We start from the raw sequence: 576716 nt of genomic DNA, 5'->3' as shown, positions 1-576716 counted from the left end.
CACTTACAAATCTTTTCATTGAATCTTTAGGGCTGGATTTTCTTGGGCTCAATGGGAAAATGGCAGGGTGAGACCTCGGCATGCTCAAATGCAAGTTGTACTTGTACTGTGCCTCCAATGAATTAGATACAAAATAAGTTATACATTCTGAAAGTCTAAATTCAGCACTTGAAGGCATATATCTGCTTGTGGTTTCCTTCCACAGGGGGAGATGAGAAATTTGTTGCCAGAGAAGTTAAAAGACTGCTGCAGCTTAAAGGACCAAAAGACAATCATTCCTTAAAGGAGCAGGACAAAGTAAGTTCCCAATGCAAAAAAAAGTGCATCAGCTTCAGGATATCTGAGGGGACCAAGTTCTAAAATTTTTGGAAGTTTTCATGGCGACAATACTGGGCAGAAAATAAAATGCTATTCAACATTCAAGCCAAAAAGGATGGTGCCAGTACACAGTTATATATTAAATACCTTAAAAATGTCCAGAAATATTTGGATGATAACACAAGGCAGGTCAAGGTAAGTGAAGGCAATTATACAAAGATGCAGGTTCTGAAATACTGCTGCAAGTATGATTCACCTCCAAACAATCTATTTCCACACAGACGAAGGAAAGAGTTTTTTGAGGAGGTGACAGATATGGTGCAAATTGGAAATGTAGATGTTTATTTACTTGAGCATTTGTCAAAATAAAACACAGCTTATTGAAGAAAATGAAAGACATTTAGCAGATGGTAGCAAATTATATCAAAAACTGGGTGGAAACAGGGAGCCAAGTTTTTGACTGGATTCAGGAACTTTATGATCCCTCACATTCTCCCATGCCACCCAATGCATCCATACCAGCCCATACAAACACCATGCTTTCCCCGTGTACCTCCATAGCCATTCAACCAGTATGCACTATATATATGGTTCTCAAAAGCCATGTAATAATAATGGTAATTATTTTAACATTTTTGAAAACCATTAAACATCTAAAAATTGGAATATATGGAAGTTTCTCAAAGTGGTTGGAACTGGATAACAGTGCCCCTTAAATGGTTGAGTTTCTATTCATTGTGCACAATAATGATAATGATATCAGAACCTTCTCCATTACTTCATCAGTAGAATCGACAGCACATTCTCACATTTTATCATGTATTTCACACTGACGTTCAGCTATGGACAGCACGGTAGCACAGTGGTTAGCACAGTTGTTTCCCAGGTTCGATTCCCGGCTTGAGTCACCGTCTGTGTGGAGTCTGCATGTTCTCCCATGTCTGCGTGGGTTTCCTCCGGGTGCTCCGGTTTCCTCCCACAGTCCAAAGATGTGCAGGTTAGGTGGATTGACGAAGCTAAAATTGCCCCCAAGTGTCCAAAAAAGGTGAAGTGGGGTTACGGGGATGTGGTGGAGTTATGGGCTTAGGTGGGGTGCTCTTTCCAAAGGCCAGTGCAGACTCGATCGGCTGAATGGCCTTCCATCTGCACTGTAAATTCTATAATTTAGGGGGCCTAGTCCATGTGTCAACATTTGTTCACAAAATGCAGCACACACCGGGCCCCACTCTCTTTCGTGTTGGCCCACTATTAATGGTGTTGGATGGGAATTCTCACCAGAGAAGAGTTCCAGTCTCCCATATGCAGCATCCATCCATAAGCAGCACGGTAGCATGGTGGTTAGCATAAATGTTTCACAGCTCCAGGGTCCCAGGTTCGATCCCCGGCTGGGTCACTGTCTGTGCGGAGTCTGCACGTCCTCCCTGTGTGTGCGTGGGTTTCCTCCGGGTGCTCCGGTTTCCTCCCACAGTCTAAAGATGTGCGGGTTAGGTGGATTGGCCATGCTAAATTGCCCGAAGTGTCCTAAAAAGTAAGGTTAAGGGGGGGTTGTTGGGTTACGGGTATAGGGTAGATACGTGGGTTTGGGTAGGGTGATCATTGCTCGGCACAACATCGAGGGCCGAAGGGCCTGTTCTGTGCTGTACTGTTCTATGTTCTATGAAAGTCATACCTTTGAGAGATAAAGAGGAAAATGAGAAAGACAATGAAGAACAAAAACTCAAATGAAAGGATCAAGGATAAGTGAAAATTAAGCAGAAAGGAACAAATGGAAAGAGGGAAAATGTGGAGGGAACAAATGATTGAGAAGAACAGAGAAGAACAGATAGGGATAAGTATCAACATATTTATCAACATAATTGTTTTAATCATGGAACCTTTCAGTCGATACACTTTCCCTTTAAAAAACAATTTGTTTTTCTCAGGCCAGAATTTTTAATGTAATTACATGGAACCTGCAGCGTGATTTAACAACCATTTGCATAATGTTGATACAGCTACTGCTAAAGACAACAGGTTAACAATTTAAGCAAATGAAACCCCATGTCTTTATTAAACATTTGCGATGATCACTGTTTAAAACTGTTTCGGGCTTATCATGCATCCCTTGGTTTTCCAGTTCCATGCACCACAGAAGGGAGCAATTACTTGTTTTTTTTATACACTTTGACAATGGTGCTTGTAAATGACCTACAAGAGCAGTCTACAGGAATGCTGCGGTGCTTTGACCGCTCTGTTCTGCCTCGATGATGGTCCCTTTAAATCTGAGTTCACATTATATTATTAACTCTTTCATGAGGTGTGGGCATGCAGGTAAGACCATCATTTTGTTGCCTTTCCCTAATTTCCCTTGAACTGAATGGCATGTTAGAGACGAGTTGTTAGGTGAATGGACATTCTGAATTCTCCCTCAGTGTACCTGAACAGGCGCCGGAATTTGGCGACTAGGGGCTTTTCACGGTAAATTCATTGCAGTGTTAATGTTAGCCTACTTGTGACAATAATAAAAATTATTTAAAAAAATAAAGATTAAGATTGTATAGTGGGAGAAGCCAGCTCAAATTATCCTAACTATCCAAGGTACACACTATAATTGATCATTGTTAAATCATAGACCCTGTTTAAAATTCCATTGATAGGGATATATCTTAGAGTTCTCATTAATAAAGTTTGACAGATATGATCCTTGTGCTCGCTATTGAATCAACTTCTGATTTTATTCCTGGAATACTTTCCATACTTCACTCTAAATATCTCAAATCTACTGAAAAACATATTTTGGCATTATATGTGGCCGACCGATGCACCTTTTTTATCTGGGACATTGGCATCGCAGGCTGGGCCAGCATTTATTGCCCATCCCTAATTTCCCTGAGGGGACAGTTAAGAGTCAACCTCGTTGCTGTGCATCTGGAGTCACATGTCAGTCAGATCAGGTAAGGATGGCAGATTTCTTTCCCGAACGGAACTTCAGTGAACCAGATGGGTCTTTGTGACAATCGACAATCCACCCAATTCTAAATGCTGTTTTCCTGTATCGGCATAGGCAGAGGAGAAGGCAAGTGATGATAAAGGTAAAAATATAGGGGGAAATTAACACAACAATCTCCTTCAGAATTAAGGTGAGAAGGAAGACAAAGAGAACAATGATGTGGAGATGAAGTCTGACCCTAGCCCACCCATATGTTCCTGCTGATACCCATTTTTGGCTTTCCCTGTGTTCCTCTGCCCTTCATTTCACCTCACCTCCAGTATCATTTGCTTCTTCACTACCATATGAAGATCTTGCACAGGAGGTGTGCATGGCAGTTACATCCTGGAGCAGTCGGAGATACCCAGCCCCTTCGAGGACCACCCCAGGATGGCCGGTTGGCTCTTGGGAGATAAGGGATATCCACTGAGGACTTGGAAAATCACACTAGTACGAAGGTCGGTGACTGATGCGGAGACCTGATTCAAGGCCCATGCAGACACTTGGGCTGTCATTGAATGGATCTGGCAAACCCGGAGCACGAGGGAGGCCCTCAACCTCACCCGCTTTACATAGGATGTGGCTTCGTCCATTGTCCCACCCTTTCCCCCTCCCTCCTCCCTTCCCCTTCATCCATTTCCTGCCACCCCCCCCCCCCTATTGCCACCCTATTTCACCCTCCCAGCGTCTGTGCGCCATCACCCCAGGGTGAGGGGACTGTGTCGGCGCTGTCAATGGTCTCCTCCCAGTTGGTGCCCTTAGAGCTCTGGCAGCCCCCTCTGGACAGAGGGGCATCTGGATTAAGCCCCGACTATACCTGCATCATCTGGCATTGCCAGCCCAGGCGGCTCCCCAATGTTTGCAGTATGGTGTCAATGCCCTAGCCGATGCTCCTCAGTGACTGGGACATGCTGCAAAGCACCCCGGCAGTGCCTGCCTGCAACTGGGACATACGCTGGAGCACCTCAGCAATGCCCACCTGAGACTGGTCCATACTCCGTAGCACCTCATACAGGTTCACATAAGCCTGGGGCACATTCACCCATCGAATTGGACAGTCCTGGGTCCTGCAGACCTCTGGCTGCCGCCTCGCCTGGGCATTCCTGCCACCACCTGATGTGCATCAGCAATTATGAAGTGCTCACCAGAAAGTGCCCCAGAGGCCGGATCACTGCTGTCGCACACTGTGACATGTGTCTCTGCATTGGTGAAGGGTGGAGATGCCATCTGTACCATGAAAAAACGGTGTCTCCTTGAAGCTCCCTCTATTGTGGGCCAACTTCTCCTGGGGGAGAAAAATGGAGGGGGAGGAGGATGGAGGGTAAGAGTAGATGGGGGAGTAATTTGGGGCCAGCATGGAAAGCTGTTCTGGGCATTGGTGGGTTGTGGCATGGTATAGTGCTGGGCGGGGGCGGTGCCAAGCTCATGGTTATTGGGGAGCAGGTGGGGCCAATGCGAAGGGGCTGGTGCCAATCCACCTGTGCAGCCCAGTAGAGGATGTTAATCCTCTCATGGCTCTGTGTGCCAGACATACTGGTGACGCTCCCAGAGCTGAGGGCTGCTGCCACCTCCTCCCGGTGACAGTGGCTGCCCTATGGCTGACCCTCGGAGTCCGTCGGGGAAACAGGGCATCCCATCTGTATTCGACCATGTCCAACAATCTGGCCAGGATGGTATCTCAGAATACGCTGCAGCGTACCTCATACGCTGCAGGAAAGGATGTCCTGAACCGTGGTACATTGGCGAGATCATGCAGACGCAGCGACAACGGATGAACAAACATCGTGCAACAATCGCCAGGCAGCAAAGTTCCCTTCCAGTCGGGGAAAACCTCAACAGTCAAGGCCATTCAGCTTCTGATCTTCGGGTAAGCGTTCTCCAAGGCGGCCTTCAGGACGCGCAACAATACAGAATCGTCGAGCAGAAACCGATAGCCAAGTTCCACACACATAAATACGGCCTCAACCGGGATCTTGGATCCATGTCGCATTACATTCACCCCCCCACCATCTGGCCTGGGCTTGAGAAATCCTACCAACTGTCCTGGCTTGAGACCATTCATACTTGTTTAACCTGTGATTATCCCTCTCTTCAGTCGCTCCGTCTGGACCTGTAAAGACTTAATTACCTGCAAAGACTCGCACTCAAAGAATCATCTTGCATCATTGACTTTGTCTATATATGTGTTACAGGAACCCACCTCTTCATTCACCTGAGGAAGGAGCGGCACTCCGAAAGCTACTGATTCGAAACAAACCTGTTGGACTTTAACGTGGTGTTGTAAGATTTCTTACTAATCTAAACCTGGTCTGGAGTTGGACAGACCACACCGAAATCAAATCACTTTGGGAGCAAAGTCTTATTTTTTGCTTATGGTCACATGTATTGAGCTAAGAGTCAGAAGTCATACTGCCCTATTGCCTTTACAATCTAGCAGTATTTTCCATGTTCATCATATTATATGTTTTTCACTGATGCGGTATGGTAGAACAGTGGTTAGCACTGCTGCTTCACAATGCCAGGGACCTGGGTACGATTTCCAGCTTGGGCCACTGCCTGTGCGGAGTCTGCGTGTTCTTCCCGTGTCTGCGTGGGTTTCGTCCAGGTGCTCCGGTTTCGTCCCATACGTTCCGAAAGACGTGGGCTGGGATTCTCCCAGCCCTGGGCCGGGCCGGAGTACCCCCGCGAATGGGCCACGCCGCCCCGACGCCGGCATGCGATTCTCCATCGAGCGGAGAATCGGAGCCATTGGCGCCAGCGTGGTTGGCACGGCGCAAGTCACGGGCCGCTCTACGCTGCTGGCCCGCCGATTCTCCAGCCCAGATAGGCCAAGCGGCCGTAAGAAAAGAGCCGAGTCCCGCCGGCGTTGTTCTAGCCTGCTCTGAGCCGACAGGACCTCGGCGTTGAAGGGTCGAGGGGCTGCCTGTGGGAGGTGAGGGGCAATTCGACATCGGGAGGGGGGGCCTCCGATGTGGCCTGGCCCGCGTTCGGGGCCCACCGATCGGCGGGCCGGCCTCAGCGGTTGGAAGCCTCCTTTCCTACGCGCTGGCCCCTGCAGTCCTGCGCCGTATTGCATCGGGGCCGGTGCATTGAAGGAGGCCAGCGTATGCGTTCGCTGGCGCCGGCACCACTGCGCATGTCGTCGTTGGTGCCGGCACAACTGCGCAGGTGCAGATCCTGTGGTGCGCAGCTCGTCCTGGGATCGGCAACTGAAGCGGCATGAACCGCTCCAGCGCCGTGCTGGCCCCTGTAGGGGCCAGTATTAGTCGTGGGAGCGGCCTGTTCACGCCGTCATAAAACCCGACGGCATTTACGACAGCGTGGACACTGTGCTGCGGGATTGGAGAATCCCGCCCATGCTGTTAGGTGAATTGGACATTCTGAATTCTCCCTCAGTGTACCTGAACAGGCACCGAAATGTCAACCCCTCGATCAGGGCCCACCGATCTGTGGGCGGGCCTATGCCGTGGGGGCACTCTTTCCCTCCGCGCCGGCTGCTGTCATCCTCCGGTATGGCAGGCACGGAGAAAACCCCGCTGCGCATGCGCTGGGATGATGCCAGCACACGCTGGCTCTCCCGCACATGCGCCAACTCGCGACGGCCGTTGGATGCCCTTCTGCGCCGGCTGGCGCGGCGCCAATCCCGCCTAGACCCTGAAGGTGCGGAGGATTCCGCACCTTCCGGGTGGCCCGACGCTGGAATGGTTCACGCCACTCCTCAGCACCAATACGGCCCGCCCCGCCAGGTAGAGGAGAATTCTGCCCATGGTGTCCAGGGGATTTTCATGGTAACTGCATTGCAGTGTGAATGTAAGCCTACTTGTGACAGTAATAAAGATTATTATTATTATTCTCATGTTATACCGTCAATTCACTGTGAGACCATGAAAACGAGTGAACATTAGGCTTTATTATCCATGAACCCGCCTGCCAGAGTCGGCTGTACAAATGAGTGCCACCCACAGGTGGCCGGACTATATATGGCCCCGGTGAGGGCGGAGCCAGAGGCGTAGCCCACCGGGGTTCCAGTACAGTAGCTGGAAGTAGCCCGTATCATCACTTCCAGGTCATGGGTCACATCATTATACAGGCAGTACAGACAGCTAATGCATTTGGTGAAATACATTCACCACACGCATGCGCCAACTCGCGATGGCCAGTTGGCATGGCGCCAAGCCCTTCTGCGCCGGCTGGCATTGTGCCAACCCCACTGCCACCGGCCTAGACCCTGAAGGTGCATTACAGTGTTAATGTAAGCCTACTTGTGACAATAATAAAGATTATTATTATTATTCTCACATTAAAAATTCTGCAAATATTACACAATGTTAAGTGTCGCAGCATTATTAGGTTTCAAAATTTAGAATCTTGGCAAAGGAGCAGCACTTCCTTCAAATTAATGAAGCTGTCAATTTCCTTTCTATTTGCTCATTCCATTTTACTTTCCCAACAGGAGTGGATTTTCCGGCTGTTCTCACCAGCAGGATCATCCGGTGATGGAGAACCCCCTGCCGCAGTTTCCCGGCAGGAAGGGGTGGATTCAATGGAAAATCCCATTGATAGTGGTGGGACCAATAGATCCTGCTGCTAAGCAACAGTGGGCTGCTTCCCGTCGCCAGTAGATATGCTGCGTGAGGCGTGGAATATCCCCCCCCCCCCAACCTTTGATTGCTTTTCTCCACATCTTTAATATCTCATTTTTGTTCTTGTTTTACACAATATCCAATATGATAGTATATAAAAGACTTCTTAGTAGCGGGTCTAAGTCTAAAATAAAAGCACCTCCAATTTCTTCACACTGTATAGAAAATGTGCTCACTCTACAGCATATCTAACCACTTACTGTTAATTCACAGAATACAATAGGTGCCCTGTTCTTTCTGAAAGACTGCGGCTTGTATATATGGAAAATAGATTTAATAAAACGATTGTCTGAAGCTTCGGAAAGAGTTTGAAATAAAAACGAGACGATCAATTGAATTATTATCTTCTGAAACAACTGTAGTTAAATTGGTTTGTGTTAAACCAACATTGCTTTGTGGTGAGGATAAGCAAATTATGTGCAAAGGGTTCAGTTAGATCAGTGTATTCTTGAAAACTGAAACATATCAATAGACTCTACTGTGAAAATAATCTGATTCCAAAACACTTGGAAAAAAAAATTCATACAGCTGTAGAACATGATGGAGGCAACTATCTATCACAATTCAATCCCTTAAACCAAAAGAACAAAATGCTGAGGAGTTATTCCAGGGGTCATCAGTTAAACATCCAGCTACTGTAGTTTGCCATCCCCATAAGCAAGAATATGCATTCATCAAGTGCTTTCAATATACTTTAGTAAGTAAAAATTTAGTAGATTTCTTCTTCAAAGGAATCAGTCTTATTTGTTTTAACAATCATCTTTGTTCTTTTCCAATTTAGTTTTACAGTTATTTTTTGCGAATAAACTGTTCACTTTGCCAGTTGCTGTGAGCATATGGGCAGCACGGTAGCATTGTGGATAGCACAAATGCTTCACAGCGCCAGGGTCCCAGGTTCGATTCCCCAATGGGTCACTGTCTGTGCAGAGTCTGCACTTTCTCCCCGTGTGTGCGTGGGTTTCCTCCGGGTGCTCCGGTTTCCTCCCACAGTCCAAAGATGTGCAAGTTAGGTGGATTGGCCATGATAAATTGCCCTCAAGGTCCAAATTGCCCCTTAGTGTTAGTTGGGGTTTCTGGGTTATGGGGATAGTGTGGAGGTATGGGCTTGGGTAGGGTGCTCTTTCCAAGAGCCAGTGCAGACTCGATGGGCCGAATGGCCTCCTTCTGCACTGTAAATTCTATAATAAATAAATAAATAAAAATATTGAAGGCTTCTATGCTACTGGATACGAGAAAAAAGTTACACGCTGCTTATGCAGATGTGTAAGAGAGAAATGGGAACCATTCCAAAATTGGAGATATCAGTCGAGATAAATAAAAGATTAACTAAAGTCAATAATTTTGTCAGGGCTTCGAAAAGAAAAAGGGAGGTGAAGTGCAAAGGGATTGAGGAAAGGAGTTCCCAAGTTTGGATCACGGGTAACTAAGCCATCAATGACAGGGAAATGGGAGGAGCAATGCACAAGATCAGAGTCAAGAGTTTAGGAAGGGGTTGTGACTCCAGAGGAGATTACATAAGTAAGGGGAGGCCATGGCATGTTTTCACCACAAGAATAATCCTTTCAAATTTGAAGAGCTCAGGGACTGGAAGTCAATGTAGGCCAGTGAGGACAGAAATGATGGGTGAACAGGATTTGCTGTGGGAATAGGATGAAGGCAGCAGCGGTTTGGATGTGCTGATGCCTACAGAGGATGGAGGTTGTGACACCAAACATTGGGTGAGGCCTGTTGACTAAGGAAAATGCTTGGATGAAGGTTTCAGCAGAAGATGGGTTAGAGCATGGGAAGTTACAGAGATTCCAGTGAGCAGTCCTTGTGATGGAGAGAATATTGGGTCAGAAGTTCAGCTCAGGTTTGAATTGGATGCTGTATTTGCGAAGATTTTGTTCAGCCAGCGACAATGGCTGGGGAGGGAGATAGAGTTGTTGACGGGGGGATACAGTTTGTAGCAGGGACCAAAGGGCCTCACGGTAGCATGGTGGTTAGCATCAATGCTTCACAGCTCCAGGGTCCCAGGTTCGATTCCCGGCTGGGTCACTGTCTGTGTGGAGTCTGCACGTCCTCCCCGTGTGTGCGTGGGTTTCCTCCGGGTGCTCCGGTTTCCTCCCACAGTCCAAAGATGTGCGGGTTAGGTGGATTGGCCATGCTAAATTGCCTGTAGTGTAAGGTTAATGGGGGGATTGTTGGGTATACGGGTTAAAGTAGGGTGATCATTGCTCGGCACAACATCGAGGGCCGAAGGGCCTGTTCTGTGCTGTACTGTTCTATGTTCTATGTTCTATGATTATGGTTTTGGTCGATCTGATGTTTAGGTGCAGAAAACTGCAGCTCTTCCAAGATTAAATGCCAGGCAAGCCATTCAACAGTACAGGGGATATAAAGGGCTGGATGGGATGATTGAGAGTTAGAGAAAGGCATCCTCATTATATTTGGATGATACTGCCAAGGTGACTATAGGACTGAGACAATGACACATCCTTGAGAGACTCGCCATGGTGATATTGCACTGTTGGGAAGAGAAGCATTGCTTGAGAAGTTTTGGTTCCAATTGTATAAGAAAGGGGCAGCACGGTGGCACAGTGGTTAGCACTGCTGCCTCACGGCGCTGAGGTCCCAGGTCTGATCCCCGCTCTGGGTCACTGGCTGTTTCGCCCACAACTCACACATGTGCAGGGTAGATGGATTGGCCACACTCAATTGGCACACTCAATTGCCCCTTAATTGGGAAAAATGAATTATGTACTCTAAATTTTTAAAAATACAAAAAATTAACAAAACAGTTGTATAAGAAAGAATAGAAGTAGAGAACTTTGAATAATAATGTGAACTGGGTAAAGTTTAGATCTCTTGGGATTTATAGTACAGGTCAATGCTTATTCCTGATCAGTACCTATTCTTCATGTATTTTTGCTGTTGATGTAAATTTGCCCGTATTGTGAATTGCATAATGTGCAGATATGCCTAATATTTTCCAAAGTTACCATACCTTTGCATTTAACATGCTGTATTGCTTGCATACTATCACATCTAATTACATTCTCACTTATGTATTACATTTCTGATTATAATTTTAAATACGTAAGATGTAGAAGATTCAAGAAAAGTGTTGTCACGACTGAGACTTGCAGCTGTGTGATTAGTGTGTGACTACACACAAGCTGGGCTGCGTAAGGCCCAAGCGTCAGAGGTGACAGCTGAAATTTCAGTCTCATCGCTATCTTGGTTTGGTGGCCAGATATTAAACCAACAGACTCCCACAACCATATGGACTGGAGATGTCTGGGCCTAAGTCACAGACAACAGAAGCTTTGAAACTACGAGAACAAAAAAAGTAATTTTATCGAATTTGTATGTGTAATCATAAGTGACAATAAGTTGTTCAATGGAAATTCAATGTTGGTGCTGAAGGAGAGTCGCTGAAAGATATTGAGCACATCCCTATAGCTTTGCAGCCACTTCCCTTCAAAGGCCACCATTGACAAGGAGATCCAACACTGGATCATCTGCACCAGCTCAACCTTCTTGAAGCCAGACCCACAACAATTCTGGCAAAGTTTCTGCAAAGTCAACCACAAATGGACTAGACTCTGTGGGCGAGATCTTCCGGCTGTTCACACCAGCGGGATCTTCTGGTCGCAACGATAGTGTACCCCTGCCTCAGCTTTCCCGGCACGTGGATTGGATAGTGGCGGGACCCCCACTGGCCAATGGCGGCCACCTCCTGCTGCCCAGAGACAGGCTGTGAGGAGGCCAGAGAATCTCGCCCTATGTCAGGTGGCTGAGAGGTGTGTCCCTGCCAGGTCCTGTTTTTGTGATTCTCAAATGACCATCTTTCCAGGAAGACTGAAGAAAATGCTTCAAAGACAATCTGAAGTTCATTTGAAGTGTGGCAGCGTTGATATTAACAACTGGGAGGGGCTTGCTACCAATCATTCAAAACATTGACAACTTGTACAGCAAGTTACATCGCACTCTGAGTAGACACTTTGGGGTGGCATGGGGACACAGTGGTTAACACTGTTGCCTCCAGCACTAGGGTCCCGGATTCAATTCCAGCCTTGGGTGTATCTGTGTTGAGTTTGCACTTTCTTCCCGTGTCTGCATGGGATTCCTCTGGGAGTTCCGGTTTCCTCACACAGTCCAAAGATGTGTAGGTTAGGTGGATTGGCCGTGTTAACTTGCCCTTTAATGTCCAAAGGTTACGTTGGGTTACAGGGATAGTGTGGGGGTAGGGGCTTAGATAGGGTTTCTTTCAGAGGGTCGGTATAGACTCGATGTGCTAAATGGTCTTTTTCTAAACTGTAGGGATTCCGTGATTCTATAAGTGCCAAATGATGAGGCAAACTGGCAGCTGAGAAGGGAAGAAAGTCCTGCACTTCTGTAATTCTGCACTTTTACAGGCTGCATTAGAAACACAAAATATTAATAAGAAGAGCTGTACAGCAGTCAGCAGCTGCTAGCTCCCTGCAATTCACCTGACTAAGAGAGGACTCCACCCCCCCCCCCCCCCCCCCCCAAGGGTGATTACCCACTCTGAGACTTCCCAAGCCAGGTGACTCTTACTCTGCTGTGTTACCCTGAAAGGGACGATCACCACAAATCAGCACAACTTTGGATCCCACTACTTCCTCGGACGTCCTGCCCCATGTGCCCAAAGATTTGTGGGTCAAGAATCGGCCTGTTCAGTGATGGCAAATTCTTCCCAGCATGAGTAGAGATTATCATCGAATCAAGGGACAGCTGATGACAGCATTGGTGCTTCCTTCATCCTATGATCATCCTCAGCTTGAGCCTGAATTGTGAATATTATTCACACCTCAATTTGAAAATGACATTCACACACAGAATGAGCACTATATGTACATTTAGCTCCCAGAGTTCTCCTTAAATAGGCAAGTCTTCTCCATATATCCATACATACACAATGGATCTTCCATTTCCCATTGGCCAGTCATCCACCATGTACACCCTGCTTAAACAAATCTACTCCTGCTTGACATCAATCATTTTTAAAAATAAATTTAGAGTACCCAATTATTTTTTCCAATTAAAGGGCAATTTAGCGTGGCCAATCCACCTCCCCTGCACATCTTTGGGTTGTGGGAGCGAAACCCACGCAAACACGGGGAGAATGTGCAAACTCCACACGGTAAGTGACCCAGAGCCGGGATCGAACCTGGGACCTCAGCGCCGTGAGGCAGCAATGCTAACCACTGCGCCACCGTGCTGCCCTCTTGACATCAATCATAATCATTAAGATTAAATTTGACTTCAATTCCCTCTGCTATTATATTGGACTTCATGCCAGAGCTTTGAGGCTGCCTTGTTACATTAAAAACACTGTGTAAGTTGTTGTGGTGTACCTTTATTCACGTACCACAGAGTACTAATGAACAAAAGGAGATGTGTACACGAATGCAAGATTAGATGAAATGGCTTTTGTGGAGTCTTGTTGAGTTGAATCACCATTTCCTGTGCTGTAACATTTTATCATTCTATACATAACATCAAAATTTGAGGACTTCCGATCATCGGCCACTTTCAATCAGCCAACTGGGGTCCCATTAGGTTCTTTAAATGCTCACCACCAACAGAGGTATTAAATTATTTATTGAAGAGTAAGCAAATTATGGTGAATCTTGACTTAAATTATTGTAGCCCGTTTGTCCATTTGTTTGGTCCAAATCAAACGGAATGGATTAAAAGGTGCCTGCTTCTTGAAAGGGAAACTATAGCATGAGAAAATATGGCAGTGAGTGATATGGAGCAGAGTCTATTATCACGCTGATTCCAATTGAGCAAACAGCTGACCATTCACACCACAGGCCGAGGCAGATAGATGTAAAGCTATTATTTTTCCCATTTCTGATTTTATGTTAGAATGTATGGACATTAATTTTCTATCTGTGGAAGAAGCACATAACAAACTCCACATTACGTTTTATAGATTGCCAAACTCTAACACATCCAACACTGTGTGGGAAATCACTTTCTGGCCAAAAAAAACGAAGAATCTTATAGAAGCGTTTCCATAACTGCTGACTCATCACTGGCTTTGATTACCAGCGAGAAGGAAAGGACAACTGATGCATGGAAACACCACTGCATGTGACATTCACAATACTCAAGTGTCAGGCAATGACCATCTCCAACAAAGGAGAATCTCACCATCTCCCCTTGAGGTTCAATGGCAGTGCCATTACTGAGTTCCACACTATCAACATACTGGGGGTTGCCATTGACCAGAAACTGAACTGGACTAACCATATAAATACTGTGGCTACCAAAGCAGGTCAGAGGCCAGGAATTCTCTGGCAAGTAACTCACCTCCTAATTCCCCAAACCCTGGTCGGGATTCTCCGACCCGGCGCCGGGGGGGGCGCGAATCATACAACGCCGCTCCGGCGCCGGTCCGCCGATTCTCCGGCGACTGGAGAATCGGCGGCAATGGCACTGGTGCGGGCGATGCGCCGCCGGTCGGGGCCGCTCAACACGCGCCCCCTCCCCCTCCACAGCGATTCTTCGCGTTCGATGGGCCGAGTGCCTGCCGAGTTCAGCCGAATCCCGCCGGCATCGTTCGTGTGTGGTCCTACCCGGCGGGACCTCGGCGTTCATGCTGCGGGGGCCATTCTGGTGTTGGGGAGGGGGGATCCGGCTCCGGGGGGGGGGGCTTCCACGGTGGCCAGGCCCGCGATCGGGGCCTACCGACCGGCGGGCGGGTTTATCCCAGGGGCCCTATTTTCCTCCACGGCGGGCCCCTGTAGGGCTCCGTCATGTTGCCCGCGGTCAGGCCCGGAGAAGACAACCCCCACGCGCATGCACAAAATCGCGCTGGCCGTGGCGTGCATGTGCAAACTTGTGGCAGGCTGTGGCGCGCATGCGCGAACTCGCGCTGGCCCTGCTGGCACCCGTATCAGCAGGTGGAGCTGTGTGAGGTGCTCCAGTGCTGTGCTGGCCCCCTGTGCGGTGCAGGATCGCGGCTCTTGGGCGCCAGATGATGCCGTTGTAAAATGTTCCAGCGTTTATGACGGCGTCAACACATAGCCCCAGTATCGGAGAATCTCACCCCCAACCTCCATCGGCAAGACACAAGTTAGGTCTGTGATGGAATTCTCCCCAGTGATAATGAAGGACTAGCAATAAATGTTTACGTCAAAATGACACGTTACTTAGAAAGGAAGGGTTTTGAAATTTGATGGTGCGCCACCTAGTTTCCAGGCACAAACTGGAAAAACTCTGAGTATGGTTAGTAAGGAACATGGCAGACTTTTGATTAGTAAGTTTCAGGATGACACCAAGGTTGGTGGAGTGGCAGTGTGGTGATATAACCACTGTAGTGATGTGTACTTGCAGTAGGGGGATGTATGTCTGTACCTGTAATACAGGTTCCTCCGGTAAGCCGCTGGCGGCTAGCTCCGCTCACACGGTATAAATATGCGTGTGAGTCACTCAGACCCTAGTCTACAGTTGCAGATGGAGGAATAGCATCGCACAGCAATAAAGCCTCTATTGTACTACTCTCTCGTTTTTGAGTATAATTGTTAGCGCTACAGGCAGATAGTGTTGAGGATTGTCAGACGATACAGCAGGATATAGATAAGTTGGAGAAAAAGATAGGTTGGACAGAGAAATGGCAAATAGAGTTTAATCCAGTCAAATGCGAGATAATGCATTTTGGTAGGTCTAACATAGAGGGGGTATATGTCGTAAATGGTAAAACTCTTAAGAATATAGAAAATCAGAGAGTTCTGGGTATACAAGTCCACAGATCTTTGAAGGTGGCAATACAAGTGAACAAAGTAGTGAAGAAAGCATACGGAATGCTTGCCTTCATTGGACAGGGCATAGAGGATAAAAACTGGCAAGTCATGCTACAGTTGTAGAGAACCTTGGTGTTGGAACCAACAATTCTACGGACACGTGCTTGTAGGATTAGAATAGCGGTTTTAATATACTTACAACAGAGCCAGTCTGTTAGCCGTTGAACTTTCGGTGAACTGGCCGGCTGACCCTGTGGCACTGATCTTTATTCAGCAGCTCCCGGGGGAGGAGTCCTGGGCGGAGCCAAGGGAGAAGCCCAGTACGACCCTCGAGTATTCCCAGAGCTACTCCCCCTGGTGGTCAGGTAGTGCAACTGCACTTACAATATAGACACATATATATACAGATTATAATACCGTGTGAATCACATTCACCACACTTGGTAATGCCGCACTTGGAATATTGCGCACAATTCTGGTCGCCACACTACCAAAAGAATGTGGAGGCTTTGGAGAGGGTGCAAAGGAGGCTTTCCAGAATGTTGCCTGGTCTGGAGGGTGGTAGCTATGCGGATAGGCTGAATAGACTCGGACTGTTTTCATTCGAAAGACGGATGTTGAGGGGGGTGACCTGTTAGAAGTCTACAAGATTATGAGGGGCATGGATAGAGTGGATGGGCAGGCATTCTTTCCCATGGTGGAGGGGTCAGTCACCAGGGGCACAGGTTCAAGGTCCTTGGGGCAAAGTTTAGAGGAGATGTGCGAGGCAGGTTTTTTACGCAGGGGGTGGTGAGTGCCTGGAACACGTTGCCAGGGAAGGTTGTGTTAGCAGGGACATTAACGGCATTCAAAAGGCATCTTGACAAACACGTAGGATGGGTATAGAGGGATACGGCACAAGGAAGTGCTGAGGGTTTTGGCAAAAGCTGGTATCATGACTGGTACAGGCTTGGAGGGCCAAAGGGCCTGTTCCTGCGCTGTATTGTTCTTTTTTCTTTGTTCTTCGTATTTCCAGCCACAATTGCACTGCCTGTCACAAGGGGTGACACAGTGAGCACGGTGGTTAACTCCGCTGCCTCACAGCGCCAGGGTCCCGGGTTCTATTCTGGCCTTGGGTGATTGTCTGTGTGGAGCTTGTAAATTCTCCTTGTGTCTGCATGGGTTTCCTTTGGATTTTCCGGTTTCCTCCCACAGTCCAAAGATGTGCAGGTTAGTTGGATTGACCATGAAAAATTCCCCTTAGTGTCCAAAGATGTCTAGGTTAGGTGGGGTTATGGGGATAGGGCTGCGACTGGGCCTAGGTAGGGTGTTCTTTCGGAGGGATGGTGCAGATCCAATGGGCCAAATTACCTCCTTCACTATAGAAATTCTAAGGTACATGTGTTGACAGCAGGAACTCACATCATTAGTGTGCACCTTGCATGATCCATTTCAATTTTTTGATTGTTACTGTGTTTTACTCACCACTTGCTGAAGTCATATTGCACAATTTCGTGCCCACCTGTCCCCACACCTACCTCAATGTGGAGCCATCAGGAAGCAGGAGTGCAACTTTGCAGCCCACCAGCTCCCTGGAATATAGGCTGGAGTTCCACTCAAAGGAGTGCTGCTCCGTCGGAGATACTGGATGGAATTCAATGGGAGTAACAGAAGCCCAGATATCAGATAGTAAAACTCGTGATCTGAACTTCAGTAACTCTGAAGGAATTAAGTCCCAAACTGACAGTGGTAACACTGCCACCAGGGCTTCTAACTCCACCGGGGTATTTACTGCTGCACTCCCCTAGTAGGATGGATAGCCCAACCCCGAGAGCTGCTGGCCAATCAGAGGCTGGTAGCCTTCCATTGTTAACAGCGTTTGGGAGAGATTGTTGCTGCCAGTAATAGACTTGTGCCCTCAGCAGAGCTCAGCATGGGATCCGTGCAGAGAGATAAGTGGTGGCAGGATGAGGATCACAGCGAAGAGCTGGAGAATGGATTCCGAGGAAAGGGCAAGGAAGTGGCTCTCTAGGGGTCTTCCCTTTTCATTGCCAATTGGCTACTAAATGCCTTTGAATGGTCTCCTCACTTGGCGTGTTCCCTCACTCACAGCTGGTTGAAAGTCACATGCGGCGGTAGGATAAAGCCCTCCATTGGCCATTAATTGCCCATGAAAGGGCTTCAATTTTCAAAAGGCCACCCATGTCTTCACACTCCAGAGTTAATCGGGGTGAAGCGAGTAGGTGACGGAGACCCCACCCTTCCAGCTCATCAAATGGTTGCCCTACCTTGAACTCACCTCCTAGGCGATGGGGCCGAAGGGAAGGTAGAATTAAATTCTACCTGCTACCTTTTGGATGATAAATTAAGCTGAGACTCCTCTCCCCTCTGAGGTGGATGCAATGTGGCATTATATCGAAGAGCAGTGCATTCTCCCCGGTGGCTTGCTCAATACCTATCCCTCAGTCACCATCAAAAAACAGATTTCCGGGTCATTATCATTTTGCTCTTTATGGGGTCTTGCACTGTGTAATTTGGCAGATGCATAATATTACAACAGTGACTGCACTTCAAAAGCATTAGTTTGGAAGTTCTTTGGAACCTCATGAGGTCGTACAATGTACTGTCTTTTCTATCTTTTTCATTTTCAGTTCCAGTAACCTTTTGAATAGTTTTCCTTTCAAATTTGTCTCCGGTATTGCCTATTGTACATGCTTCCCAACTGCCTTTGTTGTTTTACTTTTGCAAAGTGTCCCTCTTGGTTCTGTTGTAGTACTTTGACCTCTGAGCTAGAGGTCATGGGTTCAAGGTCCACCTCAGGGATTTGAACAAATCATGTGGGTTGACATTTCAGTACAATGCTTGAGTCCTGGATTGTTGGAGGTGGTGACATCAGATGAAACATCTGTGACAAGGCGAGGTGTGACCTCTCAGGTCTGTGTAAAAGATCACGTTACCTATTTGAAGAAAAAGGAAATTGACTCAGTGTATTAACCAACATCTATCTTCAATAAACACAAACAAAACAGATTGTCTGCGCATTCATCTCACTGTTGCTTGTTAAACTTGGCTATGTGCAAAAGTATTGTTCAGTGTTTTGAAAGATACTACAAAAGTGGAAGTTCTATTTTCCATTACTTCAAATTTGATAAATATTGAAGCAAAATACTTGTGAAGCATCTCTGCCATTCCTTCACTTTCAAATACAAGGGACTGGATTCTCCCAAAATGGGACTATGTCCCCACGCCAGCGTAAAAACGCTGGCGTTTTACTCTGGAGATTTCTGGGGAGAAGTGGAGCTGATTCTGTGACCTGCAGGGGACTAACAGAGACCCAGAGTAATTCACGCAGCTTTAGCTGCGGATACGCGACCCCGCACTTCCGGTTTTGAGTCCGTGACAGAGCATGGCAGCGGCATCCAGCGGCATCCAGCGACCGTGCCGAGCGTCATGGCGGACTCGGACCGTGGAGCCACTCATAAAAACTAGAAGCCCCCGATCTGCCATGCGCCCGAAGATCTGACAGCGCGGATCTGTCCCCCAGCCGTCTATAAGGCCCCACCACGGTGCCCAATCCCCCCCCCCCCCAACCAGGGCAGCCATGCGCGGACTGAGTCCGCAGTCATCAAGCGGGCAGCCCGACCGGCAATAGCAGGTTAGTTCCATGCCATCCGGCGCTTGGCCGGTCGGGAGTGGAGGATCATTGGGCTGGCCTCTGTCAACGGGACCCCAGCCACGCGGAGTACTCCGCGATCACACCAATTCTCGGGTCCTGGAGCCTCGGGGACCGGTGCCGGGCCCAGTTTTGGCGTGAAATTGGATTCTCCGCCCTCATGCTGAACGCGATTTTGGCGCGGGGCTGCGGAGAATCCATCTGACGATATCCCCCTTTCATCACTAATTGGTTTCACCTATTCTTGACGCCTCTTATTATAAGTTGATAAAAGCCCAAGCTGTTTCTTTTTATAATCAGAATCTTGCTCAGCCAACCCCAGCCAGCGCGCAACAATGATACCGAGGAGACCGGCCCCAAGATCCGGGGGACGCTGACCTGGGGAGGCTCCTGGTCGCGGTGAAGGCCAGGAGGGATGTCTTGTTCCGTCGGGTGTCCCGGAGGGGGAGGCCACAAGGCAGCCAGTGCTGCCCGGGATGAGGTGGCGGTGGCCATTAGTTCCAACAATACGACCAGGACGACTGACCAGCAGAGCAAGAAGAAGGTCAATGGGCAGCACTTGTGAGTAGACACCAATGCACTCCCCCCCCCGGAAACCCTTCTGCCCTCACGGGAGCATACATTCCCCAAATCTCCAAGCGACCCCCAGTCCCCCATTCCCCCAAACCCCTCCTTCACAGCCCCTCTCCCACCATTGTGAAGCACGTGCATGGCTAACGATGCCCTCTCCGTGTCTCCTCAGGAAAAGCTCTCCCACAATTGGCGGGAGAGGGCCCAGTCTGGCAGAGGGGTGCCAGACATAAGAATTCTCACCTTCTTCATGGAATGGGACCTGGAGGTGACTGGGGTGGCCAAGGACAGATCGGTCATCCTCGCAGAGGCTGGAGAACACAGAGGTGAGGAACAACTGGGCTCCACCGGAGGACCTGTCAAACATGAGGAGTGACTGCCTTACTGACTGACCCATCCCTCCCACTCACCACATTCTCCCGCATGTTCCCCAGCCGATGGTACCGGCCCATCCCGGGCGGCATCCTCTCCTGACTCCGAGGAGAACTCCGATGATGTCTGCAGTATTGCGGCACAGCTGTCGCCCTACACCACACCAGGGCAGATATGCACACCTTGGTAGGAAATGTGAATGGACAGGCATCTGGGCACAATTTGGTGAGCACCACAGTGTTGCTGATGTACATCAAGTGGAGGAAGGAACCCCCAGACAAGACAGCAGTCGGAGGTCTGCTGGATCCCAGAACCAGCTGGGTCCCAGCCTGATGCTGAGCCTGTGGCACAGGGTTGCCCGCAGCTGGTAGAGGTGATAGGGAGCGGCCGGGACGTTCAGAGGGAGATGTCAACATCACTCCAGCAAATCCATAGCAGCTTGGAGGAGTCCCAGAGGCTAAGAGCATAGGAGATGGCACCGGCAATGATCGGCAACGAGGTCAACACTGCTGGGTTGGCGACCACAGTGGAGAGCTGCTGCATGATGTTAGCACCATGAGTGAAGGTGTCCAAGGTGTCGCGCAGTCATAGAATTTACAGTGCAGAAGGCGTCCATTCAGCCCATCAAGTCTGCAACGGCCCTTGGAAAGAGCACCTCACTTAAGCCCACGCCTCCGCCCCATACCTGTAACCCAGGAACCCACCTAACCCCTTTGAACACTAAGGGCAATTTAGCATGGTCAATCCACCTAACTTGCACACTTGCCGCGCGTGGTCTGAGGGGGAGAAGATGGCGGCGCTCACTGGCCGCTCATGGTCCGGGGAGGTGAACATGGCGGTGCCCATTGTCTGGAAACGAGGGGGTTGGGGGTGATAACGGCGACTGCACGGGCCTGGCACACCACGGCAAAGTGCCGCAAGCCTTACAAAGGGCAGCGCGGGCTGGGCAGCGTTGGCGGGAGTGTTTCTACTGGCTGCAATAGTAACATTGGGGACTCCTGGGGTTCGCTAGCTGGCGCGTGGCACAGGCGTATTGACTGGGTAAGGCCCCCGCTGGGGCGGCCGTCTGTGGGGTCCATGAAGTGTAGGAGGGGTGGGCCGCGCGGCTGGGAGTGTAAGCCTGAATGTTGCGCGAGGCAACTGTCATAGAGAGCGCTAGTTTCTTCGTCTCTGCAAGATCGAGCGTGGCCCCTACTTCGTTGGAGTATGAGGTCCGACGCAATCCCCGTGACAAACGCGTCCCGCATAAGGAGGTTTGAATGTTCAGTGGCCGTAACGGCCTGACGGCCACATCCCGGACGAGTGGGATTAGGGCCCGCCAGAGGTCTTCTATGGTGTCACCAGGGAGTTGAGAGCGAGTGGCGAGCACATACCTGGCGAAGAGCGTGTAATTCTATTCGATAAGCGTCATGGCTTTGGTGTAGTTTGGTGCCTGGATTAGCGGAAAGACGCTGGAACTCAACCTTGAGTACAGGATCAGTATCTTCTGAGCCTCCGAGACAGAGTTGGGCTTCGAGTTGATGTGTGCCTCGAAACAAGCTAGCCAGTGTTGAAAGTCTTTTTTGGCGTCGCTTGAATGCGGATCCAGCTGCAGGCGATCCAGTTTGATACGGAGGTCCGTCTTCTGAAAATCTTAGAGCAATAAATTGATGCACGATCAATTGCACAAAGACTTGAGTTGGATACAACTGAGGCTTTATTGCTTTAAGATGTGTGGCCTCCCACAGCAGCTGGCGAAATGGCTGCTGCATGGAGGACACACATATTTATGGGACTAGCAACGTACCTGTAGTACAGGTCTTACCATACATCCTCTAATAGAGGGGCGACAGTGGTTTACCACACTGGGCGTTGTCACCCAGCACCAGTCCAACCTTGATGATGTTCTGAGGTACTTGTCCCGTCCTCAGATGGGCACCGCCGAGGCGCTATGGAGCTTGTCCTGGTCACAGGTGGGCGTTGCCGGGGCGCTGTAGAGCATGGCCCAATCACTGAGGATCATCGCTGAGGACGTTGACACAATGGTGTGGACCATGGGGAACCACCAGGGCTGGCAGAGCCAGATGATGCCGGAGCAGCTGGGACTCGAACCAGCTGCCCCTCTGTCCCAAGGTGGTCCTCAGCGTGCTTTGGGCACCGATCGGGAGGCAGGGGCGCTGAGTGTCAGGCCAGACCCCTCCCATGGAGTGGCAACAGTGGGCACTCGCTCACCTGATGAGCCCTCTGATGAGGCCGTGCCTTGAGGTCAGCACACGGGATAGGGCGGCACAGCTCTGCACGTGCCATCCACAAATGAATTAGGGCCCTCCGCCCCAGAGCCCCCAGAGGATGCCCGTCAAGGGCATTGATGGCAACGAGGCGAGGAAAGCAGCTGGCTGTCTACACTGATGTGCATCCTGGGAAAACACCTGGACATAGTGGTAGAGCTAAGAAGACCAAGCAAAATGAGGATCACTGGGGGCACCAGGGTAGAGGGGGGGAGAGTGTGGTGGGGGTGGGGACTGGGTGTTGAGGGGCAGCACCATCGGTAGTGGGGTATTGTACAGCATATTAAACACTTTTTGGCACAACCATTATGATGCCTCTGTCATGTTCCTCTGCAATGCAGGCTGACCCCTGGACCCTTTGCCCATCTCTCTAGGCATCCCTCCATCACCCCCCACCCTCTCACCCCCTGTGGCGCTCACCCACCCTCCGCCCGTGGGCATATCCCCGGAGCTGTGTTTCATCCCCTAGGTGTTCAAATGTTGCAAGTGTGGTGTTGCCTCCTGCAGTGTTCAAGCACAGTGTCCAGGCATCAAGGTGCGATTGGGATGCTGGGCAATGAGTCCCACATGCTACATTGCCCACCCACCCACGGAAATCCACTTGGCATGTGTGAAGTGCTCACTTAGCCTTCAGCCGCGCAACCAGAAGCCTCAGCAATCAGTGCGGATTAGCGGTGATCGGTGGCGCAGATGGACAGGGACAAGGTTTGCTCCCAAAATGAGTATACATGATCTAAGTGTTGGCATGGTGATGCCACGAGCGATTGTCCCCCGATCCTCCCCGCCCCTTGCGGCCCACCCCTGCGGAGACCACCCACCCTCATTAACACTGGGGTGGAAATCCCAGCATCCTCGGGTCTTTGCTTGTGAGCAAAGATGGCTATTCACCTCCTTGGCTCCCCAAAGAAGCCCTTCCACCATTTCACGCTTTTGAAATGGAGTACTAATTGGTGCCAGCGTGACCATTTGCTGGAAAGGCCACTGAATGATGGGAGGCAGTTGAATATGGGGTCAGTCGCGTTGGTTATATGGAAATGGGGCTTAAATGGTGATAATTGGTTTCTCACCACGCTATGGCGTGTTCCTGCCTATGGGAGCGGGCCGGTTGTATCGCAAACAGTTTCGCGCCCAGTGGGGATCTCATTTTTGGTTTCTCCCGCTATTCACCGGTCTCATTACGCTTGAGTGAGAGGGCAACAAGGCCGGAGAATCGCACCCTAAGTGTTGACGCCAGGACAGGATTCGGGCTTTCATGACGGCAAAACTGGCATCAAATCTGGATCAATTCAGCGACTGTGGAGGGCCTAGCACCAGCGCCATATGGAACACAATCGATTCCAATGATTCTGGGATTCGCCGGGCCTGTGGTTGACACTCGTGTGGCTGACAAGCTGCAGTAGCATCCACACATTACACTACCCACACATACTTATCCCGGCCAAAAATATGGCACAAGTTGCACTGGAGCATACCCATACAGCTGATGGGTCGGCTGGGGCCAGAGGGCATTTAGTGAGGTGCAATGGGGAGACAACTGTACGGCCTAAGGCCCTAAGTTCACAGTAGGCTGTCAACGGCGTGCACAGCTGCATGGCTGTGTTTCAGGCTGCGGCAATGGTGTTCCGTGCCCGTCCACCCTGACCCCATAGCCCATTCCTGGCCGGCAGCACAACCCTCTGGCCAGCGGCACAACTGTCAGCAAACTATGGTGATATTGGAAACTTTCTGTACCCCCATCGTAAACTAGGCCCATCGGAGGCAGAGAATCACAGGGGCCCTGCAGAATACCGGGTCGGGCCCGCTAATGACATGCAAATGGTGTTTACTGTACGTACGTTCCGGACCACATTGACACCGCTGTCGAGGTGATGGAGAATCATGATTTGGCATCAAATCGGCACCTGTCGTGATTTTGCCGTTAAAACCTATTTCACCACCCAATCACGTTTTCCAATTCCGGTGTTAGCCAATGGAGAATCCTGCCCGAGGCCCACTTCCAGTTCCTTAGAAATCACTGGAAAATATAAAAATAAAGTATAGTCAATGAATATTCCCTTTTAAAGTGGTCTTTCATCACACTTGCCTATTTACCAGGCAGCAGAGGGAGGAGTCTCCACACATATGGCTTCAAATAAGGCAATAAGAGGGAGAAAACAATCATTATTTGGTCATTGGAGTTGGCATGTTTGTGGATAGGTTTTCTTTGACAGATTGTAAGGTATGTTTGTTTCATTGTTCCCTCACAGAAAATAATAGTTTGCAATGAGCTGAAATTAAAACTCACTCGAAAAGCCCAAAGTCAACAGTGCAAGTCAATTTCCAAAAATGTAAGATGCTCAGGCCATATCCTGGAGTACGCTGCCATCGTCAAGAGTGTATATATGACACACCTGAATTTACAGCAATCTCCATCCCTTTTCTCATTGCTTTGCTGCTATTTTGATGCAGGGAAAGCTTTTTTTTTAAATTGGAAAATCTATAAATATTTTGTTATCTCTCTGCCAGTTGTAAGTTCCTGGTAAGGTCTATGATTTATCCCCCACAGTAATAGTCCCCTCAAAACCCAAAGCATTTATTCCAAGCAACAGGTGTTGCTTGTTCTTGAAGCCTTGGGGCATTTACTCATTCTACTGGATTGCACAGTTGAACGTTTGTCTCCCAGTATGCTCCGATAAGCCTTTTTTTTTCAAATCCCCAGTTACATTTGCTTGGCTTGCTGCAGGTTTATACAAAGTAACCAAATTTATTCAAAACTAACCACAATTTCTGCTGAAAATGTCCATAGACTAATGCTCTTCTTATTGTGTTAGAGTATTGATTGATCTATTAGCTACCTGAAATGAGTCTTTACTTCTGTCTTTTCTCTGCTGCTGTATCATGCAAAGCAAAGCAAAAACATTGTCCACATAGCAGCCAGTTCATGAAATAAATTGTACGGTTATTCTGAACTTGCATAACCCAGTGAAAAGGTGCATCAGAATCACAAGTCCTAAAAGCTAAGTGTGTACAAAGCTGACTACATCTGTTTACTGAGACTTCAGGGCTTATGAATATTGCCACCAAACCATCAACAGGTCTCGATGCTCAGCATCAGAACTTCATACAGCCTTAATCCTGTTCAACCATCAGGGAAGGAAAATGTAATCTGATTTAGAAAGCGGGCCCCTCTCCCACTCAGCTGCCAAGTAGAAACTTTTTTAAAAAACTAATAAACTGCAGTTCCGCTCACATGACTGCAGATATTAAAAAAGGGGAAATAATGGGCACAGAGGAACATCATATCCCACTGCACAGAGGGAAAACAAGGATAATTTTCAAGGTATACCAAGAAGCATTTATTTTCAAAGAATTAGGTAAATGTCATATGCAAACTTCAAGTAATCTGATTGAAGCCTTTTTGATTATTTTGCAAATAAACTTTACATGGTGCAATTACTGTTGTAGCTTGAGAAACCTGGGCACCACTGATGCTTAGGCTACGGAAGTCCCAGAGGTCGTGCTCCTGGTCACTTTCAGCGCAGCCTGCACAGTGCTCCATGTATGAAAGGCACTCACACGGGTGTGCCTTGCATGCGCTGGCAGCATGAGTGGAGCTCCTACCACCATCAAACAGCTATCACAGCGTATTTGTATGTGAGGAATTCACATGAGGAAGGAGCAGTGCTCTGAAAGCTAGTGTTTGAAACAAACCTGTTGGACTTTAACCTGGTGTTGTAAGACTTCTTACTGTGCTCACCCCAGTCCAACGCCAGCATCTCCACATCACAGCATATTTCATGTTTGTTTCTCTAACCTGGGGCAAAATTCTTCGACCCCCAGCAGGGTCGGAGAATCGCCTGAGGCCGCCGAAAATCCTTCCCCCGCTGTGGCAGAGATTCTCCGCCACCCGGGAAGTGGAGGGGGCGGGAATCACGCCACTTCGATCGGCGAGGCCCCTGCGGCGATTCTCCGGCCCGCGATGGGCCGAAGTCCCGCCGCTGGGAGGCCTCTCCCGCCGCCGAGGTTTGAACCACCTCTGGTGGCGGCGGGATCGGCGGCGCGACCGGGCTCCTCGGGTCCTGGGGGGGGGCACGGGGCGATCAGACCCCGGGGGGTGCCCCCACGGTGGCCAGGCCAGCGATCGGGGCCCCCCGATCAGGGTGCGGGCCAGTGCCCTAGGGGCACTCTTTCTCCTCCGCCGCCACCACGGCCACCGCCATGGCGGAAGCGGAAGAGAAACCCACAGCACGCAGGTGCCGGTGGTGACATCAGCGGCAGCTGGCCGCTGACGTCACCGCTGGCGCATGCGCGAACCGGCGAAAGCCTTTCGGCCAGCCCCACTGCCGGGTGTCGGGCCTGAAAGGCCGCTGGCGCCAGCTTTTGTGCCAGTCGGCGTGGTGCCAACCGCTCCGGCGCGGGGCTAGCCCCCAAAGGTGCGGAAAATACCGCACCTTTGGGGAGGCCCGACCCCAGAGTGGTTGGCGCCACTCCCCTACGCCGGGACCCCCCGTCCCGCCGGGTAGGGAGAATCCCGCCCCAGGTCTGTGCATATGCACTGAATGCCTGTGCTAATCACTCAACAGCTGAACAGGTCTTCAGAACTGTTATCGAGTGTTGTAGATCATGCCTCGTCTTATTTAAATCCATCGTTGATGTCATCAGTAAATGCTGTGATGTCATGAGTTGTTGTCACCTGTTCATATTCATGTTTAACTGTCATTGGTTCTAATTCTATTCCGTTCCTATTATTTCGATGTTGAGCTAGCTGCTCCCATTTTTGAGTCCATACTGCATTTTAAACTTTGTTACTTTTATAAATTAAAAAAGATGAACTTTATTTATTAATTTTATTAGCAACGCGTTTCAACGTCCTTTTTGTGGTCAGGTTGCTACGTCTTTTTGGCGACGAGAATAAAAAGAATTTGAGTTTCAACGAAGGTTTGCTAAGTTTACCAACGGAAGTCAAGTTAGCAGCACCTTGACTATGCTTGGATCTTTCAGTGAGTTTGTGGAAGAGAATGAGAACTGAACTGAATATGTGGAAGTGTTGGAACATTTCTCTTGGCAAGTGTGATCACAGACAAGGCATTCAATTCTCTTGAGTGTGTGATGGGGGTGAAGATTTGCAAGCTGGTGAGAAATTTAGCTACACCATGGAAATCAGAGGACATTTCTTTTGCAGATTTAGCCATGCACATTTAGAATCACCACAATCCTAAACCCTCAGCAATTGTACCATATTTAAAATTCCATCGTCATTTTTGGAAGAAGGGACGGTCTGTCGATAGCTTTGTTGCTAAATTGCGCCAGCTCTCTGAACATTGAGAGTTTGGGCCAGTTTTGGAAGACATGCTTTGGGACAGACGAGTTTGTGTCATTAATGAGGACAGCAATCAGCAACATTTGCTGGGAGAAGCCACACTTACGTTTAAAAAGGCTCTAGAAATTTCTCAGGGCATGGAAATGATTGCTAATAATGCAAAAGATGTTCAGAAGGTCAATGGTGGTACGCAGGTGAGTACACTGCATCAAGTAAAAAAAGAAGCTGCAAGTAAATGGTGAAGTCAGTATTGTAAGTTTATGGATGCTGTTTGTCACCAGTGCAACAAGATGTGGCATTTTAACGGAAACATTTTGAGGTGCTAAGAGAATGACTGATCATCCAACTCAATAGTATAATCCCACTTTCCCACATACCCTTTGATTCCCTTCGCCCCAGCATATGAGTGAGGAGTGTGCAGCACCTATTTAAGATACAGTGGAGGTTGATGGAGAGAAAATCAATGTGGAGGTGGACACAGGAGCCACTGCATCGGTAATCAGTGAGGAGACCTTCAGGAAAATTTGGTGCTCTAAGCAGGCACCAGCTCTTATTTAGACAGGAATTGACCTTCACATGTACACCAGCTAGACTATACCATTGCTTGGAGCATTAGAATAGAACAGTACAGCACAAAACAGGCCCTTCAGCCCTCGATGTTGTGCCGAGCCATGATCACCCTACTTAAACCCACGTAACCCGTATACCCGTAACCTAACCCAACCCCCATTAACCTTACACTACGGGCAATTTAGCATGGCCAATCCACCTAACCCGCACATCTTTGGACTGTGGGAGGAAACCGGAGCACCCGGAGGAAACCCACGCACACACGGGGAGGACGTGCAGACTCCACACAGACAGTGACCCAGCCGGGAATCGAACCTGGGACCCTGGAGCTGTGAAGCATTGATGCTAACCACCATGCTACCGTGAGGCCATTAGTGGCAGACATTGCATATAACGGCCAAGAAGCAAGAGTACGGCTTCTCGTAGTAAAAGGGCATAGGCCTAGTCTACTAGGGCATGACTGGCTCAGCAGACTTCAATAAAGCTGGGATGAGATTAAGCACACAAAAGTGACAGAGGATTCCATTCAGAAATGTCCTGAGGTTTTCAAAGAGGAACTGGGGACATTGCGTGACTCTACAGTTATATTGTTTGTGAATCCTCAGACTGCTTCTCACTTTTTGAAACCGAGGACAGTGCCCTACGCCATGAAAGGCAAAGTGGAGGAGGGGGTGGAGTGACTGCAAAGGCGAGGAATCATTAAACACATTCAGTTTTCACATTGGGCAATTCCATTAAATCCTGTTGTTGAAAGTGATGGTACTGTCCGCATATGTGGTGATTACAAACTTACCATTAAACAGGTTTCGAAGCTGGACGCTTACCGTTGCCTGTCAACCGCGTAAAAATTCGGTTTTCAACCCTTACAGGAGGCAAGACATTTTCACAACTGGACATGAGTCAGGCCAATCAACAACTCTTGCTAGAGGAAGATTCAAAGCAGTATATGACCATCAACGTGCATAAAGTGAGGGCAGTACAGTGGCGCAGTGATGCAGTCTCACGGCGCCGAGGTCCCAGGTTCGATCCCAGCTCTGGGTCACTGTTCGTGTGGAGTTTGCACATTCTCCCTGTGTTTGCGTGAGTTTCAACCCACAACCGAAAGATGTGCAAGATAGGTGGATTGAAAACGCTAAATTGCTCCTTAATTGGAAAAAAATGAATTGGGTACTCTAAATTTAAAAAAAAACATGCATATAGTGTTGTTCAAGTGTCTTTGTTTGCTTTTTGGCGTATCCTCCAGTATGGCAATCTTCCAACAGATTGTTGATAACCTGGGAAGGGTGGGTCAGGCATTTCACTCGGGGCCATCTTGATGAGCAAGAAGACGGGGTTTGTGAGTGCGAAGGAAGTGAAGGACCTTGGGGGAGATGTGTGAAGGTGAGCAGGGTATTGGAGGGGATGGTGGTGGTGTTGGTGAATGTATATGCACCGAAGTGGGACTGTGTAGTGTTTATGATGGGGTTGCTAACAGCAATCCCGGACTTGGCTTTGCCCCAGTTGATCATGGGAGGAGACTTCAATTGTATTCTAGAGCTGAGGGTGGACAGGTCGAGCACCAGGTCAATGGGAAGGATATAGATATAGATATTCCTCCTGGTGCTCCGGTTTCCTCCCACAGTCCAAAGATGTGCAGGTTAGGTGGATTGGCCATGATAAATTGACTTAGTGTCCAAAATTGCCCTTAGTGTTGGGTGGGGTTACTGGGTTATGGGGATAGGGTGGAGGTGTTAACCTTGGGTAGGGTGCTCTTTCCAGGAGCCGGTGCAGACTCGATGGGCCGAATGGCCTCCTTCTGTACTGTAAATTCTATGTAAAAAGGAGCAATGGAAAGGATAGGTATGGTGGACCCGTGATGTTTTAAGAATTCAGGGGAAGGGAGCACTCCTTTTTCTTGCATGTTTACAGGGTATACTCCGTAATTTACTTTTTTGTGGTGAGCTGGGAGGTGTTAGTAGGGGTGGAGGGGGCAGAATACGGTAGTAGGTAAATTATTGGAGAGAATTCTCAGGGACAGGATTTATACCCATTTGGAAACAAATGGACTCATTAGTGATAGACAGCATGGTTTTGTAAAGGGGAGGTCGTGCCTCATTAACTTGATTGAGTTTTTTGAGGAAGTGACAAAGATGATTGATGAGGGGAGGGCAGTGGATGTTGTTTACATGGACTTCAGTAAAGCCTTTGGCAAGGTGCCTCATGACAGACTGGTACAGGCTTGGAGGGCTGAAGGGCCTGTTCCTGTGCTGCACTGTTCTTTGGAGAGAAGGCGAGTTGAATGTTGGCACACTGGTTACGGAGGCAGGCCTTGTCCAAGGAAATTTTGAGGATACAGACAGAGACAGGGGAGGTGGCGTAAGAGCCGGGGAAGATATCTCCTGGAGGCATTTAGTGAGGCACTGGAGAAGGGGGAGCTGCCAGAGACAATGATCACATTGATACCAAAGAAGGGGAAGCATCTGTTAGACTATGGGTTGTACAGGTCCATATCGCTGTTGAATAAAAGTAAAAGCACTGGTTAAGCTGGTGGAAGGGTGGAAGATTGCGTCCCGAGTAGTGGTTGCGGAAGATCAGACAGGCTTCGTAAAGGGCAGGCAACTCTCCAGTAATAGGTGATTGTTAAGTGTGATTATGATTCCGTTGAGAGGACGGGTACCAGAGAAGGAGGAGGAGGAAAGGAGGGGGAAGGGGAGGAGAATGAAGGGGAGGAGGGGGAAAGGAAGTAGGGAGAAGGGGAGGAGAGGGAAGGGGAGGAGAGGGAAGGGGAGGAGGGGAAAGGGGAGGAGAATGAATGGGAGGAGGAGGAAAGGAAGTCGGGGGAAGGGGAAGAGGAAGGGGAAGAGAGGGAAGGGGAGGAGGGGGAAGGGGAGGAGAGGGGAGGGAGATCACAAGTTGGAAACCCTGAGCTTGAAATGGGGCCCTACTGAGTTTTTTTTCCCTTTGACCAGGCTTGATAGTTACCATGAGATTACCTCTTGCAGTATTTGGCACTGAAATATGTAGAAAGCTGATGGCGTCAGATATAAAGATTGTTCTATGTTGTACAATGCTGAAAACTGACTTCACCTGAAACATCAGACACTGCAAGAGACAACTCATTAGAGACACTATGCAGCAATTTACGCTTCGCACGTTCCCGCAAAAAACAATGTGATAATGACCAGATAATCTGTTTTTTGTGGTGTTGCTTGGAATCTTGGAATGGGACTCGATGCCACAGCCATGTGAATCAGAGCCAAGGGTTACCAACCAAGCCACAGCTTATAACAAAGCCTATTGCTCTAAACTGTGCATCCTAAGAAACAGAGCAAAGATATAGAATCACAGAATCCTCTATAGTGCAGAAGGAGGCCATTCGGCCCATTGAGTCTGCACCTACCCTCTGAAAGAGCACCCCCCCTCGGCCGACTCCCCTTCAATTTCTCCGTAACTCCACCCTCTCATGGCCCACTCCACTGCCCTATCCACAACCTGCACACAAAGGGGCAACTTGTTTTTTAATATGGCCGATCCGCCAGGCGTTCCCTGCACATCTTTGGACTATTGAAGGAAACCAGAGCAGACATGGAGCGAAAGTGCAAACTCCACACAGTCACCCCACACCAGAATTGAACCTGTGTTGCTGGCGCTGCTGTGAAGCAGCAGTGATAATCACTTTGCCACCATGTCACCCACCTCGACAAATCCTAAAAGATTGATAGAAACAAGTGGGTGGATTTTCTGTGATTATATTTTCAGGTTTTCAGCGAAAATAATATAATGAAGTTTAATGTCAAATCATTATGTTGCCTATCCATAAAAGTCTCCCAAAATGCGGAATAATTATTTTCCTTTTGTAAATGCCAGTTTTCGTAACGTATATTTTTCTTGGAAAATGTATTTATGACGAATATTTGCAAACGTTTCCAGTATTTGTTTTGTCTTTAGTCCCAGAATCCTGGAACTGCCACCCATGTTTACCATCAGTTTCACTCAATAATGCATTTGTTAAGTCTTTGCATTGCAATGAGAAGTAAAGGTCAGGATGAAACCTTTACAGAGATTTGAACTGTCTGAGACCGAGTGCAAGACACCAACAGCAATAGATTATAATCACTACCTGATTATCCTGAATGACAAAGTCATACCATTTCTCAACATTGATACTTTAAAGAATGTGCAGCTTTGTTCCAGAATAGAAAAGCATTCCACACAATGATCAGCCAGGAGTGCAATGCTTCAAACTTATATTTCCTCTGGACTCAATTGGACATAATGTATGTTTTCCGTCCACTGAATAACTGCAAAGAAGATTTTAAAAAATGATTTATGAGATACAGGAGTCCTGTCCCATTGGAAAAGCAAACGCAGAACAATATCTACTTGGTTTATCATAGAATTTACAGTGCAGAAGGAGGCCATTCAGCCCATCGAGTCTGCACCTGCTATTGGAAAGAGCACCTCACCCAAGCCCACACCTCCACCCTATCCCCATAACCCAACCCAACACTAAGGGCAATTTTGGACACTAAGGGCAATTTAGCAGGGCCAATTCACCTAACCTGCACATCTTTGGGCTGTGGGAGGAAACCACAGCACCCGGAGAAAACCCACGCACACACAGGGAGAACATACAGACTCCGCACAGACAGTGACCTAAGCCGGGAATCAAACCTGGGACTCTGGAGCTGTGAAACAATTGTGCTAACCACTATGTTACCATGCTGATTCGCAGCAGTTGTTCTGTAATTAAACCATTAAAGTGTAACTTTGTCCTGGCCTCCGGCCATGTGATGTATTTGGCTTGTCCAGTTTGGCAGGAAGAATAGAAAAAACAATATTCTTGTGATCTTATGCGACAAAGTCCCATCTTCACACTGAGGATACTCTCCATGATGGAGAGTCTGTTTATGATGGTGAGTTTCCCAATAACGCACACCCAATTGGCTATCCACTTTGTTGATGATCAAATCAGGAAGAAATGTAACAGAGTTATTGGCAGGCAATACTGTAACAATGGAAGCTGCAGAGTTGACTTTGTAAGAGTTCAATACTTTTGGATAGACATTTCAAATGGGAAACAGTAAAGTTATAAAAGGTAAAAAATATGTTGCCCACAAATGGCTCCATTTGCCATTTACAGTAAATGGCCTTAAGATTTCAAAGTTTGTCAGGTTTTGAAGGATTATGAAATGGATTCAGTGTTCCAAATAGTACCTTCCTGAGATATTGGCAATGTCTCCTCGAGGTAAACACCATGGCATTGTGTGAGGAACAGAACCTATTAACAGACAATAATAGTGGCACAAAGGTATCTTCCAATAAGGTTTCAGGACACTCTACTGGCCATATTACATTTAAGTCCATTGCGAACTGAAGATTCTTTCCTGAGGTTGGCGTTGGAATCAATGACTATTCCTGAACCTTACTACCAGGACGGCAGTCTCAAAACAATTTTATTGTTATGAAATTGTTATCTTAAAGATATTTATGCCTTACTTCAGATGATGCAGTCAGTGTCAAAAACTGTTCTATTTCAGTTATAATTTTTTTAGAATAGTATCTGAAAATTGTCCACTTTTAGATTGTTATATATATACTACTAATAATAATAATCTTTATTCGTGTCACAAGTAGGCTAACATTAACACTGCAATGAAGTTACTGTGAAAATCCCCTAGTCGCCACACTACGGTGCTTGTTTGGGTACACTGCGGGGGTATTCAGAATGTCCAATTCACCTAACAGCACGTCTTTCGGTACTGGTGGGAGGAAACGGGAGCACCTGGAGGAAACCCACGCAGACACGGGGAGATTGTGCAGATTCCGCACAGTGACCCATGCCGGGAATCGAACCCAGGTCCTTGGCGCTGTGAAGCAACCATTGTGCTACCGTATCGCCCATAGCGGACTGGGAAGTCACCTTCATGACAGTTTTCACAGAAAATGCATTTGGAAAGCTTAAATCGTAACATGACATTGTCTGATGGCTCAGTCAAGGAAGGTCTTTTTTAAAATAATCTTTATTGTCACAAGTAGGCTTACATTACACTGCAATGAAGTTACTGTGAAAAGCCCTGAGTCGCCACATTCCGGCGCCTGCTCGGGTACACAGGGAGAATTCAGAATGTCCAAATTATTTAACAGCATGCCTTTCGGGACATGTGGGAGGAAGTCGGAGCACCCAGAGGGAACCTATGCAGACACGGGGAGAACATGCAGACTCCACACGGACAGTGGCCCAAGCCGGGAATCGAACCTGGGACTGTTGAGCTGTGCACACCGTCCTGCCCTAGTCTCTCTGTCTTTAGATGGATAAGTTTGTAGTTCAGGCTCACCTGGAGTGTAATAAATATCCAAGTGGAAAGGAATGTGGCATCTCAACGGGTTGTTCTGTTTAGCTACTTTCAAAGTCAAAAATACCCTCCAAACTGGCATCATAATTGAAGTGTAGATTAGCAAAGAAAAAATAAATCACATTTATGATCAGTATAAAAGAAAGGCTTGACAGGCGAGCCTGACCCAGAATCTCCTGCAAAAGTTCCAGAAGCTGCCTGCACTAGGAGATGCTGATCCCTCAGGGCATGGAGCTGGATGCATTGTGCTCTTACATTAAGAATAAATGTGAGCTTGAACCTATTAATGGCATCTTGTTGAAAGCAGTTTAGAGTTGACTGAAAGGATGCTCTGGATGTAAAGTTAAAAAATATGTTTTAAATGAACTGAGATCTATGAATGAAAGAGCTTGAACTGTGTGGTCAAAGATTATTTGCATGATATCAATATAATTGGGGAAATTTGGTATTACCTTTAAATAATTATTCTTAAAATTATTGTTACAAATCATTGTTATAGTTACAGATTAAAGCTGGAAATGATGAGAACGGTACAATTCAGATTATTTCTACAAAATGCGGCGCCTTGAATTTGAATTGAATTATGGCGTGTTCCATTTTGTGGTATCTTCGTGATGTGGCTTGTCAGGGTATTAATACACTGGAAAATTCTGAATTACACCCCTAATAATCCACCCCCCCCCCTTCCCCGGACCATTATTCTTCACACAGTGGGCACGATTCTGCAGACTCTAACGTCTGAACGGCGCTGAGTGGGGTATTTCTTGGTCCTGACGCCGCGATTTCTTGGCTTCCATGGCATGAGGGAGGCTTTCAACTGTAAGTTGATAGGAATTCAGGACCGAAACGTTCCTGTAAGAATGAAGGGTAAGAACAGCAAGTTTCAGGAACTTTGGATAGCGAGAGATAGTGTGAGCCTAGCCAAAAAGAAAAAGGAAGCATTTGTCAAGGCTAGGAGGCTGGGAACACACGAAGCAAGTGTGAAATACAAGGAAAGTAGAAAGAAACTTAAGCAAGGAGTGAGGAGGGCTAAAAGGGACCTCGAAAAGTAATTGACCTGCAGGATGAAGGAAAATCCCATGGCTTTTTATAGATATATAAAGAGCAAGAGGTTAGCTAGGGAGAGGGTTGGTCCACTCAAGAACAGGGGAGGAAATCCATGCATGTAGCCGAGAAAACGGGTGAGATATTAAATGAATACTTTGCATCAATATTCACCAAAGAGAACGACTTGGTGGATGATGAGTCTGGGGAAGGGTGTGTCGATAGTTTGGGTCATGTTGAGATCAAAAAGGAGGTATTGGGAGTCTTGAAAAACATTACGTTAGATAAGTCCCCAGGGCCTGATGGAATATATCCCAGAATACTGAGAGTCAAGGGAGGAAATTTCTGAGGCCTTGAGAGAAATTTTTGTATCCTCACTGGCTACAGGGGAGGTCCCAGAGGATTGGAGAATAGTTTTGTTCAAGAAGGGTAGCAGGTAAATACAGGCCGGTGAACCTCACGCAATGGTGGGGAAATTATTGGGGAGGATTCTTCGAGACGAGATTTACTCCCACTTGGAAATAAGTGGACGCATTAGCGAGAGGCAACATGGTTTTGTGAAGGGGAGGTCATGTCTCACTAACTTGATCGAGTTTTTCGAGGAAGTGAGGAAAATGATTGATGAGAGTAGGGCAGTGGATGTTGTCTACATGGACTTCAGGAAGGCCTTTGACAAGGTCCCTCATGGCAGACTGGTACAGTAGGTCAAGTTGCATGGGATCAAAGGTGAGCTGGCAAGATGGATACAGACCTGGCTCGGTCATACAAGACAGAGGGTAGCAGTGGAAGGGTGGGTTTCTGAATGGAGGGCTGTGAATAGTAGCGGTTCCTCAGGGATCAGTGCTGGGACCTTTGCTGTTGGTAATATATATAAATGATTTTGAGGAAAATGTAACTGGTTTGGTTAGTAAGTTTGCAGATGACACAAAGGATGGAGGTATGGTAGCACAGTGGGTAGCACTGTTGTTTCACAGTGCCAGGGTCCCAGATTTGATTCCCACTTGGGTCACTGTCTGTGAGAAATCTGCACGTTCTCCATGTGTCTGCGTGGGTTTCCTTCCACAAGTCCCGAAATACATGCTTGTTAGATAAATTGGACATTCTGAATTCTCTCTCTGTGTACTGGACAGGTGCTGGAGTGTGGCGACTAGGGGATTTTCACAGTAAGTTCATTGCAGTTTTACTGTAAGCCTAGTTGTGACACTAATAAAGATTATTATTATGGTGGAATTGCGGATAGCGATGTGGACCGTTGGAAGATACAGCAGAATATATATCAGTTGGAGACTTGGACAGAGAGATGGCAGATGGAGTTTTATCCGGACCAATGTGAGGTAATGCATTTTGGAAGGTCTAATACAGATGGGAAATATACAGTAAATGGCAGATCCCTTATGAGTATTGATAAGCAGCAGGATCTGGGTGTACAGGTAGACAAGTCACTGAAAGTGGCAACGCAGGTGGAGAAGGTAGTCGAGAAGGTATACGGCAGGCTTGCCTTCATCGGCCGGGGCATTGAGTTTTAAAATTGGCAAGTCATGTTGCAGCTTTATAGAACTTTAGTTAGACCACACTTGGAAAATCGTGTTCAATTCTGATCGCCACACTACCAGAGGGATATGAGGATTTGAAGAGGGTACAGAAAAGATTTGCCAGGATGTTGCCTGGTATGGAGGGCATTAGATATGAGAAGAGGTTGGAGAAACTTGGTTTGTTCTCACTGGAATGACGGAGGGTGAGGGATAACCTGATAGAAGTCTGCAAGATTATGAGTGGCATTGTCAGAGTGGATAGTCAGAAGCTTTTTCCCAGGGTAGGAGAGTCAATTCCTAGGGGGCATAGGGTTAAGGTGCGAGGGGCAAGGTTTAAAGGAGATGTACGAGACACGTTTTTTTACACAGAGGGTGGTGGGAGCCTGGAACTCGCTGCCGGGGGAGATAGGGGAAGCAGATACGACAGTGACTTTTAAGGTGCATCTTGACAAACACACAAATTAGGATGGGAATAGAGGGATATGGGAACCGGAAGGGGAGGGGGTTTGAATTCAGATGGGCAGCATGGTCGGTGGAGGTTTGGAGGGCTGAAGGGCCTGTTCCTGTGCTGTAATTTTCTTTGTTCTATCTTCTTTGTTTGGCGAGGAATCCCCTGTCGAGGCGTAATTTCAAAGTAATTTCCTGCACAGGCGGATTGGGGTGCCATTTTTAAAGGCAGCCCCAATCTTTCGACCCTCCCCTTTGTGCCCCCACTGCGGCTTCAGCACCCCCACTTCACCCAACTTACCTCTTCTGGTGTCCTCAAGCCCTTGTCAAGATCCTCTTATGGACAAGGCTCCCTGGGTCCGATCCCTGACATGGGCAACCTGGCCCCCTGGCACTTTGGCACTGCCAGTCTGGCACCCTGGCAGTGCCAGAGTGGCACTGTAGTGTGCTCAGGTAGCAATGCCAAGGTGCCAGGCTTGTAGTACCAAGGTGCCCAAGAAATTCACTAGACTCTGGGGTGGTCCCGGTTGATTGGATATTAGCAAACGTGACACCACTGTTTAAAAAAGGAGGTAGGCAGAGAGCAGGAAATTATAGACCAGTGAGCTTAACTTCGGTAGTAGGGAAGATGCTGGAATCTATCATCAAGGAAGAAATAGCGAGGCATCTGGATAGAAATCGTCCCATTGGGCAGACGCAGCATGGGTTCATAAAGGGCAGGTCGTGCCTAACTAATTTAGTGGAATTTTTGAGGACATTACCAGTGCGGTAGATAATGGGGAGCCAATTGATGTGGTATATCTGGATTTCCAGAAAGCCTTTGACAAGGTGCCACACAAAAGGTTGCTGCATAAGATAAAGATGTATGGTATTAAGGGTAAAGTAGTAGCATGGATAGAGGATTGGTTAATTAATGGGTGTTTCTCTGGTTCGCAATCAGTAGCTAGTGGTGTCCCTCAGGGATCCGTGTTGGGCCCACAATTGTTCACAATTTACATAGATGATTTGGAGTTGGGGACCAAGGGCAATGTGTCCAAGTTTGCAGATGACCCTAAGATGAGTGGTAAAGCGAAAAGTGCAGAGGATACTGGAAGTCTGGAAGGATGAGGGGGGATCTTATTAAATATTATGAAGGGAATAGATAGGATAGATGCGGGCAGGTTGTTTCCACTGGCGGGTGAAAGCAGAACTAGGGGACATAGCCTCAAAATAAGGGGAAGTAGATTTAGGACTGAGTTTAGGAGGAACTTCTTCACCCAAAGGGTTGTGAATCTGTGGAATTCCTTGCTCAGTGAAGCAGTTGAGGCTCCTTCATTAAATATTTTTAAGACAAGATAGATAGTTTTTTGAAGAATAAAGGGATTAAGGGTTATGGTGTTCGGGCCGGAAAGTGGAGCTGAGTCCACAAAAGTTCAGCCATGATCTCATTGAATGGCGGAGCAAGCTCGAGGGGCCAGATGGCCTACTCCTGCTCCTAGTTCTTATGTTCTTATGTTCTTATGTGCTAGGGGGAATGCCAGGATGCCAACCTGCCCTCTCCCCAAATGGCTGGGGGTCTGAACTCCCCAGCGAGACCTCCAAGGTGTTCTTCACGACTGGTTTACAATTTTGTGAAGTCGGTGCCCAATTGAGGCCTCGCTGGTGAGGCCAGTGAATTCCGGACCCCGGGAAAATAAGGTGAGCACATATTTCAATGAGCCATTAGGCTGATTTAACTGTGCATGTCTGGATTCCTCTCAGTAAGAGCGAGAATCAGGTCATAACGCGCCGCGAGATTGCGTTGAATCTTGCCAGACGTTTCGAGTATCGTGAATTTCGATGCAGGCCTCCCATGAGATTTAACGGCCTCATCCCGCCACCAAGATGGTGCAGCAAAGCCGCTGAATTACGCCCAATGTGTTGCAATTTCTGCTGGCTATTGGTGGAAGTGCATTTTGGAGGCAATAAGCTTTGCGAACAAAGTAAACGTAATTTCCTGGGAGGCTGTGGCATAGTGGTATAATAATAATAATAATCACTTATTGTCACAAGTAGGCTTCAATGAAGTTACTATGTAAAGCCCCTGGGTTATCGTCACTGAGTTAGTAATCCAGAGACCCTGAGTGGGGAACCCAGGTTCGAATCCCACGACGGCTGATGGGGAAATTCAAATTGAATAAAAATCTGGAAATAAAAGTCCAATAACAACCATTGTTGATTGTTGCAAAAAGCCACCTGGATCACTAATGTCTGAGAGGGAAGGAAATCTGCTGTCTTTACATAGTCTGGACTACATGTGACTCCAGACCCACAGCAATGTGGTTGACTCTTAACTGCCCCCGCAAGGGCAATTAAAGATGGGAAATAAATGTTGACCCAACCAGTGATGCCCACATCCCATGAAAGAATATTAAAATATTAGAGAGTGACTCAGTGGGCAGGGTTAGAACATAGAACATAGAACAGTACAGCACAGAACAGGCCCTTCGGCCCTCGATGTTGTGCCGAACAATGATCACCCCACTTAAACCCACGTAACCCGTATACCCGTAACCCAACAATCCCCCCATTAACCTTACACTACTGGCAATTTAGCATGGCCAATCCACCTAACATCTTTCTTTGGGATGTTAAGTTATCCTGCCGGAGTAGAATCGCTCCTGGTCTGTGCTAGGAATGGCGCCAAAGAGTGATTCACTCTTTCTTACCATGCAAATTTATGCATGGTGGGGAGGAACTGGTATTCTGTTCCGAATCCCATATACAGGCCACCATTATGAGCAGGTGCCCTGAGAAAATAGGGTGAGCACATAATTCAATGAGCCATTAGGCTTATTTAACTGTGCACGCCTGGATTGCGAGATTGTGTTGAATCTTACGAGATGGTTCGAGTGTCGTAAATCTCGATGCAGGCCTCTCGTGAGATTTTCCCAAGGTCCGGTCCTACGCTGCCGGCATGCTAGGCCCCAGAAAAATGGGAAATCAGTGGTTGTTTTACGCCATTTGTTCTGGCACAAAACGCCACCGTTCGCACACCAGCGTGGTGACATAGGCCCAGAAATCGTATTCAACGATCAGGTGGAGAATCCCTTTTGACGCCGAAATCGGAGGTAGCGCCTGTTTTCGGATGCTCCCCCCCTTCAAAACGCCGTGGTCGGTGAGTACGGTGCCACGGACCCAACAATTCTCCGGCTGTTTTTGTCGGGAACGTGGCACTGCCCGCACGGATCACCCCAGGCCTTGCCTGACACCGTCGCACCCATTGCCTCCACCGCGGACACCACCCGTGCAGTTTCAGCCTGGGTGGCACGCATGACTGGCACCACTCTCTGCTCCTGAACGCAGGTGGACTCCTCCACCTGCATCTGCAGCTGCCACAAGCTGGCCGTCACCCCCTTCGATCATCCCTTGGTCCGTGACTGCATCGGAAGGGTGTGGTAACTCTAGGAACCCGGGACCCATCTGGGCAGCAGATAGTTGCTTGTGCCGGGCTACCCTCTGACCGCCCGGCCCCTCGGCTGCTCCTACCTCCACCTGCTGTACTGGGACGGCTGTGTTGTGCACACCAGTTAGTGTCCCAGATGCTTCATCGCTAAAGTGCCCAACCGAGGTGAGTGTCTCTGCGATGGTGGAGGGTGTAGGAGATAGCAGTGGTGTAGCATCATGCTCCTCCTCCGACCCGAAGTCCACTCCTGGAGTGGTGATTCTTGTCTATCCGTCCCCTGTGCGTCGGTGTCCTGGGCGTCAGTGTCCAGGGGGTGTGTGTCCTGGGTAGGTGTGTCCTGGGTAGGTGTGTCCTGGGTAGGTGTGCCCTGGGTCGGCTGTGACAGGGGCGTCGCCGCACTTACACTAGATGGGGGCGTTATCTCCCTGGTGCACCGGGTCTGTCCCTGGCTCCTGGCCGTCCTGGATCGTCCTGGGGGCATCGTATGCCTGATGGGCCGGTCTGTCCCTAGCTCGTGGCCACCCTGGATTGTCCTGGGGGCAGTCACCAACCACGGGGACGGGTGGGTCGACGTTTGGTCCTGCAATACACAATATAGCATGCATGGTTAGACATGCAGACGGGGATAGGGGCACGGGCAATATGGGGGAAAGGGGGGTATGGGGGATAAGGGAGATGTCGGGGAAGGGGGATATGGGGGAAGGGGGATTTGGGGGATATGGGGGGAGTGGTATATGGAGTATATGGGGAAGGGGTATATGGGGGATATAGGGGAAGGGGGATATGGGGGAAGGGGATATGGGGGAAGGGGGATATGGGGATATGGGTGAAGGGGGGTATGGGGAAGGGGGATATGGGGATTGGGGGATATGGGGGATAAAGGGGTATGGGGGATATGGGGGAAGGGAGATATGGGGGAAAGGGGGGCAGGTAGCGGGGGGTCTCACTTGATGGTGCGCCCCCGACCTCTGCATCTGCAACCTTCCGGTCCTCGGGTCCGCCTGCAAGTTCCAGGGCCCTTTCCTCAGGGATGGTGAGTGGCCGCAGTTTGGGTGGACCCCCTCCGGTCCTCTCATGCTCCCGGTTGTTGTGAGCACGCTTCTCCTGTGGGGGGGCGGGAGGGTGGCAGGGATAAAGGGCAGTGTTAGGCAGACATATACATGCGGACCAGCGGTTGTGTGTATGTTGGCGGAGGTTCACAACCCATCCTGCCAATGCAGCCTGTATGGGTGGGTGCAGCCATGTCGGTTGCACCTAGGGCTGTGCCGGCCATTGGAGGTGGGGGTTGGGGGTGGGTACTCACCCTGGCTGCCCCGACAAGGTCATTGATCTTCTTGTGACACTGGACACCCGTCCTTGCTGACATGGCCACAGCACTGACGGGCTGTACCACCTTCCCCACAGGCACCGGCTGAGGCTTGGTGTGACCCTGTGGCCGTGTCCGGGGTACAGGGCATCCCTCCTCTTCTCCACTGCGTCCAGGAGCGCCTCGATGTCCCGCTCCTGGAACCTCGGCGCTGCGCAGCAGGCGGCCATTTTGACTGGTCACGCCAGTGGTAGTCCATTTTCGGACAGAGAATTTGCGACGTTCCGGGGGGTCCGATGCCGGAGTCATTCGCGCCGTTTTTGCCGCCGTGTTCGGGCCATTGCGCCGATTCACGGAGAATCCCGCCCCTGATTTTTAAGCAGGATCTTAAAAATAGGAAAGGGAAGTGGAGAGGTGGTGGAGTTTAGAAATAAAATTCCAGAGCATGGGACTTAAATGAATAAATGCACAGCTGTCAATGACAGGGCCAAGGTAGAGGATGCAGAGTAATGAAAAGCTCAGGGGATCAGATAATGTTACAGAAATAAAGAGGGTAAAATGATGCAGGTGCTCAAACATTAGAATGACGATGACCAATTTGTGGTCCAAAAAACAGCCACCACTATGTTTGGTGGGATACCCTCTCATGTTTATATTGATTTTGGAGACTTCAAGATGCACTGCTTAAACCACTTCTTATGGTGCACAGTGCCTCCGGAAGCAGAAATGTCACCTCATTCATGTTTTCCCAACCCTTTGAAGCTGCTGTTAAGAGCAAACAGGTAGTGCAAATCAATATTAAACACTTATTTGTGAAAAGCATATATGGGTAAAGTAGTAAATTATGAAAAGCAAACATTAATTTTGAGGTAAGCTTGTTCTGCTGGGCAGATATTATTATTATTTTTTGATAAATTTAGAGTACCCAATTCATTTTTTCCAATTAAGGGGCAATTTAGCATGGCCAATCCACCTACCCTGCACATCTTTGGGTTGTCGGGGTGAAACCCACACAAAAATGGGGAGAATGTGCAAACTCCACACGGATAGTGACCCAGAGTCGGGATCGAACCTGGGACCATGGCGCCGTGAGGCAGCTGTGCTAACCACTGCACCACCGTGCTGCCATAGATATTATTATCATCACGTTATTTTCAATTTAATTGTATGGTATTACAATCCACACGTACAAATCACACTTAAACAGTACGTTACTGACCCATTTTCTGACCTTCACAAATGCTAATCTGTTCCTTGTTCATATAAATGGGTCAATTTAATACCTCATTATTCATTCAGTCTACTCAGTGTAAAAGTCACATTTCCAACTTGTTTAAACAGATGTAAAGGTTTTTATCACTGTAAATACGGAGTATGTTTTTCTGATTCTTATGCTGGGTCGATACAGAATGTAAATTTCCATATCTTCATTGCATACCACAGACATGGAAAGCACCTCTTTTAGAAAAAAGAACATAAGAAATAGGAGCTCGAGAAGGGGGTTTGGTCTTTCGAGCCTGCTCCACCATTCAATAAGATCAGGCTGATGTTTTGCACAGGGTGACCAACTCTTGCGAAGAAAAATAAGGCACACTCTGGCATGGGGGCTCATTAGAGTGGATGGAAGGAGAGTAGAGAGGGTGTCAGAGTAGTGACGGTGGTGGGGTATGGGTGGAGGGTGGGGGTGCATGGGAGGCATAAATTTGCAACCAGAGCTATGAGAGTAGATGGGGAGGAAGAGGTTGCTGAGGTTCAGAAGAAGGGCAAAGTGTGGGGGAGGGGGTGGGTGGGTGGGGGGTGGCATATCCAGGGCTGTGAAAGGGCGAAAATGTTAGTACTGCGCTTTCTGCATATGTGCAGGATTTAAAGATCCAAACGATTTGAAAAACATTGCCTGGGATACCTGCAACCTGGAACTCAGGTCTGTGCGCTCAGTTACAGGGAAATCGCATAAAATGTGGTTATGGTTGGTCGCCCTGGTTTTGCCTCAACTCTAACTGTACCGACCCAGGATATCCCCATTTCCCAGTTATTCTCTTTTAGTGATGTTCATTGAGGGATAAATACTGATCAGTTTCACTAATGCCCCTTGAATATGGGCCACATTATGTTCACCTGAGAGGCCAGACGTGTCTAAAATTTCATCCAAAAGCTCCCATAATGTAGGATTCCTTCAGCACTGCACTGAAGTGTCAAACTAAATTACATGTTAAAATCCTGCTCTAAAACCATGTCGTAGATACAGAAAAGCTTGGGTGTACATTGTATCCCAAATCCTGGCAGAATTGATTCTTTTGAAATACAGGCGGTATTTTCTACACAGCTGAATTTCACAAACAGCAATGACCAACTATTGTTTATTTGAGGACAGAAACATTAGCTTTTGCCTCCAGAGCATTTGCTTAGGCTCTGAAATTATGAATCCAGTGACATTACTACTACGCCACCTACTCCTTAAAATTGCAATGGATTTGGAACAGGTCAATTGGTTGACCTATTGGTTGGGAGTAAGAGTGGTGTAAAGTACACATGGCAAGATTTAAAGAGCAAACTGAACACAGTTTGCACCTGAACCAAAATGGGACCAGTATCCTTGCAGGGAGGTTTGATAGTGTTGTTTGCCAGGTGGTGGTGGGGGGGGGGGGTTGTAAAGTAACTTGGCAGGGGCTGGGATCCTGAGAGAAGGTTCAGTAGGAATAGATGCACAGCCAAAATTATAAGAAACATTAAGTAGGTCAGGAAGGCATAGAATTTCTAGTCCAGTTAAGTCACAAGAGCGTTTGGCAAGATTGGATGGTATTTATGTTAATGCAAGGAGTCTGACGAACAAGGCAGATGAATTGAGGGCACAAATTAAGACATGGGGGTATGATGCCGTTGCTGCCATTGAGTCATGGTTGAGAGAGGGGCGGAATTGGCAGCTCAATATTCCAGGATACAGGATCTTCAGGCAAGGCAGGGGAGGAGGTAAAAGAGGAGGGGGTGTCACAATTTTGATCAGAAAATCAATATTACTGTTGTAATGATAATAATTATTATTATTAACCAGCAGTCAGGAGGGTTGACATTTTAGAAGGCACTTCATATGAAGCCATGTGGATAAAACTTAAAAACAAAAAAGAAGCAATCACTGGGATTGTTCTATCATCTTCTTAACAGTCAGAGAGAAAAAGAGCAGATATGTAGGCAAATTTCAGAGAAGTGGAAAAGTAATCGTGTAAGGGTATTTCACCTTCCCCAACATTAACTGGGGTAGTCATAGTGTAAAAGATTTAAAGGGAGTGGAATTCTTAAAATGCATCCAAGATAACTTTTTAAGTCAGTACGTAGAAGGCCCTACAAGCGATGGGGTGGTCCTGGAGTTAATTTTAGGTGACAAAGCCAGGCAGGTGGTTGAAGTATCAATGGGGGAGTATTTTTCAGACAGTAATCATAGCTCCGTTATTCAAGATTGTTCTGGAAAAGAACAAGGATGGGCCTGAAATCAAAGTTCTAAACTCGGGGAAGGCTGATTTTAATAAGATCAGATACGATATGATTTGGCCAGAGTGGACTGGGAGCAGACACCTTTAGGTAAATCTGTGACAGAACAGTGAGACACATTGAAGAAGGAAATAGGGAGAGTGCAGGGCCAACATGTTCCAATCAAGAGAAAGAGTGTGTCCAACAAATCCAGTAAGCCCTAGAGAGCAAGGGATATACAGCTTTGGACAAGGAGGAAAAGAGCGGCTCAAAACAGCAGAAGCTGTTACCTAAAGGTGTCTGCTCCCAGTCCACTCTGGCCAAATCATATCATAGCTGATCTTATTAAAATCAGCCTTCCCCCAGTTTAGAACTTTGATTTCAGGCCCATCCTTGTTCTTTTCCATAACAACCTTGAATAACGGAGTTACGATACAGTATTGGACAGGAGGAAAAGAATGGCTCAAGACAGCAGAAGCTTAGAGTTATATAGAATGTGCAAGAAAGAACTTAAAAAGGAAATGAAGAGAGCAAAAGGGGGACATGAAAGGATACTGGCAGGGAAGATAAAGGAAAATCCTAAGTTGTTTTACAAGTGCATTAAAGGTAAAAGGATAACTAAGGAAAGAGTAGGGTCCATTAAGGACCACAGTGCTAATTTGTGTGTGGAGTTGGAGGACGTAGGTAGGGCTCTAAATGTGTCAGTGTCTTTATGTCTCCGTTCACTCATGAGAGGGACTGTGTGGGTATAGAAATCAGGGAGAAGACTGAAGAGATCAACATAGACAAAGACGAATTTCTGAGTGGTCTGGCAGTCTTAAAAGTAGTCAAACCTCTAAGGCCAGATGAAATGCATCCCAGGTTGTGGGGTGAGGCAAGGGAGGAAACAACAGGGGCGCTGGCAATAATTTTCAATTCCTCTCTGGCCACAGGAGAAGTGCCGAAGGACTCAAGGATAGGCAATTAAAAAAAAAAATTCATTTACAGGATGTAGGTGTCGCTGGTGAGGCCAGCATTTAGTTGTCCTTCAGAAGGTGGTGGTGAGTTGCCTTCTTGAACCGCTTCAGTCCTTGAGGTGTAGGTACACCCACTATGCTATTAGGGAGGGAGTTCCAAGATGTTGCCCCAGCGACAGTGAAGGAGCAGCGATATATTTCCAAGTCAGGGTGGTGAGTGACTTGGAGGGGAACCTTCAGGAGGTGGGGTTCCCAGGTATCTGCTGCTCTTGTCCTTCTAGATGGTAGTGGTCATGAGTTTGGAAGATGTCGTCTGAGAAAAGTTGGTGAGTTATTGCAGTGCATCTTGTAGATGGTACACACGGCTGCCATTATTCGTCGGTGGTGGAGGGTTTGAATTTGTGGAAGGAGGAGCAATCAAGGGACTGCTTTGTCCTGAATGGTGTCGAACTCCTTGAGTGTTGTTGAAGCTGCACTCATTCAGGCAAGTGGAGAGTATTCCATTACACTCCTGACTTGTGCCTTGTAGATGATGAACAGGCTTTGGGGTTTCAGGAGGAGAGTTACTCGCCTTAGGATTCCTAGCCTTTGACCTGCCCTGGTAGCCACAGTATTAATGTAGCTAGTCCTGTTCAGTTTCTGATCAATGGTAAACCCCAGGATGTTGATTGTGGGGTATTCAGATCATTGATGAAGCAGCTGAAGATGGTTGGGCCTGGGACACTACCCTGAGGAACTCCTGCAGTGATATCCTGGAATTGAGATGATTCAACTCTAGCCACCACAACCATCTTCCTTTGTGCCAGGCATGACTCCAACCAGTGCAGAGTTTTCCCCTTGATACCCATTGACTCCAGTTTAGCTAGGGCTCCTTGATGCCACACTCGGTCAAATGCTGCCTTGATGTCAAGTGCAGTCGCTCTTGCCTCACCTCTGGCATTCAGCTCTTTTGTCCATGTTTGAGGTCAGGAGCAGAGCGACCCTGGCGGAACCCAAACTGAGCATCCGTGAGCAGGTTATTGCTGAGTAAGTGGTGCTTTATAGCACTGTTGACGACTCCTTCCATCACTTTGCTGAAGATGGAGAGTAGACTCAGAGGGCAGTAATTGGCTGGGCTGGATTTGCCCTGTTTCGTGTGTGCAGGACACACCTGGGAAATTTTCCACATTGCCAGGTAGATGTCAGTGTTGTAGCTGAACTGGAACAGCTTGGCTAGGGGTGCAGAAAGTTCTGGAGCACAAGGAATGAAACCGGGTGGCCCGTCCTGTTTCATTCCTTTTTTCAGTTTTCTTAGTGGTTGAATATAACTGAGTGGCTTGCTAGGCTATACAGAGGGCGTTTAAGAGTCAACCACATTGCTGTGGGTCTGGAGTCACATGTCAGCCAGACCAGGTAAGTATGGCAGATTTCCTTCCCTAAAGTACATTCGTGAACCAGATGGGTTTTTATGACAATCGATGATGGTTTCATGGTTATCATTAGACTTTTAATTCCAGATATTTTATTGAGTTTAAATTCCATCACCTCCATGGTCGTATTCAAACCATGTGGTACAATGATTAAAGAGGGGAGGAAGGGATAAACCAGGAAACTAAGGGGCCAGTCAGTCTAACGTCAGTTCTTGGGGAACGATTGGAAGCAATTCTGAGAGATAGAATTAATCAGCATTTGGAAATGCAGGGATTAATCAAGAACAATCAGCGTGGTTTTGTTAAGGGGACGTCATGTCTGATGAACTTGATTGAATTTTTCAAAAAGGTGATCAGGTGTGTAGATAAGGGCAATTTATTTGACACAGTCTACGCATACTTCAACAAAGCTTTTGATAAGGTCCCATATGGGAGACTGATAGCAAAGGTAAAAGTCCATGGGATCGAAGGAAATTTGGCAAATTGGATCCAGAATTGGCTGGGTGGCAGGAAGCAGAGGGTGATGGTTGAGGGGTGTTTATCTAACTGGAGGCCTGTGCCAGTGGGGTGCCACAGGGATCAGTGTTGGGCCTCTTGCTATTTGTGGTTTACTTCAATGATTTAGACATGAATATAGGAAGGCTGTACAGTAAGTTCACAGATGGTATGTAAATTGGTGGGGTGGTAAATAGTGAGGAGGGTGGCCATAGATTACAGGAGGATGTAGACGGGCTGGCATCCACATTATAAAGGTAAAAGTTGGCATAGTCTCAGATGACCACAGGCTGCTTTTCCCTTTGAGGGGGAGAGGTGACAGGTGGTGATTTAACCTGAGGGTCACACCTCAGGCAAGGGACAAGGTTGAGAAGACGGGGCTTTCATGGATAACATCAATTCACATTGTGGGAAGGATGTGATAGCACTGGAAAGGATGTAGAAGAGATTTATCAGGATGTTGCCTGAGCTGGAGAGTTTTACCTATGAAGAGAGATTGGGTAGGCTGGGGTTGTTTTCCTTGGAGCAGAGGAGACTGAAGGGAGACATGATTGAGCTGCATACAATTATGATGGGCATAGATGGAGAAGACAGGAAGAAACCTTTCCCCTAGATGGAAGGATCAATGACCAGGAGGCATGGATTTAGGGTAAGGGACATGAGGTTTCGAGGGGATGTGAGGAAAAACCTTTTCACTCAGAGGGTGGTGGGAGTTTGGAACTCATTGCCTGAAGTGGTGGAGGCAGAGACCTTCATAACATTTAAGAAGTATTTAGATGTACACTTGTGATGCCAAGGCATACAAGGCTATGGGCCAAGTGCTGGAAAATGGGATTAGAATGGTTAAGTGGTTGCTTTTGACCAGCAAAGACACGATGAGCCGAAGAGCCTTTCCTCTGCTGTAGATCTCTGTGACTTTATGACTCAGTGACATTGTTTGGGGAATGTTCTAATCCTGTCAGCAGTGGGAAGCCTGGCAGGCAGGTGTGAGGCCAGAAATTAGTTTCCTGACGATAAGGTGAACTTTAACATTTATGTTCTCAGGACTTTAAAGGAAATTAATGACGGGTCGATCTCCCCAATGCTTGCATTAGAGTGTCAAGCAAGCTCATTAAAAGGCCAGCTCGCTGGAATTAAGCTCCCCTGCCAAACTAAGTTCCACACCAGCAAGAAATTAGAATATTCACTTTTACAATTGTATAAGTTAGACTCCTTCCATGATTCATAGAATCCCTACAATACATTCGGCTCATCAAGTCTGCTCTGAAAGAGCATCCTACCCAGGCCCAACTCCTTCACCCAACCTGCACACCTCCAGACAAGAGTGGATAATTTAGCATGGTCGATCCACCTAACTGGCACATCTTTGGACTGGGAGAAAACCGAAGCACCCAGAGGAAAACTACACAGTCACGGGGGAGAATGTACAAACTTTGCACAGTCATCCAAGGTAGGAATTGAACCCAGGTCCCTGGCAGTGTGAGGCAGCAGTGCTGACCACTGTGCCACCATGCTGCCTTTAATGGTGAGTTGTCACAGCGTTGTCCTATTTGACGAGTATTTGGAAATGCCAGTTTATGATTGAGATTGGGTGGGGGCAGTGCAAGTTGCATGGAGGATGACCAAGTAAGAGAGGAAGGGTTAGCAGGGAATGGTGGCGCAGTGTGCAGTCAAATTTGGAAGAGATAGGGCAGGCTTTGTGGGTGACCTTTAAATCTGGTGCCCAGATTTCAACCCTTTAAGGTAATGGCAGGGACGGTGACTTCCTGACGTGAGAATTGCTGAAATCCTCATGGATGCGTATTTAATGAGCCGAACAGCGCAAGATTATATGTGGTCAGCCATCCCATGGAAATCAATGCCACAGAAGATTTCGGCCATAGAAACATGTAGATTCCCAAGTTCAAATGAAAACAATGTGGTAAGAAGAAGACAAAACAATTAGCTAGTCACAGACAAAATAAATAAAATGTAAACATTCTTGTAAATATTAAGCTATATAAAGAATATAATCAAAGATTAATGCAATTAACATTTAGAAAAACAAGACGGCCATTAGATAAGCCTAAATGTTAATGAAACAGAAGGTTGTGGGCAACTGAGATAGTAATGGGAACAGCTTTTTCAGTTATGTAAAATGTCAATGGACTATTAAAGACTCTATTTGGTTATTAAAGGATGCTCAAGGTCAGATTAGATAGGGTTCATAGTATGACTGAGATTTTAAATGAATATTTTCCATCAATCTTTGTTCCTGATGATGTTCAATTAATAGCATTAAGTGATGCTGTTTGTGATAAAATTGTTAATATTAAAATAGAATTACACAGAATATACAGAGCAGAATTAGGCTATCTGACCCAGCTATGCTGTTATTGATATTCCATAAGAGTCTTCCATTTCATCTCGTCCATCTCAGCCATTCAGCAGATCTTTGCACTCTACTTTCATGAACTTTTCTAGTTTCAATGAGAATGTCATTTGAGAAACCTGAAAATAGATCATGCTACCATGATAGCATGATGATATGTAATTCCCTTGCCCACAGCTTAGATTGGGCACTGGTGTCTGTGAGTGTTTCTTTAGATAGGAAAGAGGATAACAAAATTGGAATATTTAAAACTGCAGTGGTTCAGGAAGGCAACTCACCACCACATTGTCAAGGACAATTTGGCTAGACATCAGGATCATCATTTCATGAGTAAGTAAAAAAAAGATAAAGGAAAATAAAAATGGGAAAAGACAGATCCAGGTGACTATAACCCCTCAGTTAAATGACGGCAATTGGTAATATGCTCGAATGATTCATTAAGGAAGTATTACATAACCATTCAGTCAATGGAGAACATATCAGGGTAACACAATTAAGCTTCCATAAAATAAAGTGACCTTTTACCAATTTGATAGAATTTTTTGAAGAAGTCAACAGGCTGGTGATTTTGATTCAATTTGATTTGATTTATTGTCACGTGTAGTGTGGTACAGTGAAAAGTATTGTTCTGCATACAGTCCAGACAGATCGTTCCATACATGGAAAAACATAGGACATACATAAATACACAGTCCAAATACATAGATACAGACATTGGGTGAAGCACACAGGAGTATAATACTGCTCAGTAGAGAAGATATGTTAAGAGATCAATTCAGTCCATTAGAGGATCATTCAGGAGTCTGGTAACAGTGGGGAAGAAGCTGTTTTTGAACCTGTGAGTTCGTGTTCTCAGACTTTTGTATCTCCTGTCTGATGGAAGAGGTTGGAAAAGAGAATAACCCGGGTGGGAGGGGTCTTTGATTATGCTGCCCACTTTCCCAAGGCAACAGGAGGTGTAGACAGCATCAATGGATGGGAGGCTAGTTTGGGTGATAGACTGGGCTGCGTTCATGACTCTCTGCAATTTCTTATGCTCTTGGGCTGAGCGGTTGCCATACCAGGCTGTGATGCAGCCAGATAGGATGCTTTCTATGGTGAATGTGGATAACTCAGTAGACATGATTCATAGACTTTCAGAAAGATTTTGATAAGGCATCGTATTAAAGGCTTCTTTCAATGATAGAATCATATGGAACAAGTGAAACGGGCACGCAATCAGGTGTATACGTCCATCAGACCATATTAACCCAACGTCAATACAATTACACGGCACTTCCTGAGGTTTGCCTTGCCTTGTTGATGCTCTGTAACTACAGAGCTGATAAAAAGATGTATCTTTATTAAGAACTTCAATATCACTGAGGAGGCTTCAGGCCAAACCACATCCAACAACATACTCTGAAAACTCTGTTCCCATTTTGAAAACTGTGACAAATTCTATCACTGTAGCTGAGACAATCCACAGCATTCCAAGACAATCAACAACATTCCAAATAAAACAACCTGCAACATTCGAAAGATAAAATCAATTTCCCCTATCTCTCAATGTTAACATGTCCTTTTAAAAGTTCCAGAATCCGCTTCACCAAAAACAAATCCGTTCTTCCGAGTTATATAACCGATCTGTGTATCATGTTTCATTGACATTGTCCATTTGGTGTTTACAGATAAACAGACTAATAAACAGAGGTGGAAACATTACCTATGCACACTTTAAATGGCAGAGGTAACAAAGCATACCAGTTTTTCACCGTATAAAACTTTGGTTAAGTCTCAGCTGGAGTACTATGTCACTGTAATATAAAAAATACTGCATATGCTGGGATCTGAAGCATGAACAGAGGATGCTAGAGACACCAGCAGGTCTGTCAGCATACATAAGGTGAGAAAGCAGAGTTATCATTTCAAGTCTTTTTAGCTCTTCATCAGAACTAATGTGTTAGATATTAAAGTGTAGCTGTGAGAGATTGCAACAAAATGTAGTAGCTTTAAGAAGAAAGACAGATGTCAGAGAGAGGGTGGATTGCATTAAGGCAGGATCAGTGAGCTTTGCGCACGAGCAGTGGGAAAGAGCACATCCTGAATGAGACATAGTCAGAGTAGGTGTGGGTATCGGGAATTTGGAGCACAGTGGGAATTGAACTGATAATTTTTCTCTTTTATTTTTGTAAATTCCGTAGTCCAGCAAAACTGTTGATAAGGGAGCTGACTCACCTGACTGAGTGGAAGTTATTTGTCAATCACCTGAGGCCTGATTTGAGCCTCAATAGCTGTTGATTACTATTGAAGGTTAGCTGGTGTGTGAGTGAGTGAGACACAGTCAGAGTGGGGACCGGAAATTTGGAGCACTGTGGGAATTTAGTGCAGAGGGGAAGAGGCGCTTTTTGCTTTTTTTCCTTGCTTTCTAACTTTTTGCATCTTTATAGAGTAGTCTTGCCTTGTTGCAGCAGTAGCGGTTACAAGGGAGTGAGCTGATTGGTAAGTAGTGGGTAAGGGCAGGTTAGTATTTACTACTTTATTGCTTATAGCTTGAAAGGACTTTTCTGGTTTGTAGTTTGTAAGGGCTATGTAGTCTGTAGTAATGAACAGCAAGAAAGAAGGGCCCTAGAGTAATTTATATTATCTGAATTTAAGTAATTTCCAAAGATTTCATTTAAAGGAGTTAGTCATGGCAGTCAAGATCCAAGCCTTGGTTGCTCCTCGTGCTCCATGTGGGTGGCCAAGAACATTTCCAGTGCTTCGGGCCAGCATGTGTGCAGGAAGTGCCTCCAGCTGCACTCCTGGAAGCCTGGCCTTCAGAGCTCGAGTGGTGGCTGGGGACACAGTGGAGCATCCGTGATGCAGAGAGTATTGTGGATCATACGTATAGAGAGGTGGTCACTCCACAGGCTCAGATTCCATGGGCAGGAAGGGAATGGCTGACCACCAGGTAGAGCAAGAGGAGTCAGCAGGCAGTGCAGGAATCTCTTGTGGCCATTCCCCTGCAAAACAAATCGACCACTTTGGATACTGTTGGGAGGAATGGCCTCTTAGGGGAAAGCAGCAACAGCCAAATCTGCTGCAAACGGTTTGCTCTGCTGGACTGTGGAATAGTTAAAAAGTGTGGGAGTACAATAGATAAAAGCGATTAAATGAATAGATAGGCATTGCTGTGGCCGCAAACGAGACTCCTGGGTGGTATGTCGCCTCTCTGGTGCTCGGGTCAAGGATGTCTCAGAGCAGCTACAGGACATTTTGAAGGGGGAGGGTGAACAACCAATGGCCGTGGTACACATTGGTACAAACTACAGAGGTAACAAAAGGGATGAGATCCTATAAGTAGAATATAGGGAGTGCGGGAGTAAGTTGAAAAGTCGGACCTCAATGGTAGTGTTCTCAGGATTACCACAAATGCTAGCCAGAGTAGAATTAGCGGGATACATTGGATGGATATGTGGCTCACGTGATGCTTCAACGGGGAAGGTTTCAGATTGGGAAGACTAAATGCAGACTGAGTGACCGCCTTGCGAATCACCTTGGCTCAGTCTGCAAGGATGACCCACACCTTCTGTTGTTTGCCATTTTAACTCAGCACCTTGCTCACATACTCACATGTCCATCCTTGGACTAATGCACTGCTCTAGTGAAGCACGTCGTAAGCTGGACGAGCAGCATCTTATCTTCTGATGTGGCACGCTGCAGTCCTTGGGACTCAACATTGAGTTTGGCAACTTTAGATTTTGACCTTTCTCCCCCATCTTAAACCCCTTTTTTAAAAATCTCCAATGTATTGCCTCAATGTAAACTGCCCTCCCTCTCCCACAAGAGACCATCTCTCTTTTGTTGTTAAAGTTGCTGCATTTTGTTGCTTCTCTCACGTCTACACTTTAAAACCTAACACATTCTCCTTCCCTTCAGTTCTGACAAAGAGCCTAAAGGACTCGAAACATTAACTCTGCTTCCTCTCCTCACAGATGCTACCAGACCGGCTGCGTTTTTCTAGGCTCCTCGGTTCTTGTACACTGCCTCACTAGACACTGTCTAGTGTCTGTCTCCTTATACAGTGGGCAATATCTAACCAACCATTTGAAATACATCTCTCCCTAATGCCATTTTCATGACCAGTTTGATATTGCCTATTTTACACTGTCATCCAAAGTCAAAATTATTCCCACTGAGTACAGCAAACTGAAATATTCCAGCTAAACAGTGCAAAATCAATCAACCATTTGAGCAAAGTTCATTGTGGTAGAGACAAATCCTTTTTAACATGCAGCTAGCTCATTCCAGTGCTTGAGCAATGTGACAGCATGCTATCCATAATCTAATTGAGTTTAGAATTACCTGGTTGCCAACCTGACAATAAAAAATAGTTGTAACCACAAGGTTAAAGAAGGAAAAGAAACAGATAGAACTGCAAAGATACTGGCTGGAATTCTCCAGCCGTTGGGATTCTCTTTTCCCATCGGTAACACACCCCTGTCCACGGGTTTCCCAGCGGTTTAGGGTGGCTTCAATGGGCATTCTCATTGACAAGTGGCGGGTTTAGAAAATCCCGCCACCAGTCGACAGTGCGTCGCCGAGAAACACTTGACTGGGGGATCGGAGAATCCCACACATAGTTTTGAAAAGTTTGTAGAAGTCAGGGGCATGTCTCGGTAGTTACCTGATGAACTTCATACCTGCCATTGACTGAATTCTCTGCAAAAGGTGTAGACAATTGGCCACCAGGCTACATGACTGCAGAAACTGCCAGGACCTAAGAACATAAGAACATAAGAACTAGGAGCAGGAGTAGGCCATCTGGCCCCTCGAGCCTGCTCCGCCATTCAATTAGATCATGGCTGATCTTTTGTGGACTCAGCTCCACTTTCCGGCCCGAACACCATAACCCTTAATCCCTTTATTCTTCAAAAAACTATCTATCTTTACCTTAAAAACATGTAATGAAGGAGCCTCAACTGCTTCACTGGGCAAGGAATTCCATAGATTCACAACCCTTTGGGTGAAGAAGTTCCTCCTAAACTCAGTCCTAAATCTACTTCCCCTTATTTTGAGGCTATGTCCCCTAGTTCTGCTGTCACCCGCCAGTGGAAACAACCTGCCCGCATCTATCCTATCTATTCCCTTCATAATTTTAAATGTTTCTATAAGATCCCCCCTCATCCTTCTAAATTCCAACGAGTACAGTCCCAGTCTACTCAACCTCTCCTCATAATCCAATCCCTTCAACTCTGGGATTAACCTAGTGAATCTCCTCTGCACACCCTCCAGCGCCAGTACGTCCTTTCTCAAGTAAGGAGACCAAAACTGAACACAATACTCCAGGTGTGGCCGCACTAACACCTTATACAATTGCAACATAACCTCACTAGTCTTAAACTCCATCCCTCTAGCAATGAAGGACAAAATTCCATTTGCCTTCTTAATCACCTGTTGCACTTGTAAACCAACCTTCTGTGACTCATGCACTAGCACACCCAAGTCTCTCTGAACAGCGGCATGCTTTAATATTTTATTGTTTAAATAATAATCCCGTTTGCTGTTATTCCTACCAAAATGGATAACCTCACATTTATCAACATTGTATTCCATCTGCCAGACCCTAGCCCATTCACTTAACCTATCCAAATCCCTCTGCAGACTTCCAGTATCCTCTGCACTTTTCGCTTTACCACTCATCTTAGTGTCATCTGCAAACTTGGACACATTGCCCTTGGTCCCCAACTCCAAATCATCTATGTAAATTGTGAACAATTGTGGGCCCAACACGGATCCCTGAGGGACACCACTAGCTACTGATTGCCAACCAGAGAAACACCCATTTATCCCAACTCTTTGCTTTCTATTAATTAACCAATCCTCTATCCATGCTACTACTTTACCCTTAATGCCATGCATCTTTATCTTATGCAGCAACCTTTTGTGTGGCACCTTGTCAAAGGCTTTCTGGAAATCCAGATATACCACATCCATCGGCTCCCCGTTATCTACTGCACTGGTAATGTCCTCAAAAAATTCCACTAAATTAGTTAGGCATGACCTGCCCTTTATGAACCCATGCTGCGTCTGCCCAATGGGACAATTTCTATCCAGATGCCTCGCTATTGCTTCCTTGATAATAGATTCCAGTATCTTCCCTATTACCGAAGTTAAGCTCACTGGTCTATAATTTCCTTCTTTCTGCCTACCTCCTTTTTTAAACAGTGGCGTCACGTTTGCTAATTTCCAATCCACCGGGGCCACCCCAGAGTCTAGTGAATTTCGGTAAATTATCACTAGTGCATCTGCAATTTCCCTAGCCATCTCTTTTAGCACTCTGGGATGCATTCCATCAGGGCCAGGAGACTTGTCTACCTTTAGCCCCATTAGCTTGCCCATCACTCCCTCCTTAGTGATAACAATCCTCTCAAGGTCCTCACCTGTCATAGCCTCATTTCTATCAGTCGCTGGCATGTTATTTGTGTCTTCCACTGTGAAGACCGACCCAAAAAACCTGTTCAGTTCCTCAGCCATTTCCTCATTTCCCATTATTAAAACTCCCTTCTCATCCTCTAAAGGACCAATATTTACCTTAGCCACTCTTTTTTGTCTTATATATTTGTAAAAACTTTTACTGTCTGTTTTTATATTCTGAGCAAGTTTACTCTCATACTCTATCTTACTCTTCTTTATAGCTTTTTTAGTAGCTTTCTGTTGCCCCCTAAAGATTTCCCAGTCCTCTAATCTCCCAGCAATCTTTGCCACTTTATATGCTTTTTCCTTCAATTTGATACTCTCCCTTATTTCTTTAGATATCCACGGTCGATTTTCTCTCTTTCTTCCGTCCTTCCTTTTTGTTGGTATAAACCTTTGCTGAGCACTGTGAAAAATCGCTTGGAAGGTTCTCCACTGTTCCTCAACTGTTCCACCATAAAGTCTTAGCTCCCAGTCTACCTTAGCTAGTTCTTCTCTCATCCCCTTGTAATCTCCTTTGTTTAAACACAAAACACTAGTATTTGATTTTACTTTCTCACCCTCCATCTGTATTTTAAATTCCACCATATTGTGATCGCTCCTTCCGAGAGGATCCCTAACTATGAGATCATGAATCAATCCTGTCTCATTACACAGGAAAAGGAGGACTCACAGAACTCATTATGCAGGGACCTCTCATCTGTTTTGATGGCCCACTGATACCTTTATAATGGAATATAGAAGGTCCTTCATTAATGTGGATTGCCTTCCATTGTCTGCCAGTAGCCAGCTGTCACCTGATCAGAACCCCACTTGCCATAAACTTGCATGTTTGTTACAGCAAAAGAGGAGTCTGCAGAAGGCAGCAATACCATCCTGAGGTCTGCAGAATGTAACATCATTTCTATCTCATTGTTATTCCAAAGTTTTGGAACCTATTTCTGTTGAGTTTGGAACATATCACAGAGGTAGAAAATTTTGATTGAAAGGATCTTCAAGGACCATAGCATCCACTTCAGAAAAAAATAGATTAGTTTAAGAGAGACTATCTCCAGAAAAACAACCAGCTTATATCGGCCACAACACCACTGGAATTTGAAGACCACCAAAGGAACATCGGAACATGTACTTCTCTGTTTTCTTAAGGACTTAACTCTTATCAATTCCATCTCCTCCATCCTGTTGCTTGTTCTATTCTGCTTGGCTCTGTGTGTATGTCACATGTTATGGACAGGCCGTGGGGGGGGGGGGGGGGGGGGGGGGGGGGGTCCAGTTCAAACAGCACTGTTTTCCTCTTAACACCAGTCTGTAAACAGAAGGTGTTTTAAAAAACATTAAGAATAAGCAATCGTGTATATTTTCCTATCACCTCTGTTTTTGTGTAATCCAATGTTTATTAGTAACCCCACAGCAAACCCATGTTTTTGTGTCATCCAATTTTTATTACTAATCCTACAGTAAATTCAAATTAGGATCAACTCAAAAGGTGAGTTCGTTTTCTACTTATTCAAAACCGATTAAAAAGAATTGCGTAACTTCCCACTTCACCTTCACACAGTAAATAGAGGGATGGAGAAAAAGAGGCTGACAGTGAAAGGACCACAGAAAACAAGATATTGGTTCACATGATTTGCAGAGTCCCAAACTCAAGACCAATGAAGAATTCTTTCAAGTAGGCTTTTGAGGTTGGCTGGCTGAAGGCCGGAGTTGTAAGTTTTGCTTTCAGTTTGTGTTAATGCCACAAGATGAAACAATTATGCAGAGATTGAGTCAGCTCTGGAGACATGGCACAAAATCTTCGAGCAGAGTCAGGTGAGTTGGGCCTTTTATCCTGCTTGGAGAGTCTGTTTCTTTGTGGTATACCAATAAAACCACCTGCACACTCCAACAATGTGATATTAAACTGTTCAAAATGCCAGAGTTTTGGGCCATTGTAACCTTTCTTCATCACAGGATATTTATCCCGCTTCTGGAATTTGAATTTTATTTCAGGACTGATAACATCTCGGCCATTATAGGTTGAAAGGGATGCCATTTTTGTTGAGGGTCAGGTGTTTGGTAAACCATTGTCGCAGCAGACCCACTGGCTGCGAGCAAGATTGGCTTATCGAATGCAAATGGTCTTCCTGTAGCTCCCTTTGAAATTAAAGTGAACAGTCCCAGGTTGACTTTCATATCAATATAGGTGTAACAAGAAAGTCAGAAGAGAATTATTTTGTTCTGGAGGCTGCTGGGGACAACTCCCACAGAAGGTCAACAATCTTAATTGTCTTTATTCAGCAGAAGAGTTCCATTTAAGAATAGGGAATAGCAATAAGTATAAAGTTTAAATTTCTGTTCCATGTCAGAGGAACCCAACACATGTGATTTAAGGAGTGTCTTTACTTTTAACACCCGAGTGCATTTTTAACAATAAAACAAACTCCTTACTCAGAAACAGCAAGAGAATTGGCTGGCTTATTTCCTCATGCAGCTTAACATATGGTCAAGTACATAGGGATTGAAAATAGAATCATGCGCTAAAAGCATTGATTTAGCTCATTATTGGGAAGCAATTCCAACTAACTTTAATAAAATTGCAAATTCTGATTAGTTACATGGTGCATATTATAAGTTCTCTGATCAGACTGTGATCTACACCAGTGAACTAAAGTCAATATAATTAAATCTTTTACAATATATTTCTGAATGTGTCACTTAAAATTAGCTCATATGTCATTGTTTTCTATGTGGGGATATCACACAGCAATATTAAGACGCATCTTTCAGGTTTACACGCATTGCAATATGAACAGCAAACAATCATAGCTTCACAACATATTAGCGCAGAACTCTAAACTCACAGATCAGACATGAGTGTACATGGAAGATTGGCATGCAGGAAACAATTTATCTATTGCAACTGGCAAAATCAAGATACCATCTACATGAATATATTAAAACTGGCAGACCCTACAGCATAATACACACTCCATGAGACTGAACATTGCAGTAACCACTACAGTTACACTTGGACATCATGCTGGAGGGTTCCTGTTGAGAGGACAAGGAAAATAAGTTATTGCAACCGGAATTAAGGTAAATATATGATTTTTAATTCAGAAGTTGGGAAAAATATTGCAGGTAAAAATATTTGGCGTAGTGGGTTGCAGCTGAATGCTTGACCGTGTGCAGGAGTATTCTTCATATTCCATATTCCATATACCCATATTCTTCAAATGAAGGTACCAAGAAATCTAGAGTCTCTTTTTTTTCCAATATATAGTATTGAAGATCCCTTTCGGGAAACTCTGGACATAGGTAAGTCAGTGGGTTTCCAACAGCCAAAGCTTAGCTGAGCACTAGGGTAGAGATGTGCAGAAGACTGAGTGTTCAATCCCACTACAGAAATATCATCACGTGATCTAAGTTGACCCTTTAGTACAGTTTTATCAGAAATGTTATCTTTTGAATGAAACATTAAACCAAGGCTTGATCTGCCTTCTCAGGTAAATATAAAAATCCTGGGAAAGAATTTGAAGAGCAGGGGAATGCTCCCTGATGTCCTGGTCAGTAATTCACCCTCAACCAACAACTAAAACAACTGGCAATTTATTAATTTATTTGTAGTTTGCAAGCTCGCTGCTACATTTACTGACATGTCAACAGTGACCACACTTAAAAAAATGAAAATTTATATAAAATGCTTTGGGACATATATTAGTGAATGTGGGGTGAGATGTTCACTGTCTCCACTGCTCTCAATTCAGTTGAAACTAGCCTGAAACAGGCCACAGCCGCTGGGAGAATGGAAATACTGCCTGTTTCTGGAAATAGGCTCTGCTAATCTGCAAACTAGGGTCCTCTGGCATACATACAACCCTGATTACATCTACTGGAGTGGCGCAACTGGAATCCCAACAATAATGTTCAAAATTATTGTATCTGGGTGCAAAAGAATTAGTAGTGTGAACTTGCTGTCGTTCTTAAGTTTCCCCCTTCATCATCAAAATCCACCCCACCAGAGTTACATTGTTGATTTGGGGACACATAATAATATTTCAGCAGCCATTTTCCATCTTCTGCCAGAGCATCATTCTGCCACCACAACTTTTGTGCCAATGATTTGGGGCAACCTTCCTGATGCTCATTATTTAGGATGGGGTCTGGCAAAGCAGCCCTGGCAGAGTTTTGGGCCATGGACCTTTTTGACACTTAAATTGAAACACGTTCCATTATGTTGTAATCTACAATGAAAATGTGCTTTGTGATTCTTCTTTTTAAAGGATTTGTTTGAAAAAAATTGAAAGCTTTCAGTTTCCCATTTGGGAATGAATTATTTTCTTTATGTTTTAAAATTTCTCCCAGTAGCATCAGATAATCTATTAGTAGGTGAAAAAAAGTTTTAATTAAATTTTCTTTTTTTTAAAAATTGCCTAATAGCAAATTGGGGAATGATAAGGAAAAGTTGGTGATCATGGGAAATTCCAGTCAAGGCTGTAGGCAATAAATTTAGAATTGAGTACATTCCTTCCAAATTATGATCCCCCTACATCAATGATGTGCAGGGAGCATTTTTATGAATCTTGGGACATTCTCTCTAAAAAAAATTAATTTTATATTAAAATTAGTGCATATTGGGCTAATTTTATGCATGCTTATACTTCACAATTGATAGGTTTTTTTATTGTAAACGAAATTATGTTTATTTTCTAATCGGCAAACCGGACCATCATTTCTTAAAAAGTGACCACAATACTCACACTCTCAACTCCAACCGCCATAACCCCATCCTGGAGACACGCTACCATCTCTAGACCTTGTTGAGAGAGGCACTTCACCCTTCTGATTCCCTACCAATCACTTTTTACTTGGCAAACTCTTCCACTTCAATTGGTGCTGTTGCAATATGAGTTCAAAGGGGTTAAGCTGCATGGAAGTTCAAATCCACTTGTCAGGAATCAATGCTGGGCTGGATGGCTGTGATTTACAGGAGGCTTGTCAACTCTGCAGCCCTTGCAACCTGGGAGAATAAGGGTTCCCGTTAGGGGTGTACTAATTACAGGCTTCACTCGAATCAACTGTGCCTCGCCTGCAAGAGGCAGTCATTTGCCTGAAATGCTACCTCAGCTTTCCTTGACTAGTCAATTGTGACAATGAAATCTGCAGACCTAAACATCAATGCCACTGATTGGAGCCAAGCTCTTTGCTCTTTGGAAGCGTTGGCGCCCTCAGTTAATTTTGTTCACTTAGTTCTGTTATGCAAAATAGTTTGAATCGTTGGCCCCAGGTTTGAACTCTCATCCTCATACAAGTGTTAATATTATCATATAACACTGATGTGAACCCCTGTGCAAGGCGTGATGGTCATAGCAAGTAGTGTATTTGAGGTCCCCTGTGGGGTTGCAAGCGCTGGTCCCATGCATCCATTCAGCTGATCTTCCTTCCAATGCCAGGGTTGTGGGGGTGGGACAATAGTTGGGTTATGGTGCCACTGAGACTCTCGAGGGGCCACATACTTCATCTTAATGGAGCTGAGAAGGACAACGATGTGTAAGTGGCATAGTGTGAGAGGGGAGTGTGTGAGGCTTAGTGGAGACACTCACTGAGGGGAAAGCACATGGGTGGAAGTCCAAAAGGTCTGGGGGGGGCTGAGGGCCAGGACTCTATCAGGAATCCTCATGCTGACTCTGGTATTCTCTTCTTTTCAATGCATGATTCTAGAGAATGGAGCCAACTGAGTTGGCTATTCTACTCATAGTGATCAATCAGCAGCAGAGACATCGGCGTGCTGCTGCATGTGACCATGACCAGTGCTCTGCAGAAGAGGAGGAAGGCTGGGCCCATAACTGTTCCAGGAGCAGCACCACAGAAGGTGAAACTTCATAGGTGAGATTAGCGGCAAGAGTTTTTCGATGTAGATATCCTACCAGCAGATGTCTGAGCTTCAGTGTCGGAGAAGACTGCGTCTGTCCCAGGGGATGGTGGACCACTGTTGCCAAGTCCTGCAAGAGCTGGAACCACATGGAATGGGAGGACACCCATTGCCTGTGACCCTTAAAAGTACTGCCGCTATGAATTTCTTTGCAGGTGGTTTGTTTCAGGGAAGCACCAGCGGCGAGTGTGGCATTTCCAAGTCAGCCGGGCACAAATGCGTAAGAGAGGTAAAAGATGCCCTAAATGCAAAGGACCACATGTATATAAATCTTGACCCGGGGCCAGTTGAGCTAGAGCGTTTAGGATGCATGTCCCAGATGCTGGGTGTGATAGACTGCACCATGTAGCTCTACGGTCTCCGTGGTGTCATGCAGTACCATTCATGAACCGCACGGGATTCCACTCGCTCAGTGTCCAACTCGTTTGTGCCCACACAATGCGAATCATGCAGGTGTGGGCCTGTTTCCCGGGGAGCTTCCATGAAAGTTACATCTTGGGACACTTGCATATTCCTGACGTTTCAGAAGGAGAGCGGCAGCTCGAGGGATGGCTCCTCGGGTCAGGGAGTACTCATTCAGGAGGTGGCTGATGACGCTAGTGCAGCGGCCACAAATACCTGTGGAGCCAATGAGGTTCATGTTTCAACCGCATGCTGTTCAAATAAGTAATTGGACCGGGCAGCACGGTGGCCTCACGGCGCCGAGGTCCCAGGTTCGATCCCAGCTCTGGGTCATTGTCCGTGTGGAGTTTCGCACATTCTCCCCGTGTTTGCGTGGGTTTCACCCCCACAATCCAAAGATGTGCAGAGTAGGTGGATTGGCCACGCTAAATTGCTCCTTAATTGGAAAAAATGAATTGGGTACTCTAAATTTATTTTTTAAAATTAGATAATTGGACTGCTAAGATGCAGTTTTGGTGGCTGCACCAGTCTCAGGGTGGCCTCCAGCACATCCATCAGAGAGTGTCCTGTATAATTGTGGTCTGCTAGCTCTCCACAACTTGGCACTGCAGAGGGAGACCAGCTGGACAGTAGGAGATGGAGGATTGCCAGATCTATTCAGGTGAGGTCAACTCAAAGAGGAGGGTGACTGTCTTTGTTGAGTTTGCACGTTCCCCCCCGTGGGCTTCCTCTGGGTGCTCAGGTTTCCTCCCACATCCAAAGATGTGCAGATTAGGGCGACACAGTAGCACAGTGGTTAGCACTGTTGTTTCACAGCGCCAGTGACCTGGGTTTGATTCCCGGCTTGGGTCACTGACTGTGCAGAGTACACACTTTCTCCCTGTGTCTGCGTGGGTTAACTCCAGTTTCCTCCCACAAGTCCCGAAAGATGTGCTTGTTTGGTGAATTGGACATTCTGAATTCTCCCTCTGTGTACCCGAACAGGCCCCGGTGTGTGGCGACTCGGGGATTTTCACAGTAACTTCATTGCAATATTAATGTAATCCTACTTGGGACACGAATAAACGATTATTATTATTATAGGTGGATTGGCCATGCCAGATTTCCTCTCAGTGTTCAGATATATGCAGGTTAGGTGGGGTTATGAGGATAGGGCAGGGAACAGGGCCTAGGAAGGGTGTTCTTTCAGACTTGATGCGAATGATCTCTTTCTGCACTGCAAGGGTTCTATGAGGAGAAGGAAGTACCTTGGGCTATGGCCAGGGCCCGCATGAGCATAAGAGCTAAGGACAATCTCATAGTCTCTCCAATGCTACAACTGAATAGCGCCCCTGTAAGAACACTATTCACAGCAGATGTCCTATGCTGCTCTTGCTCATGTATTTGCTTTGTTTGGCCCTTGTTCCGCACTGTAACCAATCACTATTTGTCGATGTACTTTGCCAATGTACTCTGTCGATTATTCTTTTTGTCTACTATGTCCGTACTGTATACGTTATCTTGGCCGCAGAAAAATACTTTTCACTGGATTTCGGTACATGTGACAATAAATCAATCAATCAGTAAATCAATAAATCGCTATTTTGCCTTAAACTTTTATTAGTTCCTTATTTTCAAATGAGTTAATTTCAACATCTTTTAATGTCACTCTATGGTACAGTTCCACATTACAATCTGCAGCCTCCTCGAAGCCTATATTCAAGCAGGCCCTCTGACTCTGGCCTCCTGTATATCCCTCATCCTTGTTCCCCACCTTTCTTAGTTATAGCCTTCAGTTTACTTGGCACCACTGTCTTGAATTTCCTCTCCCTTGTGAAGCACCTGGGGATAACTTACCAAATGAAAGACACTGTAAAGATGAAAGTTGATCTTTTTGCTGTCAACGTCATATCAAAGAAATGAATGAATCTTTCGAATTTGTAATACGTGGTGGGCTTTGAATATATTTTTCTGCATTTCAAAGCACCCAAATTTCCTCATGCAGTCTACCTGACCAGCACCATAGCTCCAAAGTGTGCCTGGAGGAACACCCAGGAAACAATGAGGAACCAGAATGCTGAGACCCTACTAGCTGTTGGATTCTTATCCAGAAGGTGAACCTCAATCAGTTTGTTACAACACCAGTTGGCAGAGCCAGTGGGACAGTCTCCTCATTTTCATGGCCTCCATTTTGTTGTATGCCCCTATTCATCCTCGCTAGTTTCTTTCCTTGATGAGGTGGAAAGGGTGAGTGGGAGGGTGGACTATAGAATGAATTTTACTGTGACCAGGTACAGGATTTTGGATGGAATTCTCAAACTGCTTCAAGCACCTGGATGATTCCATTGTGGACTTTTCCAGTGCGTGTCAGGTGCGGGCTACAGACGACAATGGCACATCTGGCCCCTCTTTTTTTTTCTTTTTTTTTGCTCCTTTATCCTTTCATGCAATTGGGAGTGATTGGCAAGGCCAGTATTTCCTGTCCATTCCTAACTGCTCTTGAAATGAGTGGCCTGCGACGCCATTACAGAGAGCAGTTAAGAATCAACCACACTCTTGCAGGCCTGGAGTCACAAGTAGGCCAGGCCAGGTAAGGATGGCAGGTTTCCTTCCCTGGACGTCATTAGTGAACCAGCTGTTTTTTTTTAATGACAATTGCTGCTTGTTTCATGGCACCATGATTGAAACTAGCTTTATAATTCCAGATTTATTAATTGAATTGACATTCCACCAGCTGCCATGCTCGGATTTGAACTCAAGTCCCCAATAGCCGTAGCCTGGACTTTCAGTTTGCATTCCAGTGACATCATTACTATACCCCCAGCTTCCTCCTCCTCTCCTTCCTATTCCTTAGAGGATACTGAACTCTCTCCATCTTGCTCTTGTACCAACTTCAGTCCTCCTTGCAATACTTGGTTGTGAAAGGCAGAGCAGCCCACAGCAATCTTGGAGATACATGTTGATAGATTGACAGTCGCCTCCAGATCAGTCAAAGCACCAGAACTTCAACTTGAGTAAGGTGCCGGCTTGTTCTATTGTTGTCCTGGTGCTGACATGACTTTTGTTACACCGCTCCCGTGCGTCTATGGTTGAATTTTACACTGCGGTTAGAAGCCAGGCTCTCAGTGAGTATCCCTTGTCTTTTAGGAGTCAACCACTGAGGCTGTTTGGTGAAGGATGAAGGAGTAATAACAGCTTCCTGGATACCTGGTACAGACATGCATGTTATTCTTGAGGTGGTGAAAGACATTCGGATTAACAAAGGTTGATCTGATAGTGCCTTGTAATTGTCATTTCTGCCCTGGCAAAAAGTCTCCAACTGTTCACCCTATCTATACCCTTAATAACTTTATAACCTTTCATCAGGTCGCCCCTGAGCCTCCTTCTCTCATGGGAAAGCAATCCCAGTTTATTCAATCTCTCCTCATAGCTAATACCGTCCACACCAGGCAACATCCTGGTAAACCTTTCCTGCACTCTCAGCAAAGCCTCCACGTCCTTCTGGTAGTGCGGTGACCAGAATTGGACACAGTATTCTAAATGTGGCCTAACCAACGTTCTATATAATTGTAACATAATTTTTAAGCTTTTATACTCGATATCCGTCCTATGAAGGCAAACATGCCATGTGCTTACTTTACCTCCATTCCCACCTGTGTTGCCACTTTTAAGGATCTGTGGACCTGCACTCCCAGATCTCTTTGTGTCTCTATGTTCCTGATGGTTCTATCATTTATTTTATAGCTCCCACCTGAATTGGATCTACCAAAATGCATCACCTCGCATTTGGCTGGGTGATGCAACTATGAAATCTTGCAGATGCCACCGGCAGATTCCTGGAAGGATCTGGAGGTGAACACATTGATGTCTGTGGTAACTTGACAGCTACGGGCAATGTGTGGTTACCTGCTCCTCTTGGTTTGAGATCAGCTTTCAGAAGGCTGCTGATTTGTTTGAATGCCTATTACAAGAGCCAGTACCTCCTGAGGGACTGTTGTTTAGGTATGTCGAGGAAGTTGACCCTTCGCCAGTCAAGCCTGTGTTGGCGATATCACCTCCTACAAGTTGTAGCTTTATGTCATAGAATCACATAATTTACAGTGCAGAAGTAGGCCATTCAGCCCATCGAGTCTGCACCGGCCCTTGGAAAGAGCACCTTACTTAAGCCCATGCCTCCACCCTATCCCCGTAACCCAGTAATCCCACTTAACCTTTTGGGCATTAAAGGACAATTTAGCATGGATAATCCACCTAACCAGCTCATCTTTGTAACTGGGAGGAAACTGGAGCACCCAGAGGAAACCCACTCAGACACGGAAAGTGCAAACTCCACACAGATGGTCACCCGAGGCCGAACTGAACCTGGGACCCGAGTCCATCCCCTCTGTTTATGTCTGTGTAGAAGGTACCTGAAGATGTTGCTGCTGGAGTTTCTGCCCCTTTCACTGAGGCTACAGAGTTGGATCAAGCTGCTGGCTCCAAACGTCTGCAGTATAGTCAGTCCCCAGTCTCACAGACAGGGAGCTGAAATTGAACTCAATAGATTGCAGAGTGATTGAAAGTTAAAGCAAAATGTTGCAATTCCCTCTGAATTGAGTGAATTCAGTCTGGGAGGGATGACTCCTGTCAGCACCAACCTTTCACTATCGCCAACTACAAGAGGAATCTTCGGTCCTCTGACGTAGTAGGAGTAAAGGCAACTCTTTCAAAGGCACTCAGTGCTTAATTGAGGGACCCAGCTTTGGAAAGTGGGACGGGACTCATTGAAAGTCAGGACCTTGCCTTTGCTACCAATCTCCCTGCACCCACCATGCAAAATCCCTCCCACCATCATTTTATCATGGCCTGTGTCTCTCCTCGATCCTGGGCAATCGGTGACTGTTGTTTCTGAAACAACCACCTCCCCCCAGTGATACTGTTGAGCAATGCAGCTGCCAGCCTCTGGTTGACTGGTAACTCAATGCCCCCCCCCCCCCTCCAACTACTCCCCCAAATCCTAACCACCTTTTGTGCAAAAAATATTTTTTTGTTACCTTTGGTTCTTTAGTTAAATTCCCTTCAATTATTGTCCTCTGCCTCTCAACTCTTTTGCTGATGGGAACAGTTTCTCGCTTTCTATTCTGTCTAGAAACTTCACAATGTTGAACATCATTATCAAACGTCCTCTCAAGCTTTTCTTCCGCAAAGAAGAACAACACTAGCTTCTCCAGTCTATCCATTGTAACTGAAGTCCTCCATCCCTAAAACCATTCTCCAAAGTCTTTTTCTGCACTCTCCCTGAAGTCTTCACATCCTTCCTAAAATGCAGGGCCCAGAATTGGATGCTACCACTGAGGCTGAAGCAGAGTTATAAACTGGTTTCTCCAAACGGTTTGAGTATTTTAGCTATCCACACACGCCTGAACCTACCTCTGCTTGCCTGAGAACATATCATACAGTATCTCTGAAGAGGGGGCCCCGGTGACAGTTAAGTGCTGATATACCCACAGCAGAGAGTTGACAGGCACTGGAGTTCACTTGTTACATCACGCCCATGATTATTCAGGCCAATAACATTTACTGCCAACAGTGAAGGATCATTCATTAGAATACTTTGCATTGGAAATTACACATTTTTAAATATTCACTAATGGTATATTGGCGTCGCTGGCGAGGCCAGCATTTACTTATTTTAAAAATAAGTTTAGAGTATCCAATTATTTTTTTCCAATTAAGGGGCAATTTAGTGTGGCCTACCCCAATCCACCTACCCTGTGCATCGTTTGGGTTGTAAGGGTGAGACTCACGTAGACATGGGAAGAATGTGCAATCTCCACACGGACAGTGACCCGGGGCCAGGATCGACCCTGGGTCCTCGGCGCTGTGAGGCAGCAGTGCTAACCACTGCGCCACCGTGCCGCCCAGGTCAGCATTTATTGCCCATCCCTAATTACCTGTGAGAAGGTGGTGGTGAGTTGCTTTCTTCAAACTGTTACCTTTCCTGAGATGTAGACGCACCAACAGTGCTGTTTGGGAGGGAGTTTTAGGATTTTTACCCAGTGACAGTGAAGGAATGGTGCTACATTTCCAAATGAGGATGGCAAGTGACTTGAGGGGGGACATTTTGTTAAGGCAGTAGATCTGAACGATTGCAGGTAACTCTCGATGAAATGCCTCAAGTTAGTACAGATGGAAGTTAAGATGTTGAATATTTGGAATCTGAACCTTTCCTTCTCAATGAAAGACTGACAGATGTATCTGCCAGAAAAGTCTTTAAAGGATCTCATTGCCTGCGTATCAGGAAATCACTCTCTTTGTTTCCTAATAACAGTAGTTGAGAACACAAGTGAGAAGTTGCTGCGATCCTTTTATGTGTTGCTTATAATGTGTTCATAATATGTTTATAGCATTCCTGTTTGACTTCCCCTCTCCTTTTATGTGGCAGGTTCCCTAAAACCATCGTGAAACTGGGCTTATTGGCTTGTAACTTCACAGAATTACTCTATATAGATGGCACTAAAATCTTGCAGTCTAAATGACGAGCAGGAAGCTACAAATAATAAGTTATTGTGGTGTATGTGAACAAATATTGATGTTATTTACAAGAAGAATAAGCACAGAGCAGGATATGAATTAACTGGTTATTGACTTAATTGAACAGAGGTTTTCCATCCACCTTCAATTAAGAGCGGTCAGTAATGAGGATACTAATTGCCTGAGAAGTGTGTTAAAACTAACAGAAATGGAACTGTTCGACTCAACCTAATTGCTTTTTACGGTTTTGTGCCAGAGCTGCTGCTGTGAAGTTTGCCAGCAATAGAAATTGAGTTCATAAAAAGTGGACAATCAACAAATATTTAAAGAAGTGATGGATCCTTTGAAAATTAAAATACTTCCCCTTCACCCCGTGTCGCTGATCACATCAGTTTCTACCCTCCCACAATTGTACATCCAGTTTTAACTTTACCTTCCAAAAATAATGGCTCATTTCCATGCCAGACTGCATTTAGAGTTTTCTGCCTCGCTGCTGGAACCAAGTTAGCTGATAGCGCAGTGAGCAAGCATTCTGCAATTTAATTTTCTCTGCTCATTTGAATAATTATTAATAGCTGCCAGTGTAGCTTTGGCCTTATCTACGAACAAAGATAACTGTCAGTAAATCTGGTTGGGAGGTTAAAATTGAAAGGGTTTATATGGTTAGTTTGAGGCACGTAGCTGCACAATGATGGCAAATTATGGCTGTCAGTTAATCGAGGCAATGCCCGTCCGCCAGTTGGAGAACTGCTGGGAGACCCAGGTAGCTTCCTTTGGGGAGAGCCCTATGAATTAAGTGCTGGGCAGGCACTTAAGTGTCCCAGTGGCAGGTCTTCCTCAGGATTAAGGAGGAAATGCCACTCTCCCGCAGCTGGAGCCCAATCAGCAGCTAGAAACTTCCTATTACAGTGCCAACGGGAGCAGTGACAGCTGGCACCAATTCACCAATGGAGAGGCCTAGGATCACCGAGGTGAGTGAGGGCAGAGAGTGGGTCACGGGTAGGGGGGGCGTCAAAGGAGCTGGAGGGCTGAGGGGTTAACATCAGCTTCTGGGGGGGTATATTTCAATGGGCAACCCCTTCCCTGCAATGGATCCCTCAAGCAGGCACCACATAGTTTTGAATGAGGGACCCCCCTCCCCAACTGGGATCATACAAACACATTGTTAGGCCATTGACATGTGATCCATTTTGATCCGGAAGCAGTAACAGTAAGGGGAATCTGAAAGAAATTAATTTGTTTTGGAGAAGCTTTTTCACAGGTATACTTTGGATTGGATTGGTTTATTGTCACGTGTACCGAGGTACAGTGAAAAGTATTTTTCTGCGAACAGCTCAACAGATCATTAAGTGCATGAAAAGAAAAGGAAATAAAAGAAAATACATAATAGGGCAACACAAGGTACACAATGTAACTACATAAGCACCGGCATCAGATGAAGCATACAGGAAGTAGTGTTAATCAGGTCAGTCCATAAGAGGGTCGTTAAGGAGTCTAGTAACAGTGGGGAAGAAGCTGTTTTTGAGTCTGTTCGTGCGTGTTCTCAGACTTCTGCATCTCCTGCCCGATGGAAGAAGTTAGAAGAGTGAGTAAGTTGGGTGGGAGGGATCTTTGATTATGCTGCCCGCTTTCCCCAGGCAGCGGGAGGTGTAGATTGAGTCAATGGATGGGAGGCAGGTTCGTGTGATGGACTGGGCTGTGTTCACAACTCTCTGACGTTTCTTGCGGTCTTGTGCCGAGCAGTTGCCATACCAGGCTGTGATGCAGCCAGATAGGATGCTTTCTATGGCATTTGTAAAAGTTGGTAAGGGTTAATGTGGACATGCCGAATTTACTTAGTTTTCTGAGAAAGTGGAGGCGCTGTTGTGTTTTCTTGGTGATAGCGTCGATGTGGGTGGGCCAGGACAGATTTTTGGAGATGTGTACCCCTAGGAATTTGAAACTGCTAACCATCTCCACCTCGGCCCCATTGATGCTGACAGGGGTGTGTACAGTACTTTGCTTCCTGAAGTCAATGACCAGCTCTTTAGTTTTGCTGGCATTGAGGGATAGATTGTTGTCGCTGCACCACTCCACTAGATTCTCTATCACCCTCCTGTATTCTGACTCGTTGTTATTCGAGATGCAGCCCACTATGGTCAGCAAACTTGTAGATGGAGTTGGAACCATATTTTGCCATGCAGTTGTGTGTATACAGGGAGTTTAGTAGGGAACTAAGTACGCAGCCTTGCGAGTCCCGGTATTGAGGACTATTATAGAGGAGGTGTTGTTTATTCTTACTGATTGTGGTCTGTGGGTCAGGAAGTTGAGGATCCAGTTGCAGAGTGAGGAGACAAGTCCTAGGTTTTGGAGCTTTGATATGAGCTCGGCTTTCATTATGGTTTTGAAGGCGGAGCTGTAGTAAATAAATAGGAGTCTGATGTAGGAGTCCTTGTTGTTGAGATTCTCTCGGGATGAATGTAAGGCCAGGGAGATGGCGTCTGCTGTGGACTGGTTGCGGCGGTTTGCGATTGGAGTAGATCAAGGCGTTCTGGGAGCATGAAGGTGATGTGCTTCATGACCAACCTCTCGAAGCACTTCATTACGACTGAAGCCAGGGCCACCGGACGGTAGTTATTGAGGCACGTTGCCTGACTTAGAGGTATAGTGAAATAAAAGATCACTGTACTGAAACTTCCATGTGCTCTTTCATCTCATGTTACAGAACAAATATTTGTCCATGTGATCTGGCAACTCTTAATTTGGAAGTAGTATCAATAGGGAGGAAGCACTGTGGCAGACGCATAGAGAAAGCAGACAAAGGCAGAAAGAACAAAGGAAAGAAGTGCACTATGAAGGAATGATTAGACGGGGTGGAACCCTATGAAGCAGAACCTGTTGCTTTTGAGGAATCAGTTAAGTCCTTGAAGAAAAGGGACTGGAAATCTGCTTGAAAGAGCAATTTTGGTGCTTAAGTAATTTATAAGCATCCTTCAAATGTTAAACTGCAAAGAAACAAGAAAAACAAAATAAGTCAAATATTCATGTTTAAACAAGTATCTTCTGCAAAATCCAAACAACATCCCAAAAAGTTAAAAGTTCCATCATGTTGCAGATTATGCAAAATAAGGAAATCTTACAACTCCAAGGTCAGGAAAAAATAATTCCACTGTAACCATTTTAGGAGATTTGGGCCTTGAGACGTGTTGGATATTTTATGAGTTCATCCCTGGTGCAATTTTCAGAGAAATTTTTTAAACCAAACAACTGTTTTTAATTGTATAAGCTCTTTCTCAAGGGGTTTCAGCCATGTCTTCTATTGAAGTTACCGTGGGTGAGTGGGAAAATCCCTACGGAATTTCTAAGCTTTAGATCAATTTTTGAAACATTTTTTCAAACCTCGGGAAAAGGTCACCAGCAGATTTTAACACAAGGTGGTGAATTTTCATCAGGATTCGCCAACGTGGATGGTGTAAATTCATGCGGCTGGATTTTATGGCCCCCTGCAGGCATGTTTTCAGCAAGGGGGCACATAATATATGTTGAGTGCCAGCCCACTGCCTTTCCACACATGTGTTCTCCACAATACAGGGGTGTGGGTAAGGTGGGTGAGGTGTCTACTAGGTGACCCGCCCATAGATCTATTGAGACTTTTAATTGCAAAATTAATTGGCAATTAAGAGCCTCAATATGCCTTAATTGCCATAAAATTGTAGGTAGTCACAGGCAGACTGAGTGCAAAGGCCATTTTTGAAAGGGCTTCTTTCAAAATGACAGAAGAAAGGGGTGGAGGGAGTACCTCAATCAGGAGGTTCCAGCTGTACATGTCAAAGGCACACCCCTAAGATGTCAATGCCCCTCTTCATTCCTCGCCGCATGCCCTCCAAAATCCAACTTCCCCCACCCCCTCTACCAGCCCTTAGCCTCTCCCAAACTTTCCCATCCTAAAAGCCCAGGACTTATCTGTTTCCAGTTGCCGTTCTTCTTCCTGCCACTGCTTGCAGCCCCTGCAGTGCCCACTTGTAGCACTGTTAGGACTTCTCATGCTGCCAGCCAATCAGATTGCCCAGCAGCTCTTGAAGGTGGCACTTTCTATTCACTGAGAAAGGGAAAGTCCGGCACTGAGTTTATATAAAGTGCCCACAGTTTGTTATCACGGTAGAACAGACTTTTTAAAAGTCCAACTTTTGTTCTCGGACAGCGAACAGTCCTCCCATCCCCTTACAATACAGGCCTTGGTACTTACACAGTTTGCTGTGGCTCTTCTGCCAAAGGTATATATGCAAAATGGCAACCAAATTGCAGAGTGTAAGTTCCAACAAACATCAAGAAAATAATGACCAGATCTTCCAATTGAGGAATTTATTGAAGGTTAAATATTAACCATGACACCAGGAGAACTCCTCTTCTTCTGCAATTAATGTCATGTTGTTTTTGATCAACATGAGAAGACGTGAAGGACCTTGATTTAACAGCCCTAATCTTTGAATTTTGTCAGTGAAGGCGGCCTGTCATTGACCAGTGATGGGATCTTCTGGCCTCGGCGATGTCTACGGAGATGAAAAGCCTTGGCCAAGTGTCTAATGCTAATCACACAGAAAACATACCTGGATATGATTTTTCTGGCCAGACTTCCAATGCAGAATACAGAACTACCTCAGCGCTAGAATCCACAGATAGAGTAGCAAAGAGAATCAGTGCAGAGGACAATTTTTTTTTCACAGTACTAGGTTTAAAGGTCCCAACTCTTTTCAGTGCGTTGGTAAATGAGTGTATGAGTAAATGGCTTATTGAATGGGTGAGTGAATGGGTGAGTGAGTGAATGGCTAAGTGAGTGAGGTGGGTAGGTGGATTAGTGGGTGTGGTGAATGAGGTGGCTAAGTGGGTGAGGTGGGTATGTGGGTAAGGTGGATAAATGAGTGAGGTGGGTATGTAGATTGGTTGACAAATGGGTGAAGTGGGTGAGTGGGAATTCAGGTCACAGAGCTAGTTAGGTGATCGGGGGGGTCATAGAATTCATAGAATTTACAGTGCAGAAGGAGGCCATTCGACCCATTGAGTCTGCACCGGCTCTTGGAAAGAGCATCCTACGGTAGCCCACACCTCCACCCGATCCCCATAACCTAGCAACCCAGGGCAGCATGGTGGCACAGTGACCAGCACCGCTGCCCACGGCGCCGAGGACGGAGGCTTGAATCCCAGCCCCGGGTCACTGTCCGCGCGGAGCCCGCACACCCTCCCCTTGTCTGCGCGGGCCTCGCCCCCACAATCCAAAAGATGTGCAGGATAGGTGGATTGCCACACCAAATTGCCCCTTAATTTGAAAAAAAATAATAATAATTGGGAGCTCTGAATTCCTTTACAAAAAGAACCCAGCAACCCCAACTAACCTAAGGGCAATTTAGCATGGCCAATCCACCTAACCTGAAATGAAATGAAAATCGCCTATTGTCACAAGTAGGTTGTTGGGTGAGGTCGAAGGGACATTGGGGGTGTAGTCGAGTGGTCAGAGGGGATAGTTGGGTGGTAGTAAAATTGAAAGGTGGTTGGGAGTTCGTCAAGTTGGAGGGTTGTTGGGTGGACGCATAGTCAGGTGGTTAGGGTGTTAGTTTGGTGGTCGGGTGATGGTCAGTTGTTCAGGAGGATGTTGGGTCTGGTGGGGGGCATAGCCAGTTTGTCAGAAGGATAGTCGGGTGGTCTGGTCGGGTACTTGGGGATAATTTGGAGGATAGCGGGGTCAGGTCAGTAGGATAGTCAGGGCTGGGATTTAGTTAGGTGGTTGGGTTTTAACCTGTCGAACATTTCTTGTGCAACGAACAAGGTAAGTCACATGGATCTGCCCGTCTCTGACTTTAGCTCAGGATCCCGGGCCGTAGGGAATTGTCCAGTGGAAATTGAATTTTCTCGGGAAATTACCATGTACGCCTGCACGTCATGACTTCCACAGGACCCTGACGCACATCTTCTGTCATACGTCTGGTCTCTGACATTCAGGGGACTCAAAGATTTGGGCCAAAGTCTCATTTGAGAGATAGCACCCTTACTGACTACACCAAATGTAGCATTCCCTCAGTACTTAAGTGCCAACCTAGATTATGTGCTCAGCTTTCTGGTTTGAACAACAATCTTTGTCTCAATGGAGTAATGCTGCACCTGATCTAAGGCTAACAATTGTTGAGGTAAAAAATTGGGTGAAACACATTTTATGCACTGATATTTAATTTGATTGAAGTAAATGGAACTGAACATCAGGCGGAAAGTATACCAGGCAGTAGATTCAATAATGGACATTTAGTGCTGCTGCCCAAGACCAATTTCCATTCTGAAAGTCATACCCAACATCCAGCTCCACTCCTATAAAGAATATTTGGAAAAACAAATGCAAATTTCAAATTCAATACAATGAACATTAAGGGCGTGATTCACCAAGGTCTTACTTTATTTTCACAAACTTAGTTCTGTTATGAAGAATTTGACAAACAGCTTTACAGGAAAATAAAATGCTTCACATGCTCACCTAGCAGCATATCCGGCACTCTCTTTGTGAGATGCCGCAAGGCTACAGCATGTGGCAAATTAAAAAGTCATTCTGGCACGGTATGGCTTGTAAAACTGGTGTTCTCTGATATGATACAAATGAAGAGGGAGCTTTGCATTCCTTTGATCCGTGTTATACAATTGGGAATTTGAAGGTAAAAAAAAAACAGGAAAATACTCTATTCAGTGAGATTGCCATCTCTGATCATAGGGTAGGAAGTACTTTTTGTTGTTGTTGTAGGAATCCCTCAGTTAACTATAAAATGATTGTTATAAAGTAACTAAACTATGATTCATGTGACAAACATATGTTTCATACGGTTATTAGAGCTGCGGGCAATGCACCAATTTCATGACTGTATCAGAGTTCCAAAGGAAAAACAGCAGGAATCGTAGAAATTACGTGAAAGTAGTTAAGAAAGGACATTTTCCAATATTTTAGTTAGTTATATATCTTCCTTACTCGATTTTTTAAATGCTTGCAATGAACGTGCAATAATTCTGCCTGTCATTTGTAATAATGCTTATAAAAATATACTGCTGCCACTCTATATTGGAGAACAGACTCCTTTAGCAGACAGACTGGGATTAATAATACAATAAATCAGTGGCTAACTTTAATGGGCTAGAAAGGGAGGTTGATCTGGTCAAACCCAGACATAAACAGCAAGTTGATTAGCACAACATCATGTAGGTCCTAGCCTGCTAAGTCTCTACTTTTACTTTGATGGATATTTGAAAGTATACACACACATACATACACTGTGTTTGGCTGAAACTTGTGGTGGCAAATGATTTTCAATCACTCTCATTCAGCCAATGATCCATGGATCGATGATCTGCAATCTAATTGCTTATGGAGCTTCAGTGCCTCATCCATAGTCCACCCCTATAATAGCTTCCTGCTGCCTCCAGTTCTCTAATGACAACATTCATGCTCAGGCTTTCTCAGGTAATACTTTGTCCAGGGTAGTCGACTAGTCTAAAGGATACATAAAGTTCCATGGCTGACTAAAAACACTTCCTTGATGGATATTTAAGAATCTCTTAAAGGATGATGATGAGCTTTCTTGCATTAAGTTTGTCAGACATAGGCTCTGACTTTAAAGGTTATACAGGACGTGTGAGCCGGGAAGCAGACGGAGCACTGGGAAGTTCAGTTGATGATGTCACCAGGCCCCAATCTGAGCATTTAATAATGAGCTCTCCAGCGTGGTCGGCAGTCGTTGGTTAACACACACTGATATTCCATTCATTAATAAATTGGACTCCCAAACTATGTATGAAAATGATCATTTTGAAAGTGTTGCCATAAAGTTATGTCTACTAAGTAGCCACTTGGTAAATAGCTGATACTTGTAGCCACAGCAAAGAATAGGTAGACAGCTAGACACCTAAGAATTGCCCAAGAATAGTCCCCATCGGTGCGAGGATTCTCTTCCCTATCAATCTAGCTTTGTCTAACCTCTTCCACTTTTTGCTGTGTTATTTCTTGATTTAATTGATTTCTCATCCCAGTGCACAGATGCATAAAGACAGAAAATTCAATCCATGCCCTTCTGTCATTCTACTCTGTGAACACTCAAACTCTTTCATTTCACTGTAGTTTTCATTGTTTCTTGCCACCTGTATGTAAATCATTTTTTTCTCACTTCTTTCTCATTTTTTCAAATGTGAAAATTGTTATTTTTTTTTACAACATATCAATATGTAGCAGTATAAATAGTGATACAAAATGATACATTTTTTGATGATTTGCAAATTTACAATAATCTTTTAAAGATATCAATTCATGCTCCTGATGTTTAAGTGGTTGGATGTTTACTGTTAATAGAACCAAAGTTGGACAGTTTTAAGAAAGCAGTGGAGCTAATTAAATGCATGTGTAGAAATGTTCTTACAATGCAATAAAAAAGCATTATTGTAGAGCTAAAATTTTAAACAAGCAGCATTCAGACAAAGTTCTGTTTCTGCCTTGAACAGCAGTTCACTGAAGCATATTTAAGATTCTCATTTTTCAGATTGGAGTTTCATGGCCTGCGGGCCTTGAATCAGATGGTAAAGCCTAAGGGAAGTGAGGCTTGAGCATTGACGGGAAGGATCAGTTGAGGGATTGTCAAGGGTGCAAGGGAAAATGCGCAGTGGTTGGGAGCAGTGTAGCGGGAGAAGGTAAGAAGAGATGATTATTGTTGGGGGCCAGAAGGTGCCAGCATTCTGTAGCTCTTCCTGATATATCTCCAGCTGTCAATCACTGACCTGCACCTGAGATTAACAGCAGGTGAAGGATGGGGGACATTTCAGTGAAAGTCTAGTGCATCAAGCCATGGGCTCAATAATATGGAGGGGATGGAGGGATGGACAGCTCACACTACCCCAGAATCAATAATTATAATAATAATTGCTTATTGTCACAAGTAAGCTTCAATGAAGTTACTGTGAAAAGCCCCTAGTTGCCACGTTCCGGCACCTGTTCGGGGAGGCCGGTACGGGAATTGAACCTGCGCTGCTGGCCTTGTTCTGCATTACAAGCCAGCTGTTTATCCCACTGTGCAAAACCAGTCCCAAAATTGGCATAGAACCAGCAAGCTCCGTGTCAACCCACCCCGCTTTCATAAAACACTGCGGTTCAGCTGAACGAGGGCCGAGTGGGACTTCCGCCCATAAATGGTGAGGGAGACCCACCTTCTGGTGCTTCTGGTCAATCTGACTGGCCAGCAGCTCTATTAGTCCCAGTAGCACCATACGCTCATCAATGACCACTTCTAGAACTGTAAGAGAAGAAGGAAGAAGACCCATGGACCCTTGGAGCAGGTAAATCTGGGCTCTTGTGCAGGGAGGATTTGGGTAGATCAAGGACGGGGGAGGGGGTCAGGGTAATGAGGGCGAGGGGTTGGGGTTAAGGCTGCAGGCAGCTAGGAAGGTAAAGGTGAGTTCCAACTCTGAAGGGCCACCCTGAACAGCAACAGGGCCCTCCACGAAGATAGAGCACTTCTTTCCTTCCTGACCCTTTGAAGAACTTTGTGAGAAGATCAGGCTGCATGCAGCAACATGCTCAACTACATGCAGCAACCTTTTTACAGCCCAGGTAGTACAAATCTGCCCATTGAAAAGTGTCTGAAAAGTTTATTCCGGAGGAAATAATTGCGCATGCGAATAAGTGTTACATTAACATTTGTCTCTGGATCTTGGCTACTTTAAATTTGGGGCCTAAATTTCATTCTGTGGTTAATCTTACTGGTGTTTATTTACCCACTCACAGCATCTGAAGTTAGGCTCACTTTGAATCATTTTAGTAACTGCCTTTGTCTTCAGGAAAATGGTATCATGCCTTATGGGGTCAAGAATAATTTCTATGGGGGCGGGAGATGGAATATTCCCTCTGAGATTAACATAGAGATTTCAAAAGACTTAAAGTGACCTAATAACTAATAGGCAAACCTGCCTTACTATTTTTATTCCTCACCATTTCAGAAAAACAATGCTGGCACAGTTGAATTGGAATGATAGTGAGTGGTTACTGCTGCACTGCAAGATTTTCACTGGTTAACCTAACTTTGTCTCCAAGAGATCACTTTCAAATAAGTTTACAAACCTTAAAAAAACATAGCTCCTGAACTAATACCTGTAAACAGTGGAGATAATTTTGTCTACAGAGTAAACAAATGTGTGTATGTTACAAACATAATTTCAGACCTTAGTTGTTTCTTTGCACCTAAAAGCAGTATTTTGGGGTGACGATAAAAGTAGGTTATATCTGTTTAACGATACTGACAAATTACTGACATTCACACTGAAGGGATAAGGCAGCAGTTTGCTATTATTAACAAGGAGCCAGCCCCGGAAATCAGAACAGGAAATTATAAAAAACAACTACCAAACTGACATCAATTGTTTCAAAAACACCTTCCTCCATGCTCCACCACTCTTACTGGGATTGCAAGTGAACACAGGGCCAAACTGCATTGCCAGGGATGGGTGCTTACAAATGTCAGTTTTATCAAGAACTGAATTCTCTCCAATCAGCCACCATCTGGTAGGCACATTTTAAAAATGTAGCTTTGTTCTGTTTCCAGTTACAGCGGGGAATTTGTTGTTCTTCACTCATCAGTGCGGCAGGAAGCTTTCTGATGGAGTTGCAACGTTGGTGATGTCAGGCGGTATTATGTCTCAGCACATAAGAATTTATCATATTTTTCGTGGACAGATTAATGGACAAATTTCCAAGTTACTATTTCAGGTCACTTCAAATCTGGCTCACTGCTTATCTAATGTATTTTCAATGTATGATAATAACGTCTTTCATGAATCCATTCTTATATATGTCGTGTTTGGTTTGAAATTGGTGCAGTTATTACAAATGATATTTGCATGTGTATACTGTGATGAATCTAAGAAATTGCCATATTTTATAGTTTGTAATTTTGAGTAATATACTAAAAACCCTGAATTAAACTGACAGTATGACTGCTAGATCTGTAATTAAAAGTGAGGTATTATGTCTGGTCCTGGTTAAACATGTTGAGGTGCATCCTGTAACAGGAGGCAAAATAATGCAGTGTGCTTTCAGTTGGGTCCTGAAATGTTTCTCCCCCGAAGCACTCTGCACCAGGATAAGCAAGTAAAACCTGATTGTTAACAGTATAGGTATGTGGTATTTAAAATATATGGGTTTTCTTAATCGGAATGCAGAGGCAGTTTTTAGGAAGTAAGCTAAGATGTGGTAACTGTTAATTGTCAAGCTATTTCTTTGTTGCTAATGAGCTCAGTTCTGTGTTAAAATTAAAGTGTGTTTTAACGTACAAGTTGCCTATTGGTCAGTGTTATCACTCCAGGAGCGCAGTATCATTTCTTCATAATTTTATCAAAAGTAAATAGCTGGGTTCTAGTCTGGGATTTTTAACAAAGTTGTGATTCTTATCCAAACACACAACAGTACCATCTACCAGATACACTGCAGGAACTCACTGAAGTTCCTTAGGCAGCACTGCCCAAACCCACAGCCACCATTATCTAGAAGGACAAGTGTCGTAGATACATGGGAACGCCATCACTTTGAAGTTCCCCTCATAGTCACCATCCTGATATGGAAATATAGTGAGCGGGATTCTGCGGTCACTGACGTTGAAATTGCGTTCAGCGACTGGCCGGAGAATCCCCGTTTGCGTCGAAATCGTACTCAAGCCATCGGGATGGCCTCAGGACGTCAACTGAAGCCCTCTCTCAATGCTCCGCCATGATGGGGCAAGTTCCCGACGGCGTGGAACACCTGTCCTTTTTATTTTTGTGAGCTCAGTGTGGTGGCTGCGGACTGACTCCAGCGCCGCCACAGTCGGGGGAAGCCGCAGGGGGGGGGAGCTTTGGCGGGATACTGGTGGGGGTTGTTCCAGGGGTGGCGAGACTAATTACAGGGTCCCAGTTTTTGGCAGGCCGGGTCCGCATGCAGCCGGCGCCATGTTGCACTGCACGACCGCTGCAGGCCGCCGCCGTGTGCATGTGTGGCCACGGACCTGGCAATTCTCCGGCCATATCCGCAGGTAAAGCCGGGGGCTTTACGCTACATGCCTGCTACCCCCCCCAACCAGACAGAGGATCAGTGCACTTTTTGCACCGTTTTTTCAGGCGTAAAACACCACTATTCCCACGCTGGCGTCAGCATTTAGTCTTCAAATCGTAGAATCTAGCCCAGTCTCATTTCTTCACTGCCGCTGTGTCAAACCCTAGAACTCCCTCCATACTAACACAGTGAACTGCAGCAGTTCAAGAAGACAGCTCATCACCACCTCCTCGAGGACAATTAGGGATGGGCAAAAAATGCTGGCCAAGCCAGCAAAGCTCACATCTTGTAAAAATGAATTTTTAAAAAATACACATGCTTTAAGTAACATTATCAATGTTATATATGGTGACTACATTTTTGCTTCATTATCAGGGTGTGGGCATAGCTGGCAAGGCCAGAGTTTATTGCCCATCCATAACTGCCATGAGGAGATGGTGGTGAACAATGTTCTTGAACCACTGGAAAGAGAACAGTTTGTCACAGCTGAGTGACTTGCTCGTCATTTCAGAGCAGGGGTAGGGTGGAGGCATGAGCTTGGGTAGGGTGCTCTTTCCAAGATCCGGTTCAGACTCGATGGGACTAATTGTCTCTGTCTGCACTGTAAATTCTATGATCTATGACCTATACTGCCCATCACTCAGCCAATCTTTGTGTCATCTGCAAATTTCCCAATTGTGCCCCCCTCGTTCATGTCCAAATCATTCCATAACATAAACAGTAAGGGTCCCAACACCGAGCATTGTAGAACACCACTTGAAACAACTTTCCATTTGCAAGGGTAACCATCAATCATTACCTTTTGTTTCCTGTTACTAAGCCAACATTTTATCCAGTTTGCCGCATTACCCTCTATCCCATTGATTTTAATTTTTTCACCAAATTAGACAGCTGGAATCTGAACTCATATTTTTGGATCATTAATCCAGGCATCTTGCTTACAAGTCCAGGAAGACCACACTGTACTACCGTATCTGTAATTATACACAGCTAACAGTACAAACATAATGGCAAATACAAATACAACAGAGGTCCTATGAAGGTCTATGGAAGCCGGTGCAGACATGATGGGCCACTCCTTCTGCGCCGTAACAATTCTATGATTCTGGCTTTTCACAGGAATTTAATACTTGTGACAATAAAAGATTATTATTATTATTATTATTAAGGACCACGGAACTCACGAGAGATGCAACATGGGAGCTGACCCAGCAACTATATTATGACTTGTAACATGTCATCTGCTTGCATTGCCCTCTCTGTAGATATAAAAGTGATCAAGCTTGAGGCTTGGGCTTTTTTATCTCCCAGGCCTTAAATTTGAATTGTGCTGAATTGTCTCCTGCCTGAAGGAAATGGGAATATTGTCAATACTAGGAAGAAGGTGGACAACAATGGAGACCCAACTGAATGTACTACCGATACAGTAGTACAGTGTGGTCTTACTGGACTTGTAAGCCAGAGGCCTAATGAGTCTAATGAATCTTAATGAGTCTAATGCTGGAAGGTGGAGTTTGCCAACTGATGCTGTTGCAGGGAAGGAGAGAAAACGGGCTGGATTCTCCCCGACCCGGCGGGGCGTGGAGTCCCAGCGGGATGGAGTGGCGTGAACCATTCTGGCGTCGGGCCGCCCCAAAGGTGCGCAATCCTCTGCACCTTTAGGGGCCAAGCCCTCACCTTTAGGGGCTAGGCCTGTGCCGGAGTGGTTGGCGCACCGCCGGCCTGCGGGAAAGGCCTTTGGCGCCATGCCAGCCGGGGCCGAAGGGACACCGCCGGCCGGCGGAAGTCCTCGAATGCGTGGGAGCGTCAGCAGCTGCTGACATCATCCCCACGTATGCGCAGGGGGGGGGGGTGGGTCACCTCCGTGTTGGCCATCGCGGAGGCTGATGCCCGACGAGGAAGGAAAAGCGTGCCCCTACGGCACAGGCCCGCCCGCGGATCGGTGGGCCCTGATCGCGGGCCAGGCCACTGTGGGGGAACCCCCTCGGGGCCAGATCGCCCCGTGCCGCCCCCAGGACCCCGGAGCCCGCCCACGCCGCCTGGTCCCGCTGGTAAATACCTTGTTTAATTCACGCCGGTGGGACCGGCATAACAGCAACGGGACTTCGGCCCATCGCGAGCCGGAGAATTGCCGGGGGGTGGGCCCGCCGACAGGCGCGGCGCGATTCCCGCCCCCACCGAATATCCGGTGCCGGAGCATTCGGCGGCCGGCGGTGGCGGGATTTCCGCCGGCCCCCGGCAAGTCTCCGACCTGGCGGGGGGTTGGAGTATCCAGCCCTAGGATTGTGGATGCCCAAGAGTTATTTGTGTGGCCCAGAGGAGCAGTCCTGTACCTCCCCTAGAATGCTGTGGAGCCTAAATTGGATAAACTCCAAAAACTCATACCCACAACTAAACTATTCAAATATAACAGCCACATCATCCAATCACACTGCAGAACACTCACTGACACATTTTCCTTTCTGTCTTGCAGGAGAAGGAACATAAGAGAGCAAAAGACCTCGAGAACCTGAGAACAGCACCCCAAATGTCTTAACCACATGAAGTGGTTAGCACTGTGGCTTCACAGCGCCAGGGTCCCAGGTTCGATTCCCGCAATTCCCGAAAGATGTGCTGTTAGGTAATTTGGACATTCAGAATTCTCCCTCCCTGTACCAGAACAGACGCTGGAATGTTGCAACTAGGGGTTTTTCACAGTAACTTCATTGCAGTGTTAATGTATGCCTACTTGTGACAATGAATATTATTATTATGTTAGCCATCATGGGACGGACATAAAAATAATCTTATAGTAATGCATTTTGGAAGTTCTAATGCAGGTAGGGAATATACACTGAATGGTAGAACCCTCAAGAGTATTGACAGTCAGAGAGATCTTGGTGTACAGGTCCACAGGTCACTGAAAGGGGCAACACAGGTGGAGAATGTAGTCAAGAAGGCATATGGCATGCTTGCCTTCATTGGCCGGGACATTGAGTATAAAAATTCGCAAGTCATGTTGCAGCTGTATAGAACCTTAGGGCGAGATTCTCCGCAAATGCGGAGAATCGTAAAGGCTGCCGTGGAACAGGCCGTGACCCACGGCAGCCTTCACGCCCACTTCTGGGGCCGATTCTCCCCCCCGGGCGGGGCTAGGAGCGCGGCCCCGTGCATCATGGCGGCGCAGCCTTGACGACGGTCGTCAAGGCCACACGTCAAGTGTCACGCCGGCTGACGCGGCTGATGACGTCAGCCGCGTATGCGCAGGTTGGACAACGCCAACCCGCACATGCGCAGTTGGCGTCTTTTCCCTCAGCCGGCCCGCAAGGCGTGGCGGCTTGATCTTGCGGGGCAGCGGAGGGAAAAGAGTGCGTCCCCGTTACGGATGCACGGCCCGCGATCGGTGCCCACCGATCGCGGGCCTATGCCCCCCTTGGCACGGCCGTGGTACTGCCGTGCCAATCGGGCCCCCAGATGCCCCAAACGGGCATCTGGCGCCCGTTTCACGACGGCAGCAAGCAGGTTTGCTGCCGTGTTGAAACGGGCGCGAAGGCCCGGCCGCTCGGCCCATCAGCCTCGGAGAATCGCCGCTCGCCGTAAAAAACGGCGAGCGGCGATTCATGGCGTGGGTCGGGCGTGGGGGGGGGGGGAGAATAGCGGGAGGGCGTGAAAAATGGCGGGTAGCCCTCCCGCTATTCTCCCACCCGGCGTGGGGGGATCTTGGTGTACAGGTGTACAATGTTCAGCCACATTTGGAGTATAGTGTTCAATTCTGGTCGCCACACTACCAGAAGGATGTGGAGGGTTTAGAGAGGGTGCAGAAGAGATTTACCAGAATGTTGCCTGGTATGGAGGGCATTAGCTATGAAGAGAGGTTGAATAAACTCGGTTTGTTGTCACTGGAACAAAGGAGGTTGAAGGGTGAACTGATAGAGGTCTACAAAATTCTGAGGTGCAGAGACAGAGTGGATAGCCAGAGAAATGTTCTCAGTGTGAAGGGGTCAATTACTAGGGGGCATAGGTTTAAGGTGCGATGGGCAAGGTTTAAAGGAAATGTACAAGGCAAGTTTTTTTACACTGAGGGTAGTGGGTGCCTGGAATTTGCTGCCGGAGGAGGTGGTGGAAGCAGGGACGATAGGGTCGCTTAAGGGGCATCTTGACAAATACATGAATAGGATGAGAATAGAGGGATACTGACCCCGGAAGTGTAGAAGATTTTAGTTTAGACAGGCAGCATGGTCGGCGTAGTCTTGGAGGCCAAAGGGCCTGTTCCTGTGCTGTACTTTTCTTTGTTCTTTGTTCTTTGTTTACTGTCACAAATAGGCATACATTAACACTGCAATGAAGTTACAGTGAAAAACCCCTCGTTGCCACATTCCAGCACCTGTTCGGGTACACAGAGGGATAATCCAGAATGTCTAAATTACCTAACAGTAGATCTTGTGAAACTTGTGGGAAGAAACCGGAACACCCGGAGGAAACCTACGCAGACACAGGGAGAATGTGCAGACTCCGCACAGACCCAAGCCAGCAATCACACCTGGGACCCTGGAGCTGTGAAGCAACAGTGCTACCCACTGTGTTACCATGCCGCCCCGTGGCTACTGGTGGGGCTGGAGGGATTAATAATGAGGATATCCACATATCCAAACCACCTTCTTTCATCCCAGTTCTCTGGCATCCTTCAATCACTTCTGGCTGAAAAGCTGCAGATAGTTTATATTCACACTTCTTATTTATTCCTCTCCTCTCATTAACTCTTGGCCATCTTTCATTTCAAATACTCAAGAATTGGAGCCTTTCCAATCAGAGGAGAAAGAAGAAGTTGAAGAGACACATCACTCAATATTACACTGCCAGTCACCAGCTTAGATACTGATTTTGCACAGATTGAAAATGCTAGGAATGAGGGATCAGCATGTGGTGAATCATTGGGCACAAGCACGCAGGAGTGAAGATTGGAGAAATGATAACACAGGTTCCAGCTCACAGAATTGTGATGTGTCACACGACTCCTGCAGAGAAGTCAGGTGAAGACTTCAGTGGGCCAGGAGACAGCAGAAGGCTGATGGGTAACACAATTAAATACTTGGTATAGTGGCCAACTTGCCAGAAAACCTGCATTCAGTGACAAGGAGCACAGGGCACAGGGCTTTATATAGAGTTTGCAGCCCATCCTTTTTAGCATGAAACAGTGTCACTTTTATTGGCACAACTCCTAAGCCCATTATGATGCAGCATCTCAAGGTAAATGTCACAGGGTATACCATAACATAAACAGTTTCCATCAAATGTCTGAGTGGTGTATTGGAAGTGCAGACTGCTGCCATCATGGCTCTGACTATCAATGATCAAGGGGCTTTAACAGTGGCGAATATCAAGGTTCTCCAACACATTACTAGGAGGGGTGAGGCATATCCCTGGGAGAATGGCACTGGTTCCATAGAGTATGAATCCACTGTCTCGTCACACTCTGCCAGTATACTTGCTGTTGTCACTCAATCAGGCACCACAGACCTTTTAGATAATAGTGGTCACAGGTTTGGAAGGTGCTGCCGAAGGAGCTGTAATGAGTTGCTGCAGTGCATCTTGCAGATGGTACACACTGCTTCTGCTACATGGAATGGTTGAATGTTTAAGTTGATGGATGGGGTGTCAATCAAGCGGGCTGCTTTGTCCTGGATGGTATGGAGTTTCTTGAGTGCTGTTGGGGCTGCGCTCATCCAGGCAAGTAGAGAGTATTCCATTGTATTCTTGACTTGTGCCTTGCAGGTGATGAAAAAGCTTTGGGAAGTCAGGAGGTAAAAAAAACAGTACAAAAAGAAGCAATTTGGCCCACTGGGTTTGCACCAGCCCTTGGGAAAACACCTCACTTAAATACGTGCCTCCATCCTATCCCTGTAACCCAATAACCCCACTGAACTTTTTGGACACTAAGGGACAATCTAGTGGGGCCAATCCATCTACACATCTTTGGACTGTGGGATGAAACTGGAGCACCGGAGGAAACCCACGCAACCATTGGGAGAAGATGAAAACTTCACACAGACAGTTACCTGAGGCCAGAATTGAATCCGGATCCCTGTTGCTGTGAGGCAACCGTGCTAACCACTGTGCCACTGTGCTGGAGAATTCCCAGCCTTTGATCTGCTCTTGTAGCCACAGTATTTATATGGCTGGTCCAGTTCAGTTTTTGGTCAGTGGTAACCCCAGGATGTTGATAGACTTCAGCAGTTCAAGAAGGCAGCTTTTCACCACCTTCTAAAGGACGAATAGGAATGTGGGCATGCCAGCAATGCTCATATCCCCTCAACTAATAAGACAATTTCTATCCACTAGAGCTCCGGTCCACGCTCCCACTGAAAGAAGGTACGGAGGGTGGGAATGATGCTGAGGTTTCCAGTACAGCTGCTGCACTCCTCATTGACAGCTGCAGCAAAGAATAATGTTACCACAAAGGAAGTGTGTAGGATCTAAAATTATACTTACCAGTTGTTCTACATCCTTTGAGGCTGAAATCAGAGCCTGTGTGTAGGTGTGAAGATCCTCAAACATCCTTTTTCTCTTCGAGTACCCGTCCATTCTGGATCCCACATCTCTAAAGGCATTGGGAACATTCTCCTCTCCTGTGAAAGTGGAATTTTCTCCTGACCTTCGATTTCACCAGTCCCCTCATGCTCTGTCGATCACTCATTGTCATAGCTTCACTGTTTAATTCTCTATATGTGAAGGTATCTGAGCTACGGTGTGGGAGTGAAAAAGCAAATATTGTGGGCATTGAGCTCAAAGGAGTTCTGGTAATGAAGTACTGGGTATGACTGATATTCACTTTGCTTCTTCCTTCATCATTGTCCTGTACAGCATCCATATTCTCATTTTCCACAAGGAAGGAGTGATGTCTCCTGCTTTTCCTCCGCTGACTCATCATTATCCTCCTTATCCTCTGCATTCATTCCTGTAGAGAATCTGGGGGAAATATGGATAGAAGCTAAGAATTGGGTGGTGGATTAATCCTTTGGGATTAAGGAGGAAAAGGAAGTGGTACCTGTCATAATATTCGCTCATGTATATCATGAGATGCAGACAGGCAGTGATTGACACACAGGATAACCAATGAACACACACAACACAGAACAACCAATCACCAGACAGGACACCACCACTATAAAGCCCACGGGGCATTAAGGCTCTCTCTCTCACAGGACACGGCTCGGGAGATAGTCACAGTGCACAGGCCAATGAACATCATCACCATGTGGTAGAGAACCAGCCTGGTCAAGCCAGTAGGAGGCTATCAGTTAGGTTAATAGAGTGTCAACCCACAGCAGATTATGTACAGCAATCAACAGGTTTAATAAAACAGTGTTGGACCATCTCCTGTGTCAGAAGCCTGTTTCTCGTTTTACTGCATCCATGTGCAGTCGATGTTAGACCAACACACATCAGTCGCTGTTCCATGTTGTGCTTCATAGGAATGCCAACATGGTTATATAGTTATGTGGTCACTAGCTTGGCACTAGCACTCTGTCCCTGATCTTTCCATTTTCCATGGTTTGAGCAGAGTAAACAAACCCACCACCCCCACCAGCCTGTCAGTCCATGGTCTTCTGAATGTACACGGATGAGCTCCGTAAAGAGAGGGACTTCCTCTCTGATGTCTTGTCTCTCTCAAAATTGTGCATAAGTTTCTGCTGCAACAAGAGTGAGTGGATTAGGTGAAGATTTGCAAATTAATGGCAGTCCCCCAAATGATATCAGAGAGCTGGCATAAGAGATAATGGCCTCAAATGTTGTTGATTCCATGATTGTTTCTCCACAGAATGGGCACGATATCTTTCAATTTGATTGGCATTTTGTGCAGTACGTTCCACACAGGATATGTACTGTTGATCATACTATTAATGGCTTAAGTATTGCTGTCCAGGATTCCCCCCAAAAATTGATATTAGCTATGTCCGCAGGATCCGTCTGGTCTTACGCCAGAAAGCAGGCGCTGCACTCGCACCGATCCTCTGTCGGGTGGGGGCTAGCGCGGCATAATGCCCACGGCTTTACCTGCGGATACGGCCGCAGTATGGCTGGGTCCATGGCCGCGCATGTGCACGGCGACGGCCTGCGGCGGCCGCGCTATGCACACGGATCCAGCCTACCAAAAACTGTTCGCCTGTAGCCAGCCTCGCCACCCCCAGACCAACCCCGCCAGCACCCCCAGCCCCCGCTGAAACCTCCCCTGCCAGCAGAACGGCGGAACAGCTCCCCCCCACCCACCTCCGACATTGGCGGAGCTGGACTCAGTCTGCAGCTGCCACGCGAGTTCCCCGAACGGTGTGAGCACACGTGTCCCAAGCCATCAGGAATTCGGCCCACCGGGGGTGCAGCATTGGGGGGGGGGGGGCGGCCTCAGGTGACATCCTGAAGCCATCTATACGGTGCACGAAAATGCCATTTTTGAGGGGGAAGGGCATTGCCAAAACTACACCGCCCCCCCGTTTCCAGGGTAAACGGGGATTCTCTGGCCGATCGCCGAACATCATTTTGGCATCGGCGATCGGAGAATCCCGCCTTAGGTCTTTCAAAGGTCTATTAGGTTTCCTAAAACCTGTTTCAGAACCTCTTCCCAAAATTGGGCTGTCCTTGTGCTGGCTGCATTCAGGATAATCAAGTCTACGTGTGGCTAAACTGCTGATGCTTAGCGGGACCACTGGAGCCACCACCAAAAAGATTTCTGCAGCAGCCTTTAATCTTGTGAATTGATGGTGTGCGTGGTGGTGGTCAACTATGCCTTAAGCATTGTCCAAATGTGGCTCAGGGACCCCATTCTGGCTTGGCAGTCTCAGCCACATTTGCTGCAGAGGAAGACAGTTAGCTGAGAAGGTGTAGAATTTGTTTCCCTCTGTTTTCTCTGAGTCCTCTTCAGCTAGCTGAGCTTTTTGATTCTGCTCAACCCATTCAAAGCCCTTCCAAACAGTCAGCCTCCAGAGGTCACGGCCATCAGAGAAGGCCTCTCAGTTGTCAGTGTCAATATCCACCATCATTATATCTCCCTTTCAGGTTTCCTTGTAGTGGAGGTAGTGATGCCAGGAGGTCATGACTCAGTGACAAGGGTATACTGCCATCATCCATCCAATGAACATGGCCGAACCAGCCCATATGTCATTGGATTAGCACGGATTGAGTGAGCAAACTCCAGGACCTCTGAGTTGGTAACTTTGGGCTGGATTGTCCAAAAACCGGCGCGATGGCCCGGACCTGGCGCCAAAAACGGCACGGATCACTCCGGAGTCGGGCCCCCCACAAACGTCACAAAGTCTCCGGGCCCGAATGGGCTAGTAGCGGTGTGACGCCATTCGCGATGGCGTCACCCACCATAGACGTGCCGCCTCACTGACGCTGCGCGGCGTCACAGCACAAAAGGCACGCTCCCCCCCCCCCCGCCCCACCAGAAGACCCGCTAAGATGGTCGCCGGCCGCGCAGCCCTGAGGTTCCAGGAGCGCGACATCGAGGCGCTCCTGGATGCAGTACGGGAGAGGACGGAGGCCCTGTACCCCGGACATGGCCGCAGGGTCGCCTCACGCTTCAGCCGTAGCCTGTGGAGGGAGGTGGCAGAGGCTGTCAGCGCTGTGGCTGTGACACTGAGAACAGGCACCCAGTGCCACAAGAAGGTCAACGACCTCGTCAGGGCAGCCAGGTTGAGGACCCCCCCCCCCCCCCGATGTGCGGCACACACCCAGGTGCAACCAACCCTAACATGTTATATTTCTTGAAAGAATGCTAGAAGTCGTTCAGCAGTTGAAGGAAGGTTATTGTGCTACACAATAAATGACTGCTTTAGCTTTTTACTTACAGAACTGTACTTGTAAAGATAATGCTTCTCTATGCTCTGCAACTAGGCCTGACCACACTCACAGCCCTGTGCTTTACTTCCGTCCCTGTCCTCCTCGCCGTCTCTCCACCAAGTCAGGGGGAGGGCCTTCCCCGCGATTCTACAGGTCCCAATGGGCCGTGCGGCCGCCCGTTTTCAGCCAGTCCCGCCGGCGTGGATTAGACAAGGTCCTTATCGGCGGGACCTGGCTTTGAGGGCGGCTTGTGGAGTCCTTGGGGGGCACGGGGGAATCCGGTCCCGGGAGGGTGCCCATGGTGGCCTGGCCCGCGATCGGGGCCCACCGATCTGCGACGGGTCTGTGCAGTAGGGGCCCTTTTTCCCTCCGCACCGGCGTGGGTAAGGCTCCACGATGGCCAGCGCGGAGAAGAAACCCCCTGCGCATGCGCAGGAAACATGGCAGCGGTTCTGCGCATGCGCCAACTCAAGCCGGCTGGCAGAGGCTCTTCAGCGCTGGTGAGCACGGTGCCAACCACTCCAGCACCGGCCTAGCCCCCGGAAGTGCGGAGGATTCCGCACCTTCCAGACGGCCCGATGCCGGAGTGGTTCACCCCACTCTTTGGCACCAGTACGGCCCGCCACGCCGATTGGGGGAGAATCCCGTCCCTGAAGTCTGAGAAAGGCAACATGGGCAAATACTTTTCCCACAATCCTCAGAATGGAGAAGACTCATTAGTTGTCACGGTCACTGAGGTCGTCTTTGTTCCTGTACAGTCATAATCTTTGCTTCACGCATATCGTAGGGCACAGCCCTACCCCCCCCCCCCCCCCCCTTACAGAGCTAAGGCAGCTCATGCAGATTCTGCAGGAGTGTTAGTTTCCCATGCTTGATGAGGTCAGGTGGTACAGCAATAGCATCACGAGCTTTGTCCACGGCAAGCAAGACAATAGCTTTGCAAAGCTGCTCCACTGTGGGTTCAATACCCAGCTCTGCCACGACAGACAGGCTTTCTAGCACTTCCTCAGTGTTCTCTGAGCAGTTAGTTGGTTAGTCAGTTAGTTACAGCACAAAAGGAGGCCATTCAGTCCATCATGTCTGCACTGGGTCCCAAAAGAGTAACCTAGCTAGTCCCATTCCCCAGCCTTATTCTGTTTCCCTCTAAATACATCACTTTCAAATATATATCCAGCTCTCTTTTGAAACCTCCTATGGAATCCACCTCCACTACTCTTCCAGACAGCGCCTCCCAAACGCCAACAGCTCTCTGAGTAAAGGAGATTCTCCTCATCTCACTCCTAGCTCTCTTGCTGACCATCTTTAAATTGTGACCCCTAGTCACTGACATACCAACTAGTGAAAACAGAATACCCTTCTTTACCCTGTCAAAATTGTTCAAAATTTTGAACACCTCAATAAAATCACCTCGTAGTCTTCTCTGCTCAAGAAGAACAGGCATAATATCTCCAGTCCTGCCTTGTTTCTAAAATTCCTCATTCCTGGTATCATTCTAGTAAATCTCCTCTGCACTCTCTCCAGGGCTTTAACATCCTTCCTTAGATAAGGTGTCCAGAACTGAACACAATCCTCCACATGTGGCCTGACCAATGATTTGTAGAGGTGTAGCATCACTGCCATTGTTTTATGCTCTATGCTTCTATTTATAGGTTTCCAAGGTTTCCAAAAGCCTTCTTAACAACTGTTTCAACTTGACTGACCACCTTCAGAGAATTATGCAGTTGAATCCTGAGGTCCCTCTGCTCCTGTACTCCCCTCAAAGTTGTAGCATTGAGCCGATTTTGTCTCCCCATGTTTCTTCTACCGAAATGCATTACCTCACATTTCACTGCATTGAAGTTCATCTGCCACATGTCTGACCATTTGGCCAACTTGCCAATGTCCCTCTGAAATGGCTCAGTGTCATCCTCACAATTGACTATTCTCCCTAGCTTAATATCATCTGCAAATTTAGAGATTTTGCCCTCAACACCCACTTCTAAATCATTTATATAAATCAGAAAAAGCAAGGATTCCAACACTGACCCCTGGGGAACACCACTTTCAACTCGTCTCCAATCTGAGAAATGCCCACCTATACCTACCCCCTGATTCTGATCTCTAAACCAATTTCTAATTCATGCTGCCAAGGACCCATCAATCCCAAACATTTTTAATTTGCTAACCAACCTGCCATGTGGCACTGTATCAAATGCTGTCTGAAGTCCAAATATACAACATCCATGGCACTACCTTCATCCACTGCCTGTGTCACCTCGTCAAAGAACTCAATTAAATTTGTCAGACATGATCTGCCCTTGACAAAGCCATGTTGACTGTCTAGTATTAACTTATTTATCTCATCCCATATTATGGCCTCCATCAGTTTTCCCACTTTTGATGTCAGGCTGACAGGTCTGTTGTTTCTGGGTTATCCTTTGCCCCTTTCTGAAACAACGGCTTTAAATTTGCAATCCTCCAATCCCCCGGGACTAATCCTGTGTTTGGAGAGGCCTGGAAAATTTCTGTCAATGGCTCCGCAATATGCTCCTTTACCTCTCTCATCAATTCCAGGCCTGGCGACTTCTCTGCCTGGAATGCTGTCAGTGTTTTGCAAACTTTTTTCCCAGAACCCACTTTTACCCACCGGCCGACCTTCATGACCCACGCCGGCTGACCTTTGCGACACACCATTATTGCTTACCTTTAATGTGGCAGGTGAGCCTGCTTGGTCCTCACAATCTCACTGGACTTCAACTGACTATTTAAATTCTTGCTGCATCCTTTGAAAAAAAACTAAGAGGTTTGTTCTTGAACTCACCATGCTTAAATGCCTTTGACGTTTTGAGGGTTATAATCTTTCACTTTCCAGTAGTTCCCTGCATATAAACACACATGGGCTTTGTATCCTGATTTGCATTGGCAAAATTAACAGTGCCATTCCTCAAGAAATCATCTTTATACTGCTTTGAGGCCCTGGAGCTCTGGACACAGCTCACACCAGCATTGCTTTGTCCTGCCCTGGACTCTCATCCCCTTGGGGGTGAGAAGAGCAGCAGCGAGCCGAGAGGAGCAACAGCGGGGCAAGAGAAGCCTCACAGATAATCTGGCGACAACTAACGAGCCAGAGCCACAGAGTGTCCACAGCGCCTGGTCCGCCTTAAAAGCCACAATTGTCAGCACCTGCGGGGAGACGCTGAGAAGGGGTCTCGACCAGGAAACACCAAAACTGGTTCGACGAGAAAGATCAGGAAATCCAGGATTTCCTTGACAACAAGTGTAAGGCCTCCCTTAACTGGCAGCTCCACCAAAGCTTGCTGCAGAGAGGAAATAAGCCTATAGGCAACTGAAGGCCGAGGTGCAACAAAGAATCCATGCCCTAAAAGTCTGACGGTGAGTGGAAAGAGCGCAGGAGACTCAGCAACTCACTGACAACCACAATGTGTGTGGCTTCTTCACCACAATCAAAACCATCTCCGGTCCGAGTACCCAGGGGCCGACCCCGCTGAAAGCCAAAAACAGGGAGGTGCTCATCAAAGACAGAGAGGCAGTCAACACCCACTGGAGAGAGCACTTCGAGAAACTCCTCAACCAAGACACGGCCTTCATCACAAGTGTCCTCGATACCATCCCGCAACATGCCACCCGCCACCATATCAGGTCGAAAAAGCCGTTTCACAGCTGAAGAACAACAAGGCCTTTGGAATCCCCGCAGAAATACTAAAATGCAGCGGAGAGGCACTCTTGAGAAAAATCCACAACCTTGTTATCCTTGTCTGGAAGGAAGAGAGTATGTTGGATGATCTCAGAGATACCTCAATTGTGACCATCTTCAAGAAAGGAGACAGGTCCAACTGCGGAAATTATAGAGGGATTTCCCCACTCTCCGCCACAAGAAAGGTCATCGTGAGAATATTCCTCAATTCCCTCCTCCCAGTGGCTGAAGATCTCCTCCCTGAGTCTCAGAGCGGCTTCCGTCCATCAAGAGCCTCAATGGACATGATCATGATCTTTGGCTTGTGACAAATGCAGATAAAGTGCAAGGAGCAGCATCAAACTCTTTATCTTCTTTTGATATCGCAAAGGCCTTCGACTCTGTCAACCATGGGGGACTGTAGAGCATCCTCCTAAAATTCGGCCGCCTGCAGAAATTCGTCACCTTCTCGCCTGCTGATGGCGACATGAAAGCCGTGACCCTCACCAACAGAACCATCACAGACCCAATATGTGTGCAAACCAGAGTCAAACAGGGCTGCGTTTTCGCACCAACGCTCTTCGTTATCTTCCTTGCAGCAACACTCCACCCTGTTGTGCTGAAGCTCCCCGCTGGAGTGGAGCTAACCTACTGGATAAGTTGGAAACTGTTCAACCTTCGACGCTTACAGGCCAGAACCAAGGCCACCAAACATCTGTCATCGAGCTGCAGTATGCAGACGGGCCTGTATGTGCGCACATTCAGAGACCAAGCTACAAACCATCGTCGACGCATTCAAGGAGGCATATGAGAGAATCAGCCTCAGACTAAACATCCAGAAAACAATGCGGATCATTTCACATAGCTCGGGGGCCTCCTCTCGGTGTGAGCAGACATTGATGATGAAATCCAGCATTCTGTGGGAAGTCGGTGGCAGAGTGGTATTGTCACTGGACGAGTAATCCAGATACCCAGAATAATGCTCTGGGGACCCAGGTTCAAATCTCAAATCCCACCAGTGCAGATGGTGAAATTTGAATTCAATAAAAATCTTGAATCAAAAGCCTAATGATAACCATGAAACCATTGTCGATTGTCATAAAAACCCATCTGGTTCACAATTGGCCTTCAGGGATGGAAATCTGCCATCCTTACCTGGTCTGGCCTACATGTAACTCCAGACCCACAGCAATGTGGTCAACTCTTAATTGCCCCATCAAGGGCAATTAGGGACAGACAATAAACGCTGGCACAGCCAGCGACTCCAACATCCCATGAACGAATAAAAAAAAAAAATCAACTTCAATGCTTCAGTCTTTGGATGCTTGAGGAGTAGAGTATTCGAAGACCAAGACCTCAATGCAGCACCAAGCAGAGCAGCCATGGTCCCTGCCCTCCTGTATGTCATGATATGTACTGATGCACATAATGAGATACAGACAGGCAGTGACAGACACCCAGTACAGCCAATCAACACACAGGACAGAACACAACCAATCACCAGGCAGAACACTAGAAGATGGTCTCCCACTATAAAACATACGAGGCATCAACACTCTGCCTCTGTCCACTGGTGACAACTGTTGTGACAGTCAGGGTGTATATATCAGTTAGCACCTTCTACGCGTGGCTCAGAGCTAGTCTGGTCTAGTTAGTTATAGCAAGCACGCTTAGAGTAGTAGAGTGTCAACCCACAGTGAACTGTGTGCACTGCTTAACAAGTTCAATAAAGCGGATTGAACTAACGTCAAAGTTTGGAGTCTACTTTCAAGTACAACTGCATCCAATTTCAGTCCGTGTTACCCCAGGGTGAATAACACAACATGGTACCAGTCGTCTACTATCTATAGGTGGTTTACCTCGAGTGATTCCGTGACGACCAGCAAGTGCCTTCTTGCGGCATGGAGAAGATCGAAGACCCACAGCTACAGATCTCCGGCAATCTCGGCTCCAACTGGCGGGTCTTCCAGCAAAGGTTCCTTGAGGCTTCAAGCCTCGAGGATGCGTCCGATGCCAGAAAAATCGCGCTGCTCCCATCAACTGTAGGGGACCAAGCCATCCAGATTTTCAACTTGCTTAATTTTATCGACAGCCAGGACAAGACCAAATTCAAGACCGTTTTGGAGAAGTTCGATAGTCACTGTGAAGGCGAAACAAACGAAAACGTTGAGCGTTATATCTTCCAGCAATGCCTGAAGGGTGAGGATGAACCGTTGCAATCCTTTCTAACTCATCTCTGTATATTTGCGCAGCCCTACAATTATGGTGACACCATTGATTCCATCATCAGGGATCAGATCGTGTTTGGGGTGCACTCCGATTCCTTGCGGGGGCAACTCCTCAAAATTAAGCACATGACCCTGCCAGTCGCAATCGAGACATGTGTAGTGCATGAGCATGCAAGAAATCATTATTCCTGTTTCAAATCGGTAGAATACGAAAAACTTGCCTCCCATGAGACAGAGAGTGTACAGGCTATCGCCTGGATGTAGCGCCTCAGGATCGATGAAAGCGGCCATTTCGCGCACTTTTCCCGGAGCACCACGCATGCGCAACACGAACGGGAGAACGAAGTGGCCGAAAAGCAAACTGCGCAGGTGCGAACGTCGGCTCACCATACTGCGCATGTGCAACGACGCATGGAGCGTAACAACGTCAACGTCATGATGTGCCCGAATTGTGGCACAGCCCACTTAAAGTGGCAATGCCCTGCAAAAGGCAGGCAATGTAAAAGCAAATTGCGGGAAGCTTGGACATTATGCAGCCTTGTGCTGGTCTGCACCACCAGTCAAGGGCCACCGATCCCAATTCCAACTCAAGCGCATTCGATGTGTAAAGCAAGGTTTACTGGATTCTGATCCTGGTAGCAATACGGATCGTGTGGGCATCATCACTACATGTGAGTATGACGCCTCAAATTCAGCAAGATGCCTATCTATCCTCAATGTGGATTCCGCGGACGAATGGAGTGCTGTCATACAAGTAAATCAATGCAGCATCCAGTTCAAGCTGGACACTGGTGCTTCTGCCAATCTCATCTCACAAGCTGATTTTGACTGCATTAAAAAGCAACCCAAAATTCTTCCGCCAGCCTGCCAGCTCCTCGATTATAATGGCAATGCCATAACTGCACTAGGATCTTGTCATCTATTCGTCTCCAACAAGACCATCAATGTCACACTGCGATTTGATATCATCAAGCCTGATAAGGCATCCCTGCTCGGTATGCAAGCTACTCAATCTCGTACAGCGAGTCTATGCCATGTCTTCTTCCAATGTGGATCTTCAGGCTGACATTGATGACACCCTTGCTCAATATCCGGATGTGTTTGATGGAATGGGTACGCTGCCATACTGCTACAAGATCCTGCTCAGGCTTGGTGCCATGCCTGTAATCCATGCATCACGCCGGGGGCCAACTCCTCTGAAGAAATGTTTAAAGGCACAGATACAGAAGCTCCAAGACCAGGGCATCATCTCCAAAGTGACGGAACCAACTGACTGGGTCAGCTCGATGGTCTGTGTAAAGAAGCCCTCAGGAGAGTTGCAGATATGCATAGATCCCAAAGATCTTAACCAGAACATAATGTGGGAACACTACCCGATCCCGAAGCGGGAGGAACTGACCAGTGAGATGGCACATGCCAAATTCTTCATGAAGCTAGATGCATCGCGTGGTTTCTGACAGATGCAACTGGATGAGTCCAGCAGGAAGCTCTGCACGTTCAACGCACCATTTGGCAGGTAGTTATAACCGTATGTTGTTTGGCACTGTCTCAGCCTCTGAAATCTTCCACAGGATCATGGAGCAGATGATGGAGGGCATTGAGGGTGTGCGTGTCTACGTAGATGATGTAATCATATGGTCCACGACCCCCAAGGAAAACATATCTCGTCTCAAAAAAGTCTTTCAACGTGTCCATGCAAACGGCCTCAAGCTGAACAAGGCCAAATGCTCCTTTGGCATGTCATCTATCAAGTTCTTGGGCGACCAGATATCCCAGCAGGGTCAAGGCCATTAACGCCATGAAGACCCCGGAAGACGAAAAGGCAGCACTACGCTTCCTCGGCATGGTGAACTTCTTGGGAAAATTCATTGCCAACATTCATTCGTGAAGAGACTTCCAAAGACCCTCTTCTGCAGCGTGTGATGCACCACCTTGCAAATGCCTGGCAAAAAGGGCAATGCCCTCAGTTCTTTAATGTGAAGGACAACCTGAAAGTCGGCCTCACACACCATGGCTCTCAGGCATCTGGTGAAGAAGTCCACTGCATTCCAGTGGCTACCCACACATCAAGCAGAGTGGCTCGAGCTCAAAGCAAAGCTCACCACTGCTCCGGTACCCGCGCCTTTTGACCCAGACAGGGAAACAAAAACCTCCACGGACGCAAGCCAGGACAGCATTGTTGCCGTGCTCCTGCAGAGGGATGACTCCTTGTCCTGGGCTCCAGTTGCTTATGCATCAAGGGCCATGACTCCTACTGAACGGAGGTACGCCCAAATAGAAAAAGTGTCTGGGCCTCCTAACCGGCATTGTAAAGTTCCATGACTACGTCTGCGGTCTACCAACCTTCACAGTGGAGACTGACCACAGACCCTTGGTCCATATCATTCATAAGGATTTGAATAACATGACGCCCATACTTCAGTGCATTCTCCTTCGACTCCAAAGGTAAGATTTTGAGTTAGCATACACACCAGGCAAGGAGCTGATAATTTCGGATGGCCTGTCGCGCTCCATCACCTCGCCCTGTGAACAGGTTGACTTCACCCGGCAGATTGAGGCACAGGTGCAGCTATGTGCCAGCAACCTCCCGGCCTCAGATGAAAGAGTGATCAGCATTCGTGAAGAGACTGCCAAAGACCCTCTTCTGCAGCGTGTAATGCACCACCTTACAAATGCCTGGCAAATAGGGCAATGCCCTCAGTTCTTTAATGTGAAGGACGACCTGACAGTCATCGAGGGGATCCTCCTCAAGCTAGATCGTATCGCTATTCCTCACAGTCTGCAGAGCTTAGTACTCAAACAAATCCACGAGGGACACCTAGGTGTCGAAAAGTGTAGGCACAGGGCCCGGCAGGCTCTCTATTGGCCTGGAATCAGCCAGGAATATCCAACATGGTCCTCAATTGTGCGACCTGCCAGTGTTTCCAGCCTGCTCAGTCCAAAGAAATACTCCAGCAAAACAAGATTGTGACCTATCCATGGTCCAAGGTGGGAATCGACCTTTTTCATGCCAATGGGCATGACTATGTGCTCATCATAGATTACTTCCCAAATTACCTGGAAGTCACATCAAGGACTGTCATCAAGGCCTGCAAGGAGACATTTGCCAGGCATGGTATTCTACTCACTGTCATGAGTGACAATGGTCCCTGCTTCCACAGCCAAGAGTGGACAAATTTCGGCAAGTCATAGCAATTCAACCACATTACCTGAAGCCCACACTACCCGCAGTCCAACGGGAAGGTTGAGAAAGGGGTCCATATAGTGAAGCAACTGCTCTGTAAGGTTGCGGACTCTGCTTCTGACTTCAACCTTGTGCTGTTGGCATACAGGGCAATCCCTCTGTCCACCGGTATGTCTCTGGCTCAACTCCTCATGAATAGAGAGACCTGCGGACGACTGTTCTAGCCATACACCTTACCAAACCTGGATCACCTCCCAGTGCTGCAAAAGGTGCAGCACGTCAGGAACAGGCAAAAGCTGACGTACGATGCTCATGCTATCGATTTGCCTGTGCTATCTCCGGAAGATGCTGTTCGGATCAAGCAACCTCTGATGGAGGCTGGTCAGCTCCAGCTGTTGTTCGACAGACTGCTTCCAGATTGTTTGTAGTTCGTATGGCTAATGGCTCCATTGTCAGGTGCAACAGAAGGGCACTGTGCAAAGTTGCCTGCCCACCACCAGATCTTACCTTTCCAGATGTTGTTATGCCTCCTCCGGACACCTCGCATCACGAGGCCACCAATCTGGCAGCAATCCGGCCTGTCAAGGAACGGTCGTCTCCACCTCCACCTCTCAGGCAGTCGACAAGGATCAGACGCAAGCCCCAAAGATTGGAATTCTAGACATTTATCTTGTAAATTTTGTTCTGTATCTCCATGCTAGACACCTCTTTTGTAGATGTTCATCCACTTGCCATTTAATGTAAACAGTTATGCATCTAAATACTGTCGCATATGCTTCAAGCAATCAACATTTTTTTTTAAAAGGGAGGTGTCATGATATGCACTCATGCACATAATGAGGTACAGGCAGCGAGTGACAGACACCCAGTACAGCCAATCAACACACAGGACAGAACACACCCAATCACCAGGCAGAACACTAGGAGGCGGTCTCACACTACAAAACACACAAGGCATCAACACTCTGCCTCTTTCCACTGGTGACAACTGTAGTGACAGTCAGGGTGTATATATCAGTCAGCACCTTCTACACGTGGCTCAGAGCTAGTCTGGTCTAGTTAGTTATAGCAAGCACGCTTAAATTAGTAGAGTGTCAACCCCACAGTGAAATGTGTGCACTGCTTAACAAGTTAAACAAAGCATATTGAACTAACATCAAAGTTTGGAGTCTACTTTCAAGTACAACTGCATCCAGTTGCAGTCCATGTTACCCCAGGGAGAATAACACAACACTGTATTCATCAGAAACATGGACAATGTACAGCAGACACCTCAAATCCTTGGAGAGATATCACCAACACTGCTTCTGCAAAATCCTACAAATCCACTGGCAGGATGAGAGTACCAATGTGAATGTCCTTTCCCAGGACAATGTAGCCAGTATCGAGGCACTGGTCACGCTCAACCAGCTGTGATGGGCTGGCCACATTGCTCGCATGCCCGACACAAGACACCCAAAACAAGTGTTCTTCTCCGAGCTCCGCAATGGCAAGCTAGGAGGAGCAGAGGAAATACGACAAGGACAATCTGAAAGACTCTCGAAATAAATGCAACATCCCCACTGACACATGGAACACACAAGCTGGAGACAAAGCATCTGCGAAGGTGCCAATCACCTCGAGCATCGTAGGGTGGAGACCGTGGAGGACAAGCCTAAACAGTGGAAGGTGAGCGCAAAATCCAGAGCGTCCCACCTACCTGCCGAACCTGTGGCAGAGTCTGCGGATCCAGGATCAGGCTACTCAGCGACCACAGAACCCACCTCCCTGGACTGGAAGCAAGTCATCCGCAATGCGAAGGGACTTCCCAAGAAGAAGACATCCAGGGAAGCTTTCTCCAGCAGATTCAATAGTAAGGCCCCAGCCTGTTTGTGTCTCTGGCCTTCTCTTCCTTTATTACAAAATGATCCGTCTTCAATTCTGTGGTAGTCACCACTAGTAGTATATTACATGTATTATGGTATGGCCCGTATAGTAGAGGTACATGGGTAAATCCCTGCCCTTTGGCTCCGCCCAGTAGGCGGCGTATAAATGTGTATGCTCGCCAGTGCTGCAGCCATTCTGGTTCCAGCTACAGGAGGCACAACATCTTTGCTCCATAAAGCCTCGATTATCCCACTACTCTCGTCTTTGTGGTAATTGATAGTGCATCAAATTCTTCAAAAGATCCTGTTGCTTGCTTGCGGGCAGCTACAAAATGGAAGAATTTCTCCTGCGTGACTTTGTGCCCAGATCATTTGACATCAGTGTACCGCTCTCTGCTGCCTCTTCTGGCGGAAAGACTCCATCAATTTTTTAAAAATATCTGGTTCTGGGACAGCGTGCTGATGTCAGGAGGAGGCTGTCTGCCCTGATGAGCTCCGGGCCTGCGCACTGCTATATCCTGCTGAGGGGACACGTGTGTGCGGCACGGCTGGCATTCTTGAAAGCCAAACGTGGCTGGCATTTCTAAAAGCCCATTGCGGTCATTTGGCAATTCTTCCCCTGACTGAGGTCGCAGCGATTGATCGCTTCCGAGATCCTCCCAACACCCGCCAGTGACCCACCTGTGGGTCGCGACCCTGAGTTTGAAAATGGCTGCTCTGGAGTACAACTCCAGAAGGTATTCCACTCAACCCTCCAACTGTTTTGCAAGCAGTGATGCCCTCCCATGCCTTTGCGTTCAACCGAACCATTTTATTTGCTGATCCCTTCATACAAGTCCCTGACATTCCATGGGCGGGATTCTCTGATCCTGAGGCTAAGTGTTGACGCCGTCTAAAAGGCCGTTGCTTTTTATGACAGTGTCGACAGATCCCTGGGAGTAGTGGCACTGGAGAGCCTCACGCTGTTCCAACTGCTGATACTGGCGTCAGAACGGGTGCTGCGGGTCCGCACATACGCGCTACAGCCGAGCGAGTTTGTGCATGAGCGCTATGGCCGGCCCAAGTTCGCGCATGCGTGCTAGTTGCCTTCTCCGCGCCAGCCCCGCCGCAACATGGCAGAGAGCTACACGCTCCCCCCCCCCCCCCCCCCCCCCCCCCACCCCAACCGCCGATTCTCCGACCCGGCGCAGGCGCAGGATATTCTGATGGTGTTTTAACCAGTAGTCATTGGCACACTGCCATCAGTTTGTTGGACTTTACTTTGAGCGGCTCTTAGTTCTCTTGCTCAGGTCTCTTTTGTAATAATGAGAGGAGACCGCTTGGGTTCAATAACTCTCACTCAAGCTCTCGCTCAAGTGAAACGAGGCCGGTGAATAGCGGGAAAGGCCAAAAATGAGATCTGTGACAGACACCGAACAGTTTGTGATGCAACAGGTCCGCTCCCGGAGTCTAAATCGGGATCTCGCCGTAGTGTGGAGAGAAACCAATTATCACCACTTAAGCCCCATTTCCATACAAACAACGAGTGACCCCATATCCAATGGCCTCCGTCATTCAGCGGCCTCCCCAACAAATGCTCACGCTGGCGCCAATTGGTACTCCTTTTATAAAAAGTGAACCTGGCGGAAGAGCTTCTGTGGGAAGCTGAGGAGGTCAGTAGGCATGTTTGCTCACAGGCAAAGAGCTTGAGGGTGCTGGGATTGCTGCTTCTGAGTTCGGCATGGGGGATCCTCGGCTGAGTATGTGGGACCCTCCTGCCAATTGGATTCCCGTGGGGTGGGCAGGCCATATAGCATGTGGGGGTCATTGCCCAGCATTTCAGTCAGACCGTGATGCCTGGACAATGTACCTGAACACTGCGGGAGGCAACACCTCACACGCAGCAGCCAACATCTGAGCCCAGAGGGAATGGGACACAGCTTCGGGGAACATGTCCACGAGGATGTGTGAGTGCCACGGCGAGGGGCTAGCACACGTCCGGTTGACTCTGAGTGGGCGTCTGGGATACAGGGTCTTGGGCCTGGTGCGGGGAGCCCGCTGCAGCCGAATTTGCGTGGGCAGAGCGTTCCGGGTGGGGGGGAAATCAGTGGGGCAATGGAGGGGCCCTGGGTGGGAGCACCAACAGTCTAACACCCTTTCTCACTTCCTTACAGATAGTGAATGCTATGGCAGGGATGTTGGACACAGATGTTGCCCTAGTGATGCTGGTGCGATGCGGCCAGACGCCGGAGAAGGCTGCAGCAGCAGCAGCAACAGTGTCTGCAGATGCTCAGCGCAGCGGCCCATGTGCCGGACCTTGCTCCACACCCTGAGGACTTGGCCGCTCATCAGGCTAGGGAAGGACCCAGAATGGGAGTCCCGCGACGGCCCATGGTGTACAGGCGTCGCTTGTCCTTTGAACAGATGACGGACAGCACGTGCTGCAGGAGGCTCCGCCTCAACAAGGAGATGGTGTGACCACATGTGCATCATTAGCAGTGTGCTGCTCATTGGATTGTGCCCCAGACACCTGTCCACGAACATGTCCCACCGAGGTGCGTGCGTCTGCGCTGGTGGAGGATGGGGATGACAGCTGTTACTCGACAGTAACGGTGGCATCCTTGGAACTCTCCTCCAAGGTGGTCTCCTAGGAGGCTGCAGAAGGCGCCTTTGGCTGGAGGACTGGCAGGAGAATTGTCATGTGGTCAGTGGGAGGATGGGTCAGTCAGTAAGACAATCAGTACTCACATTTGGCAGGTCCTGGGGGTGGAGCCCGGTGTTTCTACACCTCTGCAGCATCCACCAGCCTCCGTGTGGCTGACCGATCTGTCCTTGGCCACACTGGTCACCTCCAGGGCATGCTCCTCGAAGGAGGTGAGGATTCTAAAGTCCGGCACCTCTCCGCCAATTTGGTCTATCTCCCACCGATTATGGGAGAGCTTGTCCTGTGGAGACACAGAAGGGGCATCGTTAGCCACACAACACAGTTGTGGGGGGGGGGGGGGGGGTGGTTAGGGGTCGTCTGGGGGTTTGGGGGTGGGGGTGGGGGTGGACCAGGGGGCGTTGGTGTCTACTCATTTGAGCTGCCCAGGGTTGGCTGAGCAAGTGCAGCTTAAGTGCTGCTCAATCTTGTTAGCGGGGGGCTTGCATGTGCAGTGCCGGTGAATCAGTTGGTGAGCCGTCATTCGGGGAGAGGAGCCAGTGCGGCCCCGTTGAGTGGACTAATTAACGTTAAATTGCGTTGTCGGCCTTGCTGGGCTGAGCGCTGGGAGGTTCGCGGCAATTCCCACTCACTAGTACATAGAAATTCTTCCAGAGAATCTCGATTCTCCCCAAAAATGTATCTGTTAGTTTGTGGCGAGTTTTTCAGGGAGTTTCCCGCCGGCTCTGACAGTGAGTTCCCCACCGCTATTCAGTGACACTTAGTCACTTCTTTGGGCCCTGGGAAGTTTCTCACCCGTTTAGCCCAGACTTTTTTAGCACTGGGGAGCTGAACTCAGAGATCGTGCCACCATTTTGAGAGGGTGCCCCAATCTCTAAGTGAGCTTGTGGGTCCCCCACATGGACAGTACCCCACACCCCCCAAGTGAGGACACCCCACTATGGGGTCCGTGAGCGTCCTGGCTTTTCAGGCCACCCCAAGTGCCCTTACAAGACCTCCCTTCCAGGACCCCCACACATCACCCCTCCAACCTCCCAGAGGCCCCTACTTACATGCCCTGCACTCACCCACCCTTCAAACAACCCCCTCCATCCTCATTTTTTGGGCATGGCCCCCCTTGCCCCCTGGCCCATGGCAGTGCCACACTGGAACTCGGGCACCCTTGCACTGCCACCCTGGCAGTGTTACTGCTAGCTTGACTGTGCCATTCAGGCACTGCTAGCTTGGCAGTGCCACGGTGCCAGCTGGGCAGTGCCAAAGTTCCCATATTCCAGGGAAAGGGCCAGGGGGCCACCCTGCACTTACCCTGACCACTGGTGGCCCTGGAGACCCCCCCCCCCCCCCGCCCGGGTGACATTCCACCTGGTCCACGTTTGTGTGGACCAGCACTGATCGGTGCCCGGTTGCAGCCTCCGTGGGGAGGCCGGTGAATAGAAGGAGGACAGTGGATTCCAGGTGAGTACATCATAAGTAGGTTTACGATCTACTTCTGCAAGCGTCATTCAGTCCCACCCATTTGGGGGCGAGGTTCCGGCTCAGACTCCAGATAATCTCGTGTGGAGGGTGTTGGGAGGCATGCTTGAACCCTCTCCCAGCATTGTCCGGCCGAAATGCGCTCTCCTTTGACTGCAATATAGCGGACGATCACGCCGTGTGCTGACGACAGAGCAGGATTAGTGGAGTTCTGCAACAGCAAAACTGGAGCCGCACCTGGACCAATTCAACGACTGTTGAGGGGCTAGCACCGGAACCACGTGGAACACAATCGATTCCAAGGAGAAACGGTGCCGGATTCACCAGGTTCAGGATTGACACTCAGGAAACTGACATGCTGCAGCCGCATATACACACTTCACTCCCCACACACACCATCCCAGCCAACAAGCTGGCAGCAAGACACGTGGTCTCGAGATTTACCAATGCGAATCTGTAGACCCTGGTGGACGCCGTGGATCAGAGCCGGGCGACCCTGTACCATGGGTTGGGAAAGGGGTTCCCAGTCGCTGTCGTTGGCCAGGCCTGGGCACAGGTGGCAGAGGTTGTCAGAACCTTGAGCAACACCATCCAAACCGGCCAGCAGTGCCTGAAAGAAACTGCATGACCTCCTCATCGTGGTCAGGGTGAGTAGGTAGCACTGTGCCCTTGGCACCAACCCCTATACACCCGTAGCCGCACCCCCTCCGCACCTAGAGGGTGGCCGAACACCATCAGCATGGGGTGAATGGGCACGGAACACCATCGTCACAGGCTGCAAGGCTGCCATGCGGCTACACACGCCACTGACTGAGCACTGTGAACTTAGCACTATGGGTTGTATGGGTGTCTCCCCAGGCTACTCCCCCTAGATACCCTCCAGCCCCAGCTGACTCATCAACACATGGGCCCGCTCCAGCACAACCAGTGCCATCTTGTTGACTGAGATGAGTGTGTGGGGGGAATGGAGTGCTAATATGCAGCTGCAGCTCATCAGCCTCTCGAGTGGCAGTCCCAACCCCAGAGAATCCAACACTATTTTTCATTGGAATTGGTCGTGTTTTGCGTGCCGCCAGTGCTAGGCCATTAATGGTTCCTGAATTCCGCCGGGAGTGGCGTCAATTTTGGTGTCATAGAAGTCCATCGATTCTGTCTTGGCATCAGCACTTAGTCTCTGAAACAGAGAATCCCTGGTCTTTCACCTCAATATTGGAGAACAGTGTTGGAACATAGACACGCAGGAGATCAACTGGCTTTGTTTTAGTTCAGTGATGAATTGAGTGAGCATGTTTTTGTGGGAAGGATTCTATTGTAGCGAGCAGTGGTTTCCTTACAGCAAAGTCTGCACCTTGCTTACACATTTCCCCTGATCTCTTGCCAGATGACCGGGTGAATGCTTTTCTCCACGTGGTCCATTCTCAGTGAACCTGATCTATCGTCAGGAAGTTTTGCCGATGTTCAGGTTATCCAGTTCCATGTCATTCATGGCTGCCTTGAGCACAATAATGAGCTGCTGCAAGTTGTTGTCAGTCCTGTGCACTTGGTTCTGACATTCCAACTTGCCAATCAAAGAGTGGCATTTTCTTTCTTTTCATTTGTTTTGTTTGTTGCCCTGGTGTCATGGATTCCACCCACTTGATGATCAAAGACTCTCAGCACCAAGTTCCATTGAAGCAGGTGGACTGTGGTGGATCAGCGCCTTACTATTCAGGGATTCCCGACTTGAGGTGGGCAGTGCCTGAGCAGTCGGACATGATGGTCCCTTTCATAATTGGAGACAGCATGTAGTACCGTTCCCTGTGCCAATTGAGTTCAGCTTATCACTGGGAACTGCTGTCTCCTGCGTTTTGTTCATGCCATGCAGAGAAACGGGAGTGTCTTCTCCAGGGTGCAACCAGCACACAGAAGTAGAGACCAAGCAAACTCTCTTCACCCACACACATTTGAAGCATATTATGAACCCATTGGACAAACAGTCAAGATATGCTTTAAAAAGAATACATCACTGAGCATGGGAGGAGCCAGGAGAAGCAGGGGCGATGCTCTGATCTAGTCCGCAGTCCCATTCACTCCCTCCTCTCACTTGATTCCCTCCCGCTCTTCTAACCACCAGTTCCCCCACCTCTCTAGTCTTCTGGAAAGGTCCTTGGAACATTGTACAGTGATGAAGACATGCTTGTGAAATCTTGTGGCACAGTGGGTAGTGTCAATGCCTCTAAGCCAGAAACACTGGGCTCAAGCCCCACAACAGGACTTGATGGCCAAGGAAGGTGCGTTCATAACATGACCAAACAGGTTGAGTATCAATCTCAAAATCTTTCGTACACATGCCAATGGCAAGTGCAGAGGTCGGGAAGGATTCCTCGTCAGCCATGTCATGGAAAGAAAATTGGAGCCACTATCTTCACTATCCATAACTCTGGACTATCACAGGCATGTAAATTGCATATGTTACCATAGCAACTTGGACTTGGGGGCTGGATGGCTAGTGTGGATCAGGTTGGTGCCAACAGCACTAGGTTTATTCCCCGTTCCAGCTGGGCTGGATTTTCCCTACCTCTGGTGGAGATTGCCACACTGTGGGGCAGACCTGCCTTCAGGCAAAGAAGAGAAGAAACAAATGATATAAGATCTTCTTGTTGTGTCATCCTGAGCTTCCTTTGAATTATCTCCACTCTCATCCAAGACTAATCTGAGATTTAAATCCCCTGTGTCACTGAACTGCCTTGGACATGCAACAGACACCTACAGCTTGCTGATCTAATTCAAATTAGGTCTTTGGCCGAATATCAAGTGTGCCTTGGGCCAACCCATTTTGGCACAGGCTGATGTTATCTATTTTTTAAAATAATCTTTATTGTCACAAGTAGGCTTACAGCCTCATGGTGCTGCTGTCTTAAAGTGGAACAAGGTTGTTTGTTATTCTGTATCTATGTAAGTGCTGCAAGGATAGATAGCAACACCTATTGTAAAATCCTCTGTTGGTATTCCCTTTAACTAAAATCCAGGGGAAGGGCTAATAATAGCTCCTGATCTTAGATGGTGTCCAGGGAAGAAAAGAGGCATCAGCTAGTAGATTGTCTTGTTGACCCTTGTCAGGCCATTGAACTTCTCGTGGTAATGCCTCATAGTTCTAGATATGAGACAGCATTCCATGCCAATGCCATCATCCTACACATGGCAATGAGTCAATTTTCTGGACCTACTCCCATGGAGATCCAGCAGTCTGTATCTTCTCTGCACAGTATGCATGAGGAGGGTCTGGAGATCTTTCTCAGATATCTTCTATCCGCTTTGGAATGACTCTCTGTGACAAATCCTCCCATGGAGAACATTCATGAAAAGTGGGACAAAACCACAGATGAGCAACTTGCCGTTCACCCTCCACTTCCCTCCTCCACTTCCTCCTAGGTCTGCTATTGGAATCTTCAGCTACACTTGCCTTTTAAAAGTTTTTTTCCAAGCACTCCCCTTGTACTGGTTCATGTGGGGTTGCATTGCAGATATCCGTACACTGACCTACAATATTCTAGCTGCTTCAGTTATTTAAGAGCATCAGTATATGCAGCGCCAGACACTGTGGCGTAAAATCAGTGCTGTGCTCTGTGTTGCGTTTTGGGGCCCTTATTTCCTCCTTCGGCCCTTTATGCGTAATTAAAGGTAATTAAAGTACTTCACGTATCAAAGTTTCCACTTTAGCAGTGCTTTGACAACTCAGGATATTTACATTTTAAAACGACTTCCAAAAAGGTTCCGCATCTGGAATGTAGTAATGAATAAATACTCAAGTCCAGTAGAGTGAAAGGGAGGAAATAGCCACAAACAGTGATATCCTGAAGGGATGTTGCTAATTAAAGGCTATTTCCTGCCTTCTGACCATTTGCAAATATTTTCTGCTACAGGAGGTCTAATTCCCCAGTTTATTTCAGTAAGATACTCCCCCAGGCCTGGAAGGGCACAGTCAGTATTACAAGAACCAGGGAAAAGTGCCAATAATGTCCTATCATGTGACTAATTTCTTCCAGTCAGTTTTCACAATAATTCGGTGAACACCCAAACTAGCATGAGCAAACCAAAACATCATGGCTTTGGTGTATGCAAATGCATGGGGCACAGCATCTGTTTTCTACTAACCTCGATGTGGCACTGACAAATATTAGAAGGATTAACAATAAGGTTTTCATCAGTTCTGACAACAGAGCACCCGAATATTTCCCTGCACTTCCTTATTTCAAACTGAGAGTTGCCACTCCAGCTAAGTAACTGTGCGCCACTCTGCACACGAGCTTGAATCCAGCAAATTAGAGTTAATTAAAATCAGATATATACAGAAAATGAACTAAATGCGTTTGTTCAGGAGTAATACATGGATAAATTAGAACTGCTCAATTGAAAACTGAGCTTCAAATTTCTAACTATTTGCTTTACAGTTCTGATGGCTCCATTAGTTTAAATGTTGCAGTTATTTTATTACAATGTCCAGTAAATCAATGCCAACATCTATATCACATATTTTAATGCCCGATAGCAAAGCAATATTGTTACGCGATGCTTTTTACATGGCTAAAATTGCACTTGCAGTTTATGTGTTGTAACTGAATAAATGAACATTAGTCTACTTCAACATTACACATCTATCCTTTGAATTGTCGACAGTTGTAATGAGATGTGTGTGTAAATGTATGTGTGCATGGGAGGGGGTGGGCGAAAAACAGGATTGATGTTTCATTCTTATGTGTACTATATACGAGCAAGACATGTCAAAAGGATAAAGATTCAGTGTGACGGCTCCGCAGATAATAATCCGAGAAGCCCTGATTGGTTATGACTGCTTTGCAGTTTGCCATGATGCGTACAGTATGCGAAATTCCCATCTGCCCCTGTGTCTGCCCACCAGTCATCCTGCCACATTGGCAAAAGTGGCCCCAGTGGCGAGCGGAAGATGAACAGAGGTGCGGACGCCTTTGCCTGAGACCAAATATCTTCTGACAATGTTCACGTTCAGTTAGGGTCCAGAGTGCTTGTAGCTGTCACTTGTGATAAATGATAGAAATCCCATGTCTGAAGAGAAAAAATGCCACAGGATAAAATGCCATGGCTCTTTCTTTTAAAAGGAAATGAGATTTTTGTAAAAAATTGACTACGAGAAGAATTTTTTTCTCCTGTTGCCTTGCGCAGTTCAAGATAAATTTGGTAACAGTCAATTCCCGTTAACTAAATAACATGTCTTTGCTCCAAATTTTAATCATTCCTGAGGAATATTTGCTCAGCAGGTTTTCAGTGAAATGTTAGTATGCTGTACTGCACTATTTATTGCTTTTTCATCTCAATATATTTATGGAGGTTAACCAATATGATTAGTGAACCTGTGTAGAAACTAAACTGCTATAAAACCCAGTAGAACTGCCAGAAAAGGGCATTCATCTTCCAGTTTGTTGAACTGAAATAAACTGGAAAAAAATACAGTATTTGAGCAGAAATTGAAAAGCAGGGAGACTGATAATGCAATCTTTCGTGGCCATAGCACAACACCCCAATGAAAAGAGCTGAGGCCTTCTAAACGTCTGATGCATCATGCATGTAACATGTAATCTGAAAGTGCCTGCAAACCAATCGTGCCTTTAGCTCATTACCAGCCTGAATTTCATGCAAATTAGGAAATGGCTCAGTGCACCTGTTGAGTGTTCCTGATGCAAGGCATTTAAATGAAGTGGGCACTATATGGAAACGCCCTTCCCATATGTATGGGTTTTATCTGAGAAGGGATAACTTTTCTGGTTGTGGCCACAGAGACTATTTTCAGCCAGTTAAGTGCCACAGTGCATTTCAGCTTCTTACCGAGAAGCTGTTTTGTTGCTATGCACGATTCCAAAACTTGCTGAGGGCTTTTTAAAGCTGAATGCCCAACTGCCATTTGTGTCTATTTTCCCAGGAATGTTACCATTTTTATACAAGTAACCTGTCAAGGAAAATCAAAAGAGCCATATCTGATCAGCATCTTCCCTTGTTTGCTTGGTCAGCCAATTCATTTATATTCTCATATTCTGGCAGGGCCAGATAAATGTATCTAAGGAAATATGTATGAAGAGACTATGATGACCCATCATAAAATTGTGTAACTACCGACAACCAGCCCTGGAACCCACTTCAACAAAAATGACAGTCCTGTCAGGAAGCTGCCAAGGTAACTATGGACCTTTATGCCAAATTATGCAGGTCACAAGTGCTTTGTTTGCTTTGATCCATCAATTCATTTATATTCTCATATTCTGCCAGAACCCAAATGGGGATCAGTAAAGGTAGACCCCCAAGAGCCAGATACATATATGCACAAGCAATTGGTTACACGCGAAAGTCTGAAAGCAGGCTTGGCTTGTTCATTTATATGCCTGAAACGTTAAATAAGCAGCAGTCATCTGAAAATGTTCTCAAAAACTCTGCCCAAATAGAGGATCATCGAATCAGGATCTCACAAGGCAATCGCAGATTCCTCCAATTATCTTATCCCATCCCACAAATGAGGTCTCACAGATTAGAATTCCAGTATGCCAAATTTTACTTACTCTTAACAGTCCTTCGAGTTAATGTTGGTGCCTTCTATCCTGCTGTTTCCTCATTGTGATAGCATATTGAACTGAATCGCTGAATTCTACGAGGCAGGTTGAGGCTTGCCCGGCTGGGGTGGGGTGAGGGGGCGGTGGGGCGGGGGGGGGGGGGGGGGGGGTGAGGTAAGCTGCAAGCAAACTGTTCACTCTTCTGAAAGAAACATCAATCGGAAACTGACCGCCTTTAAAAAAGCAATAACACATTGTGGGCAGCCTCAGGAAGCTAAGGATGGGACAACTGCCTCTCAGTGGAAGGACGTCCCACTCTCAAGAGCAATAAATCAACCTGATTGGTCGGCAGCTCTTGGAGTCCCAGCAGTGCCAGGAGAGCGTGGAGGGTGCAACTGACTGCAAAGACTTAAGAAAAGTGTCATAAGGGCAGCACGGTGGCCTAGTGGTTAGCACAACCGCCTCACGGCGCTGAAGTCCCAGGTTCGATCCCGGCTCTGGGTCACTGTCCGTGTGGAGTTTGCACATTCTCCCCGTGTCTACGTGGGTTTCGCCCCCACAACCCAAAAATGTGCAGAGTAGGTGGATTGGCCATGCTAAATTGCCCCTTAATTAGAAAAAATAATTGGCTAATCTAAATTTATTAAAAAAAAAGAAAAAAAGGAAAGTGTCATGGTCACCAGACACAAGTAAATCAGGGAGAGGAGGAGGGGCTAAGATAGGAGGGTGAGGATATGGATTTTGGAGGCCAAGCGGGGAGGCACAAAGTTTACAATCTTAGCTGGTGGCGCCCAAATGAAATGGCCATCCCAATCTACCCAGCCCTCCAGCGTATCATGGCAGCAGCCATTAATTGGCTACAGAGCTACCCAATCGACCTCTGGGTTGGTGGCTGGGCTAGTGGGTGCCTTACCCACCTTGTATTATGCGGACTAGGCTAAGGGTTGGTGGGGAGAGAGTGGGCTCCCACCTGACATATTTTACCCGCCCACCCCCTCTACTAAAAACATGCCTTGGGAAGGCTGTAAAATACAGTCCATTATGTACATCATCTAAGCATGTGCACCGTATTCCTGAAAGGGACGAAGAGGTAAAGTGGATGGCTATTGAAAGTCAGTGTCTGCCTCTGAGGGAGAAGATAGTCCTGTGGCTGTTTTTTTTCTGTGTCAGTCCATAATTATTAATAGTGTACAAGAAGCCACACATATCTCTCTCTGTTCACTGCAGTTCTGTGTGTCATTCCGCCCGTTGTCCAGTTTCAGATGTCTACATCCAATCCTGCTCCAACCTGGTCTGTAATTTCCTTCTATTGGCACCAACATTAAACTCTCATTCCAGTTGTCATACTTCCTCAATTGTCAGTATGGTATTCGGCATAAATGTAGTCATTTGAACACAGCAGCTGGGTATTACAGATGTGGAGCGGCTGAACATGATAGAAAGGGACCTGGATTTTCATGTTTCTCTCTGCGATGGAAGGGAGATGGGAGGGATTTAAAAATGGCCCGACTCCAGGATTCCTGCCCCATTCTTGTCATGTGGGATTTTTATGGATCCAGCATAAAGGGCAATCCTGCCCTTCCCTACTCCATTGTGGGATGAGCATTTAGGACTCGCAATAGTTCCATGGAGTAGGGCCCAATTTGGTCGGAGAAGCCAAAACAGTACCTGTCCCTTGAATTCTTACACTGTCAGGCTTTGAAATACAAAAAAATCTCTTTCAGTTCCAACAGTTAATAATAATAAACTTTATTATTGTCACAAGTAGGCTTACATTAACACTGCAATGAAGTTACTATGAAGATCCCCTAGCCACCACACTCCGGCACCTGTTCGGGTACATGGAGGGAGAATTCAGAATGTTCAATTCACCTAACAGCATGTTTTTTCAGGACTTGTGGGAGGAAACCGGAGCACCCGGAGGAATCCCACGCAGATACATGCAGGGAGAATGTGCAGGCTCCGCACAGACAGTGTCCCAAGCCAGGAATCGAACCTGGGACCCTGGCATTGTGAAGCAACAGTGCTAACCACTGTGCTACCATGCCACCGATGCTATGTTGTGAGTTAGATGTGCTTTTACTATTGCAATTAATTATGGGGCTCTGTCCTGCCAAGATAAATTGGTCATTACATTGACCACCACTGTTTTAATGTTGACATGTATATTTTTCCCAAAGGAGAATGTTTCATCATGCATCACTAATTGTAAAATTATTGTCTTAGAAATTTACTTTTTCAAATGGGCTTTATGGATATGAATGCTTTTCAGTATGAAGTATCGTAGTGGGATTGGAAGTGGAATGGATGATTGACAAGAAGAGGTGAAAGAGGGTTAGTGTTAGCTGGGTGTTATGGAAGTTAAACAGGCACCCTGCTGAGCTGGCTTGGCACGATCCAAGGTGAGATAGGCTGACCTGGTCAAGAGGCATATAGATCCAGTGGGAAAATGGGTAGAGGGCGGCTGGACTAAGAGTGAGGCTGGGGGGGGGGGGGGGGGGGGTGTGCGGGGGGGGGGGGGGGGTTTGTTGGTGAAGTTCAGAGCGTCAGTAGTCCACATTATTCTGTGGAGCTCCGAGCTACACTCTTGCAGCTTCTGCGTAAACATAAATAATTTCTCAAGTACCTTTCTTTGGGGCCTCTTCCTTCTTCTTCTTCTCTGGTAGAGATTGGCACATGTTCCGCTTCCTTGTAACCTGAACTTTGCAGTCAGGCCCAATAACTTGAATGGAACCCTGATACATATATTAACTTGAATATTGCATCTCGTGGGCCTTTGGTATAAATGGGGCAGCCAAACTTCTATTCCTTTGCAATTTTCAACTGCTCTTCTATTTTTCAGGTGTACCAGAGACAGTGTGAACCATTTGATTAGACATGAGTTTATTAAAGAATGGAATTTCGCTGCTCTTCAAATGTGAAACATTAGCAATTGTCAATATTGATTTTCTTTTACATTGTGCATGTGTTATATGTTGCTTTGTTGCCTTGTATCTCTGCTTCCATTTATCTAAAACCTCAGGTAGTCAACCCAAACTATCAGGAGACTACTTCATGCTTTAGGTTGAATTGCCTTGAGCATCTGGTATAGTTTCTCAGTAGCCTTCATGAATTTCTCAAATGACTCATTATACGGAATGTTTTTGCTTTACTTATAGTTCTATAAGCAAGCTGTTAATTAATTTAATTAATTTTGTCCAGTGAATTTTAAACAATAATCCATTTTTTTTAAATTGGGGTTAAAGGGCTTCCAAATTATAATAACTAATTTTTTTTCACATCAGGAGACTAAAAGTGTCATCCTTTGGGTTTCTCAGTGAATACTGTTAGTGCATCCCAGGGTATTAAACTCTGAGCATTATTGGATCTTAAGGTCAACTTCCTCCTAAAATAAAGAGATCATGGAATATTGTTGGAATATGTGGCAGATGTTAAGTTCTGTTTCAGATAGCTTTTCACAACAGACAATATCCAACACAAATGTCATACCTGGTGGGTCTAAACAGGAAAACAGTACTTTATATACATGTGTATATAAACAATGGAGTATCATTGAATCCCTATAGTGCAGAAGGAGGCCATTTGGCCCATTGGGTCCACACAGACCTTCCGAAAGAGCACCTGGCTCCCTGAAACCCCTAACCCCACTTGACCCACACATTCCTGGACACTAAGGGACAAATCAGCATGGTCAATCCTAACCTGCACACCTTTAGACTGTGGGAGGAAACTGGAGCGCCCGGAGGAAACCCACGCAGACATGAAGAGAACGTGCATACTCCACACAGACAGTCACCTAAAGCCGGAATTGAACCTGGGTCCCTGATGCTGTGAGGCAGCAGTGCTAACCACTGTGCCACTATGCCTCCCCGTATGTATATTTATATAGATTAGATTACCCAATTATTTTTTCCAATTAAGGGGCAATTTAGCGTGGCCAATCCACCTACTCTACACATTTTTGGATTGTGGGGGCGAAACCCACGCAGACACGGGGAGAATATGCAAACTCCACACGGACAGTGACCCAGAGCCGGGATCGAACCTGGGACCTCAGCGCCGTGAGGCGGTTGTGCTAACCACTAGGCCACCGTGCTGCCCGTATATTTATATAGATAACATGGATGTGTGCATGTAAATGTGTGTGCACATATGTGTATTTCACAGTGGTGAGTCATATGAATCAATTCAAGATTCCAGTTAAATATACTTCACTCAAGCTGGTAGTTTAATGAAAGGTATTAAATCCTGACTGTCTTGTGATGGCGATGGCATGTCTTTATGTAGCATCGCAATCTACATAGTTTTCCACTGCATTCCCCATTAACAGCATTGAACTTCGTGGACTTCCGAACTTTAAGTTCTTTGAAGACTAAACTGAACGGAAATTGTGAAAAACAATATCAAAGTGTTCATTCTTAGTAATAATTGACCTTAACTGATTTCTTGTTCCTTATTCTTATTGCTCTTCCTTACACTCTTAATGCAATGTTCTCCTCCCCTTTACGCAAGTGACTGATCAAAGAAATTGGCAGAATTTCCTTAATTGTAGTAATTGTCCCAATTCATGATTAATTACCTGACTGCTTTCTGAAGAAAAGATTACACTCTCCCTTCATCATTGCTGTAGGGATTTAGGACTGTTTAATTTCTCAGTTCGCTTTAAGTAAATTCTTCTAACTATTAATAAATGATTTAGAACAAATTGCAATATACTTATACTAGATTAGCCAGAATGCTAAAGAAAGAAAACTCTCTACTACTGTGGCAAAGGAGAACTAGGCTTGCAGTTGGTGTGGGAATGCATTGTAATGGAACAATTCAAATGAACACCGATTAGAGTAGAGATTCAATTGAGCTCATTGTTGTCAGTGTACATCTGAAACCTAGAATACACCAGCCAGCCCTGGTCTGAATATCTTAGAAATCATAGAATCCCGACAGTCCAGAAGGAGGCCATTCAGCCCATCGGGTCTGCACCGATCCTCCGAAAGAGCAGCCGAACCAGGTCCACTTCCCCACTCTATGCCCGTATTCCCACCACACCTGCACATCCCTGGGCACTGAGGGGAAATTTTATCATGCCAACTTACCTAACCTGCACATCACAGGACTGTGGGAGGAACCCGGAGCACCCAGAGGAAACCCACGCAGACACGAGGAGAAAGTGCAAACTCCACACAGACAGTCATCCAAGGCCAGAATTGAACCTGTGTTCCTGGGCGCAGTGAGGCAGCTGTGCTAACCATTGTGCCACCGTGCAAACTGCCAGTGTCTCGCATGTCTTTCCAAGTCACTCGCTCTTCAGTAGAACTACTTTGGCTGTTTGCCCTGCTGCCAATGTCCTCAGGTAAGCAATGAGGGAAGGGCTCTATCCAAACAAGCAAAACCTGAGAAAAGCAGGACTGAGACCAGCCCAAGGAACTCAATTACCCTTACTCACAGACGGGAGGCCTAATACCTGTTTAGGTGGCTTGCTTATGGTGCGTTAAAATCGCGTGATATCAACATGGCAGTGGAGTTTTTCTAGGTGTCTGTGGGGCGCAGTCTGCGATACTTGCAGTTTTTGCCGTTTTCAATCTGTGACATTTGTGCAACAACAATTAGCAAATTCTATTTCATTCTCTCTAGTGTGGCTAATTCCAATTACAACCAGATAGTGGTGAGCAAAGGAATCTTGTATTTGTAAACCACCTTTCATGACCTGAGGACATCCTACAGTACCTTACAGGCACTTTGAATTGTGGTCACTGTTGCAATATAAGAAATGCAGCTGCCATTTTTGTACAAAAACCCACAAACAACTTTGTAATAATTACTGGATAATCTGCATTAGTAATTGAGAGGTAAAAATCTGTCAGGAAACTTAGAATAATTCCACCATTCTTCTTCAAACTAGTGTGACGAGATCAACCTTAGAAGAGGTCCTATCTAACCAAATTGGAACAGTCCCATAGCGAGCGCATTAGTCCCATTTCCTGCAGGAGCCCCGCTCGCCGAAACTGCACAATGCAAGGAGAGATCAAACCCTATTTTAAATGGAGTCCCGATCTCACAGCTTCCAACGCAACCCCCGAATCCCCCAAAGCACCAACTCACCTATAAGAGGGTCCTCGGCAGCCCACCCCCTCCTCGCACCCGGAGCCCACTTCACGTGCACATTGAACCCCCGGGCCCGATCCGCATGAATACAAAATGCCAGCTTGGTACCTTGCCAGTGCTAGCCTGGCACTCTGGCAGTGTCATTTGGGCACTACCCTGTTCATTTAACACCTCCAGTCCCCTCAACTCCCAATGGGTCTCTACCCACCCACCCGCCCCCGACTATTCCACTCTGTGATTAGCCCCATCTGCACGAGACTACTCTCCCCACAGGCCTGACCAACCCAACATTCCATCTAACCCCCTACTCCCTCTATAGCCCAACGCCTGCAAACCATCCCCAAGCCTCACTGGACCAGACCAGACACCCTCCACCCTCAGTACATCGAGGACCAGCCTTGCCTACTCCACCCCCAAGGGTGTCACCTTGAGGCTCAGCCATCCTCCCCCACCCTTGAGTTCCTCACTAGCCCCTGAGGCCTGAAGCCCACCTCACATACCTTCCTCCCAAGATCCAAGGCCTTCCCACCTGAGAACCAAAACTGTCCCCACTCAGAGGTCCAATTCCCTCCCGCCAAGGCCCGAGAGCGTCAAGGCCCGGTCCCATCACTGGTCTCCGACCCAACCCCCTCTGACCTCAGGTCCCCTCAATCCCATGCCCGACACCCGCTGACCTCCGTTCCTTCCAACCCCATGCCTGACACCCCTGGCCTCTCCCCCCAGACCTCTGATCCTCCCAACCTCTGAACCCCCGTCCTCTGATGTCTCCCAGCCTCCAATTCCCCCAGACCTTTGATACCCAATCCCCCAAACTCCCAATCTTATATACCATATATACTCGCGTATCCTTCGATCTCGCGTATCATGCGACCCCTAAATTTTCGGCCCAAAAACATGCTTTTATAGTATACCTCATGTATCATGCGAGTCACTTTTTTGACATGACAGCTGTCACTCAGGTAAGCTTTCCGCCTAAAACTGCCGAATGAGAAACAGCTGTTTTGCTGTTTCTAATCACGGAACTAAACCCGATAATAAACAGCCACGGTACCTAACAGGTGACACAATCGACCCTTAGCAAAAATGGAGAAAAGATCAGCGAAGAAATATACAGCCAAATTGAAACTGCAAGTTGTTGCCGAAGCGGAACAAAGCAACAATGTTAAAGCTGGAAACCTGTTTGGTGTTGGAGAAAGCTGTGTCTGAAACTGGAGAAAGCAAAAAGAACAATTGATGGCAAGTTAAAGAGGCATGGGCTGGGATAGATGGCGATTTGATCGTTAAAGCATTTAAAAAATGTGGAATAGCAAATGCTTTGGATGGAAGTGAAGATGATGATTTATTTGAAGATATAAGAGAAGAGGATGAAAATATTGAAGACCTGGAAGATGATCAGTATGATGACTGCCTCGATGAAGAAGAATTCCAAGCTTTATTTGACGATGACGATGACAATGAAAGCAAATTCGAAGGATTTTAGTTCACCTGCATTGGTTTGTTTTAATGATGTTTGTACATTTTAATAAATGTTAAATAACCAATGTTTTCCTGTTTCATATATCATGATGTTCAAAAATAAATACCTGTATAACAGTTTCATTAACTACTGGATGCTATGTGACTTATCTTGGCCAGCATTTCACACCCGCGATTTTTGTACCTCGCGTATCATGCAACCCCCGAAATTTAGGCTTCAAATTAGGTGCTCAAAAGTCGCATGTTACGCGAGTATATATGGTACCTACCTTTTCCCAGCCTGGCAATTTTTATGGACTTTGCCTTGTTTACTTCAGCTAGTGCTGTTGTCAAGGGGGCATGTCCTCTTCACTTCGACTCCACTGCACCTTTAACACTGGTTCCCAGGATCACACTGCACTGTCTGGTTCTCATCTGATCTGAGTTGGAAGTTAGAGTGTGATGGGCTGGAAAAGATAGCATAAGCAACTGGCCACAGAATGGGCAACAAATTGATTATCACTCCACGGATGTTCAGGCCCAATATTTCCTCCTGCACACTATTTTCCCATGCTGGTGCAGGTTTTGGAAGCCCTTTAGTCGGGCATTTATTTTTAAATGCACTTTCTTGGAGGGTTTGTGAGAAGTGGGGTAACCAGTTATGAGGCCAGGAGCATTCTGAAGGGTAAGCGAAAGATGTTTTGACATAAAAATGTCAGTTGCTGCATTGTAATGTAGATTTGTTTTTAATGAAAATGAAATGAAAATGAAAATCGCTTATTGTCACGAGTAGGCTTCAATGAAGTTACTGTGAAAATCCCCTAGTCGCCATATTCCAGCGCCTGTTCGGGGAGGCTGTTACGGGAATCGAACTGTGCTGCTAGCCTGCTTGCAAATCAGCGATTTAGCCCTGTGCTAAACAGCCCCTTAATGGAGTGATTCATCATAGGGACTTGTTCTAAGAAGATACATTAACCATTACATTGACCACCAGCTTCCCGAACAGGCTCTGGAATGTTGCGACTAGGGGCTTTTCACAGTAACTTAATTTGAAGTCTACTTGTGACAATAAGCGATTTTCATTTCATTTCATTTCATTGTGCTACTGTTGACATGCATGACATCACCTTTTCCATTTGGGAAAGTACTATAATGCTTTTAAAAGTATAGAAAAATGTGCCTCCTTTCCTTGATTAGTAATGGGATTTAAATGTGAAAACAATATTTCCTGGTTTTGAAAAGTATAGAAAATCTAAGCATCTGCTCCCCTTCATTGATTTACAGACAATCTGCTTTGAAATGGAGGGGACACCACTTGTCCTCTGACAGTCAGGCGGCTGCAGCTGCAATGGCATTTTGATGACATTGGTCATTGTGAATACTTGACTGAATTCCAAAAATTGATGGAATAATCAGCTCAATCTGTTCACACAGCTCTTCAGGGAATGGCTGATAGTTTTATGAGGTTGTAATAACATCCTCTGCTTGTGTATTGGTTTCAGAGTACTTATTTGCTTGTTTACACAATTTTATGACCACTTAAAGGATTTACTTTTTTCAATCACAGTTCTTTTTACAGCATCAATGAAAGATTTTTGAGTGAGAGTTTTATCACATTGTCACAAGTTTGATTTTTTACATCTGCTTTGAAAATAATTCACATTTCTATTGCAAGGCTCCTGAAGACTGTGTAGTGCATACTGGGGCACTGGCTATGGAGGATACATGGGGACATGGAGGTAGCATGGGCAATCAGAGGGGGCATGGAGATAGTTTGGGGATATGAGGGCGAGATTTGTAGCATGGGTGATCTTAGGTGGCATGGGGTGGCATGGTTAGGTGGTTGGGGTGGGGGTGGGGTGGATTCAGAATGCCTTTAAACAATGTTGACAACTTGGCTGATGTGTTGGAGAATGGAGGTGGCCCTTTTAACCAAACTGCGTCTGTACCCACACTCTTCCTTCATTCTACCGTGGGTTAGGAACTGCACTGCAAACCTATGAAAAATCAAAAGTCCCGGCAAAGTCGTGCATCGGTCGGCTGTGCAGCTCGTAAGCTGCAAAAATGTAAAAGTGACATTTTTCTGAACCTACACAAAAAACATGGTCCTAATATTCATTAAGTATGCCTTCTGCTTTATGCATGTGCATGCCTTCTACAGTTGAACAGTCACCCACTAACTGCACAAATAATGAGCTCACGGAGCCTTCAGGAAGGAGAGAAAATTGGAGGTGAATCATTTTTATGGCTCTTAGTCTTAATTGCAATTAAAAGAGTCGTAATTTCCCAATGTGCAACACCAAACTAAACTAGATTTGGCATAAATTAAATTACTTCTTTCCTGCTCACAGAGATCAAATTAGCAGACAATGTAGAAAATGAAAAGGCGACCAGTGTAAAGGTTCTTTCATGTTAGTGTAAGTTTGTGGCATTTGGATAGAATTTACCATTTGAAATGAAGGTGAAGAGAAAAGTAAAATCTGACATCAAGCAATCATCAGTTAAAAGAAAATGGATCACATATTAACCAATTTCTCTTCATGATTATTTTCACCCGAAGTGGAAAGTCTTTCTTGTTTATTGATTGTGGCTGAAATTTCAAATTGTCAGCACTATGTGTATATGATGATTGGATTCAAAAGCACATTTTGTTTGTTTTCTATCTAGTCTTGGAATTTGCTCAAGCCATAAGCTCAGTTTAATGATCGGAATCAGGATTTTTTTTGTATGTGTTTATAGTGCAAAGCGCTGTAGTTACAGAATATGCTAGTATTCCTAATTGTTGTGATTCCCCTTATTTGAAATGCAAGTGTTCATTTCTTTTTAAAGGCAAATTGGGATAAAATGAAATTTATTCCTGAATTCAAAGTGCATTAATGGAAAAATGTAAAAAGGGAAAAAAGGAAAATCAAATAAACTTTAATGGAAAGAACAGACAAGTAGCTACCACAAAATAGGTTGGATATGAAATTTCATTATGTACATTTTATAGTGCACGAATTAACACGTTCACATAATATTCACATGTCGGCTATTTTGGTTAAGTCATTCATGTGCTATTGTTACTTTGTGGCTTTATCCTCCTCTTTGATTATTGATTCATTTTCCCTTTTCAGTGTTCATCACACATACCTCTTCCCTCCTTGCTCCTAATTCAGTTTAAAGCAAGGGTCGATTTGTTCAGTTCACTGATCTCTCCATGACAACCACGCATGGAGAATATCCATGAGAGAACCATATTCGTACCAGGCATTTGTTGCAGCTGTACCTACCTGACACTACTTCAAAAATGGTGATGTACATGGCCAAAAGCCACATTCACGCATGGAGTACAACTATTCTAGATTTACAATAATGTCTGCTTTTTCATTATTTGCCACTGAAATTTTTAAATTGTATTACAATTATTTTCATTATTGCGATTGATCATTCCATGTTTCTCAGTTTTTAATTCTCCTTTCATTAAACTCTCCCACATCAAAGACCATGCCAGTCAGGATTGTAGATAACTTACTCCTAGATTGCTGCTACTGTAGGTTTTAAACTGGATGTCAACAGGAAGGAGTGCAGTTACTCATGTACTTGCCTTCTCTACCTATCCTCCATTTAAAGAATTAAAGAATACTCTAAAAAAGGCCTGAATTATGTCTCAGCACTTAAAGGATAGAGGGAGATGAATGTACATGTTGTTGCACAAGTTCAGTAGAAGGTAAGTACATTATTGGAACAATGAAAGGGTTGAGGTTTCCCAGCATTTTAAAGACAGGAAACAATTAATTTTCACATACATATTAGTAGAGGGGAACACTTCCTCCCCTATGCTCTTGTTCTTTGAAGGTTCAGGCCAAGAAATAAGCCTGGACCCCAGTTAAGCTCCAGACCTGCCAGCTTGAAGGCTGGTAAAACCTTTCAACTGACACAATAGCTGCCTGGTTGATCCCAACCCTGGGAAACTCCAGGTCTAGGAGTTCATTCATTCTTGACTACACTCCCTAAGTGAAGGGGACATGCTCGCTGAAAAAGGAGATTCTGTTCTAAACAAGGCACAGCAGAAATTAGCGGCAGTGACCAGATCCAGAATCTAGGCTAATTTGATTTACAGGGAAACCCTCATATTTTCTGGGACCTCTGCTATTGGGCCATATAAGCAACCAGGTTGTATGTATGGTAGCACAGTGTTAGCACTGTTGCTTCACAGCTCTAGGGTCCAATGTTCGATTCCCGCTTGGGTTACTGCCTCTGCGGAGTCTGCACATTTTCCCTGTGTCTGCGTGGGTTTCCTCTGTTTCCTCTCACAAGTCCCAAAAAATGTGCTTGTTAGGTGAATTGGACATTCTGAATTCTCCTTCTGTGACCCCGAACAGGTGCCAGAGTGTGGCGACTAGGGGATTTTCACAGTAACTTTGTTGCAGTGTTAATGTAACAATTAACACTTATGACAATAATAAAGATTATTATTATAGATTGATTTTCTGAATGGCGCGGAATTATTAGGGTCAGCACGGTAGCATGGTGGTTAGCATAAATGCTTCACAGCTCCAGGGTCCCAGGGTCGATTCCCGGCTGGGTCACTGTCTGTGTGGAGTCTGCACGTCCTCACCGTGTGTGCGTGGGTTTCCTCCGGGTGCTCCGGTTTCCTCCCACAGTCCAAAGATGTGCGGGTTAGGTGGATTGGCCATGCTAAATTGCCCGTACTGTCCTAAAAAGTAAGGTTAAGGGGGGGGTTGTTGGGTTACGGGTATAGGGTGGATATGTGGGTTTGAGTAGGGTGATCATTGCTCGGCACAACATCGAGGGCCGAAGGGCCTGTTCTGTGGTGTACTGTTCTATGTTCTATGTTCTATGTTCTATCTGATCTTGGTCAAGCAAGCAGCAGTGCCTCCAGGTGTGAGAAAGAAAGTCCTTCAGGGATTGGACTGTCTTGGAACTTTTGCTAAGAATTTGGATGCTGTATGAGAATATGATTGGACTCAGTTACGGTATCTTCTACAAAGAAATAACTACTCAGCATTGGCGTTCCTTACCTTATACTAAAATAATGAACATTTTGACAAGGTACCCATGGAGTGAATAAGCCTGTGGAACCAGGATCCAGTTGGGCAATCAATATCAACTGGAGACAATTAGGGAGGTGAGTAAATAATAAAGTATTGGGTGGCGGTTCATTTCAGAAACTATAGAGAGATAGCTGAAACAATTGATTGGAATGGCATATAATTAGATTTGTGTGGGTTCACAAGAGGTTCGATCCCAAAACTCCTTTCATGGTATAAAAACACAGTTCTTGCTTAATTATATAACAATGCCAAGACTTTTGCTTAAAGTATGAACCTTACTTTAATCTGAAACCTTCGAAGCTAAAATAAAAACTGCAATAAAATAGATCAAACTTTTTTTTAATAGCATTTAGTGCAGCAGGCACTTTGAACTCAACTCATAATTTCTGTCCTAATTTGCTACTGACAGATCTGACAGGCAGTGCTGAATACTTGAACACACAAAAACTTGCATCCACAAGTATAAAGGAATGTGAATGTTTGCCTTCGGGTTAAATAGACACAACTGTCACTCACTTGAAAGGAGAAGAGTAGAGTTGCATCATCAAATGGTGGATTTAGATGCAGCAGCATGTCACTGACCTTAATGCGTGCAGTTTGTCATTTATTTTTCCTCCAGACTCAGGAAAAACTTAGGGAAAAAAAAAATGCTGCATTTGAAAAGGCTGAGAAAACAGCAAGCCAGCAAAAGAAATCCTGTTAGCTGTAAGTCGGCAGTTGTGCTAAGCTTGGCTGATTAATTATTGCTCATAATTTGCGTTAGGATTAATTAACTAATTAGAGGCGAATGTCTGAAGGCAAAGTTATGGCTCTGCTTGTCAAACCCAGGGCTTTAATTATTTTGATATTTTTTTCATTTTAATCACCCACTGAATCAGTAGCACACTGTCAGCTGTTGCAGCTGGAGCAGGCACAAGGAATTAAGTGATTGTTGGTAATGTGTTGCCACTCTACCCAGGATAGCTATTAAAGAAAGAACATTTTCAGCAAAATCAGCCATTATTAGTATGGTGATAAGGGAACCAGAGCAATCATACCACTTGCTGTGCCATAAGTAAGCCATTGCTTAGATGTTGATAGATTACTGATGAAGCCGGTCTTATGGTGTTTATCTGCAAGACTGTGTATGTTGCCACGTTTACAATGTCCTCAGTACAACAGTTTTACTCAGGTTCTGGGGCCTGCTGCATTTATGTGGAGCTTCATTATATTTCACCCAATATGCTTATAAATTTGGTGGTGGTGGCGGCAGATGTAGCTAACTCTGCCTGTTTGCCCATCTGTTGTACGTATCCTTCCTCGTGACTCTACCGCCTGCTAGAAAATACCTAAAGTGAAGGAAGGATTGACCGGACAATCAACTCTTACAGTCATTGAAATGCAAAAGCACTACAACAGATTGTTTCAGTGAGAAACATTGGAGAATTATTGCTCAGGGCTGGAGGTTGGATGAGTTGGATGCAATCCACATTCCAGTAACTTTTACATGGATGAGGAGAGAAATATCTTCAGAGATCTTTTCTTGTGTCAGCGTGGGAGTAGAATGTTTGGGATTTAAATTGAGTTATCTTTTGTCCCAATTACTCTTAAATTTGGAACCTAATGTTTCTCCCTCCTCTCCAAGAGAGACAGAGTATTACACAGGGGATCACTGATCATCATCGGAATTGACATCTAAGATGGGCAGCACTCTTGTCCACATCTATTCAGGAAACATATTCCTCAGAGCTAATGTTTTCATTCTATCAGCCCCACATTTTGGAAATTAATACCTGAACTCAAACACCTTGGGCTGAATTTTACACTCCCCTCTAGTATATTTGTAGACTGGAGGAAGGCATGTAAAATGGAACCGACTACCTGCCCACTGCCTTCCCACCCAACCGGAGTTGTCCCCAATAATAAGGTGGACGGGTAAGGCATCAATCAGCCCGCCCACCCTATTGAGGCTCATAACTGGCCAATTAAGGGGTGAACGTCCCACCCTCTCCACATGTTAAGGCCACCCCCAGCATATTTCAATGTTGGTGGGCTCAAGACTGATTTTCTTGCAAAGCAATAAGTCTTCCCATCCAGCCCCCACCCAGCCCCCAATAAATTCGCCTCCTTCTGTTCTTTACCACTCTATCTCTCCAGAGGCTGAAGGGAAGCACAAGAAACAATTGGGCATCTTCAGAATTGAGTACCCAACATATGTTGATACCAGACTATCACAAAAATCTATATGAACATATAAACACAAAATAAGAAAAATAAAGATGAACAATTATTTCCCAAAGCTTTGTTCACGGATGCAAAATGTACTATTTGACACCATTTTTTTCTTTTCATCTTTTTTCTTCTGTTTCCCTTCATAACATTCGCCATGCATTCCATTATTTTCCTCTTTCCTATTTGCACCTGCAGGCATTTCTCAGTGTGTTCTCTAATTCTCCCTCCCCTGTTTCTTTGCTGATTCTTCTTCTATAATGATTTCATTATATTCTTCCATCTACTTTCACTTTCCCTATCTCCCATGTCCTAGTACAGCTGACATACTCTCCTTTTCTAACATAGCCGATTTCAGATTAATCTCTGTTCTAATGTTACTCAGCAAGATGCCACTGACATCTGTCAGGTTTTTGATGGATGTTTGGGACATGTGGGAAGGGCTAGTCAGAAGCTGTTGCACCCCATGGAGGTGAGAGAAAACCAGGGTATTGGTGTTGGGGATTGGGTCATGAGAGAGGGGTAGGATGGTATTTGCATGAAGAATTAGGGTATAGGTTGGGGAACTGAGTCTTTATTCATTTGATCCTATTAATTTGGATATTGCTGGCTACAATATCATTTATTTCCCAACCCCAATTGACCTTGAGTAGGTGGTAGTGAACTGTAGCAGTCATGTGTTATAGGAACATGCACAGTGTTGCTAGAAAAGGAGTTCCAGGATGTTAACCCAGCAACAGGGTCAACAGGAAGAGGAACGGCAATATAGTTCTCAGTCACGATGGTGTGTGGCTTGGAGGGGAACTTGCAGGTGGTGGTGTTCCAATGCATCTGCTGATCTTGCCTTTCTAGGTGGTAGAGGTCACAGGTTTGGAAGGTGCTGTCGAAGGAACCTTGGTGAGTTCCTGCAGTGCAACCTTTAGATGGTACACACTGAAGTGGTGGAGAGGTTCAATGTTGAATGTGGGGTGCATTTGATGAGCCATGACGTATTTTTTGAATATCTTGCCTGGACTCCACTCTTCCCGCTAAATTTGAGAATATGAGGCTCAGTCTGGTACGTAATCGATACCCCATTGGCAGTTCTGTGGAACAATCCCTGTAGTTGAGTGTGTGGTGGTTCTTTATGACAGCAAGAATTGCAAAATCGTGGTATCTATGAAGGTTGACAACTGCCTCCTCATTCCCGACTTAAAAGTTTATATAGTCCGTTCCACTTAACTGTTGGATGACGGGTGGCATGTTGAAACTCCATGCTAGTAAAAGCAGTCCCATTATCTGAAATCAGGACCTTGGGTACTCCATGAATGCAAAAATACTGCTGTAATTTTTCAACTGTTGCATAAGAGGTAGTGGACTTCACCCAGTACACGTCCATCCAGTGTCCCAGGTTAATGCTCCAATATATACTTGGATGCCGAGAGCATTATCAGCATTGTTTCTGGGGCAGAAGCAATAGGAGGGATCACCTTATATTCTTGAATAACCCTAATAATGGTTTATGGTCCATTACTATTGTGAAATGCCTTCCATGTATGTATTGGTGGAGTTTTTTGATTCTGAACACGACCACCAATCCTTGTTTTTCAATTTGGGAATATCCCTGCTCTGTCTCGGAAAGGGTTCTGGACTCAGAAGCAAATGGCCTCTCTGTTTCATCTTTCAACCTATGAGAAAGACTAGCTCCAATTCCACATGGAGACACATCACAGGTAAGAACAAGTTCCGTTTTGTGTTTGAAATGGACCAGTAGACCAATGGGATGAACCCCTTGGTCTATCTGAATGAAAGCCTCTTTTTGAGGCGCACTCCAAAACCATGTCTTGTGTTTGTTCAGTGAGATATGCTAAGATGTTAACAAATGGCCAAATTTGGGATGTAGCTACTGCAATAGTTAATCATCCCCAAGAAAGACTTAAACTCTGTCGTACTTTTTTGGGACAGGTGCTTGCTTTATGGCTTTTAACCTTTCCTCCAAGTGGTGCAGTCCTTTTGCATTTACTTTCTACCACCAAATAGGCCACCTCAATTGCCTGAAATATACATTACTTCCAGCATCATCAGCATCTGTTAACTTCTTTCATACCTCCTCCAAGTTGGTGAAGTGTTTCTCTCGTGGAACTGGTAATTAGTACATCATCAAAATAAACTACAACTCTGGGTAATCCCTGTAATAAATTCTCTATGGTGCATTGGAAAATCACGCACACTGACGATTATCCAAATGGGTATATTTGTACAAGCCTTTGTGTGTGTTAATGGTCACATACTCTCAGATGATTCATCTGATTCCAGTTGCAAATAAATTTGATTCATATCTAGATTTCTAAATGTTAAACTGCCAGAAAATTTTGTGTGAATATTCTCAATCTTGGGTATGGGAAATTGCTCTAATTCAGCTGCTCAATTGATAGTCAGTTTATGATCTCCACAAATGCAGACTGTCTTGTCTAGTTTGATGACAGGAGTGATAGGTGTTGCCCACTCTGCGAACTGCGAACTATCTTATGATGCCTAGGTCTTCAAAGTGTTTAATTTCTGCTTCCACATTTTCCAACCGAAGTTCACTGCAAGAGTCTGGCACTTATGGATGTAAAGATTATACTTGCCACTTATCAGTCAATGCCTGAATATTTTTCAGAACCTGCTGCGAATGGACAGGAACTGCTTCACTGTCCAAGGAGTCATGAATGGTAGTATTCATCAGTGAACATCCCAATTTCTGACATTATGATGGAAGGCTGGTCATTAATGAAGCAGTTGAAGGTACTGGGGCCTCGGACAGTACTCTGGGAAACTCCGGCAGCGCTGTCCTGGGGCTGTGCTGATTGATCTCCAACAATCACAACCAGCTTCCTTTGTGCTAGGTGTGATTCCAACTAGTAGAGCTTTTTCCCCCTGATTCCCATTGACTTCAGTGTTTCTAGGGTTCCTTAATGCCATACTTGGTAAAATGCAGCCTTGGTGTCAAGGGCACTCATTCCACTTCACCTCTTTTATCCAGCTCTACTGCACAGATTTGATCCAAGGCTGCAATGAGGTCAGGAGCTGTGTGGATCTGGCAGATGCCAAACTGAGCATCAGTGAGCAGGTTATTGCTGTGTACCACCACCACAGACCTAATATGTCTGCAAACTGGGGTTAGGAAGGGCTACATCATCACACCAACGCTCTTCTCCATCTTCCTTGCAGCAACACGCCACCCCATCACCATGAAGCTCCCCAACTGCTGGAGTGGAGCTAACCTACCAGACAAGTGGGAAACTGTTCAACCTCTGATGCCTCCAGGCCAAAACCAAGACCACCCCAACCTCTGTCATCGAGCTGCAGTACGCCGACGACGCCTGTGTGTGCGCATATTCAGAGGCCAAGCTACAAACTATTGTTGACGCATTTACCAAGACATTTGAGAGAATAGTTCCAGACTAAACGTCCTGAAAACAAAAGTTCTCTACCAGCCCACTGCTGCCGCACAGAACTGCCCGCCAACCATCAAAATCCACAGTGAGCCTTTGGACAATGTGGATGATTTCCCATACCTTGGGAGCCTCCTCTCAGTGCGAGCAGACATTGACGACAAAATTCAACATCAACTCCAATGTGCCAGTGCAGTTTTCGGACGCCTTAGGAACAGAGAATTTGAAGACCATGACCTTAGTCCAGCACCATGCTCATGGTCTACAGAGCAGCCAGGATCTCCGCCCTCCTGTATGCACCATAAACATGGACAATGTACAGCAGGCACGTCAAATCCTTGGAGCAATATCACCACTGCTGCCTCCGTAAAATCCTGCAAATCAACTGGCAGGATTGGAGTACCAATGTGAGAGTCCTCCCCCAGGCCAATATCCCCAATATCGAGGCACTGGTCATGCTCAACCAGCTGCAATGGGCGGGCCACATTGCCCGTATGCCCGACACAAGATGCCCAAAAACAAGTGCTCTACTCCGAGCTCCGCAATGGCAAGCAGTCACTAGAAGGGCAGAGGAAACGATACAAGGACACTCTGAAAGCCTCCCTAAATAATTGCAATCTCTCCACCGATACATGGCTTGCCTTAGAAAAAGCAAGAGCAGCACAGTAGCACAGTGGTTAGCACTGCTGCCTATGGTGCTGAGGACCCGAGTTCGATCCCGGCCTCGGCTCACTGTCTGTGTGATGTTTGCACATTCTCCCCGTGTCTGCGTGGGTTTCACCCCCACAACCCAAAGATGTGCAGGGTAGGTGGATTGGCCACGCTAAATTGCCCCTTAATTGGAAAACATAATTGGGTACTCAAAATTTATTCAAAAAAAAAGAAAAAGCATCCTCGAAGGCGCCAATAACCTCGAGCATCGTAGGATGGACCACGTGGAGGCTAAGCGTAAACAGCAGAGGGAGAGCGCAGAATCTAGAGCGTCCCGCCCACCTCATCAAACACCACTTGTCAAACCTGTGGCAGAGTTTGCGGATCCAGGATCAGACTTTCCAGCCACCGCAGAACCCACCACCCGGAGTGGAAGCAAGTCATTCTCGACCCTGAGGGACTGCCCAAGAAGAAGAGAAGAGGATTCCAACTAGTAGAGACTTTTCCCCTGATTCCCATTGACTTCAGTTTTTTTGAGGGGTCCTTGATGCCACATTTGGTAGAAAACAGCCTTGATGTCAAGGGCAGTCACTCCAACCTCACCTCTTGAGTCCAGCTCTAGTGCCCAGGATTAATCCAAGGCTGTAATGAAGTCAAGAGCTGCGTGGATCTGGCGGAACCCAAACTGAGTGTCAGCGAGCAGGTTATCACAGTGTAAGTGCCTTTGGATAGCACTGTCAACAACATCTTCTATCAGCTTGCTGATGATTGAGAATAGACTGGTAAGGTGGCAATTGACCAGGTTAGATTTGGCCACCAAATTATTGGAAGCATTTGTTGGAACTGTGGAGAGGGCCATGGAGATTTATTAGGCTGCTGCCTGGCATGGATGGTATAAGCTATGAGGGAAGATTGAATAAACTGGAGCTGTTTTTCTTGACACTCTATCCTTCCGCACCGGAGGCTGTGGTCCTCCACCATTCCCGGTGCGGAAACGAAGCCCTCTGCGCATGCACGGGGATGACGCCAGCACACGCTGGTGCTCCCGCGCATGCGCCGACTCGCACTGGCCGGCGGAAGCCCTTCGGAGCCGATTGGCGTGGCGCCAAGCCCTTTCCCACCGGCCGGCGGTGCGCAAACCACTCCGGGGCGAGCCTAGCCCTTGAAGGTGCGGAATCTTGGGCGGCCCAACGCAGGAGTGGTTCATGCCACTCCGTCCCGCCGGGACCCCCCACCCGCCGGGACCCCCCACCCGCCAAGTAGGGGAGAATCCCGCCCAGATGCACTGCAGTAACTGACCAAGGCTCCTTTGACAGCACCTTCTAAACCTGTGACCTGGCCCACCAAGAAGGATAAGGGCAACAGACACATGGGAACACCATCATCTGCAAGTTCTCCTCCACGTTACACGCCACCTGAATTGAAATTATAGCACAGTTCCTACACTGTTGCTAGGCCAAAGTCCTGGAACTCCCTTCTTAACAGCACGGTGGGTGTTCCTATACTAGATGGACTGCAGCAGTTCAAGAAAGCAGCACACCACCATTTCTCAAGGGTAATTAGGGCTGGACAATAAATGCTGGTCTTGTCGGTGCTGACCAGATCTCATGAATGAATATTTAAACAATGCAATAGTTCAACTACAGTCTGCAACAATCATAATCCCATTGTGTTCTGAACTGGATATTCATGTATTTTGTAGATTGTCTTTAAATCTCTCTGCATGTGGACGGAACAATCACTTGGGAAGGCAAGCCAGATAGGAATTGATAAGCTACTTCATCTAGCAGTGTCTGAACACTTTATTCTTTCAATCAGTACAACTTCTCTTTGCATAATAATACAAAATAATGATCATCACACGATTACCCTTGATCGTGGATCATCTTTCCTGACTTAAAGAAAATAATTCTGGACTACCACTGATAGTATAACCTTTTTTAGTTTTCCTGTGCCTGACTATAAAACATATTTGTATTTCATATAATTAATGGCCTGATTGTCTCGCTCTCTAGATTTTGACTTGGCGGGGTAAAGTAAAACAAATGATAAGAGCACATTTTACATCTCTCCCAATTTTCAATTTCCACGGATTTCCTCTGCTCACGACCAAAATATTGTCACACCCTATCCAACTAAAGGTGAGGTTATTTCTATTTCAGAGATAGGCTAATGAATTGCTTGTTATTTACAGTCTGCAGGGAAATGGCTGGCTCATTAGCATTTTAACTACCTATCATCTGCATACAGTTCCGTGAAATACATTTAAAAGTTTCTCCCCCCACCCGCCCCCAAAACCTTTTGGGAAAATGTTCAACAGAAGCTGAAACATGGCAATGCACGATGTGAAATAAGTGCATCTGAATGCAGTTCCTTGTGGGTCCACATCACAGCACCAGTCAACATTAAATTGACAATCTTGCTGAGAGGAACCACAGACTGGCTGCTCAAGGAAATGGCAGACATGTCACTCTGGGTGTATTACAGCATAATTCTGAGATTGGAGCTGAAGCATGTTACTGAGGTAGAATTAGGGGGATTTAACAATGTTCCATCTAACTGGGTCTGCTTAAAAGACATATGTGGGCTAGATTCTCCTTTTGGGAGACTAAGTCCCTGATGTGCCATCAATTGTGCGCGAGGCGAGTGCTTTACCAAAGTCAGGCTTTAATAGACTAGAACACAGCTCTGCGATCGTCGACAATGGAAAGGACGATCGTCAGGCGTCTGACCATTTATACCTCGTTAATGGAGGCGTGGTTAACTCAGCCTCTCGGCCAATCGGTCGAAAGGCACATGACAGACCAGGGCCAATGGTAAGCCGACGTTCTGGCCCAATGGCAGACAGGTATGCAGATCATATCACCACAGTCCCCACGCCGGCATGAAAATGGTTGTGTTTTACAGCAGGAAAACTGACGCAAACAGCTGCCGATTCCCTGCTCTGGGGGGAAGGTGGGGGGGGGGGGGGGAAGCGTCCAGGCAGCGTAGAGCTCCCAGCTCTAGCTGCCGATATGGCTCGGTGCATTGCCAGGTCCGTGGCTGCGCATGCACACGGCAGCGACCTGCAGCGGCCGCGCTGTGCTTCACGATTGACCCAGCCTGAAAAATAGTCCCCCCCCCCCTTTGGCCAGCTCGCGCATCCCGGACCCCCCCCCCCCCCCCCCCCCATAGTGCCACCAGCCCCAAACAATGCCCGCCCTGCCCGTGGATCGGCCATCCCCCGACTGTGGCGCTGCTGGACTGAGTCTGCAGCTGCTACGCTGAGTTCCCGATGGGCGAGACCACACATGTCCCACACCGTCAGGAACTCAGCCGGTCGGGGGTGGAGCATCGTGGGGCAGGCCTCCGGCAATGGCGTGCGTCGTACACCTAGAGTACGCTGCTTTTCAGGGGGTGGAGCATCAGGAAACGACACCTTCCCCGACTTTGTCGTCATCGGAGATTCTCCGCCCCGTCGCCGAACGTGATTTCGGCATCGGGGATCAGAGGATCCAGTCTATGGGATACCTGAGAGAACTCCATTCTCAAACATAAACACCTGTCACCCTGATTAGAATAAATGTAAGCAAAACAAAAACAGTGACACAAAAGGAATTGCATTTTTGAAGTGTCTTATTATATCCCACAGCAATGTCTCAAAGTATTTCTTTGTTTGAAGTGCAACAATTGTTGTTATTTAAATAGACAACAGCTGTTTTGCACACACATGGCGGAATCTTACCATATTTTTTCAAAATGTCGGTTGCTAATCCCGCCAGCACCAGGAAATCTCATGGATTTTTGAGCTTTCTGATACACGATCAATAACTCTCGAAGCGAGATTGAGTACAATTGAAGGCTTTATTGGACCAGATGTTTCCCTCAGCCGCACAGGTACAGAATGCAGCAGCTAGGTAGACACAGACTCTTATACTCCGCCTTACTGGGCGGAACCAGCAGGCAGGCTTCACCATGATCTTACTGTCTCAGGTACCTCCCACACCAATGATCTTACAGCATTAACCTAGGTACCGTAATACCTCTAATACCGACCACTTTCTAAACAACTTTTTATACCATGTCAATCACACCTCGCTCGTGGCGATGATCCGATGATTCGCTCGCCGTGGGTCAACTTAATCTCTGCAATCAGTGGGGCACTCCAATGCCTCCCCAGCACTCTGCACCACTTGTTCCAGATCGAGTAAGGGGGATGGCTGCCAGGAACGAAACGCTAAGATTCTGCGAGGGAATACTGACAAAACTCTGAGATGGTGTGCAGCAGAGGCAGGATGTCCTACACCTGCGTTCCCACAGACATCAATCCATTAGTATCACCCCCACCCCCCTCGCCTAGGAGGCAGTGGCAGTCTTAGTGAGTGGCAGCTCGCTGCAGAAGATGAATGACCTTCTTTGTGCAATCAGGGTAATTCTGCCTCCTCTTGTCTCTGGTACCAGCCTCCCAGAACAGGCGCCGGAATGTGGAGCCTACTTGTGACAATAAGCGATTTTCATTTAATTTCATTCATTTCATTTTCATTCATTTCATTTTCATTCATTTCATTTTCATTCATTTCATTTTCCTGTTGTACCCCGTCACAGACACGTCACACCTCCACGGTAATCTCTTATCCAGCCACCTCAAGAGTTCCCAACACCAATCATGCGGCCCTCTCTCTCCCTCACTCCCCATGTTCCCCCAGTAGCTAATCTGCTCCTCACAGCCCTGCTCCCCCTCAAGTCCCACCTGCTCCCCCTCAAGTCCCATGCATGGCAGACTTCATCAACAGCTGAACTGGATGGACTCCAGCCGACATTCTCCCCATCTACCTCATTGCAGGACAAACCCGTTGACTGAACAGCAGGTTCATAAAACAGTGTGATGTAAACAGCGTGGGTTAAATTCCCGTACCCCGCCTTCTCAACATTGTCCCTCGGCTGAGATCCATTTAAAATAGAAGCAGGAGTAGGCCATTCTGCCCTTCAAACCTGCTCCACCATTCATTATAATCATGGCTGATCATCAAATTCAATATCCTGATCCCGCCTTCCCCCTTGGTCTCTTTAGTCCCAAGAGCCATATCTAATTCCTCCTTGAAATCACTCGAAGTTTTGGCTCAACTCATTTCTGTGGTAGTGAATTCCACAGATTCACCACTCTTTGGGTGAAGAAATTTTCCCCACCTCAGTCCTAAATGTTTACTCCTTATCCTCAAACTATGACTCCTAGCTCTGGACACCGCCACCATCGGGAATATTCTTTCTGAATCTACCCACTCTAATCCTGTTAGAATGTTATAAGTTTCAATGAGATCCCCTCTCACGCCAATGAATATAATCCTAACCGATTTAGTCTCTCCTCATATGACAGTTCCGCCATCCCAGGAATCAGCCTGGTAAATCTTCGCTGCACTCCCTCCATAGCAAGAGCATCCGTCCTCAGATAAGGACACCAAAACTGCTCACAGTGACCTCACTAATGCCCTATACAATTGCAGTAAAACATCCCTATTCCTAAACTCATCCTCTCACTATGAAGGCCATTCCATTTGCCTTCTTTACTGCCTGCTGTTTAAGCGACTGATACACGAGGACACTAAGGTCTCGCTGAGCATCCACCTCTCTCAGTTTACACCCATTCAAATAATAATGTGCCTTCCGATTTTGTTACTAATACTGCATCTGCCATGCATGTGCCAACTCACTCCAAATCCCGCTGAAGCATCTCTGCGTCCTCCTCACAGCTCACCCTCCCACACAACTTTGTATCATTTGCAAATTTGGAGATAACACATTTAGTTCCTTTGTTCAAATCATTAATATATAATGTGAACAGTTGGGTCCTAACACAGATCCCTGCTGTACCCCACTAGTCACTCCACTGCCTGCCTTAGGTTAAATCACCAACAGTCAGCTCTCTCTCTCAAAGGGGAGAGCATCCTCTGGGTCTATAGTGGCTTCCATTTACCTATAGCCATACTAGTCTGAAAACGCCTCATCTTATCTGTTCTCGGAAAGCGAGCAGATTAAGTTGCCCTGCTTCTGTAATGTACTGGCTATCACATTTGCTTTACAGCCAAAATATTCCTGGATCAAAACCGGGCAGGATCGTTGTCAAAATCTACTGGTTTAAGTGTGGGGAAGAGGTGAAATTCCATGTAGTTTATCCCATTTAACCTCACTCTGCTGCCTTCTTGTGGGGTTCAAATCAGCAGTCATCCTTCCTCCACTGAGAGGGCCTTCAGCCTTCCTGAGGCAGGGAGCACCCCTTTCCTGAGTCACTCACTGCTCATGCACTCTAACCTCTGTTGAGACCGAACCCAAGAACCTCAATGTTGCTCCCAGTGCAGACCCTCAGCAATCATCACCCCCCCCCACCCTCCCCCCCCAACCACCCCCCAACCCCCCACCCACCCCCCACCCCCCCACCCCCCATCCCCCCATCCCCCCACCCCCACCCCCCCACCCCATCCCACCCTCCCCCACCCCCCAACCCCCCACCCACCCCCCACCCCCCATCCCCCCACCCCCACCCCCCCACCCCCATCCCCCCACCCCCACCCCACCCCCCCCCCCACCCCCCCCGCCAGCTGCCAGACCGTTTTAAAACCAAGGGAGGCCACGACATGCAGAGAAGATAAAGCCAGCGAGTGACCCCTCCACCCGAGATAGTGATACTGACATTCTCCAGCCCCTATTGAGCTTTTCTGCATCCCTCGTGTGCTCTTCATTGCTCCCTTTGTGACCAGCATCAAGAAGGTGAAGGTGACCTGAGTGCTCACCTCGGATATTCCCTTTGGAGCTGAGGTTGCCAGGTTCACGCTTTTACAAAGCTCTTGTAAATGGTGCCGACGTGATATCACACCAGCGTTCGCTGAATATTCAGTAAGCATTGAAATCCTGCAGTTATTGCTCGCTCATGACATGTTAATGTGGTAATTTGGGTCCGTGCTCCCGTGACATTTTTCACATACTTCCACTGGCAAGAGGGGTTGAAAAATTGAAATCACGATCTCGCTGGCGATATTCACGTCTCCAATTCTTTTGTGCCGTGTCGGCAATCCCGCAGATAGCGAACACAGACTCAAAATTTCCCCCCAATAATATTACAGTATTAGTGTAACAAATCATATGTAGTACTGAGGTTAACCTTTTCAGGTGTGATTCTTTTGATAAATTATTGCAAGCTGCTGATGAGTGAATGCATCTCTCAATATTTACCTGAACTATTTTTCGATGCCATTTGAACGTGCGTGACCCATCACTGCTCACCACCACCACCACCCCCGCACCCGCCTCAGACCCCATCCCCCACCCCTCCAGAAGGACTATGGTCCCATGTGATGGAATGGGAAGCACACATGCAGGGATCGCCCGGGCAGACAGTGGAATGTGACACCGGGGCAGGAGTCAGACATTGTCAGACGTTGCAAAGCACCAGAGATCATCACGGAGTGGGTCTTCAACATTCCCCATCCCATGGACCAGACCCGCTGATGCCACCGATCCAGGGCCTATACCCTACAGTGCAGCTGTACCCTGTACCCAGCTGTACCCTGCTCCACATCCTTCGCGTATGATGAGGCCTGGTGTTCCTCCACCTCCTCCTCCAGCATGTTACCCCACTGCTGTGCGATGCTGTGGAGAATGCAGCAGGCCACTGCAATATGGGAGACCCTCCTGGGGCTATACGAGGTCCCTCCAGAGTGGTCCAAGGACCTGAATTCCACCTTCAGCAAGCTGATTCACTGCTCGATGATGCCCCTGGTCACTGCATGGGCATCATTGTAATCATACTCCATATCAGTCTGCGGCCTCCAGAGATCAGCCATCAGCCACGCCCACAGCAGATAACCCCTATCACCCAAGAGCCAACCCCTCAACTGGGGGAGAGCCTCAAATGTGTTGGAAACCATCGAGTACAGCAGGACAAGAGCGTCGCGCACGCAGCCGGAATAGTGGGAGCAGACACGCTGATGTCACACACCAGCCGCACATTAAGTGAGTGGAACTCCTTCCAATTGATGAAGGGCACCCCATCATGCGCCAGTGCACGTAGGGGGACATGGGTCCCGTCAATCACCCCCTGGACTTAGGGCATGCGGCGATGGCGGCAAATCCTGCTGGCCGAGCAACCTGATGGAGTCAGTCCACATTGGAGATAATGTATTAAGCTGCGTGGCTGTACAGGGCATCCGTTATACCGTGGGTGCATCTGTACGCAGTGGTCCGGGAGATCCCAAACAGGTCCCCACCTGGCAATCCTGTTTGCCAATGACTTTTCGTGACCCCTTTTGGCCCTCCTGACTCCTTGCTTAAATTCCTTCCCACTTTCCTTATATTAATCATGGACTTTGCCTGTTCCCAGCCTTTTAGTCCTTACAAATGCCTCCTTTTTCTTTTGGACTAGGCTCACAATGTCCCTCGTTATCCAAGGTTCCCGAAACTTGCCATACTTACATTCTTCCTCACAGGAACATGCCGGTCCTAAATTCCGATCAACTAACATTCGGAGGCCTCCCAAATGCCTGATGTGATTTACCCTGAAATATCCTTAAATTAACCTCTCATATTTGAGAAGATTCTGTACTTTTTGAGTCAGGTAGGTCAGCAGAAGAGGTATAGGTTCCCACCTACCCATCTACTCTTGTCCCACCAGGTAGCAGCATGGAAAATGCAATTTTTCACCTCTGAAAGATTTTAGTTCACCCTGTTTAAACCTCTATCATCACAGCACCCTGCACTATCAACCCCCTCCCCCAACCCCACCACTCCCCCCTCCCCACCTGCCCCTCTGCACCATAGCCCAAAAAATCAACTTTAATTTGTGCTTAGAAAGTATCAGGCCCAAAACACAGCTATATTTTGTAGATAACAGGATTAGCTCGGATGATGATAATGAGTTGGTCAATTTGCCCCTGGCAATTGCTTAACACCAGAAGAGAGCTAATCCTCTAAAGCTTTGATGTCTTATACTTTCCGTCAGAGTACAGCACGCCCTGCTTTATCCTTGAGCTGTCCACCTCTTTAAAGAGCATATTGGGTCCTCATTGTTGTGCCTATTACCAAGGCGACTCCCTTCTACCTGAAACACCTCACAGTGAAGCAGATTAAAATAGCCACCTTCAACATGTGCTTTTTGTTCCATTGTTGCAGTTGCTTCAGAAAAACAAGATGAAATCTTGATCTGTTACACGTAAAGATTCAACTAGCTGAGAGAAATATGCTTTTTTGGGCAATGTTTTCTTTTTTTAAAATGCATTTACGGGATGTGGGAGTCGCTGGTTAGGCCAGCATTTATTGCCCTTCAGAAGGTGATGGTGAGAGATGGCCTTGCGACATGCTAAAATTGGAAATTTTCTTCAAATATTTTGCTCAGTGAAGTTTTGGCAATTTAAAAATACCACGGCTCCACAAAATAATTGGATTAGCTACCTGACATGTATAACATGGGCCAGTTTTACAACTTTTAATATGACATGATTTTGGATATGCATTGTGAAATCAGGTCAGTGATCTTGTTGCAGACCATGCTAAAGCCAGGAGATGGGCAAGCACTACTTGAAGGGAGCTTCTTGAATGTCATGTGTAATTCAGACGGCCGTATGACCTCTCTCATCCATAATAATAATTTCACTGTCAGCAAGAAGCAAATAATTATTTTATCCTCTAACTTAATATGTATTAACTGTGCAGAGTCCATTATTGTGGAAAGAAATGTGAAGCTTGTACCATCACCTATATGTGCCAGACCAGTACCTGTAGTACAACTGTTTCCTTAAACTGAGCATATTTTACACATTATATATTTTAGGTTGAAGATTAATCAGCATATTACATTGAAAGGCAACTAAATGTAAAAACATAGATATGTGACTACAAATTTAAATACATTTGTGTAAAATTAACCTGATATAAATAAAGAAAGAAATTAATTACAATATTATTTTAGTGCAATTGTGTTTAATTCTTTTTAAAAATAAGCTATGTTTCAAAAAACTTCTATTACCTCTATCTATGTTGCATGAGATAGGAAGTCTTGTGGCACAATGGATAGTGACTGTCTCTGGACCAGAAACTCCATCTTTGAGTCCTCAGGACTTGATAGCCCAGGAAGGTACACTCATAATGCAGCCAAAGAAGTTGAGTATCAACTTGAAAATCCTTTCAACACATACCAATGGCAGGTGGTAAGAGTGGGCAAAATTACTGGTCAGCCATGTCAGAGTCCCTGCCATCACTACCCATAGATCCAGACCACAATATGCATATAAGAAGCGTATGTTGCCGTAGCAGCCCAGAACTGTAACACACCATCATTTCCAAATCTGAAAATTTTCCAAATTGTAAATAATTCTCACACCTGACTAGACTAGAATCCATAAAACATTTGATTAGCAGGTTTGCTTGAAATTCCTATGTTTACTCTTGTATGTCTGTTCAATAGCTCTCATGGTGATGTTCTGAGTCTTGTGTGGTTTAACATTAACTATTTATTGAGAATGATGTACATACATATTCATTTATCATTTGGTTGGGTCAGGAGAAGCCGTTAAGGAAGTCAAAGGCATACAAACTGCCTCCACCAGTATTTCAGGAATTACATTCCAGATCCTGTTTCTGCTTTAAAATGTTCCCCCACATGTTGCTTTGGTTCTTTTGGCAAATATCTTAAACCTAGGTATTCTAGCTCTCTACCCTTCTGCCAAAGAGAAAGAATATTCTCTATCTACTCTGTCCAGATACGTCATCATTTTGAATACCTCTAATACATTTCCTCGCATCCTTTTCTTCTCCAGGTAGAACAACTTCTCCAATCTACGCACGCAACTGTAAATAATTTTTGCATCCTTTTTATTGCCTTCACATCCTTCCTAAAATGAGCTGACCAGAATTGGACACAATGGGCTGAATAATATCAGGGGTTGAGGCGGGGGTGGGGCGTTCATTGGGGGGGGGGGGGGTGTAAAGCGAGGGGCAGAGGGCAGACAGAACACCCCATCGGGTGGATTGGGTGGATTTAAGGAAGGGAGCAGGTAGGAAGGAAAGGAGGATGTTCAACAATAAAGGGGCCACCCCGTGATCTATTAAGGGCAGCTCCTGAAGGAAACCCCCACTTCTTTCTTTCTAGCCCATCAACAACTTGATGTGAAAAATTGCGACTATGGAATATTAAGGGATGAATCCATTCATGATCACATGGTAGTCAGGGTGCGAGATAAAGTTCTATCAGATCACTTAAAAATGAGAGAAGGTTTACCTCTCATTAAGGCAGTACAAATTGTGGAACTGAGCCTAGAAGGCAAGACAGAGAGTTCGTTCATGGGAAAGGTGACATCCCATGGAAAAAAATAAATGAGGCCACTCAGTGTGAAGGCCAGAAGAGGGAAAGTGCACAAAAGTAGGAAACAAAGGAAAGCACGCCAACCAGCAACTTGAAATGTTCTCAGTATAGCAGGGAAAACATGCACAAGCAGGAAGAATGCCCAGCAGGGAGGGATGAATGCCACAACAGTGGAAAATTAGGACATTTTAAACTTCTCTGCCACTCTAAAACACTGTAAATACCAAACCATGCACAAGAACTGGAAGAATCACTGAAAAGGGAAATAACTTACCTTGGGTAAATAAATGAAATGGAAAATAAATACTGGAGTATTAAACTTGAAGTGGATGGACGTGCCACAGAGTTCACATTAGACACAGGGGCAGAAGTTTCTACCTTATCGAACAAAGCAAAATGTGTTCAGCACATTACACTACAGTCACACAAGAACACAAGAAATAGAAGCAGGGGTAGGCCCCCAGGCCCTTTAAGCCTGCCCCGCCATTCAATACGATCATGATTGATCTATGTCGGCCTCAACTCCTTTTCTGTGCCATTATCCAGAGCCCTCTATTCCTCGATCTGTCAAATATTTATCCACCTCCAACTTAAATGCTTCTATTGATCCAGCCTCCACCACCCTCAGTGGAGATGAAATCCAGAGATTCACCATCCACTGCGAGGAGAAATGTCTGTCCAACTCAGTTTTAAATGATCGGCCCCTTTTCTTATAACTACATCCCCTGGTTTCTCCCACCAGTGAAAACATCTCAACAACTCCCCTGTCAATCCCCCTCAGGATCTTGTATGTTTGAATAAGGTCACCCCTCACTCTTCTAAACTCCAAGGAATACAAACTCAGACTATATTGTCATGTGAGAGTCCCTTTAAGAAAAGTGTGTTTTATCAAGGGGCTGCAGTGATGTCATTGTGCGGGTGGAGCTGGAATGTGATTCGGCTTTTTACTTTTGTTTTGAGCTGGAAGCTGTTTTTGCCTCTGTGTTGAAGTTTAGCTTTCAGTTGGAGAGCTGCATTCAAACCAAGCAGATGTATACTGGTCTCTCTCTGTTTGTTAAACAAGGTGTTTAGATCACTTGACAATTTAAAAGTGATAACTGTTCTCTGTGGAGAATTCAAACCTACTGCCTGTGTTAAAAAGTGTTTTGTTTATGGACATTGGAAAGTTACTAAGGGTTCCCTATAGAGTACTGTCTTTTTTGGGGGGGTTATCAGTGTTGGTAGTTGGTAAGATGTTTACTGTGGGTTTATAAAATGTTAACTGGATTCATAGAATAAACATTGTTTTGTTTAAAAAATACTTTAGATCTCCGGGTAACCATTCTCCAAGGAGGCCTTCAGGACGCGCGACAACGCAGAATCGCTGAACAGAAATTTATAGCCAAGTTCCGCACACATGAGTGCGGCCTCAACCGGGACCTGGGATTCATGTCGCATTACATTCATCCCTCACCATCTGGCCTGGGCTTGCAAAATCCTACAAACTGTCCTGGCTTGAGACAATTCACACCTCTTTATCCTGCGGTTACCCCTATCTCTGCATCTGTAAAGATTTAATTACCTGCAAATGCTCGCATTCCAAGCATTGTCTGGCATCTTTGACTTTGTCTATATATATGTTTCTGGAACATACCTCTTCATTCACCTGAGGACGGAGCAGTGCTCCAAAACCTCGTGTCCCGAAGCGGGGTACATTGGCGAGACCATGCAGACGCTGTGACAACGAATGAATGAATGTCGCGCGACAATTACCAGGCAGGAATGTTCCCTTCCAGTCGGGGAACACTTCAGCAGTCAAGGGCATTCAGCCTCTGATCTCCGGGTAAGCGTTCTCCAAGGCGGCCTTCAGGACGCGCGACAAGGCAGAAGCGCTGAGCAGAAACTTATAGTCAAGTTCCGCACACATGAGTGCTGCCTCAACCGGGACCTGGGATTCATGTCGCATTACATTCACCCCCCCACCATCTGGCCTGGGCTTGCGAAATCCTACCAACTGTCCTGGCTTGAGACAATTTACACCTCTTTAACCTGGGGTAACCCCTGTCTCTGAACCTTAATTACCTGCAAATGCTCGCATTCTAAGCATTGTCTGGTATCTTTGAATTTGTCTATGTACATGTTTCTGGAACATACCTCTTCATTCAGCTGAGGAAGGAGCAGTACTCCGAAAGCTAGTGTTTGAAACAAACCTGTTGGACTTTAACCTGGTGTTGTAAGACTTCTTACCTATTTCTCAGTCATTAATCAAACAAGTAAAGCATTATTCTTTGTACTGACTCTGGGGAATTTTACCATTAAACTTTTCTCCAGTCTAAAAAATAATCATGCACCACTATGTTCTGTTTCCTGTCCTTCAGCCAACTTTCTTTTTCCATGTGGCCACTTAGCTGTCCCTTTTATTCCATGACCTTCAACTTTACACGCAAGCCTATTAAATGTGGTTTGAAAGTCCGTATCAACCATTTCACCACCATCAACCCACCCGGCTGCCTCATCAAAAAACTCAGTCCAGTTAGTTAGACATGATTTGCCTTTTGCAAATACATGCTGCGTTTCCTTGTCCAAAATACACTTTTCCAAAGTTTCTCTTGAGTCCTTGCCGGTCTACAATTTGAGTAAATGTAAATGTTGCCACAGTCCCAGAGGACCATTGGCTGCTCTGCTCTTTGAGAGCTGACGAGTGGTGATTTAACCTGAGGATCACCACATTTCAGGTGAGGGGCAAGGTTGCGAAGGCGGAGACTTCATGAATAACCTCAGCCAGTATGGGAAATGAGCCTGCGCTGTTGGCATCGCTTTCACATCATCAACCAGCCGTTCAGCCAACTGAGCTGAGCTAACCGACCCCCATGTTACAATTAGAACAGCAATTTTCTGGAAAATCAGTTGCATGGCACTGATGAGCTTTTTGACAGTTTAAAATTCATGCATCCAACACTGTGTTACAGAATGTTATCTCTTTAAATGAACACAGAGGATTACATTTTCAGAGCTGTCCGCCACAATGTTAAATCTAACATGTTCAAAATTCATTATGTAGCACAAAACAGTCTTCACGGCATCACACAGGAAGTAAAAGTATGTTGGGGCATGACTGACTCTAACACTGTCTCACCCCAGTGCCCCTCTGTAAATGTCTTCAATAAACATTATGAGGGAAACTGAGCCGATGTTGTTGATCTTAGATGGACCCGATAGCTATTGAAGGGGGGAAAGAGTCCATTAGGAATCCACAAGGAAAGTTTTGGCAAATTGAACAAAGGAGCTAAAGAAAATACAGAGTGATTCTTTTGAAGTCAGTCGTGTAATATTGCAGGGCACTGGCTTACACATTAACCCTTTGCACATAGATTTCCATTTCTTTACTGAGTCATTAAATAGAACAACATTCATGTTATCCTGAAGGGTATCTGTTACTGTAGTATGGCCAGTTCTTCATGTCGAGTTAGTGTGCCATTATATGATACTATGGCGCCTGGTTATCAATGTTAGAATAGAAAGGAAAATAAGAAGCAGCAATAAGACAGGTTTTACACTAAAAACAAAACAGTAAACAGTGTTACAGTGAAAACAAAACACACTGGAACTACACAGGAGGTCCGAAAATCAACAAAGAATGGTTTGATATTCTGATTAAATGGTCTAAATCTGAAACTTTAACCTATCTTTGCTCTTGACAAAGTAAATGTTCTTACAGCATTATCGGTCTTTGTTTCTGATTTTCAGATTTTCAGATTTTTCACCTCCCCCCCTTTTGTTTCAGCCGAATCTCTGAACAGATAGTGCTTAAGATGAAACCTCATTTGTGTTTAACTATTCGTCATGGGAATAAACAAAAATATAGATGGTATTTGATCATGGGCAGGATGCAGATCCCATGGGTAACAATGGGTGCGATCTAACGGCCTCGTCGCACCAGACTCGGGACGCGAGGGGGCCAGTAAATTTGGTGAGAGGCATCTCGCGAGATTTATGATGCTCGTTATGCCTCGTGAGATTTATCGAGATCTCCCGAAGTGTCGCGATCTGGATCCCGCCCTCAATGGGCAGTTAAGCTCATTTAAATATGTTCGTGCCAGAGTTAGCCAAGGCAAGGAACACAATGGCCTCACCTCGGAAACTTCAAGTGGGGGCTGTTTTGCACTTGTTTCCACATACGTGGACCAGGCAATACCAGTGATTGCAGAGGTCTCCCAGGCAATTGGGAACCCAGGGGTGGTCGGGCTCTTGGCAGGGTAGTACCCTGGCACAGCTGATTCCAATTGGGCACCATAGAATTACCAGACTAGCACCCTGTAAGGGGCACTGTCAGGGTACCAGGCTGGTGATGCCAATGTACCCAGATGGCAGCTTGCCCATGCTGGATATTGGACCCGGGGTGCCCTTATGAGGAGGGGGGGGGGTGTTGGGGGGGCCTTGAAGACCCCCTTATTGGTAAGTTGGGTGTTGGGGGGGGTCCCTGTCCACCATGGAGGTCCAGAGATCAGGGCTTCATTTAAAAATAACGCCCCAATCTCTTCCTGCATTGGCTTAGATCACTGCGGAGGCAATGGTGTCATGGTATCGTCACTGGACTAGTAACCTCGACACCCAGGGTAATGCTCTGGGGACCCGGTTTCGAATCCCACCATGGCAGATGGCGAAATTTGAATTCAATAAAAATCTGTAATTAAAGCTCTAATGATGACCTCAAAACCGTTGGTTCACTAATGTCGTGTAGGGAAGCAAATCTGCCATCCTTACCTGGTCTCGCCTCCATGTGAATCCAGACCAATAGGAATGTGGATGACTCTTAAAATGCCACTTAGTTCAAGGGCAATTAGGGATGGGCAACAAATGCTGGTCTTGCCTGCGATGCCCACATCCAGGAAAGAATGAAAAGGAAATTAGCGGACGAAAAGAGCCTAAATGCAGCCTTGGTGGGGCATTCCTCCCTGAGGCCCAGAAATGAAGCAGAGACCCGTTTAATAGTGGGGTCGTTCTCGGCACTGCAAGTGACAGGAAGCATCTTGCTAAACATGCCCAATTGGGTTAAACATGCCCAACATGGGACTCTGTTTCATTTCCATTAAATCACTTCCCAACATGTGCATGTACATGTTTGTATGTATGCAGACATGGAATGGTGGGATACTGTAGTTTCTGTTACAAGCTCTTGATTTCTGTTATTCTGTTACATCTAGGTGTGTCTCTTGAAGAGAGACCCTGTCAGGAAGCCCTCCAGAAGAGAGAACCCTGTCAAGAAGCCCTCCATAAGAGATCCATGTCAGGAAGCCACGAGATGAGAGACCCTTATCTGGAAGCTATAGAGCAGTCTAGACAGAGGCAGTGAAAAAGAATCACTGCTTCAACACTCACTTGATCTTGTACAGATTTTCGGCATTGTCACTTGGTTAACACCTTCGCCAAGCATAGAAGCTCACAACATGCACAGGAAGCATCGTCTCGGTCAATAAGTATAGATCCCGGGTAAGGAAAGGTGCATACACAATATGTGAGGTATAGTTGCAGCTGCCCTTTCATTCTCTTGTGACCCACATTGCAAATTCTAGAATGCCTTTGAAAATCCCTGAGGAATTTTGATTCTAACTATTTTGCTGGCTATTCCAAAGCAGCAGGAATAAAGTAATTGTAAAGAATAGATTTCAAAGTAAAAGTCTCTCGATGCAAAAAATGAAACTTCACAACTGCAAACTCAATTCAATGATAAATTGCAATATGGTAAACAAACCAAAAAGAATTTCCAAACCAAAATGTAAAAATGGATGCTCTTTAAGAAGCCAATTCCTCCATGTTATATTTCGTTGTTGCTGCAAAGAGAAACGGTATGGATGTGCCCACACTCTGGATTCATGTCAAGCGTGATGAAAGGTTTATTAAGGGTGTTGCTCATACAATCAAGATGGTAATCTGCCCAAGGAATGTAGTTCCAGTTACATAACAGCTTTCCCCTCCCCCTTTATTCGATTAGTACAGCGGCGACGATTAACATTTATACAACAGATCCACTATGCATTATCTCTATACATATATACACTTCAATAAGGCATCTGTGGTGGACATCTATTCCTTTTTGGCACAATTTGGCATTCTTGAACTTGGCTACTTGCGACATCGGAAGTGTCCTCTTTCCTTGCTGTAGATCATACTTCCTGGCGAGTGATTTCAGTATCTGCCACTATAGGTATTGAAAAGTCTTCAGAAACAGAATCTGAACTCTTCACTGTCTCTGTTCCAAAGTATAGCTCTGTAGATTTTCTATGGCAAGAAACTCTTGAGAGGTCTCTGCAAACTCACTTCGCGCAGCAAGTAACTGATCAGCATGAATTCGCCAAATTCTTTCATCATTCTTCTGTACAATTTAAAACTCCTTCCTGTGTATTCCCTTATTTCCCTTTTCTTTTATTTTGTCTTTCTTATTTTTCATCCATGGATGATTAATGGACTTTATCTTCTTTAAGGCAAGCAGCATAAATCAGAAGTTACAGGTGAGATCACTCTGCTGGTTTGTGTTGGTTTAAACAGGAGGTGCAGACTTGTCAGCACCAGAGAGAGAGAGATGAGGTTACAACTCGCTTTGATTGATTGGCTGGTGGTCAATGAATTGGCTGAAAAGGTCGTATTCTGCCTGGTAACAGTGGCGATTGGACTCTAGTCCAGTGGAATGAAGTGCCAGAGTTTTTCAGTTTTGATCCTGGCAGCACAGAGGAAAGAACCTATGTATTCTCTACCATGGCTGTGTCGGCCATTCCCATGGATGTAATAGGTGTAATGACGGAGTGTTCCTTAGTTTTGCACAGGATTAACATTTCCCTATTTTCTCTTCAATGTGAGCATCTAATCCTGGCCACCACAAATAACTGCAAGCCAATTCCTGCATCCTTACCGCACCAGGATTTCCCTCATACAGTTGGTCAAGGATTTTACTTCACAAACAAGGAGGAATAATCACACAGATTCCCCATAAAAAAACTCAATTTTGCACTATCAACTCAAATCTTCGTGTGATGTCGAGCTTGAGGTCTGGATTCTCCCTATGAATATTTGATAGCATTCCATAAACATAGAAACTTTGAAAATAGGAACAGGAGGTGGCCATTCAGCCCTTAGAGCCAGCTCTGCCATTCATTATGATCATGGTTGATCAGCCAACTCAATAACCTAATCCCGCCTTCTCCTCATATCCTTTGATCCCCATTGCCCCAAGTGTTATATCTAACTGCTTCTTCAAAACATATGTATTTTGGCCTCAACTACTTCCTGCGGTAATGAATTTCACAGACTTACCCATTCTCTGGGTGAAGAAATTTCTCCTTGTCTCTGTCCTAAATGGTCGACCACATGCCTTCAGACTGTGATCCCTGGTTCTGGACACTCCCACCATCAGGAACCTTTCTCTTCATGGGTCGTTTCATGCATATCTTTACAGGTTACAGGTACACTATCCACGAGCGAGGCACACAAAATATTGATGAAATGTTCTTCAGGAGCATGCTTTACTTGTAATGGCAATCGCGACAAAGCATCAACGTTTGCATGCTGCTCTGACTTGCAATATTGGACATCATAAGTGTGTGCTAGTTACCAAAGAAGGGATACCATTTTGTGACACAAAGATTGTAGACAAGGGTTGATGATCCATCGAAAGAGTAAAATGACGTCTATTAAGTAATGGTGGCAACTTCTCACACCAAAATGATGCTCAAAGTTTTGTTTTCAAGCTGATCATAATTTATTTCTGAGCTAGTAAGAGTACGTGAAGCAAATGCTGTCGGTCATTCTTCTCCAGAATGCATAATGTGCAAGAGGACTGCACCAACCCCATACGCATTCATTTTCAAATTCAGGGTCAGTTGATGCCTCACCCAATGGCATTTTCAAAATCAGGGTCGGGTTGCGGGCGGGGGTCAGGGAGGTTGCGGGACATCGTTGACAGCATTCTCGGTCACGGGAAGAAGTGCCCAACGGCCGTGACTGACTTTCAAACATGTCAGCCGTGACCGGCTTTCTGAATTCTGACCAACCCACGCATGTGTGCCCCCCTAGTGCACAGGCCCGGAGCACACCAAGGCAGGCTGCCTCCTTCTGAAGTCAGCGTACTAACCCACGAGCAGATTCTTTCAAAATATTAATGGAGTCTTCTCTCCAGAAGCAGCAGCAGAGTGCAGTCCACGCGCCCCATTCACTGACGTCATGTGCTTTGGGTGCGAGAGAGATTCCTCCACTTTGTAGCTGCCAGCAGAGCTAGTGTGAGGTCCGGGCCTCTGGTGAACGCCCCATGAAGAAGAAGCTGAAAACATGAACAAAGCAGTAGAAAGATGATTTCATGAGGTATAGGTTTATTAATTGTGCAACTGCAAATCAAGGATACAAAGTTTGTGTGTGTTATATGAGGGAAGTACTGGCAAATGAAAGATTAAAACCCTCAAAACTTCAAAGATATTTGGAGACTAGTTCGAGGTTAAACGTCTTAGTATTTTCAATGGATGCAGTGAGATCTTAAGTCATCAGCTGAAGTCCTTAGCAGAAATGTGATATTGAATAACAAAGGAAGTGAAATTGTGAGGACTAAGAGGGCTCACCTATCATATTAATGGTAAGCAAAAATGAACGGTCATGAATTCGGGCAGCGTGGGTCGCGAAGAATAACCGTTTGGTAAAAATGGGTCCTGGGCAAAAACGTTTTGAAAAAAACTGCAATACGGTGAGGCATCATAAGAAACATGCAATGTCATCTTAAACCAACAGCTCTGACTCCTGTAAAGCTTCTATCACTTCACTGTATGCATTTTCACATTGTTCTGATCAGTGCCATGCCTCTTTGATGCGTAGCAAGGGTGTAAAGGCTTTAATCATGTTGCTACATTTGGCACAAATTTACCATAATAATTGATCAAATCCTAAAAATGATCTTAATTGTGTCGCATTTTGAGGACATGACGCTTTAAAGATTCCTGACATTTTCTTTTGTTCTTTGTGTAAGCCATTTTTGTCGCTAATCTAACCAAGATAATTTATGGATCACGTGAAAAAGTCACACTTTTCCTTTATAACTCTCAGGGTGTGGTTCTGTAAACGCTTCACAATTCTCCGGCGCCGGTTTTTTGGCGGGGAACACGTCGCAGCAGTCGGGATCCGTTGGCAGTGGCCCCCCCAGCAATTCTCCGGGACCAGGTGGGCCGAGTAGCCGCCCATTTTCGTCCGGTCGCGCCGGCGTGAAATACACAAGGTCCATACCGGCGGGACCTGGCTCTGAGGGCGGCCTGCGGAGTCCTCAGGGGTTCGCGGGAGCATCTGGCCCCAGGGGGGGGGCCCCCACGGTAGCCTGGCCCGTGATCAGGGCCCACCGATCTGTGGGCGGGCCTGTGCCGTGGGGGCACTCTTTCCCTCCGTACCGGCCTCTGTAAAGCTCCGCCATGGCCAGCGTGGAGAAGAAACCCCCTGCGCTTGTGCAGGGATCTCGCCAGCAGTTCTGTGCATGCGCCAGAACACGCTGGCGCTCCTCTGCATGCACCAACTCGCGCCGGCCAGCGGAGGCCCTTCGGCGCCGGCTGGCGCGGTGCCGGAGTGGTTCATGGCACTCTTTGGCGCTGGTACGGTCCGCCCACTGGTTGAGGGAGAATCCCGGCCTTTATCTTTTGATGATAAATTGTCTCAGATATTAAAGATTCTGGGGCAGCACGGTGGCACAGTGGTTAGCACTGCTGCTCCACAGCACTGAGGACTCGGGTTCGATCCCAGTCCTAGGTCACTGTCCATGTGGAGTTTGCACATTCTGCCCCTGTCTGCAAGTGTCTCACCCTGACTACCCAATATGGATATTTGGCAAGATCCAATGTGCAACTCAACTCGTTCAAGTTTAAACTTGGCATGAGTTTTGTGTTGTTCGTCAGTGCAGATGCCGGTAGGCCACTTTCTTTGATCATAGTATGCAGCGCACAGCAAATTGGCCACGGCAAGCTGTGCACCCGATGTCATGACCTGCGTTCCCTGTGAAAGCTCTGTGATTAAATAACCAGTGCCTTCTTTCCACAGGTAAAGTGATGAAGGCATTTTCTTGTATGTACCTGTCACTTGCTTGATGCATCTCTGCAGACTGCAGACTGGCTGATCTGGCAGACAGCCCCTGGGCTGACTTGGAAGGATCTGATATCATAAAAGCTTAATGACGTGGTAGCCTTCCCTTCCATCAGAAGATCTGTCACTATTCTGGAGATTGTTGGCAGGTCAGTCTCGGTCTCATGGCACAGCACTGTGACAGGCTCTCTTATGGGTAAAAAAGACAGTCCTCCTCTGAATTACTGATGAGTTCACACGGAGCTTTTTCAATAATCAGTAGCATTAATAACCAGCTTCAGCTAGTCAAATGGGTGACTCGTATCAATGTTATATCTTTGAGTTGTCAGTTAGAAAGTGGGGTCCAGAGGGCTGTGGAGTGGGGACAATAGACATAGACATAGAATTTACAGTGCAGAAGGAGGCCTATAGAGTCTGCATCGACCTTTGGAAAGAACACCCCACCCCTCCACACTATCCCCGTAACCCAGTAACCTTACCTAACCTTTTTTGGACACTAAGAGCAATTTAGCGTGGCCAAGCCACCTAACCTGCACATCTTTGGACTGTGGGAGGAAACCGGAGCACCAGGAGGAAACCCACGTAGACACGGGGCTCCGCACAGACAGTGACCCAAGCCGGGAATCAAACCTGGAACCCTGGAGCTGTGAAGCAACTGTACTAACCACTGTGCACGTAGGTACAGCTGAGAATATTACATTTCAAGGATCATGTGTGAATAGTCAAACTATTAAAATGATACACCAGAAAGACTACTTTCCTCTTTGTTGTTAAATGTGGCCTCCTCCGAGCTGATATTTTCATATCATTTTGGCCTCCTCCGAGCTCGTCCTGAGCCTATACATTTGACATTTAACCCCAATAATAGTCTTCTTCTCCAGAGGTGTGTCTACAGCATGGTGGCACAATGGTTCGCACTGCTGCCTCATAGCGCCAGGAACCCAAGTTCAATTCCAGCTTGGGCGACTGTCTGTGTGGAGTTTGCACTTTATCTCAGTGTCTGCGTGGGTTTCTTCCAGGTGCTCCGGTTTCCTCCCACAGTCAAAAGATGCACAGATTAAGTGCATTGGCCATGCTAAATTGCCCCTTAGTGTCCAGGGATATGCGGTTTAAGTGGGCTTGCAGGAATAGGGTGGGAACCTGGTTAGAGTGCTCTTTTGGAAGGTAGTGCAAACTCGATGGACCAAATGGCCTCCTTCTGCATTGTAAGGATTCTATGGATTCAATGACTAATATACATTGTCCATTTTTACAGCTTTATAAAATAATTACCACAGGTATTCCAGTCTCCTCTCAACAATGAAAATAATTAGAACAGGTAGATAAAAGCTGTGGATGCTGGAATCTAAAATAAAAACAGAAAATGCTGGACAATCTCAGCACGTCTGACAGCATCTGTGGAGAAATAATGGAGCTAACATTTCAAGTCTGGATGCTTCTTTGTCAAAGCTGGACAAAGTTTGTGTAGCTGGATGACAAAGCGTCATCCAGACTCGAAACATTACATCAACATGTCTATTGGTTAAATTATTCTTTGCACCACTTAGTTTGCATTGGAAGTGCTCTTGCTGGTGTGACACTGTTGCATATATTATTTTCTGACATCAACCTCATTTTAATATTGAGGTCCAGCTTTATTTGTACCTTCTGGGAGAGAGGGAAATCAGTGGTACTGCAACATTAACCTAGCTTCAGCAGTACACTGAGCATCCTGCTGGCAACACCAGCCGAGTTATATTGATGCATTTGGTGCAGGTGACCTCCAGAAATGAGGTGAGCACAACTGCAATATTATCTTGTGCAGGAATTGAAGCACCCTCACGTTGATGACTGAGACCAAGGCAGGACCAGTAGATTCAGGTCAGGGACACCTACGGGGGGGGCACCAGATGTTTCCTTTGCTGCCTGTTGAGCATTGATGTGGAGTGCCTCCATATCAGATGAAAGAAAACTTGCAATGAAAGCAAATTCTCTCTTGTAATTAATGTATTTAAATGTTCGAGAAGGAAAACAGCACCCAGAGGAAAGCTCAGATTACTATCATGGTAAATAAACCATTGAAAATGGAAGAAAGGGATGTCAGTTGCAAAGTTGCAGCTACCACTGCACTTAGGAGATAGCCAATAAACAGTAAAGCCTCTTTTACACAGTGGATATTTGAAGGCTGGCCACATGTGGTAGGGAAGAAACATCCAACCCTGATATCACACCATCATTTAATTTCCATAGGCGTGCAGCAAGCATGATTGTGGTTGGTCCTATTTTGGCAGAAACAAAATGTGATGGGACTCCTTTTCTGGGTGGCAATTCTGTGACTAGGCCTTTTTGATTTGATTTTGTTTATTGCCACGTGTCCCGAGGTACAGTGAAAAGTATTGCTCTGCGTACAGTCCAAAAATTGTTCCATACTTGAAAAAACATAGGACATACATAAATACACAATGTAAATACATAAACACAGACATCGGGTGAAGCATAGAGGAGTGCAGTACTACTCAGTAGTGAAGATGTGTGAAGAGATCAGTTCAGTCCATAAGAGGGCCATTCAAGGGACTGGTAACAGTGGGCAAGAAGCTGTTTTTGAATCTGTTAGTGTGTGTTCTCAGACTTTTGTATCTTCCACCCGATGGAAGAGGTTGGAAGAGAGAATAACCCGGGTGGGAGGGGTCTTTGATTATGCTGCCCATAAGTGCCCAAGGAGCACCCAATTATAATTTTTTCCAATTAATGGGGAATTTAGCATGGCCAATCATGGCAGCAGGGTAGCATGGTGGTTAGCATAAATGCTTCACAGCTCCAGGGTCCCAGGTTCGATTCCCGGCTGGGTCACTGTCTGTGGAGTCTGCACGTCCTCCCCCTGTGTGCGTGGGTTTCCTCCGGGTGCTCCGGTTTCCTCCCACAGTCCAAAGATGTGCGGGTTAGGTGGATTGGCCATGCTAAATTGCCCGTAGTGTCCTAATAAAAAGTAAGGTTAAAAGGGGGGGGGGGTTGTTGGTTTACGGGTATAGGGTGGATACGTGGGTTTGAGTAGGATGATCATGGCTCGGCACAACATTGAGGGCCGAAGGGCCTGTTCTGTGCTGTACTGTTCTATGTTCTATGTTCTAATCCACCTAACCTGCACATCTTTTGGGTTGTGGGGGTGAGACCCACGCAGACACGGGGAGAATGCGCAAACTCCATACGACAGTGACTCAGGGCCAGGATTCAAACCTGGGTCCTCAATGCTGTAGTCCCAGTGCTAACCTGATAGGATGCTTTCTATGGTGCACCTGTAAAAATTGGTAAGAGTCAATGTGGACATGCCGAATTTCTTAGTTTCCTATGGAAGTATAGGCAGCGCAGTAGCACAGTGGTTAGCACTATTGCTTCACAGTGCCAGGGGCCCGTGTTCAATTCCCGGCTTGGGTCACTGTCTGTGCGGAATCTGCACGTTCTCCCCTTGCCTGTGTGTGTTTCCTCCAGATGCTCCGGTTTCCTCCCACAGGTCTGAAAGACGTGCTTGTTAGGTGAATTGCACATTCTGAATTCTCCCTGCATGTGCCCGTTACCGAACAGGCGCCAGAATGTGCCAATTAGGGGATTTTCACAATAACTTCATCGCAGTGTTAATGTAAGCCTACTTGTGACAATAATAAAGATTATTATTATAGGTACTGTTGTGCTTTCTTGGTCGTAGCGTTGACTTGGGTGGACCAGGACCAGTGTATAAGGCTCTGGTCAGACCCTATTTGGAGTATTGCGAGTATCTAAGGAAGGATGTGCTGGCTTGGAAAGCGTCCAGAGAAGGTTGACAAGAATGATACCTGAAATGAAGATCTTGCCGTTTGAGGAAAGGTTGAGGACTCTGGGTCTGTACTTGTTGGAGTTTAGAAGGATGGGGGGGGGGGATCTTATTCAAACTTACAGGATGCTGCGAGGCCGAGATAGAGTGGACATGGAGAGGATGTTTCCACTAGTAGGAAATACTAGAACGATCTCAGACTAAAAGGGCAATCCTTTAAAACAGAGATGAGGAGGAATTTCTCCAGCCAGAGTGTGGTGAATCTGTGGAACTCTTTGCCGCATAAGGCTGTGGATGCCAAATCACTGAGTGTCTTTAAGACTGAGATAGATAGGTTCTTGATTAATAACGGAATCAGGGGTTATGGGGAGAAGGCACGAGAATGGGGATGAGAAAAATATCAGCCATGATTGAATAGCAGAGCAGACTCGATGGGCCGAGTGGCCTAATTCTGCACCTATGTCATGACCTTATAGGCAGATTGTTGGTGATGTGCACACCTAGGAATTTGAAGCTGTCAACCATCTCCAGCTCGGCACCATTGATGTAGACAAGGGTGTGTACATTCTTCGCTTCCTGAAGTCAATGACCAGCTCCTTATTTTTGCTACCGTTACACCTTCCACCCATTTTCCTCTTTTAGCCACTAAAAAGCCACCATAAAACTGTGACAAATGTGAGAAAAATCTGGGCCATGATTATTTCCCAGCAAAATTATTCTCACTGCCTTTTACTCGTCTATGTTTACACCACCAGCTTTGGCATTTTGGTATTCGAAATCAAGGCTCTCTGACTGATCCATTGACCTTCCTTATTATTGGGGCAGTTATTGTGAAACAAAAAACTTTTAAGCCTGGAGATTTGTTTTCAAAATAAATATTGTTAGCTATATTTTTGAAGTTCAACCATTCTGTGTTGAAATTTGCCCTCCTCATAGAATCATGGAACCTCTACAGTGCTGAGGAGGCCATTTGGCCCATTAAGTCTACACTGACCCTTTGGAAGTGCACCCTGCCGAGGTCCATGCCCCTACCCCATCTCTGTAACCCACCTAACCTTTTGGACACTGAGGGGCAATTTAGCATGGCCAATCCATCTAGCCTGCGCACCTTTGGACTGTGGGAGGAAACCGGAGCACCCGGAGGAAACTCATGTCGACACTGAGAGAAAGTGAAAACTCCTCACAGGCAGTCACCCAAGCTGGAATGAACTCGGGTCCCTGGTGCTGTGAGGCAGCAGTGCTAACCACTGTGCCACCATGCCGCACTATAAGAAAATAGTCCCATTTACCTTTTCTCATCCAGTTGCAAATCCTCTCCCATGGCCTTTTGCCTTCATCCACATACTTGATCAATTAAGAATAGGACTGTTGGGCATTTCACCCATTGCGCATATCTGTCACATGGAGCTTCTGATTAAAAAAAGAGATAAGTTAGGGCAGTAAATATATACATGCATAGGTGCATGCTTAAAGTTCTTCACTTAATGTGGATAAGGTGTAAGTTTAGCACTGTGGCTGTCCTGCATTTCAGAAGGACTAAAAATAGTATGCCCCAGGTACCTGACATGTTCTTATTGAACACCTGCAGGTGACATGCAGCCTATGCCATAGGGAAATTATAGGTAAACCCAAGTAATTCAGCCAAATTGTCAGAGATGTTATCTGTATTTATAACGAAGAACAGGCATAACCAACTCAACTAGAAAATTCATATCTAGATTTAGATAAAATGAAGCTTCCGTGTAAATTTACACTCTAATCCAAAGATATTTTCATATTAGATGTAACTAATTTGCATTTCAGTGGAATTTGTGCCTTAAAAATGTGTCATCCTACAAGCTGTGTGGTGAAAGACTTGCATGCCCATATTTTGGGTGGGTATCAGACAATGTGGAAAGTGGGGTGATATCACTGCGATTATTGTGGCAATGCTGAACTTGCATAGTGCTTCAAGTGCTGGGTGGAGGATAGGGATGTGATAGGTTACACAGCAGTGAAATTCTACAACACTGGCCGAAAATATAACTGCCCATGAGATTCTGACAGGAAACCTAGTTGATTAATTAATTTTCAGCTCACCCACTGCAGAATGAAACCCACCTGATTTTATCTCCTCTTTCCCCCCATGCCCACTCTGACCTTATCTCACCCATAAGACCCACCTTCTTTATGAACACATTCCAATTTTTTTTTCTTGGTCCCCACTCATTATAAACACTTCCGTCTCCTTGTGCACTGTCTCCCTCCCTTTCAAATCTGCTATTGCTACCTTACTCTTGGAAATACCTAGCCTTAAAACTGCATTCTTTGAAAACTACCTGTCCAATCTTCAACTTACCTTTGTTAGATCTCACAAAGTGTAACAAACTGTGTAAATCTCACAAGGGGCCTCTCACAAGAATTACCGGCCATGTCAAGTCACGATTCAGGCGTGGTACGGTCATTATAAAATCATAAAATTTACAGTGCAGATGGAGGCCATTCAGCCCATCGAGTCTGCACCAGGCCTTGGCAAGAGCATCCTACTTAAGCCCACACCTCTACCCTATCCCCGTAACCCCGTAACCCAGTAACCCCACCTAACCTTTTTGGACACTAAGGGCAATTTAGCATGGCCACACTCCGGCGCCTGTTCGGCTACACAGAGGGAGCACGGTAGCATTGTGGATAGCACAATTGCTTCACAGCTCCAGGGTCACAAGTTCAATTCCGGCTTGGGTCACTGTCTGTGCGGAGTCTGCACATCTTCCCCGTGTCTGCGTGGGTTTCCTCCGTGTGCTCCGATTTCCTCCCACAGTCCAAAGATGTGCACGTTAGGTGGATTGGCCATGATAAATTGATCTAAGTGTCCAAAATTTCCATTAGTGTTGGGTGGGGTTACTGGGTTATGGGGATAGGGTGGAGGTGTTGACCTTGGGTAGGGTGCTTTTTCCAAGAGCCAGTGCAGACTCGATGGGCCGAATGGCCTCTTTTGCTCTGTAAATTCTATGATAATCTATGATAATTCAGAACGTCTTTCGGGACTTTTGGGAAGAAACCGGAGCACATGGAGGAAACCCACACAGACACAAGGAGAACGTGTAGACTCCGTACAGACAGTGACGCAAGCCAGAAATCGAACCTGGGACCCTGGAGCTGTGAAACAGCAGTGCTAACCACTGTGCTACCGTGCCGCCCATCAGATTGCACCCAAATTCTTCAATTATCGCTGCAAGAAGTTTTCCCTTGCCACCTATCCCATTCGCGTCCCTGGCCACTTTTTAAAGCTGAACCAGACTTTTCTCTCTGTAGCAAAGCTTGCATCCATCCACCTTTGCAATTCTTCCTATTGTCACAGCTACCTGCTGCTGGAACCCTCATCCAGCTGTTTTTACCTCTCGCCTCCATCCTTGACAATTCCAAACCTGTCCTGATTAGCCTCCCAGCTTCCACTCTCTGTAAACTGCTCACTCATCACCCATGGGCTTACTTACCTGCATTGGCTGCCAGTCGAACTTAATACCTTCAATTTAAAATTCTAAGTCTTGTGTTCAAATTCTTCCAGGGCCTCACCTCTCCCTGTGTCTTTAACGTACTTAGCCCCGGATCCCTCCAAGATCATTATTAGAACAGTACAGCACAGAACAGGCCCTCAATGTTGTGCCGAGCAATGATCATCCTACTCAAGCCCACGTATCTACCCTACACCAGTAACCCAACAATCCCCATTAACATTATTTTTTAGGACACTAAGGGCAATTTAGCCTGGCCAATCCACCTAACCCGCACATCTTTGGACTGTGGGAGGAAACCGGAGCACCCGGAGGAAACCCACGCACACACGGGGAGGACGTGCAGACTCCGCACAGACAGTATTATTCCTCTAACTCTGGCTTCATACACATCCCCCATTCCCACTGCCAACCACCCCCTCCCCCCCCCCCCACCAAATGGCAGCCACACTCTCGGACATCGATGCCCCATGTTCTGTAGTTTCCACCCTCACCCTCACTGCCACTCTTTTGCTTTCTGCTACTAAGGTAGCCTACAAGTGTTGGCTAGTGTAGACTTGATATATGAACAGACACTTCCAACACTGATGAAGGTTCAACTCAATTTTATTAACTAACTTCTAACTAACTAACACACGATGAATGTGGGTCTAAATAATGCTAACTTAAACTAGAGACCTAAGCCTTGTCCGAACCAGTTGACTCTCTCAGCACGTGGTGTGAGTCTGTGCTGGGCTGGATGAGTTCTTGTTACACTCAGAGGCAGCACCCAGAATGAGCGGGAACCATGGTGCCCTCTGCCTTGATAGTGTGTGTATTCTAACTGGTGATTGGTTGCAGTGTTTGCACATGTTGATTGGCCCCTGTGTGTGTCCATCAGTGTGTGTCTGCACCATGATATACTGGTGTATATTATGACAAGGTGCTCCTTAAAACCTACTCTTTGATCGAGCTACTGTTCTGACTATCTCCAACTTCGGCTTGGCTTTCATTTTCCAGGCCATTTTGACAGACATTTCAAAACATTTTCCTATATCCAAAGCATAAATGCAAGTTTTTGTAGCACACCACTTTATTTTGTGGAATAACAAAATCAGTTTTGGCATCCATCAGAAATGAAGCCATTTTTATGTAGTTTGGAGCTGTAACTTGACTAATAAATCTTTAATTCTGTCTTCGGTTTGTACTGCCAAGGGCAAGTACTATGTGATACGGCTGTGTGTGAATGTACATTTGGATTGAATCACTGTGACTTCTGAAGATGTGCAGTGAGTATGAAAATAGTTTTGTCACTAACTCAGGCTAGAATGTGACAGAAGGACTGAAAATTCAGCTGGGACCTGCTTGACCTCTGACCTTGTGGATAATTATATTTTGATCTCTGCCGAGAGGGAACCTCTTACTCCTTTCTAGCAGGTCCCTTAAACCCACAAAAAAAATGGACTGACCTTAACCAGCAGGATATAAATAGGATGTCTTAGCCCAACCCATAAACTTGGAAAGGATCTTCAGCAGATATCCTAAATTGGTAGTCCTGTCATTAACCCTGTGGTGAGCTCAATTCCACAGATTCTCAGCTCTGTGTTTTCCTTCACAAAAATGTAACAAATAGGACACTGGCCAATATCTATGTAAAAAACAGATGGTTGGTATATGTTTGGGCATATCTGAGTATGATTGCAATGTGCAGTGCATTCATGTTTCACCTACATGTCCTGGCAATACCAAAATAATTTAGTTCTGCCACACCATAGAATCATAGAATCCATAGTGCAGAAGGAGGCTATTTTGGCCCATCAAGTCTGAACTGGCCCTTGGCCAGAGCAGCCGGTCCAAGCCCACAACCTCCACCCTATCCCCATAACCCAGTAACACCCCCCAACCTTTTTGGACAGTAAGGGCAATTTAGCATGGCCAATCCACCTGACCTGCATATCTTTGGACTGTGGGAGGAAACCAGACCCTCATTTTCCAGAGGGAAGACTATGTTAGTGGTACGGCAAACAATACAAAATAAGAGCTGCAAACTGGATTCCAGGTGAAAGTGGTTCTTATTTACAGCTCTTTGACTTTAATATTCACTACTTATGATGCAGTCCCCTCAACAGTTTTGAGACTAAACACAAATCAGGTGACCGCTTCACACATTATTGTTGTTCGTTCCTGAAGTGTGATCGCGAGTTCCCAGTTGCCAGTAATTTATTTCTCCGCACAACTTGCTCTGACCTCTCTGCTCCCTGCCGAAAGCTCGAGGAAGTGCGCCTCAACTTTCACTTAGTCACTTTACAGTCTTCCAAACTCAACGCTGGTAAAACTAATTTCAAATCATAACTTCTGCTCCCCATATTTTCTTTTCCTATGTTTGATTGTATGTCATTTTGGAAGACAGCTGTTGGTGATTCTGTTTTTCACGTTCACACATTTTGTTCCTGTACTTGTCCTATTACCACTTTGCCTTGCATCATCCCTATTGCCATTTAATCTCTGCTGCCTTTCACTGTTCGATTTTGTAATTTCCCTTTCCCTCGCTCTGTACTTTTGTAAAATATGCTGCATCTTTAACTTTTTCCAGTTCTGACAAAAGTCATCAAATTGAAATGTTAACTCTATTTCTCTCCACAGATGATTAGCGATACTCAACACGGTTTTGTGAAGGGTAGGTCATGTCTCACAAACCTTATTGAGTTTTTTGAGAAGGTGACCAAACAGGTGGATCAGGGTAAAGCTGTTGATGTGGTGTATATGGATTTCAGTAAGGCGTTTGATAAGGTTCCCCACGGTAGGCTATTGCAGAAAATAAGGAAGTATGGAATTGAAGGTGATTTAGCGGTTTGGATCAGTAATTGGCTAGCTGAAAGAAGACAGAGAGTGGTGGTTGATGGCAAATGTTCATCCTGGAGTTCAGTTACTAGTGGTGTACCGCAAGGATCTGTTTTGGGGCCACTGCTGTTTGTCATTTTTATAAATGACCTGGAAGAGGGTGTAGAAGGATGGGTTAGTAAATTTGCAGATGACACGAAGGTCGGTGGAGTTGTGGATAGTGCTGAAGGATGTTATAGGATACAGAGGGACATAGATAAGCTGCAGAGCTGGGCTGAGAGGTGGCAGATGGAGTTTAATGCGGAAAAGTGTGAGGTGGTTCACTTTGGAAGGAGTAACAGGAATGCAGAGTACTGGGCTAATGGCAAGATTCTTGGTAGTGTAGATGAACAGAGAGATCTCGGCATCCAGGTACATAAATCCTTGAAAGTTGCCACCCAGGTTAATAGGGCTGTTAAGAAGGCATATGGTGTGCTAGCCTTTATAAGCAGGGGGATTGAGTTTCGGAACCACAGGGTCATGCTGCAGCTGTACATAACTCTGGTGCGGCCACACCTGGAGTACTGCGTGCAGTTCTGGTCACCACATTATAGGAAGGATGTGGAAGCTTTGGAAAGGGTTCAGAGGAGATTTACTAGGATGTTGCCTGGTATGGAGGGAAGGTCTTACGAGGAAAGGCTCAGGGAATTGAGGTTGTTTTCGTTAGAGAGGAGAAGGCTGAGAGGTGACTTAATAGAGACATATAAGATAGTCAGAGGGTTAGATAGGGTGGACAGTGAGAGTCTTTTTCCTCGGATGGTGATGACCAACACGAGGGGACATAGCTTTAAATTGAGGGGTGAGAGATATAGGACAGATGTCAGAGGCAGTTTCTTTACTCAGAGAGTAGTAGGGGTGTGGAACGCCCTGCCTGCAACAGTAGTAGACTCGCCAACTTTAAGGGCATTTAAGTGGTCACTGGATAAACATATGGATGAAAATGGAATAGTGTAGGTCAGATAGGCTTCAGATGGTTTCACAGGTCGGCGCAACATCGAGGGCCGAAGGGCCCGTACTGTGCTGTAGTGTTCTATGTTCTATGTTCTATGTTCTATGCTGTCTGACCTGCAGTGTATTCCCAAGATTTCCTACTTTTGTAACTAAGTATTTATCTGGTTTTATTTCAGATAAAGAAAGATAAATTTGCTCAAATACTTTTGTGACTTTGTTTTGCAATAGAGAGGGCCGGAAAATCTCTCTCCATATTTAGGGTGCTGTTACCACACAGCAATGAGAGGAAATATTCCTTCCAGATTTTCAGATATGTTGCACCGTGTCTCTGTTATGGGTGTCTATAAATATAAATGCTGTCAATGCTTGTTTTATTTTATTGTGTATGCAAAAATACTTTACATGCCTGATTATTTCAATGATTCATTGATGTGTTTTGTTCACCCCAATATAAATACATAGTCTGTCAAAATGAAATACACATTTCTTGAAATTTGTGACAGGAAAAATGACTTAAGTGCATGTTAGACCTTATTAGATTTGTGTTAACAGATTGTGAGGTTAGTGAACCTTTAGTTCCACTAATGACTAATTCCTTCAGATTGTGTTACTTTAAAGGGCACTGTCACCTCAATTATACATTGCAGGATCCACCACAAGCAGAGGGATTTTTTTTCTGCTGTCCAAATGAGCAAGGTGGCAAGCAATAGAGGATACCGACAATATTCTCAGGTCACCACCCCATTCATGTTTCCTAGGGTTATACCTAGGTAGCTTTCCTTGCACCCCATCCCACCTTGTTATTTGGTAATAACTAGTTATAAATTACAGATTAATCTCTTTGGTGTGTAACATTTTTCAATTATCCCTTTGGAAGAAAGGAAAGGATAAAGGAAGTAAGATTGGTTGAGAGATAACTATACTGCTTTTGTCCAAGCTTCTCTTGGACCTTTTATGTCTACCTGAGACAATACATGTGAGGACAAAGTCAGAGGTGACATCCTATGTAACTGTGACAAAGCTATTTACCGTCTTATCCTTTTGACCAGTCTGCAGCCTTTGACATAGTTGACCACACCGTCGTCCTCCACCACCTTTCCAGCTGGACAATTTCAGCAGGTCTGACAGCATCTGTGGAGAGAAAAGGGAGTTAACGTTTTGAGTCTGGATGACTCTTTGTCAAACCGAGCTGGGTTAGCCCTCCCACAGTACGAGAGTGACCTAGCCCTCCCCCCTCCTACCCTACCACACACCCACCAGAGACAACCCATAAGAGAGTACCCCGCCAGAGCCTCCCCCCCCCCATAAAAGAGCCCCCCCCCCTAGGGACCCCAGCATAACAGACCCCACAAGGCAGAAAAAGAAGCATCTGTAAATTCCTAGAAAATTAAAAACACACCTCTGGGGTTTAAACCCCCTCAAGTCTGCAAGGCTTCCATTCACATCAATGTTAAATTGCTTGCACAAGGCTTTGATTGACAGTTTGCATAGATTCAGCTGTCTGGATTGTTTAGTTTCATTTCCATTCTCTCTTGAATGGATCTTAAGTGCCCCGCTGTGTAACTAACCACAATGATTATAAACATCTGGCTATGATTGACAGCTCTAAATACAGTTACATGCTCTCATTTCCTCTGCAGAAAACACTTAACTGCTTTTGATGTGGCTTTCACTCACAGCAAGATCTGATTCCCTATCACCCCTATCACCCATTAACATACATTGACTGTCAGTAAAGCAATGTCCTGGATTTTCACCTCTGAGTGAGGAGTGCAGAGACAGGTGGCGGGATTCTCCAATTATGGGGCTATATTCCCACAGCGTGGAAACGCGGGCGAATCACTCTGGACTTTCCTGAAGAAAGTTCAGAGTGATTCTCCTACCTGGAGGGGGCTAGCAGGGCTCTGGAGTAGTTCTCGCAGTTCCGGCTGCCGATAAGGGGCCCTGCACTTCCGGTCAGGGGTCCGCACATGTGCACGGCGGCGGCCTGCGTTGGCCGTCCTAAGCGACATGGCGGACCCACACCGCGGATCAAAAAGATAGGCCCCCCCACCCGCCACCCGCGGATTGGTGGCCCCCGGTCAATAGCCTGGCCATCTGTGAGCCCCCCCCCCCCGGTGAAGGATCCCCCCCGCCCCCACTGAATCCAAAGCCGCCGTGCTGAGTTCCCGATAGGTGGGGCTTTGAGAGAATCATGCCGTTGGAAACTCAGCCAGTTTTCGTCGGAGAATCGGTGGGGGGGCTGGGGGGGGGGGGGGGGGGGGGGGGGGCTCTGTCAATGGCCCCCTATCCACACCACGTAGAATGCGCGGGCGATTCGCGCCGATTCTCTGGGGACAGGAGAATTGCAGGAGCAGCGTGTACCAGATTTTGGTGTCAATGCCCATTCTCTGCCCTTGCGCTGATTGCAATTTCGGTGAGGAGGCTCGGAGAATCCCGCCCAGGGTATTTCCCAGCTCCAAAAACCCAAAGCGAGACAAAAGTTTTGGAAGGTTGGATTTTTATTCATGAGTTGTGGGCTTGATTAGAAGTCAGATCTGCCAGTCCAGGACTGAGTATTGAAGTTGCTGGGTTCAGAGGAAGGCTGGACAGAAGGCCTATCTCTGTGCAGCACTTCGGTGAAATTATTGAAAAAAATGAACAAAACAAACAGAAACCCTGCAACCCCCAACCCTCACTCATTCTCAACCCCCATCCATGCAATTTCCATGCCGCATCCATGCCAACTCATACCCCAACCCATCCCCTGTGGCCCCTCATAACCTGTGCCAACCCATGACCCTCACACATCACACACCTTTGTCGCCCCTATGTCAGCTTAGTACCAATTTATGGCAATCTATGTCCCTCACCCATTACCCTTTTCCCTTATTCACTCCATGCCAACTGGCCAATGATTCACCATGGGGAATCCTCAGGAGACATGCTGGTAAAATAATTGGTCACAATTTAAAAAATACAATTGATATAAAAATCAATATAGTGGAATTCCTTCAACTAAACTCATGAAACTAAACATTTTTATTCTATAATCACTTAGAGCTGTCAATCAAAATGCTTACTTCTGGATTTGGGCCTCTGACAGCATTTCCGCACATACAGAAACACTTTACGTCTGTGCATAAATTCAGGCCAACATCTTGATTTAAAAATTCTCATCCGTGCTTTCAAATCCCTCGGAATAGAACAAAGAACAAAGAACAGTACAGCACAGGAACAGGCCTTTTGGCCCTCCACGCCTGCTGCACTTCCAGCGTCCGTATCCCTCTATTCCCATCCTTATCATCTATTTATCAAGATTCCTATTAAACATCACCATTATATCTGCTTCCACCACCTCCTCAGGCAGCGCTTTCCAGGCACTCACCACCCTCTGTAAAAAACTTGCCTCGCACATCTCCTCTAAACTTTCCCCCTCTCACCGTAAACCTATGTCCCTTAATTTTCCATCCTGGGAAAAAGCATTTGACTGTCCACTCTGTCCATGCCACTCATAATTTTGTAAACCTCTATCAAATTGCCCCTCAACATCCATCGTTCCAGTGAAAACAATCCCAGTTTATCCAACCTCTGGACCAGGCAATATCCTGGTAAACCTCTGCTGTACCCACTCCAAAGCATCCACATCCTTCTGGTATTGTGGCGACCAGAATTATACACAATATTCCAAATGTGGCCTAACTAAGGTTCTGTACAGCTGCAGCATGACTTGCTAATTTTAATACTCAATGCCCCGACTGATGAAGACAAGCATGCCGAATGCCTTCTTGAACACCTTATCCACCTGCGTTGCCACTTTCAGTGATCTGTGGACCAGCATGCCAAGATCTCTCTGCCTGTCAATACTCCTAAGGATTCTGCCATTTACTGTATAATTCCCACCTGCATTATACCTTCCAAAATCCATTACCTTACATTTGTCAGAATTAGACTTCACCTGCCATTTCTCTGCCGAAGTCTCCAACCGATCTGTATCCTCTGACAATCCTCTTCACTATCCACATCTGCACCAATCATTGTTCGTCAGCAAACCTACTAATCAGATCAGCTACATTTCCTCCAAATCATTTATATATACTATGAACAGCAAAGGTCCCAGCACTGATCCCTGCGGAACACCACTAGTCACAGCCCTTCAATCAGAAAAGCACCCCTCCATTGCTACTCTCTGCCTTCTATGACTGAACCAGTTATGTATCCATCTTGCCAGCTTACCTCTGACTGGTGACATCATCTCTTGTATAACTTCATATTTTGAGAGGCCGCCCTCTGTGGCCTTTCACCCCCTATCTCTGTAATCTCATCCAATCCCAGAATCCTCAAAGATACCTGCATTCCTCTAATTCTGGCCTCTTGTACATTCCCAACCATACTTTCTCAACTGTTGAAGGTCGTACATTCTGTTGCATTTGAACCAAGTTCTGGAATTCCTTCCCTACACTTCTTTGTCTCTCTACCTCACGTGCCTCCTTTAGGTACATTTTAAAACCTGGTCATCTGATTTAATATCACTTTCGATGACTCGGAGTCATATTTTGCTTTATAATTATCTTGTGAAGCACCTTGAAACATTCATTAAATTAAAGTTGCTACATATATCAAAGCTGTTGTTAAAGGCAGTTGAAAAATTACTAGATGAATGAAACAGGGACTAGATGGTTGAATGAGGTGATAATTGTTTACAGCATTAATTTTTTGTACTGCATAATCCCATGCAAATGCAAAATCTCAAGTGTTTCATACAATGAATGAAGTTTAAAGTGCAGTGGGCCATGGGTAAACATGGCAATTATTCTCAGCAAAACATCCCACGAATAACATTTGAATGGACGACCAGATAATTTGCATTTTTCAGTAAGTATTAGACAAGAGAGAAATGTTATCCAAATCACCAGTAAGACACTTTGATCAGTAAATTGGGCTGTCACATCTGTTTTGAGGTTCAATGCATGGCAAAAGGGTACCAAAAAGGTGCTGCTGCTTGTGGGCACACTGCAGATCTCAACATTGCCAGACACTATCTTGGGAAAGAGGTTGGTGTGGGCAAACTTAGTGTCCACCAGAATTATGCAAAGAAGGTGGATTGCGTTGCCTCTCAGCATTGAATGCTGATTTGACACCTGTGCTGCAATTATGGAGCTCAACCCTCTCCTAACCTTGCACGGCCTCGAGGACCCTCCCACCAGCAAATTTTAAAGGGATCATCAACTACTCAAAGGTTAGCTGTTGGCTGATTTCTTCTCATTGTTGCTACAATTCTGCATGTTTTATGGATCTTTACAGTCTAAGCAAGTGGTGTGGCAGGGGCTCAAGTACCTATTGGCTATTTCAAGGCTTTTGCACATGATTGGGAGAATAAATAGAGGTCATGCAAACAAGGCAGGCTGCCAGAAGATGGAGTAAGAGTAAGAGGAGGAGGAGGAGGCGGATGAACAGGTAGAGGATGCAGAAAATGAAGGAAGGAATCCTAAGCAACCCCTTTTTCACATGGGCTATATGTGAAGAACTATTTCAAAAGCAATACCAGTAACTTAAAAAAAATAAATTTAGAGTACCTAATTTATTTTTTCCGATTAAGAGTCAATTTAGCGTGGCCAATCCACCTACTCTGCACATCTTTGGGTTGTGGGGACGAAACCCACGTAAACACGGGGAGCATGTGCAAACTCCACATGGACAGTGACCCAGAGCCTGGATTGAACTGGGACCTCGGCGCCATGAGACAGCAATACTAACCACTGCGCCACCGTGCTGCCCTCAAAGCTAGTAACTTTAACCTCAATTTCCCTGTTGCCAACATTCCCACATTCCTTACCTTCCCTATGTCATTGACCATCATATTACCCTTATTGTCACAATGCAAAAATAAAGGCTTCCACAAAATACATAATCTTAATCAAACATACAGCTTAAACTGTGTCATGTTGCATACAAACTTCAATTAATCAGGTTTTTGCATTCCCTTAACGCCTGTCTTCCATGTGCCTCTGCATGGCCTAATGCTCCTATGCAATGCTAGCCACTGGCTACAGTATGGTTGGTGGAAGTCGGCAGATGGTCTTGGAGATTGATCATGATCAGCTCTGACCCTAGAAGATCTGGGTTCAATTCGGCATGGGCAGCAGCAGCCTGAGCTGACTGGTGACAGACAACAGCAAGGATTCTGATTGAGTGGTACAGGTGTGATCATGAGCGCTGTCGCCTTGAGGAAGGAACCAGTTTCAAGCTCCATGGAGCTACTATCATTTGTCGGGGGTGGCACCTCAGAAATCCTGGGAATCAATTGGAGGACAGATTGTTTGATTGCAGTAAACCACTTTAAACGTTGATATTCACAGCCATCAGAGTAACAATATAAACTCGTATGGCAACAAACTGACATTAGCATCACATGTTTCAGCTTCCACTGCAGCACTCAGACTTTTAGTTCCAGCTGCTTGGACTTCAATAGATGCAGGGATATCAGCCATCATTGTTGGTTCTATAAGTGCTTTGAAGGAAATGACTGTCACTGCCATGCTCCAAAATATAGACTCCGCTCTCTGCATGGAGTCTTAAATGGATGCTGGGCTCCTCCACGCCATTGACATTGAACACAAGTTTTATTGCAGGCTTTCCAAGCATTTGTTATGTGTACTCATCAACCTTCTTCTGCAGTCTATTCTATCAAAGGCTTAATATAGTGATGGAGTCAGGATGGCAGAGAAGGAGGACATTTTGCCCTTCAAGTCCATGGCAATTCTCTGGGGAGCAATCCCATCATTCCCCGCTGTATAGCCTGGTTTAATTCCCTCAAGTGCACATCCGATTTCATTCCGATATCATGGACTGCTTCCACAGTCCTTACAGGCAGGTAAAAAAAGTTTTTTGTCGCATTCCTCTTCTATCTTTTGCTCAAAATCTTAAAACTGTGTCCATAGTCTTTGTGCGTCCTCTGCAGCAGAACTCATGTGTGACCCTGCTCTCCAGTGAGCTGATACATGCTCTGTCCTTGCTTCCTTTCTTGTCCTGATTCCAGCGCACTTTTGCTCAGGGTCTCATCAGATGCCATCCTTTAATGTACATGTAATTTCAGTATCTGCACTAGTACCCACCAGTGTGAAATCAAGTGTGTCTTCACCATTCTGTATTCTTGGTTTATCTTCGTTCCCCTGGGAATGTTGCACTTCCAGGGTATCAGAATGGGAAAGTGCACAAATGTTGGGTTGTGATGAATGGGGAGGTGAAAGTGCATCCTTAAACGATCTGAAAATTCTCAGTCGGAAGAGATTTTGGGATGAGTGATGTGAGAAGGAGGATTGGGTATGAGGATGCTCTCATGTTCAATGGTTTCAGCCCAACCATTGCACCATTGACTATGGCCTCATCAATGACTATTTCCCACTCTGTTTAGCTCCTGTTGCCTCCAGTTATGCGTCAACCTTTCCTGCAAGAAAAAAAGACATGTGTCAGTTAGCATTGTACAACATATTTGGTTAATGTCGCTGTCATGGTTGGATAGCAGGTAGTGCATGCAAACTGAGAAATGTGAGTGCTAAGTGTGTGAGGGTGAGATAGAAGTCCTGATGGAGAGAGATTTATGGTAGCTGAATGATGTGAGTGTGGTGCATTGAGTAGTGTCTGAGGCTAGTGGTGCAGTTTGTAGATGCATTCATTAACCTTAAACAATCATGTGAGATCACTAAAAACATCTTGTAGCACTGCACCCAGGGGATCTGGGCTAAACTCCTGGCATTGACCTTTGTGGCTATCTGCTCCTAATTGCCTTTGTACAGAATGTATGTGGGTCTCCTGCACCACCTGCAGTCACAGAACATCTCTCCTCCTTTGCACCTCATCTGTCGAGAGCTCCAGTCCCATTACAGAAAACCTTGTTGCATGCCTCCTCACACAATCAACCATTGTATTTTGCAGCATCATCCTGAATGACAACAGCATCTTGTGAAACCAAATTGCATCTTGCAGGCTAACACAGAGATGGGGGGATTTAAATTCAACTGTGGAAGCAGGTTCAGTCAATGCATACAAAAAGGGATTAGACTGTTATCTGAAAAGGAAGAATGTGCAGGGCCAGGGAGTGCATGAAGTGAATTGCTCATTCGGAGAAGTGACACAGACACAATGGGCCAAATGGTCTTCTTATGCACTTTAACAATTTTGTGGTTCTGGAACTCTGGCTCAAGGCATAAACCAGGATAATAAAAGTTCTTCCTGGATTGCATTGAACGGACATGGCATAATATAACAGTAGGGTGTTCCTGGGACCAATTCAATTTGTCTAGCTATTTTCTCCTTCCATTGGCATCTTTAGAATCAACATCAAACACCAAAGCAGGCATGAAAACCCCAGAGGGCTTCATTTTATGTGCTTCCAGTGGGAAGAAAACGCATAAAATAGGGCACGTGCCCACCTCACCACCTTCCCACCCACCCTTGATCTTACCCCCCATAATATGGAGAGTGGATGAGTGCCGTAATTGGCAGCCTGTCTGCCATATTTAAATAGGTAACCAGGAGTTGATTAAGCTTATTACCGAACAATTGACCTTGATAATACCGTAACCGTCCCTTACTTTGCCATCTCTCTTGTGCCAGCCTGCTTCCTCAGCTGGTGTGCCATTCAACAGCTGGCCTTGTCTCTATGCTCAAAGCAGGCTGATTCACTGTTTTCCCAGTGGAGAGCAGATCAAATTCCATGTGTAGCATTTTCCTCTCTGCCAGCAGTTCCACAGTCGAGATTTGGAATACTGCCTATCCACTTCCAATGTTGATCAGCCGCTGCCTAGCCGCCCTTTGCTCACTGTCTCTAGGAGCCCTATACACTATTATTTTACCCTGATCACCGCCTTCAGTGCCTTCCAGAACGTGGCGGGTGAGACCTCCCGGTTTTGGTTGCAGGTTACATACCCATCGACGGCTTGTGACATTATTCCGCAAAATGCCTTGTCGATGAGGAGGGCTGTGTCCACCCTCCATGAGAGGCGCTAGGCCCAGCCCATCTCCAACCTCAGCTCCATAAGGTGTGGAGCATGGTCCTAGATTATAATTGCGGAGTATTCGCCACTACCAACCATGGAAGCACCAACTTTCCTACTATGAAGAAGTCTATACGGGAATAGGCTTTGTGTACATGGGAGAAGAATGAGAACTCCTTCTCCATTGAGTGGTTCAATCTCCACAGGTCATTTCTGATTTGGCTCCTGTTCGAGGGCTAGATTTCTCTGTTTTTGGGTCCTGCAAACAGTTGAAGTCTCTCCCCCACCCCCCCTCCATGATGAGTTTGTGTGAGTCTAGATGAGAATTTCTATCATAATTTTTCTCATGAACTCTGCTTCATCCCAGTTTGGGGTTGTATGTTTACAAGCCCCTTAACTAGGATCCCGCTAGCCATTACATATTGTCCCCCTGGGTCTGTCACCATGTTCTTTGCCTGATGATCCATAGGTTTTGCCGGTGGGTCCTGTTTTTTGCTCATCTACCTTCCTCTTCAGTGCCTTCTGGGCCGTTATCAACTTTGCCTCCTCGGCTTCAAGTGAGGCGATCCACTCTCCCTGGGCCGTGGTTGCCTTTTCCAGGTCCCACACAGTTGATTCTTGGGCCCCCAGTCTCTGCTCCACTCTGTCCATTGCCGCCATGAGGTCCTCTTACACTGTTTCTCTGTGCTTCTGGAGTCCTGTTGTGATGAACTCCATCAGCTTCTCCATCATCGACTGGGCTGGAGTTGGCGATCCTGTTGGGTCTGCCATGCTCTGCTCTGGGCTGCCACGTGGGTGTCCCTGTTCAGGGGTTGAGGTTTTCCACTCTTCGCTTTTACTGGTTTTGCAGCCTGGTTGCTGGCTTGTCAGCATCCTGGTCGACTAAGTAGTAGATGGTGATTCAGCTGGGGAACCTTTTGCACTTTTGGTACCTGTTTGACAGGGTTAAAAGGTCTAACCAGAAGTTACTTGGAGAGGGCCACCTTTCGTGCAACTGCACAGCTCATGGCCACCACTGGAAGTCACACTTGGTCATTGTGAAGTCCGCCAACAATGTGTTACACAGCATATCTCTCCTGCTTTGGAACGCCACTGTTAAGAGCTCCAGTTACAGAAAGCCTTGTTGCATGCTTCCTCCCATAATTAGTTAACCATTATACTTTGTTGCAAAGTACTATTTTGAATGAAAGCAGCGGCTCTGGAAGCCATAATGGATTTTACAGGCAAATGCATCAAACGGGGCTGTGGGTGGGCCGGCATGGAGTGGGCTTGCTCCACAACAACTTTGCTTCTGGGCGGGATACACACATGCGCCATTCATATTATTCAGCCCATAGTTTCAAATTACAGCACTTCTGACAATCTAAAACTCTTTCACAAGATTATGAGCTCAATTCCTACGACAAAGCTTCAATCTAAAACCTTCTAACACAAGGCAGAATGTTCTTTATATCATTCAACATTTCAAGGGTGATGTTTTCTGGTGTGTGACCAAGCTGACTAAGTTATCTTGACACGGTGAATACCAGGAAATCAGTGAGCTCAAGCATGTGTCATGAGGTAATACACCCAATTTCTATCTACATAACTGAATGGAGGAAATCTAGGAAAAGTGGAGTGGGTCGGCTAAGTGTCTTTCATTGATTCACCTTGAGCTTCTAGATTTTCTGCCATTTCTTGCACCGAGACAAACCTGTGACTTTTGGACCAGACTCAGGGAAATTTCTCTTTTTCTGTTTTAAATCAGTCAGGTCGCCCAGAATGATCTTTTCAGGTCCTATACATTCCTATATTCCTTAAATATTCAGATCTATACAGACTGTAGTGTGAACAGACAGCAAACCCACCATAGAAAGTATTTGCTTCATTATTTAGTTCAGCTAAGAAACACTTATCATCCCTCTTCTGTCCCTTCCCATGTATTTATTGTAAATCTACTAGGAGATATGGAGAGTAAAGCACACTTGATTTCTGTGGCGCCAAAGCACTTTTACATAACAAAGCTGCCCAATTGTGGAAAGGTTTTTAAATAGTTAGAATATTACCAAGCCATTTTCATGGCATTCATCCCGAGTATGCACTTTGTTTTTGGCCAGTTTCTGAGCTCAATTTCTGTCGAGGTATTTCTCTCCAGGAATAATATGCCATAAAATAAAATTGTGCTTCATGGAAACAGATGATGGGCGCGATTTGCCGTCCGGATCCTGCCGGAATCGGGATGGGACCCGGCCAGTGGATCCCAGGAGAGGTCTCTCCCGGGATTACTGAAGGTTGTTACACCTCGCAAGATCTAACCAGAACACATGAGCCAAGATCTAATCAGATCTCGTGAGATGTTGTGATCTGAATCCTGCCCATAATGGGCGGGACCCAGACTCGTATAGTTAAGTGAGCTATGATGCCGCCAGATTGAACAGCCACCCGGCATCAAACTCGCCGAGGAGACCCCAGTCCGGTGCCGGTTAGCACTGGTCGCCACAAATGGGGAATAGGCGGAACAGCACTTCAGGAGACTCTCAGGTGATCGGAGGCCTCTGGGCAGGGTGGCGCATTTTCATTGCTGGTGCCACCTCAAAGCTTTGGCACTGCCACCCTGTCACCCTTTGTAAGCTGGGTGCCACCCTGGCACTGACAGGATGCCCAGGTGGCATTGTCAGGCAGGCAGGGGCATTACCAGGGCACCAGGCTGGTAGTACCAAGGTGCCAGGCTGGCATTATCTTGTGCCGGGTTTCGGGCCCGGGGGTGCCCTGCCCATGTGAGGTGGGGTGTAAGGGGCCCAAGGACCCTCTTACAGGTGAGTTGGGACATTGGGGGGGGGGGGGGGGGAGGAGGGGGGGGGGGATCCAGGGCAGCATCATGAGGGTTGAGAGATTGGGGTGCCATTTTTTAATTTAATTTAAAAAAAAAATAAATTTAGAGTACCCAATTATTTTTTCCAATTAAGGGCCAATTTAGCGTAGCCAATCCACCTGTCCTGCACATGTTTGGGTTGTGGGGGTGAAACCCACGCAGACAATGTGCAAACTCCTCACGGACAGTGACCCAGGGCCGGGATTCGAACCCGGGTGTCAGCGCCGTAGGCAGCAATGCTAACCACTGTGCCACCGTGCCGCCCATGGGGTGCCATTTTTAAATGGCGACTCAATCCCTCCCTGCACTGAGGAGCTCAGCCCATCAGAGCTCCTCGATGCAGGGAATGATGCTAAGTGCAGCCTCAGGTGGGGGGGGGGGGGGGGGGGGGGGGGGGAGCTGAAATAGGAACAAAGTGCCGTCAGATTGCTGGGAACCACCCCGCTACTCCCGCCCAGAATGGACTCTGATTTTTAAAAATTAAATCGTGCCCCATGTCTCAATGGCCCATGTACAAATATTCCCCTCCTACATCACTGAACTCAGTTAGCAGCAGGAGAAACACTGCTGAGAGAATCTCTGGTACGCAGGTGAATCTGTGTCAGCAGCATGACAATGGCTTGGGCTTTTGCTATGGGGTGGATTTACTCAGAAAGATGGAGTTTGTCCGGTGTAACGAGAGTGGATGAAATTGTCTTCCCCCAAAAGGGTTAAAAATTTTACAATCTTTGTGCCACCGAGCTGGCTGAATTCTGCCTGAAGGAAGGTCTCCAAAGCCACTCAACTGCAGTTAGAGATGGAGCTGAGTCCTTCTTGCACATGAAAAGCTTGATCAAGCTTTCATCGGAGGCGGGGGGGGGGGGGGGGGGGGGGGGGCTGGGGAGAGGAGTCCGCTGGAGGAGAAAATCATCAGCATGGAACGCATTGGTTTTATACTGGCTTTTCAGCTGGGTGACCTAGTCTTCATGTCAAATCAGAGCAAAATCAGAGAGAGAGAGAGCGAGAGACGGAAGGAGAATGCATCGAAAATAGATTATTACACATCAGAGTCCCTGGTAATGGATGGACCCCTTTGTCCTGTTACAGTTAAGCATTAACTGACAACAATTTAAACTGACTTTTCTTGACACTTTATTGATCTGAATCAAAGAAATGTTGTCATTTCTTTTTGTTGTAGGATTAAACATGGCAGAGTTAATTGAAAAGCAAGCCTCGGCTTTGGTCGTCTTACACTCAGATGGCAATTCTGGTTTAAAAAGACAATACTTTATCTGTCACATTGTGATTTCTTGTGTTTAATAGTGCATGCACTCCAGTCACATTTGGTACTGTGCAGTATTTGCAAGGTAAAAGCTGACAAGTCTTTTACAGCGACTGCATTGTACAACTCATGTCTATCTAAGTGCCAACTCCTGTACATGCATCGTGTGACTGGCTATGCTGTTTGCCCAGCTATAGAGGAGAATTAATATCTGAGAGGATGTCAAACTGTGTTGGGATGAATGAACCGCTATTTATTTATGTGGTATTCCAATTAGTATAGAAGCTACGTAGATTCCAGAACTGCCTTGTACATATCTGACATATTTATTTTTTATTAAACAAATACACGCTCCTAAGCATCTTATATTACAATTATAGCATCATAGGATGGAATCTTATAGAGGTGACAGGGGTCAGGGCTGTAGCTGGAGAACCGGTGAGACCCATGCTTTTTGGTAAAGTCCACAGCCTCCTGGACCAGTCAGGCACTTGATAGGCCACAGGCTGGAACCTCTTCTGCATTCAACAGCGCCACCAGGAAGGCCGTGGCTGCTGCTGGTACAACACCCAGCTGAGAACTCAGATCTGGAGGAACCCAGGCACAGGTCAGAGATGGAGGGAGGGGAAGGGACATAGGGCGGAAGTCACAGGGGCTATCAGCAGCAAGATCAGCAATGTGGCTTACAGTGGACCTCACCCTTCCCAGTGCTCGAACGACTGAAAGCATTTGAATGAGGAAACCCCACCAGGGGCCTGCAATTGAACAGGCAAATGTTTACTTGGCATACATCTCATATGAACAGTGGAAGCAGGATGAGGTCCTTAAGTGAGAATGAATTGACAACTTAATGATATCAATTGGCACAGGGCAGGACTGCCATCCATGGACCTCTCTGCCCAGGACTAAATTGAGGTGGAAGTGGGAAGCTTGAGGTGAAGGTCCCCAATTGATGCCCTCCCACATGATATTGGCACAAAAGGAGGCCATCTAGCAGTTTTTTTATTTGCTCATGGGATTTGGGTGTCACTGGTTGGGTCAGAATTTCTAGCCCATCCCTAATTGTCCTTGAGAAGTTGGCGGTGAATTGTCTTCTTGAACCACTGCAGTCAAATTGTGTAGGTACACCCACAGTGCTGTTAGGTAGAGAGTTCCAGGATTTTGACTCAGTGACAGTGAAAGAACGATGATATAGTTTTACGTTAGGGTGGTGTGCGGCTTAAAGGGGAACCTGCAGATGGTGATTATCATAGAATCATGCAATTTACAGTGCGGAAGGAGGCCATTTGGCCCTGGAGTCTGCATCGGCTCTTGGAAAGAGCACCTTACTTAAGCCCATGCCTCTACCCCATCCCCGTAACACAGTAACGCCACCCAATTTTTTGAACATTAAGGGGCAATTTAGCATTACCGATCCACCTAACCTGCACATCTTTGGACTCTGGGTGGAAACCGGAGCACCCATAGGAAACCACGCAAACACGGGGAGAAAGTGCAAACTACGCATAGACAGTCATCCATGGCTGGAATTGAACCCAGGACCCTGGAGCTGTGAGGTAACGTGCTAACCACTGTGCCACCATGCCGCCCCAGTAAAGTCCCCATAGTGCAGATGACCATAGGCTGCTTTCCCCTTTCAGGGGGAGAGCTGATTGGTGGTGGTTTAATCTGAGGATCACGACACCTCAGATGAGGGACAAGGTTGAGAAGACAGAGCCTTCATGAATAAATCAGCCGGTACAGGAACTGAACCAGTGCCGCTGGCCTTGTTCTGCATCATACACCAGCTGTCTAGCCCACTGAGCTAAACTAGAACATAGAGATCATAGAACATTACAGCGCAGTACGGGCCCTTCGGCCCTCGATGTTGCGCCGACCTGTGAAACCATCTGAAGCCTATCTGACCTACACTATTCCATTTTCATCCATATGTCTATCCAGTGACCACTTAAATGCCCTTAAAGTTGGCGAGTCTACTACTGTTGCAGGCAGGGCGTTCCACACCCCTACTACTCTCTGAGTAAAGAAACTGCCTCTGACATCTGTCCTATATCTACCACCCCTCAATTTAAAGCTATGTCCCCTCGTGTTGGTCATCACCATCCGAGGAAAAAGACTCTCACTGTCCACCCTATCTAACCCTCTGACTATCTTATATGTCTCTATTAAGTCACCTCTCAGCCTTCTCCGCTCTAACAAAAACAACCTCAAGTCCCTGAGCCTTTCCTCGTAAGACCTTCCCTCCATACCAGGCAACATCCTAGTAAATCTCCTCTGAACCCTTTCCAAAGCTTCCACATCCTTCCTATAATGTGGTGACCAGAACTGCACGCAGTACTCCAGGAGCGGCCGCACCAGAGTTATGTACAGCTGCAGCATGACCTTGTGGCTCCGAAACTCAATCCCCCTACTGATAAAGGCTAGCACACCACATGCCTTCTTAACAGCCCTATTAACCTGGGTGGCAACTTTCAGGGATTTATGTACCTGGATGCCGAGATCTCTCTGTTCATCTACACTACCAAGAATCTTGCCATTAGCCCAGTACTCTGCATTCCTGTTACTCCTTCCAAAGTGAACCACCTCACACTTTTCTGCATTAAACTCCATCTGCCACCTCTCAGCCCAGCTCTGCAGCATATCTATGTCCCTCTGTATCCTATAACATCCTTCAGCACTATCCACAACTCCACCGACCTTCGTGTCATCTGCAAATTTACTAACCCATCCTTCTACACCCTCTTCCAGGTCATTTATATAAATGACAAACAGCAGTGGCCCCAAAACAGATCCTTGCGGTACACCACTAGTAACTGAACTCCAGGATGAACATTTGCCATCAACCACCACCCTCTGTCTTCTTTCAGCTAGCCAATTACTGATCCAAACCGCTAAATCACCTTCAATCCCATACTTCCTTATTTTCTGCAATAGCCTACCGTGGGGAACCTTATCAAACGCCTTACTGAAATCCATATACAGCACATCAACCGCTTTACCCTCATCTACCTGTTTGGTCACCTTCTCAAAAAACTCAATAAGGTTTGTGAGGCATGACCTACCCTTCACAAAACCGTGTTGACTATCGCTAATCAACTTGTTCTTTTCAAGATGATTATAAACACTATCTCTTATAACCTTTTCCAACATTTTACCCACAACCGAAGTAAGGCTCACAGGTCTATAATTACCAGGGTTGTCTCTACTCCCCTTCTTGAACAAGGGGACAACATTTGCTATCCTCCAGTCTTCCGGCACTATTCCTGTCGACAAAGACGACATAAAGATCAAGGACAAAGGCTCTGCAATCTCCTCCCTGGCTTCCCAGAGAATCCTAGGATAAATCCCATCTGGCCCAGGGGACTTATCTATTTTGACATTTTCCAAAATTGCTAACACCTCCTCCTTTTGAACCTCAATTCCATCTAGCCTGGTCGACTGAACCTGAGTATTCTCCTCGACAACATTGTCTTTCTCCAGTGTAAACACTGATGAAAAATATCCATTTAACGCTTCCCCTATCTCCTCTGATTCCACACACAACTTTCCACTACTATCCTTGATTGGCCCTAATCTTACTCGAGTGATTCTTTTGTTCCTGATATACCTATAGAAAGCCTTAGAGTTTTCCTTGATCCTATCCGCCAATGACTTTTTGTGTCCTCTCCTCGCTCTTCTTAACTCTCCCTTTAGGTCCTTCCTGGCTAACTTGTAACTCTCAAGTGCCCTAACTGAGCCTTCATGTCTCATCCTAACATAAGCCTTCTTCTTCCTCTTGACAAGTGCTTCAACTTCCTTAGTAAACCACGGTTCCTTGCTCGACAACTTCCTCCCTGCCTGACAGGTACATACTTATCAAGGACACGCAGTAGCTGTTCCTTGAAAAAGCTCCACATTTCGATTGTACCCATCCCCTGCAGTTTCCTTCCCCATCCTATACATCCTAAATCTTGCCGAATAGCATCATAATTGCCTTTCCTCCAGCTATAATTCTTGCCTTGTGGTATATACCTATCCCTGCCCATTGCTAAAGTAAACATAACCGAATTGTGATCACTATCACCAAAGTGCTCACCTACATCTAAATCTAACACCTGGCTGGGTTCATTACCCAGTACCAAATCCAATGTGGCCTCGCCCCTTGTTGGCCTGTCTACATACTGTATCAGAAAACCCTCCTGCACACATTGCACAAAAACTGACCCATCTATAGTACTCGAACTATAGTATTTTCAGTCAATATTTGGAAAGTTAAAGTCCCCCATAACAACTACCCTGTTACTCTCGCTCCTGTCGAGAATCATCTTTGCAATCCTTTCCTCTACATCCCTGGAACTATTCGGAGGTCTATAGACAACACCCAACAGGGTGACCTCTCCTCTCCTGTTCCTAACCTCGGCCCATACTACCTCAGTAGACGAGTCCTCAAACGTCCTTTCTACCGCCGTAATACTTTCCTTGATTAACAATGCCACACCCCCCCTCTTTTACCATCTTCTCTGTTCTTACAGAAACATCTAAATCCTGGAACCTGCAGCAACCATTCCTGTCCCTGCTCTACCCATGTCTCCGAAATCGCCACAACATCGAGATCCCAGGTACCAACCCATGCTGCAAGCTCACCCACCTTATTCCGGATGCTCCTGGCGTTGAAGTAGACACACTTCAAACCAGCGTCTTGCTTGCCGGTGCCCTCTTTCGAACTTTTAACCCTATCCCTGACCTCACTACTCTCAACATCCTGTACACTGGGACTACAAGTTAGGTTCCCATCCCCCTGCTGAATTAGTTTAAACCCCCCCGAAGAGCACTAGCAAATCTCCCCTCCAGGATATTGGTACCCCTCTGGTTCAGGTGAAGACCATCCTGTTTGTAGAGGTCCCACCTACCCCAGAATGAGCCCCAATTATCCAGGAAACCAAAACCCTCCCTCCTGCACCATCCCTGTAGCCATGTGTTCAACTCCTCTCTCTCCTTATTTCTCACTTCGCTAGCACGTGGCACGGGTAACAACCCAGAGATAACAACTCTGTTTGTTCTAGCCCTCAGCTTCCACCCTAGCTCCTTGAATTTCTGTCTCAAATCCCCATCTCTCTTCCTACCTATGTCGTTGGTACCTATGTGGACCACGACTTGGGGCTGCTCCCCCTCCCCCTTAAGGATCCCAAAAACATGATCAGAGACATCACGAACCCTGGCACCTGGGAGGCAACACACCAACCGTGAGTCTCTTTCGTTCCCACAGAACCTCCTGTCTGTTCCTCTAAACTATGGAGTCCCCAATGACAAGTGCTCTGTTCCTCTTCTTCCTTCCCTTCTGAGCAACAGGGACAGACTCTGTGCCAGAGACCTGTGCCCCATTGCTTACCCCTGGTAAGTCGTCCCCCGCAACAGTATCCAAAACGGTATACTTGTTATAGAGGGGAACGACCACAGGGGATCCCTGCACTGCCTGCCAGTTCCCTCTCCCTCCCCTGACGGTAACCCATCTACCTTCTTCTTTTACCTGAGGTGTGACTACCTCCCTATAACTCCTCTCAATAACCCCCTCCGCCTCCCGAATGATCCGAAGTTCATCCAGCTCCAGCTCCAGGTCCCTAACACGGTTCTCGAGGAGCTGGAGATGGGTGCACTTCCCGCAGATGTAGTCAGCAGGGACTGCTGGCCCCTTGTTGAGCTAAACTGGCCCCTTGCTGAGCTAAACTGGCCCCTTGATGTTCCCAAGTATCTGATGCTCTTGTTCTTTTAGGTGGTAGAGGTTATGGCTTTAGAAGGTGCTACCTAAGGAGCCTTGGTGTGTTGCTACAGTGCATCTTGGAGATGACATACACAGCTGCCACCGTGTGGAGGGAATGAATGTTTGTGAATGGGTGCCAATCAAATGGGTTGATTTGTCCTGGATGGGATCGATCTTCTGGAATGTCATTGGAGTTGTACTCTTCCAGATAAGGGGAGGGTATTCCAACACAGCCCTGACTTGTGCCTTGTAAATGGTGAACAGGCTTTGGGGAATCAGGCGGCAAGTTACTCGCCCTAGGATTCCTATCCTCTGTCTTGCCCTTGTCGCCATAGTATTTGTATGGCTAGTCAAGTTCAGTTCCTGGTCAATGGTAACCATCGGGATGTTGATAGCGGGTCTTCATCAGTGGTAATGCCATTGAATGTCAAGAGGCAATGGTTGGAATTTCTCCTGTTGGAGATGGTCATTGCCTGGCACTTGTGTGGCATGAATGTTGCTTGCCACTTGTCAGCCTAAGCCTAGATACTGTCCTGGTCTTGCTGCATTTGGATATAGACTGATTTAGTTTCTGCTGAGTTGCAAATGGCGCTGAACATTATGCAATCATCAGCAAACATCCTTGTGATGGAGGAAAGGTCATTGATGAAGCAGCTGAAGGTTGCTTGACCTAGGATACTACCTAGACAGTGATGTTCAACAATCACAACCAGCTTTCTTTGTAACATGTATGACTCCAACCAGAGGAGAGTGTTTCATCTGATTCCCATTGACTCCACTTTTGCTGAAGCTCCTGAGGCGATAATCAATGAAATGTGGCCTTGGTGTCAAGATAAATCACTCTCACCTCATTTCTGGAGTTCCGTTCTTTTCTGACTGTTTCTTTCAAGCTAGATGAGGTCAGGAGCTGAGTTACACAGATGGAACCCAAACTGAGCATCAGTGAGCAGGTTCTTGCAAAGCAAGTGCTGCTTGATGGCACTGTTGATGACCTTTCCATCGTTTTACTGGTGATTGAGAGTAGACTGATGGGACAGCAATGGCCAGGTTGGATTTGTCCTGCTTTTTGTGTACAGGAAATACCGGATAATTTTCCAAATTGCCAGGCTGATGTCAGAGTTGCAATAATAATAATCTTGATTAGTGTCTCAAGTAGGCTTATATTAACACTGCAATTAACACTGTGAAAATCCCCCAGTCGCCTCACTCCTGTTTGGGTACACAGAGGGAGAATTCAGAATGTCCAATTCACCTAACAACCATGTCTTTTTGGAACTTGTGGGAGGAAACTGGAGCACCTGGAGGAAACCCACGCAGACACGGGGAGAACGTGCAGACTCCACACAAACAGTGACCCAAGCCAGGAATCGAACCTTGGTCCCTGGAGCTGTGAAGCAAAAGTGCTAACCACTGTGCTGCCGTGCCACCCTTCAGCTGTATTGAGTAGCTTGGCAGGGGCATGGTAGTTTAGGAGCACAAGTCTTCAGTACTATTGCTGGTATATTATCAGGGCCCATTGACTTTGTAGTGTCCAGTGTCTTCTGCTTTTTCTTGATTTCATGCAGAATGAATAGAATTGGCTAAGAACTGACATTTGTGTTGCTGGGACATCCAAAAGAGTTGTGATGGATCAGACACTCAGTACTTATGGCTGAAGATTGTTGCACATGCATCAGCTTTATCTTTTGCACTGCTGTTCTAGGCTGCTGCATCATTGAGGATGGGGATATTTGTGGAGCCTCCTCCTCCAGTGAATTGTTTAATTGCTCACCACCATTCATAGTTGGATATGGCAGGACTGCAGACCTTAGTTCTGACCCGTTCATTTTGGGACTGCTTCGTTCTTGTCTATTACTTGCTGCTTTCACTGTTTGATACACAAGTAGTCATCTGTTGTAGCTTCACCACATTGACACTTCATTTTTAGGTATGCTTGGTGCTGCTCATGGCATGCTCTCTTCATTGAACCAGGATCGGTTCCCTGGCTTGGTGGTAATGGTTGAGTGAGGGATATACTGAGCAATGAGGTTGCAGATTGTGGTTGAATACAATTCTGCTGCTGCTGATGGCCCATAGAGTCTCATAGATGCCCTGTCTTGAGTCGCTGGATCTGTTTAAAGTATATCGCACAGTGGTAGTGCCACACATGATGGACGGTATCCTTAATATGAAGACAGGTCTCCACAAGGACTGTGCGGTGGTCCCTCCTATAAATAGTGTCATGCACAGATACATCTATGACAAGCAGGTTGGTGAGGATGAAGTTAAGTAGGAATTTCCCGATTATTGGCTTTCACCACCTGCCGCAGACCCACTCCAGCAGCTATGTCTTTTCGGACCCGGCCTGAATGGTCTGCAGTGGTGCTACCAAGCTACTCTTGGTGATGGACATTGAAGTCCCCCACCTAGAGTACATTCTGTGCCTTTGCCATTCTCAGTGCTTCCAAATGGTGTCCAACATGGAGGAGTACTGATTCATCAGCTGAGAGGGGGTGGTTCATGCTAACATGCCATGAAACTTCACGACCTATTCCATGAGACTTCATGGGGTCCGGAATGATGTTGAATATTACAAGGCAGCTTCTCCTGACAATGTACCACTGTGCTGTTGCCTCTTCTGGTCTGTCCTGCTAGTGAGACAGGACATACCCAGGAAGAGTGATTTTAATGCCTGGGATATTGCCTGTAAGGTATGATTCCGTGAGTATGACTATGTCAGGGATTTGAGTGACTCTCTCAATTTTGACACAAACACCCCAGATATTAGTGAGGAGGACTTCACAGGGTAAACTGAGCTAAGTTTGATTTGTCATTTCCGGCGCCTAGATTGATACTGGGTGGTCTGTCCGGTTTCATTCTTCCTTGACTTTCCAGTGGTTTGATACAATGCATGGCTTGTTAGGCCATTTCAGGAGACATTTAGCAGTCAACCACTGTGGGTCTGGAGTCACGTGTAGGCCAGGTCAGATGAGGATAGCACATTTCCTTCCCCAAAGTGCATGAGTGAACTAGGTGGTTTTTACGACAATCGAAAACAGTTTCCTGGCCCTCGCTAGACTTTTAATTCCAGATTTTTATTGATTGAATTCAAATTTCATCATTTGTGTGGTGGGATTCAAACCCAGCTCCACAGAACATTGTCTGGGTCTCTTGATGACTTGTCCAGTGATAATATCTCAGCACAACCACCTCCCATATTGTGTCCATACACCTCCCCGCGTAGAACTCCAATCAGCTCCATTCCTCCACTCAGTCACCATAGCTTTGAATTTATTTCCTTCAAATGTCCACCAATTTCCTTTTAAAGTCAGTTATAGTTTGTATTTCCACCACCCTTGTCGGCAGCAAGTTCCAGGTCATTACCACTCGCCAAGTAAAAGGTTTCTCTTCATATTTGTCCTGTGTTTATTGCCCAAGACACAGGGCCCGATCGAACAACCTTGTCACGTATGACTTGGGATATGACAAGGCCATTAAATCTCACAATACACCTCTCACGAGATTTGCGAAGCTTGCTACACGTTGCTAGATCTAACAAGATCTCACGAGACATCACGATATGGATCCTGTCCTCGCTGGGTGGGATCCGGATGTGCAATATTTAAGTGAACAGGAAGACTCACTTATATATGCTTGCGCTGGAGTCTCCCAAAGCTCCTGGGATCTCTCACCATGGCACCTTTTAGCACAGGTCCACGTCAAGTAGACCTGGCGTGATGGTAAATGGGGGTCTCCCAGGCCATCAGAGGCCCCCGGGTGGTTGGGCTGTAGGCAGGATGGTACCCTGGCACTCCCTCTACCACTCGGGCACTTTGGCACTGCCAGAAGCCACCTTCGCAGTGCCATCCTGGCACTGCCAAGGTGTCCAGGTGGCACTGCTGGGCTGGCAAGGACAATGCCAAGGTGTCCACATGCCAGGTTTCCAGTGCTAGGTATCGGGCTGGGCGTTCCCTTCCCTTATTAAGTGGCGTGAGCGGGATTCGAGGACCCCCTGACAAGTAATTTGGGGCGTTGGGGAGGGGGGCATCTGGAGGCTGTGGTGGGGGGTTGAGAGATCAGGGTGGCATTTAAAAAGTGCCAGTAAAGGTAAAAATTAAGTGAAGTGTGGCCTTGGCGGCCATTCCTCGCCAAGGCCAGAAAAAAAGAGTTTGGTTTGATGGCGGGGTCAATCTTGGCTCTGCAGGGACTCTTTCCTGTTAAATCACTCCCTTTAAATCTAATCCTTTTACTATTGGCTAATGGGAACAGATTTCCTTTATCGACCTTATCTATATTTCTTAGAATCTATTAAATCTCCCTTGCTCATCTTTCCCTGAAGGAGAACTACCCCAGCTTTTCTAATTTAACTGTGTAACTATAATCCTCCATTCCTTCAATCTGGTAAATCTCCGCTGTGCCCTCTCAAGGACCCTCACATCCTTCCTAAAATATGGTGACCACAACTGGATGCAATGACTCAGTTGTGACCTAACCAGGGTTTTATCAATGTTCAGTATAATTTGCTTTTAGGAACATAGGAATTAGGAGCAGAAGAAGGCAATTCAGCCCTTTGAGCCTGCTCTGCCAATCAATCAGATCATGGCTGATCTCTTCCTGGTTTCAAATACACCTCCGTACCTGTTCCCCATTACCCTTTAACTTATTTTTGGTATCAGAAATATATCTATCTCCTTCTTGAAACCATTTAATAACTCCGATTCCACTTCACTATGGAGCAGCGAGTTCCACAAATTCACCACCCTCTACGAGAAGTAGTTCCTCCTTATTCCAGTTCTATGAACTCAGTGCCTCTATTTATGAAACACACGATCCCATATGCTTTGATAACCATCTTCTCAAGCGTAGTAAGACACACATAAATGGATCCGAAGTGGTCGATAGCTTTAAGTCTCTGTGGGTCACCATCACCAACAGTCTATCCTGGTCCACTTATGTTGATGCAGCAGTCAAGAAAGCCCAACAACGTCTCTATTTCCTATGGAAGCTAAATAAATTTGGCTGCATCGACTCTCACATCTTCTACAGATGTGCAATAGAAAGCATTCTATCCGGCTGCATCACAGCTTAGCATGGCAACTGCTCAGCCCAAGATTGCAAGAAACTGCAGAGTGTGGTGAACTCAGCCCAAACAAGGCATCGCACAAGCTTGCCACCTTCCCATTGATTCTGTCTCCACCTTCCGCTGCCTCGGGAAGGCAGACAGCATTGTCAGAGACCCCTCAAACCCAGGCTTTGTCCTCTTCCAGACCCTTCCACCAGGCAGAAGATACAGAAGTCCGAAGACCTGCACATCCAGACATAGGAATAACTTTTTCCCCACAGCTACTAGACTCCTCAACGAGTCTCCCTCAGACTGATTTGTTCCCTGTAAGATACTATTCACGATGCCCAATGCATCTCTTGCTCATGTATTTACTTTGTCTGGCCCTTGTTCCGCACTGTAACCAATCACTGTTTGTCGATGTACTTGGTCATTTTTTTTTGTCTTCTGTGTACGTACTGTTTACGTCCCCTTGACAGCAGAAAAATACTTTTCACTGTCCTTCGGTGCATGTGACAATAAACCAATCAATTAATCAATCAATATGTCCTGTCATCTTTGGTGATCAATTCACATGTATCCCTGGTCCCTGCGTTCCTGTACATTCTTTACAATTGGGCTATAAAGTCTATATTGCCTCTCCCTAGTCCTTTTGCCAAAATGCATCACCTCACACTTCTTTATATACAATTCCATTTACCGCTTACCTGCCTGTTCTGTTTGCCGATCTTTGTCAGGCAATGGCAGGCGATTCAAATCATCGTACGTGTTTGCCATTTCTCCAAGTTTGGTATTTTGAAATTCTACTCTGTATTCTAAAACCCAAAGGAATGGTCCTAGTACTGACCTTTGGGAAACACGCCTGCCTGCCATTCGTCAATCTGAAAACTAACCATTTACCACGATACACTGTCCTAAGCCAATTTTATTGAATCCATTTAGACACTGACCTGCCTACTCCATGCGCCAGAATTTTGTTTATCGACCTTTTATATAACACTTTGTTGGACAATTTATTTGTAATACAAATCCATTTTTGTACTTTATTATCACCCTAACTTGTCAATTAAATAAGAGGTGGAAGAAGGGATCCAACTCGATTGTTAGTTCTTTATTCGTTGTGCATTGAGCACAAATTCACACTATCAAAGTTAGGCAACTGGCTGATCACTGTGATAAGCACATTATTTACATTTAGTTAAAATGTCAAGGCTTATCAGCAATGGGTAAAAGAAATAAGCAAATATTTCCAAAGCAGCATTAGTTCTAATGTAAAATAGTCTGAACACCAAACACTCACATTCAACTCACACAACCATCATTTCACAATGTGGAGAATTAGCTGGAGAGCGTATTGAAATCTTTATGACCTGTTTTCACAGGTTCTTCCTCCGGCTTCTATTCTTTATTATAGACTAGTGTTCTTTTCAAGTTTTTTGTTTGGATGGTTACTTGCTTGTGTTTCTTCTTTCATTTTAATCTATCACACCAAGCCAAACATTCTACCATGTGCTAATACTGCAGAAACAATTTGTGACTTCACGTTCATTCCATCGGTGGTGAAAACCACCAAACCAACCAAACTTGTCTCTATTTGTTGCACAAGTTCACACAAGATGAATTTGGACAGTCTGAATCCAGTGCTTATCAAGCATGAGTCCATAGCGGAAAGCTATCCCTCCTGCAGGAGTAACTGACACTCGACTAGCCATCATAACTTGTACAGGATAACTGTTTGTGGGATTGACAAAAGGGTCACACTGTTGTGGGTGGTGTTTTGAGATTGGGATTGAGGCATTACTTTTTGGAGCAGCAGGAAACCTCTGTCTGCATTTGTATGGTCAGCATCTCCTCAACAGTAACATTGAATGCTGGAAACAGAAAAGAATCCAACGCCAGCACTACGAGCACTCACTTCCATAAATATAAAACTCCCCCCAAAAATGTGTAATTTAAAGAAGCAATTGAACAGCAAAAGTGATGATTCCTAATAATGACTCGGAACACAGTGCTGATTATTTTTAAAACTACCAATGGCTTGTGGTGAAGTGGCTCTGTTCAGTTTGTTGCTCTCGGTATGTGAAATAAATTACATTCTTGCTAGGATTACTGAGTCAACTTGTCAAAACTGCAATGTGTGAAACTAACGCAGTTTAAACTTCATTGACACACTTAATGCATCATTTGACATGTTCAATCCATCATCTCATTCCTTGAATGAGAGTGTTAACCTCCACCATGGCATAAAATGGCCAGGTTGACTGTATGTAAGTTCAATGATGTGGCTTCTATTCAGTCTGAACTCATGAGATGAGGCAATATCCACTAAGCATCAATAATACATTTCTGATTATGTGAGAGTAAATTGTAATCTGAGACCTTGTCCCAGTGTTCCAGATCTTAAAAAGAAAATGAGTCTCACAAGCCTCTTTGGTTCAGTTATAACATATTTTGGGGTCTTTGGGCTGGATGTTACTATTTGTGTGTCAAGCCCGACAGAGGGGTCATATTTGGATCATCTGACCACATAGGCAAGTGGCAGGGGTTCCTTGATAATATTGCCGCCTAGATCAAATTAACAGGCAGCAGACAGGGTAGCTAACCAGTCATACGTGGTAGTGAGTGTCAACAGATTGGTGGAAGCCACCATTTTTTTTAAGGACAGCCTGAAGCCATCAGGCAAGCGGCGGACACAGTTTTCATCAGAAAGGATGCTAAGCAAGGACTCTGTGGTGGAATGATTGCAGTGTGACGAAGGGCCGCTCCAAGATTTGATGATGCCTCCCTGGGTGTGCTTCTGCAGATAGCAAGAGGATGGAGAGAGGTGCTGATGATGAAGAGAGAGGTGATGGGAGGAGGAGGCTGCTATGCCTCATGAAGAAGGCATTACTGAATGTGGCTGAGCAAGTCAGTGGCTCCAAAACATGGGACTGGTGCACCTTATTCAGCAACCTAATGTGGTTGGAAGTCTGAGTGGTAGATGTTGATTGATTTATAGCTCTTTCTCTCTGACACCTTTTGTCAATTTTGTAATGTTTATTTACATAAATTAAAGAGATTTTGAGTGCTTGTACTGTCTGATGCACGATCAACTGCACAAAGACTTGAGTTGGATACAACTGAGGCTTTATTGCTCTAAGATGTGTGGCCTCCCACAGCAGCTGGCGGAATGGCTGCAGCATGGAGGACACATATATTTATACTCAGGGACTACCAACGTACCTGTAGTACTGGTCCTACCATACATCCTCTAATAGAGGTGCAATAGTAGTTTACCACACTGTATTCCGTCATACTTTAAAGGGTTGGATGATTGATACTTTTACTGAGCTGTAATAAAAAGGATTTTTTTCAGAAATTGCAAAGTGATCAAATGGCTTTTTAAAAAGTTTTTTTCAATACTGTCACCATAAGCACTCATTGCTTTTATGCAATGTGTAGTGGGGGAATATGCATGGAAATGCCATAGCTTGGCACAGGAGCATGAGGGACCTTGGGAATGATGGAGAGCATTTCTTCGCAGCGGGGCATGAAGGGCCATATGGGGTGGTTTGGTAGGCATACTATGGGATGAGGGACCATAGGAAGTTTTTGGGATGCATAGCTTGCATTGGAGTCGTGATGGGCTACAGAAGCTGGGTGAAGGCTTGAGGTGGCATGTATGGGGCAAGAGAGGCTGTGCTGAGGGTGAGGGGGTGTGAGGGTTCAGGGCGGGTGGGGGGGGGGGTCTTTCTATTTTTATTATAACTGTGACAAAGTTCCACAGTACCAAGATGAGTCTTTTAACCAGCTGTCTCTTCACCCAGCAGCCCCTGTGCCTGCATCCAAATTTTTTCCCAGCTTGACTAGCTGGACTGCAGCCTGCAGCCTCTGCTCCCACCACAATGAAAATCCCGTAATGCTAGACATTTTCTCCCAAGGCAGATGTCTTGAGAAGGGAATTTTCCTCGACTCCGACTACCCACCTCGAAGATGAAAATTCAGCCCATAATTAGTTCCTTAAACACGTCATGCATATGAATACAGTAATCATGGCCGCTATTAGTTTCACTCCAATATTCACCAATGGCTGTGTGGTTGTTTTTTGGAGGGTGGGGGGCTTGATACTGGAAGTAGAATTTGTGCGACCCGATTCTAATCCTCACATTCATTTTAAATAATGAAACATTCACAAAAGTACTCAATTTGTTCATTGATTTGTTCTTCCTCCACCTGAGGAAGCTTTTGAATTTTGTGTGATTCTCTCCTTCAGCGTAACAGGCTTGAGGACCAGACATACATTATAAGGAATTGTGAACATAGATTTACCACAGTGTGCCAACCCCCCCCCCCCCCCCCCCCCCCCCCCCCCACACCCATGTTCTCAGAGAGATTGAAATGAACCTGTTGCACCCCATCCTAATTGTTGCTTCAAAATATGAGTGAGAGTAAGAAATTGAGAAATTTTACTGTCGTGTAATTCCTATCTCATTTTGTAGGCTTTAATGGGAACAGTTCAAGCAAGATTGACAGTGTAGACAAAGATGAAGGCCCAGGCTGATTTCCTGCTTAGGATTTAACAGTTTTGCCCTGCTCATCCAAAATCATCACACATTCATTCAAGTACTTAATTTGAAAGAATAAAGGGGTTTAAGTGAGGATTGAATAACAAAGCAAAAAATACTTGTTTCTTTTTTGAAGGATAGATTTAAACCATCGCTTGACTTCTTCAGAAAAGGTATTCGCTACTGAAAGGATCAGGGGAGTTTCTTTTTAAAGCTGTCAAGTATGCAGTTAGGTACCTTTCTGCAATTCTTTTGATGTCCTGAAGACAGTGTTGCAACTTGCTCTGCGCTTACTCAGCAGATTCATCAGATTCAATTAATCAATTCAGTCAGTCAATTTCAGTTTACTGTCCATACAGTAACTTATTTCAGATATATTGCTCATTTGTTCAAAGATTATTGTCAACAAATAATACATAAAAAAAGAAAATCACCAATCACAGAGGTCCAACTTTAATGAAAATGTATTTTGACAAGTTGATTGACAAGTTCTTTTCAACAACTGTCCATTGGAAGCGTTTTAAATTAATACTAATTTTCTATTCTGCAGCAGAGTTTTCTTCTGCTTTTTTTCTGGGTACTCTGTGTTCCATCCAGTTTAAATACCGTCTTATCTCCTCTGATCGTCTCACACATTTAGGGCTGATTTTCATCTGTGGTGTATAACTAGGCAGTGAGAAGTGGGCTGAGCACAATTGGATTTGGATTTGGATTTGTTTATTGTCACGTGAACCAAGGTACAGTGAGAAGTATTTTTCTGCGAGCAGCTCAAACAGATCATTTAGTACATGAAAAGAAAAAAAAGAAAAAGAAAATACATAATAGGGCAACACAAAGTACACAATGTAAATACATAGACACATACATACAGGGGTGTAGTATTAATCAGGTCAGCCCATAAGAGTGCCGTTAAGGAGTCTGGTAACAGCGGGGAAGAAGCGGTTTTGGATCTGTTCGTGCGTGTTTTCAGACTTTTGTATCCCCTGTCTGATGGAAGAAGTTGGAAGAGTGAGTAAGCTGGGTGGGAGGGGTCTTTGATTATGCTGCCTGCTTTCCCCAGGCAGCGGGAGGTGCAGATATAATCTTGATGCCATCACAAGGCCTGATCAGCCTTTTATGATTAGGCCTGATTTACTAAAGTAGAATTCCGGTAGCAGTAATTGTGGGCAGTTGGCCATTTGGGAGGAATCCACGAGACTTCTTACAGTCATCTTACATCTTTTAAAGGGAAAATTTTGAGTGGCACGTGAAAAAAAGTGATACATGGGTTTCCGTAGAGCAACAGCCATAATACCAATGAACACCCTAATATTCAGATGATGCCATAGGGAGGCAGTTTCAGCAAGACATGGTCAAGAAGAAGGGCCTGTTTATTTTGGCTGGTAAATGGATATAACTCCAAGTAAATTAGCATACATAGAGGGAGATCGCTCAGAGGGATCATTTTCAACACCTTGCCACAGTGCTGCAAAAAATGTGATAACCTGAATGAGACTACCTAAGGTCTTAAAAGATATGGCTGCAGTGTTAGTGGATGCATTGGTTGAAACATTACAAAATTCCACAGATTTCGAGCAGATTGGAAAACTGTAAATGTATCCTATTCCAGAAAGGAAGGAGACCGAAGGCAGGAAACTCTAGGCCAGTTAGCCTAATATCTGCCAATGGAAAAATTCTAGAATTATCCATTATCTAGGAAGTTGGAGCAGGTTATTTATAAAATCAGAATGCAATCAAGAAAAGTTGATATGGCTTTCTGAAACGTAAATCATGCTTGCAAATTTACTGGAATTCTTTGAGGACGTAAAAAAAACAGGGTGGATGAAGGAGAACCATCGGATGTCGGGCGCGATCCAAAGGATTCTGGCAAAATTTGTGATATTCGAAAGCCTCGCGAGACATCACGATCTGGATAACGCCCTCGCTGGCAAGATCCAGAAGAGCATATTTAAGTATGTCTATGCCAGATTCCCCCCAGGCCTGGGAACCAATGACCTCGCCTGGGAGGCCTCACTATGGAACCTTTGAGCACTGGTCCACACATATGTAGTCCAGGTGCAATAGCACCTCAGGGATTTTCATTGGAGGCCCCCTGGTGGTCGAGTTCTGGCAGGGTGGTATCTTGGAACTCCTGCTGCACATGGGCACTGTAGCACAGCCATGGTGCCAGGGGGCACTGCCATGGCTGCCAGGCTGGCAGTGCCAGGGGTCCTGGTTGCCCGTGCCAGGGATCGGGTCCAGAGGTGCCCTACCCTTAAGAGGTGGGGTGAGGGAACCTCGAGGTCCCTTAAGAGGCAAGTTGAGGCAGTGAGGGGTTCAGGGACTGTTGTGGAGGAGCAGAAGGTCTCAAGATCAGGGAGGCACTTTAAACTGGCGGCCCGCTCCGCGAATCATCTTCCTGCACTGATGAGCTATTGAACACAAATAAAATTCTGCTTTTAACTTCTTTGGACTTGGATTCATTTACATATTTCTGTTACATTCTTTGGTATTTCACGCCGAATATCTTTTCATTCATCCGATGTGATGTGAGAAAAATATTTTTCATACATCGAGTGGTTCGGGTCTGGAATGCACTGACTGGAATTATGGTGGAGGTAGGTACAATTGAGGCATTCAAGAGGGCACGCCACAGTCGGGGGAGGGCCGATCCACAGGTAGAGGGACATTACTTGGGGCTAGTGCCACTGTGATGGAGCGGTCTGGGGCGCGCAAGCCGGCCGAAGGGGGAAGCTATTGTGCAGGCCGGGTCCGCGAGTGGCATCAGCGATGAAGCATGGCGCAGCCACTGCCACGGACCCGGCCATGGACCCAGCAATTGTCCAGGCCGTATGGGAAGCCGGGTGCTCTACGTTGCCTTCCTGCTAGCCCTCAGCAAAACGCAGTATCGGTGGCAGTATTGCTCCAGTTGTTTGAGTGTAAAATGCCACCGTTCCCATGCCGGCATAGGGACATAGTCTAATCGGAGAACCCACGGGCGCAGAGTGGAGAATCGGCACCACTGGCGATGGCGCGGTTGACACGCCGCAAGTCGCGGGCTGCTCTACGTGGCCTTCCCGCCGATTCTCCGGCCCGGATGGGCGGAGCAGCTGTAAAACAAGAGCCGAGTCCCGCCGGCACCATTCTAACCTGCTCTGAGCCAGTGGGACCTTGGCGTTCAAGGGTCGGGTGGCGGCCTGTGTGGGGGGGAGGGGGGTTTCGACCCGGGGGGCCCTCTGATGTGGTCATGTTGGGGCCCCACGATCGGCGGGCCGGCCTCTGTGGCTGGTGGCCTCCTTTCCTATGCGCCGGCCCCTGTAGTCCTGCAGCCTGTTACATCAGGGTCGGCGCGTTGAGTGAGGCCACTACGCATGCGTGCGTTGGCGCCGGCGCCACTGCGCATGTGCGGATCCCGCGGTGCACAGTTCACGCCGGGATCAGCAGCTGGAGTGGCATGAACCGCTCCAGCACCATGCTGGCCCCCAATAGGGGCCAGAATTAGTCATGGGAGTGGCCCGTTCACGCCATCGTAAAACGCAACAGCGTTTACGAGGGCGTGGACACTCTGCCACGGGATTGGAGAATCCCGCCCCACGTCTTTCGGGAATTGTGGAAGGAAACTGAAGCACCAGGAGAGAACCCATGCAGACATTGGGAGAATGTGTAGACTCCGCACAGACAGTGAACCAGCCGGAATTGAACTTGGGACCCTGGCGCTGTGAAGCAATAGTGCTAACTACTGTGCTATTGTGCTGCCCTTGCAATAGAGAACAGAAAAAACAGATGAACTAAGCTAGTAAGTTAACATACAAATATCAATACAGCTACTGCAGCAAAGAGAAACCAGTAGTCTATTTGCATTGCCTTGATTGGTTATGGTGCAAGAGTAGGCAGATGGCTTTATTCTCTGAGCTCCCTTTCATTTCTCAGTGTTTCCTGAGGCAACCTCCCATTTCGATGTTGTCCCGGTCTTTCATGTGCGCTCCTCAGTATGTATGGCCTATTTCCCCTTTTATCTTTTATGGTGTGCATGCTCCCCACTCCACTCCCCCTTTTCTGGTTGTTCCTCCTTTATCCCCCCCCCCCTTCTCCTTCCCCCTGTCATGATCCCTCCTCCCCCTTTACTTGTCCCCTCCTAGTCACTGGTCATAAACAAAGAACAAAGAACAAAGAAAATTACAGCACAGGAACAGGCCCTTCGGCCCTCCCAGCCTACGCCGATCCAGATCCTTTATCAAACAGATCATCACAGAGGCTTGTGAATTTTCCCCACCCATGGTAGAATCTTCAGCAGGCCTCCTAATTGCGATTTTTATTCTTTTCCAATTTTAAGAATTGTGCTAGGCCGGAGAGCCAGCCTGAGGCTCTGGGTGGTGCAGTCGACCTCCATCCGAGCAGAAGCCTCCACCGGGCGATCAGGGAGGCGAAGACCAGGGCATCAGCCACTTTATCCATAAAGAGTTCTGGATGTGCCGATACCCCAAAAAGCTCCACAAACGGGCATGAGATGGCTCCATCACCACTTCAACCACCCTGAACATGGCCTCAACGAAGGTGGTCCAGAGCCCATTGAGTCTGAGACAGGACCAGAACATGTGGGTGTGGTTGGCCGGACCCCCCCTGACACTACTCGCACTTATCCTTCGTTTCAAGGAAGAAACCGCTTATTTGTGACCTGGTAGGGTGCATATTGGAAACACTCAACTGGTCCTGCAGCATCTTGGATTGAGAAACAGAGTTGACATGTTAGGTCTGGACCTTTCCTCACAACTGTTCAGATACATGAAACAATAGGTTAGATTCTCATTGAGTTGTAAACACTCTGGAGCCAATTGAAAATAGTGGGCAAGATCCAATTCCAGGACTCCTGGCCCTATTCTCGTTGTCCCCCTTTTCAGTGGCGTGGAAGAATGGTGCAGGTGACGAGCCTGCACTCTGCACTTCTGACCTTGTTGGTCCCATTGTCTATAGGTATTTCTTAGCCCAGTGCAACTTTGGACCAACTTCTGCATGACTTGTGGTTCATGGCCCGCAAGTGGAATTGCGAAGCATGGTCCGGATTTGGTAATCTTGTGAAAGTTCAAAAGGCTTATCCACTTCTCCCATGTCCCTGATTCCCCATCTCTGCGAACCCATACTCTCCACCATCCCCACTGGTCCCTCATTTCCTTCATGTCCTCCACTTACTCCTAATGGCCCCTCATATCGTCCATGCCAATTCATGACACTTCCATGCCCATTCACCCATTACGCACCATGTACAGAAAAAATGAGCCATGTCATAACAATAACATGTGAGGAACTGTTTAAAAACATGCATCCGAAATTTTATTTGAACAAACTGCTGTTGCTACAACTATGTAAATGTGTCAATCAATCAGATCTTGAAAGTATCAATAACAGAAGCGATAAACTACAAAGTCAGGCATCTATAAAATGAAGCTCTGAAAAATTGGAACAGTTTCACTTTGCTTCATGCAAGATCTCAGACTATAGTCAGAGTATAGTTGAGTATAGTATAGAGTGCAGGTGACAGGTGGCGATCTTGCTTCATAGGATTAAAATTTCTGCCGAGCTCCCAATATCATTTTTATTTTATAATCGTCTTTCAGACTGTAGAGTTGCTGGACATTGCATAAAAATTTACTTGAATGGCTTGGATTTAAAAATGCATTTCATTAAAAAAAACTCCACGTTTGATAAAGAATGTTCAATCCCAACTATCTGATGGGTGTCAATCTATCTCTGATGTGCTCGTCTGGTTTGTGGTCACATTCTGGACTGCTAGCGAGAACACCCTAGTTTAGCCAAATGATGGAGTGAATGATATTCGGGGTGAAGTTCCATGGGAGTTCTCCTGTCCGCCCACTGTAATTTCAATGGAAGACTGCAAAAATCCACAGAAAAATGGGCAACAACGGCATTTATTCTGTTTCTCTGGCATTTCCACAGGTGACCCCACCAAAGCTGCAGCAGGAGAGCAGGAGAAACCGCAACATAAAATCATCCCTTTTCATCTGCAGAAGCTGCAAAGGAGTCTCAATGCCAATATCTGCCCTTTCAATCTTTGTAATCTCAGTCAATGTAAAAAAAGTAGCATAGCACATAATTAAATGGTAAGATTGATACTTAAATGCCAGTGTTTAATCACATCAATGTAATAAAATTCACAATAAACTCGCACATACACACCCCTTCTTATTCATTACTGCCTAATTATAAAATACTTCAGCTGTAAGTTTTACAACTTTACGCAGTTTGATGGTAAAATGCCTGATTGTGTGTACAGGGCCATCTGGGATGCTTATATATGTACACATCTACTAAGTAAAAAGTCAAGCTGTGTGATACTTAGTTGACAAAAGCATCCCATAGAGTTATTGATTCTGCATCTGCGCCTTAGTTAGCAGACTGCTTCATATCATATCATTTATTACAACAGAAAACACGCTCTTTAATATTTGCCATTTAAGTTGAACAAATTGCTTAGAAAGATTGAAACTTAGAATATATTGTAACATGAAAGCACCAAATCCAAAATTTCAGACCCAGCCACAAGCTTCTGAGCTTTCCAAAACGGTCAGACATAATTCCCCACTATACTTACGGATTGAGGCGTGCATCAATCATCAGTGTAACAGGGTCAATATGAATAAGCCTAACATAAGGGTGACAAACAGTGAAATTGTACCAAAGATTCACCATCATCTGCTCCTTAATGTTCCACGGCCATGCCCATGGCCAACTGAAGAACAAAGGGAGAATATTGGACAGAACAAAATTGTTCCAGCAACAATTTCAGGCAATGAACAAATAAACCTACTGGGGATATGCCTGTTACAAATGTCAGACAGCAAATAGGTTACAATTAAGCCATTTTTTGGGTCAATTTGAAAATGATTAATGATCATCGTATTTAGAGTACTTCACATCCAGCCAGCTGGAAATTGGAGAGGGAAAATCAAAATCTGGGAAATCAATTGCTCAATCTTCCTTGGATATGTAAACTTTCTGGGACTAGGGGACTGATGTGTTGGGTAAACTGGGTCTGCGAGGAATGCGTTTACTGCAGTACTGAGAGAGACAGGCTTCCAACACTTGAAGAAATGCAACTCAATTTTATTGAACTCTTAACTATCATACATACTTTAACTGTGGGTTGACACTATGCTGACTTGATTGGAGGCCTGAGGCTAACCTGACCAGACAATCTTACTACCACATGGTGTATGTTCTGGTTGCTGCTCACAGGCTCTGACTGTCTCAGAGGCTGGATCCCGAGAGAGCGGGAAAACTAGTGCCCTCTGGCTTTGTAGTTGTCGTGTCCTGTCTGGTGATTGGCTGCTGTGTTCTGGGTGTTCATTGGTCATCCTGTGTGTCAATCACTGCCTGTCTGTGCACCATCAGATACATGTGTGTATATTATGACAGGGACAGCCAATCCTTTGGCCGGAATTCTCCAGTCATTGCGATTCACTTTTTCTTCCGGCAGTGCACCCCGGCCCACGTGTTTCCCGAGTGGTTTCAATGGGAAATCTTATTGACAAGCAGCGGGAAGATAGATTCCCTCTGCCAGTGAATGGCGCGTGGCCGTGAAATACGCGGCTGAGGGATGGGAGAATCCCGCCCAATATCCTTTTTCAGAAAAAGGGAAGGATACGTGAGGTAACGGATAGACCAGCTGATTTGACATTGGTTATGGGAAAACTCTTCGTGTTAATAATAATTGGAGATCAGGGCCGGGATTCTCCCCTACCCGGCGGGTCGGGGGGTCCTGACATCTCCGCACCTTTGGGGCGGCACCTTTAGGGGCCAAGCCCTCACATTGAGGGGCCAGGCCCGTGCCGGAGTGGCTCCCACTCCGCCGGCTGGTGTGAACGGCCTTTGGCGCCACGCCAGCCGGGGCTGAAAGGACTTCGCTGGCCGGCATAAGTCCGCACATGCGCCGGAGCGTCAGCAGCTGCTGACGTCATACTGGTGCATGCGCAGAGGAGGGGGTCTCTTCCGCCTCCGCCATGGTAAAGACCATGGCGAAGGTGAAAGAAAAAGAGTGCCCCCACGGCACAGGCCCGCCCGCCTATCGTGGGCCCTGATCGCGGGCCAGGCCACCGTGGGGGCACCCCCCGTGGTCAGATCGCCCCGCCCCCCCCCCCCCCCCCAGGACCCCAGCACCCGCCCGCGCCGCCAATCCCGCCGGTAAGAGAGGTGGTTTAATCCACGCCGGCGGGAGAGGCTGGTCAGCGGCGGGACTTCGGCGCATCGCCGACCGTCGCGGGGGGCCCGCCGACCGGCGCGGCGCTATTCCCACCCCCACTGAATCTCAGAGGGCGGAGAATTCAGGACACGGCGGGGGGTCGGAGAATCCCGCCCATGATTAGTGAAAATTAGAGGCGCATTGGATAATCAACGAAAGCGGATAATGTTTGACAATTTTAACAGATCTTTTCAAAGCAGTGACCAGTTAGATAAAAAGAATGCAGTAGTCTCTGCAGTTGGACTGCAATGTGTTGGCAAATTCTCAGTGGGCTTCAGGTCTTCCTTTTTGTATTGCAAACCTCTTTGATGCTTTCATTGTAGAGTATTTACTAGTTTCAACTTTACAGTTGGATAAGTTCTGAAATTCTCCATGTCAGCAGAAAAATGTTACATTGAAGGTCTTCTACTATAAATAAATAATTTAGTATTTCATTTTCCAGCACCTCTGATAAGTTCCCGAGGCAACATATTGGGTCCAATTCTAAGTTAATTTGTGGGGGGTTTTCAGGGAATTTCCCGCTGGACTTTCCCACCGCTATTCAATGACACTTTTTTGGGGAGTTTCTCACTGGTTTAGGCCACACTTAGAATTTTTTTTAGCACTGGGGAGCTGAACTCAGAGATTGGGCAGCTATTTTGAAAGGGTGCCATAATCTCTAAGTGAGCCTGTGGGTCTTCCACACCCCCCACTCGGGCAATGTCACTTCCCAAACACATGACACTATCCCACACCCCCCAAAAGAGGGCACCCCGCTATGGGGTCCCTGGGTCCCCCCTCTTTAGACACCCCCAAGCCCCCTTAAAGCACCCCCTTCCCTTCCAAGACACCCACCCATCACCACCTCCCGAACTTCCAGGAGGCCCCTACTTACCTGCCCTGTACTCACCCACATTTCAAACCCCACCTCCACCATCATTTTATGGGCAAGGCCCCACTCACCCCCTGATCCTTGGCAGCTCCACCCTGGCACATGGGTACCCATGCATTGCCACTCTGGCACCCAGGCAGTGCTGCTGCTGGCTTAGTAGTGCCGGTCAGGCACCTTGGCACTGCCAAGGTGGCAGTGCCAAGGTGCCAGCTAAGCAGTGCCAAGGTGCCTGCGTTCTGGAGGGGGGAGGGACAGGGAGCAACCCTGCCCTGACCCTGACCACGCTGGAGTCTCTGGTGGCCCAAGAGACCTCCCGGGTGCCGTTCCGCCTATTCCACGTTGGGTTGACCAGCACTGATTGGCGCCCGGCTGCAGCCACACTGGGCAAGCCGGTGAATCGAAGGAGGCCGTTGGATCCTGCGCAAGTAGGTCTATTTATGACCTACGAATAAGGAGATTTATGACCTACTTCGGCCATGCCTATTTGGGGTGGGTTTCTGACTGTTGGAGAATCCGGGGAGGCACAGAGGCTGTTGGGAGGCTCGCTGGAGGGTTTTCTCAGCAATCACAGGCTGCTTTGCACTCAAGAGAGAGCCCACTGCCTTTGGCTTTTGGTGTGTTGTTGTGGCCTGCAATGACATAAAGGCAGGGCACGATTTAACGTCCTCGCTGCACTTAAGTGAGAGCGTGACGAGGCAGTTAAATTGCGGAAGAGACCAAAATAGAGATCAGCACCGTGCGCCAATCTGTTTGCAATCTAATTGTCCCACTCCCGTTGGCAAGATCCCGCCATAGTGTGGTGAGAAACCAATAATCACCACTGAAGCTAAATCACCATACAATTAATGGGAGTCTAATCTAATGGCCCCCCAATTAATGGGAGAAACCCACTAGGCCCCGGTGATCTAACAGCCTCCCTAGCAAGTGGGCATGCGGGCAAAGATTAGTACTCCTTTTTAAAAACGTGAAACTGGCGGAATGGCTGTTGCGGGGACCCGATGAGGTGAGTAACCATCTTCACTCATGGGCAATGAGCCCGGGGGAACTGGAGTTGCTGCCCTGGTGTTCGGAGGGGGTTGTGGGACCCCCTGGGAGGCCAGCCTTGGTTGGGATGGTCCGCCATCGGTCTGGGGGAGTGGGTTCGTGGAGCAGGGGGCGGGAGTTGGCTGCCCATGGCCTGAGCTGGAGGGTGGGGGAGAGATGGGTATCTCAGTATCCGTGACTCCGCCATGTCAATTCCTGAATCATGTGGTCCCGTTCCGGAGACAATCCCAGCCCCTGCCTGCCTGCCACACAGACCATCCATAACTCCTGCTAACTGGGAAGGCCTCTGGCTGTGCAGCTGAATGATACTGCTAAATGGGAATTGGCAATAGTAGTTAAGTGAGCAGCAGGTCCAGGTAATGTTTTGTGTGGGTGCCTGGGTACAGGGTGTGGGGTCCGGTGCCCTGAAACTCTGCACCTCAGGGTCATTCCAGGGCACGAGTGGGGACTTGTGCGGCATTTCACAAACTACAGCCCACAAGTACATCTGTGAGGTCACAGATGCCCTGTTTGCCCGGGCAGCGAACAATCTAAACTTTGGCATGTTTAGTCCCAACAAGATGCCCGGACAGCAGGAATCTCTGCCATTGACGGGAATGCCCCAGCTCCAGGGGGTAAAAGATGGCACGCATTTTGCCTTGTGCTCACCGGGCCATCAGGGAGTGCCGTTCATTAACAGGAAGGGGTCCCACTCCCTGAATATCCAGCTTGTGTGCGACCACCTCATGGAGATCATGCATGTATGGAGGCAGGTGACCGATGCAGAGACCCAATACAACACGACCCATGGGGTTACTCGGGCTGTCATTGACCAGTGCATCGGACTCCTCAGAATGTGGTTCCGATACCTCGACCACTCTGGTGGTGCACTGCAGTACACCCCAGAGGGTCCACCTGCTTTGCGGTAGTTTACTGTGTCCTCCACAACTTGGCACAGCAGTGGGGCGACGTGCTGGCGGTGGAGGGGGAGGTAGACGTGGCCACCTCCGAGGAGGGGCTTCAAGGAAGAGAATGAGGAGGCATTGGACCATGAAGGGCTGTAGGACAAGCCCGGGAACAATCCGGAGGACCAGCCGGTGCTGAAGGACAGGCGGCTGCTGCAAGGTTCCGCGCAAACCCGGAGAGCTAGGGAGGCCCTCATCCTTTCCCGCTTCATATCCGTCATTCCACCCCCCCCCCCAAACCCTCTCTTCCCAACCCCTCCCCATCCTTCAGCTTTCCCCCTCACTCTCCCATTCCTCACCCCTCCTTCACCCTTCCCCGCGCCTCTCCCATCCCACCATTTCCCACCCTTCCAGGGTCTGTGTAACTCCAGGGTGATGGAACTGTGTTGGCACTGTTAGCACACCATGGCCGAGGGCAGGAGGGGTGACTATAGACTTCTGAGAACTGAGCGCCAGTTCTCCTCATTTAATGATCACAATCTAACCCCTGCCTGTCTGCTGATTGCTCACTCACACCCATCACCTGCACGCGGTGTGCTGGGGTTGTGGGAGGGGGAGATGCTCGGGGAGTGGGGGGGGGGGGGGGGCGGAGGAGACACATCCAGAACCTCCATGTCTGGTGATTACGGGCATGGGATTGGTGCTTTGCCCGCACTGTGAATGAAAGTGCCAGAGACGTCGTATTGGTCAAGGTCACTGAATTTTATTAATTAATACGTATCCACAACTGCCCCAATCCCCCGATGGTGCCGCTCCTTTCCCCACCCCTCTCAGACCTGCCTTCCAACCCCACACCCCCACAATGCACCCAACTTGCCCTCAGCCCCTCTCCACACCCCTCTCCCCCAGTGCCGTCTCACTGATCCTCAGCCTTTCGTGCTCGACCGCATTATCTCGGTGTGGCCCCAGGATGCACATGAGAGTTGGAGGCAGCCAGCTGCCTACTGCATCCCGTGGTCTTTGATGCCCTTAGCGTGCGTCTCCTGGGGGCTCTGGGGCTGGAGGGCCCCAGCGCACTAGTCGGTGGCACATGCCCCGCCCTGCCACTTTATTCCAGGTGCTGACTCCAAGACGTGCCGTTGTCAATGGGATGGGTCTCGGGAGAGTGGCTGGCCATCATCACCACTCTGTAGGGTGGCTCCAGTTTGGCACCCAGTGCCCCCTCCTCTCGGTCAGTGCCATAGGCCCTGGGGTTCACCTCGAGATGGAAAAGCAACTGGATCAAGCTCCTGCTGCCCCTGCATCATCTGGCACTGCCAGCCCTAGTGGCTCCCCAACGTCCGCAGCATAGTGTTGATACCCTCGGTGATGCCCCTCAGTGACTGGGACATGCTCTGGAGCACCCTGGCAATGGGACATTTCCCCCAGAGATTGGGACATTTCCCCCAGTGACCGGGACCTGTTCTGGAGTGCCTCGGCAATGCCCACCTGAGACTGGGACATGCCCCTCAGCACTTTATCAAGGTCCATCTCGTACTTGGTCACATCCCTCAGTGACTAGGGCATGCTGTTGAGGCCCTCAGCTATGGTTGTCACTGGTTGAGCCACAGCTTGGACACCACCACTCATGTTGTTGACGTCGTGCACCAAGATCTCCACTGCGGTCACCACCTGAGCAGTGTTGGCTTCAGTGCCACGCATTTCCGGCGCCATCTCCTGTGCTCGTAACCTCTGGGACCTCCAATCGGCTATGGACCTGCCAGAGGGTCGCTGACATCCTTCTCTGGATCTCACTGCCGCAGATTCTGCATCAGCTCCAGGTAAACCTGGTCCAGGGGCTCAGCATCTGAGTGGGACCCAGATGGGTCCTGGGACCCAAAAGACCTCCAACTGCTCTCTTGCCTGGGTGTTTCTGCCTCCACCTGATGTTCATCAGCAACTGTGGGGTGCTCACCAGAATCTGCCCCAGAAGCCTGTCCACTAACTTTGCCCACCGAGGTTCGTGTCTCTGCACCGGTGGCATCCATGGAACTCTCCTCCAAGGTATTCTCATGGGCGGAGAGGGGAGGGGGAACCACCCTGGATGGGCCAGCGACGTCAGATGGAGATCTTGCAGGAGAATGGACATGCGGTCAGTGGGGGGGGGGGGGGGGGGGGGGGGAATGGCCCCGTTGGGTCAGCCTGTATAGCATTAACAACTCACGTGTGGTGGGTCATCTTGGTGGAGACCAGTGGATCCTCAGCTCTGCGCCATATTCCAATCCCTACGTTGGTGACTGATCTGTCCTCGTCCACCCACGCAACCTCCAGGGCCGTTCCTCGTAGCAGGTGAGGGTTCTGATGTCCCGGACCCGCCACCTGTCTGGTCCCGCTCCTGTCTGTTGTGGGCCAACCTCTCCTGCGGGGACACCGAGGGGGCATCGTTAGGCACATGGGTTGTTCCCCACAAGTGGGGAGGCTCGGAAGTAGGGGATGTTGAGCAGACAGCCCTTACGGGGGTGAGGAATGGGGAGTATGCAGGGGGAGGGAAGTGTGGGCGAAACTGCTGGACATGGTTGGGCCAGGGCACGGAACGGTGCTGGGCGGGGGCGGTGCCAGGCTCATACTCGTGGGGGTAGTGAGGGAGTTTGGGTTTCCAGTGCCAACTCATCCGTGCATCCCGGTGGAGGTTGTTGATTATCTTACGGCACTGGGTGTCGGGGTCCTCCTGGTCACCCTCCCCAAGCTGACGTCCGCTGCCACTTCTTCCCAGGCGGCACCCACTGCACTGTGGCTAACCCTCCGAGATGCTCGGGGGAACAGAGCAACCCATCTGGCCTTGACTGTGTCCAATATTCGGTCCAGGTCAGCATCCCCGATTCGTGAGGCTGGTCTTCTCGGAGTCATGTCCGTGAGCTGAGTGGGGTTGGCTGTGCAGGATCGGTTTAAGTGCTGCTCTCCCTTGTTAGCTGAGGGGGGTGCCAAATCTGTTCCTGGCAAATCAGCTGCAGGGACCATCATTTGCAGTGTGAAGCCCGTGGGGCCTTGTTAAGTGGACCAATTAAAGCTTTATAGCAGTGACGGCCTCGCCAGGCCGAGCGTCGGGAAGCTCGCAGCAGTTCCCGTTCGCTACCGCACTTAGAAACCTTTTGGTTCAATTGCACCCACAATCAGAACCCAAACACTTAAAAATGCTGGAAATACTCAGCCCACCAGGCAACATTGATCAAGAGAGAAGCAGAGTTTAACATTTCAGGGGAATTGAATTTCTTATTGCGCTGAAATACCAAACTTGGTTTCTCTCTCGACAGATGCCGCCTGATCTGCTGAGTACTTGCAGCATTTTCTGATCTTGTTTTGGATTTTAAACTCTGGGATGGATTCTTCCGCCCCTCCCACCACAAGAACGCCTCAGGCGAGACGGCGACAATGGAAAACTCCATTGACCTTGGGCGGGACTCTCCGGTTGCTGGGCGAATGCGGCCAGAGAATCCCGTCCTCTGTTTCTTTCTCCACATATGCTGCTTTTCTGAGTATTTTGATATAAAAACATATTTTGTTGGGGGGGGGGGAGGTGTTTCCGGATTTCCAGCAGCCACAGTATTTTGCTTTTCTCCGTTCAATTCACGGGTACTTTCTAATCAGAAGCTTTATACACACATCTGCAAGAACAATGGGAATGAGCCAGGGAACTGCCATCTCAGCATGTTGTGGGGCGGCCTACAAAAAATGGGGACAAAAACAAATAAATGGAAGGAAGTTAAAATATAGAAATAATCTCAATCATTGTGAGCAGTTTGTGAATTAAATAATCCCATCAGTAATTGTAAAATACATTGGGCGCGATTTTCCGCTCCCCACGCCGGGTGGGAGAATCGCGGGAGGGCCCCCCCGACTAATTTCACGACCCCCTGGCGCCCCCCGCGATTCTCCCACCCCCCGCTCAGAAGAATCGGCGCTTGCCGTTTTTCACGGCGACCGGCGATTCTCCGACCCGGATAAGCTGAGCGGCCAGCCGAACCCGACCGTTTTACGACGGCGGCAACCACACCTGTTCGCTGCCGTCGTGAAATCGCCGTGAGATGCCCGTTTTGGGGCTTGTAGGGGGCCTGGTGGGGAATGAGCACCACGACTGTGCTCGGGAGGGGACAGGCCCACGATCAGTGCCCACCGATCGTCGGGCCGGCATCTCAATCAGATGCACTATTACCCCTCCGCCGCCCCACAAGATCAAGCCGCCACGTCTTGCGGGGCGGATGAGGGGAAAGACGGCCACCGCGCATGTGTGGCTTTGAGCTGTCAGCCGTTGTGACGTCAACCGCACATACATGGGTTGGAGCCGGCCAACCTGCGCATGCGCGGCTGACGTCACATAGGCGCCGCCATCGCGTCACTCTCGGCGCGCGCCCGACGGCCGTGAGTTATGGAGCGCCGCTCCTAGCCCCGCCGGGAGGGGAGAATAGGGGGCGAGGAGCGTCTCCGAGGCCGTCGTGAAACTCGGCCGAGTTCACGACGGCCCTCCCGGCTTTTCCCGGGAGCGGAGAATTCCGCCCAATGTGATTACGCTCAATTTAATGGAAAGTCACTGCAATAATCTGCAATAGACTATTTTAATGGAATGTTCCAGCAGCTGATGAAATATTCTGTAACTGTAGGGAAATTCCAATTATGTTGATGTGAGCAATAGCTTCACCAAATCAAAATAAGTATTTCACTGATGAAAACTTTATTCGCATCATCATTGAAAATTGAGATTTATTCCAATGATTTATTAAAATCACTGGAATATGTTCTATATTGTTAATACTCCAAAGTGATGTTGAAAATAGTGATGAGGGATTGATAGCTGTGATACATCGGAGAAAAGTTTTCAAATTGTTTGAACCTCACCATTATAGTCTGTGACAGCAGTTGAAACCTCAGTTGGCCGGTATCGAAACACCGAGATGTTAAAGCTGCCAGATCAATGTTAGTTTCTGTTCTTGTTGCCATTCTATATTCAGATGAAATTTAAGAATCTACTTTTACTTTACAATGCTCATATTTATGAGAATAAGCAACAACTATTCATTGAAAGCTCTTGAAATGAAACATTTTGTGCCACGACCAGTCTTTTTGAACAACTCCAAAGGAGTGAGATGCTCCTCCAAGGCTAGGGCACTTGCTGGGATGTGATACTTCTGTTACTGGGATGTGATACTTCTGTTGTTTGAATTATGACAGGAATTTAAATTATTTTCAATCATAACAAATATGAATCTATGTTCCATTAAATTGATTTCTGACAAGATTAAAATTCTATTTTGCCGGAAAGTAGAGTCGGCAAACAGCATGAATATGTTTTTAAGGAATCACAGAATTGTTACGGTGCAGAAGGCCATTTGGCCCATCGTGTCTGCACCAACCCTCCAAATGATCATGATTTAGTGTCATTCCCCTGCCTTTTCCCTGTGCCCTTGCACATTACTTGAATAGAAACAATAATCTAATGCCCTCTTGAATGTTTTGATTGAACTCTGCACCCCTTTAAGAATTTAACCCCTTATTTTATATTGCCTCTTCGTGTATTTCCTACCAAAATGCATTACTCACACTTCTCCACATTGAATATCATCTGCTACTGATCTGCCAACTCCACCAGCTTGGCCGAGATTCTCCGTTGCGAGTCCACCTCGCTACTGGTGCCAATAACAATGTGGAAAATGTGGTGCTCAGCCCAATCTCCATTCTCTGTAGCGGGACTGAAGAATCCCGCTGGCAAGAAGGAACAGAGAATCCCATCCCTTGTCCTTTTGAAATTCTACGGTCATCTTCACAGTTTACAGTACTTCCAAATTTAGTGTTCTCCGCAAATTTTTTAATTGTCCTCTGCTCACCAAGATCCAGATCATTAAAACATATCAGGAAAAGCAAGGGTTCCAAAACCAACCCCTGAGGAACATCACTGCAAACCTTCTTCCAGCTTGTAAAATATCCGTTGACCATTAATCCCTGCTTCCTATTATTCTGCCAAATTTGTATCCAAGTGCAATCTGTTGAATTTATGCATCTAGCAGATAAGATAGTCAACCCTCGTTCTATCACATGCGGTTTTCACATCTCAGATCTTCCTCTGCCTTTTACAGATCTTTGCAAGCCATAAAAAGATTCCACAGGTACCTGAAACTATATTCCCAGTCTGGCCCAAACTAATCTTCAATTTTAGGTTCAACTAAATTTCGTCGAGCATGACTCACTGTCAGCATTTTGATCTGCTTAAATTAAACTGAAAACAAATAATACCTAAAGGTATCAAGGCAAAAATCTGTCTCATCAATGGGCTATATTTGTCCAGTTCACAAAGTATTCAACATAGGGAAAACGTTACGGCTTAAAATTCATCCGTGCCATTTTTTGGAGCATGGGAATTAGAATCTGCAATCTGTTCATGGTCCTATCCAACGAGACAGGCAGGATGTAGCTGTCTGCTCATTTACCTGATTCTACTGTTGGTTTGAGTGGGGCTGAGCAGCATTTGCAGAGAGTACATGATGCAGCCTGCTCTTCTTAAAGATGATCTGTTACTCTTAAAGGTAAATGGCACTGAATTGCTGGAGCCTGCTGCTGAATACTAATACTGCCATTCTAATTAAGGAAAATGGAACGCCAGGCCAGATTCACGAATACAGTGCTGCTGATCCAGTGATTCCAGACTGATGACCAGTTCCCACTACTCCAACATTACAGCTGTGGCAGGCACCATGCTGAAACACAGAATAACACTATCACTGACATATTTCCCAGCTTTCTTTCAGGCCAAGTTGACCCATACAATGGGGAAGAGAGCTGAGCTGGTGGGGAGCCCCAAGGGGAAAATAGTTCCCTGCATCATGGGAACCAGTGCATCAGAGTCCATAACATCTTCTAGCCTCACCGGGAACTTTGAAGATGGCTTGTTCCTGCCTATTTTGCCATTTTTAAAGTTTCAGCTCACCCCCATTCTGCTATCGGGCATGAGCATGAGCAAGATGCAGAAGGTGCAACAATGGGTCTCTTGCTTCCTGCCTTACCCCATCCCCATCCCAATCCCAATTCTATTCATAATTCTTGCCTCCAGACATGTAAGAACTGCCCCCTTCCCAGCAGTCCCAGCAGCCCCAGGAAGAGGCGAGAGTGCAACAATGTAGCATTGATGAAGAAGTGCAATCATTTGCAGTCACCAACTCAGAAACTGCATTTACCTTTGGGGCAAATACGGAGTTGGAATCTGCATTGGTGCAGGCATGAATGGGCCAGGAGGAAAGGATAGTTCATGTGCCACCTCCTCAAATGGAAAGGCCACAGGTTGGTTCTGCTACAGGGAACCCATTTGTGAGCTCTTACGTGACTGCTTAGAGACAGTGGATTGGTCTATATTTAAGAACTCAGCGACTAACTTAAATGAGTATGCCACCACCGTCACAGACTTCATCAGCAAATGTGTGGACGACTGCGTGCCAAAGAAAGCAGTACGTACGTTCCCCAACCAGAAACCATGGCTCAACCGTGAGATTGACTCCCTACTGAAGGACAGATCTGAGGCGTTCAAGGCAGACGACCCTGTCCTATACAAGAAATCCAGGTACGACCTCCGCAAAGCCATCCGAGATGTCAAGAGAGAATATCAAACTAAGCTAGAGTCACAGACAGACTCTCGGCGGTTGTGGCAATGACTAAACAACATAACGGGCTACAAAGCGAACCGAGCAGTATCTCTGGCAGCAGCGCACCCCTCCCCGATGAACTTAATGCATTCTATGCTCGGTTCGAGCAGGTAACCAACAATCCGCTGTCGAGTGCCCCAGCAGCCCATAATCCACCCATACCCACCATCACAGTTTCCGAAGTCGGATCGGCCTTCCTGAAAGTGAACCCATGGAAGGCGATGGGCCCGGACGGGATCCCTGGTCGTGCACTCAGAGCCTGCGCATACCAGCTGGCAGAGGTATTCACAGACATCTTTAGCCTATCCCTACTCCACTCCGAGGTCCCCACCTGCTTGAAGAAGAATACCATCATACCGGTACCAAAGAAGAACCAGGCAACATGCCTCAATGACTACCGCCCGGTGTCCCTGACGTCAGTTGTAATGAAGTGCTTCGAGAGGCTAATCATGAAGCGCATCACCTCCATACTCCCGGAACACCTTGACCCACTTCAATTCGCATACCATCGCAACCGGTCCACATCAGATGCCAATTCCCTGGCCCTACACTCATCCCTAGAGCATCTCGAAAACAAGGACTCCTACATCAGACTCCTATTTATTGACTACAGCTCCGCCTTCAACACCATAATCCCAGCCAAGCTCATATCAAAGCTCCAAAACCTAGGACTTGGCTCTCCACTCTGCAACTGGATCCTTGACTTTCTGACCAACGGACCATAGTCAGTAAGAATGAACACCAACACCTCCTCCACAATAGACCTCAATACCGGTGCCCCGCAAGGCTGCGTACTTATCCCCCTACTCTACTCCCTGTACACACACGAATGCGTGGCAAAACTTGGTTCCAACTCCATCTACAAGTTTGCTGACGATATGACCTTAGTGGGCCGAATCTTGAATAACGACGAGTCCGAATACAGGAGGGAGATAGAGAACCTAATGGAGTGGTGTAACGACAACAATCTCTCCTTCAATGCCAGCAAAACTAAAGAGCTGGTCATCGACTTCAGGAAGCAAAGTACTGTACACACCCCTGTCAGCATCAACGGAGCCGAGGTGGAGATGGTTAGCAGTTTCAAATTCCTAGGGGTGCACATCACCAAAAATCTATCCTGGTCCACTCACGTCGATGCTATCACCAAGAAAGCACAACAGCGCCTATACTTCCTCAGGAAACTAAGGAAATTCGGCATGTCCACATTAACCCTTACCAACTTTTACAGATGCACTATAGAAAGCATCCTATCAGGCTGCATCACAGCCTGGTATGGCAACTGCTCGGCCCAGGACCGCAAGGAACTTCAGAGAGTCGTGAATACTGCCCAGTCCATCACACGAACCTCCCTCCCATCCATTGATTCCATCTACACCTCCCGCTGCCGGGGGAAAGTGGGCAGCATAATCAAGGATCCCTCCCACCCGGCTTACTCACTTTTCCAACTTCTCCCATCGGGCAGGAGATTCAGAAGTCTGAGAACACGCACGAACAGACTCAAAAACAGCTTCTTCCCCACTGTTACTAGACCCCTAAATGACCCTCTTATTGACTGACTTCATTAACACTACACCCTGTATGCTTCAAACGATGCCAATGCTTATGTAGTTACATTGTATATCTTGTGTTGCCCTATTATGTATTCTCATGTATTTTCCTGAATTTTGTTTAATTCCCTTTTCTTCCATGTACTGAATGATCTGTTGAGCTGCTTGCAGAAAAATACTTTTCACTGTACCTCGGTACACGTGACAATAAACAAATCCAAATCCAAATCCAAAATGGGGCAGCACATAGGACACTCCTGAGGATGCATACCATGCATTGGTTAGTCTTCCAGGCAATCTCCTATCATAACGAAGGAAGATGGAGGAGTTTGCTTCCAATTTGGCAGAATATATACCCTTTGCTTCAATTTCCTGTTGTGCTGTGGACCACAGGCACTGCCACTGCTGCCCTTACCTGTTGCAGCCTTTGTGCAACAGGTCACCTAACCTTCATCCCTCCTGAGAGGATGCAGCAACATTCCCGCCAAGTCCAGGAAACAATCACACCTCACCCAAAAACACTCCACAGCACATTCAGATATTCTAAACCACCTTAACTGCATGCCTGGTCCTTTAAGTAATGTTAGTGATCGGCCCCTCTTAATGTTTAACATATTCTTTGATGAGTGACAAACAAATATATTTGTGGAAATGTATGGTCCAAGTTTATAAATGAGCACCAAATCAACCAGTGCGGCTACTTGACGATTTGACAGTACCAGTTTAGAGGCTTCCAGTGCAGACAGGGGCCACCTGCACCCATCCCAGAATGGGGCACCACATGGGTCATTCTGGAAATAGCTGAAGACATTGCACCTCCAATGAGAGGGCCTGCAACCTCTCCAGCCCTAACACCAGTACACTGCTTATCCAATTTTCATGCCCTTACACTTTACTAGAAAATCTTCTATGCACCAGGGGTTGGTTTAGCACACTGGGCTAAATCGCTGGCTTTTAAAGCAGACCAAGCAGGCCAGCAGCACGGTTCGATTCCCGTACCAGCCTCCCTGGACAGGCGCCGGAATGTGGCGACTAGGGGCTTTTCACAGTAACTTAATTGAAGCCGACTCGTGACAATAAGCGATTTTCATTTTTTCATACCAGATATTGCTGTTTTTAAAGACTATAGTGATAAGGTTTATTTAGCAGTTTTTAGACTGCCTCTGACCCATTTTTCTTGATTTTCTTTCTTATTGCTGCTTAGAATTAATAAGCCTTTGTGCCAATTACTGAATCTTTTGGTCCAGTAACATTTCTGGCATGAATGGCTGTCATGAGGGAAATCCATACTTCTTGGCAGAATAGTGCAGTAAATAAATGTAATCTGGTTAGATTACACGAGAGATGTTCTGTGGTCACCTATTGATAACTACATATCCAAAGGTGAATATACCCTGCATTACCTGTTGATTAGTTGCTACAGAAGTTCAAATCTCAAATTGTGGTTGTGGTAACAGGCCCAATGGCACAGGAACACATGAATCCCTGATTAACCACTACGCTGGATATTTTTTCAGAAGGATCCTAATCACAGTATGTCAATATTTAAACTGGAATCCACGACAGAATCCATGGCAGCATGGTTGCCAATCAGCCTGACTGGCCGTACCATCAGAAAATCAGACTTTTACAGTTGCCTGGTAAAAACCATGAGTATCTGTCTTCCAGAACAGCTGAGAGCAGATGTAGAGTTATGTCATCTGTTACTAAGAAACCAACCACTAAAATGCACTAACAATAGCACTGGCAAAGCCAATGGAGATACCAATGAACTGCAGCCGTGCCACACTTCTGGGCATGCTACAGTAGGGCCAATAATATGGTGCTGTGGAATGGCACAAAGAATAACTCTCCTCACAGCAACCTCCTGCAGGACCACCTCAAATTCAATAACCAGCAAACATCTCGGGTGTGTGATTTCTCTGTCACTTGCTTGTAGGTCATAGTTATGTCTCACCTCTCTTTATTTTGTCCAGTCACTTCTTGAACCAGTTTACCTTTTGCCTTTTGGCAAATGCTATAATGGGTTAAGATGCTGGTACTGCCTTTCAAAAGGTTTTAACATTTGTATAACCCTGTTGTGATATATGATTGCCCTCATCCCTTTAAATTTCACTTACATGCAGTTTTTCGGTCCCACTGTGTAACTCCCTGGCCATGTTTTATTATGGTACTATCTAATGGAACTCTCTTTTAGTTCTCAATATAGACAAATTACCTCAATCTCTAATTTTAATTGAAAATGAATCACTGTCAGACTGAAATACTTGGGCTAATTGGCCTAATGATTATTACCAGTATGTCTTGATATAACCCATTGCAATCAGCGCACTACGAACAATATAGCTCTATAAGATTGTTGCCTTTGCGGATAATAGACACGTTATGATTGTAATGTATTTAATTTTTGTTTACAACTGCATTTAGCTACAGCCACAGGGCCTTCTTTGAAATCTGACTTTTATTAAAGCCAATTAATCTTATCCAGCTTAAACATTCTAAGGAACAAAACACTTAAATGTTCTAAATTTGAGGCCTCTATTATTCACTACCTATTGAGATTACTTTGGAAGTGTGGAAATATCGTCTTGTTACATAAATAATTTAACATTTCAGGAGATATGTAAACTTTAGAAAATACCTGGAAGAAGCATAGAGTTAAACGCAAAGAAACTCAATCAAATTTGGCTAGTTCAATCACAATTGGTGTCAAGCAATACCTTAAAATGCAAATGCCAGCAACTGGTTGATGCCATGGAATATATTTTTAAAATGTCCCTCGTAAAAACATAGAAAATGGGAACAGGGGTAGGTAATTTGGCCCTTCGAGCCTGCTCCCTCACTCAATAGGATCACGGCTGATCCTGTATCCCAACGTCATACTCCAGCGCCTCTCCCCATACCCCTTGAGATCTGGGCTGAAATAGGATTGAGGTTTTCTCCGTCTGGCAGCCATCCCCAGTAAGGTTCATTTGGGATCTAATTTATTATGGGAACAAATTCACAGAACAAAGCTGATATTAGTTCGAAGTTAAATCGGTACTAAATGGCTGACTTTCCTAAAACGCGCTGCTGACAAGGAACCATGTTGCTCGTGCGTGCTTAGAAAATCAGTCCATAGAATTGCAATCTTACTCAGAAAGGCTACAAAGAGTAGCAAATTAAAATGTCACTGAGAACAGAATGGGCTAATCCTCTGTAACTGCACATTTTGGTAGCAAGTGTACATTCAAAAGTCTCATTTGACAAGTTCCAATTTATTTAAAGGGTTACTTACAGCTGTGGATGCAGCAAGTGTATTTCTGTCAGCGAACCGAAAAGTCACAAGCTCTTTGCAATTTACTATTACAATAAGCCTCTGGGACACAAGAGGCTACATTTTCCTGGTTGGGTTACAGTCCCGATGTCGGCCTCGATTCAGGGTCAGAGACTGAGAAGTAACCATGGTGGGAAGCCAGTTGTGATCTTTCTGGAGGCAACTTATTATGAATTGGCTCTCTGAGCCCCATGTAATTACATGTGTGTGTGTGTGTGTGTTGGGGGGTGGTGACAAGCAGACTGGGAAACAAGAGGCCTGATAGCAAGGCCCACTGCAATGTCTAACTGGCAGCCCCACTGAAGAGTTGGATGCTGCCGAGGCAGGTAGGAAGTTGTGAGAGTGCCTCAAGATAGAGGCACCTGCATGGTCACAGCTGACAGGCCGCCAGTCTAGAGGGGGGAACCTATTCACAGGATGACTTGCAGCCAGGCCTGTGGCTGTCTCATCCAAATGGATCCGTGCTTAAGTAAGTGAAAGCCCAAATGGTCCCCTGTTCTGTTGTTGGGCGACCTCCTCCAGGTAAATGATGGGCTCCAGCATCAGTGGGAGCACCCCAGTGACGCCATTACTTTTCCCCTAATTAGGACATTTTTGTGCCTAATTGGCAACCCAGCTCTGTTGCGTTGATCTTTTAGTCGGAGACAGGGACACGTCACGTAGCTAACCTGACACACTCTTTTATAACTTGGCCTACAATCCCGTCTCCTAACTGGCCTCCATGGAACCAGGCAGATTCAGCCCAGGGACTGTGGTCCTGGCATTTTTATTCAGAAAATGTAATACTTTACTGAAGAAACAAAAGGTTCAGCTGAATTTATTGTCCATTTGTGCGACTATCTCCGGAAACATAACACACATTTTTAATTTGCAACACACACAATAAAAAATTGCTTGTGCTGGATTAATACAGCATTTGGTGATTTATATCCCAGGGTTAAAAGTAGCCTGATTACATGGTGATATAAAGAGTTATGTTACATCATGATTGTAAAATTCAGCATATATGTTAATTTATAAACGCTTATAGATCTGTAACTTTCTTGACTACTTTCCATCTTTCCTTCTTCCCAGTTGCATATCCATCTTTTAAAAAGCTAGCCAGGTTGTAAAGAAAAACACATTTTGCTACTGGGCTTTCCAATTTTCCATCCCACATTACTGTTTACTTTCTCAGGAATCTGTGACTGGACCCAAGGAGAGCTCCCCACCTCTCCTCCGCTTTCCCATTCCTTGCCCCTTCCCCCACCATTTCTCTATTTCCTTCTATTTTTATTTGCATCTTCTCTTTGCTCCTCACCCAATCACATACTTAATTACCTTTTCCACCTTAACCACAGCTGAAATTGGAGAGCAGGGTCTTTATGACCACCAGCAATGCCTGTTCCTGCTCATCCAAGAAGCCTTCTGGGCTGAAAAATGTCAGTTTTTCTAAAGGTTTGAAATACCAGAGGGGAAATAGGATTGTACGCCTTTAAATCATCAACCTGTATGGGCCAATGAAGGGGATGAGGCCACTTTAAAAAAAATATCATGACCAAACTAATTGCGTTTCACATTTCCCTCCCACTCTTCAACATTGTTCTTTTTTTCAGGAGAAAAATTGTTGAACTTTACCATGAAATAAGTCAAGGGAAAAATGAAGTACTAATTAAGAAAGATGGGGTTTTATGCAAATCACTGTACGCCAAAGATATTCTAATGAATCTGCCCTGAGCGGATGCGTGTGCAGGAAGCTGACAGCTGGCTCCGAGGAAGGTCACACGGAATCAGCAGCATGGAGCATAATCCTTCAGATTGGCAGCTTTGCCCCTCGGTCACTGTTTGATTATCTACCAAATTGCTGTATTTCACAGAGATAATGATTTTTTATGGTCACAGACTTCAAGACAACTGCCATATCCTCAGGGTCATCAAGCAAGGAGACAGCAACTTCTCTGGAAAAGGCATCCTTTCAGATTTTTTTTTCTTCACTTCAGTCTATTGTGATTTTTCATTTTAATTTATTATCGTTTCTTGTGCATATGTGAATATTCTTCTCATATTTCTCTTCTTCCCCTCTCCTCCCCCTCCACATACTTTTTAACCAATTAAGGACCAAACTATAATCACTAAATACACCAACATTTTCTCCACGTTTCGCAGTAATGCTGCACTCTGTGATCTTACTGTACAGGCCCCAGGATCACGCATGACATAAGATGCACTATCTCCCATGGGTAGAGGGTACCTGACTAACTATACCCTCCCCTCGTACAAGATGACAATCTTGTAATGGTTAGCAGGCTCAGCAGGAATGGAGGTAAATGGAAGGGAGGGAAGGAAGATGAATAGGGATTCTGCATCAGGTCATACATCAGCACCCCCTACTGGCTAGTCACAAGTTAACAATGATAAGGCTGTGGAGATCTTGAAGATCAGCCTATTCTTTATCCAAAGGTCAAAGTGATGATCCGGAAATGAAAAGAATCTATGATGAGAAAAGGGATACTTAAAAATAAAACATAATTTTTTTAAAAAATTCTCCTCATAACTTAAATATTTTCCAATATTGTTCCCCATTTCTTGGTGTGTTCCAACCTAGCTTATCTCAAGTGAATGAAAAAAGCTAAACATTTAACTGTCAGACCTAACAAGGAAGTTATAGCCAGTGATGTAATGTGGAAAAATTTGCATGCATTTGGCCATCAAAATTTGAAAGTAAAATACTCTGAAAAGTTGGAAGGCAGCAATATCTCTTGGAGGGACTGTCTGGTGGCTGATTTAGTGTTTTGAGATGGCAGCTTTTAAAGTTCATTACAGTCACCTCAGTTTGTCAACTTTTTAAGAAGGAGAAACAATTGCAAGAGAAAAAATATAGAACTATCAGTTGGGCTAATTGTACTTGTGGGGCAGCATTCCATAATTCGATAATAATGTAGCATTGCAAAATTTCTTGTACCAATAGTAATAAACAGCACAGACACAAAGGAGAATATCCTTGACCACTTCCTGGTCAAGTGGTATTAATTTTTGAAATAATTAAGGACATTCCACAGTGTGGTCGACGTTAACTCGGTTGTCTGATGTAAATGGAGCAGTCATGCCTTCAAAATGGCTTATCGTCCCATTTACACCCACAGTCCATCTGCTGCAATCTGCAGAGGGGCCTACCACTAGGTGGCCAGAGCATGTGCCTGATTCATGCGGAAAAACACTGAATATGCAAATTCAAATTTCATGATGCGCATCAAACATTGAGCACCATTTTGGGAGACAATGAACTCAGTGGATCAAATATTTTGCGCATTATGCTCAGTTTTAACTGGGTGGCGCACCTGTAAAGGACCACGAAGGTACATCCTAAAATTACATAGGCACACATGAACAAAACAACAACTACATTTCGAGCAACATCATGCACCAAATCAGTGCCAGGTCATAAACCATGTTATTGCATAAATTAAGGGCATAATTCCTATTTCACAGTCCTAAATTATTTGATGATGGACAGCCATTCATGATACTTCAGCAGTCACATTCCAAGCTACTAAACGGTTGATTCTTTTGAAAGCAAAATTTCCTGTTGATCCAAAAGGATCTTTCCATCTACACAGCATTCCTGTTGCTCCTCTTTTATATATCAGCTTGACTTCATTGAGAGTGTTCTCATCTTTTGATTGAGGTTTTGTATATTTAAGCCCCAATAGTTGACCTGACCGCATGATCCCTGCTGACATTTTAGCAAAATAGTTTTAAAAAGGCTTTATTGTTGGAAATGACAATTTTCTGGTGAGATATTAAACTAAAGCCCTGTCTGCCAGCTGAGGTGGGACAAACCCATTTAATTACATAAAGACGAGCTGGTAGCCCTGGATCACATTCCTCTTTCTGCCTGACCATTCATTTTGAACTTAGAAATTTGCTGTGCCTGAATTGACAGTACTTCAAAAGTAAAGCATTAGTTCTGAAGCATTTTGGGATATCCTTCGGACCAGGCAATTATGTATTTTTCATTCTTGTAACAATACATACTTAATTGAAAATGTTTTCTCCCTAGCACTGGGATTTTGAATTATACAACCACTGCAAAACTAAGTGTTGAATCCGCGGAAAGCAGAACGCATAGACCAGGGGTGGGCAAACTTTTCCGTGCAAGGGCCACATTCAGAAATTCACAATTCACAAAGGGCCGCATAGTATATTAAGTAAAATAATTACTTCACCCGGTTATGATTCTGGGCGCCTCATATAGAACATAGAACAGTACAGCACAGAACAGGCCCTTCGGCCCTCGACGTTGTGCCGAGCAATGATCATCCTACTCAAGTCAACGTATCCACCCTATACCAGTAAGTAACCCAACAGCCCCCCCATTAACCTTAAAAAAAAAGTTTAAAAATTTTTTTTTTTTTTTTAATGACTTGGAGGGCCGCAGAAATACCTTTGGCGGGCCGCATGCGGCCCGCGGGCCGTAGTTTGCCCACCCCTGGCATAGACGATAGTAGAAATTAATGAACAAAGTTTAATATAATACAGTACAATACAATACAATACAATACCAAAACTCCTCCTGTCCCAAAAGGGTCTCCTTCCCCAACCTGCGCCCAGGTCGGGGTTTTTATACAAGCTGGGGCTTTTCTTGTTAAGGGGAAACCCTAATCACTTAAAGGGGAAGTTCATATTCCAGGGAGGTGATGGGAAACTGTATGGTCTTGATCCTGGTAACTCCATTGGGGTTATAACATGGAGGGAAATAGGTTTGACCACTTTTATTATATGGCGTGCTTAAAAGATGAAGTGTCACCTGAAATCATTTTTACAACTGTTGCAAAATAAATCAAATTCTGCTCACAATCTGTAACTGATTTTAAAACAGGTTGTTTTCAAGCCCCAGGAATCAGGATACTCAGCACCTTAGTGATAATTTGTTTCCCACAAAACCACATTAAATTCTTTGAACTATGATGATGATAGCAACTCACTGAAATGATATTAAAATATTCCACTGTGTACTCAACAGCAAAATTACTGCTGTTAGCATATCTTCAAAGAAATTTGACAACGAAAATGAACTGTTTTATCATACTCATTTTTTATGGCATTAAAAATATATACTAGAAATTGACTAATAGTCTACTGGTGCTTTCTTCTAAATAAAACAGTCAGGGGATCATGTCCCAGGGCCTATCACTTAAATATCCCTATTATTTCTAGGTGAGTACTGGTGGTTTTTGTCCAGGCTCTCAGGAACGCAAGCTAGTGGGATGCATTACCTACAAAATAACTTTGCTGAAAGGTTTAGCCTCAACCAGCAGTACCTCATTGATACTGATACGAATAAAACTGTACAGGGCATTGGTAAGACTACACCTAGAGTACTGTGCACCATTTTGGTCACATTACTGAAGGAGGGACATACTTGTATTGGAGGCACTTCAGAGAAGGTTCAGTAGGCTAAATCCTGGAAGGAAAACTTGAGCAGGTTGAACCTATACTTGTAGTGCACAATTATTCTCTACATAATTATGTGAGTCTGTTTACTGTTGATGCTCAAGGTGCTTGATTGTTTAAACCTGAGTGTGGCTTCAGGAAATGGGAACACCCTGTGGAAAGTGCTGGAGTCCCTTTTGGTGCTCAATTGTTCTGCTTTTGATTATGCGAGCCAGTTTAATAATAATGCTTATTGTGCCTGATTGCTTAAGCTACAGGAAAAGTAAAGAGCTGGAAGTTTGAGCTTGGCGTAGATATGATATGCACTGTGAATTAAACCTGCTACACACATAAAACCAGCACCATTTCTGCATAGATCTGAGATGTCAAATGGATAATACTTATTGGATATTAAAAGAATCAGAGGTGATCTTATTGAAAGATGGAAGTTTCTGAGGGAGCTTGAAAGGTGGATTCTGAGAGAACGCCATGTTGGGGGGGGGGGTTCTCAAACTGGGAATGCAGGACGGGATTCTTCCATTCGGCAGCAGAGTGTCCATGCCGTCGGAATCGCCGTCGTGAACGGGCCGCTGGGAATACCGATTCTGGCCCCCATAGAGGGCCAGCACGGCGCTGGAGTGGTTCAAGCTGCTCCAGTCTCCCATCCCAGCATGAACTGTGTGCCGCGGGATCCACACATGCGCAGTGGCGCTGGCGCAAAATCGCGCATGCGCGGTGGCCTCCCTCAAAGCGCTGGCCCCGACGCAACATGGCGTGGGAGTTCAGGGCCGGCGCAGAAGAAAATAGGCCCAGGGAGCAAGAGGCCACCCGCCGATTGGTGGGCCATTATCGCGGGCCAAGCCCCATCGGAGACCCCCCCCCGTGTCGGAGCCCTCCTCCCCAACAGGCTGCCCCCGACCCTGCGCTCAGAGTTCCCGCTGTCTGCGACTAGGTGTGGACGGCACCGGCGGGACTCTGCCTTTTTAGAGCGGTCGCTCAGCCCATCCCGGACCAAGAATCGGCGGCCCGGCCACGTACAGTGGCTCGGACCAGCTCCGCGCCAAACGCGCCGGCGCCAATGGCGCTGATTCTCTGCTCTGCGGAGAATCGCATGCCGGCATCAGGGCGGCGTGGCCCAGTTGTGGGGATTCTCCAGTCTGGCCCCGGGCTGGGAGAATCCCGTCCATGGTTTCAAAATAAAGGGTCTCCCATTTAAGATGGAGATAAGGAGGAATTTATTCACTCAAAGGGCAATTTTGTCCCCTAGTGAGTAGTGGAAGCTGGGTCATTGAATATATTCAAGATTGAGAAGACAGACTTTGATTATAAGAGAGTAACGGGTTATGGGAGGGGGGCAAGCAAAAAGGTGGTGTTAAAGCCACAATCAGATCAGCCATTACCTCACTGAATGGCCTACTCCTGCTCCTATTTATGTTCTCAGAAGCAAGTGTAGTTCCTGTGCACCCTTGCGCAGAAATTCATTCTCCAGATGGGATTAATGCCAAAAAACACTAAACCGATGTGTGTAACATTGTGACACCAAAAACCCCAACTCTGACATCTTGCCAGATGTATCCAAATTCCCACTAAGTACACTGTAGCAATTCTATCTCACCTCAAAGTCACACTCAGTTATTGCCACTGTCCTCGTTAACATGCGCATGCTCCCAAGCTCCCAATTACTTGCTGCATTCATTTCAAAGTCCTTAATTGCATTTACAAATAATTTTATGGCCCAAACAACAACCTGTTGCAAGCCCAAAACCCAGCTTGCATCATCTCTTTGTCTAGCTCTGAACAATTGCATCGAGCATTTGCCTTTCAACTAATGTGTTCCTCCACCCTGGAAATTCCACACTCCACACTTTGCCACATCTTACCTTGAAAACTCCTTCAAGCTCTATCTCTTTACCCATGCCTTTCATCACTTCTGATGACTCTTCAAATAATTCTTTGTTGTTTCTCACTATTTTCTTTACTCCTGGGGGTGCCCTGCCCCTATGAGGTGTGGGGACCCCCTAATTGGGGGACTGGGGGTATCTGGAGGCCATGGCAAGTTGTCGAGAGATTGGGGCGGAATTTTAAATGTCGCCCCGATCTCATCCTGCACTGAACATCTAAGCTTCTCAGTGCAGGAAGTGAGGTAAGTGTGGCTTCAGTGGGCCGTTTGCCGCAGAGGCACCAAAAAAACCCAAAGACCCATTTGATAGAAGGATCGTTCCTGGTCCCATGTGCTCCGAGAAACCCCCCCACTCCCCTCGCCCCTATTAGAGCCTAACATGGTTTTCCTTTCGTTAAATCGAGCTATAAAGTTAAGATGTTATCTTAACAATGAGACCTGGGTGTCTTCTTACACCAGTCGCATGCAGGTACAGCAGGCAGTAACAAAGGCAAATGGTATGTTGGCCTTCATAGCGAGAGGATTAGAGTACAGGTGAAAGGATGTCTTGCTACAATTATACAGTGCCTTGGTGAGACCGCACCTGGAACATTTTCCTTATCTGAGGAAGGATGAACTTGCTCCAGAGGAAGTGCAATGAAAGTTTATCCGACTGATTCCTGGGATGGCGGGCCTGATGTTTGAGGAGAGATTGAGTCGGTTAAGATTATATTTGCTGGAGTTCAGAAGAATGAGGGGGAATCTCCTAGAAACCTATAAAATTCTAACAGGACTTGACAGGATAGATGCAGGAATGATGTTCCTGATGGTGGGTGTGTCCAAACCAGGGGGTCACAGTCTAAGGATATGGGGTAGACAATTTAGGACAGAGATGTTGGAGAAATCTCTTCACCCAGAGACCGGTGAGCCTACAGAATTCCTTACCACAGAAAGCAGTTGAGGTCAAAACATTGTTATGCTAGGGCAGCACGGTGGCCTAGTGGTTAGCACAACCGCCTCACGGCGCTGAGGTCCCAGGTTCGATTCTGGGTCACTGTCCATGTGGAGTTTGCACATTCTACCCGTATCTGCGTGGGTTTCGCCCCCACAACCCAAAAATGTGCAGAGTAGGTGGATTGGCCACGCTAAATTGCCCCTTAAATTGGAAAAAATAATTGGGTAATCTAAATTTAAAAAAAACATTGTTATGTTTTCAATATGGAGTTAAATATAGCTCTTGGGGCTGAAGGATCAGAGGATATGGAGGAAAAGCAGAAACAGGTTACTAAGTTGGATGATCAGCCATGATCATACTCAATGGTGAAGCAGGTTTGAAGGGCTGAATGGCCTCCTCCTGCTCCTGTTTTCTCTCTTTTTATGTATCACAATCATTCTCTGATTACTGATCATTGACATACCCCTTGCTCTTAATTGCTGGTGACTATTCCCAAAGGTGCCCTGTGGCAATGTTCTGCCTTTGTCTGGCTGCTGAGCAGGATATATATTCAAAGAAATGGGGTGAGATTCTCCATCCCGCCAGCCCCTGTTTCCGGCGTGTCATGTCCCCGCCAGCAGCGGGATCCCCTGATCTGGCAGCCGGCCAATAGGGTTTCCCAATGTGGCCATCCCACGCCATTGGGAAATCCGTGGACGTGAGTGCGCTTCCATGAAAGCGGAGTATCCTGCCAGCGGAGAATCCTGCAGATGATATTTCGTTCCTGCCATTAAATTCAGCAGTATTTTCCATAGCAGCCTTGCTCGGTTCTTTGGCTACTTTCAAATGCCCCCACACCCCTCACTTCTTCATTAACATTTTGGACGATGGGTAATTTTTGTGCTCACAATGGGCAGCCTTGCCTATTAACAGTGAAAGCAACTTTCATTTATATTGCATCATTGACATAATATAAAGTATCCTTGATCACTTCACAGAAGCATTTATCATACATTGGACCAAGTGACCAAGTCCTTCATTAAAAGGCGGGTTTTAAAGAACAACGTAAGGTTGAAGGAAGGTAGAGATGGAGGGTTCGAGGGAGGCAATTGCACGACTTAGATCTTGATATTTGAAAACCTGGCTGCAGGTGGTGGCGTGATGAAAAGTGGGAATGTATCGGAGCAGTGCAGAGTCCTTGGAGGTCTGTAGTGCTGGGGGATGCTACGGAGAGGGGAAAGGCCAGGGAGTAATTTAAACACAAGGATGAGCATTTTAGAAGTGAAGTACTGACGGACCGAGCACAAATGTTGCTCAGCGAGCACATTCAAAATGTGAAAAATATCATGTTGGAAATTCTGCCACGGAGGACTGCGTACTATTTTTCAATCATTTAAAATAATTATGAAAACAAGGTACTTTAGAAGTGCTGCAGACATTGGAAACTCTTGTGTAGCCTCTCAGCAGGCAAGGAGGTGTGGTGGGAGTGCAGAATTAGAAAAATACCCCAACTGAAAATACCTTACTTCACAATCTTGTAATTACATCTGTAAATGCAAAATTATACACACTGTTTAGTATGTGTAATAACTGATTTGAAATGCCAATGGGAATCAACCGCATGGATTTTTTTGACATGTAAATCTGGCCTGCCAACGCCCTTCAGGCAGGTTATAATCTCAACATAAAAACAGGAGAATAATAAATTGCATCATTGTAGCCATTTAACCTGCGAGCATCAATTGTCATTGAAGAAGATTATGCATACAAAACAATTAGCTCATCTTATTTAGTGAATGAAAGAGAAACAAAGATATTGGTAAATAGTTGAGCTGGTGAACTTACATCATTTAAATTTTTGAGATCCAATAACTTAAATCAATCCTTAGTTCATTAAAAAAAAAGATCTGGGAAAAAGCCACATAAGGGTCACTTTTACAGAGCCAGGGCAGTGTAAGTTAGATTTGCAGAAATTTTAAAGGTTGACTTTGCCTGATTTTGTGTGTGGCCAATGGGCTGTCTGCCTGGATTTTGTCTGATTACTAAAATTGGATATTCCACACAGTAGCAAGTAAGGAGCTGTTACAGCTGTTGGAAAGAAGGCACACTTTGAAAGTGTAGGTAGCCATTTTGAAACTATTAAAAGCCTGATCATTGAAGAGAGTAGAAGGATGTCCCTTTTAAAGATATTACATTGGGAATACTTCTGTAGTGTGTAAGGAAAACAACGGGATTTATATTTGATTGGTAAACATTCAAAATAAGGTTTGGTTTTAAGTGGGTTTAATTTAATGTTCCTATACCTGGAAAGGTAAAACGTATAGTTACATTCATGCTGGGCAAAGGTGTTTGTATATGTGGGGTTGGTTAAGTTCCAACTGTGTCTTGATTGTGCTTAGAAAGAACTATGGTGTGAAGAATAAATAAAAGGCATAAGCATATGTGCTGCTTAGCAACTGGGCCTTGTAAGGCAGAGGAGCTTTCAAGTTTTAGTTCAGGTCATTTGTGGGCAGTTGAAGATAAGTAGTGAGAGATAAGGCAGCTCTCACAGCTCTGTGAGAAGCAATTGGTTTTGATGACTCGAAATGGAACACCTCTCTGCTTTGCTAGAAGAAAATTGATGCCATGGATTAATGGTTAAGAAAACAAGTGCAGAGATCTGAACAGCAGCTAGTTAAGGTAACTAGAGAACATAAGGGAAGTTTCCAAGAAGTGTGAGGTTAAAGGCACCAGAACAGAGCATGGTTCAGTAAAGACAGACAGAGCTGAGAGGAAGGCTGAGATGTGAGAAAGACATCTGAAGTGATTTTCAGTTTTGTGAGATTTTACTACAGCCTGTGAAATCTGAGTTGAATTAACTACGGAAATCGATGGCTTGGTCTCAGTTTGTATGAAAGCAGTTAAGACAAAGGAAACCAAAATGAGGGTGGTGTAAAATCATGGACTGGAATTGCTGTTAAAAGTGAAGTGGAAACTTTGTTTAAAAGTGTCTTTTGGAAAACGTAGTCTGGATTTCAGAATGAAAACCACTAAAGCAAATGTGCATTTGACCACTGTTATAACCTGCCTGCTTACCATTGTCTGGGGACTAATGACAATCCCACAATCCTGTGGGAGTATGAGCTTCCCCAATGAGGGGGGCGGAGAAATCATTAGCAGACTCCCTGCATAAATAGAGCTGGCCAGTTTGGAACCAGCAGAGAGCGAGGAGCGAGGAGCGAGGGGCGAGGGGCGAGGGACGAGGGACGAGGGGCGAGGGGCGAGGGGCGAGGGACGAGGGACGAGGGACGAGGGAAATTGCTGCTGTTGTATATATATGTTATTGTAAATAAATGTTATTTCTTTGTATCCTGAAGACTCATGCTGGATTCTTCGTGGCCCTCACAAAAACCACAGTTAGCCCACATGCTTAAAAGGGACTTTGTGTTAATGAGACTGTTGTAGATTAAGATGTACTTTGCAGTCCATGTTATTCCGAAAAGATGTGTCTAATGTGAAAGCTAAATGGGGAGTAAAGATGTATTGTATCATAATCTGATTTTTTTCATGCTGAATAAATGTTTTTCTTATTGCTAAAACTAAATAGTGGTCCTGTGACTCTGTTCCTCTCTGTTTAATTTTTTAAAATACCAGTTAAAGGGTGTGATTTCCTGTCAGCTGATGATAGTATTGGGAAAGGAGATTGGGCAGTGAATCAGTTGTGAAGCATAAATAATGGTGGGTGCCAAGCCCACGGCAGAATGTATGCTCCGGTGCCTTGACAGCGGCATCAATGTGTTCTACTCTGCATGTACAGTAAACGCCATTCACATATCATTAGTGGGCCTGACCAAGTATTCTTCAGGATGATGCTCCATTTCCGCAGGGGGAATTAACAATGGCGAGTTTCACTTGTGGTTTCAAGATTTGGGAAAGAGGCAACTTGAGTAATGAGGGAGAGAGAAGAGGTAGGACATGCAGAGTCACAATTGTGGGCTGCCAGTCTTGCCACTGGCAAGCATGGCTGGGGGCAGGAGGTGATGTCTGTCAAGCCTGTGGGGCAGCTGGCGGGTGACCAGGGAATGGGATGTGGAGTTGGCGTGACCCCCCACCATGGGACTGGTGTGTATAGGCATGGACTGCTTTTGCTGCGGTCTGCAATGCAGCCATCTGGCTGCACACCCCACTGACCACCCACCATGGCCCATGGTTGTGCAGAGCTCTACCGCCACATGGGTGCCCCTACCCCACAACCCCCTCTGCACCCCGCCCCACCAACAGGGTGTGGGGATGGGGGACATGAGGAGACAGGGTCTGCAGTGTAGACCGGGGCCACCATGAAGCCCTGTTGGGCACCGGAGTATGCACCATGTTAACATATTTGACGTTCACCCCTGCAGACACTGGACTTCAGGATTCAACCAGGAATGGTGGCCTTCATCAATGTCGCCGCAACCCGGTGTTGCTCGTTCTGGGTGAGTGTGCTTTACGCTCAATTTGGCTCTGTTTCGTTCCTTAGCTCTAGAGTCGCCAGGTATCGTTAAGTTTCAAGTTCAAGTTCAGACCAATAACTCAATACACCAGTTAGTAAGTTCAAACAAGACACATTTATTATAATACAGTTATCTACTAATTGTGCATTTAAAACTACAAGACTAGGCTAATCCTATCACTAACAGGCCAATACTTATCTGGAATAAGGGAACTGCCAGATCAGGGAACAACGGCCTCTTGCTTTGTCCTGGATCCACAGGCTTCCAGTCGGTGTGGACTAAAGGGGTCAGGAGTGTCTACTCACGTAGCGTAGGGGGGGGTGGGGGGGGGGGGGGGGTGGGTGGGGTGGGGGGGGGGAGAATCAAAGAATCCCCAGACTACCCTGCAGAGGAGAAGAAACATGGGTGGCCTAGTCCTTCCGAACTCGCAATGCTACAGCCACAACCGAGAGAGTGAACGGATGGGTGAGGGAACTGACCAAGGAATGGGTGGGGCTTGAGGAGTCCTTCTGTAAGTGAACGACTCTCCAAGCCCTCGCCACAGCAGCACTCCCATCCCCTCGGCAAAATACCCGTCCAGTCCAGTGGTAGTAGCCACGTTGAAAACATGGAACCAAATGAGACAAACTTCGGCTTAACCGAGATGGCCACCATGGTCCCTTTCTGTGGTAACCACAAATTCCCCCCAGCCATGCTAGACGGCACTATTAAGATGTGGAGACAGGATGGAGGGACGCTAGCAGTCAGGGACTTTTACATGGGGGACAGACTCGCAACCTTAGATGAGCTAAAGGAGAGACTGGAGCTACCGAATGGACAGGAGCTCCAACACTTACAAATCAAAAACTTTCTCTGCAATAAGACAACGAGGTAACCTAGGGTCCCGGAACTGCTGGATAGGAACAGTATGGAAAGGGAAACTTTGGGGACATTTACAGACGCCTTTTAGAGAGGCGAGAACTCCATTAGACGGAGCAAGACAGGAATGGGAGGACGAACTTTGGATGGAGGCGGGTGGGGATTCTGGAGCGAAGAACTGAGTAGGGCCAACTCCACCATCTCCTGCAGTTTAAAGTGGTGTTCAGAGCACGCCTGACCAGAACCTGAATGAACAGGTTCTTCCCGGAGGTGGACGGTAAATGTGAATGGTGCCAGCCAAACGTCCCACATATTCTGGGACTTCCCCACGACTTGTCAGGTTCTGGACAGCCTTCTTCGAGGCGATCTCCAAGGTTGTGGGGGAGCCGTGTCTGAGAGTGGCAGTCTTTAGGGTGTCGGACCACCCAGCACTAATATGGGGAAGAGGGCTGATGCCCTAGCTTTTGCTTCCTTAATTGCACGCCGAAGATCCCGCTCGGCTGGCGATCAGTAGCACCACCCAAAGCTGCAGACTGGCTGGCAGACCTGTCAGAATTTCTCCACCTGGAGAAGATCAAATACACCATCCGAGGTTCGGCCAAGGACTCCCACAAAGCGTGGGCGCTCTTCATCAACCTGTTCCAAGACCTGTTTGAAGCCAATAGTGATTGGCAAGAAAGGGGAGAGCGGGGATCAATGAAGGCAGACAGCATTGCACAGAACAGATAGGAACAAAGGGGGGCAGCAAAGAAGGAACTCAGGGAAGTATCTGGAAGCGACATGGGAAAAGAACGAGGTGGTGCGGCAGAGATCCCTCTCCAGCAAAGCCATTGGAGTAACAGCAACAATCACAAAACGAAACAAAGAATATAACAATATAAAACCCATGGGGGAAGAAGGGGCCAAGATGGAGCCCGACTATCAACAGGGGGTGCTGGGGGGCGGATGGGGAGCAAGGAAAGGGGGAGGGCTGATGAAAGAGGAACACATAAATTGTACATAAGAAACGTCTCATCTGTAAATATTATGTGTTTTATTTAACAAGTCTAATTGTTAAATTGTTTAAATTGGAAAATTCTAATGAAAATATTTTTTTTTAAATAAGGGATTAAGCACTTGAGGAGATGTAAAAGTTTTAAATGGGCTTTCATGAATGGGAGTGATTTTGAATTACAATGAGCATGATAATAGTTAATTAAACATTTATTTCATTTCATGTTAACATGGTTCCTTCGCATGCCAATGGTTGGGAAGAGGTAGGTTGGCATGCAAAGTAGAAAACTCAAGGATGAAGAGTACATTAGTATGTGTTGTTGTGAATTGGCATTAAGTTGCCATGGGGCCTATAAGGGATCATATTTTTGGATGTGAGGGGACATTGGGAGTATGTGGGAACATGAGTTGGCATGGTTGGAGTATGGGGCATGGGTTGGGAATGATGAAGTCTGAGGTTGAAGACTAGAAGCCCTAAGATTTAAGGAAACAGCTGGGACTAAGGTCTAGGAAACTGAGGCGGGTCTATAAAACAACCTGCTTTGGATCTTGATAATCTCCGTGGCACCCTCTGATCCATGTCTGGAGCAGCAGGCACATCCCGGAGCAAAAATCAGGTTTGATGGTGCACTTTCACCTGAGGCAGGTGTGGCAAGTTGGGCAAATTTCCTGACACAAGTTCCTCAGGAGTGAAAATCCAGCCCAACATGTGACGTCTGTGAACTTTCATCAGAACAAATGGTCCTGAAGATCTTGGGCACCAGTGCTAGAGAACCAATGACATTTGATGCAGCAGAATGGATGATGATAAATTGTTGCTTTATTCACGTTCTCCATTAACTCTGAACACTCACACTGAAAGGTGATATCAAATGGAATGTGCCGATAGTTAGACTGTGGACCTCTGTTTTCTTTTCACTCTCCTTCTCTCAGCTCTCTCCTCTTCATTTGATTTTGTGCATCTAGATAGCCACAATCTGACTGCTCACACCCCGCAGTCTCACATGAACAGCAGAGCTCTGAGGAAAATCATCACTTGATTGAACACTCACTGCCAGCAGTTCAGATACTGGTGCAGCAAATACTTTAGAAAATAACTTAGTGGCGAGTTACAGAGACCATGGGTGGGATTATTCGGCCTCCAATGTCAAAATCACGTTTGGCGATCAGCCAGAGAATCCCTGCTTGCGACCAAATCGGGGGCGGCGCCACCCCCTCCAAAGTGCGTACTCTAGGAGTTACCTGAAGCCCTTCCCCCTGCTGCTCCACCCCAGAGCAGCCGGGTTCCCGAAGACATGGGTCTCTCATGCTATTTTTTGTCAGGAACTCGGTGTAGCGGCTGTGGACGCGTAAGCCTGGCCAAAGGGTGGGCACTATTTGGCAGACCATGATGCACGGCGCGGCCATTGCAGGCCACCGGCGTGCACATGGGTAGCCACGGACCCGGCAATTCTCCAGCCATATTGGCAGCTAGAGCCAGGTGCTCTACTCTGCCTGCCTGCTAGACCCTCACCAAACGAGGGATTGGTGGCTGTTTTGCACCGATTTTTTGTAAAACACCACCATTCCCACGCCAACGTCAGGACATAGCCTGAGAATCGGAGAATCCAGCCCCCTATTGGGTTTGTACTGCAGAGATTCCCTTGAACAATCTAAGCAGGGAAATCTTTGCTTTAGCAGACTAATCACTTGGTCACAGTGTTACATGTGGCTCCATAGCTCTTGTTGACTTAATTTGGTGGGATGGCAGAAGGAAGTTATAAACTGTTTGGAGAGGGCTTGTCTCCAAGCAACCATCCTGTTGTTTGTCTTGGAGGCTGGACGACAGTTGGAATTTCTGGCTGTCGCTGGATAAAAGCATTATGGTGCAGTCAGGATAGCGGACATTCATCGAGAAGAATTTCATGCCTGGTCACATATCAACTGTACATTAACTCAGAAGTTCTGATTATTGTATTGTTGGGTGATGGCATGGAGGGCACTCAGAAATACATGTGTGCAATTGATGATGCCTTGCACCCTCAAGATGTTTGTTATCCTGGTGATCCTTTCTTCCCTTTTCGCTTGGTGTTCCTTCCTCAGGGAAAAAAGGATGAAGTCCACTCCTCGAGAGCCTCTGCCACCTTCCAGATACTTCTTTGCATAGTGAACTGTGAGGTGTTGCTGATGTTGACAGCTACAACCTGAAAGGAATGGGGTGTGAAGAATGAAAAAGTGATGCCGATTTTCACTGAGAGGACCATCCTCACCCTGATTTGAGGAAATAACAGAACTCCATTACCACCCCATTAGTGAAGCGAAGCCTCCTGAGGAACTGCTCATGACCCCGGTGTAGGGGTGATGCACCCAAGGATCTTCCAAGGACAGCCTACTTCTTCTCCTCTCTCTTCACACAGGTTCCACCCTCTGCCTCTACCTCCTCTTCCCCTGCCAGTCTTGCTTGTGCTACAGAGCAATTGGCACTCCAACTACATCCCCCGTAGTTATACAAGATCATGCAACACTCTGCCTTTCTGCATGGACAGCAGAAACCTACAAACTTCCCCATCAACTCAACAAAGCACTTCCACCTGAATGAAAATAAGTGAAAAGTACCTTAGTTGTACCTTGTTGACTTGGTCCTTTAAATAGCCCCAGACCATGGCCCATCGAACACGTGTTGTCTCAGGAATGAACAAAGAAAGAATTTCCTGCACATTTGTTGACGTGTTTTAATACTCATACTTTGCTCCAGCCCATTGAGACATGGTCCCATTCTTTTAACCTCTTTGCAGGCACACCCATAGCATGTCCCTGTAAATACCTTTCCGGTTTCCTCATTCCATGAGTCATATGCAGGCCAGGAGCGCCACTCATACTTCAACTCTGTAGATATGCCTGCAAAGCACCGTAAGAAGCTTTGCTATGTGAATGCATTTCTGGGCCAATATTTACAATAAGGGCTGCATGGTGGCAAAGTGGTTAGCACTGCTGCCTCGCAGTGCCAGGGACCTGGGTACAGTTCTGGCTTTGGGTCACTGTCTGTGTGGAGTTTGCACTTTCTCCCCTTGTCTGCCTGGGTTTCCTCCAGGCGCTCCGGTTTCCTCGCACAACCCAAAGATGTGCAGGTTAGGTGGATTGTCCATGCTAAATTGCCCCTTAGCGTCCAGGGTATGTGCAGGATATATTACAGGGTTGGGGTGGGGAATGGGCCTCGGTGGGGTGCTCTTTCTTTGGGTTGCGCAGCCTCGATGCGCCGAATGGCCTCCTTCTGCACTGTAGGAATTCTATGGTTCTAAGAGCAGGTTGAAGAATAAGTTGCAAGTGATTTTCTCACCTATCGATTCCCGAGATCTTTCACCATTTAAAAAGCACATGCAATGAGTGTATTAGAATAACGTTCTTCTCACTAAGTTAAGACAATGGTTTTCCCTGTATAACAGCAGCATTGTGGGATTCCCTTCACCACATAGACTGCAGTCTTTCACAAAGACAGTTCATCATCACCTTTAGGGTTAGGCAATAAACACCAATCTAGTCCACAGTGCTCATGTTCTGAGAATAAATTCATAAAGAACAACTTTTCTTTATATCGGTAGAAATTAGTAACATATTCATCTTTACTAATCCATCCTAAATTTCAGTCTTGGACAAGATTTTAATGATTATTTTTGCTAGGGCTAATCAATATTCTTTCTGAGTCATTAACATTTATTTTATAACCTGAAATATCATCAAATACCTCTAAAGTTGAAAAAAGAACATTAAAGCATAGAATGTCATCAGCTGTAAATGTTAAAGAGCCATCTGCCAGTAAAGCCATTTTACTCTCGCTCATAAATATGAATACCTTTGATCATATTATCTTGTTTAATGTATAGTGCCAGTGTCTCAAGAAATAAAATAAATAGATAGGGAGCTAATGGAGAGCCTTGTACCTCTTCAAAGGAAATCCTTTCAAACACAAACTATTACAACTCATAAAAGAACATAAGCCATTACATAAAATGGATATTCATTGTAAGAAATAACCAAAATAAAAGTACAAGATAAGAAAATATAAAAGCCCATTCTGAAGAGCTCAATACCCTCTGCAATATCTGAAAATCTAAATCACATTGAATATTCGTTTTGTCGGCAACATCAACAATGTTGATTTAAAGTCTTCTGTTGCTGCCAATACACCTCCCCTGAAGCTAGCTTTAACAATTATACCCTATTCCCCTCAACAGGCACTAACAAATCCTCCACTACTAGTACTAGGGAAATGGAATGTGATGATAGGTTGATACACTGATACATAGTAATGGCCTATTGAACTTTGTCAGTAAAATTATCAAACAGCAACATGCGAATAATAAAAGCTGAACGCAACAGAGTGGATATTGATTTTGTGTGACAGTGTGAAGCAAGTAATAGCAATTCAGCAGCTCATTTTACATCTCTCCTGATGTTTACCTCCATGAAATTGTGTCCAAGAATTTTAAATTTTTGCTATTAACAAGTTAAAAATACACTAGTTAAGACAATCACTGTTGTCTCTTTAGGAAACAGTAACTTCATCTAATTTTCAAAACCATCAAGTTTCAACCTCTAGGGAACATTGTTTGAAAGATTTTCTGCCCAAATCCCTATCATAAGTCACCTGAATTCCATTTGCAGTGTATTATGTCCCTTGACTTCCAGAACAAAAAAAGATCTCTATCTGTTATCTGTGGCTTCAACTCCATTGTTAGCCTCTGTCACAATCATGTGAAAAGTATATCCTCAAAGTTGTCCATGAGTTGAGAGTGTTTGTGTGTGTCACCCACTTTTAATTTGTGAATGGTTGGATTCTAAATAATCCAGCAGTCAAATTTTATTAAGTAAGAAAAGGTTAGTTTATTGCAGAACTACTGCTGAAAGTTACTGAAGTAACAATGATTATGTCATTGATTAAAACACAGATGCAAAGATTAAAATGCAAGATTAACACAAGAACCGCGCCAAGCGCCAAACAGTCTGCGGTGCAACCGGCCTGCTCCCTCAGACGAAATTGGGATCCTGCTGTAGCGTGGCAAGAGACCAGTATTCACCACTTAAGCCCAATTAACGGGAGCCACCCCATACCCAACAGCCTCCCATGATTCATCGGCCTCCCCAGCAAGTGGTCACATTGGCACCGATTACTCCTTTTGAAAAACATGAACCTGCTGGAAAGACTTCTGTGGGGAGCCGGGGAGGGTAGTAGCCATCTTTGCTCACAGACAAAGAGCCCGGGGACAGGGATGGACCACCATGGAAGGATGGGGGGGGGGGGGGGGGGCGTGGGTGGGGGGAGGGGGGGGGGGGGGCTAACGGAGGTCAACCATGCATGGCACCACCATGCCAACCCCTGGTTCGTGTGTATCCATTCCGGGGGCAACCCTTGTCCCTGTCTGTCTGCCCCACTGACCACCCATAACCCCCACCGACTGCTGAGGCCTCTGGCCATGATGCTGAAGGCTATTGCTAATACGGAATTGGCAATTGTGGTTAAGTGAGCACATTACACAATCCAAGTGGATTCCCATGAGTGGAGGGCCATGTAGCATGTGGGAGTCATTGCTTAGCATCCCAAGCAGACTGTGCTGCCTGGACATTGTGTTTGAACACTGTGGGAGACAACACCACACACGCAGCAGCCAACACACAAACACCCAGGGTCTGTGTCACATCACTCCAGGGTCGAGGGCAGGGGGCTGATGATAACCCGCAGAGAGCTGAGCGCTGGTGCTCCTCAATCTCTGCCATAGTCTGATCCCTGCCTGTCCGCTGAGTGCTCACTACCACCCATCACCTGCACGCGGTATACCCGGGGGGAGAGGTAGTTGCCTGGAGAGATGGGTCACGAGTTCGGAGGTCAGCCTGCATTGCAGGAGAAAGTGACAGAGGCATCATACTGGTTGTTCTCAAGGGTGTTCAATGTGTTTTACAACTCCCCAATCTCCCGATGGTGCTGCCACAACATTGCCATTGCCACCATGAGCATGATGCAACTGGCAGAGAAGGCCAGCATAAAGAATAAGGGATGGATACACCTTCTTCTTGAAAAGCAATCTAGAAAAAGAACTTTGTCTTGTGGGGTTGACTTCGCCGTAAGAAACAAATTGGTGGGACATCTCAATGAACCCCCCTGTGGGGTGAACGAATGCCTCACGACCTTACGGTTCACCCTGCCCCAGAAGCAACACATCACAGCCGTCAGTGCCTACTCCCCAACCTTAGATGCAACAAACGAGATAAAAGAGGCATTCTGTTCCAGCCTCGACCAATTGCTGTCCTGCATCCCAAAGGGAGACAAGCTGATTCTCCTCAGCATCTTCAATGCTAGAGTCGGGAGTGACTCAAAACTTTGGAAAGGCGTGTTAGGCAGGGAACAAATGCCAACTGAGTCCTCCTCCTGAAAAACTGTTTCGAAAATGACCTGGTAATCATGAACACCTTGTTCCGCCAGAGGGACAAGCAGAAGACCTCATGGCAACACCCCTGCTCCAAGCACTGGCACCTAATAGACAATATCATTGACCGGGCAAGGGACCGGAAAGATGTTTGCATCACCCATGCCACGAAGGGAGCGGGCGACTGCTGGACTGATCACCAACTAATCCTCTCCACCATATCCATCACCCTGGCACTAAATCAGAGGAGATTCAATGTCGTTCAATGCCTGAGAAGGAAGAGCTACTCAGTTGGAGCCTCACAGCTAACCTGACGCTAACTACTGAGTCAGAGCCACAAAATGCCCACAGCGCCTGGTCCGCCTTAGAAGTCACCATAGTCAGTACCTGTAAGGAGAGGCTCAGATTTTCGACCAGGAAACCACCAAAACTGGTTTGACGAGAATGATCAGGAGACCCAGGATCTCCATGATTGCAAATGTAAGGGGTTCCTGAACTGGCAACTCCACCAAAACTCAAAGGAGAGGAAACAAGAGTACGGGCAACTGAAGGCTGAGGTGGAACAATGAACTTGTGGCCTAAAGAAAAGATGGTGGGTGGAAAAAGCGCAGGAGACTCAGCAACTCCCTGTTCTATGGTTCGAGCTCCCAGGGACCCACCCACTAAAAGTCAAAAACGAGGAGGCGCTCATCAAAGACAGAGAGGCAGTCAACACCCGCTAGAGAGAGCACTTCGAGGACCTCCTCAACCAAGACACAGCCTTCGACACAAGTGTCCTCAACACCATCCTGCAATACGTTGCCCGCCACCATCTCAACGCAACCCCAGCTCGCCGTGAGGTTGAAAAAGCCATCCGAAAGCTGAAGAACAACAAGGCCTCTAGTGCAGATGGAATCTCCACAGAAGTTCTAAAATGTGGCAGAGTGGCACTCTTTACAAGAATCCACAACCTCATCATCCTTGTCTGGAAGGAAGAGAGCATGTTGGATGATATCTTCAAGAAAAGAGACAGGCCCGACTGCGGAAATTACAGAGGGATTTCCCTCTCCACCACGGCAAGTTAATCGTGAGAATCCTCCTCAACCGCCTCCACCCAAGGCTGAAGATCTCCTCCCTGAGTCTCAGTGTAGATTCCACCCATCAAGAGGCTCAATGGAGATGATCTTCAGCTCCCGACAAATTCAGGAAAAGTGCAGGGAGCAGCATTAACCTCTGTACATGGCATTCTTCGATCTCGCAAAGGGCTTTAACTCTGTCAACCGTGAGGGATTGTGGCGCATCCTCCTCAAATTCGGCTGCCTGCAGAAATTGGTCACCATTCTCCGCCTGCTCCTCGATGACAAGTAACTTGTGATCCTCACCAATGGAACCACCACAGGCCAAATAAGTATGAAAGCTGGGATCAAACAGAGCTGTGTTACTGCACCAATGCTCTTCCCCATCTCACTTGCAGCAATGCTCACTCTGTCAGCCTGAGCCTCCTCGCTGGAGTGGAGGTAACATAAGAACTAGGAGCAGGAGTAGGCTATCTGGCCCTTCGAGCCTGCTCTGCCATTCAATGAGATCATGGCTGATCTTTTGTGGACCTAGCTCCACTTTCCGGCCTGAACACCATAACCCTTTATTCCTTTATTTGCCAAAAAACTATCTATCTTTATCTTGAAAATGTTTAATGAAGGAGCCTCAACTGCTTCACTGGGCAAGGAATTCCATAGACTCACAACCCTTTGGGTGAAGAAGTTCCTCCTAAGCTCAGTTCTAACCTACCGGACATGTAGGAAACTGTTCAACTTCCCACGTCTCCAAGCCAGAACCAAGACCACCTAAACCTCTGTCATTGAGCTGCAGTACGCAGACGATGCCTGTGCGTTCGCACATTCAGAGACTGAGCAACAAATCATCATTGACGCATTCACCGAGGCATATGAAACTAAACATCCGGAAAACAAAAGTTCCCTACCAGCCCACGCCTGCCACACAAAACTCCCCCCAACCATCAAGATCCATGGTGAGTCCCTGGACAATGGCGATCAGTTCCCATACCTCTGGAACCTTTTTTTAGAATCATAGAATTTACAGTGCAGAAGGAGGCCATTCAGCCCATCGAGTCTGCTCCGGCTCTTGGAAAGAGCACCCTACCCAAGGTCAACAACTCCACCCTATCCCCATAACCCAGTAACCCCATCCAACACTAAGGGCAATTTTGGACACTAAGGGCAATTTATCATGGCCAATCCACCTAACCTGCACATCTTTGGACTGTGGGAGGAACCTGGAGCACCCGGAGGAAACCCACGCACACACGGGGAGGATGTGCAGACTCCGCACAGACAGTGACCCAAGCCGGAATCGAACCTGGGACCCTGGAGCTGTGAAGCGATTGTGCTATCCACAATGCTACCGTGCTACCCCAACCTCCTCCTGGTGCGACCAGGCATCGACGATGAAATCCAACATCGACTCCAATGTGCCAGTGCCACCTTTGCATGCCTGAGGAACAGAGTATTCAAAGACTGAGACCTCAAATCCAGCACCAAGCACATGGTCCACAGAGCAGTCATGGTCTCCACCCTCCTGTATGCATCAGAAACATGGACAATGTACAGCAGACACCTCAAATCTCTGGAGAGATATCACCAATGCTTCCACCACAAAATCCTGCAAATCCACTTACAGGATACGAGCACCAACGTGAGCATCTTCTCCCAAGCCAATATTCCCAATGTTGAGGCATTTGTCACGCTCAACCAGCTGCGACGGGCAGGCCACGTTGTCCACATGTCTGACACCAGACTCCTGAAACAAGTGCCCTACTCCGAGCTCCACAATGGCAAGCTATCACAAGGAAGGCAGAGGAAAGCTACAAGGACACTCTGAAAGCCTCCCTAAATAAATGCAACATCCCCACCAACATGTGGGAATCGCTTGCCTTAGAAAGCACCAACTGGAGAAGAAGCATGAGCGAAGGTGGCAATCACCTCGAGCGTCATAGGGTGGAGCACGTGGAGGCCAAGCGTAGATAGCGGAAGGAGAGCACAGAATCCAGAGAGTCCCACCCACCCACCTCATCTAACACCGCCTGCAAAAGCAGTGGCAGAGTCTGCGGATCTAGGATTGGACTATTCAGCCACTGCAAAACCTACCTCAACAGGAGAGGAAACAAGTCATCCTCGACCCTGAGGAACTGCCCAGGAAGAAGGAAGAAGGACTCAGCAGGCGTGCAGCTTCGGGGAGAGAGTGAAGGTCCCTTTCTTCACTGCTTCTGTTGGCATGGCACTTGAAGACTGAATGGATTCCTTTTCCAGCTGAACAGCGATGATTTCTCGACCACTTTCTATGTGACTCCTGGTGGCAAAGAGAAACCCAGCTCTGACATGTTGTTCACAGTTAGTTCAGGTGAGAACTGTGGGCTGGAACTGTCCTAAGATTTTCTGAGTTCTCTGCACAAAATGACCGTTCTCAGCAAGAATTTACAGTTCAAAACTCAAAGTGACTGCTATCCTAAACTGTCAAATCAAGCTTCAATATTAAGTGTTTGGTTAGACCACGTCTGGGGGCATGGGCCCATCCATTGTCTTTTAGCTGAGGTAATTATAAATGTTTCAGCCATTAACTTGAATGACTTCCTTTCTTCCAGGTCTGCGGAGATAAGAAAGAGCTATACATCCGAGAATGCCATTGACAAAGTTACCATTGTGAGAATGTGTATTGAATTTATAATGTAATCTTGGGCAGAATTCTCCCAATGGCAAAGTGTCGGGTTCAGTCAGAAAACTGAAGTGTTTCTCCCCAGAGAAACAGACAGGTTTCCTGACCAGATCTTCCCACACGTTTTTGAAGCAGGGTATGTTTTGAGAATTGCAACTCCAACAGGGTTCTCCTGCTTGCCAAATGCGTGGAACACCAACTTATCATCTTTAACACACTGTTCCGCCGTAAAGACAATTCAAGACTTCCTGTAGACATCCATGATCAAAGCGCTGGCATGATTGACTTTGTCATCATCCGATCCTGAAACCAAAAGGATGCTCTCATCACCAAAACGATGACTATTGGACAGACTATCAGCTCATCCATTCCTCTATGTCCACCAAACTCCACCAGAAGCAGCGGAAGATGAAGAAACAACTCATAAAAAAAGATCAACGTTAAGCAGCTTCAAGAGCTAAACATGTTAGTAAATTTCCAATTATATCTTTTCCAAAATCTCCAAAAGTCCATTCTAATGGAGTGGTTGAAAACTGGAAAGTGCTGAAGATAGCCATAAGCTGTGAAGAAACCATCAGCTACAAGACCAGGAAACGCCAAGACTTGTTCGATTATAATGACCACACCATCCAAGACCTCATTCAACAAGAAGAGGAAAGCTCCGCACCTGGCAAAACAACATAACCAGCAGGGCAAAGGGGAGAGCTCATCAATTAGCCATGGCAGAGATACAAAGAAGAACTAAGCAAATCAAGAACCAATGATGAGAAAGCTAAGCAGCTGCAACTCCTCGCTGACAAGCATGACACCCAGGACTTCTTCAGTGCCACCAAGACAATATAAACCAGCCAAAAACCAGTTCAGCTCACTTGGTTAGACAGCTGGTTTATGATGCAGAGCAAGGCCAGCAGCACAGGTCAATTCCCAGCTCAGATTATTCATGAAGGCCCTGCTTTCTCAACCTTGCCCCTTGCCTGAGGTAATCCTCAGGTTAAATCACCACCAGTCAGCTCCTTCCCTCAAAGAGAAAAGCAGCCTATGGTCATCTGGGACTCTGACAACTTTACCTTACCTGTACTATCCCCTTTAACTGTCCCACCTTCTACCCACACATACAAGACAGACAAACACAGAGGGATGGAAAGAGGTAAAAATAGTAAGGATGAAGGTTAAAGAGTCCTTGTTTCAAATGAGGATTCTTTAGCATGCTTTCCTCACAGCACACTGGTTCATCAAAGTCTCTGCTTTACAGCTGGTAATGGTCTTCCTTGCAGAGTCATTCATTCTGGGTGCCCACAGGTTAGAACATGCAGTACTTAGAGGCAGCAGGCTTTCTGGAGCTAAGTGCTGGCTCAAACGGAGAATTCGTGGGAGGTTTATGACCAAAGAATCAGCAACGACCCCTCACCAATTCCGCAACTGGTGAGGGGCTAGTGGCGGCGCCGAGTGAAACTCCCGGCTCCTGCGCCGGAAACAGCCGGAGAACGTCCGGGACCCGGGTGGCACATACGCATGGCTGATGACTTACAACGGTCGCCAGTACAACATGGCGCTGGCTGTACGTGGACCCGACCCGCCATTGTGACCCCACAGGCCAATTTCTGGCCACCCCTGGCCACCCCCACCAGTCCCCCCCAGCCCTCGTGAAGGACCCCCCGATCAGTGACACGGATCCCGGCTGAGTGTAGGAGTGTGGGACACAGTCCGCAGCCGCCATGCCGGGTTTCCGACTGCTGAGACCACACGTCTCCCATGCCATCGAGAACTCGGCCCATCGGGGGCAGAGCACCGCAGAGGACCTGCCGATGACACAGCAACACTGTTTCCGAGGTGGTGAAGCATGGCTGACCGGCATTAAACCGGCACCGGTTCTGATTTGGCCATCAGAGTCAATCCTCCGCCAGATCGCCCATTACGATATTGGCGCGGGCAACGTCAGCAGCCGCTGATGCTCCTGCGCATGCGCGGACTCTTGCCAGCCGGCGGAGTCCTTTCGGCCCCGGTTGGCGTGGCACCAAAGGCCTTCCACGCCAGTCAGCAGGGTGCAAACCACTCCGGCGCCGGCCTAGCCCCTGAAGGTGCGGAGGATTCCGCATCTTTGGGGTGGGCTGACGCCAGAGTGGTTCACGCCACTCCGTCCCACCGGAACCCCCCGCCCCGCTGGGTACGGGAGAATCCGGCCCTTTACTTCACATCAAACTTTGCTTTCAGCTCATGGTTTGACTTCAGAATAAAGAACAAAGAACAAAGAAAAGTACAGCACAGGAACAGGCCCTTCGGCCCTTCAAGCCTGTGCCGACCATGCTGCCCGTCTGAACTAAAATCTTCTCCACTTCTAGGTCCGTATACCCTCTATTCCCATCCTATTCATGTATTTGTCAAGATGCTCCTTAAACGTCACTATCGTCCCTGTTCCACCACCTCCTCCGGTAGTGAGTTGCAGGCTCCCACTACCCTCTGTGTAAAAAGACTTGCCTCGTACATCTCCTCTAAACCTTGCCCCTCGCACCTTAAACCTATGCCCCCTAGTAATTGACCCCTCCACCCTGGGAAAAAGTCTCTGATCATCCACTTTGTCTAAGCCCCTCATAATTTTGTAGACCACTATCAGGTCGCCCCTCAAGCTCCGTCATTCCAGTGAGAACAAACCGTGTTTATTCAACCTCTCCTCATAGCTTATGCCCTCCATACCAGGCAACATCCTAGTAAATCTCTTCTGCACCCTCTCTAAAGCCTCCACATCCTTCTGGTAGTGTGGCAACCAGAATTGAACACCATACTCCAAGTATGGCCTAACTAAGCTGCAACATGACTTGCCAATTTTTATACTCAATGCCCTGGCCAATGAAGGCAAGCATGCCATATGCTTTCTTGATTACCTTCTCCACCTGTGTTGCCCCTTTCAGTGACCTGTGGACCTGTACACCAAGATCTCTCTCACTGTCAATACTCTTGAGGGTTCTACCATTCACTGTATAAGGCCTTTGCTGTCTCAAAAGAATGACCCCGAGGCTTGCTGGAGACAGTCAACCCCCACAATAGCCTTCTGTAGAGAATTAATTGAATTGGATTGTTTTGGAGAGAGTTAGTTAGATCTAGTCATCCAGGCTAAGTAATCAAAAGTGAAACCAAAATGGAACCTCATGATTCTGAAAACATTTCAGTGACATAATATTCAATCACCACCTGTTACCGGACAGATAGACATTTGGGGTCATTCATTGGCCACCAGTCAAATCAATCAAACAGAGTCATCAGTGACACTGACCAGTCTACAATCACCAGTCTAAAACAGCACAGCCTTCCGGATTTCCTCTGTTTGAATTAAAGACACAGGCCACTGCTTCCTTCTGCTTGAATTAAATATACAGGCCACCTTAAAGACACATGTTCATAAATCATCCATGGATCAAAAATGTTGCAGCAAAAAAGATAGACAGGCAATAAACAAGAAGGATCCTTACACATTCCTCCAAGTTTGGTATTATCGGCAAATATTGAAATTTTACTCTATATTACTTAATTTTTTTTTTCCCCTTCCCACACTTAGTGGTCAACAAGGCAGATTGTCATCTGTTCCCATTGCATATGTTTTCGTGGAACAGTTCACTAGCCTGTCACTTGAGCGGTGCCACTCCGCATTAAGCACAGCTGACCTGCAGTCTCTCCCGCTTTTTCCGTCTTCCATTGTCATGTGTTGGAAAGATATTAAAGGTTGACACACAACCTGTTTGGCCATTTATAAATGCACCTTCCTTGGCCATCTAGTCATGGATGGGATGCAAACCCAGGCTTGAGGCTCAGAGGCAGGGACACTACCCACTGTGCTACAATACCTCCTTCTATTCCATCATCCGTGTTATTTATGCATATCAAAAAAAGGTGCTGTACTAGCACTGACCCTTGGAGAACACCACTGTTTAGCATTCTCCAGTTTGAGTAACAAGCATTTACCACGACTTGTTGGTTTCTGACCTGGAGTCAGTTTTTTTGATCCAAGCTGACACATCCTTCTCTTGCACAAGGCACAATTTTGACAGGCTACTTTTTATGTGGTACTTTGTCAAACACTTCTTTAAAATCCATAGAGATGACACCCTCCCATTTCCTTCATCAACCTTTCTCTGTTACTTAATTTTAAAAATTAATTAGTCAAGTATGTCAAACCCCTACTGGCTCTCCTTAATTAACTGAACCCTCCCCAAGTGCCTGTTGACTTTTCTCCCCTTATTATTGTTTCCAAGATGTTACCCACTACTGATGTTAAATAACTGTCCTGTAAATACTATAAATGCCTTCACACCTTTTCTTCAATAAAGAAATTTGTCATATTCCAATTCTCTGGCATGTCCCCCATATGTAGGGAAGATTGGGAGATTAGCACGCCCTTCTTCTATCTCCATCCTCGCTTCTTTTATATCTTGAAAACAAGGCATTTGGACCAGATGTCCTGTTCATTCTAAGCCTAACTCGCCTTACTAGTATCCTCTGCCTCAATATCAACATCATCTATTACTTTTACCATCTCCACTTCCACTGATATATTGCCAGCATCCTCTTCCTGAGGAAATACCAATACAAAATACTCATTAAATATTCTAGCCTTACCTAGTGCCCCTAAGCTTATATCACTTTGTTTGTCCCTAATGGGACCCAATCCACTTCTATTGCCCACTTACCATTTACATGATGGTAGAAGATTTTTGGCTTCCCTTATTTGTTGAGAACTATTCTATTCTCACACTGTCTTTGCCAGTCTTATGTTCATGTACAGTTTCCTCCCCGAATCCAATGTATTTGATCTGGATCTCATTTGAAGAATTCACCTGACACGCATCATACAGCCTCTTGTTTTTATGTCATCATACTCTGTATCTCCCTCATCATCTAAAGAACTCTGGCTTTTATTCTCCTATATTTTCCCCTTACTGGAATGTATCCAGCCTGCACTTGAATCATCTCCTCCTTAAACATCACCCATTGCTCCATTTCAATTTTTCCTGACAGTCTTTGGTTCTGTTTTACCCTGGCTGAATAGTGAAGGTCCCACTGCAGTACTATTGACTGAAAAACCTTGTTGTATTCAGTGTGAAAAGGTGGTCCATGAATAAGCGAAATATTTTCTCCAGATGGTGATTTATCTCTTGTGGGTTTCCGTTTATCTTCCAAAGTCGTGAAAAGTGCCAAAATAACTAAAATTACAAAGGTCGACAAAATAAGAGGCCTTTTCCAAATTTTGTTCTAAATTCCGAGGTCAGAAGTGCAGAGTTGGGACAACTTCCAACACCGCAAGCCAGACCAGGGGAAAATTTTGTCAGATGCTTGAATTATCATTTTAGGCCAGAGTGAGGGGTGTTCAGAGGCAGTATAGACGTTGCCTTAGCGAACGGCTGCCTCGGTGCTCTGGCATTATGAAAGAAAAGAATAAAACCAAGGGCAGCCCTCACCCCCTACAGATTCCCCATGACAGAGCCATACCAACCAGGCCACCTCTTGACCCACCAAACCCCCATGGCCTCTCATATCCTCCATGCAAACCTGTACCCCTCTACACGCTCCTGTGGACCTTTTTAGAATTATGCCAACCTATGACCTCCGACCCACACCCCCAAGGCCCCTCATATCACCATGTCAATCTATGCCACTCTAACCACCCCAACACTATTTAGAGCCCCTGTGTTAACATATGTCCCTCCAACCACCAGTTCACTTTAGCCTCATAATCTTGTAGTTGCCTTTATTTAAGTTTAAGACACTAGTTGTAGACATACACTTCACACCCTTGAACTGAATGTCAAATTCGATAATTTTTTGATCACTGTTGCCTGAAGGCTCCTTTACTATCTGGTCATTAGTTCATCATTTCTCATTTCACATTATCAGCCTAAAATAGCCTGCTCCTGGTTGGAACTAGAACGTATTGCTCCAATTGCACTCCTTGAACTCACATTCCAGGTTACCTTTGCTAATTTGAATCGCCCAATCTATCTGTAGATTAAAAATCACCCATACTTATTGCAGTACTCTTCTTATAAGCCTCGATGGGCAGAATGGCCTCCTTCTGCACTGTAGATCCTATGATTCTATAATAATGTGGCACGGTAGCACAGTGGTCAGCACTATTGCTTCACTGCTCCAAGGTCCCATGTTCGATTCCCGCTTAGGTCACTGTCTGTGCAGAGTTTGCACATTCTCCCCGTGTATGCGTTGCTTTCCTCTAGATGCTCCTGTTAACTACCACAGTCCAAAGATGTGCAAATTAGGTGGATTGGCCATGATAAAGCGCCCTTAGTGTCCATAAAGGTTAGATGGGGTTACTGAGTTAGTTACACGGGTGGGATGGAGGTGTGGGCTTAAGTAGGGTGCTCTTTAAAGGGCCGTTGCAGAGTCGATGGGCCAAAAAGCCTCATTCTGCACTGTAAATTCAATGAGTCTATGACTCAGAGCTTCTGTTTCTGATTTGTTACCAATTATGCAAGCTGTGGCCTAATCTGCTAGTGTGCTCTTTAGTTTATGTGCTCTATCCCTTGAATAAAGTAATCAATTAAAATTGCTATCACCTCCCACCTTTGAGGGGAACCTCGAGGAGGAGCACCCTGGCTGCATTAAGTGCTGGAAATAGTAAAGGAGGCGATAATGCCCAGGATAAACCTTGAAAAATGGCATACAGCAGAGAGAGTGTATCCTAATGCAACACTAGAGACCTTGATGCAGGTGGTGTACACGAGGAGCAAGATCCTCTTCTCTTGGGGGCTAGGAGACTCTCCAGGCAGATACTAATAAGACAGTGGAAGCAGATAGCTATCACAGTCAATGCCAGCAATCTAGCCCTGAGGGTCGGATGCAGCAGCAAACTAAATTCTGACCTCATACATCTTCAAACGCCACTTGCTTGCAAATGAACAATTAACTCACATATTTCTCTATTCATCACGCCCTCATCATTTACCTATTAACAATCTCTTATAAACATAGCCTTACTCACCTTCACATATTTACCACCGTTTCAAACTTCAACCTCATATCTCACAGCCTTCATACAGTGGCAACTACTGAGGCGTGACAAGCACATCAGCCAAGCTCACTACACTATCGTCAGTGTCTCATTTTCCTCCTATTTTCAGGCTGATAATTGGAGGCAGGAGCCCTTGGCCGGCAGAGGACAGGCACAGCTACAGGCCCTCATGGACACCCAAACATTCCCCTCGCCCCACTCCCCCGTATCGGTCCCCAATGGGCAAGACAGTGCTCACCATCATTGACACAAACATGCTATAAGCAACAATCACTAAACTTTATCTTGTAGTTATCTAATACTCTAAACTACAAAAGTGATAGCCCTCATTAATGTATTAACATGATCGATAAATATACATTATAGCACACCCCCCACAGGTTACAATCTTTGTCGGAGACAGTCCACAGACACCCAGCTTCCAATGGCTTCACGCCTTCCTGATTCACTGATTTGTAATGGCTCATTACCGTTGAAATGTGCCGCCCTCAGTTTTTCCAGAATTCCCAAAACGACTACCAGAGTATGGCACACTTTGGCAATTTCACCTCCCAGCCTCACCATGCAATGCAAATTTTATGGAGTCTTTGGAGAGACATGGATGCGCCTCTTTTACCAGAGGCCATCCTTCTCCCATGTTCCATCTGGTAGCTCGCAGAGGGTGGATCGTCTTCACCTCTCTGCTGACCACACCAGCAGCAGTCCTTATTGTCTCTGTGAGACCTGCTTCCCTCTCTCTTTCTGTCCAAAAACTTTGAGACAGAAAGTTTGTCCACAGTCAACCCAACTGCTTCTGCCTTTATTTTCAGGTGTGAATAGTTTTCACCTTGCTCTCAGTAAGTCTCAATTGCAACCAAGCCAATCAAGCTTGTTGTCAAGCAGAATTCATAGCAGATCACATGACGCATTACTCATTACTCCCTCTATTCCCTCGGGTAAACAGACAGTTCAAAGCACATCAAACCTACAAAAGCTTTTATTCATAACACCATGGCATGACTGAAATAATCTGAGAAGATATGGGTGGCACAGTAGCACAGTAGTTAGCGCTGTTGCTTCACAGCTCCAGGGTCCCAGGTTCGATTCCTGGCTTGGGTCACCGTTCTCCTCGTGTCTGCATAGGTTTCCTCTGGGTGCTCCGGTTTCCTCCTACAGTCCAAAGATGTGCAAGTTAGGTGGTTTGGCCATGCTAAATTGCCCTTGGTGTCCAAAAATGGGTGAAGTGGGGTTACTGGGTTACTGGGAGAGGGTGGATGTGTGGGCTTAAAAAGGGTGCTCTTTCCAAGAGCTGGTGCAGACTCGATGGGCCGAATTGCCTCCTTCAGCACTGTAGATTCCATGATTCTGTGATATTATTTTTTCATATCCCAATTCACTTACATTCTTCAATCTGTTCTCATTTACAAACAGTTGATGAAGAAACCATGAACCTCGTATTTTCCTCTCTCACTGTCTCATTCTAACCCTGCTCCATGCATTTATCCTGCCAAATACCCAAGAACTGCCACCTGGTCAAGGAGTGAGGCAGGAGAAGATAGCCCTCAGGGAAGAAGAGACTGATGAAGAAACACTCGATCTGACACTCAGAATCTTCACCACAGATGAAATGAAATGAAAATCGCTTATTGTCACAAGTATGCTTCAAATGAAGTTACTGCGAAAAGCCCCTAGTCGCCACATTCCGACGCCTGTTCAGGGTTGCTGGTACGGGAATTGAACCATGCTGCTGGCCTGCCTTGGTCTGCTTTAAAAACTAGTGATTTAGCCCAGAGTGCTAAACCAGCCCCAGTGATACTGGCATTGTGTGAAATTTAGAGGTAGCAAAGAGGCAGGACTTGCACATGCTCAGTCACCAGCCACAAGTGGACTGCAGCTCGGGAAGGGGAAAGGTGAGCATGGGTGCAAGCTCCTCAAAGGTCAAGGTCTCACACAGGGTCTCTACTTCAGAGGTTTTGGCTGAGGACTTGGATGGATAAACACATATAAAAAGGCTGATAAACACGCACACAAACATTTATCTGTTGTCAATGTCAAGGAGAATAGCAGTTACAGCCTCCATTTTGGCAAAGAGTTTCATGCAGAGCTTGGATTCCATCTTCTCTAATGTGGAAGTAATGGCTAAGTCTATGAGAACACAGTTTCTACGTCAGAGTTTCCATTATAACAAGGCAGAAGCCACCCAATAGCTAATGTTGCAGTGTAAGTTTTGACTGACGTCATGCAAGCTCAGGTTTTCTTTTTATTCTTTCATGGGATATTGATGTTGCTGTTGAGGCCAGAATTTGTTGCCCATCCTTAGTTGCCCCAAAGGATGTGGAGGGTGAGCCGCCTTCTTGAACTGCCGCAGTCCATGTGGTATAGGTGCACCCACAGTGCTGCTATTGAGGCACTCTGCGGAGGTGGGGAGGGGTTCCCGTTGACGGGACAGAAGATCTCACCGGCGGGAATGGCTGGAAAATCTGCCTCCCCAATATTCCAATTTGCCTCCGACTTAAGTTCCTTCAAATTGCATCCCAATAATACACACACTGGATTGTGCCACAAAGGTTCTCCAAAAGAAGCAAGAAGCAGTGGACTCAGAACTATCAGCTCTGGCAGAGGATTTTCTGCGTAATAAAAAGGAAAAATTAACTTTAATTGATATGACACATATAAGATTTTCCCCGAACTGATCTTCAGAAATAATTATTGGTAAGTAGATTTGCTCACAACACATCTTTTTCATGGAAAACTAAATGTGGCTGTTGGAAAGAAGGTTTTCCTTGTGCTGCACTGTTTTTGGTTGCTATCCAAACATTTTGATTGTTGATGTGGTTGCTCTAATAAGGCTGTCTCTGAGCATGGGGAAGGCAGGGGTTCTGGATGAAAGCAAGAAGGTGGGGAGGAAGAAGGAACTGAGCGGGAAGTCAGAGTTACAGTGGGTCTTCAGGGAGCATTTCTCCTGGATTGCCATCATTGAGGAACAATCTGTGAGGCCTCTTTATTTCACAAAGGATGTCACTGAGTCATGTCATAGATCTATATCATCAACTGCAGCCACAACCTGAGCTTTACACCAGGGTACGCATTGCCAAGGTATATTGCCAAGGTTACCATTGCCCTTGATCTTTATGCCATAGATTTATTTCGGGCTACAGTAGCACGTTGCATCAGTTCAGAATACACCACTATATCAGGGAGGTCTGTGAGGCTCTCTATACCAGGAGGAACACTGAAATCTCATTCTCAAGTCAGAATGAGGGAGCATTGTGTTTCACTCACAGTGTCTTAATCATCCATATTAATCAATGGCATATGCCATTTGCAACGCTTTTCTGCTTCATTTTAATCGCTGGTCTTAAAGTTGTGTAAGCAGAAATGAAAAGCCTCCAGCTCTCCAAACCTACCCACAGGTCCTATTTTCATTCCAGGGTGTGGCCTGGATTTGAACTCAAGCTGCCGGTTGTGGAGGTGGGCTGGGTGGAAGGCCTGCTTCAGTAGTCAGGTACTGTGTTGAATTTTATTTTTTAAAATGATTGAAACAAAATACAGACTTCACCCCTCACCCCACACGCTCCCTGTGCCCCATCCATTTCCCCTCACCCCCCCCCCCTGCCCACGCCCATGGCCCCTCATACCCTCCATGTCAACACGTTCATATCTAACCAACTCCATGGTCCCTCACACCCTTTATGTCAATCCATAGCCCTCTTCCCCACCCCCATGGTCTGTTGTAGCACCTATACCCTCAACATCGGTATGGATTTTTATAGTCCCAATGCCAACTAAGTGACAATTCATGTCAAAACATGTCCCCACCCACCACCCTTTGCCCTTAGACCATCTTTGCCAACTCACTTTATGTTCTACCAGGGGCAAAGCTCAGGAGCCACGCTGACACAAAATGCAGTTGTGTGTTTATTGGTGACATTATTTTAAAGAAATAAACATATTCATTGTTAAAAATAAATAAATACAGAGAAATTCCTTCAGCTAATCTCCATGAAAACAAACATTTCTATTCTTTCACAACTTGGATCTGACAATCAAACCTCTTATCAAACAAGCACCCGCTGTGTTAGTTCGTAAAATCTGTCATTGCAGTACAAATCCCAGAATGATAACACTGAGGCTTATGTCAACATAGAGAATGAAATATCAATCACTGATTTCTTTAGAAAAAAACTACATTCCAGCAGAGTAAAATGCATTGACGGCTTTGACAGTTCTTTGTCAGTTTGATAACTCTTTAACAGATTTGACAGTTTCAGTGAGCTTATGCATAATTTCTGCACAAACATGTTTTCTTTTGACAATCGCAATGGATGCTTTACCACTCCCAAGGATGTTTACCTACCCCAAAGGGTACCTTACCTCTCCCAAAGGTGTCACGGGAGAATTTTCAAAGCAGCACTTTGCCTCTCTGAAGGATTCCACTCCTGGTCATCCAAACAAACCCACCAAGTTCAATCCAGTCATTTGGTAGAATTTGCACATGCAGGTTTCAGATGCCTGGGCTACCAAAATCCCACTTTAATGGAGGAAGCTGACGATATAAATGGCCAGCTGCAACTTTGCCATCAATAAGGGACAAACTTTACCAATTCTGTGCACAAGAAATTGCAGGAGAAGGAAGACGTGCATGAAGCGAAGGAAGAACAGGAATTACATCTACCACCGATGCTCTAAGCTGTCGTGTTCTCAGATAGAATCTCATCGAAATGTGGTTTGTCTAACTATCCCTTCCATCCCCAATGTAAAAACTCGTAAAATCCTTATGAACACCATCCTTACAACAACCATTGACTGTTTACCTTCACCCCAGTCTAATTGGTTTGGTCTTCACATCACCATGTATAAAAATGTTAACGTCAAATTTTGGATAGGAAAACAAGTTTACAAAATAATTCAATTACATTTCTGTGTTTTTGTTAACAGTTATGAATCAACTTTGTGCAAGCCCTTGTATGCTATTCTGTCCTTGTGCTCCTATGAAGTGTTTTCCCTCCGAGGTAGTTGCCAGTGGGGAAACACTTTGTTCTCAATGGAAGCTCAGGGAATGCTTCAGATGGTTGCATTGGGAGACCTCGAACAGCTGTAGGCCTTGAGGGCTTGCTACAGACTGCAACATCCCTGCATGGACTGGAGCAGTCTGGCCCAGCTGTCCATGTGGCACTAACAAGGACTCTAGCGGGGTGGGGGCTGAGGACGGGGGAGAAGGCATGCTGTTTTAATTCTCCCCTCCCTCTCAAGGTCAGAAAGCGTTTCTGTTTATCTCTCATTGGTTGATCACAGAGGTGCATTGGAAAGTGATGCAGGAAGCTCGACAACCTTGACTACCTCACCTTTCTGCTTGAATAAATGTGTGCGTAGGCAATAAGACTTGTCTTTGGAAAAGCATATAAGAATTGTGGTTTGGGGTGGGATAGGGTGGGGGGAACATCATAAATGTAACTTTGAACTTGTGTTATTTGGTCTCTTCATAGTAGTTAAATATTTAAATATTTGCAGTACCCTAAGGATATTCTCATCAAAAATCTACATTTCTTCCCCCTTGAGGATTACTCACAGTTCTCTGCAAAAGCACTGACAGGATTTAACTGTCTTCTGGCCATCACTCATGCCCCCAAGCCTGGTAGGATTTCTGTATCCTCAAAGGAATATTTGGATGTAATTGTCAGGGGCCAACTGCTGATTTTTTTTTCATTCAAACCCCAAATTTGTTATGCAGCATTATTAGTCACCGAGAAAGCAATTATATACTGGTTAAATTTCCCACTCTGCGTTATTCCATGGATCAAAGTGAATTCTTGGGAGGAAGAAATAAAGGTTTTCTGTGATTTCCAGAAAACGTAAGTTCTAAAGGAATTTTATCAAGGAGTTATTTAGCAGAAGGAAATCTCAATTTGTACTATATTCTTGTTGTTTGGAGTGTCAGCCAATTTATGAATGACATATTGGTCATATTTGTGCATTAATTGATGCAACCCTACTTTTCATTCCATTTCATTGTGAGAGTCTTTTTTTATATTAATTTCATTGCAACTAAAAATGAGAATTTTGTTTCAAAGCTATTTTCTTTTTATCCTTTTGCATTCTTAGTTTCAAAACTGGTATTTTATTAACTCTCGATACTTACCTTCATCGATAACTGTTGTAGATCACAGTCTGAAGAATCTGTATTGCATTAAGATGATCAATAACAGGATCAATATAATATAGAAGGGTATGAGGATTTTTCCAGCTGTAAAGTCCATTTGAGACAGGAATTAGAAGATGAGCCGAAAAGGCAATTATGGTCAATTTCCAGCAGCCAAAATCTTCCATCAAAGTCACTGCCACACTGTAAGCACCCTTCGTGTTGATTCCCTTATTTCTCATTTATTTTATTTTATTGTTACTATTTTTGATCCATGGATATTTACTGGACATATACCTTTAAATTGAGCAGAGGACGTGAGGAACTGAGAAGTTGTAAAATAATACACTGTGCTATGAAGATTTAGATTTTGAACAGGAGAACTCAGACTTTCTGGCACCCGAGTGATTGGAGGAATTTGGTTTTGATTGGTTGGCTGGTGGCTAATGAATTGGCCAAATATCGTATTCTGCTCGGTGACAGACAGTAAATGGGTTCAGCCAGTTGGGTGTTTTCAGAGAACCCAGAGAGAAGAGTCATGAAGGCTGAGAGAAGAAGCTGTTAGTCTCTTTCTCTCTCTCTCTCTCTCTCTCTCTCTCTTTCTCCAAAAATTATTTCCTGCCTGCTGTTTCTGAGACTGCAGAGAAGTCTTGATGAATCTGATGATTCTACCATTAAAACCATTGCAGACTGAAAGCAAGAACATCCAACGGAAGGCCTAGACTACAAAGAATCTAACTGGAAGGTGTCCATCTGAAACAGAGACTTTTATCCTTGTACTTTTCAGATGTTTATTGTTAATACCCTCTTCCCCCTCTGTGTTTGTCTATCTTATATGTGTCAAGGGTGGGGCAAGTTAAAGAAGGGGTTAGAAATTAGATAACAGTTAAACAGTTATACTTGCTGACTGTTTAATTATAGTTATTGTTATTAATAAAAAGTAATTGCATTAAATTTACAAACCTGGTGACTGAACTTATTGAGCAGCCAAAGACCAAAGACTTTGGGCATTTTCAAAGAATTAATAATTAATTTCAATTTTGTTGTGACTCTGGGTCAGATGGAGCTGGAATTGACCATGCTCTGGCCCAGGGTGACTTAACAACATACAAATCCACACTTTTCATATCCAGAGATTTACTAATTATTAGATCATACATCATAGAAGTTACAGTGCAAAAGGAGGCCATTCAGCCCATTGAGTCTGAACCGACCCTTACAAAGAGCACCCTACTCAAGCCCACGGAGCTATCCTATCCCCGTAACCCCCACTTAACCTTTTTTTTGGATACTAAGGGCAATTTAGCATGGCCAATCCACCTAACTTGCACATCTTTGGGCTGTGGGAGGAAACTGGATCACCCAGAGGAAACCCACGCAGACACGGGGAGAACGTGCAGACTCCGCACAGCCAGTGACCCAGCCGGGAATCGAACCAGGTACGCTGGACCTGTGAAGCAACTGTACTAACCACTATGCTATCATGCTGACCTTAGGGTGCATCCAACCTCTATCAGGAGTCAATGTATTAATCTACTTTTACTCACCATTTCCAGCACATGTTCCAATGATTGCAGTTTTAGTACACAATGCATGTTGAGTTTTAGACAACGTGACAACAAAATGGAGCATGAGCTACTACTCACGGTAGCATGGTGGTTAGCATCAATGCTTCACCGCTCCAGGGTCCGAGGTTCGATTCCCGGCTGGGTCACTATCTGTGTGGAGTCTGCACGTCCTCCCTGTGTGTGCGTGGGTTTCCTCCGGGTGCTCCGGTTTCCTCCCACAGTCCAAAGATGTGCGGGTTAGGTGGATTGACCATGCTAAATTGCCCGTAGTGTAAGGTTAATGGGGGGGATTGTTGGGATACGGGTTACGTGGGTTTAAGTAGGGTGATCATTGCTCGGCACAACATCGAGGGCCGAAGGGCCTGTTCTGTGCTGTATTGTTCTATAAATACTCCCACAAAAGAGTACATCAAGCTTAACCCTGAAGGAGTAGATGGATTGGGAGAGATATAGCTCCAGATAGGAAGATTTGTGGGATGAATTGCATGGGTTACTTTGAGATGCAGAGTGTAGGGAGATCAATAATGGGCTTGGCATATAAGGGGGTCACGGGTTATGGGGCGAAGGCAAGAGAATGGCGATGAGAAAAATATTGGCCATGATTGAATGGTGGAGCAGACTCGATGGGCCGATTGGCCTAATTCTGCTCTGATGTCTTATGGTCTCATATCGACACATGCTTCAGTACTCCAAATATGAACATTGCTTCAGTTAAACTTGTACCATTGCCTTGATTTTTATGTTTCATCAACCACCATTCTAACTAATAACAGGCAGATATCATGGCCGGGATTCTCCCCTACCTGGTGGCGTGGGGGGTCCCGGCGGGATGGAGTGGCGTGAACCACTCCGGCGTCGTGCCACCCCAAAGGTGCGGATTTCTCCGCACCTTTAGGGGCCAAGCCCTAACCTTGAGGGGCTAGGCCCGCGCCGGAGTGGTTGGCGCCCCGCCGGCCAGCGGGAAAGGCCATTAGCGTCACGCCAGCCGGGGCCAAAGGGACTTCACCGGCCGGCGGAAGACTGCGCATGCCCCGGGGCGTCAAGGGTCACTTCTGCGTCCGCCATCGTGAAGACTATGGCGAACGCAGAAGGAAAAGAGTGCCCCCATGGCACAGGCCCGCCCGACGATCAGTGGGCCCCGATCACTGGACAGGCAACTGTGGGGGCATCCCCCAGGGCCAGATCGCCCCGCGTTCCCCCCCCCCCCCAGTATCCTTGAGCCCGTCCGCGCCGCCTGGTCCTGCCGGTAAGGTAGGCGGTTTAATTCCCGCTGGCAGGACCGGCATGACAGCAGCGGGACTTTGGCCCATCGCGGGCCAGAGAATCGCAGGGGGGGGCGCCGACCGGCGCGGTGCGATTCCCGCCCCCGCCGAATCTCTGGTGCCGGAGACTTCGGGAGACGGCAGGGGCGGGATTCGCGCCGGCCCCCGCGATTCTCCGACCCGGCGAGGGATCGGAGAATCACGCCCCATATTGCCAATGCTCAAAGTGTGATGTCCAGTTGTACTTAGAAAGTATGTGATGTTTCCATGTTACATTTTTTATGCTTCATTTGTTTCGCCATAAAATGAACAATAGTTGTCAAATCATGAGTTCTATATTATTGTAAGATTTTCAAAAGGGAAACTTTGTAACTGCGCAAATATAGGCATTTTCTCAAAAAATCTCACCTCCTAACAGGGGATCAATTCCTTAAATGAGCAGGTCATCTGTTGCCAATTAATTATTGGTTCGGATTTTCTAGTCCCAGCTGGCTGGGCCTGAAAATTCCCTTCTGAGGTTAACAGACTTTTTGCTTGTCTGTCAAACTAACTATCCCGACCACGATGATTCCCCCTGCGGACAGGACCATATAATTAAGGCAGTACTCTTTTGTCCCTCTATTTGAATTTCAGTCATTATGCTTTGAATTTGCTTGAACCATTATTTATAATTACAGTGTTTCTTTTCAGTGTGTGCCAGTAAGGCAACTAAACGAGTAACCATTTGTAATTCTTACAAATCGAGATGGAAATGGTCATCAATGGTGCTATCATTTGACTGAGTATGGCATCAAGGAGTCCCAGCAAAATTGGAGTCAATGAGAATCAGGAGGAAAAATTTCCATTTCTTGGAGTTATACCGAGCACAAAGGAAGATGGTTGTGGTGGTTGGAGTTCAGTCATCTCAGTGCCGGGAAATCACTGCAGGATTTCCTCAGGGTAGTGTCAGCTGCTTCATCAGTGGCCTTCCTTCCATTAAAAGGTCAGAAGTAGCGATGTTCGCTGATGATTGCACAATGTTCAGCACCATACGCGACTCAGATACTGAAGCAGTCCATGCCCAACTGAAAGCAATGACCATTTCCAACAGGAGATCTAGCCTTTGCCCTTTGACATGCAATGGCATTACTGTCATTGATGGGGGCAGCACAGGAGACAGCTCGGTAGCGCAGTGGCTAGCACAGTTGCTTCACAGCTCCAGGGTCCCAGGTTCAATTCTTGGCTTGGGTCACTGTTGGTGCGGAGTCTGAACATTTTGAGGTAAAATTGCCTATGTTCAATGTGGAGCTCACCCCATCTCCACCTTGAGGCCACTTACACAGCTCAACATATAACCACCATACCCTCGGGTACTCAAACAATACCACCTCCACAATATATTTTCTCAATCTGTAAACCACAGATGCCTCCCCTGACTGAATATGCCAGCTGCAACCCATAATTATGCCAGAAGGCCCAAAGACTGAGGTTTATGATGCTATGATAATGACCTGTACACAACACGCTGGGCACGACTGAAACTGGTCTGACATGGCCCACACCACCCCCCCCCCCCCCCCCCCCCCCCCCCCTCACTGCACCTACCCCTACCAATCACCCTCCCTGGACTGGGACAAGGAAAGTCTTTGCAAGCTCAATAATTTCAACAGAGGAACTATTTCATTCAGGATCCTCAAATTCTGGCCCCATGTGGCTTATTCTGTAACATTTTCTCTCCCCTTCCTGGCGCTGTGGACTCTAACACCCTGAATTGTCACCACTCCCCAGTCACAGCCTTCCCCACTCTAACCCTCAGTGGAACCTTTGCCCTGCAACCCCTTAAAGGAGACCCTCTCCTTACTGTTGTTAGAGACTTACCTGTGTGACCCCTCTGAAAGTGGTGTGGTGCTGCCTGTGAAGCTTGATGAATGTCAAAGTTGCAAACGAAGTGAAAGTTGCCAGGTGCATGCCCCAAAAAAACCTTTACATAACACATCATTCTAATTGCACGCTGGCCTGCCTTGATGATCCAGCTGTCTTGCATGCCACGACAAGGTGGTCCATGACCAGCCATCCCAATTGCAGGAGGACAACCCAAATCCACAGCCAGTCTCCAGGTCGATCCCTGCTACTCCGCCAGACACTGGCAGGTGCTCTCCAGCCAGTGGTATAACTGTCAGCACACTATTGTGAGCTTGGAACCTTTTGTTACCTCCCCTCTCTACCTCAGTAGCCACAGCGCACGGTCCCCAATTTTAAATACCACAAGTGAACCGCGCTGGAGTCCCTTCCGCCTGGTGGTGGTAGAGAATCGCGGAGGCCCAGTGAATACTGGGCCAAACCCGGGAAAGAATGTTAACGCATGCAAATGCAGGTTTTGCATGCTGACGGTGGGACTTGGAGTGCGTTGACGCCGCCAGTAATGCACCGGAGGGGCAGCACGGTGGCACAGTGGTTAGCATTGCTGCCTACGGCGCTGAGGACCTAGGTTCGAATCCCGGCCCTGGGTCACTCTCCGTGTGGAGTTTGCACATTCTCCCCGTGTCTGCGTGGGTTTCACCCCCACAACCCAAAGATGTGCAGGGTAGGTGGATTGGCCACGCTAAATTGCCCCTTAATTGAAAAAAATAATTGGGTACTCTAAATTTATTTTTAAAAAGTAATGCACCGGAGAATGGGGGTCGGTTTGGCATCCTGCCCGAAACTCGATTTTTGAATGACGCCCAATTTTCCACCCAATCATGATTCACAATTCCGGCATCGCGAAGCGGAGAACCAGCCCCATGTGTATGGAATGTATTGTTGCCTTGGAAAATTGCTGCAGTGAATCTTGTAGATGGCACACACCTTTACCAGTGTGCTCCAGTGGTGGAGGGGATACTGATCAAGCGGGTTGTTTTGAGTTTCTTGGGTGTTGTTGGAGCTGCACTCATCCAGGCAAGTATTCCATCACTCTCCTAGCTTTTGCCTTATTGGTGGACTAGCTTTTGGAAGTCAAGAGTTGAGTTATTTACCACAGACTTTCCATTTTGTCTGACTTGCTGCTGGAATTAGATTATTTATGCGCTGGTTCAGTTCAGTTTCCGGTCAATGGTACCCCGCAAGGTGTTTCTGGAATTCAGCAATGGTAATGCCATTGAATGTTAAGTGGAAGTAGTAAGCTTGCCAATTGTTGGAGGGGGTGATTGCCTGGTATTTGTGTGGCGCAAATGTTACTTGCCACTTATCAGCCCAAACCTGAATATTGTCCAATTCTTGTGGCATATGAACATCAACTGATTCGATATCTGAGGAGATGATACTGAACATTGTACAATCATCAGCAGACAACTCCATTTCTCACTTTATTCTGGAATGAGGGGAATTCATGAAACAGCTGGAGATGGTTGGGCCTCGAAAGTGCCCTCGAGGACCCTGGAGCTGATATGATTGGCTCCCAGTAATTGCAAACATCTTCCAAGGCTTTGCTGTAGGCAATGGCAAGTACCCCCCCATCTCCACCCCCAACCCCATATGCCCCCCCCCCCCCCCCCCCCCCCCCCCGCCAAACTCTTACCATTGACTGCCTAATAGCAGGGACAGTCAGACAATAGAAATGGCACATGTTGCCAAATGAAGATTGTCAGTATGTATTGATGCTCACAAATCCCTTTGCCGATGCCTGGCTGTTACCAGAAAGTCAGCTGGGGTAGATTTTCCCAGTAGACGCTGAGTTCTTTTAGTCTGTATCTGGACCCTTTTAGGCTTTTTATCTTAATGCAGTACTTGGATGTGCATTGTATAAACTTTAGAGTATGAAAGAGAGTATTTATGACAAGCACTAATTACTGACACCAGCGTGATAATTTGAGGAAGCCATGAAATGGTAATCATTTTTGAAGTCCTTGTGTACAGGGAATATTGCTGTAGTAGTTGGTAACCCTGCAATGTCAGTTGACATGAATATCAATATTCCTCTGTGGGCAATGCAATTTACTTGAGGATGGAAAGACTGAGAGAGATGTTGGACATGATTGTTAATGAAGGGGAGCATGCGTTGAAAGACTGAGGCATCCATCAGTGAGTTACTGCCAAAGAAACTCTGGCTGAAAGCAAAGTTTTTATTCCGATCCATATCCTCACCAGCATCTGCTTCCTTGCATCTTCTCCCCCCATTACACCTCGAATGGGGACCCCATGTGTTGTCCCCATTGCAGAACAAAGTTATGCAACACACAGTAAGCCACAATCATAGAGGGCATGTTATCCTGTGTTGTATTGCTGAAATTTGTCCAGAATAATTCCTGAAGAAACCAATTGCCTATTTGGTAATGCTTCTAAGTTGAATCATGGATTCATTATTCATTTCAGCTGCTGATCATGGATTCCTGTGAGGAGGTATGGTACCAGTGTGAAGTGTTTTGATAACCTTGATCCTGAAGCAGCTAGCCTATCCCTTCATGTGAAAAGGCAATGTCAAAGAATCAATACAGCATTCAAAAAATTGGACACAGGCCTGCATTTGCACTGCTGATTGGCAGGCTGTGACTAGCGTGGTGTCACAGAGATCAGTGCTGGAGTCCCAGCTATTCACAGTCTATATCAATAATTTGGGTGTTGGAACCAGATGTAATCTTTTCAAGTTTCCAAGGTGTCATGGTCAACTCTTGGTGCACTCCTCCATCACGCCTAACTCCCCATTCCATTCCCAGGGCACCCTCACTTACAATCACAGAAGGTACAACACCTGCCCCTTTACCTCCACCCTCCTCACCATCCCAAGACCCCATTCAGGATTTTATAGCAGAGTACGTGGAAAACAGTAGCAGGATCAGACAGAGTTGGCATTGATTTATGAAGGGGGAATCATGCATACAAATCTACTGTAATTCTTCAAGGATGTAACGAGTAGAGATAATAAGGGGGAGCCAGAACTTGTGGTATATTTGAACTTTCAGAAGGATTTCGGCAAAGCCCCGCATCAGAGATTAGCGTGTAAAATTAAGGCGCATGGGATTAGCGGTGGTATATTGAGATGGATAGGAAATTGGTTGACAGACAGGAAACAAAGAGTAGGAATTAATAGGTCTTTTTAAATTTGGAAGGCAGTGATTAGTGGGGTACCTCAGGGATTGGTGCTAGTATCCCAGCTATTCACAATATATCTCAATGATTTAGATGAGGGAACAAAATGTAATATCTCCAAATTTGCAGATAACACAAAGCTGGGTGGCAGCTTTGTGAGGAGGATGCAGAGATCCTTCAGTGTGATTTGGACAGGTTGAGTCAGTGGGCAAATGAACGACAAATGCAGTATAATTTGGATAACTGCGAGGTAATCCACTTTGGTAGCAAAAAGAGAAGGCAGATTATTATCTGAATGGCCATAAATTAGGAGAGGGGACTATGTAATGAGACCTTGGTCTCCTCATAGACCATTCACTTGAAGGTAAACATTCAGGTGCAGCAGATGGTAAAGAAGGCAATGGTACAAGAGCTGGAATGTCTTGCTGAAGTTAAACAGGGCCTTGATGAGACCACACATGGAATATTGGGTCCAGTTTTGCTCTCTTTACCTAAGGAAGGGTGTTCTTTCTCTAAATGGAGTGGAGGGAAGTGTTACCAGACTGACTCCTGGGATGGCGGAATTGACATATGAGGAGAGATTGAATCAGTTATGATTATATTCGCTGGAGTTCAGAAAAATGAGGGGGAAATATCCGAGAAACCTATAAAATTCTACCAGGACTAGATAAGGTAGATGCAGGAAGGATGTTCCCAATGGCAAGTGTGTCCAGAACCAGGGGATACGGGATAGAAAATTTAGGACATGGACGAAGAGAAATTTCTTCACCGTGAGTGCTGTTCGCTACCACTGGAAGTAGTTGAGGCCAAAATATTGTATGTTTTCAAGAAGTTGTCAGGTACAGCTCTTAAGGCAAAAGGGGTCAAAGGATATGGGGGGAAAGCATGATTTGGCGATTGAGTTGGGTGATCAGCCATGATCATAGTGAATGGCGGAGCAGGCTCGAAGGGCCAAAAGGCCTCCTCTTGCTTCTCTTTTCTATGTTTCTGTACTTCTAAACACTCCCTTCAGGTTTAACAGCCTTTCACTTACACATCCTTCAATTCGGTCCATTGCATGCACTGTTCTCAATGAGGCCTCCTCTGCATTGAGGAGACTAAATGCAGATTGAGGGACCGCTTTGTGGAACACCTTGGCTCAGTCACAAGCATGACCCCAACCTTCCTGTTGTTTGCCATTTTAACTCATCACCTTGCTTTCATCCCACATGTCAGTCCTTGGCCTGCTGCAATGTTCCAGTGAAGCTCAACACAAGTTGGAGCAGCAGCATCTTAACTTCCGTTTTTAAAAAATATCCCGTACATGTATTGTCACAGTGCAACCATGCCCACCTCTAACCCGTCCCCCATACTTGGCCATCCTTTTTTTAATAAATGTTTTTCAATGGGTTGTTGAACAAAGTATGTTATGTACGCAGAATAATATATATATATAGAAGAGAAGAAAACACACAAAAAACTGGTAGGATATTATGCACTCGCTAAACAACAGGAACTCTGTACAGTTAGCAATATTATTTTTAACACATAAGTAGGCACCTGTGATGCACGATCAATTGCACAAAGATTCAGATTGGGTACAGCTGGCGAAATGGCAGATCAATGGAGGACACCCATATTTATACAGCTTCTACTGGGTGGAGCTAGCCGGCAGGGGCTACTGGCGAACCTGTAGTACAGGTCCTACCTTACATCCCCTAATACAGGTGCACACAGTGGTTCACCACATTCACCCCCTGTTAAAAATGAGTCCGGTGGGGGTGGTGTAGAACTATATACAGTGTTGAGAATTATGTACAGTGTCTTAGAAAAGAAGTGGGGGAGAAACAAAATGTCCATTTTGACGGTCCGGTGCCCTTTAGAGGTTTAGTCGATCCGGTGCTTTGACGATTCGCTGGGAGCGACGTAACGGTGGCGGCGATGTCAGTGCTGGCGGTGCTGGTGTCACCGATGTCGGTGCTGGCAGTGCTGGTGCTGGCCTGCTGTCGGATGACTCCAGGAGCGTGCCAAAATCATCTTTGTCCTCTTGCGTGGGCAGGGGAAGGAGGGATGGGCCTGATGGGGTTTATGTTGGGAGCGCCGGGGGAGGGGAGGGTGGCACCTGAGCGGGGAAGTGTGTTTGGTTGGAACCTGACGGTGCCAGGTCCCTGAGGGAGACAGTATCTTGGCGGCTGTCGGGGAACTCCATGTAGGCCTACTGGGGGTTGGCATGGAGCAAGTGTACCCTGTCCACCAACGGGTCCGCCTTGTGGAGTCGGACATGCAGGACCGGTCCTGGAGCTGCGAGCCAAGTCGGGAGTGACACCCCGGATGTGGACTTCCTGGGGAAGGTAAAAAAGACGTTCATGGGGTGTGTTATTCGTAGTGGTGCACACTAGTGACCGGATGGAGTGTAGTGCATCAGGGAAGACCTCCTGCCAGCGGGAGGCTGGGAGGTTTCTGGACCATAGGGTGAGCTGGATGGCCCTCCATACCATCCCGTTCTCCCTCTCTACCTGCCCGTTTCCCCGGGGGTTGTAGCTGGTCGTCCTGCTGGAGGCGATACCCCTGCTGAGCAGGAACTGACGCAGATCATCGCTCATGAATGGGGATCCCCTGTCACTGTGGATGTAGGCGGGGAAACCGAACAGAGCGAAGATTGTGTTGAGGGCCTTGATGACGGTGGCAGACTTCATATCGGGGCATGGGATGGCGGAGGGGAACCTGGAGTACTCAATGACCACACTAAGGATATCCGTGTTACAGTCGGTGGAGGGGAGGGGCCCTTTTAAATCCACACTGAGGTGTTCAAAGGGGCGGGAGGCTTTCACCAGGCATGCACGGTCCGGCCGGTAGAAGTGCGGCTTGCACTCCGCACAGACCTGGCAATCCCTGGTGACTGTCCGTACTTCCTCGATGGAGTAGGGCAGATTGCGAGCCTTGAGGAGGTGGTACAGTCGTGTGACCCCCGGGTGACAAAGGCTGTCGTGCAGCGCCTGGAGTTGGTCTACTTGTGCGCTGGCACATGTACCTCGGGAGAGGGCGTCTGGGGGCTCGTTGAGCTTGCTGGGGCGATACAGAATCTCATAATTATAGGTGGAGAGCTCGATTCTCCACCACAAGATTTTATTATTTTTAATCTTGCCCCGCTGTGCGTTATTGAACATGAAGGCTACTAACCGTTGGTCAGTGAGGAGACTGAATCTCCTGCCAGCCAGGTAATGCCTCCAATGCCGCACAGCATCAACGACGGCCTGGGCCTCTTTTTCGATGGATGAGTGCCGAATTTCTGAGGCATTAACGGTGCGGGAAAAGAATGCCACGTGCCTGCCTGCCTGATTTAGAGTGGCGGCTAGGGCGACATCTGAAGCGTCGCTTTCTACTTGGAAGGGCAGTGTCTTGTCTACTGTGTGCATCCCGGCCTTGGCTATGTCTGCTCTGATACGGGCGAAGGCCTGTTGTGCCTCGGCCATGAGGGGAAATTGGGTGGACTGAATGAGTGGGCGGGCCTTGTCCGCATAGTTCAGGACCCACTGAGCATAGTACGTAAAGGCAGCGTTTGAGGGCCTTGGGTCAGTGGGGGAGGGAAAGCTTCATGAGGGGTTGCATGCGGTCGGGATCGGGCCCCAGAAGCCCCTTTTGGACTACATAGTCGAGGATGGCTAAGCAGGTCGTGCTGAACACACACTTCTCTTTATTATATGTAAGGTTGAGAAGAGTGGCGGTGCGGAGGAATTTAGTGAAGTTGGCATCGTGGTCCTGCTGATCATGGCCGCAGATGGTGACATTATCTAAGTACGGAAACGTGGCCCGCAAACAGTACCGGTCGACCATTCGGTCCATCTCCCTTTGGAAGACCGAGACCCCGTTAGTGACGCCAAAGGGAACCCTAAGAAAGTGATAGAGCCGACCGTCCGCCTCGAAGGCAGTGTATGGACGGTCCAATTTACGAATGGGGAGCTGCTGGTAGGCGGATTTCAGATCAATTGTTGAGAAGACCCGGTACTGCACAATCTGATTGACCATCTCAGATCTGTGTGGGAGGCGATACATGTCGAGCTGCATGTACCGATTGATGGTCTGGCTGTAGTCCACGACCATTCTGTGTTTCTCCCCAGTTTTAACTATTACCACTTGGGCTCTCCAGGGGCTGTTGCTGGCCTCGATGATACCCTCCCGAAGCAGCCTCGGACCTGATGAAGGCCTTGTCCTGGGCACTGTACCATCTGCTCCTGGTGGCAACGGGTTTGCAATCGGAAGTTAGATTGGCAAAGAGGGAGGGGTGGTCAACCTTTAAGGTCACAAGGCCACAAACGGTGAGTGAAGGTAGGGGCCCGCCGAATTTGAGGGTGAGGTTCTGGAGATTGCACTGAAAATCCCGGCCCAGCGATAGTGCAGCACAGAGATTAGGAAGAACGTAGAGATGGAAGCAGCTGAATTCTACGCCCTGGACTGTGAGAGTGACCATGCAGAACCCTCCGATCAGGACAGAATGGGATCCGGAGGCCAGGGAGATCCGTTGATTGGCGGGGTGGACCGCGAGGGAGCAGCGCCTTACTGTGTCTGGGTGTATGAAGCTTTCGGTGCAGCCGGAGTCCAGCAGGCAGGAGGTCGCGTGGCCGTTGATTTTCACCGTTGTCGAAGCGGTGGCCAGGTTGTGTGGACCAGACTGGTCCAGCGTCATCGAGGTGAGCTGCGGGTGATCGTCAGAGGTTTCAGACGGAGAGCGTTGGTGGCCCAGGTCGTGGAATGTCGTTGCCGTTCCTGCCCCATGGGGAAGACAAGATGGTGCGTCCAGAGGTCCTGCGTGGAACAAAATGGCGGCGCCCATGGAGCGCACATTGCGGGGGCGGGGCAGGATGGCGGTGCCCATGGGCCACACGTTAGCGGAGCTGGACAAGATGGCGGCGCCCATGGGTCGCATGTGGACTGAGGTGAAGGAGATGGCGGCGCCCACTGGCCACACGTGGCCCCGGGAGGAGAAGATGGCGGCGTCCATTGAGCGTTTGGCAGGGGGCGATAGTGGCGACTGCGCGGGCCTGGCACACTGCGGCGAAGTGGCCCTTTTGGTTACAGGACTTGCAAGTGGTGGCGCGGGCCGGGCAGTGTTGGTGGGGGTGCTTCTGTTGGCCGCAGAAGTAGCAGCGGGGACCCCCGGGGTGTGCGGACTGGTGTGTGGTGCAGGTGTATTGGCTGGGCAGGACCCCAGCTGGGAGGGTCATTTGCGGGGTCCAGGGGGGATAGGAGGAGTGGGCCGCGTGGCAAGAGGGGTAGGCCTGAACATTACGGGAGGCGACCGTCATGGAGAGCGCTAATGTTTTTGTCTCCGCTCGGTCGAGTGTGGTCCCTTCCAGCAGTCGTTGTAGGATGAGGTCCGACCCAATCCCTGTTACGCACGCATCGCACATGAGGAGATTAGAATGTTCAGTGGCTGTAACGGCCTGACAGTCACAGACCGGGCGAGTGGGATTAAGACCTGCCTTAAGTCTTCTATGGACTCACCAAGGTGTTGAGAGCAAGTGGCGAGTACGTGCCTGGCGAAGAGCGTGTTCGCTTTCTGAGCATAGTTCTCTTTTAGGAGTGCCTTGGCTTCCGCGGAAGTCGGGGCATCCTGGATCAATGGGAACACGTTTGAGCTCAACGTAGAATACAGGACCTGTATCCTCTGAGCCTCCGTTGGTGTGGGGTTCGCTGCGTTGATGAAATGAAAAAATGAAAATCGCTTATTGTCACGAGTAGGCTTCAATGAAGTTACTGTGAAAAGCCCCTAGTCGCCACATTCCGGCGCCTGTCTGGGGAGGCTGGTACGGGAATCGAACCGTGCTGCTGGCCTGCTTGGTCTGCTTTAAAAGCCAGCGATTTAGCCCAGTGAGCTAAACCAGCCCCTGATGTAAGCTTTGAAGCAAGCTAGCCAGTGATTAAAGTCCTTTCTGGCATCGGGCGAGTGCGGATCCAGCTGCAGGTGATCTGGTTTGATTCTGATATCCGTCTTGTTGAAAATCTGAATGCAATAAATTGATCAATTGCACAAAGACTCAGATTGGGTACAACTGTGGCTTTATTGCAGTCAGATGCGTGGCCTCCTGCTGCAGCTGGCGAAATGGCAGATCAATGGAGGACACACATATTTATACAGCTCCTAGTGGGCAGAGCCAGCCGGCAGGGGCTCCCGGCGAACCTGTAGTACAGGTTCTACCTTACATCCCCTAATACAGGTGTACAGTAGTTCACCACAACCTGTTTGTGGTCGGGGGGGAAAGTGGGGTGGTACATATACATTTGGGTGCCGGAGAAATCCTTACATTAGTTATGTTCAATACAGAGAGGGCAATACGCGAATGGATCTGGTGTTGGTGTTGTTACTTGCTTCTCCTGGACGGTTTTCGCTGCCATTGTTGTCTCGCGTTCACCTCCGCTTCGGCCGTTCGTCCTGTTTTTCCCCGTATTTTCCTTGCTCTCTGTACCTGTATTTGCCTGTTATCTTTTCCCGTGCCCTCCTTCCAGCTATCATTCCCTTGCCCCCCCCCCCACTCTCTGATTCCCCTCTATTGTTCCCTGTCTCCTCCCTCTTCTCCCCCCTTCTGCCCCCTTCCCCCCCTCCTCCCCTTCTCCTGTGGTTCGCCTTCTTTTCTCTTAAGTTTAGATGTGTCCCCCCCCCCCCCCCCTGCCCCCCCCACACCAGTCTATCCCTCCCTCTCATATCTTGGCTACTTTCCCCTGATTCTTGGCTACCTGGCTATTCTTCTGCTTGTCCGTTGGCCACAAACAGGTCCCGGAACAATTGGGTGAATGGCTCTCATGTTCTATGGAAGCCGTCGTCTGACCCTCGGATGACGAATTTGATTTTCTCCATTTGGAGAGATTCCGAGAGGACGGGCTGCCAGTCTGCAACTCTGGGCGGTGCTGCTGACCACCAGCCAAACATGATTCTATCGCAGGTGATCAGGAAGGCAAAGGCAAGGGCGTCCGCCCTCCTTCCCAGGAATAGATCTGGCTGGTGTGATGCCCCGAAGACCGCCACTATCGGGCATGGCTCCACCCTCATCCCCACCACTTTGGACATTGCCTCGAAGAAGGCTGTCCAGTACCCCACAAGTCTGGGGCAAGACCAGAACATGTGGGCGAGGTTGGCCGGGCCTCCTTGGCACCATTCACATCTATCCTCCACCTCCGGGAAGAACCTACTCATACGAGTTCTTGTTAAGTGGGCTCTATGTACCACTTTTAGCTGCGTCAGGCTGAGCCTTGCGCACGTGTAGGTGGAATTGATCCTATGCAGTGCTTGGCTCCAGAGTCCCCAACCTATTTCAATCCCCAGGTCTTCCTCCCATTTCTTTCTTGTTGCATCCAGTACGGTGTCGGCCCTTTCTACCAGTCGGTCATATATGTCGCTACAGTTCCCTTTATCTAGGGTGCTTGCATCCAGTAACTCTTCCAGTAATGTCTGTCGTGGCGGTTGTGTGTACATTCTTGTCTGCTTTCATAGGAAGTTTTTGAGTTGCAGGTACCTTAGCTCGTTCCCCCTGGTAGCTAGAATTTCTCTGTCAGTTCGTCCAGTGTTGTACTTGGCCATCATAAAGTTTAACATTTTAAGTGCAGCATTGCAGCCTCACGGGGTTGTGGTCCCAGGTTCGATTCCGGCTCTGGGTCACTGTCCGTGTGGAGTTTGCACATTCTCCCCGTGTCTGCGTGGGTTTTGCCCCCACAACCCCAAGGTGTGCAGGCTAGGTGGATTGGCCAAGCTAAATTGCCCCTTAATTGGAAAAAAATAATTGGGTACTCTAAATTTATTTTTAAAAAAAGAAAAAAAGAAATAAATTTTAACATTTTGTTGCAATCTCTCACAGTTACACTTTAAAATTTAACACATTCTCCCTCCCTTAAGTTCTGAAGAAGTGCCTAAAGGACTCAAAATATTGGGCGCAATTCAACAGAAAGATTTCCAGGTGTCATTTTGGGCTCATTTGGCATGGTACTTCTCGATGACCGCATTGGTGAGATCGCTGCCCATATTCAATGGTACTTAGTGCCAAAAATGAGCCCCCACGAGTTTCTCACTGTTACTGGCTCACTCGCTGTCTGGTTCACCTGACCCACAACCTGCCCAAATCCGATCTTCGTGCATGTTCCGCAGAAACTTCTGCCACCCACCAGCACAACTCCCTTATGTCCAGGTGTGGTGCCCACACATGCCACTTGCCAGAGACCCACCTGACCCATCATGCATGCCTCTCACAGTGCATTCTCTTTCTCCCTGCAGGAGAAGATAGTCCATAATAAGCAGGAAAGTGTCAAGGTCGGGGGTAGGAAGTCAGAGATCCAAGTCCTCACCCACTATGAGGAACAGGCCCTGGAAATCGTGGGGTTGTCAGAGGAGTAAGCAGTCACCGACATCAAGGTGGGCCTGCGCCAAAGAGGTGAGGATCCACTGCCCCTTCACCCAGGTGACCTGTCATAATGGAGTAGTCCATGTCAGACAGAATAATCCTTCCCTCTCACTGACCACATGTCCATTGTCTTTCAGGATCTCCATCTGATGAGGCTGGGCCATCCGGAGTTGTTCCCCCCCCCTTGGAGGAGAGCTCCAAGGAGACCACCATCAAGGCTTCACAGCTATCACCCCTACCTTTCGCCAATGCAGAGACACACACCTCGGTAAAGAAGGTGGAGTACTCGGCGATTGTGATATCGGATCATGCGCTGCATTGGGCCAGATGCGGTCTTGGAAAAGGATCGGCGTGGAGGCTAGATGTAGGCTTGCTGGTGGACCTGAATTTTTGCATTACGATGGGAGGGTGATTGAGGAGTATGTGGAGTCTACCCGAAAGGGGGAGGTCTCATCATCAGTGGTTTTGGAGGCATTGAAGGGTGTAGTGAGGTCATCGCATTTAAGGTGAAGGTGGATAGGGAGGTGCGCAGGAGCAGTAGCGTCGGATAAAGGAGATTTTGGAGGTGGATGGAAGATATTGGGAGGATTTGGAGTTGGAGCTATTGGTGAGGAGGAAGGGGTGACAGGCAAACTTTGACCTCCTGTCTATGGGCAAGGCGGTTCAGCAGTTGAGATGATTGCAGAGGGTGGTATATGAATACAGTGAGAAGGCCAGCTCCGTCAGCAGGCAGCGGCGAAGCAGATTGTGCAGATTAGGGATGGAATGGGATTGGTGGTGGTGGCTCAGGAGCGGGTGAATAGAGGCTTTGAGGACTTTTATTGGGGGTTATATATGTCGGGGCCGCTGGAGGATGAGTTGGAGATGAGGGTGTTTTTGGAGCCACTGGTGAGAAGAGGGTGGGGTTAGAGGAGCCACTAGGGTTGGAGCAAGTGAGGAATGGGAAGACACAGTCAGGGAAGGCACCGGGACCAGATGGGTTTCTGGTGGAATTTTATTAAAAGTTTAAGGACAAGATGGCACCGCTGATGGTGGAAATGTTTGAGGATGCAATGGCAAAGGGTGGGGGGTACCTGAGACTATGAGGCAGGTATGTATCTGGTTCATTATTATTGAAAAGAAGAAGGACCCGGTGAAGAGTGGGTCACACAGGCCTATTTTTCTACTGAATCTGAATGCCAAGATATTGACTAAGTTACTGGCGGTGAGGCTGGAGGAGTGTCTCCTGAAGGTGGTTGGGGAGGATCAGACTGGGTTCATGAAGGCAGGCAGTGATTGTTAAATGTGCGGTGGTTGCTAAATGTGGTGCTTTCTCCAGCACAGGAGAAGGAGTTAGAGGTGGTTGCGGCGTTGGATGTGGAGAAAGCATTTGACAGAGTGGAGTGGAGTTATCTGTTTGTGCTACTGAAGACGTTTGGGATTGGGCCTAACTTTTCACTGTACACGTGACAATAAATCAAATTCAAATCCAGATTTGTGACCTGCTAAATTGCCGCACAAGGATCCTTGTATGCAGACGAATGAGACGCAGTCGGAGTACTTCCCACTATTCCGGGGAACAAGGCATGGGTGTGCCATGTCCCCCTTTTTGTTTGTGTTGGCGATTGAGCCCTTGATGATTGTGCTGAGGGTTTCTGGCTTATGGAGGGGACAGTGAGGGGTGGGGTGGAGCACAGGGTGTCCCTGTACGCAGACAACTTACTGCTGCACATTATGGACCCAGACTCATTGGCGAGGGACTTATCAAGTTGCCAGGGAAATTCGGACCGTTTTCGTGGTATTTTGGCATGTCTCCTTCAGGTGGACGGAGGGAGGGTTGCAATTTAGGATAGCTACAATCACTTTGGTACTTGGGGATGCAGGTAGTGTGGGGGTTGGCGCAACTCCATAAGCTAATTTTCACGAGTCTGATAGGGAAGGTGGGATAGTCTCCCTTCGTCATCAGCTGGCCGGTTGAATAATTTGCCATGTTTTCTGATTTTGTTTCAGTGTCTGTCTTTTTCTTAAAGGAATTTTCTTGAGGGGTGGATAGGCTGGCCTCGTTGTTTGTGTGGGCAGGGAAGTTTGCAAGGATAAGGAAGGCGGTGCTCCAAAGGGAGTGGCAGGCGGTGGGTGGGGGGGGGGGGGGGGGTGGGAAGGGGGCCTGGCTCTTCCGAATCTGTTACACTATTACTGGGCAGCGAATGCAGAGAAAGTATGGGGCTGGAGGAAGGAGTTGAAAGCTTTGTGGGTGCAAATGGAGGCGGGGTCCTTTATGGAGTCGGTGCTGCGCATTCTGGCAATGGCACCGCTGCCGCTAGCCTTAGGGAAGTATTCCAGAAATCCGGTAGTGGGAGCCACGCTGAGGATTTGGGGGCAATTGTGGCAGCACTTCAAGTTGAGGACAGGATTGAGAGTGATGTAGATAAAGGGGAATCAAGGGTTTGAGACAGAGAGGATGGATGCAAGGTTCCGGGGATGGGAGGAGAAAGGAGTAAATGATGTGAACAGTCTATTACTGGAGGGGAGATTTGCAGGTTTGGAGGAGTTGGGGGTTAAGTATAGGCTGCAGCATGGGGCTTTAGGGATATGCAGGTGCGGTATTTCTTAAAAAAGGCTTTCCCGGGTTTCCCGGTGGCACCGTCCTCCTCGTTGCTGGAGGGGGTGCTGTCAGTGGGGGGGTTAGATGGTGGGGTCATCTCAATGAGTTATGGTAGAATAATGGAGTAGGATAAGGAGTCTATGATAGGGATCAAGGCCAAGAGAGAGGAAGAGCTGGGGATGGAGTTGGAAGAAGGATTATGGTGCGAAGTGCTGTGAAGGGTCAATGCCTCAGCCTCCTGCGTGAGGATGGGGTTGATCCAGCTAAAAGTGGGGGATAAGGCACTTTTGGGGTATAAGTGGGAGGGGGGACGTGGGTGGATGGGGGTTGCAGGGGTGTGGAGGGGGGTTGATGGGGGGGCGTTGGGTACTGTTGGTGTTGGTTGAAAATGTTGAATAAAAATATTTTTTCAAAACAAAAGATAGGTCTTTTCAAATGGGCAACACCTCGGCAAATGGAGTATAATGTGGGAAAATACAAAGGCAGAAGAATAGAAAATCTGTACATTTTCAAAATACATTTAGAGTACCCAATTATTCTTTTCCAATCAAGGGCAATTTAGCGTGGCCAATCCACCTACCCTGTACATCTATGGGTTGTGGGGGTGAGACCCATGCAGAAACGGGGAGAATGTTCAAATTACACACGAACAGTGACCCAGGGCCAGGATCGAATCCGGGCCCTCAGCACTATGAGGCAGCAGTATGTTATTTGAATGGAGAAAGGCTGCAGACCTCTGAGATACAGAGGGATTTGGATGTCCAGGTATATAAATCACGAAATGCTAGTACTCAGGATACAGCAGAAAAGCAAATGGAACGTTGTTGTTTATTGCAATTGGAATCAAGTTTCAAAGCCTTGCTACAGCACAGGAACCTATATAGATTGTATCTGGAGTACTGTCTTAAGAAAGGATACAGTTGATTTGGAATCATTTCAGAGTAAGTTCACTCAACGTATTCTTGGGATGAAGGGAATATTTTATGAGGAAAGAATAAGCAGATTGAGCCTGGTGTTTAGCAAGTTGAGAGGTGATCTTAATGGAACATATAAGATCCTCACCATTCCAGGAACCCATGTTCGATTCTGGCCTTAAGTGACTGTGTGGAGTTTGTACCTTCTCCCACAGTCCAAAGTTATGCAGGCCAGGTAGATTGGCCATGATAAATGTCCCTTGGTACCCAAAGTTGTGCGTGTTATGTGGGGTTACAGGGATAGAGCAGGGGTGTGAGCCTAGGTAAGATGCTCTTTCGTAGGTTCGGTACAGACTCGATGAACCAAATGGCCTCCTTCTGTACTGTCGGGATTCTATGGATTCTATGGATCCTGAGGGAACTTGACAGGGTAAACACTGAGAGGATATTTCTCTTACTGGGCCAGATTAGAACTGGTGGTCTGTGGTTTAAAAATGAGCAGTCTCCTATTTAAGACTGAGGTGTCGAGAATTCTTTTCATTTAGGTGGTCATTCGACTGTGGAATTCTTTTTTCTGGCGAGCAGAAGAGGGTGGGCCATTCAATAGATTCAAGGCTCAGTTAGATAGATTTCTGATTGGCAATGGAGTTGAGGGTTAAGGAGAACAGACAGAAAAATGTGAGGTCACAATTAGATCAACCATGATCTATCAAATGGCAGGCAGACTTGAGGGGCCTATTGCTCTACTCCTGCTCTGAATTCCTGTGTTCTTTGTATACCAAGAATGCTGCAGCCACCTAAATAGAAGAATTAAAATAAATGGATAGAAAGCCGTAAGTCATCACTTCCATTTCCCCTGCACTTTCAACCCCAGTTCTACCCCACTTTTATGTAGAAATAGGGTAGTGGGGATGCAAATTGTTTCCAGTAGGTTACGTATTCTAGACTCAGACACATAACCAATAAGGAGAGAAATATTTGATGGTATTTTCAAAGTCCAGTAATAAAGAAAGAATTTAAATCCAAAACATACTGTGTAATTCTGCTTCTACCTGGAAAAAATATTATTGTGTTAATTATGCTGAGGTTCAAAATCTAGATAATTGCCATAATTTTACTCAATTCTGGTATGGCAACTGCTCGGCCCAAGACTGTAAGAAACTACAGTCCAGTCCATCACACGAACCCGCCTCCCATCCACTGACTCTGTCTATACCTCCCACTGCTTTGGGAAAGTGGGCAGCATAATCAAAGACCCCTTCCACCTGGATTATTCTCTCTTCCAACCTCTCCCATCCCGCAGGAGATACAAAAGTCTGAGAACACGCACTAACAGATTCAAAAACAGCTTCTTCCCCGCTGTTACCAGACTCCTAAATGACCCTCTTAAGGACCGATCTGATCTCTTCACACATCTTCTCTACTGAGTAGTACTACACTCCGTATGCTACACCCGATGTCTGTGATTATGGGCTGGATTCTCCAGTCCTGACGCCACAGTCAGGGGAGGGTCGATCTGCGCACAGTGGGGGACTTTATCAGAGGCTGGGGGAACTGTAGGGGGGGGTGGTCCAGGGCACAGGAGCCGGCCAAAGGGGGGCACTATTTTGCGAGCCGGGTCCACGAGCAGCCTTCGCCGTGTAGCACGGTGCGACAATACTCTGGGCCATATCGGCAGCTAGAGCCGGGTGCTCTACGCTGCTGACATGCTAGCCCCCAGTCAAATGGAGGATTGGTGGCTGTTGTACACCATTTTTTCGCCAGCGTGGGGACATAAACTCAGAATCAGAGAATCCAGCCCTAAGTATTTACTTTGTGAATTTATCAGATGTCCTATGTTTTTTCATGTATGGAACGATCTGTCTGGACTGTATGCAGAACAATACTTTTCATTGTACCTCAGTACACGTGACAATAAATCAAATCTAAATCCAAAAAGTATTTACCACTTATCTTACAGAATTGAAATTGTGCGCTATTTGGAAACTTACCTTCGGGGAACCAAACTGAGATTGAGGAAGCAGCACCACCCCATTGTTCCGCTGCTTCCATAAACTCCTTTTCCATTAAATCAGCAAAAGGGCAGTTTGCTGACTGAATACATTGCCTGTTAGAAACGCAAACATTAAAATACAAAGAGAAACAAAGAAACATCAATTTTAAAACAAATATATTTTTCTGTCTGAGTTATCAATCTTTATACCCATAGATGAGAAGGAGGATTTCAGTCAGTTTAGATATGCGTTTACACTTCTCCCAATACCTTGGTTCGGCACTGAGGTCTTATTAATAAACATCTGAAACCACCACAATTTGAAGAACCTGACAATAATCCCCATGCCACGAACCACAAAGAACGGGGGAATCGAGTGTCAGGCCTATTATTTCCTCAGGAATCCTTCAGTTCTTTACTTTTGTCCCTCACTCTCTGATATATCTATCCAAAAAGCTTATTCTGGATTGATGCCATCAAGCAAATATGAGCAGCAGGATGTCAAGGTATCAATCAGCTCTGGAATTACTGTTAAATAATTTAATCGTTATTTCAAAACATACGATAACTCAAAAACTCACTTGCATCCGGCTTCTCTAAATTTATCAGAAATATGTATGTTCATTACTGATGCTCGCTGTTGGATATAAGGTAGATTGATCTGAGAGTTCCTCTGCCCATTTATCAAAAGAGGCTACCTTTAATAATCTCTTTACCTTACAGTCAAGACCATCCCGTCGCAGCCTTAACCACTGAGAAATGGTAAAGTTACCTGAGAAAACCTATTATCTGGTAAGTAAGCAGGACCCATTGACCCAAACATTTTTGTCCTTGACAAATTACGCATCAGTTTTTTTTTCTCTCTCTCTCACCTAGCTGTCTCACGTATCTCACATTTTTATGCAATCAACACACTGATGGATGATCAGCAGAACCTGCCACTCTCAACCCATCAATGTTGTAAAGTGTTTTTCAAATCACATTTATAATTGACAACCTTTGAGCAAAGAGGCAGACAGGGTTCCCTAACACAAAAGCCTTGGCCTGAGGAGAAAAATTCCTTCTTAAGAATAAAAGCCTGACACAAGGCAGACCACACTGATAACTAGGGGCATCAAAATTCAAGCATATTACTGGGTTGCCTAGCAGAGACTCGGATTGAATTTAAGGTAGTTTAGTCTCCCAATTGATAATAAAACCAACCTGAGATATTAGAGTGCAGGAGTGATCACCTATTGTCACTAGATTTCAGGGCAACTATGATTCACAAAATCACATTTAATTACTTGTTTTGAATGAAATAGAAGACACCATTGACAAAAAGTATATGTCCTAATTCTGTAACAGCTCCTTTCTTAATATAAATGAGTTGAAATACCACATTAGAAGGACATATACATGTATTTATTGCAAAAAGTAAGTCCCAATAATTAATGGGCTAATGAAAATTTCCAGTGCTTCAATGACAAACCATTCCTGCCATTCTACTCAAATTTGAGCCCATTCATGTGTAAGAATTGTACCATCCAGAATTCAATGGTTCAGATTAAGATGAATGAGATATGACTCCGTACAGAGTATATTTAAGGGAAGTATCAAACTACAGCAGACACTCAGGCCAAAATCTTAGATCCCACCCTCCACAGGAATATTTATGAGCAGGACAATAAATATGACAGACAAGCCAAATTTACGGCCCTCAGTAGGGTGGAACCGGAGTGTCCGGAGGAAACCCATGCAGATATGGGGAGAACGTGCAGACTCTGCACAGACAGTGAGACAGTGACCAGGCTGGGAATCGAACATGGGAGCCTGGAGCTGTGAAACAACTGTGCTAACCACTGTGCTACTGTGCTGCCCAATATCTGGAAGAATAACCAGACTATATCCCCAGTAATTCAGTACCATGCCAGCCAATGATGAGTTACTATTCTTCAAAAAGAGAATAGTCAAACCAAGATCACTTTGGCTTGATGCACTTCAAGATTTCACCAAGGGCACTGAGGGATAACGAACCAAAGAGAAAATGCTGGAAAATGTCAGCAGGTCTGGCAGCATTTGTCGGGAGAGAAGAGGGAACGTTTCGAGTCCAGCTGACCTTTTGTCAAAGCTAAAGACAGAGAAAGTGGGAAATATTTATACTGTGGAGTGAGAATGAAAGATGAGTCAGAGCCACAGGAACCCAGGGAAACGGGGTGCTAATGGCCACAGAAGCCAAGGGGAAAGAGTGGTAATGGCAGTCACCAGAGAGAACAAAAGGTGTGAAAAGCCAAACTGCTGAGAAACTAAAATCAGAGGGTAAACTGTGACAGATGTAGATGTGGGGGAGGGGAAGGGGAAAGCATAGGGGAGAAAGGATAAGGAAAGGTGGATAAGATGGGGGGGGGGGGGGTAAATATATATAAAGAAAGAAAGACATGGTAAAAGACAGTTAAAATGAAATGGGATGAAAACAAATGGGTTGAGGTGGGGTAGAGTTAATCATCTGAAGTTGTTGAATTCGATGTTGAAACCAGAAGGCTGTAGCTGGCCTAACCGGAAGATGAGATGTTGTTCCTCCAGTTTCTGTTGAGCTTTCCTGGAACATTGCAGCAGGCCAAGGACATACATGTGGGTAAGGGAGCAGGGTCTTGTGTTGAAATTGTAAGCAACGGGAAGGTCAGGGTCCTGAATGCTTACAGACCGAAGGTGCTCAGTCTGCGTTTAGTCTCTCCGATATAGAGGAGACCACATTGGGAACAGCGAATGCAATAGACCAAATTGGAAGAGATGCAAGTGAAACGTTACTTAACCTGAAATGAGTGTTTTGGGCCTGGGATGTTAAGCATGGAAGAAGTAAAGGGCCAGGTGTTACACCTTCTGCGATTGCATGGGAAGGTCCCATGGGTGATGGGAGAGGTGTTGGGTATAGTGGAGGAGTGGACTAGGGAACAGTCTCTGCAGAATGCTGACAGAGGGAGTGAAGGGAGATGTGTTTGGTGGTGGCATCACGCTGGAGTTGGAGAAAATGGTGGAGGATTATGCTTTGCATACGGAGGCTGGGGGACTCTATCCTTGTTCTGGGAGGGAGGGGAGGGGGCAAAGGTAGTGTCGTGGGAGATGGAACGCACGCTGTTGAGGGCCCTGTCAACAACTGTAGGTGGGAAATCACGATTGAGGAAGAAAGAACACATTTTCGAAGCACCATTTTGGAACGTGGCATCATTGGAACAAATACGACGGAGGCGAAGGAGCTGAGAGAAAGGGATGGAGTCCTTACAGGGTGCAGGGTGCATAGAGCTGTCGTCCAGATAGCTGTGGGAGTCAGTGGGCCTGTAGTGGATATTAGTAAATAGTCTATTGCCGGAAATGGAGACAGAAAGATCAAGGAAGGGAAGGAAAGTGTCTGAGATGGAACCAGGTGAAAGTGATGGAGGGGTAGAACCTGGAAGCAAAGTTGATTAATTTTTCCAGGTCCGGACGAGAGCATGAAGCGGGACCAAAATAGTCATCAATGTAACGGTAAAAGAGTTGTGGGAGGGGACCCCTCCTACAGGGATAGCGTTATTATTTCTCATTGTCTCATGGCTTCAATGAACAGCCAAGAGAAAAAAAAACACTTTTTCCTCTTCATTTTCCAATAAGGAGCATGAGAGCGACTAGGAATGGACCTTTTTGATTTTAAGAGCAAAACATTCCTTATTGTCATTGATTACCAGTCAAAACCAACTGAGGTAAATGCACAGCATCACTGCAGAAACAGTAATTTAGTTACTGAAAAGAATGTATGCACACATGGCATTCCAGACATTCTAGTGTCAATCAGCTCCAATTTGTTAATGAGTTATTCCAAAATGATGCAAAGGAATACAGCTTCATTCATGTAACCAATTCATTTGCCTCAGGCAAATGGAAAAGCTGAGCTTGGTGGTTGAACCAGCAAAGCTTTGCTGAAAAAGAATGAAGACCTTAATCTAGCTCTTCTGAGTTACAGAACATCACTACGACAAAATGGTTTCTCACCATCAGAGTTGTTGATGGGAAGAAGATTGAGGACACAACTTCCACCTCGGACGCAGAGACTTAAATCCAACATCACCTTGAGCGACCACGAGAGGGCAAAACAGCATGAGAAAGAACAAAGAAACAAACCAACTCAATAACGTTAATCCCAAACACATAGCACAAGGTGCATGGGGAGAGATTATGGGTGGGAAAACAACAGAGAGATTGCACAATAATCAAAAGTGCTCTAAAACCAAGATCATATAGGCTTTTGACAGGACAGAGAGCTATAAGGGGAAACTGGAGCAATTTAATATCCTTGGAAAGAAAGCAAGTAGAAACTTGGGCATACTAAGCAGATTCTGAAGAGAAAGAGAAAGAAACAAGACAAAATTCTACAGCTACCCATGAGAAGAACACTCACACTGACAGAAGGGAGAGTGCTGAATAATATCAACCTCACAGAGAGATAAGAGATTGCTTAAGGCAGCCCAGAGACTAACCATGTGAAGCCTGAGACTTTTGGGGAAGATGGAGGACGATGTAAATATTGAAAGGGATAGGATTTGGAGCGAGATGTAGTTTGAAGAGTTTAAAAAAAAAATCTTTTCCAATTAAGGGGCAATTTAGCATGCCAATCCACCTAAAATGCACACCTTTGGGTTGTGGGGGTAAAACCCATGCAGACATGGAGAGAATGTGCAAACCCCACGCGGACAATGACTCAGGGCCGGGATTCGAACCCGGGTCCTCAGCGCTGTAGTCCCAGCGCTGTAGTCCCAGTGCTAACCAGTGCGCCACATGCTGCCCAGTAGATTGAAGAGTTAACAACAGAAGCCCCTGGATCTCAAGGAGAGGGGTTGGGGGGGGGGGGGGGGGGGGGGGGAGGCACGACAGCACAGTGGTTAGCACAGTTGCTTCACAGCTCCCAGATTCAATTCAAAGCTTGGGTCTCTGTTTGTGCGGAGTTTGCACTTTCTCCCCATGTCTGCGTGGGTTTCCTCCGGGTGCTCCGGTTTCCTCCCACAGTCCAAAGATGTGCAGGTTAGGTGGATTGGCCATGCTAAATTGCCTTTAGTGTCCAAAAAGTTTGGATGGGGTTACTGGGTTACGGGGATAGGGTAGAGGTGTGGGCTTAGGTAGGGTGCTCTTTCCAAGGGGCAGTGCAGACGCGATGGGCCAAATGACCTCCTTCTGCACTGTAAATTCTATGATTCTATGATGCTGATGTAATGATGTAATGTGTCATCAATGATTGAGTAACAAAGATTTGGAGGGACGGTAGTTTCCAAACTTGTGCTGGGGTCCCAATATATATATAGTGGGCACAATTCCGTGGCCCCGTTGTGCCTGATCCGGATGCAGGCGCAATGGGTGAATCACGTGTGAGCCACAAATTAGGTTCTGCACTGAGCACCGGGTCAATCGCGAGTCGCTTCGCCCTACGCGATCTGGATCTCGCCCTTGCTGGGCAAGATCCAGATCTGAGTATTGAAATGAGACTAATGGCTTGGCCGTGTTAAGTATATTATAATGGATTCAAATTTGTGAAAATCAAAGTTGCACTCTTCCTGGGCAGGGGGAGCCCATGAAGATTGCATTCCGAAATCACGCCGCCGCAAATCCCAATTTTGGCTTCTTGTGAGATTTGTGAGATGATGGGATTTGTGCACATGACTAACATGGCCACACATCCTGCCCATTTTTTCGAGAAAGAATATTGACCAGTGCATCAGATAAACTCCATCATGCTCATCAAATGGATTTCTTACGTCCAACAGAATCACCTGACAGGGCCTCAGTTTAACATGTCATCTGAAGGTTGGAATTTCCAACAATGCAGCAGTTTCTCTTGTGTCAACCTAGAGTCTACAGTGTCTATACTGAGGTCCTGAAGTGGGTTTTGAACCCATAATCCTCCAGCACCAAATTGATGTTCAGCTAATATTTTATCTTAATGGTCACCTCTCATCAGAAGCCATCTCCTGTGTGTTATAAACTCATTGAATGTTCCTACCCACCTGGCGTGACGACACACTGGCGCAAATTACTAGTGCTTTTTAAAATGGGAAACAGGCACAATGACCAAAAGAGGGCAGAAGGAGGTGAGCACCATTGTCTCCACAAAGCACGAGAGAGTCCAAAGGAACCGATGGCCAGCTCTGGAAGGGGGGGGGGGGGGGGGGGGGGAAGGAGTGGTTGGGGTGGGGGAGAGGGTGACCAGGAAGGGGGTGGGGCTGGAGTGATGATCGGGAGTGTCCGGGGTTTCCAGGATGGGGACCACGGCTGGTGTGGGTGGTCCTTAAGTCTGCTACTTGTATTGTTCAAAAGTTCTTGGAGGGCTGTTTTAGTCTGCTGCCTGTGTTGTGTAAAAGAGGGCTGTTAATAATATTGGATGCAATGTGTTAGTCTGATGACAGCGGCAAGGGGGCATGGGCGGCTGTGGGTCACATGGGATGGTGATGGGGTGTGATGAGATGGGCCTAATTGCGGGGGTGGGGGGGCGAAGGGGTAGGGGAGGTGATGGCAAAATCTCTGGGGCAGCTGATCAGGGGTCTTGGGTGTAGAGACATGATAGCAAAGATATCTCAGAATGATGCTCCTTGAGTAAGAAGAGTGTCTATTAGAACAAAGAACAAAGAAAATTACAGCACAGGAACAGGCCTTTCGGCCCTCCCAGCCAGTTCTACCTATCCCTGAAGCAGAAAGCAATTGTGCCCTCCACCAGGGAGACTCTGCAGTACCTGTGCTGCATACTTGCCAAATTGACGCCCTGTGGTTGTGAAGGTTATGGCAGCCCTCAACATTTTGCAGTGTGTTGATTCCAGGGCTCCACGGGTGACCTGTGTGGCATCTCACAGGCATCTGCCCATAAGTGCATCCATGAGGTCACGGATGCAATTCATGTAATGGTTTTGGATTTGCTTCATTTCGACTTCAACCAAGTCCAGCAAGATGAGAGGGCTGCGAGCTTTGCCAACATAGCTGGTTTGCCACAGGTGCAATTCATAAACAGGAAGGGTTTCTATTTCCTCAATGTGCAGCTGGTGTGTGACCACCAGATGCGATTTATGCACATGTGTGCCTGTTTTCCAGAGAGCGTGCTTGATAATCACATTCTCGGGCAATCAGTGTTCCCTGGCATTTTTGACGGTCACCCAAGGCTGCAGGGATGGCTTGTACACGGGATATCGCCTGAGGTCTTGGTTGATGACACCGGTGCAGAGTACAGAGATCACAGCAGAGGCTCGGTGCAACGAGGCTCACAGTGCCACTCGATCAGCGATAAAGTGGCGCATCGGCCTCCTTAAAATCCACTTCTGCTGCCCTGACAGTTCAATGGACATTTCCAGTGCAGCCCACAGAGGGTTTCCACAATGTGATGGTCTGCTGTGCCGTACCTCTGCTAGCTCTGCAGCGGGGTGACAACTTTCATGAGGAAGACCTGGAGGAGCAGCACATGTCCTCTGGTGAGGAGGGCAGTAAGGAGATCTGTTCTTGGAGAATTCCATCCAATTTCCTGTTTATGGAATGTTACTATGACCAAATTAGCATCTGTGTTTGCATTGGCAAGAGTCATTCAATGTTCATTTCTGAGGATGTGAGAATATGGGGCTGGATTCCCCAAATATGGGGCTATGCCCCCAAGCCAGGGTCAAAACTCTGACGTTTCACTCTGGACTTTCCTTAAGAAAGTCCTGAGCGATTTTCCTACCTGCAGCGGGCTTTCAGGGTCCCGGAGTGCTCCTTGCAACTCTGGCTGCAGATACGGGGACCTGAACTTCCGGTCGGGAGTCCGCGCAAGCGCACGGCGGCGGCCTGTGGCGGCCATCCGTGGGACAAGGCGGACTCAGCCGGCAGTACTGGACCAGGAAAGAAGGTCCCAATGATCGGCCCCTCACTGCTCCATATTACCTGCCCAACCACCCTCTCGGCCGCCCACAAGACTTCCCATTCTCCGCCCCCCGCGCCGAACGCAATTTCGCCGCAGAGGCTCGGAGAATCCAGCCCATGATGTTTAAATGTTTAAATGCAAGTTGTTCCTCTCAACAATTAGCAGGATTATTCTGACAGATTTTGGGTACTACACATTTGGGTGGCACGGTAGCACAGTTGCTAGCACTGTTGCTTCACAGCTTCAGGGTCCCAGGTTCAATTCCTGGCTTGGGTTACTGTCTGTGCAGAGTCTGCACGTTCTCCCCATGTCTGCGTGGGTTTCCTCCGGGTGCTCCGGTTTCCACCCCCAAGTCCCGAAAGACCTGCCATTAGGTAATTTGGACATTCTGAATTGTGTACCCGAACAGGTGCCGGAATGTGCCGATGAGGGGCTTTTCACAGTAACTTAATTGCAGTGTTATTGTAAGTCTACTTGTGACAATAAATATTATTATATATTATCATTATTGTAAAGGAAGGATGTCAAGGCCTTGGAGAGGGTGCACATGAGATTTACCATCATTATAGAACAAAGAACAAAGAAAAATTACAGCACAGGAACAGGCCCTTTGTCCCTCCAAGCCTGCATTGGCCATGCTGCCCGTATGAACTAAAACCTCATGCCATGCCGGGGACCATATCCTTCTATTTCCATCCTATTCATATATTTGTCAAGACGCCCCTTAAAAGTCGCTATCTTATCTGCTTCCCCTACCTCCCTCGGCTGCGAGTTCCAAGGTCCCACCACCCTCTGTGTAAAAAAACATGCCCACTACATTTCCTTTAAATGTTGCCCCTCACATCTTAAACCTATGCCCCCAAGTAATTGACTCTTCCACCCTGGGAAAAAGCTTCTGACTATCCACCCCGTCCATGCCCCTCATAATCTTGCAGACGTCAATGAGGTCGCCGCTCAATGGGGCAGCACGGTAGCATGGTGGTTAGCATAAATGCTTCACAGCTCCAGGGTCCCAGGTTCAGTTCCCGGCTGGGTCACTGTCTGTGCGGAGTCTGCACGTCCTCCCCGTGTGTGCGTGGGTTTCCTCCGGGTGCTCCGGTTTCCTCCCACAGTCCAAAGATGTGCGGGTTCGGTGGATTGGCCATGCTAAATTGCCCGTAGTGTCCTAATGAAAGTAAGGTTAAGGGGGGGGGGGGGGTTGTTGGGTTACGGGTATAGGGTGGATATGTGGGTTTGAGTAGGGTGATCATGGCTCGGCACAACATTGAGGGCCGAAGGGCCTGTTCTGTGCTGTACTGTACTGTTCTATTCTATGACCATTTCAGACTAAAGTGATGATCTTTTAAACCTGAGGAAGGAGCTGCGTTCCGAAAGCTTGTGTTTGAAACAAACCTGTTGGACTTTAACCTGGTGTTGTAAGACTTCATACTGTGCTCACCCCAGTCCAACGCCGGCATCTCCACATCTATTAGAACAGATATGAGGAGGAATTTCTTCAGCCAGAGGGTGGTGAATCTGTGGAACTCTTTGCCGCAGAAGGCTGTAGAGGCCAAATCACTGAGTGTCTTTAAGACAGAGATAGATAGGTTCTTGATTAATAAGGGGATCAGGGTTTATGGGGAGAAGGAAGCAGAATGGGATGAGAAAATATCTGCCATGATTGAATGACGGAGCAGACTCGATGGGTCGAGTGGGCCACACAGCAAAGGTCCATATTGGATGATGCTCCCCGTCCGGAGTCAAAACGTTCAGGAGTGCATTTTCTTGTGGAGAGGATCGAGTGAATGAGGTTTGAATTAATGTGGTGTCACTGGACTCACTAGTAACCTCACTTTGATCTTCGAGTGCCTCTGTACATACTAACGGAGAACAGTCAGTCTCGCTGTCATGTTGCACATCCTGGACGGGAATTGCGATGCCTTCGTCACTTGTCGCACATACAGTGGGAAGACCTTCTGTGTCTTCTTGTCAGCTGGGTAGACTGTCAGAATCTTCTTCTGGTGGCTCAAATAATCTGGGTGGACTGTCATAGTCGCTTTGTTGTTCACGTGAACGTGGTAGACTGTCATAGTCTCCTTGCTGTTCACCTGAGTGTGGTAGCGATGCAGTATGCCATCTGTGTTGTCCAACCTGGACTGTTTCTTGTGATTGCGATATTGATGCAGTATGCCAGCTGCCTTGAAAGCTGGTCTTCTCGTTTGTAGTGTAGCAAACTCATCTGCCTTGAAAGCTGGTTTGCCTGTTTGCAGTGGAGCAAACTTGGATCGGTGAGATTTGCTGTCATGCCATGGTATGGCTGTACTCTTGCCAGTGTTGGGTGCTGTGCTATTACATTGACCTGCATTTGCAGAGATGTACCATGTCGTACCAGTGTTGTTGTCTTTGTTATGCTTGTTGTTGACGTTGGTGCCTTTTTTACCGTTCTCTCTTGTGTGTTCCTTGCGGTATTCTTGAAACTTGTCCAGGACTGTCTGGAAGTCTCTCTTGTCCTTTGGAGTACTTGAAGGTCTTGAAGATTTCTGCTGCAGTTTCACCCGCAATGGTGAGCAGAAGCTTTATTTTCTCTGCATCTGCCACGCCATCTAGGTCAGATGCTACCAGGTAGATCTCAAATCTCTGCCTGAACGCATGCCAGTTTGCACTAAGATTGCCGTGGTACGTGAGCTGCTGCAGAACCGGATTCTTGAACATCGTGCCTGGGTGCTGGTAGTCACGGATTTGTTGAGTTGAACGATAGAGATTTAACAGGCATTAACTGGTACCATGTTTTGTTATGCTTCTTCATGTAGCATAAGCTGCTTCCTTGATGTATGCTCTGACAAAGGATGGTTCAGACTTGGAGGTAGGTTTAACACATTTATTGAACAGTTAACAATTCTCCTACTTGAGTTCGACTCTCCTGCTAATCTTACTATAGTAACTCAATCTAACTAACTGCTCTCATCCATGCGGTGGGTGTGATGCTTCCTGATCTGCCCCTGTCTCTCTGAGTGTCACCTGTGGAAAGAGACAGAGCATGTGTGCCGTGTCCTTTTATATGTATGGCCCCAATGTAGTAGTGTCACCTATGGGTGTGTCTTGACTGCCCATTGGTTGTCTCCTATCTTACTGACCTATTGGTTGAATGTCTGTGTGTCATGATGTCTCTGGTGCTCCCTCTAATGTTTATTTAGTTGTAGTGTATCTACATTAACCCCTTGTGTATTTACAGTAATGCATATCACCACAGCCACAGCCCTCCATTCAGAAACGCGCCCTTCCACTGATACCATCTGTCTTCTATGACCGAGCAAGTTCTGTATCCATCTTGCCAGCTCACCTCTGATCCCATGTGATTTCACCTTCTGTACCTGTCTGCCATGAGGGACCTTGTCAAAGGCCTTACTGAAGTCCATATAGGCAATATCCACTGCTCAACCCTCATTAACCATCTTTGTCACTTCCTCAAAAAACTCAATCAAGTTAGTGAGACACCACCTCCCCTTCACAAATCCAGTTGCCTCTCGCTAATACATCCACTTATTTCCAAGTGGGAGTACATCCTGTCTCGAAGAATCCTTTCCAATAATGTTCCTACCATTGATGTAAGGTTCACTGTAATTACTTGGATTATCCTTGCTAGCCTTCTTAAATGAAGGAACAACATTGGCAATTCTCCAATCCTCTGGGACCTCCCCTGTAGCCAGTTAGGACACAAAAATTTCTCTTAAGACCCCAGCAATTTCCTCCCTTACCTCTCAGTATTCTGGGGTATATCTCATCAGGCCCTGGGGACTTCTCTATCTTAATATTTTTCAAGACCCCCAATAGCTCCTTTTTGATCTCAACATGACCCAAACTATCTACACACCCTACTGAAAGTAGGGGTGAATGCTTGTTCTCCTTAAAGCAAAGAAGGTTAGAGATGATTTAATGGAAGGGTTCAAAATGTTGATGGGTTTTGATAGAATAGATAAAGAGAAATTATTTCCACTTGCTGTTAGGCGAGTAACCAGATGGCAAAGATTTAGGTTAATTGGCAAAGGAGAAACGAGAAGAATTTGTTTTACTCAGTGAGCTGCTATGATCTGAAATGCATTTTCTGAAAAGGTGATGGAAGCTGATTCAAAAGTAACTTTCAAACCTGAATCCAGAAAGGAAAAATTGGCAGAGTAATGAAGAAAGATCATGGAAAGAGTGTGAAACCAATCAGATAAATCTTTCAGAAAGCTAGCACATGGATGATGTCCAAGTGGCTTCCTCTACACTATGCTGTAAGATTTTGTGATCCTCTGAATACATAAAGAATTGAGAGTGAGATCAAATAAGGCAGTTCAGGAGAATTCTCTGGCACAAGTACAATAGACTAAATGGCCTTATATATTGTAGTGTAGTTTCATTCTGTGCTACTTTCCTGTGCTATTTTTATTCAGGCATTAACTTGTTTAAATGGGCTAACGCGTGCGTAAAAATAGTGCACAGAAGGTTGTGTTACAAGCACATTAAGCGCTTGTACACGAACTTCGCTGATCAGAAGTTCTACCCTATAATGACTTAATGCCCTGCTGGACCATAGGGAAATCAATGCTTAATGACCCATTTAACTTCCAGCAGCATTGACTTTGGCAGGAGCACTGTAAGGTAAATGAGTTAGTGCCGGTACCTCTAGAGACTCTCAGACCCACTTAAAGAAGTAGTTTTTGCCAACACCTCTGGTAACAGCACTACCAGAATATAAGTATTACCTCTGAGGGCAGAGGCTACCATTTTTTCTGGTGCCAGTGGGCTAAACCAGCTCAGTCCGCACACAATGGTGAGAAAATTATTATTCTTAAATCATTAGGGAAACAAAGCTGTGGACCCTGATTCATAAATAACTGTACAGATGGAAGCTAAAGTATGTTTGAGAATAATTAATACGAAACTAAGTAGAGCCCTTAATTGTTGTGACTCAGAAAGTTCTGAGTTTCAGGCACAAGTGAGACTCGGGATGCAATTGTGATTGTGAAATCAGCATCCCTAAAACAGGCAATGTGGCTCATATAAACATTTGCCGGTTTCATCTATACTGATGAAACATCCAAAATTGATGACCATTATTTAGTAAGGAGTTAAAGAAGCTGGCCTCAACTCTTTTAGAAACTTTAACTTGGTGAAAACACAAATATTCGTTCCTCACTTATATGTTAATTTAAATCCAGGATCTAGGACAAGGGACATACAGATGAATGGCAATGATATTTCATAGAATCATAGAACTTACCGTACGCAAGGAGGCCATTCGGCCCATCGACTCTGCACCAGCCCTTGGAAAGAGCACCCTACCTAAGCCCGCACCTCCATCCTTTCCCCGTAACCCAGTAACCCAGTAACCCGACCTAACCTTTTTGGACACTAAGGGCAATTTAGCATGGCCAATCCACCTGACGTGCTCATCTTTGGACTGTGGGAGGAAACCGGAACACCCGGAGGAAACCCATGCAGACACGGGGAGAACGTGCAGGCAGCAACTCAAGCCGGGAATCGAACCTGCGATTCTGGAGACGTGAAGCAACCGTGCTAACCACTGTGCTACCAAGCCCTCCTGTGCCCTAGGGGCATCAAGAGCCCTTAATTTCAAATTGAAGAGTTTGATTATAACTTCTTCAATAAATTATTTATATAATTCTTGCTTCGTATAAACCTTCATTTTTGTACAAAGGAATAAAATATTAAAATAAATGTAGTTCATTGGTTTATGTCACTGTGTGGTGGTTTTTAGATTTAGATTTAGATTTATTGTCACGTGTACCGAGATCCAGTAAAAAGTATTATTTGCAAACAGTTCAGACAGATCGTTCCATACATGAAAAAACATAGAGAATACGATAAATACACAATGTAAATACGTAGACATAGACATCACGTGAAGCAAACAGAGTGTAGTGCTACAACAATAGAGAAGATGCATGGAGAGATCAGTTCAGTCCATAAGAGGGTCATTCAGGAGTCTGGTAACAGCGGGGAAGAAGCTGTTTTTGAATCTGTTAGTGCGTGTTCTCAGACTTGAAAAAAAAATGAAAATCGCTTATTGTCACGTGTGGGCTTCAATGAAGTTACTGTGAAAAGCCCCTAGTCGCTAAATTCCGGCGCCTGTCCGGGGAGGCTGATACGGGAATCGAACCATGCTGCTGGCCTGCTTGGTCTGCTTTAAAAGCCAGCGATTTAGCACAGTGAGCTAAACCAGCCCCAGACTTTTGCATCTTCTGACCGATGGAAGAGGTTGGAAGAGAGAATAACCCAGGTGGGAGGGGTCTTTGATTATGCTACCCCTTTCCAAAGGCAGTGGGAGGTATAGACAGAGTCAATGGATGGGAGGCTTATTTTGGTGATGGAGAAGATGGGGGGCAGAAGGGGGAAGAACATGGGGGGGAGGGGAACAAAGGGACAGGGGCTCAGGGTGGGAGAGGAGTCTGGGGGAGAACGCACAATAAAAGAGAAGCAAAGAGAAGGGTGAGATAGTGAAGCAGTACAGACATAGGCCTCAGCAGGCATGGAGCAGGGTGAGGAACCAAGAGGGTGCCGCAACAGCCACTCGAGAGGGCATCAGGGCGGAGGGAGACCCCGGAGCACAGCGGCACTCCCATGTGGCATACACACAGCTGGTGGCCACATTGGGTGCCCCCTGGGCAAAGGGAAACCCCTGAGCGCTGGGGCCCGACCCAGAGATGGGGAAGAGAGAGTGGCCAGGCAACAGCCAGTGGACTCCATTCTGGAGAATGGAGCTGAGAAAGCAGGCAGCCACGAGGGAAATAGCGCAGGTTAAGGATAGTAGAGGCAGACTGGTAACAGAGCCAAAGGAGGTCAATCAGGCATTCGAGACCTTCTAGCGGAGACTGTCCTCCTCCGACCCCCTGACGGAGATGCAGGAATGAAACAGTTCCTGGACAGACTGGAACTACCAGTGATGGGGGAAGACAGACAGGGGAAGCTGGAAGCACCAAGAGACCTGGGAGAAATCATGGAGAGTATCAGCTCAATGCAGGCAGGGAAGGAACCGGAACCCGATGGGTTCCCGGTGGATTTTACAAACAATTCGCACCAGTCCTGGCCCCACACCTAAGGGACATGTTCGCGGACTCACTGGCAGGGGGCATCCTGCCCCCAACGCTAGTGCTGGCCACAATCTCACTGATACCCAAGATAAAGACCTGATGGAATGTGGATCATACAGCCCCATTTCACTGCTAAACGTGGATGCGAAAATACTCGCAAAGGTCCGGGCCAAAAGGCTGGAGGGCTGCATACCAGAGGTGGTTGCAGAGGACCAAACGGGCTTTGTCAAGGGTAGGCAGCTCACAGCGAACATCAGGCGGCTGCTGAATGTGATAATGACCCCCCCCCGGGGGGGAGAACACCAGAGGTCATCATCTCCCTGGATGCAGAAAAGGCTTTTGACAGAGTCGAATGGAACTACCTCCTTGAGGTACTGGAACGGTTTGGGCTAGGAGCGGGATTCACTGCCTGGGTGAGGCTCCTGTACAACGCTCCCAAAGCGAGTGTCTGAACTAACACCACCAGCTCTGAATACTTCCAGCTACAGAGAGGAACAAGACAAGGCTGCCCCCTGTGCCCACTCTTGTTCGCGCGTGCGATCGAACCCCTGGCGATAGCCCTGCGGGATGCAAAAAGCTGGAAGGGAATCTGGAGAGGAGACAGAGAGCACAGAGTCTCACTCTATGCAGGTGACCTGCTCCACTATGTCTCAAAACCACAGGAGGGACTGAAGGCAATACTGCAAATACTGAAAGAGTTTGGAACCTTCTCGGGCTACAAACTTAACCTGGGCAAAAGTGAGGCATTCCCAGTGAACCCAACTGGGGGAGGGGCAGTGCTAGAGGGGCTCGCGTTTAAAAGGGCCCAGAACAGATTCCGTTACCTGGGGATCCAAATAGCCAGAGACTGGACACAGATCCACAAGTGGAACCTGACCAGCCTGGTGGAGGAAGTAAGAAAAGACCTTCAATGGTGGGGCTCACTCCCACTCTCCCTGGTGGGAAGAGTGCCGACGATCAAGATGAATGCACTGCCAAGGTTCCTATTCCTGTTTTGATCCATCCCAATTTTCATCCCCAAGAACTTTTTCCGAAACATAGACAGGCTAATCATGGCGTTTATGTGGGTGGCAAGAACCTGAGAATTCCCAAACCAACACTGCAAAGAGGGAAAGTCAGAGGGGGCCTGGCTGTGCCGAACCCATAATACTACCACTGGGCAGCAACGGCAGGAAAAGTGAGGGAATGGGTACAAGAATCCGACACAGATTGGGTATAAATGGAGGAGGCATCCTGTAAAGGAATAACCCTATGGTCATTGGATAAAGCAGCACTCCCATCCTCCTCAACAAGGTACACAACGAGCCCAGTGGTAGTGGCCACGCTGTGAACGTGGACCCAGTTGAGACAGTCCTTCGGGATAACCAAAATGACCCTTATGGCCCCCAGGTGTGGCAATCACAGATTCCCCCCTGCCATACCAGATACCACCTTCAAAAGATGGAGGCGGGACGGGGCCACACTGACGATCGGGGACTTCTACGTAGGTCGCATACTGGTGACACTGGCCGAACTGACGAGGAAGTGGAGCCTAGCAAGTGGACAGGAATTGAGACACCTATAAATAAAGCACTTCCTCTGCAAAGAGACAGTAGGGTACCCTAGGATCCCAGAAAGCACACTACTAGAGGACCTGATAGGCACAAGAAGGGGAGGCTATGTGAGAAAATATGCGGACAGCAACTGGACAGAGCCCGAACACCACTGGACGGGGCCAGACAAAAATGGGAAGCATGATCAGGGTGAGCTCCACCTCCTCCTGTGCAAGGCTTAGCCTAATGCAGCTCAAAGTGGTGCACAGAGCGCACCTGACCAGAACCCGAATGAGCAGGTTCTTCCCGGAGCTGGAGGACAAATGTGAACGGTGCCAGAGGGGCCGGGCCAACCACACCCACATGTTTTGGGCTTGTCCCAAGCTTGCTGGGTTGTGGACAGCCTTCTCTGAGGCAATGTCCAAGGTTGTGGGGGTGAGAGTGAAGCCATACCCAATAGTGGCAATCTTCGGGGTATCGGAGCTGCCAGAGCTACACATGGGGAAGGGGGCCAACGCCCTTGCTTTCGCTTCCCTAATCACACGCCGGAGAATCCTGCTCGGCTGGCGATCGGCAGCACCACCGACAGCTGCAGACTGGCTCGCTGACCTCTCGGGATTTCTCCACCTGGAGAAGATTAAGTACGCCATCCGAGGGTCAGAGGAAGGCTTCCTGGATACTTGGGGGCAGTTCGTCGGCCTATTCCAAAACCTTTTCGAGGCCAGCAACGAGGAGTAAGCCAGGGAAAAGAAAAAGATGAAGAACCAAAGGACTGCGCAACTGGTGGGGGGAGGAAGGGGGGGATATCATAGACCGATCCAGAGGGCAGCAAAATGTACGTACAGTTAGTCAACTGAAGGACAAAAAAAACCTCTCTGGAAAATAAAGCAAATTAGCACGGTCAAGAAATATGTATATAAGTAACAACTGTTTATAAATATGAGGAAAGCCAAAAGAAAGATTTTTTAAAAAAAAATGATAGATATCAAGGCTGCCGGATATAGTCGGTGAGGCACGTTGCCAGGTTTTTCTTTGGCATCGGTATGGTAGTGGTCTTTTTGAATAGGTGGTAACCTTGGAATGGAGGTTGAAAATGTCTGCAAACACACCCGTCAGTTGATCTGCGCAGCATCTGAGTGCGCGACCAGGGACTCCGTCAGGACATGTTGCTTTCCACAGGTCATTTTCAAGAAGGTCGATCTAACCTCTGAGGCTGTGATGGTAGGTATGGGTGAGTCTGAGTTTGTTGGGGAGGTTGACATTGGTTTGTTTGATGGTTTCCTGCTCAAAATGAGCTTGGAATGCATTGAGTTCATCGGGAGAAGGAGCACCACCTTGTGGTCCAATTTTCCGAAGTTCAGTCTGGTCCAATCGAAGTCAAACTTGCGAAATGGAAGAGAGCTGCAGTGGTGCATTTGGTGGAGTGAATCCCTTCGAGGCCTCTGCTGAAGATTGAATACGGTAAGTTGAGTGATTCAAATTTTTCTTCAGAGCAAATGGAGTTGGGGAGTAGGAAATGAAGACGGCAATATTGTTAAGTGCATATGGGTCCCAAACCTATAATTTAATCCACAACCTTACATCCCAAATGCGCCCAATGCAAGCTTGTTTATAGAGGTCATGGATTTAGTAAAAGGGCACCACCATCCAAAGCCCTCTGTGATTTTGCAATGAATTAAATTCAATTCCATGGGAAGAGCCTCATGGGAGACCATTGCAACTTGCACAGCAAGGCTTGGGAAAATTGCAGAATACTGTGACTTCGGGACAACACGAGATGTTGTGCAGAGGGATTGCTTGGTAAATGTAGTCAATGATGAGACCATACAGAGGAAGTTGCTGGCTGAAGCTGAGATTAATTTTAAAAAGGCGTTGGAAATAGTGTTAGCAATGGAGAGCACTGCAAAGGATGCCCAGAAACCTCAGAGCATGCAGAATGGCGCTGTCCACAAGTTAGGGTGGGAAGCTGCAGAAAGCGGTGGCACCAAAAGCAAAGACACCAGACTAAACTGAGAAACAAATACAGAATCCAGTGGAGTTAAAAGATTCAGGAGGATCAATCATCAGCCTGGGATTGGTACAGAATGATACAGGTGTGGGGGAAATCGTCCCCCAGAGATTTGCAGAATAAAGGAAGTGGAATGCTTCATGTGCCAAATGGCCTCTTTCTGCACTAATTCTAAGCGAGCTTGCATGAAGTAATCCAGAATTTTTTTAACATGAATTTGGAAATATTAAAGGCTCAGAGGCATTAATTCACGTGACCCAGATGCCACATCAACATTTTTCTGGGCTAGACCTGTGCCCTATGCTTTAATGAAGAAAATTGAGTCAGAGCTGAAAAGGCTTGAAGAACGGGCATCATCCAGCCAGTCCAGTTTGCAGAATGGACAGCACCAAAAGTGCCCGTTGTAAAACTAGATAAAACAGTTCGCGTCTGCGGAGAAGATAAATTAACAATAAACCAAGCAGCAAAGCTGGACAATACCCTATCCCAATGATAGAGGGTTTATATGCAAGACTGGCTAAAGGGGACTCATATATGAAATTGGATATTTGCCAAATATATTAACAGTTGGAGTCAGATGATGCTTCCAGAGACTACATGACTTTTAACTGGCTTTTAAAGGCAGCACGGTAGCATGGTGGTTCATAGAACATAGAACATAGAATGATACAGCGCAGTACAGGCCCTTCGGCCCTCGATGTTGCACCGACATGGGAAGTCCAAAAACTAAAGGCCATCTAACCTACACTATGCCCTTATCATCCATATGAATAAACTTTTAAATGCCCTCAATGTTGGCGAATTCACTACTGTTGCAGGTAGAGCATTCCACGGCCTCACCACTCTTTGTGTAAAAAAACCACCTCTGACCTCTGTCCTATATCTATTACCCCTCAATTTAAGGCTATGTCCCCTCGTGCTAGCCACCTCCATCCGCGGGAGAAGGCTCTCGCTGTCCACCCTATCTAACCCTCTGATCATTTTGTATGCCTCTATTAAGTCACCTCTTAACCTTCTTCTCTCTAACGAAAACAACCTCAAGTCCATCAGCCTTTCCTCATAAGATTTTCCCTCCATACCAGGCAACATCCTGGTAAATCTCCTCTGCACCCGTTCCAAAGCTTCCACGTCCTTCCTATAATGAGGCGACCAGAACTGTACGCAATACTCCAAATGCGGCCGTACTAGAGTTTTGTACAACTGCAACATGACCTCATGGCTCCGGAACTCAATCCCTCTACCAATAAAGGCCAACACACCATAGGCCTTCTTCACAACCCTATCAACCTGGGTGGCAACTTTCAGGGATCTATGTACATGGACACCGAGATCCCTCTGCTCATCCACACTACCAAGAATTTTACCATTAGCCAAATATTCCGCATTCCTGTTATTCTTTCCAAAGTGAATCACCTCACACTTCTCCACATTAAACTCCATTTGCCACCTCTCAGCCCAGCTCTGCAGCTTATCTATGTCCCTCTGTAACCTGCAACATCCTTCCGCACTGTCTACAACTCCACCGACTTTAGTGTCGTCTGCAAATTTACTCACCCATCCTTCTGCGCCCTCGTCTAGGTCATTTATAAAAATGACAAACAGCAACGGCCCCAGAACAGATCCTTGTGGTACGCCACTCGTAACTGAACTCCATTCTGAACATTTCCCATCAACTACCACTCTCTGTCTTCTTTCAACTAGCCAATTTCTGATCCACATCTCTAAATCACCCTCAATCCCCAGCCTCCGTATTTTCTGCAATAGCCGACCGTGGGGAACCTTATCAAACGCTTTACTGAAATCCATATACACCACATCAACTGCTCTACCCTCGTCTACCTGTTCAGTCACCTTCTCAAAGAACTCGATAAGGTTTGTGAGGCATGACCTACCCTTCACAAAACCATGCTGACTATCCCTAATCATATTATTCCTATCTAGATGATTATAAATCGTATCTTTTATAATCCTCTCCAAGACTTAATTCGCACAATTGCTTCACAGCACCAGGGTCCCAGGTTCGATTCCCGGCTTGGGTCACTGTCTGTGCGAAGTCTGCACGTTCTCCCCGTGTATGCGTGGGTTTTCTCCGGGTGCTCTGGTTTCCTCCCACAGTCCAAAGATTATATAGAATTATATATGATGTGCAGGTTAGATGGGTTGGTCATGCTAAATTGCCCTTAGTGTCCAAAATTGCCGAGTGTTGGATGGGATTACTGGGTTATGGGGATGGGGTGGAGGTGTGGGCTTGGGTAGGGTCCTCTTTCAAAGAGCTGGTGCAGACTCAATGGGCCGAATGGCCTCCTTCTGCACTGTAAATTCTATGAAATTCTATGAAAACACCCCTGAAGGATTATATCAGTATTGTTTCTTTCTTTCTTGTCTTTCTTTATATATATTAACCCCCCCCCCCCCTCTGCCCCATCTTATAAGAACATAACAACTAGGAGCAGAAGTAGGCCATCTGGCCCTTCGAGTCTACTCCGCCATTCAATTAGATCATGGCTGATCTTTTGTGGACTCAGCTCCACTTTCCCGCCCGAACACCATAACCCTTTATTCCTTTATTCTTCAAAAAGCTATCTATATCTTGAAAACATTCAACGAAGGAGCCTCAACTGATTGACTGGGCAGGGAATTCTATAGATTCATAACCCTTTGGGTGAAGACGTTCCTCCGAAACTCAGTCCTAAATCTACGTCCCCTTATTTTGAGGCTTTGCCCCCTAGTTCTACTTTCACCCGCCAGTGGAAACAATCTCCCCTCATCTACTCATCTATTCTATCTATTCCCTTCATAATTTTATATGTTTCTATAAGATCCCCCCCCCCCCCCCACCCGCCCACCCCCCGCCCTCCCACGTCCTTCTAAATTCCAATGAGTAAAGTCCCAGTCTACTCTACCTCTCCTCTAAACCCAACCCCCTCAACTCTGGGATTAACCTAGTGAATCTCCTCTGCACACCCTCCAGCGCCAGTACGCCTTTTCTCAGGTAAGGAGACCAAAACTGAACACAATGCTCCAGGTGTGGCCTCACTAAAACTTTATACAATTGTAGCATAACCTCCCTAGTCTTAAACTCCATCCCTCTAGCAATGAAAGATCTATTCGCCTTCTTAATCACCTGTTGCACCTGTAAACTATTTTTTGCGACTCATGCATGAGGACACCCAGGTCCCTCTGCATAGCAGCATGTTTCAATATTTTATCATTTAAATAATAGTCCCTTTTGCTGTTATTCCTATGAAAATGGATAACCTCACATTTGTCAACATTGTATTCCATCTACCAGACCCTAAACCATTCCCTCAACCTATCCAAATCCCTCTGCAGACTTCCAGTACCCTCTACACTTTTTGCTTTCCGACCCATCTTCGTGTCGTCTGCAAACTTGGACACATTGTACTTGGTCCCCCACTCCAAATCATCTATGTCAATTGTGAACAATTGTGGGCCCAACACTGATCCCTGAGGGACACCACGAGCTACTGATTGCCAGCCAGAGAAACACCCATTAATCCCCACTCTTTCTATTAATTAACCAATCCTCTATCCACGCTACTACTTTATCCTTAACGCCGTGCATCTTTATCTTATTCAGCAACCTTTTGTGTGGCAACTTGTCAAAAGTTTTCTGGAAATCCAGACATACCACATCCATTGGCTCCCCATTGTCTACCGCATGGTAATGTCCTCAAAACATTCCATTAAATTAGTTAGGCACGACCTGCCCTTTATGAACCCATGCTGCATCTGTCCAATGGGACAATTTCCATCCAGATGCCTCACTATTTATTCCTTGATGATAGATTCCAGCACCTTCCCTACTGCCGAAGTTAGCCAACTGGCCTATAATTACCCGCTTTCTTCCCACCTCCTTTTTTAAACAGTGCTGTCACGTTTGCTAATTTCCAATTTGACGGGACCACCCCAGAGTCTAGCGAATTTTGGTAAATTATCACGAGTGCATTTACAATTTCCCTAGCCATCTCTTTTAGTACCCGGGGATGCATTCCATCAGGGCCAGGAGACTTGTCTAGCTTTCGCCCCATTAGCTTGCCCATCACTACCTCCTTAGTGATAACAATCGTCTCAAGGTCCTCACCTGTCATAGCCTCATTTCCATCAGTCACTGGCATCTTATTTCTGTCTTCCACTGTGAAGACCAACCCAAAAAGCCTGTTCAGTTCCTCAGCCATTTCCTCATATCCCATTATTATATCTCCCTTCTCATCCTCTAAAGGACCAATATTTACCTTACCACTCTTTTTTGTTTTATATATTTGTAGAAACTTTTACGATCTGTTTTTATATTCTGAGCAAGTTTACTCTCATAATCTATCTTACTCTTCTTTATAACTTTTTTAGTAGCTTTCTGTTGCCCCCTAAAGATTTCCCAGTCCTTTAGTCTCCCACTAATCTTCGCCACTTTGTCTGTTTTTTCCTTCAATTTGATACTCTCCCTTATTTCCTTAGATATCCACGGTCAATTTTCCCTCTTTCTACCGTCCATCCTTTTTGTTGGCATAAACGTTTGCTGAGCCCTGTGAAAAATCGCTTGGAAGGTTCTCCACTATACCTCAACTGTTTCACCATAAAGTCTTTGCTCCTCGTCTACCTACTCTTCTCTTATCCCATTGTAATCTCCTTTGTTTAAGCACAAGACACTAGTGTTTGATTTTACCTTCTCACCCTCCATCTGTATTTTAAATTCCACCATAATGTGATCACTCCTTCCGAGAGGATCCCTAACTATGAGATCATTAATCAATCCTGTCGCATTACATAGGACAAGATCTAGGACCGCTTGTTCCCTCATAGGTTCCATTACATAATGTTCTAGGAAACTATCGCGGATACATTCCATAAACTCCTCCTCAAGGCTGCCTTGACTGACCTGGTTAAACCAATCGACATGTATATTAAAATCCCCCATGGTAACTGCTGTACCATTTCTACATGCATCAGTTATTTCTTTGTTTAGTACCCGCCCCACCATAATGTTACTATTTGGTAGCCTACAGACTCCTCCTATCAGTGACTTTTTCACCTTACTATTCCTGATTTCCACCCAAATGGATTCAATTTTATCCTCCATAGCACCGATGTCATCCCTCACTACTGCCCAGATGTCATACTTAAATAACAGAGCTACACCACCTCCCTTACCATTCACTCTGTCCTTCCAAATAGTTTGCTACCCTTGGATATTTAACTCAGTCGTGACCATCCTTTAACCATGTTTTAGTAATGGCCACTAAATCATAGTCATTCACGATGATTTGCGCCATCAACTCATTTACCTTATTCCGAATACTATGGGCATTCAGGTAAAGTACACTTATGTTGGCTTTTATACTTCCGTTTTGAATCTCAACACCTCGAACAGTAACCTCTCCTAAGTTATTTTTCCTTTTTACGTTTCTCTTAATTTTCCTTATCGTTGAACCCATATCTTTATGTAATAACCTACTGCTTCGCTTTCCATTTATGTTTTTACTTCCCATTTTATTCCTTTTAGTATTACTGGGCCTATTCGCTGAGCTCTCCTCAGTCACTGTACACTGTACTGTGTACTATGTATCCACCTTTCCTTCCCTTTCTCCCCTTTGCTTTCCCCTTCCCCCCCCCCCCCCCCCCACATCTACATCTGTCACAGTTTACTCTCTGAAGTTAGTTTCTCTGCTGTTTAGCCTTTCCCACCTTTTGTTCTCTCTGTAGACTGCCATTAGCACTCTTCCCCCCTGATTTAGTTTCCCTGGGTTTCTGTGGCTATGACTCATCTTTCATTCTCACTCCACAGTATAAATATTTCCCACTTTCTCTGTCTTTTAGCCATGAGGATGGCAGCATCCTTTGTGGAGCAAGAATAGTCATCCCTGTGCCAGGGAGGGAATTTCTCCTTGCAGATTTGCACAGTTCCCATCTGGGCATGACAAAAATGAATATGCTGGTCAGAAATTATGTTTGGTGGCCAGACATCGACGCCGATAACGAGATGTTACTAAAGCACTGCGATATGTGCCAGTTACAACAGTAGGTACCTGCTCCAGCTCATTTGCATGCTTGGGAATGGCCAGGTCGGCCATGCTGCAGGTCCACATAGATTATGTCGGATCGTTTTTGGGCAAGGTGCTTCTACCTTTGGTCCATGCCCGCTCCAAATGGCTGGACGTATTTGAGATCAGATTCACAACTGCACATGCCACAGTTCAGAAGCTTCACTAGTGCTTCACGCACAATGTTAAACCTGAAGTACTCATAACAGATAATGGAGTGGCCTTTACAAGCGGCAAATTTCAAAGTTTCATGTCTTCCAATGGGATAAAGCACATCAGAACTGCACCATATCATCCCTCATCCAGTGGACTGGCTGAGCAGGCTGCCCAGACACTCAGGCCCGGCTTAAAGAAACAATGAGCTGCACCTTTGGGAAACAAAAATAGCTTGGTTCCTTGATGAGACCATCAATTCACGCGACACGTGGTTAGAAGTGAACAGTGGTTTTAATCGTCTTACAACAGAGCCTGCCTGTGACAAGATGAACTCCAGATGAACTGGCAGGCAGGCTCTCAGCATCAACCTTTATACTTCCGGTTAGGGGGAGGAGCCGTGGGTGGAGCCAAGGGTGGAGCCCAGTACAAACTCCCGTACACTCCCAGTGCATCTCCCCCTAGTGACAGAGCAGCGCAACTGCTCGAGTGCCGAGCTTACAGAGACATAGTACAACATGTGTAATACAGTGTGAATTACGCTACTGTGATTCACCACATTCCTCTTAGCGTCCAGGAACCCCCCCCCCCCCTCCCCCCCATTCAATCACAGGTATATCTCCAGCGCAACCATTGATGGGCCAACATTTAAGGATCAGGTTAAGCCTGGTGTTCCCAAATTTAGTGGGGAGAGCTGAGGCACGAAAGTGTAACCAAAAGAGGAGCCACGATTCAACTAAAGGTGCAATATCATTCAAAATAGATGCCCCAGTTTATGTAAGAAATTTTAGAAGTGGTCCAAGCTGGTTTCCAGGAATTGATGTGGCCAAGACAAAATGGTTATCTTCCGAAGTGAGTATCCAAGACAGGATTTAGAAGAAACATGTGGACCATCTGCATGGACAAGATTTGTCCCAAGAGCCAGTGTTACAGTCTGATTTGTTGTTGCTAGTTAGAAGTGTTATTGGCTGCCCGAGAACTGAAAATCCCAATCAGCCTGTGACAGGCAAGAGTATTGATCTGACTGAAACAGAGGAGGGTGAAGCATCAGTGTAAGAGAGACCCAGTGTGACAATTTCTACAGACTGTACCCTGACAGAAGCACCACAGTCGGTGGAATTGCGCCGCTCCCTGAAGAAGCCACCAGAGGTGACTTATTGATGGACTGATTAAAAATATTTATTGTTGTAAATTATGGGGAAGTGTAAAAGTTTACTATCGTTCAATATAGTAAGGAATTTAGAGGGGGAGGGATGTAGTGGCTGGCCGCTTGAAGAGGTGAGCTTCCGAAGGGTCATGTGATCCGCTCGTCCAATCGGTAGCTGGAGTATGGGATCGCCCGAGCAGAGCATGGGCCTTTGCTCAGTTCGATCCTGGAGGCAGTTGCCATCATTGCGGTTGCCCTGCTCTGTAAATAGCACGCTGTGTAAATAAACATTCATTGTTTGAAACTAATTGGTGGAGATCAACTTCAGAGATCAAAAATAAAATAACTCTGCACATTGGATGATGCACAGACAGAGTGAACCAAACTATAATCAAGGGGTGAGATGTTGAAAGGATTCTGCATGGGTCCTTTTTGGCATTCCTGATGAATTGACTATGGGAGCAATGGGACAGTCCTGAAGGAAACTCATAAACATGCTAGTTTCCTGCGATTCATGCACAAGGACACCGAGATCTCTCTGCACCGGAGCACTCCAGGGCATAGACAAAGCAAAGGAAAGTGAGAATAAAATGCAAAAAATATATCTAAATGTGCCCATGCGAAGTGCAGGAAAATGAGCCTGAATAAGATCGATAAATATTAAGGATCAAAACCTATAAAATACATAAATATATTCAACAGAAGGCATAGTGGAACAGTTCTTTGTTGCCATTGCTTTCCAATGATCCTCTGTGAGGCATAAATGTCTCGGAGTCGGGATAAATGGATCTTTTTCTGGTTGGAAAGATGTAGCTGGTGGTGTGCACAGTGTTCGATCCTCGGCTCAACTATTTACAATCTATATTAATGACTTAGCTGTTGGAATAGAAGGTACGATAGCCAAGTTTGGAGTTGACAGTAAAATAGGTGGGATAATAACTTGCAATGAGGAAAATTTACAAATAGATATGGACAGGTTAGATGAGTGGGCCACAATGTGGCAGATGGAGTTTAATGTGTATAAGTGTGAGGTTATCCATTTTGGTCAGAAAAATGGAAAGGCAACTCATTACCTAAATGGAGAGCAATGTCAGAATGCTTCGGTACAAATTGATCTGGGTCTCCTCATAGAACATAGAACACAGAACGATACAGCGCAGTACAGGCCCTTCGGCCCTCGATGTTGCACCGACATGGAAAAAAAACTAAAGGCCATCTAACCTACACTATGCCCTTATCATCCATATGCTTATCCAATAAATTTTTAAATGCCCTCAATGTTGGCGAGTTCACTACTGTTGCAGGTAGGGCATTCCACGGCCTCACCACTCTTTGCGTAAAAAACCCACCTCTGACCTCTGTCCTATATCTATTACCCTCATTTTAAGGCTATGTCCCCTCGTGCTAGCCACCTCCATCCGCGGGAGAAGGCTCTCGCTGTCCATCCTATCTAACCCTCTGATCATTTTGTATGCCTCTATTAAGTCACCTCTTAACCTTCTTCTCTCTAACGAAAACAACCTCAAGTCCATCAGCCTTTCCTCATAAGATTTTCCCTCCATACCAGGCAACATCCTGGTAAATCTCCTCTGCACCCGTTCCAAAGCTTCCACGTCCTTCCTATAATGAGGCGACCAGAACTGTACGCAATACTCCAAATGCGGCCGTACTAGAGTTTTGTACAACTGCAACATGACCTCATGGCTCCGGAACTCAATCCCTCTACCAATAAAAGCCAACACACCATAGGCCTTCTTCACAACCCTATCAACCTGGGTGGCAACTTTCAGGGATCTATGTACATGGACACCGAGATCCCTCTGCTCATCCACACTACCAAGAATTTTACCATTAGCCAAATATTCCGCATTCCTGTTATTCTTTCCAAAGTGAATCACCTCACACTTCTCCACATTAAACTCCATTTGCCACCTCTCAGCCCAGCTCTGCAGCTTATCTATGTCCCTCTGTAACCTGCAACATCCTTCCGCACTGTCTACAACTCCACCGACTTTAGTGTCGTCTGCAAATTTACTCACCCATCCTTCTGCGCCCTCCTCTAGGTCATTTATAAAAATGACAAACAGCAACGGCCCCAGAACAGATCCTTGTGGTACGCCACTCGTAACTGAACTCCATTCTGAACATTTCCCATCAACTACCACTCTCTGTCTTCTTTCAACTAGCCAATTTCTGATCCACATCTCTAAATCACCCTCAATTCCCAGCCTCCGTATTTTCTGCAATAGCCGACCGTGGGGAACCTTATCAAACGCTTTACTGAAATCCATATACACCACATCAACTGCTCTACCCTCGTCTACCTGTTGCATGAATCGTAGAAAACTAGTATGCAGGTACAGCAGGTAGTAAGGAAGGCAAATGGAATTTTGGTCTTTATAGCTAAAAGAATAGAGTGCAAATGTAGGAAAGTGTTGCTGCAACTGTACAAGGCATTGATGAGACCGCACCTGGAGTACCGTGTAGATCCCCGTATTTGTGGAGGGATGTAATCACAATAAAGGCAGTTCAGAGGAGGTTCACTCGATTGGTTCCAGAGATGAAGGGTTTGTCTTATGAAGAGAGATTGGGCAGCTTAGGCCTAGGCTCTCCCGAATTTAGACAAATGAGAGGAGATCTAATTGAGGCCTATTAGGCCTATGAGGGCAGCACGGTAGCATTGTGGATAGCACAATTGCTTCACAGCTCCAGGGTCCCAGGTTCGATTCCGGCTTGGGTCTGCACATCCTCCCCGTGTGTGCGTGGGTTTCCTCCGGGTGCTCCGGTTTCCTCCCACAGTCCAAAGATGTGCAGGTTAGGTGGATTGGCCATGATAAATTGCCCTTAGTGTCCAAAATTGCCCTTCGTGTTGGATGGGGTTACTGGGTTATGGGGATAGGGTGGAGATGTTGACCTTGGGTAGGGTGCTCTTTCCAAGAGCCGGTGCAGACTCGATGGGCCGAATGGCCTCCTTCTGCACTGTAAATTCTATGAAAGATGGTAAAAGGTATTGACAAAGTCGACGTAGAGCAGATTCTTCTCTTGTGGGGCAATGTAGAACAAGAGGTCATAGTTCAGGATAAGGGGCAGCAGATTTAAAACAGGGATGGGGAGAAATTACTTCTCTCAAAAGGTCGTGAATCTGTGAAATTCTACCTTATGGTCTGGTGGATGCTGGGACATTGAGTAAATTTAAGAAGGAGCTGGACAGATTTTTAATTAGCAATGGGTTGAAGGGAAATAGAGAATGGGTGGGAAGGTGGAGTTTAGACTGAGAGGAGATCGGCCATGATTGTAGTGGATGACAGAACAGGCTTGAAGGGCTGAATTGCCTACTCCTACTTCTTATGTTCTTAAATTCCAGGAAGAATTCACTTACACAATCAGTGTGGGCACAACACCTTCACTGGGAGAAATTCTGAGGCAGGAAAGCTCAAGGCCGTTATCAAACTACAGATAAAAAACAATCCCGCAAGCAATGGAGGGTGAGCATTAAGAAGTTCTCTCTGGGATCAATGACATGTGCTCATTTCTATTTCTGGGCATTTATGACAGAATTACTAAGCTTTATCGGGGCAGAATTCCCAGGATCGCCTGAGAACATTCCCAGACATAACCTGAAATGCTCAGGGCCATTGGGGTTTTAGTCAAAGGAAGCACATCATTTGGTCAAACTTCCTTCTTATTGTAAATGGGATGGCAACCTGGCAGTTCTGGGCTCCACCTCAAAATGTGGACTTCCATCCCCTCTCTCTCTCCTTTTATTCAAGTGCACCTGAAATTTTGAATTGAAAATAATGGCATTACAGGGATCTTGACATTAGGAAATACATTTCATTCTACCCACTGATTGATAGGCATGAACAGTAGGAGGACTGGAATAACTTAAAAATGAAACATTTACAAAACTCAAAGAACAAAATAAAACAAATGAATGATCTGAAAACCAGGGCGGGATTCTCCAATTATGGGGCTATGTCCCCACTCCAGCATGAAAACACGGGCGAATCACTCTGGACTTTCCTGAAGAAAATCCAGAGTGATTCTCCTACCTGGAGGGGGCTAGCACGGCCCTGGAGTAGTCCTCGCAGCTCCGGCTGCCGATAAGGGGCCCTGCATTTCCAGTCGGGGGGTCCATGCATGCACACGACGGCGGGCACCCCCAAGATCGCGCGCGCCCACGGATTGGTGGCCCCTGATCGATAGCCTGGCTGTCTGTGAGCCCCCCCCTCTCCACCAGTTAAAGATCCCCCCCCGCCCCCCACTAGGTCGGCGCGGACTGAGTCCGCAGCCGCCATGCCGAGTTACCCACAGGTGGGACCATGAGAGAACCACGCCGTTGGGAATTCGGCCAGTTACATTTTGAGAATCGCCGTGGGGGCCTCTGTCAATGGCCCACAACCCGCGCCGCGTAGATCGCGTGCGTGATTTGCGACGATTCTCCCGGAGAATCGCGGGAGCGGCGTCGCGTCAGATTTCGGCGTTGGCTCTCAATTTCCGCCCCCGCGCCGATCACGATTTCGGCACGGAGGCTCGGAGAATCCTGCCCCCTGTGTCAGAGAAATGGACAGAATTCTCACAAACAATTTCCAAGTGTGGTCTTCAGTGGAAAATGAGGGGGGGTTCTCTGGGGCAGTGGTGGGGGAGGGCTCTGGTTGCAGAGGGGTGGGCTGGTGGTGCATTGTGGGGAGAGTGTGGCCCTCAGTTGGACTTTGGGGGCAAGTCCCTTAAGGGGTTGTCCTACGGTGAGGTCCACCACATCAGGACCGCTCTGGTAAATATTAGTCGTGATCCCCGATTCTCCGACAAATCCGTAGTCATTTTTTGGGGACATGGGGAGATTCTCCCCGGCCTAGCCCACAATTAGAAATGTTTTCAACAGTGGGAAGCTGGCCTGCCAGCGAGACTGACTCCTCAGAGATCGGGCTGCCATTTTAAAATGGTGCCACGATCCATAAGTGTGTTTGAGGGTTCTGCCTGACACCCCACCCATGGTCAATGTCATCCCCATACAGCCCCCAAGTGACAACACCCTAGAATGGGATTGCTGAGAACCCTCCTTTTTCAAGCCTCCCCATTCCCTCTTTCAGACCCCCCCTTTAAGGACCCCCACCATTCACCCCCCCCCCTTTATGAGGCCCCTTAATAACTGCCCTTCATCCCCATTTAACACCCCCCTCATCCCCATTTCATGGGCATGGCCCTTAAGCCCGAACCCTTGGCAGCGAACCCTGGCACATGGGCACCCTTCCACTGCTACCCTGGTACCCTGGTAGTGCCATTTCCAGCCTGCCAGTGCCACCCAGGTAACCTGGCAGTGGCAGAGTGGCAGTACCAAGGTGCCCAAGTGTCAGCAGGAGTGCCAGGGTTCCACCCTGTCCTATCCCCAACCACCGAGTGGTCTCCAATGGCCTAGGTGACCTCCCAGGTACCATTATGCCTGGTACACATTTGTGTGGACCAGTACTAATGGCGTCCTGGCAATGTCTCCCCGGTGAGGCTGTTAGGTCCCGGGCACCAGAAGAATCCAGCAAGGGTGGGATCCAGATAGTCATGTCTCGGGAGACTCCGTTAAATCTTGAGAGACGTTTCAAGCATCACAAATCTCACGAGAGGCCTTTCATGAGATTCAATGGCCTTGCCCCAAAATCAAGTCAGGCACAAAGCGGCCATTAAATCACGCTCAATAGTTCAAGAGAATTCCTTATTCTCAATTCAGAGTTCCAACTGATAGAGGAATCAGGTATATTAATAAAGCTGGACCTTTTAATGATGAAAACTTTTTAAGGCTTTTGCTTTTTTTAGCATTGTGGTCAGCTAATTTTCCAATCAAATAATACTGAAGGGCGTTGTGGTAATAGCAGGGTGCTAACTGGTGCAGAAGCCGAGGACTGAAATCTTTCAGACCCATGAAGACAGGATTGTAGGTGGGGGAGCAGAGAAAATTGGATCCTGCAGCCTCAGGATGGCTCCTGACATATTCCTGCCATTGTATTGCTCTATTATTCTGTGTTTGATTATATGACTCTATTTACTATTGATGCTCGCAGTGCTTGATTGGTTAAACTTAGGTGTGGACTGAGAGAGAAGTAATGCAACTAGAGAATTTTCTGGAAGCAGAGAGCTGTAAGGATCGAGCAGATAATCTAAAATTCTGTGAATAAAACCTGTTACATAGAAACATATAAGTTATTGTCATCACTGCATTAATCTCCTTCGACAGCACCTCCGTAACCTCTATCACCCATAATATTAAGAGCAGCAAATGCATGGGAACACCACCACCTCTAAAGCCACACATCATCCTGATTTGCAACGGTGGGCACGATTCAGTGGACTCAAGTTAAAGTCCTTTGAATGGTGCATTTAGCCGGGTGTTTCTCAGTGGCTACAGCGCTGATAAACATTCCGCTATGCAACTGTATTTTTCCGTTTCTTTTGACCTTGGGGGATTTCCCCACCGAGGCAGCACATAGCATGATTCCTGCTGGCGAGCCGAAATGCTCCTAGTGCCATTTTGCTCAACAGCCCTGATGTTCCATCCCCCTTTCAGGCCCCCATTAATTCTTTGACTCCTCCCTCACCCTGCCCAACCTTGGAGAGGTCCCCGGAAATGACCCCTCATACCCCTCTACTTGGCAAGGCCTCGCCCGGCCCGGCATCTGGCACTGCCAACTTGGCACCTGTGCATCCTGGCACTGCCAACCTGGCACTGCCTGCCCGGCACTCTGACAGTGTGCAGGGAATCCCGGCAGTACCACCTGGACACCCTGGCATTGCCAGGCATCATTACTGAATGGTGTCCTGGCAATGTCTCCCAAGCATGGCCATTGAGTCCCAGATGCTGGGTGAATCCGGCGTCTGTGTATTTAAATAAGCCATTAGGCTCATTTAAATATTCAGACCTGGATCTCACCCTATGAGGGTGGGATCCAGATCACGCTGGGCAGACCGAGTTGGGTGACTCGCATGAAATTCGCAATCGGTGGGAGCCTAATTTAGGTCTTGCGTGCGATTCACCCATTGCGCTCGGATCTGTGCAGGGCACATTGGGGTCAATGAAATGTGCTCTATATTTCTGTTCTTTCCCTGTCGCAGGATAAAACTTCTGGAACTTCAATCTTGACAGCATTGTGTGTGCTCCTACACCAAATAGTGGTTCAAGAAGGCCGAACACCAACAATATCTCAAGGGTAATTAGGAATGGGCAACAAATTTTGGCCGAGCCAGCAACATTCACAAGAAATATAAAAATGAATACACAGCCATGAGGGAATTTTCATGGGAGTGCAGGGATCCACTGAGGTGGGAACCCATTTAAGTTGATTGTGCACAAGATTTGGTCTGCATTTGAAAGTGCATGGCATTTTGCTCTCACTGGACTGACACACCTTCTCAAAGAAAGCCAATCTAAAGTAGGTCAGAATCATGGTGTGGAACTGCCTCAACAGCACCCACCGTTCCTATTGGGGCAGCCAGCCATATGATTCAGCATGTAGCATCAGGATCCTGCATGGCATTCTTAATAGGATTGCAAGTGTGGAGGTGACCATTCAGGAGGATGTCTGCAAGAGCGTTATGCCATTGGACAGGCTACCAATGAGTGTGGGTTTCAGATGACCATTTGTCCCTGGCGTCAGAATCTAGAAGCCCATAAAGATATCCAGCACCTAAAATTTACTCTGCTCCCAATGCATTTTGCACATAATGCCTCAATAAAGGGCATGAATGCTGGTAGCCTTCACATAAACGGTGCACGAAGACTCAGTAAAATTTATGAATTTCAAACTACAAACCCCTATATCAGGGTTTTTCAAACTCATGGACGTGATCCGAGGGGGGGGTCACGGGCGGATGTCAGGAGATTCACAGAGCAATTTGTTGAGGCGTTCCTGATCTCAGTTGAGAATGCTGGCCGTGACCAGACTTTAAATACAAACAACAAAGCCTTTCCCCCAGATGTGGCAGCAGAGAGCAGGTCACATTCCCGGCACGTACACTGATGTTACCAACCCTGTTGGTCCGTGCTTTGGGCGCAAAATCATGGAGGAGAGATTCCTCCATTTTGCAGCTGCCAGCAAGCAAGCAATAGGACTGTGTAAAGAACTGAAGATATTTCATTTTGTAAGAAGGAAGAAAAGACCAGAGACACAAACTGGTGAGGATCTCACAACTAAATCAGTTGGAGAGAGTTGCTCAGGAGAGTTCACAGCACAACAAAGCAATACTGGTCTGACTGTATGCAGAGCTTCAGGGCCTCTGGTGAAGAGCCAAAAAAGAAGAAACGGAAATCGGGAACAAAGCAGTATAAAAATGTTTTCTTGAGATGTGAATTTGTTAATTGTGCCAATGCAAATCAGGATGCAAAGCCCATGTGTGTTATATGCACGGAAGGACTGGTAAATGAAAGTTTAAAACCTTCAAAAAGGCATTGCATGGTGAGTTTGAGGACAAACCTCTTTACTTTTTTCCAAGGATGCAGCGAGTATTTAAATCGTCAGCTGAAGTCCTCAGCAGAAATGTAGCATTGAAGTACAATGCGAGTGGGATTGTGAGGACCAAGCTTACTCACCTGTCGCATTAAAGGTAAACAAATAATGGTGTGTCACCCAGGTCAGCCAGCATGGGTTGTGCAGGTCAGCCAGCATGGGTCCTGAAGGTCGGCCAGTTGGTAAAAGTGGGCACCGGGAAAAAAGTTTGAAAAACACTGCTCTACATAATGTCCTTGATTTTTACACCTGGGTAGAAATGCAGCAAATTGGATGGGAGGTAGTTAGGCGTCACTGCTTCTAAAGACCAGGCCTCTTTTGGATGCTGCTTACTGGCATTTTGACCCAAAATGATTTTGAAGTTGGTGCGATGCATCTGGCTTCAATTAAAAGAATGCTTGTTGAAGTGGAGGGAACCACTCTACATTTGGTGAATGGGAATACTCCTGCTCCCCCCTTGTCTACATGCTGTAAAAATGTGTAAATAATGTATATTATTGTACCTCTTCTGGCCCTGGTTCCTGTTTTCATTCGTCGTCCCCCTGCCAAACACTTCTCTTGACCACTGCTTCTGATTTGTCATGCAACTTACCTAACATCCAGTCATGCTCAGACATTGCCTCCAACTAAATCATGGAGACGAGGTAAGCCATTGTCTTCAATCTGCTCTTCAAACTATGGGATGTTTTGAATGCAGCCTGTTGCCATGGAAAACATAGCAGCCACACTCACTTAATCACAGGAAAATGTTAGAATATTATTAAAGGCGTTATAACAGGGCACTTAGATAAATTCAACGCAATCAAGCAAAGTTAACATGGTTTTGTTTTCTTTTTTTATTCATTTATGGGATGTGGGCATCGCTGGTTAGGCCAGCATTTATTGCCCATCCCTAGTTTCCCTTCAGAAGGTGGTGGTGCGCTGTCTATTTGAACCTCTTCAGCTCCTGAGGTGTAGGTGCACCCACTGTGCTGTTAGGGAGGGAGTTCCAGGGTTTTGAATGTTTGAGGAAGGGGGAGCATTCAAGTGGGCTTATTGAATATTGTTGGAGCTGCACTCATCCAGACAACTGAAGAGTATTCCATAACATTCCTGACTTGCGCCTTATAGATTGTGCAGAGGCTTTGGGGAGTCAGGAGATGAGTTACTCACCGTATGATTCCTAGCCTTTGACCTGCCCTGGTAGCCACAGTATTCATATGGCTAGTCCAGTTCAGTTTCTGATCAATGGCAACCCCCAGGATGTTGATTGTGGGGGATTCAGTGATGGTAATGCCATTAAATGTCAAGGGGTGATGGTCAGATCCTCTCTTGTAGGAGATGGCCATTGCCAGGCATTTGTGTGGCGTGAATGGAACTTGCCACTTGTCAGCCCAAGCCTGGATATTGTCCAGGTCTTGCTGCATTTGGACATGGACTGCTTCATTATCTGAGGAGTCGGGAATGGTGCTGAACATTGTGCAGTCATCTGCAAATATCCCCAATTATAAGTTCATAAGATATAGGAGCAGAATTAGGTCAGAGAGCCTGCTCCACCATCCTATCATGGCTGATATGTTCCTCATCTGTTACCTACAATGCCTACAGCTGGATTGTAAAATTATCCAGAGCATCTCCTCCCCCGAACACATGACCCAGGAGCAGGACTAGGCAATTTAGCCTCCCGAACCTAACACCTTCAGTGTGATCATGGCTGATCCCATCCTGGCCTCAACTCCACTCTCCTGCCCGTTCTCCATAACCCTTCAACCCATTACCAAATAAAAATCTGTCTAACTCCTCCGTAAATGTAATCACTGTCCCTGCATCCACTGCACTCTGGGGTAGCGAATTCCACAGATTCACAACCCTTTGAGAAAAGTAGTTTGTCCTCAAATCTGTTTTAAATTTGCTACCTCTTGTTCTAACTTCTTATTCACTTCTGACCTTATGGTGCATTGATGAAGCAGCTGAAGATGGTTTTGCCTCAGACCTTGAGGAACACACCTGTGGCATTCAGACCTTTTGTCCATGTTTGAACCAAGGTTGTAATGAGGTCAGGAGCTGTTCAATGGTAATCACCAGGTAATCACACAGGATAAAGTGTGAAAATGGCAGGAGATCCCAGACCTGTGTTGTGCGCCTCGTGCTCAATGTGGGAGCCCAGGGACGCGGCCAATGCCCCTGACTCCTTCATGTGCAGGAAGTGTGTCCATCTGCAGCTCCTGTTAGACCGCATGATGGCTCTGGAGATGCGGATGGACTCACTTTGGAGCATCCGCGATGCTGAGGAGGTCGTGGATAGCACGTTCAGTGAGTTGGTCACACCGCAGATTAGGATTGGTGAGGGAGACAGGGAATGGGTGACCAAAAGGCAGAGGAAGAGCAGGAAGGCAGTGCAGGTGTCCCCTGCGGTCATCTCCCTCCAAAACAGGTATACCATTTTGGATACTGTTGGGGGAGATGACTTACCAGGGGAAGGCAGTAGTAGCCAGGCTCATGGCACCACGGCTGGCTCTGCTGCACAGAAGGGTGGTAAAAAGACTGGCAGGGCTATAGTCATAGCGGATTCAATCATAAGGGGAGTAGACAGGCGTTTCTGTGGTCGAAAACGAGACTCCTGAATGGTATGTTGCCTCCCGGGTGCACGGGTCAGGGTTGTCTCAGATCGCCTGCAGGACATACTGAAGGGGGAGGGTGAACAGCTAGTTGTGGTGGTGTATATAGGTACCAACGATATAGGTAAAAAATGGGATGAGGTCCTACAATCAGAATTTAGAGAGTTAGGAGATAAGTTAAAAAGTAGGACCTCAAAGGTAGTAATCTCAGGATTGCTACCAGTGCCACGAAACAGTCAGAGTAGAAATTTAAGAATAGTCAGAATGAATATATGGCTTGAGAGAAGGTGCAGGAGGGAGGGATTCAGATTGTTGGGACATTGGAACCGGTCCTGGGGCGGTGGGACCATTACAAATCGGATGGTCTACACCTGGGCAGGACTGGAACCAATGTCCTTGGGGGTTCTTTTGCTAACACTGTTGGGGAGGTTTTAAACAAAAGTGGCAGGGGGATGGGAACCAGATTAGGAAGTTAGTGGTCAGTAAAGAGGCAGCAACTAAAGCCAGTAAGGTACTGGATAATAAACTCAATGTGACTAAGGGGAAGAGTAGACAGGGAAAAAATGATGATCGCAAAGGGACAGGTGGTCTGAGGTGCATTTGTTTTAATGCGAGAAGTGTAGCAGGTAAGGCAGATGAACTTAGGGCTTGGATCAGTACCTGGGAACATGATGTTATTGGTATTACTGAGACTTGGTTGAGGGATGGGCAAGACCGGCAACTAAATATCCCAGGGTATAGATGCTTCAGGAGGGATAGAGAGGGAGGTAAAAGGGGTGGAGGAGTTGCATTACTGGTCAGAGATGATATCACAGCTGTGATTAAGGAGGGCACGATAGAAGATTCGAGCACTGAGGCAATATGGATAGAGCTAAGAAATAGGAAGAGTACAGTAACATTGTTGGGACTTTACTATGGGCCTCCCAAAAGCGAGCGTGAAGTCGAGGTACAAATATGTAGACAGATTATAGAACAATGTAGGAGCAATAGGGTTGTTGTGATGGGAGATTTTAACTTCCCCAACATTGAATGGGACTCATGTAGTGTTGGCGGCGTAGATGGAGCAGAATTTGTAAGGAGCATCCAGGAGAGTTTTTTTAGAGCAGTATGTAAATAGTCCAACTCGGGAAGGGGCCATACTGGACCTGGTATTGGGGAATGATCCCGGCCAGGTGGCTGACGTTTCAGTTGGCGATTACTTTGGGATTAGCGATCACAATTCCATAAGTTTTAGAATACTCATGGACAAAGGCGAGAGTGGTCCTAAAGGAAGAGTGCTAAATTGGGGAAAGGCCAACTATAACAAAATTCGGCAGGAGCTCGGGAATGTGGATTGGGAGCAGCTGTTTAAGGGTAAATCCACATTTGAAATGTGGGAGTCTTTTAAGGAAAGGTTGATTAGAGTGCAGGACAGACATGTTCCTGTGAAAATGAGAGGTAAAAATGGTAAGATTAGGGAACCATGGATGACGGGTGGAATTGTGAGACTAGCTAAGATGAAAAAGGAAGCATACATAAGATCGAGGCAACTCAAAACTGATGAAGCTTTGGAGGAATATCGGGAAAGTAGGACAAATCTCAAATGCGCAATAAAGAGGGCTAAAAGGAGTCATGAAATATCTTTGGCTAACAGGGTTAAGGAAAATCCCAAAGCCTTTTATTCGTATATAAGGAGCAAGAGGGTAACTCGAGAAAGGATTGGCCCACTCAAAGACAAAAGAGGGAATTTATGCGTGGAGTCAGAGGAAATGAGTGAGCTTTTTAATGAGTACTTTGCATCGGTATTCACCAAGGAGGGGGACATGATGGATGTTGAGGCTAGGGATGGATGTTTAAATACTCTAGGTCATGTCGGCATAAGGAAGGAGGAGGTTTTGGGTATTCTAAAAGGAATTAAGGTGGACAAGTCCCCAGGACAGGATGGGATCTATCCCAGGTTACTGAGGGAAGCGAGGGACGAAATAGCTGGGGCCTTAACAGATATCTTTGCAGCATCCTTGCGATCGGGTGAGGTCCCGGAGGACTGGAGAATTGCTAATGTTGTCCCTTTGTTTAAGAAAGGTAGCAGGGATAATCCAGGGAATTATAGATCTGTGAGCTTGACGTCAGTGGTAGGGAAGCTGTTGGAGAAGATACTGAGGAATAGGATCTATTCACATTTGGAAGAAAATAGACTTATCAGTGATAGGCAGCATGGTTTAGTGCAGGGAAGGTCATGTCTTACAAACCTAATAGAATTCTTTGAGGAAGTGACAAAGTTAATTGATGAAGGAAGGGCTGTAGATGTCATATACATGGACTTCAGTAAGGCGTTTGATAAAGTTTCCCATGGCAGGTTTATGGAAAAAGTGAAGTCGTATGGGGTTCAGGGTGTACTAGCTAGATGGATAAAGAACTGGCTGGGCAACAGGAGACAGAGCGTACTGGTGGAAGGGAGTGTCTCAAAAATGGAGAAAGGTGACTAGTGGTGTTCCACAGGGATCCGTGCTCGGACCACTGTTGTTTGTGATATACATAAATGATCTGGACGAAGGTATAGGTGGTCTGATTAGCAAGTTTGCAGATGATACTAAGATTGGTGGAGTTGCAGATAGCGAGGAGGACTGTTAGAGAATACAGAAAAATATAGATAGATTGGAGAGTTGGGCAGAGAAATGGCAGATGGAGTTCAATCCAGGCAAATGCGAGGTGATTCATTTTGGAAGATCTAACTCAAGAGCAGACTATATGGTCAATGGAAGAGTCCTGGGGAAAATTGATGTACAGAGAGATCTGGGAGTTCAGGTCCATTGTACCCTGAAGGTGGCAACGCAGGTCGATAGAGTGGTCAAGAAGGCATACAGCATGCTTGCCTTCATCGGACGGGGTATTGAGTACAGGAGTCGGCAGGTCATGTTACAGTTGTATCAGACTTTGGTTAGGCCACATTTGGAATACTGCGTGCAATTCTGTTCGCCACATTACCAGCAGGATGTGGATGCCTTGGAGAGGGTGCAGAGGAGGTTCACCAGGATGTTGCCTGGTATGGAGGGTGCCAGCTATGAAGAAAGGTTGAGTAGATTAGGGTTGTTTTCATTGGAAAGACGGAGCTTGAGGTCTACAAAATTATGAGAGGTATGGACAGGGTGGATAGCAACAAGCTTTTTCCAAGAGTGGGGGTGTCAATTACAAGGGGTCACGATTTCAAGGTGAGAGGGGGAAAGTTTAAGGGAGATGTGCGTGGAACGTTTTTTACGCAGAGGGTGGTGGGTGTCTGGAATGCTTTGCCAGCGGAGGTGGTAGAGGCGGGCACGATAGCATCATTTAAGATGCATCTGGACAGATATATGAATGGGTGGGGAACAGAGAGAAGTAGACCTTGGAAAATAGGCGACAGGTTTAGATAAAGGATCAGGATCGGTGCAGGCTGGGAGGGCCGAAGGCCCTGTTCCTGTGCTGTAATTTTCTTTGTTCTTTGTTCTTGTATTTATTGTGGAAGATTCAGTGATGGTAATACCATTGAATATCAAGGGTCAGTGGTTAGATCATGGATGTTGTCCAGGTCTTTTTTTTTTTTTTTTTTTTATAAATTTAGAATACCCAATTCATTTTTCCAATTAAGGGGCAATTTAGTGCGGCCAATCCACCTACTCTGCACATCTTTGGGTTGTGGGGGCGAAACCCACGCAAACACGGGGAGAATGTGCAAACTCCACACAGACAGTGACCCAGAGCCGGGATTCGAACCTGGGACCTCGGCGCCATGAGGCAACAGGGCTAACCCACTGCGCCACCGTGCTGCCCGTTGTCCAGGTCTTGCTGCATTTGGACATGGACTGCTTCACTATCTGAGGAGTTGTGAACGGTGCTGAACATTGTGCAGTTATCCACAAACATCCCCACTTCTGACCTTCTGATGAAGCAGCTGAAGATAGTTGGGCCGAGGACACTACCCTGAGGAGCTCCCGCAGTGATGTCCTGGAGCTGAGATGATTGACTTCCAACCACCACATCCATCTTCTTTTGTGACAGGTGTGACTCCACCCAGCAAAGAGTTTCCCCCCTGATTCCCATTGACTCCAGTTTTGCTAGGGTTTCTTGATGCCACACTTGGTCAAATGCTGCCTTGAAGTCAAGGGCAGTCACTCTCACTTCACCCCTGGCATTCAGCTGCAATGTGCTCAGGAGCTGAGTGACCTTGGCGGAACCCAAACTGAGCGTCCGTGAACAGGTTATTGCTATGCAAGTGTCGCTTGATAGCACTGTTGATGACGAGTAGTTAAAGTCGCGTTTACGTAATTATTTAAGTCATGCAATTTACAGCCTCACTTGAATTCCTGACTAAGCTGTGCACTCACTCTAACATTGGGTTTAACGTTGGGTTTCACACAAAGCTTGCTTACATCACAATGAATGGGCATATATGAATCAGACATTATGATCTCCATAATGGCTTTGGGTGTTAATTAACTTTTTCTCAATGACTCCAGGGAGCATAAATTTAACATTGTTGCACTTGTGTTATGGGTGTAAAATGGCTGTAACAATGACTAATTTAATGGAGCAATAGTCCAAGCTGAATTTGCCATTAGCGACCCTCTGAATTTATCAGTCTTTTTTCTGGAGGGCCCCAGTTCCTGCCGTGAATCAGCACAGCATAATTTCAATATTGAAATGAGTGTCCTGCAATCTTTTCAAGAACGGTTTGCTAAATTTGTTTAAACTTGTTTTTTAAGCTTACCAGCTGCAAGTTTCTGAAGAAACCAACTGTTAAGTTTTTAATGCAGACTCAGAAGCAGGAGCGATCTAAAAAAAGTCTCAGATGCTACCGACGGTCTGTCAACAAATGAAAAATTGAGATTGAGTTTAGAGGTGAAGGCAAAGTCAACTAAACCCACACAGAGTTCAGCCTTATCAGTCGACGTTGGAGCTATATCATTTTGCCCAAAGCAAATCTCCTCATTAACAGTTTAATACCCTTTTAACTAAAGCACATCATCCCATGTTACAGGCTCACCTTCATCTCATTCTGCCCAATATCCCAATATTAAACTCACTTCCAAAAAAGGATTTTGTTATTCCAGATAGCCTGAGGGTGTTTTTCCTTCCTGAAGGTTTACCACAGATCTCCTGTTGAACACTCCAATGCCATACTCAAAGTATGCTCCAAAATACTCTTCAAGGTCAGGATACCAACATTAGTGTCTGGACTGGTTCCTCTCTCTCGTTATCTCTCCCACCCCCCATCTCTCTCTCTCTCCATGGAACCTTCTATTTTTTTCTTTCATTGCCAATTTTTCCCAGGGGTGGCAGGGGCTAAGCAACAACTTTCTTCGAGCAAGTCTCCAGCATTGTCCAGTAATCACCAATAGTGAGTCACAACTTGATAAACAGGAAGAGAGTAAGCAAAAATAAATCTCAATCAAGGTGCTTGCATGAAAGGGCAGCACGGTGACGCAGTGGTTCGCATTGCTGCCTCACGGCGACGAGGTCCCAAGTTCGATCCCGGCTCTGGATCACTGTTTGTGTAGAGTTTGCACATCCTCCCCATGTCTGCGTGTGTTTCGCCCCCACAACCCAAAGATGTGTAGGGAAGGTGGATTGGCCACGTTAAATTGCCCCTTAATTGGAAAAAATGAATTGTGTATTCTAAATTTTAAAAAAGGTGCTTGCATTAATATTGGCATTTGTATTTTTTGAGGTAGAATGTTGTGGGTTTTTTTAATTCATTTACCAGATGTGGGTTTCGCTGGTTAGACTGGTTTAAACCAGGGGCTGGTTTAGCACAGTGTGCTAAACAGCTGGCTTGTAATGCAGAACAATGTCAGCGGTGTGGGTTCAATTCCCATGCCGGCCTCCCCGAACAGACGACGGAATGTGGTGACTAGGGGCTTTTCACAGTAACTTCATTGAAGCGTACTTGTGACAATAAGCAATTATTATTATTATTAGACTAGAATTTGTTGCCCATCCCTAGTTGCTCTTCAGAAGGTGGTGATGAGTTGTTTTCTTGAACCGCTGCAGTCCTTCATGTGTAGGTACACACACTATGCTGTTAGGGAAGGAGTTCCACCATTTTCCTCCAGCAACCGTGAACGATATATTTCCAAGTCAGGGTGACTTGAAGGGGAACCTCCAGTTGATTGAGTTCCCAGGTATCTGCTGCTCTTGTCCTTCTATGTGGTGGTGGTCGTGGGTTTTGAAGGTGCTCTCTCAGGAACCGTGGTGAGTTACTGCAGTGCACCTTGCAGATGGTACAAATGGCTGTCACTGATCGTCGGTGGTGGAGGGTTTGAATGTTTGTGGAAGGAGGAGCCATCAAACGGGCTGCTTTGTCTTGAATGGTGCCAAGCTTCTTGAGTGTTGTTGGAGTTTCACTCATCCAGGCAAGTGGAGATTATTCCATTACACTCCTGACTTGTGCCTTGCAGATGGTGTACAGGCTTTGAGGGGGCGGGGTAGGCAGGAGGTGAGTTACTCGCCATACAAATCCTAGCCTTTGGCCTGCCCTGGTAGCCATAGTATTAATGGCTATTAGTGGCTAGTCCAGTTCAGTTTCTGATCAATGGTAATCCCCAGGATGTTGAGTGTGGGAAATTCAGTGATGGTAATGCCATTGAATGTCAAGGGGCGATGGTTAGATCCTCTCTTGTCGGAGATGGTCATTGCCTGGCACTTGTATGGTGCGAATGTAAATACCCACTTGTCAGCCCAAGCCTGGATATTGTCCAGATCTTGCTACATTTGGACATGGACAGCTTCATTTTCTGAGAAGTCGGGAATGGTGCTGAATATTGTGCAGTCATCCGCAAACATCCCCACCTCTGACCTTATGATGGAAGGGCGATCATTGATGAAGCAGCTGAAGATGGTTGGGCCTGGGACACTAGCCTGAGGAACTCCTGCAGTGATGTCCTGGAGCTGATATGAATGACCTCCAACCACTGCAACCATCTTCCTTTGTGCCAGGTATGACTCCAACCAGTGAAAAATTTTCCCCTTGATTCCCATTGACTCCATTTTAGCTAGGGCTCCTTGATGCCATACTCTCTCAAATGCTGCCTTGAATTCAAGGGCAGTCACTCTCACCTCACCTCTGGCATTCAGCTCTTTTGTCCATGTTTGAACCAAGTCTGTAATGAGGTCAGGAGTTGAGTGACCCTGGCGGAACCCAAACTGAGCGTCCGTGAGCAGGTTATTGCAGAGGAGGTGCCGCTTGATAGAACTGCTGAAGACTCCTTCTATCACTTTGCCGATGATGGAGAGTCGACTGATAGGCTGGTAATTTGCTGGATTGGATTTATCCTGTTTCTTATGTATATGACACACTTAGGCAATTTTCCACATTGCTGGGTAGGTGCCAGTGTTGTAGCTGTACTGAAACAGCTTGGCTAGGGGTGCAGCAAGTTCTGCAGCACAAGACGTCTGTACTATTACTGGAATATTATCAGGACCCAGAAGCTTTGCAGTATCCAGTGCCTTCAGCCAGTTCTTGATATCACGTGGAGTGAATTGTATTGGTTGAAGACTGACATCTGTGATGCTGGGGACCTCTGGAGGAGACCGAGATGATCATGCACTCGACACCTGGCTGAAGATTGTTGAGAATGCCTCAGCCTTGTCTTTTGCAGAGCTTAGATCTGAAGTGTTCATTGTAGAATCACTTAGCTCTGTCCACTATCTGCTGCTTAAGCTGTTTGGCACACAAGTAGTCCTGCGTTGGAGCTTCACCAGGTTGACACCTCATTTTTCAGTATCCCTGGTGTTGCTCTTGGCATGCTCTCCTACACTTTTCATTGAACCAGGGTTGACCCTCTGACTTGGCGGTAATGGTAGAGTGGGAGATATGCTGGGCCATGAGGTTGCAGATTATGATTGCATACAATTTTGCTGCTGCTCATGGCCCACAGCGCCTCATGGACGCCCAATCTTGAGTTGGTCGATCTGTTCGAAATGTCTATCCCATTTAGCACGGTGGTAGTACCACACAACACGATAGAGGGTATTCTCAATGTGAAGATGGGACTTCATCTCCACAAGGACTGTGTGGTGGTCACTTCTACCGATACTGTTATTGTGGAACATACTTGCTACTTTTGTCCACAATTAATTTGTCCTTCCATTAATATTTTCCAAATATTTAAAATTGAACACATGCAGCCATGTAAGGTCCTTTTGCCTTTTCATATAACTCAAAATCTGAAGGGACACCATCTGAGAGAAAATTGCAACATCAGATAGTTAAGGATTTGGTGGCAAATGACGCAAAGCTTGGTTTGAGGTTTGAGATGTAGTTAATGTCGTTAGCTGATGTAGTTAGCTAATGTTCAAAAGCTTTTAGAAAATTCATTCTTATAAAAAAGGAAGAGAGGAAGTGGTTAGCTGTGCCCTCAAGCATCTTAGTTAAAGAAATAATGTACACTCTTCAAATAGGCAATTTGCTATATCACAAGTCAAACTCTCTAACAAGAAAGTGAAACAATCAAATTACAGCACTTTGGACCTCTCTAGATTTAGATAACTGCATTAGCATCTCTCACTTGACTATTCCAATGTAAAATCAGCCTCCCATCTTGCAGCCACCATTAACTTAAGCTCATCCAAATCTTTGCTGCTCATATCCTAAGTCGCATTCAGTCTCATTAACCAGCATTCGTGGTCTTGCTGATTTATGGTTGAGAAACATTTCAATTTTAAACTTCTCCTTGTTTCAATTCGCTCCATGGTGTTGCCAGACTGCAAAGCAAAAGGCGGCATGGTAGCACAGTGGGGGTGGCATGGTAGCACAGTGGTTATCACTGTTGCTTCACAGCGGCAGGGTCCCGGTTTCGATTCCCGCTTGGGTCACTGTCTGTGCAGAATCTGCATGTTCTCCCTGCGTCTGCGTGGGTTTCCTCCGGGTACTCTGGTTTCCTCCCACAAGTCCCGGAAAACGTGCTTCTAGGTGAATTGGACGTTCTGAATTCTCCCTCTGTGTACCCAAACAGGCACCGGAGTGTGGTGACTGTGATGATAGGCAGACTATAATATGTACATAATATTAGTAGTTCATCATCACTGTAAATTCTATGATCTGATTGTAAGTTATGTGTTTTATTGTTGTAGTTCTAGCATCCGACCAGCAGGTGGGGTGAGTATGGAGTCCTGGGACCCAGATGCACCAGTTTCTTCAGAAGGTTTTTGTTGGGAGTTGATAGCAGTTGCATATTCGAGCAGCTCTATTGTATCTTAGTATAAATTAGTGTTAGACATTTATTTACAACTGAATTCATCTTAGACATTTTAGTTATTCGTTAATGTAGTGATAGTAATAAATAACATTGTTCTTTGTTCACACGGCAATATCGAGATTCCACAACAGCCCAATCAAAGAACATTACAGCAACTAGGGGATTTTCACAATAACTTCATTGCTAATGTAAGCCTACTTGTGACACTAATAAAGATTATTATTATATAACTGATGTTGGCGTGCTTCTCAATGCAGGTGAAGTAATAAGATATCAACTTCTCTCACTCTAAAATTAAGGTCATGGCTAGCAGTGCTATCCAAAGAAGGTCCTGGCTGGGATTCTCCCTTTTGGGGACTAAATCCCCACGCCTGCCGGAAAACGAGCGAGAATCACTCTTTCCTCGAAAGTCCAGGGTGATTCTCTGTTTTCCAGGGGGCCAGCAGAGCCCCGGCGGTGTCCTGCGGCTCTGACTGCCGGCGGTGCCCTGCTGTCAAGACCTTGCGGCCACGCATTTGCACGGCTGCATAAGTGGGTCGGCGCATGCGCGCGGCGGCCCACCTGGCGGCACCCACAGCGGGTCCGCGCGGAGTATAGTAGGTCCCCCACAGATTGCAATGGCCCTCCAATCGGTGGCCCCTGATTGCGGGCCTGGCCACCGCTGAGGCCCCCCTCCCTGGAGTCAGATTCCCCCCGTCCCCCACCTGGACCGCCACCGCGGCCGCGGGTCCCAGCTCCCACCGGGTGGTACCAGATGTAAACCACGCTGGTGGCAGTTCAGCCGATCGACCACAGAGAATCGCCGCGGGGGCCTATTTCAGTGGCCCCCGATCAGCGCAGCGGCGACCGCGTGGATGCGATTGCCGCTGATTCTCCGGTCGCCAGAGAATCGGCGGCCCGGCGTCACAGCGGCGTGGTGGGAATTACCCGCGCCCCCCGTGATTCTCAGACCCGGCGTGGGCTTGGAAAATCCCGGCCCCTTTCTATGAAAGCCGTTCTGAAATGAAATTGTGTTAATAAAGTCTAAAAAGGGAATACCTGTAATATTCATCCTGGTTGAGAGGACAATCCCCCTATTTTAGTCCCTGATCCCAATGGACTGCAGCAGTGCAAAACTCTGCTCATCACCACTTTTTACGAGGAAATTAGGGATGAGCAAGAAATGCTGGCCTTGCCACCGGCACTCACGTTCTATGAAAGATTAAACCAAAAAGATCCTGACTAAAAAACTCTTGGGATTCATTAGGTGAAAATCTCTAAGTGTATATCATGCAAGTATATGTCACCAGCAATAGAACACTCTTACTATTGCATTTTGTGCAATAGTGTAAACTCATCAGCAATCAACGTACAATCCAACTGCAGTAATAAACTGTAATTTTACCCTACCATTAAAATATCTAACAGCTGTCATATGTTCTTATAGTAGCTTTGTTGTTATACTGTAATCTCAAGAGTCAATCACTCATTACCAGCTGCAAATATTATACAGGAGATTTATGAGCCAGTATTATTAAGTCAGAAAGAGGAAAAACCCTTAAATAACACTATAAACTTTATTAATTTCTTTTAAACATTGAGTATATCGTGCAGCAGTGCGGAGATTGACAAGGATTGAGTTGTTGTAACCCACGAAAAGCTATATTATGAAGTTAGTTGAATTCAGTCCCGGGTAAAACATTGGCCGAGATTCTCCGTTTGAGAGACTGTGGGCTGGATTTTCCATCCCGCATCGCCTGGACCATGAGCTGGATCCTCCGATCCCCGTCGCCGAACTCGCGTTCGGTAAGGGGGCGGAGAATCCCCGATGATGCCAAAATCGGGGGGGGGTGCCGTTTTCGTGATGCTCCGCCCCTTGAACAGCAGCATACTCTAGGAGAAATCCGCATGCCGTATCCACAGCCTCAGGCCCCTGCGGTACTCCGTCCCCGACTGGCTGAGTTCCCGATGGCGTGGGACAGGTATGGCCTCAGTCCAGCGCCACCACAGTTGGGGGAGGGCAGATTCGTGGGTGGGTGGCTTCATTCGATGCTGGGGGCACGGGGGGGAGTGAGGGGCAGTCCGGGTCTCGCAAGCGGCCGAAGGGGGGGACTATTTTTACGGTCCGCGTCCATGGGCTGCATCCGCCATGAAGCACGGCGCAGTTGCTGCAGGTGTCGCCGTACGCATGCACGGCCACGGATCCAGCAATGCTCTGTGCCATATCGGTAGCTAGAGTTGGGAGATCTGAGCTGCCTGGCTGCTAGCCCCTCGGTAGTCGTTTTGCGTCAGATTGCCTGGCATAAAACACCACCGTTTTCACGCTGGCGTGGGGACTTAGTCTTCCAAACGGAGAATCCAGCCCCATGTTTCCTAATGGGATGGAGAATCAGGAGTTGGGAGAAAATCACAGTGGTTAGGACTGCTGCTTCACAGCACCAGGGTCCCAGGTTTGATTCTCAGCTTGGGTCACTGTGTGTGCGGAGTCTGCACGTTCTCCCTGTGTCTGCCTGGGTTTCCTCTGGGTGCTCCGGTTTCCTCCCACAAGTTCCAAAAGACATACTTGTTTGGTGAATTGGACATCCAGTTGCCACACTATGATGCCGAACAGGTGCCGGAATGTGGCGACCAGGGGCTTTTCACAGTAACTTCACTGCAGTATTAATGTAAGCCTACTTGTGACAGTAATACAGATTATTATTAGTACTATTAAAATTGGGATTGACCCCAGCCGCTGTACCGATCACGATGCTCTGACAGCCCACTGGCACCAGGATCGAGGTCCACAACCACCCGCCAGTGGGAGGATGTAAATTAATGCAAATTGGTCTTAATGACCCATTGGCATGCATTCTGCGGGCCCGGCACCCTCTGCACCGACCCTCCGTGATTCCCCGGTCCCCAGGGTCAGGAATCACATGCACATAGATTACTTGTGGTCTCTCCCAGCATGGCCCTGGCTTGGTGGACATCACAGTGGGCCAAGGGGTCAACTCCTGAGGGGAGTTGGCCCCAGAGTCCATCCGAGGGCCACGCTCTCTCTCCATAATAGACTACCAGCCCACTCCTCCTCCCCCAGACTTCCCCGGGTGAGACAGCACCTCCATGCCCCTGATACTACCCCCATCCCACACCCACACGCTCCCCTCTTCCTTGGGGGCGATCGAACCCCATCCGTTGGCAACCACCGCACCCGACCCTGCACCACATACCAATACGGATACTGTTCACCATGACTGGATGCCCTGCACACAGGCCGCTAGCTATGGACCCCCTGTGCAGCCCGCGTCCAAGCATCTAACACTGTGCATTTGCTATCCCACCTGCAGAAGGCGGCCCACAACCGCTCGTAGAAGACCGGAGGGGCCCACCGGCTCTGTGGGTCCTCAGCACCATGGAGCAGATTGTGATGGACTTGATTGGTGGCTGGGAGAGTGGGAAGTCGCTGAGGTGGATGACAGCATGGAACAACCAAGGGAGCCGCCAATGAATTGCGATGTCCCTATGGAATATGAGTCACCCCTCCCCCCAACACCATGACTGCCTGCAATCTCACCATGCATCTTGTCTTCTGTCTTGCAGGGTCACATTTCGACCATCCAGGGCCCTCGCCCCCAGGTCCAGCCCTGCAACACCCGGAAGAGCAGTCCGGGGATGAGGCCGACCTTTTGTTACTGCAACCAGCACCCTCCAGCATCGCAGAGATTCTGACCTCAGTCAGTCACTTTACTGAAGAGGCTCCTGGGACACTCTCTGGTGTGCACGACACACATGTTGCGATACATCAGGTGGTAGGAACCCCTATGGAAGTGGAGAGTTGGAGGGAGGTCCGATACCAGGGACTAGCTGCCGTCCAGACTGGGCTTCTGGAAAAGGAGGTCCCATTAATGCTGGGGATGCAGGCACAGAGCAAGGGATTACATGAGGGGATATCAGCAACCATCCAGTGCCTGCAGTTGGAGGAGTTCAACAGTCTGCAGGAGCAGGAGGCAGTGCCGACAATGTGTGCCACCCAGGCCAACATCGCACCGGGTGGTGTCTGCGGTGGAAGCCTTGGGGACGAGGGTCACGGCCATGGGTCAGGATGTCCAAAGACTGGTCCCTGCTTGGCACCTGGAAGGATCCCATGGCATAGACGTTCAGGGCAACTGTCACCTTGACAGCCACTGGGAGCAGATGTCCTCCCCCATACCCCCACAGTTCCAGGTTCACCAGAATCAGGCAGAAATGTTGCAGGGTTACCCTGAACAGCAATAGTCGTCGGCAACTAGCTCGATCCAGCAGGTCCTTGAGTGCCAATACACATGAGGCCTGATGCAGCACCCCTTTCCCACCTCCTCCTGGGCATGTTGCACAGCCGGCTCGCCAGCCTCACTGGCTGGCCCCTGCCTCTCTGGAGCGGGCTCCTAATCTGAAGGGTCCTCCCGAACAGCTCCTGTTTGTGCAGCCTCAGTGCATCTGCAAGGGCTGCTGCGGCCAAGCAGACAGCAACTATTCCTGTTTTTTAATAAATTTAGAACAGCCAATTATTTTTCTTTTCCAATTAAGGGGCAATTTAGCATGGCCAATCCACCTAACCAGCTTTGGGTTGTGGGGCGAAACCCACGCAGACATGGGGAGAATGTGCAAACTCCACACGGACAGTGACCCAGGGCCGGGATTCGAACCCGGGTCCTCAGTGCCGCAGTCCCAGTGCTAACCACTGCGCCACATGCCGCCCTGATAGCAACAATTCCTAGCTGAACTTCCAAAATCCATTATTTGTAAAGGGCAGATATGTTAACATGCAGAGTAGTCCAGAAGCCATCCAGGTCCAACAAGTTACGCAGTGGCCCTGGCTTGCACTGCAGCGCCTGCCTCTACATGGACCTCTCCCCCACTTCCCCCTCCCAATCCCACCCCACCCCCAGCCATTGCCCCCGATGCCGTATCTCCCGCACAACCCTGGCCCGCCGGTGCTCATCACCGGGGGACCCTCAACCCCGCCACTAGCCCTGCCAGTGTTACACTGAACAGCCCCTTGTCCCGTGCACTCCTGTGTGGCCTGAAGTGGGCCAGCTGCGTGATACCTCACCAGCTGGGTGTCACCTGGTTGGCGGATGGTTGGTGGGCACCTGTGGAGACTAGTGCTCTGCTGTGCTATGGATCCTGCGAGCGGGACACTGGTTGTACCATCCTGCCCTGGAGAGGGGTGGATGGGTCCTGGGGCACAGCGGTCTTGATGGCAGTCTGCGTTCCTGTGGGGTGAGATGGCTGGTGTTGCCATTGGTGTGGCATCCATCCTGGGGGTGAAGAGGAGCACCCATGCTGCCGGCGCTCTGCATATTTGCGGCACACAGTGAGCGGTCAGTCAGTGTAGAGTGCAGCCAAATGGCTGCCTTGGGGGCCGCAGCAAAGGCCCCCCTGCACTCTGGGGGAATTCAGCAATCCCATGGAATGATATTGATTACCTCTTTGCCCAGCTCGGGCCATATCACAGATGACGATGCTCTGCAGAATATGGCACCTGTGACCTGCTAGCTGCTGACCTTCATAGAACTCGCAGCAATGTGTCTGTCTGATACTTTGCATCAGTATTCACCAAAGAGAAGGAATTGGTGGATGTTGAGTCTGGAGAAGGGTGTGTAGATAGCCTGGATTATTGAGATCCAAAAAGACGAGGTGTTGGGCGTCTTGAAAAATATTAAGGTAGATAAGTCCCCAGGGCCTGATGGGATCTACCCCAGAATACTGAAGGAGGCTAGAGAGGAAATTGCTGAGGCCTTGACAAAAATCTTTGGATCCTCACTGTCTTCAGGTGATGTCCCGGAAGACTGGAGAATAGCTAATGTTGTTCCTTTGTTTAAGAAGGTTAGCAAGAGGGCAGCACGGTGGCCTAGTGGTTAGCACAACCGCCTCACGGCGCTGATGTTCCAGGTTCGATCCCGGCTCTGGGTCACTGTCCGTGTGGAGTTTGCACGTTCTCCCCGTGTCTGCGTGGGTTTCGCCCCCACAACCCAAAAATGTGCAGAGTAGATGGATTGGCCACGCTAAATTGCCCCTTAATTGGAAAAAATAATTGGCTAATCTAAATTTTTAAAAAAAAGGTTAGCAAGGATAATCCAGGGAACTACAGGCCGGTGAGCCTTACGTCAGTGGTAGGGTAAATACTGGAGAGAATTCTTCGAGACAGGATCTACTCCCATTTGGAAGCAAATGGACGTATTAGTGAGAGGCAGCATGGTTTTGTGAAGGGGAGGTCGTGTCTCACTAACTTGATAGAGTTTTTCGAAGAGGTGACAAAGATGATTGATGCAGGTAGGGCAGTGGATTTTGTCTATATGGACTTCAGTAAGGCCTTTGACAAGGTCCCTCATGGTAGACTGGTACAAAAGGTGAAGTCACACGGGATCAGGGGTGAGCTGGCAAGGTGGATACAGAACTGGCTAGGTCATAGAAGACAGAGAGTAGCAATGGAAGGGTGCTTTTCCAATTGGAGAGCTGTGACTAGTGGTGTTCCGCAGGGATCAGTGCTGGGACCTTTGCTGCTTGTAGTATGTATAAATGATTTGGAGGAAAATGTAACTGGTCTGATTAGTAAGTTTGCAGACGACACAAAGGTTGGTGGAATTGCGGATAGTGATGAGGACTGTCAGAGGATACAGCAGGATTTAGATCGTTTGGAGACTTTGGTAGAGAGATGGCAGATGGAGTTTAATCCGGACAAGTGTGAGGTAATGCATTTTGGAAGGTCTAGTGCAGGTAGGGAATATACAGTGAATGGTAGAACCCTCAAGAGTATTGAAAGTCAAAGAGATCTAGGTGTACAGGTCCACAGGTCACTGAAAGGGGCAGGTGGAGAAGGGAGTCAAGAAGGCATACGGCATGGTTGCCTTCATTGGCCGGGGCATTGAGTATAAGAATTGCCAAGTCATGTTGCAGCTGTATAGTACCTTAGTTCGGCCACACTTGGAGTATAGTGTTCAATTATGGTCGCCACACTACCAGAAGGATGTGGAGGCTTTAGAGAGGGTGCAGAAGAGATTTACCAGGATGTTTGCTGGTATGGAGGGCATTAGCTATGAGGAGCTGTTGAATAAACTCGGTTTGTTCTCACTGGAACAACAGAGGTTGAGGGGCGACCTGATAGAGTTCTACAAAATTATGAGAGGCATAGACAGAGTGGATCGTCAGAGGCTTTTCCCCAGGGTAGAGGGGTCAATTATTAGGGGGCATTGGTTTAAGGTGCGAGGGGCAAGGTTTAGAGTAGATGTATGAGGCAAGATTTTTATACAGAGGGTAGTGGGTGCCTGGAACTCGCTGCTGGAGGAGGTGGTGGAAGCAGGGACGATTGTGACATTTAAGGGGCATCTTGACAAATACATAAATAGGATGGAAATAGAGGGATATGGACCCAGGAAGTGTAGAAGATTGTAGTTTAGTCGGGCAGCATGGTCGGCACGGGCTTGGAGGGCCGAAGGGCCTGTTCCTAAGCTGTACTTTTCTTTGTTCTTTGTTCTTGAAGTGACTTGCATGCGTGAAATGTGAAGGCTATAGTTCCCTTCATTGTCACTTATAAGACCCTTTGGGAGTTTGAAGGACTTCTTTCCATATTTCAAAGAGATGGTCGCTTGCCTCCTTACTGAAGTGCAGCCTCACACAGACAGTTCCTGCAACATCATCTCGAAAGATATCCTCTCCCTCTCGGTGGGTAATAGATACTCCTGGTGAGCTTTTGACCATGGTGCCTGACCCTCTGTCATTATTCCCAGTGCCCCATTCAAGCCACTTAGTGAAAATAGAAACACTGGAATACCAAGTGGATAAGTATTTTCCTCCCTGTGTTAAGTCTCAGTCCACTTTAAGCACTCACAAGACTGCAGACAGCTCATAAATGTGCAAACAAAACTGATATCCGTTCAAAATATTTACTTTGTGTGAGGCTAGGCTCAAATAACACGTGACATGATGAAGCACCATGTTGTCAGGGTACTTCTGTCACTTCACAGCAGCACGGTATCGGAAGTCAGTTTGGTTCATGTTAATGCTGCAAATTCAACAGGTTCTTTACATTAAGTGTGTGTCAATGGTGATGCTGACAGCGAGATGCCGTTGCACAAAGCAAACAATGGAGCAGCACAAATCGGCCAGGCATTTGTGGTAATTCACAATTACTTGGATTCACTTTCTTGCCACAAGAAGCCAGCCAATTTATACATTAATAATGGTCAGTGTCATTAAACATTCTTCGCAGCAAACTCTCTTCAGTCTCCATCTTTGTAACTGATTTGATTTGTAACTGATGAGATTTGATGAGGTGACTTATCTTCCAACATATCAAGTCTTTCATCAATATTCCTGCATTTGGACACATAAAAACTGCAGATGACACACCGCAAGGCATTGGAGCACATGACATTTTGGTTGCTAATTATCTTGCTTATCTTAGCTAATTTCATCACCCCTCCTATTTCTTTAAATGATGAGATTTGTTCCATTTGTTCATTTATAAGTCCCTTCTCTCGTTTATCTTATTTACTTGTTAATTGCTTGACTTGTGTTATTAATTCGACCCGAACAAAGTACTGATTTTACCCCTGCTGTTCCATTCTCTACCCAATTCTGGCCACCACACTACCAGAAAGATGTGGAGGTTTTAGAGAGGGTGCAGAAGAGATTTACCAAGATGTTTCCTGGTATGGAGGGCATTAGCTATGAGGAGCGGTTTAATAAACTCAGTTAGTTCTCACTGGAACAACGGAGGTTGAGGGGTTTGTGTGCGGTCAGGGCCATGGTGTATGGCACTGATGCCACAAGCCATCGCCCTGCGCATGCGCGGCCACGGACCCAGCCATTCTGCATCCGTATCGGCAGGCAAAGTCGGTTATTTATTTCTCCATCTTTCACAAGAACACAAGAACTAGGAACAGGAGTAGGCCATCTGGCCCCTCGAGCCTGCTCCGCCATTCAATGAGATCATGGCTGATCTTTTGTGGACTCAGCTCCACCTTCCGGCCCGAACACCATAACCCTTAATCCCTTTATTCTTCAAAAAACTATCCATCTTTACCTTAAAAACATTTAATGAAGGAGCCTCAACTGCTTCACTGGGCAAGGAATTCCATAGATTCACAACCCTTTGGGTGAAGAAGTTCCTCCTCAACTCAGTCCTAAATCTACTTCCCCTTATTTTGAGGCTATGTCCCCTAGTTCTGCTTTCACCCGCCAGTGGAAACAACCTGCCCGCATCTATCCTATCTATTCTCTTCATAATTTTAAATGTTTCTATAAGTTCCCCCCTCATCCTTCTAAATTCCAATGAGTACAGTCCTAGTCTACTCAACCTCTCCTCATAATCCAAACCCTTCAGCTCTGGGATTAACCTAGTGAATCTCCTCTGCACACCCTCCAGTGCCAGTACGTCCTTTCTCAAGTAAGGAGACCAAAACTGAACACAATACTCCAGGTGTGGCCGCACTAACACCTTATACAATTGCAACATAACCTCCCTAGTCTTAAACTCCATCCCTCTAGCAATGAAGGACAAAATTCCATTTGCCTTCTTAATCACCTGTTGCACCTGTAAACCAACTTTCTGTGACTCATGCACTAGCACACCCAGGTCTCTCTGCACAGCAGCATGCTTTAATATTTTATCGTTTAAATAATAATCCCGTTTGCTGTTATTCCTACCAAAATGGATAACCTCACATTTGTCAACATTGTATTCCATCTGCCAGACCCTAGCCCATTCACTTAACCTATCCAAATCCCTCTGCAGACTTCCAGTATCCTCTGCACTTTTCAATTCACCACTCATCATAGTGTCATCTGCAAACTTGCACATTGCCCTCAGTCCCCAACTCCAAATCATCTATGTAAATTGTGAACAATTGTGGGCCCAACATGGATCCCTGAGGGACACCACTAGCTACTGATTGCCAACCAGAGAAACACCCATTAATCCCCACTCTTTGCTTTCTATTAATTAACCAATCCTCTATCCATGCTACTACTTTAACCTTAATGCCATGCATCTTTATCTTATGCAGCAACCTTTTGTGTGGCATATTGTCAAAGGCTTTCTGGAAATCCAAATATACCACATCAAGTGGCTCCCCGTTATCTACTGCACTGGTAATGTCCTCAAAAAATTCCATTAAATTAGTTAGGCACGACCTGCCCTTTATGAACCCATGCTGCGTCTGCCCAATGGAACAATTTCTATCCAGATGCCTCGTTATTTCTTCCTTGATGATAGATTCCAGCATCTTCCCTACTACCGAAGTTAAGCTCACTGGATTATAATTTCCTGCTCTCTGCCTACCTCCTTTTTTAAACAGTGGTGTCACGTTTGCTAATTACGAATCCACCGGGACCACCCCAGAGCCTAGTGAATTTTGGTAAATCATCACTAGTGCATCTGCAATTTCCCTAGCCATCTCTTTTAGCACTCTGGGATGCATTTCATCAGGGCCAGGAGACTTGTCTACCTTCAGCCCCATTACATTGCCCATCACTACCTACTTAGTGATAACAATCCTCTCAAGGTCCTCACCTGTCATAGCCTCATTTCTATCAGTCGCTGGCATGTTATTTGTGTCTTCCACTGTGAAGACCGACCCAAAAAACCTGTTCAGTTCCTCAGCCATTTCCTCATCTCCCATTATTAAAACTCCCTTCTCATCCTCTAAAGGACCAAAATTTACCTTAGCCACACTTTTTTGTTTTATATATTTATAAAAACTTTTACTGTCTGTTTTTATATTCTGAGCAAGTTTACTCTCATACTCTATCTTACTCTTTTTTAATAGTTTTTTAGTAGCTTTCTGTTGCCCCCTAAAGATTTCCCAGTCCTCTAGTCTCCCACCAATCATTACCACTTTGTATGCTTTTTCCTTCAATTTGATACTCTCCCTTATTTCCTTAGATATCCACGGTCGATTTTCCGTCTTTCTACCGTCCTTCCTTTTTGTTGGTATAAACCTTTGCTGAGCACTGTGAAAAATCGCTTGGAAGGTTCTCAACTGTTCCATCATAAAGTCTTTGCTCCCAGTCTACCTTAGCTAGTTCTTCTCTCATCCCATTGTAATCTCCTTTGTTTAAACACAAAACGCTAGTATTTGATTTTACCTTCTCACCCTCCATCTGTATTTTAAATTCCACCATATTGTGATCGCTCCTTCCGAGAGGATCCCTAACTATGAGATCATGAATCAATCCTGTCTTATTACACAGGACAAGATCTAGGACCGCTTGTTCCCTCGTAGGTTCCATTACATACTGTTCTAGGAAACTATTGCGGATACATTCTATAAACTCCTCCTCAAGGTTGCCTTGACCGACCTGGTTAAACCAATCGAGAGGAAGTCAGCGCAAATTCTTTGTCTTAATTTTCACGCAACATTAACATTTCTGGGCTGGCACGGTGGTGCAGGTGTTAGCCTCACGGCACCGAGGACCTGGGTTCAATCCCAGACCCGGGTTCAATTTCGGACCCGAGTTTGATCCCGTCCTCAGGTTTGATTCCAGTCCCGGGTTTGATCCCAGCCCCGGATCACTGTCCGTGTGGAGCTTGCACATTCTCCCCCAGTCTGCTTGGGTCTCACCCCCACATCCCAAAGGTGTGCAGGATAAGTGGATTGGCCACTCTAAATTGCCCCTTAATAGGAAATATTTTAAAAAAATAACATTAACAATTCCTTCCCCACCCACCTCCCCATCCATTGTTTAACAAAGCTTAATTTGTGGTCGAACACCCATGCGGACTTTGTCCAGCTGGGTGAATAAATTCCTCTTTTTCCCATTCCTGAGGTTGATTTTCACAGAGTGTGAATTTTTTTCAAGTTATAATCTTTTGATTCAGTACATACTTGATTGTAGGTAAAGCATTATGAAGAAATAAGCCAGCCAGATCTCTTCAGTTAACAGGAAAGGAATTATTTTTTATTGTTAAAACTCACTCAGGTGAAAGTGTAAGTCTTAACAAAAATTCTTGAAATGCCAGATATTTTGCAGCCGACGTAAGTTGTTGTTTTTCTGCAGACAGTGGGCTGGATTCTCCGATTCTGCGGCTAAGTCCGGAGGATGCGTCTGGTCTTACGACCAAAAAGTCAGCGCCGCCCCTGCACCGATGCCCCGTCCAGTGGGGAGAGCAGCCGCGCCACGTAAAGCGCTTGGCTTTACTTGCCGATATGGATGCAGAATGGCTGGATCCGTGGCCACGCATGCGCATGGCGATGGCTTGTGGCATCAGTGCCATACACCATGGCCCCGACCGCACGCAAACCCGACCTGCAAAAACTGCCCCCTGTAATCCCCCTTGGCACTCCCGGACCACCCCCCACCAGTCCCCTCAGCCCCCGCCGAAGCACCCCCTGCCAGTGGAATGGCTCCCCTCCCTGACTGTGGTGGCACTGGACGCAGTCTACAGCCACCACGCCAGGTTTACGAAAGTTGAGAGGACACAAGACTGACACTGTGGCGAAGCTGGCCCATCGGGGGCGGAGCATCAGGGGAGGGCCTTAGTTGACATCCTGAGGCCGTCCTAACAGCGTGTGGCGTACCCCTCGAGTACACCGTTTTTGACAGTCGGAGCATCGAAAAACGGCACCACCCCCGATTTCAGAGTAAAATGGGATTCTCCAGCTGATCGCTGAACGCGATTTCGGGGTCGGCAATCAGAGAATCCCGCCCAGTCTCTTTTGAACTAATTGTAACAGAATTAGGGTCGAAAACTCGAGAGTGGCAGGCAGGGAGTAATGATGTTACATTCTCCATTTCCGGATTTCAGAGGGCACAACGGACCTGTCCCTTTGCAGTTCAAGTAACCTCAACTCCATTCTTGTGTCTCTCCTTGGAAAGCTTTTTCTCATTCCTGATTCTCTCCTTCCTTTTCTCTTTCTTCTCTCACTCTTTCCCTATCTTGAAATTCTAGTTGTCTCTGTTCCAGCTGCAATTCCACTAAATTTGGTTTTCTCATTTCAGTCTGTTCAGGTTGAAATCGGTCTGACACCTTCCCGCGATTATCCAAGGTCGCGGAGCTGGTCAGGGGCCATTGAAAGAGGCCCCCGTGGCAATTCTCTGCTAGCAACTGGCCGAGTTGCCGCCGGCGTGATTCACTCATGGTTCCACCCGGCGGGCACTTGGAGTGGTGGCTGTGGACACAGTCTGTGGCCGCCCTGGTCGGTGGTGGGTGGATCCGGCACCAGACAGGATCTCTAGGACTGCCAGGGCTTCCAATCAGTGTGCGATCTGTGGGGGGGGGGGGGGGGGGGGGGGGGAGGGGGGGGGGCGCTATATTTTTGAGGTTGGCCCACTGTGTGGGTCTGCCATGTTGCACAGGGCTACTGCCGTGCCTATGCGCTGACCCGCGGCTGGAGGTGCAGCGCCCCGTATCGGCAGCTGGAGCTCTGTGGATGTCTCCGGGGCCCTGCTAGCCCCCTTCAAAACAGGGAATCACTCTGGACTTTCTGCAGGAAAGTCCAGAGTGATTCGCGCCCGTTTTCTCATGGTTTAGCACAGTGGGCTAAATAGCTGGCTTTTAAAGCAGACCAAGGGGCTAAATAGCTGGCTTTTAAAGCAGACCAAGGGGCTAAATAGCTGGCTTTTAAATCAGACCAAGGCAGGCCAGCATTGCGGGTTCAATTCCCGTACCAGCCTCCCTGAACAGGCGCTGGAATGTGGCGACTAGGGGCTTTTCACAGTAACTTCATTTGAAACCTACTTGTGACAATAAACGATTTTCATTTCATTTCATTTCATAGCCCCATTATCAGAGAATTCTGTCCCAGATCGTTTATGAAACAACGGGCGAAAGTCTAAGAGAAGCTCTATTACGGCAAAATGATTTAACTTTAAAAATTGCTGTTGAAAAGTGCATCCCCAATGAGCAGAGTAAAAACCAATACTTCAAATTTTATCCACGAGAAAAAGACGCAAAAGTACACCACGAGGTTTAGAATGTTGAAATAGTGTCGCAGGTAGCAAAAAGCACGTTCGAGACGGCAGCTATCTTGCGCACGCACATTCCAACTCAGGACATGCGCAGTTCGTACCGAAATGCGAAATTCAATAAAAGAAGTCTGAGCATGCGCGGACGGCACTCATGAGTCAGAGAGACAATGTCATGACGTACTGCAAATGTGGTAACGCCCACTTAAAGGGGAATTGTCCTGCTCAAGGAAAACAGTGTTTAAAGTGTTCAAGATTAAACCACTTTGCTTCTCAAAGCAAATCATCAGCAAAGTTTCTCCCAACCTCACAGAAAAAATATTATAATGTAAGATCAATTGAAAAACATGAAAGAATGAATTGACAACAAAATTGTTCAGATGAAGGTGAAAGTTTTTCTTTGGAAAACATATTTTTTGTTGGCGTCATTGAAGCGTCAACAAAGACAGATCTTCAAGCAACAAAGAAGGATCCTCATAAAGTCAACAGCATTAGTAATGACAATGAATGGAGAACGACTGTAAATATTAACAACAGCCCTATAGGTTTTAAACTGGACACCTGCGGCATGCACAATTACAGATTATAATGGAAATCAGATTGTGTCACATGGTTCATGTCCTTTAACAGCTCTCAACAGATATATTGAGATACACTGCGTTTTGAGAGTGTTGATGATCACAGATTTTCATTATTAGGTACTCAGGCATGCAAATATTTGCAGTTGATTCAACGGATTTTCATGAATACAGCTGAGACATCGAGATGAGAAAGTGACATTCAACAGTTACTCAGTGAATACCCTGATGTTTTTCATGGTATGAGTGCATCGCCATATCAATATAAAATTCTGCAAAAAAAAGGATGCAAAACCTATCATCCATCCACCCAGAATAGTACCAGCACCTCTAAGAGAGAGATTGAAAGAAGAACTAATAAGATTGCGAACTCAAGGAATCATATCCAAGGTAACGCAGCCGACCGATTGGGTTAGTTCCCTGGTCTGTGTGAAAAAACAGCCAGGTGACGTCAGAATATGCATGGATCCTAAGGATCTTAACAAGAATATACGTCGAGAACATTATGCGATACCTAAACGAGAAGAAATTACGTCTGAAATGACAAATGCCAAAATTTTCACAAAGTTGGATGCCTCAAAAGATTTCTGGCAGATGCAGCTTGATAACTCAAGCAAGCTCCTCTGTACATTCAACGTGTATTTTGGAAGATACTGCTTTAATAGAATGCCCTTCGGGATCATCTCTGCCTCAGAGATTTTTCATAGAATTTTGGAGCAGGTGACCGAGAACATAGATTGTGTTCGAGTCTAAGCAGGCGATATCATTACCTGGTCTACCAGAGAAGAAGAGCACATTGCAAGGCTCAGGAAAGTATTTAAATGCATACATCAATATGGTTTAAAGTTAAACCAGTCAAAGTGCACATTTTCAACTTCATCATTAAAATTTCTTGGGGATAACATCACAGCCAATGGTATCAAACCAGACAAAGAGAAGATTGAAGCCATTAAGAACATGCAGCAACCGAAAGACAAGAAAGCTGTACTAGCGTTTCTTGGTTTTGTCAATTTCCTAGAGAAGTTCATATCTAATCTATCTTCTAGAACCATGTCAATTAATAAAGAAAAATACTGAATTTGAGTGGACTCCACGTCACAATGCAGAATGGCTGGACCGCAAACAACAACTCACACAAGCTCGCAAGCTTCAACTTTTTCGAACCAACGAAGCTGATTAAAATTTCGACTGATGCTAGTCAAGAAGGCATAAGGCATTTCTACTCCAGCAAGATGACCACAATAACTGTATACCCATTGCGTATGCATCAAGAGCCATGACAACAACAGAGTGTAGATATGCGCAAATCGAAAAAGAATGCTTAGGACTCGTAACTGGTATTTCTGAATTTCATGATTATGTTTATGGTCTACCTAAATTCACAGTTGAAACTGACCATCGGCCTCTCGTAAATATCATTGATAAAAATCTCAGTGATATGACCCCAGGCTACAAAGGATGATGATGAAATTAAGGAGATATGATTTCACTCTAATCTATACTCCTGGTACAGATTTAGTTATTGTGGACACAATTTCGAGATCTATCAACACAGATATTCGACTGATGGAATGAATCAATGATATAAAAGAGAGACACTTCCTGCATCAGATCACAAACTAAAGCAGATACGTGAAAAGACACAGAAGCATACAACCTTGTTCAGAGTGATCAATTATCTACAACATGGATGGCCAAAAGGACACTGTCCACAATATCAGAGTATACAGGCTGAACTGACAATATTAGATGGCATACTATTGCGAAATGATAGAACTGTGATTCCAGAAAGTCTCAGGTCAGAAATGCTTAGCAAACATCATGAAAGACATCTCGGCATCGAGAAGTACAAACAAGCTGTGTACTGGCCAGGTATTAACAAGGAAATGCAGAAATGATTATGTTATGTTCAACATGTCAGAAACATCAACCACCTCAAAGTTACAACAACATGACATCACTACATCACCATGGGTTAAAGTAGGAGTTGATTTATTTCATGTGTTTGGAAAATAGTACATTCTTGTAGTTGACTACTATTCCAATTTTCCGGAAGTAATGAGACTACCTGATCTCACTTCAACGGCTGTGATCAAAGCATGTAACAAAACTTTTTCTGGAAATGGCATACCGCAAACTGTTATGTCAGATAATGGTCCGTGCTTTGCAAGCTGGGAGTGCATGGAGTTTTCAACAACATACAACTTCTGTCACGATACGTCTCGTCCTCATTTTCCACAATCAAATGGAAAGGTGGAAAAAGGTGTACATATTGTAAAACAATTGCTGAGTAAAGCTAGATATTCTCAATTGGATTTCAGTTTAGCTTTATTATCTTACAGAGCCTCTCCATTAATCTCAGGCTTATCACCTGCACAGATGTTATACAATCATGACATTAGAACGACGCTACCTCAAATTCATGTGATGATCCTGATTAACTGGATGTTTTGAAGAAAATTCATCATCAACGGGAGAAACAATGAAATTACTATGACCAACATGCAAAAATGCTAAAACCTCTTGTAGCAGATGAAGTTGTAAATTTTATCTCAATTTACTTATTTGTTTAACTAGTTTAGTGTTGAAGTAAAAGAACTCACTAGTTTATCATATATTACTTAATAAGCATTTTGTTATCATCTGGAAGACTTCGACTATTTATAAGCAGGATTCAATATAACTCGGCAAGACAAAAAGAGTAATATTTATATTACAATTTAGTAATAAAACAACCATAATGTCCACTTTGAAAGTCAGTACCTTCCTAGACCAGGGCGAGATATCTTGAGACAGTTTCAGGGCTCTAAGCATTGAGGAGTTAAAAAGTGCAGCCAGGCAATTAAACTTAGAGCTAGGTGCAAAAGCCAGGACGATTGGAATTCTACAATTTGTGGCCAGACATGGGCCCTGGGCGCGATTCTCCGCAAATGCGGAGAGTCGTAAAGGCTGCCGTGAAACCGGCCGTGTTTCACGGCAGCCTCCGCGCCCCCTCCCGGGACCCGATTCAGCCCCCCGGTCGGGGCTAGCATCGCGGCCCCGGGAAGAACGGCAGCGCGGGCTTAGCGAACGTTCGCTAAGCCTGGCCGCCAAGACTCACGCCGGCTGATGCGCACGATGACGTCAGCCGCGCATGCACGGGTTGGACGGCTCCAACCGTCCGATACAGGCTCCAATACAGACAGCCACCCAAAAAGGGTCTCTGGTGGGGGATGCTGATGGGAATCTCTGTTGGGGTCTGATGGCATTGTCTCTGATTGAGGGGAGGCCTGATTGGCGGGAGGGGTGGAATTGGGTCACCCTCATGCATTTGTGCTGTGTGGGAGGGGGTGACCCTTTATTCCCATGGTAGTGGGGGGGTATGCCCCTATGTGTTAGTGGGGGGAAGGGGTGGCAGGATTTGCATTGTGTGGGAAGGGGGAGGGGCCTGCCGCTGGACCTCGGTATTGGGCCACCTGCTCAAAATAGCAGTTGACATCCATTATGCCTGAGCCCACGGCAATTTAGTGGTGGCTGAGTGATTAATCAGAGGCAAGATGTCTTTCCTGTTCCCTTAGGAGGCCACCAGCAAAATATTATCAGGTTTGCCAGTGTTGGACCATTGGTGGGTCCTTCACTATGAGGCTCTCCTGGGCACAATCATAGGTCCTATCTTCAGCCAGGGTGGTGGCTGCTGAAAGCCACCCCAGGCTCTTATCTCTGAACAGCCTCATCCTCTCACCCCCATGCCAATTCCCATCCTGCCATCATTCACCAGTCATCCATGATCCCGCAATAATCATGGGACTTTGGTGGTTGCCTTGCTGTCATAGACAGAAAATTTATAATTTAAAATATGCAAGATTGGAATTCGAGGAAGGTGGTTTGAATAAATAGTTGTGATGTAGAGATCATCAAAATATTTTAACATTTGACCCTTATTGTGAAATATTGATTTTTGTCTTACTATTTAAATACCGCACCTGTGAGGAACTAAAAGTCTATTTATATTTTAATGATGTGCTTTGATATATTTCTTATCTTTAGTCATATTTTTGGATTGTCCTGTTTAAGCTGTATATTCAATCTAAAAGAACAGGTCTGTCGAGCTTAATATGCTGTCCTAGATATGACACTGTTTTCAGGTGAAAATGGCTGTTTAAGTCTCCAATAGGCGGATGAGGTATGTACACCCATCATACATTTGAGATATACCATCCCCCCGAAAGGCAGTGAAAGGCATCTAGAGCCTGTGGCTAAAAAAGTCAGTAGGCCTTTTATATTGAAAATTGAAATTGAAAATCGCTTATTGTCACGAGTAGGCTTCAATGAAGTTACTGTGAAAAGCCCCTAGTCGCCACATTCCGGCGCCTGTCCGGGGAGGCTGGTACGGGAATCGAACCGTGCTGCTGGCCTGCGTGGTCTGCTTTAAAAGCCAGCGATTTAGCTGAGTGAGCTAAACCAGCCCCTTTTTATGCATTAATGCAAGTAGGAGAATTTGAGGCCTGTTTGAATTATCCTCATACATTTTAGCTAACTTGAATGCAGCTGGAAATGATGTGATCATATATTTGGCCTCACCAATGGTGGTACAAAACCTACTGAAGCCATTTCAGGGATCAATTAAGAGTTAATCAGATTGGTTGTTGGACCAGTGTCACATGTAGATCAGATGAGGTCCAGGCCTTGAATTACTAGCCCAGTAATATAATCATTCCCTTTACAGTATGGTCTTCAAAGAGAACCTGTACTCATAGATATTGGCCAGAACGTTGTGGTCGTTCACGCCAGCGGAATCTTCTGGTCCTGCCGACAGCATACTCCTGCCATGAGTTGCCTAGCGGCAAGGAGTGCATTCAATGTGAAACCCCATTGGCTATGGTGGGACCAGAAGTTCCTGTCGCTGGCCAATGCCATTGACGCAAATCACACGGTGGGTTGCACGGTAAATCCCACCCAATGTCGACACCTGGTTGCACCTATGTCTGTGTGGGAGTGAATGAGAAAGCGGATAAAGCAGAAGCATTGCATGGTACTAGCTTGTAGCTTATCGCTAGGATAAGGCCTGTGGTTTCGGCTGTTCTTACCACTTCTTCAGCGATCACTTTCTAACGAGTATGATTGTCCACCTAAGCAACTGCATGTCACTGATCATTTGTTCAGTGGGTTATTGCGCGGAATCAAACTCCATCGTCTACATGCCAGTCTGAAGCTAGGGACTTCCAGATCTCATGAATCTATACCCATCACCTTTCGCCAATTACTGCAGGGCATTTTTGTGTGGGGGATGTGCTGGTTTCCTCTGGGTAGATGCCTTGTGCGGGACATCTTTTTACATTTCAAATCAGCAGACACCTGGGTCCTTGACAAAGAGTAGGTCCAGCTCCAGTGTTGTGGGGTCTGCCTACTTCTACAGCCTTCATCTGCCATCACAGCCATTGATGTCATACAAGTATATTCCACCTGATCCACCGTTGAGGGCTTGTTTGGGATTGTGCTTTGTCTGGTTCCTCCCCTCCGATATAACTGTCATTGGTGATCCTGCCAGGATCCTGAAGGCATCGCTCTTGGGATTAACGGAACGCTCAAGCCTCCCCACCACGGCAAGGTGACTAACCTTGGAAAATAATGCAATACCATCTGGTGAACCAGGTGATCTCCACAGCATGAATCCAAGGTTTTTGAGCATTCTCCAGATTAAAAATGCTCCTTTATGAGCTTCCAACTTGTCATGGCAGCAAAAAAACAGTTGTGACATTTTGCAAGTCATAAAGAGCATGTGAACAGCGGCAGTCGTTTGCTGAAACTGCAGCCCAGCATGGATGTGATAGATTTTGTTGTAATGCTTTCACATGCAACCCCCGTTGAAGCTGTGAGTATGCTGAGGCTTTCAACTACAACTCACACCTCGGTATGCATGACCAAAATTGGAACAGCGAGAAGATTAAGTGAGAGTTTGGCATGCAGCAGCAGTAGAGGTATAAGCATTTGCATAAGGACAGTTTGGATAGGTTTAACTTGTCAGCCTCCTTAGCATGTGCTATCTTATTGAGACATTGATCATGGTTACCACTCCCTGCCAGACATGTTGCCCTGTTGTCCACTGCAGTGGCAAACAGATCAAGCACGCTTACCCCTATTTAATGCAGCAATATCTTCAGTCCCAACCATCAAACAGGGAGCTCTGCTGTTCCAAACTATGCTCATGCTCCAATTGCTACCTTCATGTTTACACAGAGAAACATATAATTTTCCCCGACAGGTTCATACCAGTGTTTGTGCTCTCCAAAAGCTTCATGCCATTTTGCTTCATCTGACCCCATCGACATATCTTTCTATTCCTTTCTCTTTCTTGTATTTAACTGCTTTTAAATTGATCCACTCACCTCAAATATTCCAAGTGACAACAAGTTCCACATTCATCAGGCAATTCACTGTGCGATTCAAAGTTTTTAAAAATCTGAAAGAAGTTTAAAATGTCAGTTTATTTTTTAAAAATCATCAAATTCTGAATAAACTTCAAAATTGAATTGGTTATCCAAGTGGTTTAACACTAAACTGAGGAGAAGGGAGATTATTAGTTATTGAAATTCAACTGCCCTCAGCCTCTCATCTGAAACACTACGCCTTATATTGCCTCAAATATGGTAAATAACAAGAACTTCAAATTAATGGCTTATCTATTCATTTTGACTGAACTCATTAATTCCAAAAAAAAAATCCATGTTTGCTAAGTAGGCTAAACAAAAATCATGGAAAGCTGGTCACAGCCAAATGCAAATGTCAAAGCCTATTTTGTCTTCAGAGAACCTTGAAACGTTTCACAAACCATCAGCAGGCTAATCTGCGCTTAGTCAGGCTTTTGGGAGTGTTGTTTGGTATTTGCTGGGCCCAAGCTGTGTGCCCTGAAGGTGCGACCTTCTAATCATTATCTGTCTGTGTTATTACCCAACCGAACGGGTTCCACTTTTAAATAAAATATGCAAAGGTTTCTTAAATTATCACCTCAGGCGAAGCAGATTGCCTTTCTTGCTGTTACATGTTGTTAATCTGTGAAATGCAAATTCCTATCATCTTATAGTTTGGCTTTATTAACTTTTCTGAATTTAAAATTCCAGGAACAATGAGTTCTGTCATTTCTGAAATTATATTTTCTTCCTTTCTCTCCCTCTCTCTCTCTTCCTGTGAAAGTCAGTTTAAAGCATGAAATTGTCAAGGGAAATAAGAGGTGGGGGGATTCATCTCCTTTCTACGCAGTTTTAATTGGCTGCCCAGCAATTATTAGCTTCTTCTTTTGCCGATCAAAGTCTTTATTTTATTAATCAAGCATTTTTGCTCATTTATACTCTGGACTGAAAAAATGGCCAAAATAGAGGTGGTCGAGAACTTGCATCGAGAGTCTTGTGATCTCCATTCGAACCAACACTGCTTCTTACTTCAGCAACAACTGTTGTGTCCTGTTGGTTGTCAATTTAAAGATTGGAGTTCAGTTCAGTTCAGCACCCAGCAACTGAGTCATCATTCTCTGGGAATGGGTGATGTAGATTGCATACAACTCAGAACCTTGCACTAAAATTTGTACTTCAGCTTCACAAATGAAAAGGAGTCTCGACAAGTGTAAACAAGCTTTGGTTCAACTGTATCTATATTAAAGGCGAACATTTTGCTGGTCGAATTGAAGTGCATCATGCCTTAAAAGCCTCACGTGAGCTAAGGAATTGCAATACTGAATAACAACATCAAGCCAGTAGTTGCCGTATAGCTGGAGCTTGTCTGGCAAACTGGGCACAAAGGGAGCAACTTCCTCTGTTTATGAAGCTTCACCAAAATACTGTTGCATAATAAGTGCTACAATGTGGGGAGAAAGTAGAAACACCTTAATCGTCTGTGTTCTGGGTGTCCTTTCCCTCTGCAAGGCAGGTGCGAGGAAAAATTAGAAGTTATTGCAGGAGGGGGTGGGTGGGGAGATACGTAGAGGGGGCAGGAAAGGTCATTGAACATGTTACAGCCTTGATAAAAGTCATAAATTAGCAACCAGGGAGTGCAGCATTCCACAGACACAGGGACAAACTGAGAGCTGAGGATTTTATGGAAGTTCAGACCTGGTGTAAATTTACAAGCACAAAGGGTTGTGAGTAGCACAAGATCAGTGATTTGTTTCAAATGTAAAGCAGCCATTGCTGGATATTCACAGTGGAAGTAGAGAAGGAACTGGAAGTGTAATAACACTGAAAGTTTGAGATACCCAGCATCAAGAGGGATCTTCAACCCCCAATCCCTGTAGTGCAAAGTGGGGAATCCTGATATTGCACTAGCTGTGTCTATAAGGGTGTAATAACCTGCACGAGATACATCCAGCTGGGAATGATTGCACTGGTATAAAAGGTGACTGAAGTTGAGCCGGTGAGGTGTAACCGACCTTGAGTAGATAATATTGTTGTCAAATGAATGTCTTCACTACAGTTCGCTTATTAAAAAGGGATTATGAGGAAACACATCGGGGGCAGAAGCCTCAAATATTGGAATAATGCTTCTAACTGCAGCCTCAGCTCACATGGCTTTCAGTAGGTATATTTTTGGGGTCACTTGGGCTTGAGGGAGATGATGGTGTGAGGGTCAATGCCATTGGACTAGTAATCCAATGATGCTTTGGGACGGGGAAGCTGGTAGAATTTAAATTAAATTAATTTTTAAAAATAGGCCTCTAAAGCTCACTGATTGATGTAAAGACCCAGCTGGTTCACTAATTTCCTTTATAAAAGGAAATCTGCTATCCTTACTGTGTCTGGCCTAACTGTGACTCCAGACCCTCAACAAGGTAATTGGCTCTTAAGTATCCCTTGAAATGTTTAGTTCAAGAGCAACTGAGGATGGGCAACAAATTCAGGCCTTGCCAGTGATGCTCATCCCGTGAAAGAAAAAAATAATAATAGAAAGCTCTCTCCGTTGTCAGAACTCAGGCCATTATTACCAGCTCCAGGGCCGATTGCCAGATTCCAACCCTGAAGAATTGGCGGTAAATGAGCCAGAAAGAAGGAAGATCCACCATGAAAGCAGGCGCTCTGTTTCTCATAGCATGTTTGTGCAATGGACCGGAAAGGAATAGCCAGCGGCAGTGGGGGGTCAAATGTGTGATGGAAATCCAGTGGAGGCAGGGAGATAGATAGAGGTAGGCCTCATTGGTTGCAATATCTAGCATTCTGTGCCCTGATCCTGCCCACTTTATTTTCTGCACAGTGAAAAGAGAACAAGCTGCAAAGTGTTGAAAAAGTGAATATGTTTGATAGTATTGTGTAATGCACATGATGCAATCATTTAATATTTTTGGACTGCTTTGCCCTTGTGTTTGAATTCTCATTTCCCCAGTAAGAGCTAGTGAAAGGGCTCCCTCCTCATTACTATTCATTTCATCCCATCATCCATATCAATATCAGTTGCAGTCTGTATATCATGCCAGTGCCTGCTCCAAGTAATGAGTTGAATACAACTGAGGCTTTATTGCTCTAAGATGTGTGGCTTCCCACAGCAGCTGGTGAAATGGCTGCTGCACGGAGGACACACATATTTATACTCCGCCTACTGGGCGGAGCCAGCAGGCAGGGATGACCGCCGTACCTGTAGTACAAGTCCTACCATACATCATCTAATATAGGTGCAACAGTGGTTTACCACATAAAGTGAGAGTGATAATGATGAATATGTCAGGACTGTAGTGTAACTCAAATGCACCTGGTATTTAACAGGGATCTTGAAATATGAAAGCCATAGATTATTTATTATCAGTACATAAACATAGCTGTCTCTTGTGGTTTGCTTTTGCATTATTATTTTGTACACTCTTCTATGCTATTGACAACTAGTCTATATGAACATACTGATAGAAAGGCATAAATCAACACTGCAGCTCCCAAATGTGCATCTTAAAGATTAGTGACCTGCAGATGCAAAGGGTCATTTTTAAATTGCACACTTGGCAGGGAGTCCCACCTGTTGGGAGCACTTCTTTGAAATATTAACCATGCTGTGCTTGATTTCTTGACCATAAATTAGCTGGTTGTAAAATCATGTGTGGTGGATCCTCAAGATTCCAATCTTCACCCTCAGTGGCTGAGGACCTCTACAGTCAGAAAATTGCTCCTTTAATGTCATGTCTTCTTGTCTGTCCATGGCACCAGCAAAACCAGTACACAAGGAAAGGAGTAGCCACGGCAAAACACAATAAGAGCAGTAATGTAATACAAAGCAAAGGAACAAGTAATGGAAATTTAACTGGCACCATTAGAAATTAACATAGAAACATAGGGCGCGATTCTCCGCACTCACGACGGTGCGGAGAATAGCGTGGCTCGTAAAATTTTACGGCCACGCTGTTCCGACGCCCTCCCGCTATTCTCCCCCCCCCCCCCCCCCCCACGCCCGACTCCCGATACGAATCGCTGCCGCCGTTTTTTTACGGCCAGCAGCGATTCTCAGCTGATTGATGGGCCGAGTTCCCAGCCCTTTACGGCTGTTTTTACGAACGGCAAACACACCTGGTCTGGCCGTTCGTAAAAACGGCCGTAAACTCTCGATTTTTAAAACCATGGCACCGATTGGCACGGCAGTACCACGGCCGTGCCAAGGGTGCCATGGGCCCGCGATCGGTGGGCACCGATCGCGGGCAGCGGGCCCGATGCCCGCGCACTCTTTGCCCCTCCGCCGCCCCGCTGTATCACTTCGCGGGGCGGCTGAGGGTCATCCCGGCCCGCGCATGCGCGGGTTTCGCGCAAATGCGCGATGACGTCATCCGCGCATGCGCGGGTTGGAGTCTTCCAATCCGCGCATGCGCGGCTGACGTCATATGACGCGTCAGCCGGCGCTAACTCTGGCAAGCGGGCTTAACGAAATTCGTTAAGCCCGCGATGCCGGAGTTTACGGCGTCGGGATGCTAGCCCCGTCTGGGGACCAGAATCGGTTCCCGGTCGGGAAGGGGGGGGGGGCTGGCGTCAAACCCGCCCGGATTTGACACCAACCTTACGATTTCTCCCCATATGGGAGAATCGCGCCCAGAGAAACTAGAAGCAGGATGAGGCCATTCAGCCCTTCATGCCTGCTAGCCATTCATTATATTCATGGCTGATCATCAAGTTCAATAATTTGATCCTGCCTTCCCCCACATCCTTGATCCATTTAGCACCAAGAGCTATCGGCAGTATTCTCTGACCCCCCCCCCCCCCCCCCCCCCCCGCCGAGTCGGGGAATCGCCGGAAGTGGAGTGAATCCCACCCTGCCGCTTCGAAGCTGGCTGCCAAATTTCCGATGCTGTTTTTTTGGCAGGGACAGGCATTGCGCCGCGCCAGTCGAGGGCCATTGGCAACGCCCCCCCCCGGTGATTCTCCGGGCCCCGATGGGCCGAGTGGCCGCCCGTTTTCGACCAGTCCCGCCGGCGTGGATTTGACCCTGTCCGTACTGGCGGGACCTGACTCTGAGGGCGGCTTGCGGAGTCCTCGGGGGGGGGGGGGGTGGGGCATGGGTGGATCCGGCCCTGGGGGGGGCACAGTGGCCGGTGCCGTGTGGGGACTCATTCCCTCTGCGCCGGCCTGTGTAAAGCTCCACCATGGCCGGCGGAGAGAAGAAACACCCTGCACATGCGCAGGGATCACGCCAGCGGTTCTGGGAACATGCTGCCACTCCTGCACGTGCACCAACTCGCACCAGCCGGCGGAGGCCCTTCGGCGCCGGTTGGTGGGGGGCAACCACTCCAGCGCCGGCCTAGCCCCCGAAGGTGCGGAGAATCCCGCACCTTCCGGACGGCCCATCGCCGGAGTGGTTCACGCCACTCTTTGGCGCCAGTACAGCCCGACTCGCTGGATATCCGGAGAATCCCGACCTAGAGCTAATTCCTTCTTGAATTTCACAATGTTTTGGCCTTAACTCCTTTTTGTGGTCGCGAATTCCACAGATTCACCACTCTCTGGGTGAAGAAATTTCTCCTCACCTCAGTTCTAAAAGGTTTACTCCTTATCCTCAAACTATGAGCCCCAGCTCTGGACTCCCCCACCATCAGGAACCTGGGGCGGAATTCGCCTGGCGCCGGCGTCAATCCCGCCCCCACCATGGCCCGAATTCTCCGCCACCCGGGAATCGGCGGGGACGGGAATCGCGCCGCACCGGTCGGCGGGCCCCCCGCGGCGATTCTCCGGCCCGCGATGGACCGAAGTCCCGCCGCTGACAGGCCATTCCCGCCGGCGGGAATCAAAACCCCTCTGGTGCTGGCAGGATTGGCGGTGCGGGCAGGCTCCGGGGTCCTGGGGGGAGCGCAAGGCGATCTGACCCCGTGGGGTGTCCCCACGGTGGCCTGGCCCGCGATTGAGGCCTACCGATCGGCGGGTGGGCCTGTGCCGTGTGGGCACTCGTTTTCTTCCGCCCCGCCATGGCCTTCACCATGGCGGGGGCTGAAGAGACCCCCTCCCCTGCGCATCCGCCAGTATGACGTCATCAGCCGCTGACGCACCAGCGCAGGAGCGGACTTCCGCCGGCCGGCAAAGGCCTTTCGGCCCCAGCTGGCATGGCGCCAAATGACGTTCGCGCCGGTCGGCGGAGCGGCAACCACTCCTTAGCCCCTCAATGTGAGGGCTTGGCCCCTAGAGGTGCGGAGAATTCTGCACCTTTGGGGAGACTCGACGCCGGAGTGGTTGACGCCACTCCAATACGCCGGGACCGCCGGGTAGGGGAGAATCCCGGCCCTGCTTTCTGAATATACCTTGTCTAACCCTGTTAGAAATTTGCAAGTTTCTATGAGATCCCCTCTCAGTCTTCTGAACTCCAATGAATATAATCCTAACCAATTTAGTCTCTCCTCAAATGACAATCTCGCCAGCCCAGGAATCACCCATAAAACCTTCACTGCACTCCCTCCGAAGCAAAACATCCTTCCTCAGATAAGGACACTAAAACTGTACACAATATTCCAGATGTGGCCTCATGAATGCCCTATTCAATTGCAGTCAAACAAATTCCATGTGTGAAGTGAATCCTCATACTCTGGTCTCTGTCATAAGGTCTATTAAACTGCATTATTTTTAAAATAAGCATTGGAGACATTTGGGGTAAATTTCTGTTCAATATTTGATGGAACTGACAAGCGACCTGTTGCAGAATCCACTGCTACTTTGGCCATTGAATTCTGTGAAGTTGACAATAGGTATTTTGGTCTCACACTGAAAATGCTGAAGAAGGTTTTAATCTAAATCTGGGAATATGCTGTCAAGATTTTTGAGACCATGTTGAAATTTCTCAGATGATGCCAATAATTTCCCTCGGTTGAAGAAAAGGCAAAGCTGCCTATTGTAACTTCCTGATACACTTGTGGAATGCTTATCCTATCTCATATGTGTTTAGGGTTAACCAAGTTCATTTACATTTTTGATTCCTGGCAATATAATTTAATAAGGAGGAATGAAAAAGTCAGTGATGGCACGGATGCTTTAGCAACCTTAAGTTGGTTCAGCTATTAATTTAGCACGGTAGCAGCACACTTGTTTGTAAGTTGAAAGGTTCTGGTTCAAGGTTCACTGCAGGCTGCCACTGGCACATAATGTGCAGGGAGAATTGCATTTCCAGTTTTGTCATCTTTCAGACCCTCCGTTAGCCAATGGCGGAATCAGGAAAGCTGATTGTACAGAGAATCGGTCGTGAGGCCAAAATCATGGCTGGGGCTTGACAGGATGCCATGCTCCGGTGCCTCGACAGCACATCAATGCGTTGTACTCCCCATGTACAGTAAATGCCATTGACATGCTCCGATGCCTCGACAGCACATCAATGCAATGTACTCCGCACGTACAGTAAATGCCATTGACATGTTCCGATGCCTCGATGGCATATCAATGCGTTGTACTCCCCATGTACAGTAAATGCCATTGACATGCTCCGATGCCTCGACGGCACATCAATGCGTTGTACTCCCCATGTACAGTAAATGCCATTGACATGCTCCGATGCCTCGACAGCACATCAATGCGTTGTACTCCCCACGTACAGTAAATGCCATTGACATGCTCCGATGCCTCGACGGCACATCAATGCGTTGTACTCCCCACGTACAGTAAATACCATTGACATGCTCCGATGCCTCGACGGCATATCAATTCGTTGTACTCCGCACGTACGGTAAATGCCGTTGACATATCATTTTTTAAAAATGAATTCAAGAGTACTCAATTCTTTTTTTCTAATTAAGGGGCAATTTAGCATGGCCAATCCACCTCCCCTGAACATTTTTTTTGTGTTGTTTGGGTGTGAGACGCACACAGGCAGACACAAGGAACAAAGAATAATACAGCACAGGAACAGGCCCTTCGGCTCTCCAAGCCTGCACTGACTATGGTACCTGCCTAAACTAAAACCGTCTGCACTTAGAGTCCATGTCCTTCCATTCCCACCCTATTCATATATTTGTCTAGATGCCCCTTAAATGCACCATCGTACCTGCTCCCACCACCTCCCAGGCAGCGTGTTCCATGGCGAGATTCTCCGCAAATGCGGAGAATCGTAAAGGCTGCCGTGGGTCACGGCCTGTCCCACGGCAGCCTTCACGGACACTTCCGGGGCCGATTCTCCCCCCCGGGCGGGGCTAGGAGCGCGGCCCCGTGCGTCACGGCGGCGCGGCCTTGACGGCGGTCGTCAAGGCTGCACGTCAAGCGTCACGCCGGCTGACACGGCCGATGACATCAGCCGCGCATGCGCAGGTTGGACAACGCCAACCCGCGCATGCGCAGTTGGCGTCTTTTCCCTCAGCTGCCCCGCAAGACGTGGCGGCTTGATCTTGCGGGGCGGCGGAGGGAAAAGAGTGCGTCTGTTATGGAAGCATGGCCCCCTTGGCACGGCCGTGGTACTGCCGTGCCAATCGGGCCCCCATATGCCCCAAACGGGCATCTGGCGCCCGTTTTACGACGGCAGCGAGCAGGTGTGTTTGATGCCGTGTTGAAACGGGCGTGAAGGCTCGGCTGCTCGGCCCGAACAGACCGAGTTCATCTAACCCAGGGGTGGGCAAACTACGGCCCGCGGGCCGCATGCGGCCCGCCAAAGGTCTTTATGTGGCCCACCAAGATCAAGTCATAAAAAAAAAAAATTTTTTTTTTAAAAAAAAAATAAAAAATTTTTTTAATAAGGTTAATTGGGGGGGGGGCTGTTGGGTTACTGGTATAGGATGGATACGTTTACTTGAGTAGGGTGATCATTGCTCGGCACAACATGGAGGGCCGAAGGGCCTGTTCTGTGCTGTACTGTTCTATGTTCTATATGAGGCGCCCAGAATCATAACCGGGTGAAGCGCCATTTTTGAAAAGTAGAGAAAAAGAGGGCTAAAGGCAGGATGCCGCCGGGGGAAGCGCTGAGATATATGCCGCACCCTAATTGGTTACAACCGGGACTATTAATTAATATACTATGCGGCCCTTTAAAATTGTGAATTTCTGAATGTGGCCCTTGCACGGAAAAGTTTGCCCACCCCTGATCTAACAAATCCTCATAGATAATGCCCACCTACCAAGCAACATCCTAGTAAACCATTTCTGTACCCTCCCCAAAGCATCCACATCCTCTGGTAACGTGGCGACCAGAATTGTATACAATATTCCAAATGAGGACTAACTAAGATCTTGTACAGCTGCAACATGATTTGCCAATTTTTATGTTCAATGCCCCAACCGATGAAGGCCAGCATGCCGTATGCCTAATTGACCACCTTATCCACATGCGTTGACATTTTCAGTGATCGGTGGACATGCACGCCCAGATCTCTCTGCCTGTCATTACTCGCAAGGGTTCTACCATTTACTGTGTAATTCCTACATGCATTGGACCTTCCAACTTGTCCGGCTGGTTTAGCACAAGGCTAAAGAGCTAGCTTTTAAATCAGACCAAGGCAGGCCAGCAGCACGGTTCAATTCCCGTACCAGCCTCCCCGAACAGGTGCCGGAATTTGGCGACTAGGGGCTTTTCACAGTAACTTCATTTGAAGCCTACTTGTGACAAAAAGCGATTTTCATTTCATTTCATTAAACTCCATCCGCCATTTCTCAGCCCAAGACTCCAACCAGTTTATATTTTGCTGTATCCTCTCACAATCCTCTTAACGATCCGCCACTCCACCAATGTTTGTGTCATCTGCAAACTTACAAATCAGATCAGCTACATTTTCTTTCAAATCATTTATATACACTACGAACAACGAAGCTCCCAGAACTGATCCCTGTGGAATGCTGCTAGTCACAGCCTTCCATTCAGAAAAACACCTTTCTACTGCTACCCTCTGTCTTCAGTGCTCAAGCCAGTTCTGTATCCATCTGGACCCACAGACCACAATCAGTAAGAATAAACAACAACACCTCCTCCACGATAGTCTTCAATACCGGGGCCCCGCAAAGCTGCATACTTAGTCCCCTACTATATTCCTTGCACACACAGGACTGCGTGGCAAAATTTGGTTCCAACTCCATCTACAAGTTTGCTGATGACACAGCCATAGTGGGCCGGATCTCGAATAACGACGAGTCAGATACAGGAGAGCGATAGAGAACTTAGTAGAATGGTGCAACGGCAACAATCTGTCCCTCAATGCCAGCAAAACTAAAGAGCTGGTCATTGACTTCAGGAAGCAAAGTACTATCAGCATGAACAGGGCCGAGGTGGAGATGGTTAACAGCTTCAAATTCCTAGGGGTGCACATCACCAAAAATCTGTCCTCGTCCACCCATGTCGATGCTGCCACCAAGAAAGCACAACAGCGCCTATACTTCCTCAGGAAACTAAGGAAATTTGGCATGTCCACATTAACCCTTACCAACTTTTACAGATGCACCACAGAAAGCATCCTATTGGGCTGCATCACAACCTTGTATGGCAACTGCTCAGCCCAAGACCGCAAGAAACTTCAGAGAGTCCAGTCCATCACACAAACCTGCCTCCCATTCATTGACTCCATCTATACCTCCCGCTGCCTGGGGAAAGTGGGCAGCATAATTAAAGACCCCTCCCACCCGGCTTACTCACTCTTCCAACGTCTTCTATCGGGCAGGAGACACAAAAATCTGAGAATACGCATGAACAGATTTAAAAATATCTTCTTACCCACTGTTACCAGACTCCTAAACGATCCTCTTATGGACTGCCCTCATTTATACTACACTGCGTCACCCGATGCCAATGTCTGTGTATTTACATTGTGTACCTTGTGTTGCCCTATTATCTATTTTCTTTTCTTTTCTTTTCATGTACTTAATGATCTGTTTGAGCTGCTCGCATAAAAATAATTTTCACTGTCCCTCGGTCCATATGATAATAAACAAATCCAATCCCAATCCAATTTACCATCTCTCCTCTGATCCTATGTGACTTCCCCTTTTGTACCAGTCTACGATGAGGTACCTTGTCAAAGGCTTTACTGAAGTCCATGCCTTTCCCTCATCTATTATCTTTGCCACTTCCTCAAAAAACCTGATCAAATTAGTGAGGCACGACCTCCCCTTCACAAAATCATGCTGTCCATCACTAATAAGTCTATTTGTTTCCAAATGTGAGTAAATCCTGTCTCTAAGAATCTTTTCCAATAATTTCCCGACCACTGACGTAAGGCTCACTGGCCTATAATTTCCTGGATTATCCCTGCTGCCCTTCTTAAACAATGGAACAACATTGGCTACTCCCCAGTCCCTTTGAAACTTCACCTGTAGCCAATGAGGATACAAAGATTACTGTCAAGGCCCCAGCAATTTCCTCCCTTGTATTCAGGGGTATATCCCATCAGGCCATGCGCACTTATCTACTTTAATGCTTTTTAAGATGCCCAACACCTCCTCTTTATTAATATCAACATGACTCAGAATATCTACAGAATTAACCCTATCCTCCTCATCCACCGAGTCCTTATCTTCAGTGAATACTGAGGCAACGTGCAGAATGTGCAAACTCCACACGGACAGTGATCAGGGGCTAGGTACGAACACAGGTCCTTGGCGCTGTGAGGCAGCAATGCTAACCACTGCCCCACCGTGCTGCCCCCTTGGCATATCATTAGCGGGCCTGACCCGGTATTCTCCGGGGCTTTTGTAATGCTTCACCTCCGTCGGGAGGAATTACTGTCGGGTGGGACAGAGGGGGGTTGCTGGGGGTGAACAGGGGATGGGACGTGGGTCAGGGTGACCCCAACAGGACCAGGGCATCCAGGCACTGACTGCCATTGCTGCGGCCTGCAAGGCAGGCATCTTGCTGCGCACCCCACTAACTGCCCACCGTGGCCTGTGGTTACGCAGTGTAACACGGGCTGTATGGGTGCCCCCACTACACCATTCCACGCACTCCATCCCCCACCCTCCACCCCACCACCGCCCCACTCCACCCCCACCCTCCACCCCCCCCCCACCGGCCAGCACACATCGGCAGGGTAGCAAGGGCAGCCAAGGGGGCAGCACGACAATGCCCATTCTAACCCCTAGAGGAGGGCACTGGATGGGGGCTGCAGAGTGTACCACTGGCATGGTAGTGCTAGACAATGGTACCCCTGGCAGCAGGGATGGGTGCCAGGGCCAGAGACTCCCAACGTACTGGGCACCATCGGGGTCAGAGGTGCAGAGGGCAGGGTGCCAGGAGGAACGGTTGGAGGTGTGTGTGCGGATGGGGAAGGAGGGAAGGGTCATGCGGATCAGGGTCTTTAGTGCCGACCGTGTAGCCTGGTTGGACACGCGGGTTTGCAATATGCCAACAGGTATGCTTTTTACCCCCTGCAGGCAATGGCAATCAGATTCCAACCATGGCCTCCTGGCCTCCCCAGCCCCGGGAGATGCACTGAGGCTGTATGAGCAGGAATTGCTCGGGGAGGGTCCTGCAGCAGCGGAGCCTTCCCTACAGGGACAGGAGGAAGCCGGTGAAGAATGAGAGACAGACGCCCAACAGGCCGAGGAAGAGGTGGGAAGGAGGCTCCTCATCAGGCTGCGTGTGTACTGACAGCGGCTGTCATTCAAGGACCTGCTGGACCGGGCACGCCGGCAAAGACTCCGGCTGAGCAGGAGTACAGTGCGACATGTCTGCTGGATCATGGTGCACCTAGCACTGCAGGGGTATGGGGAAGGACACCCCCTCCTGGTGGCCGTCAAGGTGATGTTGCCTTGAACATTTATGCCGCGGAGTCCTTCCAGGTGCCCACACATCCCATTCCCTGTTCACCCCACACTCAGCACAATACATCAAATTTAACGTGGACCAAGCCCACCAGGATCTCCGGGCAGTGGAGCTCACTGTCATCGCCAAGATGCACCAGGTCCATGGGGTAATCAACAGGATGCATGTTGCTTTCTGAACACCAGCCCATGACAGGCCGTTCTTCATAAACCGGAAGGGGTTCCACACGATGAACGTGCGGCTGGTGTGATACCACGAGATTCGCATCATGCACATCTGCACATGATACCTGGGTAGTGTGCTCGATGCCTTCGTCCTGGCACACTCGATGGTTCCTGACATCTTCGAGGCGCATCCCCGGCTAAGGGGTTGGCTCATGGGCAAGTTACTGTGAAGGTCCCCTAGTCGCCACACTCTGGCGCCTGTTCAGGTACACGGTGGGGGAATTCAGAATGTGCAATTCACCTAACAAGCACATCTTTCAGGACCTGTGGGAGGAAACTGGACCACCCGGAGGAAACCCACGCACACACAGGGAGAACATGCAGACTCCACACAGACAGTGACCCAAGCCAGGAATCAAACCCAGGTGCTGTGAAACAACAGTGCTAACCACTGTGCTGCCATAGCAGTAGGTGTCACACAGGAATGGATAAACCTATTTGAGACATGCTGAATGTGAAGTCAAATGAGTAGCACTTAGCAGTTCTGACACATAAATAAAGAAAGCATAAAGAAATTTCATGGTTTATTGGAAAGCAAGCCATTAAGTAATTTTGGATGGATCACACACAAATAGGAGTGGGTTATGTCAACCTAAGTCAGTCTCGGAATTTCATAATGCCCGTTCCAATTATTCAAGTGTAACACTTCTACACGTCTTCTCTGAAAGAGACTGTCAAACAGTGTTGAATTGGAGACAGACTTTGTAAGCTGAGCTCACACACCATGACGAATTGTGTTAAGAACTTCCATACTCCTGTTTTAACAGACAGTAGACAAAAGAAACCCCTGAACCTAACATCCTTAACAAGGACAATATTTAAATCTACAGTGCATTAATAGCCTCACCAACACCCAAAATTAGTATATCAAACTGGAGCATATTGGTAGGTGGGCGATGGGATCAGAGGTAAGAGGTGGCCAGCAACTGCCTGCTGCTTTGAGGACCTCCTGCTCATCCCAGCTGCTTATTCAAATAGGTATTTTTTAAAGATTTAGGGCGAAATTCTCCGACCCCCACGACGGGTCGGAGAATAGCGGGAGGGCCTTCCCGACATTTTTCCCACCCTCCCGCTATTCTCCTCCACCCCCCGCCCAACTCCTGACCCGAATCGCTGCCGCCGTTTTTTTACGGCCGGCAGCGATTCACAGCTGTTCGATGGGCCGAAGTCCCAGCCCTTTACGCCGTTTTTACGAACGGCAAACACACCTGGTCTGGCCGTTCGTAAAAACGGCGTCACAAACTCGCTTTTCATAACCATGGCACCGATTGGCACGGCAGTACCACGGCCGTGCCAAGGGTGCCATGGGCCCGCGATCGGTGGGCACCGATCGCGGGCAGCGGGCCCGATGCCTGCGCACTCTTTCTCCTTCCGCCGCCCCGCAGTATCCATTCGCGGGGCGGCTGAGGGGCAACCCGGCCCGCGCATGCGCGGGTTTCGCGCAAATACGCGATGACGTCATCCGCGCATGCGCGGGTTGGGGTCTTCCAATCCGCGCATGCGCGGCTGACGTCATATGACGCGTCAGCCGGCGCTAACTCCGGCAAGCGGGCTTAACGATATTCGTTAAGCCCGTCATGCCGGAGCCTACGGCGTCGGGCTGCTAGCCCCGACCGGGGACCAGAATCGGTTCCCGGTCGGGAAGGGGCGCGCTGGCGTCAAACCCGCCCGGGTTTGACGCCAGCTTTACGATTTCTCCCGTTTTGGGAGAATCGCGCCCTTAATTCCTGTGTGGCAGCCTCCAACAGTCTCATTTAGGTCTGTTCTTTGGGTTGAATGTTTTTCATTCATTCCTGGGATGTTATTGGTGCTGGCAAGACCGGCATTTAATACCCATCACTAATTGCCTTGAAAAGGTGGTGGCAACTTCCCTTCTTGAAGTGCTGTAGTCCATGTAGTGAAAGTTCTCTACAGTGCTGGAAATTCCAAGAATGGCGCTATATTTTCACGTCGGAATGGTATGCCACTTGGAGGGAATCTTGCAGGTGGTGGAATTCCCATGCCCCTGGTGCCCCGTGGTAGAGTTTGGAAGGTGCTGTCTTGGAAAGTTGCTGCAGTGCATCTGTAGACCTTGTTTTGGTTAACCCATTGTTGCACAAGTGGCCCCAAACATAACAACCCTTGTTTTCATGTACAAAGAATCTAAAGCCCATTTCAGGCGAGAGTCCTGGATATTTATTTTGATGCTTACGCCAATATAACAGATTTTCAACTTGTGATGTGTGCACGACTTTGCTTAGGCACCTATTTGGCCTCCAACAATCAGGCGTGCCACCATCAACTGTTTGGCTTCTCTTTGTCAGAAACTCAATTGTTAACGTAGAATAAAGTTATTATTAAGCTATGCTGAGCATATGTGTACCAGATATAACAATGGGAAAGGTCAGGAGAATAGAGATAGTCCAAGGGAGTCCTCCATCGATAATTAAAAGAAAAGTTAGAACAAGAAAGCTAATGTTTTCCAGATTTATAAATTGAATGTAAAACAGATGAGTCACTTTGGCTTTTTTTATTTTTAGAAATAAATGCAGACCGTAAGTTTCATTCGCCTTTGGTGAGCAATGAGACACACATTTGTGACTGGAGGAATCGGCATCTTTAGTCTCTATGACGAGGTTTTAACATTGGCTTGTCCCATAGAGAAATATCTGGAAGCTGCATGGCTTTAGGATCATTTCAGCAATAGCAAAGGTATGCTTTGATCAGTTTTGAATACAGTTTTGACTTCAAAACGCTTAGTGAAGCATTCTATTTCAATATAATGTTTTAAACATTACTTTCTATCATTTGTGGACACTTCTTTACTTGTATATGACTTCCAGTTTGAACTCTGATTAAATTTGAAATAAAATATTCATCCTGATAGATTACACAAGGCCAATGGAGAGCTTAATTTGCCTCAAACTTGAACAAGTCAAGTTTGTCTTTTGTAAACAGCTTTGCTTTGGCTGTAATTAGCAAAAAATGTATTGGCTGCGCAGTATGATTGAGTAAGTGTGAGTTTTTTCCAAGTTGTTAAAATGCTTGTTTATCAATTCGGCACGAATCACAGATTTTTGAATATGTCCAGCAGTCCTTTTAAATGATATATTTCCAAGTCAGGTGGCTGTGTTCCCAGTGTCAGCTTTCCTTGTCCTTCTTGTTGGTGGAGGCCACAAATTTGGAAGCTGTTGTGGAGTTGCTGCAGTGCTTCTTGTCAATGGTACACACAATGTCATTGTGCATCCTGGCAGAGGGAATAAATGTTTACAGTGCGGGTGGGGTGCCAGTCAAATGTTTGCTTTGTCCCAGATGGCGTTGAGCTTTATTTTCATTTTCTAAAATAAATTTAGAGTACCCAATTCAATTTTTTCCCCAATTAATGGGCAGTTTAGTGTGGCCAATTCACCTACCTTGCACATCTTTGGGTTTTGGGGGTGAGACTGAGAATGTGCAAATTCCACACGGACAGTGACCCAGGGTTGGGATTGAACCCGGGTCCCTGGCGCCATGAGGCAGCAGTGCTAAGGTGTTGAGATTTTCATGTGTTGGCGGAGTTGCATTCATCCAGGCAAATTCAGAGTATTGCATCAAGATCCTGGCCCATGCATTGTAGATGATGGACAGGTTTTGGGAAGTAAGGAGGTAAATTAGTTGCCATAGAATTCCAAGCCTCTCATCTGCCTTTGTAGCTACAGTATTTATATGCCTGGGTGCTGTTGGGCTGCAACACTGGTCTGGGCGCACTTTAATGATCATGCTCCAGTCTGTTTGAAGCTGGTTCCCGGCTCCAAAAGACCCTGCCTCGCCAAAATGATGGCATTAACTATGCCCACTCACTTTTTTTTCTAAGAGGCTCAAGGTGCCATGAGAAATCCATTCGACAGATTCACTCCATTTCTCTCGCCGGGACTGAAACAGCAGTTTTATGGTAGGATTCAGCGCAGTGTTACAATGGGATTGTCATTGTGATTTTGGGCAGTCCCATCAGGGCAAATGAGACAGTGTCAACTGATCTGGCCAAGCAAGGTCCATGATAATTGCAGAAATGTGACATGCTTGATCTTCAGATGCCTTTGAAGTTTTGTGGGTTTTAAACTTTCATTTACCAGTATTTCCTGCATGTAACACACATGGGCTTTGCTTCTTGAATTGCACTGGCACAATTAACAAAGCCATACCTCAAGAATAATCTTTATGCTGCTTTGTTCAGGATTCCAGTATTTTCTTTTTTACAATGATCCATCTTCAGTTCTTCACAGTCCTGTTGCCTTGCTTGTTCGCAGCTAGAAAATGGAGGAATTTCTCCTCCGTGATTTCCCGCCAAAAGCACAGACGTACAAGGCAGGTGACATCAGTGTACGTACCGGGCACATGAGCTGCTCTCTGCCACCGCTTCTGGCCAGCAGACTGCATTCTTCTATTTAAAAGCTGGTCGTTGTCGGCATTCTCAATTTAAACGGCAGCTGCTGTGACTGGTCGCTCTGTGACCCTCCCGAAACTCTCCCCCCCCCCCCCCCCCCCCCCCCCCCCCCCCGTGACCCACCTGCATGTCAGGGCCCACAGTTTGAAAAATCCTGCGCATGCAACCACTTGTGAATTACAAAGAACAAAAACAAAGAACAAAGAAAATTACAGCACAGGAACAGGCCCTTCGGCCCTCCCAGCCTACGCCAATCCAAATCCTTTATCTAAAACTGTCGCCTATTTTCCAAGGATCTATTTCCCTCTGTTCCCCGCCAGTTCATAGATCTGTCTAGATGCATCTAAAATGATGCTATCATGCCCGCCTCTACCACCTCTGCTGGCAAAGTGTTCCAGGCACCCACCACCCTCTGCGTAAAAAACTTTCCACGCACATCTCCCTTAAACTTTCCCCCTCTCACCTTGAAATCGTGACCCCTTGTAATTGACACCCCCACTCTTGGAAAAAGCTTGTTGCTATCCACCCTGTCCATACCTCTCATAATTTTGTAGACCTCAATCAGGTCACCCCGCAACCTCCGTCTTTCCAATGAAAACAATCCTAATCTACTCAACCTTTCTTCATAGCTAGCACCCTCCATACCAGGCAACATATTGGTGAACCTTCTCTGCACCCTCTCTAAAGCATCCACATTCTTCTGGCAATGTGGCGACCAGAACTGCACGCAGTATTCCAAATGTGGCATAACCAAAGTCCTATACTACTGTAACATGACCTGCCAACTCTTGTACTCAATACCCCGTCCGATGAATGCTGTATGCCTACTTGACCACTCTATTGACCTGCGTTGCCACCTTCAGGGTATAATGGACCTGAACTCACAGATCTCTCTGTACATCAATTTTCCCCAGGACTCTTCCATTGACCGTATAGTCCACACTTGAATTAGATCTTCCAAAATCCATCACCTCGCATTTGCCTGGATTGAACTCCATCTGCCATTTCTTGCCCAACTCTCCAATCTATTTATATTTTGCTGTATCCTCTGACAGTCCTCCTCGCTATCTGCAACTCCACCAATCTTAGTATCATCTGCAAACTTGCTAATCAGACCACCTATACCTTCGTCCAGATCATTTATGTATATCACAAACAGCAGTGGTCTGAGAACAGATCCCTGTGGAACACCACTAGTCACCTTTCTCGATTTTGAGACACTCCCTTCCACCACTACTCTCTGTCTCCTGTTGCCCAGCCAGTTCTTTATCCATCTAGCTAGTACACCCTGAACACAATACAACTTCACTTTTTCCATCAACCTGCCCTGGGAAACTTTATCAAACGCCCTACTGAAGTCCATGTATATGCCATCTACAGCCCTTCCCTCATCAATTAACTTTGTCACTTCCTCAAAGAATTCTATTAGGTTTGTAAGACATGACCTTCCCTGCACAAAACCATGCTGCCTATCACTGATAAGCCTATTTTATTCCAAATGTGAATAGATCCTATCCCTCAGTATCTTCTCCAACAGTTTGCCTACCACTGACGTCAAGCTCACAGGTCTTTAATTCCCTGGATTATCCCTGCTACCATAATTCAGAGAACCATAGAATTCCTACAATGTAGGAATTTGGCCTATCACATCTGCACTGACCCTCTGAAAGAACACACTCTTCAGGCCCTCTCTCCCACCCTATCCCCGTATTCCCATAACCCCATCTAACTGCACATCTTTGGACACAAAGGGTCAATTTAGCATGGCCAATCTGCCTAACCTACACATCTCTGGACTGAAGGAGGAAACCAGAGCACCCAGAGGAAACCAACGCATTTTAGTTTTTCTCTGCATTTTCTATGAGATTTGTGTTTCTTGTGGGGGCAACTCGGCAGCACAGTGGTTAGCACAGTTACTTCACAGCTGCAGGGTCCCAGGTTCGATTCCCGGCTTGGGTCACTGTCTGTGCAGAATCTGCACGTTCTTCCCGTGTGTGCTTGGGTTTCCTCCGGGTGCTCCGGTTTCCTCCCACAGTCCAAAGATGTGCAGGTTAGATGGATTGGCCATGCTAAATTGCCCTTAGTGTCGAAAATGGTTGGGTGAGATTACTGGGTTACCTAAATGGGGTGCCATTTCCAAGTGTCAGTGCAGACTCGATGGGCCGAATGGTCTCCTTCTGCATTGTAGACTCTATGATTCCACAAGTCACCATCATGATATTGGATGTTGGTTGCAGTTTGGTAAGTCTGAAGACGTCTTCACAGCCTTTTGCAGTTTAACTGTGCCAAGATGTGGTGGGCCAGTCAAAAAACAATTGACTTTTTTCAGGACCAGGCAATGCCAGTGGTGCGTGGGGCCAGAATATCCCACCCAAAGGGCTGGATTCTTCGATTTTGAGGCTATGTCCAGATGTTGGCATGGGAACGATGGCATTTTACGACTGAAAATTCGGCGTAAAATGGCCAACAATCCTCCGGTTGGCTGGGGGGCTAGCAGCCGAGCATCATAGAGCACCCAGCTCTAGCTGCTGATATAGCCCTGGAATTTCAGGTTTGTGGCTGCGCATGCGCATGGCGGCGGCCTCACCGTGCAACATGGCGCCGGCTGCTCGCAGACCCGGCCTGCGAAATAGTGCCCCCCACTTTGGACGGCTCGTGAGCCCTGGACCACACCCCCCACAGTGCTCCCAGCCCCTGGCAAAATCTCCCCTGCCAGGGATATTCTCTCCCCTGACTGTGGCGGCGCTGGACAGAGTCTGCAGACACCAAGCCAAGTTTGCGACGGATGAGACCATGAGAGACCCAGGCCGTCGGGAATTTGGTCGGTCGGGGGGGTCGGAGCATCGAGGGGAGGGCCTCAGGTAACGTCCTGAGGCCGTCGGTAGGGCGTGCGGCGTACTCTGCGAGTACTCCTCTTTAGAGGGGGCGGAGCATTGCGAAACAGCATCGCCACCCCCGATTTGGTCGGAAATGGGGATTCTCCGGCCGATCGTCGAATGGGATTTCGGCATTGGAGACTGGAGAATCCCGCCCAAAGTCTTTATTGAGTCTCAGAACCATTTACAAATATACAGTAAAGCTTACAAGGTAGTTTCTGGCTCCATGTTTGATGGTACACATGGCTCTGTCCAACACTCAACTGACCTTTATGCAGATCATGTGCTCTCTTCCACCGTTCAGTCTGTCCCGCCATTCAATGACATCATGCCCCCAGAGAGTGGGGGGGCATGGAATGCACTGCCTGTGGAAGTAGGTGAGTCGGAAACATTAGGGACCTTCAAACGGCTATTGGATAGGTACATGGATTACGGTAGAATGATGGGGTGTAGATTAATTTGTTCTTAATCTAGGACAAAAGTTCGGCACAACATCGTGGGCCAAAGGGCCTGTTCTGTGCTGTATTTTTCTATGTTCTATCCCTGCGTAGCCAGTAGTGTACTCAGTCCCACATTAATCCTTCAGATGTCAAACCCTTATACTACAGTTCTCAAAGCAAGAGTAATGCAAAAGCCACAAGAAATTATGAAGTCATGGCATAAACTCCATAATTTTTCCATTTATTTTTGTGCTGTCCAAGGGTTTGCCAGCCAACGTGGCTGTAGCACTACAATTGGGGCAGGTTTCCAGGAAAATCAGGGCAGTGAAAGGCAAATGTACCTATTATGTATTTTTCACCATAATTGCAACTAGTTTATTGTTCCTCTAAAAAAAAATTGATTCTGTCTTAAACTTAATAGAATGAGGTTTAGATAAAAATGTAAGCCAAAGCGTTTGGTTTGATTTCTAAGATGCATTGAATCCTGAGCAAATTGATCCAGTTGTGTGAAATACGGTTTTGAATTCAGTTGTCTGTCTGCCAAAGGGGTGTATTTTGTAAAGAATTGTGCATGATTCTCTGAAGTAGTCAAAAAAACAACCCAGGGTAAGCAGCACATAGTTGTGATGAAACAAATTCTTCACTGCTGCTAAAGCAGTTATACAGCCAAAGGCAAATTGTATGCAACATCATGTGGCATACTTTTCAGAGTCCAAAGCATTCCAATGTTACATACCCTCTTACTTTTTAAAATTACATTTTCCATAAATTAAAGGATTACAGTTAGTTTACCATCGTTGCTGATGTAAGTTTTATTTGATGTGAAGTTCTACTGACCGATCAAGCTTCATTCTGAACAAATCAAAGTAGTTTGTTTTTTAATGAAAAAAGTAAAAAATAATGATTGTGGACTAATTTTGATTTAGTACGATGGGGATTCAGATTGAACGTTGGCCGTGACCCCCCCCCCCCCCCCCCCCCCCCCACCTCCCCCCCCACTTCCCCGGGATGCTGAAGGCGACTCACCATTGGCACACGCGATATCTTCCAGTCCTGGCGAAGTCTATACCATTTTGTATGGCTCCCCTTGCCCCGCTGCAGGGGAACCCGATGCAGGGAGCCGTTTTTGGTGCGACTGGAAGGTCCCACTGGCGAGAAGGTCCAGAACATGGCTTCCATGCAAACATTGCATTGTTTACATCGAGAAAACAACCAATTTTTAGCTCCCCACTAATATTAGGTGGGTGAACAAAATGTGGCGATTGGAGTTTAATGTGGGAAAATGTGAACCTGCCCATTTTGGCAGGAAGAATGGAAAAGCAATATTCTATTTAAATGGAGAGAGGTGGCAAAATTCAGTGGTGCAGAGGGATCTGGGTGTCCTGGTACATGAATCACAATGTCGAGCAGGAATTTCCGGCCGTCGCTATCAGTGGGACCTTCTGGTTCCTCCAACGGTGACCCCCTGCAGAAGCTGCGAACAACTGCAAACCCCTTTGACAACAGTAGGACTGGAAGATTCTGCCACCAGCCAATGATGGGCTGCCACCACCATTGAAAAACATGTGGCGCACGGGGAAGACACATGCCAAAATATCACCTGTAATATGCAGGTGCAACAAGTGATTAGGATGTCAAGTGGAATGTTGACAATTATTATGTGGACGAGTACTAAACAGCGCCCTGGTGAGGTCTCTCTGCCACAGTCCGGTGAATCCCAGGCCCTGGTTGAATCCAGTGAGTGCATATTGAAATGAGTCTGATGGATCATTTAAATATGGATATCTGGATCTCTCCCAGCGACAGCGAGATCCAGACGTTTCGAGCGTCATGAATCATGCAAAATTCAATGGTCTTGTCCCAACATCGCGATAAGGCCACTGAATCGCGCCCCTTGTCAGTAATCCTAACATGCTATGTTTATTTGCTCAGTGTTATTAGAATGGTCATTCGTTTTTGTTGCTCGCAATGATTTTGTGATAACTTCAGCAGTCCTAAAACAAGTGAAATATTTAATATTTTGTTGTGCACTTTTTGTTTAATAGCAGTAGCAATATTGATGATGTATCATAACCTCTTCTGGGAAAGAAAGTAAAGAAGATAATCCTTCAGAGAGAGCAAAATCTCATGGAGACTAGTTTGATGGGCCAGTGGTGCCTGAGGGAAAGAAGTTTACACGTATGGATGTTTTAAATGTTTTGTTAGATGACACTAGAAAAATAACAGCAATCAGGCTGTCATACATTCATCCTCTTGCAAAAAATAAAAGTGAAATTTAAGAATAATAAGAAAATTCCAAAGATTATTTTTTTTAAAGTCAGCAAACTCACTGGGAATTAAAGAACAACAATACATGGTTTTCTAATCCAGATGTTAGATGAGAGACACAACAAGGGGTCTGAGGTGCAATCTTCGGTTAGTTGACATTGGAAAAATAGGAAACAACAAACTCAACAAAACTTGTAAATAATCCAATGAGTCACACCCTATCAAAATCAGCTTGAGGAAGTATAAGAGCTTCAGCCATTTTGAGAACTTGTATATCAAAAAACTGGATACCAGGGATTGTTTTTTTCTCATGTTTTCAAATTAAATGACATTTATAGGTGACAATAAGGATCTCAGTTACGAGGCAAGAGGAGAACATTACATAGAATAACATGAACATCTACTATAATTCTAGTCATAACAAACAACATACATTCACTTAAGAGCTGCAGCATAACATGGGCTATACTCCTATTGAATTTTTTATCTCATTTCCTGAACTGCTCTTTGAACAACACTATCTTCCAAGTGTTGATCATTTTTGCACCAATTTTCTGCTAATCTCTCATTCTGTACCCTCTGTCTGTTATGGGGTCAGTTAATAATGGAGGTATACAGAATCGAAGGAGACTATTTGGCTTATGACTGTTGCAGCTCTTGGCTAGAACAATCAAAAATTAATTTCACTGACTTGCTTTTTCACCATTCCTCTGCATGCTTCAAATATTTATCCAATCTTCCCTTCAAAGATGCAACGGTGTCTGCATTCCTGTACCACTGCCTTGCATTCTCCAACAACCATTTATGCCAAGAAAATTCAACTAAACTTTGTTCTTACTATGGTAAGCCCATATTTATGTCACAACAGAAATGGTGGAATTGTCCGAAATTCACAAGTACCTCCCGTGAACATGGCACTTACCAATTTTGGGGGGGGGGATGGAAATGGGAATGGAAATGAGGCGGTTTGCATTTGGTGGATGCATGATTCCAGAGGCAGCCTGTCATTTAAATAATCAGCTACTTCCATTGAATTAGCATTTTGATAGCGCTGGAGTGTGAAATCGGAAGTGTGCAGATTAGACCAGGTAAGAGCAGGTCTGGACTTTGTGGATTAAGCAATGGTACCCATTTCGATCTGGTCCCAGGATACCTTGAGGAATTTAAGGTAGCCTTTGGTGCAGATCAGGTGTTTTTTGGAGGAAGTTAAGGTACCCTTTGGAATTATTAAAAGTCAACATAAGTGTGCATATAAATGACATTTATTACTGTCAAGCACATTGGAACTGTCAACCAACATGTCAAAATAAATTGTTAAAACTGTCAAAAGGGCTGGTCAAGAGGATCTGTGAAAGAAAAATGTCAAAAGTGTAAGGAGGACTCTGAAAGTGAACTGTCAAGTGTTGACAGGAACACTAAAACCCTAAACCTAACCCTAAAAAGCACCCGTCAAAGGGAGCTATCAATGCATTTAAAAGTGTTACTCTTTAAATCTTTGAAAAATGTATGGAATATTTTGAAAAATCATTGCTTGCTATTTCACTCTTTCTGTTCACATAATCCTGACTGTTTTCAGTTTCTGGATTAGTGTTGCATGACTGAGTCCACAACCATCCAATTATTACAGTAGCAAGCTTACCATTTCATAGTTTAATTAACAGCTACATGTAGTTATAAACTTCTTGAAGTGAGACTATAAATTCCAATGCTTATTATTGCAAGCGATTGTGCACTTGAATGAAATTTGTTGTTATAAGGTTTCATGGAGTTGAAGGAATGTAATTGCAGTAAATGGGTCTTTATGAATTAGTGTTTTTTTTTCAATATAGTGAAGTCCGCAATAGATATTTGGAACTTTATTTTATGCAACTTTCTCCCTACTCTGCACACCTGACTTGTGGATGAAAATTCCGGGCTTAGTATGAGTTTGATATTGTTGATCCCTTGTCACTAACCCCGCAACCAGAGGAAACGTTTTATTTTCCCAAAATATCCTTTCTGTCGTGGAAATTACAATAAGGACAAATTCTTACCAATGTTCTGTTAACCTTATGGCCACAGATAAAATATGTGCCGTTATTTGCAGTCAGGTTTCCTTTACTATCAGTCATTATTATTCTAATAGGATCTCCTTCCCAGGAGCCTCCACTAGTTCGACTTTCAACTCCTGACCAATCAAAGATGAATAATCCTTTAGTAGTAAGGTGGAACATAGGGGGTTGCCAATTCAAGATCTGATCACACTGACTCATGCCTATTGAGTGGGTCTCGTATGTTTCTTAAAGCATATACTTCCTTTTGGGATTTCAGTATAATTGGGAAGGATCAAATAGGGCGGTTGACATGTTACATTAAACCGAGGCCACCACCACCCCTCAAACCTATTCATATCTAATTCAGCTGATCTCCAATCTAACATATCCTGTGTATCTCCATCACGTCCTGTGCTATTTCGTCTTAGAGCCCATTCTGCTGTCTCGTTACTGGTGAATGGGATAGGTCGCACAGGGATGCTCTCCCCCCGAGCATCTGGGAATTTGTGTACAAATGCAACAACTGCATTGATTTACCCTCTCTGCGTACGAGTGAGACATGTATATTAAGGTGTTAGTATTCAGTTCACCTCCCACATGATGTTTGATTAATACAGTATGACAATACGTAAGAACAGTAGCGCCATCATTCTCTTCAGGTCAGTGTTTCGCTGGTATTCTCAATGTTCCGTATGATGTAGTTTACACCGAGTTGCGTGGATCCAGTCTAGCTTTTCTTTTACTTTAATGGCTGTTCAGGGTATAGTTTCAGTTGTCATGGGATGTCCCATTAATATCTTACACGGGGTTAGCCCGTGTTGCGATTTTTCTGATTTCTCAGGATATACGTTACTATAGGTAAGGCATCTGGCCATAGCAACCCATTGTGTTGACACACTTTTGTTACTGCAGTTTTAATTATTCCATTCGCCCTTTCCCCCATTCCTGAGGATTGCGGCTGATATGGTATATGCAATTTCCAACCAAATCCCATGGCTTCTGTTAGGGCTTTGGTCAATTTGTTAGTGAAATTAGTTCCACTGTCACTGTTGATACCCATTGGTATCCCAAACCTAGGTATCATTTCCTTTACCAGAATAATTACTACTGCTCGACATCATCTCTTTTGGTTGGAAAAGCCTCTACCCACCGTGAAAACATGTCCACGATCACAAGCATGTATTTGAATCCTTTAGTTATTGGCATGTGTGCAAAGTCTACCTGTAAATTTTCCAAAGGCATTTCGGGTTGTGATAAATGATCAAATACAGTGCTTTTTTACCCTGATTATTCCTCTGACAAATCATACATGTGGAGCATACCATTGTTGACATATGGCATGTGTCATCCCTCCTTTTCCCACATGAGCCCGCCCATGGCCAAGGCGACATAGTGGCAAGAACAGACTTCTGGGGCATACTGCTCGGGTATCTGGGTGGATCCAGATTTGATGATTGTCTTGATAGCAGCCTACGTTTAGCCAAGAGTGATGCTCCTGTAGGGAGGTTTGCTCCTGTGCTTAACTTTGATTCTGTTATGGCGGACGGAAGTTCAACTGCAGCCGCTTGCAGTTGTGGCTGCTGTTTGAGAGCCACTTCCTTCGCTATTTTATCAGCAAATCTGTTGCCGCATGAGACTTCATCGTCTGCAGTCGTATGCGCTTTACACTTTAAAATGGCTATCTTGCTGGGCAGCTGAACAGCAGCTAGTAAATTTAAAACCAATTTAATCTCGTTTTTCCAGAATTGGCCAAAATTATATACTACCCCAAAAGAGTATCGAGAATCAGTATAAGTATTGACTGTTTTATTTTTAGATAGAATACATGCTTTAGTAAGGGCAAATTATTCGGTCGCTTGTGCAGATGTTCCCAAAGGCAGAGCAAAAGCTTCCACTATCTCGCATGGAGCTATTATTGCAGAGCCGACCAGGAGGGTCATATCATTTGGTTGGTTTGCTGAACCATCGGTGAAAAAGATTATGTCTGGATTTTCGAGTGGGTGACTCAATAAATCGGGTCGAGGGGTTGTGGTGGCTTCAACCAATTGTAAACAGTCATGATCATGGAGATGTTCTGCTTCCGAGGGCGCGGGCAAGAGTGTAGCAGGGTTGACAGCTGGTGCTTGCTTGTAGGTAAAGTTGGTTTTAGTTTGTCCATTGAGACTCTATGCCCTCTCTCTGCCCGATGTGATAATAACAACAGGGTAGTTTGTTGACAAACTAGCCCTCCCTCTCAGGCTATCAATAAATCAGCATATTAAGGGAATTTGAGCCTGCAGACCACTGGCACTCGTCCAAGTCTCTTTTAATGCTGTTGATTCCGATATATAAAAGCAACTAGATATTGACTTTCCGGGTGCAATGGCATGGAGAAAAAGGCTGTGAAAGTATCCTCTGTTGGTGGTATAGAAGACAAAATGACATTTGTGTCCGGCACCAATGGAGCAATAGTGATAACAATTTCATTGATGGCTCTGAGATCTTGCACAGACCACCACTCTTTAGGTCTTCCTACCTTTTGAATGGGGAGTATAGGGGTGTTAGAGGGGCTTTGTGTTCTGTTCAGCACCCCTTGCTGTAATAGTGCATTGGTCTCTCCCTTTGTCCCTTTTTCTGCTTCTGGCGCCAACCTGTATAGTTTTAAACAGGGCAGGGCAACGTTCTTCTGTAACTATGCCCTATGTGCTGGGGCAGAATGTACTTTTTCAACATGATTTTTATGTTGGGCCCATAGATGTGCCAGGATTGAAGGGAGTAAATGATGGCTCTTTTGGGGTGGTTGTTGTCTTTCAAATGTAGAGGGCCATTGCTCCTCTTTCCAGGTCACTCTGCCCTTCTGTTTGCCATAGAATTCAATCGGCAATTTCAATATAAATCTCATGTATTATTCTTTTGCCTCTTTGATCAGTTCTCCTATTTGCTGTTCTTTGTCTTTGTGGGATGTCTTGCGGCCAATGTTAAATGGGGTTCTGAAGCTAAACCCATCCTAAAAAGGCCCCTCTGACTATGGATCAACTGTACTGACATTCCTAATCCCACAATACTGAAAAAGAAAAAGGAGTGGCGTGCAATAATGTCTGCTTTCCTATGTGACATTTCACTTGTAAATTGTATGCATGCTCATCCTCACGAGCATACCAAGCCATGCAATGGGACACCATATTCTCTCGGTTGGACCCTATCAGGTGTTTTAATAACTGTGCCCAAGGGTCATTAACCTTTTGTAAGACTTCCTGCAGTTTTTGTTTTTAACAGTGGTACTGTAAGGGTTAATGTTCAGCTGCCAGACACAGAATGGGTGCAAACTCAGAAGTTATTGAATTTAGCAGCTGGTGAGCTCATATTTGAGGCAAGTCTATAAACATTCCATTATCAATGCAATGTATTACTGCTTCTAATTTGCAGATTGCCTGTCTGTCTAATATGGGAAGATGTCACTAAGTGCATCTTTCCTGGTGGTTAAATGCTTCTTGGCCCCTTGCATGACAGCCACTTTCCCTCTATTTGCTAACCAGTGTTCGAGGGACTCATTTCCTTCATTAAAATGATTATCATTATTGGGAACCCAGCCTCCATTCATGCCGGGTGGGACTGCAATCCCATCCGTCAAAGCTGGCAAAGATGCACCATAAGAGTATTTTAGAAGCAACAAAATATCCCGTGGGCGGGGGTCATAAATACCACACATTTAAGTCAATTTCCAATAATTGATTTTATAGGCATTAGCTATTCTTAGAGACGTATATTTTTCTTTGCCAATTCAGAAAAGATCAACTGTCTGCTGAAATGGTAAAATTTTCTACAGAACCCGAGAGGGTGGAGAGTGGGCGGAGAACTTGGAATGATGCCATTTGCGTCTCTTCACATGATCTAAAAACCTATTTGGTTCAATTGCTTTTATTCGTAAAGGCATTTTCTTTCTTCTAAACTGATTTTAATTTCCAATGTTTCAGTGCTTTAGAGAAATCGGAACACAAATCACTTAAGTTATAATCTCGGACTCACAATATCAGACGACAAAAAATACAACCCACTTGGCACTTCATGCTTTGACCAAAATTAATTGGGTAAGGCAAAACACACATATTCTCACAGCTCACAAATATCACAGTTAACCATTAGCCTTATCTCACGGCTACAGACAAATCTGAATTCTCCTGTTGTTTCTTTCCGAGAGGGGGTCAGCTTCATTAGATTTCTATGGGAGACATATAGGTTTTCCTAACTCATTCAGTTGCTTTACGATTGTTTCTTTTCATTTTCTTACTCATTTTGACTCCCTTATCTGTCTTCTTTAAGAAGTTCACCTTCTTTCTCACTCTGAATGGCTTTACCGAGGGTTCGGAACGACCTGTGAAGGGGCGTCCGAATTTATTGCTCATCGTTCCTCCTGCAAAATATTTGAAAACATATGTATAAAACTAACAATGACTGGGGATATAATTTACAAATACTACAGAGAGCGCACACCAGTGTTTACCCTTTCGCGAACCTCAAAATCTTTTTTAAAAATTTACTCTCTGAGGCACCTTTTTTCTTCCCATGCAGCTATCGTTAATTTATTAATTAAGATAACTCATCCCAGAATGAGTCACCGGCCAGTACTTAAAGCTGCCGAGCACCCCCCCCCCCTTTCAACTGGGGTCGCGCTATGGCTCCCTCCCTTTCAGCTGAGGGAGTCCTATTTAGAGAGTACTTTCAGGGTTCATATCCCATTAAATTCGGGAAGCTGCAACAATTACGCCAATTTGTCGTAGAAATTATAATGAATATAAATTCTTCGAGGCTTCGATTCAGGAAATTTACTTGATTCAAATTTTGCAGAGAGTCCCATAGTCTGGCTAAGTAGCCATTCCACAGTACTCTGAATTATACAGTTAAAAACCATTATATTTATAGTGTGAAATAAACAACTTTAAAGAGATAAAACCTTAGAACATACGCAAGAAGAAATACAAATGTTTTGCCCTTGGTTTAAAAACAACTCGAGTGCGCATGTTGTTGTCCTTCAGATGAATAATTTCTTTCCATAATAAGACCGAGTCCAAAATATTAAGCAGTATTTTGTTTACATTACCTGACCTACTTATTTTCATTCAAAAGCAGTGTTAAACTATGGTTAAGCATTTCCCAGCATGCTTCTAAGTGGGTAACTCATTAATTTACCTTCCACACTTTTCAAAAACCTTGCAGAAAATTCTATGAAATCTGATCTCACCCATCTCTCATGGGAATAGTTACAGAATTGTCAAGTTTATTTCATAAAGAAGTTTCTGTTATGACAGGAAGCCAGCAGAATCTGTGAATGACATTGAGAACACAATAAGTTGCATTTATATAGTGCTCCCACTGAAATTATAAGAGAGCTTCTCACACAAAATTTGAAGTTGTTTGAATTATTCAAATAAGTTTCTTGTGGGGTACCTTAAAGTATGCCTTCTGCAAACCCATTTACGCACTGCATCTACCAGATCCTGTTTATCGATCCAATTGTTAATTTCTTCAAAAGGAGCAATTAAATTAATCATAAATTATTTTCTTTTAATAAAGCTTCTCCTAAATTACATTTTAGTTATATCATAAAATTTATCATAGGCTACCAATGGAAATGGGGTTTTCTCCATTGTTTAAAAGGTTTTAAAGGCTTATATTGAAATTTCAGATTTGATGTTAAGTGCAGTCCAACTGGAGGTTCTACGGCACAATGGGTAACACTCCTGCCTCTGAGACAGGTGCTTTGGGTTCAAGTCCCACTCCAGGACTTAATAGCCAAGGAAGGTGCGTTCATAGCATGGCTAACGACAGGCGGTAAGAGCGGGAGAGACTCCTGGTCAGTTATGATTGATGTGAAGTGGTGCCCCTCAAGCTATTGGCCTTTGGCGACTGACTAGTGACCTGTTCCAGGAAAAAGTGGGCAGCATGGCAGCACAAGTGATTAGCACTGTGGCTTCACAGCGCCAGGGTCCCAGGTTCAATTCCCTGCTGGGTCACTGTCTGTGCGGAGTCTGCACGTTCTCCCCGTGTGTGCGTGGGTTTCCTCCGGGTGCTCCGGTTTCCTCCCACAGTCCAAAGATGTGCAGGTTAGGTGGATTGGCCACGATAAATTGCCCGTAGTGTCATAAAAAGTAATGTTAAAGGGGGGGGGGGGGGGTTGTTGGGTTACGGGTATAGGGTGGATACGTGGGTTTGAGTAGGGTGATCATTGCTCGGCACAACATCGAGGGCCGAAGGGCCTGTTCTGTGCTGTACTGTTCTATGTTCTATGTTCTATGTACCCACGAGAAGCTACCTGAATAATATTTTATTGGTAAAAACAGTCAGCATTAACAACGATTTGCAAACCAACTACATAATATTCCACATATCCCACTAACCATTAATTAGCAAGGAAACATCACCATTCCACATTGGTCCCAATGCAAAGCTATATCAGCTCATTTTCACAAAAAAAACAAACACACGATATCACACCTCACAGATTTTTCATCAGAAATGGAGGGTAAACCTGAGAATCTGCTATCATGTACAGAACTTTGTCATAGAAATTATCTGTCCATCAATGTGCGACTTGTTCCACCTATTAGTGCCATTTTCCATTCAGGAGCCACAGCAGTGCTGGCCCTCGCACACTGCTCCTGCTGGTGGGGATATCTGGGAAGGTGTGCAGTTGTCTTTAAAATGCACTTACCTGCGAGGTTCAGACCTCATTCTTCCAGCGGAGCAGGCAGAGAGGAGAGTGATTTTTTTTGGTAAGGAGAGTGGAGAGAAAGCTGAATTTTTGTTTTTTAACTAACTTTTCTTTGGGGCATTTTCAGGGGCCGCAGGTCTGGCGATTCTCCTCCTGTCTTCTCCCGCTCTCGACGGTTGTGGATGGCCTTCTCCTGGGGGGCGGAAACAGAAAGCAACATTGTTAGACAGTCTGACTTGTGCAGCCCAGGGGTTGGGTAGCTGGTGGACTCAGTGGTGGTCTGTATGGGTGTCAGTATTTAGTGCAGGGTAGGGGTCCAGACGCCCTCCGGGTTGGGGGGTTGGGTTATGGGTCAGTGTCACCCATGGCACTGACTGCCTCTGCCACCTGTGCCCACGCATGTCGAATGGCCATGACTGGCAGCCTTCTTCAAGGGCTGGGGTACATGGTCATGCCGCCTCTCCTCCACCGCGTCCAGGAGGGTCTCGGGTTCTGCGTCTGCATAACGTGGGGCTGTTCTACTCCCTGCCATCTTGTTGGCTGGGATGGTGTGTGTGTGGAGTGAATTGTGTATATGCACCAACAGCTTGTCAGCCTCCTGAGTGTCAAGCACAAAACTGGCGAATCCCTCACCATAGGCGGGAGTCTCCCTTACCCGGCGGGGCGGGGGGTCCTGGCGTAGCGGAGTGGCGCCAACCACTCCGGCGTCAGGCCTCCCCAAAGGTGCGGAATTCTCCGCACCTTTAGGGGCCAAGCCCTCACATTGAGGGGCTAGGCCCGTACCGGAGAGGTTGGCACCACACCGACTGGCGCCCAAACTGGCTCCAGCAGCCTTTGACGCCCGCTGACGTCACCACCGGCGCATGCGCGCTGGGGGATTCTCTGCCGCTTCCACCATGGTGGAGGCCGTGGTGGCGGTGGAAGAAAAAGAGTGCCCCCACGGCACTGGCCCGCCCGGTGGACCCCGATTGCCGGCCTGGCCACCGTGGGGGCACCCGCCCGGGGTCCGTTCGCCCCGCACCCCCCCAGGACCCCTGGGGCCCGCTCGCGCCGCCGCCACCAGAGGTGGTTCAAACCACGGCGGCGGGAGAGGCCTCCCAGCGGCCGGACTTCGGCCCATCGCGGGCCGGAGAATCGCCATAGGGGGCTCGTCGATCGGCGGGTGGTGTTTCCCGCCCCCGCCAATTCCCGGCTGGCGGAGAATTTCTGCCCGGCGGGGGCGGGATTTTCGGCGGCCCCGGGCAATTCTCCTATCCTGCGGGGGGGTCGGAGAAATTCGCCCCATATCTCATTGGAATCGATTGTGTTCCACGTGGCTCTGTGCTAGCCCCTCAACAATAGCACAATTGAGGGCAGCACGGTGGCGCAGTGGGTTAGCCCTGCTGCCTCACGGCGCTGAGGTCCCAGGTTCGATCCCGGCTCTGGGTCACTATCTGTGTGGAGTTTACACATTTTCTCCGTGTCTCCCGTGCGTGGCTTTCGCCCCCACAACCCAAAGATGTGCAGGGTAGGTGGATTGGCCACGCTAAATTGCCCCTTAATTGGAAAAAATGAAGTGGGCACTCTAAATTTATAAAAAAAAACAATAGCACAATTGGTCCAGATGCGGCGCTGGTTTTGCTGTCGTGAATCTGCGTCGGCGTCAACACTAACTAAAATGGCAAATTCTGCTCCATGTGTGCTTGCAAAACTGATAAAAGTTGCAAAGATTTTTTAAAAAGTTGCAAAGATTGCTTCACTTTTGGCAGGTAAATGATTTGTTGCATGATGTTTACCCAGGGAACTTTCTAGTTTCTCACACCATGGCCTTAAAGCATGCTAAAATGTTCAACAACATCAAGACAACAGTGACAATTGTTTTTAAAGAAGGGGTACAGGTCTCAACAAACTGCATAGCCTGAGGGCACATAGCAACCTCTTTGATGAAGATCTATATTGTGATTAATGAAATATTTTAAAATTGCAGATGATAGCTAAATTATTTCTGTAATAACTTGTAATTTAGTATTGCCACGTCAAAGTAATTCACTATTATTCCCTGTAATTGAGGGTTTATGCAGCCAACATTTTTTGACACTTGATGTTACTTAGTTTACCTCAAAGTATTCGCTCCCTGGAATGAAATAACAGTCTAAAAATAGTTCAGCAATTCAAACACAAGTGACATAAATATTTCAGAATTGTGAAGACAATTATATTAGACAATTTTGAAAACATTGTGCTTTCCCCCACCTTCCAATTTCCCTCCAAGGTCACTTGAAAACGATTAACGCTATTATAGGCTGCCCATACCCACCATATTCATGAGGCCAAATTATCAAAACCTAACGATGAAGGCCAAGAAGGTAAAAGATACTCAGAAGAAATCCCAACTACAAAAGCAAAAAGAAAATGGTGGAAATCACTGGCTGCCTCTGTGGACTCAGAAAGAGAGTTAATGGGTACGATATAAAGCCCTCGTTGTGTCCATTGAGGATCAGTGCGAGCCGGTTAGATCGTAGGATTGGCAGAACTCGGGATCTATCGGGCGCCGATCAGTTTCCGAGCTAACTCGTCCACTCCCGTTGGCAGTTTCCGGATCCCACCAGGACGTGGTGAAGTACCAACTATGACCGATTGACGGCACTCTCCATCTCATTAACCTCGGAAACCGATCAGCGTCCAGCACGAATCCAGAATCGGCCCTATCTAACGGCCTCCTGGGATCTAACCGACTCCCCAGCGGGTGTTCACATGAGCTCCCTTTAGCGCACCTATTTAAAAATGGGAACCTAGCGCAATGCCACCTGTGGGGCCCAGAGGAGGTGATTTTCAAAATCAGGCATGGGCACTGGGGTTGCTACCGCAGTGCTCGGAGGAGGGAGGGTGGTGGGTCTGGTCAGTGGCTGGGCGTGATTGATGGGCAGTCCCTCACAGGTCGTAGGGTGGTGGGGGGGGGGGGGGGGTGGTGGTGGTGAAGGGTTCAGCATCCATGGATCCTATAGGCCATTCCCCAGATTATGTGTCATCATAACAGGGGCAACTACAGCTTCTATTCATGTCCCACCGAACACCTCCAGGACAGAGGTGGCAATATGGTACCGGTCACTTTAACTCCCTCTTACAATGAGCAGCCTCTGGCTGCACAGCTGAAGGCTGTTGCTAATAGGGAGTGTTAGTTATGTGAGCACTTCACAGCTCACTAGAGTAGTAATCCAGTGACCTAGGGCGCAAGATCTGGGAACCTGGGTTCAAGGCCCACCATGACAGGTGAAATTTGAACACAATAGAAATCTCAAGTACATCCCGTGCGTACACATGCCATATCTCAGCTGAGTGTTATTGCCTTGCATTCCAATCAAACTGTGAGGCCTGGACACTCTGCCTGTACTCTGGTGGCATCAGTACCGCAAAGGCAACCAACAATTGAACACTCTAGGGCTGGCCTTCAGCACTGGGGATATGGCCACAACCAGAGAGTGAGTGTGTGGATGGGGGGAGTGGGGGGGGGGGGGGGGAAGTGGGGGGGGGGGGTGGGGGGGATGATGCCTGAGCTCGGTCACCCTAATGTTCACAGCAAAGGTCTGGAGTCCGGGGCCTAGGGGTCCTTGCAGAAGCCGGGAGTGTGTGTGCAGGGAGGGGTCCGCCAGCACAACTGGTCGTTGGATGGTACTATGAGAGAACGCAGGACACGTAAGGGTGGTGGAGGCTTGGGGCTTTGAGTGTACCGGGGTGGAAGCCATAACTGATTGCCGGTCTCGCACTTTCTCAAATTCCTTACAGGTGTAACAATATCGATGGTATTGTCGACGCCACAGAGGATGCCCTCGCAGTGCTGGTGGCAGCCCAGGTGGCCAGACACCAGAGAAGGAGGCAGCAGCATCGACACAGGGTCAAGGCGCCAAGCCATGTGCAGGGGCTGCATCACACCTGCAGACCTGACAACACATCAGACTGGGGAGAGACCCAGAGGGGGAGGCCGCCAATGGCCCACGGTGTACACGTGTCATTGGTTGTTTGAGGAGATGTCGGACAGCATGTGACGCAGGGGGCTCCCCCACAACAGGAGGCAGTGCCATGTATAAGTTAACCTCAGGTTTAAGACATGGCAGGAGATCGCAAACCCGTGTCATGCTCCTTGTGTGCGATGTGGGAGCTCAGGGACACGTCCACTGACCCTGGCTCCTTTACGTGGACGAATTGTGTCCAGCTACTGTTAGACCGCTTGATGTACTCTGGAGCTGCGGATGGACTCACTTTGGAGCATTCACGATGCTGAGGGCGTCGTGGGTAGCACATTTAGTGAATTGGTCACACTGCAGGTGAAGATTACTGAGGGAGATTGCAAATGGGTGGCCAAAAGACAAAGCAAGAGTAGGAAGGCAGTGCAGATGTCCCCTGCGGTCATCTCCCCGCAAAACAGATAAAACACTTTGGATAATGTTGAGGGAGATGGCTAACCAATGGAAAGCAGCAGCAGCCAGGTTCATGGCACCGTTGCTGGGTCTGCTGTGCAGCAGAGCAGGAAGAAGAATGGCAGGGCTATAGTGATAGGGGACTAGATCGTAAGGGGAATAAACAGGCGGTTCTGTGGATGCAATCGAGACTCCAGGATGGTATGTTGCCTCCCTAGTGCAAGGGTCAAGGATGTCACGGAGCTGCTGCAGAACATTCTGGGGTGTGAGGGTGAACAGCCAGCTGTCGTGGTGCATATAGGCACCAACTTTATAGGTAAAAAACGGGATGAGGCCCTACAAGATGAATTCAGGGAGTTAGGAGTTAAACTAAAAAGTAGGACCTCAAAGGTATTAACTTCAGGATTGCTACCAGTGCCACAAGCTAGTCAGAGCAGGAATGACAGGATAGACAGGTTGAATGCGTGGCTCGAGAGATGGTACAAGAGGGAGGGATTCAAATCCCTGGTGCATTGGAACCAGTTCTGGGGGAGGTGGGACCAGTACAAACCAGGTGGTCTGCACTTGGGCAGGACTGGAACCGATGTCCTGGGGGGGTGTTTGCTAGAGCTGTTGGGGAGGGTTTAAACTAATGTGGCAGGGGGATGGGAACCGATGCAGGAAGTTGGAGGGAAGTAAAACGGCCATATTTCCCTTGAGTCTTTGCAAGTATCCATGTTTCCTTTGTAAGTGGCCATCCCAGATGGCTACAGCGGTCGTACAAGCTTACAATCTGAAGTCATCATGAATGACTATGATTTTGTGGCCATAACTGAAACATGGTTAAAGGATGGTCAATACTGGGAGTTAAATATCCAAGGGTATCAAACTATTTGGAAGGACAGAGTGGATGGTAAGGGAGGTGGTGTAGGTCTGTTACTTAAGGATGAGATCCGAGCAGTAGTATGGGATGACATCGGTGCTATGGAGAATAAGGTTGAATCCATTTGGGTGGAAATCAGGAATACTGTAGTAAGGCGAAAAAGCCACTGATAGGAGTAGTCTATAGGCCACCAAATAGTAACAGTATGGTGGGTTGGGCAATAAACAAAGAAATAACTGATGCACGTAGAAATGGTACAGCAATTATCATGGTGAATTTTAATATACATGTCGATTGGTTTAACCAGATCAGTCAAGGCAGCATTGAGAAGGAGGTTATAGATGTATCCGTGATAGTTCCCTGGAACAGTATGTAATGGAACCTATGATAGAACAAGCGGTCCTAGATCTGGTCCTGTGTAATGAGACAGGATTGATTAATGATCTCATATTTCGGGATCTTCTCCGAAGGAGCGATCACAGTCTGGTGGAATTTAAAATAAAGATGGAGGATGAGAAGGTAAAATCAAACATTAGTGTTTTGTGCTTAAACAAAGGAGATTACAATGGGATGAGAGAAGCGCTAGCTAAGGTAGACTGAGAGCAAAGACTTTATGGTGAAACAGTGGAGAACCTTCCAAGCAATTTTTCACAGTGCTCAGCAAACGTTTATACCAACGAAAAGGTAGGATGGTAGAAAGAGGGAAAACTGACCCTGGATATTTAAGGAAATAAGGGAAAGTATCAAATTGAAGGAAAAAGCATACAAAGTGGCAAAGATTAGTGGGAGACGAGAGGATTGGGAAATCTTTAGGGGGCAACAGAAAGCTACTGAAAAAGCGATAAAGAAGAGTAAGATAGATTATGAGAGTAAACTTGCTCAGAATATAAAAACAGATGGTAAAAGTTTCTACAAATATATAAAACAAAAAATAACGGCTAAGGTAAATATTGGTCTTTGAGAGGATGAGAAGGGAGATGTAATAATGGAAGATGAGGAAATGGCTGAGGAACTGAACAGGTTTTTTGGGTCGGTCTTCACAGTGGAAGACACAAATAACATGCCAGTGACTGATAGAAATGAGGCTATGACAGGTGAGGACCTTGAAATGATTGTTATCACTAAGGAGGGAGTGATGGGCAAGCTAATGGGGCTAAAGCCAGCCAAGTCTCCTGGCCCTGATGGAATGCATCCCAGAGTGCTAAAAGAGATGGTTAGGGAAATTGCAAGTGCACTAGTGATAATTTACCAAAATTCACTAGACTCTGGGGTGGTCGCGGCAGATTGGAAATTAGCAAACGTGACACCACTGTTTAAAAAAGGAGGGAGGCAGAAAGCGGGTAATTATAGGCCAGTTAGCTTAACTTCGGTAGTGGGGAAGATGCTGGAATCTATCATCAAGGAAGAAATAGCGAGGCATCTGGATGGAAATTGTCCCATTCAACAGACGCGGCATGGGTTCATAAAGGGCAGGTCATGCCTAACTAATTTAGTGGAATTTTTTGAGGACATTACGGTGCGGTAGACAATGGGGAGCTAGTGGATGTGGTGTATCTGGATTTCCAGAAAGCTTTTGACAAGGAGCCACACAAAAGGTTGCTGCATAAGATAAAGATGCATAGCATTAAGGGTAAAGTAGTAGCATGGATAGAGGATTGGTTAATTAATAGAAAGCAAAGAGTGGGGATTAATGGGTGTTTCTCTGGTTGGCAATCAGTAGCTAGTGGTGTCCCTCAGGGATCCGTGTTGGGCCCACAATTGTTCACAATTTACAAAGGTGATTTGGAGTTGGGGACCAAGTGCAATGTGTCCAAGTTTGCAGACGACACTAAGATGAGTGGTAAAGCAAAAAGTGCAGTAGATACCAGAAGTCTGTAGAGGGATTTGGATAGGTTAAGTGAATGGGCTAGGGTCTGGCAGATGGAATACAATGTTGACAAATGTGAGGTTATCCATTTTGGTAGGAATAACAGCAAAAGGGATTATTATTTAAATGATAAAATATTAAAACATGCTGCTGTGCAGAGGGATCTGGGTGTGCTAGTGCATGAGTCGCAAAACGTTGGTTTACAGCTGCAACAGGTGATTAAGAAACCAAATGGAGTTTTGTCCTTCATTGCTAGAGGGACTGTAAGAAATCTTACAACACCAGGTTAATGTCCAACAGGTTTGTTTCAAACACAAGCTTTTCGAGCACTGCTCCTTCCTTAGGTGAATGGAGAGGTATGTTCCAGAAACATTTATATAGACAAAGTCAGAGATGCCAGACGATGCTTGGAATGCGAGCATTTGTGGGTAATCAAATCATTACAGATCCAGAGAAAGGGGGTAATCCCAGGTTAATGAGGTGTGAATTGTCTCAAGCCAGGACAGTTGGTAGGATTTTGCAAGTCCAGGCCAGATGGTGAAGGGTGAATGTAATGCGACATGACTCCAAGATCCCGGTTGAGGCCACACTCATGCGTGCGGAACTTAGCTATAGGTTTTTGCTCAGCAATTCTGTGTTGCCGCGTGTCCTGAAGACCGCCTTGGAGAACGCTTATCAGAGGCTGAATGCCCTTGACTGCTAGAGGGATGGAGTTTAAGACTATGAAGGTTATGCTGCAACTGTATAAGGTGTTAGTGAGGCCACTCCTGGGGTATTGTGTTCAGTTTTGGTCTCCTTATCTGAGAAAGGACATACTGGCACTGGAGGGTGTGCATTACAGGTTGGATTACAAGGAGAGGTTGAGTAGACAGCGACTGTACTCGTTGGAATTTAGAAGGATGCGGGCGGGGGGGGGGGGGGATCTTATAGAAACATTGAAAATTATGAAGGGAATAGATAGGATAGATGCGGGGAGGTTGTTTCCACTGGCGGGTGAAAGAAGAGCTAGGGGGCATAGCCTCAAAATAAGGGGAAGTTGATTTAGGACTGACCTTAGGAGGAACTTCCTCACCCAAAGGGTTGTGAATCTATGGAATTCCTTGCCCAGTGAAGCAGTTGAGGCTCCTTCAATAAATGTTTTCAAGATAAAGATAGATAGTCTTTGGAGAATAAGTGAATAAAGGATTATGGGGCGAGATTCTCCGGACTCACGACGGGTCGGAGAATAGCGGGCGTCGGAAATTTTTACGGCGACGCTGTTCCGACGCCCTCCCGCTATTCTCCGAACCCCGCAAATTGTCGGAGTCGCGTTTCCCGACAAACGCCTCCTTCCCGCCCCTGACACGACCAGGATCGCCACTGAGAGCCCCCCCGCTATTCACCGGCCCGGATGGGCCGAAGTCCCGACGTCATGGCGCCCTGTTTGGACGTCGTGAAACACACCTGCTTTTTAAATTCGTCAACCAGTCGGCCTGGCTGACGACTGCTTGGAGGAGGTCAGGGCACCACTCTGCGCACCGCTCAGCGCACCGTTCAGCGCACCGCTCGAGTCTGGCCACAACGGGGAAGGCATCCCTGGGAACGGGAGGGGGTCCAGAGCGGGGGCAGTGGGGGGGAGACGGGGGAGGCAGTGGGGGAGACGGAGGGGGCAGTGGGGGAGACGGAGGGGGCAGTGGGGGAGACGGAGGTGGCAGTGGGGGAGACGGAGGGGGCAGTGGGGGAGACGGAGGGGGCAGTGGGGGAGACGGAGGGGGCAGTGGGGGAGACGGAGGTGGCAGTGGGGGAGACGGAGGGGGCAGTGGGGGAGACGGTGGTGGCAGTGGGGGAGACGGAGGGGGCAGTGGGGGAGACGGAGGGGGCAGTGGGGGAGACGGAGGGGGCAGTGAGGGAAGACGGGGGAGGCAGTGGGGGAGACGGAGGGGGCAGTGGGGGAGACGGAGGGGGCAGTGGGGGGCGACGGAGGGGGGGGTTAGGTAGAGGGTGAGCCGTCCAACCCCGTAACAAAATGTCTGCCACCATGCCATGGTGTGCAGGTGACGAGGACACGGCCGCTGGTTCCCCTGTGGCTTCCGGCCACAGGCCACTGACGCACCCGTGAGGAGGCCATAGTTTACTGGCCGTTGGATGCAGAAAGTGACCAGGGGTTAGGCTGACCGCGTGTCAGCAGCGCGACCAGGCCACCGGGACACACTGGTATCCCATGGCTGGCGGCTGCCGAGGTAACGACTAACGTCCGTCTAACATGTCCCGTTTCTCTGCCCCCCACCACCCTTCTGTAGGTTAGCACGATGCATGGGAACAGAACGGCTATGTTCTGCGCAGTGGTTGGGGCAGCTCTACTGGATTTGGAGATGCAGCAGCATCCACACCCACAACCCGCAGTGGCTGCAGGGCCAGCTGCAGCAGCAGAGGGAAGGGCCGAAGAGTTGCCAGTCGTCGAGCAGCATGGGGGGGGGAGGAGGAGGAGGAGGAGGAGGAGGAAGAGGAAGAGGAGAGAGTGAGGGTGCAGCCACGGCGTCAGAGGCGACGACCAAAGCCGAGGGTGTACCGTGTCCGGGTCTCTTTCCTAACAATGCCGGACATCACCTGCAGGAGAAGACTCCGGCTGAGTAGGCAGATGGTGATACATATCTGCGAACTCCTGTCGCACCTCGCCCCACGTGGAACGGGGGGAGGACACGCGATCCCTGTAGCCATCAAGGTGACGGTCGCTCTGAACTTCTATGCTACCGGTTCCTTCCAGTCTCCGAGCGGGGACGTCTCTGGGATCTCCCAGTCATCGGTGCACAGGTGCATCCGGGATGTGACCGACGCCCTCTATGCCATCGCCGATCGCTACATCACCTTTCCCGAGGACCGAGCAAGTCAAGACTCACGAGTCCGTGGATTTGCCAGTGTGGCCGGGATACCGAGGGTTCAGGGGTCAATCGACTGTGTTCACGTCCCCATGCGCCCGCCTGCTGTGGACAGGGACGTGTTCACAAACAGGAGGGGGACATACTCCATTAATGTCCAGGTGGTATGCGACCCCCACATGAGGTTCATGAACGTCTGTGCAAGGTTCCCAGGGAGTGTGCATGACTCCTACATACTAGCGCAGTCGTTCATCCCTGCGATGTTTGAGGGACGTCCCCCCCGGCTGAGGGGCTGGTTGCTAGGTGACAGGGGTTATCCGCTGAGGTCTTGGCTGATGACGCCTATACGGAGGCCTCAGACCAATGCGGAAACACGATACAACGAGGCCCATGCAGCAACCAGGGGTGTGGTGGAGCGCTGCCTTGGCCTCCTGAAGATGAGATTCAGGTGCCTGGACCGCTCCGGAGGGGCCCTGCAGTACCAGGCCGACAGGGTCGCTCGCATTGTAGTGGTCTGCTGTGCGCTGCACAACATCGCGATGCAGAGGGAAGATGACCTGTTGCAGGAGGCGGAGGGAGAAGCTAGTGGCAGTGGTGCCAGCACAGAGGAGGAGGAGGAGGAGGAGGAGGAGGAGGAGGACGCTGGCGGAGTGGCGGGCGCAGCACGCAGACACGACCCAGGTGCTGGTGATGTCCAGGAGGCGGCACGACGGCCCCGCAAGGACGGCGGGCACGCGACGTCATTGTGGCAGCACGGTTCACGCATCGCATGTGACGTCCCCAATGAACACCAAACCACCACCTGCATCGCTAGTCATGCAGAGGGTCACCACACAACTGCCACCACCACAACCCCCCCTCTCAGTGTACACTGCTCCACTTCGACATGACGCTTATCACTGGGTCCAGACCGAATGGCACAGCATTGATGGCTGTGTCAGCGGGTGTGATCAGTGCCATGTGGAATGATGACAGCCCGCTCTGCGAAGAGCTGTGAGCTCAGAGTCGTTAGAGAGAGTCTGACCCATGGCAATAGCTGAACCATCCACCTTGGTGGCCGCTGAGTTCGTCACTGACACTCCATCACGTGCCCGCGTGGGCTAGCTCTGGGTGGGGGGTAGGGGCAGGGACTGCACACCCGGCACCGAGGTTTCACCACCCGTCACCCCCAGCGACACTCGGTCACCATCACGATTCCTGTGGCTGTGGAACAATCACACGGTATTACAAGTAAGGTGGAACAGTGCGTTTAATATTAACAATTATTTACAGGTGCCCTAGCCCCTACAACTAAACTGTGCCCTTCACCCGTGCCAACTTACTCAGTGTCTATGTTAGTTGCCTTACGGGCCCTACCACTACGTCTAAGTGAATCCCCAGATGATATAGCAGGAGTGGAGGAGGATTGCTGTGAATCGCCCCCCTCAACTCGTTTCTCCTTGGCCAAGCGTTTCCTGGGGCGACCCGGCCTTGATGGGCCAGGCTGCTCTGCGGGCGTCTCGGGTGACATTGTGCCACCCTGCTCTGCCTGCTGCCCACCCGATGCACCAGGGATGGGACGGGGGGAGGCCGAGAATTCCGGGACGTCCCGTGATGGAGTTAATGGGACGGGCCCCGAAACCTCCTCCTCCCTCGGGGAGCCCGGTGGCCCCCGGGCCTCACTTTGGGACAGAGGTGCGAGCGGGGAGGTTCCCCGCCGCACCACCGACACCTGGCGCTGCCAGTCGTGGAGGCCTGCAACGGTATCCACCAGGATCCGAAGGTTTGCAGAGACGGAGTCCAGGGAGTTAGACATTCCCGCCAGGGACTGTGCGATCTCAACCTGAGTGTGCACGACGCCATCCAGCACATGTGTCAGGCGGTTGATGCTCTCGGCGACTGACTGCTGCGACTGGCCAATGACCTGCTGAGACTCGGCCATGGCCCGCAGGGCGCCGGCAATGTCGGTTTGGCTCTGGCACATTGCTGCCTGTGAGAGGGCAACCCTGTCCAGGGCCGAGGATGACGCGTGCACATTAACCCCAACGTCTTGCATAACCTGACCCATTGCCTCCACCGCGGATGCCACCCGTGCGGTGTCGGACTGGGTCTCTGCCATGAGCGGCACCACTCCCTGCTCTTGGACGCGGTTCGACTCCTCTAACAGCGTCTGCAGAGTCTGGAAGGAAGCCCTCATCCCGTCATTGTTTCCCTGGGTTTCCTGAGGCATCGGCTGTGCGGGTGGGTTGAGAAACTCCAGGAACTCCGAAAACGTCTGGGAGCCAGCTGCATCCTGGGCCTGGTCTGGCCTCCGCGAGTCCGGGCCCTCTGTTGCTCCGACCTCCACCTGCTGTACCTGCTCATCTGTGATGTGCCAACCAGACTGTGCCCCAGGAGACTCATCACTAAATAGGCCCGCCGGGGTGTGTATCTCTGGGATGATGGATGTGGTGGGAGAAAGCAGTACCGCAAGCCCGACGCTCTCAATGGTTAGGTCCTCGTCCATGGTGTGGGGCTGCTCAGCGACAGGAGAGTTGTCCCTGGCCATTTCTGGTGGTGGTGGTGGACTTCGAACCCTCTGTGCGTCCTGGTCCGCAGATTGGGTTGGGGCGGATAGGGCCGCCCGCTGATCGGGCACCCTCTGTTGTGAGGCCCCGGGTGAGGTGGCGGCAGATTCCTGTCTCCGTCTGCAGCCAGACGGCCCTAGTCGTTCGGCATCACGTCCGAGGGAAGAGAATGAGACGGGTTATTTCGATTTGCTTGGCAGGCCGCTGGACGGTCCCAGTGGGCAGGGTGTGTGAAGGGACAGAGGATGGGGAGGTGTCCCAGTGGGCAGGGTGTGTGAAGGGACAGAGGATGGGGAGGTGTCCCAGTGGGCAGGGTGTGTGAAGGGACAGAGGATGGGGAGGTGTCCCAGTGGGCAGGGTGTGTGAAGGGACAGAGGATGGGGAGGTGTCCCAGTGGGCAGGGTGTGTGAAGGGACAGAGGATGGGGAGGTGTCCCAGTGGGCAGGGTGTGTGAAGGGACAGAGGATGGGGAGGTGTCCCAGTGGGCAGGGTGTGTGAAGGGACAGAGGATGGGGGGGGGGTGTTTGTCAGGGAGGGTTGTCTCACTTGCTGCAGTTCCGCCAACCTCGCATTGCGCGATATCGCGGGTGGCAGACCCCCCAACAAGGTCCAGTGCCCTCTATTCAAAGGTGCTGAGGGGGTGCATGTTGGGCGAACCCCCTCCAGTCTTGTGCCGCTCACGGTGGTTATGACCGGCATTGGCCTGTTGGGGGAGGGAACATAGGTAGATCATTACAAAACGGTAGGTATCAGAAGTCCGTTCTGATACTGGCACAGTTTGGGGGGGGGGCAAGTTGTCATCAGATGATTGCATCTCTCCTCGGGGCCAGAGCGCTGGGTCTGTGACAACTTTGTGAACCACCCTCAAATAACTCTGCCCCAATCCCTCTCCCCCCCCCCCCCCCCCGGGCAGTTAAGGGGGAGGGATGGTTGTGACTAGGGGGCACCCTCATGGCACTTACCCTGGCAGACCTGGTGAGGTCGTGTAGCTTCTTTCGGCACTGCTCTGCTGAGCGAGGGGTGTGCCCCACAGCACTGACGGCAGCAGCCACGTCACGCCAGGCCTGGCGTACCGTGCTGGCAGGTTGGCGATGCCCTCTCCGCGGGCGGATGATGCCCCTCCTCTGCTCCACGGCATCGAGGAGCTCCTCGACGTCTGCATCAATAAAGCGAGGAGCAGCTCGCCTAGGCTCCGACATCCTGCCCGACAGATTCTGTGGTCGCCCGCGCCTTTTTACGGCGTCGGGCGGCGTCACATGGGCGGGTTCGTGTCGTCGTCGCGTTCCGTCGTCATCACGCACGTAATTGACGCGGCCGCGCTGCTAGCCCATTTCCAGGAAGTGAATCGTTCGGGAAATGAAGCCTTCGCGACCGTCGTAAAACGGTCCCGATTTTTACGACCGTTTGCCGACTTTCCGCGGGTGCGGAGAATTTCGCCCATGGTGTTCGGGCTGGAAAGTCGAACTGAGTACACAAAAGATGAACTATGATCTCATTGAATGGTGGAGCAGGCTCGAAGGGCCAGATGGTCTACTCCTGCTCCAATTCTTATGTTCTCATGTTCTTATGTTCTTATGTCCTTGTGGACTTTGCACCCCACGGAGGAGGGGGATACCCACTCTTGGTGGTCTGGAAGGTCACCGAAAGTCCTGAACTTTTATGCCGCTGATCATTCCAGGGCTCGAGCAGGGACTTGTGTGGCCCACAGGTGAGGTTACGGATGCCTTGTTTGCCCCAGTAGCTGACTACATAAACCGAGCTGGACCAAGCCCATCAAGATACCCGGGCAGCAGGATTCTCTACCATCGCCGAGATGCCGCAGGTTCAAGTGGTAGGAGATAGCACGCATGTCACCTTGCATGCACCGAGGCATCAGAATGCACCCTTCATTAACAGGATGGGGTTCCACCCCCTGAATGTTCAACTCATGTGCAACCATCACCTCCAGATCATTCACGTGTGTGCCCGCTTCCCAGGGAATTTTCATGACAGCAACATCCTGGGACACTCGGAGGTCCCCAGCGTCTTAGAGGACGACCCCAGGATGACAGGCTGGCTCTTGGGGGATAAGGGGTACCTGCTGAGGTCCTGGCTCATATCATCAGTATGGAGGGCGGAGACCAATCTGTAGACCAGGTCCAACGAGGCCCATGTTGCCACCAGTGCTGTCATTGAGTGGTACATTGGTCTTCTCAAAATGTGGTTCCGATGTCTGGACCACTCTGGTGGTGCACTGCTGTATACCCCCAGAGGGTCGCCCACTTTGTGGTGCTGTGCTCTGCCCGCAACAACCTGGCACAGCAGCGGGGTAATGTGCTGAAGGAGGAGGCGGGACAAGCGGCCTCATCTGAGGAGGGAGGACAACAAGGAGGGGCTGAAGGACGAGTCCAGGGAGGACCAGCAGGGGGATCCAGAGGAAGGAGAACAGCTGGTGACAGCGTAGGTCTGGCAAGCCCTGAGGTCCAGGGAGGCCCTCATCCTCGTCCACCTGTCATAGGACGGGCTGCCTCCAGTGAGGGTCAGTGTGAGCCGGTTAGATCGTAAGATTGGCAGAACTCAGGATCTGTCAGGCGCCGATTAGTTTCCTAGCTAACTCGTCCACTCCCGTTGGCAGTTTCCGGATCCCACCAGGAAGTGGTGAAGTACCAACTATGACCAATTGACGGCACTCTCCATCTCATTAACCTCGGAAACCGATCAGCGTCCAGCACAAATCCAGAATTCGGCCCTATCTAACGGCCTCCTGGGATCTAACCGACTCCCCAGCGGGTGTTCACATGAGCTCCCTTTAGCGCACCTATTTAAAAATGGGAACCTAGCGCAATGCCACCTGTGGGGCCCGGAGGAGGTGATTTTCAAAATCAGGCATGGGCACTGGGGTTGCTATTGCAGTGCTCGGAGGAGGGAGTGTGGTGGGTCTGGTCAGTGGCTGGGCGTGATTGATGGGCAGTCCCTCACAGGTCGTAGGGTGGTGGGGGGGAGGGGGGGGGGTGGTGGTGGTGAAGGGTTCAGCATCCATGGATCCTATAGGCCATTCCCCAGATTATGTGTCATCATAACAGGGGCAACTACAGCTTCTGTTCATGTCCCACCGAACACCTCCAGGGCAGAGGTGGCAATATGGTACCGGTCACTTTAACTCCCTCTTACAATGAGCAGCCTCTGGCTGCACAGCTGAAGGCTGTTGCTAATAGGGAGTGTTAGTTATGTGAGCACTTCACAGCTCACTAGAGTAGTAATCCAGAGACCTAGGGCGCAATATCTGGGATGGCCCACCATGACAGGTGAAATTTGAACTCATTAGAAATCTCAAGTACATTCCGTGCGTACACATGCCATGTCTCAGCTGAGTGTTATTGCCTTGCATTCCAATCAAACTGTGAGGCCTGGACACTCTGAGGTTGCCACCATCGATGCGTCACAGCTATGACCCCCATCCTCCACCAGTGCAGAGATATGCACCTTGGAGGGTGATATTAATGGACAGGCTTCTGGTGAGCACCACACAGCTGCTGATGCACATCTAGTGGAGGCAGGAACATCCAAGAGAGCCTTCAATCGGAGGTCTGATGGATCCCAGGACACAGCTTGGTCCCTGTCAGAAGCCGAGCCTTTGGACAAGGTTATCTCGGAGCTGATGCAGACCCTCAGACATGGCTGTGAGGTACAGGAGGGTATATCAGTGACACTCTGATCAGTGCATAGCCGATTGGAGGAGTCCCAAAGCTACGGCCACAGAATAAGTTGTCGACAATGCATGGCAACGAGGCCAATACTGCTAGGGCAGCACTGCAGTGGAAAACCTGGACCACAACATCAAAGCCATGAGTGGTGGTGTCCAAAGTTTGGCTCAATCAGTGATGGCCATGCTTGAGGGTCTCTACAGCATGTCCCAATCACTGGGGACATGACCCAGGTGCAGGTGGACATTGCCGAGACACTTCAGAGCATGTCGCTGTCCCTGAGGAGGATGGCTGAGGGCATCGATACCATGGTACAGGCAATTGTGAGGCGCCAGACCTGAAAGGGGTCTCTGGAGCTCACTCCAGCTGTCACTCTGTACCATGGAGTCGCCCATAGCCCCACAGGCACCCTCTGGGAGGAGGGAGCTCTGGAGGCTGACCCGCAGCCTCCAAGCAGGATGACAATGGCAGTCTCCAGCACTTCCAGTCTCCCCCTCTTTACCCCGGCCAGTCTCGAGGCCAGAGGGCAGAACAGGGTGGTGCAACGACGTCAACTTCTGGTAAGGCAGCTGGGGCCCTCTGGCCCCAGGCCCTTCAGAGGACAACTGCTGGGGGCATCTGGCTGGCTGTGTGGGTCCGCCATGTTGAGCGGACCCACGGCTGGATGTACAGGGCCCCATATCGGCAGCCGGAGCTGCGTGGACTACTGTGAGGCCCTGCAAGCCCCGTTCAAAATGGAGAATCACTCTGGACTTTCTTGAAAAAAGTCCAGCGATTCACGCCCGTTTTCTCACGGGCGTGGGGACATAGCCCCATTAACAAAGAATTCCGCCCCCTTTCTCTTCCAAAGGACCATATCCAAAGGCATACACTACCTCTACAAAGGGTACCCTGGCTATCCAATAAACCAGGGGCTGGTTTAGCTCACTGAGCTAAATCGCTGGCTTTTAAAGCAGACCAAGCAGGCCAGCAGCACGGTTCGATTCCCGTACCAGCCTCCCCGAACAGGCGCCGGAATGTGGCGACTAGGGGCTTTCACAGTAACTTCATTGAAGCCTACTCGTGACAATAAGCGATTTTCATTTTTCCTCTTACCTATTCTGATCTGAAGGGTCAGACTTTCACACCGCTGGCCTCCCCAAATTTCTACTTCAGTGGAGACACCTGGTTGTTTAAAAGGCCAGCTGCCTCTGTAAACCATGCATACACAAACCTAAGTCTGACTCCACTCATGCCCCAGTGAACATGGAACATGCCTTGTTTGGGGGGGGGGGGGGGGGGGGGGGGGAGGTGGGGGGTCCAATGTTTGTCCATTTCTGGATTTTTCCTTGATAGTTGTGGCGAAAATCTGGGCTTTTATTTTATTTTGCTAATTCTGTTTTAAAACAGAGGAACAAATTGACTTCTGCAGAAGGAAAGTTTTCCTGTCCATCATTGATGTTATTTTTTCTCCCAGCAGATTCCCACGTACAAAAACACAGTTGCAACATTCAGATTTTATTTATTTGTTATCACCTGAGGAACTATCTGTCACTATATTGTTTCTATTTATTTTCTGCCTCTCTTCTTAAATCATGTTGTCATCACAAAAGTGTTTTTGGCTACATATTTATCCCATTTGTTTACAGCTGGAAATATTCTGTTGTGCCTTTGGTTTCCTCTATTTAATGCCTTTTATTATGCTTTTCTATTCAATGTTAGCCTCTGGAGTTAATTTTACATATTGGATTAATTTATCTGTAAGTCATAAATGGTGAAGAAAAATGAAATAGTGAAATGCACAGGAAGCAGCATAGGTTCGGAATGTTGCCTTGTCCCTATGTTTTGCCACATCTTTCCTGGGGCTATACTGGGGCTAATTTACCTCTCCCTAAATCCAGGTGCATCAAACTTTGGGATGGAAATTTGAATAAAAGTGGCCCAAGAATCATTTTTATCTCATGTGACTTCTGGTTAAAGGGCAGGTCCCAGTTCTTTGTCGTTCATTGAGACACTAGTATGTGAGTAAGATCAGCTGGTATCGCACTGAGTTAAAATCGTGTTTCCCTTATTCTTTTCTTGGCACAGTTCAGATGGAGACTGGCTGTCTTGTTTGCCATAATTTCAACAGACCGGTGAGTTTCAATGATTTGCACCTGTGGTACGTCTGCCAGAGAAGAGAGCATTAACCTGGATGAATACGTATTTCTCCCATGGTTGGGAATCCTGTGCAGCATCCTTGCAAACCAGGAGTGCATGTGTCATCAGAGTTTGCTGCATTCAACACAGCATTCTCATTGCCAGCAAAATGCACCTGGGTTGCTGCATCAAACAACCTCAGGAGACCAAAGAGATGCAGTTGAGGAGCCAGAGGATTCAGAGGGATCTGCACCACAAGCTCCTTTGTTAGCTGCACCAGCATTCACCAGATTCAGACAAATTGTCATATGTTTAATAGAACCTAATTGCTGTTCATATTTCAACTTTATCCATGTTTTGCGGGTACTGACAATCAGCAGATTAACTACCTCTTACTTTGCCCTGTGCGTGTCCAAACACATCACCTACTGCACTAAAATAATTTATTCATCCAAAAGTACCTAGGCCCAGTTTGTATCTGTTCTCATGGTGGTTGTGTCGGCTGTAGTTCAGTTGGCAGCACTTCAGTTATTGTGGGTTTACCAAGATGTGTTGGTTTCTTACTCTGAAAGAGATCTTGCTGGAGGCAATGGTCTTTTGTTCAAAAACATTCATTTACAAGCTAACTATTTACAAAGGTTAAATATGACAAATACATAGATAGAGCTATTCTCAGGGATGTTTCACACTCATCTCCTCTCTCTACATGACATAGTTCCTTACATACATGCCTAGTAGCTATCATTAGAGTTAGCCCTTTACACCACAGCACTCTTGACTCTGAGTCATAAGGTTGTCGCATTAAGTCACACTCCAGGAGTCCTTTGGATGAGTCGTTAAACATTGGCCGTGATTTTCCCAATCGGTGACTAACTGCTCTGGCCAGCGAGAAAACCAGAGTAATTCCGCTGGCGCCAGGAATGCCCCCAAGGTACCATTCTGGCACAGCGGTATTCCCGCTGGAACGGAGAGGGGCAGAACCTGCTGACAGGCCCTGCTCCTCGGAGACTGGGGCACCCTTTCAAAAGAGCTCAAAATGCTGCTGCAGCAGCACCCCCTCCCCCCTCCCCCACCCCAGCAACCTATAGCAAAGTACAGCATTGGGCTACTGACAACCTGCTGTTTGGGTTTAATTCGATTCAGCATTTAGTTCTTAGTCATATTTCATTCAATCCTAATGAAGCAGACAAATAGAATTCTCATGTTTTACAGCTGATAGGCACACAGACTCAATTTCCAACTGGGGCCACTGTAACACAATCAGGGACAGGAGCCTGAACTGATTTGTTTTCCCTCCTTTCTAGCCCAGCGATTCTAAGTCCAAATGTAGCACATCTACTGCTGCCCAGTTAACTCAATCCAGAACACAAATTGAGTTTGGATCATTCTGTTATTTATGTTTAACTTTGTTCCATATACGGCAGTACATTTAATACTGAAGCATAGAGGCATCCATAAATCAATTTTCAACATTTGCACACTAGATACATTTGTGCCACAACTGGTATTTAAATATTTACTTCACAGTTCTGTATTTTTAAGTGAAGGGCTGGAGCTGTCTGAATATTTGATCCACTATTAGTGAAGAAATGCTTAAAATTCTTTTCCATTTAATTTCAGCTTCAGAAGCTAAATGTGGAATTCATCAGCGGTTAGAATTCAAATAGTTTCTCAGAAATTGCATTAGGCTCTAAGCTTAACCATAATCAGAGTTGTAAACAGTGCTGATGACCATGTTGAACGGTAGTTGTTTAACAGAGGTCCATATGCTAGTTACTTAACATTGAGAAGCCAGAATTCTTAAGCCCTCAATTACATTTAATTATTTCACCAAAGGCTTCACTTTTGGGAATGTAATCCTTTTAACCATGAAGATGGAACATATGGAACTATGGTCACCTACAAAACTGGTGTTTCTGCAATGCCTTTAAGGTTTCCCCTCATAAAGTACTGAATAGGGAATAGAAATAGCAAAAAGTGTGGTGGGAAGTCAGTTGATGGAATGAAATGATGATGGCATGAAGAGGAGAGGGATACAGACAGTGAATTTAATCCAGGAGATGGTGGTGCCGGTAGACCCAAACATTGGTAGGGTTTCTCGAGCAGGTGGGAAGGGCCAACAGCGATCGCCAAGGCCAATTAGGGAAAGTGATGTGCGGTGTCCAAGCATTTTTGTTGCTGTCGCTTGTTATGCTGCCTCTGGTGCTTGTGGACGTCTTTCTCGGCCTTGCTCCACTCATGCATCAAGCAGTGTGATCTGCATTACAAAATGAGGAAGGCTTGGGAAAGAAGAACATCATTAATCTTGTTCCATAACATGGTGCTGTAAGTTTGCTCTTAATTAGAAAACAAAAGTTGATTATGTTCTATAATGTAAAGGTGTGCTGCTCTTGGATTTTGTGTGTATAATTCTCACAACCCAGGTCAAAGAAAGATATGCTGTACTGAGGTGAAGTTGACAAAAAGATCTCCCTGGATTTAATGTTCTGTTCTGTACCTCTCTGTCTGTTCCATCCAGTGTGATCGGTGACCCTCGGACTGCAACTTTGTGAAATCCTCCTGTCCTCCAATGGAAGGCAAGTTTAGAGACAGGCCTTGCACCTCCCCACTTTTACACTGCAAGTTGTCACTTGTTAGGGATCTGACGGCCCATGACCCTTCTTGCCACTCCCTTAATCCCAAAAGGCATGTGCAATGCCATTCAGCTGCAGGCAAATGAATGTTTACAACCTATCTAAATTGACTTCCCAATCTATTGATCTGAGTTCTCTGCTTCACTGGTTTTCCGCTAGCCGTTTAATTCGGAAGTCACGTTCCACAATTGGGATTCCCATTTGCCTGCTCCCTCCTGATTTAATGGCCATTACCACCACAAAAACCCCTTCCATGGGCTGTAGTAATTTTGCCCCCACAATTTTAAATGAGGCACAAAAGGTCAGAAGGAAAACTATGGGGTGGATTCTCCATTTGGAAGATGATTCTCCCACCTGTAGCCACCTAAGATGGACACTGGGCTAACAAAATGGAGAACTGCTAAGGCTGTAGGGAGAAAACAGTCTTAGCCAGGACAAGCAGTTTGCAAAGGCTAATTAGCATTCTGCACGTATCGAAACTAGTTTATGGCCAGGTGAAAGATCTCAACCAAAGGTGTAAATAGCAAAACGCTTTGCATAGTAATGAGGCGATCCAGATCTGGGCACACACAATAGCAACATTTGGGTTTGAATAGATACTTTGAGTGGACGCCCAGACGAAACGGCACCAGAAGTATCCATCACAAAAGACCCTAGAGACCGCCCCACCCATCGAGAAGAGACCCTCAGATTTGGGGATTTGTAAGATATCGATTGGGAAATGACCCAATCGATACATGGCAGGTAAAGGCCCGCCCCGAAAAGGCACGGACATTGGGGGACCTATAAAGGTAGACCCCGCACATGGTTCTGTCTGTTGTGCTCCGGCTCCGTTGCTGTTTTTGTGCTCCGTCTTGGACTGCTGTTTTGACTCTGACTCCAGCCTCCAGATCCTGTCTTCCATCACCGGCCGTTGAGCACCAGCCATCGTTCAGTAAGTGCCAAAACGACGCTCGCTACGTGAACCCGGCATTGCTTATACATTATTCGACTAGTAGAGAACAGAAGGTGCAGCCCAGAAAGGAACAAAGGCCTTGTCCCCTGACCTTGCTGGTTCCTACTTAGATAAGTATTTAGTCGTTTAATAGTAGAAATAAGTATTAGTCTTTAGCGTGTGCATGCGTATTTATTATATTTGTATAATAAATATCAATCGTTTGAACTTACTAATCGGTGTATAGTTTTATTACTTTGAACCTGACCTTGAAATACTTGTGAGGTGTCTAAATACGGCACCTGGCGACTCCGAGCTGAAAATACACACACAGAGCTGTAGTAGTGTTAAGCACACGGCCTTTAAACGGAGGCGTGTTAATACACTCCAATAAACGCGTAATACACTCAAGTAAAATGTGCAACACACCAGAAGAGAATTGCCCACGATCCCCCTGGCAATGCAAATCGGGAAGCAATTCTGCATCCCTTGCCATACAAATTGATGCATGGCGAGTAACACAAGGGATTTTTGCTATTGTGCCACCATTTCGAGTGGGCAGCCCAATTGCGACCTCCCTCGCCGACCACCCCCCCAAACCCCCATACCGCAAAGCAGCCCCCTATCCCTAGATTGCTTGGGTGCTGCCCCTTACACCAAGTATGGAGGTCACCTGGCCAGCCTCCCTCCCCAGGGACTCCCTGGCTTGGAAGACCCCACCAGGGACTCCCTTAATATGGAGACCCACTGAAGGGACCCCCTTAATACATAGCTCACCGAGGCCCCCTTATTAGGGAGACGCATCCTCCTGAAACCCTTTGAATAGGGAGACCCCCCTAGGGGCCCCATGAATAGGTACACACCCCCAGGGATCACCATGAATTGGGAGACTCCACCCCTCTCCGCAGGCTAACTCGCTGGCTTCCTCCTGCTTCTATTTTCTATGTACGTTTCTATATTTGGATGAGTGATTCTATGTGGTGAAACCGTAAATGTTTACAAACATCAACCACATCAGAGAGGGAAGGGCATTCCAATCTCTCAAGTGTATGATTGCAATGCACTCACCGCCCTTCGATGTGGTTGGTGTTTCACCACATAGAGTGACTTATCGATGAAGGGAAATGAATCAGTCAAGGCTACAGGTTGTTTTTTTAGCTGACAATCACAGCCACTAATAGAAAGGAATGAATGGCTTACAGCTAATGGATCTACAGGGTTGAAACACAGCTCATAGCCATTCTCCTTGGAGGATTAAACGTGTGGAGACTGCTGGTAAGTGTTGCAGCTGTAAAGGTTTTTCACTACCTCCATCTGCACTGCTCGCTAGCTTCTAGAGAAGAGTCTCTTTATGGGGGGGAGGAGGGGTCCTCGGGGGTGGTGTCTGTGTGGGGGGTTCTGTGGGGGGAGGGTCTCACTGGTCAGAGGGTCCTTATGAGGGATCTCTTTAATCAGGGGGACCATGGGGGGGTTTCCTTAAGTGAGGAGGTCCCTGTGGGGGGGGTTCCTTTAGTTAAGGGTGCCAGGGGAGGGCCTCGGTATTCATAGATTCCTGGGAGGGAGGGTTCTCCCTCTTCATGGTGTCCCTAGGGGGACTCCCTCTTTGGGGTTCTCCCTATTTAGGATGTCTCTGGGGGGCAGCAAGGGGTAAAGGGCAGTCTGGAAGAGAAGGGGTGGGCGGGTAGCGCCTTGTCGGGGTGGGGGTTGGCCCTCGAATGGACTTTGGGAGAAACTTCCTTAAGGGGTTATCCCCTTGGCCCACCGCAAGGTTCACCTCATCAGGACCACGCTGGTAAATACAAAAGTAATTCGCGTCCATGTGATTCCAAGCCCAGGGAACCGGAGAATCACAGTGGCCCGGACACGCTGGCGCCAGGCCCGCTAAATGGATGCAATTGGGAGCATGGGCGCCGATCCCTACTTTCCCCCAATGCACGATTCTCCATTCCGCTTCGGGTGTCGCGGGACGAAGAATCCAGCCCAATATATGTCTGGAACCTCCGAGACATTTATGGGGGAAATTTGTCACTCCTTAAAAATTAACAGAGCATATCACATTGCCCACTGCAAAGCATCTGGAACAGAGTCGGTTGACACATTTAAGTAAAAGAAGGATGTGAAACACTTGCACTTGTTTGTGTAAAATCAATATAGAACATAGAACATAGAACAGTACAGCACAGAACAGGCCCTTCGGCCCTCGATGTTGTGCCGAGCAATGATCACCCTACTGAAAGCCACGTATCCACCCTATACCCGTAACCCAACAACCCCCCCTTAACCTTACTTTTTAGGACACTACGGGCAATTTAGAATGGCCAATCCACCTAACCCGCACATCTTTGGACTGTGGGAGGAAACCGGAGCACCCGGAGGAAACCCACGCACACACGGGGAGGACGTGCAGACTCCACACAGACAGTGACCCAGCCGGGAATCGAACCTGGGACCCTGGAGCTGTGAAGCATTTATGCTAACCACCATGCTACCCTGCTGCCCCTAAATATGAATATTATATTATGCGATATTAATTCAAAATTCCAAAAGGGGAACAGGTCAATTAGCCTAACCAGCCCATGTTGGTGCTTATTTTCCACACAGGCAGTAGACTAAATGCTAAACATATTCAACAACGTAGAGCAACTATCAACAAAGCAAATAAAAGGTTGAACTACTCAGCACAAACAGCAGAATATAAGACATGTGAAGCAGTGATTCATATTTGTAGTGCACTGGCCATACTGCACCCAGAATAATGCATTCAGTTGTGATTACTAAGAAGCAGGAGAGAGACTTCATTCAACATGCCAGTTCCATGGATACACATAACCCTGATAGCTTAAGGAGGTATTTCCCCTTATTCATCTCCAATGGTCATCGGTCTTTTAAGAGCTAGGTGAGATGCCCGCTCTACCCCTCCCTCTCACAAACACCACTTACAAAGCTCATAGGTAACTCCCAGAAAAGGTGGACAACGAAGGCAACAATAATCTTGACAATCTTCCAGATCCATTAATTGCTTTTGAGCAATCGCTGTAATGAGGTGCAATTCTCATACTTAGGCAATTGCGCACAAATTTAACTTAAAACTTCCAAAGGCTTTGTTAGTTTAGGAGAATTCATTATCAAAAATACAAATATAATTGTGCATTATTTAGTTTTATTTCTGCATCTTTTTATTGTAATAGTTTTCAAATCAAATCTTTTCTATGATTTGATAAATGCTGCTCATAAAAAGCAGCACCATAATTTAAAATATTAATTCATTATTTGTTCTATAATATCATCAGAGCATCTCCAGCCTGCAATAATTAGTCTAAAGCCTGAGCTGCCAGCTGGTTTGTGTTTATTACATTATTATTCATTTTTTCATAATCTAAATTTGCAGCAGCTTTAATTTTGATGCTTGTTAACTTATATTGAAATAAATATCTTTAAACAGACAGAACTTACATTTTTTATTTGGTATATTGGAGAAAAAACAAGATTAAGTATTAAAGTCCCAAAGTTGTAATTTGGAACTTATAGACTGAATCCAAAACAAGCACGCCGCATTATCAGTAATATGTAAGTTGTGATGGCAAAATAATGTTTTAAATATTGAAAAATTAATCATAAAGCAGTATTTTTACTTAGGAATAAATATGTAGTCCCATGTAAAAATATCCTGGGGGTGGTCACGTGATGCAAGCGCAGCATTTCCGTGTGCTCTGGCGCTCCTCACCCTTTACTCCTCTCAGTTATCGCACTTATAGGGCCCATATTTATGTAATCCGGGAGTGATTACTTTACATTATACCCTGGAAGATTTCTGCTGAAGCATTGGTGGCAAAATGCTGGTGAATCCTCAGAAAACCGTCAATGAAAGAGAGCAGACAGAAGCAACTGGGGTGCAGCAAACCCCTCAACATGGCAACTTGATCCTTGAATGGGCTCTCGGTCCGGCTATCTCGAAGGCATTACAGCTGATGACTGCCGATATCATTAAAGTTACTGACGATGAACTCAGCTGGTTGCCGCAGAATGTCACTGCTCATGAGTTTGAACTGCAGAATACTAGTAAGAGGCTCGATGAAACGCAGCAGAGAATCCTTATTGTCAAAAATCTAACTTCCTCTGTCGAAGCCCGCTTGTTAATCCATTCAATAACTAGTCACATGGGATGCCAGAATTTCTGGATGATCTGGAGAATTGAGGCTGGAGGAAAAATGCCTGGATCTATGGTTTGCCAGAAGGAATGTAGTGTAAGCCCTGTATTAAATTCATTGAGCTGGCTGTTGTGTTATGCTGCTTCGGATAACACAGGCTGCTACTTGATGCAGTCTCACCTAAAGGATGCTCCAGACTCTGAAATGAATTCAACGTGTTTATTGAACTATTAACACAGTTCTCAAATGAGTTCGACTCTCTGCTAATCTAACTATGGCAACTCAGTCTAACTGTACCAGCTTGCTCTAAGCCACGTGCTGGGGTGTGATGCTGCTGATCAACCCTGTCTAATTCTCTAGATGTCTGTCTGTGGAAAGAGACAGGGTGTGAGTGCCTCATCCCTTTTATAGTGTTTATGTCATGCCCCTTTGTGGTGATGCCACCTCTGAGTGTCCTTACTGCCCATTGGTTGTGTCCTATTCTGAGGGTTCATTGGTTGCATGTTTGCATATCATGACATTGGCTGCACGTTTTCTTAAGCTGGACCTAAAAGCTGGACAGCACATTGAGTCCTGTCTTTGAGGCCTGGGGACAATAAGCATCCCCGGCCCATAATTATTCACTTTCCTAACTTTGTAGATAGCCAAAGGGTATTGCAAGAGATGAGGTGTGGTGGGGCCTTGCTCTATGAGGAACCGAAGGTCTCTTTCTTCCAAGATTTCTTGGCAGCGATGCAACAGAAGCACAGAGGTTTCAATGAAATTAGAAAGCGACTCATTACTGTTGGAGAGAATTATCCCCTGCTTTATCCTGCTACACCGAGGGTCGCATCTGACCAGTCCATAAAGACATCCGACAATCCGACAATCCGACAATGGGGCAGCACGGTAGCATTGTGGATAGCACAATGGCTTCATAGCTCCAGGGTCCCAGGTTCGATTCCGGCCTGGGTCACTGTCTGTGCGGAGTCTGCACATCCTCCCCGTGTGTGCGTGGGTTTCCTCCGGGTGCTCCGGTTTCCTCCCACAGTCCAAAGATGTGCAGGTTAAGTGGATTGGCCGTGATAAATTGCCCTTAGTGTACAAAATTGCCCTTAGTGTTGGGTGGGGTTACTGGGTTATGGGATAGGGTGGAGGTGTTGACCTTGGGTAGGGTGCTCTTTCCAAGAGCCGGTTTATGACTCGATGGGCCGAATGGCCTCCTTCTGCACTGTACATTCTATGAATCTGGCTAATGTCTTGGCTTTTGTGAACTCCATGGAACGAGGAGGCAGTGGAGTAGTGGTAATATCCCTGGATTAGTAATCCAGAGACCCAGAGTTCAAATCCCACCATGACAGCTGTACAAAACTCTGGTACGGCCACATTTGGAGTATTGCATACAGTTCTGGTCGCCTCATTATAGGAAGGACGTGGAAGCTTTGGAACGGGTGCAGAGGAGATTTACCAGGATGTTGCCTGGTATGGAGGGAAAATCTTATGAGAAAAGGCTGGTGGACTTGAGGTTGTTTTCGTTAGAGAGAAGAAGGTTAAGAGGTGACTTAATAGAGGCATACAAAATGATCAGAGGGTTAGATAGGGTGGACAGTGAGAGCCTTCTCCCGCGGATGGAGGTGGCTAGCACGAGGGGACATAGCCTTAAATTGAGGGGTAATAGATATAGGACAGAGGTCAGAGGTAGGTTTTTTACGCAAAGAGTGGTGAGGCCGTGGAATGCCCTACCTGCAACAGTAGTGCACTCGCCAACATTGAGGGCATTTAAAAGTTTATTGGATAAGCATATGGATGATAATGGCATAGTGTAGGTTAGATGGCCTTTAGTTTTTGACTTCCCATGTCAGTGCAACATCGTGGGCCGAAGGGCCTGTACTGCGCTGTATCGTTCTATGTTCTATGTTCTTTGACAGATGGTGAAATATGAATTCACTAAAAATCTGGAATAAGAAGTATAAACATAAACAGAAACCATTGTTGACTGTTGTAAAATGTCCTTTCGGGAAGAAAATCTGTCTTCCTACCTGGTCTGGCCTATATGTGATTCCAGATCCACAGCAATGAGGTTGACTCTTAAGTGCTCTCAGGGATGGTAAATAAATGCTGGCCCAGCCAACAATACCCACAACCCATGAATTAATCAAAAAAAAATGTGGAGTAACAATCTGAAGTTCACCGTACACCTTGGACTGGACCCAATCCCTTGTCGTTATAATTTCTGCCTGATTAATGAGATTAAAGTCAAATGCAGCGGCCTTCTGGTACTCTCTACGGGGGAGTTAACAACATGGCATGACATGGCAGTGCCATGGCACTTCCGCCTGGCACCCTGGCTGTGTCAATTCCTCGAAGGACAACAGCTGCCTGTGTCAGGTTACCACAGATCCATTATCTGCAAGCCATTCACAGCTTTCAAGTAGTGGCCTGTGATTGACAGCAAGTAAAAAACATTTGATCCATACCTATCCTTTCACGCTTGAGTGGCATAAAGTGGTTAAACACCAATGTTTGTAAACAATGACCACATCAAAGAGAGTTCAGTGCAGTGAAACCACACGCTTGTCTCACACTTAATTGCAATGGTAATGTAGGCTTATTTGTGACAATAAAGATTATTGTTATTAAGTGATTGGAATGCACTAACATCTGTGGGGGGCCCCCCTATTATTGGGGTCCCTGGGGGTTGTCCCATCATTATAGGGGTCCCTGTGGTGGTGTTGGGGGGAGGTGGGGGGAGGCTTGGCAAGCAGTGGAAGAAGGGGGTTGGAAGTGAGGGTTTAAGTGGGTCGGTGCAGACTCGATGGGCTGAATGGCTTCCTTTTGCACTGTATGTTCTATGTTCTTATGTTCTATGTTCAGGGTATTGTTGAAGGTATGGCCCTTGGATGGGCTTGGATGGTTTCTATCAGCGCGACCCACCACATCAGGTTCAACATTGCTGAGACCACAAGTGATCCGTACCCACGTGGTTCCCAGCTCCGGGAACGGAGAATGATGGAAGGCCCATAAGTAATTACGACCGATTTGCATTTATTTACATCCCCTCGCTCACGCCACCAGCGGGGGGGGGGGGGGGGGGGGGGGGGGGGGGGGGGGTTGGTGCATCGCATTCAGATGCCTCCAGATGCCCGATTCTCCGACCCATTGGGGAACGCATTCCGGACGTCTCGGGTTGGAGAATCTTGACGTTTTTGTCTCCCAGTTGGAAAGAAAATCTGATAGCCACAGAACCTAAGCAGTTAATCACAGTATTCATCATACATTATGTTCTAGATCCTTTTGGGTATATTAGAAACCCTGTTTTCTTGGGAAAAATACTTTGCAGTGAATATTGATGAAGATACCTGGAGTAATATGTCGGAAAATACCAATAAAATTTCAGTCTGTATTTGAACAAAGGAGACTCAGTTCAAAATACTGCACCGCCTACGTATCACGCCAAGCTTGAGTCTGCGTATCACGGCAAGCTTGAGTCTGCGTATTACGGCAAGCTTGAGTCTGCGTATCATGCCAAGCTTGGGTCTGCGTACGACGCCAAGCTTGAGTCTGCGTATCACGCCAAGCTTGAGGCTGCGTATCGCACCAGGATTTGCGAGAGGCCGGCCATGAGATTCACAGCGCCCATAACCTCTTGCCAGATTCAATCTGATTGACTGTGTTCCAGATCTGAAAATTTATAATTGCTCATTTAAATACGTGGAAAATGGATTTACCCGGCGCCCGGGATTCACCGGCGGCACCTGAGAGACCTCGGCAGGGCACCATTTAGGACTGTTCCACACAAATGTAACGGCACCTGTAGGGGGACGGGGTGGGGTGAGGTCCTCCAGGTCATTGGAGACTTCTGGGTGGCTGGGGCAGGGAAGGGTGGCACCTGAGCACACAATGGCTGCCAGCCCGGCAACCTGGCAGAGCCACACTAGCATCCTGGCACTGCCAGGGGCCAGGCCTGGGGGGAGCCTTTCCAGGTAAGGGGGGGCAGGACGGCCAGGGTGAGTAGGCAGCACTGTGCCCCCAGCACCAACCCCACATGTCCTACAAGTGGTCCCCAATCCAGAGGCTGTCTGAACCCCCACCGTGCACCACATGCCAGCACTCATATTGGCCATTATGGCCGAGTGCCCTGGCCACTGAAGCCATCAACTACCCAACCCCTGGGCTGCATGCGTCCGACTATCTAACACTGTACTTTTTTCTGTTTTCCCTATCCCAGTTGAAAGCCACCCATAACCGCCGGGAGCGTGAAAAGACTGGAGGGGAACCGTCGGACCTGCGGCCCCTGAACGCGGCAGAGCAGGGCCGACCCCAGGAACTAGCTGTCGTCCAGACGGATTTTGGGCTTATGACAGTCCGATCGATCATGGAGGTCCTGTTGCAAAGCCACGGACTACATGAGGGGTTGTCGGCGAACATCCAGCACCTTCAGGTATCGGACGCAGATGTGCAAGATGCGCATCTGGTGGTCACATTTCAGGTGTACCTTCATTGAATGGAAGCCCTTTTGGTTTGAGTAAAGCAGCCTGTCATCTGAAGGTGCTTGAAAGGGAACATGCATCCCGTCAATCACCCTCTGGATCCAGGGCATATCGGTGATGGCGTAGAACCCCGCTGCCCGTGCGTCTTGGTGGGCTGGGTGCACATTGAAATAATAATAATCTTTCTTGTCACAAGTAGGCTTACATTGACACTGCAATGAAGTTACTGTGAAAAGCCCCTAGTTGCCACACTCCGGCACCTGTTCGGGTACACAGAGAGAGAATTCACACTGTCCAAATTACCTAACTGCACGTCGTGGGACTTGTGGGAGGAAACCGGAGCACCTGGAGGAAACCCACGCAGACACAGGGAAAACGTGCAGACTCCGCACAGACAGTGACCCAGCGGGGAATCGAACCTGGGACCCTGGAGCTGTGAAGCAACAGTTCTAACCACTGTGCTATTGTGCTGCCCAAGGATGTATTGTGCCGACTGGGCATATAGGGCCTCCATGACGGCACCGAGCTCTGTGAGATCCCGGAAAAATCCCCACTCGGTGCTTGGAGGGATCCAGTGGCATAAACGTTCAGGGCGACCGTCACCTTGATGACCACCCGGATTGGATGTTCTACCCAATCCCCCGCAGTGCCAGGTGCGTCATGATATGGTAGATATGTCGCACTTGTAAATATTTGCACCAATTTGGACCCGCATGACTTCTGCCTAAGAGGGGTGGAGCATTGTGGAAGGATGGAGCATGAAGTGTCCAACCCGCTAATGAGATTAAAATCCATGCAAATGATGGTTGCACGGGGCACAAGCACCAATATTGGCACCAGCGAGGGACCGGAACATGGCCAGATCATCGGAATTGGCGCTGGACACAAACCTTGATTTTTCAATCTCACGCGATTCTCCACTTTGCGATTCATGCCTCCGGCGCCGCATAGTGGAGAATCCAGGCTCATAAATCCATTTTCTGGATAGAAAACGTAAACACAAGTAGGACATGGAACCCATAGAATCCCTACAGTGCAGAAGGAGGCAGTGGAAGCAGATAGGATGGTAACTTTTAAGGGGCGTCTTGACAAATACATGAATATGATGGAAATAAAGGGATATGCTCCCCGGAAGCGTTGGGCATTTTTGTTCAGATGGGCAGCATGGTTGGTGCAGGCTTGGAGGACTGAAGGGCCTGTTCCTGTGCTGTACTTTTCTTTGTTCTTTGAATCAAGACTCTGATTTTCGCTGTTGCACTTTGATTGACTTCTGTGTGGTAGTCACCACTGTTGTATTATATTGTATTTATGGGTATTACGGTAAGGCCCCTGTACTACAGGAACGGGGGTAGATCCCTGCCTGCTGGCTCCGCCCAGTAGGCGGAGTATAAATGTGTGTACTCTCCGAACAGCAGCCATTTCGTCAGCTGCTGTAGGAGGCCACACATCTCTGTGTAATAAAGCCTCGATTACATTCTACTATCATCTCATCGTAACTGATAGTGCATCATTCTGCAACGTGGTTTTCAATTATTCACAGCTGCTACCAAGGCAAGGTTTAGAGGAGATGTACAAGGCAAGTGTTTTACACAGAGGGTAGTGGGTACCTGGAACTCACTGCCGGAGGAGGTGGTGGAAGCAGGGACGATAATGACATTTAAGGGGCACCTTGACAAATACATGAATAGGATGGGAATAGAGGGATACGGACCACGGAAGTATAGAAGATTTTAGTTTAGACGGGCAGCATGTGATAATGCACTCACTGTTTCCACATGCCATCAAAGCTATATCACAACAGTGGATTCTTTCTCTATCCTCGACACCTATGTTTTCTTTGACATCTGTCACACTTCAGTAAGTTAACCAGTCAGTCAGATCCTTGACTTTTGTGATAATCTTGGCTTTTGGCATCTTGACACTGACATGAATGGAAAACACCAATCAATTATTGGGCTCCGCACAGGATTTCATTGTAGACACTCAGATAATGAGTACTCCATGCTTCTTAGTTGTTCTGAATTATTGAGCGGGCTTTAGTAGAAACATTTTGAAGTGTCATATCAGGCGTGACTTCCTGGGTGTTTCCCCATGGCTGACCTGGTGAGACTGCAGCCCATATTTAACGGCACTTAGTGTCGAAAATGAACCCCTATGAGCATCGTGCCAGCACTGGCTGTCCCGCCAGCTGCTTCATCAGATTTGCTCATGGCCGTGCCCACTAACAAGGGGGAGTTGCTTTTAAGCGCCTCCCTGTCAGCACACAAGCCTGAAACCAGGACCGCGCATCAGGAATAACGACCTGGCCAGGCGTCTGGATGGTATGGAGGTGAGACGTGACACCCTGTTCCCCAAGGGGGGGCAGAGAACGAGCAGCAGGGCCACCAATGCCACCTTGGAGGCAGTGGCAGTGGCCGTCACTTCGGGCAGTGTGACCAGGAGGACCGCCATACAGTGCAGGAAGAAGACCAACGGCCTCCACCGAGCCGCAAGGATAAGTTAATACCGACACACTGGCATCAGGTCCACCTGCCACCTGCCACCCCCTGATTTCGCCCCCCTGGACAGGTCGACAGCTGGCAGCTCACACCCTCCGCACATCCGATGATGGCACTTGTGCCCCATCAGACCCTGGCACCCACCAGCACAGTCCTTCCATGTCCAGGTGCAGTGCCCACACATTCCACCTGCCATAGACCTCGCGCAGTTGTACCAAGTGCATGGCTCATAATGCCCCCTCTCTGTCCCCACAGGACACGTTAGCCCATACTATTATGGGCATGAAAGGGCCCAGATGTGTGGCAGTGGTCCAGCAATCAGAGTCCACATCCCCTTTGAGCAACGGGCCCTGAAGATCGCGGGGCTGGCTAAGGAGAGAGCAGTCACCGAGAGCAAGGTTGACCTGCACCCCAGAGGTGAGAATTCACTGGCCCTTCACCCAGATGATGTGACTCAAGTGGGTTATACATGTACGAAAAAATGATCCACCCCTTCCAATGACCACATGTCCCTTCTCCTGCAGGATCGTCACCAGATGGGCAAAGTCATCGGGCATGACCCTACCCATCCCCCCCCCCCCCCCCCCCACCCCCCCCCACCCCCCCCCCCCCCCCCCCCCCCCCCCCCCCCACCGGCCACCCAAGATAACAGTGGGATATCTCAGAGAATACCACCATTGAGCCGTCAAAGCTGTCATCCCCACCCTCCACCAGCACAGAGACACACGGCTCGGTGGCAACACGAGTGGACTGGCACAATCTGGTGAGCAATACACAGATGCCGATGCACATCAGGTGGAGGCAGGACATCTGAGGCAGTCAGCAGTCAGGGGTGTGCTGGATCCCAGGATTCAGCTGAGTCCCAGTTAAATGCCGAGCCTCTGGACAAGGTTATCCCGGAGCTGATACAGATGCTCGGACATGGCCGTGATATTCAGGAGGAGATGTCAGTGACACACTGGAGAGTGCATAGCCGATTGGAGGAGTTCCAAAGGCTACAGTTGCAGGAGATGGCTTTGGCAATGTGTAACACCGAGGCCAACACTGGTAGGGTGGCATCCGCAGTGGAAAGCCTGGGGCACAATGTTAGCGCCTTCAGTGATGGTGTCCAAGGCATGGCTCAGTCAGTAACAACCGCGGCTGAGTGCCTCGACATCCTGTCCCAGTCGCTGAGGGATGTGTTGAAGATGCATGTGGACTTTGTCGAAGTACTGCAGAGCACGGCCCAGGTGCAGGTGAGCATAGCTGAGGCACTCCAGAGCATGTTCCAGTCACTGAGGACCATCACTGAGGGCGTCAACACCATGGTGCAGACAAGGGGAGCCGTCAAGACGGGCAGAGCCAGGTGACTCAGAGGCCTCTGGAGCTCACTCCAACTGCCCCTCCATCCCATGGGGACTCCCAGGGCCCTACGGGTATCGTCCAGGAGGGGGAAAAGCTGGAATCGGACCCGGTGCCTGCCACCAGGGAGACAAAGGTGGTCTCCACCTCACTCGAATGCCCCCCTTCTGACACTGGCACGTCTGAAGGTCAGCCGGCAGAACAGGGTGGCACAGCAATGCCAGTGACACCAATAGGTTAGCTAGGGGCCTCCGGCTCCTGTTCCTCCAGAGGATGTCTGCCAAGGACCTCAAAGGCTTCATGTCATGAGAAGCAGCAATTGTCTTCACTTCTGATGTGCGTCCTGGGGACACACCGAGACATAACGGTAGAGCATGGAAGATAAAGATTGGGGGGTCAATAGGTGGGCACTGGGGGAGTGGGGGGGGGGGGGGGTGCAGAGCTATCTGTAGCTACGGACAATGGAAGTTTCAAATGTTCACCATTAAACATCTAACACCTGATACATGTGCAGCCTCTGTCAATGGGCCTGCACAATGGACCTGTCTGCACCTCATGTTGCCCTTCGATCCCTCTGCTCCCTGAGCACAGTGGGTCCTCGGGTCCAGTGCAGACCCTTTTCATGTAATGGGTGCGAGCATTCTGTCAGCAGAAAGATAGGAGTCAGTGATGAGACCATCAATTCACGCGACACGTGGTTAGAAGTGAACAGTGGGTCTTCCAGTGGCAGTTATGCAGCAGTAAGCCACACATTTGGGAGCTCCCGTTTTAAAGAGATTTTTCGGCTCTTTTGAGAGCCCAAAACGGAAATTTTTCGACGTCTCCCGGTGGGGGAAGGTGTGCTGAACGACTTTCCCTGCAGTCCTTGACTCGAACTCGGAGTGGAAAGGTGGAAAAAACAGCAGCAGCTCCTCAGAAAAAACGGGGGAAGGGATCCAAGATGGCCACCAACAAAGCTCCAGAGGAATGGAGACTCTGGGCCCAGAAACAACAAACTGATCTCCTGCGCTGCTTTAAAGAATTCAAGGATGAAGTACTGAGCTCTCTGCAGGAAACAAACAGAAGGCTGTCAGAGATTCAGTCCACCCAGGGTGCTGCCATCAAGAAGTTGCAGACGCAGGCCATTGAACGAGAGGAGGAGGCCGTGGTCCTCGTGAGTAAGGTGGAGGGGCACGAAGCACTCCACAAGAAGTGGCAGGAACGCTTTGAGGAGCTGGATCACCGCATGAGGCGGAAAAACCTGCGGATCTTGGGCCTTGCAGAGGGGCTGGAGGGATCGGACCTGACAGCCTATGTGGCTGTAATGCTGAATTCGCTAGTGGGGGCCGGATCTCTCCATCTGCCCTTGGAGCTGGAGGGAGCGCACAGGGTGCTGGCCAGGAGGCCCAAGGAGAATGAACCCCCGCGTGCGGTGCTGGTGAGGTTCCACCGGTTCAGTGATCGGGAGTGTGTGCTGCGCTGGGCCAAGAAGGTGAAGAGCAGCAACTGGGAGAATGGGGTAGTACGGATCTACCAGGATTGGAGTGCGGAGGTGGCTAAGCGGCGGTCCGGATTTAATCGGACGAAAGATGTGCTTTATAGAAAAAAGATAAAGTTCGGAATGTTGCCGCCCGCGCGCCTGTGGGTAACTTATTCGGACCGGCATTATTATTTCGATTCCCCGGAGGAGGTGTGGGCCTTCGTGCGGACGGAGAAACTGGACTTGAACTAGGGGTTGGGGGTTGCGAGGTCGGCTGTAAGATATTAGTGCTGGATTCTGCTGTTGCTGTGTTCTCTTTTTCTTCTGTTGTTTTCTTCTTGTTTTAGTATTGTTTAGTAGTGTTGTTTGGAAAAAAAAGAATAGAGGCATGGACTATTTTCTAAACGGTGACAAAATTCATAATCCTAAAGTGCAAAGGGATTTGGGAGTCCTAGTCCAGGATTCTCTAAAGGTAAACTTGCAGGTTGAGTCCGTAATTAAGAAAGCAAATGTAATGTTGTCATTTATCTCAAGAGGCTTGGAATATAAAAGCAGGGATGTACTTCTGAGGCTTTATAAAGCACTAGTTAGGCCCCATTTAGAATACTGTGAGCAATTTTGGGCCCCATACCTCAGGAAGGACATACTGGCACTGGAGCGGGTCCAGCGGAGATTCACACGGATGATCCCAGGAATGGTAGGCCTAACATACGATGAACGTCTGAGGATCGTGGGATTATATTCATTGGAGTTTAGGCGGTTGAGGGGAGATCTAATAGAAACGTACAAGATAATGAATGGCTTGGATAGGATGGACGTAGGGAAGTTGTTTCCATTAGCAGGGGAGACTAGGACGCGGGGGCACAGCCTTAGAATAAAAGGGAGTCACTTTAGAACAGAGATGAGGAGAAATGTCTTCAGCCAGAGAGTGGTAGGTCTGTGGAATTCATTGCCACAGAGGGCGGTGGAGGCCGGGACATTGAGTGTCTTTAAGACAGAAATTGATAAATTCTTGATTTCTCGAGGAATTAAGGGCTATGGGGAGAGAGCGGGTAAATGGAGTTGAAATCAACCATGATTGAATGGTGGAGTGGACTCGATGGGCCGAATGGCCTTACTTCCACTCCTATGTCTTATGGTCTTATGGTCTTATAGTACTTTTGCAATTTTGATATGGTTATTTACGGAGGGGTTGTTCTGCTATGTTTTTGTTTTTGTGCTGTGGGACATTGTCTGGGCTGTGTATCTTGAGGGGAGGGTCGGGGGGGTATGTTGTATTCTATGCCGGAGTGGGGGTATGGAGTGGGGCTGATATTTGGGAGCTGCGTCAGAAGGGTGTGGTGGGGCAGTGCAAAAGCGCGGGCTTTCCTCTGGTTTCCCGTGCTGCGGGGCTGGGGGTGGAGATGGTGACGGGGGAGGCGGGGCCTTAACTGGTTCTTCCCCGCGCTGGAGCGGTGCCAGGAGGGGGGATAGATTGGGGGATGATCCCACTTCGGGAGGGGTCGGTCTATTGGCGGGAGTTTCCGGGGTCAGCAGAAGTTAGCTGACCCACGGAAGTACAATGGAGGTTCGCGGCTGGGAGGGTTCCTAGCCTGGGGGGGAAGGGAGGGGGGGGAAAGGGGAATACCGGGTTGCTGCTGGTAGGGTCAAGAAGGAGCTGGTGGGGACTGGGGGGACAGAGGTGAGGGGTTGTCGCTATGGGGACGGGGTCGAGCAGGGGGTGCTGGCCTGGGGCGGGCAGTCAACGGGCTATGGCTAGCCGACGGGGGAGGGGGGCGGGACGCCCTCTGATCCGGTTGGTCACCTGGAATGTGAGAGGGTTGAATGGGCCGGTGAAGCGGTCGAGGGTACTGGCTCACCTGAAGGGGCTAAAGGCGGATGTGGCAATGCTTCAGGAGACCCACCTGAGGGTGGCGGACCAGGTCCGCCTGAGGAAGGGATGTGTGGGGCAGGTTTTCCACTCGGGGTTGGATGTGAGGAACCGGGGAGTGGCGATTCTGGTGGGGAAAAATGTGTTGTTTGAGGCATCGGAGGTGGTGGCGGATAAGGGGGGGTAGGTATGTGATGGTTAGGGGCAGGCTACAAGGAGTGAAGGTGGTACTGGCCAGTGTGTATGCCCCAAATTGGGACGATGCGGGCTTTATGAGGCGTATGTTGGGACGGATCCCAGATCTGGAGGCGGGAGGTCTGATCATAGGGGGGGACTTTAATACGGTGTTGGATCCTTCACTGGATCGGTCCAGCTCTAGGACGGGTAGGAGGCCGGCGGCGGCCAAGGTACTGAGAGGGTTTATGGACCAGATGGGTGGGGTGGATCCATGGAGGTTTGTAAGGCCGAGGGCACGCGAGTACTCTTTCTTCTCCCACGTACATAGGGTCTACTCTCGGATAGATTTCTTCGTGGTGAGTAGGGGACTGATTCCGAGAGTGGAGGGGGCCGAGTATTCGGCCATTGCAATCTCCGACCACGCTCCGCATTGGTTAGAGTTGGAGATGGGAGAGGTGCGAGACCAACGTCCGTTGTGGCGGTTGGATGTGGGGTTGTTGGCTAAGGAGGAGGTGTGTAGGAGGGTCCGGGCAAGTATTGAGGGGTACCTTGAGGTGAATGATACGGGGGAGGTTCAGGTGGGGATGGTCTGGGAAGCCCTGAAGGCAGTAATTCGTGGGGAGCTGATATCCATCCGGGCATACAGGGAGAGGAGCGAGAGGAGTGAGAGGGATAGACTGGTGGGAAAGATGCTGGAGGTGGACAGGAGGTATGCAGAGGCACCAGAGGAGGGACTGTTGGGGGAGAGGCGCAGCCTGCAGGCTAAATTTGATTTGCTGACCACTAGAAAGGCGGAGGCACAGTGGAGGAAGGCACAAGGGGCAGTGTACGAACATGGTGAAAAGGCGAGTAGGATGCTGGCTCATCAGCTCCGTAAGCGGGATGCGGCTAAGGAGATTGCTGGAGTGAGAGACAAGAGTGGGAATGTGGTGCGGAAGTGGGTAGAGGTGAATGAGGTCTTCAAGGACTTTTACGGGGAACTGTACCGGTCGGAGCCAACGGGGGAGAGGAGGGGAATGAAGAGGTTCCTCGACGGGCTTTCTTTCCCGAAGGTGCAGGAGGAGAAGGTGGAGGGGCTGGGTGCGCCGATTGAGCTGGAGGAGCTAGTTAAGGGGATCGGGCAGATGCAGTCAGGGAAGGCACCGGGGCCGGATGGGTTCCCGGTGGAATTTTATAAAAAGTTTGTGGACCTAGTGGGCCCCTTGCCTGTGCGGACACTCAACGAAGCGTGGGAAGGGGGGACTTTGCCCCCGACGATGTCACGGGCACTGATCTCGTTAATTTTAAAGAAGGACAAGGACCCCCAGCAGTGTGGTTCATACAGGCCCATATCTCTCCTCAACGTGGATGCTAAGGTGCTGGCAAAAATCCTGGCCACCAGGATAGAGGACTGTGTGCCAGGGGTTGTGCATGAGGACCAGACAGGTTTTGTGAAGGGAAGGCAGCTGAACACGAATGTGCGGAGATTGCTGAATGTCATTATGATGCCGGCGATTGAGGGGGAGGCAGAGATAGTGGTGGCGCTGGATGCGGAGAAGGCCTTTGATAGAGTGGAGTGGGGGTACCTATGGGAGGTGTTGGGGAGGTTTGGATTTGGTGAAGGGTTCATTAGATGGGTAAGGCTGCTATATGAGGCCCCGACGGCGTGCGTGGCCACGAATAGGAGGAGGTCGGAGTACTTCCGGCTTTACCGAGGGACCAGGCAGGGTTGCCCCTTGTCCCCCTTGTTGTTTGCACTGGCAATCGAGCCGCTGGCGATGGCATTGAGATATTCAGAGAGGTGGAGAGGCTTGGTGCGAGGTGGAGAGGAACATAGGGTGTCGTTGTATGCCGCGTCAGTGGAGGAGCTGAAGGCGAAATGGGAGGAGGAACTCGGGGAGCAGATAGAGGACGGGACTTGGGCGGAGGCCTTGGAGAGAGTCAACTCTTCCTCCTCATGTGCGAGGCTTAGTCTCATCCAATTTAAGGTGCTGCACCAGGCCCACATGCCCGGGACTAGGATGAGTAGGTTCTTCAGGGGTGAGGACAGGTGCACCAGATGTTCGGGGAGTCCTGCGAACCACGCCCATATGTTCTGGGCATGCCCAGCACTGGAAGAATTCTGGAAGGGGGGTGGCGGGGACGGTGTCGAGGGTGGTTGGATCCAGGGTCAAGCCAGGGTGGGGACTCGCGATTTTTAGGGTTGGGGTGGAGCCGGGAGTGCAGGAGGCGAAAGTGGCCAGGGTCCTGGCCTTTGCGTCCCTAGTAGCCCGTCGAAGGATTCTGCTACAGTGGAGGGATGCGAGGCCCACAAGCGTGGAGACCTGGATCAGTGACATGGCGGGATTTATAAAATTGGAAAAGGTCAAATTTGCCCTGAGAGGATCAACACAAGGGTTCTATAAACAATGGCAGCCTTTTCTGGACTTCCTGGCTCAGAGATAGGTAACTGGGTCAATAGCAGCAGCAACCCGGGGGGGGGGGGGGGGGGGGGTGCATTATTGTAGTGTTTATTCTGTAACTTTATAGTGTGTTAATTTGCGTTGTTGTTAAAATGCTGGGTTGTTCATGGGGATGGGGCAAATGTATATGATTGTTAATATTATTGTTATTTTCGGTATTTTACTAAGGTGCGTTATTGTTGTATAAAATCAAAATTTCTCAATAAAAATTATTTTTAAAAAAAAGAAGTGAACAGTGGTTTTAATCATCTTACAACAGAGCCTGCCTGTGACGAGATGAACTCTACATGAACTGGCAGGCAGGCTCCGACTGCCAAGCTTTATACAACCAGTGGGGGGGGAGGAGTCATGGGCGGAGCCAAGGGTGGAGCCCAGTACAAACTTCCGTACATTCCCAGTACACCTCCCCCTAGGGGCAGAGCCGCACAACTGCTCGCCTGCTGAGCTTACAGAGGAATGGTACAACATGTGTGATAACAGTGTGGATTATGCTATTATGATTCACCACAGTCAGACTTTGGCATAAACTGAGGAGCACAATAGCTTCCTTCACAGCGAGTTATCATCATGGGCTTGCTTTGTATATTGACCTGCTGACAGTGCGGGCACAGGCACATCGCCCTGGAGTAATGCTTCACAGACCATTATGGATGGAATAGGGTAGTTGGGCTGGTGAGGGGAGGTGGGGGTTGTGGTGGGGTCAGGGAATGGGAGGGTGGGGGAAAGGAAGGAGGGAAATAGGTGGGAAGGAGGCAAATGAGGGTAGGGATAGTCAACGGGGAACTGGTGAATGCGGGTTCATCAGGGCGTTTGGGAGGGTCAAGGAATAGGAGGAGAGGAAGGAGGGAAATGGGTGGGAAGGAGGGGAATGGAAGGTGGGGGTGTTCAATGGGGGAAGGGAGTGAATGAAGGGGAGTTTGGGGGAAAGGGGCTTGCTGACAGACAAAGCCTTGTCCTATGAGAAGCAGGCCATAATGAGGGCCTCACTGGCCCTCCGGGCATGTCGGACTCTGGCCACTGCCTATCCTCCATCCTCCAGCTGCTCCCATGGTCCTCCCTGCACCTGTCTTCCAGATTCTCCTGATCCAGTCCCTTCTCATCCTCCTCAGACAAGCCGCATGTCCCTCCTACTGCAGCAGGCCACCCCGCAGGTGTGCTTTGCTGTGGAATGCATAGCAGGCAACCACCTCTCCGAGGGTGTACTGCGGTGCACCACCAGAGTGGTCCAGCCATCAGGCCTCTCAATTTGATCAGTCTGATGCATCTCCCAATGACAGCATGGGTGGCAGCATGGGCCTCGTTATTTTGGGTCTCTGCCTCGGTCTTCGGCTTCTGCATTGGCATCACCAGTTAGGACCTCAGCGGTCCCAAGAGTTTAACTCTTCCCCCAAGAGTTAAACCGTCATCCTGGGTGGTCCACAAAGACGCCGGGGATCTCCGAGTGTCCCAGGATTTAACTGTCATACATGCACATATGTGCATGATCTCGATGCGGTGGTTGCACATGAGTTGAATATTCACGGAGTGCTACCCTTTCCTATTAATGAAGGAACTCACTATTGCCCCATTGCATGCAAAGTGACATGCGTGCCATCTATTATCCCTGGACCTGGGGCATCCCGGTGATGGTGGAAAATCATGCTGCCCGGACATCTTGATAGGCTTGGTCCAGCTCAAAATTGATACAAAACTGAGACCTCATGGATGCACTTGTAAAATGCAGCACAAATTCCCGCTCGGGCCCTTGAATGGTGCGGTGGCATAAAGGTTCAGGGCTGTGGTGACATTCAGGGCCACCAGGAGTGGGTGTTATCCTCCTCCATGGTGCTAAGTCTGCAAAGACATAGAATCATAGAGTCATATAATTTATAGTGCACAAGGAGGCTCTTCGGCCCATCGAGTTTACTCTGGTCCTTGGAAAGAGCACCCTACTTAAGTCCACATCTCCACCCTATCACCGTAGACCAGTAACCCCACCTAATCGTTTGGACATGAAGGGCAATTTAGCATGGCCAATCCACCGACACTGCACATCTTTGGACTGCGGGAGGAAACCGGGGCACCCAGAGGAAACCCACGCAGACACAGGGAGAAAGTGCAAACTCCACACAGACGGTTACCCGAGGCCAGAATTGAACCCGGGTCCCTGGAGCTGTAAGGCAGCAGTGCTAAACAATGTGCTGCCATGCAGCTCATGGTACATGTGGCGCACCTGAGATGGAGCCCCCGGTGGCATATGCTATCCGTCAGCTCCTTCTATAACCAACAATGCCTGTACACCTTGGGCCATCACCGGCATCCCCTTCTGGGTCCCTTCTGGGCCCGATGGATGGGTGGCGAACTGCACCCCCTGGAGGTCTCCAAACAGTGTCGATGCTGCTGCTGCCTTCTCCGATGTATGGCTGCCTCGCTGCCCCCAGCACCATGGGAGCTGCCACTGTGGGGTTGACAACACCATCCATCGTGCTATCTGTAAGGAATTGCAGACGGAGCAAGACCAACAATCAGTTATGGCTTCCACCCTGGGACCCTCACATTCCCCAAGCCTCCCACACCTTGACCCGCCTTCTCTCAGAGTGTCATCCAGCGAGCCGGATGTGCTGGAGCTCCCCGCTCTCTGCACTCACCCCCGAGCCACATCTGGAGCCCCTAGACCTCTGTCGGGAACATTAGGGGGACCAAGCTCAATTACCCTCCCCTGATCAACATACTCACCCTCTGGTTGTGGGGCTGCACAAAGCTTAATCAGCTCATTTTCACAGCAATAAAAACGAGCACACGGCATCACCCCTCGCAGGTTCCTCAACAGAAATGGAGGATAAGCGTGAGAATAGAAGATAGAACATAGAACATACAGTACAGAAGGAGGCCATTTGGCCCATCGAGTCTTCACCGACCCACATAAACCCTCACTTCCACCCTATCCCCGGAACCCAATAATCCATCCTAACCTTTTTGGACACTAAGGGCAATTTATCATAGCCAGTCCACCTAACCTGCACGTCTTTGGACTGTGGGAGGAAACCGGAGCACCTGGAAGAAACCCACTCAGACACGCGGCGAACGTGCAGACTCTGCATAGACAGTGACCCAGTGGGGAATTGAACCTGGGACCCTGGCGCTGTGAAGCCACAGTGGTATCCACTTGTGCTACCGTGCTGCCCATGTCCTCACGGAATGTGTCCTCATGTTCAGAATACTGTCATTGAAATGATCTGTCCATCAATGTGTTACTTGTTCCACGTATCAATGCCATTCTCCATCCAGGAGCCGCTGCTGTTCAGGCCACGTATCAGGCCATGTGGCCCAATCTCACCGGAACCAAATCCTGGCATCCACATATTCCAGTGGCGCTCAAGGTGCAGTTAAACATCATGACTTCCAGGGTGTTTGATCTGCGGTGACGTGCCAGTTACATGCAGCACTTAGCACACCAGCAAAAAAAGCATCAGCAATCTACGAAAGCATTTATTTAACTGTGTTATCAGGTGGCCCATTTGGAACAATGCTGCGCATCAGGTCCCGTGGCGTCTTCGTGATTCAAACCGCATTGCCTTCTGGACTCACACATCCCCCTGAGCCCGGTGTTCTAGGACCCAGGAATCTTAGAAAAAATTATTTCCAGCTACAGAAAAGGAAGGAAACAGCAGCAGCAACCTCCAGGCATTTTCAGCTACCAGCAGGTGCAAGCAGCAAACACAACCAGTAGCTGTGAAGTGCTCGCATAACTAACAATGCCAATTCCTTATTGGCAATAGTATTGATCTGTGTAGCTAGAGGCTGCTCACAGTCAATGGGATTTAAAGTGACTTTCAGCAGATAACCAAGAACAGGGCTTTGTCCTGGAAGTGTTTTGTGGGACAGACAGGCGGCACCTGTAGTTGCCCTGTTATGGGCCTACACACTATTGCAGGATGGCCTGTTGGCCGCGCAGATGAAAAGCCCCTCGCCCGCCTGCACAGATGTGACCCCCAACCTATGGCGCCCTGCTCATTGAATAGGCCCAACCGCCCTGGGGGGTCACACCCCCCCCTCCTCCCGCCACCCCCCCCCCCTTCCCCATTCCCGAGCACTGGGCGCTATCTTGGGAGGAGATCCTGATTATGAACTCTCCCGCTATTTAAAGCCGCGCCTGAATCCGCACCAGGCACAAGGTGGCCATAAATCTTGCCCATTGTCATTGCACCAATTCTAAGGATCATGAGTGCCTGAGTACATTGAACATGAAGTATTTTCGTCTGTTCATTGTGGTTAATCTATTTGAGCATGACAAAGTAGCACAAGTTTCCAGCGCTTTTGCAACAATGATCAAACGGCAGTTGATTCTAATGCCTCTTCTAATATCCTATTGTTGATTATTACAATATGTTGTTTGCAGAGAAAAGTAATACAATATCATTGTTTCAAATAGGTTGTGTCGTACTCTACCGTACATACCTCAGGAGTTACGACGTTTTGTTGTGGCATGTTTTTTCCTGCAGACTATTACCAGATGGCATGGGATTGTGGATTCTGCTCCCCCACTGCAGATAGGAGAATGTATGTGTCAAGAAAAAAGGAACTGAAAGCCTAAGTTGCTGTCCATGCTGATCCAGTTCAAACATCAAAAAGATTCTCTTTATGACAGACATTTTTCATTAAGATTTATGCTTGTCATGTTGATTTATAAAATAATTGGTTCTCTGCTAAGGTAATTTTTGATTTATGCTTGATTTTAAGGTTCTTGCAGATTTAAAAAAATATTGAAATACTAAGGTGACAGGCGGGACACTGCCAAGGTGAAAAGTACAGAAAAAACATGAGGTAAGTCAGTAAGTAGTGATTACATAGTTCCAAGATTAAAAGTCTACATGTGGAAGGAAAAGGTAAGGATGTAAAACATTCCATAGTTTTGGGATTCTTGACGCAAAATAAGTTTAAAAATTGCTGTAAGAGTCTTGATTTCAACATCGAAGGATGCATAAAGGAAGCAGGGTTTGTGACACTTGCAATATAGGAGCTGCATGTGAAGGGTGCAGAGTATCACTGACAACATTGATAGAAACAATAAAAGGAAAGTTGTAGCAGAGAATTACAGAATCATAGAATCCATACAGTGCAGAAGGAGGCCATTCGACCCCTCAGGTCTGCACCGACCCTTCAAATGAACACTCTGCCCTTGCCCACTCCCCCCCAACCCCGTATCCCCATAACCTAACCTGTACATCCCGAGACATGAAGGGGCAATTTATCATGACCAATCTACCAAATCACACCTTTGGACTGTGGGAGGAAACCGCAGCACCCGGAGGAAAACCATGCAGACATGGGGAGAACTTACAAGCTCCACACCGACAGTGACCCAAGGCTGGAATTGAGCCACTGTGAGGCAGCAGTGCTAACCACTGTGCCGTCGTGCCATCCCTAAGAAAGAGATTGGAAGCCAGAATTGAGAGAGGGGTGACCTGCCAAAGCTTGTATTTAATCTATGTTTGCAAGTAGCGCACTGAAAGAGCCTCCATAGATACTGGAGTCATATCCAAATCCTAGGAAAACCTATTTATTATGTACCATTGCAAAATTGGAAAAGCCAATGATGGTTATTGCCTCATCAAATGATATGAATAAGGTGAAGATAAAATAACTCAGTCAATATACTGCAAAAAGAATGGAAGCTGGAAGCACCAAGATATAGGACTGATTTTGTGGCACCTGCCGAAACTGCATAACAACTGCATAAAACTGTATGTTGTTTCCATCATCACAAGGCCAATAGCTGAAGTCCAATTCCACTAAGTTGCAAACATCCAGAGAAATGTACTTTGACATCTATGTGGTCAAACAAATTTTAGTTTTCACAACACAATTCATAAAAATCTTCTGGAAAATGTTATAGATCGTAACTACAATTGTATCTTACCTCTGTGCTTGTGTGCCTGAATAGATATATATTTATAACATATTAATATAATTATATCTTACCTTTATGCTATCTATCTTGTATAACCTCGGCTCTTCCTCTACTTGTCCAAGAAATAAAGTTAGTGGAGAATATATCGATCCTCTTTCCATTTCGGAGAACCATAACATTAAGATGAATAAGTGGCCCAAAGATGGATCCACAGCAGTTGCTCGAAGCAGTTCTGGCAAAGGACTGGAAGCTGCAACTGATTGGGAGATCACTGTAGACGCAATGAGGGTTCTCTTGATTTCTCCACTTTACAGAATAAATCTTTCCTCTCCACCCCCAATCAAAGTTTCAATGGATTCAGGGCACAATGGTATATAAAGAGTATCTTAAAGAAATACAAGAAAATTAGATTATGTATTTGGTACAGAATCAAAACTATATGCTGTAATTCCAGCTATTTAGAAAGATTCAAGTGACAGTTTGCAAAATCAGTATGATTTATGCTACTGTCAAGAAGTTTAACTAAAATGGAGATTGAAGATGTGGATAAAAGGGAACTGATTAGGATTCAGTTGCATTGAGATCTTTTGATACGCTGATTAGCCTAGCAGCAGGGTGAACAGGTACTTACTTAAGTAAGTTGGAGAATGGAAGGGCATAGATTTGCAGGAATTAAAATTCCCCAAAATAAATATAGAGGTCGTGTGTGGTAATTACTTGATGGATTTGGCTCATAGGGTAAGCCTTATGGGATGTTGTTTTCAGAACGGGATATTGTCAGGATTTAGGAAAGCAGATAGATTTGGAATGGCATTAGTTCAAGTATATTGTGTGTGCAGCCATTATTGTAATTGATTGCAATTTTGTTCTGTATTTTTGCCTTTCTTGTTGTGTGTTTTTACAGTTTAATAAACATTCTGTTATTTGAATGAGTACAGCAAGACTGCATCTTTCCTCATTGGGTTTTATATCTTGACTCACATTATACCAAATTGCAAAATAAACAATTAAGAACTGGCGTTCCAAATTATCCTTCTGGGTTTTAGGATATCCTCGCATCTAACATCAGATGGGTTCTAAACAGCATCACAAGCAGATGCATTCTTGTGCATTGTACTCCACTCATTCTCTGGCTGTTCAATATAGCTTATTTATCATAAGTTAGGGCTTTGATTCCTCATTTTGCAAGTAAATGGCAATGAGTCATATTTCACAGAAATAAATGAAATTGTAGTAAGTCACATCTGTAGACATTGATGAATTGAAGCCAAAGTGGAGAGATGATTTTTTTCAGACCTATCAGCTTATATCAGAAAACTATGGGCAACATTCTGTCTCCCTGCGGCTCTCTGACTATGTGATGTCTTGCAAATTTCCAATTGTTGCACTTGTGTATAATAGTTCACTTGGGTGCAGCACTCAAATGATTCAGGCAAAGATGATCATATGCTGGTAATGAAACCTGCCTGGCTTACGTCTATTTAAATTTGAGAATGGAAAAGCCTGGTAGGGGGAATCTTTGATTGTGGCTGCTCGATTCTTTTTGCCTGATTTTTGTTCTGTGTGTTAAGCACAATAACAGAAGAATTAGTTCATATACGTAACCTATTGAAGCAGCTTGCTGATATTGTGGATATACGTCCTCCAGAGATGGTGCCGTTTAATGCATTCCTGTGACATTCCTTTGTCAATTATCTGAACAAAGGCGTTAACTCAATTATTTTAACTGGGTTAAACTCTCTGCTAAAATAACAGATTGAAAAATTCAATGTAATGGTAAAATTGTTGACAGCTTGCACCTTTTACCAACATTTTCTGTTCTTTATTTATAGGTAAATATATGTAATTTAATGTGTAATGCACCTTACTGCACTTTAGATTATTTGTAAAAGAAAAAAGATCAATAGCCCCCAGCAGTGGTTATATTTGTTGTCAATTTCCTTATCCGGGAACCTAATGGGCCTTTATCATTGATATGATTTTCTTTAACTGTGTTTTTGTAAGATTGTTATCTCCTCTTTTGAAAATAAGTTATTCTTTTGTGACCAAAGAAAAACTTCCACAAAATGTTTTAACAGGATTATTTTAATAAATAAAAGCTCAACTTCCTCATGTGAGGAAATTGATAACGTGGCTTGTTTTTTAAAACTATTGCTGATCCTGAGTGTTCATAACATGCTGAAACTTCAAAGACTTCTGCAACATCTAAAGGGTTTTCCGAGCCTTCCTAGAGTATCTGTTGATGTTGCATGTCATTTGGAGAGCAAATCCTGATCCAAATCAACCTTTTCTCCTGCAGAGTAGCAAGACCCAAAATTGGAAAGGTTAGTTGAACAGCTGCTGCCACTGAGTGTCAGAGGTAAACTCAGAAACAGTGGTTATAATATTTATTTCATTTCATTTCAGGAATGCCTGGAATATGACTTGCAGTTCAATTCATGTCAGTGGCACTTGAACTGCTCTCATGAGTACACCTGGTTATTTGCTTTTGAAGCTGTAGCTGTTTACTATCTTTCACTGCAGTATAAAGAGTTCCATAAGTTTTCTATTGTACTTTATATGGCACTAAACGGAAACAGAACCAAAGATGAATTTTATCTTCCAACATCTGGAAAGAAGTGACATAGTGTGCTGCTGCATTACTTTATCCTGGATAATCTGACTTTCAATCCAACGCAAATAGTTCAGATGATTGCCTCTTCTCTTTGTGAAGCTGGTATGTAAGGGAAAAGAGTTGGACCACTTTCAATCTGTCTCCCAGTTGACATGATTCACCGTTACGAAAGAACAGGCTTTTTGCTAAACCATTACCCCATGTTGTACAAGCGTTCTGTAAAATAACTATACAAGCTTCCTGGAAGACTCATTGCATCTCAACTGTCAAATATCCCAAGTCCAAAGCAGTTCGGACAAGCTTGTGGCTTTGGGGCAGCAGGGTAGCATGGTGGTTAACATAAATGCTTCACAGCTCCAGGGTCCCAGGTTCGATTCCCGGCTGGGTCACTGTCTGTGTGGAGTCTGCACGTCCTCCCCCTGTGTGCGTGGGGTTCCTCCGGGTGCTCCGGTTTCCTCCCACAGTCCAAAGATGTGCGGGTTAGGTGGATTGGCCATGCTAAATTGCCCGTAGTGTCCTAATAAATGTAAGGTTAAGGAGGGGGTTGTTGGGTTATGGGTATAGGGTGGATATGTGGGTTTGAGTAGGGTGATCATGGCTCGGCACAACATTGAGGGCCGAAGGGCCTGTACTGTTCTATGTATATTTTATAAGATTTTGAGTTTTATTGGAAATAATGCATGACACAAAAGAGATCCTCGCCTTCAGCAGACTGCCCATTTTAGCTGTTTTGCTAAATTGTTACTTCACTAATTGGCTAAATTACTTGTGAAGAAGTTAGGAGTTAAAGATGTAAAGCTTCAAGGGCACATTTGCCTCTTAATAAGGCAAATAATGCAATAATAAATCCTTCCAATGATGAAGAAGGACATGCAAAAAAAGAAGTATCTTCAATTTATATTGTGCCTTTCCCAACATCAGGATCCCTAAAATTCTGCACAGCCTGTTGTACCACAGTCGCTGTTGTAATAAAAAAAACCAGCCAATTTATGTTAAGAAAGGCCCCACAAACTGTATGAGACAAATGGTCAGATATTGGATGGCACAGTGGCACAGTTAGCACTGCTGCCTCACAGCAGTCTGTGGAGTTTACACTTTCCCCTTGTGTCTGCGTGGGTTTCCTTTGAGCGCTCCGGTTTTCTCCCACAGTCCAAAGATGTGCAGATTATGTGAATTGGCCATGCTAAATTGTCCCTTAATATCCAAAGGTTAGTTGGGATTATGGGGATAGGACAGGGGGAGTGGGCCTAGGTAGGGTGCTTTTCAGAGGGTCAGTGCAGATTCGATGGGCCAAATGGCATCCTTCTGCACTGTAGGGATTCTATGATTCTAATGTGTTTCACTAATGTTTGTAGAGGACACCATAGATGAACTCCCCTGATCGTCTTTAAATAGTCCTTGGGCTCTTTTGTGCCCATCTGAGAAAGCAGCTTTGAACTTGGTTTCTAGTCTCTTCCAAAAATCTCACCCACTTGAATCCTGGCCCACGAGAAAGCCCCCGAATGAGAGACTCCACAGGAAACACCCCATATGAGAGGACCCCCCCCCAAACCACTGCTTGGAAGCCCCCCAAAAGCGAGGTCCCTGCCTAGAATCCCCTGTTGCAGATAGATAGATAGATAGAACAGTACAGCACAGAACAGGCCCTTCGGCCCTCGATGTTGTGCCGAGCAATGATCACCCTACTCAAACCCACGTATTCACCCTATACCCGTAACCCAACAACCCCCCCTTAACCTTACTTTTTAGGACATTACGGGCAATTTAGCATGGCCAATCCACCTAACCCGCACATCTTTGGACTGCCTGGAAGCCCCCCATTACAGATACCCCTGCCTGGAAGCCCCCATTACAGAGATCCCTGCCTGGAAGCCCCCCCATTACAGAGACCCCTGCCTGGAAGCCCCCGTTACAGAGAACCCTGCCTGGAAGCCCCCGATGACACAGACCCCTGCCTAGAAACCCCCCCATAACAGAGACCCCTGCCTGGAAGCCCCCCATTACAGAGATCCCTGCCTGGAAGCCCCCCCATTACAGAGACCCCTGCCTGGTTGCCCCCCCCCCCCATTACAGAGACCCCTGCCTGGAAGCCCCCCATTACAGAGACCCCTGCCTTGAAGCCCCCATTATAGAGACCCCTGCCTGGAAGCTCCCCGTATAGAGACCCCTGCTTGGAAGCCTCCCGTTATAGAGACCCCTGCCTGGAAGCCCCCATTACAGAGACTCCTGCCTGGAAGCCCCCCGTATAGAGACCCCTGCCTGGAAGCCCCCCATTACAGAGACTCCTGCCTGGAAGCCCCTCATTATATTGATCCCTGCCTGGAAGCCCCCATTACAGAGACCCCTGCCTGGAAGCCCCCATTACAGAGACCCCTGCCTGGAAGCCCCCCGTATAGAGACCCCTGCCTGGAAGCCCCCCATTACAGAGACTCCTGCCTGGAAGCCCCTCATTATATTGATCCCTGCCTGGAAGCCCCCATTACAGAGACCCCTGCCTAGAAGCCCCCATTACAGAGACCCCTGCCTGGAAGCCCCCATTACAGAGACCCCTGCCTGGAAGCCCCCATTACAGAGACCCCTGCCTGGAAGCCCCCCGTATAGAGACCCCTGCCTGGAAGCCCCCCGTATAGAGACCCCTGCCTGGAAGCCCCCTGTTACAGAGACTCCTGCCTGGAAGCCCCCCATTATAGAGACCCCTGCCTGGAAGCCCCCGTATAGAGACCCCTGCCTGGAATCCGCCCATTACAGAGACTCCTGCCTGGAAGCCCCCCATTACAGAGACTCCTGCCTGGAAGCCCCCCATTACAGAGACCCCTGCCTGGAAGCCCCCCATTACAGAGACCCCTGCCTGGAAGCCCCCCAATACAGAGACCCCTGCCTGGAAGCCCCCATTACAGAGACCCCTGCCTAGAAGCCCCCATTACAGAGACCCCTGCCTGGAAGCCTCCATTACAGAGACCCCTGCCTGGAAGCCCCCCAATACAGAGACCCCTGCGTGGAAGCCCCCATTAAAGAGACCACTGCCTGGAAGGCCCCTATGACAGAGACCCCTGCCTAGAAGCTAAAACCTTGCATTCGTAAAAGTTTGCAATAGTATTCCAAATGTCACACAGAAGCGTCACCCTGGAAATCCTGTGGGCCACTTACACAAGTGCTGTATCCCTGTCATCACAACAAAGACATATGCAACCAAGTTATTTTTATGCAAACAAGACATGTTTTTCCTGATCACCAGAATGTGTTGAACAAAGATGATCGTTTGACAAAACGAAATAATGAAAGGAACAATTTTCTTCTTTTGTCTACACATTTTCAATTTTCCTTTCTGGCTTCTTTCTCTTCTTGTCTGGATATTTTTTTCCATTCCATTAGCATGGAACTACTCTCAACATTCTGACTGGGTAAACCCTGAATTTGGAGTTTAACTACCAACTCCACTTGATTGGAATTGTGATAATCATTACCGAGTATTAATCAAAGACCCTGGGGGGGATGCTCCATCAGCTGATGCCGGAATCAGGAAAGGCAATTGGCTGAAAAATTGGTCTTGATGCCAAAAACGTGGTGGGCGCAAGGTTCATGCCAGTTTGTAATTTCTGGTGACGAGACAGCCGTTTGAATATCATTAGCGGGCTTGACCCGGTATTCTCTGGGGTCTCCGCGAGTCTCCGCCTCCATTTGGGGGAGTTCCCAACAGCAAGGTTCACTTGCACGTTTAAAAATTGGGAAACGGGCGCCGTGGCTGATGAGGGAGAAAGAGGAGGTCGGACACCGAGAAGTGTGACGGGAGTATGGATGGTGTGGTCGGGGTGACACCCCCATGGGACTGGGGTGGTGTCCGGGTACGGACCACCATTGCTGCTGCCTGCAAGGCAGCCATCTTGGCAGAGTAATGCAGAGACCTGCTCCAAGCGTGCCCATGCCACGACCAGGGGCGTGATCAAGTGGTGCTTTAACATCCTGAAGATGCGTTCAGGTGCCTGGACAGCTCTGGAGGCGCCCTCCAGTTAAGCGCTGGGAAGGTTGTCGACATCGTGATGGCCTGCTGTGTTCTCGATAACATCGCACAGCAGAGGGGCGACATGTTGGAGGAGGAGGAGGATGAGCAGCAGGCCTCGTCCGACGAGGAGAATGTAGGGGAGGACGATAATAGGCAGGAATTTGGGCCTGGGCAGCCATGGGAGGCAACACAATGTGCACGCAATGTGAGGATGCATGGGACTCACTGATTGCCTCCAGTTTCACTGACTGCGGAGGCGGGGGTGGGGGCTGTGGGCGTGGGGGATGGTGGCGGTGGGGCGGGGAGGGGTGTACTAGCCAGGGGCACGGACACCGCATCCCAACACCCGAACCACCCCCCCCTCCACCACCCCCCTGGCACACCCACCCATCCTCCCTGCCTGCAGCTGCCCCCTCAGTGATAGCTGCCTGCCGCACTACGGTGCCATCGAACCCCTTGGCTGGTGGAGGTGGGGGCGATTGGGGGGAGGGGGGGCAGGGGAAGGGGGATGTGGAATGGGTGTGGGATACCGGAGCTGTGAGCACTTGCTGAACCGCAGTCCCTGGGCTAAGCCCAACGCCAAGTCGCCATTTCACCCACTCCACCTCACCCATGCCTCCTCTGCAGCCAGCTCAGACCAGCCCATCACACAAACTCTTCTGACAGAGCACCGAGGTAGTTTGTAACATTGTGCACAGGTGTTTAATGTGAAAACTTATGTATAGATTTGTGCCCTAGCCCTTATCACTAAACTGTGTCCTGTACCTGTGCCAACTTAACTTGTGTCTATCCTTCTAGCCTTACGGGCTCTAAGGCTTCGCCTATGTGGAATACCAGATGGTTCAGCAGGAGTGGAGGCGGTCTGCTGTGATTCCCAACCTGTGATCTGGGTCCCCTGTGGCGGCCGTCTTCTGGGGCAACTGGGCTTGGATGGGCCCGGCTGCTACTCGGGTGTCCTAGGTGGTATGGTGCCGCCCTATTCTGCCTGCTGCCCACCAGATGCACTAGGGTTAGGAGGGGGGGGGGGGGGGGGGGTCCATGGTGCTGCAGTGTTCTGGCACCTCCCCTGCAGTTCCTTCACTGTCACTGGGTCAAAATCCTCTCTAATAGCACAGTGGATGTACCACATGGACTTGAGCAATTCAAGAAGGCAGATCACCACCACCTTCTCAAGGGCAATTAGGGACGGGCAACAAATGCTGGCCAAGCCAGCGAAGCCCACATCCCGTAAAAATTAACTTTTAAAAAGTGGCAAGTCACATCCATGCCACAGAAGCAGCAGCCAGTGACCATCTTCAGCAAGAGACAATCCAACCATCTCTTCTTCTCATCATCCAGTTCAGCACTTTGTATCCTTCTGGATTCAAAATTGACTTCACCAATTTAAACCATGAACTCTGACCCACGTTTTGATTTTGTTTAGTAAGCATGTCCCAGTTGGATCTTGTTTGTCTTATTTTAGCTTTCGAAGAGAGTTATTCATTATTCTTTCATTTCTTTCATCGAAACACATTGTGGACAAATGTTTTGTTTCTTTACTGAAACCATTACCACTCTCTTTGCATTTTGTTCCATGATATCTTTTTGTCACTTAATCTCTCCCACCTGATAGCCTATCTAAGACTTCCCCTTTTGTTCCTACTCCCCCCCCCCCCCCCCCCCCATTCTTTTCAGCAGCATAAAACCCATCACATTTCTACCCCTCTTAGTTCTGACGGACAAACCTTTTAAAAAAATAAATTTAGAGTGTCCAATTATTTTTTTCCAATTAAGGGGCAATTTGGTGTGGCCAATCCACCTACCCTGCACATCTTTGGGTTGTGGGGGTGAAACCCACGCAAACACGGGGAGAATATGCAAACTCCACATGGACATTGACCCGGGGCCGGGATTCGAACCTGTGTCCTCAGCGCCCTAGGCAGCAGTGCTAACCACTGCGCCACCGTGCTGCCCCCTGATGAGCAAACGTATCAGACTGAAACCATTAACTCTGTTCCCCTCTTCACATTTGCTGTCAGACCTGCTGAGTTTTCCCAGCTCTTGCTGTTTTTATTTCAGATTTCTATTATCCACAGTATTTTGCTTTTTTATCATTATGTTTGCTTGAATGTGAATTATCATGCTGATATATTTCTGAAATCGCAAATAAAAAGCTGGGATAACTTTCTGGCTATCCTCTTTCCAGGATATGGAGATGCTGGCATTGGACTGGGGTGGGCACAGTAAGAAGTCTTACAACACCCAGTTAAAACCCAATAGGTTTGTTTCAAATCACTCCCAAAGGAGTTGCGCTCCGAAAGCTAGTGATTCAAAACAACTTTAACCTGGTGTTGTAAGATTTCTTACTGTGCCCATTCCAGGAATAAGAGTAGGTATCTCAGCCAATTGCATCAATGAATTGATTTGTTCCTGCCACTTTGTGCTGTAAATCTCCCTTTAACAGAATTTGCTTATTACAGATATCCGAATGATGCAACAATAAAGACACAATGAATAGTATTTAGTCCAGGGGTGGGCAAACTTTTCCGTGCAAGGGCCACATTCAGAAATTCACAATTTTAAAGGGCCGCATAGTATATTAAGTAAAATAATTAATATTTAAAATAGCCAAAATAAAAGGTTTTTAAAGAAAAAAAAAGCAATTAATTTTTATTAATTAATATTTTAAAGTGGAAACTTCACATGAAACACATGTTGTGCCGAGTAATGATCACCCTACTCAAGTCAACGCATCCACCCTATACCAGTAACCCAACTGCCCCCCCATTAACCTTAAAATTTAAAAAAAAAATGTTTTTTAAATTTTTTATTTATTTTAATGACTTGATCTTGGTGGGCCGCATAAAGACCTTTGGCGGGCCGCATGCGGCCCGTGGGCCGTAGTTTGCCCACCCCTGATTTAGTCTATCCCATTCATTCCACAGACCATATGCAATCTCCTCTGTTAAGAACTCTGCACTAGTTTATTTACCTTCTCTGACTGAGATTAAGGCATTCAGAATGCAAGTGGGATTTAAACCAAGGTCGTTCTGTGTACATAGAATTCAGTAATACCCCTAAGACATGCACTTACTCACATTGCTGTCAGAGAAATGTGATGATTTATGCATGAGTCCTAGTACTGGTGAATTGATGAACACTTAGAAAATTTGGCATTTCTATTTGTAAACTTTGTAAATTGCACATTTCACAATATTTCAAGGTGCAGTGCAAGTTGTGATAAGGCAAATCGTCTGAGAGGGCCCTATGAAGATTGGGCCCTAGAAAGGATGACAAAAATCATTTTTTAAATTCAACATATCAGGCTTTGATTCTTTCTTTCTATCACAGTGTACATAGGATTGAGGAAACAGATTCTATTTAGAGAAAATTTGTTCAATTTGTTTTGATACACAATAGCACCATGAAGGCAAATGTATTCAATTCAAATACAAGCATCACTGTATATGAAACTACTCTCCTCAACTTGCTACTTATCAAAAATGTACCCTTTCATGGGATGGGGGGCATCATTGGCAAAACCAGGATTTGCTGTCCATCCTTAATTGTCACTGAACTGAGTGGCTGGCTAGGCCATTTCAGTGGGTAGTTCAGAGTCAACCACATTGTTGTCTAGAGTCAAATGCCAGCCAGGCCACTAGGGTGGCACAGTGGTGCAGTGGTTAGCACTGCTATGTCACAGCTACGAGGACCCAGGTTCAATCCCAGCCCCGGGTCACTGTCCGTGTGAAGTTTGCACATCCTCCCCATGTCTTCATGGGTCTCATTCCCACAACCCAAAGATGAGCAGGGTAGGTGAATTGCCCCTTAATTGAAAAAAAATGTTTTAAAAAAAATAATTAAGAAAAATATCAACCAGACTGGCAGAGATAACAGATTTCCTTCCGTAAAAGGTATTTGTGATAGTTTTTTATGACAAGCAATGATAGTTTTCATGGCCACCATCACTGAACCTAGCTTTGATATTGCAGATTTATTAATTACGTTCAAATCCCATCAGTTACTATGGTGGGAATTGAACCCATTCTCCAGAGCATTAGCTTGAGGCCTCTGGATTACTACTCCAGTGATAATTGGATTTGTTTTTTGTCACCTCTACCAAGGTACAGTGAAAAGCGTTTTTCCGCGAGCAGCCCCACTAGGCCACCCCCCCCAGGGTTGGAGAATTGCCCTGGGCCGGCGTCAATCCCGCCCCCGCCGTGTCCCGGATTCTCCAGCCCCCGAGATTCAGCGGGGGCGGGAATTGCGCCGCGCCGGTCGGCGGCCCCCTACAGCAATTCTCCGGCCCGTGATGGGCCGAAGTCCCGCCGCTGACAGGCCTTTCCCGCCGGCGTGGTTTAAACCAACTCTGGTACCGGCGGGATTGGCGGCGCAAACGGGCCCCGGGGTCCTGGAGGGGGGGGGGGGGGCGTGGGGCCGATCTGACGCCGGGGGGTGCCCCTACGGTGGCCTGGCCAGTGATCGGGGCCCACCAATTGGCGGGCAGGCCTGTGCCGTGGGGGCACTCTTTTTCTTCCGCCCGCCATGGCCTTCACCATGGCGGGGGAGGAAGAGACCCCTCCCCTGCGCATGCGCCGGTATGACGTCAGCAGTTGCTGCCGCACCGGCACAAGCGCTGACTTCCGCCAGCCGGTGAAGGCCTTTCAGCCCCGGCTGGCGGGGCGCCAAAGGCCGTTCGCGCCGGCCGGTGGAGCGGGACCCACTCCAGCATGAGCATAGCCCTTAAAGGTGCGGAGAATTCACTCCATCCCGCCGGGACCCCCCACCATTCCGGGTAGGGGAGAATCCCGGCCCAAATTCCAGAAACCTGGGGCGAAATTCTCCGACCCCACGCAGGGTCGGAGAATCGGCCGGCAGCGGCGTTAATCCCGCTCCCGCAGGGTTTTTAATTCTCTGACCGGCCAAAAACCGGCGCTGTGCAAATCCCGCCGGCAGCCTCTGAAAACAGCTGGCGCCGGCGGGATTTCATTATATTTTTGTTTCCACAAATCTCCGGCCCGGATGGGCCGAAGTCCCGCCGACGTGGCCACGGGTCACGTCGGCGAAAATCACAGTAGCTTTAAAACGGCGTCAACCATTGATGATGGTTGACGCCGTTCAGTGTGGGGGGGTGGGGGTTGCGGCATCGGGGGGGGTTGCGGCATCGGGGGGGAGTTGCGGCATCGGTGGGGGGGTTGCGGCATCGGGGGGGGGTTGCGGCATCGGGGGGGGTTGCGGCATCGGGGGGGGTTGTGGCATCGGGGGGGGTTGCGGCATGGGGGGGGTTGCGGCATCGGGGGGGGTTGCGGCATCGGGGGGGTTGCGGTATCGGGGGGGGGTTGCGGCATCAGGGGGGGGTTGCGGCATCGGGGGGGGTTGCGGCATCGGGGGGGGTTGCGGCATCGTGGGGGGGGGGGCGGGGGGGGTTGCGGCCTCGGGGGGGGGTTGCGGTATGGGGGAGGGGGTTGGGGGCAGCGGCGTGCAGAGAGGGGGGGCGACGGATGCCCGGGGCCAACGCACCGTCGCCCCCCCTCTGTACACCGCTGCCCCCTACCCCAACCACCCCCCCTCACCACCCCTACCTCCCTCCAACGCCCCTACCCCCTTCCCCACCGCCCCTACCCCCCTCCCCACCACCCCTACCCCCCTCCCCACCACCCCTACCCCCCTCCCCACCACCCCTACCCCCCTCCAACGCCGCACCCCCATCTCTCGCAACGCCGCAACCCCCCACCCTCAACGCCGCAACCCCCCCTCATCGCCGCAACCCCCCCCTCTCAACGCCGGGTCCCCCCCCCCCTCAACGCCGGGTCCCCCCCCCTCAACGCCGGTACCCACACCACGTCTCCTCCCTCTGAAGGCCGGTAGCCCCACCCCCCTCCCTCTGAAGGCCGGTACCCACACCCCCCCTTCTCCTCCTCCCCCCTTCCTTCCTCCTCCCCCCTTCCTTCCTCCCCCCCCCCTCCTTCCTCCTCCCCCCTTCCTTCCTTCTCCCCCCTTCCTTCCTCCGTTAGTGGGGGGGGGGGTGCGGCGTTAGTGGGGGGGGTTGCGGCTTTGGAGGGGGGTAGGGGTGGTGAAGGGGGTTGGGGTGGTGAGGGAAGGGGGTTGGGGTAGGGGCAGCTGCGTGCAGAGGGGGGGCGACGGTGCGTTGGCCCCGGGCATCCGTCGCCCCCCTCTTCTGCATGCCGCTGCCCCTACCCCAACCTCCCCCTCACCACCCCTAACCCCTTCACCACCCCTACCCCCCTCCAACGCCGCACCCCCTCCAACGCCGCCCCCCCTCTCTCAACTCAACACCGCAACCCCCCCCTCTCAACTTAACGCCGCAAACCCCCCCCTCTCAACGCCGCAACCCCCCCCCCTCTCCTCTCAACTCAACGCCGCAAACCCCCCAACGCCGGGTCTGTCTCTTTCTCATCCCCCCCCCCAAATGCCGGTCTGTCTCTCTCCTTCTCCTCCCCCCCCCCAATGCCGGTCTGTCTCTCTCCTCCCCCCCCCCCCCCCCCCAAATGCCGGTCTGTCTCTCTCCTCCTCCCCCCCCAAATGCCGGTCTGTCTCTCTCTCTCCCCCACCCCCCAAATGCCGGATCTGTCTCTCTCCTCCCCCCCCCCCCCAAAATGCCGGGTCTGTCTCTCTCCTCCTTGTGGTGAGATAACCACTGTAGTTATGTGTACTGCAGTAGGGGGATGTATGCCTGTACCTGTAATACAGGTTCCTCCAGTAAGCCCCTGCCGGCTAGCTCCGCCCACAGGGAGCTTATGTATAAATGTATGAGTGCTGCTCAGACCCTTAGTCTACTGTTGCAGATGGAGGGACAACATCGTACAGCAATAAATTGTGGCGCTAACAATTATATTCAAAGACGAGAGACTAGTACAATAGAGGCTTTATTGCTGTACGATGTTGTCCCTCCATCTGCAACAGTAGACTAAGGGTCTGAGCAGCTCTCATACATTTATACATAAGCTCCCTGTGGGCAGAGCTAGACGACAGGGGCTGACCGGAGGAACCTGTATTACAGGTACAGGCATACATCCCCCTACTACAGTACACATAACTACAGTGGTCCGGGGCGATACAAGATCTCGTAGTTAAAGGTGGAGAGCTCGATTCTCCACCGCAAGATTTTGTCATTCTTGATCTTGCCCCGCTGCGTGTTGTTGAACATGAAGGCTACCGACCGTTGGTCAGTGAGGAGAGTGAATCTCCTGCCGGCCAGGTAATGTCTCCAGTGCCGCACCGCTTCAACGATTGCCTGGGCTTCCTTTTCGACAGAGGAATGCCGAATTTCGGAGGCATGGAGGGTGCGGGAAAAGAATGCCATGGGTCTGCCGGCCTGATTCAGCGTGGCGGCAAGGGCGACATCTGAAGCGTCGCTCTCTACTTGGAAAGGCAGAGTCTCGTCTACGGCGTGCATCCCCGCCCTGGCTATGTCAGATCGAATGCAGGCGAAGGCCTGTTGTGCCTCGGCCGAGAGGGGAAAATGTGTGGACTGGATAAGCGGCCGGGCCTTGTCTGCGTATTGCGGGACCCACTGGGCGTAATAAGAGAAAAACCCAAGGCAGCGTTTGAGGGCCTTGGGGCAGTGGGGAATTGGGAGCTCCATGAGGGGGCGCATGCGGTCGGGATCGGGTCCCAGTCGCCCGTTTTGGACTACGTAGCCAAGGATGGCTAAGCGGTCTGCGCGGAACACGCATTTCTCCTTGTTGTACGTGAGATTAAGGAGAGATGCGGTGTGGAGGAATTTATAAAGGTTGGCATCATGGTCCTGCTGGTCATGGCCGCAGATGGTGACATTGTCGAGGTACGGGAAGGTGGCCTGCAATCCGTACCGGTCAACCATTCGGTCCATTTCTCGCTGAAAGACCGAGACCCCATTCGTGACACCGAAGGGAACCCTCAGAAATTGGTACAGGCGACCGTCCGCCTCGAAGGCAGTGTAGGGACGGTCCGATTTACGGATAGGGAGCTGGTGGTAGGCGGATTTCAGGTCAATAGTAGAGAAGACCCGGTACTGTGCAATCTGATTGACCATATCAGAAATGCGGGGGAGGGGGTACGCGTCGAGCTGCGTGTACCGGTTGATGGTCTGGCTGTAGTCCACGACCATCCTGTGCTTCTCCCCGGTCTTAACCACTACCACCTGGGCTCTCCAAGGGCTGTTGCTGGCCTCGATGATACCCTCCCGAAGCAGCCACTGGACTTCGGACCTGATGAAGGCCTTGTCCTGGGTGCTGTACCGTCTGCTCCTGGTGGCGACGGGCTTGCAATCCACAGTCAGATTAGCAAAGAGGGAGGGGGGCTCGACCTTGAGGGTCGCGAGGCCGCAAATGGTGAGGGAAGGTAGGGGTCCACCGAATTTGAGGGTGAGGCTCTGGAGATTGCACTGGAAATCCAGGCCTAGTAGGAGTGAAGTGCAGAGGTCGGGGAGAATGTACAGACGGAAACGGTCGAATTCCACACCCTGTACAGTGAGTTTAACCAGGCAGAAACCCCGGATCGGGACAGAGTGGGAACCGGAGGCAAGGGAGATCTGCCGGTCGGCGGGATGGATCGCAAGGGAATAGCGCCTTACCGTGTCCGGGTGGACGAAGCTCTCGGTGCTCCCGGAGTCGATGAGGCAGGAGGTCACATGGCCGTTGACCAGCACCGATGTGGAAGAGGGTGCCAGGTTGCGAGGATGGGACTGGTCGAGCGTAACGGAGGTGAGCAGTGGTTGGTCGGCGGTTGAGTCAGATGAGTCCGACAAGGAGCGGTAGCGACCCGTGTCCCGTGATGGCGGCCCCTGGAGACGAGATGGCGGCATCCGCAGTACCTGTGGGTAAAATGGCGGCGTCCATGGAGCGCAGGTTATGGGGTTGGAACAAAATGGCGGCGCCCATGGAACGCACATGGCTGTGATGGATGAAGATGGCGGCGCCCATGGGGCGCACGTGGCGGGGGCGGCAAAAGATGGCGGCGCCCACTGATCGCACGTGGGGTCGGGGGAAGCGGACGGCGGGGCCCATTGAGGGAGCGGCTGAGGCGTGGGGACCGGCGGCGCGATAGCGGCGACCGCCCGGGACTGACACACCGCTGCAAAGTGGCCTTTCTTTCCACAAGCTTTGCAGGTCGCTGTGCGGGCCGGGCAGCGTTGGCGAGGGTGCTTCTGTTGGCCGCAGAAGTAACAGTGGGGACCCCAGGGGGTGCGGTGCGGCGGGCAGCGCAGGCATAGTGCGCGGGGGCGGCTGCTGGGGGGGCCGTTTGCGGGGTCCACGAGGGGTAGGACAGATGGGCCTGGAAAGCCGTTTGCGGGGTCCACGAGGGGTAGGATGGGTGGGCCGAGTGGCTAGCGGAGTCAGTGTGCGCACTACGGGAGGCGGCCGTCATGGAGAGCGCCAGGGCCTTTGCGGCCGCGAGGTCGGGGCGACCCCTTCCAGCAGTCGTTGCCGGATGGGGTCCGATGCAATGCCTGTAACGAAGGCATCGCGCATGAGTAAATCCGAATGTCCCGCGGCTGTGAGGGCCCGGCAGTCGCAGTCTCGTACCAGAGGTATAAGGGCCCTCCAGAAGTCCTCAATCGACTCACCCGGCTGCTGGACGCGAGTAGAAAGTTGATGCCTCGCAAACAGGGTGTTCGCCGATGGTGCATAGTTCTCCTTGAGCAGTTCCATAGCTACGGTGTAGTCGGTCGCATCTCGAATGAGGGGAAAGACGCTGGAGCTAAGTCTGGAGTACAGGAGTTGCTTTTTCTGAGCCTCCGTCGGGGGAGGGTCTGCTGAAGAGATGTAGGCCTCGAAGACTGCGAGCCAGTGATCAAAGTCTTTTCTGGCGTGTGGCGAATGCGGATCCAGCTGCAGACGGTCAGGCTTGACTCTGATGTCCATGGTGACTGGGAAATCGTACAGCAATATATTGTGGCGCTAACAATTATACTCAAAGCCGAGAGAGTAGTACAATAGAGGCTTTATTGCTGTACGATGTTGTCCCTCCATCTGCAACAGTAGACTAAGGGTCTGAGCAGCTCTCATACATTTATACATAAGCTCCCTGTGGGCGGAGCTAGCCGGCAGGGGCTGACCGGAGGAACCTGTATTACAGGTACAGGCATACATCCCCCTACTGCAGTACACATAACTACAGTGGTTATCTCACCACACTCCTCCCCCCCCCCCCCCCCCCCCGCAAATGCCGGTCTGTCTCTCTCCTCCTCCCCCCCCCCAAATGCCGGTCTCTCTCCTCCTCCTCCCCCCCCCCCCCCCAAAACGCCGGTCTGTCTCTCTCCTCCTCCCCCCCCCCCCCCAAATGCCGGGTCTGTCTCTCTCCCCCCCCCCCCCCCCAAATGCCGGTCTGTCTCTCTCCTCCTCCTCCCCCCCCCCCAATGCCGGTCTGTCTCTCTCTCTCCCCACCCCCCCCCCCCCCCCAAATGCCGGTCTGTCTCTCTCCTCCCCCCCCCCCCCAAAATGCCGGGTCTGTCTCTCTCCTCCACCCCCCCCCCCCAAAATGCCGGTCTGTCTCTATCCTCCTCCTCCCCCACCCCCCCAACCGCCGGGCTGTCTCTCTCCTCCTCCTCCCCCCCCCCCCCAATGCCGGTCTGTCTCTCTCTCTCCCCACCCCCCCCCCCCGCAAATGCCGGTCTGTCTCTCTCCTCCTCCCCCCCCCCCAAATGCCGGTCTCTCTCCTCCTCCTCCCCCCCCCCGCAAATGCCGGTCTGTCTCTCTCCTCCTCCCCCCCCCCCCCCAATGCCAGGTCAGTCTCTCTCCTCCTCCTCCCCCCCCCCCAAACGCCGGGTCTCACCACTTCCGCAGCTGGTGAAACTGACGCGTATCGCGTCAGTCCGCTGCTGGTCCCTCCGGGAACGGAGAATAGCCGCCTAAAAGAAGGCCCCCACGCCGGAGTCATCTACACCAATTTTGCTCGCCGGAAATCGGCGTTACGACGGTCTGCGGAGAATTTCGCCCCTGAGCAGAATACAATAACCACATCCTCAATCAGCCTTCATCCATCAGTGAAGAAGCACTCAGCAGCCTGCCACAGGTTGCCACCAACTGCTGGGCTGATGACTCTCCCAAACAGTTAGAAATAATGGATACAGTTAAACTGCTGTCTGGCAACAAGGCTAGAGGAGCTGATGCTAACCCAACTAAAGTCTACAAGACTGGAGGTCCGTGCCTGGTCAGGAGGTTCACTGAACTCTTTCAGTCTTTTTGGGTGCAAAGAATCATGTGAAAGAATCATAAAGCTGCCTCCATTGTCCACCTGTATAAATGGAAATAAACCCACCAGTCTTGCAACAATCCTAGAGGAATCTCACTTCTCTCCATCACTGGCAAAATATTTGCCAGAATCCTTCTGAACTGCTTAATACAACGTCTCAATCAGGGTCAGTGAACATTCACATAAGCCACTGATAACGGGCTGGATTCTCCGCCCCGCCGCGCCACATTTCTGCCCCAACCAGCCGGCGGGATTCTCCATTCTGCCGGCCGGTTAATGGGGTTTCCTATTGTGGGGCAGCCCGATGCCGTCAGGAAACTCCCGGGGTCTGGCATTACGGAGCCGGCGGAGAATCCCGGCCTCAGTGTTTGCAGTTAGAGAGCTCCAGGAGAAATGCCAAGAACAGAACATAGACCTCTTCATTGATCTGACCAAGGCCTTTGATGCAGTCAACTGTGAACACATTTCACGCGTAATAAAGACATTTAGTTGTCCTGAGAAATTCATCACAATGATTCAACAGTTCCATGAAGGCTTGTTTGTAGATAATTGTAAGTCTTCTAAGAACATCAGAAATAGGACCAGGGGTAGGCCTCAGACTTCATGCCCACTCCAACATTCAATGCGAGCAAGCCTGATCTTCTACTTCAACACCACTTTACTTCACTATCCTCATATCTCCTAAAGCTTTTAACGTGTAGAAACCTATTGATCTCAGTCTTGAACGGGCAGCACGGTAGCATGGTGGTTAGCATAAATGCTTCACAGCTCCAGGGTCCCAGGTTCGATTCCCGGCTGGGACACTGTCTGTGTGGAGTCTGCACGTCCTCCCCGTGTGTGCGTGGGTTTCCTCCGGGTGCTCCGGTTTCCTCCCACAGTCCAAAGATGTGCGGGTTAGGTGGATTGGCCATGATAAATTGCCCGTAGTGTCCTAAAAAAAAGTAAGGTTAAGGGTGGGGTTGTTGGGTTACGGGTATAGGGTGGATACGTGGGTTTGAGTAGGGTGATCATGGCTCAGCACAACATCGAGGGCCGAAGGGCCTGTTCTGTGCTGTACTGTTCTATGTTCTATGTTCTATGAACATACTCTTTTTTTTTAAGTGTTTTTTTTTTAAATTTAGAATACCCAATTATTTTTTTTCCAATTAAGGGGCAATTTAGCGTGGTCAATGCACCTAACCTGCACATCTTTTGGGTTGTGGGGGCGAAACCCACGCAAACACAGGGATAATGTGCAAACTCCGCACGGACAGTGACCCAGAGCCGGGATCGAACCTGGGACCTCAGCGCCGCTAGGCAGCAATGCTATCCACTGAGCCACCGTGATGCCCTCTATGAACATACTCAACGACTGAGCCTTTACAGCCTGTTGGCTGTTTTACTTGAGTGTAATACGCGTTTATTGGAGTGTATTAATACGCCTCTGTTTAAAGGCCGTGTGCTTAACACTACTACAGCTCTGTGTATGTATTTTCAGCTCGGAGTCGCCAGGTGCCGTATTTAGACACCTCACAAGTATTTCAAGGTCAGGTTCAAAGTAATAAAACTATACACCGATTAGTAAGTTCAAACGATTGATATTTATTATACAAATATAATAAATACGCGTGCATACGCTAAAGACTAATACTTATTTCTACTATTAAACGACTAAATACTTATCTAAGTAGGAACCAGCAAGGTCAGGGGACAAGGCCTTTGTTCCTTTCTGGGCTGCACCTTCTGTTCTCTAATAGTCGGATAATGTATAAGCAATGCCGGGTTCACGTAGCGAGCGTCGTTTGGCACTTACTGAACGATGGCTGGTGCTCAACGGCTGGTGATGGAAGACAGGATCTGGAGGCTGGAGTCGGAGTCAGAACAGCAAGCCGGAGCAACAACAGACAGCGAGGCCGGAGCAAAACAGCAACGGAGCCGGAGCACAACAGACCTGGGCCGGAGTCAACAGACAGAACCATGTGCGGGGTCTACCTTTATAGGTCCCCCCAATGTCCGTGCCTTTTCGGGGCGGGCCTCTACCTGCCATGTATCGATTGGGTCATTTCCCAATTGATATCTTACAAATCCCCCAATCTGAGGGTCTCTTCTCGATGGGTGGGGCGGTCTCTAGGGTCTTTTGTGATGGATACTTCTGGTGCCGTTTCGTCTGGGCGTCCACTCAAAGTATCCATTCAAACTCAAATGTTGCTATTGTGTGGGCCCAGATCTGGATCGCCTCATTACTATGCAAAGCGTTTTGCTATTTACACCTTTGGTTGAGATCTTGCACCTGGCCATAAACTAGTTTCGATACGTGCAGAATGCTAATTAGCCTTTGCAAACTGCTTGTCCTGGCTAAAACTGTTTTCTCCCTACAGCCTTAGCAGTTCTCCATTTTGTTAGCCCAGTGTCCATCTTAGGTGGCTACATTCCCTCCTTGTGATCCTCACAATAAAATTATGTAGGATCACCTATGCACGTTGCTTCGAGTGCTTCTGGGTGCCCTCTTTGTGTTCCCTGACCTCGGCAAGTTCCTGGGCGTCTATTCTGTCCTTGACTATGGGAAGAAAAAAATTTTATCTGACATTTCTACTTGGCGCTATGTCAAAGGGGCGCTATTACCAAAACCGGGAACCTCTACCTATCACAACTATCCTTATCTTACCTTAAACATTTTATTACAGTCTAAACCTTATTCATTCATACCACATCACATAACATTTTCTGACTCGGCAGTCGAGTTCAGAACAATATAATACATGGGTATCTTTTATTCACATAGTGCTTTATTCATTGAGGGGCTGGGGGGATTGGTGGAAACCGAAAATAGGGGATTGAACTCCATAGATGGTTGAGGGGCAGGAACGGGAGGCTCTCCTTTTCCACTTCCTCAACCTGAGGGTCTGTACGATTATGCAGAGGATTGCGATCACTAGCAGTGATTCAATCACGTATGACATGGAGTACCATGTCATAAATTTTGTGCACCAGGTCTGAACTTCACTGATCAGAGCTGAGCACGGGGGAGTTGGTGTGAGGGAAACATTGACGGCGGGGGTTGTGGGGGAAACGTGACTCGCTTCCACACATACAAATATAACATTTAACAGTAATAGGTAGGCTTCCATCATGGTCTTCTCTTCGTTCTCTTTCTCTTCCTCCTGTATGGCCGATCCTTGCTGTGAACCCTCTTTCGTCCTTCGAAAGCTATGGGATCAAGCACAGTATCTGTCAATACACAGTTTAATATCCGTACTTGTTAGTGTATCTGTCCTCTAATTCCAATTGACCCATTAAATGACTGGCCAAGTCACACCCTGTGACTCCCCTCATTTTTTTTTTCTTCAAAAGCGAATTTTAGGAACAGAATACACCTAACAACTTTCCTCCTGCGAGCCGTCTTGCAGGCTTTGCTAATTTACCATCCGAATGTTCCTGGATGTAAATAGCATGTGGGATGGCGGCCTAAGGGCTACCTAACGAAAAATGAAAACAAATTTGAAACAAAAGGTCGAATGGGTTGCGTATGGGCCGCTACGGGTACGATTTGAATGGGATCCCCGGGTAAGGCGTGCTGTGCCATACCCGAGCTTGGCTGACCAAAGTGGGTTCTCAGACAGGGCGGGTCCTCAGTGCCGTTTGTCCACTGCCTGAGTAACCTGGATTAAACGGGCAAGAATGTGTTTACCGTGGGTTTGCAGCCTCTATTCACCGAATAGAGGGGCACCTAAAACAAGGGAGGAGCCAAGATGCTCCAACATCTGAAAACAGTGAACTGAAGTTCTCAGAGATTTCAGCAGAGAAACTTAGTGTGCGTGTAAGGCGGTCACAAGCCTTACAGCTGAAAGGATCTCCAATCAAACCATTGGGTTGGGAACCGAAGTTCTCAAAGGTATCGGCGGACAAGCTAAAGTGCGTGCGAGGTGGTCACAATCTTTTCAGCTGAAAAGAAGGTGTCCAGCCTCCAACTGAACTAATAACATTAAAACAAACAAACATAAACTAACAAACAAAACATACGTGCAGGTTCCATCAGAAAGGAGATCGCTTCCCTCAAGCGGTTCCTATTTTACATCATCTGGACACCTCACTTTTCCTCTGCCTCTGTGAACAGGGTCACAAAGGGGTTGCCGTATCGGGATTCAGACACCATGTCGTCCTGCTCTCCCGGATCCCACACCCTTGTGTGGATCAGGCATGAAATTTTTGAATTATGTGACCGGGGGTCCGGGGGTCACTTTCGTCATTACGGAAATGTCTGTACGAATTGTCCCTGTGCCAAAGTAGTGGGTCTAAAACTGAATGGGTATTGTCGGGGTAGTCGGGGTCGGGTGGTGGGTCTGGATATTTGATATAGGTGACTTCCATGGGGTCACTGGAGTCGGTGTCATAGTCGCTGCAATGTGGGCTGTAGTGTGGTGTGCTGTGGCTGTCCTCAGAGTCAGTGTCAGTATCGCTGTCTCTGCTGCGAAAGCTTGTGGGCGTTTCCGGGCGTGGTCTGTCGTGGTCAGTGGGCGGAGTCGTGGGCGAGTCTAATGAAGAACTGGTCTGTGAGGGGGATGGTGGAAACGTGTCTCTAGTGGGCGGGGCGAGGTGTTCTGCTGTGTCTAGCAGGACATGGTGTGCATGGTTAGACTGTGTTCCATATGCCTTTAGCTGGTTAATATGGAACCACGCGGTCTTTCCTTTGGGATATTTTATCCTGTAAACCGAGGGGCTAATTTTGTCCGAAATTGAATACGGGCCGGAATATTTTGGTGCCAGAAAACTGCTGGGGTTATATACAGATAGCATTACCTGTTGCCCAACCTGGAATTCTGTGGGGTGTACGGTCTTATTAAAGCAGGCTGTGCTTTGTCTATGCCGTTTTCCTAGTTGAACTGCGGCTGCAATCTGTGCAGACCTCACAGTCTCAACCAGGTCTTTAACTGCCTTTTCATGTGTGAGGGCCATCACTTCGGGGCTAGTCATGTCCAGTCCTAAAAGGAATTCTGTACCTTTCATAGGGCGTCCGGTCATGAGTGTGTGTGGTGTGTATCCTGTGGAAGTTGAAACTGTATTTCTGATAAACATGAGTGCAAATGGGAGCACTGAATTCCATGTTGAGTTGTTCTCTTGAACCATTTTTCTAAGTGTGGATTTTAGGGTCCGATTCATGCGCTCTACAATCCCGCTGGACTGTGGGTGATACGCAATATGAAAGTTTTGTTTGATGCCGAATATGGTCAGGACGTTCTTCATGACACGTCCTGTGAAGTGAGATCCCTGGTCCGAATCAATACTTCTGGGTAAACCCCATCTCGTGAAGATGTGGTGGGTCAGGATTTTTGCAGCTGTCTTAGCTGTATTTGTTCTTGAGGGGAATGCCTCTACCCATTTGGTAAAGGTATCGATTACCACCGGAACGTATTTATAGCCATTCCTACAAGGGGGCAATGGTCCTATAAAGTCGATCTGGAGGTTTGTCCAGGGGCCATTAACTGGTCGAGTATGCCGAAGCTGTGCCTTTTTAGAATACCTCTCCGAGTTATTCTGGGCGCAAATAAGGCAATTCTCGATGTAGTGGGTTACATCAGTCCTTAGGTTAGGCCACCAACAGAGCTGCCTGAGGTGCCTCATGGTCGTGTCGATCCCTTGATGTCCATGCCCATCATGGAACATGGCAATCATTTGGTTTCTGTCCTGCTGCGGGACCACATAAAGCTGGTCCTTGATGATCACACCCTCATGTGTGGTCAGTGCGTGTCTAAACTTGTCAAACTGAGGCACAAAGTTGCCTTTAAAAATCTCCCTGAGATCCTCATCCTGCTTCTGTGCTTCAGCTAAATCCTTGATATCGGTCTGTGAGACTTGAACTGCGCTCACAGGGGCACTAGGTGGTGCGCTAGCTGGGGGTGTCCACAAGTGTCCTCGCCTGGAACCTGCCTTAGCCAGTGCGTCGGCTTTTACATTCCCAGGGGGGGGATGACCTATGGTGGCTTCTAACTTTTATAATGCCGAAGGTTCTGTCCTTCGCTTTATCTAAAATGTGGCGGAGTAAAGGGGCTGATGGAAGGGGTTTCCCGCCTGCGGAGACAAAACCTCGTGTCCTCCACAGGGGTAGAAAATCTGTTAGACTGTTGCAGACATATAGACTGTCCGAATATATGTCCGCCGGGCTGGGGAAAGAACTTATGTCTGGTGTGCACTCTCATGGAGGCCAAAGGAAGCGCGACAGAGCACCCTGAAGACTTCGGTCAGGAGTTTTGATATCAATTTTGAGCCCTGGAGAAGCTCAACCAGAAACACTGTCCCTGGAGCAACCAAATACAAAGCATTTCAGCCTCTTCGAAAGCAAGTGCATATCAGAGGAAGAGAGAAAACACAAAGAGAGGAAATCCCAATTCAGCAATTCATCCGAAACGTAATCATCTGCGGTAGCCTCTCCTATTTGCAGCAGAGGGTTCAGAGTGCAGATTGGCCTGAGCAGTCATGTACATACGTACCCAGCAGAATCCTACCAGGAAAGATATGGATTGGACCAGTGAATCTTCACTGTCACATCAAGTGGCCTGACAGTTTCTACAATGTCTCACTGGCAGCATGTAGTAAAACAAGATGTCTAATTCAATTCAATCCAATTTAAATATCAATTCAATTTCAGTTTATTGTCCATACGGAAATTCATTTCGGGTACATTGCTCATTCATTAAAAAAATTACACATAAATTAATAATAACACTAAAAAGAAATAAAATTATCCGATTTGAAAAATATAGCTTTGATTAAAATATATTAAACACTGTTCCAGTACATTAAAATATTCAGTCAATGAGGCTTATTATGAGTGCATGTCCTCATCCATTCATCATCTCCTTTTAAACGCTCTTCTGGAGAAGGGCACAGACAAGTTTTCAAGACTGATTTGTTCTGCATCTAAGGGATTGCAGCCTTTTCCCTGAATGCATTCAACAGATAAAGGATGATTCTCACTGTGCATAACTCTCTTTACTTTCAGCAAAATTCTTTGAGAGCAGATTTCATCAAGAAAGAAGGTGCTGGAACTGCCCATCAAGTGCCCTTCCTGCTTGATTCAATGATCTCTGTACCCATAAAGGCCGCAATTCTGGCGCAGTGGTTGGCATTGCTGCCTCACGACGCCGAGGTCCCAGGTTCGATCCTGGCTCTGGGTCACTGTCCTTGTGGAGTTTGCACATTCTCCCCGTGTTTGTGTGGGTTTCGCCCCCACAACCCAAAGATGTGCAGGGTAGGTGGATTGGCCACGCTAAATTGCCCCTTAATTGGAAAAAGTGAATTGGCTATTCTAAATTTAAAAAATAAATAGATAAATCAAATAAAATAAAGGGATCGATTCTCCAGGCCTCGTAATTCCCTCTCACAAGTGAAATGAGGCTGGTGAATAGCGGGAGAGGCCAAAAACAAGAACCGTGCCAGGCACCAAACAGTTTGGGATGCAACCGGCCCACTCCCGTAGGCAAAATTGGGATCTCGCCGTAGCGAGGAGCAAAACCAATTATCACCACCTAAGCCCAATTTCCATAAAATTAACTGGCGCCATCCCACATCCAATGGCCTCCTGTCATTCAGCGGCCTCCCCAACGAGTGGTCACGCTGGCGCCGATTCGTCCTCCTTTTGGAAAATGTGAACCTGGTGGAAGGGCTTCCAGTGGAGGCGAGGAGGTGATTAGCCATCTTCGCTCACAGGCAAAGAGCCCTGGGGTGGGTCATCATAGGAGGTTTGGGATGGGGGGGTGGGCGCAAGGTGGCAACCGGCGGGCAACCACTCTCAACACCACCATGCCAACCCTTGGATCGTTTACCTGTTCCAGGGCAAGCCTTGACCCGGCCCGTCTGCCACACCGACCACCATTATGCTCATCGGCTGCCAAGGCCTCTAGTCGTGCGGCAAAAGGCTATTGCTGACAGGGATTTGGCAATTATGGTTAAGTGAACACTTCACATATCCCAAGTAGATTTCTGTGGGTAGACGGGCCACGTAGCATTTGGGAGTCTTTGCCTAGCATCCAAATCACGCCTTGATGCCTGAACACTGCGGGAGGCAACACCACACAAGCAGCAGTAAACATCCGAACACCCAGGGGATGGGGCACAGCTCCAGGGACATGTCCATGGGCAGAGAGTGGGTGAACCCACGGGGCAGGGGAAGATGCCTGGAGAGATGGGCCAAGGGTTTGGATGTCAGCCCACATTGCGGACAAAAGTGACAGAGGCGTCATAATGGTTGTGCAAAAAGGTGTTTAGTGTCTTTTACAATCCCTCACTCTCCTGATGGTGCTGTCCCCCCATCCTACCAAACCTCACCCCCACTACCCACCCCCTACCTACATGCCCTCAGTGATCCTCAGCGTGCTTGGTCCTCCTATCTCTATCACTACATCTAGGTGTTTCCCCAACATGAACATCTGAGGTGGAGGCAGCCAGCTGCTTACCTCGTCCCATAGCCTTCGATTCCCCTGGAGGCCAATCTTTGGAGGCTCTGTACCTGGAAGGCCTCAGTACACTTGTCGATGGCACATGCACAACCATGCCACCCTGTCCCATGTGCTGAATTTGAGGCGCAGCCTCATCAGAGGGTGGTACCCGGGGGAGCTGGCGACCACTGTTGGTACCCAGCAACCCCCACCCTCCCCCCCCCCCAAAACCTGGTCGGTGGCCATAGGGCCCTGGGGTTCACCATGGGACAGAGTGGTAGGGGTAGCTGGTTCGACCCCCGGCTGCCCCTGCATCATCTGGCTCTGCCAGCTCTGGCTGTTCCCCAGTGCCTGCACCATAGTGTTGACACCCTCAGCGATGCTCCTCAGTGACTGAGACAAGCTCCGCAGCAACTAGGCCATGCCCATCTGAGAGCGGGAAATGTCCCGCAGAACCTCATCAAGGTCGGCCTGGTACTGGATGACATTCCCCAGCGAGACGGATGTTCTGTCGCAACCCTCAGCCAAGGCCGTCACCAACTGCACGACACCTTGAACACCTTCACTCATGGTGCTGACATAATGCACCAGGCTCTCCACTGCAGTCGCCACCTGAGCAATGTTGGCCTCAGCATTGCCGGCGCCATGTCCTGCGCCCATAGCCTCTGGGATTCCTCCAATCAGCTATGGATCTGCTGGAGTGACTCTGACATCTCCCCCTGACTGTCCTGGCTGCTCCCTATCATCTCCATCAGTTCCGGGTACCTCTGAACCACAGGCTCAGCATCAGGCAAGGACCCAGCTGTGTCCTGGGATCCAGCAGCCCTCCGACTGCTGTCTCGCCTGGGGGTTCCTGTCTCCACCTGATGTACATCAGCAGCTGTGCAGTACTCACCAGATTGTGCCCGAGAAGCTTGCCCACTAACATGTCCCACCGAGGTGTGTGTATCTGCGCTGGTGGAGGGTGAGGATGACAGCTGTGACGCGACCACGTTGCATCCTCAGAGCTCTCCTTCAAGGTGGTCCCCCGGGAGTCAGGAAAGGGTGCAGCTTGGGATACCTCGGCGCTGTCAGCTGGAGGACCTGCAGGAGAATGGACATGTGGGAGGGATGGATCAGTCAGTAAAGCAAGAACAACTCACATTTGACAGGTCCTCTGAGTGGAAACCTGTGGATCATCACCTCTGTGGCATCCACCAGCCTCCACGTGGGTGACTGATCTGTCCTCGGCCACCCCAGTCACCTCCAGGGCCCGCTCCTCCAGTCTGGGCAATCTCCCAACAATTATGGGAGAGCTTTGCCTGAGGAGACATGGAGGGGGCATCGTTAGCCACACACGTGGTTCACAGTAGTGGGAGGGGGTGTGTGAAGGGATGGTTCGGGGGGGTTGAAGGGTGAGGGGCTGGATGGTGGGTTGTGGGTCACATGGGGAGTTGGGCGTTGGTGCTCCCTCGGGGGAGGGGGAGAGGCATTGGTATCTACTCACTCGTGCTGCCCGGTGTAGGTCATTGACCTTCTTAGGGCACTGGAGACCAGTCCTCCTGGTCACACTCACTGAGCTGATAGCTGCCGCCACCTCATCTCAGGCAGCAATGGCTGCCTTGTGGCTGACTCTCTGCTACCCTCGGGGGAATATGACATCCTTCTTGGTCTCCATGGCATCTAGCAGCCTCGCCAGGTCAGCATCATCGAAGCTTGGAGTCGATCTCCTGGATGCCGTTGTTGCGAGCTGGCTGGGGTTAGCTGAGCAAGTACAGCTTAAGTGCTGCTCGACCTTGTTCGTAGGGGGCTGGCATGTGCAGTGCCGGTGAATCAGCTGGCGAGCCATCATTTGCAGCAATAAGCACGTGATGGCTTGTAGTTTCAGTTCTACATTATGAATACCATGCTATGTACAGGTTGCAAATGTGATTTAAATAAGGTTCAATGCAAGCTCAACATAACTTCTCTGCTTTTAATCCCTCTAAAAATAAACCTCTTTTTTATGGCTTAATTAACCTGTGACTGCTTTTCGTGATTTGTCCTTTATTCCTCTATCCCATTTATAGATACTTATTGTATATGTATATGTGAAATACAATGGGTAGCTGGCCCACCACCTTTTTACCCACCTCCCAAACAATCCCCCCATCATGCTGGGGGTGGCAAGCACTGAAATTGGCAGCCCCTTCGCCATATGCAAATAAATAATTAATTGTCAATTGCACCTGATTGCAAGCAAATTGACCGCATATTACACTGTCTGTACCATAGCACAGTTGGTGAGGGCTGACAGGCAGAAATGGGCATCCCATTCTTTCAAAAACTTTTTAAAGGGACGGGGGGAGAGTATACTATCTTCAGATGGGGGGGGGGGGGGGTACACTTAGTGCATCAGGAGCAGCCCATGAAAATTGTACACCCATCCCCTCACCCACCTCACCTGCACTACCGACTCTGAATGTTGTGGCTGGCCAAAAGATACCTGCAGCAACCACGTATCAGGATGAGACACACAGGACATTAGTGGCTTTCAGTGGGAGAGGAGAAGAACATTAGTCATTGGAGACGCCATAGTTAGGGGGATAGATAGGGGATTCTGTGGGAACGAGAGAGACTCGCGGTTGGTGTTTTGCCTCCCAGGTGCCATGGTCCGCGATGTCTCTGATCGTGTTTTCGGGATCCTTAAGGGGGAGGGGGAGCAGCCCCAAGTCATGGACCACATAGGTACCAACGACATAGGTAGGAAAAGGGATAGGGATGTAAGGCAGGAATTCAGGGAGCTAGGGTGGAAACTTAGATCCAGGACAAACAGAGTTATTATCTCTGGGTTGTTACCAGTGCCACATGCTAGCGAGTCGAGGAATAGGGAGAGAGAGCAGTTGAACACGTGGCTGCAGGGATGGTGCAGGAGGGAGGGTTTCAGATTCCTGGACAATTGGGGCTCATTCTGGGGTAGGTGGGACCTCTACAAACGGATGGTTTACACCTGGACCAGAGGGGTACTAATATCCTGGGGGGGGAGGTTTGCTAATGCTCTTCGGGAGGGTTTAAACTAGTTCAGCAGGGGATTGGGAACCTGAATTGTAGCTCCAGTACACAAGAAGCTGAGAGTAGTGAGGTCATGAGTAAGGTTTCAAAGTTGCAGGGGTGTACCGGCAGGAAGGAAGGTGGTCTAAAGTGTGTCTACTTCAATGCCAGGAGCATCCGGAATAAGGTGGGTGAGCTTGCGGCATGGGTTGGTACCTGGGACTTCAATGTTGTGCCATTTCGGAGACATTGATAGAGCAGGCCGAGGAATGGTTGTTGCAGGTGCTAGGGTTTAGATATTTCAGTAAGCTCAGTGAAGGTGGTAAGAGAGGGGGAGGGGTGGCATTGTTAGTCAAGGACAGTATTACGGTGGCTGAGAGGACATTTGATGAGGACTCGAATACTGAGGTAGTATGGGCTGAGTTAAGAAACAGGAAAGGAGAGGTCACCCTGTTAGGGGTTTTCTATAGGCCTCCGAAAAGTTCCAGAGATGTAGAGGAAAGGATTGCAAAGATGATTCTGGATAGGAGTGAAAGAAACAGGGTACTTGTTATGGGGGACTTTAACTTTCCAAATATTGACTGGAAACACTATAGTTCGAGTACTTTAGATGGGTCCATTTTTGTCCAATGTGTGCAGGAGGGTTTCCTGATGCAGTTTGTAGATAGGCCAACGAGAGGCGAGGCCGTTTTGGATTTGGTACCGGGTAATGAACCAGGACAGGTGTCAAATTTGGAGATAGGTGAGCACTTAGGTGATAGTGACCACAATTCGATTACGTTTACTTTAGCGATGGAAAGGGATAGGTATACCGCAAGGCAAGAGTCATATCTGGGGGAAAGGCAATTATAATGCGATGAGGCAAGACTTAGGATGCATCAGCTGGAGAGGAAAACTGCAGGGGATGGGCACAATGGAAATGTGGAGCATGTTCAAGGAACAGCTACTGCGTGTCCTTGATAAGTATGTACCTGTTAGGCAGGGAGGAAGTGGTCGAGCGAGGGAACCATGGTTTACTAAAGCAGTTGAAACACTTGTCAAGAGGAAGAAGGAGGCTTATGTAAAGATGAGACGTGATGGTTCTGTTAGGGCGCTTGAGAGTTACAAGTTAGCGAGGAAGGCTCTAAAGAGAGAGCTAAGAAGAGCCAGGCGAGGACATGAGATGTCTTTGGCAGGTAAGATCAAGGATAACCCTAAAGCTTTCTATAGATATGTCAGGAATAAAAGAATGACTAAGGTAAGAGTAGGGCCAGTCAAGGACAGTAGTGGGAACTTGTGCGTGGAGTCCAAGGAGATAGGAGAGGTGCTAAATGAGTATTTTTTGTCTGTATTCACACAGGAAAAAGACAAAGTTGTCGAGGAGAATACTGAGATACAGGCTACTAGACTAGAAGGGTTTGAGGTTCATAAAGAGGAGGTGTTAGCGATTCTCGAAAGTGTGAAAATAGATAATTCCCCTGGGCCGGATGGGATTTATCCTAGGATTCTCTGGGAAGCTAGGGAGGAGATTGCTGAGCCTTTGGCTTTGATATTTAAATCATCTTTGTCTACAGGAATAGTGCCAGAAGACTGGAGGATAGCAAATGTTGTCCCCTTGTTCAAGGGAAAAGTCTTGGAAAGGTTTATAAGAGATAGGATGTATAATCATCTGGAAAGGAATAATTTGATTAGAGATAGTCAACATGGTTTTGTGAAGGGTAGGTCGTGCCTCACAAACCTCATTGAGTTCTTCGAGAAGGTGACCAAACAGGTGGATGAGGGTAAAGCAGTTGATGTGGTGTATATGGATTTCAGTAAAGCGTTTGATAAGGTTCCCCATGGTAGGTTATTGCAGAAAATACAGAGGCATGGGATTCAGGGTGATTTAGTAGTTTGGATCAGAAATTGGCTAGCTGGAAGAAGACAAAGGGTGGTGGTTGATGGGAAATGTTCTGACTGGTGTCCAGTTACTAGTGGTGTGCCACAAGGATCTGTTTTGGGGCTGCTGCTGTTTGTCATTTTTATAAATGACTTGGAGGAGGGCGTAGAAGGGTGGATGAGTAAATTTGCAGATGACACTGAAGTCGGTGGAGTTGACAGTGCAGAAGGATGTTACAAGTTACAGAGGGACATAGCTAAGCTGCAGAGCTGGGCTGACAGGTGGCAAATGGAGTTTAATGCAGAAAAGTGTGAGGTGATTCATTTTGGAAGGAATAACAGGAAGGCAGAGTACTGGGCTAATGGTAAGATTCTTGGTAGTGTGGACGAGCAGAGAGATCTCGGTGTCCATGTCCATAGATCCCTGAAAGTTGCCACCCAGGTTGAGAGGGTTGATAAGAAGGCGACGGTGTGTTAGCTTTTATTGGTAGAGGAATTGAGTTTCGGAGCCATGAGATCATGTTGCAATTGTACAAAACTCTGGTGCGGCCACATTTGGAGTATTGCATGCAGTTCTGGTCGCCACATTATAGGAAGGATGTGGAAGCATTGGAAAGGGTACAGAGGAGATTTATAAGGATGTTGCCTGGTATGGAGGGAAGATCTGATGAGGAAAGGCTGAAGGACTTGAGGCTGTTTTCGTTAGAGAGAAGAAGGTTAAGAGGGGACTTAATTGAGGCACACAAGATGATCAGAGGATTAGATAGGGTGGACATTGAGAGCCTTTTTCCTCGGATGGTGATGTCCAGTACGAGGGGACATAGCTTTAAATTGAGGGGAAATAGATATAGGACAGATGTCAGAGGTAGATTCTTTACTCAGAGAGTAGTAAGAGCGTGGAATGCCCTACCTGCAACAGTAGTGGACTCGCCAACACTAAACGCATTCAAATGGTCATTGGATAGGCATATGGGCGATAAGGGAATAGTGTAGAGGGACTTTAGAAGGGTTTCACAGGACGGTGCAACATTGAGGGCCGAAGGGCCTGTACTGCACTGTAATGTTCTATGTTCTATGTTCATACAATCACTACAGTGCAGAAGGAAGCTCATTGAGTCTGCACTGGCCCCTGGAAAGATCACCCTACCTAAGCCCACGCTTCCACTCTATCCCTGCGACCCCACTAGGGGGCAATTTAGCATTGTCAATCCACCTAGCCTGCGCATCTTTGGATTGTGGCAGGAAACCGGAGCACCCGGGGAAACCCACCCAGACACGGGGAGAAAGTGCAAACTCCATACAGACAGACATTCGAGACCAGAATTCAGCCCGGGTCCCTGGAGATGTGAGGCAACAATGCTAACCGCTGTGCCACCTACAAATTAATCTTAAAAGTTAATCTGAACATGACAGCTAAATCGCTGGCTTTGGAAGCAGACCAAGGCAGGCCAGCAACACGGTTCATTTCCCGTACCAGCCTCCCCGAACAGGCGCCAGAATGTGGCGACTAGGGGCTTTTCACAGTAACTTCATTGAAGCCTACTCGTGACAATAAGCAATTTTCATTTCATTTCACACTCTCAGAGGTCTTCCAATATTTAGTTGGGGCTATTAGATTAGTTCTCATACTGACTAGTAACACCCCTATTCCTGTGCACAGCACCAGTGGTCTACAGACAATTATAATGAAAGTTACTCTCTTTAGACTGATTATAATCTGCGTTCCTTGAGGTATTTTTCACTTAACATGAAAAAGATGAAGAGAACCATAACTCAGAAGAGCAAAGTTTCATAGAGACAAGAGTCATCTCAGCCCTCAAAGGTAACAGTGCATATGTCCCAGCCATTCATCTCTCACCCTCCGTTAACTCAGGAAATATTATTCAGAGTAAGGCGGTGGTATGAGTTTGTAAGAATTTAGACCAAAGCTTTCGGCATGGTGGTGAGAAGTGATATTAGTAAAGTTAGTGTTGGAAATTCTAACAATATAGGAAAATACTATGCTAAAAAGTGCAAGGTGGATTGGTGGCACAGTGGTTAGCACTGCTGCCTCAATCAACAGGACCCGGGTACAATTCTGGTCTTGGGTGACTATGTGAAGTTTGCACGTTATCCCTAGGCCTGATTCTCCGTTTGGGAGACTAAGTCCCCACGCCGGCGTGAAAAAGGCCACCCTTCGGCCACTCACACACCCCGGTCCACCCGCTAACAGTGCCCCCAGCAGCCAATGAAGCCCCCCCCCCCCCAATCCGCAGATCAGCCCTCCCCGAACTATGGCGGCGGCGGACTGAGACTGCCTCCGCCACGCTACGTTCATGACGGGTGAGACCACACATGTCCCACGCCGTCGGTAACTCAGCCGGTTGGGGACAGAGCATCGCGGGGCAGGTCTTAGGCAATGGCCTGAGGCCGTGGATACATGGCATGGCACACTCTAGAGTACGATGTTTTTCTGGGGGCGGAGCATTGCAAAAGTGACACCGCCCCCGATTTTGGCATTATTGTGGATATGGCGCCCCATCGCCGAACACAATTTTGGCGTCGGGAGCGGAGAATCCAGACTCCCGTGTCTGTGTTGGTTTCCTCCGGGTGTTCAGGTTTCATCTCACAGTCCAAAGATGTGCAAGTTAGGTGGGTTGGCCATGCTAAATTGCCCCTTAGTGTCCATGTCTGGGTGGATTGGCCATCATCAATGAATGGTGTTATGGGGAAAGTATAGGGGAGTGGGCCAAGGTGGAGCTTTTCTTTCAGAGGGTCGGTGCAGACTCAATGGGCCAAATGACCTCCTTCTGCACTGTAAGGTTTCCCTGGAAAAAGTTTTTCTAAATAAAGTGGATTAGGGTGGCATGGTGGCACAGTGATTAGCACTGCTGCCTCACCGCGCCAGGGACCCAGGTTCAATTCCAGCCTTGGGTGACTGTGTGGAGTTTGCACTTTCTCTCCCGATCTGTGTGGGTTTCCTTCGGGTGCTCTGGTTTCCTCCCACAGTTCATTAGTTGGCTATGTTGTTGACCGTTTCGATCCCAACAGCGTCGCAAATACTTTTGCTAATATTAATGATGCTGGTGAACCACAAGCCTTCCCTTATATCGATCAAATGACCACACATCCAGTTAGTTAGTTTAAAAGGTGGTTTATTTACATACACAAGAGTTACCTTGACATGCAAACACTATATCTAGTAAGGGTTAAACTACACCTATCAGCTACAATAACCTATACTTAACTTCAGGGCGACCGGCACTGTGCAAATGGATAAGGCCTTTATCTGGATTTCACTTGGCTGGTTCGAAGAAAGTGGCTGTGTCTCTGCTGGGCTCATCCGTCAGGTAGCGATCGTTGGTCTTGAACTTAGCTGGCTGTTCCTGCTGCAATTGGGTAGGCACAGGCCAGATCCAAAAGAGAGAGAACACATGGCTGTGCTCTCTTTTCTCCCCTGGCTTTCGCACTCTTTGGGACGGTCCTTAACTTTGGACCCAATAGTTCAACAGGGCTCTGATCACTCTCTTCGATTTCGGCCAATAAAGGAGCGGGTCCCTTGGTGGCTGGGCGGGTCCTTAGCAGTCATTGACCTTTGCAGTTGGGCTTTCTGAGTAAAGGGAGTGGCGTCAATCAGTCTGTGGCTGTACTGGTTGTTTGATTGGAGTTCTATTGTCCTGGGAAAATAGGCCATTAAAATGCAAACGAGCTGGGGGGTGGTTTTGATCAGGTCTGGTTACCTGTGTTTCAGATACACGTCAGCTCTGTATCTGTCTGAGTCCTGGGTTGGCCATAATTCTCATGGTCCTTCACAGATGGCCATCTTAGATGGCTACATCCCGTCCTCTTGATCCTGAACGTGAAGCGTGGTGGATCACACTATTGATCCCTGTTCATCCTTGGTGGACCGGGCACCCTTGCTCAAGGCAAGTTTCTACTCTACTCTATTTTATGGTTTGGGCATTTACCTAATATTTCATTAATACATTCATAATTAATTCATCTCTAACGATTCCTATAATTTATGTCAATATAACATTTAATTTATCTGCACAGTTGATCTCTAGCTAACACTATCTAGGCTACTCTAATACTGCTGGTGAATATCAAAGAACTTATATAAAGTACAAATTTTAAAACAGCAGCATCACATTTCTACTTAACCCTAATAAAGTTAAAGAGGTACATGGTTTATTCTTAGCAGCGATTTTAATTTTGTTGAATTCCAAAGAAGGGGGCTCGGACTGTATACATCGGGGAGCGGGTGGCTTTTGCTTGCCATTGATGGAGTCGGAGTGTCTGAATGACACTGCAGATTATTGCAATTACTAGAAGGGCCTCTACTATGTGTGAAAGGGGGCTCCATGTGGCAATGTTTTCGCACCAGGTGGGGGTTTCGATGTCTGCCTTTATGTGTGGTGTAGTGTCCGGGCTGGTGGTGGCCTGTTGTGTAGTAGTGTTCGGGGCTGGTTGGGGTTTGTAACAAAAGTCTGTTGCGCTAGCAGTTGCACAAGTCCAGCGATTATCTAAATGCATGTCAGCAGTCCTTGCTTCATTCTGTATTATCTGTTTTCCGTATAATCCTGGGGGTGCGAGCATAGTATCTGTTATTATCTTTGGTTAATATCTTGTTTTATTAGTCATTCTCTCCTTACTCCAATTACCCGTCAAGATTGTCACCATGTGTGACTCCCTCATTTTTTTTTAAAATACCATTTTGGGAGACAAGAAATGCAAAAAAAATTTTTTTTAAGTACTAACGGTGCGATTCTCCGCTCCCCACGCCGGGTGGGAGAATCGCGGGAGGGCCCCCCGACAAATTTCACGCCCCCCTGGCGCCCCGCGATTCTCCCCATCACCACCCCCCCCCCCCCCCCCCCCCCCCTCTCGGAAGAATTGGCACTCGCACTTTTTCACAGCGAACGGCGATTCTCCAACCCGGATGGGCCGAGCGGCCTGCCGTTCGCGGCCGTTTCACGACGGCGGCAAACACACCTGGTCGCTGCTGTCGTGAAACGGGAGTGAGAAGCCCGTTTTGGGCTTGTAGGTGGCCTCGCAAGGAAAGAGCACCACGACTGTGCTCGGGAGGGGACAGGCCCGCGATCGGTGCCCACCGATCGTCGGGCCGGCGTACAAATCGGACGCACTATTTCCCCTCCGCCGTCCCACAAGATCAAGCAGCCACGTCTTGCGGGGTGGCTGAGGGGAAAGACAGCCACCGCGCATGCGCGGGTTCATGCCGTCATCGTCATGACGTCAGCCACACATGCGCGGGTTGGAGCCGGCCACCCTGCGCATGTGCGGCTGATGTCATTAGGCGCGCCAGCCGCGTCATTCTTGGCGTGACGTCCCCGCGGCCGAGAGTTACGGAGCGGCGCTCCTAGCCCCACCGGGAGGGGAGAATAGGGGGCGAGGAGCGGCCTCCGAGGCCATCGTGAAACTCGGCCGAGTTCACGACGGCCCTCCCGATTTTTCCCAGGAGCGGAGAATTCCGCCCAGAGACTCTCGCAGCTTGTTGTCGATGCAGGGAGTGGGTGGACAATTTCTCCGGCCAGTATTTTCTTTACTTGCAACCAGTGGTGGTTGAGGCTTAACTTCACCAACCGAATTTCAGGGTGAACAGTTTTATAGAGTTTCGTCCCAGGGTTCAGAGGTAGTTTGTGTGTAGCAGCGTGTATAGCAGCAGTGATCAGGAACCAATTGTGTCATATGTGTAAATAGCAGGTGGGGAGCAACCAGGGGGTTGCGGAAGGTGAAGGAAAGAAGAGGTGAGCGTACAGAACGTGGCAACATGCATTCTTTAAACCACAAACAAAGGGAGAGCAGAGAAGGTGAAACTAAGGCCTGCCAAAGGCAACGCAGTGTGTAGAGAACCATTTCAGAGTGTATGAAGTGACGGGAACATGAGATGCGTGTGGGCCACTGCAGGATAAGAATGGGTGGAATCCCCGGGTATGTTGGGGGTTAGTGCCATTACTCCACTACCGGAGCTTAACTGACTGAATGCATTTGGGGTCCTCAGGAAGGAAGGGACCAGTGCCGTTACTCTCTACCTGGGTGACCTGGGTGGACGGTAAGTGTTTGTAGTCGTGTGGAAATGTGCCATAAAGACTGGGAGAACAGTGATCTGTTTCCCGACAAACTTGTGCCTTTAACTGGCATAGGGCATCGTACCCTGGAATCAGAAAACTAATGTGTCGGACGACATGAATTAAACCCATGTAGTAGAAAAAAGAAGGAAAAAGGCGGGCAGGCTCCACCAGAACTTAGACACCTTAATACTTAGGCGGTGACTCTTTCTCATCATCTGGACATCTCAGGCTTCTGTACCAAATAGCTTTGTAAAAGCATTACCAAAGCGTGAGTCAGTATCTGAATCATCAACATCTCTCAGTTGCCAGACCCGTGTCTGCCATTTCTGTGCCTTGGCCGTATGCAAGAGCAAAAGTCTGAGAACACGAACGAACAGACTCAAAAACAGCTTCTTCCCCACTGTCACCAGACTCCTAAATGACCCTTTTATGGACTGTCCTCATTAACACTACACCCTGTCTGCTTCATCCGATGCCAATGCTTATGTAGTTACATTGTATATCTTGTGTATCCCTATTATGTATTCTCATGTATTTTCTTGAATTCTGTTCAATTCCCTTTTCTTCCCATGTACTGAATGATCTGTTGAGCTGCTTGCAGAAAAATACTTTTCACTGTACCTCGGTACACGTGACAATAAACAAATCCAATCCAATCCAATCCAATGGGCCGTCGGATAATCCAAATCGTCATGCCTTAATAGTCTGCAAGAGTTGTCGCGGAGCCAAAGAGGGGCTTGTTTGTCGTGAGGCGTAGGGGCGGAGGGAGTAGAGGGCAAGTTATTGTGGTCGGCGGTGGCTGTGGCAGTGGCTGGGGAAGAGCATATAGGGGGTCAAAGATATCTAAGTCGTTGCTCCGGGGGCTGGGGTGACTGGGGGCAGAGAGATCGTGCCAGTGTTGAGGGATAGTTCAACGTGAAAGTCTGTACCTGTGGGCGGAGACAAGCTTGGTTCTGTGGGCGTGGACAAGGGATAAATGCCGGCATGGCTGGGGGAGGGTTGGCGTAGGGTTCGGCCGTCGATGGGCGGGGCGTGATTGTCTCCTACTGCCAGAGAGATGTAGTGGGAGTGGTTACATTGGGATCCGTAGACTTTGAGTTGGTTGATGTGGAACAAACCAGTTTTATCGTTGGGGTACACTATCTTGTACACAGAGGGGCTCACTTTGTCGGAAATGGAGTAGGGTCTTGCAAATTTGGGGGAGAGGAAAGAACTGGGGTTGTAAAGTGAAACCATTACTTGCTGACCAACTGTGTACTCTACGGGGTGGACGGTTTTGCCAAAGCAGACTTTACTCTGCTTCCTTCTAGCGCCTAATTGGACAGCTGCAGCGAGTTGTGCCGCTTTAATGTTATCTGTAACCTGTTGAACTGCTTTTTCGTGGGTGAGGGCGGTTACTGTAGGGCTTGCCAGATCGAGACCTAATAAATATTCAATACCCTGCATGGGCTATGTGGAGCTAAGCCGCACGTTCGGCAGCTCCCACCTGGAACGGACCTTTGGGCTCTTTTAAGGGCCCCCAGCGGTACTTGCTCGATGGTTCCCGACGTGGGAAGGTGTCTGCAGCGGATCCCCAGTGGTCTATGGTCTTGACCAGGAGCGGGGCCAGCAGAATAGAGGTGGCAGCGCCTAAGAAAAAGCGGGGGAAGAGAATCAAGATGGTGGCCAGCGGAGGCCTCGAGGAATGGAGGAAGTGGGCGCAGGTGCAGCAGGAGACTCTCCAGCGCTGTTTTCAGGAGCTAAAAGTGGAGCTGCTGGACTCGCTGAAGGCGAATACTGACAAGCTGCTGGCGCCGCAGACAGCCCAGGGGGTGGAGATCCGAGAACTCCGACAACAAGCCTCCGAAAGAGAGGATGAGGCCGCGGCCCTCGTGGTAAAGGTGGAGATGCACGAGGCGCTCCACAAGAAGTGGCAGGAGCGGTTCGAGGAGATGGAGAACCGGTCGAGGCGGAACAATTTGCGGATCCTGGGCCTCATGGAGGGGCTGGAGGGGTCAGACCTGGGGGCCTATGTGGCCGTCTTGCTGAACTCGCTGAGGGGAGCTGGGTCCTTCCAGGGGACCCTGGAGCTGGAGGGGGCCCACAGAATACTGGCCTGGAGGCCCAAGCCGAATGAGCCGCCACGGGCGGTGCTGGTGCGGTTCCACCGGTTCGTTCACCGAGAGTGTGTGCTTAGGTGGGCCAAGAAGGAGTGGAGCAGCAAGTGGGAGAACACGGTAGTGCGGATCTACCAGGATTGGAGTGCGGAGGTGGCCAAGCGGAGGGCCGGGTACAACCGGACGAAGGCGGTGCTCCACAGACAGAGTGTGAAGTTTGGCATGTTACAGCAGGTGCGTCTGTGGGTCACCTACAAGGACCAGCACTTTTATTTTGAGTCCCCGAGGAGGCGTGGGCCTTTGTGCAGGCCGAGAAGTTGGACTCTGATTGAGGGTCGGGGGTTTGTAAATAACTGAGCTGACTTTTGGTGGGAAGGGTCTCTGTTTTATGCTGTTTCATGCTGTTTTAAGCTGGTTGTGTGTTGTTTCTGGGGCGGGTGGGGTGCTGTCTTTTTTGTGGGGGCGGGGTCGGAGAGAGGGAAAGCGCGGGCTTTTCTTCTGTTTCCCGCGCTGAGGGTGGATGGGGGCGGGGTCGGAGCTGAGAAGCGCGGGCTTTTTTCCCGCGCAAGAGCAGGAGGAGGAGGGTCTGCTGATGGGTCTGGGGGAGGAGGAGTAGCCCACGTTGGGAGGGGTCGGAGGTGTGGCAGGAGCTGCCGAGGTCAGCAGAAGTTAGCTGGCTCACAGGAGTGCTACGGAGGGAGTAACGTGGCTGGGAGGGATCCTAGCCTGGGGGTGGGGGGGGGGGGGGGAGTACCGGGTTGCTGCTGAAATGGCCAGGAAGGAGCTGGAGTATGCAGGGGGGCTGGGGTGGGGGTTTGCCGCCGTGGGGAACGGGCCGAGCAGGCGGTGCTGGCCTGGGGTGGGCAAGGGACGGGTTATGGCGAGTCGGCAGGGGAGGGGGGCAGGGAGCCCTCTGATCCGGCTGATAACTTGGAATGTGAGGGGGCTGAATGGGCCGGTCAAACGGGCCCGGGTGTTTACGCACCTGAAGGGGCTGAAGGCGGACGTGGCTATGCTCCAGGAGACACACCTGAAGGTGGTGAACCAGGTTAGACAGAGGAAGGGCTGGGTAGGCCAGGTGTTTCATTCGGGGCTGGATGCAAAAAATCGGGGGGGGGGGTGGCGATTCTGGTGGGAAAAAGGGTGTCGTTTGAGGCGTCAAAGGTGGTGGCTGACAGTGGAGGGAGGTATGTGATGGTGAGCAGCAAGTTGCAAGGGGAGCGGGTGGTGCTGGTGAATGTCTATGCCCCAAATTGGGACAATGCGGGTTTTATGCGGCGCATGTTGGGCCGCATTCCGGATCTAGAGACGGGGGGCTTGATAATGGGGGGGACTTTAACATGGTGCTGGATCCCCAATTGGATTGATCCATGTCCAGGACGGGCAGGAGGCCCGCGGCGGCTAAGGTGTTGAGGGGGTTTATGGACCAGATGGGAGGGGTGGATCCATGGAGATTCGCGAGGCCAAGGGCCAGGGAGTATTCATTTTTTTCCCACGTGCATAAAGCCTATTCCCGGATCGATTTTTTTGTCCTAAGCAGGGGGCTGATTTTGAGGGTGGAGGATGTCAAGTTTTCGGCCATAGTCATTTCGGACCATGCTCCGCACTGGGTAGACCTTGAGCTGGGAGAGGAGAGGGACCAGCGCCCGTTCTGGCGCCTGGAGGTGGGACTGCTGGCGGATGAGAAGGTGGGCGGGTGGGTTCAGGGGTGTATCAAGAGGTACTTAGAGGCCAATGATAATGGGGAGGTCCGGGTGGGCACGGTTTGGGAGGCATTGAAGGCGGTGATTAGAGGGGAGTTGATTTCCATCCGAGCCCATAGGGAGAGGGGAGAGCAAAGAGAGAGGGAGAGGTTGGTGGGGGAGGTGGTGAGGGTGGACAGGATATAGGCGGAGGCTCCGTAGAAGGGACTGTTGAGGGAGTGATGTAACCTTCAGGCCAAGTTCGACTTGCTGACCACCGGAAAGGCGGAAGCTCAGTGGAGGAAGGCACAGGGAGCGGTGTACGAATATGGGGAGAAGGCGAGTAGGATGCTGGCGTATCAGCTTCGTAAGCGCGACGCGGCCAGGGAGATTGGTGGAGTGACAGATAGGGGAGCCAATGTGGTGCGAAGGGGGGTGGACATTAATGGGTCTTCAGGGACTTTTATCGGGAATTGTACCGTTCCGAGCCCCCGGTGGGGGGGAATGGGGCGCTTTTTGGACAGGCTGAGATTCCCGAAGGTGGAGGAGGGACAGATGGAGGGGCTGGGGGCACCGATTGAGCTGGAGGAGCTGGTGAAGGGGATAGGTAGCATGCAGTCGGGGAAGGCGCCGGGGCCAGATGGGTTTCCGGTCGAATTTTACAAAATGTATGCAGACCTGCTGGGCCCCTCAGGATGATGGTGTCTGTGGTGGGCCATTTGTCCTGTTGAAACATGGTGGAGAAGTTCAAAGTGGTGCGGGATCCTCCTGTGTCCCAAAAGAAATCGACTGTATGTCCCCGGACTGTGCCTGTAACTACTGGTCTGCCTGATTTGTCCCAGCATGTGTCACAGACCCAAATTGGGGAGTCCGAACACCATCAATCTGTGGAATTAAACCCTAATCGTCTTAACGGGTGCTACATTATGCATGGGGCTAGCATTGTTCCCAGTTTGGGTTTTGGTTGTTGGTATCAGTGCTGGTTCGGGGGGGTTTTGTCGGCAGTCGCGGGTGTAATGTCCCATGTGGCCACAATTGTAACAACCTCGTGGTGCCTGTGCTCTGGGGTGCTGTCCCTCATGTCTACCCTTGTTTATCCTTGTTGGGTCCTGGCTAGTCCTAACTGGCTGCATGTTTGCTTCTAACTCATCCTGATATGTCCGTCGGTGTAGGGTTTGTTCCTATGCTCTAGAAAGTTGTTTCAATATCTAAACTTCATTGTGTGTCTGGCCTGCGGGATCATAGTTTACACAAGCCTTTTGACCTGCGTCTGTGGCATGCGAGACTTAGGTGCGGGACCATTTAGTGGTGTCCTCCTCATTTAGGTGTGCGCGGTTCAATTGTCTGTAGACTGCCATGAAAGGAATCCAAAGGCGACCAGCAAACGCGGTTGGGTGTTCTCCCTTCATTTGCCTGCAGTGATTTAAACCTTCGACTGGATCTCCTTTGTTATACCCGATGGCATCAAATATGGCTGTTTTCATTTCCTGTAGGGTTCCTCCTGCTACATTTTGGGGTCTGGCAAAGCTGACCTTATGGACTGGATAGGCTCATAACTATTAGCTTTAATACCTCCCTCTCATCTGGGCCATACATGACATTTTGTTGGCGCACCTCCTCAAAGAAGCTGCGCGGGTCTGCGGTGGGCTGGAATGGACTAATTTTCATGCAAGCTTCTCTTAATTGGGTTATGGATAGTGGGGTTGTGTAAACAATATCAGGCTCATCCTGATCTGATGACTTGCGTTGTGTGGTAACCGGATTCATTGGGGTCGAATTGTGAGTGGGGGTCTGTGCAGTCGGTGCTGTGGGTGCTTTTCCTTTTTGGCCGTGGGGGGCTCGATTTTGATTTCCCGTGTCCTCTACGTATTTTAGGGCGCTTTCATTTAATTCTTGCCAATCGGAAGCATCTTCCTCATCTAACTCCTGCCCGAAAATGTACCTGAAGCCATTCTGTACTGAGAGTAGCGACTGTAACCTTTCTATCTTCTGTCGGCAATTAGCATGGTCAACGGTACTCTGCCTCTGTTCCTTAGTGGAACTGTGGAGCTTTCTCAAAGCTGCTTTTAAATCTAGTTAGCTGGGCGACCCTTTGTTCCGTTTCCTCTCTTACCAGGACTGTGCGCTGTGCAACTTGGTAGGCTTTATCATACTGGGTCTGGAAGCTACTAAGGTGAACTAGACAAGATTGATGTGCACGTTTTACATCGGCAATTTCCTTATCCTTAGCTGCTAACTGTTCCCGGAGTTGCTCAATTATCTTCTCGCTTTCGTTACTGTTTCCTTCGTTCTTTTCTTCCGTCTCAATTAACTGCCTGCGGAGCATCTTCACGACGTCCTCTGTGCCTCGCAACTGTGCCAAACAGGACACTATTGCCATCGGCTTTCTGACTTTCCCTACATTTTTCTTGTGGACCTCACTTAGATTCTCCCACCCCAGTCTGTCCTAGCTTTCCTGGACCTGACTCATCATTAGTGCAAAGATTCGACCAAAGGGGCCATCCTTTCACCTTTAAGTATTTCCTTAACTCTTCCTCCCATATGGAGCATTGCTCTGCTCTGTTGGTCGCTGCAACCTCAGGTTCCTGTGGATTCATCAATCTTTCCATTGCTTTAGTGGCCATTACTACTCTTCATCTACTTTTAATTTGGGACAGTGGAATAAGGAGGCAATTTGAACAGCGGATATAGCTTGTGATATTTTCCAGCTCGCAATCCCTCGATAGTTGTGCACAATTCTAACGATTTTACCTTACTCTTCCTGTTTGGTACGCATGCGAATGAGTACACACTTATGAAATTCGCTTATTTGGTCGATATGGCACTTGGACTTGTGGTTATTTCTCTTTCTCGCAATTGGATTCAAAGTTTGTAGGTTCTCTCGGAGTGACAAAGTCACTTCTAATCGAGTCCCACTAGAGTCGCCAATAACATGGATTGGCTAAGTGGATTGGCTATGCTGAATTGCCCCTTAGCATGGGGCTGCTGGAATAGGATGGGGATTTGGCCTAGGTTGAGTGGTCTTTCGAAGGGTCGGTGCAGACTCGCTGGGCTGAATGATCTCCTTCTGCACTGTAGGGATTCTATCATTCTATGAAAGTTCCTTCTCTGGACTGAAATTTAGTGTGCTAAGCATATGGAATATAAGGATTTGAGATTTCTATTTCTATGGAAGGTACAGGTGCCTTTGGCAATGGAAGTCTTAATGGGGTAGTGTGACCAGCCATGAGAGAAGTATCTTTATTTCTTTGTAAAACTTCTGTTTTATTGAAAGCAACAGCAGTCTGGCAGTGTGCTGATGGATCTCTTGCTCCAGTGTCTCCTAACTCCTTCTTCATCTTCACCCTATTATGCAGCATGCAAGATGCTACTATAACTATGGGCATTCTTGCTGGGTTGAACTGCAGGGTGTCACATTTGTCAGACCTTCAACAAAACTTCAGAATACCAGTGGTCTGCTCTATGAAACTTCTTATAACCCCATGGGCCTCATTATATTTGTTTCACCTCTTTGACCATAGATGCCTTACTGGAGTCATTATCTATGACTGTAGGGGATATTCCAACAAAACATCCTGAAATTTTGAATTATCAGAACTATCTGGTGGATTGACATAGAATAAAAACAGAACAACATGCAGGACAAGATGATTTGGGCATTGTGTATTCACTGGATGTTGGTAAAACAAAATTCTTCCTTATTAATAAAATTGAGTGGGTTGTCATGTGGGGTTATGAAGACCACTTGTGACTGGCGTTACCTGTGGGAATTCTGCCTGTCAAACAGGACTGCAATATTCTCTTTGGTTGTCAGGTTTCATTGAGCCATTTGTGAATTTTGATAATCAGGTGAAAAGAAAATAAGTGATTGTTTTTTCCGCACAATAGTGTGCTGCTACTTAACTAAAGTTGAAACGATTCCGTAACAAGAGAAAAATCAAGACACCGGTTAGCGTTAGTGCTGCAAATAATTCTGTGTTCTCTAATGAAGTGGACTGCAGGTCTTCAACCAGTAGATAGGATAAGTCTCCAGGAAGAGGTTCTGGCTTTGACACAAATGCAGAGATAGGAAATTCTAAGTAAGACTTTCTAACACTGAATTTTTTAAAACAAATGTTTTCTTTGGTGCTCCATGTTAAATTTTTCTAATCTTGCCTTTTACATTTTAATCTTAAAAGGTACAGGCTGGAAGGAAAACGAGTAATAACCAACAGTTCCATGGATCAAGAAGTGATTTAGAACCTTGGAAAACATTTGTAAGCTTAATAGAATTTGAAATAAATTGGGAACTGTAGTGCTAAATATCAGATTAATACATTCAACATTCACACAGTAATAGTTTGGTACTTTCTCAGATCTTCTAAAGGAAGCGATGGTGTAGTGGTATTGTCATATAGTGGTATTGTCACTGGACTAGTAAACCAGAGACCCAGAGTAATGCTCTGGGAATCCAGGTTCAAATGAGTGAAAACGGTGAAATTTGAATTAAATACAATCTGGAATTAAAAGTCTAATGATGACCATGAAACCATTGCCGTAAAAACCCATCTGGTTCATTAATTTCCTTTAGGGAAGGAAATCTGCCATCCTTACCTGGTCTGGCCTACATGTGACCCCAGACCCACAGCAAGGTGGTTGACTCTTAACTGTTCCCTGCTGGGCAATAAATGCTGGCACAGGCTGCAACACCCACATCCCATGAACGAGTTTTAAAAAAAGATGACTGGGGCATGACAAAGCAGATGCAATTGGTTGGGGTAGTGGGCCACAGTTCATTCAGGGAGTCGGAGTTGCTGTAGCAACATGTACTTTTGCATGCATCGTGTAGTCCAGAGCTTTGGATTGCAATGGTAAAGGTTGCAATTTTCTTCCCATCACATGGCTGACCAGGAACTTCTCCCGCTTTCACCTCTGCCATCGGTGTGTGTTGGAAGGATTTGCAGGTTGCCAGATTGTGAACATGCCTTTCTTGGCCCTTAAGTTCCTGAAATGCGACTCAAAACCTCTGACTCAAAGGCAGGATGCTCTAACTAATAGTTTGGAAATGATGGGCAGTGTGCAGAAATTTACCTGAGGTGGGCAGCCAATCAGCAAGGCTTCCTATTGGTGATACAAAACTCCACAAAATGCAAATCAAGAGAAATTGTTTGAGTATAATTAACCAGACCTTATTTGGTCTGGTTAATTTCCTATCTCTCTGCATTTGCGTCAAAGCCAGAACCTCTTCCTGGAGACTTATCCTATCTACTGGTTGAAGACCTGCAGTCCACTTCATTAAAGAACACAGAATTATTTGCAGCACTAACGCTAACCGGTGTCTTGATTTTTCTCTTGTTATGGAATCTTTTCAACTTTAGTTAAGTAGCAGCGCACTATTGTGTGGAAAAAACAATCACTACTCTTCCGGTCCACACATAATGAGAGAAAGGATTTTTTTTTTTAGCTTATTAAAGTACAGATGTGAATGACAAGGTTTATTCCAATATCATAAATGTTAATTTTTGCAGAAATTTAAAGTCAGTCTTTATTGTTTATTGTTTCATGGATGTTGGCAGTGCCGGCAAAGCCAGTTATTGTTGTCCAACCCTAATTGCTCCTGGACCACGTGGCTTGCCACACCATTTCGGATGGCAGTTCAGAGACAACGACACTGCTCTGGGTCTGAATCACATGTAGGCCAAACCAGGTAAGGACAGCAGGTGTTCATCCTTAAAGGGCATTAGTGGGTTTTCAAAACAATCAATTCGTGGTCACCATTACTGAGGCTAGACTGTTAATTAAATTCAATTATCTACCATCTGCTGTGGGGGGAAAAGATTTGAACCCTTACCGGACAACATTGATCTGGCCTTCAAAATAACCAGTCCAGTGACATTACCTCTGCACCATCATTGCACCTTAAAGCTTATGTTCTTTGTAAAGAAGAGTCTTTGAAGTGCCATGTGGAATTGTTAAATTGATCAAAGATAATTGTTTATTCTTGTGAAAAATAAGCAAGGGTTAAAGTGATGAACTTAGCAGAAAATGAGAAGTCTTGTCAAACTTGTTCATTCAAAGGGGTGGTGTGAAATCAGTTCACAAGAATGATTACTGACATTGATGGATTCAAAGTATAATATTTCTGAAGAAAGAAGGGATTAAGGGATATGATGTGATGACTGATATAGAAGAGTTGGTCCATGAAAAGTAAAACGTATAATGGCATGTCCATCTTCCTGAAATGAGTTGTGTCAAACTTTGAAAAGGGACAAGTCTGAAAAAGTGCAAGAAGCTGGAGAGAGGAAGGGAAGCCCCCTTTATAAATCTGAAAACCATATTCTTCCTTGTCTGCAATTTCTGCTGCAAAGTCATATTGATGTGTAACATATATTTCACCTTCCACTGATACTTCATAATATTCTATTTCTCATTCAGGGAGGGTTTTGAACTAATATGAGCCATGCTTACCAGAGATAGTTCAGACCCTTTTTCTGCTCGTTAGAAAAGAAATAGAGATGAAAATAATTTGTATTGGTAAATAAGGCATTCGGAATCGGATGTATACATTACTCCACTGCAGATTGGTGAAAGGCGCATTTCGTCAGCTTGAAATAAATTAATTACACAGCCATTCAAGGCACCGTTGACTTTCACAGGTTTGATGACTGGAAATATGGAGGTTAGGGGAGCTGCACCTTGCTCTCCTGCAAACCAGAGAGCAATTGGCCATCGGAAACACAAAGCTTTGCTGTCAATCTATGAATCAATTATCATTGTAAAAAAATCCCTGGCTGCAGAATGCTGACTGTCCCGAATCTGCTACTTCAGATAAAGGTCAGGCTCCCCCTCTGCACTTAAATTTATGAAGCCAAAGCAATAGTATTTCACAGCTCTTACCAGTAGCCTATAATTCAGCTGTTAATGATATACAGTCCAGGTGTATTCCCCCTGGCTAGGGCGGGAGATCTAGTGAATACCATCACCTTTTGTTTTACATGTTTCTGTTGGGTAAGCTGTCATGAAAGTGTCTACGTGTATGCATGAAAACAGAGATAATCCAATTAAGAATCTATCCACTGGCTTCTCTCAAAGTTCTCAATCCTACGGTCACTTGAGGACAAAGGGCATATTTACAGCTTTAATTTAAGGGCACCCGGGAAAATTAGTCAATCAAGATCCAAAAGTAAGGTAACACTGTTGTGCTTGAATTTAGGCAGCGCAACAAGCTTAACCAGGCCTACCTTGACCTTTATAGCTTCTTTTGATTTTTGATCCTTTTCAAAATGGGATCAAACGCCCCAGTATAATCCAATCAACTACAGCACAAACTAACATTTAGTTTCCCTTTCAAAATAACTCAAGAAGTTTGATTTTCTAATGGAAACAATTTACTTCAGTAAAGTAATTGGTGGGTGTACATCAGTTTAAACACAGACCAATGGATTTTTATGGTAAACAGATGCTGCTACTGGTTTACACAAATACTAATTACTTCTGTGATAAAAAAGGCCACAAATGAAGTATTTTACGATTATGAAGGATGTATTTTCTTGTTAATGGAATACTTCTCTGTGTATGTTTCCAAGTTTGTATCATCGATCCTGGACGTCGTTGAACTTCAGTGTTTTTGTCTTGTTTCTTTTATTTACAGGGTTTCTGTGTCAAAGCTTTTCGTCCCCACAGAGCTGAAGGAGTTGAAGATACTTGGAAACTCAATTCTGTCACTGCCATCAATTAGGACTGCTTGTCTTGATTTGATCGTAAGGACAGAAAATTTGTTTGCCCAGTTATAAAATGCAGGAGTCATGATTTGCAAGTGCCCACGCCGTTCAGATCAAAGTGTGCAACGTGCAAAACACTTGGACCAACCTCACCTGGATGATTGTGGTACAAGCCGGTACAGCTCCAGTGCTGCCTTTTGTTTCTTAATGTTGCTGTGAAACTGCTCACAGCAGGAAACCTCCAGCAATGCTGTTTGCTGATCTCGTGGTGGCCGGTTTAGCTCAGTTGGCTGGATAGCTGGTTTGTGATGCAGAACGAGGCCAACAGCGTGAGTTCATTCCCATACCTCTGAGATTATTTATGAAGGCCGATCTTTCTCTAACATGCCCCTTGCCTGGGGTGCATTGTTCTTCAGGTTAAATCACCACCAGTCCCCCTCAAAGGTGAAAGCAGCCTATTCTGTGGTGAATTACTTAGGTATAAGCAGGTTGTCTCTCAATGTAACTTGTTGCAAAATGAACACTGGGCTAACACATGAGTAGTACACATGAGGCCCTCTGGTGTTAGTAGTGCCGTTGTGAAGGAGGATAGATGCCAAGATCAAAAGGGGGAGGGAGCATGCAGTTGGAAAGGACAATTCCTGGAATTTGGGCCTGGTAGCAATGCCACAAGAAATTGAATGGTATCACTTGTGTGGTTTATTTCAGTGAATGTACCACAATAATACCAGACTCCTAATTTGCTCAATGCACCTTACCCCAATATTTACCCAGTAGCATATCCTGACACTCAAGACTCATGCCAGACACCTAGATGCTCTACCTCAACCTCCCACTGCCTCATAGCCATCTCTCGTTACTTCCAAATACTTCCAATGATTCAACTAGGATAGGCACATCATCCAAACACAGTGTTATACACCACTGATGTTCTTCCCACTCTCTAGCAGGGCATGGATACATAATAAAAGGGAACAAAGCAGAAATGATGAGGAACAAAGAGGTCCTTCCACCAGTCTCTACACCGAAGATAGCTTTCTATATCATGGGGCTGGCTACAAGAGGGCCCATAGCATGTAGAATCGTTCTTGCCTTATGTCTTGTCCAATGCTTCCTCACTCTGGTTTCCCATTGAATCCACCCCACGCTTCCGGGAAACACGCGGTAAGGCTCACCATTGGCAGGACCGGAAGATTCTGCAGGCGAGAGCAGCAGGAAAATCCCCCCCTTTCCTTTACTGATAGGTGAAAAAGATTTTGACCCAAAACCAAAACAAACATACTGCTCAAATAAAAGCAAAATACTGTGGATGCTGGGAACCTGAAGTGAGAACAAAATGCTCAGCAGCTATTTCCAGCACTTTCTATCGTTATTTTATATTAAGAACAAGTCTTGACTTCCATTAATTGCTATTTTGCCAATTTTTGCTTTTCAGTTGTGTCGGCAATTGCACGAGCATTTACGTAAACACCTTTTTGCTATCTTTAGAATTTCTCTTTTTAACGACAGATCATTCCCAGACAGGGATATCCTGTTGTGAAGCCTCTGTTAAAGCACCCTGCAGCCAAGCATTAGAAAGATTGCCCTGCATCCCACTTGGGCCTTGTCACTAGATTGATGTTAACCATGGTGGAATTGTTTAAATGCACCATGCAGTGTGTTACTCACATATATAAGGCAGAGAGATGTAACATTCAACGCGTCCTCCGTGATGAATTAACTAATCCCAATCAGGCCAGGGATGGGTGTACAACAGTAATCCTGTTCTTCAGCCATGTTGGTTAAGCTTGCATAGGAATGTTAAGAATTACGAAGATACTACAACAGAGACATGGGGCATTTGGTCCATGCAGGCTACATTGATGTTTATCCACTCGGTTAATTAAGGCGACCATAAGAATCCCCACTAAACCCATGGGAATATCCCGATTGATCTCCCCGTGGGACTCATGGCATATGAGCTTCTCCGTTAATGGGCGGAGGCCTGCCCGTATGGGGCTCATAAGAACTCAGTATAAAGGCCGTCTGGAACAGGAACCGGCATGCTGGTTGTCTGAACTGGATTTTACTCCGTAAATATTCACTGCCGTGGGCAGAATTTTTGTGACCGTAAATAAATCGGCATTCACCTTACCACTTGGCTACCTGGGTCTTAATACTGGCGATGAGTTGAAATAAACTTTGGGCGCAACTTGACAGCTGCGTTGAGCCCAGCATGGATCCGTGCACACCATTTAAATTGCGGGAGTGGCCGAAATCTGGATCCGTGTCAAGTGGCAATTGGTTCGCGATTTATCCGGCCTGTTCCCGTTGGCGGGTTCCAGATCCCACCCAGACATGGTGAGACACCAGTTGTCACCAATTAAGGGCAATCTCTATCTCATTAGTGAGATAGACACCCTATCTAACAGCTTCCTGGGAACGAACCGGCATTATTTTAAATGCTAAACATTTAAAAATGGAAACCTAGCATGATGGTTGCTGTGGGGATCGGAGGCAGTGAGTAACAATCTTCATTTTTGGGCATGCAGCCCAGGGGCCCGGTGGGAAGGGGGGGCGGTGGGGGAGTACGGGTCTGGTCATGGGGCGCTTGGGGACATTGGTTGGGGGTCACCTCTGGGCTGGGGGGGGGGGGGGGGTGAGGAGCTCAGCGCCTTCGGGTCCCATTGGCCATCTCCTGAGTTGTGTATATCGATAACAGGGGTAACTATAGCTGCTGCCTGTCTGCACCGCCAAAAACGTCCAGGACAGAGCTCTGTTCGTAGTTATATGGTGGTGGTCACTTGAATTCCCTTTGGGTGAGAGCAGCCTCTGGCTGTACAGCTGAAAGCTATTACTGGTAAGGAATTTGCATTGCTAGTTATGTTAGCACTGCACAGCTCTCAAGTGTATTCTCGTGGGTACACATGCCATGTCTCAGACACATTTTATTGTATAACATTCCAATCAAACTGTGAGGCATGAACAATTTGCCTGAACACTGGGTGTATCAACACCACACAGGCAGCAGCCAATAATCAAACACCCAAGACTGGGCACTGGGGGTATCCCTGCAACTAGAGGGTGATTGTGTAGATCATTGGGGGGGGGGGGGGGTACCTGAGCTCGGTTCCCCTAATGTTCCCAGCAGTCCTACCAACTGTCCTGGCTTGAGACAATTCATACCTCTTTAACCTGTGATTATCCCTCACTCCAGTCACACAGTCTGGACCTGTAAAGACTTAATTACCTGCAAAGACTCACATTCAAAGTATCATCTTGCATCATTGACTTGGTCGACATACGAGTTTGTGGAACCCACCTCTTCACTCACCTGATGAAGAAGCTGTGCTCCAAAAGCTAGTTGCTTCCAAAAGAACCTGTTGGACTTTAACCTGGTGTTGTAAGACTCCTTACTATTCCCAGCATGGGTCTGGAGTCTTGGGAATAGGGGCTCCTGATGTGGCTGCGGGGGAGTGTGCAGGATGGGGTGCCCCAGCACAATTGGCTTGGTGGATGGCACATAAGGATGGGGGAGGCTTGGCTGATTTGAGGGACCCAGAGTGGAGGTCCTAATTATTCTTTAGAGATATTACAAAACAGATGGTGTTTTTGACCCCTCAGCAGCTGCTCTCATGGTACTGGTGACAGTCCAGGCGCCCAGACGTCGGAGAAGGCGGAAGCCGTGTTGACGCAGACTCAAAGCGGCACCCCATGTGCAGGGCACTGCCGTACACGCAGCAGATTGGGTCACCCATCAGGCCAAGGAGAGACCCAAAGGGAAACGGCAGCAATGACCCAAGGTGTACAGGCGTTGTTGGTCGTTCGAGGAGATGACCGACAGCGTGTTCTGCGGGAGACTCTGTCTAAACAAGGAAATGATGTGGCACCTATGCCATGCCTTTGTGGACTTGGCACCCCGTGGAGAAGGAGGGCACCCACTCCCGATGGCCGTGAAGGTCACTGCATCCTTGATCTTTTATGCTATCGGTTCATTCCAGGGTTCGAGCGGCATATCACAACCTACATGTCACAACCGTGAAATCACAGAATCCCTGTATGCCCGGGCAGATGAATATATAAATTTGAGCTGAACCAAGTCCATCAAGATGCCTGGACAGCAGGATTCTCCACCATCACCAGCATGCCCCAAGTCTGGGGGGTAATTGATTGCACATATGTCACCTTGCGCGCATCAGGGCATCTGGGAGCAGCCTTCATTAACAGGAAGGGGTTCCATCCCTGAATGTTCAACTCATGTGCAAGGAACCCCCCCCCCCCCCCCCCCCTCACACATGCGTGTGCATGCTTCCCAGGCAGTGAGGACGATAGCTACATCCTGGGACACTTGGAGAACACCGGCATCTTCGAGGACTACCCCAGGCTGGGTTGGCGCTTGGGGGATAAGGGGTCGCTGAGGTGCTGGTTGATGACATCCATGCGGAGGCCGGAGACCGATGCAGTGACCCAATATAACGATCCCCATGTGGCCACCCGGGCTGTCACTGCGCAGTGCAACGGACTGCTCAAAATCAGGTTCCTATGCCTGGACCACTCTGGCATGCTCTGCAGTATACCTCCAGAAGGGATCCCGCTTTGAGGTAGTCTGCTGTGCCCTCCACCACCTGGCACTGCAGAGGGGCAACATGCTGGAGGAGGAGGAGGGACAAGCGGCCTCGTCTGAGGAGAACGAGAAGGGGCCAAACCAGGAGGGGCTGGAGGACCCCCGGGACCATCGGAGGATGGAGGACAGGCGGCGGCGAGGTTTCCGGCATGCCAACTCCTCCTGACAACCCTTTCCCCCATTGACCACACCCAGCACCCACCCTCCCACCCATTTCTCCCTTTCGCCTCCCCATTCCTGACCCTCCCACACACGCCATGTCACCTCCCCTCCCCCCCCCAAACTACCCTGTTCCACCCTCCCAGGTTCTGTGTATCATTGCCCTAGGGTGATGGGCCTGTGTTGTCACTGTTAGCAGGTCACAATACAAAGTAGGAGAGTGATGATGGACCGCTGTGAAATAAGGTCTGATCCTCCTCAGTTTATGCCATAGTCTAACTCCTGCCTTTCTGCTGACAGCGGGCTCACAGCCACTTAGTCTGCATTGGAGGCTCCTGATCAGGGGCCCCCCACCTCCTCCCCCACCCCCAGTAACAACTCAGTGACCCTCAATCTTCTGAAGCTTCAGTGCTCTTCTGTTACATCTGGGTGTGGCCCCAGGATACACATCAGGGGTGGGGCAGCCTCTTGCACCTCGCAACCTCTGACCTTTGATGTCCTTGACAGGCATCCTCTGGAGGGCCCTGGTCATCTTACCAATATCACTGGCATTGCCAAACTACGCTGTTCTGCCCGCTGGCCTTGAGATGCGCTGGTGTCAGGAGGGGGGAGTTGGGTGCGGTGGAGACTGCCGCCGTCTCCTTGGTGGCGGACAAAGTTGTGGCGACTTTAGATTTTGTGGGTACTCTGCCGCTAACAATCTCACAAATACACACGTGGATGCAGAGAGATTCAGCATTGGGGAAACTTCACCACATTACTGCATGGCAGCTACAGGAGACACCCAGCAGCCCTAGCTTGTGAAACAGCAGGAGCTGAGGGTCAAAGATAGCATCCTCCTGTGGGGAGCGGTCATCCCACAGCCAGGCCAGGAATTGATCCAGCAGGACCTGCATAGTGGTCTCGCAGGGGCTTCAAAGATGGAGATGTTGGCAAGGAGTTGGCCAGGATTCTCCGACCCCGCGCCGGGTCAGAGAATCCCCGAGGGAAGGCGCAAATCCCGCCCCTCCACCACGAAACCGACTGACGTATACTCCTGCGCCGTTTTTCGGGCGGAGGCGGGATTCCCGCCTCGCCGATCGGGGGCCGTTGACAGTGGCCCCCACCCCCGGCGATTCTCCAGGCCCCAATGGGCCGAGTGGCCTTCCAGTTTTGGCCAGTCCCACCAGCGTGAATTACCCACCTCACGCACAGCAAACCTGTCAGGTAAGTGTGCGGGGGCGGTACTGGAGGGCACTGGGGGGATCCGACCCTGAGGGGTCCCCAATAGTGGCCTGGCCTGCGATCGGGGCCTAGCGATCCTGCGGGGGGGCTGTTTCCGTGGTGGGCCTTCTTTCCTCCATGTTGGGCCCCTGTAGGGCTCCACCATATTGCCCAGGGGCCGGCGTGAGAAGAGAACCCCCGTGCATGTGCGGAAACACGCCGGTCGGTCTGCGCATGCGCGGAAATACGCTGGCTGTTCTGCGCATGCGCGAGATCAGGCCGGCCGTTCCGCACATGCACGAACTCGTGCTGGCCCTTCGGCGCAAGCTGGAGCAGCGCTCACCCTTTCCGGCATCCACCTAGCCCCCGAAAATTCAGGGAATCCCTCACTTTCGAGGGGCTGTTTTCCCACAGGCGTGGGGACTTATTCCCCAGAAGTGAGAATCCCGCCTCCTATGTCTGGTGCCCAGGGATCAATGGCGACATCGAGCGGTTAGTGAAAAGACGCTCAGTGTGTCAAGAGCACTAGAAACCCCCTCCTTCAGCCTCTCTTCACCCAGGAATGGCCAGGACGCCCCTGGGTAACACTTCATGTAGACTTCGCATGGGGTCCATGTTCTTAATCCTTGTGGATGGCCATTCAAATGGCTAGACATATGCAGGATGACCTCCGCACATCAAGAGCCACTGTTGAAAAATTAAGGTGCGCATTTAGGACCCTCGGGATTTCAGAGGTGCTGGTTACTGTTAACAGGACCCCCACACATCTGGACCACTTTGTACCACCCGTCCTCAAATGGCTTGGCCGAATGGTCGGTGCAAACATTCAAGCGGGACAGATGGAAGCAAACCTTGGGCTACCTGGACACACAACTGTGAGGTTCCTCTTTTACTATGGGACCATGCAGCACAGCATGACAGAGATAGCACAGGCAGAGCTGCTGATGGGCCAGCACCTCCAAACTCTTTCAAGTCTGATTTTCACATGTTTGAGGAGAAAAGTCAAGCTGCAGCAAGACATGGAAAGAAAGTATCACAACCACAGGACACCGGGGAGAAAGTTTCAACCGGGCAACACTTTTTATTTCCAGAACTTTGGAGATGGTCCTCTTTGGCTCCTGGAAATTGTGTTGGGGAAAACAGGGCCTATATCTCATAAGATCAAGACCCAAGGGAAGACCTTGCGTCATCACATCAACCATCTTAAAAGACAAGAGCCCGCCTCAGAGGTTGCCCGGCCAGGGACATCGGTAGCTCCACCACCTCATGGACCACTCCTTAGCCAAGGCATTCAGCCTGCTGTGGTCTAAAACCCGGACCGTCAAGATGATGATGTCTCTGGCTCGAAGATGGACACCGAAGGGTCCGTGCTCACAGACGGCACAGTGACCGGAGCTGAACCCCCAGCAGTACCCCTCCGGGTATCACCTCGGAAAAGGCAGACTACAAACCGCTATACATCACCCGACCCAGACCTGCCACTGTCAGAAGCACAACCGCATGCAAAGCAAGGCAGAAAGTCTCCGCAGATTGTTGTGAGGAGAACTTTCAGACTTGGTAGGAGGGGTGTAATAACCCCCATGGGACCCAAGATGATACCTTGATCGATCTCCCCATGAGACTCGTGAAATATGAGCTTTCCCACTAGTGGACCCCAGCTGGGTCTCAAAAGAACATGGAACTCGGCTTCCTGGGTCTTAATAGCAATCATGGGCTAGGCTTGTGTTGGGGTGCCCTGCCCCTCCACCTGACCCTGACCAGGTAGCTTGCTGGTGCTCATTAGTTGTGATCCTGTGATCCAATACTTTCAGGGGGATATGGTGCTTGAGAGGAGAACATCTCAGAAAAAGAATGGAAAAGAACAGTTTGCACCCCTGCAGTACATTCCCTGTGAAAGCAAGCTGTGGAAATCGCCCCTGAAACCTCAGCCGGTGCATAAAGGAATCCATTTTGCATGTGATATTGGAGAACTGCCAGTGCCTTTGGTGTAAGTCATCACCTTCAGGAGAATGGAGAGCTGAGGAAAACATTAAAAGCGTTAAAAAAAACAGTAAGTCACGACCTGTAAGATCTTTAGCAAGATCCAGCATCTTATTAATCAATAATATAGCATGCGAGAACATGACTCCAGTGCTCCCAGTTACCTGGAACATTACACGACAGAACTACTTATGTCACACATTTCTCATCAGATTTGTTCAGGACAATAATAACTCAGAGAACTGAAAACCAGTCTGCCAAAGCCGCATTATGATTTTTACAGTAGGTAGCATCTGACCATCTCAAACACAATTTTCCAGGCAGGCAAGAACACACCAACAGCTTTTTAAAGCTTTTACTATGAAGCTGCTTGTCCTCCACCTGCACGCACCCTAATTTCTGGATTTTAAAAACGTCTCAAGATGAATTGAAATAAAAAAACAATTGATTGTATTCTGTTTCTGTGTTGTTTGTGTCTATTGCTTTATGTGGCGAGCAGACACAGAGGCTTGATTATAAGAGTAGGAAGTGCTTGAGGCCTCTTCCCGCTGTGGAGGCTCAAAGCCTAAATTAGCCTTACTCTGGTGGCTGGTCCGAGTGGTTTTTAAATGTTTAAATTTACTGCTGGTTGAAAATCATAATTTTTTTTTGTGGCACTGAAATTAAGCACATACATCTGGTCCAAAATATTAAGCTTGTGTTGCATGTTTTTTTTTTGTAAGTAACTAACTGAACAAGATTGAGGGCAAGGCAGCAAGTACTGTCTATGGACTGTAAAAAAAAGATACAAATTCAAAACAAACCATCCAAAATCAATGTGAATGAAATGTGCAAAGGTATGTTAAGGCCCGTAGGCACAAGAGAGAAAAATGTTGCACGGGCAGTTATTGCCTAGTGCTAATGAGGCAGCAAAGCCACTGGCAACCCAAAGACTATCAGCAATTACTGTCAAAGTTGTCATGTACTAATGGCCTGTCTCCATGCTCTGCATGGAACTTTGACACAAGTCGGAGCTGGACAACTCCGCGTTCTGTGAAATTATATTCAAGGCCGTTGGCAGGATGCCCAATGCAACTAGCATTTGTTGGGATATGCCTATCGGCCTTAGCCTGGGTCTTCGAAGTCAACATCTGAGTCCAATGTAGCAGAGTTGATATGCAGTCCTAACCTCCAATATGATGGCACACGTGGAGTCTTATTCCCCGACCCTAACTCCAGTAATTCATCAAGGGAAAACACCTCCTCCAGCGTATACATTGAAGTACATGTGGTACCAATATCTGTGCCGGTGAGGGTGTGATCTAGTGATGCTGCATCTTCAAGAAAACTGAACTCCTATTCTTCCACTGGCAAAGGGACATCTATGTTCTCCGCTTTGGAATTAAGAAGGATTGCTATGAGTGTAATGGGAGAGCAGAGAGAGATAAAAGTAGTTGTTGAAAGTATCTGCAGTCTGTCATGCAAATTGTGTAAGAACAAGAGGGAAAATGAGGATAAGGTGCAAAGGAAATTTGCATGTAATATAATATAATAATAATCTTTTTTTATTGTCACAAGTAAGCTTACATTAACACTGCAGTGAAGTTACTGTGAAAAGCCCCTAGTCACCACAGTCCGGCACCTGTTCTGGTACATAGAGGGAGAATTCAGAATGTCCAATTCACCTAACAGCACGTCTTTCAGGACTTGTGAGAGGAAACCGGAGCACCCAGAGGAAACCCATGCAGACACAGGGAAATTGTGCAGACTCCACACAGACAGTGACCCAAGCCGGGAATTGAACCTGGGATCCTGGCGTTGTGAAACAGTCTTAACCACTGTGCTACCGTGCTGTCCTCAATTATGTATTTCCATCAGCAATGCCAGTTATCACAACTATGACTATGCCCATGCACAGAACAATACATTTTTCTTGAGCGGGGACATAGTGGAAATATAGTCTTGGTGTCCTCCATGTCAGCTTCCTGTCTAGTGTTATAACTTTCTCCTTTAAGGAAGAAGGGAGTATGTTAATGGCAGTCTTCTGAGGCAATTAGAGAATGTTCCCACCAAAATGAAATAGCTAGTGCTCAGTGTGTGAATTGAGATGCAGGAAAGTAAAACTTGGAATAGTCATGAGTGTGTGAGCCTGAGGAGAAGATGATGGAGTGAACTGTTGTGAAGTGAGTGAAGCGAAATTAAAGGAAGTGGGATACTAGTAGTGAATTCTCCCTCGGTGTACCTGAGCAGGCGCCGGAATGTGGCGACTAGCTGCTTTTCACAGTAACTTCACTGCAGTGTTAATGTAAGCCTACATGTGACTATAAATCCCGTACCAGCCTCCCCGTACAGGCGCCGGAATGTGGCGACTAGGGGCTTTTCACCGTAACTTCATTTGAAGCCTACTTATGACAATAAGCAATTTTCATTTCATTTCAAATATATTTTTTTTAAGTTGGAGGTGCTGGAAACGTAAGTAGATAGTAAGCAGTCTTATCCTGATCTAGCTTCTGCACATTAATGCTCTGTGATTCACCATATGAAAGCACTTCCTCTAAGAGAAGGATGCACCATCTGTGGCTAAATAAGCAAGCTAAGGATGGTATCAAATTGAAAAAAAAAGTGTCCAATTTTAGAATGATTTCAAAATCTTTTTTGAAATTTGAGACCAACAAATGGTAACTAAAAAAATTGGACAAATTAGAACATGAGATTAAAATAGCAAGAAATATAAAAGCGGATCGAAGAGCTTCCACAAGTATAAAGAAAGGAAGAGAGTAGCTGAAGCATACATTGGTCCCTTAGAGCATGAGACTGGATATGAAAATTGGGAAACGTGGAAATGGTAGAAATCTGGGGTGGGATTCTCCATCCATTACCGGCTGCGGGATTCTCCGGTCCCGCTGCAATGAATGGGAGATTTGGCTGAGCACCAAATTCTCCCACCTTGCTAGCAGCATGGGGGGTGGAGACTCGCAATGGAAAACCCTGGCCCCAAAATAAACATTTGTACCTACCTTCAGGCTCCTAAACAACTCTCTTATGGACTGACCTGATTAACACCTGTGCTGCTTTACCCGATGCCGGTGTCTATGTATTTACATTGTGTACCTTGTGTTGCCCTATTATGTATTTTCTTTTCTTTTCTTTTCATGTACTTAATGATCTGTTGAGCTGCTCGCAGAAAATACTTTTCACTGTACCTCGGTACACGTGACAATAAACAAAATACAAATACAAATACAAAATCAAGGGACAAAAGTGAAGGAGGAATTTAAAACAAATATCACTAGTGTAAAAGTATTAGTGAAACTAATGGGACTAAAGGCTGGGAACTACGCTACGGTCTCAAAAGAAGTCGCTGCAGAGATAGTGGATGCATTGGTTGTAACTTTCCAAAATTCTCCAGAATCTGGAAAGATCCTTGGGGATTGGAAAACTGGAAATGTAACATTTCTATTCAAGAAAGGAGGGAGACAGAAAGCAGTAAATTACAGGTCTGTTAGTCTAACATCTGTCGTTGAGAAAATACTTAAATCCATTATGAAGGAAGTAATAGCAGGACATTTAGAAAATCATAATACAATCAAGCAGAGTCAACATGGTTTTGCGAAAACAAAATTGTGCTTGATACATTTTGGAGAGTTGTTTGTGGATGTCACAAGCAGGGTGGATAAAGGGGAATCAATGTATTTGCAATTCTTTTTTTCAAAAGATAATTTATTGAAGGTATATCCAAAGCACATAGAAAATACAAAAACAGTCCAGAATACAAAACATCAATGAACACTGTATAACATAGTAACAATACATATAACACTATAACAATACATTACAACAGGAACTTCCTATCAAGTACGCCGCCAACGTCCTCAACAAGAAAATGAAAGAAAAAATATTATTCCTTCATAAAACAAAATAATGCACCTCCCGCCCCTTAACAGTCAAAAATGACTAGGCCCTCACCACCACCCCCACCCCCACCACCCTGCTGACAGTCTAGTAGTTCTTGAAAAAGTCGATGAACAGCTTCCACATCACTGAAATCACTCTTCTGAACCTCGAATGGAGAGCTTGATTCTCTCCAAATGAAGAAACTCAGCAAGGTGCCGTATCCATTACCCAGTGCTTGGTGATTCTGCGGCCTGCCAATTAAGCAAAATTCTCCTTCGAGCTAGCAGGAAGGCGAAACCCACAACATCGGCCCTCTTTCCCACCATGACACCAGGATCCTCAGACACACCAAAGATAGTTACTCGTGGAGAAGGCATGACCCCCACACCTGAGACAATACACCTGTAACACCCTTCCAAAACCCCATTCATTTTGGGCAGGACCAGAACATGTAGATATGGTTCGCATGGGATCCGGCAGATCTTGCTGGTTGACCAGCCAATTCCAGGAAGAAACGGCTCAGTCTAGCTTATGTCACATGTTCTCTGTGCACAACCTTAAGCTGTATAAGACTGAGCCTAGCACACAACGTGGATGCATTAATCCTATGCAATGCTTCCTCCCAAATCCAGCCCGCACTGTGCCTCCAAAATCCTCCTCCCATTTCTGCCGCACCATCACCAAAAAAACTTCCTCCATACTGGCCAACTCAGCATACACGTTGGAGATCTTCCCCTCCCCAATATCATCATCCAACATGAGCCTGTCCTGTAGACCCAATGACGGCAACATTAGAAACAAACCTACCTCTTTACTCAAAAAAGCTCTTATCTGGAGGTACCTAAACTCATGACTGCTGGACATTTTATAGGCCTCCATCAGCTCAGTTAGGACCCCAAACGTCCCACCCAAAAACAGCTCCTCAAAGCATTTGATCCACAAGTAATCCCATTATCAAACCTGACATCCAAATTCGCTGGGATGAATCTATGGTTACCACTAATCAGAGCCTTCCTGTACATGCCCTCCAAGCCAAAATGTAACTGGCACTGGTTCCAAACCCTCAGAGTGGAAACCACCGCTGGGTTTGATGAGTACGTACCCAGCGAAAAAGGAAGGAGAGCCAAACCTTAAGGAAGCCCCTCCACACGAGGCCCCCTCCACTCTCGACCGTACCAACCCCTGATCCAACAACCATCTTCAGACCATAATAATATTAGCAGCCCAGTAGTAACATTGAAAATTGTGAAGGGCCAGGCCTCCCCCTTGTCTACTCCTCTCTAAACAATCTTTTTAATACAGGAAACCCTCCGTGCCAACAAAAAGCCTAAAATAAGCCTATTAATCTTTCTGAAAAAGAATTTGGGCAGAAAGATTGGAAGGTGCTGAAATGCTAAAAGGAACCTCGGTAGGATCACCATTTTAATAGTCTGAACTCTTCCGGACAAAGATAGAGGCAAACTATCCCACCTTTTAAACTCCTCTTTCATCCCCTCAAATAGGCATGTCAGATTGAGTTTGTGAAGCTGGGCTCAATCCCACGGGACCTTAATCCCCAAAGAGTGAAAGCTTTCTCTAGCCAGGCGAAACGGGAGCCCACTCAAAGACTCCTGACACCCTCCAGAGTCATTGTATCTGGAGAAGGAGCTTAATTCACTCAAAATTCCTAGGATCTTATCAATAGACTCCAAGGGATTGGAAACATACAGTAGGAGCTCATCCACATACAAAGAAAGCCGATGTTCCACTCCCCCCCCCCCCTCGCTTAATACCGCTCCACTCTTCAGACATCCAAAGAGCCATTGCCAAAGGTTCGATCACAAACGTGAATAGCAAAGGAGAGAGTGGGTATCCCTGCCTCGTCCCTCGCTGCAGAGTAAAATACTCAGAACTAACCCCATTAGTGGAGCTGCTTGCCTTCGGGGCTATATACACCAGTTTAACCCAGTCCACAAATCCCTGTCCGAACCCAAATCGCTCCAAAACATCAAATAGGTACGCCCGATCCACTCGGTCGAATGCTTTCTTGGCATCCATTGACAGCATAACATGTTAAGCAACCTCCGAATATTGGTCGCCAAAGCTCTGCCTTTAACAAAGCCAGTTTGACCCTTCCCAACCACTTCCGGTACACATCCCTCAATACAGATAGCCAAGACCTTGGCCAGAAGCTTTGCATCTACATTCAAGAGGGAAATCGGACGGTAAGATCCACATTGCTCAGGATCTTTGTCCTTTTTTTGGATAAGGGAGATGGAAGACTGCGACAGTGTAGGAGGGAGGGAGCTACTCTCCAGCGCCTCATTGTACATTCGTACCATTAACGTACCCAGCAGCATATCAAAACTTTTATAAAATTCGGAGACTGCCTGTTGCCATTTATTTTCCCCCACCATTATTTTTGGATGGATGCATGTCGGACCGTTCAAAGTTTGCCGGCACCTTCACGGAGTGGAACTCAGACTTTGGGATTGTGTTAGAAAGTCCGATCGGGACTTTTAGGTAAAAAAGAAATTCTCCTCGCGGGAGCCACCAAGTCCATGGCTCCCTATCACATGGCCGCCACCGGAAGTCATATTTGCATTTCTGACTGGAATTGGAAAGGGTACCATGGAAAACATTACTTACGTAGCTCATGATGTTTGTGGTAATATATTAGCATGGATAGAGGATTAGCTAAATAATGGGAAATAGAGAGTTGGGGTAAATGGATAATTTTCAGGGTTGGCAAACCCAAACTATTGTGGTGTCTCAGAGTCAGTTCCTCGGGTGGTTACGATCTCTATTAATGATTTGGATGAAGGGATAAGTATATTGTAGCCAAATCTGCTGTTGATACAGGGGAATGTAGGAAAGCAAGTTGTGAGTGGGACACAAATAGTATGCAAAGGGATACAGACAGGTTCAGTGAATGCGCAAAAAATAGGCATGTAATGGAAAACATAACGTTTGTTTATCCACTTTGCTGGAAAGTGTAAAAAACAAATATTCTTTAAATAGAGAGACTGAAATGCTGCATTATAGAGGGGACTTGAGGATTCCCTCTATATTATAAAGGATTCTCATTCATTTTTATTCATTCTTTCATGAGGTGTGGCCGTCGCTGACTAGGCCAGCATTTATCGCCCATCCCTAACTTCTCTTCAGAAGATGGCGATGAGTCTTGAATCGCTACAGTCCATGTGGTACAGGTACACCCACTGTGCTGTTAGGGACAGTTCCAGGACCTTGACCCAGCAATAGTAAAGGAATTGAATTCTCCGGCCATTCAAGCTGGTGGGTTTGTCTGGTCCCGGTGAGTTTATCGGTGGCATGAGGTGGCTCCAGTGGGGCTTCTCATTGACAGCAGCGGGAGCAGAGAAACCCGCCGCCAATGAACTACGCGCCGCCTCCCGCTGCCGAGAAACATGAGGTTGGGAGACTGGAGCATCCCACCCATAGTGTAAAGACAGGATGGCATGTGGCTTAGAGGGGAATTGCAGGTCGTTATATTCCCATGCATCTGCCGTCCTTTTTCTTCTTGGTGGAAGAGATTGAGGTTTAGAAATTGCAATCAAAGAAGCCTTGAATTGCTGAAATGTGTTATTGGTGGAGGGAGTGAAGGTCTAAGGTCATGGGTGTGATACCAATCAAGTGGGCTATTTTGTTCTTGATGATCAATTATATGAATCATTAAATGTTAATATTCAGATATTCAGTTCTAGTAAGTAATTAATGATCACTTAAGAGCAGCACGGTAGCACAGTGGTTAGCACTGTAGCTTCACAGCACCAGGGTCCCAGGTTTGATTCCCCGCTGGGTCTTTGTGTGAAGTCTGCATGTTCTCCCGGGTCTGCGTGGGTTTCCTCTGGGTGCTCCGGCTTCCTCCCACAGTCCAAAGATGTGCAGGTTCGGTGAATTGGCCATGCTAAATTGCTCTTAGTGTCCAAAAGGGTCAGGAGGGGTTATTGGGTTACGGTGCTAGGGTGGAAGTGAGAGCTTAAAGTGGGTCGGTGCAAACTTGATGGGCTGAATGACCTCCTTCTGCACTGTATGTTCTATCTTCTATGTATGACTCCAATCCACCTCTACTGCTATAATACGCTGGGACAGTGAAAGGTGGGTAAGAGGAGGAAGATTATTTTTTCACCTAAGTTGGTGAAAGGGAGGGAAGGGAGGGGGTATATTTTTTGGGAGTGCCCTGGACAGCCACTCTCTGATGATCATACTCCTCTTTGTGCCTCCACGTGTGGCCTCCAAAACCTGACTTCCTCCCTTGGGTTCCTGATTTCTCTCTGTTGAAAAAGCCTGACTTACTTGTGTTTGGGATCTATGCCATCTTCTTTATAGTACAGCTTGCAACCCACTAATCAGTTCTAGAACTGCTGGTACTGCAAGAACTGCTGGTCAATCAGATTGGTGGCAACTCTCCAAACTTCATTCCATTGAGGAAGTCTCACCCTCTTCCTGTTAATGCCACCTGTACGTTGCCTGTGGAATGTTATCACTGTTGAGCAGCCTTCTTGAAATTCTGTAAATTTGCGACAAGGGTTGGGGGGAGGGCAAAGAACATAGAACATACAGAGCAGAAGGAGGCCATTTGGCCTATCGAGTCTGCACTGACCCACTTAAGTACTTACTTCCACCCTATCTCCATAACCCAATAATCCCTCCTATTCCTATTACACCTCCTAACATTTTGCACACTGAGGGCAATTTAACATGGCCAGTCCACCTAACCTGCATGACTTTGGACTGTGGGAGAAAACTGGAGTACCCGGAGGAAACCCACGCAGACACGGGGAGAACGTGCAGACTCCACACAGACAGTGACTCAGCGGGGAATCGAACCTGGGACCCTGGCGCTTTGAAGACACAGTGCTATCCACTTGTGGAACAATACCTCAAAATTCCCCTCCAAGCCGCATTCCATCCTGATTTAGAAATATATAGCTGTTCATTCACTGTCACTGAGTCAAACACCTGAAAATCCCGAACAGTGTTCCCCTTGACCATCCAGCAATCCAAAATGTGCAGTGCAGGGAACAGATATGTTGAGCACAACCAACATTCTCTTTAACATGGGTGCATGCGCAACCACACATCAATCTTAAAGGGATCACACATAATGCAACAAGCAGGACACTCACAGCAAAGAGACATTTATGGGAACAATGTTCACTGAACCTAACATTACTGTGGAAATATCATTGCTGCACAGAATGCAGTCCTTCATGAAGGCGGTTCACCACCATGTGTTACGGGCAGGTAGGGATGAATAATAGCCAATGGTCTTGCCAACCAATTCTACATTGCACAAATTGATACATTTTAAAAAGCTGTTTATTTACCTTGATAGGACTGATGATGTCATTGAATTTCTTCCAGAATTGTAGCAATGTCCTTGGAGTTAATTTCATTTTTTAAATATAAATTTAGAGTACCCAATTATTTTTTCCAATTAAGGGGCAATTTAGCGTGGCCAATCCACCTAACCTGCACATCTTTGGGTTGTGGGGCTGAGACACACGCAGACACAGAAAGAATGTGCAAATTCCACAAGGACAGTGACCCAGGGCCATAATTGAACCCGGGTCCTCAGCAGCGTAGGCAACAGTGCTAACCACTGCATCACCGCGCCGCCCCTGGCGTTAATTTCTTACCACTGATGTCCTCATAACTGTTTTTGCCCTGACAATGGAGCTTTCTCTGGAGGGCTCTCTGCCTCCTGGGTGATCTTCTTCCTTCTGTCCACTGTCTGCATTGACCTCCAAGGCAGTGTCGTTTAAGAACTCGATCATTCTTTTAGTAGCAAGAGTGCATCTTCCCTTTAAGTGGTGCTGGCTGCCTTTAAGTAACATCACAGATGCTCACCACCCTCAAACGGGTGTGTAGCCAGCGCTACCCACTGTATTTATTGGGAATGATAATTAGCAGGCAGTATGAACATTACACATTGCCTGAGAGAACACAAACTTTCACGTTCAGTGCTCCCCACTGAATGCCCGTTTTCATTTGCGATCAAATTCCAAGGCCAATTCTTTCAGAAGAGGTGGGGAAAGCTGAACATTGGTGAGAATAACTCAAAGAGAGAAGTGCATGAATTGTAAAAATCTATAAGCCTTTTGATTGCAGAATGCTCCCTGGTGGGTTTGTGCCTGTGATGAGCTGCTGTTTCTGTACATAATAAACACTCTCCCAGTAACTTTATGCCGCACAATTTTGATATCTACAATGTCACTCTCGTTGTTTGACTACATCGTTCTTACAGATTACAGAAACCAGTGATTGCTAATTAAATAGTTAATTATTCATGGTGCTTTTCTATTTGCATAGCAGACACATGTTGGGATATGAGTTATTTGAGGTTTTTGAATCTTAAAAAATAAGGATTCCTCGATAAATTAATAAAGGGGCCCAGGGGTTTCATTAAAAGGTGGCTGGAGGCAGCCAGTCCCAGAGAGAACCATAGGTGGCTCTTTCTCGTTTTTTAAAACCTTTTTGGGCCAAATGACTTGGGCCTGTGCATGCTACTCTTTCCTCAGGCATCTAATAGAACAAATTAATGAAACCACTGTTGTCTGCTGCACGGCTTTCATCCCTTCCTGAATTCTCCAGTGGTTTATATGGGCAGGTCAGGGTGGGGGAGGCGGGGGGGGGGGGGGGGGGGGGGGAGTGCGCCTAGCTCTATCTGCTCAGAAATAAAACTGGAATTCAGCAACAAATTGAGGAAGCAAAGGCATTTTGATAAAAGAAAGATCAGCCAAGAGAAGAGGCAAGCGGAAAGATGGAAGCCATCTATTAAATCTACTCCTGGGTTTGCAAAATAAAAAGTTCGATATATTTAAAGAAGTTAAGGTCCTTTTTCACTCTTATTGATGATAATCTCCCTCCTAGTTGTGCCCCACCTTTGACATTGCTGCAGAATATTTAAAACTCTGAGAACAACCACTGAACAGGGTTCAGAAACCACCCTCAAAATTTTACAGAAGCTACAGGTGTGTTTCAACAAAACCATTTCAGAGTCCGGTTTCGGGGAGGGTTTAGTGGGGTGTTTCCTGGCAGAGCTCAGCTCGAAAGTGCAGGAAGGTTAGTAGCGGATAGGGGCATCATTTTTAAAAGCATCCCTGATCTTGCAACTCCCCATCAGCGACACCACAATAACCTCCAAATCTCCCCCCCCCACTTCACCCAACTTACCTCTTCTGAGATCCATGAGCCCCCCCCCCCCTCCTCCCCCCCGGCACCCCACCTCTTATGGGTAAGGCACCCCTGGGCCTGACCCTTGGTAAGGACAGCCTGGCACCTGGGCACCGTGGCGCAGCCAGATTGACCTATGGCAGTGCCCATGCCAGTCTCGCAGTGCCAGCCAGACAGCCTGGCAGTTCCAGGTGGACTGCTGGTGTGCCCAGGCTGCAGTGCCAAGGTGCCAGTGGGAGTGCCAGGATACCATCCTTCCCTGTCCCCAAACATCCGGGGTCTCAAATGGCCTGGGAGACCCCCAGAGGTGATGTTGGAACAGGTCCTAAACAAGGCGGCGCGGTAGCACAGTGGTTAGCACTGTTGCTTCACAGTGCCAGGGACCCAGGTTTGATTCTCGGCTTGGGTCACTGTCCATGTGGAGTCTGCACATTCTCCCTGTGTATGATTGGGTTTCCTGCGGGTGCTCCGGTTTCCTCCCACAAGTCCCCAAAGACGTGCTTGTTAGGTGAATAGGGCATTCTGAATTCTCCCTTGTGTACCCGAACAGACGTCGGAGTGTGGCGACTGGGGGATTTTCACAGTAAGTTCATTGCAGTGTTAATGTAAGCCTGCTTGTGACACTAATAAAGATTATTATTATTAAACGGCGCCCATGTGAAGCCTCCGAGGCACGGCCGTAATGTCCTGGGTGCTGGGAGAATCTGGCAAACTCATATTTCAATAAACCTGATGACTCATTTATGTATGCTGATGTGTTTCACGCCCAGTGAGGGCGAGATCCAGACCACGACATCTGGCGACGATCAGTTGAATCTGGCGAGACGTCGCGACCCTCGCAAGAGGTCACGCACGAGACTCAACAAACTCATCACGACACCAAGTCGGATGTGACAAAGCCGTTAAATCACGTCCCACATTCTTTATTCGCTACAAATATCAGCACCCTATTTTCTATACAATTTATGAAACAACCCACCAATAATTTGATCCTAGTTACTTCCCCATGTCATAGAACTACTAGGTTTTACAAACAGGCCAACTCCACAACACTTGCATTTATGTAGTGGCTGTAACATAGTAAAAGTGTTCCAAGCTTTTTCACAGGAGTTCAACAGACGAAATATGACACCGAGCTGAAGAGATAGATGTTAAGAAGCGTGATAAAAAGCTTGGGAAAAGAGGTAGATTTTAAGTTTGATGAGAAAGGAGATAAGAGTCTCAGGGAATGAAGGAATGACATCCACCTTCTCGATATTGCACTGGAGGAAATTTAGGCAGAAAGGATGCCTTTTTAATTGTGCAGATCAAACTCTGATGGTGTCACAGACTGCCAAAAGAGAAACCAGGACAAGCTTGAGATCAGCAAGTTTTTTAACATTTTCTTCACTTTTGTTGTGTGCCAAGAGGAGTGGGAGTGCTCTTCTGGTCCCAGATGAAAATCTTGTGCCTTTCCTCCCCTGGATTTTCTCCTTTCCACTCCTCTTTTACTCGGATTCTCCTCGTAAAGAACATACTTTGTGTTGGTACTCTACCTCCTGACTTTGGTCTCCTGGTGTCCAATTTCAATGACAGTTGCTTTCCGCTGACATCTGGCCAATTTGTGGGAGAGGTTCCCAACTGGCAGGCTGGCTGTTGAAATAAGCAATGCCGGCGTGGTGCCGACTCATAGAATCATAGAATTTACAGTACAGAAGGCGACCATTCGGCCCATTGAGTCTGCACTGACACTTGGAAAGAGCACCCCACGTAATGATATGAAATGAAAAATAAGCCCACACTTTCAACCTATCCCCGGAACCCAGTAACCCCACCTAACCTTTTTGGACACTAAGGAAAATTTAGCATAGCCAATCTGCCTAATCTGCACATTTTTGGACTGTGGGAGGAAACTGGAGCACCTGGAGGAAACCCAGGCAGACACGGGGAGAATGAGCAGACTCTGCACAGACAGTGAGATTCTGGAGGGTCTTTCCTGGGTGGGAGTTAAAACCAAGTTCCGTTGGCGCGATTCTCCCACACAGGGAGAAATCGTAAGGCTGGCGTCAAATCCGGGCGGGTTTGACGCCAGCCCCCCCCCCTCCCCGAACGGGAACCGATTCTGGTCCCCGGTCGGGGCTAGCATGCCGCCGCCGTAAACTCCGGCATTTCGTTAAGCCCGCTTGCCAGAGTTTGCGCCGGCTGACGCATCATATGACGTCAGCCGCGCATGCACAGATTGGAAGACTCCAACCCGCGCATGCGCGGATGACGTCATCGCGCATTTGCGCGAAACCCACGCATGCGCGGGCCGGGATGCCCCTCAGCCGCCCCGCAAAGTGATACAGCGGGGCGGCGGAAGGACAAAGAGTGCGCGGGTATCGGATCCGCTGCCCACGATTGGTGCCCACCGATCGCGGGCCCATGGCACCCTTGGCACGGCCGTGGTACTGCCGTGCCAATCGGTGCCATGGTTTTAAAAATCGGCACTTTACGGCCGTTTTTACGAACGGCCAGACCAGGTGTGTTTGCCGTTCGTAAAAACAGCCATAAAGGACTTGGAACTCGGCCCATCGGCCAGCTGAGAATCGCTGCTGGCCGTAAAAAAACGGCGGCAGCGATTCGTATCGGGAGTCGGGCGTGGGGGGGGGAGAATAGCGGGAGGGCGTCGGACTAGCGTGGCCGTAAAATTTTACGACCCCCGCTGTTCTCCGCACCGTCGTGAGTGCGGAGAATTGCGCCCCATAACTTTTCATTATGTTTCTGCAAGTCAGCATGTAAATCGCAAGTGGTAAAGGGGGTGAGGGCAAGAATAAATAATTAGGAGAATTCCAGGATAACAGAGGGAAATGGATACATTTTGGATATGACAGAATAGACAAGAGTGGAAATTAAGAGGTAGCTAAATGAACAATTTTAATCTTAGTGACAGAGAATTTCATGGTCTTTGTTGGAGATAAGAGGAGAGGAGACACGGAAGTGAGGTGTTTAGGAAGATCACTGGTTCTGCAGATAAGAAGCTAGATCTTATTCCACAATGATCCTAGAGTAAGGAATGCTTTTGGCAGAGGAGAGCAGAGTCCAATAATGCTTGATATTATCTAACATTGATCTCTTAGCAGACTTGGGGCTGACCTTTCAAGACTTGGGATGACTCCACGACCCTTAAAAAATGGTGTATGGGACATGGATGCGGAGGTCCTTGTCCCCATTTGCAACAGATATAATTTTTGCTGGCAGGGGGAAGAGGTGAGACATGACACACAGGACGGAAGCCTGAACACAGCAGGACCATTTGAACATAGCGCTAATCTAAAAAAAATTACATTTTACCTGGTCCAAGCCTTAGCCCGGAGAGTTAGAGTCACAAATTGATGGATCAGACACTCTTGAAGAGATGATAACGCCTGTTTAAGTTTCATGATCTGGATCTTTTCTAAATCACTTGATCATTATCCATAAAAATTAGACTCAATCTGTCAGTAAAATTTTTAAAAATCTACTGGATGTATTGATTGACAGGCCATCTGGTGTAGGTAATAAAATTTACATCTATTCACACTGTTTCAATAGAGGTCTTGTTGACATTTCCTAAGAACTATTATTATGTCCTTATGGATGTCTGGCTGACTATCAAGAGCTGAAATTTTCTCAGCCAGAGGCAGGATTCTTTCTTTGGGAGTATGTCCTCCGATCAGAGCTGAATTGCTTCTGATTTGTGCTGGCCCCAGAGCAATGCCCAGAAGTGCTGGACTCTCTGCAGCCACGCAAATTTATATATGGTGGGGATCAGAAGGGATTCCATTCCGAATCTTGCTATCAGGTCTCCATGTTGAACAAGCGGCCCAATAGCGCGGTTAGCTGCTGGCCACCCTCTTCCCTGCAATGTTAATTTTGGTCCCCCATCAGCCCTCCATCAGACACCCCCACCAGATCCCCCCACCAAACCCACCCACCAGAGACCCCTCAGAAACTCTGCTACCATCGGCGGGGGTAGAGAATACAGCTCCAGGTGTTCTGAGCTCACAGTTTAATTGAAAGTTTAAAGAGGCTATTAAAGGATTACGTGTCTCTAACGTGGAGTCTGAATAGAATTTTGCTTGGTTTTATATTTCTATTGAACTCCTTTCTCTGCAATTTTAATAGAGGTATTAACCAGTTAATTTCAATTCTTAACGCTGACAGTTGTTCCTCCTTTAAACTTTGTTCCAAAGCTGATTAAGATGAAGTTCCACTCAAGCCACATTATGTTTTGCTCATCATACAATGTTCTTGAACTGATGTAAAATAAAATCACTTTCTGGTGTAGTTTGATGATTTCCTCTGGCTCAGAGAGATTCAAATCCCGCTTTTGGCTACATTTAGTTTTTTCAAACTGGAATGCAGATCTCAGAGGCAAATATTAAGTGGTGTGACCTTGGGTTGTGGGCAGTGCTTGAAATAAAGTCCAGATAAACTACGTAAAAGTTGTGTCATCGATTAAGTTATATTTCTATTGGTAGCTAGACAGGTTCCATTAGGCCTGTCTGGCCTCTGAAGCAGCTTACACACTTGTATATTAAATGACTGGACAATAAAAAGTTTTATAATGGCAGCTACAACAATCAACCCGAATAAGGAAACAAGCTTTTGGGCACTGACACTGAACGTAATTTTCATCACGTTGGTATACAAGTTGAATTTTATATCCTGCTACCTCAGACATTAACCATTCCTAAAAACAGTTTATAGCTCTGCAAATTTATGACCAAAGTTGTACCAAGCTGTGCTGGATTATGTCAGGTTATGGTGCTGCGCACAGGTAATGTGGCGAGTTATTGTCACGTTTAATTTTTTCTGACCGTATATTAGATTCGTAAGAATTTAATGGGAAACATGATTAACCAACATGGTTGTCATTCTAAAAGCAGTTTGTAGGATTTGCTCCACAGAAAAACTTTCTGGTCTGAATTATTTTACAGAGTGTGTGTAAATGCATTCTTTGATGGCGTAGCTTCCGTTCTCAAAATAGCTTAATTCTTTTGTATTTTTCATCAAGTTCACTTAACACCGCTATGAATTGGCCAGTGGGAAACCATAGCACTGCCGCCAGTACTGAGAAACTGAAGAAAAAAATTCTTTCTCTTTTCATTTCCAGATGATTTCACAGAATTGTTCCAAAAAGTAAATCTTTTCTGTGCTCCCTGTGGCTAATCTCTATGATTAATTTGAAATTTCATGCTGGCTTTACTAAATCAATCATAACCCTTTGCACATTTCTGTCTGCCCCTTGAATTCTTTATCCCTTTTCTTGTTAGTGACATTTGCCCCCAACCGTGTGGATGGACACCACTTTCTTCCCCTTTTAATGCCATACAAGATTTGAATAAATTGACAAGATCAGATAAATAAGATTAGTATCTGCTTCTTTAAGCTGTTTTTACACACTGCAAGCATTGAGTATTTGTAGTGTCACAACAAGAGATCTGCTGATATCAGTAATTCCATTTTCTCCCCAGTAGAAACCAGTATTTATACTTATTAATATTTTATAGAAGTTGCGTTTTAAAAAGCACAGAAAGGAATAACGTTATCACAATGATATATGTAAAAATTGCAGGCTATTTTCAGGAAAAAAATAACAAAAAAAGGTACAAATAACAGACAGTCACAAAACACTTGATTGGGCAGATCAATCTATGTTTCTATTAACAGCCAGGGTGGTAAACTCGGGAATACAACCATCTGTGATCAACTTTACCTTTGAGGTTCCATTCTGAAAAATTAATATTCAAATGACGACACCCAAACTGCAAGCTCTGTTTCTCCGAGTTATCTTTGATACATGCTGCCTCACCAAAACAATGCTGACTTTTAAAGGAGAGGAACTGCAGCCCCATGCATTTAGTTTTGAGTTGAGAATCAATGGCACACTCACAAACATAATGGCCGCAATTCTTCAGTTGTTGTCATTCGATTTTCCCACCAGCAGCGCAGCACCACCAGCAGGTTCCGTGGCGGTGTGGGGTCGTGGCAATGGGAAATCCCTTTGGCAATTGGCGGGAAGATAGAATCCCGCCGCCAGCGAATGGTGCGCCACCGAGAAACACGCGGCTGGGAAACCGGAGAATCTCGCCCCTTGTCCCCTTTGATATCAGAAGTCTTCGTCGTTTCGGCATCTGAATTTGTAGAGTTGGAACGGAAAAATTGAGTGTCTGCCATCCTGCCACTCTCCTCAGGCAAAAGCACCTTGAAGTTATATTGCTGCCGAAATGAATTGTTTCCTGTGCTGTTAAGAAAACGGGGAGCAGGTTGCCATTGAGGTTAATGTTCACAACCAAACTCCTTTCACCTGAAGACAGGGAGGAAAGATTATAGGCTGAGCCTGTCATGAAAGTAGGACTTTGTTTATTTAACATGGCTTTCTTGGGACAAATCTTAATCCCATTTTCCTCCCCGGACTTACAGTACTGAATACAATGGAATACAACAAAACTGTTTATTGTGCCACAGCAAAACAGGTGGTCATTCAGTAAAGGCACACGGTATGCAATTCTAGAATCAAGTTCAACTCCATGGGCTGGATTCTCCGCCGGCGAGATGCTCCATTTTGCCGGCAGCCCGGGGGTTTCCCGACGGCGTGGGGCTGCCCCACAATGGGAAACCCCATTGAGCAGCCGGCGAAATGGAGCATCCCGCCGGCGTGCTGAAACAGAAATCTGGCGCGGCGGAAAGGAGAATCCAGCCCCATATATGTGAAACCTATTTCAACAAGCCCCTGCTGAGCAAGGCAACTTCAACCCAATAAATAGTTCCACTAGGAGTAACGTCCTTTGTTACTGGAAGGCAAACTATCCATTAGAGAGCTACACATGAATAAACATTATGCCAGTAAGTTATTACCCCCATGACTGTCAAACTCTGTTAGAACAGTCCCACAAATATAATTGCCTTTCCCATAGTCTCTTTTTCTAGGATCTACGACAGAGTTGAAGTGACCTTAAAACCATAATAATCTTCTTGGCAAAGTTATTTGTTTCCCTTCCAAGGAGGCCAGCTTGGTCAGCGCTCAATAAACCTGTTTCTCTCAAGTATTTATTTTTCTCTCTGTCTGTACCGAAATAGTCATGCGTCTAGAGCAGAAGTTTGAGTTTTCACGAGAAACGTACTGACCGAGGTATGACCTCTGTTACTGTGAGCTCTGTTACAGATGTTATGAAACTACCACACACTTCCATGATGAACTGCAGTTCTGTAAATCTGTTCAGCTGGACTGTGCAAGCATAAATACTAAACTCCTCCAGACTACCTGTTAGCTGCTGCAGACAGACAAGTCAAAATGGCTGGAGAAAGTTCAGCAAACATCGTTTATTTAGTGGTGGAACCCTTGAGATTTGAATCCCTGGGTTTAACAAGTGACGATGGAGTGGAAGTGTATTGAAACTGGTAAGATTATTCATTACTTTTACTTATTTAATAAGTCTGCTTGAGTCAATGGGCTGAATTCTCCGATCGCTGATGCCAAACTCGCGTTCGGCGATTGGCCGGAGAATCCATTTTTACACTAGAATTGGGGCACCGCGGTTTTTCCAGTGCACCGCCCCCTCAAAAATGGCGTACTCCAGGATTATGGCGCGAGCCGTCAGGACGGGCTCAGAACGTTACTTGAGGCCCTCCCCCGATGCTCCGCTCCTGATAGGCCAAGTCCCCAATGGCATGGGACACATGTCCTCACTGGACTATGTACAGCATTGCCACAGTCAGTGGGGAGCCGTTCTGTGAGCAGGGGGGAATTCAGCAGGGGCTGGGGGAATGGTGGGGGTTTTTCCGGGGTGGCAAGGATGGGTACAGCGGGGAGATTTTTGGCAGGCAGGGTCCCTGTGCGGCCGGCACCATGCTGTATGGCTCAGCCGCCGCAGGCGTCACCCTGCACATGCGTGACCACGGCCATTCTGCGACCATGTTCACAGGTAAAGCGGCGTAGCTGCTAGCCCCCCCCCCCACCGGGCAGAGGATTGGTGCAGGGGTGGCGCCGACTTTTTGGTCATAAGACCAGACAAATCCTGCGGACATAACCGCAGAATTAGAAAATCCAGCCCAATGTATCCAAAGTGGAGGCTGACCCACTAGGCCAGCCTGTGCTTCTGGAGCAGACCAAGAGAAAGAGAAGATCAACAAAGTTTACAATATTGTCTTCAAGGTAACGTTTGGATGATATTTTGCCGCAGAATAGCTCTTTGCATGGCCAATCATATTAAGCCTCCAAACCTGTAGAGACTCCAACTGCTCCTTTAGCAGCCCTAGCATGTGTTCAGGAATCACCATGGTGATTCCTTAGCTTTTGGTATACCTGCGTTATTCAGGTGTGTTGGGGTTGAGGAATATTTTTATTGGCTATATGGGGCGGGTCTCCCTTGTTCCCTAAGTAGCTAATTTATCATATTCCTCGAAGGGTCGAATTTTGGGGGTTTGACACATGACAGAGACCTGGCTTTTTAACAAAACTTTGCTTGATCCTGGTTGGACACCAATGGATATTATTAGAGTGGCGGATTTTCTTATTCAATGAGGCTTTTGGCTGGTATTCTGGAGTTGGGTCATCCCTAAGTGCTCTCGAGAAGATGGTGGTGAGCTGCCGCTTGAACCGTTGAAGTCCTTGTGGTGTAGTTACATTCACCGTATTATTAAGGAGGGAGTTCCAGGATTTTGACTCAACAACAGTCTATGCCAGGTTGGTGAGTGACAGGGAGAGGAACCTCCAGGTGCTGGGGTTCCCATGTATCAGCTGCCCTTTTCGTTCTGGATGGTAGTAATCATGGTAATCGTGGGCTTGGAAGGTCCTAGAATCATAGAATCATAGAATTTGCAGTGCAGAAGGAGGCCATTCGGCCCATCGAGTCTGCACCGGCTCTTGGAAAGAGCACCCTACCCAAGGTCAACACCTCCACCTTATCCCCATAACCCAGTAACCCCACCCAACACTAAGGGCAATTTTGGACACTAAGGGCAATTTATCATGGCCAATCCACCTAACCTGCACATCTTTGGACTGTGGGAGGAAACCGGAGCACCCGGAGGAAACCCACGCACACACGGAGAGGATGTGCAGACTCCACACAGAGAGTGACCCAAGCTGGAATCGAACCTGGGACCCTGGAGCTGTGAAGCAATTGTGCTATCCACAAGGCTACCGTTCTGCCATCCTGTCGTAGGATCTTTAGTGAGTTGTTACAAGGCATCTTGGAGATGGTACTCGCTCATGCCACTGTTTGCCAGTGGTCAAGAGAGTGAATGGTTGTGGAAGTGGTCCCAATCACATGGGCTATTTTCTCCACGTTGAGCTTCTTGAATGTTGTTGGAGTTGAACTCATCCAGGCAGGTGGGGAGTATTCCTGACTTGTGCCTTGCAGCTGGCGGACTAGCTTTGGGGAACCACGAGATGAGTTACTCATCTCCAGCGAGGGAAATGGAGAAAGTTGATCCAATGACACAGCCTTGTTTGATCCCAGTTTTACTGAGATAGGATTTGTGGTGGTTCCACTGGTGAGGGTCACAGCGTGCAGGTCATTGTGGAGTGGGCGGAAGTTGGTGACAAATTTCTGAGAGCAGCTCAATTTGAGAGGGATACTCCTTAATCTTTCATGGTTGATAAGAGTCAAAGGCTTTTGTGAGGTCTCAAAAGGCAATGTTCTGCTGCATTCTTGGTCAGAGCCCATATTGCAGCTTCAAGGCTCCCCTAGCTTCACAGTCTGTGAGATTCCCCCAATGCACAAATTCTCATATCTCAGTGGTCATAGGGCTCTGACCTAACCTACACATACCCCTGGACCCAAATCCCCTCAACCTAATGATGAATTCTAGACATGATGTGGAGATGCCGGCGTTGGACTGGGGTGAGCACAGTAAGAAGTCTTACAACACCAGGTTAAAGTCCAACAGGTTTGTTTCAAACACGAGCTTTCGGAGCACGGCTCCTTCTTCACCTGAAGAAGGAGCCGTGCTCCGAAAGCTCGTGTTTGAAACAAACCTGTTGGACTTTAACCTGGTGTTGTAAGACTTCTTAATGAATTCTAGAGCCCAGTTACTCTCAAAGCTCTCCAAGGCCTTAGATCACCACCTCAACAGAGACAAAGTTAATAGGGTAAAGGTTATGATGCACTGTTTCTTGGCTCTTGACAAGGGCACATATAGAAAAATTGCACTCTACCCGCTCACCCATAATGTTCTTTTCATTAACTTGATTGGGCAAAAATCACAGACTGTGGCAATTTTGTAATACCTACCTGTTAATACCTAACAGCACGTTTCCATGGATTTGACATCATCTTTATCCCAAGGACAAAAAGAGAGAGGTATGGGCACCAGAATAAGTAATCTGTGAAATAAATATCACATTGTAACTGTAAAAATGACATTAAACACTTGAAATTTAATTTGCATTTTTGAAAGTTAAATTGCTGCCTCCAACCTTTCAAACAGATAACGTATTTTAAAATTCACAGCAGATGGATTTGACTTTAGTTCGAATTGAACGGCATCCAGTGATATATCCTAAATCATTTCAAACACTCCCATTAAAAGTCCTCAACTAAATACACTTGTAAAAGGCTGATTAAGGATGACTATTATCCTGATCTGTTTGACATATTCAAAGGGAGCTTTAATAGGAAGCCATCTCCACTCCTGTTTATAGCCTGTCCTCACAAAACTTTAAAACAATCGCACGGTGTTTGTAATTTGTGTTCCTTCCCCCCTCCCACCACATCCCAACCCCGTCCTGTCACCTCTCTGTAGCACCTTGAGACATTTTCCATGATAAAAGTGCTGCATAAATACAAATGATTGTTGAGATGGTGCCTGGCAGGGAGAAGGTGGAAGCCAAGCAGAACAACAATGGAAATAGAAAAAAGAGTGGAAAAGAAGCTGAGACACAGGAAGAGAAGGTAAATTTTGCATCATTTAAGTGAGCTGGAAGAAATCTATTATACTACTGCACATTACGATGCTTTATTCATACAACAATATATCTGGTGAATCATGAGGAATGCAATTGGAGATACCCTAGAAGGGGAATTTTCTACTGCTCAGTCCATGGGTGGGATTTTTCAGCCCTGCCCACTGCTGGGATCGTCCAGTGCCACCAAAAGTCAATGGACTTTTGTTAGGACCGCCAAATCACCTGCAATGGGTCTCTCCAAGCAAGGGCCGGAAATTAACAGCTCCTGAGTTTCTGCCTAAATTGGAAGGACATAAAATGGTGAGCTGGGTAGAGAAGCAGAAGATCCCAGCTGCACGGTGGCACAGTGGTTAGCACTGCTGCATCACAGCACCAGGGACATGGGTTCAATTCCGGCTGTTTCCTCCATTCTCCGTGGGTTTCCTCTGGGTTCTCCGCTTTCCTCCCACAGTCCAAAGATGTGCAGGTTATGTGGGTTACGGGAATGGGGTGGGGGAGTGGGCACAGGTAGGGTGCTCTTTCGGAAGGTTCATGCAGACTCAATGGGCCAAGTGGCCTCCTTCCACACTGTAGGGATTCTATGATTATATGCTACTTTGAACATGGCCATGCTGGGACCAGAAATACTCTGACTGCTCCACTCCAACCTGCAGCATTAGCTATTTGCACATAACTTCTGTCTAGCTTGACTCATATCAGACCAGGAAATGTGCTGGAGTCTTAAGTTTATGGATCCAGACCTCTATCTTACAGTGACATTTTTGAGGGGGTTATTTTTGCACAAAATCACAAGTAAATCCCAATATGTTCGATAATTCAAGCAAAGATTCAAATATGTTTCTCTATTCAATTCAATTGAGATTTAAATCTGCAGTGCTAATATGCTGAATATAATCTTAATCTGTGGGATATTCTGAGAGTATCAATATTTGTGCACCCCATGAAGCACCTAAATGTGCAACAGATATATTGAAAATAGCTGGAAACGCTCCCAATACTAAAGCAAATTGCTGTGGATGTTGGTTGGGCAGAAACAGTGTTAAAATTTCAACTAATTCCATTTCTCTCTCCATAAATGCTGGCTGACCTACTGAGCATTTCCAGAACTCTCTGTTTTTAGATTCACATCACCCTACTAGGTTCAAAATTGCATTCCAGGGGAGAACCAGCTGAATAGACACAGACATAAATTTGAGCATAAATGCTGTTGAGATATTTTAAATGTATGGCAAATTTATTGGGTGGAATTCTCCGCTCCCGGGAAAAATTGGAAGGGCCGTCGTGAACTCGGCCGAGTTTCACGGTGGCATCTGAGGCCGCTCCTCGCACCCTATTCTCCCCTCCTGGCGGTGATAGGAGTGGCGCTCCGTAAATCTCGGCCGCGGGGGCATCGCGTCAAGAATGACGCGGCCGGCGCGCCTAATGACGTCAGCCGCGCATGCCAGTTCCAACCCGCGCAAGCGCAGCTGACGTCATGACATGACGGCACGTACCCACGCATGCACGGTGGCCGTCTTTCCCCTCCGCCGCCCCACAAGACGTGGCGGCTTGATCGTGCGGGGCGGCAGAGGGGAATTAGTGCGTCCGACTGTCCCCTCCCGAGCACAGTCGTGGTGCTCTTTCCTTTCTCGACCACCTACAAGCCCCAAACGGGCTTCTCACTCCCGTTTCACGATGGCAGCGACCAAGTGTGGTTGCCGCCGTTGTGAAACGGCCGCGAACGGCAGGCCGCTCGGCCCATCCAGGTCGGAGACTCGCTGTTCGCCGTGAAAAACGGCGAGCGGCGATTCTTCCGAGCGGGGGGAGGGGGAGAATCGTTGGGGGGGGGGGCCGAGGGGAGCATGAATTTTGTCGGGGGGGGGCCCTCCCGCGGTTCCCCCACGCCACGTGGGGAGCGGAAATTCGCGCCCATTGACTCACATTGGCACATAACTAAAAAGAGAGAAAATCATGTCCAGCATATATCAAATTAAACTTTTGAAACAATACCCAGTCTATGAAATTTACTGGAATTGTTCTGCTCATCTGCTTCCGGGGAGGTGAGGAACTTTTAATAGTATCTTTCCCTTATTGGCCCCGGATGTTTTTGCCTCTCTCAAGAAACTATCGCATGGGTGGGAGGGGAAATTAACAAAAGATATCCAGCAGTTGAAAATCCGGGGATCAGGGCACCTCAGCCACTATTTTAGCAACCAAAACATTCCTTATGTGCTACTCAGGCGAGTTAAATGGAAGAGCAGTCTGCTTGCCTCAAACAGGCATAAGATAGTTTCAATATGCAAAACAACATGATTACCTCCAGTTAGCGACCAAGTGTTGATCACCAAAATTGACTGGTCCTCCCACTGACTGTTATCACTCCATCCACCACCTGCCTGTTCTGCACTTAGCATGAAAATCGGAACCATTGAAAGCTCCAGATGTTGGCACATTTTTATTTGAGAGTCCAAAAAGACTACAACTGTCAGAATGCTAACAGCTGGATTTGGAATTTTTGGAACTGAAAGTTGCCATTCATTTCAATAGGATAACATTTATTTATCGAAAAAAATATAGGATCACTCGTCAACCTTCTGTGATATTGCAAACAGAAGCTATGATCAAATGTACAGGAACAACTCTCTGCCCTACCTGCTTGTCACCCCTTACCAATCTAATCTGACCTATATAGTGCCTCAAACGTACAATTCCTCTCTGTAAGTTTAAATCCTTTTCATGACCTCGCTCTTCCATGACCTCACTCCTCCTTGTCTCTGAAGCTGCATATGCTGGCAGGTAAGCTACTCAGTGCTTCACAAGCCAGGATAATCCTACCTGACTGTACGTTGGCGAGTGTGACTAATAGAATTTCAGGCCTCAGAAGCAAGTCCATCATCTCACCATCACAGCTTCAGCAGAAACTAATCAGGGGACAACTAAGTTCTGATTATGTAACTGTGTGTTTGCATATCGGAACTACCTTTCAATAGTTATGGTTCCAGATCCCAAAGCTTCTTCAACAACTATGCAATGTCTTTGTCTAATGGAAGGATTTGCAAAGAGTAATTTGGCAATGTGCCATCAATTGTAACGTCCTAGACCCTCGTGTCTAGTCCTACATGTTAGCTTTATTCATTAATTGCTCAGCCTAGGTCTTCATGTGGAGTCATCTGATTATGCTGCTGTGATTGACAAAACACCTATGAGGGTGTCACTTCAGTGTGAATCTAACCTTATGGAGGTTTATTCGATCCAAGTTCTGATCTTTATTAATCTGTAACTATTTATGTTGAAATTTCATATTTAATTCTGCATTCAATCTAAATACTAATATTTCCGTTTTATTATTTACACCCAAAGCAGACATTTATCTTTTTATCAAACTCTTGTTAAAGCCATTTTTCTTAATTACTGATGCCTTCAATGTACTTCTGTCTCCAGAAATGTCTACCATCACCTGAGGGAGTTGTTTCATGTTAATTCACTGAAGCAGGTAGTGTCAAGGAGCACTATCCTATGTGACCTGTGCAACATTCCTCACAGGTATCACTGAAATGGCTTCACACAAAGCTTTCCCTCACTGACTTCATTTTTTTCAGGTATGCAGGTCGATCTCAGGATTTAATAGGTCTTTAGTTAGCATGTTGCATGGCTGGAAATAAGGAAATATGTGAATAATGTAATTGTTCCTTTAGATAAAATGCATTGTTTGGTAAGCAAATGCAGTTTTAAGGGTTTTATATTTTATTGGTAAACATTAGAAATAAGGGCCAGGATTCTCCACCGGGGTGATTCTTCGCTATACTGGCGCCCAGGGGTTTTCCGACGGCATGGGGCTGCCTCATAATGGGAAACCTCATTGACCGGCTGGCGTAACGGAGAATCCCGCCGGCTGGTCGGGGCAGAAATGTGGCGCGGCGGGGAGGAGAATCCCGCCCCCAGTGCGGTTTTAAGTGACTTTAATTTAATGCTACTGTTCCTGAAAGATTCAAACTGGATAAAGGTGTTTGTATGTTCAGGGGCTGGTTTCAATTCCAACTGCGATTCTATTGTGTTTAGACGAATAAATGGGTTACTGAGAAACTCAAGGCCCTTGTAATGATTAAAAATGCTTTTCTTATTTGAGCTGAATTTGTGGGCAGTTGGAGACAAGACATCAGTGAGTGAACATCCCTCAACTGTCAGAAGAAAGACTGGACAAGACTGAAGCTGTAAAGAGGCAGGCTTCCTAAAATACAAACACAAAATACAGAATTCCAATTGTTGGAATTGAAACCAGCCCCAACACATACAAATACCTTTGTCCAGTTTGAATCTATCTATAGACTTATACCCTTCCAGGAACAGTAGCATTAAATTAAACTCACTTAAAGCCATACCTGATTTCTAATTTTTACCAATAAAATATAAAACCCTGTAAACTCCCTTTGCAGTTCAGACAACCAGGGAAATGGTACAGAAAGAATGTTGAAGACGATTGGAGTTAAGTGAATAGAGACCAAGGTATTGCTCAGAAGAATTCAAGGAAGAGTAAACAAAGTATTCTGAGAGAGACAATTGCAGTGACCAGAGTTACGGTAAGACAGCATGCTTCAGAGGTAAACCAAACGTCGGATGCCACTTTAATAGTCTGGAAATCTAGAATTTTCACCTCACCTTGATGCAACAAAGTCCCATCTTCACAATGAGGATCCCCTCCATCATGTTCTGTAGCACTACCACTATGTTAAGTGGGAAGCATGGTAGCACAGAGGGTAGCAGAGTTGCTTCACAGCTCCAGGGTCCCATGTTCGATTCAAGCTTGGGTCACTATCTGTGCAGAGTCTGCACTTTCCAAGGGCCGGTGCAGACTCGATGGGCTGAATGGCCTCCTTCTGCACTGTGAATCCTATAAGTGGAGCAGATTTTGAATAAATTCAGCAACTCCAGACTATGAGGTGCTGTGGTCAATGAGCAGCAGCAGAATTATATACAGCCAGCATATCCTTCATTCTACCATTACCACAAAGCCAAGGGATCAACCCTGATTCAATAAAAAGTGCAGGAGAGCATGCCAGGAAAAGCACCAGCATATTTAAAATGAGGTGTCAACCTAGTGAAGTTACACTGCAGGGCTATTTGCATGCCAAACAACAGAAGAAACATGTGACAGACAGAGCCAAGCAATCCCACAAACAACAGGTCAAATCTAAGCTCTGCAGTCCTGCCTCACCTAGTTGTGAATGGTGGTGGACAATTAAGGAACTAACTGGAGGAGGAGGCTCCACAAATATCCCCTTCCTCCATGATGGAGGAGTCAAGAACATCAGCATTTGCAATAATCTTCAGCCAGAAGTGCGGCACGGATGTTCCTTCTCCGCCTCCTTCTAAGATCCCCAGCTTCACAGATTTCAGTCTTCAACCAGCTCAATTCACTCCACATGATAACAAGAAACGGCTGAAGGCACTGGGTACAGAAAAGACTATGGGACCTGGCAACACCCCGGAAATAACAGACATTTGCTCCAGAACTATTGACAGCCGTAGCCAAGCTGTTGCAGTACAGCTACAACCCTGGCGTCTGCCAAGCAATGTAGAATATCGCCCAGGAATGTCCTTTCAACAAAAAACAGGACATATTTAACACATCCAAATACCACCCCAGCACTCTATTTTCATCAAAAAAATGATGGAAGGGGTCATCAACAGTGCTATTAAGTGGCACTTTCTCAGAAATAACCTGCTCACTGATACAGAGTTTGGATTCTGCCAGGGTCACTCAGCTCCTGACCTCATTGCCAACCCCTCCGGCGTCCACCTAGCCCCCTAGAAAGGTGAAAATTCCTCACCTTGGGTTCCATTAATGCCGGAGTCATTGGCGTCTGTTTTCACGCCGTCGTGGGGACATTGTCCCCAGAAGGGAGACTCCCGGGATGGTGTCCTTGGCCTGCTGTAATGTTCCAGTAAAGCTCAACTCAACTTGGAGGGACAACATCTCATCCTCCAGTTAGGCACACTACATCGGTCTCAACATCGAATTCAACAACTTCATATTATTAGCTCTACCCCACCCCTTTGTTTTCATCCCATTTCATTTTAACTGTCTGTTAAAATTTCTTTCTTTCTTGCCTTTCGTTATATATATTTCTCCCTCATCTTATCCCTGTCTTTATTACCTTTTCTCCCCTTTGTTTCCCCCTTCCCCTCCCCCCTATCTACATCTGTCACAGTTTACCCTCTGATGTTAGTTTCTCTGCTGTTTGGCCTTTCACACCTTGTGTTCTCTCTGGTGACTGCCAATAGCACTCTGTTCCCTTGGTTTCTGTGGCCACTAGTACTCTGTTCCCTTGGTTTCTGTGGCTATGACTCATCTTTCATTCTCTCGCCCCGCAGTATAAATATTTCCCACTTTGTATGTCATTTAGCTTTGACAAAGGGTCATCCGGACTCGAAACATGAGCTCTTTTCTCTTCCTACAGATGCTGCCATACCTGCTGAGATTTTCCAGCATTTTCTCTTTGGTTTGGGGACAAGAGTTGGAATGAGTTGCCACTAAGAATGCAAAAGGTCTAGAAGGGTCCATGTGGGTTTGATAGAGGGACATAATTTGTCATAGGTGTATGAGTGGATATCAGGGGTGAGTATGAGTCATGGGAGGGTGGTTGGCGGGCATGAGATGCATGGGTTGGCTTGGATGAGGCATGGGAATTATGGGTGGATGAGGGGATGTTTGATAGTGCTAAAGCATTGATGTAGCTCTTCCACTTGGCCTGCCTCCGCATCTGGCAGCTTCTGCATTTCTTCTAGGTTCACCCACCACCACCCAAATTTTCACCTGCCCTAGTCTGTCCTTCTTCCTGATGGCTTTAAGGAACTCTGTTCTCCTGACTGGAAAGTGAACATCCAGGTCTAAATGTTCACTGCTTGTTCCACAAACATACCCAAGGCCCCGCCAGCTCTTTTAAGGTAATTTAATTTCTTATTTCCCTGTCACTGCACCTAAAGGTTTAGCACAGGGCTAAATCGTTGGCTTTTAAAAGCAGACCAAGGCAGGCCAGCAGCACGGTTCAATTCCCGTACCAGCCTCCCAAACAGGCGCCGGGATGTGGCCACTCGGGGCTTTTCACAGTAACTTCATTTGAGGCCTACTCGTGACAATAAGCGATTTTCATGCCATTTCATTTCATTTACATATTGCGACATCCCCTGTAAGCCCTAAAAGAATGTGTTCACAGAAAATACTTTTGCTCAGTATTTCAATTGAACTATTAAGGCTGTTTCAACGGCTGTTAAAATAGTGGTCATATGAATGGCACAGAGATGTGTTAATCGTTGAAATCTTAATATCATGCATTATGATTTCAAGGCTATTGACTTAATGGAGTAATGTTTCATAAACTGGCCAAGATTCCAATCATATAAAGAATTGAAACTGGCTTGGTTGATATGCTCCAAGAGCTCTTAATTCTTGATCAATTAGGCAGCAGTAGAAAATTATGCTGGAAAGGAAAACTATGAAAGCATAGTGTTACAATCAGGTGATGACTGGTTACCACTCCTTGTTTGACCACAACAGGGTTTTTTTTTTAAAGGATATGCTTGCCAATATAAAAATAACAAAGGCAAGATTCCTTCTTAGTCTTAAGAAAAGAGCATCGTATTTATTGTACTTAACACCAAATCAAAATACAAATAACAAAAATGCTCTGACTCTCTCACACATACATTTTAGGGTTCACACACACACATGCAAGTAAGTTACAAAGTTACAGGATCAATTGTTTAAAAGTCAAATAAAATTCAATGGGGTATTTGGATCTTGTAGATTGATAACTTGGATGGTTTCACACTGGGCTGAATGGCCTTTCTGGATCGAGCATCGAGACAATTTAAAGATGTTGATAGATGGTTTATATATTTTCATCTGGATTTAACAGTTGATGGATTGAGTCCTAAAACACTGCCCGCAGTGTGGAGCTGGTGGAACAACAAGCAGTGCATAAGACTGCAGGAATGATGGAAAAAAAGAGAGAAAGCCTCACTCGGGGCCCTTCTTCTGTTCTGACTTACAGGAAAGCAGTTTCTTAAGACGCAAAAGAGGCCTAGCTGGCTCATTGCATGATTCCCTCTCGTAAACTGACCAGTTACCCAAATATGGTTACAACACGGTGATTCCGGACTCATGGTTTAGACATGGTTCGACTGTGACTGGAAGAGTTCCTTTCTCAGTCAAGGTACCTTTTTCAAAATGATTGCATCTAATGGCTTGTTCCAGACCCAGTTGGATGCACAGGTGGTTTTGTTTTCTGAATGGTTCAGGCGATGGCCGTACAAATCCCTCCAAGGTGATTGGCTCTGATGGGTGTTTAGTTTTCATGGCACAGCTATGTTAATGTTCAACCTTCTTAAATGAACTGAAATGAAATGAAAATTGCTTATTGTCACAAGTAGGCTTCAAATGAAGTTACTCAGAAACTACTGTTCTAAGTCACTGAAATGTTGTTCAGTATTTTGAAATGCAACTAGTGTTTTCAGCACAATCAATACAGAAAGTTATTTTTGATATAAAGCATGGTTTTTTAACTATAGTCAGCTAGGTTCCTAAAGCAGAGCAACAGGGGAAAGTAAATTTGTTAAGTTGATTGTTTTTTTCTTTTTTCTCTTGTTCAGTGTTTATTTAACTGTGAAAGGCTGAGTGAGTGTGTGTGCGTGTTTGTGTGTATATTCATGTATTATCTTCATAAATAATATACCACTGAGTAATTTTATGTAAGCCACGTGTCAATTGAGAGAATATATATATATTTGTACGATTAGTACACATATGTCTCTGATATTAAAAATGTATGAAATGATACAAACTTAACAGCTTGTAGAAAACTAAATCTATGTTTAAAATTTAATACTGTAATTTGTAAAATGAGCTGTTGTAATTAATGGAATATTAAAAACACTCTCAAAAATGTTAGAACATTAAAGCTCATCAAACAACACGCTTAAATGGTACCTTTAGAGAAAATAAAAGTCTTACTCTAGTGCATATAATATACAGGGAGCAGCTCTCCATCAAAATGACTAGCAGATTGGAAAACGATTTACCAGAATTTGTTTTCTAAAGAAGAAAATTGAAATCAAGAACAATTCATGCAGCATGTATTAGGCGCCAGCTGCTGTTTACATGAATGTTGTGTCAAATTTAACTGAATTAAGCGAACAGTTTTAATAGACCTTTGCAAGTCAAAACAACTGTCCTCAGCAACAGGTCAACACAGTTTAATTGGGCAGCACGGTGGCACAGTGGTTAGCATTGTTGCCTCACGGCACCGAGGTCCCAAGTTCAATCCCGGCTCTGGGTCACTGTCCATGTGGAGTTTGCACATTCTCCCCGTGTCTGTATGGGTTTCACCCCCACAACCCAAAGATGTGCAGGGTAGGTGGATTGTCCACATTAAATTGCCCCTTAATTGGAAAAGATGAATTGGGTACTCTAAATTTAAAAAAATAGGAAAAATAAATAAATAAATCTCGATCGAGAGAGCGAGGCCTTCGGCAGGATTTAACAGCCTTGTTGCATCATCATGTCGGACACGCCGAGGCTTTTCGATCGGGCCCATTATTGCACTTCCAAAAATGACATACTGTTCTGAGCAAGGCGACTTCTTTCTACTCTTAATTAATTATTCATTTCCAAATGTAGTTTTCTTTTTCTGAATTTCTTTGTAGCATCTTTGGGTTGATATGATCTTTTTTCTGATGCATTGTTTCCTTGTGGTCTCCAAGATGGTTAAAAATATCTGCAACTTAATTTTTTCCAGGTCATAACATTTTGACTGCCCTCCAATGAGAAAGTCTCTTGAAATTTTCCTATTAGATCTTCGGAAACGAGGGAATGATCAAGGGTTCTGCAGTGAAGGGCTCCTTGGCCAATGTGATGTAATATGGTTAACATATTATGGGCATGTTTATTATGTAAATCCATTCATTTTTTCCAGCAGCTTTAAGCACATGGAGCAGCTTTGATGTAAAACTGCTTGCATAACATAATACACAACTGACAGATTTTAATGTAATTGATGTGGGTTTAGTCAACCAGTTGGAGAATCAGTGAGCAAATAACCACTATGGAAGAGGCCAGACCAGATTAAGTGCCTCTCAGGCAATTAACTTGCCAGCTTTGCGCCTTTTCCGGAATTCATGACCCTGGGCGTGGAAATCCCATCTGCCGAGAGCTATTGTCCTATCAGAGGCCTGCACCTCTGCATTACAAGCAGCACCACCAAGAGGGTTGGCAGCTACCAGTAATGCAGCTCGAGAGAGGCCTAGGATCACCAAGGAGCCCAGCGCAAAGGTGACTGAGGGGGGACTGAGGAGGAGGATTCTGGAAAGAGAAGAGCGGGACAGGGTGCAAAGGTGGGTGGGTGAGGGTGGGGGTAGGTGGTCTTTTCAGCTTGCCCCTGTGCACCTGATGCACCGTTGCTTGATTGGGCATGAAGTGCCTTTGAGTGAGAGGCCCCATGCCTCAAGAAGGCAGTAGGCAAACCTGACAGGGTTTGCCTGGTGGCCTTTCAGAGGTGCAGGAAAGCCATGGTACTTGCATGTAATCCCTCAGCCAGCACCAAGTTCCAGTGTGCTCAGGAATAAATGGCATCTATTAGCTGAATAATGCGCCTGATTGACAACAGTGAGCAGGGGAGTTTTGGGCCAAGCACTGCTTCCAACTTAACCCAACTCCAACTTTCCGCTGCCAGGAGACTGACGTACGGCCTCTCTTGATTTAGTTGGCCCAATCATCATGTTTTCCACCATGAAGCACTGCAAAGCCCTACATTTCTCAAGCAAGGGCCCGACTTTGAAAAGTCACATTAAGATGAAAACATGGACAACTGCAATAGCCATCAGCTGAAGAAAGCATGGTAATACAATACAGTACCAAAAAACAGGCCCATGGAAGCCACTGAATTCCCCATCTTAGTTGAACTGCTGAATGGCAGCTGCTCTCCTCTCCATGAGAGAAGCAGAAACCTAGAGGGAAAGTCGTGATCAAACTGTTCTCCTACTTCCTCGTAGCCAGTTCTTCATTAATGACCCAGCTTAAGGTAGCTTGTCTATAAAGCCTACAGGGTATGTTTGCACTAGAAAAATATATTTTAAGGAGAAAGATAAATAATTCATCAGGCAAAACAACTTGCAAAACTAACAAGGTTTTGTGAAATCAGCAATATAAAAGATTTGCATCTCACATTTCCTTGGCAGACAGTCAACCAGATTTACTGGTGATGGAAAGTTCATTAATCAAGAAAGCAGAGTTACCTTATTTGTATCTTATATCAGATTGAACCTGGTGTAACCACTTACAGCCCCTGCAGAACAGTATGATGGCCACACACAATCACAGAATGAGGAATCGCAGAATGAGGTAATTAAAAGTAATTAATGTGCTATGATAATCTCATACTTGTTTATATTCTATCAATCTACTTGGCTTCAAATCTATTGAATGTAAACCTACTTCAACCAGATTAAAGAATTATTTCCTTCAGTGAAGTGTGATGTAAATCTTTGGCTCCAAATCAACTTCAATGCGGTTCTTGAATGTCTATGGGTTTCTGAAGAGCAAAGAAAATTATTAAATAGAAACGTAATGGGCTGCACGGTGGCACAGTGGTTAGCATTGCTGCCTACGGCGCTGAGGACCCGGGTTCGAATCCCGGCTCTGGGTCACTGTCCGTGAGGAGTTTGCACATTCTCCCCGTGTCTGCGTGGGTTTCACCCCCACAACCCAAAAGATGTGCGGGATAGGTGGATTGGCCACACTAAATTGCCCCTTAATTGGAAAAATAATTGGGTACTCTAAATTAAAAAAAAAAATAGAAACGTAATTTGGATGTCATTTGTTCCCACCATCCAAACATCATGAAGGAGCTGTTCAGACTTCCAGCTTCCTATTGGGAGGTTTAGGATAAAAGTTCTGTCAAGTTAATTTCTATCAACTAAACTGAGGGGACAAGACCAGGCTAGTTTACTTTTGTTTCAGCATGAGTCAAAATTAAGTCCTAAATTGAATGCTGATGTCATGAAAATGAGGCCATGAGAATTCACTCGTGAATAACTTTATATTGAATTTTATTAACAGCACCTCATACAGTTTTATTTCCTTTTGACATGAATAGCTAGGTCGTGATAATGTGTAAAGATTACTCTTTTCTGAAATTTTCCCTACTTCCCAGTGACCTTTGACAAGGTAGCTGCTCAAGGCAGAATGTCATGGAGAGATTACCAGTTTGCAACTTCTGCATGAGAGCAACTAATTTAAGTCTTCATAAGTAAAAGACATTGGCTGCGATTCACCCAAATGGGAACAAAGTTCCATAGCGAGCGGGTTTAGGAGTGTGTTTCCCGGCACTTGCAGTGCCGAGGAACTCATGGCTATTCAATGTGACTCATGCTGTATAAGGGGCCTGAATGGGGAATGCTCGGCTGAAGCTGCACATATCCCTGTTCCGCTCGCCAGAACTCCCCAGTGTAGTGAGTGATCGGGACGCCATTTAAAAATGTTGCCGAGGCCCGCAAAGCGATCCCCGACCTCCTCCCCCAGCCCAAATGCACTATGGGAGGGCCCCCTGCTCCCCCCCTCCCAAACACCCACGCATATTACACCTGGCCCAATCGCACACTACACAAAATGCCAGGTTGTCACTTGACAGTGCCAAACTGGCACCTTGGCAATGTCCATGCCAGCTGGCAATACCAGCTGGGTACCTTGGCAGTGCTAGGCTGACACTGTCTGGGTGTCCATGTGGCCCCAGCAGTGCCAGGGCACCACCCTGCCCAAAGGGCACACAGCTGGGGGCCTCCAATCCCCTGGGAAACCTCCATGAGTGCCATTCCGTCTGGTCCCCATTTGTGGGGAGCAGCGCTGAATGACACTCGTTTGAGGTCTCTGAGGCGATGGGGATGAATCCCAAAGCCTCAGGTACCTCGGGAATCTGCACATTAGAGTGAGGTTTACGTCTCGTTTTTTTATTGTTGTACTTTGTTTGTGTTCATTGTTTTCTGCTTTCTTGGCACAGAATGAAGCTGCACTTGATTCACAGCAACATAGAGGGGTTTAAAACACGGTAAACTAATTATATTTTAACTTAAATTAATTTGCACAACTATTACAGAGAAACTATTATAATATAAAATTTCTGAATTAAACTTAATAAATATTCTAAAATCTAAGTTAAACCAAAAGTTATATCAAACTGATGAATATGCAAAAGTGCTGAATGCTGCATTGCGGAACCATACATTTTAGATGCACTATTGTGTAATGAGGCTGGATTAATTGATATCTCTCAGTACGAGATCTGCTGGGAGAAAATGATGATAATACAATTGAATTTCATTTTAAGTTTGAAAATGACAAAAAAAGAAATTCCCTACTTCTTGTTACAATATGTGGATATTGTAAGGACCATAAAGGGTGAATGTAATGTTACTATTCTAGATGGTGCTACAGAGCAACCATGTAAATGTCACATGTCTCCTTGACTTCTGGGAGAGATAAGGGAGGCACGGGAGAGACTGGAAGGAAGTCAGACTGAGTAGATGTGAGATAGTTTAGCTGATAGCAGTTTAGCATTGTAGAAGTGTAATGTATTCTTTACTTATCTAATTCCTTAGTAAATGTTCAACTCAAATTAAGTGTCGTGTAATAAATTAGCTTTGTTGTTAAACACTGCTTTCTGTTCTTTGTCAGCACTACAACCTTCATCATCCTGAAGAAATGAAAAAAAAATGAAAATCGCTTATTGTCACGAGTAGGCTTCAATGAAGTTACTGTGAAAAGCCCCTAGTCGCCACATTCCGGCACCTGTCCGGGGAGGCTGGTACGGGAATCAAACCATGCTGCTGGTCTGCTTGGTCTGCTTTAAAAGCCAGCGATTTAGCCCAGTGAGCTAAACCAGTCCCTCATAATAATCGCTTATTGTCACAAGTGGGCTTCAATGACGTTTCTGTGAAAAGCACCTCGTCACCATATTCCGGCGCCTGTTCAGGGAGGCCGGTACGGGAATTGAACCCGTGCTGCTGGTCTTTCTCTGCATTATAAGACAGCTGTTTAGCCCACTGTGCTAAACCAGCTCCCTAAGAACAATACAAAGAACACAACACTTCCTTCAGAAATGGGAGACTCTTCTTAAACTGTATCTCCTTTGTAATAACCCCCATGCAGCCTATGGGGAAACCATTATCGAGCTCCCCGTGGGACCCATGGGGTGCAAGCTTCCCAGGTAGGGGCAGGAAGCCCATCCAGCTGGGACTCGTTAGAACCGAGCATGAAAGCCAATCCGAGCAGGGGCCGGCATTTTGGTTGTCCCAGTGGGGACTATGATTGTAGATATTTACTGATGTGGGTAGATTATTATTGAAAGCAAAATAAATCTTTTCCTTCTTACCGCTGGCTTCCTTGGCCATTAAACTGGTGATGAGGACAAAGGAGACTCCGGACTCCGGAATTTCTTCAGCCAGAGGGTGGTGAATCTGTGGAACTCTATGCCGCAGAAGGTTGTGGAGGCCAAATCACTGAGAGTCTTTAAGACAGAGATAGATAGGTTCTTGAGTAATAAGGGGATCAGGGGTTAAAGGGAGAAGGCAGGAAAATGGGGATGAGAAAATATCAGCCATGACTGAATGGCGGAGCAGACTCGATGGGCCGAGTGGCCTAATTCTGCTCCTATGTCTTATGGTCTTATGGTGTCGCTTTTTAAAATGTCCAGCCACCCCAGACAACTACTGTACAGGAACGTGAGGATATAAAGTTTGAAAATGCCACTGTTTGGTAAGCTAGAAGCCTTTGGCCCAGGCCTGGAAGATTGAAGTCAATACACAGAACGTAGGACAAACTTCTTTCAGGCCAATGGGATCTGAGGGGAAGACAGTCAAAAGTTGCTCCTCCTGACAGCCCATGTGGCCCCAACATTTGGAATTATAAAGAATTTACCCAGATGCACCAGACTCCAAATCATTCAATGAATTGGTTACATTAGTGGCTGAATATTATGACCCAAAACTTTCTCTTAGAATGCATTGTTGTCGGTTCAATATGACTGTGCAGACTTCAGGTGAGTTGGTAACTGACTTTCTGACACGCTTTAAGTGGCTGACAGAGCACTGTGGATTTGGGCCGTCCCTCTCGGAGATGTTGAGGGATAGGCTTGTTTGTGGAATAAATAACATAGCCACACAAAGGAAGCTTTGTGACAGAGCCCACATTAGTCTTGAAACAGACCACTGATGTTGTCACTATTCTGTGAAAATGCAGAGAAATGGATACAGGAGCTTCAGGGGTCCATGGACTATGGGGTCCAAAGTTAGAACCACCCCTGTATCGGACTCCTGCAGCATCTTGGGACAATATCGGACTGGCCAGCTCACCTCCCAAGAGGCAACTCAAGCACAATTCCACAGTTGGGCCCACTGTAGACTTGCGGGATACCTCCCATGAGGAAGAAGAGGGAGGCCGACCATATTGCCAGATGTGTAGATGGAGAGCCCGTGGTGGTCATAGCCGCCAGAACTGGCTAAGAGAACGCTGCACAGGGCAGCTGCCGAGGTCACCACAAACCAGGGCCTTGCATGTGGTCCCTCCAGAAGACGTCTGTGTGATACAGCTGGACTTTGTCATGGCCTGAATGTGGTGTCGATCAGGGTCACATTGCAAGTGAACGGGCATCCTTTGACCACGGAGCTGCTGTCTTCATTGCGGACCAAACGATCTTTCACCGGTTTCAGGCATAGAGGTTAACACAAATATTGCGAGACAGCAAGGCGACTTTGTCCCTATACCGGCAAACCGCTGAGCATCATGGGGTCCATCATGACTCCAGTGACACATGGACAGCAATCAATCAGGCTTCCCTTGGTCATGGTACAGGAACTGGGACCCGATTTGCTGGGGCGTGACTGCGTGCAAGTCCATCGTTTTGACTGGCAACAGATTTCCATGATGGCCCCCGAATCCTGTATGGCATCCTGGGCAGGTAACCTGAAGTATGCTGCATATGAGTACTTGTTCCAACATCATCCGGGTACACAGATAGCACATGCTGACACCCTTAGTCCACTCACATTTCCTGTGAGTCCCCGTCCACACCAGCCGGGAACGAAGTAGTGGCGACCCTGAATTTTATGGATACTCTGCCAGTGATGGCTGTTCAGGTTCGAACATGGACTCAACAAGATCCTAAATTAGTGAAGCTTCGCCACATGATATTAAATGGTGGATTGCAGGGAACTCCCAACATCCCTACGGCCCTACCCAGAAACACCAAGAACTAAGTTCAGAGAATGGTATCATACTGTGGGGAGCTCGCCTGAGCAGGCCACTGCAGGGTCAAGGGTCTGCACACCACCTCAAAGATGAAGATGCTGGCTTGGAGCTGCATATGGTGGCCTGGCATCGATGGGGACATACAGCAAGTCGTATGCAGCTGTCTGGCATGTCAGGACACTAAAAGCTCTTGCCGGCGGCCTCCCTTCATCATTGGGAATGGAAAATTTAAGTGTGCAATTAGCTTCAATTAAACATGTCTATGCTGGAGTATCCGAAGGCCAGCAATTGCATGCCAATGCTTGCGAGACCCCGCCATGGTGCTATTTAGCACAGTAAATAAATATATCACCCGGAATTTTCATCCTCAAGGTGGGTAGGGAGAAATCAGGAACATTCGCAGCTCATAACCCCCGCCCACCTCCCACAAAGGTGGGATCTTCATTGCTGAGTGTCAGGTGCAGGTAGAGGCCAGGCCACAGAAGCTGCTGGGTGCGAAGGCAGGCTGTTTAAAAGGGCTTTGTTCCAGTTATACTAAAAACAGAAAGGCCCTCCAGTCCACACAACCCCCACACTCCCTCACCTTCTAAACACTCCATTAACCCATTCACTCTACCGCATGCCCCTTACCCAGCCCAATGACCTCTGATACCTCCAATGTATACATAATGAGACATGGCTGAGAGCTCAGGCACCCATCAGATATTCTGAAACAGCTGTGCCCCAGAGAAAACATTGCTCGATGGACAACTAAGGCCCTTTGATTTCCGGGGTCAATTTCACAATGTTTATTTACTAAAGGCTAAATGGTTTAAAGTGCTAATGAATTTGTTGTTGATACTTCAAAGGGTCTATATGATTGACACTTTTATTGCCTTCTAAATGAAATGACTTTTTAAAAATACAGTAGAAAGTTATGAATGAATTACTTTTTGAAAGCTGTCACTAAAGAGTGCATTGATTCTATACAATGCATTATAGCACATTGGGAATGATGGTGGCATATATTGTCATTTGGTAGAAGGACATGGCCTGGCATTGAAGGTACAAGGGGTCATGGGGTGAATGGAAGGCCATGGTCCAGGCGGCAGAGGAGCTAAGGGGGTGGATTGAAAGCAGAGCTTTGCATGGAGGCATGAGGAGGATCTTTTGAATTTAGCCTTTAATCATCATGCCGATTAGTATTTGGAGTTGGGGACCAAGGGAAAAGTGTCCAAGTTTGCAGATGACACGAAGATGAGTGGTAAAGCGAAAAGTGCAGAGGATACTGGAAGTCTACAGAGGGATTTGGATAGGTTAAGTGAATGGTCTAGGGTCTGGCAGATGGAATACAATGTTGACAAATGTGAGGTTATACATTTTGGTAGGAATAACAGCAAACGGGATTATTATTTAAACGATAAAATATTAAAGCATGCTGCTGTGCAGAGAGACCTGGGTGTGCTAGTGCATGAGTCACAGAAAGTTGGTTTACAGGTGCAACAGGTGATTAAGAAGGCAAATGGAATTTTGTCCTTCATTGCTAGAGGGATGGAGTTTAAGACTAGGGAGGTTATGTTGCAATTGTATAAGGTGTTAGTGCGGCCACACCTGGAGTATTGTGTTCAGTTTTGGTCTCCTTACTTGAGAAAGGACGTACTGGCACTGGAGGGTGTGCAGAGGAGATTCACTAGGTTAATCCCAGAGCTGAAGGGGTTGGATTACGAGGAGAGGTTGAGTAGACTGGGACTGTACTCATTGGAATTTAGAAGGATGAGGGGGGATCTTATAGAAACATATAAAATTATGAAGGGAATAGATAGGATAGATGTGGGCAGGTTGCTTCCACTGGCAGGTGAAAGCAGAACTAGGGGGCATAGCCTCAAAATAAGGGGAAGTAGATTTAGGCCTGAGTGTAGGAGGAACTTCTTCACCCAAAGGGTTGTGAATCTATGGAATTCCTTGCCCAGTGAAGCAGTTGAGGCTCCTTCATTAAATGTTTTTAAGATAAAGATAGATAGTTTTTTGAAGAATAAAGGGATTAAGGGTTATGGTGTTCGGGCCGGAAAGTGGAGCTGAGTCCACAAAAGATCATCCATGATCTTGTTAAATGGTGGAGCAGGCTCGAGGGGCCAAATGGCCTACTCCTGCTCCTAGTTCGTATGTTCTTATGTTCTTATTCATAACTCCTCTGAGGGGCCAAAAGCGATGACTTTTCAAAAACCTGGCATAACTCCATGAAAATTGTGGTGGGGTAGGACATGCCTATCTCTGCAAATAAGGTGGTCAGGTTGGGACTGCTGGATGCAGGCAGTTGACCAGAACTGACCTGCATCCATTAAAGGCACTGCTGAAATCAGACAGTTCAGGAATGAGGTCGGTAATTATCCAGCATTTTTACTAAGCACCAGAGTCATCCAAATTCAGTGAAAGCCCAGGCTTCCATGTCGATTCACGTAGTACAATTTATTGCAGCCACTGAATGGATCTGTCCAATATTAAATTAGATAATGTTGTATTGCTTCCTCAACTTGCATATATTAAACCATAATTATATAGCAAGCATAGCTATAGATTAAAACAATTATGATGTATCAGATTCTTTATCATGGTTAGGGACAATAAGGATCTCAGGTTGAATGTGTTACAACTAAGGGAAAGTAATGTAAGCAAATCATAGGGTTACATTTTTCAGTCCAATCCGCTGGAGGGATAGATGTGGGTGTGACGGAAAATTTGACAGACCAGTTAAAGATCCGTTGACCTCGGGTGGGAATTTCTAGTTTTGTGGTGTCAGGCCCAGAAAATCCAGGCACCCCTAGTATTAAACATTGGGAGATATTCAACAGAACCTTCAATTCTATTTCGATAAACTGAAGTAATTGGCCTCAGAAATTTTGAAAAATAAATTTAGCGTACCCAATTATTTTGTTTCCAATTAAGGGGCAGTTTAGCGTAGCCAAACCAGCTACCCAGCACATCTTTGGGTTGTGGGGGGGTGAGACCCATGCAGACACGGGGATGCAAACTCCACGCGGGCAGTAACCAGGGGCCGGGAACGAACCCAGGTCCTCGGCATCGTGAGGCAGCAGTGCTAACCACTGCGCCACTTTGCTGCCCTGGCTTCAGAAAAAATAACAGCGTTTGGCATATTAAAATAAGAACTGTACTCTAATATACATCTCATCTGATGTTTTAATCAATTTAACTTATTCTGTAAACTGTGTCCATAACAGATTATAACATTCAACTGCAGTACTACAGAACTCTAAGTGCCGCTATATTGTCAACGGCAACACAATGCAATCAGTGTTAGTGTAATAGTCTCCTGTTTTCTCAACCCAGAACAATGCAATCTATTCACCAAGGAAATCTCTGTTTGCCCAGTTTCTCTCTTGCTCCATTTTCTGTTGTGTCAAAGACAGGTAGTGCATATGAAAATATAAACATCACTCACATTTAACATAGAAATTAAGCCATGCATCGCAACACCAATGATAAACACACAAGATCGAAGAAGTAACAAGTATGAGCATCTTTTCCAAACATAATTGCAATGATTTGAATCTTTATCGATTTTTTTTTTCTAAAACAAATGTCACCTATGAGGACACAAATTTAACTTATTCCCCTTCAAATATCTCAGCCAGTTGAACAATGAACAACCGAGTCACAGGCCAGGAAGATCCAAGGTTCAAGCCCTAATTGATGCTAATTTACCCATTATGGCTGGGACATTGCAAAAACAATGCAATAACATCCTGGAGTTATTAGCGCTGTTTAATCGCATAAGTCATCCTTTAAAGAAACTCACAAAAAGCTAGTGACTCAAATACTTACTGAACCACTTTTGTTCGAACAGAAATGATCGGAAGTTTACTATTCATTTAGATTTTGAGATTTTTAAAAGATCTTCTGGTTTTAATAACCAGTCATCTACTTAATCAAAACATTTGTACTTCACCAGAACTTTTATTTTAATTTGAATGATTATGATTATTAATTCCAGATATTTTGCTCTCTGTGATCCATTTCTTGAATTTTTGACTTTGTTTATCATGTTGCAGTCTTGTCACTGTTGCAGTAGAAGTTATAAGGATTCTACATTCCTGAGAGGATTAGTCGACTTCCATGACACCCAAACTGGCACCGAACCTGGTCCGATTCAGTGACTGTGGAGGGGCTAGCACCGGCGCCACGTGGAACACAATTGATTCCAAGGAAAAATGATGCGGGATTTGCTAGGTCCATGATTGACACTCGGGAGGCTGACAAGCTGCAGCCGCATATACACATCTCCACGCACACTCATCCCAGCCAACAAGATGGCACTGGTTGTGCTGGAGCGCGCCCATACAGCTGATGGGTTAGATGGGGCCAGAAGGCACATAGGTGGCCTGGGAGGAAACCTATACAACCCATCATCCTAAGTTCACAGTGGGCGTTCAGTGGGCTGCAACTGCATGCGCAGCTGCATGGCTGTCTTGCAAGCCACAGCAATCATATTCCATGCCAGTCCTCCCCAACCCCGCCGTCCACTTCCTGACCACCCTCCACTACTCTCCCGGCCATGGCAGAAGCGCCCCAGGCAGCGGCACAACTGTCAGCAAACTATGGCAATGTTGGACACTGTTGGCCTGTTTCACGATTTTTAAAGCACAAGTGAACTGCCCCATTGGGAACACAGCCCATCGGAGGTGGACAATTGCGGAGGCCCGGAGAATACCGGGTCAGGCCTGCTAATGTGATGCAAACGGTGTTTACTGTACGTGCGTTCCGGACCGCATTAATGCCGCTGTCGAGGCAACAGAGAATTGTGAATTGGCATCAAATCGACAGCCGGCACGATTTTAGCATCAGAATCTATTCTCCGTTCAATCGCGTTTCCCGATTTCGGCATCAGCCAACGGAGAATCCCGCCCATAATCTTTTTAACAAGGTAAAATATACCTTCACTATTTTTGTTTTCACTGTGTATGTGTCAAAGGAGCTTAAAGTAATGATTCGTTGACAATCGAGGAACTAATAAACTCAATCCTTAACTCTACTCCAAACATTTTCTTAATGATCGCTTTGGAAACGCTACAAGAAAGAAGATGGTGATTTGTGGCCAATGTTCCCTGCAATCGCGTATTCTGAACTAGAAACATCTTTCCACAGAATCAAGCCTGAAATATCATCCCGACGTAATAGCTTGCATCTCTTGTTACCAACCTCTAAAGAGAAGGGCATAATAATACGGTGTGACACAGTGATCCTATTGTGTTACCAATTATGCTAGCTGCTAAATGTTTTCCTCTTTATTGAAATTTTATTTCAAAATTAAGGTTGTCACATGAAAACAAGATTGTATTATTTGTTTCACAGACTGAGCCTCCTTTGTTTTCAGAGGAGACTTGCTCGGGAAATGAAGATAAAAAAATATTCCCAAATGTAGCCCTTAATATATTTTTTTCCCAACAATTAATGAGGATGTGCAACTACATAAACAATGGGGCAAAGGATGCCGACAAGTGAAATCATTCATGCTGTGGAAAAGAAGATTCAATCGCCCAAATTTTGAAAAGCCATGACTACTTTACTATGAAGGCATTACAGACTAGTGATATTGCCTGGCTAATGTCAATAGGCCTCTTAACAATTTTACAGGACCAGTGCCAACCATTTTACTGTATGACTTTTGAAAACACTTACAGCCATTGCTCCCGATCTCATTTGAATCATGTAAGTTGAATCTTCATGTTGCCACTTGTCTGCACGTCAGCCCTGACAGCTTGGCCTGGCTTGATTTAGTCTCTCACACATCATTGTTTACTAGTCAACTTTCAATCTGCTGTCAGGATGATATACTGTCAGTTTCTATTTAGTTTGATAGGTTAGCCTTCCTTGTGCAAGCTGAGGCACTGTTTGACTGTCATCAGCTGTCAAACCATTAAAATCTCTTTGTTCATCGAGCTAGGAACCGAAGGATTATTAATTTAAGCATTCCCATCATTTCCTTCTTCTTTACATTGTCTAATAACTTCCGGCCTAGCTAATATAATTTACTTAAATTATAATATCTTTGTTGAACCGTAAGGAAGGTTTAAGTTTCACATAATTCAATTCTCATACATAACTTTCAGATGGCATTTAATTTACCATTTAATTAGGCTTGAAAGTTGCATCGTTGATGTTCAATATAATTAATGTGCAAAGTAATGTATCATAATTAACTAATTTCTGTAATTTCCTTATTTTTTGAATATTCAACAGAATCAAAATAACTTATACTTTACTGCCCAACATTCATTTTTCAAAAATGTTAACTTTTATGTTCATTTATGTGAATAGAGCAACTTTCTTGGTCATGTTTCGCATTTATATTTTAAAATGTTTTACTATATATTTTCCAGATTTTCTCCTTCTTCTGTAAGCTTTTGTCTCCTTGCTAAGGTCAGGCTGCATGAGCTTCAGCAGTATCTAGCACACTATTCGTACCTCCAATAATTGTCTATCACTCAATATGATCCTTTATAATGAACATTGATGACCAATTTGAAAATGAATCACCTCCAGTATGCATCCAGTGATTGTCAAACTTTCGGGGGAAAGGCTACTTTAAAATTGGCTGAATAATAAATGACCACCCTCATCTAATGCTTATAATATGAATGTGATGCATGTAAAAAATGTTTCAATGATGCTGTTAATAAACATATTACTTCCAAATATCAGTGAGATTGGTGAGCCTAATGTTCACTGAACATGTCGTTCTTAAACATGAAAAAAAAACTCCCTGCTCTTAACCAGTTTTAACTCACCTAATGCCCACCATCAGCCTTGGTTACTGTGAGTCTACCTGGTGACCTTCACGCAGCTCCCAATGCCCTCCATGCACACTCCCTCTCAGATGAGTGAGCCAACCCACCTTGTGCTGCATATGTGGCCACATTCCACTCCCGCCTCCTAGCTTGCACCAAGTCTTCCTCTGGCCATCAATCAATTCCTTAGTGGCCCCCCTAAAATGTTGTTGCAGATTCTAATTTAAGAACCACAGATACATACCTATTCACTGGTCATTGGATAGCAATTAGGAATGTAACAATGGCTTTTTTCATAGATTCATAGAATTTACAGTGCAGAAGGAGGCCATTCAGCCCATCGAGTCTGCACCGGCTCTTGAAAAGAGCACCCTACCCAAGCCCACACCCCCACCCTATCCCCATAACCCAGTAACCCCACCCAACACAAGGGCAATTTTGGACACTAAGGGCAATTTAGCATGGCCAATCCACCTAACCTGCACATCTTTGGACTGTGGGAGGAAACCGGAGCACCCGGAGGAAACCCATGCACAAACGGGGAGAACGTGCAGACTCCGCATAGTGACCCAAGCCAGGAATCGAACCTGGGACCCTGGAGCTGTGAAGCAATTGTGCTAACCACTATGCTACCGTGCTGCCCCTTTTCTATCTTTCTCACCCAGAACTTCAAGACCATTTGTAGTGGCTGTACATAAAAACTGAACTGATAATAAAAAAATTGGCTGTCTGTGAGAGATTTTTGTGTTCCAGATTGTTGAGTTCCAAGAAACCAAGAAATAGAGCAAATGCCCAGAAAACCCAAATCAATTATCTCACGTAGGCTATTTTCTCTTTCTCACCAATTTTTTTGCACCCACTCCTATGACAGGAGACATTTTGACAGATACGAATTGTCCTCCAGTCTATTTCAAGGCCATTATTCATTTATGAATCTTAACAATAACAATAGAATGTTACACTGATTCTGTCTTCACCTGATGCTAATTCACATTTTTTCACATCAGGAGTTGCGAAAGATTGATCAGGAGCTGGATTTCTGGTTGACGTTCGTTCCCTAGGGCCACAAAGGCTTATTGTTGTCCCTCTCTTTCCATTGTCAGCACCGCTAAGGTGACCTAACTGAGTTCAATGTGGAGTTGGAATCTGGTCCCTTTCTGCTCTGTATGGTTCAGCTATTTATTGGATACACTTGCTGAGCCAAAGGGAATGCATTCATTCTATTTTGAAGGGGGCTCAAAGTGCAGCATTTGATTTCTGTGGAATGGAACAATTTTCTGATTTTAAAGTTTCTAAAACCAGAAGCATTAGATCACAGATGGAAGTCATTCACCTCTTTAATCCTTTGCCAGTGGGAAATCTTCAACTGATGCTATCTCGGCTCTAATTCCATTTCCTGCTTTTCCCTGTATCCTTTTATATTCTTCCTTTTCAAATAGCATTAGAGTCAATTTGAAATGATACTCTACTTTCTGCCTCAATAGCCATTTGTGGTGAAGCATGTACTGCCCGAATGGTTCTCTGAGGGAAGCAAATTCTTCTAACTGTCCTTCAATTCTCACTAATGTAATTCCCAATGTCACAATATTACCAGCTGAAACAATGCTTTAGTGTATGCCCACAGTAGCACAGTGGGTAGCACTGTTGCTTCACAGCACCAGAGTCCCAGGTTCGATTCCCGGCTTGGGTCAGTGAGGAGTCTGTACGTTGCCCCTGTGTCTGCGTGGGTTTCCTCCGGGTGCTCCAGTTTCCTCCCACAAGTCCCGAAAGACATGCTGTTGTGTAATTTGGACATTCTGAACTCTCCCTCTGTGTACCCGAACAGGTGCCGGAATGCGACAACTAGGAGCTTTTCACAGTAACTTCATTGCAGTGTTAATGTAAGCCTATTTGTGACAATAAAGATTATTATTATTGTTATTACTCTTATATTCCACCCTTCACTTTCTGTCTGAGCGAAAGTCCTTGGACGGGATTCTCCGTCCTGCCACGCCCATTTTCTGGTGCAGCGTGGCCCCACCGACATCGGGATTCTCTGACCCGGCAGCTGGCCAATGGGGATTCCCATTGCGGGCAACCCAAGCCGTCGGGAAATCCGCGGGTGTGAATGCGCTGCCGGAGAAGAGGACGATTCCAACGATGAGAATCCAGCCCATGACTTCTCAAGCCATTTTTCACTTTAAAAAGGCCTCAATTTTCTGAGCCTTTTGCTGCAGGCGCAAATTCCGTTATGGCAGTTAACTCTCATGAGTGACCAAACGGGGTTTGAGGCAGCGAAACCTCACTTTGAGAACATCGCCACCTCCGCCTCTTTCATAAATGAATATAAGACTCAGGTGGTAAGGGACATGGCCGGGCAGTGCCATGGCAGAGCTCTCTGGCACTTCCAGGGGTAACTACAAGGGCTGGGTGCCACGGGGGCAGTGCCAGGATGGGGCTGGGGTGGGCCCAGGATGGGGTCTCTAGGGAACACTGTGCAGGGGATTTTCCTGTTATGTTTGGGAGTGGGTGGCGATGATAGGGAGGGTTGGGTCACTCTGAAACCTGCTTGGTGTGCGGGGGGGGGGGGGGGGGGGGGGGGGGGGGGTGACCTGAATATGGAGTCGGGGGGAGGTTGCCCCTATGCCTTCTACGGTTGGGAGTATTTCCGCTGTCTGCCGGGAATTCCGATATCTGGGGGTGGGGGGGCCTTTCCTTTGACTCTATAATTGGGCCGCCCTTTAAAGATGGCACCCTGATCTCTGTGCAGCCAGGCCTGCCAGTTCTATCAGGCTCCTCCCCATCAGAGTGATGGCGCAAAACATGCCCTTCTGCTTTTTCTTGAACAAGTATCAGAACATTTAGAGTGAAAACTGGACTGTGTTTCTGGGGGGCTTTTAGTCAGAATCTGACACTTTGCCATTTTTATTTGGAACATTCCGCCCTAGTCCTCTAAGCCTGATATTAATGTAATGAACTATCTTATACTCCAAACGTTGTCTAACCAGTGTCTTATAAAGAATACATTGATGCAACACTTTATAATCTTAGGATGTCCCCAAGTGCTCCACAGTCAATTAGTTACATTTGAAGCAATGGGCTGAATAAGTTCCCAATGTGCTTGGAGTGATACATCCTACAGTGGGTAGGAATCCATGGCTAGCCTGGCATATCATGCAGTGGCTTTGTAACTCAGCAACTGTTTAACAAATTTCATGTTTCAGGATCATTGAGCTTGAGCGGGCATGGTGACAACCCATTTGAGTCAATTTCAGCTCCAGTATTTAAAGAGACATTGCAAACATGAAATGTGTTGGATTCTGGGATAGGGTGCAGAATGCAATAAAGTAATAGATTGGTGACACGCATATAAACTCTGCTCCTCGCTTTAGTGACTTCCTCCTGGATCTGGTGCTGGGGACTGTAAGGAGACACTGTCCTCTACTGGTGAGGAAGAAACTCATCAGTGAAATCAGGAAGACATGGCTGGAGATTGCCCTTGATGTTAGCAGTAGGAATGTGGTTCCCATGTGCATGGATTTAATGCTGAAATAAGCTTAGAGGCCTAAGCAAGGTAGGTCAGGTGAATATGTTGGCTGATTCATCTACATCCTGATGTAAGTATCATGCCAAACTCCTCACTCGGCCTTTTCAAGCTCACTCCAACTCATCGTTCCTTACATTCACCTTGTGGGTAAAACCCATCCTTCATTTTTATGAGCTCCTCACATCCCATCTGTCCCATGAACCTATAATCTTCAGCCTCATTTTTACACAATGTCAAGCCTCTCCCTCATCGTCATGCCCAACAAATATTTTCCATCGATCCATTCTATACATGTCATTACCCTCACTCCCAGGTTTCTTCTTTCACTCCCTGCAGAAGAAGTGAGCACGGGACAGGCAGAGAATCCAAGGTCTTCCAGCAATATCGCAACTGACATATGCAAAAAAAAACTGGATGTCAGTGTTGGATTGTTTGCCCATCAGAAATGGAAAAATCTTTTGTCTACCTGTTGACAGAATTAGTTATCATCTAAATCCATGACCAACAACACTCACTTACGTTAAAGTGTATCTACAGCATGCTGATAGATTTTTTTAATGACATATCTGGCTGTCACATGTCTTTCATTGCATCAGTTCTGGGTGTCCTTAGTTGTGTTCCTCATGCCACATTTTAAATGGGTTACCCTTGTCCCTGGATAGTCAGCTGGTAAATCTACTTTGAGGTGCAAAGAGATTAGGGACGGTGGTCTCCTGCAGGGTAAAAACTTCATGACAGCTGGAATCTTGTGCATATCTACAACAGCATTTATTTGTGTTTGCATGGGAGCTGCACAAAAGGAGTGGGAAACGTTGCATATTTCTGGGTGATCTGGGGATGCTTAATTGCTACATTTGTGCAATCAATGATGCCTTGTCACTGTGGCAGGTCAGATTTCTCTGACTGGCGTTATTGGTGGTAAAGTTGACAACCATGTCACATAAACCATCAGTCACTGATCTTATGTACCTGTGAGCCCCATCTGCAAATATCTCCAGCAGAGCCCCTGGAAGCATCTCCAGGCAAAGACATTTAGGGCATTCATGAGTTTGACAGCTCGTGGTAACATAAGGTATTAGTTCTAGGAAAACATCACAAAAGCAAGAAGCAGAGTGTATACACGTGCACTTAATTCTATCAATTTGTTGCATTCTGTTCCTTGTCCCAGAATCCAACCAGTTTCATGTTTGGTCACAGGCCTTATTCCAGTAGGCTCTGATTATCTGCCACAAGCCGATGCAAGATCTGGACCCTCTTGAAACAGTGGTGTTCCAGCACACCAAGAAAGCATATCCTATGTCGGAGCAGCCTGAATGCCGAATGGCTTCCTGTGAGCTGACTCCTCTGGTCACCCCTCCTGTAGCTGCAGGTCTATGAGGGGCAGGCTATTGCTGCTAATTATTCGTACATTCTAACCCCCATACAACAAAGACCAATATACCATTCGTCTTCCTAATTGCATGCTGTACCTACTTATTTTTTTAACATATTTTTAAATAAATTGAGAGTACCCAATTATTTTTATTTCCCAATTAAGGGGCAATTTAGCATGGCCAATCTACCTAACCTGCACATCCTTTTGGGTTGTGGGGTGAAATCCACGCAGACTCGGGGAGAATGTGCAAACTCCACACAGACAGTGACCCAGGGCCGCGATTCGAACCCGGGTCCTCAGCACTGCCTGTACCTACTTCCTAACGGTGAGTTTCACATCCACGGGCGCCCAGCTTCCCTTGAATAGCTTTAAATAGTAGTTTCCTCAAAATAGTTTTAAAACATCCATTTTTTAATTCTCCCTACCGTAGCCATTTGCCACCATCGTGCCGACTCACTCATGCCATCTATATTCATTCGCCCTCTCTTTAGTCTGAATTCTCCCGGTCGCAGGGTTTAAAGCTACGAGGTGGGAGTTGGTCAGGAAAATAGCAGGGAACCTCATTTGGATGCCTCCCCTGAGCATTCCTGCTAACGGAGAGGATTTCCAGGGGTGGGCCAGATTATGGATACATGTTGAACGGATACGGGAAACCCATTTGAATAATTAAGGCCACAATTGAAGCTGATTCTTCAGGCCTGCCGGCATTTTGCCAATGGTTGTGTAACCCTCTGTCAGCTCTAGGACGCAGCCTACCTGCAGCAGAGTGGGTGATGGTGGGAGTGGGGGGGGAGGGGGGGTGCATTAGAGCCAGTAGACAGAAGCAAAGGCCATCCCCGTTCACCCAAAAATCCACCTAGAGGGTTTCCCCCTCCGATCTGTCGGAGCTGACTCTCTAAAAGATTTAATTGTTTTTGACACTCCGAGAGTGCCTCCATTTTGATGCACCTTCACATCCTCTTATCTAATTTACCAGCACCTGCCTAATCCAGTGGAGCAGCCGAGACTCTAAGCTACGAGCCCTCTGTTTGCGCGAGCAACATTGGGAGCCCGCCCACCATCCTAAATAGGATGTTGACCTAGAGGTGGCAAATTGGGAGTCTTCCTCTGGGGAAATAGTTTCCCCAGTCTGGATCTCAGCCTGTGTAGACTCAGGACGCCCATTTGGTCACCCATTAATGTCCTCAAGCTTGCAACAAAATCCTGCCTTTGGTATGCTCCTCACAGTTGACTTCCCTACCTCACTTTGCATTATTAGGAAACATGGATACATCACACTTGGTAAATTTTTCAAAGTCATTGATGTGGATTGTAAGTAGCTGAGCACGGGAAAAGTATGACATCCCACGATTAACAGCTTGCCAAACTAAAAAAAAAATATTTATTCCCTAGTTTTTTTGTTTTTTCAGCAATTCTCTATCATTGTTAATATATTACCCCTTACCCAATGAGCCCTTATCTTGTCCAGCACCTTTGGAAATCCAAAAACAACAATATCCAAGCTTGGGCTTCTGAGTGACAAGACAATCCGCAAGATTTGCCAATGATCTTCTCCAACAGGATAGAGCATAACTACTTCCCCATGACATTACCATCTCAAAGCTCCCCAGCGTCAACATCCTGATCATCACATTGACCAGAATCTTCACTTGGCCAGCTCCATAAATGCCATGATTATTAAAATGTATCAAAGGCTGGTATTCTGCGGCATGTTCCTCAACTGCAGAATCCCCGAAGGCTCCCTGCCACCCAAATGATGGAACACTCATAATTTCTCTGGATAAGTCGAGATCTAATGCTCAAGAAGCTCCTATCCAGGAGTAAATAAATCACTTGTTCAGTACCAATCCATCCACTTCTTCCACCATCCGCATACTGCTGCGTGTATTTACAGGACTTCGACACCTAAAAGTTACAAGATCAGCATTTACATGGCAGTTCCAACATCCCCAAGTTATATACCATTCCGATTAGGACATATATCGTTGTTCCTTCATTGTGTCAAATTTCTGGCACTGCCTACCTCGCAGCATTGTGGGAACACTTACACCTCATGGATTGCAATGATTCAAGAAGGTGACCCACCATCAACATCTAATGCCAATTAGGGATGGGCAATAAATGCTGTCTATGCCATCTATGCTCACATGTTGAGAATGAGCTTTTGAAAAAATTCACCTGCACTTTAATTCCCTTTGTTAGCTAACTTATTTTTTGCCATCTACTTTCTTTCACTGTTCTCTTTCCCAAAATGCACTGCTGCACATAGCATTGCACTGAACTACCCATTCCACTATGCCACCTGTGGACCGAGAGGTCATGTGGGATTGGCAGGAGCGTAGGAGTTATCCACGGGAGAGCAGACATGGCACAGTTATTGAGCTAAGCTAGTCAATAAACCACTCTTAATTGAAAATCCTTGCTGTCAATGATTCAGGAACCCAGCACATTCACCCCACCGATGGATTCTTACATTCTTCCTCGTTTCCCTTGTGCTTATATTTAAGTAATTTATATAAACTAAACACAATAAGTGATACCACCCTAGGCCATTAGTCACAGTACATCCCACAAACCAGTAAATATCTACCAATTCTTATTCTTTGTTTTCAGGTCTATCGACATCTCTCTAAACAGTGTCAGCTTTAAGCATTTTTGGAGATAGTTTAGGCAGTATGCTACTTTGCTCTCAAAATGTCCATCAGTTGGAACTTTAGAACAGCATTATTCATTCCTGTTTAGTTTCACACACCAACCATTCATGTGGCTTTCCTCACTGAGGCCATCAATTTGTGAAGAATTTTATACTCAGCAGGAACTGGGTCATTTCAATTCATCTAACAACTTTACAGCCAATCGGAAAAGGAGATCTTTATCTTAACAACCTGAGTTCAGTTTGAACGTAATTTCAGAGGGAAGTTCAATGATGGCGAACAGAATTTGTTTTTGTGGTAAGATACAGCTTTCATTTGGCTCCAAATTAAAAAATGCCCTGCTGGTTAATAACCCAGCTGAACCAGCTACATCCCATTTAAGACTCACAGTTTTATTTTGTTTGATTCAGACAAACGGTGAACCATAGCAATTAATTACATTTTAATTTAATTGAAGTTATAACAACATTAAAATGGGTTGGTTTGGTGCAGGCAGTCGGCAGACTTAAGCCATCTGGTACTGACATCTAATTTAGCCTAACCAATAGGACACTTGGTTATTGGGAGATAGTTAGAAGACCAAGGGTGGAATGAACACTCAGGTAGTTGTGAGGAATCTTGGTCGATCTCGGACATTTGGTTCAAAATGGAAAAACCCACTGAACATGGAGTTTTGTATTCTGAACATACTAAACCCACTATTTCAAGAACTAACTATAGCACAATGTCAATAATAATCACTCATTGTCACAAGTAGGCTTTAATGAAGTTACTGTGAAAAGCCCCTAGTCACCACATTCCGGCACCTGTTCCTGGAGGCCAGTACGGGAATTGAACCTGCGCTGCTGCCTTGTTCTGCATTACAAGCCAGCTGTTTCGCCCACTGTGCTAAACCAGCCCCTTGTTGATGCAGTGGTCTTAGCTTCTGGGGATTGTCAATCACAGTCAGATTACTATTTTGCTCCTGGTTACTTGCCCTGAAATCTAGCCGCAGCTTTCTTGCCTGACCTTCTGACTTTTCTTTAAATAAAAGGTTATTTATTTCATTTCGTACAGGAACAACAATAAACTTACTCAGAGTTTGATACAGAGCATCTCAAAAGTGATTTTATCATTTCCTCTTTTTAAAACAAAATACCAAGAATACCCATTAGAAAGTAGTCAGCGATACAAAACAAAGGCCATGTTTTCAAATAATAAAACCAACGTACCAAAAATTCTTGAACAAAGGTTTTATGAAAATGCAAAAGGGAAATATATTGATTTCTCATCGAGATTTAATTAAAAGCCAATGCAATGAATTAAACTGGTTCAATTACACTGAACAAGTCCAACGATAATATTCCAGATATCCATCTTTGTAAGGGATCATTAAGAGATATAAATATTGCAGCATATCATATTTCTTTCAAAGTGTTAATGGGTCAAGGAGGTAACTATAGGAAGTCAAGGCTCTAGACATCTCCGTTGCCTGACTTTACCGGGTGAGAAAGGTACGGTGCAGCGGGTTCCTGAGGCCTTAGGCTGGATTCTCCCCCTCCGCCCGCAGCATGAACGCTACAGGCGAGCCGTGGAGAATGGAAAAAATCCATTGACCTTGGGCATGATTCTCCAGGCGCGGCCAGAGAATCCCACCCTTTGTGTCAGTAAGGAAGGCACTCGCTGATGTAAAGCAATAGGGTTTAAAGGTACAGCCACTTTGAGAATGGGGAGATTGGGTGGTCAGTGGGTGATGGTCAATAGGAGCGTCGGTGGTAAGTTGGGTGGTTCAGGTGGTCATTGGGAGATTTCAGTGGGGGGGGGGTAGGGTGGTCAGTGGGGATGTAATATGATCAGGGGGGATTTGGGTAGTCAGTGGGGGATGGGGTGAGTAGTTAGAAGTTCTGGAGGTAGTTGTGGATGGAGGTGTAGTTGAGGAACATAGAACATAGAACATAGAACGATACAGCGCAGTACAGGCCCTTCGGCCCACGATGTTGCACCGACATGGGAAGTCAAAAACTAAAGGCCATCTAACCTACACTCTGCCATTATCATCCATATGCTTATCCAATAAACTTTTAAATGCCCTCAATGTTGGCGAGGTCACTACTGTTGCAGGTAGGGCATTCCACGGCCTCACCACTCTTTGCGTAAAAAACCTACCTCTGACGTCTGTCCTATATCTATTACCCCTCAATTTAAGGCTATGTCCCCTCGTGCTAGCCACCTCCATCCGCGGGAGAAGGCTCTAACTGTCCACCCTATCTAACCCTCTGATCATTTTGTATGCCTCTATTAAGTCACCTCTTAATCTTCTTCTCTCTAACGAGAACAACCTCAAGTCCATCAGCCTTTCCTCATAAGATTTTCCCTCCATACCAGGCAACATCCTGGTAAATCTCATTTGCACCCATTCCAAAGCTTCCACGTCCTTCCTATAATGAGGCGACCAGAACTGTACGCAATACTCCAAATGCGGCCGTACCAGAGTTTTGTACAGCTGCAACATGACCTCATGGCTCCGGAACTCAATCCCTCTACCAATAAAGGCCAACACACCATAGGCCTTCTTCACAACCCTATCAACCTGGGTGGCAACTTTCAGGGATCTATGTACATGGACACCGAGATACCTCTGCTCATCCACACTGCCAAGAATTTTACCATTAGCCAAATATTCCGCATTCCTGTTTTTCTTTCCAAAGTGAATCACCTCACACTTCTCCACATTAAACTCCATTTGCCACCTCTCAGCCCAGCTCTGCAGCTTATCTATGTCCCTCTGTAACCTGCAACATCCTTCCACACTGTCTACAACTCCACCGACTTTAGTGTCGTCTGCAAATTTACTCACCCAACCTTCTGTGCCCTCCTCTAGGTCATTTATAAAAATGACAAACAGCAACGGCCCCAGAACAGATCCTTGTGGTACGCCACTCGTAACTGAACTCCATTCTGAACATTTGCCATCAACCACCACCCTCTGTCTTCTTTCAACTAGCCAATTTCTGATCCACATCTCTAAATCACCCTCGATCCCCAGCCTCCGTATTTTCTGCAATAGCCGACCGTGGGGAACCTTATCAAACGCTTTACTGAAATCCATATACACCACATCAACTGCTCTACCCTCGTCTACCTGTTCAGTCACCTTCTCAAAGAACTCGATAAGGTTTGTGAGGCATGACCTACCCTTCACAAAACCATGCTGACTATCCCTAATCATATTATTCCTATCTAGATGATTATAAATCGTATCTTTTATAATCCTCTCCAAGACTTTACCCACAACAGACGTGAGGCTCACCGGCCTATAGTTACCGGGGTTATCTCTACTCCCCTTCTTGAACAAAGGGACCACATTTGCTACCCTCCAATCCTCTGGCACTATTCCTGTAGCCAATGATGACATAAAAATCAAAGCCAAAGGCTCAGCAATCTCTTCCCTGGCTTCCCAGAGAATCCTAGGATAAATCCCATCAGGCCCCGGGGACTTATCTATTTTCACCTTGTCCAGAATTGCCAACACTTCTTCCCTACGCACCTCAATGCCATCTATTCTAATAGCCTGGGTCTCAGCATTCTCCTCCACAACATTATCTTTTTCCTGAGTGAATACTGACGAAAAGTATTCATTTAGTATCTCGCTTATCTCCTCAGCCTCCACACACAACTTCCCACCACTGTCCTTGACTGGCCCTACTCTTACCCTAGTCATTCTTTTATTCCTGACATACCTATAGAAAGCTTTTGGGTTTTCCTTGATCCTACCTGCCAAAGACTTCTCATGTCCCCTCCTTGCTCGTCTTAGCTCTCTCTTTAGATCCTTCCTCACTTCCTTGTAACTAGCAAGCGCCCCAACTGAAACTTCACACCTCATCTTCACATAGGCCTCTTTCTTCCTCTTAACAAGAGATTCCACTTCTTTGGTAAACTACAGTTCCCTCGCTCTACCCCTTCCTCCCTGCCTGACTGGTACGTACTTATCAAGAACATGCAATAGCTGTTCCTTGAACAAGCTCCACGTATCCAGTGTGCCCAACCCTTGCAGCCTACTTCTCCAACCTACACATCCTAAGTCATGTCTAATGGCATCATAATTGCCCTTCTCCCAGCTATAACTCTTGCCCTGCGGGGTATACTTATCCCTTTCCATCACTAATGTAAAGGTCACCGGATTATGGTCACTGTTTCCAAAGTGCTCACCTACCTCCAGATCTAACACCTGGCCTGGTTCATTACCCAAAACCAAATCCAATGTGGCCTCGCCTCTTGTTGGCCTGTCAACATATTGTGTCAGGAAACCCTCCTGCACACATTGTACAAAGAACAACCCATCTAATGTACTCGAACTATATCTTTTCCAGTCAATATTTGGAAAGTTAAAGTCTCCCATAACAACTACCCTGTTACTTTCTCTCTTTTCCAGAATCATCTTCGCCATCCTTTCCTCTACATCCCTAGAACTATTAGGTGGCCTATAGAAAACTCCCAACAGGGTGACCTCTCCTTTCCTGTTTCTAACCTCAGCCCATACTACCTCGGAAGAAGAGTCTCCATCTAGCATCCTTTCCGCCACCGTAATACTGTCCTTGACTAGCAGTGCCACACCTCCCCCTCTTTTGCCCCCTTCTCTGAGCTTACTAAAACACCTAAACCCCGGAACCTGCAACAACCATTCCTGTCCCTGCTCTATCCATGTCTCTGAAATGGCCACAACATCGAAGTCCCAGGTACCAACCCATGCTGCCAGTTCCCCTACCTTATTTCGTATACTCCTGGCATTGAATTAGACACACTTCAAACCACCTACCTGAACACTGGCACCCTCCTGCGAAGTCAAATCTGTTCTCCTGACCTCTCTACTCTCAATCTCCGTAACCCAAAACTATAATCCAGGTTCCCATGCCCCTGCTGAATTAGTTTAAACCCCCCCAAAGAGCACTAACAAATCTCCCCCCCAGGATATTGGTGCCCCTCAGGTTCAGATGTAGACCATCCTGTCTATAGAGGTCCCACCTTCCCCAGAAAGAGCCCCAGTTATCCAGAAATCGGAATCCCTCCCGCCTGCACCATCCCTGTAGCCACGTGTTTAATTGCTCTCTCTCCCTATTCCTCGTCTCACTATCACGTGGCACGGGCAACAACCCAGAGATAACAACTCTGCTTGTAAAGGAGGAGGGCGTGTAGTCAGGGGAGTGGCTGGAGTGGGTCCCATGGGGGAGATCACAGGTGGGGTCAATACTATAGTTATCCAGAAGTTAGAAACGTTTTTAAGTCTGCTATCTAGGGGGACTAATACTGTAAAACACTTCTAATCATCCGAAGTTTACAATTTAAATTGGAGTTTCAGGTGGCTCACAATACCCAACAGAATTTTGAAATGTCTGGGCTATTGCCGTGCAATTCTTACCTGGGGTCCTTCGTGGGCCCTAGCAACTCCACCCTGGAACTTGGAGGTTATGGGCCTGTATCTCATGGTATGGACACAAATGTTAATTCCACCCCCACCCTCCATCAATTTAAATCGCAAAATGAATGGTATTTTGCTTTGAATGAAAGGTGGACTAATGCTTATTCGATGAAACTAGCAACTCACTAGTGAAGTCATGCAAGTATATCATTTTGAAATGGGTGATTTCGGGATGTGATTTCATTAGCAGATTATTGGTTATGGAGAAAATGGGCATTTTCTCATCTTAAGGCGAAGTGAATTATATCCCGCCTTCAGCCATTATTTGGTGTTTTTTTGATCCTGTACAATTGCTATCCACTTGTAGATGTTTGCCGCTGACCACACCTAGTTTGTTGAGCTCATTCAAGTAACCAGATTTCCAGTCAGGTTTCATCTGATCAGATTTCTGCAAGCATGCATCTCATTGCTAAAGCTTCCAAACTATGTGGTATCTCTCCCCTGAACAGGCATTTTATTGTCTTTTTAACTATTTCACATTCTACAGGGATTATCACAGGGTAGTATCATTGATGTAAAGTGATCTCACAAGAAAAGGCTGAATCATTGATGGTTTTAAATAAAAATGAAATCCTATTACATCTCGTCTTAAATAATGAGCAAACCCTGAAAGATAAAGTTTGATTCTGTTTCTATCTCTTTGGATAGGAAAACATTCTGGTATGTATTTACCCCTGCCCGTGATTCATTGAAACAGTTTATTGAAATACAGTGGGTGATTAAGATTTCCCCATCTTAGTTCTAATTTCTCGCATGGGTTAAAGGGTGACTATGCATTGAAATATTACAGGCACATTGCTCCTGATTTTCCAGTATGTGCCCATGTTGTACAAAGATCCATTTTGCTGTCGCGAGGAAATTGTGTCAGCTTTTCTGCAATACAAACACTTGCAATGTGAATTAAAACATAGAAAAAATGAAAGTGAGAACACCAAACCCAACCGACAGATCCCTAACTGCAGTGTAATCACCGTCTTTATTATTATTTCCTTTCAAAATCAGTCTTTTATCATTACGATGCCATGACATCAAAAGCCAACAGCACAAGCAATTGTCTGTCTTATTTCTGACCCTGTGGTACACCTGACCTGGAAGATCTTGATAAGGAGAGCAGGTGCGAAAAAAGGAGAAAATGTTCCATTCCTCCCCTCTGAAATTCCTCTTTTTAATGAGCACCTCCCACTGCAATGTACTACATGATTGTGTTTTGAAAATTTAAGCAATGTGGGAAAATAGCAGTAAAAATCAAGTCCTCCTTGAAGCAGCTAGGATTTCTTAGTACAAACTATGTTCTAATTTGGAGCCAAAGTTTTATTTGAGAGGCTTGTCTGACAGCGGCTGAAATCAGAGCTGTCAGTATCTAATGTCCGAGTTCCATGCAGATCTTACGTTGGGCATCAAAGAGAAAAGGTTAATTTAGTTTAAGAGGTTGTGGAGATATTTGTCACACAATAACAGAATTTACAGAAGGACATTGGTAGGTAGATGTGATTTGAATGACAAAACATTTTCTCAGATTAGGAAATTTTAATGTAATCACGTTTGATTACAAAGAAGTCAATCAGTTTGTCTTTTCTCGGTGAGGTTACATTAGAACAGTACAGCACAGAACAGGCCCTTCGGCCCTCGATGTTGTGCCGAGCAATGATCACCCTACTTAAACCCACGTAACCCGTATACCCGTAACCCAACAATCCCCCCATTAACCTTACACTACGGGCAATTTAGCATGGCCAATCCACCTAACCCGCACATCTTTGGACTGTGGGAAGAAACCGGAGCACCTGGAGGAAACCCACGCACACACAGGGAGGACGTGCAGACTCCACACAGACAGTGACCCAGCCGGGAATCGAACCTGGGACCCTGGAGCTGTGAAGCATTGATGCTAACCACCATGCTACCGTGAGGCCCCTAACATTAGCAAGTTAGCCCAAATGAACTCTGCTCTCTTCATCCAATTTTGCGGGTGATTGGAGTCATCAGCAGCAAGCTTTTGGAGATAACTGAATTTGACCAACAATATTGCTCCTTCAAAATTAGCAGATTGATCTGCTGGAAGTTCTAGGATAATTTACAGACATTGGAATGAGTTAGGGCAGGCTGTTCACCTTTAGGCTGAAAAAAAACTTAGCGTGTCAAAAATAATTCTAAATACACAAATAGTTTGGGTTAAACTGCAACTGGATGACTTGTAAAACTTCACTCCATATGTTATGCAATAAGACCATAATACCATAATATGTAGGAGCCGAAGTTGGCCAATCGGCCCATCAAGTCTGCTCCACCATTCTATAATGGCTGATATGTTTCTCATCCCCATTCTCCTACCTTCTCCCCATAGCCACTGATCCCCTTATCAATTAAGAACCTATCTATCTCTGTCTTACAGACATTCAGTGACTTGGACGTAGCCTTCTGTGGCAATGAGTTCCACAGATTCACCACACTCTGGCTGAAGAAATTCCTTCTCATCTCAGTTTCAAAGGATCGTCCCTTCAGCCTGAGGCTGTGCACTCGGTTTCTAGTCTCTCCAATCAGTGGAAACATCTTCTCCACATCCAATTTACCGAGGCCTCTCAGTGCACAGTAAGTTTGAGCAACACCTCCCGAATTCTTCTAAACTCCATCAAGTACAGACTCAGAGTCCTCAACTGCTCCTCATATGACAAGCCCTTCATTCCCAGGATCATTCTTGTGAACCTCCTCTGGACCCCCTCGAAGGCCAGCACATCATTCCTCAGATAAGGGGCCCAATGCTCACAATATACATTATGGGGTATGACCAGAGCCTTATACAGCCTCAGCAATACATCCTTGCTTTTGTATTCTAGCCCTCTCAGTATAAATACTAACATTGCATTTGCCTTCCCAAATGTCAACTAAATCTGCATGTTAACCTGAAAAGAATCCTGAACTAGGACTCCTAAATCCTTTTGTGCTCCAGATTTCCCAAAGCCTTTCCACATTTAGAAAATAATCTCTGCCTCTATTATTCCTAGCAAAGTGCATCACCTCACACTTTTCCATATTGTATTCCATTTGCCATGTATTTGCCCACTCTCCAAGCCTGTACAAGTCCTTCTGCAACCTCCCTGCTTCCTCAACAGTACCTGTCCCTCTATATATCTTTGTATCATCTGAAAACTTAGCAACAGTGACTTCAGTTACTTCCTCCAGATCGTTTGTATTGTGAATAGTTGTGGTCCCAATACTGACCCCTATGGAACACCACTATTCACTGGCTGCCATCCTGAAAAAGATCCCTTTATTCCCACTCTCTGCCTTCTGCCAGTCTGCCAATCCTCCATATAATACCTTGTCCCTAACTCCATGGGCACTTATCTTATTTGGCAGCCTCTTGTACAGCACCTTGCCAAAGGCCTTCTGGAAATCCAAATAGATCACGTCCACTGACTCTTCTTTGTCTAATTTTCTCGTTACCTCCTCAAAAAATTGAACATAGAACGCACAGCGCAGAAGGAGGCCATTCGGCCCATCGAGTCTGCACCGACCCACTTAAGCCCTCACTTCCACCCTATCCCCGTAACCCAATAACCCTTCCTAACCTTTTTGGTCACTAATGGCAATTTATCATGGCCAATCCACCTAATCTGCACGTCTTTGGACTGTGGGAGGAAACCCACGCAGACACGGGGAGAACGTGCAAACTCCACACAGAGAGTGAGCCAGTGGGGAATCGAACCTGGGACCCTGGCGCTGTGAAGCCATAGTGCTATCCACTTGTGCTACCGTGCTGCCCACAATAATGATAATTGCTTATTGTCACAAGTAGGCTTCAATATAGTTACTGTGAAAAGCCCCTCATCGCCACATTCCGGGAGGCCGGTACGGGAATTGAACCCACGCTGCTGGCATTGTTCTGCATTACAAGCCAGCTGTTTAGCCCACTGTACTAAACCAGCCCCAATTCTAACAGATCTGTCAGGCATGACCTCCCCTTGATGAAGCTGTGCTGACTCAGTCCTATTTTACCATGCACTTTGAAGTACTCCACCATCCCATCCTTAATAATGGACTCTAAAATCTTATCAATGACCAAAGTCAGGCTAACTGGCCTATAATTTCCCATCTTCTGCCTCCCTCCTTTCTTAAACAGGAGTGTTAAATTAGCCATTTTCCAGTCCTCTGGGATCCTCCCTATTCGGAAAACTGTTTCAACACTGCCTCGAAGTTCTGCAAACGGTCTTGTTTGCCAGCCCCTGTGACTAACACATCATCTAAGTAAACTGCAATGCACAGCAGCCCACGCAAGATGTTTCTCCATGACATGATGGAAGACTGTGCATGCCAAGGATACTCCGTACTGTACACAAACCGCCATACTCCACTTGGAGATATGCTACCAATCCAACTGCAGCTGGTGCAGCCAATCGTGTCTCAACAGACTCGGGCCATTTCCCTACACAACAATGAGGGGAAGGTGCACTGATTGGCTCCTTTAAGCCACCAGAGTGAGGGTGGACCCCACGATATTCAGTCATTCCCCTGTAAAAGTAGCCAAACTAGCCGTCTTGCCAGACAATGACAAAGTATATACTCCTCATTTAATAAGATCAAAAGAACTCTGCGCCACGACAGAAACAGCTGCTCCTGTATACAGCTCCATCTGGAGCATTTGACAATTCACTTGTATTGAACACGAATAGGGGCCACACGGGGCGCTGCCAAACAGTTCAGCTGCATTTCAGCCTCATCCTCAGCCTTTTTTGGGAAATCCAGATGCAAGGCCTGGCCTCGGGGCTGGCGTCTACCTCGACCAGGGTGCCGGGAGCATGGCCCTCATGCTGCCTGCGGGTACACCTAGACCACCTGACAAACGTCGTACATGAGCCGGAATCACATTCAGCTGAGTCCGAGATGTTACATGACTCGGAAGCCGGCTCTTCACCAGAGGCCAATCACAGCAGCATCCGGTCTGGGCCACGAGGACACCACATGAGGGGTGATGCCCCAAACCATTTACCTCCATCCCTGGATGCTGCCTTCCATGTTTTCTTGGGTAAGTGAGACCTGCAGCACCTGCTGAAAAGTTAGGGAGACTTTGCCCAAAAGCCTTTTCTGAGATTCCATATTATTGATACTGCAGACCAAGCGATCGCGGAGCAAATTGGACGAAAGAGTTCCATACTTACAAAACTCGGCTATCTTCCGTAATCAAGATACAAACTCGGTGACGGACTCACTGTGGACCTCTCCACCATATTAAACTGATATCTTTGAACGATTATCAACAGGATTGGGCTAAAACGTTGTGCCATCAGCTGGTTGAATGACTGTGTATCTGGCGCCCCCGTGTACGTGAGCCTCTGGATTCCCAAACATGGGTGCTCTGCAAACTGTCAACAGTATGCCATCTGGGTCATTCTCTGTGATACTGTTGACCAGTAGAAATACCAAATTCCTTCAGCGTATTGGTTCCAGTCTTCAACACGAACGTCAAATACATCTAACCGACCATACAGGGGTATGGCAAATCAAAGAAATCCAAACCTGGGTCCAGAAAATCAGAGAGGTGGCTTAGCTGAGTGGGTCACAGTGCCGACAGCAAACCAGTTTACTCCTCATCGCCAGTTTAATAAGGACATGGAGAACAAAGTTTTATTTACACAAATGATATGTATACTACCCGGCAAATCCCTACCGGGTTCCTCTGTGGTCAGTGCCTTACCTTGTATAAATGGGTTAATAGAGATACCCTGCCCCTAGCGGGGGACCTTGTACTCCGCAAAGAGTACGGGGAAGACGTGCATTCCCACCCCATAGGTCCCGTGTGGGATATGACAGGCAATTTCTTCATTTGGAGGTTATTTGCTAAATTATTTATTTTGGTTTATAGTTCCCCACAGGAATCGCAATAAATGAAAGTGATTTCATTGATCAGGCTAGGTATCCATTCACATCAAAGGACTCTCACAACAGCAAACCAAGGAGTAGCAAAAAGGTTTTGTTGCTAACTTCCCTTTAAATAATTATATAGAAAGCAAAATAAAGATTGGGGCATACACATTGAAGTAAGGTCGAAATTGAAATACCATATGCAATTTTCTTTTCAATTAAATTTTATTATTTTAAAGATCTCTTGAATTCTTATCATGGAATGGAGAAATTTGACATTTCACAAATATAAAATTACTTTTTCAAGGCAAGAGAGGTTGTTTGGATTGGATTGGAATTGTTTATTGCCACGTGTACCGAAGTACAGTGAAAAATATTTTCCTGCGAGCAGCAAATCATTAAGTACATGAAAAGGAAAGGATATAAAAGAAAATACATAATAGGGCAACACAAGGTACACAGTGTAACTACGTAAGCACCGGCATCGGGTGAAGCATACAGGGGTGTAGTGTTAATCAGATCAATCCATAAGAGAGTCGTTCAGGAGTCTGGTAACAGTGGGGAAGAAGCTGGTTTGGAATCTGTTTGTGCGTGTTCTCAGACTTTTGTATCTTTTAAAAGTAATTAGGATTTAATATACTGTTAAAAGCTCGATTATACCTCATTCGATGAGGAGTAAGATTTTTGTGTCTTTACAGTGAGAATGATCGCATAGCAAATGGAAGCTCCCCTCCCATTAATTCAGCAATTTCTTCTCCATTCCCATCAGCGAGGATGCTAACATTGCATCCTATGGTGGAACATAGAATTACTGTACAGATGTTGCTCTCAGTTACACATATGAACATACAAACTAGGAGCAGGTGGAGGCCATTTGTCCCTTCAAGATCAGACTTAGAAACATACCTAGAAAATAGAAGCAGGAGGCGGCCATTCAACTGTTCGAGCCTTCTCCGCCATTCATTATGATCATGGCTGATCATCAAATTCAGTACCATGATCACACCTTCTCCTCATATCCCTTGATTTCTTCAGCCCCAGAGCTATATCTTATTCTTTCTTTTACACAAGGTTTTGGCCTCACCACTCTCTGGAGTGAAGAAATTTCTCTGCACCTCAGTTTTAAAATGTTTACCCCTTACCTTCAAACTATGACCCCAGTTCTGGGATCCCCCACCATGGGGAACATCTTTTCTGAATCTACCTTGTCTAATCCTGTTAGAATTTCGTAAGTTTCTATGTGATCCCCTCTCACTTTTCTAAACTCCAACGAATATATTCCTAACCAATTTAGTGTCCTCATGACAGTCCCGCTATCCCAGGAGTCAGCCTGGTAAACCTTTGCTGCACTCCCTTCATAGCAAGAACATCCTTCCTCAGATAAGGACACCAAAACTGCACACAATACTCCAGGTAGTGCCTCACCAATGCCCTATTCCTACACACAAACCCTCTCGCTATGAAGGCCAACATATCATTAGCCTTCTTTACTGCCTGCTGTACCTGTGTGCTTACTTTTAGCCACTGACGCACGAGGACACCAAGGTCTCACTGAGTATCCACCTCTCTCAATTTACACCCATTCAAATAATAATTTGCCTTCCTATTTTTGCTACTGAAGCAGATAACCCTACTAGTCACTGCCTGTCAATCGGAAAAATACCCATTTATTCCAACTTTTTGCTTCCTGTTTGCTAACCAGCTTTCCATCAATCTCAAGACACTATCAGTAATCCCATGCACTTTAACTTTATATAGTAATCTGCTATGTGAGACCTTGTCGAAAGCCTTCAGAAAGTCATGGCTGACCTGATAGTGGCTTCAACTCTACTTTCCTGTCTACCCTTATATACCTCTTGACTCCATGTCAATCCAGAATATATCTAACTCAGCCTTAAAAATATTCAATTAACTTGCCTTCACTGCTCCTTGGAGAAAAGAATTCCACAGGCCTACAACCCCTCTGAAAGAAAACAATTCTTCTTGTCTCTGTCTTAAATGGGAGATCCATTATTTTTAAACATACTACCTAGTTTTAGTCTCTCCCGCAAGGGTAATACACAGAGTAATGGTAGCAAATGCTGTCACTGTCATTACAGCCACAAAATCTGGGCTATCCTTTTTAAAGAGTGTTGGCCTCTCTGACAATGGGGCTGAACTATTGAATCATTTAAAAGAGAACGAGGAAAACAAATACAGGATGGAGGAACGTACAGAGGAAGCTTTTGCAAATAATGTGCCTGAAAATATATCAGTTCCCCAACTCAAACATTTAACAGGCCATACAGATCTTACATAGAGTTCAGTATGGAACTCTGGGTGAGAAACATGCACCTCAAAATTGTGAACATAGGAGAGTTGTGTGAGTTTCTACACAGAGACCTGTGATCAAGATCTGTCTGGGGCTATGAGAGCTATGGCTTCACTTAATCTTTGTGCCACTGCCTCATTTCAAACAGCCACTACAGATCTGCACATTGTCACCCAGAGTACCACCCAGGCGTGCATTTGTCAGGCAATGAGTCAATCCCCTTAACTTTTATAACGAGTTTCAAATGTTTATATTATGTGTGACCCCATTCAAAGAACCATCGATATCATCATATCATATTTGTCCTCAGGAATTCTGCCCTCTGAGTTCTTCAAGAAGAAGAATCAAATGAACTGTTGATGTGTAGGTGACAATTGCTACCAGCCCAATGATGCATCAGTGAATGGCAAGAACAGGAGCTGGGGAACATGACAATGAACTACATGTTACATTCTTCAGGAGTTAATTCCATGATCCCTTTCAACTTTACCACCTGTAGCAAAGGGTCATGTGCCTTCAAGCAATGCACTTTCTAAAATCTATATTTCACTGGTGAGGGGGCGATTCACAACATATATGACGAGACTATGCATAACTAATTTTCCTATTAAATTGGTTTAACCAAATACTATGCTGCTGATTTTCATTTTATGCTAGGCGTATAAATTGGACCACTTTTCAATAATTTAAATTTGATAACCACAGACCTGTACTGTTCCTAATATATTTCAGTGAGCATAAATATAAGTAGCACAGTATCTTTGCAGGTACAGTAAGAAGTCTTATAACGCCAGGTTAAAGTCCAACAGATTTGTTTGGAATCACTAGCTTTCGGAGCGCAGATCCTTCATCTGGTGAAGACTTCTTACTGTGCTCACCCCAGTCCAATGCCGGCATCTTTGCAGGTAAACAACAGGAACCAGAAGACACAGTAATTAATTAATTACAACAATTCTCATGTCACTAACTAGTCAAATCAATATTACTAAGTAGCAAATATTTGGGAATTTCTATCTTTGTACTGTGGTGGAGATTTTGCACCAACATTCGTCATGAATGCAAATAGTGAGCTGGGCACAAAATTTCGTGAGAATCGGAAAACGAGATTCTTGCTGGCGAGATCTTGTTTTCTGATTTTTGCCAGCCGCCGCTGGTGATGTAATGAGGTTCCCAGAAAGGGCAGAAATCTCTTTTGAATGCATTTAAATAAATGTAAATGTATTTAAAGGGCTTCCCTGACCTATGTTCTCCCCAGGTAAGGAGCTCCCCCTTTACCAACGTGACATCACGTGGGTGAGGTTCACAATAGCTATTGAAAAATGGGAATTAGTCAAGGGGAGCCCTCCGGGGGTGCAAAGCTAAGTGTAGCCTCTGGATGTATGGGGCATGCCTGGGCAGTGCAGCAGTGACCACCCAGCAGTGCCAACCTGGGGAGGTCCATTGTTGTCAAGGGTTCGCCTTATAAGCGTGGGAGTGGGATACCCTGGCGCTTATAAAGGAGAATTGCCCTGCTGCTTGTTTGGGAGAGGGGGGGTGTTGTCCAATGTCTGTGGTGAAGGGCTGTCCCCCGTACCCATGTTGGGGGTTGTTTCTTTCCCATGTAGATCAAGGCACCTTTTAAAAATGACATTCAGACCTCAGTGGAGCCCATGTTGATGGCTCTATTAGGTCCTGCCTGCCAGCATGACAGAAGAAAATTTAACCCAGATTCTCTGTGCACAAAGTGGCAGGGAATCTGAGGAGAAAACACAGATGTTCAGCTCGAGAATCACATGGTTTTATCACTGAAACCGACACTCAGAAAGAATATTGGAAGATTGCACCCTGCAACTTTGACTAGCCATTTCCAGCACATTTTTCCAACCAATTATGGAATATGACAAGATCCTGAACACTGCAACCTGAATTCATAAATTCTGCTAAATATTTGCAGAAAATCTGAAAGAAATGGTTTCAGTTTGACCAGATTTATGAGTAATTGCTGTATGAGAATTAAAATCTGTTAAAATATGAACTGAATTCCTGTGACATTGCTCTTAGGCACCATAAACAATAAAATTGATTGTTTCCACAACTGACATCTGATTGTTACTAATCTTGTCCTATTAAACATATGTGTTACCAAAATTCATAATTTTATTAGAATTTTATTAATTTTACACAGTTGTGTTATTGCCTATGATTCACCAATATAGAAGAAAAGGAAGAAAATCTAACTGCCACCCTGATGATTTGCATGTGTTAAAACAATATTAAACCCAGTGATTTCATCAACAGAACTCTGCCACAAGAATTTATGTTTTTCAAAAGAACAAATGTTTTTGTATTTAAAGAATTAAAGAAACTAGTAGTCTTAACTTAAAACTATGTTATGTGTATTATGCACTCAGTTTTATTCCTCACTGCAGCTCGCTCCCGCTTCCGATCCTTTTCCTTATAAGACACATCAACTTTAAATGTATTTACTTCTCTAGGGACCAGTCAAAAGTATGACACAGTTCCTTGCCCTGGTTGCCTTTTCAATATTTCCAAGCTAACCTGCTTGTTGCATTCTTTTATAATGAGATTCTGTGAGGACCACTGAAGATTTTTCAATGAGCTTAAAACTAAACAATCTTCCAGCTTCTTATCCCTCATGAGAAATCCAAACGGAGATTAAACCCTATCTGCATTCCACGTGGTAAATGATGAAGTTAGCTTTTTCTTTGCTTACAGTGCATGCCTAATTAATTGTCAATTACTTTGGGTATCTTCCCTCAATGATCTACACCATACTCTAAATTGAAGCTCTGATGAAGACACTCAACAGACACCTAAATAAAACAAAATTAAGAATCTACCTAAGCTCCTTCCATCTCAATGACAATGTGGCATACACTAGGATGTCCTCAAACAGCTTTATAACTATCCCTCATTTAAACTCTGCCTTTGATTTGAAGAAATAAATGAGTTTATATAACCCTTGAGGGTTCATCAAATGCTTTTAAACTAATTTAGTTCTGACTCACAAACAAAAGCATTTCACTGGACTGACTTTACTGTAAGGATACCCCTCTGACCATTTCACTCAACATAGGCCAACCTTTTGATAAACATGACCATCCTTTGAATTGTAATTAACTTCATCCCAGTTGCTTATCAGGTTGAAATTAAGTTTTCCCCTTGTTCACTAGTTAATTCTTAAAACCGCAAGTTATATTCTAAAGCATATAAATGATTAAATAAGTACTCCTCACAACATATATATTGTAATCGTAAGTATTGCCAACAATGATTAACATAGACTGTTTACGGGCAGCACAGTGGCACAGTGGTTAGCACTGCTGCTTCACGGCGCCATGTTTCCATTTCGATGCTGGCCCTGGGTCACTGTCCGTGTGGAGTTTGCACGTTCTCCCTGTGTTTGCGTGGGTTTCGCCTCCACAACCCAAAGATGTGCAGGGTCGCTGGATTGGCCATGCTAAATTGGAAAAGATGAATTGGGTACTCTAAAAAAAAATTTTTAATGATATACATTTAGACTGTTTATAAATCAATTCCCAGGCAACAGAAGGCCTGGGTTTCTTAAGGTGACCTGTGGCTACCTATTGGTTAAGATTTCAGATGGAAACTAACCTTTGAATCTTGACATTTGCTTTTCTTATTTAAACATCAGTTACAACTTTTAACTGGTTATTATTTTAGCACATTTGTCCACATTTAGTTAAAACTGTAATAGCTGCTTCCATATATATTTTGGAATGGTTCCTACCAGTCATGTTACCATTGGCACTATTATTAATTCTTACAGAAGTGTGTTGATGTCAAATGCTAAATATCAATATAGTCTGCTGGACTTACATATGGAACTTTAAAAAAAATGAAGTTTCAGTTGTGTTTCCAATGTGAGTTACAATTAGGATATGCATAGGCAAACCTCCTGTGGAATTTCATGCCTGCTGATTTCAATGATTGCTTTAAATGTGGATTGAAACTTGAAATGACTGTCATCAATTGCATCACTATGAAAACCACATTCGTAGGACTAGGAACATAATACTTAGGAGCAGAAGTAAGCCAATTTGCCCTTAGAGCCTGCTCTCTCATTCAATAAGATTGCGGATAATCTGCTTGTGGTCTCAACTCTACTTGGCTGTCTGTCCCCCCATAACCCCTGACTCCCTTGTCGATCAAAAACCTGCCTAACTCTGCCTGGAATAAATTCAATGGCACAGCCTCCACATTTTTCTGGGGAAGATCATTCCACACAGTGTGAGAGAAAAAAAATATCCTCATCTCTATCTTACGTGGCAGACCTCGTAACTTAGGCCTGGTCTCCCCCAACAGATGTAAACATATTTTCAGTATCTACTCTATCAAGTACTCTCAGCATTTTATATATTTCAATAAGACCTCCTCTCATTCTCCAATTGGTATTCCGATTCTCTTTCCACAACTAGTGGTGCACTAAGGCAGACTTTGATCTGATTCAATAGCTAATAATTCCCGGTACAGGTCACTCATCTTTTGCCAGAGGCTTATAGCTTGAAGGGCGTTACTCCATAACAAGCATGGCTGGCCAGGGCATCTCCGGCTCCTACTGCCAGCCATTGGCATGTTTGGAAGGATTTTCAAGTTGACACTCAGCCAGCTTGGCCATGCAATGAACCAACCTTCCTTGGCCATCAAGTCCTGGTGTGGGACTCAAGCTTCTATCTCAGAGGCAGGGATACTACTCATTATACCACAAGAGCTCCCCAATTGGTCTCTGCCCAACCTATTCAAATTTTCTTTGTGAGCCCTTCATTTCAGGAATGAGTCAAGTTAACCTTCTCTGAACTGCTTTGAATGCAATTATAAATAGGGACCCATGACTGTGCACAGTACTCCAGATTAGTCTTACCAATGACATGTATAGCTGCAGTTAAATGTCCTTACCTTTATATTCCACTCCCCTTGAAATAAATGCCAACATTCCATTTGTCTTCTTAATCACTTGCTGTACCTGCATGCTAATATTTTGGTATTAATGCACGAGGACACTCAGATCCCTCTGTATCATCGGGTTTTGCAATCTCTCTCCATTTAAACGTTTTACTGATTTTCTATTCTTCCTGTCAAAGAGGACAAGTTCACATTTTCCCACATTCTAATCCATTCCATCAGACAGAGACAGGGGGCAAAATTCTCCCCTACCCGACGGGGCAGGGGGTCCCAGCGTAGTGGAGTGGCGCCAACCACCACTCCGGCATCAGGCCTCCCCAAAGGTGCGGAATTCTCCACACCTTTAGGGGCTAGGCCCATGCCGGAGTGGCTCCCGCTCCGCCGACTGGCTCCAACGGCCTTTGGCGCTACGCCGACCGGCGTTGGGGCTGGCCGAAAGGCCTTCGCCGGTCGGCATGAGTCCGCGCATGCGCTAGAGCGTCAGCGGCCGCTGACGTCACCACTGGCGCATATGCGGCAGAGGGGGTCTCTTCCGCCTCCGCCATGGTGGAGGCCGTGGCGGCGGCGGAATAAAAAGAGTGCCCCCACGGCACAGGCCCGCCCGCCGATCGGTGGGCCCCGCTCGCGGGCCAGGCCACCGTGGGGGCACCCCCGGGGTCCGATCGGCCCACGCCCCCCCCTCCCCCCCCCAAGGGCCCCGGGGCCCACTCGCGCCGCCTGCTCCCGCCGGCACAGAGGTAGTTTAAACCACGTTGGCGGGAGAGGCCTGACAGCTGTGGGACTTCGGCCCATCGCGGGCCGGAGAATCGCCGCGGGGGGCCCGCCAATCGGCGGGGGGGGGCGGATCCCGGGTGACGGAGAATTCTGGCCACGGCGGGGGCGGGATTTACGCCGGCCCCGGTCGATTCCCCGACCCTGCGGCGGGTCGGAAAATTCCGCCCAGGAAGTCGACAGAGGCAATGGTTTCTTTGGGGGCGTTGATCTGTTCTTCTTAGTTCATCACAGGGAAGAATGGACCATTCAGAAGTGATGGTTTGGACATATAAAAAAAACACCGAGGTTATAACACAATTGCCAAGGTTTGTGCAAACATGAGCTAATTAATTTCATTTCTGTAGAATACTCAAATCATTATGAAGAGAGACGTCACGTGATCATTTTGAAATGTATTTTATGATGACACTCTGTTGCTTTTGGTGCAATCTAAAGAAACATCTGAAGACAGCAGCAAATCGGTGTGCCGCTCTGTCTTTGGTGAACTCTGTCTGCTTCAATCATACGGGGAATAATAGGCGGAGAAATTCTGAAGTAGACTTCAAATTTTAAAGTAGTGTTTCCAGAGAAATAAACAAGGATCACCATTTGAACAGCTGTCTGTGCCATGAACAATGACGATGGATTTGTAATCAGTTAACTATTTCTTTTTTTGCCATTTATCATTGAGTCTTAATTTGGTCAAAAACTAACTACTTTCTAAGTTATAATTCAGCATGTTTGTGTGTGTGCGTGTTGCGATGATCAGGGTTTGTGTATAATCTTTTAAACCTTTTATATCTTTACCTGGGTGGGTTTTCAGCACAACAAAAAGTAACACCTTTTGTGTTTCAGCTCAAGAAAGCCTGCCACACTGAATTATTTGTTGTCTTTGTACATATACTGAATTGGCGCATTCATATAATGTTTTAAAAAATCCTGTTAAAATCAATAGAGGAGTGGGATAAAATGGGGAGTCCCTGCATCTATCCTCATTTGTTTGTATTTATCTGAGTGCAAACAGAGACTGCATCCTAATTTCCCGCACCTCACGTCGAGACACCCTGACCCTGCAGGTTGTCCTGTGGCTGAATTTTAAAATATTCTTTTTTGTCACAAGTAGGTTTACATTAACACTGCAATGAAGTTTCTGTGAAAAGGCCCTAGTCGGTGATTCATTCAATTTCCCATTGACTTTGGTGGGACTGGCCGATCCTGCCATTCTGTGGGGCCCGAAAATCCTGCTCTCAGTTTCCATTCTGCTGTTCACTTTGTTATTCTCTCGATAGATAATAATCTAGTTGGTCACGGTATTTGATTACCAAATTGGATAGATAATACAGGTATTCCTGTTGGTCACGGTATTTGATTACCAAATACAAGATGTATCACAGTCCTTTAATTGTTGTTGTGATGTGAATGAAACTCAAGCACCTGATCATGCCACATGGTGGGGGAGGTGGATAACAGGACATTCTTGGGGTGGGGTACCTCCAATGGGCACAGGGAATACCCTAAAGGAGGTATCCTGCCTTCATGTCTGACAGCAGCCCTCACAGTGAAAACTGCTGGGCTGCTCACTTTGCCTCCGCCTTACCCTGATGCACATAATATCGAGGTGGAATAAGACCCGTAACCACCTCAAGAGGCCTAAGTATGAGCTGGCTGCCTGACACCTTCTCTAATCACTATAATATTGGAGGTAGATGTCAAGACAAAGTAGCTGTATATCGATATTACAAAGATACATCTTTGGAGACGCGAACAGAATTCCGTCAGAGAGAGTGAGAGAGGCAAAGCCTTTAACCGCTGCAGCCAGTTCAGCAGCAAAGTAACTTCTGACAATATCCTGAAATAGAAACATAGCCTCTTTCTCTGTCTCCCTCCTATAACCGGATCTATCTTCAAAACAACTTTGAGAACAACCTCTGGGCAGATTAGTTCCAGGAACCATCACAACTGCTGAGAAATTTCTGCATTTCGAGACATTCACTTCACCTATAATAACCAATAATAATCTTTATTGTCACAAGTAGGCTTACATCAACATTGCATTGAAGTTACTGTGAAAAGCCCCTAGTTGCCACACTCCAGCGCCTGTTCGGTGACACAGAGGGAGAATTCAGAATGTCCTAATTACCTAACAGCACGTCTTTAGAGACTTGAGGGAGGAAACCGGAGCACCCAGTGGAAGCCCACGCAAACATGGGGAGAACATGCATACTCCGCACAGACAGTGACCCAAGATGGGACCCTGTCGCCATGAAGCAACAGTGCTAACCACTGTGAACGGAATAGTGTGGGAGAATCCTGTGAGCGAGGCAACACAGCCGGGATTCTCCAAAATCCTGGCTAAGTGTTGACTCCGGCGTAAACACCGGAGTGTTTCGCGCCGGTGTCAACGAGCCTCTTGATCCATCGATTCAGTGGCCCACAGGGCGCCGGTATGCGCGGCCCTGCACTGCCGGCGCTGGTCCACGCATCTGCGAGGTGGCCGTTTCCACGCCGGTGCATGCGCATGGTGGCTGTTTCCATGCCGTTGCATGCACGTAGTGGCCGCGCAACATGGCGCAGTGACACAGCAGGCCTGCGCAGAAGAATGTAGGCCCCCCAGATTGCGCGCACCCACCGATCGGTACCCCCTGATCGCGGATCTGGCCGCCCTGGAGAACCCCCCAGTGTCTGATCCCCCGCCCCCCCCCCCCCCCTCCAGGACGGCCATGCGGCCGTGGGTCCAAGCTCCCGCCAGGTGGTACCATATGTGAACCACGTCGGCGGAACTCGGCTGGTTGACCGCAGAGAATCGCCGTGGGGGCATCTTTGAACGGCTCCCGAGCAGAATCGCGTTGATCGCACGCAAGACTGCCACCGTTTCTCCGGTCGCCGGAGAATCGCGTCCCGGCGTCGGAGCGGCGTGGCGGGAATTTTCGGCGTCAACGGCGATTCTCTGACCCGGTGCGGGCTCGGAGAATCCTGGCCCACATTTCCGTTAGCCTCTGGGGAAGTGTGTGAGAAATAAATTAACCTTCTTAATTTTAAAGTACAAATGTTTGTTCCTGGGTTATTTAAATTAACGTTGCAGATAAGAAAAATTCACACATCCACATGGTGTTCTATTTGATCCTGAACAATAAAGGTAATACCATTCAAATTATCTGTGACAAAGAGGTGAAAGAGAAGGCAGTGGGAAGGCCACTGGTTATATTTTATGATCCTCGCCCACTTTAAAGGTTTGTGAGCGGTCGAGTAGGTGAGTGGATGAGTGGGTCAGTGAGTGAGTGATAAATGAATGAGCAGGTAAATGGTTGACTAAGTGAGAGAGTAAAGGCATGTGTGAATGAATGAGCGAGAGGGTGAATGATTGCAATGAGTGAGTTGATGAGTGAGTGATCGAGGGAGTAGATGAGTGAGTGAGTGAATGATTGGATTGGATTTTATTTATTGTCACGTGTACTGAGGTACAGTGAAAAGTATTTTTCTGCGAGCAGCTCAACAGATCGTTAAGTACATGGAAAGAAAATAAAATACATAACACGGCAACACAAGGTACACAATGTAACTATATAAACACCGGAATTGGGTGAAGCATACAGGAGTGTAGTATTAATCCGGTCAGTCCATAAGAGGGTCGTTCAGGAATCTGGTAATAGCGGGGAAGAAGCTGTTTTTTGAGTCTGTTTGTGCGTGTTCTCAGACTTCTGGATCTACTGCCCGATGTAAGAAGTTGGAAGAGTGAGTAAGCCGGGTGGGAGGGGACTTTATGCTGCCCGCTTTTCCCAGGCAGCAGGAGGTGTAGATGGAGTCAATGGATGGATGGGAGGCAGGTTTGTGTGATGGAGTGGGCTGTGTTCACAACTCTCTGAAGTTTCTTGCGGTCTCGGGCCGAGCAGTTGCCATGCCAGGCTGTGATGCAGCCAGATAGGATGCTTTCTATGGTGCATCTGTAAAAGTTGGTAAGAATCAGTGTGGACATGCCGAATTTCCTTAGTTTCCTCAGGACGTATGGGCGCTGTTGTGCTTTCTTGGTTGTAGAGTCGACGTGGGTGGACCAGGACAGATTTTTAGAGATGTGTACCCCGAGGAATTTGAAGCTGCTAACCATCTCCACCTCCCCGTTGATGCTGACAGGGGTGTGCTTGCTGAAGTCAATGACCAGCTCTTTAGTTTTGCTGTCATTGAGAGATAGATTGTTGTCGCTGCCCCACTCCACTAGGTTCTCTATCTCCCTCCTGTATTCTGGCTCGTCGTTATTCGAGATCCGGCCCATTATGGTCATATTGTCAGTAAACTTGTAGATGGAGTTGGAACCAAATTTTGCCACACAGTCGTGTGTGTACAGGGAGTATAGTAGGGGGTTAAGTACGCAGCCTTGCGGACCCCAGTATTGAGGACTATTGTGGAGAAGGTGAAATGAAATGAAATGAAAATCGCTTATTGTCACAAGTAGGCTTCAAATGAAGTTACTGTGAAAAGCCCCCAGTCACCACATTCCGGCGCCTGTTCGGGGAGGCTGGTACAGGAATTGAACCGTGCTGCTGGCCTGCCTCGGTCTGCTTTAAAAGCCAGCGATTTAGCCCAGTGTGCTAAACCAACCCCAAGCTGTTGTTGTTTATTCTTACTGACTGCTGTCTGTGGGTCAGAAAGTTGAGGATCCAGTTGCAGAGTGAGGAGCCATGTCCCAGGTTTTGGAGCTTTGATCTGAGCTTGGCTGGGATTATGCTGTCAAAGGTGAAGCTGTAGACAATAAATAGGAGTCTAATGTAGTAATGTAATAAATAGGAGTCCTTGTTGTCGAGGTGCTATCGGGATGAGTGTAGGGATGAATGATTGAGTGGATGAGTGAGTGGGTCGGCGGGTGAATGAGTGGGTGACTGGCTGATTGATGAGTGGGTGTGAGATTGAATGGGTAAGCAGATGAGTGAGTGAGTGGATAAGTGGGTGAATGATTGAGTGGATGACTGAGTGAGTGCAAGTGGCTGAGTGATTGGGTGATTGAGGTGAGTGAGTGAGTGGGTGATTGACGTGAGTGAATGAGTGGATGAATGAGAGGGTGATTGAGGTGATTGCGTGTGGGATGGAGTGAGTGAGTGACAGTAGGGTGATAGTGTGGTTCGGTTGGGTGGGTAATCATGTTGGTTTGAGGGGGCGAGTGGTTGTTTTGGGGTTAGTGGTGGGGATGGGTGTGACAGTCAGGTCAGGTTGGATTGGCAGGGTGTGATTTGGGATTCAGTTGTGCTCAATTAATTAATGATCGCCGTTCTCTGAACTAGGCCAGGTATTAACCAATATAACATGTCCTGGATAAGGATCTGGATCAGTCCCACATATCTGGCTTCAGTCTGCTCCTAGTTCAGTATCAGAGGCATTCACAGAGGGTCCCGACAGCAGAAGTCAGCCATCATAAGTTTAAATCTCTGTACAATTTCAGCACATATGTGAACATCAGGACTTCCACAGAGTCGCGATGCACAACAGCAACTTAAACCCAGATTGTGCTGATCCAGGTATTGGAAGATTTGGGTCTTTCCTTGAATGCCTTGTGTGCATACTTTGATAAATTCTTATTAATGTAGTTTTTAAGTGAGTGGATGATTGCAAACTACCTCTAGGGGCAGCACGGTAGCATGGTGGTTAGCATAAATGCTTCACAGCTCCAGGGTCCCAGGTTCGATTCCCGGCTGGGTCACTGGCTGTGCGGAGTCTGCACGTCCTCCCCATGTGTGCGTGGGTTTCCTCCGGGTGCTCCGGTTTCCTCCCACAGTCCAAAGATGTGCGGGTTATGTGGATTGGCCAGGCTAAATTGCCCTTAGTGTCCTAAAAATAAGGTTAATCGGGGTTGTTGGGTTACTGGTATAGGGTGGATACGTGGGCTTGAGTAGGGTGATCATTGCTCGGCACAACATCGAGGGCCGAAGGGCCTGTTCTGTGCTGTACTGTTCTATGTTCTATGTTCTATCATGCCTCTTCCACAGAGCAGTCCTTCGCAAGATCTCACCCCATGTCTTTTCTCCTTTAGGATCCCCATCGGACAAGGCCAAGCCTTACGGGGTCACTGGCCCCTGTCCAGAATATCCTGGAGCACCACTCCGAGGAAGACTCAGCTGTGCTTTCACTCACACCATCCACCATTGCAGACTCACCTTAATCAGACTCCTGGGTCACCCTGTGGTGAGCATCACACACAGATGCTGCAGGGTCTCCCCAGGGAAGGAGAACAACCAGAAGGCTGCCCGATCCCAGGGAACATATATCGCCAAGACAGACGTTGCACTTCTGGGGAAGATGGGCCCATCACTGGTGCAGATGCAGAAGCAGGGCCAGAATTTACAGGAGGACTGTCAGCAACATTTCGGCATGTGAAGGTACACCTGGAGGAATCCAACCATGTTCAGGCGCAGGAGATGGTGCTGACAATCGTGGTACCCCTGCCAACATTGAAAAGGTGGTGGCCATGGTGGAAGACCTAAGGAAAGACATCAGAGCCATGTGTCAGGACGTCCAAGCTTGGGGAGCACTGCAATGTCCATGGCTGAGGCACAGGACAGGAGGGCCCAGTCACAGGGGGACATATCCCGGATACAAATTGATATTGCTGCAGAGCTCCAGATCTTGGCCTATTCTCAAAGGATCATAGCTGAGGGCATCAAGAGCATTAAACCGGACGTTGACTGACCTTGGCCAGTCACAGAGGGATATGTCACAGGCACAGAGGGACATTGCTCACTTGCTGAGGGACATAGCCCAGTCTCCGTGCGTCTTGCCTGAGGGCATCAACACCATGGTTTAGACAAGGGCGAGCCTCCAGGACTGGCAGTGCCAGGTGATGGTGCAGCCTCCGGTGTTCAGTCCAGCATCCCCTCCATTCCATGGAGTAGCCCAGGGGCCAGCAAACACCCCGAGGGAGGATAAAGTGATGCGACCCATTCCAGGGCCAACCGCAGGGGAGGTACGGAAAACCTCACCGCTTCCGAATTCCGCCACTTGACATTGACACATATGATGGGCAGCGATCAGAACAAGGTGACGCATCATCACCTATGACACTCAAAAGCTCATCTCACCAATCCAGGCCCAGGCCCTCCAGAGAATGAATGACAAGGGCATCACAGGGCAGAGGGTGAGACAAGCATCAGGCTACCTCCACTCATGATGTGCTGTCTGGGGTAACACCTAGAAGAAGAGGTAGGCCACGAAAGCTGTGAAAGATAGGTGACACTTAAAATAGCATGTATGTAGTAGAGAATAGATAGTCCAAAAATGTGCAGATTGGGTAGATTGGCCATGCTAAATTTCTCCTTAATGTCCAGGTGTGTGTAGGTAAGGTTAAGGGGTTATCAGGATAAGGTGGGAGAGTGGGCATCTTTCAGATGGGTCGAATGGCCTCCTTCTGCACTGTAGTGTTCCCTGTGCGGTGTTCCCATGACACATGCTTACAACCACAATGAGAAGTGGCAGGGAACGGGGGCAGCAGTGTGAACCCACTTTGTATGAGAGCATCCCCAGTGAGTGGGTAAAGCTGACTGGAATCAGCGGGGCACCGGAGCATCGGAACTGGATTGGCCCCCGCCGCTGATTTTGCTTTTTGGCCGACACTCCATTCTTCACCGGATAAGGGAAACCGCTACCGGCAATGGAAAATCCACGCACATGCCGGGTTTCCAGTAGTTAATCATGATGGCTTCACATTAAGTCGGCAGGTGGGAGAATAGTCAGAAGCTGAAGAACTTGGCTTAAAGCTGATTTTAAATATTTAAATTCTACTTTAAATATGCTAATCCGGTTCACACCCAGCGAGGGTATGAACCAGACCACATTAGCTGGAGCGGGCTGGGAGCATCACACACTGTTTAGCTCCTGGTGCAAATCCCGTTTTTGGCCACTCTTGGAATTCACCAGGAATAGAGGGATTTGCACAGGGCGCAACACGGCCAGAAAATTGCCCTCATTGTTTCATAGAATTTAAAGTGCAGAAGGAGGCCATTCGGCCCATCGAGCCTGCACCAGCTCTTGGAAAGAGCACCCTACCCAAGCCCCTACCTCTATCCTATCCCCATAACCCAGTAACCCCACCCAACACTCAGGTCAAGTTTGGACACAAAGGGCAATTTAGCATGGCCAATCTACCTAACCTGCACATCATTGGACTGTGGGAGGAAACCCACACACACACACACACGGGGAGAACGTGCAGACTCCACACAGACAATGGCCCAAGCCGGGAATCGAACCTGGGATCCTGGGATCCTGTGATGCAATTGTGCTAATTACTATGCTACCATGCTTCCACTGGGCTTTCAATATGCTAACAGTCTACTCTATCACATTTCATCTGGGGCTGTGCCATTCGTTACCCAGCAGCGTCCCTCTGATTTGTCGTGATGTTTTAATGGAGATGGCACACTTGACCACCACAGAATGAAGGCAGCATGTTGGCTGTCAGGATATCAGGTATTGATCTGCATGAATTGTTATCTATGGCTATATACCAGCTGGATGTTGAAAAAATGGAATTCCTTTCACTCACTGCACATCCCAAAGTTGGCATGCGGCACCAGCAAAGTGATCTCGTTGCAGTCCATCGCTCCCTGCCTTTGGAAAAGCCTTCAAATCTCACAAAAACACTTCAGTCTGACAACAAACAATGGACTGTTGTCAGCTGCCTTGGAATACAGAGACTTCCTGATCTCCCTTAAGCAACAGTGGATGGCAAACTGGGAGATGTTGTAAATATTGCATGGTCCAGTCTGGAAGGGGCCGGGGTGCATAAACATTCAGGGCCACTGTCACTTTCATAGCCGCTGGCAATGCTGGCCTTGCTCACTTTGTGGTTGCAGTTGTAGCTACAGCAGATGGCACATTTCAGTGAGGACATATTTACTGAAGCCGAAATGTCTGACATGATGTATCCCTCTGATATTCAGGTCAGTGAATTTCTCTCTGAACACCTTCAGTGGATATGGCCTCCTGCTTGGAGCCCTTCTACCCCTCTCCCTGTCTCTTCTAGCAGTATGTCCTGATTAGCATAGCTTCTGCTCATTCACTCTGTCACACCATAGTTCAAGGGGAATGCCTAGGACTGAATTTTGTCAGTACCTGAGAAGTTTGTTGTTGGAGTTGAAAGCAGTATCTCACCCCCCTCCAACAGTGTGAGGGGGAGGAAAAAAATGAAATGAAAATCGCTTATTGTCACAAGTAGGCTTCAAATGAAGTTACTGTGAAAAGCCCCTAGTTGCCATATTCTGGCGCCTGTTCGGGGAGGCTGGTACGGGAGTTGAACCCACACTGCTGGCCTGCATTGGTCTGCTTTCAAAGCCAGCAATTTAGCGCTGTGCTAAATCAGCCCCATAAGGAGGGGGGCTGGTAGGACCCAGGGGTGGCATTCTGCCAACAGCAGCCAATTGACAGGGTTCTGCCAGGGCCTTCATCCAATTGAAGTCAAAAGGCCGACAGCTTCATTAACGCCACTGCTGAGACTGCAATATGGAGGACAGGGTGCCTCAACACCAAAACAACGCATCAAATTAATCAACTACAACATCGCAATGGAAGCAGCCCTCAAATCTGACCAACTGGAACTCGACCCACAGGCAGCTGAAGCCAAAGGGATTTTTTTGCACCGGCACCGATGTGCCGCCCCCTCCTCGCCCTCCATCACCGACGAACAGAAGCTGAGCCTCCTCCATGCCTGGGTGAGCCATCGAATCTCCGTGCAAATCGAGGAAGCGACCACATGCGCAGTAGTGGTCGCGTTCCTGAAGCGGCAATACGTTAGGCCGGTGAACGAAGTGCACGCGCGGCATCACCTCACCACTCGCTGCGAACGCCCCGGGGAATCACTGGAGGAGCACCTGCGCGACCTGAAAGTAGTCGAGCGAAACTGCAACTATCAGGCCTTCACGGCCCCCCAACACATGGAACTCGCCATCCGAGGCACCTATGTGGCTGGTGTCCGGTCCAACTACGTCAGACAGCGCCTTCTCGAGAAGTGCGCCCTCGACCTAGAAGAAACGGTAAAACTAGCCACCTTTCTAAGAGTAGCGTTTCAGAGCTTCAATGCTTTCCCCTCCGACCACGTGACCCCCTCGTGGACCCCCAACCAGAGAGTACCCCAGGCCTATGCCGCGCGGCTGCTCGCCCACCCCGGGGGGCTACCCTGCTATTTCTGCAGCCAGCACCAGCACTCCAGGCAGCGCTGCCCGGCTCGGAACGCGAACTGCAGCAATTGCAGCAAGAAAGGACACTTTGCCAAAGTTTGCCTGGCCAGGTCCAAGTTCCTCCAAATCGCAGGCCCGACTCTCGGACTCACAGGCCCGCAGATCCCGCAGCATAGCTGTGTGCCTGCCGGCTCCGCCCCCTTCGGACGCGTCACCCGCCTCGTGTTGTCCGTGGGGGCAGCCATCTCCGACTCTGCACATCACATACGACTCACGGGAGCCGCCATCTTGGCTGCCGTCTCCCACACCGCCCACCATGTGCGACTCATGGGGACCGCCATCTTGGATGCCACCTTCATTGCCGCCCAACACGTGCAGCCGACGGGGGCCGCCATCTTGGGGCCACACCACCCCCTCTGACCAGGCCGGCTACCCACAACTCGGTGCGGTCACCCTCGACCAGTCACGCCCAAAGCACCTCCGGAACTCCATGATGACTGTCCCGGTCAATGGACACGAAATGCCTTGCCTGTTTGACTCCGGGAGCACGGAGAGCTTTGTACACCCAGACCATTGTATTGTATTACACCACTTTGTATCAGGTTGGTGCCCTTGTGGGCTCCGCCCCTGGCTCCACCCCTGGCTCCGCCCCCTTGAGGGGAGCTATATAGAGCAGCTGCCCTGTAGGCAGCTCTCAGTGCAGAGCAGTTGCAGGCAGGCAGTTCTAGCTGATTAAAGCCACATTTCACTTCAACTCTCCGTCCCGTGTGGATTGATGGACGCATCACGTGGCACTATGAAGCTGATATGCACTAGATAGCATAGTTTGTGAAGCTCCATTAGAAATTGTGAATCTCATAGCAGTAAAAATACCTACTGAATATTTTGTGAATCACAGACAGTGTTACTGATCACAACTTCCCCTTCTTTATGTTCCCATTAATTTTATTGATATAACTTTTTATCCACATTTTATATTCTCTCAGTATTTTTTCAAAATAATTTTATAGCCTGCCTCAAAGTTGCTAGCAAAGTTGTTTTCTACCTGGTCACTAAACAAACTAGAGTTGATTAACTTCCTAACAGAAAGCTACCTTAGACTAATAAAAGAATTAACTCTGATAAACGCAGACGCCACCCTTATTACATGATCCTCAGGAGTTAAACATTTTGCACGTTAAAGGAGTTCTAAGCATTGTACATAATACAGCATTAAATGAAAAGTTGAAGGCCAAAGTCTGGCAGCTCCCTAAAGCTGTATCAATAAAAGCTTGCAATGCGGACATAACATATTTGGCATATACCCAAGTGTGAAATATTAGAATTCAAATAAGGATGTGAATTTTCTGCGGTGTTCTAAATATTTGGGTAGGTAAACAAGTGTATCGTGTGGCATAATTGTTGGGTGTGTAGATGTTTCCAAAATCATCACAATCTGAAGGCCATCAGTAATGATTTTGTTTTGTTACTTTATTTGTGCAGGAGGTTTTTTTGTGGCCTGGGTTGTAACCGATTTTGTTTTGTGGAAACATGGTCAGGTTTACTCGAAGCAGCCATTTTTTTGGCCTCAGGGAGGAACTCCCTGTCGCGGCTGCATTTCAAGACATTTCCTGAGTTTGCCAGTGCAGGAAGACTGTTCGTGGATCGGGACACCATTTTTAAAGATAGCTCAATCTTTCATCCCCTCCTACCTCCCCCCCCCCGGCATCAGCGCACCAACTCCACCCAACGTACCTCTTCCGGGGTCCTCGAGCCCCCCCCCACCCCATCCCTTATGGACAAGGCCCGCACGGACCTAACCCCTGTCCCTGGTATCCTGGCACCAGGGCACCATAGCACTGCCAGCCTGGTACCTTGGCAGTGCCCCTTCCAGGCTGGCAGTGCCACCCAGACACCCTGGTTTAAATCAAACGTGAATAAAAAGGATATAAAGTAATTTTGAGACATTCAAGCTGTCTCAATCATTTGCCCAAAAGTAACTACCTTAGTGGCAAAACGCAAAACACTGCAGATGCTGACCAAACACACAGCAGGTCAATCAGCGTATCTGGAGAGAATACGCCACATCATAATGTGTGCCTTTCTTCACAATTAATAAATAAGAATTCGGCAAAAAGGAGAGAACACAAATCAAGCCAAAAGACAGAGAGAAGTATCAGTGGATTGATATAACAGGTTATCTTGGGCAAGTCATTGACAAACACATTGAAGAAATAAAATATTACAGTGAAAGGAATGGATAAGAAAGTAAGCGGTCTGAGGAAAATGTGAGCAATTGAAAGTACGGAAAACCTGTGGAAAAGTTACTGATGCCAAGATTCAGACCGGAATACTGAAGACTGCTTCGGAGAAAGAGGAGATATTTGTTTTTGAAGCTTATTTTAGGCTTGATTGTAACAATGTGCGAGGACAATGACAGATGACAATAGAAATGGGACTGGGGAATTAAATTTTGAACAGTTTAAATGAGGTTCCAAAGCAGGCAGAGTTGAGATTTTGGCCAAGTGGTCCCAAATTGAGATTTGGTCACCCCAATATTGAGACCACACAGTGTGAGTTGAACATATTGTCCTGGATGAGTAGAAGTGTGTAATTTACTGTCTTGCTTGAAAGCAATGTTTGATGCCCTGGGCAACTGCATGAGAGGAGGTCATTGGGAAAGTGCCAAGGAAACATTAGCTAGAAGTTGAGGAGACAGAAGAATGCTCCAGGGTTATACGAAGGCAAAATCCTCCAAAACGTGGAGAGGAGAGGGAAAGATCTGTTTGGTGGTGGGATCACAGTGGAGGGAATGGAAATGACAGTTTACAGTTTAGTTCTTTCAGAGGCTAGTGGGTTAGAAGCTGAGGACCATCGAGGCTCTGCCACAGTTCTGAGAGGAGGATGTGAGTGCCAAGGTGAAAGCACAATGGACCTGGTCAACGACTCCATTGAACATTACAGAGGGGAATGCCTGGCTGAGGAAACAGGAGCATATTGCAAGGCTCTGTTGCAGAAGGTAAGTCATTGAGTAGGTATAATAGAGAAACTGGGAGAATGGAGTGGAAACTTCATGGGTAGGATTCTCCAGCAATCAGCGGGATGACACGACGCTGGCACCTTGAACGGCGCAAACCACTCCGGCGTCGGGCTACCCAGAAGTTGCGGAATCCTCCGCATGTCCAGGGTCTAGGGCGGCACCGGAGGGGTTCGCACCGCGCCAACCGGCGCCAAAGGGCTGCCGTGGTCCCGCGCATTCGCAGAACCGCCTGCATGTTCTTGCGCATGCGCAGGGGGTTTCTTCTCTGCGCCGAGCATAGCGGAGCCCTACAAAGGCCGGCGCAGAAGGAAGGAGTGCCTCCATGGCACAGGCCCGCCCACAAATTGGTGGGCCCTGATCGTGGACTAGGTAACAGTGCCCCCCCCCCCCCCCCCCCCCGAGAAAGAAATGGTAAAAGACAGTTAAAATGAAATGGGATGAAAACAAATGGGTCGAGGTGGGGTAGAGCTAATCATCTGAAGTTGTTGAATTCGATGTTGAGACCAGAAGGCTGTAGTGCACCTAACCAGAAGATGAGATGTTGTTCCTCCAGTTTGCATTGAGCTTAAATGGAACATTGCAGCAAGCCAAGGACAGACATGTGGGCATGGGTGCAGGGTCTTGCGTTGAAATTACAATCAACGGGAAGGTCAGCTTCCTGAATGTACTCAGAGCGAAGGTGCTCAGCAAAGCGATCACCCAGTCTGCGTTTGGTCTCTCTGATACAAAGAAGACCACATTGGGAGGAGCAGATGCAATGGACCAAATTGAAAGAGGTGCAAGTGAACCTGGAATAAGTGTTTTGGGCCTGGGTTGTTAAGCATGGAAGAGGTAAAGGGGCAGGTGTTACACCTTCTGCAATTGCATGGGAAGGTGCCATGGTTGATGGAAGTGGAATTGGGAATGGTGGAGGAGTGCACTAGATTATCCCGGAGGGAACAGTTTCTGCGGAATGCTGACAGACGGAGTGAAGGGAAGATGGGTTTGGTGGTGGCGTCACACTGGAGTTGGCGAAAATGGCGGAGGATTATGCTTTGCATATGGAGGTTGGTGGGATGAAATGTGAGAACGAGGGGGACTCTATCCTTGTCCTGGGGGGAGGGGGGGCAAGGGTAGTGGCGCGGGAGATGGACCACACACTGTTGAGGGCCCTTTCAACAGCTGTAGGTGGGAAATCACGGTTGACGAAGAATGAAGAGGAGTCAGAGATGACCATGTGAAGGTATGGGATAGGTAGAGCTTGGAAACATTGTTGCATTGAAGCAATAACTATATGTAACCATTTTGGAACTGGTCATCCATTCCCCCAAAACATTTAATTTCAGAATTTTAAAATACTTCTTTAATTTTGATGTTTAATTTAATTAAACTTCCACCTACAGGCAATCTGCCCTTGACACTAAAAGGACCATCAGATAGCCCGGGCATTTTCAAAGTCGTGGTCGCGACCCACCCGAGTGTTGTGGAACCATCCGTCGCGGCGCTCCCAAGTGCGCAGATTCTCACACAACAGCTGCAGCAGTCGGCTTTCACCAATGCCAGCTGCGAGTGGTCTTCAAAATGACGGCCGCGACCATATAAAAAAATGTGTGCGCACTGCGCATGCATGCCTACTCGCAGCCGGCATTGTTAAAAGCCAGCTGCTATGGCTGTTGCATGAGAATTTGCGCAATCGGAGACGCTGGAGAAGATTTATTTTTAAATTCAATGTAATCTTCCTGCCTGAAGGGAGGGAGAGAGCAGGTCACGACCCCCGAACGTCAGCATCACGTGCTTTGGGCACGATTGCGATTCCTCCATTTTGTCAGCAGCCAGCAAGTAAATTTGGACCAAGCAGGCTCACCGCTTGCATTAAAGGTAAGAGAAAATGGTGGGTCACGAATGTCAGCCGGCATGCGTCGTGAAGGTCGGCCCACGTGTGTCGTAAAGGTCAGCCGGCGTGGGTCGAGAAGGTTGGCCGGTTGGTAAAAATGGGTCACCGGAAAAAAAGTTTGAAAAGCACTGAGATAGCCTGCTCTCAGATTACCATTTCGTCTGCAGCTCATAACTCGAGAGGTTAACAAACTGACTCACAGCTCCCTATCAGGAAAATCGACTAAGTACAACGGAGGGAGAGATTCACCAATCTATTCCATCTGACTCACAAACTCCATGAGAACCCCCATGGGACTATCTGAAAACTAGGATGCAATGACTGTTCCATTCTGCCTGTTTGCTCAAGAATGCCTTTTCCATACAGCACTGTTGAAAAACATAACCTCCCCTTTAAGAACTGCTAGCTTGTTTAAAAAAATCAACAGTGCAGGCAGATTTCCCGTCTTTGCAAATTGCAGTGTTTGCAGGTTAGCTAGCTCTCCTTGGAAGATAGAAAAATAAGTCTCATTCTCTGTGCCAATCTGCAATGTAAATGAAGCTAAATTCCTAAATTTGAATAATAAACAGGAAGAGATACAGAATTAACATTGAAAGTCTGCATGACTCTGAGTCATACAGCTTCGAAATGTTAACTCTGTCTCTCTGCAGATGCTGCAGACCTGCTGAGTTTTTACAGCATTTTCTGTTTTCATTTCAGACTTCCAGCGTCCATATATTTTGTTTTTACTCCCTAGTATTAATTTTTACCAGGAGTGCCATCAAAACTGATACCAAGAATGAGCATATTGGTGGCTTATAGATCAATAGTTAGAATTCAAATATTCAGCTTTCGAATTCCGAATTAAAAAATGACAAGTAGAGCGAAATTTATATTCATAAACCAAATCTTCTGGTAACTGAGGATAAATCTGTGTTGGATCACCAAGGAAAAAGGTCAATCACCTACCTGGTTCACCCCCTCTGGCAATGTCTATGGGCTGAGTCGACAGGTACTAGGAGGAGAGAAATGCTCAACATAACAAAGCATTAAAGGGCCGTAGGCTGGTTAAGTATATTCAGCCTGGCCCGCTGTCTAAAGGAAACACTCGGGTCAAAAACTAAATGGTGCATCTCAGACTAAATTTCTTAGTATTCCTTCAGTGCAATTTTGTGAAGGATTAAGAATGTATGAAGTTTAACTTTGGTATTCACCCCTACTGGTAACTTACAAATATCTATAAAAATAAATCCATCTCATTAGTCTATGCCCTTTATACGTGAGAGTATTAATGCACGAACATTTTTCTTTAAAACAAGGCAGTTTATAATATATCATTCTCTGTAACTGCAGAATTATAAATAAAGAAAACTTATTGCTCTTCCTGTCAGGCTAGCATGGGGCTCTGTTACTAAGAATTACAAGAGAGACTAATTGATTATGAGTTTTAAGGCTCCAAGCACTTTAAACTGACTCATTGTCATGCCTGGAAGCCCTAGTTTGCATCTTTTCTTTTACACTGTTGCATTTGACCTGACAACAATGAAAGAATAATGTGTTTCATTCTTGCTTTCCATCACAGCTTACAGAACTGATCCTGTGGCAGTGGTTTTAGACAGACATAATTAATCGCTCATCTTCCCTCTGCCACATCTATACATCACCCTGGCAGCTGGAACTGCCTCTTGCTTAAAAGGCATCACTTTCATGAGGCGCTTGTCTGATGTTCAGATATGACCACAGGCAGAGATTTGTGATATGTTGAATCATTTTAAATACCAGGGTGGAGATATTCTGCGCACCCAGACTCCAACATACATTCCCAGGAAATCAATAGACATCTTTGCGAAAATCAGTCATGGATGAACAAAAGTGCAGCCATTCTAATACAGCAAAGTCGTGGAAGAAGAAGGATTTGACAATACAGACTGGATTCCCCGTTCTAGAGACTAAGTGCTCGCACCAGCGGAGACTCGCTCCTGGTCTCCACTGGTGCTAGGAGCAGTGCCCAGGTGCACTACCCTCTCCTTTACCAGTGCTAATTTATGTATGGAGGAGAGCTCACCAGATTCTGTCAGAATCCCAGTATCAGGCTGCCATTGTGAGCAGGCGGCCCAATACTGAGGTCCGGCTGCGGGCCGTCCTCCCCCCCCCCACAATGCAAATCCTGCACCCGCCTTCTCAAACGTCGAGGTACCTGCCCCACACCCCCACCATGGGAATAATGGGTCACCCCCCTCCCCCCCCACAGCAGATATATATGCATGAGGGTGACCTAACTGCGCCCCCCCCCCCACAACCCTTCCAGCCACTGCTATCAGACCCCCAACCGAACCCGCCCATCAGATGCCCCAAGCCCCATCATCAGACGTCCCACATCAGACCCCCCCCATCAGAGCTCTGCCATCAGATCCCCATTGGATCCTATGACAGAGAGCCCCATGAGGCCCCCATCAGAGAAACCAACTGGACACTCTCAACAGAGACCCCCAATAGAGACCCCCATCAGAACCCCCATCAGACCTCCCCATCAGACCGTCCACAACTGAGACCCCCATCAGAAACCCATCAGACGCCTCCCATCAGACCCCACCTAAAGAGATCCCCATGAGAGATGCAGATGAGACCCCCCCCCCTTCAGGACCCCCATAAAATCCCCTCATCAGACCTTTCCAACAGAGACCCCAATGAGACCCCAACAGAGACCTCCCAAAAGAAAACCCCACCTGACCCCCATCCGAGGACCTCATCAGAGCCCCTCTCTGGTACCCCCCTCCCCCCCATCAGAGCGCTTCAACAGTGCTTTCTACAGTTATAAAAGAGGAAGTGAAACCACTTAGCTGCTTCCAAGTGGTCAGCAGCCATCAATCAATACAAGAATGTTTATAAACATTCTGTTTATAAACAGAGTACCTCCAATGCATTCAAGCGTGAAGGGAAATATAAATAAACAAACGTTCTGGCAGCTGTGTTTGAAGCATTGAGCTGTCAATCAAAGGCAAATTAAAGGTACTCCACTGTGAAATTGAATGGATGCTAATGACATGTGAGGGTCCCTTTAAGAAAAGTGTATTTCATCAAATGGCTGCAGTGATGTCATTGTGTGGGTGGAGCTGGGCTGTGATTCTGTCTTTTACTTTCATTTTGAGCTGGAAGCTGCTTTGTGGCTCTGAGGTTTTTGATTTCGTTTTCAGTTGGGAGCTGCATTCAAACAAAAAAGGTGTATTTTTGGTCTCTCTCTCTCTCTGCCTGCTAAAGAATGTCTCCAGACCACTTGTTAACTTCAAAGTAAAACCTGTTTTTCTGTAAGGAATTCAAACCTACTGTTTTTGTAGAAAAAGAATGTTTGGCTTATGGATGTTGTTAGGAAAGTTACTAAGGGTTACCCTGTAGAGTATTGTATCTTTGGGGGGGGGGGGGGTATTTGTGTTGGTAACTGATGAGATGTTTACTGTGTGTTAACTGGATTCACAGAATAAACATTATTTTATTTTAAAATACTTAAGATCCCTGTTGCATAACACCTGGGGCAGGATTCTCTGACCCCCCGCCAGGGTGGAGAATCGCCGGGGGTCGGCATAATTCCCGCCCCCACTATCCTCCTAATTCTCCAGCCCCACAAAAATCGGCCGTCCTCCTAATTCGTCGGCCCCCCAAAAATCGGCCCGGCGTGAGTTACGGCGCCCGCCTCGGAGCGCCACGACTCAATGGGTGCTGGGGCTGCCTGAAATCTTTGGCCCGCGATGGGCTGAAGTCCCGCCCATATTTTACCAGTCCCGCCGGCGTAAATTGGTGTAGGTCCCTTACCGGCGGGACCTGGCGGCCCGGGCGGCCTCCGGGGTTCTTGGGGGGGCACGGGTGGATCTGGCCCCGGGAGGTGCCCCCACGATGGTCTGGCCCACGATCGGGGCCCACCGATTTGTGGGCGGGCCTGTGCCATGGGGGCACTCTATCCTTCAGGACCAGAGGCTGTACCGGTCCACCATTCCCGGTGCGGAAACAAAGCCCTCTGCGCATGCGTGGGGATGACGTCAGCATGAGCTGACGCTCCTGCGCATGCGCCAACTCGCACTGGCCGGCGGAGGCCCTTCGGCGCCGAATGGTGTGGCACCAAGCCCTTTCCCACCGGCCGGCGGGGCACAAACCACTCCGGGGCGGGCCTAGCCCCTGAAGATGCGGAGGATTCCACACCTATGGGGCGGCCCGATACCGGAGTGGTTCAAGCCACTCCGTCCCACCGGGACCCCCCGCCCCGCCGGGTAGGGGAGAATCCCGCCCATGGAAAGTGAGTCCTTGTGCTCTACATAACAAAAATCTATTAAAAGTTGTATGTCAGTGAACTCCATGATATACTTTGGTGTTCTCTAAACCCTGGCCCATAACAGTAAGCATTTCAACGGACAGGGAATTCTGAGCCGTTTCTAGAGTTATAGACTTTACAGGAAGGCTTTTACACTTCAAGAAGCAACAATTTTGAAAGCTCAGGTCTCTGAGGGAGCAGTATGTGGAAATGGAAAGTGTTCCTGGCTTGATTCTTCACTAAATTGTCTGGTTTGCTCATCAGTACGCAGAGCAGTTCAGAGTGAGAAGATCACTTCAGAGTTTAAACAGGTCAGACCAGGATGAAGTTCTTGAACCAGAAGGCTGCCTGAGATCAGCACGACAAGAGTGATCTTCAGGTTGCCCAGAGCTGGCACAGGCAGTCCAGACTCATCTTGTGTAGGGTGATAGAGGAGGGTTTACCCCAGGACCCTCCCATCTTGCGGGAGGGTCCTGCGGTCAACTCCTCACCCACAGCCCGAGCCCACCCAACGACCAGACTCTTGGGGAACTCTCCCTCTGCAGGCTTGCAGCAGAAGAGGGGCACATGAGCCATGGGCCCCTTGACACCCCCTTGAGATCCATTGTGCTAGAACTGCACTTGCTAATACTTACACCAAAGTTGGCCCGGTGGAGTTCCTGCTGTGGGAGTCGGTGCATAATGGGGTTGGGGGAGGTGCAGATTTGGGTTGTTTTGTAATGATTGCAAATCAGCAGTTTGCATGTTCATGCCGGTTGGGGGCGGAAAGCCTGCTATTGCCAGTGGGGTGGACTGTAGACTGATACCAATCCTGTTTTTGGCCTGATGCAGGATTATCCACCCAATAGGGATTCCCCATCTTAACCACCCTGGGGGATGGAGAATCTCAGCATTTGAATCCCAGTAAATCAGTAGTGATTTGCAAATCAGCTAAGACCATTACCGTTCTGAAAAGCTGTTTGTGATCAATATTTCACAATGACATTCCAGAAGAATTGAACTTGTCATAATTAGTATTTGGATAAGACTTACTCAGTAAGCCATTAATAAGAAGTTTTGATTCATGTACAAATTAAGCAGACCTTTTTAATTACTTTCAGGAGATGTTAACTTCTCCGCACCTCCCCCCCCCCCCCCCCCCCCCCCTCCAGTCTTTCAATGAGATCTGTTTATAACTACTGCAAAAAGCTGCTCTCCAAATCTACGTCATACAAAAGATCATCTTCTTTCACACTGAGGGGCTGGTTTAGCTCACCAGGCTAAATCGCTGGTTTATAAAGCAGACCAAGCAGGCCAGCAGCACGGTTCGATTCCCGTACCAGCCTCCCCGGACAGGCGCCGGAATGTGGCGACTAGGGGCTTTTCACAGTAACTTCATTGAAGCCTACTCATGACAATAAGCGATTTTCATTTCATTTCAGAAGGTTTGGCCTGGTCATTACAGTGGGGCAGGGGTCCTGCCACCGGACCTGAAAAAGGGGCAACCTCCTCCTGGTTGACAGCAGAATCCAGGGCCACATTTTACCAGAGGCTACCAGAATTACTGTCCCTATTAAAGACTGGCCCACAAGATCTGCCAGAAGCCCTGCTGCTCAGCAGAGCCATTGCTAGTGGTGGTCATTGCTGGGACTACACTGCAGAATGAGGGTGCATCAAGGCCATGCAATCTCAAAGTCAGGTAAAAAGACATGGTGAAAAAAAAAAAGGGCAGCACGGTGGCCTAGTGGTTAGCACAACCGCCTCACGGCGCTGAGGTCCCAGGTTCGATTCCGGCTCTGGGTCACTGTCTGTGTGGAGTTTGCACACTCTCCCCGTGTCTGCGTGGGTTTCGCCCCCACAACCCAAAAATGTGCAGAGTAGGTGGATTGGCCACACTAAATTGCCCCTTAATTTGAAAAAATAATTGGGTAATCTAAATTTATTAAAAAAAAAAGAGACATGGTGGCAGGAGCCAATTACAGAATCCAAATCACAGAATCACACAGTGCAGAAGTGGCCCTTCGGCCCATCAGGTCTGCACCGACACATGAAAAACGCCTGGCCTACCTACCTAATCCCACATACCAGCACCTGGCCCATAGCCTTGAATGTTCTGACATGCTAAGTGCTCATCCAGGTTCTTCTTAAAAGATGCGAGGCAACCCGCCTCTACCATCCTACGAGGCAGCCGCATTCTAGACCATCGGCAAGGTTGCTAAGTTGGTATTGTGCCATACCAGATATCGGGGCCAGGAGTGCTCTGCCAGTAGGTGGTGGGGTGCGGAGGGAGGCTCGAAGAACCCCCAACAGGTGAGTTGGGCTGTTGGCGGATTCCCGGGGTCACGTCGGATGGTCGAAAGCTTGGGGCACCATCTCTTCCTGCACTGTGGAGCTAACGCAACGACACTATGGCCCCCTATGAGCATCGGCAGATGACAGGCCGCTCCATACAAACCGAAAGTGATACCAGTTGATGGACAGGCAGCTGGTTTGTGAGCATGAGATTCGCATCATTTATATCTGCGCCCGATACCCGGCTTGTGATACCCAAGGTTCATGAGCCCCTCCAGGTTCAACGACTGGGGGAGGTGGGGTACTGGCCAGAGGCATGTAAATGCATCCCACTCCCATAGCCTCCCTCAGGGTGTCCAGTGACCCCTGGGCTATTCCATGGGGGTGTGGGTGCGAGCGCAACTAACCCCTGAGGTTTCCCCGCCACCTGGCTGCCAGTCCTGGAGGCCAGCTGCTATCTCAGCCATGCAGCACAGGGAGTGGACCATCTCCATCTGGCACTGTGCCACATCAGGCTGCGACTGTGCCACACAACATCTTCATCCTGGCACACTCGACGATTCCTGGCCTCTTCGAGGTCGCAAACCCAGCTGGGGGCTTGGCTCCTTGGTATCAAGGGTTTTCCTCTGCAGTCGTGTCAGATGACGCCTATCCAGAGGCCACAGATCGATTATGAAGACCAGCTGAAACGACACCCATGCAGCAACTAGGAGTGTAATCGAGTGCTTAGGCCTTTTGAAGATGCGGTTCAGGTGCTTGGAGGGGCTGGGAGGGTCACCTGCGGCGTGCATCAGAGGGGTGATATGCTGGAGGAGGAGAATGAACGCCAGGCCTCGTCTGATGAGAAAGAGGCAGGGGAGTGTGAGGATTGCCAGGACATGGGCCTCAGGCACGCACGGGAGGCCACAAAACGTGTGCACTCGCACCAAGGTTCACGAGACCCTCCAGGTTCAATGACTGGGAGGGGGGGGGGGGGGGTGGGGGGGGTACTGGCCAACTGGCCAGAGGCATGTAAATGCATCCCACTCCCTTAGCCTCCCTCAGGGTGTCCAGTGACCCCTGGGCTATTCCATGGGGGTGTGGGTGCGAACGGAACTAACCCCTGAGGTTTCCCCACCACCTGGCTGCCAGCTGCCGTCTCAGCCATGCAGCACAGGGAGTGGACCATATCCATCTGGCACTGTGCCACATCAGGCTGCGACTGTGCCACCACCTTCTGGGACAGGGCCACCTCCCTCTGTGTCTGCCCTATGTCGGTCAGCACCTGGGCAATGCCACCAATGTTCTCAGCCATGGTCCACTGTGACTGGGCCATGCTCAGGACCGCTGCTGCAATGTTCAGGTGGCTCTGGCACATGACTGCCTGTGAGAGGGACGCCCTGACCTGGGCCTCGGCCACTGCCTTCACAGAGCGCCCCAGGCCTTGAACATGCTGATTCATAGCCGAAACCCTCGCTCTGAAGGCCTTTACCGTGGACGCCACCCATGCAGTGTTGGCCTGGGTGGCACGCATAACCAGCACCACATCCTGCTCCTGCATGCAGTTGGACTCCAGTTGCGCCTGCAGGTGCTGGATTCTCGTCGACAACCCCTCATGTAGTCTCTGGCTCTGCGATGGCATCCCTACAATCGATGGGACTGTTCCTTCCAAAAGCCCGAAACCTGTCTGGTCAGCAGCTAGTTCCTGGGGTCGGCGTGCCGTCCGACTGACTGCCCACTCAGTTGTGTGGTGCGCACTCAATAGTGTCCCAAGAGCCTCTTCGCTAATGTGCTCAAACGAGGAGAGTGTCTCTGGGATGGTGAAAGGTAGTAGGAGACAGCTTTGATGGGAAATCCATGTCATCATCTGACTAGAGCCCCTGAGTGTCCTGGGTCTCGGGCCTTTGCCTCAAATTTGTGTCAGTGTCCTCATCACTGGTTTGCACCTGGTGCTCTGGCTGTGGCTGGGGGCGAGGCTGGACACCAGAAGAACCCACTCCATCCTGCAAGACACAAGACAAGACACATGATTAGACTGCGGGCCTGGGGGTTGGGGTGTGTTCAGGGGGGGGAGGGGGAGGGGGAGGGGGAGGGGGGAGGGGAGTGTGTTGGGAAGTGGGGTGTATGGGAGGGGGGAGTAGGGGTCGTGGTCATGGTGGAATGGGGGTGTAGGGATGGTGTAGGTGTGGGGATGTGGTGGGGTGAGAGGGTGGTGTAGGGGTGAGGCTGGTGAGAGGGTTGTGTGAGGGTGGTGTGGGTGGCGTGGTGCTTGACACATGTGTCACGGGGAACCGTAACTCAGTGGGGTCTCACTTCCACGCCTGACGCTGACCTCCACCCCGGCGATGGTCCTCTGGGCCATCGACCACGTCAGTGTCCGCTGCTCTGCTGTGATGAACAGCCGCAGGTCCGGTGGTTCCACCTCAGGTCTTTTCCCACATCGGCAGAAACAGAAAACTCACAGTGTTGGGCAGTCTGACTGACATATGCAGCCCAAGGGGTGGGTAGCTGATGGCTTCAGTGGCTAGGGCATCTAGCCATGGCGGCAGGTATGGGTGCTGGCATGTAGTGCAGAGTGGGGGTTTGGCTGCCCTCCGCGTTGAGGGTGGGTGGGTGGGTAGAGTTATGGATATGTGGGACGGCGGTTTGTGTCAGGGGCACAGTGTTGCTTACTCACACTGGCCAGCCTGAGAAGTTTTGCAATTTCTTACCGCACTGCTGGCCAGACCGGACGATGTTGCTGACACCGCTGACCACCGCGGCCACTTGCCCCCAGGCACAGTGAACGGCAGTGGCTGGCAGCCCCCTTCCCGGGCCAAGGTACAGGGTCGCCTGCCTCTCATGCACAGTGTCCAGCAGGGTCTGAAACTTGGCGTCCGTAAACCAGGGTGCCGCTCTCCTCTCTGCCATCTTGTTAGCTGGGATTGTGTGTGTGTGTGGGGAGTGTATGCAGCTGCAGCTTGCGGTCTCCTGAATGTCAATCGCAAAACCAGCGAATCCGGCACCATCTCTCATTGGAATTGATTGTGTTCCATGTGGCTCCAATGCCAGCCCCTCAATGGTCATTGAATTGGTACGGTTGCAATGCCAGCTTTGCTGTCGTCAAACTCCATGAAACCTGCCCCGGCGTCAACATTTAGTCTCAGGCACGGAGAAATCCGCCAAACATACTGCACTCTTGCATTAAAGCACTTGCTGCAGTTAAAATAAATAGACACAGCAAGTTAAATTTACATGATGCTGTTTAGTAAACCATGGCACTGGGAACAAAAGGCATCTTCAATAGATCTTTCCTAGCAGTAGTCATTCTAAAGCACTGGCCCAAAGGAAACCCTTCAAATTGAAGATATGGAGAACGAGAGGGATCACTGATAATTGCCTGAGCTTTCCTCTTAACTGCATTGTTGAATAAATTATCAAGCTGTGATCTACCAATAGTTTTACCTGCAGTGTCGACAATGCTGGCCAGCTTACAGATGTATTTTTTAAAGTTTCCCTCAAAGTTTGCTGGCAGTTTGCATGCATCAGAAAATTTAATCCTCTGACCTACATTCTGCTATCATCTGCATTTGTTTGTCCAATAACAATGCTTTAAACACAACAGCTGTAACAGATTCCGCTATTTTGGCAGTTGTAGTCCTCAAGTTGGGAATGTCACTGTCCCTATTCTCTATGGTGAAAACATCCGGTACAGATTCTGGTACTCTCACTACATGCAGACAATAATTGGTCAGCATGCTAAAGCCAAATTCATGGTCAGTTTGCACAGTTTATGAAATCGGGCCCGTTTTGGTTAGGACAATTGCAAGAGTCAATTTATTTGACTGCAGTGTAACTTCTCGCAAGAAAATGTTCCCCACAGTGAAACATTCGGGGCGCGATTCTCCGCACCCCACGTCGGGTGGGACAATTGCGGGAGGGCCGGGCGAATCACGCCACGCCGCCCTGGCACCCCCTGCGATTCTCCCACCCATCCCAAAATGGCGTGTCCAGTTTTTCGACAGGCCGCTTGGAGAATCGCCGCTCGTCGTTTTTCACGGCGACCGCCGATTCTCCGGCCCGGTTGGGCCGAGCGGCCTGCCGAACCCGACCGGTTAATGCCGGCGCCAACCACACCTGGTTGCTGCTGGCGTGAACAGCGCACGACCTCTGTGTGTGGGGTCTGTGAGAGGCGGAGGGAGGATCGAGCACTACGGGTGTGCTCAGGAGATGTCTGGCCCGCGATCGGTGCCGACCGATCGTCGGGCCGGCGTCTCTAAAAGACACACTCTTTTCCCTCTGTCGCCCCGCAAGATCAAGCCGCCATGTCTTGCGGGGCAGCAGAGGGGAAGACGGCAACCGCGCATGCGCGGCTAATGTCACTTAGGCGCCGCCGGCCGCGTCATTCCTGCCGTCCGAGATTCACGTGCCGCCGTTCCTAGCCCCCCGGGGGGGGGGGGGGGGGAATAGTGGGCGAGGAGCGGCCTCCGACGGCGGAGTGAAACACTCTGGGTTTCACTTCGGCGTCGGCTGTTTGTCTCCCGATGGGAGAATTCCGCCCTCTGCCTTTCGAATGTTGTTCCTTTATAGCCACTTTTGTCTAATGTTGTTGCCTAATTTTCTCTGAAGTTGAAAAGGGAGTCAAACTGTGTGCGTAGTTTAACATCAATATAGCTGGTAAGCTTTGTGTTGTTAAATGCACAGTGTTTCTGTATGTTATAAGAAAGCTATTGACACATTTAGGTAGAGAGCCTTTATCCCTCAAAACCTTCACTACAAATAATGGTGGAATCTTCGAAAACCGAAAATAATGCTGAAACCTTCTTTCTCGAGTTGAGCATGGTTGGACTAGTCAATGTCCTGGAAGCAAATGTTATTGGTTGCTCTTTGCCTGACGGCATTATATGCGAGACAACTGCTTCAACCCAGAGGGTTATGCATCACAAGTGTTATGAACGCCTCCTCAGCTCCCACCAGTGGCGAAGAGACTGGACCAGATGCCATAACTTTATAAGTTTTAATGCGATGCG

The sequence above is a fragment of the Scyliorhinus canicula genome, chromosome 6, assembly GCF_902713615.1.
Source record: "Scyliorhinus canicula chromosome 6, sScyCan1.1, whole genome shotgun sequence".
NCBI lineage: Eukaryota > Metazoa > Chordata > Chondrichthyes > Carcharhiniformes > Scyliorhinidae > Scyliorhinus > Scyliorhinus canicula.
The sequence above is the reverse complement of the archived record's forward strand: the minus strand, read 5'-3'. Positions refer to the sequence as shown.